Source organism: Pelodiscus sinensis, chromosome 3, assembly GCF_052426305.1.
Source record: "Pelodiscus sinensis isolate ZL-2025 chromosome 3, ASM5242630v1, whole genome shotgun sequence".
Classification (NCBI taxonomy): domain Eukaryota; kingdom Metazoa; phylum Chordata; order Testudines; family Trionychidae; genus Pelodiscus; species Pelodiscus sinensis.
In genome coordinates this window covers 66,096,928-66,581,104 of record NC_143054.1, presented here as the reverse complement: position 1 = coordinate 66,581,104, position 484,177 = coordinate 66,096,928, and the positions used below count along the sequence as shown (strand labels likewise).

The 484,177-nt window shown below is 42.6% G+C and overlaps 7 protein-coding genes and 1 long non-coding RNA gene across 18 annotated transcripts; 4 read left to right on the top strand and 4 right to left on the bottom strand.

The window, feature by feature from the left end:
- Positions 1-9,074: 9,074 nt before the first annotated feature.
- On the bottom strand, positions 9,075-11,765 carry GJA10 (gap junction protein alpha 10). The gene is made up of 2 exons (XM_089777150.1): positions 10,233-11,765; positions 9,075-9,164 (listed from the first exon to the last, which is right to left on the bottom strand). Exons 1-2 carry the CDS (start codon positions 11,763-11,765, stop codon positions 9,075-9,077), a joined length of 1,623 nt encoding a protein of 540 aa, XP_089633276.1.
- A 20,078-nt stretch (positions 11,766-31,843) lies between these two features.
- Positions 31,844-67,667, bottom strand: CASP8AP2 (caspase 8 associated protein 2). Its single transcript, XM_075923878.2, has 11 exons — positions 67,534-67,667; positions 66,717-66,900; positions 63,140-63,215; positions 56,767-56,844; positions 55,476-55,576; positions 54,197-54,271; positions 52,236-52,351; positions 45,488-47,733; positions 37,068-40,050; positions 35,212-35,311; positions 31,844-34,646 (listed from the first exon to the last, which is right to left on the bottom strand). Exons 3-11 carry the CDS (start codon positions 63,186-63,188, stop codon positions 34,590-34,592), a joined length of 5,805 nt encoding a protein of 1,934 aa, XP_075779993.2. The 5' UTR covers positions 63,189-63,215; positions 66,717-66,900; positions 67,534-67,667; the 3' UTR covers positions 31,844-34,589.
- Positions 67,668-67,815: 148 nt separating this feature from the next.
- Positions 67,816-230,567, top strand: MDN1 (midasin AAA ATPase 1). Its single transcript, XM_075923877.2, has 102 exons — positions 67,816-68,101; positions 72,838-73,064; positions 74,903-75,127; positions 79,440-79,547; positions 79,646-79,838; positions 81,537-81,749; positions 83,789-83,920; positions 85,179-85,282; positions 90,301-90,415; positions 93,420-93,613; positions 99,073-99,154; positions 100,139-100,234; positions 101,968-102,080; positions 102,740-102,888; positions 102,968-103,028; positions 103,572-103,783; positions 105,685-105,788; positions 106,541-106,685; positions 107,950-108,046; positions 110,240-110,353; positions 110,851-110,998; positions 111,177-111,287; positions 112,278-112,429; positions 113,242-113,420; positions 113,731-113,939; positions 116,033-116,179; positions 116,982-117,123; positions 117,842-117,976; positions 118,054-118,192; positions 120,754-120,892; positions 121,003-121,133; positions 121,627-121,771; positions 123,033-123,162; positions 127,237-127,452; positions 127,903-128,100; positions 134,335-134,543; positions 135,626-135,748; positions 137,208-137,405; positions 137,528-137,635; positions 141,060-141,248; positions 143,391-143,480; positions 143,599-143,859; positions 143,997-144,267; positions 144,822-144,981; positions 145,257-145,373; positions 148,490-148,698; positions 149,967-150,112; positions 151,047-151,249; positions 153,061-153,281; positions 155,123-155,236; positions 156,256-156,388; positions 157,638-157,747; positions 159,060-159,193; positions 160,266-160,426; positions 160,894-161,014; positions 162,173-162,383; positions 162,597-162,828; positions 163,905-164,031; positions 165,501-165,671; positions 166,025-166,239; positions 166,344-166,731; positions 166,966-167,075; positions 168,282-168,981; positions 170,314-170,475; positions 172,213-172,486; positions 173,326-173,561; positions 174,310-174,405; positions 174,667-174,761; positions 175,271-175,395; positions 177,342-177,491; positions 177,748-177,857; positions 178,301-178,374; positions 178,583-178,778; positions 182,586-182,745; positions 183,451-183,597; positions 185,942-186,068; positions 186,849-186,954; positions 187,679-187,794; positions 189,490-189,975; positions 190,612-190,841; positions 191,764-191,910; positions 192,106-192,278; positions 193,351-193,512; positions 194,011-194,148; positions 199,497-199,638; positions 200,393-200,565; positions 201,565-201,708; positions 205,104-205,239; positions 206,094-206,428; positions 208,246-208,407; positions 210,245-210,346; positions 210,785-210,986; positions 211,997-212,173; positions 213,202-213,359; positions 214,988-215,077; positions 222,459-222,574; positions 223,250-223,424; positions 224,694-224,767; positions 224,868-224,982; positions 226,003-226,066; positions 227,236-227,378; positions 229,624-230,567. The coding sequence occupies exons 1-102, from the start codon at positions 68,003-68,005 to the stop codon at positions 229,810-229,812; spliced, it is 16,743 nt and encodes a 5,580-aa protein (XP_075779992.2). The 5' UTR covers positions 67,816-68,002; the 3' UTR covers positions 229,813-230,567.
- On the bottom strand, positions 177,707-232,047 carry LOC142827834 (uncharacterized). 2 transcript variants are annotated; one of them, XR_012902598.2, is made up of 3 exons: positions 231,888-232,047; positions 178,182-178,355; positions 177,707-177,837 (listed from the first exon to the last, which is right to left on the bottom strand). It is a non-coding gene; the product is annotated as an uncharacterized LOC142827834 (long non-coding RNA). The 2 variants fall into 2 exon arrangements; XR_012902599.2 differs by lacking the exon at positions 231,888-232,047 and adding an exon at positions 183,370-183,523.
- Positions 232,043-239,372, top strand: LYRM2 (LYR motif containing 2). The gene is made up of 3 exons (XM_075923890.2): positions 232,043-232,199; positions 235,975-236,115; positions 238,999-239,372. Exons 1-3 carry the CDS (start codon positions 232,155-232,157, stop codon positions 239,077-239,079), a joined length of 267 nt encoding a protein of 88 aa, XP_075780005.1. The 5' UTR covers positions 232,043-232,154; the 3' UTR covers positions 239,080-239,372.
- Positions 238,578-386,553, bottom strand: ANKRD6 (ankyrin repeat domain 6). Of its 5 annotated transcripts, none has more exons than XM_075923879.2 (16): positions 386,417-386,553; positions 296,828-297,099; positions 275,274-275,372; positions 269,432-269,530; positions 265,906-266,004; positions 260,352-260,450; positions 258,078-258,176; positions 255,311-255,409; positions 255,030-255,107; positions 253,970-254,074; positions 253,473-253,610; positions 252,323-252,502; positions 249,629-249,781; positions 248,663-248,776; positions 246,754-247,081; positions 238,578-245,494 (listed from the first exon to the last, which is right to left on the bottom strand). In XM_075923879.2, exons 2-16 carry the CDS (start codon positions 296,945-296,947, stop codon positions 244,926-244,928), a joined length of 2,379 nt encoding a protein of 792 aa, XP_075779994.2. In that variant the 5' UTR covers positions 296,948-297,099; positions 386,417-386,553; the 3' UTR covers positions 238,578-244,925. The 5 variants fall into 5 exon arrangements, with proteins under 5 accessions (XP_075779994.2, XP_006133355.3, XP_075779999.2 ...); XM_006133293.4 differs by lacking the exon at positions 386,417-386,553 and adding an exon at positions 271,960-272,296 and having other exon boundaries at positions 296,828-296,847; XM_075923884.2 differs by lacking the exon at positions 265,906-266,004.
- On the top strand, positions 386,436-433,153 carry RRAGD (Ras related GTP binding D). Of its 4 annotated transcripts, none has more exons than XM_089776890.1 (8): positions 386,436-386,566; positions 404,829-405,124; positions 405,761-405,960; positions 406,730-406,844; positions 412,415-412,480; positions 417,579-417,721; positions 420,579-420,727; positions 430,143-433,153. In XM_089776890.1, exons 2-8 carry the CDS (start codon positions 404,882-404,884, stop codon positions 430,292-430,294), a joined length of 1,068 nt encoding a protein of 355 aa, XP_089633016.1. In that variant the 5' UTR covers positions 386,436-386,566; positions 404,829-404,881; the 3' UTR covers positions 430,295-433,153. The 4 variants fall into 4 exon arrangements, with proteins under 4 accessions (XP_089633016.1, XP_006133362.2, XP_075780000.1 ...); XM_006133300.5 differs by lacking the exon at positions 386,436-386,566 and adding an exon at positions 393,829-394,196; XM_075923886.2 differs by lacking the exon at positions 386,436-386,566 and adding an exon at positions 394,058-394,196 and having other exon boundaries at positions 405,023-405,124.
- Positions 433,154-439,345: 6,192 nt separating this feature from the next.
- UBE2J1 (ubiquitin conjugating enzyme E2 J1) lies at positions 439,346-474,719 on the top strand. 3 transcript variants are annotated; one of them, XM_075923889.2, is made up of 9 exons: positions 439,360-439,506; positions 445,982-446,106; positions 448,274-448,347; positions 450,993-451,124; positions 453,771-453,855; positions 455,657-455,762; positions 459,627-459,756; positions 465,668-465,802; positions 472,691-474,719. In XM_075923889.2, the coding sequence occupies exons 3-9, from the start codon at positions 448,288-448,290 to the stop codon at positions 472,958-472,960; spliced, it is 918 nt and encodes a 305-aa protein (XP_075780004.2). In that variant the 5' UTR covers positions 439,360-439,506; positions 445,982-446,106; positions 448,274-448,287; the 3' UTR covers positions 472,961-474,719. The 3 variants fall into 3 exon arrangements, with proteins under 3 accessions (XP_075780003.2, XP_075780002.2, XP_075780004.2); XM_075923888.2 differs by lacking the exon at positions 445,982-446,106 and having other exon boundaries at positions 439,346-439,506; positions 459,627-459,648; XM_075923887.2 differs by lacking the exon at positions 445,982-446,106 and having other exon boundaries at positions 439,347-439,506.
- Positions 474,720-484,177: the final 9,458 nt, after the last annotated feature.

The following is a 484,177-nucleotide window of genomic DNA, read 5'->3' as shown; positions in this document are numbered from 1 at the left end:
CTACATTCCTGGGGGTGGGGCCAGCAGCTAGTGCACTCCGGCCCCACTCCCTAGGAGCCCCCTGCCACTCCACGCTGGTGCCTCTGGGTGCAGCAGCCCCTGTCCGGGGTGAGAGGAAGGGCTGAGCTCCCAGACCTGGCATGAGCCGGAACTGAGCCAGGCTGCTTGCCCGGGTGGCTCTAATGTGCTTTAAATGCAGAGCCACAGCAGGGATAGGTTCCGAACCTGGTCCAAGCCCGGACTGAGCTGAGCTGCTGGCTAGCCTGCAAAAAAGTTTACTGGTGGGAAGGTGGAGGAAATGCATTTAGTCTATAGCATTAACCTACAAGCTTTTGCTTATCATTTAATTGACTGCACTATTACAAGCCTATCTTGGGAAGGGCTCCTCTGAAGTTTTGGGAGCTTTTTATAGACAAAAAAGTATATCACAATCTGCCCTGTGCAGCTGCTCCTGGAGATGTAACTTGCCCTCTCTTGCTTCTACAGGAGTGAATCTGGTCTATGATTTTTTAAACCAGCCATGTCCTTATAAGGAAAATGAACCCCTCACAGAAAAAAGAATGGTACTACTACACTCCAGCTAGCTGGGAAAGCTGGAACATATGTCAACAAAAGCCCCTTTCCTCTCAAGTCTATCAGAAGACACTTCATCATTTATATCTCCATACAGCACATACTCTACTCCCAGTCTGTAGTCAAGCTTTGTTTATCCATCTGTAAGAAGTCTCGGCTGCTGCTTTAATGGCTGGGGTTTTCGGTTTCATTTTTCACTTAAAAAAAAAAACAACACAAGCAATAGCTTAACCAAACAGTGTGTAACTGAGGCAATGACCCGTCTTTGAGGAATATGGCTGGAAGTCATTAAAACCAGGATAAAAGCACTAGGAAAGCTCAGTGAGCAGCCTAATCGCTTTTTACAGTTGGTGCTTTTTGGGGGGAGGGGTGTGCTTTTTACTACTATTTCTTGTGCAGCTGTCAGAACCACAAAGGCTTTGCATGATTAGGGAGACTGACACACCAACCAACTAGATTGCTTAAAAATGTGATTCTCCACTGGAACAAATGGAGCATTGATAACAAAGGCAAGAATATGTTTATGAATAATGAACAGGAGGAGTTGATGAGCATGTAACTGGGGACAGTGACATGGATAGTCTTGGAGGGGACGCCTTATTTTTAAGATACATGGATTGGAAAAGCAATTGTCTTGGGTCATGCACATGTTAGAAATCCGGTCATCTAGCGCAGCTATCTCCTGTCAAACCAGCTGTGGTTTTTTTCTTTCATGCAGTCCATATAGGAACTGACAGAATGGACAAAGGAATGAAATGTTTATGATCCTGAGTGGATGTTTTAAGGCTCTCATTTTGCAAACTGAAGAAGAATGCATATGCTTCACATTTGAAAGCAATCAGCCAATTTGATTTTTGTGCACTGTTTTCAAGTGAGGGTGTTGACTCTGAGAAGATAACGTCAGAGTAGCAAATAATCCCTAAAAGACTATGAGCTTCACTTTAGCAGAGGTTAGTAGGGGTTGGTGAGGAGCAGCATGGATTCATATCTCTTTGTTGAAGCAGGAGAACTGCCTGGCATGCTGCTTTCATCTTTTATTCACTGGCTGTAGGCCCTGGGGAAGGGGATAGAAGAGTATCCTTCAGAAAGCCTTCATATCTAACCCTTCCTTGCAGATGTCTTAAGCCTTACCACTCCTTTCAAAGTATAGATTTTGCATCTTCTAGAAAGAAATTCTACAAGCTGTGCCTCCCATATGTTCTCCAGGGACACACAGCTATTTCTGCAATAACTGCACACACAAAGCACCTACTGCTTGGTATATGGGAGCGAAATCTTGAGGTTTTTAAGCAGGTTGTCAGCCCACCACAGGAGTCAGGCTACATTGCTCTATATGTGCTGACATAAATCTTAGCAGTGTATAAAGCAAGGGCTTTCTTCCATCATGTTTTTTAGCTTCAGAAAAAAAACAGGCTGCTTTTTTTTGCTTCCTGCTGAGCAATGGTTTGTACTTGATTCCTTAGTTTGTTTCTTGACCCCAGACTGGCTTTACTTTTTCATGATAGATGATAGTTCTAGGAGCATGCTCTGAAAGATAATGAAAAAGAGAGAGTTAGACTGGTCTCATAGAAGACAGAGAGGTCATTTGTTAACCTAGGTGCCATCAAAATATAGTTGGAATTTTCAAAAAAAATCTGTTTAATACTTTTACATTATATTTTTCAATTGTAACAGAAAAGTCCCTATTGTCTTTATCCATAAAAGGAGTAACTCTGTTAAAGTCAGTAAGTCAATCCTGCCAATCTGATGCTGGAAACATGCAAGCAAATGAACGTACAACGTTTTGTAGGTTTGCTAAAGATGAATGGACAAAGATTCACACTCATAAGAGCCCGGTCCCTGTTAATATACTCATCTCTCAGATGGTAGACACCTGAGCATCAATTTCTTATTAGCCCACCAGTTTGTCATTTTGATCCTGCATGGTCTGTGAGCCTGATGGAGGACTAGTTTAGTTGATCAAGTAAACTTTAGAGGCCATATTACATCAGCTGTCTTCCTCACAAACAAAATTGGAGCACTTCTGGCCAGAGCTCACTTTGCAGTATACAAATAATCCAGAGGATTCAAGAATTAAAAAAGTCACATAGAAATAAACTGCATGAAAAGTAACAGCAAGAGCTGATAGAGGAACACAACCATAACAAATTCATGTTTAAAGCTTTTCCAATGTCTGAGTAAAACAAAGTGGCTTTTCTCAGTTTTCCATCCCAACACAATGTCTTGAGGAGACACAGCTGTCACAGTCCTTGCTGTTTGAGTAGCAAACAGACCCATATCATTATTTTAATATGCAGTCATTTCCATTAGCTGGTTCAAGGCCTTAGGGTGTGGCAGGTTTCAGTTTAAATTAATGGCTATTTATTCCTTAAGTGCTGCCAAAAGGATGTGTGACCGTTTGAGTGTGCTGAAAAGATTGTAAGAGGCCAAACTGAACAGCAGCCTCTCAGCTGTCTGCATTATCTCTAGACACTACTAGCCATATTACCATTGGGGAAATAACCCAAAGCTGAATGGAGAAGTAAGCAGCAAGAGTTGGGAGGGAACCTCCCACTGACTTCAGTATGGCCAAGATTTTACCCACTGATACCTTTTCCCTGCCAGGTAAAAATCAGAAACCCAATTTGGGTCTGATCCTGTGAGATTCTGAGCACACGCAACTCTCAATATCTTCACTGAGAACAGAGGACACAGGTCTGCTCTACACTAGAGTGTTTAGTCAATGTAAGACAGCTTACATCAACCTAATTATGTCAGCATACACACTACCACCTTGCTTCCAGCGATGTCGTATTGACATCGTACTACACTGACATCATAACTTCACCTCCATGAGAGGTGTCGGTCTTATGCAGGTGTAGTTAGATCAATGCAGTTTCCCTCTAAGACACCACGTCACTTACATCTACAGGCTCTGATTCTTGTCAGTTTCCAAATGTTCAGGCTCTGCTCCAAACTGGCCTGCTGACCAGGCTCCCCACACCAATCTGCACTGCCACCCAGGCTCCCAGCTCCTTGTTGTCCACCAAGAGTACAGCAGCCGACCATATTCCTGGTGCAGATCTCCCTGCCGGAAGTTCAGCTGCTGCCTGGGCTCTTCATTCCCTGCCTGTAATAGGGCAGCTCACCAGGCTTCTGAGCTCCCCAGTGGGAATGTGGCAGCTGACCAGACACCAAGTGCAGATTTCCCTGCCCGAAGCCCAGCCACCCCACCAGGCTGTCCACTCCCCACTTGGTAAATAATGTGGTACCTGTAAGTCAACCTAACGTAGATTGACTTAAGTTTATAGCGTAGATCTGGCCTTAGCAACTATGGGATCATGCTCAAATAGGGCATCTCTACATTATAAATGTCATTCTGTGCATTCATGCCTCTCTTTCATTTACTTCATTATCAGGCCTTTCATATACCAGTCAGCAAAGATAAGAGATCTTCCCCTTCCACTTGTGACTACTTGGAAATAAATTTCTCCTCTTATCCCTTTGTCAAAGTAGAACACAAAGTAGAACATTTTCTGCTCCTCACTGAGAAGTTTCAGGTAACTCCTAGACCAGGAACCAAATAGCTCCCAGTTTTGTTTGGAGTGGTGTTCAACTTACTTTTCCTGGAACCCAGAGTGAGATAAGTGTCTATCAGGCCTCCTGACCCACAGGGAGCTCTGAGGTATGCAATGTGGGTCAGCTACAACATGTTAAGTCTCGGCTGTCTAAGTAAAATATTACGAGGCCCAAACTGCCCTTTCTGTCTTGAAACTATAAAATGCTTATTGGAATGATGTGAGTCAATCACTCCTTGCTTGTCTTTCAGTGCAGACAAGCATACTGCATTTGCTCACTCCTAGGTCAAGAAATGGGAGTTCTACTGATATCACTAGGTCTCCTCATGAGAAGAAAGTTACAGACATAAATATTCAAAAGGTCAGGTCCTTCACTGGTCCACTTTGTATCTGATCTAGTTAATGGAGGAATGAACCCAAAGGGTAAAATATAACCAATGTAAATAGCAAGGACTCATGCCTCAGTAAATCCTCCCTCATGAATGTAGTTTTATTGAAGTCAATGGGTCATTTCACATTGACTTCTCTGTGACTACTTGTTCAAGGGAGGACTACTGATGTGAAGAAGACTTGTACGGTCAGGTCCTGAAGCAGGATTCCATTTTCCCTTCAGTTACATGATTAAACTGGGGGAAGGAGAGGTTATAGCTGTGTAATAGAGCAGATTGAGCCCAGATAAGCTAGGTGTTCATTTTCCATGTGAGTCCTGGGGTAAAGAGGACCCATATCCCTGTCCTGATTACCCTGCTGAAAAGGTTCTGTGGGAACTGATGAAATTCCTGACTACTATGGTTCTGGAACCTCTGAGGCTGATCGTTCTTATTGATGTCAGCATTCACATAGATGACGAAGTCCCTGAGTCAGCTGAGGACTTCATGACAACCATGATGGCCTTGAAATATTCTAGCTTGTTGCAAGCTCCTGCATAAAGTAAGTCATGCTCTGGTGGTTGTGTTTGTGTCAGGTGGAAATTATACCTGTATCATGGGCTGAATATTCATTCTCTCCCAACCTTGTGCTTATAGCACTTCTCTCCTGTCATAATGAAGGCCCTGTTTGGTGGTCTATCTGAAGTACATCTAAGCAATACTGTTCTAAATGAAAATCAAGCAGTTTTTTGAAGAGCTCTGAGGAAAAATGTTGTTTTTGCAAAGCATGGCTCTGTCCACAGGATATTTTAATAGCCTTTTGGCCTCCCCTCCTAATGTGTCTCCTTGATGTTCTCTTCCCCAGGTTCACTCTTACTGCTTTCTTTGGTTTATGAATCACCTCTGACAAATGAAGTGACAGAGTGCCCATGGTGAAAGTCTTGGGTAAAAGCTTCAAAAAGGTTTTTAAAATGCTTATGCCATGGCTATAAGAGATGCAAAAGAATGGTTTTAGCTTCTATCAAATTTCAGAGTCAATTGAACTAATCTGGACTGTCTATTCTCAATGTCTGGTCTGAGCCCTACATTTGGTGATTAAATGTATTGTTTTGCAAATATAAGTAATCTGATCCAGAGCAATGCATTTGCATTTGTGAGGACAAGGATGTATCCCAGATGGCAAACTCAGTTAAGGACAGTGTTGCTTAGAAGTACCCTAGATGTTGAAGAACTTTGTGCTAGATCTCTAATTAAGATCCAATTTTATTCCCAACTGGGGAGGGCCAGTTGAGAAGTATTAAGTCCATCCCTGGTAGAAATTAATGCCTCTTAAGAAGGGCAAATTGCCTAACACTTAGAAGGAAGCAGTGATGTAGCCTTTTGTGAAAAAATCATAATAATTACTGCCCACCATCCAGTCTTAAATTTTTGAATAATAATATAGCAAGAGTTGTGAGGAGGATTGTCTCATAGCATCTAGACTCTACAGGTCTCCTGAACCCTTCTCAATCTGTGTAGAAACTTCTGTTTGCCCAGGAGATTGATAATATTGGTTAGTGATCTCCTCCTGGTAATGGATCAAATCAAGTGTCTGTGATCAGATCACTAGATCTACCAGCTGCCTTCAATATCATTAATCATGGGATGTTGTTGACTCACATACAAACACTAGCAGCAGTGGATGGTTTTGATTCTTTTGTAAATTCAAACTTTTATCTCACAGAGAGAAAGAGATTAGACTTCATTTGTTGGCAATAGCTTTGCTTGGCCTAGGAATCTCAGATATGGGGTGCAGCAGGATTCTATCTGTAATGAGGGGAATAACTAGGCAGAGACTGTGTTTTCAGATGCACATAACCAGCTTTGCTCTACCCCATCCAATGGATGTTGCTGAGTGCCTTATTCAAAGTCTGGTAGAGATTATGGTATAGATGACAGGAAAAATCTATCTGAGACCCTATTCCAGCAAATGTAGAGGAATAACTTATTTTGAAATAACGCATCTAGACACAAAATGCATTTCAAAATAGCGTGTCCACACTGATAGGATGCTGAATCGTATTTCTGGCTGTTTAAATTGCTGTTTGAAAATGTATCTAGGTATTGTGCTGTGTAGGTTTACCAAGTTTCAGGGTGGCTATTCTTTGTCTGTCTGGATAATTATTTCAGGCCTTTATTAAACAAAGGAGAAATAGACTATTTTGTACTTCAATTTAAATTTATTAAATGTTTTCATTTTTGTTGCCTTATATTAAGATCAAATAATTAATCCTCCCAATATTCTTGATGAAGAAGTAAGTAAATAGTACCAATTTTTTTTAATCTAAACCTTATTGTATATTAAAACTCTCATTGATGTAAACAGGAGCAAAGTTTGGCCAATGATATGTACACTAGTAACATTAGAGTATAGTGTTTTCATTTTCCTAGGGCAATATTTTTGGTGCATTGGAAGATTTATATTGTTCTTCATCAAGTCTCTTAGCAGTATTTGTTCCAAACTGCATTTGCTGCATGTAGTGATCAAATTGTATGTAACAGCGTGTCTGGCTTGGGATCTCATGGATACATTGTGGGCAGAAAGTGACAGATTAGCTGAGGCGTGTATACAGATTTCAAAATGCTAGTGACAGTCACACTGATAAAGTTCCATGAAGGGTGCTTACCATAGACACTGGTGTGCTAAACAATGTGTGCTGCTTTCAAGAACACTGAAATAATTTAATTTTGCAAATTGACTATATATTACTTTGGAAGATCTGATCCCAAAGGCAAGACATTGCCAGAGATTGCCATCCTCAGTATTTAAGAATTTCAGGCAAGACTTATGGCACTTTACAGGCAGTCCCCGAGTTACGCGGATCCAACTTATGTCAGATCCGCACTTACGAACGGGGCTTTCTCGCCCCAGAGCTCGCAGGCAGCAGGACCGCCCAGAGCGCAGCGGTCCCGCCACCTCGACCTCCGGGGTGAGAAAAGCTGCTCCGGGTGCCCCTGGTCTGCTAGGGACCGTCTCCAGCAGACCAGGGACACCTGGAGCAAAGCCGGGGAGGTGGAGGGGTCCTGCGCCTCTGAGGCTTTGCTCTGGCAAAGCCGGGGAGGCGCGGCACCCTGCCGCTGCTGTGGCTTTGCTCCCCGTTTCCCTGGTCTGCTGGGGGGGGCACAGCTAGTGCCCCCCCCCCCAGCAGACCAGGGAGATGGGGAGCAAAGCCCCGGGCCTGTGGTAGAGCAGGTGGGGCGCTGCCGGTTGGTCCCGCAGCACCGCTCCTTGGCGCTACTTGACCAACCCGGCAGCACCCCAGCTGCTCTGCCCCAGGAGTCCTGATTCAGCCGCTGCTGAAACTGATCAGCAGCGGCTGAATCAGGACACCTGGGGCAGAGCAGCTGGGGTGCTGCTGGGTTGGTCCAGTAGCGCCGAGGAGCGGCCATGCTACTGGACCAACCCAGCAGCACCCCAGCTGCTCTGCCCCAGGCGTCCCCAAGTCAGCCGCTGCTGAAACTGACCAGTGGCTGACTACAGGAAGCCCCTGCCCCGGGCTTCCTGGAATCAGCCGCTGATCAGTTTCAGCAGCAGCTGACTTGGGGATGCCTGGGGTTCTTAAGTTGAATCTGTATGTAAGTCAGAACTGACGTCCAGATTCAGCCGCTGTTGAAACTGATCAGTTTCAGCAGTGGCTGAATCTGGACGCCAGTTCTGACTTACATACAGATTCAACTTAAGAGCAAACCTACAGTCCCTATCTTATACGTAACCTGGGGACTGCCTGTATAGATTAACATTTATCGGAGCATAAATTTTCATTGGCAAAGACCCACTTCATCAGATGCATGTAGTGGAAATTCCCACTTTCCGCTTTTTCAGGTTCAGACTAACATGGCTACCCCTCTGATACTTATCAGGCAAGGCTGTCATAAATTTTCTTTGAGATGTTGCTTAAATTCTAGTCTGGTTTTACTGCTTAACATTTAAATAATCCCATTCTATTCTATACAAGTCCACATGCTGCATTTATCATCAGAGTATCTGAATATCTTCCAGTAGTGCAATAAACAGCAGGATTAACATTTGTCATGTTTTGTTTGTTCTCTCATCCTCTCTCCATAAGAGAAACATGCAGTGGAGTGTCTTGTTTTGGGTAGTTTTGTATAAATATGTCTGTTCCTATGTATGTATATAGCAATGTCAAAGAAAATACACTTTGTACTTGTAATGGGAGCCTTGTCATTGCTCCTGGGAGAGTTTACTCTAGAGACAGACTGGCTCCTGTGAAAACTCTGACTCCTGCAAAGTTGAACTTCCCTATTCTTTTCAAGAGTCCACTGTGCCAAGGGAGCATGGTTGTTATCCAGTGTCTTCATTCTGGAGCAGTTTTTCAGATATTCTGGGTCCAGGTCATAAAACTCCTTGAAGATAAGGACCCAGACCTTAAAGTTGATTCAAAATTCTGTGGCAAGTCACAGTAGACAGAAGAGGACAGGTAGGATTTGCTCATAATAGTGTGTTGCTGAGGAGGAAAAAGACCTCAGGCTCTAAGGAGACATAGAAAACCAGCAAGATGGACTCTGATCCATCTCATCAGGCAATACTGGAAACAGCAAAGAAGAAAATGATGATTCTTTTTTTAAGAGAATGAGAATTTTCTTCCGCATTGTATTTGCTGATTGTCTATGAGTTAAAGAGATTATGACACAATTGAAACTGAAGACTATAAATGCTAACGTGCTGAATAATGTACAAATATACTTTCTGCTTTTTAGGCAGGCATTCAGACATATATTTTTATTATTAAAAAGGGTAGTTATTAAAGAATGCTAAGGAAATTAATTTGTTTTGCAAAGGAAGCTTGTTTTCTTTTAAAATAATTCTTATCGGAAGGACTGCAAATCTATACTGACTGGAATAGTCCCTTTTGAAATCCAGGCCCCCCACAAGCCAGTGATCCTGACTAATAGTTTGCAACTACTGAGCTTAAGTTATTTTAAAATTCAACTTTGTTGGCATCAGGATCCAAATTGTAATTGTTTGAAAGTAAACAAGCTAGTTTCAGAAAGAGTGTGTGGTTATAGAATAGGTACAATTGCTAAAAATGAAATTAGCCACTTGCTGTATTTAGTGTTTTATGGCAAAAAATACTTAATCTAGTTGATACTTTACATTTTTTATAAAGACTTAATAAACCATTTAGGCAATGCTTTAACCCAAAGTTATAGTCCAAGAGAAATCCTGCCCCCACAAACTGAGGGGAGTTGTCACACTGATTTCAGTCGATCCAGGATTTTAATTCCTTGTACTATGAAGAAACCTGGAGTAGGATGAACCTCTATGAAGGTTTGGTAAAATCCCTTAAAGAAAGATCTATTGGGGTGTATATTTATATAGTTTAAATATAAAAGAAACCTGAGTGACCAAAGCCAATAAAGTGAGAAATGACCTCTTACTAATAATGTTCACTTTAGAGCCCAAAGACCATCCAATTTAAGGAGGTAGATATTTTGATTTGAAACCTCCAGTGATTATTAGGGACATATAGGAAATAATTGTATTTTTTTTCTTCTCAACCTTTTTGCCATTTCACCATTAATGGCTCTAACCCATTACTAGGTCAGGATATGTCATTTGTTACTCTAGCCAGAGATTGGCCACCCGAAGTCCTGGCCTAAAGCTCAGCTGCCCTCCAAAGAGAATTAACTCTCACTAGCAGCTATTGAGGGCTCTACTATTGGCTCTACTTACCATGGACATCCTGCGACCCATTGCAGAAGGGGGTGGTGGGGTGATGGGAGGGCTGCTCTCCTCTCTGCATTTGGCTTCAGAGCTGGAGCCATTCCTGGAATCGGAGCTCTCTGTGTCACTGGCCAACTGGCTCTCGGACAGCACCCTGGACAGGAAGCTGGCCTTGCGATTGCCCTGATAGTGCCCACTGTCTGGAGAGTCAACACGATCATCCCCGTAATCTTTGCAGCTGCTCACCCGGCTGTGTTTGCGGAGCATGTTGCGGGGGCCTTGGGAAATCTCTAGTGGACCAGCATTAGTGGGGGTCTTGGCTGGCTGCACGGGGTTTCTGGGCGGCTCTGGGATGTGCTGTTCACTCTCTGGGCAGTTCTCAACACTCTGCTGGGGCTGTTTGTGGGTCTCCTCGCTGCTGGAGGAAGGGTGTCTGGGTGGCTGTCCCACATTCTGGTTGGGGAGCTGTCTGTGGTGCTGCTCCCTTTCCTGGGGGTGCTCTGGGTGCTTGTACAGGCGAGGGACCTGTCCATGGTGCTGGTCACTCTTAGGCCTGTCTGTGCTGCACCGGCGCTGCTCAGCACCCATCCCTACTGCCCGCTGGCCATGATCAGCAGGGGTCTGGAGCACTTTGTACCCTTGTGCTGGAGGCAGATAAACAGGCAGCCCCCCCTGCTGGGTGGGCAAAAGTTTATAGCTATTCTGGGGGGAGGAATTTCTCATGATGCAAACTTGCTGTACCACCGAGTTCTTCTTCAAGTTGCAAATGCTTGTCTCCTCCTCTGCCATCGCTGTCTCTCTTCTTTGCCTCTCGTGCAGGGTTGTCTTTATCTTCTTTAGTCCCAGGTGGATAATCTCCAGGATGTTCAGGAACAGGGAGACAGCTGCGATGCTATGCATAAAAATCATAAAGATGGTCTTCTCTGTGGGTCTGGACACAAAACAATCCACTGTGTTAGGGCAGGGAGGCCGAGTGCATTTGTAAAGGGGATGCATTTGAAGCCCGTATAAAACATACTGGCCTATCATAAAACCTACTTCCACCACGGAACGGGTTAAGATATGCAAGACGTAGGTGCGCAATAGAGACCCTCTCAAGGGTGCCTTGTTCACTTTCTTCTGTTCTTCTAACTTCCTTAACTCCCTTTCCATTTTCTTGTGCTCTTCCAGGATGGGCTCCAGCTCTTCTAGCTGGGCTCTGAGATGAGCTCTCTTCTTTTGCCTCTCTTTCTCCAGGGCCCTAAGTCTATAAAGTGCATGCCCCATATAGACTAGGGATGGGGAAGAGACAAAGATGATCTGTAGCACCCAGTATCTGATCAGAGAGATGGGGAAGGCTTTGTCATAACAGACATTGCTGCAGCCAGGTTGCTCGGTGTTACAAATGAACTCAGACTGCTCGTCATCCCAAACATCTTCAGCAGCCACTCCCAGCACCAGCATGCGGAATATAAAAAGGATAGTGAGCCAGATTTTGCCCACGATGGTGGAATGGATATGCACTTCCTCTAGGATGCTGCCCAGCAAGTTCCAATCCCCCATCATCAGTGGCTCATGTCTGAAATAGAAAAATCCCATGTTGTTAAAGCATCCCACATTTCTACAAAATGGGAGCTTTTTCAGCTGTTTTCAACAACACTGTTTCATCTTGCTTTATAACACATGCATAAGGGAGGAGATTTTAAAACTTCATAAGTTTTCCAATCAATGGTTCAGTAATACAGACAGAGAATTAAGATCCTATTAAGGTGGTGAGTGACAGATGCAAAAACAAGATCGTACCAAGCACTTAGAGACAGATTTCAGTGATAAATTTGATGCTACTTCCTCACTTACATCATATCCTTTCTATGATTTAAATGGTTTATTTTTGTTTGCCCAGTCTGTTTCAGTGGCAGTGACTCTTTCTTTGCTTTTGAATACGATACAGCTAGTACAGCGTGTTTTCAAGAGATAACCCATGCAGGCAAGTTAATTCAACTGTGGGTTCCTTGGAACATAGGCCTGAAATGAGACTTTTCTTGCTACTACTTTACAGCCCTAATCCTACGGCTTCCTACCAACTATAGCACAATCCTGAAGTTTTCATGTAGGCTGCAACCCTGCAAATATTTGAGCATATTTCTAACCTTGCACCTCTGGGTAGTCTCATTCAGTTCAACAGGAATACTTGCATGCAAAGAGTTTGCAGGAAGGGGGATTTTATTAGGGCAACCTTTACTAAAGTCAGCAGGGCTTTGGCTTGAACAGTACATTTAGGATTTGTGAGTATCTTTCTAGATAGAATGGGAAACACAACTGAGTGGTTTTTAAGATTTTTTTTTTATCAGTGAGTGTAGCAAAAGCCATTTAATTAGCTGAAGTCCAAAGGCTCTTCTGCTTGTCATCAAACAAGAATTAAGTTCTGCAACATGAGCCCTTGGTTTCTGAGGCAGCTCAGTGAGGCAGGTTATAGAAATTCTGTGGGAGCTTTCAAAACTGTTTTTTTAAAATTAATGTGAACATAGATATTCTGTCTAGTATCACTTCCCTTAGGGTATGTCTACACTACCCTCCTAATTCAAACTAGGAGGGTAATGTAGGCATACCGCACTTGCAAATGAAGCCCAGGATTTGAATTTCCCGGGCTTCATTTGCATGAAGCCGGCCGGCACCATTTTTAAATGCCGGCAGTTCGAACCCTGTGCCGCGCGGCTACACGTGGCACCGAGTAGCTAGTTCAGATTAGGCTTCCTAATGAGGAGGCTTCGTGGAATGAGGAGTACAGCTAGTTCGGATTGTATGCCTACATTACCCTCCTAGTTCGAATTAGGAGGGTAGTGTAGACATACCCTTAGATTTCACTAAGATGGTAAAATACTGGAAGTCACTGGAACCTCATCTATACTAGGACTCTCCTGTGTTTATATCAATTGAACTGGTCCTAGCAATGGTGGGAATTTTAGCAAAAAAATTCACTGGTGGGGATTTTTTTCTAAAATTCTCTAGCAAAGGCAAAGTTGAAGCTGTACGAGTGTGGTTTTTACTAGCCTGGGACTTGGCAATTATGTTATTCCATTGTGTTTCTTCTCTCTCATGTAAAGAGTGTTTAAATGAAGCTATAAATCAATTTGTCACCGCTAATGTTGAAGAACAAGTTCTGATAGAATATCCTAGGAGTAGAGAATATCTTGACTTTTGTTGGAGAAGAAATAGGTTGGTTTAATTGTGTAGGGAACATAAGCTATAGTTGGATTTAGGCTTGAGTAACTTTCATTGGTCAGATGTTTAATGCAAGTTAAATTACTAGAAATTTGAAGCAGTTTTCTGGTTCGTAGGCAAAAGGTTATTAAAATAAGGCCAAACACTTCCCCTGAACTTAACCCAGGCCTGATCATTCTTTTCCCGGTATCTCAATCCATTGCCACAAGGATGTGTTGGAAGGTCAGGGAGTAAGTAAACACTGACAAATTATTAATTATATTTTTAAAATGATGTCTTGGGCCTAAATGAAAGTCTGTTGATAATTTCATGAACGCATCATACTTTCTTGTATCCTGTTTTCAAAGGACATCCATTTGTGGTTATTATGATATGCACACACTGCTAACCTAGAATCTTTGATGTGACTTCAAATGCCAGGGATGCCAGCTCATTGACTTTCTTCAGATATTGGCCTCTGAAGATATTTAGGTGTCCCCTAAAGATGAGTAAGGATATAGCCTATTTTCTTCCCTGGACTGGCCATCCAAAGAACAAAAGGTGAAAGCAGTGGCAGATTAGCCACTGGAATAACATGGTCCATGCTTAGGGCTGAGGTAGCCTCTGAAAAAATGGGCACCCCAGGCCCAGACCCACTCTACCCATCTGGTGTTCCTGCCAGTGAGTGGGAAAAAGTCCATATGTCCTGACCCCACTTCCCGACAAGAATGCCATGTGGGGAGGGAAGCCACTGTGCCCTGACCCCATTTTCCTGGCAGGAGCACTGAAAGGCTGGTGCAGGGGGGACTTCACATGGAATGAGTGGGAAGGGGCCCCCTCTTGCTCTAACTTAGGCCTCCACAATCTCCTAATCCAGTGAAAAACTCTGACCATCTGGTAAACCAAGTCTGAAGTGTACAACTCTTGCAGAGAGAAAGAGAGAGAAGAGACCAAAGTCTTTCCCTCCCCCAATGCAAAAAAACCCAACGACAACCTACTAGTAAATATCAACTTAGTTCCAAACTAATCCCGATCACGTGAGCTGAAGACTTTAAGAAGGTGTGAAAATCCTTCTGCAGAGCAATTCAAAAATAGCTCCAAGGCCCATTAATATGACTGAGTGGGTGTAAGTGTTTCTCTCTCTGTTTGTTACTAGCTGTTCCCCAAAGTCGACACTTAACCCCTAAAATCTGTTAGCAAGAGATGTCTGTTTTAAAGGAGAGTCATTCCAAAGACAAGGAGAGTGTGGGATTCTAGAAATCATTGTGTATTTGTGCCAGACTGCCAGAAAGATGTGAGCACTGTGTTCAAGTACGGTGGAGAAACAGATTAAATAAACCACAGTTTGATGTAGTTTCTGTGAGCTGTAAAGCTCAACGAGAGAAAGCAGCCAATGGAGGAAGTTACTAGGAAATCATTCTAAGGGCAATAATTCCTTAAAACCAAAGCAAGAACTAGCCTTTGCTTTTAAGGGGTGCCTAGGAAAACTGCTGATTTAATCAAAGGGAACAACTTATCCTTGTAACCTTCCTGGAACATACTAACAACATTGTTTTCCTTAACTTGTTTATTACCATTGTTTATCTACTTATTGTAGTAATTGGCAAGCGAGATAAATTGAACCATCAATATATTGCTTATACTTTAACTATAATCTAGATTTGATTATTGCATTTTTATTGTAAGCTTGATTTATGAGTTAAATTAGCTAACAATATTTTGCTTCAACTAACTTTTGTTTTCTAACTGCTTACTTAATCTTTTAATAAATGGATAAAAGATCTGCTGGAATGGTTTCTCTCTCCAAACTTCAACACAAAATAATGTAAGTAGAAGTAAAATGTAAAATTATTCAGATTTTTTCAGAACATATCAAACATTTTATTTCAGCTAGCACCTGATTATTCCTACAAGTGGGTCAAAAAAAGGTAGTCTAGATGTGGATCTTTCGAAAATACAACCCTTTTTTGAAAGATCCCTTATCCCTCATAAAATGAGGTTTACAGGATCTTTCGAAAAAGGCTTTATTTTTCAAAAGAGCCGCGTCTAGACTGCCGTTTTTGGTTTGGGTTTTTTTCGAAAAAGCTCTGTTTCAAAAAAAGGTGGTGGCCATGTTTATGCTAGTGAAGCACGGGATATTTAAATCCCCACTTCACTAGCAATTTCGACGTGCCTAATCTACATCTCTCTGTCGACAGAGAGGTGTACTCTAGATACAGCCCAAATGTGGTGCTGGCTTGTAGATGCAACAACAAAGGAGAGACAAGGCCCTCTTTTAATGGCAAAAAAAGAAGCAGCAGGGGAAACCTAGTATCTTTCTAGCAGATTAATATCCAGTAATGACAATAATACCCTTTGGCTAACAGAAGGTCAAAGTATAAAGGGACACATGAACATACAGCCTTGTCTCTGACAAAGTATTTGTTTCTTAGCTTGCTTTGCCACTATTTAAATAGCTCTATCTAGACTCTCTCGTATAGTTCTCATTTTCTCTGCTGCTATTATTTGAAGAACGTTTATTTGAATGACTGGATTGGCAGAACAGTAATGCAGTTTATATGGTGAAGACACTCCCTGCAATGGAAAAACTAGCCTTTTTATTGAAGCCCATCATTATGAGAAGAAAGCAAAAATCATGTAAGACCTAAAAGGAAAGGATCAGCAATACTGTTGCAACAATAATTTTCCAGTGTCCCTAAGTCTCTTTCTCACAGCGATATTATCTGAGTGCTTTTTAATATTCTGATCTTCAGAATCAAAGTAGTTGGTTGTGAAGGGAAAGAGAAATCACATGTTAAAATATCCCCTTATGATACACTGGTGAGGTTGTTTATTTATTTTAAATGTTACAAGTACAATAGTTATTATAAAAAGTAAATATCGTGGACAATTCTAATTACATTTTTTGAAATCCCAGAAAGACTCAAGTGACATTACAAGCTGTCCAAATGTGATTTTTATTTTTATATTGAACTTTTAAAAGACATGCACAGAAATGACTGGCACTGGTGAAAATAAATTTGTCATGTAGGGAAAATTGAATTTGGCATTTTTGTTTAGTTTTCTATTTAAACTTTAGTTTGATTCTTCTACATAACTATAAACGAATCACCTTTTGGCTCAAAGTGTGTCAGGGTGTTGTCCGTTACAATTTGCAAAGATTGAGTTACAAATGGGTTTATATGCTCACAGACTTGGACAGTCCCTACGAGAAAGAATCAATGGACACAAATCAGATAAACATAAAGGGAACAAATAGAAACCTGTTGGGGAACACTTCAATCTTCCTAATCACTGCTTAAAAGATCTTCAAGTTGCTGTCTTGTCACAAACCAATTCTACTAGCCAAATACATAGAGTGACTTCTTTCACAAGTTCAATTCTCATGCTAATAGCCTCAATTATGATGAGGGATGGTTGGGACACTATCAACCTAACATCCAATGAAGGTGCAAATAGCTCTTTGTGTAGATTCCTGTGTAAATTCCCATCCTATCTATTGATTCTTACTTACTGATTCCCAGTTCTGTTTTTCCCTTTGATATTTTCATACCCTCTGCTCCTTGTTTCCCTCCTCCCCTTCCCCTCCCTTCTCCCCTATTTATTTTGGGACTGTACATCCTAAACTCAAAACTCCAGTCATCTGAAGAAGTGGGCTGTGCCCATGAAAGCTCATGATACTATCTACATGTTTTGTTAGTCTGTAAAGTGCTACCAAACCATTTGTTGTTTTTTAAGTTTATCCTGTACAGACTAACTCAGCTACCCCCTGAGACTTTTAAAAGACAGACGTATTACCAGGGACTGCTGTTGTAACTCCTATTATTCAACTATTTATAATTTCATTGTTAATTAAGTTACCAGTTTTTCTGAAGGATAGTTTCTATGCAAAAAGTGAAATGTTAATTTACCAATACTCTTTCTGCAGTACTTCTACATGCTGTAATTTAGATCTCTTCACTTCAAGCACATACACATATCTATCTACTCCACACTTTCACATAAATGTTACGACATTTTTCTTCTGCTTACCTTATGAGAAATTTCTTGGTTATTGGTATCTTAGAACATTACAGATGGATTATAGACTGTTGTTGAATGGTATAGCCCAAAGAGCTTCCTTTGAAATTGGTATTCTTTTTGTTTGTTTGTTTGTTTGTTTGTTTGTTTTTGAAGACCAAAGACATAGATGTGGAACATTTGGCACGCTGAACACAATTCATAGTTCTGTGACTGCTGTGAATGCTGGGATCACTGAGCCCAAACTATATATGCCAAGTTTGATCAGCTGGTGATGGAATGGTGCCTCTAGCCAGAAATATCGTGCAATTAATTTTAGTCAGTGGCTTCTAACAAAGCCATGTCCCAAGGCTGAGGGTGTACTTCAATGTTTTATAATGTCCCTGCTAATTATTTTCTTCAAATTCACAAAGGCTATGCCTCCTTGCTGTTCTGATTAATAAATTGAAAGTTTATTTTGTAAAATGAATAAATAGCCTTCCTTTACCATGCTAGTGATTCTTACTTTTTCTTTACATTCCATTAGTTTACATGTGAATCAATGGCAAGTGATCAATCGGTCATGTCCGATTTCACAGTCTGTTGCCTAGTGAGTTAAATTAGCATCTGTTAGGAGGATACTTTGAAACTATAGGCAGCTCAACGTGGATATTTATGAAAGTGGACACCCATAAAAAGACGTCTCAGTAGCTTTTGTTGGCCACAGAATCAGAATTTGTTAACTTTCAGGGAAAATGTGCAGCTATGTTCAAAAGAGACCCAGATTTTCAAAGATGTGGTGTAAGGTACAAAGTTCACTGTGGGCTTCTCTTCTCCACTGGACCTCTGCCCAAGTCGACCATTTCTTGAGAAAGATTCTTTGTGCATCATCTCCCACGTCAATTTCATGATCTTAGTTTCACAGTAAAAACATAAGAACGGCCATACCGGGTCAGACCAAAGGTCCATCTAGCCCAGTCTCCTGTCTGCCAACAGTGGCCAATGCCAGGTGCCCCAGAGGGTGTGAACCAAACAGGTAATGATCAAGCGATTTCTCTCCTGCCATCCATCTCCACCCTCTGACAAACAGACGCTAGGGACACTATTCCTTACCCATACTGGCTAATAGCCATTAATGGACTTAACCTCCATGAATTTATCTAGTTATCTTTTAAACCCTGTTATATTCCTAGCCTTCACAACCTCCTCAGACAAGGAGTTCCACAGGTTGACTATGCACTGTGTGAAGAAGAACTTCCTTTTATTTGTTTTAAACCTGCTGCCCATTAATTTCCTTTGGTGGCCTCTAGTTCTTATATTATGGGAACAAGTAAATAACTTTTCCTTATTCACTTTCTCCACACCATTCATGATTTTATATACCTCTATCATACCCCCCCAGTCTTCTCAATGTCCGTAATATTTTCCCTGCATTTTTTATTGTGCTCTCTGTCTCAATGACTGACTGTAAATGTACAACTGAAACGAATTATCTCTGATTTATTAAGTTTCCTTTCCCATTTCCAGCAGATGTGATATAGCAGTGTTTTGCTACAGTCACCTTCAACATAGATGCATTTTCCAGTAACCCTTAATGAAGACACATCGGGCTTTTCTTGGTTTATTTAGTTGTACTACAGTAGTGCCTAGAAACCCAACTCAAATCTAGGCTCCATTGCACTAGACATTGTACAAACATTATAAATCCCAAAAAGCTTGAAGTCTACCCACCACGGCCTTTCTCCCATCGCTTTTTTTGTCTGATATAGATGGAGAACTGAGCCATAGCATAAGTTTTCATGGCAGAGTTAACTTGACTGATTGGTACTTCAGCTACCCTAGCCTAGGTATGAGCAGCCACACAACAAGGCCATAGAAGGGTTACTATATCCTTATTAGTACTGCCCTCCTCATGGAGGACTTCTGGGAACATATCACATGGTTCCTCGTGCTGCAGTGAACTGAGCAGCTCTATGGCTTTTTTCCCAGTGATTTGTGAGAGAACTTAGCAGTTCTTCTGGGAACAGGTGGTGAATTGTAGGAAGACACTGGAGGACTATCAGCATTCAAGGGAGGTTTAAGGGCAACAAATGTAACCCTGAATAAAAATGTATCCTTAGAAGAATTTAATGATTTGCCCAAATAAATCTGTAGTTGACTAAACCCTGATTTTCTGACTGTGTGGTCAGTAGTTCTGAACATACTTGTTATTGTGTTAATTTGGGGAATTTGTTTATGTATAGCTGATGAATTCTCTGTAGGTTTATACATTCTCTGCATCTTTCTGTATCAAGCTGCAAACCCCATTATAAATGTGCAGCTTGTTTGCCTAAATCTGTTGTCCTTTTGCCTCAACATTGGGTTGGAATTCCAGGGACTAGGGATACACATGGCTAAGAATTGAAGATCTCTAAATCTGGATGGTCCTCTATTCAAAAAAGACAGTTACTTACCTCGTAACTGTTGTTCTTTGAGATGGGTTGCTTATGTTCATTCCATCTAGGTGTGTGCGTGCCCCGTGCACAAGTTCCTGAAGCTTTTTTGCCCTTAGCAGTACCTGTTGGGCCAGCAAGGGAGCCCCTTGGAGTGGTGCCAGCATATCCTAGCATATAACCCCCTGCTGGCTCTCCACCCCCTCAGTTCCTTCTTGCCGGAGATTCCGACGAAGGTGGAGGTGGGCAGGATTGGAATGGACATAAGAAACACATCCCAAAGAACAACAGTTATGAGGTAAGTAGCCGTCTTTCTTCTTCGAGTGCTTGCTTATGTCCATTCCGTCTAGGTGATTCCAAGCAAACCCCTAAGGAGGCGGGGTCGGAACCTAGAGCGAAATGGACTGCAGCACCTCCTGGTGACCTACTGCTACATCCTGACTAGCCTGCTGTGTGATGGCATAATGGTTGGCGAAAGTATGGACCGAGAACCAGGTGGCTGCCCTACATATGTCCACGACTGACACCTGGGCCAGGAAGGCTGTGGAGGATGCCTGAGCCCTGGTCGAGTGGGCTGTGAGAGGTGGAGCTACCTTCCCTCTAAGGTTATAACAGGTCTTGATACACGACATGATCCATGATGATATTGGGGAACCCTTCATCCTGTCTGCTATGGAGACAAATAGTTGAGTGGATTTGCCAAATGACCACGTCCTGTCTAAATAAAAGGCGAGAGCCCTCCTAACATCCAGCAAGTGCAGCACTTTCTCTCTCTCATCTGCATGCGGCTTAGGGTAAATACTGGTAGGAAGATCTCTTGGGACATGTGGAACAGGGAAACTACCTTAGGGTATGTCTACACTACCCCGCTAGTTCGAACTAGCAGGGGTAATGTAGTCATCCGCAGTTGCAAATGAAGCCCGGGATTTGAATTTCTCGGGCTTCATTTGCATGAAGCCGGCCGGCGCCATTTTTAAATGCCGGCTAGTTTGAAACCCATGCCGCGCGGCTACACCCGGCACGGACTAGCTAGTTCGGATTAGGCTTCTAATCTGAACTAGCTGTACGCCTCATGGAATGAGGCGTACAGCTAGTTTGGATTAGAAGCCTAATCCGAACTAGCTAGTCCGGATTAGAAGCCTAATCCGAACTAGCTAGTCCATACCGCATCTAGCCGCGCGGCACGGGGTTCGAACTAGCTGGCATTTAAAAATGGTGCCAGCCGGCTTCATGAAAATGAAGCCCGAGAAATTCAAATCCCGGGCTTCATTTGCAACTGCGGATGACTACATTACCCCTGCTAGTTCGAACTAGCAGGGTAGTGTAGACATACCCTCAGGGAGGAAAGCCGGGTGGGGAGGCGCATCGTCACCTTGTCCCTAGAAATCACCGTGTACGGTGGTTCCAAGGAGAGGGCCCATAGCTTGGAGACCCTTCTAGCCGAGGTAATGGCTACCAGAAACGCCACCTTCTATGAGAGGTGGGAAGAGAACAGGAGGCCAGTGGCTTGAACGATGGGCCCATAGGCCCCCGCAGTACCAAGTTCAAATCCTACTGGGGTATAGGCTGCCGGATGTGGGGGAATAACCTGTCCAACCCTTTCAGGAAGCGCTTTACAATGTCATGCACAAAGACTGACCTGCCACCCTCTCCCTGGTGAAAGGCTGCAATGGCCGCCAGGTGCACCCTAATCGATGAGGTGGATAACCCCTGGCTCTGGAGGTCGAGGAGGTAGTCTAAAATAATGGGGAGCAGGGCCCTTTCCGGTAGACCCAGATAGAAAACCTTTTCCATTTGGCTAGGTAGGAGGATCTAGTAGAGGGTTTCCTGCTTTCCATGAGCACCCTCCTTACTGGGGTGGAGCAAAGGAGCTCCCCCTCCCACACCCACTGATCCACCAGGCCTTGAGGTGTAGGGACTGCAGGTTCATGTGGCACAACCAACCATGGTCAAGCTCCTGCATTAGGAGGTCCAGGACCATCGGGAGGGGGATGGGCTCCTCCACCAACAGCGACACCAGTGTCGTGTACAAGTGTTGTCTGGGCCAATCCGGGGCTATGAGAATGAGCATGATCCCATACCTCCTGACCCTCAAGATCACCTCGTGGACCAGGGGGAAAGGGGGAGAGGTATATAAGAGGCCCACCAGCCAAAGCCCCACCAGGGTGTTGCCCATGGAACTCCTCTCCTGACACCTGTAGAAGAAGAACTGGGGGCATTTCCTGTTGGCATGGGACGCGAACAGGTCTATCAGGGGAGTGCCCCACCTGTGGAAGAGAGAGGACTCCACCTCCCCTTTGAGAGACCACTCATGATCCGAAAAGATCCGACTGAGGCGGTCTGCCATGGTGTTGAAAGAGTCCAGCAGGTACGTGGCCTGCAAATGCGTCCCCTGTGCAATACACAGATCCCAGAGGGCTATTGTCTCCTGGCACAGGGGAGAGGAACAAGCACCATCTTGATGTCTGATGTAGTACATCGCCGTCGTGTTGTCCATGAGAACGGACAAACTCTTCCCCCTCAGTTGGGGAATAAATGCCTGGCAGGCCAGATGCACTGCCCTTAGTTCCCAGACATTGATATGCAGGTTCCTCTCTGCCTCGGACCACATACCTTGGGTTCGGAGATCTGCCAGGTGGATTCCCCAGCCTGCGTTGGATGCATTTGTCACCAGTTGGGCCATGGGGGAGGGTTGATGGAATGGGACCCCTCTGCACACCTCCGCGTCCTTCAACCACCAGTCCAGGGTCGTGAGTATCGCTGATGGGACCATAACCACCATATCGATACAGTCACGGGCTGGCCTGCATACCATCGCCAGCCAGTTCTGGAGGGGTCTGAGGTGCAGCCTGGTGTAGTGCACCATGTATGTGCATGCTGCCATATGATCCAGAAGCCTCATGTAGTCCCGCACCGTGGTCATGGGAGCAATCTGGAGGATGCATATGATATCGTTCAGGGCCCAGAACTGTGCCCAGGGCAGGGACGCCCTGCCACTTACTGCGTCCAAGTGAGCTCCTACGAACTCTATTGCTTGGGTAAGGATACCGGTAGATTTCTCTACATTCAGTATGAGTCCCAGTCAGTATGAGTCCCAGTCGCAGGAACACCTACCTGGCCAACCTGACATGGGACAGTACTTTGTCCCTGATCAACCAGTCATCCAGGTAAGAGTAAACATGCAGCCGCTTCCTTTGGAGGAATGCCGCCACTACCGCCATGCATTTGGTGACCACCCTGGGGGCCGTGGAAAGGCCAAAGGACAGCACTGAAAATTGGTAATGATCCTCCCCCACTGTGAATTGGAGGTACTTCTTGTGGTGGGGGGCAATTGAAACATGAAAGTACGTATCCTTCAAATCAAGGGCGGCGTACCAGCCTCCTAGATTGAGGGAGGGGATGATGGAGGCTAGCGTCACCACCCTGAACTTTGACTTTCTGATGAAGGAGTTGAGTCCTCTGAGGTCCAGGATGGGGCGAAGGCCCCCTTTGGATTTTGGGATCAGGAAGTAGCAGGAATAGAACCCCCTACCCCTGAGGGACAGGGGAACCTCTTACACTGCCCCTAGGGATAGTAGCACTGAGACTTCCTGCCTTAGTAGGGTCTTGTGAGAGGGGTCCCTGAAGAGGGACAGAGAAGGGGGGTAGAAGGGTGGGGGTGTAAGGAATGGGATAGAATATCCCCTGAGTACTATATCCAGCACCCAGTGGACCGTGGTGACAGAGCACCAGGCCTGGTAAAAAGGGGCCAGTCTGTGGTAAAAGGGTTGATCTAGGGAAATGGCTGGAACTCCGTCCTCGGGTGTTCCCTCAAAACCCTGGCCTGGGGCCCTGGGACTTACTAGAGGGTCCAGGGTTTTGCTCCGAGGGTCCCCGAGACCTCCTCCTATTTCCCCTAGTGGAAGGGGTCCTAGGCTTCCTCCTACCACCAAACCTTTACCCTTGCTGATAACCCCTCTGAGGTTGGTAAAGGGGGGATGCTGTGGGGCCGGGGTGTGTATGCCCAGGGACTTTAAGATGGCCCTGGAGTCTTTCAGGCTATGTAGTTTGCCATCCGTTTGCTCCGAGAACAACCCAGAGCCCTCAAATGGAAGGTCCTGCAGCGTTGTTTGAACCTCCTGTGGTATACCTGACACCTGTGGCCATGGCTCGAGCCGCCATGTCCGCTGCGTCTAGGGCAGCCTACAGTGCCATTCCGGAGACTATTTTCCCTTCCTCCAGAAAGGTGGCAAACTCCTGCTGCGAGGCCTGGAGAAGCTGTGCCCTGAACTTGTCCACTGCCACCCAGGAATCATATGCATAACGGCTGAGCATCGCCTGCTGATTTGTGATCCTCAGCTGCAGGCCCACCGTAGTGTATGCCTTCCTCCACAAGAGGTCCAATTTTTTTGGCTCTTTACTCTTTGGAGTAGGGCCCCACTGCCTCTGCCTCTCTTTCTGGCAAGCCGCCTGGACCACCGCGGAACCCAGCGGTGGGTGTGCGAAGAGGTGCTTGTGTCCCGCCTGAGGCACAAAATACCTCCTTTTGTGTCGGGGGGATGGAGGCCGGTGTCTGCCATAGAGTTTTAGTTATCTTTGCGACATTCTTATTAAGTGTGAGGGCAATTCTGGTCGGGGCATCTGCTGTGAGAATGTCCACAATCGGGTCCTTTGCCTGCACCCCCAGGTTTTGCGCAAGGCATCTGAGGAGATCTTGGTGGGTTCTCATGTCCATGGTGGGCATGCCCAGAGAAGGGTCTGCCAAGGCCTCGTCTGGTGATGAGGACAAAGACTCCACCAGCTGAGGCTGGACTGCAATTGTGGCAGCTGGTTCAGTCCTGGGGTCTGGACTCCATGCATGGCCTACTATCGGAGGCTGATGTAGCACTGAATCACCTCATGACCCCGGGGGCCTAGGCCTAGTCTCTGAAGCCGGCTCCCTGATCAAAGGGGTGGCCAAAGAGGCAGACCTGAGGCCCAAGTGCGATGAGGCCACCCCAGACCCTGATCTCAATGGTTCTCAATGGCCTTCTGGGGATCCCGACCTCACCGGGCTTTCCCCCGATGTCCCTGCTCCCAAGGCCGAGCGCTCTGATCCTTCTTCCCCAGCGACTGTCTGCTCCATGCCTTCTTACTGGTTGACAGCACCGGCTATTGAGATCGGTGCCTCGGTGCCAACCGGTTATGAGATGCTTCCTCATGCTTAGGCGCCTCCGTGTCCCTGGATGACACAAAAGGGGGATGGAGGTTATGAACGAGAGGGTCTCTGAGAAGCCACTCTCAGGCTGTGTCTAGACTGGCCAGTTTTTCCGGAAAATCAGCTGCTTTTCCAGAAAAACTTGCCAGCTATCTACACTGGCTGCTTGAATTTCCGCAAAAGCACTGACTTCCTACTATAAGAAATCAGTGCTTTTTGCGGAAATACTATGCTGCTCCTGTTCGGGCAAAAGTCCCTTTTGAGCAAAACTTTTGTGCAAAAGGACCAGCGTAGACAGCTGAGATTTATTTTCTGCAAAAAAGCCCCGATCGCAAAAATGGAGATTGGGGCTTTTTTGTGGAAAAGTGCGTATAGATTGGCCACGGACACTTTTCCGCAAAAAGTGCTTTTGCGGAAAAGTGTCTATGCCAATCTAGATGCTCTGTTCCGAAAATGCTTTTAACAGAAAACTTTTCAGTTAAAAGCATTTCCGGAAAATCATGCCAGTCTAGACATAGCCTCACTGTTCTTGAGGAGAAGCCATGTGCAGGAGGGAAAGGAAGGAGCCTGAATTTCTTAGAGGACTTCGGCTTGAAGAGTCTATACTTCAAGAACTGTCCAGAGTGGCAAGGAAACAGAGACAGGAAAAATGTGTGTAGGTATGTTTATTTTCCCTAAATTGCTCGCTCTTTCAGGCTTAGCAAAGAATACTGGAGTTTTTAGACTCCCGTGCAAAGTACAGCCAGATGTATGTTTTGCTGGACTTTAACATGTATCCCATATTATTATGTACCCCCTAACAGATTAACTTTAAACTAGTTTGATGGGATTCTGGGGGATGTGTAGTAACTGCTGGGAGATGGCACTAGCTTCAAGGCTTAGGCAACTGGATCATTGGGAGTCCACAGATGCCTGAAAGCCCCTCTTGGCTGAGATCCATATCTAGCATGCCTGCTAGAGGCACAAAGCCAGGGACAGTGCCTAAATTCTGCCCAGTTGTAGCAGGCTAAGAGCACATGTGGTTCTGCATTGGGATGTCCTTACAGCACTCTGGTGAGTGTCAAGTGGGGGTATCAACGAGATTATTATTGGTCAGAAAGAAGTGGATCTTGGATAGTTTATTCCCTGGTTGGCCCACTGCTTTTTTGACTATGCAACTGTCCACTATGAAACGAAAGTGCAGGAGCAGCAAGAGAATATCCTGAGACAACTACACCCTGAAAAATGCTACTGCAGACCATACTGTCTGAAGCAGCCTCCTGTAGCTAATCCACAAGACACTAAAAAACAGCGTGCTGACTCTCGTGCTCATCTTCCTGAGTGAAGGCTGCTTTCATTTCCATAAGTGCTGTGGAAATGTTAATGTCTGCAAAGGGGAGAGCTTATTTACACAGATCTTTTTCTTCCTGCAACCACTGCTGCCTCTCCCATCTGTGGCTCCATTGGCATCCTTGTATCTCTTACATCTATGGCTTGCTAATATCCAGAAACAAAGAAGCCAACAGTTTTGCTGTGCCCCACTTTGGCACATTCTTGATCTGTAACTCTGACCACATCAAGGAAGGCGAGAGTCACGACTCGTGGTTGGTATTCTACTTGGGGAGTGATTTGGTGACTGAGGTAGGTAGTATCTGGAAGCTGAGAGTTTCACTTAGCCAAAATAGCTTCCTCAGAGTCTCCAGATGCAGCTCTTCTGTGGCAGCATGGTGATATACCTGTAATAAAGCTAGGCTCCCAGAAAATGCATCTTTGTTTTGGTTCAGGATTAAGGATGAACCCATAGGAAGTGGCTCTCAAACTTTCCAGACTACTGTACCACTTTTAGGAGTCTGACTGGTCTTGTGTGCCCCAAAGTTTCACTTTTCTTAAAAACAACTTGTTTACCAAATCAGGCATAAACATACACAAGTGTCACAGATCCTGAAAATTCCTGTGACCAGTTCCTGAAAATTTGCTCACTTTCTTATTTAACATATAATTGTAAAATAAATCAATTAGACTATCGTGAACTATAGTTCAGTGTATACTACACAGAGCAGTATAAACAAGTCATATGAAGTTTTAGGTTGCACTGACTTTGCTACTACTTTTTATATAGCCTCTTGTAAAACTAGGCAAATATCTAGATGTGTTCCTGAACCCGCCCTGGAAAGACCTCCACAATGATATTTCACTAACCTTGATTATGACTATAAATAGCTTAAAAACAAAAAATTAGTTAGGCTGAAAATGTCCAATTTCAAAACAGAAAGATTCAAAACACTAATGTATACCTGGTTGAGAACCACAAGTACAGGGTTTTTGTTTTGGGGCATAAGGAATGCTGGTTTGAATGTTAGTATCTTGGTGGTGACTGTGGGACTGAGTCTTTTCTGAATTTATTTTTTGTGAAAGGTTTCCTGGGTTATATATGATGAAGTTTTATCTTGGAATTTGTAGAGCGTGTGGGGGAAAGTGATAACAGAGCCCACTAAAAGAAAATCACTGCAGAAATCCCACATTTCATAATCACTTAGATGCCTTATTCAAAGTGAGGAATGGGTGATATGCAAGAATTGGGCACATCTACAGCCTCTTCACCCTCATAGAATGAGTATGATTGGGGAAAATCTGATCAAGGAAATAGAGCTCAGTGTCTTCAGACCTTGTACTGAAAGAGCAAAATTAAGGTTAGATGCCCTTCACAGCTATAAAAAGTAACGAATCTGTTGATGTGGGGAAATTATGTATCAGTTAGTCAGGCCTGGTCTATGCTAGGAAATTAGGTCGGTATAACTATGTTGCTCAGGGATATAAAAAATCATCCTAACTACCATCACTCCAGTGTTTGTGGGAGCGTTACACGTATGTGGCTAGGAGAATCCCTCTTCTTTGCATAAATAGCATCCTCCCTGAAGGGCACAGCTGCAGTGCTTGAAGTATTAATAAACTCAATTTTTTCTTGCCCATTCTACAGTAGAAACTGCTTCCTTTTATACTAATACCAGGCAGCAGGTGATAAGTTACTAATTGCACTTTTCTTATATAATATGCCCATGCTCCACCCACTAATCTCTGAGTAATTCAAGATAATTTGATCACCCTCCCCCCAAAAAAGAAAGGACTGAGTAAACTATACTAAACCGCAAAACAATGAGGAGTCCTTAAATGTTGTTTTTGCTGACAGACTACTATGGCTTCCCCTCTGATACTTACACTAAACCCAGTTACTAGTTAGTGATTTTCCTCTTGGCTTTGTCTTTCCTATCTTTCACCTGAAGCCCCTTTTCCTGGTGCTTTGCTGGCAGTGTAAAACCAAGGCCATCTATATACGTGAAAGAGCAGACTGGAGCAAACTGACTGTAGTCTTCTTCAGCAACACCAGAAGGTCCAACTGCTAGTGGCTAAATCAGGCCGGGGCAGCATACAGCCTGCAGGCTGCATCCAGCCCACAAAGCCACTGGATCTGGCCTGCGGAGGCAGTGGGGAGACCCAGGCAGGCTCCCCTGCTTGACCCACACATGGAGTAGCAGGGCAGCAGAGGGTTGGGGGAAAGGAGGAGCTAGAGTGCCAGAGGCAGGTTCTGGCCAGGAGACTTACCAACCAGCAGCCAAACCAGCCTGCCTGCAGAGCTTAAAATGTTTCTGCCTGCTCAGCCATGTGGTTGAGTAACTGAGTAGGAGGGATGTGCTTCTTGTTACCTGTTGTTCAAATAGGCAGCTCCCATTGGCCAGTTGCTGTTCAGAAACCGGCCAATGGGATTGTGCTGGGGTGGAAGCAGCATCTGTATCTTTTTCTCCCCCTGCCTCAGAGTCTAAGGCTACATCTACACTGCAGGCTTCTTGCGCAAAAACTGTTTTGCACAAGTTCTTGGGCAAAAGGTCTTGCGCAAGAGCGTGTCCACACTGCCGTGTGCTTTTGCACAAGAGCGCCCATGGCAGTGTGGACACTCTCTTGTGCAAGAAAGCTCTGATGGCCATTTTAGCCATAGGGCTTTCTTGCACAAGAAACCACTGTTGCCCATCCACACTACCTTTTTGTGGAAGAGCTCTTGTGCAAGAGGGCTTAATCAATGTGGGGAGAGGAATAACTCATGCGCAAGAAGCCCTGTTTTTCAACACTTTACTGTAAATTTACTTGAGCAAGAATGCATGTGCAGTGTAGATGCTCTGCAAATTTTTGCACAAGAACTGCTGTTCTTGCCCAAAAAGCCTGCAGTGTAGATGTAGCCTAAGAGAAAGTGCCCTGCAGCTTCGTTTGAGCGGTGTGCAGGGTAAGCACAGGAGCCTGCCTGGGGCTTCCTGCTGCCTCTGCGGGCTATATTTTGCCCAGGCCTGACCCAAGGCTATACTGGAGATCACAAACCTTTAAAAAAAAAAAAAAACCACCACCCACACCCCTACCCCCACCCCTGGAAGAAAGGAAGAGTAGTAAGTTGTCAGAGTGGTTAGCTAAGCGTATCCTTGAAAAAGCAGAGGACAGTGAGCTACTCTGTAGAGGCTGGTTCTCTGAAATAAGCCAGCTCCGCAAATAAGCCAGCTCCGCAAAGCTACAGCTAAAGAGATTAAGCTTAGTTAAGTGAATATGGATGCAAAAAAAACACTTTGCTGTGCTGTGTGTACCTTTTGGGAAACACTTTGTTTTGAAGAAGCTGATTCTGTAACACTGCAAATGTGTGTTGTGTTTGGCTTCCAAAGGGAAATCCTTGCAGAGGTCAACCCCCCACCAGACCTGCTGAATTAGTCCTGGTTGGCACACAAGGTTGCAACCCAGAGATCCAATCAGTATGTAATTGTACAATCCAATCCCCCCCAAAAAGTAAAGTAGAAGCACAAGCCTGCCACTTGAAAGTAATACATTTAGGTATGTCTATACTGCAAACACACACCCACAACTGGCCTGAGTTTGCTAACTCAGACTCACTGTAGTGGGAAGAGGTCCTATAGTTCACTCTCCAGCCAGAGCATGTATACTACAGTTGAACAATCCCTTATCCCAAGCCCCATGAGACTGAGTAGGCTGACAAAAGGCCTTTAATTGCAATATAGACATACCCTTAGAAGACAAGCAATCTACCCAGGGACCATGCATACAAGTGGGAGTAGCATTAAGAAGTTTTCCAAAGCAGAAATTCCAACTGAATGGATTAGTTTCTACCCACCAGCCCAATTCAGCTCTGTCGATGTGAGATGGCATGTGTGTCTCCCTGTTCTTACTGAATAGATGGATATACTCCTAAACAGTAAGTCAGGGTAAGGATGTAAAAGAGTAGTTGATAAGCCTAAGCTTATTAGGTAGTTGAGTCAACTACTTGCATTCCCTTCCCCTTGCTGGCCTCTGATATAGACGCAGCAGGGAAGAGGGGGAGCAGGTGCTGGGAGGCTGTCTGTTTTAAAAGCTGGTTCCCCCAGTACCATTTCCGCTATGCTGCTTGTCCCCTCCCATGCTGCTGCCTCTATCAGGGAAGCAAACATGGGGAAGGAGGGGAGGCTGTTTCAGCAGCAGCAGCTCCTGTCCACAGGAGGTCCCAGTGGGGGAATTGTGACTCTCCACAGACAGAGGCTGCTGCCACAAAGCAGCCCATCCATAGCCAGTCATAAAATCATAGAACCATAGAGCTGGAAGAGACCTCAGAAGGTCATCAAGTCCAGCCCCCTGCTCTAGGCAGGACCAATCCCAACTAAATCAACCCAGCCAACGCTTTGTCAAGTCGAGACAAACACCTCTAGGGATGGAGACGCAACTACTTCCCTAGGTAACCCATTCCAGTGCTTTACCACTCTCCTAGTGAAATAGTTTTTCCTAATATCCAACCTGGACCTCCCCCACTACAACTTGAGACCATTGTTCCTTGTTCTGCCATCTGTCACTACCGAGAACAGCCTCTCTCATTCCTCTTTGGAACCTCCCTTCAGGAAGTTGAAGGCTGCTATCAAATCCCCCCCCACTCTTCGCTTCTGCAGACTAAACAGACCCAACTCCTTCAGCCTCTCCTCACAGCTCCTAACTCCCCACTGTGACTCTCTGTGGACAGGGGCTGCTTCGGGCTAGGAAGGCAGCCCCATTCAGTCCTGCTCATGCTAGGTCCAGGACCAAACCCTGCTGCAGCTCCGCAATTTAAAATGCAGTAGGAGTGGAGGGGGAGGCTACCTGGATCCTACTGCATTTTAAATTGCAGAGCCATAGCAGGGTTTGGTCCTAGCATGAGCTGGGACTAAGCTGGCTGCCTTCCCCTATCGATTAGTTGATAGAATTTGTTTATCAACTACTTGATTAGTAAAATAGCCTCTTTTTAACATCCCTAAGTCAGGGCAGATTTTTTGAAGGGTAGGAAGTTACTGGACTATCTATTTAAACTGAAAAACATCTTCCTCGTGTGGTACTAAATTTAAATGTTAATCTTACAACAGCAAAACATGCACTTTGAAATGGAGAAGGGGAGAAACCACATAATTCTCACATAGTATAAGAAACACTTGAGTTTAAGGAGGCTCCAGTTTTCTACCCAATCATTTTGTAGACAAAAATCTTTAATACATTAATAGTTCACTTCAAAATAAGCCAATACACAATTCAAGTAATCAGAATGCTGGCTAAGTACTTCCATGTTTAATGTTCTTCCAGAAGAAAGAAAACAAGAACTTTCCCACTATCCTTATTTATAGAAGCAGCTTTAATGTTGCTTCATAGCAGTTGCATATGCCACACTATCAGCCAACAATTATTCAGACAGGTTGTTTTCATTTACCTGAGATTTTACAAGATAGACTGTAGGTTTATATACCTTACATTTTGCATATATGGTATCAAAATTCATATTGAAGAAATAAATTACAAACAATGGTACAAAAAACTTCAAGCCAACATTTTATCAACAAGAATGTAAGTCTGAACTTTACAAGGTTTTATTATTGGTTTGCATTGCTCTTACAGTAAGCAAATAGTTTATACAAAATAAACTTGGAATTGTACATAGTTAAAAATCTTTGGCTAAACAAATCTATATATACATATATATATACACAAGGTATTTTACATAACCGTTTGAGAACCTGTACATATACTTACAATAGTCAACATTTAAAAATAGTTTTACAAAAAGAAATCCAAGTCAGAATTAAAGCAATTACTTTTTCTTAATTATGAACAAAGAGAAACAGAAAGAAGGGACAAGTGTGCTTTATATTTGTTGCTTGCTTTTGTGCGAAGGAAAAGGAGGGGCAAGCACTGCCCCAGCAATAACTTCTGATTATTCCAGAAGAGCAAGCAAATGCAACTCTGCAAACTGACTATATGGAGATTAAACCTATTAATCAGTTTACTTATAGTAGTTTTAACAACTGGCGCAATTTGTTTTAGGGCCAAATATGGGGACATATGTAAAATTCCCACTGAAATCACTGGAAGCTACCTTAGGGCAAAATTTGATCATTAAAAGCAATTAAGTTTTAGCAGCAAGTATTGGTAAGATGGAAAACTGCCAATTGCAACACCACAACCTATGCTTAAATAATGCATTACTTCTGACAGTGTATAGGGTGCTGTCTGAAACAGGAGTTAAATACTTTGTGGCAATACAACAGTCATGACTCCATAGGTAGTATTTGAAAAACAGAAAACACAACAGCAGAATCATCAAGGAATAATCCAACAGTCTGTTAAGCTTCTAATTATAATATGTTTGTTACAGTTCCTCTTGAGGACATGTGAGACAGGGGAACAGCATATGGCGCGCTGATAATCTAATAAGAGTTCATTGGCTTTTGGAAAAATGCAAGCTAACCTAAATTGTAACACTATATTAAAGTTGGCAAAACAGGGTGAGGTCCTTACCAGGCATAACTCCAGGTACATTCAATTTATATTTTGACAGAGTAAGGACCACAGAATCTGGTTCTGAATCCTGGCATCTGTTTATTCAGATTACAAATTTGTCCTATGCATATGTCTAGTACGCAATTAACAGTAGAAGGATGTAAAATCCCAGTTAATCAATTAACTAGTTAAACCCACTGTGCTGCTACTGCTGGAGCTACTTGGTGGGAGAGGGGGGACTTCTGCACCTGACTGCCTTTGCCAGCTTCACCGTGGGAAGGGCAGCAGCAAGAGCCAGAAGCCTAACACATGAGGGGGAGCAGATCCTGCTCCTAACTCCCCCTGGGCTCAAGCAGCTCTCCACCCACGGTGGACCACAGGCTGCTCTGGAGTATTGGTTAACCAGTACCTAGTAAGCTTCACCCAGTAAGGGTGATGCTTACCAGGTAACCAGTTACTCATTCATATCCCTAATTAGCAAACTGTGGAAAAAATAGGCATCTGCAAAGAACTTTATTACATTAGACACAATAAAATGTTAAAGCATATTTTAAAGGCAACATACTAACTTTTAACAATAACAATTTCTAAGATTTTAAAGAATTCACACACACACACACACACACACACACACACACACACACACACACACACACACACTAAACATCTTATGCAAGGAATCCTTTGAAGATTGATATGATGCTGCCCACATGTTAAAATGGACACAGGCTATCAGTGACTGTTTATTGCCCAGGGAAAATCCTATTCTAAATATAAAATTGCCTTTTACAAGGCAATTCACAATCCACATTTCTAAACTATTGAATTAGTGTGATAATGCACACTAAATTTTAGTGAAAAATAATTGAAGGTTTTTAAATGGTTAAATAAATGGACACTTCTAAGATTCAATTTAGAAAGGATAAAGTTTTGGTAAAATGACATGAACTTTTGGTAACTGTTTGTAACTGTAGCTGTCCAACATTTACTAGGTGAGGCTTTTTGAAAGAGTCTCAATAGCCAATTTTTCACCTTCAAAATAGCTCTTAGTAAACAAATACTCTACAGTAGTCACTCAGAAGGTAAGCAGTCATCTAAAAAAATGGCCATTGGTTTAATTCCTTGACACAGGGTCAGATTTTCCCACAACATGAATCCCACTGTCAGCAATTCATGCAGGAGGAAAAAAAAATTAACTCTCTCATTATGTGATAATCCAGGTTCTAGAACAACTGATTTTAGGGTTATATCTATAATAAATTGTATTTTAAATTCACATGTGAAAAAACCCAACCCTAAAGAATATTCTGTGTTTACCACTCAAGATGTCCTCGCAATTGTACTCTAATCAATTATTTAGGTTTATAAAACCCATGTTTCATATTGCCACACAAAGTCTGTTTACAGCACCTGTAATGGGTTTCACTAGTTGTCACTAGCTTCATTCGACTGAGCAGGGTTCCTCAGTTATGTAAGAAGGTCAACAGAGTCATCAGTGCTTCAAATGGCCACTGTTCCATTTGTACAGGAACTTTCTCCTTTATTCATCCTGCTGGTTTTGTTTGGCTTTTGTTTTCCCCACCTGTGGCTGACATAACATTGACAGGCTGAAAAAATGAATTACTTATTTGAGCCAAGATGAAGCATTCCAACTGTATGGAGAAAAGTGGGCTTACTGAGTAGGTGTTCTGACTAGGATACTTCCCATAGTATCACCATAATAGAATAATTAGTCACTGCTGACAACAGCAAAACCCTGTACCACAATAGCAGGTTGCTTAATAGCTACTTGCATTTTGACTTTTTGAACAACTTCATTAACTGCTTGAATCTTTCTGAAACCTAAGGGGAGAAAAAACAAACCACCACATATTAGATGCTGAAATCCAGAGCATTAGCACAACATTAATCCTCCAATATTAGAATTTCTAGACATAAACCTGACTAACTGGATTTTTTCTTCTTCTTTCATTTCCTCCCTACTCCCCATTAGCTTGCTTAGGGATTTTTAAGGGGGGGAGGGGTTCAAAAGTGCTCAAAGAATGTAGGAATATGACAGTCAATGAATCTTCTGCTCCAGTTTACACATTCAGTGTTTGAAATTTTCATTCTTCATCATGATTATTGAGATTCAAAACAGCTGGCATTCAGAACTACTTGATTTTCAACATAGTATTTCTGCCCAAGGACTTGACAGACAAATGATGAATGCTTACAATTCAAAATTTTAAAACCTTATCAAGTCTGAGAGATTTCCCTTTCCTCCAATCCCCCCCCCCAACTATATGTACAAGACTAAAAGTAATTAATTAATTGGTGAAGCCTGCTATCCATTTTCTCATGTGCTTTAAAGCAATCAGAAATGTAGCAACACAGTCACTTGTCCAACTAAAATAAATCTATATACCTGATTTGGGCTTTTGTTTAGCCTGGCAGCTATGGAAACAAATGTTTTCCCTGACGGTCCATTTTTCTGACACTCCAATAGAATTTCTCGGTCATCATTTCTAAGAAAAAAATTCCAAGGTTAAATTAATTTTTCAACATTACTTTGACCCCTCCCCCCCAAAAAACCCCTTACATTTCCAAACTATGAAACATTAAAATAGTGCTATGAAGCTATCAAAGGGGACTTCCTTTTACTGATCTAAAGCTAACAGCAGCACACAAGCATCTATTAATGTAGAAATACATGCAGGCAGTTTTTTGAAATAAGATTTTCACCCCTATAATTGTACAACAACAAAGGGCAATGAAGTTTACTCAGCCCAAAGACTTAGAACCTAGGACTACAGCACTCAAAATTCATTGTACTACCACATTTTCCCTAATTTTCTATTACTCAGAGATCCCACATATTGAAATTTTGAGTGCTCCAGGCTCAAAATATCAAAAGATGTGCTATTAAGAGTGCCAGTTATTTCATTTCCCCATACAGTACTCCTATTATCTACAGAGGACTTTAGTGATGAAACAGAAAAGAGTTAGGATCCTGTTCTCAAATCTGCCATTGATTTCCTGTGTGACCCTTGGATAGCTCATAACTTCTTTTTTGTACCTCACTTTAACCATCTGGAAAATGGGCATATTTACCATATTCACAGAGTGGCAGTGAAGAATAAATACCTGTTCAGTGCATTGTGAAGTGATAAGTATTCCAAACCAGTTTCCCATGAACAGATGTCCATATGATTAAATACACAAAACTACTAGGGCCATTAATTGGTATCATCAGAAGAGAAACCAAGAACTAAATGGATATGGAAACTAGGTCGCACGACTTAGGACAGAGGGCAATAGTTTTCAATGAGGGGGGCACTCCAAGAATCTGCTAAGTGGTCAAGGGTCACACTCTTCCATGATATTAATGGAGGAGGAGCAGAGTCTGGGATGGAGCTTGGGAGCAGAAGGGACCTTGGGATAAAGAGGGATGCAGGAGGAAATATGGAGTCGGGGGGAGTTAAGGTGAAGGAGGGGTTTGTGACCTGGGGCAGGAGACTGGCGTGTAAGAGAGGATGCAGAGGGTTATGACCAAAGGCAGGGAATTGAGGTGCTGAAGGGGATGACAAAAGTATTGGGTTATGTGGGGTAGAGGGGTAGGAGTGGGGAGGACAGAAGGTTGGAGAGCAGAGAAGGACTGGGTGTGCCAGAGGCAGGCTTTGTCTGGGAGATGCTTACCTGGGCAACTCCTGGCTAGCAGCCCAGCAGGCTCCCTGCCTTCCATGCCTCAACAGGCCACTCAGAGCAGCCAGCTACAGGGCTGTTTTGTATCTGAACAGCTGTGAGCCCGAGGGGAGGAAAAGGAAGAGGTACTTCGTGTGCTGCCTGTTTTTCACACAAGTAGCTCTCATTGGCTGGAAACTAGCTAGTGGGAATTGCAAGACTGTGCTAGGGGTGGGGTCAGTGAGTGAAGTCTCTCCTTCTCCCCCCCCCTCCCAACTCACAGATGCTCTCACACAGACAGACAAACAGGTCCTTGCAGCTGGCTTTTCTGACCAGTGTGCAGGACAGAGCAGATAGGGAGCCTGCTTGTGGCTCCTGCTGCACCAGCAAACTGGATCCAGCAGCTTGGTGAGCCAGATACGGTCTGTGGGCTGAATTTTGCCCAGCCCTGACTTAGGAGATCCTCCCCGAACAAGGTTAAAGGAAGCTCAATTTATTCTGTAGAAATATGGAACTTCAGTCACCAATAAAATTAATTTTAACTGCATATTCTAACATGCCCTCCTCCCCACTAAAATAGTACATAGTCAATACTCTTACCTTGTCCAAGAAACGACTACTTCTCCTTTCTTTTTAATGATGTTTTTGGCATATAGACTACGTGGCAATGTGGAAGAAGTTGAAAGATCTTTTTTCTCTGGCAGTTCACTCTTCTTACTGGAAAAGCTTTTGGGAGCTAAACCTCTCTCCTCAAACTTCTTACTACTTTTATCGTTTTTTTCACTAGCCAATTGAGTTTCCTTTTTTTGCCTTTTTGCCTTGGAATTGTCTGTTACAGGATCCTTTTTTCTTTTTTTGCTATTTTTATCAAGACTTGTCTGGCATTCCAAATCAACATTTAAAGTAGTTTTTGTTTTAAAGTTGCTCTCATCTGCTTTAATCTCACTGGTAAGATCTTCTGTTAAATCAATATATGCATTAACACTGCACTCCAATGTTTCGTCTTTTGTACCTTCTTTATCTAAGTTTTCTGTATGAATTTCCTGATGTGTAACTTTCAAAGTTGATTCTATTGCAAGATTACATAAATCTACTTCATTATCATTGGCAATATCTTCTGTCAAATCTATATATTCATCAACACTGCTTTCAGAAGGAAAAGCAACTTCAGCTTTAACAGGACTTTCAACCGAAGTGTTAGGTATTTCTCTCTTGTTTTCAGGCACTTTCAATTCAAGCATCTGAGGTAGCTTAAAGTCTTTATTTATGTTTTCACTACCATGACCATTTTGGTTTGATGTTTCTGAAAAGGGCTTAGGCGAATGAGGAACTTTGTCTTTTCCAATGGCACTATGTGGCTCCTTAAGGGAGTCTGGCAAATCATGAGCTTGTTCTTGTTTAGCAGTGACATTATGTAATTCATCAGTGGAATCATCAATAGTTGTATCTCTTTCAGAACCTTTTTCAACAGTTGCAAAAGTTGCATGTATGGTACCCTGATCATCTTTTATTTTGGCAGAGATATTTTCTTCCTTGGTTAAGGATACCAGTGACTCCTCTGCCAGCATAGTCTGATCAAGGGTTGGTGATGTAGATGGGACTGCACGCCTTATCTTAACAATGAAATGATCATTGGATTTCTCCATTATTACTGCTTGCATTGGTAGGCTGGGGTCACAAGGAAAACCAGGAACAATAGGCCGACTTGTCCATGAAGAACAACTTGATCTACTACTTGAATTATCAGATTCTAAAGCCAAATGAATGTCTTGTTCAGTGGCATCCTCTTCTTCAAGAAGAGCATCTTCGCTGTAATGTGCACTAAGAACACCCTCAGGAGTTGAGCTGGATGTGTTTTCAGGTTTCAGAAAGCTAAGATGAGCGTCTGATTTCAAAGGTGATGGAATAGTTAAAGAAACTGCCAGGTCTTCAAGGAGTATAGAAGAAACAAATGACTTATTCTTTTGTAAACTGCATTCATCATCTTTGTTTGAAGCTGCACTTGGGGGGACTTCAAACATACAGCTTTCATCCAGAATATCTGGATCAACTGGCATCTGTAGTCTAGATGACAAAGAGGAGGCTCTTTCAGGTGAAATTAGAGGCCAATTAATACTCTCAACTGATATAGATTTCACACAAGCCTCTGTTGGAACTCCCTCTTCTATAACCAAAGCAGGATTATTTCTGCATTTCTGACTTTCAATAATCTGTTTTTCTGGTGTCCTGAACTCCCACTGATCTGTATCAATGCTGCTGATACTTTTTTCTAAAAGATCAGAGCCTTGTAACAAACTTCTGAATATTTCACCCATTTGTGCATCGCTCACAAGGTTAAAGGTAAGGCTAGAAGTCTGCTGTTCCGTTAGAAGTTCATAATTAAAATCTGACTTGTGAGTATCTCTGACCATGTGAAAGCTGTCCTTTTCATATCTTGCACTTTTCAGTGGCGTTAGGGTGCCTTGTAAATTATTTTCCTTAGATGGCAGCACTTTGGTTTGTGAGTTCCTTGTATTATCAATAGAATTTAGACATTTTGTGATCACATTTTTTGGTGCATCTGTTTTATTTTTGTCATGGTGACAATTGTTAATTGGTTGAGAACTTACCACTGGCTTAGGAAGGACATATTCTTCAGACTTTTGAGATTTTACTTTTAGGGACTTTTTCCTGGATTTCTGTATATCAGTTTTATGACCTGTTATGCATTTCTGTTTTTGTGTGGTAATGACTTCAAGCTTTCCTTCATCACTCTCAGTTCCCATGCTTACTAAATCACACAGTTTTACTAGAATTCTCTTTATTTTTTCAAATAAGTAATCAAGCTGTTCATCCATAAATTTCCACAACTTTTTTTTCATATCTGACAGCTGTTGTTCAAAAAGTTGTTCCACTGTTGCATTCTTTTTAACATGCTTAAGTTTAGATTCTATAGTTTCACAGAGAGTACATTTTAAAGTCTCACCTACTTTAGACATCTTGGAAAAGTCTAAGTACTTTATCAATGATGTAAAATTCAAAATTGCTGATTCTATAATTCTGTGAAAATGCTGAACTGGGAAATGCATCTTGAACTTCATATAATTTTTTCTTATCTGTTTTCGTATTGCTTTTAACATCTGCATAATTTCTTGTACTGTAGAAGGTTCCAGAATAATTTGAACTATTTTTTCAAGGCAAGCAATGCTCATAGTTTTATTTTTCTTTCTTTCCTTTGATTTGGTAGTTCCAGTTTTATGTTTTTCTCTACTCTTGTTTTCTCTGACTTTTGCGTAAACTAATTTTCCACTATCTTCATTGCAAGATGCAGTTTTAGTCATTTGGTTATGTGGACTGCTGCTCAAATTGTGTGTATCAGAAGCTCTTTCCCTTGATATTTTACTATTCTCAGAGTTTCTTTCTGATTTGGATTTTTCATCATCACTTACTATTTCTCCTTCTTCTAATTCATCTGAGGATATGCTCAGCTGGGACTCCATCTTTAATTGTTTGTCAGATGAGCAAACTGGCTTTTGATTTTCTTTATTTACCTCATTTGACAGAGTCTTTGAGGGACAGGCAACTGTGCTTTCAGGAGTTAAATCTATAAAGAGAGAATAGTTTGTTTACCACCCATAAATCCACAAATTTCAAACACCGCAAACATTTTAGGAAAAAGCCAGATGATGTAGTGGTTTACCATTTATTTGAACTGGGCGCATAACTGTTTAGAATTGTCAGCTTAGAACTGTCAGCTTCTACTCAGTATGTTTGGTCTTAAACTCTGGTTGCTATGAACAATGCTGAGAAACCATTTTGCTCCCATTGTCAGTGATTTTTTTTTTTTTTGGTCTTTAAGATTACAAATAAGCATGGATTGTGCAAGTTTTGTTTGTGAAAACGTTATGGTCTGCACTGAAAATTCCTTGGTTGGAGAAAAATAAAATGTTCATTAACTTTAGCCTTCATGCTAGTAAGTTATTTGTTATGCTACTGTTGTATAAGGCTGTATCTTTAGAGTCCAACTACCACAAAGCACAACAAAAATTATGCATGAGTTCGGGTTCCTTTACTGGTTTCAAATAAGGTCAAAATGTGTACCGTAATTAACTTATTTACTTTGGCATTCATTTCTCTGAGAGTCAGGTCTACACCAAAAGGGATCTAATGATCCCTTCTGACCTTAAAAATCTACGAATCTACTAAGTAGGGACCAAGCCCCATCACACTCGGCACTATAGACATACTAAGTTCATTTCAGTTGCTGATAAGATAAAAACTACTCCAAAGGTTAAACAAAACGCTACATGAAAAGAGATTGTTCCCCCTATTAATTTTTTATAAAAAAGCATTTAGTTTAGCTAATTGAATTACAAAAATGCAGAAGGCAATACTGGCCAAAATTGCATATTTTTTCCTTGCAACCACATTTACCAATTGTTTGATCTTTCAATTTTTAATACCTTACTTCAAAAGCAATCCATTGGGAGGTTTTTTTTAATCATCTGGTTGTGCTTAATGCAATACCAAGGAACAAGACACTGATTTTGGCTCCCTATTCTTTAAAAAAAAAAATCTATATGTGTGTAATTAAATGGTAAATACTATTTGATTAAAATTTGTAGCTGTTTGGGTCTGTTTGTTGAGCACCCATATTTATTAAATTTTATATTTCTAATTACATAGGTATAGATTTTTTTCTCAGACATTGCACGTAACATTTAGTTTAAGAACAAGAGAATTGTTCAAAACAATTGCTTTCCACAAACAGTCTCGTATAGCCACCACTTTAAAGTCAATGTTCTTGGACATTCATGTTATGTAGTTTCTTTAGCAATAAAACTGTTATTCCATCAATGATTTTTGGAAAGGAATGAAGACAAAGATATCTGAGTGTTAAGTAATAGTGGACTAACCTCTATAAGTTATGCAACCTTTACTGATATTAAAAAATTGTTCTTCAGCTTTTTTTTGCTAACCAAACTTTTAATAAACTAAAGGAAAAAGTAAAAGGTATCAAAACAAAGCAAGCAGCACTTGCATAAATGTGCATCCAGGGAAAACTAAGCAGGAATTGTAGTACAGAGTAGTACTGAATTTCAGGACTAAGGGAGACTATAACTTCTTGCTTGTCTAAAGGAGATGTAATGGCTACTACTATTAGAAAGTCTAACAAAGATGAAAATGACTACTGTGAGATATATATACAGTCTATAGCAGCACTGTATATATTTATGTGGGTCACCGTAGAGAAACATGGTTGGTGACATAAGATCTTTTATTGGACCAACTTCTGATGGTGAAAGAGACATGCCAAGCTCTTCTTCAGGTCCAGGAAAGGTACTTTGGAATATGGCAACTCAAATCCTGGACCAGATGGATTCTTTAAAAAAAATTCTAAGAATGCATTTTAAAATGATAATACTTCATTTGGCATTTATCTATTTGGGGTCCAATCTCCTGAGTTATCCTATTTCTATTTTCTTAACTATATTTGGTGTTATGTTAAATATCACATTTGTACATTTGTGAATGGCTGTTCAGATGAAAAGGTTAACATTTATGAGTTGCTGGTCAAGTATTAAAAAGGCAGAGTTCCACAGGACTAAGTAATGATTATAGAAGTGCAGTAAAGTATTTGAAAGGATTTAAAACTCTTCATCCTCTGCCATTTATACTCAACAATTACACTAATAGCTTCCCACTGTAGTAATGAAAAGTTAAAAGTTGAGATTCAACTACACAAATGTCAGGAAATTCAGAAACAGGGTTACTGTCTATTCTCCCTTCCTTCTCAAGTATACCCGATAGGATGAAAGTAGCAGAAAATTTCACACACAAATTGTAAATTTTTATAGTGGACCATAGATTGGCAGAAGAGCTGTCCTCTCTCATATCGGTGAAACATATTTAGACATTCAAATCCATTTAGGTGAGGGGGAAAGAATTGTCCTGTGGTTAATCCACACACCTGGAAGTCAGGAGATCCAGCTCCAATTTCCATCTTTCCCACAGGTAAAGTCATCTGGGGCCAAATTTTTAAGAGTATATAGTAGGGATGTTAAATTTAGATAACTGGCTAATCGAATAGTTGATGCAAAATACTCAATAAGGGCGCCTCCCCAAGGCTGTTGCTGCACTTCAAAGGTGAAAGCGCTGCAGGGAGCACGGGGCCAGCAGGGGACTCAAGCAGTCCCCCACTGGTCCCGTGCTCTGCGCAGTGTTTCAAAGCAGCAGTGCCTCAAAGCAGCAGTGCCAAATGGAGCCCAGGGTCAGTGGGGGAAGTCCTCAGCTGACCCTGGGGTCCATGTGGTGCTGCTGCTTTGAAGTACCCCCTCCACCGCCTCTTGCTGCCTCTTTCGGATAGAGGCAGTGGGGGGCAGGGGAAGAGAGCAAGTGACTAGTTGACTAGTGTGTTGACTATCCAATAAGCATTTGCTTATTGGATAGCCAACTACTCGTTCACATCCCTGGTATATAAGCATCTAGTGGGATTTGCAAACACACCTCAGCACCTAACTTCCATTGCAATCACTGGAGTGAGGCACTCACCTACTTCTTTAGGCTTCTTAATATCCATCTGTAACAAGGGGTATCACTAGCAGAGATCAGGAACTTTGTGCATAGTCCCCTATCCACAATGGAAAATTTTAAATTTAAAGGCAAGATTTTTTTTTTTTGCTGAAATTCTTCAATTCTGAAATGCCACTGTGGTGCACTTGCTTACATTCACTCTACAAGCTGATATTTCTGGTAGGACAGCTCCCAAAATACACCAGTCTCTTTCTGGGAAAGAAACCCAGGTGCATCATGGAAGATAAAATCCAGTTGTGGATACTAGGTCATAAGAGAGAATTGGAGCATGACACCTTAGAAAATAACAGATGATGATAATAATAAGCTGGTAAACAGTAGTACGAATTTGTCAAGAACAGATCATGTCAAACCAATCAGAGTCTTCTTTGATAGAGTAACAAGCACTGTGGATGGGGGGGTGGGGAGGGGGAGGAAAAGCTGTAGATATGGTATCCCTAGACTTTACTAATGCTTTTGATTCAGCCTTGATGAGAGAGTCATGCAACAACCTAGGGAAATACAATCTAGATGGAACTACAACATGGTGGGTGCATAACTGGTTGGATAACCATTCCCAGAGAGTAGTTTAAAATGGTTCACAGTCATGCTGGAAGGGCATAACAGGTCAGGTTCTGCAGGGATCTGTTCTTTCAATATCTTCAATGATTTAGAAAATAACATAGAAAGTACACTTAAAATTTGCAGTTGATACCAAGCTGGGAGGGACTGCAAGTGCTTTGGAGGACAGGATTATAATTCAAAATGATGTGGACAAACAGGACAAACGGCCTGAGGTAAACAGGATGAAATTCAATAGGGAGAAATGCAAAGTACTCCATTTAGGAAGGAATAATCAGTTGTACACTTACAGAATGGAAAAGGATTGCCTAGAAAACAGTACTATAAAAGGGGACCTAGGGATCATAGTGGACCACAAGCTGAATATGAGTCAGTGTGACACTGATGCAAAAAACTGCAAACATTGTTCTAGGATGTATTAGCAGGAATGTTGTAACCAAAATATGAGAAGCAATTCTTCTGCTCTACTCTGTGCTAATTAGGCCTCAACTGGTGTACTGTGGCCAGTTCTGGCCACCACATTTCAGGAAAGATCTGGACAAATTGGAAAGTCAATAAGAACAACAAAAATTAAAGGCCTATAAAACAATCTATGAAGGAAGATTGAAAGAATTGGGGTTATTTAGTCTGGAAAAAGAGACAGAGAGGACATAACAGTTTCAAGTATCTATAAGGTTGTTACAGGGAAGGAGAAAAATTATTCTCCTTAACCTTGCTAGAGGGGGAAAAAAAAAGCAGCAGCAGCAATGGACTTAAATTATAGCAAGGGAAGTTTAGTTTGGACATTAGGAAAAACTTCCTGTCAGGGTGGTTAAGTACTGGAATAAATTGCCTAGTAAGGTTGCTGAATCTCCACCATTGGAGACTTTTAAGAGCAGATTAGACAAACACCTGTCAAGGTGGTCTAAATAGTGCTTGTTCCTGCCATGAGTGCTGGGGACTAGACTACACAACTTCCAGGTTTCTTTCAATCCTAAGATTCTGAGATACAGTAAAATCGCAACTCCCATAAGACACTGTAGAATTTTTTTTTTAAATCACAATTTTAAAGAATTAAATATATTGGTTTGTTAGCATTCTACATTTCAACAAAAATCTAAGTTTTCCAAAGAAAACCAAACACTTTTTGCAAAACAATTGATTTAAACAACCTCAATTTGTTGAAAAACAATTTTGATTGAAAACTTTAAATCAGACCTAACTACTTCTACTTCCTACTTTACTTGGATGTTGGAAACCTTAATTCACTAGTATTGTAGTGTTTGTAGAGCAGTGAGATCCTTTGACAAAGCAGTGCAAATAATTATGGAGGTGTCAGTAATGAACCAATAGTTTACTATCAAGTTTTCCATTTAAAGTACGGTTTAAATTGTTTTGAGAAGCATGTGTGTGTTTACTAGCCAACAAGTGCAACTATTGCTGTGTATGCTGGAAAAGTTTATACATTCACTGTGGACCAAGGTTAAGGTTATCACTGGATTGTACCAGATGAATTTTCATAAATCAATTTAAATGGTATACATTTTAAGGTAACAGATGTTTACATGAAATACCTTAATTGCTATGGCTTTTTAATTACTTAAGTTTTTAAAAGGGCAATCTTTTGTGTGTGTTTATTTTGCATAAGGTTAATATAAATTCTTTCTACAATCTTAACTCCAATTTAATTTGTGTGAGAATCACAAACTAAATCTCACTGCAGTCAACTCCCCACTCACTATGAAGTGTACATATAAAGGGGAAGAAGAAAGAGTAAGCAATGGCATAGACATAGCAAAATTGCATGGTATGAGTTTAAAAATCAAAGACAATCATCTTAATTTCCCACTAATGCATATCTGGGCACATATATAGAACAGACAAAACTAGGATAAAAATATAAATACCTTTGTTATAACTCTTCACAAGAACTTTGCAAGGACTCTCCATCCTAAGTGTTTTAGACAAGGGTCGCATTGGACTATTCAATGGACTGATAATTTTTGGAATGTACCTCAAGTGATTGAGATCAATGCTTAATATTGAATTGTCATCATCAGCAGGAACTGGATTTATTCCTTTTGCTTTAGTTCTAGGATCTATTTCATCACCATGAAAGGATGTTACTGTACTGATTTCTGGTTCTGGCAAGCTTGTCTCCAAATTACACGTGTTTTGGTCAACGACTGGTATGCCCTCATCAGCTGGTATATCCCTGTCAGTTGGCTCCGATGTAGCCACATCCTCCTTGATAGGTGAAGTTTCCAAAATACTGTTTTTCTTGGCAGGATACTCAAAATTTTTTCCAGATGCACCATCATTGGTATCCACCACCTCAATTAATGAGTTGGATTTCATTTGTCTAATTTCATCTGCAACACTCTGAGACTCAAAATCATCAGAACTAATGGTCTCCAAGTCATCATAATCAATGTTCCGAGCTTCATCATGATTCATAGGGCTTGCTAATTCAGGAGCTGTATATGTTTTGCCTGCATCTTCCATCTCTTTACTAGCCTCAGGAAGCGACACAATGTTATCATTAGTCAGTTCAGGTTGTAGTGCATCCACTACTTCTGCCAAATCTTCAGGCTGCATTATGTCCAGAGTTTCTGGCAAAGCTTCATTTCTGGTTTTTATTATGATCTCAGAAACAAGTGTCTTTAATTCCAAGTTTGTTTGAACTGGAACCTGTAATGGAGAATTGGTTTGCTCTACTGAACCAGTACTAATGGGCTGGGAAGGTGTTAACATTTCAGTATGTCCTGGGGTCTCTGCACTTACTTCACTAATGGCTTTTTTGGAATCTGTTTCAAGCCCATTATTTTGACATAGAGGCTGTGTTTTAGCAGGAGAAAGAGTTAAATTTAGCTTTTCCATGAAGCTTAGTTTTAGATCTCTCTTTTCTGTCACATTTTTATCATCTTTAGCTTTTCTAGCTTTGTGCTCTTTTAAACCATCTGCTCCTCTGGATGTTTCTTCTGATGTTGAAGATGCGTTTCTCTCATTTTTTGTATCATCTGTATCCTTCTTGGATTCTTTTGAAGTCTGATGTATAATTTCTTTTGTTACTTTTCTTTCATTTCTAGGATGCTTACTTTCTTCTCGGTTTTCTTTATCTCTTTTCCTTTTTTCTTCAGTTCTGTGTTTCTCTGACTTGGAATATGTAGTTTCCCATTCATATCTACTGCTGCTTTCCTTGGAGCGTGTATGTTTGTGCTCTCTGTTGCTGGAAGTGGAAGGTGAACATCTTGTCTCTCGGGAACTATGATCATTTGCTCCTCTAACCTTCTTGCAATCTCCATCTGTTCCTCTTCTACAGACGTCTACGAGGCACTTTTGTGATTTGTGTGGGCTCCTGACAATTTCATTCTTTGAATGTGGACTATTTACTCGACCAGACCTCCTTGGTGGTTCTTGTTGCTTTTCAGTTAATTTGTTTTTCAATGTGAAATTCCTCTCATCTGTATCATGTATTTCAAGGTCCTGTTTGGTTATGTTTTGTGATTTTTCCCCCTTTTCATCATCATGAGATTCAACTATTTGTGATCTCTCCTTAATGGCTGTATGTTTCTCCCTGGCAGAAATGCACCTATCAGTTCTATTTTCTACAGATGGACTACATTTCAACTTTTTACTCTTACTTTCTTGCTGCAGCTCACTTTTACCAGATTTTTCTGAATATATTTGCAACTTTTGATGAAAATCTGTGTTTCCTTGTTCACTATCTGTTTTGGTGCCAGTGCTCTGGTATGCATCTCTTTTGTACCTGTTGTCATTTGTCCTGTTATACTGCTCACTACTTTTCATTTCTCTTTCCCTCCTGTTACCCTTATTGGAGTAGTGATCAATGTTTGAGAAACAGCTATGAAAACTGTCATTACAAAGCTCTTCAGGAGGATATCTGAGTAAATATGGAGATTTTTTTCTTTCTGAATATGATTTTTCTTCCTCCATATTGTGAGATGAATAACTGTGATGTATATCTTTGGAACAGTCAGTTTTCCATCTATGATCTGCCTTTGCATTGTCCACTAAAGAAGCTCTGAACTTAGGATCCTTTGTTTTATGCATCTCTGAGCACCTTTTATTAGTTGATCCTGGATGATACATTCTAGCGTAGTTATTTCGATGATTGGGAAATTCAGAAAGCCTATATGTAAACAGAAGGATCCATAATAAGTCTTGTTTTTTTAATTTAAACTAAACCAAAATTCTTTGAATACCGTGGCTTTCTTACGCTGTTATTTAGTAGTATTGATTAAATGACAGCAATGCATATAACAAAGCATTTATCCTAAAGTTTCCAAGTATGCAGCTTTTACAGGTGAAATTTTATTAATTAAGAATTGCAGGCTAAGGCTTGGCATAGCTTGATTTTTCAATTTACTGACTCCCCCCCCCACCATGTTCTCAGTTTGAGGGAAGAATTTGGTAAAACTAGGACATTAAAAACATCCCTTATTTTTAGAGGACACCTAGAAATTTAAAAGCTGCAATGAATTCACTTGTCCTCAAAAAGAAATTACTTTGAAAAACATTTGTGGTGAAATCACAAAACAAACGTGTAAGGAATCACAGGACTAGAATGACAGAATTGCATGTTCTACATATGTATTATTTGAACTTACTATTTCTTTTCGAGCAATGAAAAAGCTATAACCATCAGCACGAGGCTCAGAGTTGAACTCAAATATAATCAGACTTTACACCATTCTAACCAGTGCTCCTTCTAAGATGTTCCATCCATAAGAGGAGTGAGTTTTGTCTTGTGCACCAATACTGAGGTCAAGTGCGCTTGTGTGGATGTGTGCCACTGTGGCACCGAAGTCATTAACAAATATCTTAAATTTATTTTTAAATGTTATGGAAGAAAGAATAATAAAACAAGGGATAATTAACAAGGTGCATGACTTTAAATGTTTGTTTAATATGAAGTGAAAACGAAAATGAATACTGCAAGTTTCAGTAGCCAACTTCCTCTGTTTATAGCCCTCTCCCAGGCCCTCTTTCAGCTGGCCTTGTGCCTCCATTACATCCAGCTCTCCTTTCAGGGAGCTATGTTGATTGGCCTTTTGGATTAACATTTCTGAAAAAGACAAAACTCACTCCGCTCATGAATGGAAAATATTAGAAGGAACACTGGTCCCATACAACATTCTTATAAGCAAATTACGGAAATATCTAGGGTCTAGATCTAGAAGACCGAGAGAGGCCCTGATAACTCTCTTCAAATACATTAAAACTGTTTAAAGGGGATGAGGATCAGTTGTTCTCCATATATACTGAAGGTAGGACAAGTAATGTGTCCAATCTGCAGCAAGGAAGACTTGATGACCTTGCAATATCCCTTTGAGCCCTACAGTTCTAGAGATTTTTGAACATTTAAAGCAACAGGTTTAGTGACGAAAATGTTTACAGAGATGCTAGATTACATAAAACTTAAATGAACTACTTGGTGTTTCACTTTTGAAGTATAGCTATAATAATATCCAACCAAGATTTTAATAAGGAGTGATATTATCCTTTCATTTTAAGGATATTAAACTGACCCATATAGATACCTGGTTCAGCCTTCAAATGATAAATCTTTGCCCTATACTCATCAACGCAACCCCTGCCCCCTCCCATCCTGCCCCCACATCCCTGTGCCCCCAGGGCAGCAATGCTGGGATTTGCAGCCCCCCGGGAGCAGCACTGGGGCAAGGAGAGGCAGGGGGGCAGAGTCTTTCTGCCTGGCCCAGCCTTTTGCCTGCAGCGCTGGGGCAGGCTCCAGCGGCACAGCCCAGGCCCCAGCTGTGCAGAGCAGGCCCAGCTCTGCTCCTTCCCAAAGCAGGATGCCTATAGAGTATGTGTAAGGGTAAGGGGGGGGGGGGGTGTTAACTCCTTAGCTCCAGGGAACTGCATGCCCAGTCTACAACCCCAGGGATACACATGCTTGCCTCTCCCCCTACCCCCAAAGCAGCTCCAGCCCCTGGAGCAGCTTCGTTCCACCATACTGCTTTGCCAGACAGGCTGCGTGGCTGCCACAGAGCAGGAACTGGGGCTGCGGTGAGGCTGCCCCAAGCAGAGACAACTTCACTGCAAACAAGCAAGAATGCACCACTCATCTTCCAGCAGGAAAGTGAGTGGTGAGCACTGCTGCGCAGCTCTGCAGAGGAGGTGGGTGGAAGCAGAATATTGTTGCATATGGCCGTGGATCTTAGAGGGAATACTGATTATAACCACGGTAACTCAGACAGCTAACCTGCCAGTATTTAGATAGTGAAAAGAATAAGTGTAATATGATCAAACCAACAAACTATTGTGTTGAACTAGCTGCATGCAACAGAAAACAAATAAATTATGGCCATGAGTTACTGCTGTAAGGCCATCATAGGAAAATGGGGCACAGCCTACACTAGGGATGTTAACTATTGGTTATTTTACTAATCGAGAAGTCAACGGAATTTCCATCGACTACTCGACTAGTAGACAGACACTTCCACTCCTCCTTTGAAATGTACAAGAGCCCCCACTGGGGCTCTTATAGGTTTCAAAGGAGGAATGTGGAACTCCACATGCAGCCCACGGCAGCAGGAAGTCCCGCTGACTCCGGGTTGCATGTGGTGCCAGCTTTGAAATGTACAAGAGTCCCCACTGGGGACTCTTGTGCATTTCAAAGCAGAAGTGCAGCATGGAGCCCAGGGTCAGTGAGGGACTCCCCAGCTCATCCCGGATTCCGCAGAAATGCTGTGCAGAGCCCAGGATCAGCTGATGAGTCCCCAGCAGACCCCGGGCTCCACGCAGCACTGACACTTTGAGGAATCCCCTTCCCCCCTCCCTTTGCTGCCTTTATCAGAGGCAGCGAAGGGAGGGAATCAACTACAGGGAGTCCCCGACTTATGCGGATCCGAATTACGTCGGATCCACACTTACGAACGGAGCTTTTCTCGCCCCGGAGCTCACGGGTGGCGGGTCGCCACCCATGTCCTCCGGGGCGAGAAAAGCTTCTCCCGGTCTCCCTGGTCTGCTGGGGGGGGTCCAGCAAAGCTACTGGACCCCCCCAGCAGACCAGGGACACCCGAGCAAAGCCGCCCAGGCAGCGGGACTCCCGCCGCCTGGGCGGCTTTGCTCGGGTGTCCCTGGTCAGCTGGGGGGGTCCAACGGCTTTGCTGGACCCCCCCAGCAGACCAGGGGGACAGGAGCAAAGCCGCGGAGCACACCCGCAGTGGGACAGCCCGGGCGCGCTTGGGCTGTCCCGCTGCGGGCGTGCTCTGCGGCTTTGCTCCTGTCCCCCTGGTCTGCTGGGGGAGGGGGGGTCCAGCTAGTGCCCCCCCCCCAGCAGACCAGGCTTTTCTTGCCTACCCCTGGGGTAGAGCAGCTGGGGGCTGCCGGGTTGGTCCCGCAGCGCCGCTCCGGACCAACCCGGCAGCACCCCAGCTGCTCTACCCCAGGCGTCCTGATTCAGCCGCTGCGGGTCAGTTTCAGCAGCGGCTGAATCAGGACGCCTGGGACAGAGCAGCTGGGGTGCTGCTGGGTTGTTCCAGTAGCGCCGAGGAGCCGCGCTACTGGAGCAACCCAGCAGCACCCCAGCTGCTCTGCCCCAGGCGTCCCGAAGTCAGCCACTGCTGAAACTGACCAGCAGCTGACTACAGGAAGCCCGAGGCAGAGTTGCTCTGCCCCAGGCTTCCTGGAATCAGCCGCTGATCAGTTTCAGCAGCGGCTGACTTGGGGACGCCTTGATTTCTTTTGTTGAATCTGTATGTAAGGCAGAACTGGCATCCAGATTCAGCCGCGGTTGAAACTGATCAGTTTCAGCAGTGGCTGACGCCAGTTCCATCTTACATACAGATTCAACTTAAGAACAAACCTACAGTCCCTATCTTGTACGTAACCCGGGGACTGCCTGTAGTTGACTGACTATCCAGTAAGCATTTGCTTATCAGATAATTGACTAGTCCTTAACATTCTTAGTCTATGCAGATAGTGAGAAATACAAAAACTACCTAGGAAGAACAGAAACAACTAATTTTTATGCCAGGTTCAGCATATCGCATTCCATGGAAAGGGCATGGTTGAAAACATGTTTCTTATTCTCTCATGACTAACTCTTAACCAAGGGCTGGGAACCTTTTTTGGGTTGGGGTCCCGCTGACCCACAGAAAAACCAGTTGGGGGGTGGGCACACACAACTCCTCCCCCCCATAAAACCCCTGATTGACGTGGCCCCCATTGAGAAGGAGAAAGACACTCTCAACATTCTCCTCGCACACCAAAGCTTAGTGAGGCCCAGGGTAGTAGATTTTGTGTGCTCTAGTCCCAAAGTAGGCTCAGGCTCCCCAATGCACAGGCTCCCCTGAGCCTGAGATTCTCCATCCCTGCTCTAAACAAGTATCAGTCCATAATCCAGGAAATTAATCCAGGAAATAAAATAAGTAAGAGCATAGTGACAACATACAGAAGTCATGCTTGGGGATTTTTCAGAGTCAGGGATGAGATAGCTTTGATACCTACAGCTTCTGAAGAAGAACTGTAGGCAACCATTTACAAAACAGCAATTTTTCATGTGTTCACTTCCACTTAAGATGCATAAAAAGTTACTAAAGATATAAACACATGTTCAAGTAAATAAATAAATAAATAAAATAAATAATTAGACTTGTCTGCTTGTACCTTTGGTGGAGGTTACTGATTTCCTCATCCTTGCGATTAATTTCCACTCTAGCAGTTTTGATAAGTGCTGAAATATTCTTTTTAAGCGCCTGATTTTCAATTTGTAGAATGGAGTTCTATTTTTTTTTTAAAAAAAGGCATGGAGAATTAGCCTTAAATATTTACCTTCATACATAAAATCATCATTAGACACACAGAATAACAATTAGAATAAAAAGACATTCCTATTAAAAGACTACAAAATGTATTGCAACAGTAACGTACAAGGCAGTGAATGAATGAATCATAGAATACTACGACTGGAAGGGACCTCGAGAGGTCATCGAGTCCAGTCCCCTGCCCCTTATGGCAGGACCAAATACGGTCTAGACCATCCCTGATAGACATTTATCTAACCCCCTCTGGAATATCTCCACAGATGGGGATTCCACAACCTCCCTGGACAATTTATTCCAGTGTTTGACCACCCTGACAGTTGGACATTAGGAAAAAATTCCTAATGTCCAACCTAAACCTCCCTTGCTGCTGTTTAAGCCCATTGCTTCTTGTTCTATCCTCAGAGGCCAAGATGAACAAGTTTTCTCCCTCCTCCTTATGATACCCTTTTAGATACCTGAAAACTGCTATCATGTCCCCCCTCAATCTTCTCTTTTCTAAACTAAACAAACCCAATTCTTTCCGCCTTCCTTCATAGGTCATGTTCTCTAGACCTTTAATCATTCTCGTTGCTCTTCTCTGGATCCTCTCCAATTTTTCCACATCTTTCTTGAAATGTGGTGCCCAGAACTGGACACAATACTCCAATTGAGGCCTAACCAGCAGAGTAGAGCGGAAGAATGACTTCTCGTGTCTTGCTCACAACACACCTGTTAATACATCCCAGAATCATGTTTGCTTTCTTTGCAACAGCATCACACTGCTGACTCATATTTAACTTGTGGTCTGGATACAAGTCAAAAGTCTTCACTTTTACTTATGTTCTATCTTCAATCACCACCAAGATAGAACATGTTTTATACTGAGAACCCACAGTGTTGTATAGCTCTACTATTTGTTGCTTTTATTGTCATTATGTCAAGGTCATCATTTCGTTTATAAGCTCTACAGGGCTTGTAATTTTTTTCCTGGCAATATTAAAGTCCACAGCATGGCCTACTGGTATGGACTGTGGGCATCAGATTCTTCTCAACAAAGCACAACAAAATAAAATTATTTAGGAACAAATTCTGAGGACCTGAGCATCTCCAGTTCTCTCTGCCAACAATGAAAATTAAAATTGCTCAGCCTTCATTTTTTGCTTTCAAGTCCCAAATCTTCAGGATTAACTATTCTGAATGGCTATAGAACCTGACACTATAAATTAAATCAGCATTTTTCAAACTTGGGTCTCAGGGCCTCCAGGGTAAGCTGCTGGCAAGCCCACATCACTTTGTTTACTTAACGTGACCGTAGCCATGAAGCCTCACAAGCTCCTATTGGCTGCTGCTCGCTGTTTCCAGCCAATGGAAGCTGCAAGGCTCTGTGGCTATGGACGTGTTAAACAAACAAAGCGGCACAGCCACACCAGCAGCTTACCCTGGCAGCTCTGTGACCAAAGTTGGAAAAACACTTAATTAAATAGACATTATTAACAAAAGGATTGGACATGTTTCCAGAAGCAGCCAGCCAGCTCTCACCCCCTTACTTTTTTTTAGTAGCATAGAGATAGTGGTTCTTAATAGGCTAACTTACATTAATCGTATTTAATTTTAGAACACAAGTTTATTTATCTAGTAATCTACTAAAGTCACGGTCACATTTTCACATACATACATGCTACAGCTGCACAACAAATGACTGCCATTTGCTTTACAGATTCCTGGGGAAGTTACTGCAGTAAATACATACCAGGAAGATAGTGCATTTAAAGCAAACTGAATTCTCATTGATGAATTTTAAAGATACTCTTTAGCACACAGTACCTGTGCCTGTACTTCCTTAAACTTCTTCACCAACTCTTTAATCTGCTGCTGACATTTTTCATACTTTGCTTTCAACTGTAAAATAAAGGAGTTTTCATTTTATAGAGGCTGACTATGCCAAAAATGGTTAAGATTGTGATTCTATGCACTGTATCTGGAAGGTATTCTTCATTTAAGAACCTGTCTTATAAAGCTTATTTCTTCCTAATACCATTCACTAAAAAGCTATCAGATAAAAAAGAAAAATGATCATGGTAGCCTATCCACGTGAGTATACAAAATAACTTGCCCAGCTGGATGTTAAAAAAGTTGCTAAAAAGCTCACTGACTTCCAGATGAAGAGAGTAAACTTACACATGTGCTTATGTATGTAGCAATAAGCTGGAGAGTTACAGTGAGACAAAACCACTGGGAGATGAAGCTGAGCTCATCTGGGGTTACAAAATGAGTTTCTGCAGAAGTGGAATTTTTTAAGAGTTTAAAAACTGTACTAAACAGCAGTTCTGTATGCATTCCTTCAAATACAATCTTTAAGAGCTCTATGAACAGAACAAGTCCCATAGTTTTCTCTGGTTTTGTAAAATATGAGTCCCCATCAGGGATTCTGCAAACTTTACATTATACAGAAGCCTCCCAATTTAAAATAAATATAATGAAAATGCTAAAACCCAAACTTTCCAAGAATACTCAAGGAACAAGTTTTTGTTGAGGTCAACAGACTAAATGTTTTAGAATTTCTAATTAAGTTATTGTCTGAATTTTTCAGAAGTTATGAAATTTTTACAAAAATGAACATGCAATTTTCCAAAAGTCATACTTACCATATAGTTTAGTCAATGGTCTCAAAATAGCCAAAACATTTTTTTTCTTTTTTATTCCGGAAACTACAGTTAAGAGGTGTCATGTAAAGTAGTTTAAACTTTGCAGTTTCAAGGTAAGCTTTCTGATAAACTCAATTGCATCCTTAAGTATATAGATCATCTCTCCATAATCAGTGAGAGTGTCATCCCTCTCTCCGCCCCCTCCCCCCAATGTAATTGGGAGGAACACTGTAACACCGAAGGAGATAATCTCATTATGACACTATACACATTATCATGGGGACAGAACATAAGCCCAACTCTCTTACATAACTGTTGAAATTAAGATAAAATTGTATAGTGTAGTTGTTACATTAAAGTTTTCTTCTAGACTGCCAATGTTTTTTTAAAACATTTTTTGCTGTCTGCCAGATCATGTGCATTTTTTTCCTATTAGCTGTAATCCTATTAATACGCACATCATTGTAAGTTGCTTCCTTTGCAGCTCCTTCTTCAATCAGGATCTCATCATACAAGTTTAAACAGTTTCTTGTGGGTGTCAATTTTTCAGCAGGATTGTCTGAAATAAGAAATACCCATTAGGTAAAGGAAAAAAAAACACAATCAAAGTAGTTTGTGTTATACAGTGAGCAGACTTCTGTCACAGAGAAGTGGCCTTTTAAACAAGACTGCTCACATCCTTCATGAGAAAGGCACAAGAATAAAGTGATTCTCACGTCTCTTCCCCCCAACTCCCTTAAATATAACATTTGATCTAAGCCTTTAATAGGCTGAGTCTCTGCTACTTTTATTTTTAAAATTAAGGGCCTAATTTGCGTTCTAATATGCTTTAAAGTCTACTTACAAATATTTTTATGATTGTTACTGATTCATAGGACAGTTACCCTTCCTGAATGCAGGTGCATTTTACATGATTGGTTTTAATTAAAAGAGAGCAAATTCATAAAAAGGCCTTGTAATTTACAAGTGCAGAAAAGAGGTGCATCTAGCTGATAGGCCAAGTTTCCAGGATTTCAGGAGTCAGTAATTAATGAAAAACGAGAACAAGTGTCTTGCAATGCATTCTGCATTTGGCCAGGTTTGGTCTTAGAAACATTTCCAGTGGGAGAAGATTCTTGAGTCAGAGGCTAATATCCAGAAAGCCCAATCTCTGATTCCTGTGAGTTACATATATAGGTAGAAGGCAGGTCAGTCAGAAAGAGAGGAGGCAGTCTCAGCAACTCAGTAACTAAGACCATAACTGGCAAACTTTCCTCTCTTATTTTAGGTCTTCTTCAAAGTCTTGACTCACTTGTCATCAGAAGAATAAGCCACAGATGTCAAAACACTATCTCTCATCCTATCTGTATGTTTTGTTTACCAGTCACCTCCTATTCAGATACTTAAAACTGCAAGATTTCAGTGACAGGGATGATTTTTATTTGACTACACAGTGCCTATCACAACAGGGCCTCAATCCTTGACTGAAATTCTTAAATGTTACACAGACAGTGCTTTTTTTGGTGACGGTACTATCTGGTACGTAGTACCAGCACCTCCAGTCAAACCTTAACTTTCCCCGTGGAGTACCGGCACCTTTTTTTTTTTAAAAAAACACCCCCCCCCCCCCCAAAAAAAAAGCACACTGCACACAAATATTAACACAATTAACCCTGTCAGGTAGGTGACACTATATGTATGTAGCATAAAAAATCCTCACACAGTAGATCAAACTGAGTAAGACAATGGAGCAATTTACTATCAACATACCTGAAACAACTGCAGTGCTATCCAACCCATCATAAATATCCACTGAACTCTCATCATCATCATCCTTAAAAGGGGAAGCTGCAAATAAAGTAAGGTGAAAAGCAAAATTTTAAAACTTTTAGTAACTTTCAAGCTACTATCTCTCAACTCAAGAGTGTTACTTTTAATTCTGTTAAATGCACAAACATATTAATGACAAATATTTTACACTTGTATAGCACCCATAATCACTAATTACTTTAACTAAGCATATGTACTACTGATGAAAAACAATTATCTCTGGGATAACAAAAAAAAGGCACAGGCTACATATTGGTGGGAAATAAGTACACTTTGGCCAGTGACAGTAAGGTAAATTTCTACACTTATGCAAAAGGCTCTTTAATGTCAATGAGAAGACAGAACCTTGGTACCTAAAGTCTTAGACAGAAGATTTACACAAATACAGTAACCTGTAAGTAGTAAGTCATCAATACTGAAACACTAGTCCAAGTACACTGAATACACAAACCTTGGGCTACTCTGGATGTTAGATAAAAGCACAACATGCAATTATGGAAAACTAGAGCTATATTTAAAATCTCTTCATAGTACAAGGACAATAAATTTAATATAGCAATCACTTTTTTTCCCCAATGAGCTCTAGTTAGATTATGAAAATATCTAATCTTTAATTATATAAATAAACTATTTGAACTGAAACACAGGTTCCTTAAAACTGTTTCATAAAGCCTGAAATTTCCCATGAAAGCAAGCTTGCTTCAAAGAACTTTCTCTGAATCACCTACAGAGGTCCCTATCAGCTCCTTGTAGGGACCAGGGAAGCCCCATCATGCAGACTGCTTCAGTCCAGGGATTTCAGAACTTCCATGCTTCTTGAAGTAGAGGAGGGAGCATGAAAGCCCTAGTTCTGCTCTAAGGAGCCTGGAATCCGTGAAAACTGTGGCTTCAGCTAGAAATCAGGAAGCACTGGGAGTCAATGTTGTCAGGACTTTAAGGTTCCCTGCCACACAGCTGAGAGCCTGGCAGACTTGATTCTCAGTGTCTGAGCTCCTAGCATTGCAACAGGGATTCTGAAAGCGCCAAATAAATCTTGGGCTGTCAGGTTCCCTGGTGTTAAGTCAGATTCCTTGGCGCGTTGGCTCCCTGGGCTTTGTCTGACTCTTGAAGCAGTCAGCTGGCCTGAGAGTTGGAAACCCAGAGACCCCCAGCCATGAGGTAATCTGAATGGCAGAGCTGCCCCATAAGTACATATCCCTGGATCTTTTGACCGATGTTGACAATTCAAGGATGGGCAGTAGTCAAACTAATATGAATCATGTCTATTGCACTGAGCTGGTGCTGGTTACCAAGGAATGTATTTAGAATCACCACCTTTCAGTGTTTCCAGAAGAAAATTTTTCTAAACACCCCAGTTCATATCGAAGTTTGAATACTGAGATTTCTTTGAAATTGGAAATTTTGAATTTTAGTCAAAATTTAGTTTAACCTATAACTTCTCATTTTATTTGTCTTATTTTTCAGGTTAAAAATCTCACTCTTTTAAAACTTTTTTCGTGTATTTTTTCCTCATACCTTTATGCTCACTGGCATTCTTTGAGCACCTCAAATTGTCCAACAAAGAATTATTATTGTGATCCAGTCTCATGTGTCTTGTTTCGATTTTCTCTTTGTTGCAAAAATAATGTTTAAAGGTATCTTGACTGCTTGTGAAATTAAGTGTTCTCATGAATATATAAGAAACAGTAACTAGTACACTTCCTAGAATATTTCCACTATATTAAAATGGAGTTCAGGTTGAGAGCAGCAACTTAACGCTAAGAGACATTACCAGGATCTTGTAGTTCTCAAAATCATGCATTACAAAACCAAGGAAATTCAGAGTTAAGGTTATACTTAAGATCTACTAGGGATGTTAAAGGTTAACCAGAACTTCCCCCAGCATGGTGGTACACAAGAACATAAGAATGGCCATACTGGATCAGACCAAAAGTCCATCTAGCCCAGTATCCTGTCTGCCAACAGTAGCCAGTGCCAGGTACCCCAGAGGAGGTGGGCAGAAGACAATGGTCAAGCAATTCGTCTCCTGACATCCTTCTCCAGACTTTGACAATCAGAAGCCAAGGGCACCATTCCTTACACCCTGGCTAATAGCCTTTTATGGACCTACCCTCCATGAATTTATCTAGCTCTTTTTTAAACTCTGTTATAGTCCTAGTCTTCATAGCCTCCTCTGGCTAGTAGTTCCATGTCGACCGTGCGCTGTGTGAAGAAGAACTTTCTTTTATTAGTTTTAAACCTGCTACCCATTTATTTCATTTGGTGTCCTCTCGTTCTTATATTATGGGAATAAGTAAATAACTTGTCTCTATTCACCCTCTCCACAGCACTCATGATTTTATGTACCTCTATCATATCGCCCCTCAGTGTCCTCTTTTCTAAACTGAAAAGTCCCAGTCTCTTTAGCCTTTCCTCATATGGGACCCGTTCCAAACCCCTAATCATTTTTGTTGCTCTTTTCTGAACCTTTTCTAATGCCAAAATATCTTTTTTGAGGTGAGGAGACCACATATATGTGCAGTATTCAAGATGTGGGCGTACTATAGTTTTATATAGGGGCAGTTAGAGATATTCTTCGCCTTATTTTCTATCCCTTTTTTTAATAATTCCTAGCATCCTATTTGCTTTTTTGACTGCCGCTGCACACTGTGTGGATGTTTTGAGAGAACTACCCATGACAACTTTAAGATCCCTTTCTTCTTATTCCTCCTGCAAGGAGGTTTAACGGTAGTTCAAATTAGGAGATTTAATTCGAACTACCTAGTCCGTGCCGCGTGTAGCCGTGGGCAGGTAGTTCAAAAAACGGGCATTTAAAAATGGCGCCTATTTAAATCCCGGGCTTCATTTGCAAGTTTGAATGCCTACATTAGCCACCCTAGTTTGAACTAGAGAGGCAGTATAGACCTACCCTAATAGATTAGTAAAACATGGTTTCCCTTTACAGAAACCATGTTGACTTTTGCCCAACAAATTATGTTCTTCTACGTGTCTGACAATTTTATTCTTTACTATTGTTTCAACTAATTTGCCCGGTACTGGTGTTAGACTTACTGGTCTGTAATTGCCAGGGTCGCCTCTAGAGCCCTTTTTAGCTGTCTTCCTTTGGTACAGAAGCTGATTTAAAGGATAGGTTACAAACCACAGTTATTAGTTCCACAACTTCACATCTGAGTTATTTCAGAACCCTTGGGTGAATGCCATCTGGTCCCGGTGATTTGTTACTGTTAAGTTTTTCTCTTTGTTCCAAAACCTCCTCTAATGACACTTCAATCCAGGACAGTTCCTCAGATTTGTCACCCACAAAGGACGGTGCAGGTGCGGGAATCTCCCTAACATCCTCAGCCATGAAGAGTGAAGCAAAGAAATCATTTAGCCTCTCCACAATGGCTTTATCGTCCTTGATTGCTCCTTTTGTATCTCGATCATCCAAGGGCCCCACTGTTTTTTTTAGCAGGCTTCCTGCTTGTAATGTACTTAAACATTTTGCTATTACTTTGAGTTTTTGGCTAGCTGTTCCTCAAAATCTGTCTTGGCTTTTCTTATTACATTTTTACACTTAATTTGGCAATGTTTATGTTCCTTTCTATTTACCTCACTGGGATTGGACTTCCACTTTTTAAAAGATGCCTTTTTCATCTCTCACTGCTTCTTTTACATGGTTGTTAAGCCACGGTGGCTCTTTTTTAGGTCTCTTACTGTATTTTTTAATTTGGGGTATACATTTAAGTTGGGCCTCTATTATGGTGCCTTAAAAAGTTGCCATGCAGCTTGCAGGGATTTTACTCTAGTCACTGTACCTTTTAATTTCTGTTTAACTAACCTCCTCATTCTTGCGTAATTCCCCTTTTTGAAATTAAATGCCAGAGTGTTGGACTGCTGAGGTGTTCTTCCTACCACAGGAATGTTAAATGTAATTATATTATGGTCACTATTCCCAGGCAGTCCTATAATAGTTACCTCCAGGACCAGATCCTGCGCTCCACTCAGGACTAAATTGAGAATTGCCTCTCCCCTTGTGGGTTCTTGTACCAGCTGCTCCAGGAAGCAGCCATTTAAGGCACCAAAAAATTTTATCTCTGCATCTCGTCCTGAGGTGACGTACCCAGTCAATATGGAGATAATAATAATGGGGGATTTAAATTGAGTTTTTTATTTTGATAGCCTCTCTAATCTCTCCTAGCATTTCAATGTCACTATCGCTGTCCTGGTCAGGTGGTCGATAATATATCCCCACTGCTATATTCTTATTAGAGCATTGAATTAGAACATAAGAACGGCCATACTGGGTCAGACCAAAGGTCCATCCAGCCCAGTAGCCTGTCTGCGGATAGTGGCCAATGCCAGGTGCCCCAGAGGAAGTGAATTGAACAGGTAATGATTAAGCGATCTCTCTCCTGCCATCCATCTCCATCCTCTGACAAACAGAGGCTGGGGACACCATTCCTTACCCATACTGGCTAATAGCCATTAATGGACTTAACCTCCATGAATTTATCTAGTTCTCTTTTAAACTCTGTTATACTCCTAGCCTTCACAACCTCCTTAGGCAAGGAGTTCCACAGGTTGACTATGCACTGTGTGAAGAAGAACTTCCTTTTATTTGTTTTAAACCTGCTGCCCATTAATTTCCTTTGGTGGCCTCTAGTTCTTATATTATGGGAACAAGTAAATAACTTTTCCTTATTCACTTTCTCCACACCACTCATGATTTTATATACCTCTATCATATCTCCCCTTAGTCTCCTCTTTCCCAAGATGAAAAGTCCCAGTCTCTTTAATCTCTCCTCATATGGGACCCATTCCAAATCCCTAATCATTTTAGTTGACTTTCTCTGAACCTTTTCTAATGCAAGTATATCTTCTTTGAGATGAGGAGACCACATCTGTAAGCAGTATTCCAGATGTGGGTGTACCATGGATTACTATCCATAGTGATTCTATGGAACATGTTGATTCATTTAAGATTTTTACTTCATTTGCTTCTACATTATCTTTCACATATAGTGCCACTCCACCACCCACACAACCTATTCTGTCCTTCTGATATATTTTATATCCCGGTATGATTGTGTCCCACTGATTGTCCTCATTCCATTAGGTTTCTGTGATGCCTATTATGTCAATCTCCTCCTTTAATACGAGGTACTCTAGTTCACCTATCTTATTATTTAGACTTCTAGCATTTGTGTAGAAGCACTTTAAAAAATTGCCATTGTTTATTTGTCTGCCCTTCCCTGATGTATTAGATATTGTATATGTAATTGTTTCTGTCTGATCTGGCCTGTACTTTATCATCTCCCCTCCTCTCTTTCTGACTAAAACCTAGACAATCTCCATCAATGGACTCTCGTCTAAGAGAAGTCTCCGTCCTATCCATGTGCTCCTCTGCACCAATTGGCTTTGCCCCCATCTCTTAGTTTAAAAACTGCTCTACGACCTTTTTAATGTTTAGTGCCAGCAGTCTGGATCCAGCTTGGTTTAGGTGGAGCCTATCCTTCCTGTATAGGCGCCCCTGTCCCAAAAGTGTCCTCAGTTCCTAATAAATCTAAACCCCTCCTCCCTACACCGTCTCATCCATGCATTGAGACTCTGAAGTTCTGCCTGCCTACTTGGCTCTGCGCGTGGAACAGGAAGCATTTCTGAGAATGCCACCATAGAGGTCCTGGATTTCAGTCTCCTTCCTAGCAGCCTAAATTTAGCCTCCAGGATAACTCTCCTACCCTTCCCTATGTCATTGGTACCTACATATACCGTGACCACTGGCTCCTCCCCAGCATTACACATAAGCCTATCTAGATGCCTTGAGAGGTCTGCAACCTTCGCACCAGGCAGGCAAGTCACCATACGGTTCTCCTGGTCATCACAAACTCAACTATCTACGTTTCTAACTACATCTCTAAGACCTATACATATTAAATGTATCCACTAGGGATGTTAGTGTGAAGTTGTTTACATGATTAACCGATAAGCCTGGGCTTAAAAGATGGCTCCCCGCAAGCACCGGCTCCCATCTGTCCCCTGCATGTAAACTTGTAACCACTTAAAAAAAAAATCCAGTGGTTACACGTTTACACAAATATACATTAGTTAATATCCCTAGTACTCATGCACCCTGAACTCTGACCTGTATTGACACCAGATGTTAACCATATAATTATGGCATTTTAGCACTTGAGAGGTACCAGATTAGATAAAAATGATTTTTACAGACACATCCTACTATTTTCACTCATCATGGTTTTACTATACATATGGTGTGGAAGGTTTGTCATCTTGCAAAGTAAAAAATTAACCTATTTAATAAAAATCTTACCAGCATAAGGGATATCAAACAATGTCAGTCCATCATCATCTGTTGCCATTATACTATTTCCTTACAGCTTCCCCATCTGTTTGTGTAGAATAAAAAAAGCAGAAGTTAATATTGTTTTCAAATTATTAGTTATTAACTAATAGACTACTGAAATATCACTCATTTTGAATGGTTACAAATGTTGCACTAATTCTTTAATGAGATCCAACAACAAGTGAAATAGAGGTTGGTGGATTTTTGATGTCAGATTACACAATTTAGCTCTGTAGTCTGGCAAAATAAACAAGCTTCTAACATATAAAAAAAGGACAACTTAATGCAGAATTAGAAGTCTTCTTAAGCAAGACACAAAATTATATTTATTGCTATCTTAGTTAGAATTGCTAAATAATCTTCACAGGCAAAAAAAAACCACTTTCCTATAGAATCAACATAGTTTATACTGCATTAAGATAATAGGTACACAAAATATATTCCTTAACTAATTAATGAAAAGTATTCAATTCCACACTTGTCTACACTTTAAAAGTAAATTACTCTTACCATTACTCTTAAAAAACAAAGTAGCAACTTTTATAAACACCGTACATGTACATGATAGATATCCAGGTCAAAGTGATATTGGATCCATAGGCAGGAAATGTATCAAGTAACTATGCTATGAAAATTTTACCAGGGCATACACAAAGGGTAGCCTCAAGATTCTTAGTGGATAGTGGTGGTGACCTCATGGATGATGCTATTAGTATGAGCATTGTACTAATGCATCAGGCAACGAGTATAATGCAGTGTGCCAGGGATGAGGGGCCTAAAGTAGAAATATTAAAAATGGCTTCATTAATCAGGAAAGTACCAACCTCATGGAGAAAGTTATACCAAAAGCAACAGGCATAAGATGGGTGGGAGGTGGTGGCATGTACTGGGACCACTAGGCTGTGGTTAACTGGGGGAATAGGGAATACTAGGATGGAGATGGGCAGTGGAGTTTAGACCAAGAGACATCAAGGAGATGACATAGAGGAGGAAGAAATGCGGGTTATGCTAGGCTGGGGCTGGCAGGGGGAAAAATGGGGACTACTGTATAGAATCATAGCATTGGAAGGGACCTCAAGAGATCATCTAGACCAGTGCCTGCACTCATGGCAGGACTAAGTAGCCTCTTTTGGAGGTTTTAAATATAAGACAGACAATGATGGGAGTTTCCACAATCTCCTTAGGTGCTCAACTACCTTTATAAGTGGGAAGTTTTTTCCTAGTGTCTAACCTAAATCTCCCTTGCTTCAATTCAAGCCTATTATTCTTATCCTGTCCTCAGTGAATAAGGAGAACAATTCACCACATTTATGAACCTAAAGAATAATCATTCCCCCTCTCTGCCCCCCCACCCCAACTCAGCCTTCTACTATTCAGACTAAACAAACTCTGTTATTTCAATCTTCCCTCATAGGTCATGATTTCTAGACCTTTCTTAATTTTTGTTACTCTTCTCTGGACTTTCTCCTAATCATCCACATTTCTCCTGAAGTGTGATGCTCAGAACTGGATATAATATGTCAATTAAGGCCATGTCAGTGTTGAACAGAGGAGTAAATCTACTTCTAGTGCCTTGCTTACGATACTTGTGTTAATACATCCGAGAATGGTGTTTACTTATTTTTGCAACATAATTGTACTGTTAACTCACTCGTATTTAGTTTGTGTTCTACTATAACCCCCAGACCCTTTTGTTTAGTAATCCTTTCTAAGCAGTCATTTCCCATTTAGTATGTTATGCCATGCCAGGGATAACAATGGGGAAAGGGAAGAACAGTGCTTATGCCACAATATGAGGGAAGAACAGGAACTGGGATAATGCCAGGCCAATGATGGTAGTGGTGGAGGGTTTATGCCTAGCCAGGGATGGCTGGCAGCCATGGGTTATGCCAAGACAGGAGGACAATGGCAGTGCAATAGGGTGACAAGAGATGAGGGCTATGCCAGACCAGTGGAGGAGGAGGAGGAGGAGGAGGAGGAGGAGGAGGAGAAGACAGCTGAGCTGGGACTCAGGGCTATGGTGAAAGGTGTGAGGGAAGGGGGGGGGGGTAATGCCAGGCCAGGGATGGCAGTGGAGCAGTTCATGTTAGGCTGGAGGGGGGAAGGGAGGGCAGAGGGGAGGATGGCAGCAGAGGAAGGTGGCAGGAACAGAGCTTTTCCAGGTTAAGGATGGAGGTGGCTGGAGCGGACTGTGCCAGGTGGGGATTTCAGGGGGCTGTGCCAGGCTAGTGGCTGGGGGAGAGCTGTTCCAGGCTGGGGAACGTGTGTGGGGAGTTTGCCAGACATCTGCCAGGCTAGAAGCAGCGCTGGCAACAAAGGAGCTGTGGCAGGCTGGGGATGGAGATGGCTGGCAGGGGACAGTGCCAGGCTGGTGGTGAGAGTAGGGCTGTGCCAGGCTGAGGATTGGGGGAGGGCAGGATAGGACTGTGCCAGGCTGAGGATTGGGGGAGGGCAGGATAGGACTGTGCCAGGCTAGTGGCTGGCGGGGAGGGGCGGAAGGGCTGAGCCAGGCTGAGAGCTGGGAGGGTAAGGCTGTACAAGACTGAGGGGGTAGGACTGTACCAGGCTAGTGGCTGTGGGGGGGGGGGGGACGGGGAGGGTTACCAGGCTGAGGGGGGGGGGGGGTTGGGGTGTGCCAGGCTAGTGGCTAGAGGGGGGGGGGTAGAGCTGTGCCAGGCTGAGGGAGGGGGGTTATCAGGCTGAGAGCTGTGCCAGGCTGGGGGGGTTACCAGGCTAGGGGGGTAGGGCTGTGCCAGGCTGAGGGGGTAGGGCTGTGCCAGGCTAGGGGGTTGCCAGGCTAGGGGGGGTAGGGCTGTGCCAGGCTAGTGGCTGGGGGGGTTAGGGCTGTGCCAGGCTGCGGGGGTTACCAGGCTGGGGGGGGGGGTAGGGCTGTGCCAGGCTAGTGGCTGGGGGGGTTAGGGCTGTGCCAGGCTGGGGGGGGGGTTACCAGGTTGGGGGGGTAGGACTGTGCCAGACTGAGGGGGTGGGTGACCAGGGTGAGGGGGTAGGGCTGTGCCAGGCTAGTGGCTGGGGGGTAGGGCTGTGGCAGGCTGAGGGGGTTACCAGGCTGGGGGGTAGGGCTGTGCCAGACTGAGGGGGGGGGGGGTGACCAGGCTGAGGGGGTAGGGCTGTGCCAGGCTAGTGGCTGGGGGGGGGAAGGGCTGTGCCAGACTGAGGGGGGGGGCTGGGGGGGGGGGGGTGACCAGGCTGAGGGGGTAGGGCTGTGCCAGGCTAGTGGCTGGGGGGTTGCCAGGCTGAGGGGGGGGGGGTTATCAAGCTGGGGGGGTGTAGGGCTGTGCCAGGCTGGGGGGGTTACCAGGCTGAGGGGGGGTTATCAGGCTGGGGGGGGGGGGGAAGGGCTGTGCCAGACTGAGGGGGGGTTACCAGGCTGAGGGGGTAGGGCTGTGCCAGGCTAGTGGCTGGGGGGGGGAAGGGCTGTGCCAGGCTGGGGGCGGGACTGGGTCTCTCTCGTCCAACCCCTTCCCCCGGCTGCGAGCATCCGCCTGACACTCCCCGCGGACCCGATCCCGCCCCCTGCACCAACCGGTCGGCGTCTCTCCTTCGCCGCGGCAGCTCCCCGAGACCCGGAATCCCCCCAGGGCCGCCGTTGTCGCCGCCGCAGCTCCCGCAGGCCGGGCCAGGGGCGCGGGGGCGGGGTTCGGCCAACTGCCAGCCACTCAACAGGGACGCACAGCACGTAACTTCAAGGACGTCACTAGTTCCCGCCTCTAGGAAAAAAACAGTTGGCGCCAAAGTGAACCATCTGCGGCGGCTCCGCCCTCGGTCGCAAGACCCCGCCCCCTCCCTCGAGCCCCGCCCCCTCAGCTCCGTTTGCCCGGCTCCCAGCTCCGCAGACTCTCGTGCTCTGGTTGGTGTTCCAGCGCCCCGCTCGCCCAGAGCAGATGTGCTTGCCGGGAGGGAGGGGCCTCGGGTCCTGGGCGATGCGCAGACGAAGAGGCGATTCATGTTAAGTCACTATCTCCCCGCCACAGCTAAACAGACACCGGCACAATCGTCGTGCTCCCCTGGCGGGCAATGCTCGTGGCGGTACAATGAGCTGGACAAGGTTTCCGCCGAGAAGCCTTTGAGGCCCCTTCAGCGAAATTAAACCGACTCGGCGTGGACATAAACGGATCCCTTTGTCGAATCAGAGTATGGGATAGGAGAGCCTGGTCCTGCTGCCAGTGTAGGAGTGTCAAAACCCCCTGAAAACACTGTGGCTGCCACCGTCTCATCCAGATCCCCCTCCGCTGTCTAGTCTGCCCTGGTGGCGACAGGCAGATCACTGCCAACACGAGGAGCGAGCGCTACGACGCATGCGCCGCTAGCCCATATCAAAACACGGTCATGCTACGAGTTACCTCGCTCCTCCCCTTTCTCCCTGAGCCCGATGTTCATGTCATTAGCCTAGGCACGCAGGACCCAGTCCAGTCTCTCAGGTACTACTGGCCGCAGTGTGAGTGCGGCGTGCGGCGAGGCGCCTGGGCCCGGGCAGGAAGGAGCAGTAGTGAACTGCTGCTACTCGGGCAGCGCTCGGGACTCATGGAAAACTACCGATCCCAGCATGCAACGCTCGAGCTCCCGAGTAGCCGCTGAGCGCACGGTGGAGCGCTGCATGCTGGGACACGTAGTTTTCCATCGGCCCCGCGGCTGGGGTTGCGAGGCTTCTTCCTATCTCTCAGCGGCACGGGTAGATGACGTTTTGCCAGCGTCCGGCGTGAGCTGCACGTCTCTCCTTGTCCCCCACGTGTTGCGGGGAGTCGGGGCTTCCGAAGGGACGCGCGCCCCTCCCCTCCGCTAGAGACCCCGGAACGGCGGCGGCGCGGGGGGATGGAGCCCCTGCGGCTGTGCCTGGCCGGCCCGCTGCAGCTGGTGGCGCAGCGCAACGAGAAGAGCAGCAGCGAGCTGGGCAGGTTCCTGGCCAAGCAGGTGAGCGAGCGGCCACGCAGCGCCGGGGCAGCTCCCCACTCCCCTCAGCCCGCCGCTGGGATACGTCTGGGGCGGGAGCCCCGGCTACCGCTGTCGGGCTGGGAGGAGAAGGGAGCCTCCCCCACCCCCCAGCTCTCCCTTTCTCGTCTGATTCGCTAGAACTTCCCTCCCCAAAGACCCCCCCCCGGGCCAGTCCCCCTCCCGCCCCAGCCTGGGAAGCGACTGTCACAGAGGTGAAGGAACAGCCGCATCCTGCGCAGAGTACACCGCCCCCCCGCACCCCTCCATCTTTGTTTCCTGCCGGCTCTCCCCCTGCAGTCCCTGCCCAGGCCTGTCTGCTCACCCAGGTGGATCTGCAGCGGGGAAAGGGCAAAGGACTCTTCTACAGGCTCTGCATAGATAGTTCTTTTCTTCTGGTCTCTTCAGTTGGAGACACGGGAGCGCCCCGTCTGATACCTCTCTACTATAAACTCCGACAATAAACTTTTCCTTCTTCCTTCTAACCTGGGAGCTAGGTATTTAAATGCCTAAGGATATGAGCCTCAGTTCCTCTCCTCCAGTCCCCCATACTTCAGGATATATTTTTCTCCCATTTGCTGGTTTGTAAGTATTAGAGGAGTGTGCTCTACGTAGGTAAAGAACAGGAAGTCCTGGATTCTGTTTTTTGCTTCACAGGTGGGAGCTGAGCCTGCTAGGCTGACGAGCCTGCTAGGCTGACGGGCCTGTGGTGTAGCAGGCTGCTCCAGCCAGCCCACTGTTTCTGTTTAATCATTCTCATCCTTATTATCTATCCTCTGAGATGTTGAGATCTAAGTTTTTTTTTGTCTGTAAAGCATTTGGAGGTCTTCAGTTGGAAAGTGGACATAAAAGTGCCAAATATATGTATTAAAATATCTGTGGTGACCAAAGTTTCAAAGCACTTAAACTGAAAATTACCATTTGAGTGCCTAGAAATGTTCCATATGTCTGAGGGTGAGGAAGCCTTAAACTATCACATTGTTCATTGTGTAAATTTTCATCCACAATTATTTTTCTCCGATACATTTAGGCAAAACCTTCCTACATTGAATCGGTAATTTGCAGTAGGGATGTTTGAGTGTAAACCACTAACCACTGTTTAACTGATAAGTGAATGCTTATTGGTTAAGGGTGTCGGTTACACTCAGCAGTGCGCCTCCCCGGGAGCTCGTTGGATATAGGCTGTGGGCTCTGCTCCAAGGGAGGAGGCTTCGCTCCGCAACTCCCTGCTGCATCCCCGTGCCTCTACACCCCTCCTGCTCCACAGGGAACTTGGGTAAGAGGTTTTTTTCCCAGCCGCAACAACTCCTTGTATAGCAGACTTGAAACCCTGAGACAGAAGGCAAATGGATCCAATCAAGTATCCTGGAATGGGGCAATCTGTCGTTCGTGTCTCACATGTAGAAGTTTCTTTGCAGAACTGCTTAGTATTTTGATTATCGCTTATTTCAGTGCTCTGATTGTTCTGTAGGTGGTATAGCAACTTTCCAAATGCAGGACGGGCTCTTGTACCTTTCAAAGGGAGAGGCACAGGAGTGGGGACCTAAGGGCTATGTCTACACTCAGGGCTTCTTCTGTGAGAAATATGCAAATGAGGCTAAGCGTGGAATAACGCTGAGCCTCATTTGCATATCTAATGAGCCTCCACTTGCAAAAGAAGCTCTTGCGCCAGAAGGAGCTGTCTACACTGCCCCTTCTTGCGCAAGAAAACTCATCTTGCGCAATGCTGTTATTCTTGAAAATAATCGGCGTAGCGGCATTGCGCAAGAGGGTTTTTCTTGCACAAAAAAGGGCAGTGTAGACAGCTCCTTCTGGAGCAAGAGCTTCTTTTGCAAAAATGGAGGCTCATTAGGTATGCAAATGAGGCTTGGTGATATTCCACACTTAGCCTCATTTGCATATTTCTCGTGCAAGAAGCTGTGAGTATAGACATAGCCAAGCAGTCCTACTGTGCCTCTTTCTTTGAAATGTACTAGAGCTGTGGGTGGCTCTTGTACATTTCAAAGGAAGAGGTGCAGTGGGATAGTGAGCACCCCCCTTATTTGAAATTCTATTGACTATTTGATTAGTTGATTAATCGACATTTAACATCCCTAGTCAGTGTTATGAAATTCATCTATACGCATAGCGCCCCCCCCCCCCCAAAAAAATGGATGGAAAAGAATGGGAACAAATACAAAGTCTTGTTTGGGGCCATTAGTGACAGGGGTCTGATGTCTTGCCATTTTCCCCTACTCTAACTATTATTCCATTATGGAAGGACCAAATGATAGATATAACTTTGCACTGCATCCAAAAATGAACACATTTCCAGAGTCCTTCACAATTTACAGCATTCAGAAGAATGTATTAAGTTGGTGAACACCATATAAAGGCCACTGTTTTGTTCCTGGCATTTTTCCTGGATCCGAGGGACTGCAAAGATCACATGTAACAGACTGAAATCCTCATTTAGAGTCTTGGAAGGTGGTTCCACAAAATAGGTGTTAAATCTATTCATTATAACCCAGAGCAGAAGGTAGAGAAATAAGGTAATAACCTTAAGGGCGAAAGGGCAAACTGATAAAGGTAAACAATGTTGACGTTCCTGTGATACTGACTCTTGCTGCCATATAATGTGGAAGGGCCTTTTAAGGTACCTTGAAATACCATAGCCAGCCTGCTTGTACAAATTCTGTTTCCCCTGTTGATTTGGGGCTAACCTCTTCTGCCCCTTAGATATCATGGTCCTTTTGCTCAATACTTCCCAGTGGCTCAGTTTAAGCCAGTGTCCTCTGAAAAGAGCACTTTGTAAACTCGTTGTCTGTGTTGAATGGAAAAGAGACAGAGGACTGTGTGTCACTCAGATGTTGATGGCACCTTGATTTGAACCATAAACTTAATCCTAGCTATGCTGTTTAATGTCACCTCACTAATATATGTATGAATATTTTATTTAAAACAGCTTTCCAAAACAGTTTGGAAAAATTTACTAGTTCACATAATAAAACCTTCTTTTCACCAATTATAAAAGTGATTTAACTTGCCTGCTCATTGAAGAAGTAATATTTTTTACATAGAAATATAACTTTCTAAAGACACCATTTAGTAAAAATTCCCTCTTAATGTCTTTACATATGATACTATTACTAAGCCCTTCATATGCTCTGAGATCATACTTAAACTAAGATCCTTTTATAGAACAAGAACTGTCTCAGTGTCAGTATGAGCTATGAGAAGCAGTTTTATGTCTTATAGGTGCTATACACATTGATTAAAACATTTATTATTCTCATGAAATTGCTTACAGTTCGGATACTGATATACAATGTCTGGGTAATTAAACACACTTACTGTGTGGATCATATGTGTATATATCATATGATGTGATCATATGATGCTCTTATATTCAGGCATCTGTATATCTGGCATTTAAAGAGCATAAGAGTGGCCATATTGTGTCAGAACAGTGGCCAATGCAATATGCATTTCTGGCAGTTGATGGTTTAGTGATGCTCGGAGCATGAGGCTGCTTTTCTGACCATCATGAGTAATATTAACTAGCGGGCTGATCCTACATGAATGTATCTAATTCTTTTTTTAACCTAATTATACTTTTAACATGCACAACATCCCTAGCCAATGGGCTCCACAGTTGTATGCATTGTGTGAAGAAGTACTTACTTATGTTTGTTTTTAAACCCACTGCTTATTTCATCAGCTGACTCCCTATTTATTTTGTTATGTGAAGAGGTAAATAACATTTCCCTGTTCCTTTTCTGCATAGCATTTGAGGTTTTATAGACCTCCAACATATCCCTTATTAGTCTCCTCTTTTCTAAGATGATTAGTGCCAGTCTTTTTAATTACTGCTTGCATGGAATTAGTTCCATATCACTAATTTCTGCTGCTTTTCTCGCTACCTTTTCCAATTCTACTAAATCTTCTTTTGAAATGGGGCAATCAGAACTGGATGCAATATTTATTGTGTAAGTGTACCATGAATTTATTCAGAGGCATTATGGCATTTTCTGTTTTTTTTTAATCCAGCTCTTTCCTAGTGGTTCCTAACAGTTCGTTAGCTTATTTGACTGCAACTGCATATTGAGCACAGGTTTTCAGAGAACTGTCCCCAATGACTTTAAGATCTGTTTTTTAAGTGGCGACAGCTAGTTTAACCCTGTGGTTCTGTATGTATAGTTGGGATTATGCATTCCAGTATGAATTACTTTGCATGTATTGAGGTAAATTTCATTTGTCATTTTGTCACCTATTCAGCCTGTTTGGTCAGGTCCCTTTGTAACTCTTTGCAGTTTGTTTTGGACTTAACTCTCTCGAATAGTTATGTATTGTCTGCACATTTTTCCATCTCATCATTCACCCTCTTTTCTATGTCATTAATGGTTAGGATAAACCGTATAAGTTCCAGGACCAATTCCTTTGGGTCTCTGCTATTAACCTTTCTCAACTGTAAAACTGACCATTTATTTCTATCCTTTGTTTCTTGTCTTTTCCCCTCCACCCACTCCCATTTAATCAGTTAACCCTTAAAATGTAACCTTTTCTCTCTCTATTGCCTCTGCCATTGCTACTTAGCTGTTGTGTTCTCTGATTTTTGTTTAAAATTCCTGTTTGAGTCTCAAAGTGACTAGCGAAGTAAGTAGCTGAAAAGTGATTTGGGAGGTGAACTCATTTTAATGTGTTCCTGACTGCTAATTGTCTTTTTTCTTCTTCTCCAGATCTGGACTCAGCAGGATCGCCAGTGTATTCTCAATGTCTTAGCACAGTTATTACTGGATAAAGAATGTACTGTACTGATTGGTCGTCAGTTTCGACCAATCCTGCTGGATTTGCTGGAAAGAAATGCAGATGCCATTAATGCTGGTAGCCAAATCAACCATGACCTGCATGAAAGACTTTGTGTAGCAATGAGCAAGCTCATTGGTGACCACCCTGATGTGCTGCCGTAAGTGATGTGATGTCTGCTTGTGTGATGATTGAACTTGTTCCCTGAATACATTAAGTACTGCTGACTTGTCTGTAGACATGCACTGGTATGGTGTGCATGGTAGAGTGTTATGTGAAAATTATTTGTTGGATAAAATTTTCAAAGCTATACATCTAAAATTAGAAACCTAAATCCAAATTTAGATCTAAATAAAAGTTGTCAGTACTGGTTCAGCATAAGGGTGTTAAATTTAGATTAATTGGCTAATTGAATAGTCAATGCAATTTGCATCAACTGTTCGATTAGTCGGTAAGGGCGCCTCCACCTTGGAAGTGTAGCAACATCCGCTGCGGTGTTTCAAAGCGGCAGCGCTGCATGGAGCCCAGGATCAGCGAGGGAGTCCCCAGCAGACCCTGGCCTCCACGCAGTGCTGCCGTTTAGAAACACTACGTGCAGCCTGGGCCAGCTGACACAGCATTTCAAAGTGGCAGTGCCATGTGGAGCCTAGGGTCTGGCCTTGGACTCTGAGTGGCACTGCTGCTTTGAACCGTCGTCATCCCCTCCCTCCCCCCCGCTGCCTCTTTCTGATAGAGGCAGCAGCAAGTGAGGGGAAGTGAATAATTGACTATCCGATAAGTATTTGCTTATCGGATAATCAACTAGTCGTTCACATTCCTATTTCAGCAAATTGGAATTAACCCACTCTTGGTCAGAGCTTAACGCTGGTTAGTGGAAATAATGCTGACCGTTGTTTGCCCTTGTAATCTCAATAGTCAGCACTAGTCAGCTAAATGACTACTGACAGATGACTGCGAAAAAACATTTTAGCAATGTGATAGTAGTGGTGTTAGTCCCAGGATACAGCATAGCTTTATAATTATGAATGCTTCAGGAATAAAGATTGTTCGTAACTACGAAGTGTTCAAAATCATGAACAAAATGTTGTGCTTTCAAAAGTTTACAACTGAACATTGACTTAATACAGCTTTGAAACTTTACTATGCAGAAGAAAAATGCTGTTTTCTCTCTCTACTAAAAAAAAAAAATTACTTTTAATACAGAACGGTATTGTACTTTCCTTTTTTCTTTTATTTCTGCCGCTGTCTGTTTGCATACCTCTGGTTCAAAATGACATGCATAGTTGACAGGTCAGTTTGTCTTATGCTTGTGACTCTGAGGTTTTATTGTATTAGAGAGACAAGGTGGGTGTGGTAATATCTTTTATTGAACCAACTTCTGTTGGTGAGAGAAAACAAGCTTGAGCTACAAGAGCTCTTCTTCAGGTCCGGGAAGGATAGTTAGGGCTAGTTTACTTTGGAAACTCACATCAACATAGCTACATCTGTCAGGGATGTGAAGATATGGTCACCTAATTCCATTGGCCTATCTACTGTCTCTTGGGAGGTAGATTAACACAGTGATGGGAGCATTCCTCCTGTTGCTGTAGTAAGTGTCTATTCTAAAGTGCTACTTCAGTTATGTCTTTGTAGCATTTCAAGTGTGGATTTACGCTTCAGAGTAAATACATGGTGAAATAGGGATTAACTACTTATGCTGAATAATCTGTTCCACCTTTATGTAGCTGTGATGCTCGGAGTACCGGTCCCAAACCCGAAGAAGGGCTCTGTGTAGCTTGAAAATTTGTTTCACCGACAGAAGCTGGTTCAATAAAGAATATTACATTACTTACCTTGTCTCAGTTAAAATGGCACTATTTACATTTGGTTTGCATTGTACCAATAATTGCCATTTTTGAACTGTTGTGGATTAGAACTCTTTTGTATATTATTTTCTGTGCTATTATTGGATATACACATTTGCCTAGCTTAATGTCTCTCCACTTATCTCTCTCTAAGGTTTGCTTTGAGATATTTTAAGGATACTTCACCAGTGTTCCAAAGACTCTTTTTGGAAAGTTCTGATGCAAACACAGTTCGATATGGGCGCAGACGGATGAAGTTACGGGATCTCATGGAGGCATCTTATAGATTCCTTCAACAAGACCAATCTGTATTCCGGGAATTATGGGACTGGAGTGTGTGTGTTCCATTGCTAAGGAGTCATGATACTTTGGTCCGCTGGTAAGTTTAAATCCAAAAATCTTTTCCATTCAAGGACACAAATTCTGAACTTCTCCCAGAAGTCTTCACTTTTAAGGGGAAAGATGAGAATAGCCTTCTGCAGTACCAGACAAAGAATGTGTTCCTCCTTAGAGCCATGTTTTCCCTGCAGAATTGGGGCTGCTGGCTGCCACTAAGGGCCTCTAGAGTCTGCATAGCTCAGCTTGCCATGAGTGGAACACAATGCCCCCGACCCCTACCAGGGTTGAAGGCTCTGTACACTTCGGCTGCATGACTTGATCCTCGTTCTCCTGAGAATGGAGAGGTCCTGGGACACCCAGCTCTGAAAAAGGGTGAGGAAGGACAGGCCTATACTGCACCATGTCCCCTGCTAGGACAGTAAAGAAGTTGGGGTGGAGGGAATACAGACTGGGCGATGGAAGTGTCTGGGCTGGGGGGTGCTCCGTGACTGGGTTCTGAGGAGGAGGATACCCAGTGCCTGAGTTTTGGGGAGGGAGGTACAAGTTTCTGGTTTGGGATGTGTCTGCAGCTGAGCATTGGCAGAAGGGAGTGCAGGTATCTTGGTTCTGGGAGTCCCATGCAACTCCTGCCAGTATCCCTTCAACTGGAACAGGGTTGTCATAGGGGTTTTCTTTACTCTCTTTTCCTAAGAGAATCCTTGTTTGTAATGCTGTCTGTATTGTTGATATTTTGAAATTATAAAAATAACTCAACTGGGAGTGGTGTTATTTTGACAAATATTGTGCACAGAATTTTTAATTTTTTGGCCCAGAAGTCCTCCAGGAGCAACGTGTTGTGTTGGAGTACAGATTTTAAACTCTTCTACCAACCTCTTTTAAGAAAAGTGTTAAGTTTCAGTTAAAACAAAACCTTTATACTTGTTTTTACTGCAGAATAGAAAAGAAAACCCTATCCACTTAACTTTGAAAAGTAGGATAAGTCATGCGAAAACCAGCTCCTTTAAGCCTGGTGCATTACCCAGAATAGAAGATGCAATCAGTGGGGGGGATCAGAGGAGCTGTCTTTTGCATACTTGTACTCCTGCCACAGTTTCTTGTCCTTCAGATAGCACAGGTGTTCATCTATGCAGTTGCCCAGAACTGCCACTTCCTGTGAGTTCTTCTAGATCAGGGCTACTCAATACACAGCTCGCGGGCTGCATTTGTTTGTGACCATGGTGCGGTTTAGGTTTACACGGGGCTCAATATGTGGCTCACAGATGAATCCTTTGAACATGGCCACCACTGGGAACACGCTCCACAACAGCGAGTATAATGGCCTTTTGTTGATCTGCATTTTAGTAGTTCAATTCCTGGACTGTCATTGCTCGTTAAAAGTGCTGTCATATGGTTGGAAATCAGGTAAATATTGCATTTTATTAATATCAGCAGAACTGACGTAAAAGTCCTGCGTGTTGTGTAGTCTTGCCTTAATCTTTGTATTCATGGCCATCAGTGTGAAATAAGGTACAGTAAAACTCCAATTGTCCGTCACTCCCGATAGTGCGGCATCAAAATGGCAAGCACTTGTGATGGAAGCGGGACGGAACCCAGAAATGCTCAGGTCAGCCACTCTCACGTGGGTTACAGCAGGGAGGTGAGGTGTTTGGCTCTGGGGAAGAGGAGGGGAGAGGAGATTGGGTTACGCACGGTGTCCCGGCCAGCTCATTGAAAAGCTGGCCGCTCAGCGCACGTTCCCCAGCGCCTGGAGAGAGACGTGCAGCTGTATCGGCTGCTCCGGGACCCGAGCATAAGGTTGGGGGGGGGTGGGAGTGGGATCAGGTTACAGCAGGGAGGATAGGTGTTTGGCTCCGGGAAAGGAGTGGGGGATTGGGTTACAGCAGGGAGGGGAGGTGTTTGGCTCCAGGGAAGGAGTATTGGGTTCCGCATGGTGTCGTGGCCAGCTCATTGAAAAGCTGGCCGCTCAGCGCACATGCCCCTGTGCCTGGAGGGAGATGCATGGCTGTACTGGCGGCTGCGGGACCCGAGCATAAGGAGGGAGTGGGGGGGATTGGGTTGGGAGTATGCAGTACCTCCTGCTGCTCCGGGTTTTCCAATAATCCGGCACCACCTAGGTCCCAAAGGTGCTGGATTATCGGAAGTCTGCTGTATTTGCGTGTATATTTGCATATATATGCGACCACATTTAAGATGAGGCCCTCGGCATGTGCTGTGAGTATCATTGTGGCCCCTGGGGCTTCCAGAGTTGAGTAGCCCTGTTCTAGATCATCTTTTTCTGGCTTGTATTTCTGAGTTGTGCCTGTACATGATCCTCACATGAGAGCCCAAGGAAGTCAGTGAGCTCTCTTTGGGTTTAGGAAGATTCACAGAACACTTATTACACCTTTTGATAATATCCAGAATATTCTGAAAGGGTGGGAACTTGCATGCTAAGGTAGTTCATAGATGGGACCTAAATGGATTTCAAGAGCTCCTCATCATGAGTTCTGGTCGAAATGGCCTCTGGCAACAGAGTGAAGACAGATTAACTGTCCCAATTTTGCTGTTATGTTAAATTCACTAAACAGTAAGGCATGAAATAAAGATGATTATTTTGGAGCTACAGGTTCATTTACCAGAATAGATTTGTATGGCTTTTTTACAATAATATTTGAAGGGAGAAATTAGCTGATTTTAAATTTTGTGCTGACACGTCACCTCCTGGGGCCTTTCCTCATTCAGCCTCACAGGGCGTTGAGGGTGGCCAGAAAATAAGAACTGACTAAACCTGATGACAAGATGTATTTGCCTGTCAGATTTTGTACTTAATGCTTTTTAAAATATATATTCATTATTTGAAGAGGCAGCTGTATCTAGCAGTGAAGTCAAAAGATCTTAGGATTCTGTTAGCACTGAACTTTGAGTTAATGTCTTGATCTCTTGATGCAATGACCAGTCTAGCTGCCAAATCAGATGAAAGCCAAGTCTTGTAGAACGTCGGTTCCCAACCGCTGGTCCGCGAACTGGCACCAGTTGCTAACGACTGGCTGCCGGGCCATGGCAGCTCTGGGGGTAGGAGCTGGGATACACTGCCCAGTGCCTCCCCTTCTGCTGCAGCTATTGGGAGAGGCTTGTCCTGCCCTGCCTCTCAGCCAACCAGCACATGTAAGGGTGGAAGAGTCATTCGCTGCACTTAGCTGGTGGCTGGGGGGCAGGGCAGGCACTGAGGGTTTCAGGGGAAGGCTGTGCTGGGGGGCTGTAGGGGTGAGGGGGCTCTAAGAGGCAGGGGGCTGACACCGGGGGGCACTGTGGTGTTTAGGGTAGGGAGCTGGCACTGGGAGGCTCTAGAAGCAGGGCTAATAGTGAAGGAGCTACTGGGGCAGGGCTGATACTGGGATGGGGCTAATATTGGGGGCTGGCACTGGGAGGGTTGGGGGGGTTGAGTACAGTGGGGCTCTGGACACAGGAGGCTGTCACTGGGGGAGGTCTGGTGGTGGGGAGCTGGCATGGGCTCTGAGGGCGGGAGGCTGACATTTGGCGGGGGAGTGCAGGGTACTGTGGGGTCAGTGGCTGGTGTGAGGGGTAATGGAGGGGTGGGGTATCTAGGGCTGGCACTAGGGGGCTCTGGGGATCGGCGCTTTTTATACTGCTGATCGGCAAACCCATTCACAAAGTTTTGGCCGACCAATAACGTTTTATTCCATATTTAAATATTCATTATTTACACGATAAATATTCAAATAAAATGTTGCCGGTCTGCCAAAAGTTTGTGAATGGGTTTGCTAGTCCACAGTGTAAAAAAGATTGGGAATCACTGTTGTAGAAAGCCACATCCTCCATTTAAGGTGAAGATATCCAGGATATGTTTACAATTAAAAAAGTGCACCTAATTATTGTTTCTGCTACAATATACCCTCCGTATTGAAAGGGTGGTTACATGGGGGCACTTGGTTTCAATATGCCATGTTCTGAGTCAGTTTGTTTTTTCTAGAGAAATATTTCAGATTACTATACTGTAAATAAAGACAAGTAAACACCATTCAGTGATGTGAGGCAATGGGATATGAAACAGGATGCAATACATTATTATAGAATGGTACTATGTATTTGCCTTGGGTAGCAACCTTTGACAGGGGCAGTCAGTTATGTCAAAAAGTGAGTCTTTTCTACTAAGAGTCATGCATCATATTATTAATCTATAGTCTAACTGTGGTTGGGAAAGCCAGTTCTTTCTATATGCCAACTTCTCCAGGGGGAAAAAGATGTACAAATTCTTTCTGGAATTCTGTGTTTTCAGTTATGAATCAGAATCACAAAGATAAGTTTTGGAAGACTATTTTTTAAACATATTTTGTTCAAAATATTCTTTGCAGGTACACTTCAAATTGCCTTGCTTTGGTTACGTGCATGAATGATGAGCACAAATTATCTTTTCTTAAGAAAATCTTCAATCCAGATGAATTAATACTTTTCAGACTAAAGTAAGATGAATTTTCATGTTGAATACATTACATGGTTAAGTATATTTGGTATAAATGACATCCAACTGCAATAATGAATGTGGATACTAATTTGACAGGCTGCTGGAAGAAGCACAGGTACAGAATGTGGAGAGAGCCCTTTTTTTGGCCAATCCAGACATAACTCTTTGGCACAGAGAGAAAGGACTGCAGTATACACAAGGAGAGATGGTATCAGGTGACCTCTCTACGAATGTAATAGCAGTATGTGGGGTTGTGCTACCGAGGCTACAATTTGAGCCTAAAGAACAGGTAGGTACATCCTTGATTGTGGCCTACTTATTAAAAAGTGAATGCTAAGAACTGGCCTACCTTTGTTAACTTAAGTGAATTTCAATGTGTGTCGTACTAGTGGCAAATTTTATTTTAATGCTCTGTCATGCACTAAGTCATTGTGAAGTGAAATATTGGTACATGAGAAGAGCTGTGTGCTAGAATGAAACAGTGCAAGGGTTAACACAGCAATTTGTTTGGTTTCTGTATATCAGTTTAACTAGCTCCAGGAGAATGTTCAGCAGCTGCATTTCCAACTCTACATAGTATCTTCTTTCCAAACCCAGAGGGTTTCTCAAGAAACAAGCCAAGGAGGTAGTGGTGGGGGGTCTGAAACAATCATTTGTATTTTGATTAAAATGATTTTTATACCTTATGAGAGTTTACCCTTATAAGTCATTTTAATGGGGTTTTAAAAATAAAATGAAACTTACTGTATGGAGATTGTCAGTTTCTTGCTAACTGGTAGGGAAAGAAGAAAATATTTCAACACTTAAATTGCTGGGAAAGGCACTGGACTCACATTTTAGTATACATATTTAAAAAAAATCTTTTATTTCTTTTTGTGAACTGTTGAAGCAAATTGGGTTAAGGTTGACAAACTGAGAAACATGCTTCCACTCAAACCTGAGCAGCTCCTGACTCTATTCATCCTTAGTATAATCTAAAAGCACTGATCTGGAGAAGTACATGGAGAGCATCAGTTTTTGGCACTTCTCATGCAGTGTGGGAATCAAGGAGAAAGGATTTTCAACTTCTGAATTTCCTGGACTCCTATATAGGAATAAAATTACAAGCATAATAAAACAGTATTCACCATCTAACAAATTTTTGTGTTGAAACTTGTTTAAAATAGGAATTCAACATAAAATGCTCTTCATGTTTTCAGAGAAGGGTTTTCTGTTCTAACTCCTCTCTCCTTGCTTGCTTCTCCAGAAAATGGCAACCTGTGTGAAATAATGTGAAGTTTTCACAGCTGTAGAAGAGTTAAGATATGTTAAGAATATATTGATGATTTATCTTAAATCCTAATTTGAAAATAAAGCTTTCTTTTGAGAGTCTAAATGCACTGAAATAGTCTAAGTAAAAGATGGTGTGTAATATTTTCAATATTTTGTAATGTCAAACATCAGTGGGTTTAAGTGACTCAACAATTTGTCTATGAAAATATGAATAGATTCAGCACCTCAATTTCATGAGTAAGCTTATCAGAAAGCAACTGCTGCTGGATTTTAGTAAGTCTTTGCCTTGTGAGGCGGAGCTGCTCTGATGACTTAATTTGCTGTACACATCAAATGATTTCTTTTAGTAGGTAAATCTGACATTCATTGGCGCAACATTAAAATAATCACTCTATTGCAACTGTAATCTGACTGGCTTTTGAAAGCAAATTAGCTCATGCATACACTTTATAAATTGTATATTTTTATTACAGATTTTTAGTGGGCTGAATCTGTATTTTAATACTAGTAATTAAATATGGCTTGTTCAGCCTGCATTTTCAATGACCTATTATGTGATTTGGCATAAGCTCATAGTTAAAACTTCATAGCCAATATAGTCTACTATTCAGAATCATTTTTATGAATGCAGCATGGAGCATTTTTGTAAAACGGTACACACCCTGTTTATGAATAAATACTTTAGTATTGTAACTTAAGTTCTCTACCCTAACAGGGAAGCACCAATAACCATTTTGTGCTGGTTGAATCTACTTGCATGAATCTTCAAAACCTTGCAATGGCAGTAGCTTTCCACAAGCCTGTATTATTAGAGGGACCAATAGGATGTGGCAAATCTTCTTTAATTGAGTATTTAGCAGTCATTACAGGAAGAATGAAGCCACCTCATATTCTGAAAGTTCAACTTGGAGATCAGACAGACAGTAAGGTAATGGAAAAATATTTCTGCTATTGGGGGAAGGGTAAACACATTTATGCTTGTTGATCAATACCCAGCTCTTGTACTGGACTTGCATTACTGTACTTACGTTTTGAAATGTGAAGTATTGATCTGTAGCAAGTTCAGATTCCTAATGGGAATTAAAGAATTTGAAAATGAAAAACTGCAAATTCCAGGCTAAGTTAAGAGTTTTAAATTCTTCACAAAAACGGTATCACATCAATTCCTTTTTTTTTTTAAGTTACTGAATGTATTAAGTCTTGTCTATATGAGAGAGCTGTTCTGATTAAAGAGGTGATCTTAAAATGATTTAGTAACTGGTGTAAAAGTTGCATGGACGTTCCTATTTTAGTTTTAAACTAGTTTTTTTTTTTCTGTTATCTTAAGACACCTGGGAGCAGGTTTAAGTTACAATGAAATAAGTTCCTTTTAAACCAATGATTGCCCACACAGGATTTGCACTGGTGTACGTACGTAGATTTTAAAACTGGTTTAAGCTACATTGAATCTCTATCATAGACAAGGCCCTAGTGAAAATTGCACACTGTTAGATATTTCATGCATCTCTTAGTGAGTTTGAACTGATGCACATTCTCATTTTAAACTGTGTCCAATGGGCTTTAAGAATTTAATTTAACTTGTTAAACACTTACAGTTTGGTGAACAGGATACCATTCACAAACAGTGCTGACTTTGGGGATTGTGCTGCCAAATGCAGCAGCCTGTCCCACTTATATGGAAGAGCAAGTCTTTTTCATCGACTCCTTGAAATATTTACACAAATAGCAATAAAACTGCCTTACAGAACTTAGTTGTAAGATCACCATTTCAGGAAATTGTGATGGAATTGGAAATAAGTAGCAAAGTATAAAGGCTAGAAAAAAATATTTAACTGAACTATCCAAGAAGTGCTTTGAAGAAAAGTATATCTTTATGGCACAGAATTTATAGTGTGTGTCTAGACAGAGCTTTTTATTTTAAAAGGCATACATTTTTAAAATATATTATATTTGAGTGTAGTCCAATTGAATTGTTTCTCCTATACAGTTTGTACCCTCTTTGCTGTGGGTTTTTCATACAGGGATGGGTAGGTGGGAACATATTTAGAAGAAGGAAAATATGAATAGGATGTGAACAGTGTTCCTTGTAAGTTGTGTGCTTATGCGGTGGCTCATGAGAGATTCAAATGCCTCCCAACTGATTAACAGAGCGCCCACTGCTAGGTTTTGTTTCCATCCATGGTGCATATTCACACATGCCTTGGTGCACATGAAAAGTTTATTCTGCACATGGATGGAAAAAATCCACATATAGATGGAAAAGATTAGAGGGAACATTGGATGTAAAACTATAATCTGTTGCAGTATCCAGGGACAGGTGGAATACCTGAATCTGTTTTCTCCCTTTTTTTAAAAATGAGGTACATTTCAAGTTGGCAATCACCCTTTTGAAGATAAAACTTGTGTTTAATAGTATCTTGAAGAGTAGCTGTATGTTTCATCCTGATGGAAAACGTACAACGACTTGGGTTGTGTTACACTAGCCTGGGTGTCAGATCAAGCCATGGGAAATAATTGATTTAATAAAAATTGTGTATGTACTCCTGATATTTTTAGAATTAACCACTTTTCCTAAAAAGGCTGAGTCTAGCTATAGATCACTTTTGTTTCTAGCTCTTATAATCTGTTAAGAGAACAGATGGGAGTTTTTCCAGAAATTCTGTCATTCACATTTTTCTTTGAATGCTAAAATTAGTATAATACAGGAAAAAAAACCCAGCTGAGGATGATGTTGACGTTTATAAAGCCCTGCAAATCTGTGAATATCCACTTTATATTGGTGCATATATGTAGGCCATTTTTGCAGATCATCTATGAGCTGTGGATACAAATTTTGTATCTGCGAGGCTCTAAGCAGACCATGTAAATGACTCTATGCTGATGTCCGATACACTTTGTAAGTTTTATGTCTGAGTTTATCAAGACATACAACAAACCAGTTTTTGTTTATTGCTAACTTTTTTGCAGACATTACTGGGAATGTATCGTTGTACAGATGTGCCTGGGGAGTTTGTATGGCAACGTGGAACCTTGACACAAGCTGTCACTAAAGGGTATTGGATACTGCTAGAAGATATTGACTATGCTCCTCTGGATGTGGTATGCAATTAACCTTCCCTTATAGGCAACATTGTAAAATAAGTGGATGATGGTTTGAGGCATACTGTTAATGGGTTTTGAAGGCTAGTGTCCATCAATGATAGTGTGTTAACACCTTGGATCTGATGTGTTGTGCGGGGATATGAGGGGTGTTTGGGAGGGGCAAAGAAAATGGTAGTTATGTAATCTGAACTCGAGCAGTTGGGATACTAGACTTATTTTTCTTACTTGTTTTGAGTTCTGCTGATGGTCAGACTTACTTTCATTCTTTTGTCACTCACCCATCTTTGCCCCAGATGGGATAGCATAAAAGATTATACCATATTATGCTCTGGAATAAATACTGTGTTATTCGTAATAGTCAGATGTAAAACTAGTGCAGATTAGAGAGAGCTTTTCTTTATACACATTGAACTTCTGTAAACCAGGACTCTCTGGTTCAGCCAGACCACGGATGTTCCAAGACCAGAGAATCCCAGTGGAGGGCTATGGCCTAGGAGTCTTGTGGACTTACATAATGCAGTGATCATGATGAAGAATGATGGAAAGGAAAATGATGGAAAGGGTTTTTCTGTCCATTTATTAATATATGTGAATGCCAGCAGAAAGAGTGTAGTAAGGTAGTCTCACTTATGGAGCTTGATTCTGAGTGATTTTTAACTGGGACTGTTCTGTCCTTGGCAGTATCACTTAGGCTATGTCTAGACTGCAGGCTTCTTTCGAAAGAGGCTCTTTCGAAAGCATCTTTCGAAAGAGCCTCTTTCGAAAGAGAGCGTCTAGACTGCACGGAGAAATTTCGAAAAAGCGGCTTGCTTTTTCGAAAGAAAGCATCCAGTGAGTCTGGATGCTCTCTTTCGAAGACGCCCTATTTACATTGAAGAACGCCTTCTTTCGAAAGAGGAACTTTCGAAAGAAGGCGTTCTTCCTCGTAAATTGAGGTTTACCGCCATTGAAAGAAAAGCCACGTTCTTTCGAATTAATTTCGAAAGAACGCGGCTTGAGTCTGTACGCAGGGGAAGTATTTTCGAAAAAAGGCTACTTTTTTCGAAAAAACCCCTGAGTCTGGACACAGCCTTAGGTACTTTATCCACATGTACTTGCTTCTATGAGAGGAACTGCTATTCCTGGCTGACTTGCATATTAAGGTAGCCCAGTGTAAATGGAATGGTGAAACAAATGCAGACCAGGTGGCTGGACTTCTCTCAAAAGAATCACAAGTATTGCCTTGTTTCCGAGGTAGGAGTTCTTTCTTTTTCAGATCTCTGTGCTGATTCCTCTTCTGGAAAATGGAGAATTATTGATTCCTGGTCGTGGAGAGTGTTTAAAAGTGGCTCCTGGATTCCAGTTCTTTGCAACCAGAAGGTAGGCATGTAAGGTAAAATGAAGATGAACGTTAATTGGTCACTTTTAAGATGAAGGCAACAAAAACAAGGAAATCAGAACAACATAATGCTCAGATGGCTAGAATGCGACAGAAGTCATGGAGCCCTGTTCATTGTTTATAATTTGGGTTTTGTAGCTATACCTCCATGGGTCACAACTGAGAGTGCCAGATTCAGGACAAACTGATGAGAAATAGGGAAGGCATACCCAAAAATTGACAGTTATTCTCTCATAAGATATATCAAACTGGCAACAAAAGTAAATTTCTGTTTCCCCATGCTGCCTATCAAGAAGTCAGAAAACCAGTTTCCTTTGATATTCTATTCCTTGTATCACTACCATAAGCTTCAGAATAAAAGTGAGTGGTTCCTTAAAATCAGTTTCATAAAATGGCATACTTTACTTCCAAAGGGCCAGCCACATACCAGTGTTCCCGCTAATCTTTTTCATTGATGTGTGGAATAAATTTTCCTGTGTGCATACAGGCATGTTTGAATGTGTGTTAACTTTACCTGCTTTCTCCACCAAAAATGTTTTGCTTATCAGAAACACCCAGGATCTTTTTCAGGGGAAAAAGGCAATATGCCATGTTTATTGTATATGCGGTATGGGTGCGCACACACGTACCTGCAGCTGGTGTTGTAGTTACCAGTCTTATTGGTGCCAACCTAATGGCCAAGTAGACTGGGCATGAGGAATGAGCTGAGTTCTCTCTGCTGCAGTCTCATGCTCCAAAGTTGTCTTCACTGGACTAACCCAAAGCTTCATAGCCTCATACTCCACTTTTATGATTGTATGTCCCCGCTTTAGTCTATAGGTTTTGCAGTGTTTTGCTGAGTCATCTAATTATTTTACCTCAAGGCTGCTTCCACTGTCATGCTCTGTCAGTTCTTTGATGATTGTTTTGGGAGTGACTGCAGCTAGTTTATCTTGTTCATAGATTTAATTCACAGGTGTGTGCCTTTTTCTTTAGAGCCGGGGACCGGCAACCTATGGCACGAATGCCATAAGTGGCATGCAAGAGGAAAGCTGGGGGAGAGAGAGCCTCGAGCCTCCCCTCTGCATCTGGTGTGCAGCGAATACTGGGTCCCTCTGGCTCCACGCATTGTCATTTCCCTTCCCCCTTCTGGAACAGGTTTACGCTAGCACAGTACAGCAACAACAGCCTACCTATCCCTCCCACACACAGAATGTAGCCGGCTCCCTGGGTGCTTTGCCCGCGGGCAGCTGGGGCAGCTTCCAGTGGCATGAAGTTTCCAGAATCTGGAGCATTCTTTGAGTCCTGGAGAGCCTCCGCAACCCACTGTGGCTGCACCACCGTTGAGCACTGTGCAGCCCCGCCCCTTGCCTTTCTCCCTCCCTCCCTCCATGGGATTGCTTCTGTCACACAGGGCCCCTGTCCAGCCATGCTACCTCCTCCTCCATCTCCAGGCAGCTGCTTGCTGTTACAGCAGTTGTCACCACTGCTGGGAGAGCAGGTCTGAGACAGAATCTGGTGGAGCCGCTCCTGGACCTCTGCATCTTGGAGCTGCTGCTTCAGCTCCAGGAGGGGCTGTGTGGAGCCCAGCTTGGCCTTGTGCTTCCGCGCTCTCCCCCTCACCCCTCCCCACTTAGCTGGGGGAGCACCAGCCCATGTAGCCACTCACTCTGCTGCAAACTGTGTCTGATGGGGAAGGTCGGTCTTTCTTCAGCCCTCCCTCGCACCCTCCAAGCAGGAATCCAGAGCTGGTACTGCAGCCTCGCAGCTGTGTGAGCTCCTTGCTGCATGTGGGGGTAGGGTGACTGAGCTTCCTCCCCCTCTCCACCATGCTGGGGGAACAGCAGTTCACTGTCTAGAAGTTTTCCCCGCTGAAAGGGGGTGTGAAGCCAGGTAAGCATCCCCCCGATCATGCCCAGACCCCCACATGGCAATCCCCCTTATTCACTCCTCTCCTTCCGCCAAGATCTTGCACTCACAGCTTTCTCTAACACCCTCCCTTGTTCCTGCACCCCTTCAGTTCTAGTGTTCTATGATTCATTGAACACTAGAACACTCCCATGAGAAGCAAGACTGAGGGGGAGAACAACTGAAGAGAGTTGGCAGTTTTTCGAAGGGACATTATTAAGGACCCAAAAACAAGCTATTCCGCTGCATAGGAAAGATAGAAAATATGGCAAAAGACCACCTTGGCTTAACCAGGAGATCTAAAAATGAAAAAGGAGTCATATAAAAAGTGGAAACTAGGACAAATTACAAAGGATGAATATAGGCAAATAATACAGGAATGCAGAGGCAAGATTAGAAAGGCACAAAATGAGCTCAGACTAGCAACAGGCATAAAGGGAAACAAGAAGACATTCTGTAAATATTGTTGTACCTCAGTACCTTCGGTGGTCTGAACTGTCAGTGTCAGCGTCGTCTGGTCAGGGTTATCCTGGCACACTCCTGACAGGATCTCTACTCCGTCGGTGATGATAAACTTTCAGCTGCGTGTGTAACAATCAGTACTCCCTTTATCTAAAGTGTTAGACCCCGTGCACTTGGGTCAACACGAGATCTCTGAGAAGCTGCAGAAACGACAGATGCAGGCAAGGTTTGAAATCAGTCGAGCAGGTTTATTGTCAAACGCGAAGCTCTACCAGTTGGTAACAGAGATCAGTACAATGTTACACCACTGGGCACTATGGCCCGCGTTGACAAGGTACCAACACCGGGCAGGCCTATTGCCATATAACAGATATTAACAGCAGTTAGTCAAAGTTAAGCTACTGTGCATTCTGTAAGTTCAGGCAATGACACCTGACGTTCAGGCGCCTAGTGCGCAGCCCTCCTCCCCCCTCCCAGGTTGGCCAGAGAGCACCCTGTGCGGTGTCCTTTTATAGACAGGTACAAACAACTTACATCACTTCTTTATGTATCAGGTTACCACCCTCTGTTGCCTAGTTACGACCCCTCACCTTATGGAAGGGGGGCTTACTTACTATCCTTCATGCTGTCAATCTCGACCCGGTCCTGAACCTAGGTCGGTATGTGCATTAGTTTTTAGGGAGTCTATGTACTAAGACATTTCTTATTAAGATGTTCCATTACTCTCCTTTGGCTTACAGTCTGTACCCAGTGCCTCCCTGTGTCCTTCCATGCTCGACCTAACTTACACAATTATCAATAGGGCTTCTTTCTTGGCTCCTGTGTTACTGAACCAAACTCTTACTCACTAGATTGCAGGCCGGTTGCTGTTTTCATGTTACAGGCCTTAGGCCTACTGACTCCATATTGCTGACACTCAACTTACTACAAATATATTAGAAGCAAGAGGAAGACCAAGGACAGGGTAGGCCCATTGCTCAATGAGAACAGAGAAACAGTAACAGGAAACTTGGATATGGCAGAGATGCTTAATGGTTTCTTTGTTTCGGTCTTCACGGAGAAATCTGATGAAGGAATGCCTAACATAGTGAATGCTAGTGGGAAGGGGGGTAGGTTTAGAAGATAAAATAACAAGTTAAAAATCACTTAGAAAAGCTAGATGCCTGCAAGTCATCAGAGCCTATTGGGACAGTCTCTAAATAATCATGAATGTGTTGGGGTTTCTTTAATTTGAAAGAGTTAATTTAAAAAACAAGGATATAAGTTCAAGATGTGTAAGAGAGAGGCTGATAATTAGTGTGTTCCATGTGCAGGTCTGTTGCTATGAGGTGTACAGCATGGGCTTTGAGGGCGTGGGATGGAGTAGCTGTGTGTATGGTGTCTTACTATGCAGCCGTAGGTTTTACTGATGTGACCAGCAGCTGCTGAGGGGAGCAAGTAGATGGTGAGTTGGGAGAAAACTTTGTCAGGGAATTGAGTCAGTGTGAGGGGATCCTTGGACAGTTCTTTAGCCATCCTTACAATGTTATGAAGAAAAGGGGAGAATCAGGGCAAAAAGGAGGGTTGTCTGGCAAGGAAGAAGGAGCAAAACCAAAGGAGTAAAGATGGGGAACAGTGAAAACTGGAATAACAAGGGCAGAGAGAGTGACTAGAAAAATGAGACCAAGATCCAGAAGGGTGTGAAACTGGTGGTGACAATGCAGTGGCTTCTGTGTGAGAAACAAACCAGGAATCAGAGACAGGGACAATATCCCTTCCAGTGTTCCCTGCAAGTTGTGCACTTGGGGGGCCACCGAGTGGCAATTCAAATGCTGCACAGCTAATTAGCAGAGCGCCTACTGCCTGCAGCAACTGTCAGCATGTATTTCTACTGTTGGTGCACATCCACGTGTGTCAGTGCACATAACAATTTATTCAGCACATGGATGGAAAAAATTAGAGGGAACATTTATCCATTCCTGAATACTTGAAATGGAGTCTCTACGACAGCCAGGATTCTTCTTGGGCTGCTTAAACTCCATGCAGAGGACCCATCACTGCTGCTAGTTCTGAAGGAGCTGTATGGATATTGAGGTCTGGAGCCATGAGGTAGAGCAGTGTGCTCCCTAGCACAGACTTTGCAGCTCACAATTTCTCCATGTCCAGCTCTGAAGTTGCCCTGAGCTACCTTGCAGGAGCAGTTTGCCTTGCAGGACCGAATTAGGAACGAGGCAGCAGCTGTCAGTGTGCAGTTGAGAACTGGAGAGGATCTGGAAAATGAGGAGGCATAACTCCCTTCCTCATGCCAAGCCCTCTCCTAGGTAGGACAACATATAAGGAACTTGGTAAGGGAAACCTCCAGGTTAGTTTGTCTCCTCTGGTCTTTCCTTTTGCATGTTTCTCTGTGAGATTAGGCAGTTTGGATCAAGAGGGGAAATATACACCAACGAGGAGTGAGTTATATAAAAGAGACAGGATGACATGCAGCTTCTGCTATGGATCCTGGGAGTCCCGTGCATACAGATTAGCCCAAAACAACCATGCTAACCTTACTAGTTCTTTTGAGACATTGGAATAGCCCTGTGGTAGAATATAAGGGAATTTTAAATTCTTCAGTTAAACAAGATGTAATTTTCTGTAAGACTCCATTGAGTGTGTTCGTTCAATTTAGAGTCTTCAGCTGTGGTGGTGGTTGGTACCGACAGCAAAACAGCCACGCTACTCTTCTGGACAAGTACTGGACCAAAATTCGAATGGATAACATGAATAAAGCTGAACTCAAAGAGGTATGCGGAATAATGTCATTATGAAGCAACAGACATTGTTCTATAGTTAAGGTTTACAACTGAGATTCCATTATAAGCCTGATTTTTTTTTTTCTACCCCAAATCCACAAAATAGGTGGCTTCAGAATAGATGGGTTAGATCTGGGGGCAAAGGATAACTTATTCTACAAAACTTGGAAGTGAATCAGAGAGAGATTTCGGGCAACCTCGAAATAGAACAACTCTGAGTCCAAACTCTTTTGCCACTCAGTAATAAGAAAAAGAGAGAATCTGTTTTACTGATCTCTTAGTTGTGCTCTAGTTCTCAGGATCAAGGTTAGTTGATAAATAATTACAAATGTCATTCATATTTTCCTTAATAACTCTAAGGAATGTCTGAGTTGTTTGAGTTGAATATACTACATCCAATGGCTTCCGGAGAAGAAAGCTTTTATTTAAAAAGTAATCCTCCTATCCCTTTTATTTGTGGCTATAGAGCTCCAAGTGCAGTCTGAGGATAAGTTGATCTAAACTATACAATTTGAGTTACATTAGTAGCATAACTCAAACCAACGTAGCTTAGATCTACTTACTGGGGGAGGGTCAACAGAAAAATCTCTCCCATTTACTCCCCTTACTCATTTCATTCTGCTGGAGTACTGGAGACGACGGGAGAATGATCAGCAGTAAATTTAGTGGGTGTTTTCTAGACTCACAAAATTGACCATCAGTGCATAAGTTACAGCGTGGATCCACCCAATAGTGGAGATAAGTCCTTAGTTTGAAGAAGGCTTTGTCAGCAGGGGTAGCCTTTTTGGTTTCTTTTTGCATGTCCCACCCCCAATTTATACCAATCAAAAAACTTGAGGAGGAGGTGTGGAAGGGATCCAGCAAGCCTCTTAGGATATGTCTGTGCTGCAGTTAAATAGTCATGGCTGAACCTGTATCAGTTGACTCAGGCTTGCAGGACTGTAAAATTGCAATGTAGGCATTCGGGTTTGGACTGGAGCCCAGGTTCTGGGACCCTCCCTCAATGTGTTTCACAACATGACCTGGGATTATGCCAGGGTGTGCAATAATTATTAATAGATGGTCACTCCAAGATTTTGGCAGGTTGTCAAGGCAAGGCTGCTCTTTTGTGGTGGGTGGGGGGGTAGGGGATGGAGGTTGGGTGCAGAAAAGAGCTTGGGGTAAGGGAATAGAATGCAGAAGAAAGTGAGGGATCTGAGAGGGAGTTTGGGTGAAGGAGGGGACTGTGATCTGGGGCAGAGACTTGGGGTGCATGGTCCAGGAGGGTATGTGTGTGTAGGAGAGGATTCTAGCCTGAGAGAGGGGTTCTAAGAGGGGGTGCATAGTCTGGGAGGGAGTTGTGACTTGAGAGAAGATGGGAAAAGAGGTACAGAGGGTTTAGGTGATGGTCTGGGGCCGGTAGTCAGAGCGGGGAGAGAGGGAGTAGTGGGGTGCCAGAGTCAGGCTCTGGCAGGGAGGTTCTTACGGAGGCAGCTCCCAGCCAGCAGCCCTGCAGAAAGTTGAGGTAGACTGTCTGCTGCAGGATGCTCACTGCTCCATGTTGCTCTGCTCCAGGCATGAGGTGGGAGTGAGAGAGGCTTTCAAAGCAAAGGGTTTGTGGCTCCCAGCCCTGCCGCTACCACGTTGCCTTGGGTTGCTGCAGCTGTTTAACAGGCTTGTGGCTCTGACTCCTGCTGGTGTAATGTTGGGACCAGGAGCCATTTAAATAAGATCCTGCTTCCTTAGTTACTGCCTGGAAATATGGTGGCACAAGGCAGCAGGATATAAATACAAAGTTGCTAGATGTAGTGTGCTGTCTGGATCTGGCCTCTGGGCCGCATCTTGCCCAGCTCTGCTCTAAGTCAGTCCATTTTTTTCAAGAATATGGTTAATAAGCAGTATGCTGTTGTTAATATCTAAGCCCCATTAACATTAAAATCAATGGGACGAGGTTGGTTCCTCGCAAAATATCACCATTAACTGGAAGTTGATAATATCCAGGTTGCTATTAAGCAGAATCTACTGTACTTACAGTTCTATATACCATAAGATAACATCATCTTTATAGGCTACAAAAGTACAGTAAACGTCCGATAATCCGGCACCTTTAGGACCCAGGGGGTGCCGGATCATCAGATATGCCGGACTATTGGAAGGGGGGGGTTATGAGAGGTCTGGGGTGGGGTGGAGGGGATGCCACACCAGACCCCTCATAGCTGGTCAGTTTCAGCAGTGGCTGAATTGAGACGCCTGTGGCAGAGCAGCTAGGGTGCTGCCAGGTTGGTCCGGTAGCGCCGCCCCTCGGGACTGTGAGACAAACCCAGCAGCACCTTAGATGCTCTTGGGGACGCCTGGGGTAGAGCAGCTGGGGTGCTGCCGGGTTGGTCCCACAGCGTCGAGGGACGACGCTACGGAACCAACCCGGCAGCACCCCAGCTGCTCTGCCCCAGGCGTCCCCGATTCAGCCGCTGCTGAAACTGACCAGCGGCTGACCAGAATCAGCGGCTGAATCGGGGACGCCTGAGGCAGAGCAGCTGGGGTGCTGCCAGGTTGGTCCCGTAGCGCCGCGGTGCTACGGGACCAACCCGGCAGCACCCCAGCTGCTCTGCTCCAGGCGTCCCCAAGAGCAGCTGGGGTGTTGCCAAGGGGCGGCGCTACGGGACCAACCCAGCAGCACCCCAGCTGCTCTGCCCCCGGCTTTCCCGGCTGCTTGTCAGTTTCAGCAGCAGATGAATCGGGGAAGCCGGGGGCAGAGCAGCTCCAATGGTCCGGCTGCCAAGCACTTCCGGGTTCCTGATGGTGCCGGACCATCAGGAGTGCTGGAGCATTGGATGCCGGACCAATGGAGTTTTACTGTACTTAGCTAATTTTTAAGACTGGATTTCCCCTCCATCCCCTTACTAGTCTGAAACTTGCCCCGTTGAGGAGTGATGTCTCAGTATATCATAATAAAGCTTGCATGACCAAGTTGCAGTTGTCTTCTGAATTTATACTGACAGCAATTTTTGTTTCTCAGGTTCTTCAGGGCAGATACCCCAACCTTGCTGTTGTGACTGATCGTCTATTAGACATTTATCTTCAGCTTACTGGAGACAAGCATCAGACAGCAGAAGTGAGTTTTCCTGGCTTTGAGCAGGGAGTGGAAGAAACATCAGAGGAGAGAAAAGAAAATAAAAAGCCAAGTCTGGAAGGAAGAGAAATCTCTCTGAGGTAGGTTTTTCCCTTGCACATTTATTCAGAGAATATTTAGCCAGCTGGTGAACGTTTATAGTAAATCTTATCTAAGTTTGTGGGGTTTTCCTTAAGGAAAAACCAGTTAAAATTATGAAACTTCAGTCAAAAACATTAATGGTTTTTGCATTCTTTTGTTTGAGTAATTTTTAATATGTCTCAGCCCCCTGGAACTCGGAAGGGTTTGGGGTTCCACAGAGATCAGTTTTGGCACCGGTTCTGTTCAGTCTCTTCAACAGTGATTTAGATATTGGCGTAGAGAGTACACTTATCAAGTTTGCAGATGATACCTACGTGGGAAAGATTGCAAGTGCTTTGGAGAATAGGGTCATAATTCAAACTGATCTGGACAAACTGTAGAAATGCTCTGAGGTAAATAGGATGAAGACAAATGCACAATACTCCACTTAGGAAGGAACAATCAGTTTCACGCTTACAGAATGGGAAGCGACTGTCTAGGAAGGAGTACAGCAGAAAGGGATCTAGGGGTTATAGTGGACCACAAGCTAAATATGAGTCAACAGTGCGACACTGCTGCAAAAAAAAGCAAACATGATTCTGGGATGCATTAACAGGAGTATTGTGAGCAAGACACAAGAAGTCATTCTGCTCTACTCTGCACCGATTAGGCCTCAGTTGCAGTACCGTGCCCAGTTCTGAGAACCACATTTCAAGAAAGATGTGGAGAAATTGGAGAAGGTCCAGAGAGGAGCAACAAAAATGATTAAATTTCTAGAAAACACAAGCTATGAGGGAAAACTGAAAGAATTGGGCTTGTTTAGTTTAGAAAAGAGAAGACTGTGAGGGGACATGATAGCAATTTTCAAGTATCTAAAAGAGCGTTATAAGGAGGAGGGAGACAAATTGTTCTCCTTGATATCTGATAAGACAACAAAGCAGTGGGCTTAAATTGCAACAAGGGATTTAGGTTGGACATTAGGAAAAAGTTCCTAGCTGTCAGGATGGTTAAACACTGGAATAAATTGCCTAGGGAGGTTGTGGAATCTCCATCACTGCAGATATTTAACACCAGGCTAGGTAGACATCTTTAGGGGTAATCTAGATGGTGCTTGGTCCTGCCATGAGGACAAGGGCCTAGATTTGATGGCCTCTCGAGATCCCTTCCTGTTCTTGTATTCTATGATTCCAAATGATGTAGGACTTCACTTTCTTGCGTAGAATGAAATATAACTACTTTACAAGACTGACTGTATAATTTTGATTAAAGGTAAAATGTCCTGAATTACTTGAACAAATCTGGTCTGGAACATCAATGGGTCAGAAATAAAAATTTTATATAAAGACACAGGGATATTTCTCAGTTCCTTTTTTTAACAAAATATGTAAAGTCTAGTATACAAAAGCTGGTAATTATTACTAAAAATACCTGTTGATAAGGGACACAGATAAGATTAAGGAATAACTGATCATATTTTTTAGCTATCCTAGTCTTTATTTGCACATTAGATTAGAACATCTTTGTGCTAAGGCAGGGACATGAAATATGGCCCATAGGGCTGGATCTGGCCATTCAAACCTTCAGATCCAGCCTGCCATGATATTCTGGGCCACCAGTGTTCCACGGCACAGTGGGACCCTCAGGCAGTCTTCCTGTCTGAGCTCCAAGTGGATGGGTACTGGGGCCATCTATGTGTCTGCGCCGTGTGCCCCATGGGGGGAAGCTCCATGCATTGCCTCTCTCCTCCCCCAACACAGTTTCATAGCTCCCATTGGCCAGAAACCAGATAATGGGAGCTGCCTGGGCCATACTTGCACATGCATGCAGCGTGCATAGTCCCCCTTCCCGCAGGGACACACCGCACAGAGCTGCACATGCTGGCCTCAACAGCTGGACACTTTGAGTGCCATGTGGGGGTGCAGCAGGTAGTGGGGGTGCAGCAGGTAGGGAGCCTGCCTGAGAATCCTGCTGGGCTGCTGGCCAGAAGCTTCTAGTGTAAGTGCATCCTGGCCAGCGTCTGCAACTGGCACTCCGCCCACTCCCTTCCTCCAACTCCTTGCTTCAGGTCACGACCCAAACCTTTTGAGCCTCCTCCTGCACCCCTGCCCACAACTGCCTCCCAGACCCTGCATCTGCTTCAATACCCATTCTCCAGGTCAGAATCTTCTTTTGCACCCATACCCCCTCCCGGACCCTGCACCCCCTTCTGCACTCCAATCCCCTGCCTCAGGCCATAGTCCCCTACTTCACCTGAATTCTCTCTCCGAACCCCCACTCCTCCTGCACCCCAATCCCCTACCCTGAGCTTCCTTCTGCACCCAACCTCCATCCCAGGTCCTGCGTCTCCCCCATTAACCTAGAAGAGTGTGGTCCTTGACCACTTATCAATTCTTGGATTGGTCCCGCATCAAAAATGATTGCCCACACCTGTGTTAAGCAATTGTTTATGGCTTTCTAATCTCTAGTTAGCTCAAAGTAGCCAATCCTGTAGCATGGCTTTTTGTGCCATCAGAATGGCCATAGTGAGTCAGACAATAATCCATCTAGCCCAGCATCCTGTCTTCTGACAGTGGATGATCCCAGGTGCTTCAGAAGGAGTGAACAGAGCAGGCAATCATAAGGTAATCCATCACCAGCTATCCACTCTCAGCTTCTGTACACAGGAGCTTGGGACACTCAGAGTATAGGGTTGCATCCCTGATCATCCCGGCTAATTGCCATTGATGGACCTATCCTACATGAACTTAATCTAGTTCTTTTTTTTAACCCTGTTATAGTTTTGGCCTTTACAACATCCCCTGGCAACAAATTGCCTGTGTGTTGTGTGAAGATGCACTTCCTTTGTTTTCAGCCCGCTTCCATATTAATTTTATTTGGTGATCTTGTGGTTCTTGTGTTGTGATGAAGTAAATAACATTTCCTTATTCATTTTCTCCACAGCAGTCATGATTTTATAGACCACTATCATATCCCCTCATAGTCGCTTTTTTTCCAAGTTGAAAAGTCTCAGTACAGTCCCAGTCAAGGCCTGTACTTTTCTGTGATATTAATGGACAGGGTGTGGGATCTGGGACAAAAGTTGAGTGCAGAAGGGAGCTCAAGGTAGGGTATTGAAGTGGAAAAGGGAATGATTGGTCCGGGAGGGGGTTTGGGTGCAGGAGTGGATTTTGACCTGGGGCAGGGGTACACGAGGGTGCAGGGTCTAGGGTGGAGTTGTGGGCAAGGGTGCAGGAGGGGAGTATGTAGGGTTTGGGTTATGACCTGGGACAGGGATTTGGAAAGGGTAAGGTGCGAGATTCAAACTCTGGCAAGAAGACACTTACCCTAGGTGGCTTCTGGCCAGCAGCCCAGCAGGACTGTCGGGCAGGCTCCCTGCCTGCTGCACCCCCACGTGCTGCTCAATATGACCAACTGCAAGGGCCAGTGTGCGCATTTCTGTGTGGTGAACGCCATAGGGTCATGGGGGGCTTCATGAGGTGTCTGCATCTGCAGGCACAGCCCAGGCAGCTCCCATTGTCTTGTTCCTGGCCAATGGGAGCTGCAAGGATTGTGCTAGAAACACATGGAGACTCTCCTCCTTCAAGGGGGGCATGCATCACAGAGATGTACATGCTGGCCATCTGGTCAGTTTGAGTGGCATGTGAGACCACAGCAAGCAGAGGGCCTGCTCGAGGACCCCACTGGGCTGCAGGACACTATTGTCCCAGTGTCTTTTGGCGGGTTGGATGTGGCCTAAGGGCTGTATTTTGCTCATTGCTGTTCCAAACCCTAATAATTATTGTTTCCTTTCTCTATGCATTTTCCATGTCTAATACATCTTTTTTGAGATGGGGTGACCACATCTGCACAGTGTTTAAGATGTTTCTTCTATGCATTTATATAGAGACATTATGATATTTTCTGTGTTATCTACCCCTTTCCTAATGGTTTTAAACCTTCTGTTAGCTTTTTTGACTGCCACTGTGTCTTGAGCAACTGTTTTCGGAGAACTATACACATTGTCTCCAAGGCTACGTCTACATTGGCATCCCTTTCCGGAAAAGGGATGCTAATGAGACACTTTGGAATTGCAAATCCGCGGGGGATTTAAATATCCCCCGTGGCATTTGCATTTACATGGCTGCAGCTTTTTTCCGGCTTGGGGATAAGCCGGAGAAAAGCGCCAGTCTAGACGCGATTCTCTGGAAAATAAGCCCTTTTCTGGAGGATTTCTTATTCCTACTTGAAAGTAGGAATAAGGGATCCTCCGGAAAAGGGCTTATTTTCCGGAGAATCGCGTCTAGACTGGCGCTTTTCTCCGGCAAAAGCCCCGAGCCGGAAAAAAGCGGCAGCCATGTAAATGCAAATGCCGCGGGGGATATTTAAATCCCCCGCAGATTTGCAATTCCGAAGAGTCTCATTAGCATCCCTTTTCCGGAAAGGGATGCCAATGTAGACACAGCCCAACATTTTCTTTCTTGAGTGGGAACAGCTAATGTAGACCCCATGATTTTGTATGAATAGGCGACATTTCCAGTATACATTACTTTGGATTTTATTTGCCATTTTATTGCCCAGTTGCCCAATTTTGTTAAATCCTTTTGTAACACTTCACAGTCTGCTTTAGACTTAACTATTTTGAGGTGTTTTGTATCATCTGCAAATTTTTCCACCTCATTGTTTACCCCTTTTTCCAGATCATTGGAAATATCTGAATATGTTGAACAGCATTGGTTCCAATACAGATTCCTGGGGACACTACTGTTTATTTCTCTTCGTTGTGAAAACTGACCATTTATGTCTAGCCTTTGTTTCCTATCTTTTAACTGGTTACTGATACATGAGAGCATCTTCCCTCTTATTCCATGACTACTTAGTTTGACCCTTTGATGAGGGACTTTGTCAAAGGCTTTTTGAAAATCTTAAAATATTAAATCAGCACAATCCTCTTTGTATACTTTGCAGAAATGGACATTGTGGCTCTTTAAGTGTAGTAGAACCTCAGAGTTAACACCAAAATTATGAACTGAACAGTTAACCTCATGTGTGATTGGGAACTGAAAATGTGCAATCAGGCAGCAGCAGAGACCAAAAAAAGTGCCAATACACTATAGTACTGTGTTAAAAGCAAACTACTAAAAAGAGGAAAAACAGCTTTTTTCTTCTGCACAATAAAGTTTGAAAGCTGTATTAAGTAAATGTTCAGTAGTCAACTATTGAAAGAACTTAACATTTTGTTCAGACTTACAAACATTTCAGTGTTACAAACAACTTTTGTTCCCAAGGTGTTTGTAACTTTGAGGTTCTGCAGTTGTCATTTGCACTTCAAAATGTACATCTTGCCTGTCGTACCTTCATGTGTACATTTAAAAAGTTTAAAAAAAAATTTGAATGAAAAGAAAATCTAGAAGTTAGGGTAATTGGGCTGAATTGAGGAAAGAAAATCTTTGTATTACTGTTAAGTTGTACACAACACATTGCTTCTTCTTTCTTCTCTTAGAGATTTATTGAATTGGTGCAGCAGGATTGCCTACAACTTTGAGAGCTCTTCCTCAACTACTGCAGTGAATATTTTTCAAGAGGTACAGTAAAACCTGTCCATTTTACATTTGTTTGGTGTTGGCCCTTAAGGCATAAAACAGGACTCAATTAAAAAAACAGTGCTGCAGTGGACTGTTTCTAGTTGGAGTGATTGATGCAATAACAGTGACATAGGGAGGCCTCTACTTTTGGTCTTAGATATCTTGGACCTGGCAAAGGTATTTGTATAGTAACATTATCTTTCTGACCAACTTAATCGATTATAAAATACATGCTTGTGAAATGTGACGTAGGTTTCATTGTTGAAAGTTGGAGAAATAATCAGATAATCTTATTTTGACATCCTTAGTTTATACCTGGAATTACCGTACTGGAAAACTCAGGACTTGATGACACATTATGTGTTTTGGCATTGTAAAAATGCATTTCATTTAAAAATGGCCTGTTGTAATTTTATTTTGTAGGTCTATTAAATTTATCACCTGCTTCTCTGGATATGAGTGTATCCACATCACCATGTGGAGGTGATGCTATGTGTTACGCACCTTTGACCCTCATCTGTGCTCTGCCACTGACTTTAACATTCCAAATTGCTCAGCAATTTCAAATATCTCATTTTTGGGCAAATAATTTCCTTTCTATAAATGTGGAACTTTCCCTCCTACATATTAACCAAACATGTAGTGCAGAACTGGTGTAGTCCAACCCTGCATCAGAGGTAGCTTTAGAGTGTATTATCTTGTGACTCCGTGAGATACTCATCACCCAGGAAAATTCTTTAAAGCTGTGACACTCAGGTATAGAAATGCTTTTTTTTAAAAGTAATTAGGTAATTTTTTTTATGACTCCTTTTGAATTTTGTGCAGTTGGACTTGTGGGGTCACATCCAAAGTCAACTGAAATCAGTGAAAAGAATATCACTGACTTCATTGGGCTCTGGATCAGGCTCAGGGTACCTGAAACGTAGTGATTTCAGTCAAGTTATGCCATATTAATTGAAAATGTTGTGGTTTTTTCCCTGACAGGCATTAGACTGTTTCACAGCTATGCTGTCCAAGCAAGCGAGCAGGCAGAAGATGGCAGAAATTATTGGAAGCAAATTAAACATTTCCAAGAAAAAGGTATATTGAGAAATAATTAGTGTGGCCCTTATTTAAAATATTCTAAATGGCTCAATAAGGAAAAAGTGAAAGATGACTTTTTGTCTGGATGAAACCATTTAATTTCAAAGTTTTAGGCATAAGTAAAACTGATTAGTCATCTGCTGCTACTTTAGCTTTTTATGATAGATGTGGTTTGAAAAATCATTAGTACAGGTAGTAAAGTAATACTAGTCTTAGGAACCCTTCTTTAAAGGACTGATAGTGTATTTGAATTTTTTGGAAATGATTAATTTAAGAATAGCCAGATACTTAACAATTTTTAAAAATATTTGTCTTTTTCCCCTGCTGTTCAGCTGATGATTAGAATGGCCTTTCAACAGGCTCAAGAGCAGCAGCACATAATATACTGAGCACCCCTCTCTGCTTCCTATCTGTGCTCATGATGACTTTCTAACTCTCCTGTTATAGTTTCATCTTTGCTGCTAATGTTTCTGGTAAACAGCTTCTTTTAAAGGGTCTGGGAAAAAAGTATAAATTTAAACTCATTCCAGTTCAATGTGCAGGTGTTGTCGTCATGCTAATCCATGAGAAGCAAAGGACAACTGACAATCAGCAAAACAGTGAAATTGACTAGAATTGTGAGATACACAAAGCAAATGGAAAGTGTTTCCTCTAGTCTTTCAATTGTAGTTAACTAGGGTATCTCAAATATATCTACAACTCCCCCCCCCCCCCCCACACACACACACTATTTAAGTATAGAAACTGAAGAATTAATAATTGCCAAGAATATCCTTTTGAGACAGACATCCTACTGAGTGCCTCTAGACACAAAATATGTTCTGTCTTACTCAACAAGCTGTTTGCTTTCCTGCTTCAGTAGAGCATGGGTTAAACTAGCTAAATTCTGAGACGGGTTTAATTAGCAAGAAGACTGACAAAATAGAACCGTGGTCCCCAACCCGGTGCCCTCGGGCGCCATGGCGCCCGCCGGGCTCTTTATATGCGCCCGCGGAGCAATCTGGGCTGGCAGGTGCCAGCCCCGGGTGCATGGCCGGTCCCGGCGACGCCGCGCGTACCCTTGCCGGCTCCTGCCTTGGCCCCGCCCCCGGGGGCACCGCGCGTGCCCTTGCCGGCTCCAGCGCTGGCCTTGGCCCCACCCCCGAGGGCACCGCGCGTGCCCTTGTCGGCGCCGGCCTTGGCCCCGCCCCCGGGGGCGCCGCGTGTGCCCTGGGCACGGCCCCGCCCTTGGCCCCGCGGCGCTTACGGGGGGAGCACCGGCCCGGGCGCGCGGCGCTTGCCGGGGGGCGCCTTCCCCGGGCGCGTGGCTATGGGGGGGGCCCCGGCCCCGGGCACGTGGCTATGGGGGGGCCCCATCCCCGGGCATACGGCTGGGGGGGGCCGCCCCCGGGCGGGCAAGTGTCCCCGCCCCCTGGCGCCTGGCGGGCGAACGGCCACGCCCCCTGGCACCCGCCAACCTGAAAAGGTTGGGGACCACTGAAATAGAATCATAAGGACATAGGTTCTATAAGAAGCAGAGAGACCTCAGTAGTTGCCCAATGAAAGAAGGACCATTACAGTGAAGGGATGGAACTTGAAAGATTCTAAAATTTAAGTGATTACATTCAAAATATAAAATGTTTTCATAAGCAAATGAGCTTGTTCTGCAATTATACTAGTTGAAAATTGTTAGCATAAAGTATCAGGCAGAATTATGATATACACATGGAGTAATGATGCTTTCTTTACAGGCAGAGTTCTATTGTCAGCTTCATAAACCAGAAATTCTAATAAAGGAACATGAAGTCATTGTGGGAAGAGTGCAGCTCTTGCGGAAGCAACCTCAGGCACTTCTTATACAAAGGTAAAAATGATTATAGCTCCCTTTTCCTGCACCTTTTCCCCTGAGAGCTATTATACATTTTACATTGGAGTTGAATTAATGGAAAGCTAATGTGTAAAAGCCTTATGGTAAGGTTGTATGGCAGCATCATTTTAAGCAAAAGAGTAAGGCTGTTTGTTTTGATACCAGGATCTTATATCAGGACTGTTGTGTCATCATGGAATTTCAAACAAAACAAAGAGATTCTCTGCAACTTTTAAGTTAGAATATCCTGAAATCAGGCTATGACTAGAAATGTTACACCTTTGAGACGGTGTTGGGTGATGACAACAGCAGCTCTGACTTGGAGCATTTGCAGGATGCAGCATCGAAAGCTGTTTTGGTGGTAGGGAAGAAGAAAAATATAAAAGCAAAAGTTTACTGTGAGAATCCCAATTTTTTTAATTAAAATCAATAAAATGAATAACAACAAACCTCCAAAATTTCTCTGTTTGTAGACAGAGAAAACTAACATGTACTAACTAATCTGGTATTTAAACATATATCTTGGAACTGTTTCTGTTAGACATATTTTCTTGTTTAAAAATCAAAGGGTTTGTTGCAACCCTAAGGGGAAAAAATTGGAATGAGAGTTTCTTGAGGTACCTTCTCCTTAACAGCTGCTTTCTCTGGCTTGGTAGGGAGAAGCAAACTTTCTCTGCCACACGCCCATCTTCAGTACTGATTGAACAGCTTGCTATGTGTATTGACAAAGGAGAGCCTGTACTGTTAGTGGGTGAAACGGGAACTGGCAAAACCTCAACTGTCCAGTACCTTGCTCATATTACAGGTAAAATACAGTATGAATATTACACTTTGTGAGTCAATAGAAATACATGAATGATCACTTTGTTTTATTTTGTTTCAAGGACACCATTTGAGGGTTATCAATATGAACCAACAAAGTGACACTGCAGATCTGCTTGGGGGGTAAGTCATTGAATTAGTGAATATATAACAGACTGAAAAGGTGTTCAAGCAAACTTTTATTCAAACATATTTGATTACAAACACAACTGAACTGACCTGTAATTTATAAAAACATGAAATCAGGTGTTTCAGTGAACAAGAATTCTGCTATCACCACTCGCATTCAGGAGCTTGTGCTCTTAAATGGTTTAACTAAGTTCTGTGTACAGGTGTGCAATCTATGGCTGCTAAAATAAAAAGCCAAAGTTACTCACTGCATACATTTAGAGAAATATCTACTAGGTATTTTAGCTGTTAGTCGGAAGGCTGGATTGCCTGTTAGAGCAGTAGGGTTTGTATAAAATTTCATTCCAAGGAGCAAGTATTCATATGTCATTTCAGTCTAATAAACAAATAAAACTTTAGTTTATAATTGATCTGGCTTTCTGCATGACCTCATAACATCTTCAATTTAGGGGAACATATTTTGTCGAATTTCACAGCAATAGATGAGAGTATTTAGCCATGTGACAAATAAATAATTTCTCTCTTGGTCCTGCACAGCTATAAACCAGTGGATAACAAATTGATTTGGCTGCCCTTACGAGAATCTTTTGAGGAACTCTTCTCTCAGACGTTTTCCAGGAAGCAAAATCAAACTTTCTTGGGTCATATCCAGACGTGTTACAGACAGAAACGTTGGCATGATTTACTTAAATTAATGCAGCATGTTCACAAATCAGCCATTAATAAGGAAGCAAAAGAAAACTCATCAGGTAAGAAGTCAACCAAAGCAAGCACTCATCATCAACAGTTCTCTTTGCATCCCTCCACTGGGTTCTGCTTCTCTAGCACATCAAACATAAACTACTTGTCTTCACTTTCGAGGCCCAACACACTGCACTGTATCTCTTCCTGCACTTTATCTCACAGAGATGGACATTCTGTTCTCCTCCATTACACACTTATTCGATTTCTAACAAGCACTACATGCTTCTTCCCATGCTGCCCCTCATACTTGGAGGGAGCGCCTTATATACGTTTGCAAGATTACTTCATTGTCCTCCAACAAATCCTTCCTTAAAACTTTCCCCTGCTGTGATGCCTACAGAAAACTGATACATCTGTCAGTTTCTGTCCTTCGGTTGCCTTTTGTCTTACATTTCAATTGTAAGCTTTTAAAAACATTTTTAAATTAATGGAGATTGCCTATCTCCTAGAACTGGAAGGGACCTTGAAAGGTCATTGAGTCCAGTCCTCTGCTTTCACAGCAGGACCAAGTACCATCCCTGACAAATTTTTGCCCCATCTCCCTAAATGGCTTCCACAAGGATTGAACTCACAACCCTGGGTTTAGCAGGCCAGTGCTCAAACCACTGAGCTATCCCTCCTCCCCCTCTGAACCATTTTGTTCTATTTTTTGTACTGCACCTAGCATTAGAGGACCATAGTTCATTATGGGGGCTCGTAGGGACTATAGTAATACATATAATTAATAATAATAATTGTAACTTTCATACTCCGTGGGGCAAACTGAATTGATTATGTGTATTTTCTTGCCCTTTCTTTAGCTGGTTCTCCTTAGTTATGCACAGATTTAAAATAAGGATATTAAGTATTAGATAAATGACTAATCGAATAGTCGATAGGGTGTCTCCCCCCTAGGGCTGTTGCAATACTTCAAAGGCAAAAGTGCCGAAGCCCGGGGTCAGCTAGGGACTTCCCCCGCTAGTTCCCAGCTGATCCTGGGCTCCATGCGGTACTGCCACCTTGAAATGTCGCAAGGAGCCTGACGCCGGGCTCCCTATGGCATTCGAAGTGGCAGTGCCACACAGAGCAGCTGACCCTGGGCTCTATGTGGCACTGCTGCTTTGAAGTACCCTCTTCTTCCTTACCCCTCCCTCCTGGCTGCATCTGTCTGATAGAGGCAGCAAGGGGGCGGGGGAAGCAACTAGTCGACTATCCTGTCGACTGTCTGATAAGCATTTTGTTAAATGTTAAAGACCATTTTTAATAATTTTCAAAGATAAAACCAAAATGTGCTTAAAGTTCTAATGCAAATGAAAAGTAATGCACAATGGAAAATAAACTTACAAATCTAGTCATGTTAGACATTATGATGTTATATGGAACATTTGTACCTTAGGCAGGTACTTGTTCAAAAACCAAAATGTTATGACAGATGAGTAACAGTACTGGAATATTATCAAGAAACTTAGTTTGTGCATGCCATTCAGTTACAAGAGTGTTCATGGTCAATTTCCTCCATCCCCCCAAATAGATTTTGTAGATTTCTTGTTTCCTGCAGCACAGTTTACTGTTTCACTAGATTGGAAACTACATTTTTCTGATACTGTTGAATGTGTCAGCAGATGACTGCTCCTAGACTTGGAGACTTTTGAGTGGATAGCAGGTTAATTATACTCATGGTACACAGTGTTAAGCTCTTAGAACATTTTAAAAATACACCGTTACAAAACTATAACAGTTTCTTTTTTTTTTTAATTAATGAGATCTGAACTGCAAAACTTGAATATTTTTTCTCTATCAGTTCAGCCAAGCTCCGTCGTCTTGCATTATATTCCATGACTGCAGTCACTTCACAAAATTGTGTTATAGTAATGTGTTTTATGCATTCATTCTAATGTTACAAAAATCAAATTTCTTTTTCTTGTAGGCTCACCACTAAAAGAAAAGTGGGAAGCATTTGGTCTTAGACTGAATCATGCCCATCAACAGATGAAAATGGCAGAAAATTCTCTGATGTTTGCATTTGTAGAGGTATTTAGATATTTCATTTATGACCTTGGGCTAGGAAGTGGAGTATTTAGAATTAAGAGTGCTTAACCAATATTATAAGGTAATTAGGTGCACTGACACGTTTTTCTATGATGCAAAACTTTACAAACAGTAATGATTCCTGTTGATATTTTAAACGACCATTCTTTGTAATTTTATTCACTTGACAACATGCATCAAAGTATATTTGAGTTAGCTAAATTCTTGACCAGTCATTTAATTTAAAAAAATTGCTGGAAAAAGTTCATTTGATCTAAGTAGGTTTTCAATTAACAATGCCTAATTTGGCTGAGAAACAAATGAGCATAGTTTTTGCAAGGTTGCCATCACAGTAAAAAAACCAAATTGGTTTATTCCTATAGCAGTACTGACACTTGTGCTTAGGCAGCACAGTAATGAGTGTGCTGAAAAATAATTTATGCTGGTGCACAAATGAGAAAATTGAACTCTGCTAAAGATGAGTGTAAAATTAGGGTAACTTTTTGAAGCTTGAGGATAAAGTGATCTCTAATCATGGAGAGTGAAAAAACAGATGTATTTTTTTCTGGCTTGCATACTAACTGCTGGCCAACGAGGTGAGGGGGGTACAACCCTCACTGAAATGGAATTTGATTTTCATTCATCTAGACAACCCACAGATTATGAGAGGGTGTAATTTGTGTTTATAGTTTTACCATATGTTTCATATATATTCAGTGGTAAAAGAGCTAACATTGAATTGGTCCCATTTTTAGGGTACTTTGGCACAGGCGGTGAAGAAAGGAGAGTGGATTTTACTGGATGAGATTAATTTGGCTGCAACAGAGACTTTAGAATGCCTGAGTGGCTTACTAGAAGGATCATCCGGCTCACTGGTCTTACTAGACAGAGGAGATACAGGTACTGTTAGTATGTTTATTTGGTATAGCTTGGTGTCTGGCAATAACTGCGTTTGTAAGCCAAGTTGAGGAGACATGGGAAATTATTTGGATTGCAGTGGCACCAGAATGCTGATGAACTGCACTCTGTTTGTCTAGCTGGTCGATAGTAAAGCTTGACTGCAAAAAAGTCAAGTAAAAAAAGCTAACAGAATATTAGAAAACATGAGGAAAGGGACAGATAATAAGCTATTAAATGTCATAATGACACTATCTTTCTGTTGTATGCACAAATGTTGAATACTGTGTGCAATTCTGGTTTCCAGAATCCTCCATGAATTTTATCTTTCTTTTTTCTGCTCTTTTCTGGACTTGCTTCAGTTTGTTCACATCTTTCCTAAAATGTGTGGTGCCTGATTAAAGTTATATCACCTCTGGATTAAATGACAGCAGTGTGCTGCTGTTGTGGTATATCTGAAGATCATGTAAAAATCAACTTGTGCAGAATGCAGTGACCAGTTTAATTAAAAATTCCTCTAATCATTCTGGAGCAACAGTCAGTTGAATTCACCAACTCTCCCTCCAATATGGTTTAAAATCATCTCTTCAGAATCTTTCCCTTACAAAGAGCCAAAGAAAACTGCATTGTCAGTATGACTTCATCTCTTCATATGAGAGGGGGGAAAAAAGTGTACTTAAAGAAAGGCTCCAGTGTATTCATTCTTTGGAAATTGCTGCTGTTGCCAGTTTAGCCTCTCTTTTGAACAGGTGTCTGAAACACCCCTGATTAGGTATTTCATGTCTTCAGAGGTGTGATGCAGAAGAAACTCTGTACATTGAACAGACAGTATGGTGTATAGGGTAGTACACTGTAACTCTGATATGGGTTCAGTTCTTGGCTTTGCCTTTCTTACCTGTTTGGACTGTGCTGGTGTGCATTATAGATAATCGGTTAAGATGCTCCAGGGAACTTTTAGTGCACACCGCTTGAGTCTATATAGGCTAAACTCCACAGAACATTAGTGCATTTTAGAAATCACACCTCTCTAGTGCTCATTAACCTACTGTTGTAGACATGCCCAAATTCACCAGACTCAGTGAATCACTAAAGGTTTGAACAGTGGCATTAGCAAAATGGGAATCCAGGTAACAACGGATAAGTGGTCCAGATGAGGGACTTAAACTGTCTTGAATTAACCAAGAAATGTCTGGTTTACATTATAGTGTTTTGGTTTTCATGCTCCTGTTTGTGAATAGAAGTGAAATATCTTTACTTTTCTTTTTAGAACCTCTGGTGCGTCACCCTGGTTTTCGTTTGTTTGCCTGTATGAATCCAGCTACCGATGTTGGAAAGAGAAATCTACCTCCAGGAATAAGAAACAGGTAGGAAAAAAAGAATAGATTTGTAAAATAGTTAAAATAGCTGTTGGTTTGGATTTTGACTAGCTTCATTCATGTTGATTCATGATACAATACCCTTGTTTGAAGCCCCAGGAAATACACGCTTTGAGAAGTGTTTGTTATAGGATAGTTAAGGCATGCTGATTAAATAGCAGGAGGAAACTACTATTCTGCAGATGTAGAACCTAAAGGGCTGGTTTGGTAACAGTGTAGAAAATTACTTTTTCGGAGTTATTTCTTAAATGTAAGTTGTCAAAAGCTGGGAATGCTGTACCTAAGAATGTATCCGCATGATCTGTATCTTTTTGGAATAATAAAGGCAAGTACTTCAGGTTCCTTTTAACAGTCTTTCTTTGTAACTTTCGGAGTGTTGATGGAAAAGAATATTTAGCCTTCTTCAGGTTAAAGGAAGGTTAGTTTGGAATGGGAGTGGATGTGTGATATTTGGGACTCAGAAGACCACTATGGCTGTGGAAAGTGAGTCTGAGAGAATGTCTTTCTCTAATGTTACCTATCTTACCCAACTTTTGAGTTCTGGTTTCATGTAGTTTCTCTGCTGGCTGTCAAGAAACTTACTCTGAAAAGTCACCATCTGAAAATCATTATTGTTTACTTAGAAGATCTTTTCAGTGTTGTGTTCATCTGCTGTCACTAATGACAAAAATAAGGTTATATTGCTATTAGCTCTGCAGAGCTAATAACAAGAGGAAGAGAGCTGGAGTAAATTCTATCTCTTGAATTATAATCAGAATTCAGTTCCAATAAATTACATTTGTCCACAATCCATTGAAGGCAGTGGAATGTTACAAGTGTAGCAAGCTTTGTTTGACCTGCACAATTATTATTACCAGTGGTGATCCATGAGGTGTGAAGAGCCCAGCTTGACTCTCAGATCCCAGGATGAGTTTCCAGTAGGGAGGTGAATGGGTAACCAGATAACTGGTTACACGGTAAGCATCACACCATCCCTGCTCATCCTGGCTTACTAGCCATTGATGGACCTATTCTCCATGAAATTATCCTAGTTCTTTTTTGAACCTTGTTATAGTCTTGGCCTTCACAGAATCCTTTGGCAAGGAATTCCGGAGGTTGAATGTGCCCTGTGTGGAAAAAATATTTTCTTTTATTTGTTTTAAAGCTGTGGCCTATTAATTTCATTTGGAGACCTCTAGTTCTTGTGTTTTTTTAGAAGGAATAAATAACACTTCTTTAACTACTTTCTCCACACCAGTCTTGATTTTTATAGTACTCTATCATAGCGCCATTTAGTTTTCTCTTTTCCAAGTGGAAAGGTCCCAGTCTTATTAATCTCTCCTCATATGGCAGCCTTTCCAAACCCCTATTATTTTGTTGTCCTTTTCTGAACCTTTTCCAATTTCAGTATATCTTTTTGAGATGAAATGATCACATCTGCACACAGTATTCAAGATGAGGTGTACTGTGGATTTATATAGCGTGAATATGATGTTTTCCTTTATTATGTATCCCTTTATTAATGATGGACAACATTCTGTTAACTTTTTTGACTGCCGCTGCACATCGAGTGGATGTTTTTAGAGAACTATTCACAATGGAGCCAAGATTTTTCCTGAATGGTGACAGCTAATTTGGACCTCAGAATTGTATAGATATAGGTGGGACTATGTTTCCCAATGTGCATGACTTTGCATTTATCAATATTAAAATTAATCTGCCTTTTTGTTGCCCAGTCACCCAGTTTTGTGAGAGGACAAAAATTGGATACGTGGTTTGTTTCACAGCATTTGAGTGATTAATATTGAAAATCAGTTTTCAAAAGTCTGCTCATTATGTCGGTACTTTAATATACAGTAATTGCTGTCTGGAGCTCTGTCACAAACTCCTTTTAGAAGCATGTTTCTTATAGAGCGAATATAAGTTGGTAGACTATATAAAACAGTGCAGGTATTGATACTTTGTATTTAAGTGATATAATACTTAGTCTGTAGTTACATATTACTCTACTTCAGTCAATATTGGTATATTAAGTCAGTAAATCTTGATGGCAAACCTATATTTGATTTGCTGCTTCTGATTTTTTTTTTTTTTAGTATTATATTCTGTGAGAGCTTAACCAGCATTTGATGAAATTTTGCATTGCCTGTCTTTTAATCAGCAGACAAGTATCTAAGTGTTATGGCTTAATTTTTCTCCTAGGTTTACTGAGCTTTATGTAGAAGAACTGCAGAATGAAGGAGACTTGTTGATTCTTATCACAGACTATCTGAAAGGCTTGAATGTTAGCAAAAACACTGTACAGGGAACCATGAAGTAAGTCATATTTATATTTTAACTAAAAGATTTACCTAATGTTGCTTGGATCCTTGATTAGTTTTCTGGGGGCCGGTAAAATGAAAATGTACATGTTTCATTTAAATCTTTGCTCTGGGGTGGGCCAGGAATGAAGGGGTTCAGTATGAAGGCTGCCCCAGCAAGAGAGGACAACTCTAGCCTTCTTTCACTTCAGCATCTTGGGACCACGAAGAAGTGTCTCTCCCTGGCCTCTGCAGCTCCAGCAGGCACAGCCGGGGAGAGGTGCATATTTCCCAGGCTGTAGCAGGCCCAGGTTCATCTGGACCCTTGCACTCCCCAGCCAGAGTGAAGAATTCAGCAAGCTGCAAGCAATATCCCTGTACGAGTTGTGTGTGGGGGGGGGGGCAGCTTCACACAGGGATTAAATCCCTCAGGGAAATGCTTTGATACTAGAAATTAACAACTCCACAGCAATGATGAAATAAAAATAAATGGTTTCACTCTTTATTTTGTAGCTTTTATTTATCTGTGAGAAAGGAGTCAGAAACAAAATTAGTGGATGGGACTGGCCATAGACCTCACTACAGCCTTCGTACACTTTGCAGGGCTCTGAGATTTGCAGCATCTAACCCATGTAAAAATATACAGCGCTCACTGTATGAGGTAATGATTTTTGTGTGTGCTTTTGTTCCTAAGTGTGTGTTCACTACAAAATCTACTTGGATAAAGGAATACAAGAAAAATCATATTTTTTAAGAGTATCAGATATCAAACTATGTCTAAAAAACTAAAGCTTAAACAGATTATCATGTCACAATAGAAAATAACTTTTCTCTTTTAGGGCTTTTGCTTGGGTTTCCTGACACAGCTTGACAGAGTTTCTCACCCAATTGTTCAAAAGCTAATTTGCCAGCATATTGTCTCTGGCAATATCAAAAGTCTCCTTAAGCAGGTAATAACTTTTGAATATTTTGGGATGTATAATTTTACTAGATTGCTTTTAAATAAATGTTCCATTGTTGAACACACTTCAGTAATTTTAAATGTTCTAAAATGCTAAAAATGTAAACATATCCTATTAGTTGCTTCTGATAAAATGTTTTTCATCTAATTTAAACTATATGGTTTAACCGTGATGTTTTCCAAGTTAACTTGTTCTTTTATCTGAAAACATTGAACCATTGATGCAGAGAACTTGTATATGACTGAATCTTTGAGAACGGGCCAAGTACTACTAGGCCAATTTTAGTATTGGTGACTCTAATTCTGAAGTAGGGGCACTGGATGCAGGGGAGGAGCTTGCTGTCTTCCTCATCTCCCACACGCTACTTGCCCTAGCCCAGAGCCCGCACTCCACAATCTCTCCTGCACTCCAACCATCTGCCCCAGTCCAGAGCCCATACTCCAAATCCCCTCCAATCCCCAAACTCCTTACCAGAGCCATAAGCAGGTATGTGTGTTGAGGGGAGAATGCCAGGACTTGGACCTTTTCAAGCCACCACCAAAAATTATAATGAAATATAATGAACAGAGATGCCTGTCTCCTAGAACTGGAAGGGACCTTGAAAGGTCATCAAGTCCAGTCCCTTGCCTTCACAGCAGGACCAAGTACCATCCCTGAAAAATTTTGCCCCAGATCCCTAAACGGCCTCCTCAAGGATTGAACTCACAACCCTGGGTTTAGCAGGCCAATGCTCAAACCACTGAGATTTCCCTCCCTTGAATTACACAAACCTGCGGCCCCTACTTGTAAATGGAACATGTTTACTCCATATTTTCTGTCTAAATTTCTGTAACCCCAGTTTTCAGAGTAGCACTTCACTTTAAAACTGAGAACTGGTAATCGGGGGGATCTGAGGTTCTGTTCACAGGTCTGCCATAGGCTTTTGACATTGAACTAATCACCAATGTCACTTTCTGTTTTTTCTGTGCTGTTTTTCAGCCACTGCCGGAGCCTCAAGGTGGGAGAGCTGTACAGATAGAAGGTTACTGGATTTCAGTAGGGGATAAGGAACCTATGATAGATGAAAGCTACGTACTGACTTCTTCTGTTAAACTTAATCTGAAAGACATTGTCAGAGTTGTATCTGCAGGGTATGTTTTGTTTCAATTTTTATGTCAGAATACAAAATTAAAAAGACAATACAGATTTCTATAATTCAGGTTGATGTATAATGAGATTGCCTATCTCAGTTATATTTCTTTACATCTGTTAACTTTCTATTCCCCACTCAAATTTAATGTTACCCCTTAAATCTTAATAGATTGGAATATATGTCAATATGAAAAGGGAGTAATTTTTCACACCTGACCTGCACAAAACCCGATTGTAGGAATTGCATGCCAACTTTCAAGAATGACTTTTGACCAGTAGCTAGTTGTGAGGAGTGTGTGTGCATGTCACTTGTTCTGTTCCAAGACAAGAACATAAGCACAATAGAACCTCAAGGTTACAAACATCAGAGTTACTATCTGAGCAACCAATCACACACCTCATTTAGAATGAGAAGTATTCAATGAGGCAGCAACAGAGACCAAAAAAAGCCAGTACAGTAAAGTACTGTGTTAAATGTAAACTGCTAGAAACTAAAGGGCAAAGGAAAATAATTATTTTTCTTCTTTTAAACTTTCAAAGTTGCTTAAGTCAGTGTTCAATTGTAAATTTTTGGAAGAACCACCATGATTTTTTGTGAACACGGAGTAGCTGTGTGATTTTTGGGTGAGTCCCTTAATGTAAATAAGACACTGAGAGGCTAAATTGTAGACTCTTGATAATCCGTTACACTAGGCTCTGAAAATCTCAGACAGTACAGATGCATTAATTCCTTCTCATATATGTACAGGATATTTCTGTAAGCCAACCTAAAATACTGCTTCCAAAATACTGTCTTTGCTGTTCCTTGAAGGACTCATCCAGTGCTAATTCAAGGAGAGACATCAGTTGGTAAAACCAGTTTAATTCGTTGGTTGGCTGCAGCTAGTGGGAACCACTGTGTGCGGATTAACAATCATGAACATACTGATATCCAGGAGTACATTGGCTGTTACACATCAGATGCTTCTGGGAAGCTGATGTTTAAGGAAGGTGAGGTCATTGCTTTCCACATTTACCTCTAATTGCCTTCTGTTTTACATGTTAAACAGACCTGAAAAAAGCTTTTCCTTTCTCTTGTCACAGTTGCTTCAGAGCAAATATGAACTGTCAAGCAATTAGTTCAGTTGTGCAGATCTCCGATTATCATGTTGAAGATTTTCTTTTGTTCATCCATCTCTTGTTCTTTGGTCCATTACACTGACAGGGGGAAGCTAAAGGGTTTAACAACTTCAGTGGTGCTGCACATCTTTTTTTTTTTTTGTACGTCTCCATGCAGTTTACTTTTTGTGTTTCCTCATAGGTGTCCTGATTGATGCTATGAGAAAGGGCTACTGGATTATCCTTGATGAACTTAATTTGGCTCCCACGGATGTTCTAGAAGCACTCAATAGACTGCTGGATGATAACAGAGAGCTGTTTATAACAGAGACACAAGAAGTTGTTAGAGCTCATCCTCGATTTATGCTGTTTGCTACACAGAATCCACCAGGACTGTATGGGGGCAGGAAGGTTTGTCAATCTGACTTGTTGCTCTTGGTTATTGTTACATTAGGAAGAAAGTTTCACCAGGTTATTCTTTCAGTGGTGCAGAGATCTGTGTCTCAGAAACTCATACATATCAGAGAACAGTGTGAAAATGCCAAAGAGTAGTGGAAGGGAAGATGGCCTTGTAGCCACTGCACTGGACTGCTTGCCTGTATGGCCTTGGGCAAGTCACTTAGACTATAGCTACATTGCAAATGGGGTATGATTCCTGGTGTCCATAGATGATGCACATTAGCTCAGCATGAACTAGCATGCTAAAAATCATAGTGTGGACATTGTAGTGCGGGCTGCAGCTTGGGATAGCCACCTGAATCTCAAGCCCACCTGACCCCCTAGGTCCAAACTAGGGTGGCTGTCTCAGGCTGAGCTAGTGTGAGTCTATCTACCTGCAGTGGGAATGCCACCTTCTGGCTGCAGAGTAGACGTACCCTCAGTGTCTCAGTGCCTAAGTTCCCATCTGTAAAATGTTGTGAGGATACATTATAAGTGCACAAATACTAGAGCTGTAAATGCCATGGAAAAGCCTATATATAAAGAGAACAAATGTGTGCTCTAGAGCAGTGGTTCTCAAAATTACTTGAACATGGTCCTACTTCTTTGTAGCAATAAAGCCTCCCCTCACTCCCTAGGCACCCAGCTCTCCAACCACCCAGCTCTGAATATGCACAGTATTTCTTTTTCCTAAAGCTTCTCATGTATGCTGCCTTTCTCCAGAATATATTCTGCACCCACCAGTTTGAGAACCTCTGCTCTAGGGAGAGATCTAGCCTGCCAGCCTCGGCAGAAGGAACATTTCTGAGTTATGAAGTTGTTTGCCCAACAAGACTATATAGCAATTTCAATAGTTTTTAATTTAAAAATCTGGTATGTCCGTCTCAGGATCCAAATGCTGATTTGATTTACACTTGAAAATTCTGGGTTCCTAACTGACTAGCCCATTACTCTTGTGGATGAGTATGAAAAGCTGTCTCCCTTTCTTTTCCTTGTACAGTAAACTTCCGATAATCCGGAACCTTTAGGACCCAGGGGGTGCCGGATTATCAGATTTGCCGGACTATCGGAAGGCGGGGCTATGAGGGGTCTGGGGTGGGGGGGGATGCCACCCCAGATCCCTCATAGCCCCCCCCCTTCCGATAGTCCGGCTCTGCCCCAGGCGACCCCGATTCAGCCGCTGCTGGTCAGTTTCAGCAGCGGCTGAATTGGGGACGCCTGCAGCAGAGCAGCTAGAGTGCTGCCGGGTTGGTCCGGTAGCGCCGACCCTTAGTGCAGCGAGACCAACTTGGCAGCACCCCAGCTGCTCTGCCCCAGGTGTCCCCAAGTCAGCCGCTGCTGATACTGATCAGCAGCTAGGCAGAGCTGCTCTGCGCCGGGCTTCCTCGATGCAGCGGCTGAATCTGGGAAGCTGGGGGCAGAGCAGCTCCAATGGTCCGGCTGCCCGGAGCACTTCCAGGTTCCTGATGGTGCCGGACCATCAGATGCCGGACCATTGGAGTTTTACTGTAAATGAAGCCAACAACTATTGCTTTTCATGAACAGCAAATACATGTGCACTTTTTCTCAAGTTCAGTATTTGGTGCAACTAGCTGAGAGGTGCCAAAGGAAAATTTGGCAAAGTAGCAGAGAGTAGGCAGGTAATCTCATTCTTTACAAGAGAAACAAGTTGGAGACCAGTGTTCAGACTCAGCCTTTGTTCAGACTTGCCAGTCACAAGAGACACCAAGAAATGTTCAGAGCAGGTCAGTAGCTTTTCTGGTGGCCACTACTTAACGGTTGAGCAAAGATGTTAAGCATGCTTCTAAGTGCTTTGCTGAATCAGAGCCTCAGTAATCAAATATTTAACTGGACTGATTTATTTAGTTGTCCTAGACTACTGGAGAATAGGACTTTTGTATCTTTAATGTCCCTTTGGGAAGTATAAGCACTATCCTATCTATTCCTCCTTCTACTGGATTTTTAACCACTAAATCATCAGCTTCCTGTAAATGCAGGATGTACTTTACAAGGATTAAAGGGGTAAAGCAAAATTCAGAAATACCATTCTCAAATGTACATTTTAGGTGCTATCTAGAGCCTTCAGGAATCGTTTTGTGGAGTTACATTTTGATGAACTGCCAAGTGCTGAGTTAGAAACAATCCTTCACAAGCGATGCAGTCTGCCACCTTCTTACTGCAGTAAACTCGTCAAAGTTATGCTGGATTTGCAGGTATTGGAGTCTTTTCTCCTTTTAATATAGAAGTAAAATTAAGGCCTTTAAAAAACTGTATAACATAACAGTGATATCTCTAATATAAAATATCCAAGTTTGCAGATTTATATAAATTTTCAGTTTGAAAAAATTCATCTCACAAAGCTTTTTACCCAGGAAAGCTTATGCCCAAATAAATCTGTTAGTCTTTAAGGTGTCACAGGAGTCATTGTTTTTGCAGATACAGAGGCGTAACAGTGCTACCCCTCTCAGACTTCACAGTTTGAGTTTTTGTTTCAGAGCAAAAACAAATTCAGTGGCTACTAGTGCCTCATTTTTTATTTCTTTTGTTTAAATACTTGTATTATTACACACCCTCTTTTTTTCTAGACATTAGATGCTGAAAAAGATTGATAGTGATTTCTTGGGTCATACTACCCAAGAACGTGTATTATAATTAAGAAATTTTTGGGTTGCCCATTGACCTGTCTTTTTTCTCTTTAATAGCCAGTTAGGTCTGGTTGGTTACTTAATAAAGGATGTTTCTTTTAGAAACAAATGCAACAATAAAAATTGGAAGTACCTCTTCCTCCCTCCTCTTCTCTAGAATTGAATATTGTTAGACATTTTTATATACTGGAATATAGTGCAATTCACAATACTAATATACTTCTGTGCAGAATCCAAATCCTGACTTCAATTATAATGATAGAAAGTATGAGGCTGGATTAGGAATTTATTCGGTTTAATTTTCATTGAAGTCCATTTGAATGATTGATACATACTCAATTTTAACTGTCCTCTTTTTCTCACTTGGTAGTCTTACCGCAGAAGTTCAACAGTATTTGCAGGGAAGCATGGTTTCATTACTCTTCGAGATCTGTTTCGTTGGGGTGAAAGATACAGATTGGCAGAACAGACAGAGAAGGATTATGACTGGCTTCAGCATTTAGCAAATGATGGTATGTCTTTAGCCTGTTCTTCATGATGCTTTATTTTGTTAAGAATGTATTTTTTCAAACCACACTTTTCAAATTCAAATATTTGTCCCTCGTTACTGAGCAGTAACATTGTATGATGGGTTACACCCCTGTATTCACATCCTACACACTGTTATAATAATCTTTGTAAAAAGTATGCCTTGAAAGGTTTCATTTGAAAACTCATTATTTGTTGCTCGGTGTTGTCCTCTTAAAACATGTGTGGGAATATTGGATATGTTGTTATAGGATTCCCCTCTATGATGTTATGAACTTGTATTCCAAACCCCACAATCCTGCCCATGCAGAAGTCAGGTTTGTCCTAAAAAAGGAAAATAATGTGTGCTTGACTTCATTTGCATTTAAGAAACAAGCCAATTTCATGTCTCAGCTGTTCAGCGAGCAATGGAAGTCGTGGGGTGTCACAAGTAAAAGCTACCTCACATCACCCAGAAACAAATGACTTGGTTGAAAGATTTAGTGGGATCCTAAAATCTATGTTGGGAATGACTTACGCGTTGGAGACTGTTTGTGAGCTGTTGAGGCTGGAGGCAACAGCTGCAAGGCCCTGTAAAAGGCATCCTAAGTTACAGGGCAGGGGTAATGCAGCTTCTCACTAGTCTGAGTTTTTCCCCTGTTATGTCACACTTTCCACTTTAGAGATCAAAGCAAACATTAATTTCTCTTGCTTTATTTACAGGTTTCATGCTTCTGGCAGGCAGAGTCAGGAAACAGGAGGAAGTGGATGTTATTCAAAGTGTCCTTGAAAAGCATTTTAAGAAGAAATTGTATCCCTGCTCTCTCTTCTCAGAGGAAAGTGTGAGAAAGCTATTGGGTGAGTTTGCAGAAAGAACTAAATCAGAAGCTTGATGTGTGTGATTAAAGCTAATGAACTTTTTCTTTATTGGGCAGTTAAATCATCTACACAGATGTCAGTGATGGACAGCGAGTTTAGTCATGTTGTCTGGACTCAAGGGATGAGGAGGCTTGCAATTCTGGTAGGACGAGCCCTGGAATTTGGCGAACCAATACTGCTAGTGGGAGACACTGGGTAACTTGTTTTTCTGTTACAGTAATGAATTGTTCTGTTTGACCGTGATTCATCATGGTCCTTAACTGCATACCTATATTTAAACACTTACGATAGTAAAACTACTTATGCCTAAAGAGGGGCCTTGCTCTTTCAGGGCCTTTGTGAATCTAAAATTGTCTCAAAAGTCAAGACAAAATTGTAGCTTTGCAGAGGAACTTCTTTAGAGTGCTGTATTGGAGTGCATCAGTTTCAGAGGGGAGGAAAAAAAGGATTTCTTGTATTTTTTTTTTTTTTTAACCTAATTTGCACAGCAGTGTTATGTAAAGTTGCTGGGAATGTATTGAAACTGAAATGGAGAGAAGTGGATTTTTTTTCTCCTTCAGGAACTGACTCTGTTACACTGGGGCTTTGTCTACACTGCTGTTTTTGCTGGCATTGAGTATGCAAATGTGGCGCAGATTAGCACATCACTGCTCCTCATTTGCATAATTTATGCACACTGTTTTTTGCGCAAAAGGTTTTTGTGGGGGGAAAAAAAGTAGTGTGGACTTTTTTAACGCAAAAAAACCATTTTCTGCAAGATGCTTATGTCTCTCCTGGGGGGGGCATAAGGATCTTGCAGAAAACAAGGGGTTTGTGCAAAAAAAAAAAAAACCCATCCACGCTGCTGCTTTTTGCATAAAAAGAAAGGACAGGAAATATGCTAATGAGATCACAACTTATGCTAATGAGTCCCTCATTAGCGTATTTTCTGCTGGAAGATCTCACAGTGAAGACGAAACCTGGTATTCTAACAGTTGCATACGTTTCTCATTAAACCTGGAAAAGTTAGTAATAAATGTGGAGAGCGTTGAACATATTTACATATGTACCAGGATTCTTGCTTGTCCTCTTTATTCTTTTTGGCAAGCAGGAAAAAAAAGTCATGAAAGCAGATCTTAATGATGGCTATAATTTAGTATGCAGTAGCTTGATGAGAAACTTAGGACATGTCTACGCTGCACTTTTATCATAAAAACTTGTGTTGCTCAGTAGTGTGAACCTCCCTGCCATCAAACAACAAAAGTTGTAACAATTAAAAGCACCAGTGTGGACAGTGCTTTGCCATCAGGAGATGCTCTCCTGCCAACAAAGCTACCACCACTTGCTACGCTTGTAGCTTACAACGGCATGGCTATAGTAGTATTGCTGTGCCAATATAGGGTATGCGGAGTAGACACAGCCTTAAAAAGAGGATGAAGCTGGGAAAGAAGAAACGCAATTAATTAAATGCTACAAGAGACATGGGATGCTACTTGGAAAAGAATAAATCTTGTGTAAATCTTTGAGTTAAACAGACAAGACCTTTCATTTCATAGTCTTTCAAAATCAACGATTGCTTGTGTTCAAGCCTGTAAGGAGAACTATAGCAGCAAAGGGATACATTAGTTGCTTGTCAAAGGTTTCTTCTCTTGGAATTTAAGCTGTCACTTATAGTTCAATACTTTGTTCACAAAACGTTAATCTTTTAATGGGGCTAGGTATAGTCCTCTGTGTAGGTGGGTAGTGTTGCTTCAATCTTGGAATTCTCCTCAGACCTCCTTCTGAATTATATTTAGTCTCCTGCAGTGGAGTTCTGTAGAGTCAGTTTATGAAAGGAGAAAGAGAGGTCAAAATGAATCTAAACAAATACTACTTCTGAATGTATGGCCACTGCAGATCTAGGTTGGACCCACCACCCTCTTCCTAAGAGTTCTTTCTGGGACAGTTGGAGGTGGAATGGAACACAAAGGATGGGTGTATAGCTTTAGGCCTTGTTCAAACACATAATTGCACCAGTTACATTGGCTTAACACTACAGTTAACAGCTGTGTGGATAGGTGCAAGCATTACTGATAGAAACCTGTTCTAAACCTGGATGAAAACACCAATACACCGATGTTGCACCAGTTTAGCAAAAAGTGTGATGACTAAATTAGTTAAACCCATGCAGTTTTGTGTAAGGGCGTGCCCATAGGGGCTAATCTCTGGAACATTCAGATCCTTGAGTTGTGTGTGTGTTAAGGCATGCAATGTTTACTAATGGTGTTGCATTTTATAATCATGTCATGACTTCTGCAGTATGGCTCTGCAAAAGGCAATACATATGGATAATTTTACTTACTTGTAAATAATAATTTCTTCTGGTGTGAGGCTAACATTTTTCCTTTGGGCCTTCTAGTATTTTATGATGCCTTAATCATTGATACATTACGCATCAATTTAGAGATGGTTTGGGGATGTGAAATTTATCTTTGTAAAGTCCAAGTGAAATTTGAGGGTGCAGGTCTCTCAGTCATATTGTTCTGAATAATGGTGGCAATACTGCTATAGCTGTATACCAAAAGTGCATTTAATTTAATTTTGTAAGGTGGGTCAGCTTTCAGAGAAGGAAATTCATGGGAGTAAGAGGAATAGCATGGTGAGGGCGTTGCCCTACAGGGCTTGGACGAAATTCAGTTTGAATTGTTTTGTTGCTGAAATGGGCTTTAATGTGATTATGGTTCCCTTCTGTTTTTGTTCTAATTTGACCTCATTAGTTTTCTTTGTTCCTGTAACAGATGTGGCAAAACTACAATTTGTCAGATATTTGCAGCCTTGGTAAATCAGAAATTATATTCTGTGAACTGCCATTTGCACATGGAGACATCGGACTTCCTGGGTGGACTACGGCCAGTCAGACAGAGATCAAAGGACAAGGTCTGTTTCATGAGGACAGGTGACTGGTATCACTGAGCTTTAGTATGGTCAGGAGTGCAGAGAATGACAAATCCATGCTGAGTCATCTTTTTTGTCCCCATAACTCCTAGGAGGATTTTGACAGTTGTAGACTCTTTGAATGGCATGATGGACCTCTTGTTTTAGCAATGAAGGAAGATGGCTTTTTTCTCCTGGATGAGATTTCATTAGCTGATGATTCTGTGTTGGAAAGACTTAACAGGTATGCATTCCAAGTGTTATGCAGACTTCCACCAGGGCTTATCACAAAAATGAGTTAAATGGATGTTCTCAGTTGCACTGGTAATGCATTTGCTGTAACTTGTCAGATTTATATTCCATAAACTTGAAGACTAATTCACTGTGCTCTTCATCAAGCTTCAGCTGTGACCATTATTTTTGGCATTGAATTTATCAGGGAGATTTTTTGAAAGGTCAGTGTTACAGTGTAACTCTTCTGACCAACCACTTAACACAGATTTTTACTTGAAGGTGAAATATTGTCAGTTGGGAAGTATAAATAGAATTTATCACTTTACTTTTACTGAAACCTATTATACCGTTTTGTGACTTAACTTTGTTTAGTTTGATTTCTATGTTGTGGAAAAGGTGGGATATTTTTTTTCTTAGAAAAGACTGGTGACTTTCTAACGTGTAAGCTATGGAATTTAAATAATACAAATTTAAATACAATTTGTTTTTAATCTAATGATTAGTGTTCTTGAAGTTGAGAAGACACTGGTGCTTGCTGAAAAAGGTAGTCAAGAAAATGAGGATAGTGAAGTAGAACTGCTGATTGCGGGAAAGAAATTTCGTATCCTAGCAACCATGAACCCAGGAGGTGACTTTGGGAAAAAAGAGGTAAATTCCAAGAGGCCGCAGGAATTACGACCAGTATGTGCAGCTTGGTATAGGTCCCAGCATGCATGCAATGTTGTATATTGGAGTCTGTCTCTTGACTCTGAAGGAGGACTAAGGACACCGGTATACTATTAATTTAGCAATATAAATGAGCATGCAACATAATAACAAAGAAAATTGTGGACACTGAATCACATAAGTACAGTTGATATGCAGAGCACTATTGGTAAACAAAGTGTAATTTGCACTAAACTAAATCCAAATCCAGTTCTTGTAGTGGGGTCTTTATGGTATGGTGTGGGGATACAATGTCAGATTGTGCTCCTGGAAGAGACAAAAATAGACAGCTAAAAGTTGTGATCTGGGTGTCTCCAAAAAATGGACAAGAATATCCACAAAATCAGAACTACAGATATCAAAATTTGAAAACCATTTATAATTCAACACAAGGGAGCAATTAAGGAAGGTATTCAAATTCAACCCTTTGTGATGAATTTAAGAATAAATGGACACAATTCAGATATTGAGAATGGCAACATCCAAAAGCTAGTGGGGGAACACTTTAACCTGTCTGGGCTCACCGTTTTACACTAGCAAGTTGCCATTCTTGGACAGAAAAACTTCAAAAACAGACTGCAGAGAGACACTGCTGAGCAGGATTCATATGCAAATTTGACACCGTGAACCTACTAAATAAACATGGAGTGGTTCTCAAATTACAGTAGGTAATTTCCCATTCAGTGCCTTCTCATCACTGTAGAGATTAACCACTTCCATTCTAGGGATGTAATAATAAAAAAAAAGTTAAAAATGTAACTGTGTAACCATTAAAAATCCTGGTGGCTACGGTTACATGTGTTGCCGCCTCTGGAGTATAAACCTTAAGAACTATAAGCTTTATTCTGCAGAGCCTGCAGCGTGGGGTGACAGCTGGCTCCTCAGGCGCAGGGTCAAGAACCAGCATGTTACTGTAATAGAAATCGATAAGCTGATGCTTATCAGTTAACCATTTAAATGGTTACACTCGTACATCCCTAAACCATTCTGATTTAATTAGAACTGTTTTCACACTCCCATCTCTATCTTTCTCCCCTTCCCCCCACCTTTTAGTCTTTTTTTTTTTTTTCTCTTCATCATCTGAGGAATTGAGTTGTAGCTAACGAAAACTTATGTTCTAATACTCTAATAAATTTGTTAGTCTTTAAAGTGTCACCAGAATCCTTGTTGTAGTGGCTATATTGTTACATTTTATTGCCTGCAGCTTTCTCCTGCACTGCGCAACAGATTTACTGAGATATGGTGTCCACAAAGCAATAGTCGTGAGGATTTAATACAGATCGTAAAGCACAATCTTCATGCAGGGTTGTCTCTCGACAGAATAAACCATCAAGGTAAGGGTAACTTAGTGTCATGTCAAATTTAAACTCTACATTGAAGAGAGAGAACTGAATTTGAAGGTTGTGGTGGTTTTGGCTGCAGGTTCACAGTATGCTACTTCCATCCATAAATGCCGCTATCTGCAAGTAGACTCTGATATGCTGGCCTCTTTCCCCTCCTTTATAGCATCCCATTGCCATGTAACTGACCAGAATTTGATAGCAAGGCAATGAAAGGTCCTCTCTCCACCAGCTGAAGTCTGCCATCCTCCTCAATGCCTTATGTTGTTTCCCAGGTATATTGGAAAAGAACAAAGGACCACAACCAGAACTCTCATGTCTGCTACCAACAAGTTGGCTATTGGATCAATTTACTGATCTCTCTCCCAATACCTTATATTTTAAATTTCTATTGGTTCAATTTTGAAGTGCAGTCACTGGATTCCTCCTTTTCTGTTGGCCTGGCAGGTAGGAGGATAACCAGCGTCCATCCACAATTTTCCCACTGAAGTGCTCCTTCTTCTGCTGCAGTTTGAAACCTGCCTTACTCAAAGTAACATGCAGGAAAGCGACTTACATAAGCATATTTATTCATGTTTAAAATATTTTTACCCCACTTCTCTCTCTCTAAAATATTTGAGGTAGCTCTGGCATCATTTGTGGTTCTATTACAGAAGGCTAAAAAAAGGATTGGCAGAGGTTGGGTGGGGTGGGGGGACACCTCATCTGTACCTCATGCAGTAGTGCTGTGCTGTGAGAGCCTTAAGAATCTATCTGCTCTTGCTGAGAGAGAAACCTTTGTGATTAGCCCAAGTGGGAGCCATTTCTGGAAATCAGATGAGACTAGCACTAGCTCTTTAGCTTCTCTAAAGGGGGCATAAAGCCCCACTGTTGAGGGGTGAGGTTCTCCCAGAGACATCAACGGAGGCAGTTTTCTGGAGCTTTGAAAGGCAAACCAGCCTGCAGAACTGGTTGAGGAGCTGAGTTGTGGGGAACAGCAGTTCTTTCCAGGATAGCCTCTTACTCTGAAAAGTAGCTTTCAGATTTCCACAATGTTTCGTTGGCAGACACCATTCCATTCTTTTACCTAGGCTGTGGATTACATGAGTGTCTCAAGGAGTTATTTCGGCTTGCTAAACCTTTCCAGAAGCCTTTGTACTTCGCTCCCTGGGGGTACTCTCAGAATTCTTCTGTTTCTAGATTCTCTGCTAAGATGTTGGTGCTTGCCCTTCCTTTTGAGTTTTCATGACAGTTCTAGCAGGTCACAAGTTAGAACAGGATGAGCCCTGGGCTCCATTATAAGGAGCACAAAGCAGCTTGGTCACTCTTACTGAATTATTTCCCAGTCATATTCCTTCCCCCATCTGATAATGTAAACTTCCTGCACTCTCCTTTTTGCCAAATCTTTGGAGGGTGATGGTTTTGGAAGTCACTTGTTTGTCAGGAATTTCACTCTGAAGCATTAGATTAATTGCATTTTTAGTAGTCTGAGTAATTAATTTTGTTATAAAACCTGGAAGTGAACTGAAACCTTCCCTCTTCAGCCCCTAAGCCAGGGGTGGGGAACCTTTTTTGGGTCAGGAGCCACTGACTCACAGAAAAATCAGTCGGGGGCTACTCACAAGTGAGAAGCAAAACAAAGAAAAGCCGAAGTCTCTCTGTGGCCTCTGACTGAGAAGGAGAAAGACACTCTCCACATTCCCTTCACACACCAGAGACTAGGGGGGCCTAGGCTAGTAGCTTTTTTGTGCTTCAGCCCCATGGGAGGATAGCAGGGGGGGCTGTAGCACCATTGTGGGCTCCCCAATGCTGGGGTGGGGGGAGCCCCAAGCCTCAGAGGCCAGATCCATTCAAGCTGGGGGCTGCATCCAGCCCCTGGGTCTTAGGTTCCCCATCCTTGCCCAAAGCAGAGGCACAAGGATTTGGTATGGTGGACGAGTCGTAGGATGCGATCACCCCTTGCCAGCCAGGCATGGGGGTTCAGCGAACCCTTCGTCCGTTGGTCTGACCCCTGGGCGGGATTCCCGGTCCCCGGACCAATAGGTTGTGTGAGATCACCCCCTCTCCGCCGAGCAGGGGGGATTCAGCGGACCCGCCATCTATACCCCGGCTCGGTGTGTGGACCCTAGGCCCCGGGTTTGGCCCCTCGGTGGGGCTAATCCCCTCGGCTTTTGCCTGGCTGGCCCGCCGGCGCAGTTGCGCATTTGCAACTGGATTGCAGGGGTTGTGAGGAAGAGGAGTAGGGGGAGGGTGACCTGGGCCCGCCCTCTCCACCGGGTCCCAGCCATCGCCATCGCCCCTGCACGACAGACGGGAGTTTACTCCCAAAACGCATCTGTTCACGGGCGCCAGAAGGGACCTGCCCCGGGCTGCTTCCTTCGTCCCTGGGGCCCGCCCTCCAGCTCCCCTGTGCCTACTAGGGTTCCGAGGGTCTGTGTTGGCACCAGCCTACGGCTATGCCGTCCCGGGATCCACTCCTCCTGAGTCGCTCCTCGGGGTTCCTGTCCCGTCGTTGGGGCCGGGGATGCCCTGGCTCGGCAACTGAGCTCGGGCTCGCCATCAGCCGCCTGTGAAGGCTGTCCGCGGCCGGCCGGGTGCGGTGTCCAGCCGTCAGTGGGTCGTGGGGGCTGCACCAGTTGCCCCCTGCCTCGCTGCCGGTGGGCTGTTTTGAACCAGCCCGCCGGTTGTGATGGGGCTCTGAGCCCCGGCCCCCCTCGTGACGTGGTGGCGTGTCTCGCCTCACCCTGGCTGTCACTCCCGGTGCCCGCCTCCCACAGCTGCACGCTGGGGGAGGAGCCGGCCGTTTGTCGGCCGCGCAAGTGTGGGGGCAGGTTTGGTCCCTGCCGACCTGGTGCAGCGCCGCCGGGCTGTCCGGGCTCTCTGCCCACGGACTCGTTCTCCTCCTGCCTCCCCCCATGGTCCGGAGTGCAGGTAGCTAGAGGCCCATCACAAGTATCATCAGTCAGTTTTCCTCCGTGCTTTTCTTGTAGGGGAAGATCTTTTTCTCTTCATCTCATTGGATGCTGAGAACTCCTAAATCATCTTCCATAGGTATCTTCTCTTTGTTTGTTTTCTCCAAGGTTAAGGGGTCCTTTTTTTTTCCTTCCTTAAAATAATGTGGTATCTCTGGTGTTGGGAACAAGTGTTGAAGGTTAGTCCATATTCTTTGGAGCACTAAGAAGGCTGGAATCAGAGTTACTTTGGGTCTTTGGTGAATTGAACGTTTGCTATCCTCAGATTCAAAAGGGGTATCTTCCACGTCTACCTTGTTTGCGATGGACTGGGAAATTTCATGCAGCCTCTGTTAAGCTATTATAAACTAATGCTTCTGCTGAAATGCTTACAGCAAATTCTTTATTTTAAAAAGCCACTTCAATTAGATAGGGAGATTGTTAGGGCAAGGCACATAGTCATAGAACTTAAGACAAGAAGGAATCTTTATTAACATCTAGCCTGACTTCCTACATAACATAAGCTGTAAAAACCAAGCCACTTTTTTCTGCAACCCATAATTTCTGTTTAAGAGTAGACCTTTAAAGAATACAAAGAAGTTCTTCAATGCAATTTTAAAGGCCATCTTTTTGAAGATCAACTACTTATGCCAAATTGCTGAATTGTGTTGTAAGTATTGTAGAAATGACAGTACTAGTGCTTTTGCATGTTAATAGTCTACTTTACTCTGAATAACCAGTTCATCTGTTGCTCACAATTCTATATCTGGGATCCATTCTTGAAGAAAGAACTTTCTGTGTTTTACTGAAGAAAGCTTGATTTCAATAACTAAATCTCATTAATTCCTAATATCAGTGTGACTTTTTTTTTTTGCCCTATGCTGTATATAAAATGCATGTTATAAATTTTGTGAAAGTATTAGTTTTCAGAGTGTATTGTGGAAGATTATATACATCTGATCTTCACTCTTCTCTCCTTTTTTCATGAACACTTGAGTGCAAATATTTTTTAAAACAAATCTGAAGGACTTAATTTCTCTATCTCCAGGTTCTAGTTACACAGCTTTGTGCTAGAAGTGACCTATATAATTATATTTATAATTACAGCATCTCTTTTTTTTTTTTTTAAATGTTTTAGGGACAGACATAGCTGAGCTGATGATGGACTTTATTGAATGGCTAACCAACCATGACTTTGGGCGTCACTGTATTCTCAGTGTCCGGGATGTCTTATCGTGGGTTAACTTTATGAATGTCATGATAGAAGATGAGGAGTACAGCCTATTTTACATCTCTCCCATGGCATCTTTTGTCCATGCTGCATGCCTAGTATACATTGATGGAATAGGTTCAGGTAGGTCATCAGTACTTATCAGAATAGTGGACTATATTTAACTTAATTTTTTATACCAATTTTTAATAAAATTGATATTGTTAATTATGTTTGATATATGAGTGCTTGTTTGGGTTAAAAGAAAGGTGTGGTGATTTGGAGCAGGTCATAATTTCTCTCTCTCTCCCTCTCCCTCTCCCTTCCTCCCCACTTGACCTTTTTTTTTATTTCATGTTTTTGCTCACCACTTTTAACAGCAAGGACTTCAAGTAATTCAGTGAGTTACAGTGCTACCCACTGCATGTACACAAAACTACATTAAAAGCACACTAAGGTTGCAAAATAAAACACCTTCCTCTTGTGTATATTTCTGGTGATACATGCTTACATACTACATTTCCTTAGGACTCCTGCGTCACCTGGCTGATGTTGGGAATCTTATTTCACTTCCTTTTGTTTTCATTATTAAAGGTACAACATCTTGCTCAACTGATACTGCCTTATCAGCTCGTGAAAAATGTCTGAAATTCTTATGTGAGAAACTTTGCACTATTGTTGAGCTTACAGAATATCAGAAGGATGAACTGAGGATTTACGACAGAACAAAGGAGAAGGAATTTATATGGATGGAAAATTTCATGGGAATCCATCCATTTTTTATACCAAGAGGTAAGTGTTTTTGGGGCTGGGGAACATTCATCCTATGTTTTGTATTTAATGACTTATCAAGTATTAGCCCTAGTATGTAGGGAAGCGCACTAATTCATAATGGGTTCTTAAAAACAAAGACAATCTCTTTTTGACGGGTACAGGTGAGCAAAGCCAATGGGTAAGTGAAGAACATGGAGACCTGGAAGATGGGTCAGAAATGGGAGGGAGCGTGGGTTATCATGGCAGAGAGAGAGAAGGGTCAGGGCAAAACTGGGAGGCAAGATCAAATCCGTGTCTTAGTTGCCTATATACAAATGCAAGAAATATGGGTAATAAGCAGGAAGAACTGGAAGTGCTAATAAATGCATACAACAATGACATTGTTGGCATCACAGAAATTTGGTGGGATAATACACATGATTGGAATCTTTGTATGGAAGGGTACAGCTTGCTCGGAAAGATAGACAGGGAAAAAAGGGAGGAGATGTTGCCTTATATATTAAAAATGTGCACACTTGGACTGAGGTGGAGAGGGACGTAGGAGATGGAAGTGTTGAGAGTCTCTGAGTTAGTCTAAAAGGCGTAAAAAACAAGGGTGATGTCATGCTAGAAGTCTACTACAGGCTACCACTCAGGTGGAAGAGGTGGATGAGACTTTTTTTAAACAACTAACAAAATCATCCAAAGCCCAAGATTTGGTGGTGATGGGGGACTTCAGCTATCCAGATATATGTTGGGAAACTAACACAGCGGGGCACAGACTATCCAATAAGTTCTTGGACTGCGGTGGAGACAACTTTTTATTTCAGAAGGTTGAAAAAGCTACCAGGGGGAAGCTGTTCTAGATTTGATTTTAACAACTAGGGAGGAACTGGTTGAGAATTTGAAAGTGGAAAGCAGCTTGGGTGAAAGTGATCATGAAATCATAGAGTTCACAATTCTAAGGAAGGGTAGAAGGGAGAACAGCAAAATAGAGATAGTGGATTTCAGGAAGGTGGATTTTGGTAAGCTCAGAGAGCTGGTAGGTAAGGTACCATGGGAATCAAGACTGAGGGGAAAAACAACTGGGGAGAGTTGGCAGTTTTTCAAAGGGACATTATTAAGAGCCCAAAAGGAAGCTATTCTGCCCGGTAGGAAAGATAGTAAATATGGCAAAAGACTGCCTTGGCTTAACCACGAGATCTTGTATGATGTAAAAATAAAAAAGGAGTCCTATAAAAAATAGAAACTAGAACAAATTACAAAGGATGAATATGGGCAAACAAAACAGGAATGCAGGGGCAAGATCAGAAAGGCAAAGACACAAAATGAGCTCAGACTAGCTACAGGTATGAAGGGAAACAAGAAGACTTTTTATAAATACATTAGAAGCAAGAGGAAGACCAAGGACAGAGTAGGCCCGTTGCTCAGTGAGGAGGGAGAAACAGTAACAGGAAACTTGGAAATGGCAGAGATGCTTAATGACTTCTTTGTTTCGGTCTTCACCGAGAAGTCTGATGAAGGAATGCCTAACATAGTGAATGTTAGTGGGAAGGGAGTAGATTTAGAAGATGAAATAAAAAAAAGAACAAGTGAAAAATCACTTAGAAAAGTTAGATACCCACAAGTCACCAGAGCCTGATGAAATGCATCCTAGAATACTCAAGGAGCTGATAGCCAGAGGCTCAGATACCTCCTCTATCATCTTTGGAAAATCATGGGAGACAGGAGAGATTCCAGAAGACTGGAAAAGGGCAAATATAGTGCCCATCTATAAAGAGGGAAAAAAAGAACAACCCAGGAAACTACAGACCAGTTAGTTTAACTTCTGTGCCAGGGAAGATAATGGAGCAAGTAATTAAAGAAATCATCTGCAAACACTTGGAAGGTGGTAAGGTGATAGGTAATAGGCAGCATGGTTTTGTAAAGAACAAATCATGTCAAACCGATCTGATAGCTTTCTTTGATAGGATAACAAGTCTTGTGGATAAGGGAGAAGCAGTGGATGTGGTATACCTAGACTTTAGTAAGGCGTTTGATGTGATCTCGCATGATATTCTTATCAATAAACCAGGCAAATACAACTTAGATGGGGCTACTATAAGGTAGGTGCATAACTGGCTGGATAACCATACTCAGAGAGTAGTTATTAATGGTTCTCAATCCTGCTGGAAAGGTATAACAAGTGGGGTTCCGCAGGTGTCTGTTTTGGGACTGGCTGTCTTTGATATCTTCATCAATGATTTAGATATTGGCATAGAAAGTACGCTTATTAAGTTTGCAGATCATACCAAACTGAGAGGGATTGCAACTGCTTTGGAGGATAGGGTCATAATTCAAATGATCTGGACAAATTGGAGAAATGGTCTGAGGTAAACAGGATGAAGTTTAATAAAGACAAATGCAAAGTGCTCCACTTAGGAAGGAACAATCAGTTTCACACATACAAAGTGGGAAGCGACTGTCTAGGAAAGAGAACAGCAGAAAGCGATCTAGGGGTTATAGTGGACCGCAAGCTAAATGTGAGTCAACAATGTGATGCTGTTGCAAAAAAAGCAAACATGATTCTGGGATGCATTGACAGGTGTGTTGTGAGCAAGACACGAGAAGTCATTCTTCCACTCTGCTCTGTGCTGGTTAGGCCTCAGTTGGAGTATTGTGTCCAGTTCTTGGCACGGCATTTCAAGAAAAACGTGGAGAAATTGGAGAGGGTCCAGAGATGAGCAACAAGAGTAATTAAAGGTCTAGAGAACATTACCTATGAAGGAAGGTTGAAAGAGTTGGGTTTGTTTAGTTTAGAAAAGAGAAGATCAAGAGGGGACATGATAGCAGTTTTCAGATACCTAAAAGGGTGTCATAAGGAGGGAGAAAACTTGTTCATCTTGGCCCCTGAGGATAGAACAAAAGGCAATGGGCTTAAGCTGCAGCAAGGGAGGTTTAGGTTGGATGTTAGGAAAAAGTTCCTAACTGTAAGGGTGGTTAAACACTGGAACAAATTGCCCAGGGCAGTTGTGGAATCTCCATCTGTGATGATATTTAAGAGTAGGTTAGATAAATATCTATCTGGGATGGTCTAGACAGTACTGGGCCCTTTCATGAGGGTAGGGGACTGGATTCGATGACCTCTCGAGGTCCCTTCCAGTCCTAGTATTATATAATTCTTTTCTTTTTTATAAAAGTGCTGCAGAGTATTTCCAAGCGTATGTAATATAATTGTTCCATCCTTTTTAGAAAGCCACATCTGTAAGCAACTCTTCTATTATACCTTGAGTGAATGCTTCAGGCGTATTTCAATTAACCTGACCTCAGTGTAATGATATCTTGCTTTCCTTGACCCGATCAGTTACTAGCTTTGTTCCAAGGGCAGTCAATGCTCACCTTTCAAGCCATGGGAATCTGCCTTATAGCTCCACTGTTGGAGACTCAGCAACTTGATCCACTGCACCCTTAGAATTCCAAAGGAGAGTATCTGGAAACCATAGAGCTGAGTAAGATACAAGAACCTAGATATTCTTATTTGGACCATTCTGTTCTTGGGCTGGTTAGGACAAGAAGATGTCTTTCTTTTAAACACTGATACAAGCCAATCAAACTTTGGGTCAATTGTTGAGTGAAACTGTTTTCTCAGCTTTTGTCAGACAAGTGGTCATAGGGCCCTTGTATAAGAAACCGTTTCTTAAAATGGGTAGTCCTCTAAATTATCAGTGGGTTTTGAGTAGGGTTACCAACCCTCCAGGCTTGCCCTCGAGTCTCCCGGAATCGACATCAATCTCCTAGTGACTATTGAAAGCAATCTGGTAGATTTTAATAGGTGTTTTTTAAAAAATTACATCATGTTTGGGGGAACAAATCTCCCAGAATAGCTTCAATCAGAGTTCACAACCCTAGTTTTGAGACTTTTTTGTAGTTTGTGATTGAGAAGGTTTTGAGGAAGTGGCTTTATTGTTGTTTTGAAACTTCTGATTTCCTTGAGCCAAGGGTTTTATTTCAGTGAATGATAGTGTCTGTCTGCATGGATTTTCTTGGCTCATGCATCTCTTGGTGATCCACTACACTCACCTGTCTGTTCAGTGACTTTATTAACCCAGAAAAAAGAGGGGTGATGCTAGTAGATAATAGAAGAACTGCTCTGTGCTTGGGAGGAGTCATTTGCTATGAAGCTGTGTGTGTCCCTTCCCTTAATTAGAGGTCTTCTGCTTAGGGATTAATTTGAACCCTTTATCTGTTCCTACCGTCTCTGATCCAAGTGTCAATATTTTTTTTCCTATCTGCACCTGATTAGGAAGTTGTGATTTGTGGTATCTGATGCAGTCCTTGGCACTTTCTAGATCAGGTGACTCTAATGCACCTCTGAAGACCTCCAGAAATATTTGGGTAGTGCTGGACACAGTAGCCTACATGTTAACTATGTTGATTATGCTTGCACCCATGCTTTTTTATGCTGCAGGGGCTTTTGTATGTCCAGGCTGGAGATGTTGGCTTTTCTGAAGCTTTATATATAGACTGGGTCCTGGCTACGAAAGAGCTCACTCTCCCTTCATACTCATATCACTAATGAAATTAAAGATGCTTTTCTGTAACTATTTTTGCATGCCAGGGAATAAGACAGGATATTTCACTTGGGGCAACTTGACTAGAAGTTGTTGCTAACTCTTCGAGCAAAGCCTCTGCCTGAGTTAAATTGTGCATGCTTTTAATGACTGGTAAGTTAAGTGCATGGAGATGTTACCTTATCATGCATCTCTTTACTGGGTTGTCATGGGAGTTATAAATTTAGAGTGTCCTTTTGGTTGAGCTGGTATTGGCAGGGTTATACATTTTTATTGTGATTTTACCGATGTAAAGTCTCTTTAGGCAGCAGGTATGTAGATTTTATTTAAACAAAAATAAATGTGTAGACAGATGGAGAGCTCTAATATAAAAATCAATGGAAGAGTTCTAAATAAAAAGTTTGTCATATAACACACATTCTTTTGGAAGGATGGATTGTTTTCAGGGTATATAAGTAAGGAGAAATGTGCTAAGATGAACAAGAATGATGGATTAACGAGTGCTGACTCTGAAATAATTTGGCTAAATTTTACTTTATAAAAAGGCACAATGTGGAGCAGTGGTACCCAGCCTTATTATGCAAGTAGTCTACAAAAACTTTAGCACAAGCTTTAGCACAACCTTGTGAGGACTAAACAGATTCTACATATTTTAATAAAATTTAAAGTCACCTGTATTGATTTGTCTTTTATGTTCAGCTTATTTCATATGTATTTAGGATGTGTGTCAGTTGTACAGTATTGTCTATTTGCACATTTGTGGAAACTAAAATGATGTATGTAATCCTGATAAAATATTAATGAATTGGTTGTTTTGAAGCAGGCTACAGACCTTATGATATGCTCTAGTTAAGAGCATATCCTTATAGTATAGCATATCCCTATAGTATTATGGCCATTGCCTAACTTGGAACATCTAAAATCATGGTAATAGGCTTTTATAAATTCATGCAATCATATAATCCTGGACAGAATTATACATAGTTCACTTTTTAACAGGAGAACTGGCATCCAAAAGGGGAGAATCCATCTTTCCTAGGAAACAAATATCAAACCCTTTAAAGAAGGGTAGTGTCTAACACCTTACATACTTGAGAAATGGTATTTTACTATTGAAATTACAATGAGCTCTAAAAGCAAAGGTTTCTGATGGGCAAGAGACCCAATGCTTTCTCCAGGCTATGTTCTATAACCAGAGTTTAAAAAAAAATGCCTGGATGACAGGGCATTTACCTTTGGCTCACAAAACTGGCAATGTATGAACAGATTCATAAACTTTCCTGTAATACATGGAGCCAAATTTTTAAAAAGCTGCCTCTAATTTTACACCTGCAGCCAGTTATAAATCAAACAGAGCTTTTTATAGGCTTGATTTTCAGACCCCACTCTCTGGTTAGGTTCATGAACACCTTCAGGTTTTAGAATTCTATGTACCAAAACACATTGGTATGTGCATGTGTTTATGAGCAAAATTGTGCATGCATGAACAAATGGAGCCTGGGCTAAGGTGGAACTGAGTATCAAACACTAAATACATCTGCCTAATTTGTGAGAATAAATGTTTGATATATAATTTAGTTAGTGACCTATAGTCCATCATGCACTGTAGAAGAGTGAAAAAAGTAATAAGCAAGTTCTTCAGAAAATGTGGTCTAAAATATTCTAAATGTCTTTCACATATAGTCTGTGACTTAATATTTGTTTTGCTTTCTTTTCATCTTAGGACCTGTTTTTCAGAGGAACATGGTTTCAGATTATGCTTTAAATGCAGGAACTACAGCAATGAATGCACAAAGGGTTTTAAGAGCCTTACAGCTTAACAAACCTATTCTCTTGGAGGGGTCTCCAGGTGTGGGCAAGACCAGTCTAGTAGCAGCATTGGCGAAAGCGTCAGGAAATTGCCTTGTTCGAATAAACCTGTCTGAGCAAACGGTAGGGTAAATGTAGATACACATGTGAAATATTGCTTTGGTTTCTTATTTTATGAAGCATGAGTGGTTACACTTGTAAGCTCAGATGCTTATTCATAAGTGTTCTGCTTCCCTTACCTGTCTTGAGATTAAATTAATGAGGAGTGGAGTGTCATGGAAGAGCAGAGAGCAGCTATTTCCAGAAACTGGGTGCTATGCTGATTACAATAAGATGATCGTCACGTACACTACAGATAGATTGATTCCTGTATAGTTATTTGAAAAACTTAGACTATGACTATACTATAGCTTAAGTGAACATGAATTGTATTGCTCAGAGGTGTGAATTAGCCACCCCCCTTATATGCATTACTAATGCCAATCTAAAGGCAGAGTGGACAGCGCCATGTTGGCAGGAGAAGCTTTCCAGACAACATATTTACTGCCTCTTGTTGGGGTAGATTGATTAAGTTGATGGCAGAGCTCTCTCCCATTGACTTAGAGCAGCTACACAGAGAGCTTACAGCTGAACGTCTGCATCAGTGCAGCTGTGCTGCTGTACTTTCTCTAGTCATAGGGCAGGTCTACATTACAGGGAAAAGCTGATCTAAGCAATGCAATTTGAGTTACGTTCGCATAAGTCAAGTTGACGTAGCTCAGATCTGCTTACTGCAGGGTCCACTCCATGCTGGGTTGACAGGAGAAACTCTCACGTTGATTCCCCTTACTCTTCTGATTCTGGTGGCATATTGAGAGGATAGGAGAGTGACTGGTGGTTGATTTAGCAGGTTTTCACTAGACCTGCTAAATTGACTTCAGTGGATCAATCACCTCATTGTCGATCTACCAGGTAGTGGAGACAAGCCCATAGGCTTTGTTAGAGGTTGCCATCTGTATTCTTGCAGTGTTTTATTGAATGCTATGCTTGGTCACTGAAATTCTAATATGGAAAATGTAGAAATCTTCTTTTTAACCATTGCCAATTTTAAATGCATACATAGATATCAGCTTTTTAAAAAAACAGCAAAAATGCCAAGCAGACTTCAGATCTGGTAACCTTTATGTAATTTGTAAATATTAGCTTTTTTCCTTTATTTCCCAAAGGATGTGACAGATTTGTTTGGGACAGACTTGCCTGTGGAAGGTGGAAAGGGAGGAGAATTTGCCTGGCGTGATGGACCCCTGCTTGCAGCATTAAAGGGTGGACACTGGATTGTATTAGATGAGGTGAATGTAAACCTGGTACACTAATAAAATAGACTCCAGTCATCTGAAGAAGTGGGTTATTGCCCACGAAAACTCATGATACCATCTATATGTTTTGTTAGTCTTTTAAAGTGCTACTAGACTTTTTGTTTAAGTTTTTCCAATAAAATAGTATTTAGGAAAAAGGAGGTGCTGATTTATGTTTTTAGGCTAAACTTTTCATAAACAACTAAATTACTTGCTTGGGAGAGCCTTAATCATCTTTGAAGAAGAGAGGTAGGTTCCTAATTCCACTGATTTAAGCTCCTAAAAGTCTTCAGTCACTTTTCAAAATGGACTTAGATACCCAAGTCGCTTAAGCACTCTTAAAAAAATTAACCTTAAACTCTGAATGCAAGCTATTTCTTTAAACAGATGTTGTGTATGCAAAGTGTGCAATCCTCATGGAGACCGGGATTACAGTTATATTAAGTATGAAATTTTGAAAATAAACTGTTTTTAGCTGTTTTTTAAAAAACCCTCATTTCCTCTGTTGTGCAAAACACAATATTTAACTATATGTGTAATATAACTCTCTCAACTGACTTTATTAACTTAAAACATTTAATCTGAGGATTTAGGAGTAGCATGAAAATACAGGTTGAACCTCTCTAATCTGGCACTCCCTTGTCCAGCAGCATCTGTGGTCCAGCATGATTTTAGTTATCTAGATATCCAGTTAACATAGATGTGGCCAAGTTTCCTGTGGTCCCATAAAGCTTGTTCATAGCCACCTGTCCTGTGTCTCAGTGATCTGTGCTGTTGTTTAGCTCCAATTTGCCCCTAAATGTCTTCTAAGAGCCCAGTAAGCAGTGGAAGTTGGTAATGTTGGTAATGCTCCCAGACATTATTGACCTCCCAAGGTTCACCAAATTCTCTGGTTCGGCACCAGTCAGGTCCCGAGGATGCCGTACTAGAGAGGTTCAACCTACAGTTCAAAAGAAGAAAATGAATGCTTGAAAAAAGACATTTATAATGCAGCAGTGTTCAGGTACCTTGGTGATGGCATGATGGAAGAAGTCAAATAGAACAGAAAAACTTTGCACTGGGGATGTTAAAAAGAGTTAAATTTTGTAAACGTGTAACTGCTTTTTTAGCAGTTACACGTTTACAGGCAGAGTGGGGTGGGAGCAGTGCTAGCAAGGAGCCAGTTTAAAGGCTCCCATTTCCTCCTCTTTCTCCTCCCCCCCGCACTGTGGGTAACTGAGGGTTGACCAATGAGCAGAATACATGGGTACATGTTCACATTCCTATTTTGCATTTACTAGCACAGTGTCATTACATGGGACTCATTAGCTCTGTGTAATGATGGATGACCATGTTTGGACATGTTTTGCACAGGCAAGGAAAGTTCAATGACATTTGCATTTAAATTACAGCCTGCTAAAGTGGAGGCCATGTTTAAGCAGTATTATTTTATCTTCTTTCTTTTTTTAAATAGTTGAATCTGGCTTCCCAGTCTGTATTAGAAGGATTAAATGCCTGCTTTGACCATCGAGCAGAGATTTACGTCCCAGAATTAGGAATGAGTTTTCATGTGCAACACAAGAAGACTAAGATCTTTGGATGCCAGAATCCCTACAGACAAGGAGGTGGAAGAAAGGGTCTGCCCAAATCCTTTCTTAATAGATTTACACAGGCAAGTCATGCATTCATTTCAGGTTATGCCTATGAATTTTTTTGGAGGGAAGGGTGGCCTTCTTGCGACGAAACCCACATTGACACTACATAACTTCCTCCATGTGTTCTTGGTCCTGCCAGGTGTATGTTGATCCACTTTCAAGTGAAGATATGGAATTCATTGGGAATGCCCTGTTTCCTGCCATTGACAAAAATATTATTGCTAAAATGGTTGCTTTCAATAACAAGGTAAAATATGTTTACTATTCAGGTTTGTACTGATGCAAACAGTTGTCTGAAGTAGGAGGAATGAGAAGAAGTTTTTAAATATAATCTATAGAGTAGTTTTGGGATGACAGTGTTGTTAAGTGAATTTGAAAAATAATTGTTTTCACCGAGTGTGGGTTATGCTAGAAACATTAAGGAAAACTGAAGCTTTGTTTTTACTAAACTGAGTTACTTTCTGTTTCTGGACTTAACTCCGTTATTTATCGTAGAATCCTGTGAATGGGAATATAGCCTAGTAAAAGTAGAAATTTTGAGCAATAGAAACTTTTGAGGCACATAATATTTTTAATATATTTAGGGAACAATAAGTTGCTATAAAAAGAGAAGACCTTAATGGGCAAATCCTTTCCAGCAATAGATAAAGATAACCAACATCCAAAATTTAGTATATTTTAATAGGTATTCAACAGCTTCTAATGTATTGTGTGTGTCTTGAGATACAAATAATACAAGTGCTTTGCTTAGGGCTTAACGCAGGGTTAGGCAAAAATGTATAATGGGGGGGGGGGCATGCCAAGATTTTGGCAAGTTGTCAAGGGCTGCACTTCTGTGGGAGAGGTGCAGAATCTGAGATGGAGGTTGGGTGCAGAAGGGAGCTTGCAGTAGGTAACTGGGGTGTGAGGTCTGAGAGGGAGTTTTAGTGAAGGAGGGGGTTGTGATCTGGGGCAGGGGAATAGGGTGCAGGGTTCACATGGGGGTATGGATGCAGGAGAGGGTTCTGGCTTGCTGGAGGTATCTAGGAGAGGTTGTAGGGTCTGGGAAGGAGTTGTGATCTAGGGGAAAGGGGTACAATGGGTTTGGATGATGGCCTGGGGCAGGTAGCTCAGGAGGAGACGGAGGGAGTGGAGTGCGAGAGGTAGGCTGTAGCTGGGAGATGCTTACCTATGTGGCTTCCAGCCAGCAGCCCTGCAGGAACCTGAGGCAGTCTCACTGCCTCTCTGCTGAAGTCTCAATAGGCTGTCTGCTCCATGCATGTTGCGGGGGAGGGAGGGAGGCTTCACATGCTGCCCCTGCCACCAACAAAATTTCTTAGCTCTTATTGACCAGAAACTGGCCAATGGAAGCTGAGAGATTTTGCTTGGGGAGGGTGGCGGAAGGTGCAAAGCCTTCCTCCTCTTTCCCCAGCCATCCAGAGCAGAAAGCAGCCAGCTGTTTAAAGTGTGAGCTGCTCTCTGCCTAAAGGTCCTTGCAAGGCAGCTGCTTTCTGGATCCTGGTGGCTTGGTGGGCCAGATCTGGCCCGCTGGCCACCTCTTGCCCATCCCTGTCTTAAGGCCAGTTGTTCTGCACATGAGTGTCCTAAACCTTTTCAGATTTACTTTTTCTAAATCCACAGTATGTTGTAAAAGTCTTTGGAAATTAGACTAATTTGAATTAGACTTTTAGTGCAGAAAATATCCCTTTTAGCGAGTCATTAGGGTTAGACTGGTCTGCAGACAAAGATCCGATTTTTGGCATGCTTATCAAATTGCTTCTAAAAAAACCAAATAGTTATCCCTGTTTGGCCATATCTGAGGAAGCTGGAGGAAAGGAACACATCTACTCTCCCGTTGCACTTAACTTGACGTTATGATAAAGTCCACTGAACAAATTTTATCTGAGGTGGTTTTTCTTTCGTTATAGGTGGGAATATAAAATAGATGACCGTTAGCCAAGAGAAGTATAAAGAGATAAAAGAATATATATTATGTGGGCTTGGCTGTATTCATTTTTTTTTATAATTTCTACATACAATACAGGCAGTGCCCGGGTTATGTACAAGATAGGGACTGTAGGTTTGTTCTTAAGTTGAATCTGTATGTAAGTCGGAACTGGCGTCCAGATTCAGCTGCTGCTGAAACTGACCGCCAGTTCTGACTTACATTCAGATACAACTTAAGAACCCCAAGCGTCCCCAAGTCAGCTGCTGCTGAAACTAATCAGCAGCTGATTCCAGGAACCCCGGGGCAGAGCAACTCTGCCTCGGGCTTTCTGTAGTCAGCGCTGGTCAGTTTCAGCAGTGGCTGACTTGGGGACGCCTGGGGCAGAGCAGCTGGAGTGCTGCTGGGTTGCTCCAGTAGCGCCACTCCTCGGCGCTACTGGACCAACCCGGCAGCACCCCAGCTGCTCTGCCCCAGGTGTCCTGATTCAGCTGCTGCTGAAACTGACCAGCTGCTCTGCCCCAGGGTCCACAACAAAAGCCTGGTCTGCTGGGTGGGGGGGGCGCACTAGCTGCACCCCCCTCCCCCCAGCAGACCAGGGACACGGGGAGCAAAGCCGCAGCGGCAGCGGGGTGCCGCGCCTCTGAGGCTTTGCCAGAACAAAGCCTCAGAAGCGCGGCACCCCGCCGCTGCTGCGGCTTTGCTCCCGGTGCCCCTGGTCTGCTGGAGATGGTCCCCAGCAGACCAGGGGCACCGGGAGCAAAGCCGCAGCTGCGGTGGGGTGCTGCGCTTCTGAGACGGTCCCCAGCAGACCAGGGGCACCCGGAGCAGCTTTTCTCGCCCCGGTGGTCAAGGTGGTGGGACCACTGCGCTCTGGGCAGTCCCGCTGCCTGCGAGCTCCGGGGCGAGAGAGCCCCGTTCGTAAGTGCGGATCCGACGTAAGTGCGGATCCGCGTAACTCGGGGACTGCCTGTATTGATATTTATTTTAAGCACTTTTTCAATTTTTGTCAAATTTTCACAGTTGGGGGGAATTTATGGTGGAGTTTTTATTCTTAAATAGTAAATATTTAATTAAATATTGAATTATTGGTTACACAATAATTAGTTCATGATAATAAATGTTGTGATTCAAAAACTTAAAACTTTATTAGCTATAAAAGTTAAAATACAAACTGTCAACCTCACACATCAAAATAGACAGAGTAAATGACCTTAAATCAAACATCAATAAGTTCTCAAGCAGCATTTTTCTTTCTTTGCTTAACTGTAAATTTAAATTATTGATGGAAGTGTGTGTGTGTGTGTGTGTGTGTGTGTGTGTGTAAAGTGAAATTGATATTTACTTGACATTACCAATTATAATTTAATCCTTCCAAGCCTAATTATATGCTTTATGTAGAATGATTATGTGGTCGGGTCTCCACCTCAAAGAATATTGGCAGAATGCAAAAGAAATGTTAAGTTCATGCAATGACTAAGATGTTAGGGCTTTAGGAGATGAAAAACCACCTTCATTTTGGGTGGGCTGAATCTAGTGGCAGCAGATCCCAGGTGGCTCCTGATGGCAACAGTGAAGTGAGCAGGGCTTCTGACTCCCTTTGGCAATGTTCCCTACATCAGAGATAGCTCATTCCTAAATAAGCAGAGCCTAGTGGCACAGGTCGTCTTGACTTTCAAAAATATTTTTAAGGTAACTGCATAAGTGAGAGGACTAAAAAATGGTTTTGAACTGCTGCTTCCTGCAGATTGATCAAGTGGTTATGGTTCAAAAGAAGTGGGGACAGAAAGGAGGACCCTGGGAATTTAACGTACGTGATCTTTTCCGCTGGTGTCAGCTGATGCTTGTTGACCAGTCACCAGGATGCTATAATCCAGGCCAACATGTATTTTTGGTCTATGGTGAAAGAATGAGAACCAAAGAAGACAAAGAGAAGGTGAGCTGTATATCCTCACTCCCTGTTCCTTGACTGTTACAAAATGTTTCCAGTAATGCCTCTGGAAATTCAATGAAATTTGAAATTACTGTAGAAATTACTGTTGCATGTGAAAGCAGATGTTCAGGTATCTGTCATGTACCTTTTCCAGCTTTCCTTTTAGAATACCCTAATGTTTCTAAAGCAATTCATGTAAGGCATTGGTTCTCAAACTTATTTGATCATATCTCTCCTCTGACTGCCCTCTGGTTTGTGTCTGTAATGGTTTACTCTTCCTCCCCTTCCACAATACAAGCACATATACACATACCAGCTCTGAAGACAAAATGGGGAGTGGCAGCTGCTGGTCAGGAGCCCACTCTGAAGGCAATGCTGCTACCAGCAGCAGCAATACAGAAATATTAGTGGCATGGTATGGCATTGCGACTCTTACATTTCTGCTACTGGCAGCAGCACCAGAGCTAGGTGACTGGCCAGAAGCCACCACTCTCCAGGTGTTAAGCTTTGAAGGCAGATTGACTACTCACCCCTCACCAGAATACATTCCCTCACATTCTTCTCCCAGTTTGAGAACCTCTGATGTAAGAAATACAATAAAGTTAATAAAAACATGTAGTCCTGTGGCACAAAGACTAACAAAGGTATAGGACCAGGAGCTTTCGTGGGTAAAACCCACTTCATCAGATGAGTTGGTGAAGAAATACCAATCAATAACTAAGTAAGAAATAAATAATTAAGTTGATATTAACCTAGAATAGTGCAGTAGCAAAGGACTTTGACAAGGGTGAAACAGTATAAAACCTTCCTCAGGTCATCTATTAAATATAAGTATTTCTGCAAAAATATCTTACACATTCTTGTAGAATGACCTGAACTTCATGAGTGGGTGGGGACTGAGGGTTGTGAGCTGGGAAGCTAATTAGTAATGGTTTGTGGCAGGATCTTGGGATTAGAGTAGCAATTGGCTAACAGCAGTGGAAGGAAAGGTGAGTGCAGGTTGAACTTCTCTAGTCCGGCACCTTTGGGACCTGTCTGGTGCAGAACCAGAGAATTTGCTGAAACACAGGAAGAGGTCAATATTGTCCAGAAGATTTATCAACATTTGCACTGTTTACTGGGCTCTTAGAAGACATTTGGGGTAAATTAGAGCTAAATAACAGCACTGAACACTGAGAGCCAGGACTGATGGCTATAAACAAACTTTATGGGACCACAGAAAACTTGGCCACACTCTTAATAAGTGGATATCCAGCTAACTAAAATCATGCCAGACCACAGATGTTGCCGTAGTAGAGAGGTTCAACCTGTAGTGCAATTTATTTTTTTTAATGTTGCAAGTTTTTGTGTTTTCCTCACTGGCTTTCTCTTTCGTTTCTTCATCCTTCAAATCTTTAATGTGAATGTGTTGTACAGTGTAACCCCTACTTACATTCTGTTACCATCTACCACTGCTCTTCTTTACTATGTTCTGTTAGCTTCTTTGGCTTTATTGAACCTTATGTCTTCTCCTACTTGGCTGTGCCTTTCTTCACACCACACCCAAGGCTTGAAAATAGCCTCTCTTGTTTAGAATGCCAAGCAAATTCACTTAAATTCCTCCCCTAAAATGCATTTTATTTTGGTTAGTCTTCCACCACTCAGGCTTCTCCTCCTCTAATACTTTCCTTGTGATAGTTTAACAAAAATAACCAAACAACCTAGACTGAAAATTAATCAAACACTAAGATAATCTTGTGTGACAAACAGCTGCTTCATCATGTTTCCTTTGCGTTTCATTCTTTCTGTTTTCCTTGATCTGCATTGTCTTTCATCTATACGCTGTTTCAGAAGCTTTACTGACTGACTGCTTTGCCTATACTCAATTTAAAAAAAAAAGGTACTGCTTGTAGAGTTGCTGCTTTCTGTGTTTCGTATTCTGTGACAGGAAGCTATGGTTTGCTAAGTCTGCAGGACTTGTGTTACTATTGATATGTGCAATATTTCATTGTTAGATGAAGTGATCTCTTTGGATAAATTGAATATGTTGGTAGAGGACTTTTGGGTAGTTCACAGTGAAAATTTCTGTGGAAATAAAACATAATTCCCACACTGTAGAAATCTAGGCTGATTCATCTTTTTAGCATTTCTTTTGGGCTTTTCTAGGTTATTTCCATATTCAAAGACGTTTTTGGCCAGAATTCTAATCCATATACGGGAACCAGACAGTTTCACATCACTCCTTATAATGTTCAGGTAAGATAAATTTAAAAGTAAGTTTCCTTATACCTTAAACTTAAGCTCTTATTTTCTCTTCTTTTTGCCTCCCTTGCTCCCCATCAACATACTTATGGGTTTTATTCATTCTTTCTAGATCGGCTACTCAGTTCTTGCTCGAGGCAACTATGTTCCTCTCTCAGGCAGACGTCTGTCTCTCTTGCATCATTCCCTGCAGCCCCTTGAGTCCATAATGAAATGTGTGCATATGGGCTGGATGGTAATATTGGTAGGTCCTGCAGGAGTGGGGAAGACCAGCCTTGTTGAACTTCTGGCTCACCTGACAGGTCATCAGTTAAAGGTTATGGCAATGAACAGTGCTATGGATACAACTGAACTCTTGGGTGGATTTGAGCAGGTAAATGTTATTTTGGGGGTGGGGAGGGGAAGGTAATTTATTCAACTATGTGTAATAGTTGTGACATGAGAGTTAAAGCACTGAATAGAATCTGTGTAGTGTGGCTGCCTGGATATAGTAACCACTTAATATTGTAGGTTGATGTCATTCGGCCATGGCAATGCCTGCTAGAGAAAGTGGAGAGTTTTGTGAGGACACTAATAAGGGACAATCTCCTTCTGACTGAAATCTGCCCGGATGATGCTGAAGTTGTGTTGCGTACTTGGAGCAGTTTCATCCTTAACTTCAAACCTAAGTCTCTGGGTGAAGAGAGTAGAAATGTCACAACTGAACTGGTGAACAAACTAGAAGGAATACTTGCACTTATCCAGAGACTAAATAACAAAATAAATTCTTACTCAAAAGCAGGTATGTACAATACTTATTTGAAATCAAAGCACTGAAAATTAAATATTCCAAGTACAGGCGTTTGTGTCAAGTTATAGATCTAATGAAATGTTGAGAATGATTCCTAGTTTTTCATTGGTTATCTTTCAGTCTACAATGAAACTCTGCATAGGCAACACACAGTTCATCTTTTAGAAGATTCTTTATTGATGGTTTCTTCAGATTTATTTTATTTTACAAATGTACTACACTACTACTCAGCAGCCAGAATTAGGATCTTGTGCGGGATATTTTACAAATATGTAATGAAAGACAGCCTGTGTTATATGTGGCAGAATCGAAGTCCCAAATCTTGCAACTGTATCTACACTGGCAAGACCCTAACATCCATATAGATCTTGGGCACATGGACATTTGGGCATAAATTATATAGTCCTTTGATGTGAAGGAAATGTGAATTCCAGCAGTGGCTAATTTAGTTTACTCAGTTGACTACTAGCTGGTCACTCTACTTGAAATAAAGGTTGTCTTGTTCAGTAGTAGAGGCAGTGACTACAGCATGTGCTCTGTTTCAGAGTTTTTGAGACTGATGGAAGAATTTCGGCAATTCAGGCTGCAGCTTGTTCAGTCGGTGGATGGTAACAGTCATGGCACTTTTGAATGGGTTGATGGAATGTTGGTTCAGGCGTTGCGATCTGGGGACTGGCTTTTAATGGACAATGTAAACTTTTGCAAGTAAGAGCAACTTTATTTCACTTGGCCCTTTAGTCTTTCATAAACATTTTCTAAAGCTGAAAAAGTTAGTTTGATAACTTTTAATAACTAAGATAATTTATGCTAATGGTGAAAAGATTTTCATCTTAAAATGCTTAGATGTAGATGCTTGTCTTTTTCTGACTGCTTTGATTATCACTTCAGCTGTTTGTTTTTAGATTATAGTATTTTGATTAACTATGAGATTGATGATGAAAGATGACTTGCAACTCATGTAAACTTTCTTTTGAATACAGTCCATCAGTGCTGGACCGCTTGAATGCTCTACTTGAACCTGGTGGAGTCCTTACCATGAGTGAGAGAGGTGTGATAGATGGCACCACCCCTACTGTTGCCCCTCACCCAGATTTCAGGTGCTCCATTTCTGTTCTTCAGTGAAGTTGCTTTACATTTTTGTTGGGCTTTGAGAAACAAATTACACTGGTGACAGCCAGGCTTATGGCATTCCATGCAGCTGCTGTTCAGGTCTCCAGGTACAGCACAGCCTGCTTCTGTCCAGGCAAGAGAGAGAAAATAGTGCATTGGTTGAGGCAGTGCTTTTTTTTGTAAGAAAAAGGTGCCAGTAAGCCAGAGGGAGGAAAGTTGTTGAGAAAAAAAAAAAAAAAAGGCCGTGCCGAAACCAGGGGGAGGAAAATGTTGTTGCAACCCCTTTAAGAGCTGTGTGTGCTGAGCGGTCTTCCGTTGGGAGCCCAGCCACCCCAGGAAAAAAGGTGCCAGTATGCCCGAAGGGAATGTAATTAATTTAAGTTATGCAGGGAAAATAGGTGCCGATACATCGTCCCGGAGCATACTGTCACAAAAAAAGCACAGGGTTAAGGTGCCAGCCTGGGCAGTCCCTGCTCCACCAGAAACAGTAGGTCCCTGGGCCAATCATTTAGCTTCTCTGTGCTTGGTTTTCCATCTGAAAAATAGGGATGATAGCACTTACAAACTTCATGTGATGAGAATAAGCACTGTAAAGTCTGTGAAATATTCAAACACTGTGGCGGGTTGGGCAGTAATTTTTGCAGGGGGGACCACTCTCAAGAATTTAAGCAGTCAGGGGCCACACTTTTCTCCTCTATTAATGGGGTGAGGGTGGGGTTTCTGAGGGAGCGTGGGTTACAGGAGGAAGCTCCAAACCGGATTGGAGTATGGGAGGGAATTTGGGTACGGGAGGAGATTGGGATGTCAGGCTTAGGCTCTTGCCAGGAGGTGCTTACTATAGGCGGCTGCCACCTGGTGGCCCAGTGGGACACTCAGGCATGCTGCCTGCTTGCCATATTCCCACACATTGCTCAAAACTGCCAGCTGTTGAGCAAGCATATCTCTGGCTGCCTCTTGGGGGAGGTGGACGGCAGGTCTCTGCACTGCCCACGTCCACAAGCACTGCCCCTCCAACTCCCACGGGCTGGTTTCTGGCCAAAGGGAGCTGTGAGAATGGTACTGGGGCACTTTGAGCAGCAGTTGGCCTGCACACCCTGCTTTGGCTGCGGGACACAAGCAGCTTGGACGATCATGACAAGCCAGATCCAAATGTTTGGCAGGTCAGATCCAGCCTGAGGGTCATATATTGCCCACCTCTGTGCTACGGTAATGTAGCCATATAAGGGCCTAAAATAGATCAGTCTCCTCTTGCTTTTCCAGATTAACAAAAAGAACAGGTCATAACTGTGCCAGTTGAGTAACTTTTTTATCAGGAGAGTACATACTTAACCTGAGATAATATACCTGTGTCAGTCAACATCTCAAGTAATGATTTGGGGAGATGGAGATGGGATGTTTTAGCCAGCACTCTATCTAGTCTTGTCACCTTATTTTTGTGAAATAATAGGAGAGATGATGTATTTTGGTTCCACTGTATGTCTCTCAGCAGAATCTTTTTGAGCTTTTCTACAGTGTGATATAAAATGTGCTTGCTTTGGTGTGTTTCCCTTTTAGGGTACGTCTACATTGCACAGCTACATCCTTGCAGCTACACAAGCCACCTAGTATTTCAAAATATGTTTTGAAATAATGGGCATGCTATTTCCTATGCTCTGCATAGCAAGCAGGAGGTTCCTGGGGGTGAGGGGCGCCTCCAAGGCAGAGGGCAGGAGCAGCATGGCAGTGCTGAGGGGCAGATGAAGTGGCACCACTGGATGGCCTCTCTGCCAAACCTGTCAGAATCACCTGTCAGAAATTCCAACATCTACCAGTAGACCCTGATATACTGGTTGGTGATCTCTGACCCAGGGCCTGCTGTGGACATTGGTTGTTCCAGCCAGGTGGGAGCACCCCTGTCCGTGCAGCCCCTGGCCCATTGTGGGCGTGGAGCCCCACCAGTTAATCAGAACCATAAGTATCACCCATTAAGGGGTTAACCAATTAACCAACTAACCTTTCAAGAAGTACCTCTTTTTACGTAGGTGAAGCAGCCACATGGAGTTGCATCCATACCTTCACAAGACAGTATGCCTCCTCAACTGATGTATCCTTTGGGTTTAGAGTCCTTCAATCCTCAATATACCATCCAAGTCCTCATACTGTCCTTCATGATTCCTGTTCTGTCAGTGATTCATAAAGCAATACCCGTAGGGACCAGCTTAGAAGAAAAATAGAGGTTACCTATCTTCCATAACCAGAGTTTCTTGAGATGAGATGTCCCTGTCTGTATTCTACTTCTAGCCCTCCTTCCCCTCTGCTTTGGATCGTAGTAGAGAAGGAACTTGAGAGGTGGGCAGTGTGCACTGCCTCTTGTACCTTCAGTCTTTTAATCAGAAGCAGCAAAGGGGGGAAGCAGGAGCTGGTGCCATCTCCCCCCTGCCACAAAGCAGCCTCTGCCTGTGGCAAGCCCAGGCCCGTCACAAGCAAAGTCCCAGCTCCCCACTGGAGGCCCCCCCGCTGAACCTGGCGTGAGCCAGGATTGAGTAAGCGTGGCTCAGGCTCAGCTTGCACCGAGTCTGGTTACCCTTGCTGTGGCTTTGCATTTTAAATGTAGTAAGAGCCACCCTATATTTAAAATGCAAAGGCATGGCAGAGGTAGGTCTTGGACATGGCACGAGCCAGAACTGAGCAGTCCTGGCTCATGCCGAGTCTGGGACTGCAGTGGCTCTGCATTTTAAATGTACTAAATGCATTTAAAATGCAGAGCCACAGCACGAGCTAGGACAGAGCACCTTCCCTTATTGACTAATCGTGTAGTCAATACAAATTGTTTCGATGACATGATTAGCCAATTACCCGCCTCTTAACATCCTTACTACTAGCAAAAATCTTCCAGTTTCAGGCGTGTGGAGTGCATGCATAGCTTTTGTGGAATTCAGACAGAGCTCATGTATCTCTGGTTATAGAAGGGAAAGAGCTAACCTCTGTTTCCTCAGAATTTAACCCTTTATTACCATGAATTATATGATAATTTTATATGCAGTGGCATTCTCTGCAGAGCAGTCTTAATGGCTCTAGAATGAGATTTTGATTGGTTTATTAATCTGTTCTGAATATTTAACAGGCTTTTTCTTTCAATGGATCCTTTTCATGGGGAAATATCCAGAGCCATGAGAAACCGAGGGATTGAGATTTACATTGCTGGGGAAAGTGATGGGAATTCATTAGACAATCTAGATGTGAAGATGTTGCTGCATGGACTGGGCTTACTGGGAGATAGTGTATGTGATGCACTCATGGCTGTACATTCAGAAACTAAAGAAGTTATAGCAGGTGAGACAAGCCTCTTAATAGTTTGGTGGTAAATATTATATTTTGGCATTATGTATCTTGTGTGGCCCCAAGCTTGACACTCAATGTTAAGACTGGAGTATTTTGGTCCCTCCAAATGTGCATTATGTCTTATTAAAGATGCTTTTAGTATAATTAGGTTTTTTCTTCCGTTTCTGCTTTTCAAGGACTAGGTGTGAATTGGAAAATTCAAAAGAATCCAACATGCACTTACAATTTCTCTTTGTTTGGTATGAATTATGCAAGAGTCGATAGATTTGGAGGGGGTGGTTGTGAATGAAAATTATTCTAGTTGAAAATCAATATAGGAGAGAGAACTTGCACAAGGTCCTGTGTATCACTCAAGCCCCATGTAATGGTAAATGCTAAAGTGGTAGGGTGGTCCTTTGTACCGCTGTACATTTCCTTCCGTGTGACCAGTATGTTGTATCTGCAACACATCTATCTACTTTGTCAATACCATTTTCAGATTGGTTTTATAAGAACTATATGTATAATTTAATAAAGGGTGAGTTATATTTACATTCAGCCTCAGCTAGGATGAATTCAGTTAACGTGGAAAAATTCCTGTCACTGTGTGGTTCTGTGGAAAGAGATCACCTGGAAATTTGGTTTCTATTCCAAGCTTTGCTACTTGACGTTTGACTTTGGCCCGAGTATAAACAGGTTAAAATCTAGAGGATTTTCTTTTAAGTTTAGTTTTAGTTAGGGATTCAAAATCCCATTTAATTAGTTAACTGATTAACTGGGATCCCGTGGACAGGGGGCCTGGCAGAGCTTGAGCGGCCTGCAGCATGGTGGGCATGGTCGGAATGGAGTAGCTCTCTGCCATAGCACAGGTTGCTCTGTCCACCTATCTCAGAACTGGAGCTGGCCGAGCCAGCCCCTCCACACTGCTCTGTGGGCAGGGGGGGCGCTGCTTGGGCTGGACTGGGCTAGAGGGCCCCACAATATGATTTGCCTGGCCGGGATGGAGACTCCTAGTCTGTGATGCCTGGCTGGGGCCACTGTGACGTCAGAGCAACCTTCCTGCCCACGGTGGGCTAGGGGCTTCTCTAGCCCAGCCAGGCTGCCAGTAAACCAGTTTACCAGTAAGCATCACCCAGTAAAGTAATTCATTAATATTTGGTGCTCTGTTGAAATGCACTATAGAATGTAAGTGTGTGGCCTCAGCAGGTGAGCATGGTGAGAGAGGAAAGTGTTGGCAAATTAAAACGGTTGGCTGATACTAATATTCGTTGCCTTCTCAGGTTCTATGTTGTCATTGTCAACTTTGATTCATGCTGCTACGTTAATTGTGCAACAGTTGCATCGAGGCCTTGGCTTAGCAAAGAGTTTTTACAGAGCTTGTTGGGAAGTGTATGTCCGCTCACAACAGTCCCACATGAACCAAAAGGTAAATGTTTCATTCGCCTTAAAACTGTATTGTGTTTTGTCACAAACAAACCCCAGTATCAACAGTCGTGGAAAGGACTGCTGCCAGGAGGAGGGCTGGTGATTCTGATAGCAGTTCTGTAAAGGGCCCTAGTATGTTGTTGGAGGACATTGTGCTCTTGGGAGTTTCAGGCCCCAATTCCAAGCTGATCCTGTCAAGAGAAGCAGCCTGATGAAGAGCAAGGAAAAGGTAGCTTTGACCACTTTGCTGGGAGCTTCTTTGGTCAAGTGTTATCTACATTACCCCTGGGGAAGGCTCTTCACTTCATCTACACTGCAGAGGTTTCCTGGGAAGCCTTTCTGTGTCATGAAGTGGCTGAAAGTGCACAATGCATTTCAGCTCCATCTTCACCCTGCTGGCACATTCTGCCTGCCCCCTAACATTCTCCTAAAACCGGACTGTAGTAGAATAATGGGAGCAAACAATAGGGATGGGGGTTTAATTTGAATCTATGTGCAAGGTAATTAATCAGCAGGGAAATCCAGCTGATTCTAGCCTCTTTACTCCACATCTGCAGTGTAAATCACTCTCTTAAGACAGGACCTTTAAAGAAGCAGTCTGTTAATTGTATTATTTACAATCTGTGTCTCCTCAAGCAAAAGTTAGAGGCAGTAGCTCTGATGGAATTACAGCCTGGAGAAATTTTATTGTTTCAGCCTGAAGTTCCATTTGGATATGGTTGTACTGTCTTCCTATCTTGCTATTCACTATTATGTGATGTTCAGAAAAGCTGAATGCATTTTGGTTGTGCTGAAGTGTTTTAGGATCTTTTGATTTGAAATCTTGAACATGGTAAGATTATGTATATTCTTAATTAAAGCCCTGCCTGAGCAGTGGTGCCTGAATGCAAGCTTTAATACGTAATGCTGAATTGTTCTATGCTGTTCTGTTTTAGCTTGCACTGGACTTGGTAATGAAGCATGTTTCAGCTCTGACATCCCATGAAACTTGGGGTAACTCCCTGCTAGCAATGGGATTATGGCCAGACTCGCTACCTACAGGCCTGTTTTCAGCTGAAGATTCACTTCTTTCTACTATCCAGAGTGATGGACAGGTCCTAGCATACTGTTTGAACAGACTGAGTCTGCAAAGCAGCAGGTAGGCAAGAGGCAATTTTTGGTTAAAGAATGAGCAACAAATCACACTGAATGACTGTATCTATTATCAATAAATGGTGTTGTGACACTATGGTGGTCTGTCAGGAATGAGTGATTAACTTTTCATCATTCATTGTGAACCTTAGGAACTATTTTGTTGTTTTGTTTTTCAAATGAATGAACATTCTCAGTCCACATTATCCTGGATTATGATACAGCATTATACATCTCATATAAAAATGGGCAAAGCAAATCATCCTACTTTTTAAGTATTTTGTTCATTCTCTTCCCCTGCCTTGCCCCAGTTTTCCTACGGGTTAATTAAGGTCCAGTAATGTATCCAGTTCTTTCTGCTTTAAGTAGTCTAATACAGTTTCTCAACCTTTTTTAAAATAAAATACCCCTTTAAAAATAAGTACCCCCAGTATCTACAGTTTTCAGACAAACAAATTTTTCTCTACCATTGCAACACATTTGTTTAAATAACTTAATTGTAGCTAGGTGGGAAATGAAATTTTTGGGTGTAAAAAGTACGAAAATAATAAAGTGCTGTAAAACTTAACACAAAACCTCAGTTTTCTCCAGATTTTAATTGTACCGCCTAGACTTCTCTCAAGTACCCCTAAAGGTACTGGTACCACTAGTTGAGAAACAATGGTCTATTAGATACATTGCATACACTGAAAGTGGGAGAAAGTTGGGTGACCACATTCTTACTTTAATGTATTAGTTGCTAGGCATTGTGGAAAAGAAAGCACAAAGAAAGTGTCTGAATGAAGAGGAGGAACTTCCTGTGTCAGCATGGGGAAGGCCATTTTAGGTGTAAAGCATAGAATGTGTACATGTCAACACTGGAGATGGACAAACCAGTCCAATCAGGAGCTGGCCAAATGATTTTGGATCTAAATACTTTGAAGTTCAAAATCATGTGGCTAATCATCTAGATTAGATTATATTCAGGCGCCTCTGTACTCCCTGCTTTCATCCAGAAGCAGAAATACTCTCAAAAGGACCTGTTATGCTCCTTTTGAACTGGCAAAAAGATAATTGTTTGCTGTATTAAAGCATTTCTTTATAAGATTGTGGTCCAGTAGCTTCAGATGAATAGCCAAACTGCGAGCTCCTTATCCAGATGAAGTTGCCAGTTCCAAGTCTTGCATGTGGTGGGAAGACGGAAGAATTTCTTTAGGCAGTTTCATGCCCAATTTTTCAAGCTTTCACAAAGTTGAAACAAAATCTGTGTTTGCTTCTGTTGTAAATTTTTGGATGGCAAGGGCAGTGCCTTTCTGTGAAATCTTTAGGTGCAATGAGGCATAATGTTATGTGACAATCAATCAATGGCAGCACAAGGCACAGAAGTTAATACTGAAGCTAAATATTTTAAAAGCAGTGTTTTTCTCCTGTGTTGTCCTCTTACTTTTTCTTCCCATCCTAACCTGTATTCTTACACTGTAAATTCTTTGGTGCAGGGACTCCGTCATAATTTGTCCTATAAAATTCTAAGATTAGTCATTTGTGTGTATAAAGTAGCCATGATATTGAGTTGCTGGTAGAATACATCTTAAGCACAGTTAAAAATGTGTAAGTGGATTTAAAATCTAAAATTTCTAGTAAAAACAAAAGCTAAGTCAATCTGGAATAGAGCGTATTTTCAAATAGCTATCTACTTGAGGCAAAAATCACTGTTGCTTGTTTATACTTTACATATTAATTATCAGCAACTTGACTTTCAGAACTAATTCACTTTCAGAATTGGGGGGGAGGTTTCCCTAGTCTTCGTTAATTTAACTCTAATTATTTCATCCATTTCAGAACATTCCCACTTACTCTGCAAGATTTGCAGAAAGTTATGCAATCCACTAATTCAGAGAGTCTGCGATTCAGTGCTGTTCAGATGGATGCCTATTGGATAGATGAAATAGAAGTCCTGTCTGCTTCTGTTGAATTGTTTATAGAAAAGGCATCCAATCTGGATTGGATGTTGAGGGTTAGATGGCTTAATCACTTAACCAAGAATTTACCACAAGTGCTTGGTATGTATTATTTGTCATCATTATATTTAACACAGACTGATTTAGTTGATTTAATTCTTTCCTTTGTTTTTCCTTCACAGCAGCTCTAAAAGTTGTATACTGATACAATTTTGTTTAAAGATTACCCAGCTTTTAAATAAATTAGCTGGATAGCCAGAGAAGTCTGCGAAACTTGGGTATTTCTGGGACTGTGCTGTCTAATCAGTCAGAATAATGAGTGTTAGATGGGAAAAAGACATGCATTGCAGATCAGAACGCATTAAACATTTGATAGACCAGTTTAATTTAGGGATGGAAAAGGTTCAGTGGTTACCCGATAAGAATTAGCTTTACTGGCATGGTTACCGGTTTTAACCAGCTGGATCAGCTGGTGGGAGCAAATAGTTTAACAATAAAAATAGTTGAACAGTTTAATCGGTTAACCAATTTAGGTGGTTTTTACATCCCTAGTTTAATTAATGTAAGTTTGGAAATGCTTTTTGTAAATTAATTTGTTTACATCTGCTTAATTGAAACATAAGGTACTGTGGTTTTAGAAGTGTGCAAGCTGTCACTTGCCTCCAAAAAAAAAAAAAAAGCTAATATGTGGCCAGCTACTTCTAGACTAAAACACACTAATTACCTTCCTCCACCCTCCCACCCCCCGCATCCCCCTTCTGTTCTGAAATGTGATTTGTCCTTTTCATATGTGTTCACTTTTTTTTAATTGTATCCTTTCGTATATATGGTTGTGACTATTTTCTTCCACTATTTGATCTGAGGAAGTGGGTCTGGCTCACGAAAGCTCATCATGTAATAAACCATCTTGTTAGTCTTTAAAGTGCTACATAGTCCTGTATTTTGTTTAATCTAGAACAGTGGTTCTAAAACTTTTTGGCCTGCAGCTCCCTCCTCTCCCTCCCCCCCCCCCAATGCAAACCTTTATGTGGACCACTAACCAATCACCCATGATGACAAAATACCTTCCCTTATCTCTAAATACCTTTAAATACTGAATATTGTTTAGGCTACTGGAACTATAACACAGGGAGGTATACATAACTGGTAAGAAAGGAAATATTAATCAAAATTAAAATATTTAAACAGATTAAGAGCTTTAACTTTAGCATGGTAGTTTACCAAACTTTGTTTTAAATAAAGTAAAATATGAATTTGTCCAAAACAAAAGGTTTCAGTGTTGTCTCTATTTATGGCATGGGTGGGGAATCTTTTCTGTGTCTGGGGCCACTGAACCACAGAAAAATCAATTGGGAGCCACACAATAGCGAGAAGCAAACCCCCCCCCCCCCCCATAAGAATAATAATAATTTAAAAAGTCAAACCCTCCTGGATGTGACTTTCCCCCTCCTCCCGTCTCCCCCTCCCCCCCCCCCCCCCCCCAACTGAAATGCCTCATTCCCCTGGCGCCTTCGTAGCAGTGATATCAAATTGCTACAGTGCACGGTTGTGGGCCTTCTGGAAGACTGATCTGCTATTTGTATAGGAAACCCCGGATATGTGACCGCCCAAGTTCTGACCCCCCCACACTTACAACCATTTTTGTAAATGCGGAAGGGGCCGAAAACCCTCGACTTATGTCCTCGGCCCACATTTACGACAGTGCACGGCACCTATAGTGAATGAGGGTTTGCGTTATGATGCCGTTCGACTTGCAACACTTCCCCGGGAACCAATCGCATCACAATTCGGGGGCCGCCTTTAGTTAGTGAGGAAAGAGGGCAACCAATAACTTGGCAGATGAGATTTCAACTGCCTGAGCTGATATAACTTGAGTTCATGATGACTACATATGTTTTGAATCTTCAAAGCTACAAACTCCTATCTATTATTTTCGCCTACAGATTCAGCGCAAACTCAACTAGAAGTTGGTGCTGCATCTCTGAAGAGTTTCTACTCCAGTCCCCTCTCTGCTGGAATTAGTAATGTGATCAAATTGCTACAGCCAAACACGACAGGTGCTTTTGCTTTTTCCCATTCCTTTTTAGTCTTCATTTTTGCATTCTGTTTTTCTTGTAAAGAGTGAAGTTTGCAGATAGGTTTTTTTTTTGTTGTTTTTTTTTTTTTTGGTGTGTGGTGGGGTTTTTTTTGTTTTTTGTTATGAACATGTCACAACTTCTCTGGGAAAATCTGATGAACAAAAATAGTGAAACTTGAAAGTTATATACATTGGTGATAAGCAAAATATTGTAAAGTTCACTGGAATTAGCCTTGAATTTGAGTGTGGTATCCCCCTGAAATATATAGGAAGCAGTTTAAACAATACACGTGTGGCACCACAGATAGTGTTGTTCTTGCACCATACTTTTGGTTAAAGTAGAAAATGTTGAAAAATATGGGTAGAATGTTAGGTTGATGGACCACTCCACCTTGCATGGTCCTTTAACATAGGAAGCTAGCAGATATTTTCAATGGCCTGTTCCACCTTGTATTTGGCTGCGAGCCTCAGAATACCTTTCTCAGGTCTGAAGAAGAGATCCATGTAGCTCAAAAGCTTGTTTCTCTCTCAACAACAGAAATTGGTATAGCATTTCTTTACCCACCTTGTGTCTCAGCTTAGTTTGGCATTTATAGGAATTCATGGAATGGATAGATTTCAAAAGAATAAGGAAAAGGCTTTAATCTAGAGCTGTGCAGGGTGCATACCATGGTGCTTCCTAGAGCCTGTTGTCAAATGACAGCTGCATTTTGCTTGGGTGCTCTGTGGGAAGGGGCTTTTATGTTCTGTCTTTCTCTAGCATGTCTGCAGAGAAATGGTCCCATTCCCAAAATTAAGAAATAGTTGAAAGAATAGCTGACCGCATGAGTCTTATTTGCATGCTGAAATTGTCCATTGCACTCAGTGATATCTCAGGTTTGGTCTCTCATTACCTTTATGGAAATCCCTACTCGTGTCTCAGAGGGATGGAGAAAGAAAAGTAATACCATTTTTATTTGGCAAATCATGCTATTTCTCTGTAAATGCTTGCCTTTCCAGATGAACATGTGATGCCACTGGATCCAAGATGGAATACTCAGTTTTTAGATATCATTAGAAATTCATTGAGCTTTGACACTGAAGTGGAACACACAGATCAGCTTCTTCTCCTTCTGGCGTCTGTATCAAATTGGTAGGTTCATACAAATGCAATGTGGCAGACTTGTGGCTTGTGACGATTGCACTGTGATTTTAGCCAGTGCTGTACAGTAAGTCGTGGTTCTTGCCAATGTTCCTGTTGAGCATTATGTTTAAATTCTGTCAGAAGTAGCTCTAACCTAGGCTTGTTTTTTGGCCATCGCATTTGAAAATCTAAATCTTCAGACCCTGCTTTTGCTTTGGGGTTAAAGACAAATTGGAGCTGTCACTCTGTTAATGGCATAGGGGGAGCAGTAAGGTAATTTAACAGCAATTGTGCTGTAATAATAACCAAAAATAGAACCAGGGGAAGCAGAAAGTGTGGAACAGGTGCAGTAAAGCTACTGACTTCAGACTCAAAATACCCTATTTTGTAAGGCAGGAACTTGACTGACTTTCCCACAACTGCTTTTAGTTTAAATAAAAAGGGGTGAATGGGAAAGTTATGAAGCAAAACTCTGAGTTAAGAGTAAAAAGTTGGTTCTTGCCACCTGGAAAATCCCACATAGTCACTGCTAATTGCGTGGATTTTGCAAACAGAAACAGTTACAAACCAAACAGATCACACAGTCAAACAATAGGTAAGTGTAGTGACAATGCTCATAGGATGAGGATTCCACAATATCCTCTATTGATAAGCAGCTTCTTGCCAAACAGAATGGTGTTACGCACAAATTTCTTTACCCATCTTGAGATCTGTTTCTTTATCTGGCGACAGTGGGGGAGCTATCCGGCCAAAGTCCCTCCTCACAGCCTGGTGCGACACTGTAATACTCACAGTTCCATCTAAATCGTATGTGACTCCAGGCCTTCCAGTAACGGCTGCTACTCTTCAGTCTGGCTACAGAAGGCGGCTTTAGTTCAGGCCTACCACAGGCCTTCCAACATGGCTACAGAAAAGCCATATTGGTACATAAGGAGGTTGTGGAATCTCCATCATTGGAGATTTTTAAGAGCGGTTTAGACAAAGATCTGTCAGAGGTGATAGATGGTGCTTGGCACTGCCATGAGGACAGGGGACTGGACTTGATGGCCTCTTGAGGTTCCTTCCAGTTCTAGTGTTCTATGATCCTTTACAGGCCAAATTTAAGCTACCTGATGTTCAGACCTTCTAATTCTTGCTTCAAATAGTGCTGAGATATCAAATGTCCCTAAGCTGCTCTACCCTCTCTGATATGTTATAGGGGCTTTTGATCTGGTTATGTCATACTTGTCCTGATGTGCTTATGTTGTTTTTAATTCAGGGCATTATTGTTTCTTGACCGGGAAAAAAGGAATTATACTGAGAAGAACCTGATTACTAGCAAAAAGTTGAAAACTAGTGCCTTAAGAATGTCTCTGGAGTTCCATAAAAGTAAGGCTTATTATCTCATTGTTTCTTTTACTGCATTATATGGTTAATGACTAAGAAAACCATGGTTACATTGGGTAGGAAGTTGATATAAATGCTCAGTTTCTTCAAGCATAATGAACATTACCCAATGTAGTGTGAAGTTTTAATATGTTCATGTGATGCGTTCAGACCAGAACTATAGCAAAATAAAATATTACTGTAGCTGAGTAGACATATCCCTCCAGTAGAGTTGAGTGTGTGTGGATAATGTTTCTCTCCTAAATAAATAGGTATGTGTAGAGAGGTAGTCCCATTGCATGCCTCATTGGTAACTACTATAAAAAAGGTGGTTAGTGGAAATTGGAAAGGTGTAAAGCTTCCTCTGATTTTTCACTTCCTTATGGTTTGCCCAAGGAACTCTCGGGGGGGGGGGTGGGTGTGTGTGTGTGTGTGTGTGTGTGTGTGTGTGTGTGTTGTTTAAGTGGAAAGACTTGATGATACACACCAATCAGTGTCTCATGTAGTAACTTTTTGGTACTAGCATTTTGATTTTATTTTAAACAAAGTTCCAAGTTGATATTTAAAAAAAAATACAGCATCATTTTGTAAAGTCTGAATGGTAAAGATTGGCATTTATTCTGCCTACTAGATTTGCAATCATGTACAGGTAGTCCCCGGGTTACGTACAAGATAGGGACTGTAGGTTTGTTCTTAAGTTGAATCTGTATGTAAGTCGGAACTGGCGTCCAGATTCAGCCGCTGCTGAAACTGACCAGTGGCTGACTACAGGAAGCCCGAGACAGAGTTGTTCTGCCCCGGGCTTCCTGGAATCAGCCTCTGATCAGTTTCAACAGGCTGAATCTGGACGCCAGTTCCATACAGATTCAACTTAAGAACCCCAGGCGTCCCCAAGTCAGCTGCTGCTGAAACTGATCAGCGGCTGATTCCAGGAAGCCCGGGGCAGAGCAACTCTGCCTCGGGCTTCCTGTAGTCAGCGCTGGTCAGTTTCAGCAGCGGCTGACTTGGGGATGCCTGGGGCAGAGCAGCTGGGGTGCTGCTGGATAGCTTGTAAATGTTGAAATGTATTTGACTGCTTAGTGTTGTCTCTGCGTTGAGTATTCCCTGTACAACTCTACTTGGTAGTAGGGAATGTTGCAGATATTAAGGGAATATGTAGTTATGCAAGGGAAAAATAGTAAAGTTTTAAAGCGGTGATCACTGTATCCAAGAGATATAGTGTCCAGAGACTAACCTTGTTGTTCTGTGTAGATATAATATTATAACTTTAACCCCTCCCCATTTTTTCTTTTTTTGTTTTAATCTGTACATCAAGGTCCAGGGACTTATAACTCTCTTCCACATACTATTGTGGCCAATCTTGCTGCTTTCTTTGAACTTTGGGATGCCTTTGTGTTGCACTGGGTGAAGACTTCTCAAGTGACCTTAACAGATGACAAGGTGCATGATGTGAGTAGAATTTTTAACTTGCTCTTGCTACAGTTATTTAGAATTCAGAATTCTGTCGGAGCATCTCTATTTTTAGTCTCATGGTTTCTGAAATAAATCAGGGTTTTGTTTAGAATGTGGAATGTGACATTTTGTATAGTGTCAGGTATAAGCGATTAAGCTGATCTGCAAAATTTATATTGAACTGTTGTATCCGTTATCCATCTCATTATTCTAAGAAAGTGGTTTTCAACCTTTTTCTTTTGTGGACCCCTAAAATTTTTTGGATGGAGGTTTGGGCCCCTTTGGAATTTTTAAACATAGTCTCAGGGATCTGCGGACAACTTATTGAAAATACACTGTAAGTTTTCAACGTGCTTTCGTTACCTCCTTTTATATCATCTTTGCTCCACTTCAGACCATTCAAAATGCTTTTGATAAAATCTTCCATCACGTAGACCATGCCACTCATCAAATCCCTTCACTAGCTTCTTCTCACTTTCTACATCAAATTCAGGTTTCTCATCTTTCTCTCATACATGCACAAGTTTGTTCTTTGCTTTCATGTCTGCTCTCATTTCTTCCTGCTTGTCTCCCCCAAAACTTTTTTGACGTAGCCTTCATGTCCTTCACTTCCTCTTGCCCTCTTTTATTTTTCAATGTCACTTGGTATGCTTAGAATTCCTTCCCCCTTTCTTACTTAAAAAACAGTTTCTCCCTCCATTTAGATTTTGCTCTAAATCTTCTTGCAATTTTAAAAGCAATCCCCAGTGATAACTATATTGCTTTAAAACTAGACCCTCGTTCAGTGTGTTGCCTGGACTATGTTGTTTCTCTCTAATTTAGATTGCAAAATCCATGGACCAGGTTGGTCTTGCTTTTTGCTATTTCATACACTGACGGGGCTCAATTAACAATGGATTTTGTAGTTGCTAATATTTTTAGGAGAACACATAGACATTTGTCCTCAAACGGTTTACCTAATTGCAAAAGAATTAGCACCATCAGTGCTCTACAACTACAGTGTAAGACCTCCTGTAATATGCCAGGTTTCAGAGATGAGCAGGCTCTAACTTTCCTGCCTTGTCTTTAGATCTTGTGCTGCTTGCTGTGGCGTGACCGGTTTTGGGCAGCATCTGACACTCTGATGGTGGATTCTCCAGGGTTGGCACTCCTGTCACTTCATTGGCACTGGGTTATGAAGCATTTAATTGACAGAATTCCCCAGATACTGACTGGAAGCGAGCAGCACAAGTAGGTTGTTTGTCTCAGAAGCAATACAACTAATAGAAAAGGTTGACATCTCCCTTTCCCTGCAACATATATAGCTATATTAAGCAATTACATTAGTGTTCTTTTTAAAATGCACTAGCTAAAACTGTTAAGCTTCATTTACTCTGTAAGCACAAGTATTGATGTTTGCTACGTTCCACTGTCACTGCAAGCACAAACGTTTGAGCTGAATGCCTTTGCCGTTGTTGTAAAACTTCTTACATTGTAGCTGTGGCCCTGTCCTCACTGAAAAAGTACCTATATGAACATTTTCCCCAGCATCCTTTTTGGATAAAGTGCAGGAGAGGAAAGAGAGTCTGCTGTTCTCCTTGTTGCGTATCTTTTTGCCTTTACCCTTGGACCATTTTTAAAACCCTTTTTTTATTTTTTTTTATTATTATTATTATTATTATTGTTGTTGTTATTATTATTATTGTTTTTACTTGAAGGGTTTCCAAGGAAATTCAGTCTGTTTCACAGCAGATTCAGAGCTGTTTGGCTAGTCCTGCTGGTATGTCTGCCAATGTAAAGAAGCTGCAGAAGTCCCTGGGGAGACCTCTTCCTTTCAAGGTAGATTATTCCATTTATAACAATGATTTGTACTGCTATAGCACCTGGCTTCCAAGGATATTTAAACACATTACAAACATTCCTTAAAGCTCCTAGTAAATCTCTGTAGAAGTCTTGTACTGTCATACTCATTTTCCAAGCCAGCAAATGGCACTCTCATTTCCTTGGATTCAGAAGAATGACTAATGCAAATGTTAACATTTGTTACATTTCAGAAATAAATTTTATATCATCAGCTGCCTAAATTAGGGTATGTCTATACTTGCCATTTAAAGCAAGAAAAAGTCCTCTCTTTGTGCAAAAATGTGGGAACGTCTACACTTGCCAGTGACTTTTTGTGATGAAATTTCTGAGATTCACCATAAAAAAAACCCACCTCCATGTCAGGCATACAGCTCTTACCAGTGACACTTTGCAGTGAAGTGCAAGTGAAGTCAATCCTTTGGACACATCATGGCAACCCAATTTAAGAAACTCTGATTTAGAGAGTAGCCATTTGAAAATTACTTTCAGCCTTCTCAAGTGTTCCCTGCCTCACTCCTTGAGAGAGAAGACAGCACTAACCACAGAGCAGGTGATGCTGCTTCTTCATTTGTTAGATTACAAGGCACATTCTGTGTCCCATTGACTAGAATTTAGTTGGCTGGGTAAAGAGAGTCTCCCCAGCTTCCATAAGTAGCTAATGTGAAAGGAACCGTGGTATATTTTCAAATCAGGATGTAGACAAACCAGTTAATGCCAGTGCAGTGTACCTGCTTGCAGGAATGACTTTGCAAATGCAGTCTCATAACCTTGTTAATACATGGTGTATGCTTGATGATCAGAGAGAGATGAATGGGTTAAATGAAAGTTATTTTACCTTTTTTTTTTCAGTTTATACAACCTAAATCTTAAATACTAATTGTTTTGGCCAGTTACCTCAACATATATGGCTTCCTAATGTTGGATTGAATACATAAGGGAGAGGAAGCATTAAGAATTGATGTTAAGTTGTGCATAACAATGAATACAATTTGCATGTGCAAGTATTGTGATTTGATTTAGAAAGCATGAGCACCATTTATTGGGCCACAGCTTATGTTCACTATGTCACTATAACTTTTGAAACAAAAACTGTTGCTTGTTTAAATATCTTCTTGGGTTTTTTTACATTTTCAGGATAAACTGGTGGCAGAATCTGTTGCCCAGCTGAAAGAATTCAGCAAGGCACTCAACATTGTGGAGATGAGATCTGCCTTTGGAGAAAGCAGATGGGAGGATGAAATGTGTTGTCTGAAAATTGCTGCCACTGGATGGAAAATAAAAAAGGCATTGCTGCGGGCCCAGGGCCTGGTGCTCAGAGCTAATCATTTAGAAGATGTTAATCCGGGTAAGTAATTTGCTTTATATGTGACAGTCTAGTACAATTGGAAGCACAGCGTCAGAACATCTAGCATATATTTAATTCATCCAGAAATATTTATCTTTCTCATTTGTATCATGTGTGTAAATGAGCAGTTCCTTTCAGACTCGTTGCTTGAACTGTTAATTGGTAAATATGTGAGTCTGTGCATCTACATGCTTATTATCCCTCATCTTACAGGTGAATTAAGGAAGTTTGTGAACTTACAATGTTCACACCTGAAAGCAGAAGGAGTTAAGGTTGGTCATTCAGAAGAGAGTCATACTAAAGACATTATCTCCAGTCAGTTGGACTCTGCCTCATTAATCCAGCTCTGTAATAGGATTCAGCTGTGGCCAGCAATGGAATATCTGGCAATGCTCTGGCAGTATAAACTGATAGCGGATTGTGTAACTCAGGCTTGTCTAAGAAGGTAAGAGAAGAGCAGGTTTTCTTTCATGAAAATTGTGCAAATGTAACCCATTACAGAGAAAAAGAATAAGTTTGCTCTGCAGCCTTCACTGAGAGTGCATTGGCATTTAGCTCAAGTGATAGAGGCTCATGCACTAAGCTCCAGAGGTCCCAGGTTCAGTTTCACCTGTTGACCTTACATAAAGGATGAGGATTAGGACCTAACATCTCTGCATACAAATCAACACACATCATTCTTGCCTGTATGCAAAGCCACATTCTTGAAGTCTAAAATGAGTAATGTGTATGGAGTTGTTTAAGCTTGAGTATTTACTAGTTTCGTTCCCCTGGGATTAAGGCAGTTATCCTGCATCTGCATTATGAGGTAGGAGGGTGATTCCCTGTTCCAGTACACATACTCATGCTAGCTGTCATTGAGCTAGCGCAAGTATATAGCACCATAGCTGTGGCTGACCTATGCCAACTATAGGTGAGTTGACAGCCATGTTGGACTCTCGGATGATGTGGTGGCGGTGATGGAATGTTGCCTCTGGGCTCCCAGAAGGATCAGGGCTGGTGGTAGCCAACCCTTGGTGGAGAATGCATCAGCAGCAGCCAGAAACTCTGGCCCCTTTTGAATCGCCAGGAGTCCCAGGGCAGTTGCCCTGTTCGTGCCCCTTCCCCTCCCCTATCGGTGGGCTTGGCCAAGTACATACCCACTTGTTTCAGGTTTGTATGAGGCACAAGTACTTTTTGTGCAGACAGACTATAGAACAAACAAGTAAAACATACATACTGGGAGCCTGTGCATAATCATGAAAGTTAACCAATGAGCCCAGGCCTGGCTTTCAATAATGGTCATGTTTGTATCAAAGAACAGTAAAGCAAGATGGGTGAAATTGCCTCTAAATGATTTATTTATGGTTTCATTGAAAAGGTGTCTCACAGTTGATTTTGAACCCAGGAATAGCCTGTTCCACATCTCTTTGCTGAGGCCAAGACATTGCCTTTTCTCATTCAGCTGTGCATTCAAGTTGCATACAGCGTAGAACATTTTTTTTTTTGTTTCTAGTTGTTTTTATTTTACTTCTGCTATAGGAACAGCAGCAATCAACAGCTAAGCGTGTGTCCAGAGCTGAGTCAATATGTAACTTTTTGCCTTAAATTGACACCAGCTACTTCTCAACATCTGTATGGATTGTGGCACTTATCACACCTTAATAAGGTAAGAACAAGTTTTAATGTAAATTAGGGAAGAGAAGGAGTTGAAGCTGCTGCTGAGTACAGACACCTGGTGGCCAGCTGTTATGTTGAGACCAGAAGACTTAGCCAGCGTTGCTTGTGTCCCTCAGGGCACGGGGCTGGCAGTGTGTAGGGTGCGGGAGTTAGGGCAGGGGCTCAGGGATGTAGGGAACTCTGGACAGGTGTTTGGGGACATGGGGGGGGGGGTACAAAATCAGACTGGGGTGAGGAGGGGCTCAGGGCAAGGAGTGGGGGGGGATGCAGGAATCAGAGCAGGGAGCGAGGAGGGGCTCAGGGCAGGGGATGAGGGTGTAGCAGTCAGGGCAGAGGGCTAGGAAGAGAGGGGGATCAGGCAGGGGTTGGGAGATGGTGGTAGCCACCGGCTTTTCCCTGAGCTGGTGGGGGGGGGGGGGGGGTGCAGGCCGGACCTGCTGGTACTCTGGGAGTGAACAGGGGGCCATGCACCCTGTCCTCTGACTTTTCCCTGGAACTGGCTCAGGAGGGGAGTGAGGGAGATGAGCAGGCTGGTGCGGAGGAGCAGGGGGGGCTGTGCTTGGTGGCTCTATCGGGGGGAGGAGGGCAGGCTGTGGCTCCATGGTGGTGGGGCCAGTGAGTCTTTCTCTGTACAACCCCACTTTTGGTCCAGCATTGCAGCCCATGGTGTGTCTGCTCTCTTGTGGTTGCTCTGCAGTATGGCTGTTCCCTGTGCTCACTGCCCCCAGTGGTCATTGCAGAGCATAAACTGTCCCTCCGATGAGACTCCTCCCTTTCCATGTTATGGAAAATAATGGAATTCCAGGCACATCCCATTGTCCTGGCACAGCCACACCCTGACCTCTCTTTAAGTCAGGATAGAGGAAGCTGCATACTGAAGTTGGTGGTCCTGGCTGTTATTGTTTAGGAGAAGTTCTTGAACAGACAGACAGGTGCACAAACAAGGGATGTAAAATCTCATTTAATTACTTAAAAAGTTAAACATTAGATTTAACTGGTTAACCACTTAAACGGGGTCTTGCAGGCAGGTTGGGGGCTGTTCTTCTCTGGCTGGGCCTGCTGCACCATGAGCTGCTCTGGCCAGGCTGGGTCTGCCACAGTGCTCTGCAGGTGAACGGCTGCTCCAGCCCACCTTGGCTGCCGGTTAACCAGGAACTGGTAAGCATCGCCCAGTAAGTGTGATGCTTACTGGTTAAGCAGTTAACCGCTGACATCCTTAGCACAAACTTTCTAAAATATATAGCTAGCTAGATAGATTGAATATAGGGTTTTTTCACAAGAGACGTAAACCCCACTCTCTGATGATAAAGAAGACTAAAGGTTTTAATATCTCCATGAGAAAAGAATTTCACACATACATGCTGTTCTTGTCTTTCTTTTGTTTCTAGCATAATCATTTTCTTTCACTGCCTGTAAATTAACCCTAGAAGACTTTTTTTCACCCTCCCTCTTGTTTAGGTATCCCTTGAAGAAATGTCTCTCTTGTGGTCAGAGCTGGTCAGTAGTGCACTAGAATTCTTCTGGCACAGTACTGTAACCACAGATCCAGTGTACTGGTTAACCTGGAAGCCATTACCTGGTGGAAAAGAAAGGAAAATACCTAAATCCCCTTTGTACCAATTTATGAAGGTTTGTTTTTTGTGACATAAATAGTATCTAAAGGAACATAAAATATCTATTTCTAATAATTTGCTAACAAGTTTTAAAACTCCGGTATACACAAGACAAGGGGTTCCTCTTTCCCAACCTCCAACATATGTTGGCTGCTAAACATGAATGTAAGGATAGATTGAGCATGTCCTCTATGCGTGTGTGTTTAAATATGCTCCGCCATTTGATTTTTTTCTTAACACTTCTGTTAAATTAAGCAATCATTTTGTAGTTTTGTTTAAAAGCTTTTCCTGAAGCTTATCTTTTGTGTAATGTTAACATAAGTGAGGAAATGCTATTAATATTACATATTTCTTAATCTTTTAATTTAGGGGCCAGGTATTTTGAATCGAGCAGTTTTCTCAAAGTGCCTCTTTGAAATTCTAACTAGCAGCAGCAAGACAAGTCAGTGGGATGCGAGTGGCCTTCCTGTTCTGTCTTCATCCCATGTGACACTGGGAGAATGGATGGAGAGAGCACAACAGCTTCGAGAAGTCAACACAGTTCTGTGGACCAACATGACTTTTTCTTCCATGGCAGAATTTAGGTATTATCAAAGTCCTTCCTCTACACATATTTACCTAAACCAGCAACATTACAGAACTGTATACTCAGCAGGGTGCCAACTTCTTTTTATCCTTATTCTTTCAGGTGTACGGATTCTAGAATTCAGGGTGTAATGTTATGTAGACAGCTCTTGGCTCTGCAGGATCTGGTTCCAGTAGACCTGCAAGAGGAATATTCACAGAGCTGTGATAAACTCTCCTCCAGGGACCCTGTGGCTTTTCAGTATATTCTCAAAGTACTCAAGGATGTTGCTGGTCAGGAGATGCTACCCAAAGAAGTGCTCTGTCTCTTGTTAACTTGCTTACAACAGTTCTTTGGGGAAGGAGAAGGGAATCAGGATCTATCAGATGCAGCTCAGCGTGGTAGCCTCTGGGTGAATATGGGTTTGGTGCAGATCCAGGTGTGGCTTCCACAGACAAGGTTTGATCCTGCAGTGAAAAGAGAATATAAACTCAAGTATGCCAAGGAGGAGGTGAGTGTGGAGTTTCTATCCCTTTTTTTAAAGCTGACTCCTACTGTGGAGTGCATTGTATTGTGGATGAAATTAAATTTAATTACACATAGGTGAATGCTACAAAAGTATGAGCTCAATATTAGAGTATCGCTATTAGATTATTGAGTAATATTTTTTTTAAATCTTTTGGAAGGTGAACTTGTGAGCTATGCAAAACAAAAATATAAAATTATTTCATTTGTTCTTTACTAGTTACACCACCTGCAGTGTAAATGGAAGACACTAAATCTGTCAACCCAGTTACATACAGGAAAAGATCTTGAAGATGAAGCAATTGTCAGATTCACTCACCCCCATATCAGGTAATGGAGGAGGCACTTACCTATTCTGTTGATGATTGGGAGAGGTCAATGAAATTCTTTAGCAGTTGTTTGGATTTCTTCCATTGCATTGTCATGTTGTTTGTATTGCTTTGTTTGGAAATAATTTTGTTTGTGTAGCTGATTCTGGATCAGTGACTTCCAGATCAGCATTGTAAAAACAGGTATAGAAAATATTTTGTGGCACAAAAAGGCCTGACTTGTGGGAGGTATGATTCCCAACATGGATAGACATACTTGTCCTAGCTCACTTGAAGTGATTGTTCTAAAAGCGAGTGTCTGAGCTCATCCACTCCCCCAGGCCAAGCTAGCTGGATCTCACAATGTCCACAATGCAAGTAAGCACAATTCTGCCTACCCACACTAGAAATCACGCCTCCCAGCTGCATTGTTGACCTATCCTAAGGGCTTATCTACATATACATTTTATGGCTTTAATTATACTCATATAATATAAGTAGTACAACACACAGGTGTGGATAAAGTTATACTAGTATAAAGGTGCCTTATTCCCCTTCCCACAAGGGAAGGGGAGAAAGTAAAGAGGAATAAGTTATACCAGTGTGAGGCATCTTTATACTGGTGGGAAGGACACTGAATTTGTGTTTTTTAAGCTGAGGAACTAGGGAAGAAATTTGAATAGGCAAGAGGCAACTCTGATTTTGTACTGTTTTGGAGCCTTCTGTATGCAGGAGATAGGATTGAATTCCATCGTGCAATAATAGTTCACGAGTTCCCACTGCTAATGAAAGTTCCTGATCTCATTTCAACACACGCAGATTGCTTGAACAATCCTTTACTAGAAGTTAGAGAGAAATAGAGCAAACTTGGATCAGCTCGTAGCCAGTTCTAAATGGCTGAGCTTCATAGGGTACTTTTAGTAGAGTTGCACCTCTTATTGTTTCTATCACTATCATTTGGTTCTTTAGTACCAAATTGTGACCTGAATTGGAAGGAAAAAGAGAGAAGGTAAAAGGAAAAAAAAAGAAGAGGGGTTAGTTTGTGTATTTGTTCACACAAAATATGTCAATATCACATTCTTTGTTTCGATGTTTGTAAAACGATCATTTACTACTTCTTAGGAAATACAGCATTGTATAGATGATTTACATACTGTAATCTTATTGGGTACTTAATGGGATTTATGATATGCTTCTAAAATTGCTCAGTGTCCTTATTTCCTAACAGATTTCTACACCAAAGAATGCAAAATCTGAAGGAACAAATAGGCAGTCTTTCCAGAAAACAGGCCTTCAGACCCCAACTTCCCCCATATGACTGCTTATATCAGGAAGTTCATCAGTATGTCAACAGCATTGCACAAATTTCTACAGTCCAGGATCTCTTAGCTCACCTTCTACAGTTCCTTCGTGAAAACAGGCCCAAGTCACTCCAGGCAGTACAGAACCTGCTAAATGAAGAAGCATCCTGGCAGCAATCTCACCGTCAGTTTAGGAAACACTTGACAGAAGAATATGCTTTGTACCCTGATGCTGTCACCCCACTGCAAGCTGCCATTTTACAGCTGCAGCATGGCATGAGACTAGTGGCCTCTGAGGTTTATACAAGACTCAATAGCGTTGTCTGTCCAGCCAAACTTGGCACCCTTGTTACTTCTTTGTTGGCATTTCCGTCTGTTGGCCCTAACTTCCCCACTTATCTTTCACATGCGGATACTTTATGCTCAGTGCAGTCTGTGAACATCCTCTGTGGCCTTAAAAAGTTATCTCTGAAATGCTCTGAAAGAGAGTCGGATGAGCAGGTTCAGAATTCCTATCCAACTCAGGAACAGCTGCTAGTAAATGCCTTATTGTATCTTCGATGCCATGTATTGTCTAAGGGAGAAATGGACCAGAAATCTCTGCAGCTTTTCAGGCATCTATGTCAGGTAAAGTTTCCTGAGTAAATGGCATAAATACTTCTAAAAGCCAAATGTCAGAAATACAGTGTAAGTGTCGCTTTGTTTTCAACAGTGATTTCTAGATGGGTGTCTCTCCTGCTGAACCTGCTGGATAAATCTTAGAGTAACAAAAGCAACAGTAGCAATTTTTTCATAGAAATGAAAATGGTAATTTACATTGTGTGCTAGGATAATATGGTTCACATATTTTCAGACATAAAACCAAATCCTGCATTGCTTACTCCAGAAAAAACTACCTTTCATTTCACTGTGTGGAGGGTGGTGTTTCTTCTGAAAAGGGATTCAGTAAAAACTATCTGTAGGGCCCTACCAGATGCAAGGTTCTTTCTGGTCAATTCCACACCCATAGTATTTGGAAATTAGTCTTTCATGTTTTCAGATGTTTACATGTGAAATGTCATGGTGTTGGAGTTGTGGGATTAACACTCTCACTTGTGTACTGCCTTAAGAGCTGCAGAGCTTCTTCAGCTGAAGAAAGTTCCCAGAGGTGGTGGCAAGTCTGATTTCCCACTGTGCTGCTGGAAGCACTCCAGCTGGGTGCTCGTCACTGCTAGTCCTGGCCAGTGGCAAATTAACACATGGGACATGTGCCCAGTAGCTCTGAACAGTTTGGGGGGTCCTGGAAAAATGGGTGCCCTGAGCCTCAGGCAGAAGAGGTGGAAATGGGTTGTCCTGAGCCCGGGGAGAAGCTGTGGGATGGAAGCCCCAAGCCTCACTCCTAGGAGTGGGGAGGGATAGGGTTTGCTCTTCACCTGCACAGTTGCCCTCAGCAGGGAGATTAGGCTCATGTCCAGGTACCGCCCCTGCCTGCAGAAAGCTCTGCAGCTGATACAATGTAGAAGAGAGTGTGTGTCTCCCTCGCTTCTGTACAACTGATCCCCTCACCAAGAGCTGCCATTCAGGGATGAGCCCTCCTGTCCTTCACCAGTCCAGCTGGAAGTAGCAGCTGGAGCTTGAGGCCGAGTAGGAGCCCCAGCTGAGACACCCCAGCCTTGCCCTTCCAATAGCTAGATTTCATGGGGGAGGTCTGTGTCACATTTTTCATTGCCATGAATTTAAGACCTTAACTTTAGGATTTAGCTCATGTTTGAATGGCCTTTTTCATACAGTTTTCAGAGGTGTGATGTTCCAGGAATTTACAAATGAAATGTTTTAGTGTTCACGCGACATGGTTTCTACACCCGCAATAAGTATTGTATGCTGTGAAAAATAAAGATATTGCCTCAGTGTTAAGGCAAATGGTGAGGGTAGGTGGGAGTGTTTAATTTCTAAAGAATCTTCAGTGTCGTGTTTTTTCAGGCAATTATAAATGAATGGGATGAAAGTGAGCGCTGCATCCAGGAGCAGGAGGAGCAACAAAGCCTTCTGTACAGATACAGGAGTAAGAGCCATGGAACAGGGCGAAGTGAGGAAGAGGAGGAAGAGAGAGAATTTAGAAGGAGATTCCCGCTCTATGAGAAGGTAGAAGAAGAATACTTTAGGGAAAGATGCATTGTACAGTTTTTTTTTAAACTTTTTTTCTTAGCTATTAGGAAATTAAACAATTTTTTCTCTTCTCCAGGAGAAAAATGTGGGAAGGATTTTGACACACTGATATACTCTGAGTGTACTATTAAAATATTTTGTTCTTTTTTCATTTATGGATAGTCGTCTTTGCATTTAAAGACCATGTATACACATTCAGCACTGCAGTGGGGCAGCTGTACCAGTTTGTTTGCGCTGCTGTGGTATGTCTGTTGAAAATGTTCTATGCCCATGGGAGAGAGGCCATGTCTACAATGCATAAAGATCAGGGCTTCTGCAGTCGATCTTTCGAGGGTGCAGTTTAGTGGGTCTAGTGAAGACTCGCTAATTCAAACTGAGAGGCACCCCTGTCGGTACTGGTACTCCTGCTCCTCACAAGTAAGGGAAGCCGACGACAGCATAATGAGAACACTTGTGCAGCATTAAGATGCTAGAACATGATTGTGATCTGAAAAGACCTGCTGAACCTGAAGAGTCCACTAAAGAGAGTATTTCTGGCTCCTGTTCCCCCACCTAAAAGAAATAACTTGAATCCGCCGGGTCATGCAGCTAGCCAGTAGGGATGTTAAGAAGCATGTAATTTGTTAATCATGGAGTAAACAAAATGTTTGTCAACTACATGATTAATCAAGAAGGGCTATCACTGCAAGCACTCAGTCCCAGCTCACACTGGCTATGTCTACACTCGCGGCTTCTTGCGCAAGAACATCTTGCACAAGTGTTCTTGTGCAAGAACCCTTGCTCAAGATAACGTCCACACTGCCATGTGCGAGCTGTGCTTTTGCGCAAGAGCGCCCATGGCAGTGTGGACGCTTTCTTGCGCAAGAAAGCTCTGATGGCCATTTTAGCCATAGGGTTTTCTTGCGCAAGAAATCCCTGCTGAGAGTCCACACTGCCCTCTTGCGCAAGAGCTCCTGTGCAAGAGGGCTTACACCTGTCAAAAAAGAGCGTAGTTCTTGCGCAAGGAGCCCCCTCTTACCACGCTGTACTGTAAATTTACTTGTGCAAGAGCAGGCGGGCAGTGTGGACGCTCTGCAGATTCTTGTGCAAGAACGGCCATACTTGCGCAAGAAGCTGCGAGTGTAGACATAGCCACTGAGTTCTGGGAGCTACCCCTGCTGCAGCTATTAATGAAAAAGTAATTTAGGAGCTGGCAGGCAGGCCTGGATCAGTCCAGGTTCGTGCTGTGTCCCGGGAGCTACCCCCACTGCGGCTCTGCAGTAATACATTCCTTACAGAGCTGCACTAGGAGATAGCTGCCTGCTGGCTCCTAAATTATTTTTCATGCAGAGCTGCAGTGGGGCTAGGTCCTGTGAGCTGGGACTGAGCCAGGCTGCTGGCCAGCCCTTTAAAAAATGTACTGGAAGAGCCGTGGTGGGGTGGGGGGAAGTGCATGTCAGTGGTAACATTAACCAATAAGCTTCTGCTTATTGGTTAATCATTTAACTGACTACACTATTACATCCCCATGACCCTGTATAATTGTGTTCATTGTTTCTCTCTTTCCCTTCCTCATTGTTATGGTCGCTTGTCTTTTTTCAGATTGGATGGACAGTAAACACTGCAAGATACCTGTGATTATCACAAGGGTACCTTTGCCCTCTAGTGCAGTACAAATAATAAATGTAAAATCATGTAGGGTAGAGTTAACTATTAATTTAATGTGACTTACAGGACTTTGAAGATATCACAGCTCAGGCAAGTCTAGAAGAAAAAATGGAAAATGAAGATGAATCAGAAGATCTAGTCGCCACTGAAATAACTCTCTTATCTCAGAGTTCAATGCAAACAGTGATGATGATTCATCAGCAGTTGTGCCTAAACTTTGCACGATCCCTCTGGTATCAACAGAACCTGCCCCCACATCAGACCAAGCACTATTTCAGTGCTTTTCTTTCCTGCTATCAGACTGGTGCTTCCCTAGTGGCACACTTCTATCCCTTGATTGGTAAGGCTGTTAATCATACTTCAGGCATACTGTTTTCATTCTTAAGGTTGTTTATAATGCCTTTGCTTTATCTGCAGTTGTTTCAGATTAAAAATATTTTGTCTTAGATCAGTGTTTTCCTGGTATTGTCTGCTACTAACCATGGTTCTACCCTGAAAAGTGATCACTTAAAAATGGCACCTTCTATCAGATGTGTTCCTTTGTGTAATGAGAATCATATCTTCTGAATTCTGTGTCAGATTTTTACAGCTTTTTTTTCCATTCCAAGTTTCAGCCATGTGGAGCCAACACATCTAGAAATAGTCAATTGGGTCCTATTAATCTGAGATTCATCAGATGAACAGTTGACATTCCAATCTCTTGTCTCTCTGCAGCCCAGTTGAAAATAATGGGGTAGCACAAATTTCCTTGTAGGTTTCATTTAGATTGGAAGACTTTTAATTACCAGAGGAAGACCAAAAGAAAAAAAGCTAGCTTGATTGGGAATAACATGGGCTTTAATTGCAAATTGAACATGTTTCATAGAATACATGACTCCCAAAGATATGATCTTAATCACTTTTCAGAATAGAATGGCTTACTTAACCTGCCACTTTGTTCATTCAACTACAAAAGATTTTTGGGAGGTCGGTGTGTATCAGGCTAACTTAGTGCTGTTCAAAAATCTGGTAAAACAGCAGACCTAAATTGTAAGCCGTTTCCTTCTGCATCATACTTTAAAAATATACAGTGTCTGAAGATTTTGGATAAATGCTCTAAGCATACAAAGAAACATGCAGGTTTCTGGTCAAGAAAAAGTGAACAGAGAATGTATGAGCTCTTCCTTTTCATCATCTTAGGGGCTGAAATGAATGATTATCTTCTTGGCAGCCAGCTTTTAGCTGGCACGCTTCTCCACAATACGCTTTTTGAGGAAGTGACTTCAGATCTTGTCATACAACAAGATGGTCCATATGACTTTTACCAGCATCCTAATATTCAACAAGTTCGATTGTGCCAACCTGTACTTGATAACTTCACTGAAGAAGTAAACAGGTTACTGCAAGAATGGCCTGAACACCCTGCACTCATGCAGGTGAGAGCATTACACTAAATTTTCAAGGTAAACAAGGTGAGGGCCAGGGGCTGTCTATGTAATGCCTCCCATTTGTGTTTATAGACACATTAGAGTCTAAATACTTAGCTACTATGAAATAATTTGCTACAGTAAGAATATAGTAATTTCTTTGTGAATTAGGATAGTTTTGTAGATGGTTAGCTACCTGCAGCAACATGATTCAGTTGCGTAAGTTTAGTTATGTGAAACACATGTTCTATCTTCAGTTCAAATGTAAAAATAATATGCTGTATTTTATAAATCCTAAAGCCTTGAAGTTCATGTCTAATATAGGACTATGTTTTTTCATTATAAAATCACTTAAGGGTCCAGGTTTTCCAGAGTAGCTTCTGCTAATAGTGAGGATTTTCTCCTTTCTGTGTCCCTTCATTTTGGTAGTATTGGATATGACTTCCTCTGGAATTAGTCCATTATATTCACTAAGAACCAATGCAAAGTTCCATAAGCCAAATGTTGGCTGAAGTTCTTATCGTTGGGCCATGTGTCATGCTTTTTTTGTGTTGTGTAATATTGGCTTTCACTGGTCTGAATCCTCAAATGGAGAGGCCAGTTTAAAATAAAATAAAAAAATCTCTTTTTCAAAGAAGGGTAGCACTGATGTTGTTTGAATGTAGTTTCACTCAAATGCATGTGTCAAGTTGCATGTGAGTTGACCAACTATTCTGAGTTGAAAACTTGTCTGTCACTTACGTCTGTCTTGTTGCAGCTATTGGTTGTGATTGACAGAATCCGTAGCTTCCCGCTCTCCAGTCCTCTCTCAAAGTTCTTGAATGGCTTAGAGATTCTACTTGCAAAGTCACAGGTAAGAGGGGAAAGGAAACCACTTTAATTTTTCAAGTTAATAGGTCACCTGCAATTAAAAGCATTGGCTGTGGCAAGAGACAGACACTTAGGTATGGTACTACAATAAAATTAACTTACAGCTTTTTGTGTGAAATGCAGTGTTGGGTACAAATACTTGGGACACGAGCCTGAATCACTGTGGGGTCATGAAGGGGGAATGTTCTGTTGTGCTTACTGCATCTTTTTTTAATGCAAGTTTTCCATAATTTCTCTGTTCTAGGACTGGGAGGAGAATGCAAGTCGAGCTTTGTCTTTGCGGAGACATCTTGATTTGGTGACTCAGTTGATCATCCAGTGGCGTAAACTGGAGTTAAAGTAAGAATTGTTTGTTTGTTCCTCTTAGTTCATCATTTCTCTCTTAAGTGCCATGCACCATTGTCTTCATTTCTTAAGCTCTTAGTTTTAATGCAGTACTTCAGAAGTACACCTCATCCTGGCTGTTTTCCTTTTGTCTCTGCCACCCTGCTAAGTCAGGGCTGGTTTAAGAGGGTAGCAAGAAGGATGATTGCTGAGTGACACATTGCTATATTGCTTGAGGGTTGTTTGTTTGCTCAAGCGTTCAGGGGGTGGGATGGTCCAAAATATTTTTTACCCTGGTCAGCAAAATACATAGATCCTGATACTATTGGTGGTTCTTCAGGTAGTAGGAACAAAGTTGTGAATTTAAGTGGTCAGTGCTACCTGTTATGTAATCTTATTTAGTTTTCTGCTTAAAAATAATCTTAATTTTGGCAGAGATAAGGAATATCAATTGCTCATCCAACTTTGGAGTCCAAAGTATATAAAGAACTGTCTTGATTTCACTCTTCCACTTATGTTTCTAGCTGCTGGTCGGTTAGTCTGGACAATGTTATGAAGCGGCACACAGAAAAATCCAGAAAGCACTGGTTCTCAATCTATCAGATGATTGAGAAGTACATGCAAGAGGAAACTGAGGAAAGCACAGAAGGTAACTAGTGTCCTGCCACAAATGTATAATACAGCTCCATCAATTAAGAGTGCATAGTTAAGCATTCAGACAGAAAATACCAATTTCAAGGGGAGCACATAACCTTGATTTTTGCTCCTTTGGGTGAATGTGCTATAATAATGTACATATTTACATACTGGTACTCAAATACAATGTGTATTACATATTTTTTCCTGGCACTTGAATACACATTTCATAGAAACATGTACTCTCCTGTCTAGTACATTCACCTTCCCAGTTCTGCTCTCCTAAAATGTCCATGGTAAATGACCAGTTAGAAGTAGAACTTCAGCAATTGTGTCATGCTTCTGGTATTTTTAAGATGGGGGTTTGCAGAAGGGAGCTTTTCTCTACAGCCACAAAAAGCATGTTGTCTTTCTTAAACTGCAGAGCTCATAACCTGAGCTCTCATCTGTTCCCCAAACAACAGTGATGGGCAACCTGAACTAGTGAGTGGGCCGCATGAGCTTCATCTCAATGGGCTACAAGATTCTCAAAACCAGCACAGTCTCCCAGGATAGGGTAATTTTGCTAACTGCACTTGCATGCCTAGAATTTGTGGGGTGTGTCGATTGAACTGTGGGAACTCTTTGATTGTATGCAGAGGGAGTACACGTTTCTCACTGTCAATGTTGTGTACAATCAGCACGTACCTCACTTCATGTACTCTTGCTTTGTGTGTGTTACTTTAGTAATACCAGTAGGGAAAAAACTACATGGATGAAAATCAGTGTAACCTGGCAACCATGGGCAACAGTAAAGAAAAAAATCTCATAGGCCACATATTCCACCCCAATGGGCCGCAGGTTGTCCATCACTGTCCTGCAAAGTGCCCAGAAGCCCTCAGGCTTTGTACACTTTACAGTTATTTCCATCACATAGTGTGCTCAGAACAGCTGTCCTCAGATGTCCAGTTTACAGGGTTAATGAAAAAAAGCTGCATATGTTCAGCGCAGGGATGCTAGCGATTAGTCGACTAGAGTATCAACTACTCACTTCCCCCTTCACCCTTGCTGTGACAGCAAGGGTGAGGGGAAACAGGAGCCAGTGCTGGGGGGAGCCCCCTTCCCCCCCCCCCCTCTCCCCCCCCTTCCCCCACCAGAGGCAGCAGGGCAGGGATAGGGGAGGTTGCTGCCAAGCAGTCCCTGTTCACAGTGGCCCGGGAGACCATGAGCAGGGGGTGCTCCAGCAGCTGCCAACCCTGGCCACCACAGACAGGGGCTTCTCTGGCACCAGCCCCAGTTTGCGGTGGACAGGACTGGCTGCCACGAACAGAGACTGCTGGACTCAGCATGAGACAGGACTAAGCAGTCCTGGTTTGCGCTGGTCCGGGACACTGCACTTCTGCATTTTAAATGTAGTAAGAGCCCAGTGGCTCTAATGTTCTAATCGAACCATGAGGTGCAGGGTGATGGGTGGTATCTAAGTAGCGTAAGTGATTGGTCACCTGACAACATCAGGAGTGATGTGTAACTTGTTTGTACCTCTATTTAAAGTGGTATCTTGGAGGGGCACTCTTTGTCCAGCCAAGTGGGCAGTGAGACCTCCCATGGGCTGAACTGGGTCCATTGTTACGGGTACATGTGTGTAGTGGTTCAGTGTAGTGTCTACTGGAAACTATTACTGTGCTTCGCTTAACAATAAACGTTGCCGGGCAACGTCGATCCTTATCTGATTTGTGGTCTTTGGGGACTCTCTAAGTTTGCTGTGTTGATGAATTACACAAGTCAACACGGCACACATGATTGATCACACACTCACGCAGCCGTCTGGTTATCATTGACAGAACAGGAGACCTGTCAGGAAACCACAACAGTAAATCCTGACCTCCTACGTAGCACAGATCCTGATTTGGATTATGTCACAGTACAAATTATAGTAGTCAAATGAAAATGTTCAGTTGGAATTTTCTTTTAAAATCACAGAAACCAGCAAGCAACTGAATTTAACAGTAGTGGTCCACACACTGCAAGCTTTTATTGAAGGATCCACATTGGGGGAATTTCATACACGACTACAAGCACTGTTGGTTTTCCACTGTCATGTCTTATTAATGCCGCAAGTAGAAGGAAAGGGTAAGTACTTTTTATCATGTGTAAACGTGGCCATAACTTGTCTTTTAGAGCAATAAATCAGTCTCTGATTCCAGACACTGAAAACTGTTTACAACAATCCCCAACTGCAACATACAGCTCACTTACAGTAGCAGCTGCTGCTCTGCTTTTTAGAGTTTCTATCAGTGTTGCTAGGTTTCATGTTCCTCTGTTATTGGTATTGAACAAAATGTTACCTTTGAAAGAAGCTTGCTGTTGCATCTTTGCTCTTTTCCAGACATGCTGTGCAGTGTTCTGTGGAACCTATACAATTATTACAAGCAGTTTGCAGAATGTGTCCAGACCAGGATCACTGAACTTCGCCAACCTATAGAGAAAGAACTTAAGGTAAGAACAGGAGCCTTTTTCACACAGTATGCTGAATTGTCTGCAGGAACAGTGAAGCACAGGTCATGGTTTGAATTGCCCTGGACAGTTCTACTGGTAACCGACATTCCCACTGTAGCCTTCCTCATGCACCACCTTGTGTGAAAATGAGCTGGGTGGGAGGGTTGGTTGTAGTTTTTATCAGAGGTGAGTTAGTTCCACTTAACCAGAAAGATTACAGAGGAGTGAAGAGGCCCCTGTGGATCTAACCACGTTGTCTATGTAGCACTGCCGGCTCAAATGCATGCATTAAGCAGAAAATTATGTAGCACAGCTACTGAATACCTTGCTATTTAATGCTGTCAGCTCATCTTCACTCATCATTTCTTGTGGTTGTCTTTAGAAGCGAATACTGTATTATGTTTTTCAGAAATATTTCATGAACAGTTCCTCTTCTCTTATAGGGATTTGTGAAAATTTCCAAGTGGAATGATGTCAGCTTCTGGGCTGTAAAACAGTCTGTGGAGAAGACACACAGGTAACATGGTACTTTTGAAAGAAAGGGACCATTTGGGGATTCATTCTGTTAGACTGTAAATGCACATTCAGTATTCCTAACTTCCTGCTAATTGGATTCTGTGCTGCACTGGTCTTGGTAGGTCACTGAAGTTTATTTGTGCTACCTGCTCTCAGAAGATAACATTTCCAGAGTAGAAAATAATCATGTGTTTTTCTTTGGTGATTAGGACCCTTTTTAAATTCATGAAGAAGTTTGAATCTGTTCTGAAGGAGCCCTGTCGACCTTCCCTGGTTGAGAGTAATAAAGAAGAGGCTCTAAACTGCTTGCAGAGGCAAGAAGAGTCTGAGAATAAAGAGACTAAACTGCAAAGATTAAACAGCATATTAAGAAACACTTTGTCTTCTAGAACAGATTCTGCTCAGGTATTTGCACTTCTCATTCTAATTACAAGAAGGATGTGTTCTGTGTTCTGACCTGAATGGTGATTTTGTTTTTATGACTTTCTGCACAAGTTAGTGCCTAAAATCTTATATCTGAGTATTTGTCAGAAGTTTTAAGTGTGTTCTTTTTTTTTCTTTTTTTTCCCCAGTCTGAGGGGTAGCCATGTTAGTCTGTACTTTAAAAACGAGTAGTCCTGTGACACTCGTTTTTTCAATTATACTGTGTATGATAAAATGCTTGGGGGAGAAGAAAGGCCGTGCGATGAATTTACTGCTCAGTAAGTCTTTATCTACACTAAACTACACTTTTGCCGTCACCATACTTCCATGTTCCAGTGCTCCAGATAAACTACCTCCATGAGGGGAGTAGCTACATGCTCTGGGAGTACTCCCAGCTCGGTAACCTGGTTTACAGTGGTTTACACTGGTGTCTTACAGCCCTGTAATATGCTGCGCTCGGAAGAGGGAGTGATTTTTCACAACCTTGAGTGAAAAAGTTGCAATACAGTTAAGTGCCAATGTAGTTAGTCTAAGATTTTCCATGCAGGATAATCTGGATTCCAGTGGTGATCTGTTAGTGATATGTATGTGGTCCCCAGATATCTGGGAATTATCTGTGGTGGTCTGTTAACCCTCTAGTCAATCAAATACCAGTCACAGGAAAGACTGCTTATTTTGCCTGCTGTCTGAAAGGGCTGTGGTGTTAGATGAGTAGGTGGATTGATGAGTCACATAAATTGATAACTCTTAGCCGTCTTGGATTCAGCTCTAAATTCTATTAGCATATTCTCCAGCTCAGAGGGGAAGTTATCTGAAGCAAATTCTATTCCCATTGGAGTACAGGCAGTCCCCGGGTTACGTATAAGATAGGGACTGTAGGTTTGTTCTTAAGTTGAATCTGTATGTAAGTCGGAACTGGCGTCCAGATTCAGCCGCTGCTGAAACTGATCAGTTTCAACAGCGGCTGAATCTGGACGCCAGTTCTGACTTATATACAGATTCAACTTAAGAACCCCAGGCATCCCCAAGTCAGCTGCTGCTGAAACTGATCAGCGGCTGATTCCAGGAAGCCCAGGGCAGGGGCTTCCTGTAGTCAGCCACTGGTCAGTTTCAGCAGCGGCTGACTTGGGGACGACTGGGGCAGAGCAGCTGGGGTGCTGCTGGGTTGGTCCAGTAGCGCCGTCGCTCCTCGGCGCTACTGGACCAACCCAGCAGCACCCAAGCTGCTCTGCCCCAGGCGTCCTGATTCAGCCGCTGCTGAAACTGACCAGCAGTGGCTGAATCAGGATGCCTGGGGCAGAGCAGCTGGGGTGCTGCCCAGTTGGTCCCGTAGCGCCCAGAGCGGCGCTACGGGACCAACTGGCAGCGCCCCAGCTGCTGTACCACAGGTGTCCGGAGCAAAGCCGCGGAGCACGGGGGCAGCGGGGCAGCCCAGACGCACCGTGGCTGTCCTGCTGCCCTCGGGCTCCGTGGCTTTGCTCTGCTTTGCTCCCCGTCCCCCTGGTCTGCAGACCAGGGGGACGGGGAGCAAAGCGGCGGAACACTCTGCAGACCAGAGGAACAGGGGGCAAAGCAGAGCCAAGCCGCAGAGCACGCGGCCAGCTGACAGCCCAGACACGTCTGGGCTGTCAGCTGACTGCGCGCTCCGCGGCTTGGCTCTGCTTTGCTCTGCATTGCCCTCCCCCCCGTCCCCCTGGTCTGCAGAGCCAAGCCGCAGAGCACGCGGCCAGCTGACAGGCCAGCACGCGGCCAGCTTGACTCTGCTTTGCCCCCCGTCCCCGTCCCCCTGGTCTGCAGACCGGGGGAGGGGGGCAAAGCAGAGCCAAGCCGCGGAGCGCGTGGGCAACGGACAACCCTGTCCGCTGCCCACGTGTTCCGCCGGTTTGCTTCCTCTCCCTGGTCTGCTGGAGACCAGGGAGAGGAAGGGCCCCGTTTGTAACTGCGGATCCGACATAAGTCGGATCCGCGTAACTCGGGGACTGCCTGTATTGGCATTTTAAGTTTTAATAAGGTCCTCATGTTGCACTGAAAGATTGTATCAGGTATTTCTGTTTGGTAGTTTCCATTTGGATTTTGTTGTTTCTTCATTATGGAAGAGTATTGGGGAGGGGGTAAATTTTTTGTTTGTTTGTTTGTTTTTTAAGGGATGTAAGTGAATAGTCGACTGGAGTATCGACTACTCACTCCCCCTTCCCTATCCTTGCTGCCTCTCTGAGAGGCAGCAAGTGTGGGGGGAACAGGAACCAGTATGGGAGGGGGAGAGGGGAAGCGCTGGCTTAAAAGCTGATTCCCCCAGCACCGTCTCCACAGTGCTGCTTGCCCAAGATTCACCATGAGCAAAGGGATCTGGGCCTCCCCAGGAGCAGCCTCTGTTCAGGGCAGACAGGGCTGGCTGTGGGCAGGGGTTGCTCCAGAAGTGGTCCTTATCAGCTAGTTACAGATTGTATCTATTACATGTTTAGTTAGATAACTGCAATTTATCATCCTTAGTCGCCCCTCCCTTCCCCCTCCCTCTCCCCCGTCCTTGGATTTTTACTTTAGTATGGCAATCTGAGAGGAGATCTGATACAAATCCAATGTGTATACTTTAACATTATTGTATTCTTTGCGATGGAAACATACATTGTTGCTGATTATTTACTGTTAGCTTCCTTTTCTAGTAGGAGTGGGAAAATATTTTTGTTAGTCTCTAAGGTGTCACAGAACTACTTGTAAAACTATGTTAATCTGTAACTTTAAAAACAAGTTTAATGATGCTGATAATTCTGTCCTAGAGAAAAGAAATAACCACAGCAAGAGATAAGCAAGATGAGAATTGAATAAGCTCTGAGGAATAGCTGTTATCCAGAACTGGGAGTAACTCTTGACTTTCTCAGTGGTTAACTTCCATTTGAGCATTTTTAAAACTGTTTGCAGCTACCAAATAAACCTTTCAGTCCCTCAGTACAGGGGATAAATAACTGATTATCCATATCTTTCAGTTTCGAAAACTCAGATATTTATATTGCAAATTACTCAAAATATTGGTGTGGACAGAATGTGGAATTGAACTCAGAATTTTGATTAAGCCACAACACTTTTGAAATATATGCTGATTGGATATAATGATTTGGGTTTCAGCTGAATGTGAAGCTTTAGTACTGTACAGAAAGTTGTTTTGATTAAGGCTAAGATTTTGTCATTGTTATTTTTCGTAAAAGTCACACTATGGGCAATAAACAAAAATTCATGGACACTCATGAATTGTCCCTGACTTAGTCTAAAAGTAAGTGATCAAACGGGGCTGAGCCTGAGCCCCTAGTTTGGAGGGAGTCCATCATACCCCACCACTGCAGCTGGCTCCAGGCTCTCCCAGCTACACATGATGGCTGGAAACTCCAGCGTACCTGACTACCTGTGACTGCTTAAACCTGCGGGAGCCTCCTTTCCCTGTGGTTTGAGCTCCAGGGCCAGTGGCTCAGAGCTCCAGATCACTAAGAGCTGTGGAGCCAGTGGCTTGGAGCTCTAGATCCCCTGTCGCCTGCTGAGGCTCAGACTCTGGGAGCCCTTCACTGCCCTTGTCAGCTCAGGCTTCCAGGTTCTTCCCGTCCTCCACCCCCACCCCATATGGCTGGAAGCTGCTGGGTCCACCACTGCTTGCATGGCTTAGAGCCCCACCGCCTTGGGGCTGAAGTGGAGAATGTCAGAGATTCCATGACTTTCGTGATCTCTGTGACATAACCTTAGCACTAGCTATGATCCTTGTGGAGCTGTCTGTTGCTAAGGATGATGATTCTTCCATTTTCTCAGACTCTGCTCTCAGAAAAATGCTCTGGTAGAGTTACGTTTGATACAGAATCTCTTCAGTGTCGCTTGCCCAAGCTCACAAAGCGAATGAAGATATTATGTTCAACTCTTATGAAGAAGAACTCATTTCTAGACTTGGTGGAGAGTCTTGACCAGTTCACAGGTGAGTATTGGAAACACTGCAGGTTGGACCTCCTTGGTCCAGCACCCTCGGGACTTGAGTGGTCCTGGATTAGAGATTTTTCTGGACCATTGGAGGTCATTTCTGGTCCCCCTACCCTGCTCTGCCCTACTGGGTTTTCCAGCTCCCCCGGTAGATGTGCTGGGTCATTCCCTGGGCTTCCTCCCCCCCCTTCCAACCCGCCGCCCCACACATGCTGGCCTTCCTGGCTACTACTCTCCCCCCCGACTAGCCCAGCTGTGAGCCATGCACCAGGCTCCCCAGTTCCTCCAGGCAGCCCAGCTGGGTCTCATGGGCTGGGCTTTCCCATACACACCCATCCAGCCCAGCTGGCCTTTCTGGCACCCCCTCCCGCAGCCTCGCTGAGCTGTGCACTAGGGTTCCCAGCTGGGCCATGCACTGGGCTCCTGTCCCCTGTGCCTTTCCCTCGCATTGCGCTGGGCTCAAAGCACCCCTCATCCTGCAGCATGTTGGGACACTATGTTCCTAGAGCATCCATACCACAGATGTCAGACCAGACAATTCCAGTTTATAGAGATACAAATAGTAATGATAGTCACATGACAGCCTGACTAAAAAAAAATCTAAGAACATGGTCTTAATTACTTATTTATATGGCTCCCTTCTGTAATTAATTTATGCATGTTGAGATTCCAAGTCTCTCTCCCACCACTGTCTCCCCTGCAGGTGATATCATTGTTTCTGTACTTGAACTGCAGAACTTAACAGTTAATCAGGCTGCAGATAAAGAAAAACAGAAGTCAGAGGTCAAACATATTCTTATGCAGAAACAACGGGCTTTATCACAGCTCTTTAAAAGCCTAACTAAAACAGGTGAGATTTGATTTAAATGTGGTTGAGCTAAAAGTACAAAAAATGTAGGATAGAATACTTTTTCTGATAAACACACATTAAGTGATACTAGTTTCTTTCTGTGAATTGAGGCATCAAAGTGGATAATGTTTTCATGAGCATGTAAATCAATATTGAACTTTTTTTGATGTGTGCATCAAAACTTCATGTAGATTAATATTCTGGTGTCAGTCAGGATTATTAGAACAGCCTTTCCATTCATCCCCTGATGTTGTACATTATATGTAAAATGATCTCTGTTTTCAGAGCATTTAGTCAGAATAACTAGTCAGGGGCCACTGCCCTGCTTTAGCTAATAACGATCTCTGATTCAAAGCTAATATGAAATGAGTTAGTGATTTCAGAATTGGCCATAGCAAACAAGGTTCCACATTTCAGTGGCTAATATTGGCAGAGAAGCTATGGAATGAATGGACATGACGGCTGAACTGCTTGCCTAGGGAAGAGATTCAGAACATGCTGAGGCTTGTTAGCAAGGCAGTGTGGAAAGTTTCAAAGATGAATGGCGAGCTCCAAAGCAACTGTTCCAGCACCGTTTCCATTCTCGTCAGACGGACCTGTTCTCAGCTATCCTGGGTTACTGAAAAAAGGACAAAATATATCAACTCTGCTCATACAGATACTTCTCGGTGCTGCTCTGTGGCTTTTCTTAGCTTGGTCGTTTGTTTTACTGGCCCACAGTGAGGCTTCAAGCCCAGCAGCCTTCTCAACAGCCTCCTCAAACTTGTTAAACCTCATCTTTCCCCAGGCTTTGAGCATGCTCAAGTCTCTCTTCCCATCTCTTGGTTGAGTAACTGTGTGTATAGACTGACTGATGGGTAGAAAGTGATCACCCAATTTAATGCCCTGATGCTTTAGGCTTATTTGGCTTACATGTGAGTTTGTGTGGTAAATTTAAATAATTTGCAATGAGTCACAACAGATAGCTGTTGTCAACATTTAAACCTTATCTTTTTTCCCTTGTCCCTGTTCTCTCAATCTTAGAAATGTAGGGTACAAGTCAAAGTGTGGCTAACTCTTGTGATTTTTATCACGAGTCTTATAGTATTTGTTATATTTTTTTAAAGCCACTGCTTCTGGAGGTTTATGATTTAGGTGGGATTCTCAACTTTCATTTTTAAAAAAGTTAAGTTTCTAAGCCTTATAGTTGCTGAGAACCTTGAAAGTGTGACCCAGATGAGTCTCTAAAATGCACCTTAAAGGTTCATATCAGAAGTCAAGTAAAAAGTACTAAATATATTATTTTTAAAATCTCATGAGTTTTAAACCAATCCCCTTATTTCTGAGGGGCTGGACGTGTGTGTGTGTGTGTGTGTGTGTGTGTGTGTGTGTGTGTGTGTGCGCGCGTACTTGAGAGAGAGCATTTCTCAGGGCATGTAAGTAGTACCCAGAATATCAAGGTTTTTTTTTTTTTTATTTAGATGACTATATACAAGAATGTCTGGAAGTGACCCAGTAGATGGACAACTTCCCTTTGATAGTGGTCTGTGATAACCTTGCTGAAATAGAAACTTTATAAAAGTGTGGCTGGTCATTGATGTAATGTTGTAATCAGGTGGTGTTGTCTAGTAGCTTGGACGCTGGACTGGGGCATCACACCTGGGTTCTGCCTCTACCACTGATTCACTGCAACACCATGGACATTTTAACCTTCCCAGGCTTTAGGTTTCCTCGTGTAGATTTGGAGGCCGATCCTTGATCAACTTTGTTAAAGCACTGAGATTATAAATGAAAAGTGCTATGTGCTTTTTGTTGCAATTATCTTCCCTTTTGTTTGAGGAGTTGGCATATGCCTTTGTGACTTGAATTCATTTGATGCTATTATATAATAGCCACTTGGCTCTAAAAAATTATATTCACACGTGCTTTGAAAATACTGTTTAAATTGGCTTGTGTGAAAGCAATATTACATTTAACTCAGTTGTTGTGAACTAGAATAACAGGTGTGATGGGTTTCAGAAGTTATCAGGCTGTATCTTTGTCCCTAGTTTTGTTTGACACTTCTTTTTTTGCCTTTCAGATTCAGATTTTTTTAGTTTGCTTCTATCATGTCTTACCTGTCTCCCACTTTCAAATCACCCCTGAGGTTAATGTCCACTTGTTTTCACACAGTCCTTTCCTATATGTTCCTCTAGTATGATCTTGAATCTGCTACTAACTTATGATTGCCTCAGGGCTGTTAGCCTCAGAAATAACTGAAACCTTTTGTGTGTTAGCGTAATTGGTATTGACTAGGTCTCATACTATGTATCAAAGTACCAGAGTATAAAGGTTTGGTATATGCTTTTTTTTAATGTCTTTCTAGGTTTGTCATATCGAAAAGGCCTTGCTTGGTCTCGTTCAAAAGACCCTCAGGATATGCTTTGCCTGCACCCGTTGGATTTACACAGTGCATTAGCCCTAGTCAATTGCACACATGAATTGGACACCATGTATGTACTTAGCATTTTGTACTTTTGGGTTGTAATATTAACCATAAACATCACTTAATTTTGTAAGTGCTTCTGGAATGACTTGTTCTTCTGCCTGTTTTTTCTGGATTATTTTAGGGGTTTTTTTTAGATCTATGAAAAGAATTACTTTTACTTTATATGTTCAGTAAACAACTTGAAAATGTTACTCCTATTGTAGTAGCACCTAAGATTTTACTATAACTAAAAACACTTGAGGGAACAGTATTTTTCAATCCAAGTAGGGGCAGAAAAACACTTAAACTTTTTTAAAAAGAGTGTTTCTGACTCTAGAGTCATAGGAATTTCTTTTCCAGATCAAACCTGTGGTCCATTTAGTTCAGTTTCCTATCCCCAACAAATGTTTGAAAAGAAGGTGCAAGGTCTCCAAAGAAGGCAGTTATGATTTAACCTGCCCATAAGGAAATAATTTTTTCATAAACATTACAATTTAGTGTCTCAAATTGTAGAACGATTTTTGGAAGGTGATGTGTAGGAGTGAGTTGCATTACCCGAGTCTTAATTAAAATTGATTTAATTAAGAATTTTTAGTAATTTCAATTTTTTAGTATGTTTTCCTTTCAAACAGTCATAGATGAACCAAAAAACTGTGTTCTTATTAAATCATTCACTTAATTTCGTTGGCTAAATGCACAACTAAACCCAGCTTCTCTAAGCTTGGTGGTACCAGGCCTCTGTTACGCTTTCTAGGATTCTGATAGTGTTGTTTTTTTCAAGTCAGGCCTGTTCCTACTATTTCAGGTTGCTGACAGAGATCTCTTCTGTCTGGGATGGATGCCAGAAGTACTTCTATCAATCTCTTGCACGTCACTCTAGGCTTCAGACAGCATTATTAGCACCTGCCAAGGTAAATGGGTAACAACAAACAACAGCTGAGAGAGCTTTTTATGTGAATTTTATTTTACCGCTTTGAATTGGGATTTTCTAATATTAAGGGATGGCATGACTTGAATTACAGTCATAGAAGATCTACGTTTATTTAAAATCTGGTTTGGGGATAGTGTTCCAACTTAGTGATTTAAAAGTATTGAGTCTCTCTGATTTTTTGACTATATAATGTAAAAATAATCAAAGATGCTGTTTAATAATCAATGTTCTACATGAAGCATATTTCATCCCAAATTGTTTTTTGCATTGTATATATACTTGAATCCCATTAGCCTCTCCTGAGCTGTGGAAAATATTTAGGTAGACAAAATCCAAATTATCCAGTGTGGAATTTAGCCAGTACAACAGTATTGGCATCTCTACTTTCATGAAATGTGTTCTGGCATTTATGATGATCAGACTAGGTCAGAGCCTCCTTTCTGTTCCTCACACAGAAGATTGCACCTTGCCAACAAAATGCCACTACCTAATGCTTTAGTTTAGTATTGTAGGGGGGGAGGAAATGGTTCCTGTTAGAACCAACTCCTGCAGTATCTGAGACTTTCCAGGTATTCTCTCACCAAGCACTCACTAAGTCTGATGCTGTTTTGTATGTGATCTTGTTAGACTTCGCAGTCCAAAGCATTGTAATATAATTGAACACAGTTGTACTCACCTTTGCTTGATTTCCCACCTTTCTTCAGGAAATTGGACTAGGTAGCATTGATAGATGTAAAGGATTCACTGCACATCTTATGAAGATGCTTGTTATGCAGAGGAGCTTACTCACTGCTTTGACAGAACAGTGGATAATACTGAGGTATCTCACATTTTGTTAGTAGCCTTTTTTTTAATGGTGAAGAGGAAGTTGACTAAAAATATTTAAATTTATATAAGAATGGAAAATTGCGTGATAGAAGGCATAGATTTTTCTTTTTGTTTTTATTTTCTGCCTAGTTGTCTGATTCTCAAATAAAAGAAAAGGAATTTTGATTAGATCACATTTGTCTCCCCTCTGGGAGCAAACATCAGTTTCTGATCACCATTCTAGACTAGAGATATGACCATGTATTCGTTTAAACAGCTGACTGATAACCCTCTCCGTTACATACAAGGCCCCTCCCTCTGCTGGCAGGAGCAGGCAAGAGGCAGCAGCATGGCTCACCACGTGCACTGTCTCCCACGGAGTGCCCTTTCCCTCTCCCAGCCTGCCTCCTGCCCCCCCGCATGTAAACATGTAACTGCTGAAAATTTCAGCAGTTACATGTTTACAAAAAAAAAAACACACTTCTTAACTTCCCTATCCTGGACTTTAATACTGTGTTTAATTCAACAGACTAACAGTTCCAGTCTCTGAAATTAAAACATGGAGCAAAATAGTCACAACTGATCTCAAATCTGGACAAGCAGATTGAAAAATTTAGGAAATAAGTACCCTACTTTGAATCAAAAAAATTAAGAGAAATGAGAGACACACACAATTGAAGACCAGAAAAGAATCACAGTACAAAATTATGTCTACATCTTTTTATTGTCATACAGAAGCCATTTGTTAGTGGTAGTGCTGATCTGACTTAAGTTGCTTTAACTTGTATTTTAGCTTTCCAGTTTTGGGGAAAAAGTTAGCGAGTGGCTGACACAAACAACTCTCAATGAAAATATGGAAATCTCAGCAGAGTATAAAAAGAAAAATCTTGTATGGTGGTGTTTTTAGGAGTTCACAGCTCTTGGGCTAAAAAAATGTTCATTAGATAAATCTTTACTTTTAAGTAATTTATTCCATTGTCAGTCACTTTGTTGATTTATGATTTATTGATATCCCTGCCAACTCCACTGTCTTGCTCGTGCATCCGCAAATTCTTATTGTAACCCTTTATGCTGTTGAATTAGGGACTGTTGTGGGGGTTTTGCATAACTCCCAATCTGAATTACAGCCTTTTGGCGATACTGCGATGTAAATAATTGTTCATGATTTTCTGTACTTCTCATAATTCCTTGCAATAATGTGACTCTGCAAAGTATGCAGAGATATTTAACTGCATTGCTGTAACTTTTATGGCAGATTCATGTGATCATATGGTGGCTTGGTAGAATTAGCTGCTTTAAATAGTGGAAGAAAGTGAAGAATAATTGAATGAAGGCCAGTGAGTCAGTTAATCTTATGTGTCTTAGTAAACCTACAGTATTTTGATGAAGCAGATCCTAGGAAACTCATGTGTACAGAATGAAGGGGAGGGAAATCCATTAAATAAAGCTTCATTTTCTAGCTTTCAAGACATTATTGCATATAACGAGAAAATGTATAGAAATAATTTAAAAATACTCTGAATGTCCTTTAATAAAAATTATTTGTATCTGGATGGACAAAGTGATAATGATATAACAAATATTTTACATTATTCTGATTTTATAAAATATCATCTTGTTTCTAAGGTGGTTCTTCTAGGAAATATGATGTGTTTTTTGAATACCAACAGTCTTTTAAACCTTTCTTTTTGTATGCTCTTCTAAACAGGAATCTCCTGAGTTGTATACAGGAGATTGATTCAAGAATGAATGTTACTCAAGAATATAATGTAGCCTTTCCTCCTCAAGATAGTGTTCAGCAGTGGACTGACAGATTGCAACATCTTGCCATGCAATGTATGATGGTCCTTCAGCAGCTATCTTGGTTTGTACAGTGCTGCCCAAGAGAACTGTCTTTAAACTGTAGCCATGATATAAGGACAGATATGCAGACAAACATTCTCCAGTGTAAAGGAACTGAACAGAATCTGGAAAATCCCCAGGTGGGAATACCTGACCTAATCCTCTCAGAGTTAAAATACTTGTCTCCAGTGGCCGCAGATCAACTTCCCTCCGGATGTAGGATGAGAAAACAGGATCAACTATGGCAGCAGTTATCTGCAAGTGTGACTGAGATGCTTGCAGAGGTAAAGACTGTGAAAGCAGATATAGACAGAATAAGACAACAGTCTTGTGAAACCTTATTTTACTCTTGGTAAGTTGTGTGCATGCATAGTATCTAAACACTTTCTGTGCATTTCAGAGTTCATGAGATTTTTTTTTTAAGAATCTGAAAGATTATTTCTTTTTTTCTGCTTACTTTTTAATCTTAACCTTAGACATATTTGGGATGTCAAGTGAGTCCTTTCCTGATTTTGCTGGAATACGTTTGGGTAATCTCAGAAATTGGGTTAGCCTATATCCTTAACAGAAAGAGAGAGGCTTTGATTTGCTCTCCTGCTAAGTGTTTGGTATTTAAGTTAAATAGTTATTAACAAAAAATAAATTCTCATTAATAATCCAACCAAAAATTCTTTGCCCTCTGCTGCTCAGCATTTGTCTCTCATCTCCAGTGATAACACCCCAGTGGTTTTTCTGTTACTTCTGTAGTTCCAAGTTAGACAATGCATGAATTTCGAATTTAAAATACCAGTAGAATTTTTTGTTAAACCCACCCACCACCTCGTGGTTTTTCTTAATATATTACAAAGAAGCAAAACAGTAGGTTCTCCATCTGTCCCTTGGTATCTGTGCTTTTTTCCATGACTTTTATTCCATTAGGAAATAAAGTAAAGTTGTAATTTTAAATATATGTTTCTTTCAATACTGTGCCATTTCTTTCTTCTTCCAGGAAAGATTTTGAAGTTTGCAGTTCAGGGCTGAGCTGTTTGTTGAAAGTCTCCACTCAGTTGCAAAGCATAGACTCCTTATATGTTCTTCAAGGGATGGAAGGTAAACAGTCTACGAAGGAAATGGCATTAATCAAGAGCCTAGAATACATCCAAGAGGAAGTTAATAAAACTGCTGAAGACTTCACTACCTGGAAAACCCAGCTTCTTAGTTTGACTTCAGACTGTGGTGGTAAGGACTGCTCCTCTACTCTTGAAATTAAAATGAGAATTCAGGGCATCTGAGTTGAAGTGTGTGTAGGGCACAGCAAAACTAATTTGATCTAGTCTGAACTTTTTGCCCATTGTAGAGTCCACACAGGTTGTGTAGTCTATAGTGTCTGCTTAATTCTGTAGCTGTAGTTCAAGATTAAGAGAAATACTTTCGTAGGGATGTATGAGGAAACTTACACAGTTGCCTGTCTGCACTATGTGTACCATAATTCTGTGAGTGCAAATGTTCACCCATATTGAGGGGGAGAAATAAAGCACTATTTTATTTTGTCTTCCATGAGCTTAAGCCAAAAAATGGGATCCCCTTTAATGATGGGCAAACTGTCCATGTTTCATTTTGACTTAGCCCTGAAAAATTGGAATGCTTTTCTAAAAATGTTTACACACACTGCTACCCAGTCTGTCATGTGTCCGTCGTCGCCTTCCCCCACTCCCCCCCGGCCTACGTTTTTTAAAATATCTTTCCTTTCTTTGTGGTACCTGTCACTTTTGGCAGTCTCTCGGGTTGGTCTCAAGTGCACCAATCCTTTTAAACTTCCCATGCTTTTGATCTTTTCTAATAATTATACAGTAGACACCAACGTTTTAACCCAGATGTTGTGGTTGGAACTGCTAGAACTCTGCAGAGTTGATTAAATGCATCTTTGACCAAACTTTTGAGTCTGAGTGCTCTGCTTCTCTTCATTTAATGAAGCTTTCAGCACACCCCCAGTAACATTTATTACCTGTGCCTGGAAAGAATGAAACTCTCCAAATTGACATAGATGCCAGTCATTGTATCATGTAGAATAATGTTTGCTGTGTATAAGGAAAATTTGACGAATGACTACTGATGAAATTTAGTACATTCTCATGTTAAGTTGACAATTTTGATTCAAAAGGGAACCAAGAATCAGATGATGAGTTTGTAGAGCATTTCTCGAACCAAGTAGAAACTGCCATCCATGTTGTCCTCTATGCCATCCAGAGTTTAACAGAAAGAAAACAGGAAGCAGGAAAGGAGGAAGAAAAATCCCTGGAGGAAGATGGTAAGTCTGTGAACTTAAGTTATGCACACCTACATTACACCTGCATTTAAGTGGCATCTGTTACTGAATATTACAGATTTAATGCTAATTGGAACTATCTATAAGGCTTGATAGAGATAGGAATTTCTAGATTTCTTGCTTTGAGATTCTAGAGACTGTTTTTGATAACTTTGTGTTTCTGCTCTTCTGTCAAAGAGGGGGAGGTCTCAACCGACAGACTCAAATCGGGGCTTTTAACTAAGCTTTTGGATGAAAACCTCTGTGCAGATGTGAGTTCTCTGCATGTGCAGAAAATAATTTCAGCCATTTCAGAACTCCTGGAAAGACTGAAATCTTATGGAGAGGATTGCACAGCAGACAAACACAAGGTAAATTCATTCTTCCCTTTCTTTTTTGTATTGTAGTCTCAAAGGGAAGAAGATTTGAATATGGACTCATAAATATTCACTATGTACACCTCACCACCCACTCTACTAGCATTTATCTTTAAAATTGGAAAGATGTGTGAAAACGGGGTGAATCAAAGTGCATTGCAGAACTTCCATTGCATAATGATGTGGACTGATGTGAAGTAGATTTACATCCCACCTTGCCACAAACTTACTGTCTTTGTAGACAAGTCCATACTTTTTATAGGGAAAGAACGGTTTAGATTTTATGAAATGTGAAAGATAGAAAAAGCACTAGAAACTGAAGGAATTTAAGTAAAATATGTACACTAAGGCTATGTCTACATTGGTGGGTTCTTGCGCAAGAACATCTTGCACAAGGGTTCTTGTTCAAGAAGTCTTGTGCAAGAAAACGTCCACACTACCATATGTGCGCGGTGCTTTGCACAAGAGCTCCCATGGCAGTGTGGATGCTCTCTTGCGCAAGAAAGCTCTGATGGCCATTTTAGCTATAGGGCTTTCTTGTGCAAGAAATCCCTGCCGAGTGTCCACACTGCCGTCTTGCGCAAGAGCTCCTGTGCAAGAGGGCTTACACCTGATAAAAAAGAGCGTAACTCTTGCACAAGGAGCCCCCTTTTACCACGCCGTATTGTAAATTTACCTGCGCAAGAGCAGATGGGCAGTGTAGATGCTCTGCAGATTCTTGTGCAAGAATGGCCATACTTGCGCAATAACCCGCCAGTGTAGACATAGCCCAAGTGTGTATCTGAAAAACATTTTCATGTATTTTTTTTCTAAGCTTAAAATTGAGTTCTTTATGAGTCACTTAACTTAAGAACAAATTGCTACAATGCAATTTTTCAGGGTAGAGAATTTCTAAAAGGCACATATTAAACTAAACTGGATTTTTGGTACAGACAGAGTATTTAGTCAAAGCAGCATATGATTTAATTACCTGTGTTTTCAGTAGTGCTACCCTGTCTAAGGACTCATTTTAATGTTGATGGATTTATGACTGGAAGGTCTTTTTCCCCTTGTCTTTAATCTGCAGTTCTTCAATCAATCTTGCCATTTGCTAGTGCGCCTAATGCCCATGCTCTCCAAGTATTCAGATCTTATCCTGTTCTACCTCATTGTTTCCTTGGCATCTCACAGAAGTACTGGGAAATTGCTTTCTGTTCTGACTAGAATATTTGCAGACCTTGCCCAAAAGGTAAGAACCTTTAGAGACGTTATTAGATTGATATCAATCATAGATAATGTAGGCAAAAGTCTACAGTGGTTTAAATGTGAATATACACATTGTGTAAGTATAGTTTGAATTTACTTATGCCTAAAATTTGCTTTCTCCATTTTAATATGACTTTTGAAGAGATTTCATGATTTTTCTGGTTCATTTCTTGTTTGCATGTAGTAGCATGGTATTCTTACAGAGTGCAGTCATGGATTACAAACAAAAAATGTGAGACTGCTTAGAGATTTTTTTCAGTTTTTCATTGCTAATGAAACAATTGATTTCTACTTAGGGTTTATTCAAATTTTCACAAATATACATTTCTAGGAATAAATATTATAGGAGCAGGCATAGGGACAGTATAAAGAAACAGGTTTCAAAGTATATTAGTTAAAATGATCACTTATTCTTTCCTATCTTTCATCTTGTCAGTATTATTTTTGACTGTTTATCAGTAAATATGCTTCTCTCTTGTAGGGATTTTGTCTGCCAAAAGAATTAATGGAGGATGCAGCAGGAGAGGGAGCCACAGAGTTCCATGATTATGAAGGAGGTGGTATTGGAGATGGAGAAGGCAAGAAGGATGTGAGTGACAAAATAGAAAACGAAGACCAGGTATGTGCATGTGCTTTGGTTCAAAAACAACTAGAAACAAAATGCTGCTTGTTATTTGACATCAACATTTATTTTGAGGATTAGCATTTGCCATAGCAAACCAAATGTGTAATCTACGTTAACACTGGTTACCATGAGTAGAATTTATTGTACATTTGATTTTTCAGAGTAAGTAATCTACACTCGACTAAGACTCAATATTTAAACAGCATTCTTGGCTCCTATACATAGCTATGCACTTCAAAAGTCATTTGTGTTAATTTCAAGTTCTTTTTTGGACCATTTTTACTGAAAAGGACTTAATTTCAGAAAGAAAATATATTCATAACTTCAATCCTGTAATTGTTATACTTAAACATGACAAGGCTGCCATACAAATATCACCTTTGATTATGTGGTAGTTGTGGTACTGGTATATTTTGAGTTGCAGTAAGCAATTTTGATTTACATGAGATCTCCTAAACAAGATAGATCTAGGTTGGTTATTCTTTTTTAATACAACCATGGAAAGAGAATTTTTTTGTTTAAAGTTTTGAAAAGTAAAATACATAGGTTGTGTTGGAGATGTTACTGAGTGCACTACCAGTCAAGAAGACAGGTTCTGCTTTGAGTACTTGCTCATATCTGTTCCATTGTAGGTGTGCGTGCTCACCATGTACACTGATGCTAGAAGTTTTTCCCTTAGTGTTGTCCATAGGGGACTGGGTCTGGTGCCTTCAGGAGTGGCATGTATTTTGCCAGCACAGGTTGAACCTCTGAATCCGGGACTCTCTGGTCCAGCAACATCCGTGGTCCAGCAGGACCATAAATACTGTTGGACTAGAGAGCCCCAGCTGGCCAGGTTCAGAAACACAACCTGGGCTTGGCTGATGGTGGGGAGCCCCGCTGGGGCCAGCATGGTGAAGAGCACAGCCCTGGCAAGGGCTGGCAGCCAGGAGCACAGCTCCAGTCGAGGCTGGTGCAGTGGGTAGCACAGCCTCAGTGAGGGCGCAGCTCTGGCCGGGGCTGGAGGGGGTGGGGCTAGTCCCTTTCCAAGGCTGGTGTGGTGTGGTGTGGGGATGCAGCCCCAGCCAGGTGTGCCCAGTGGAGGGCTGGAAGCAGCGGGCAGCCCCACTTGGAAGCAGAGCCTACAGCCAGGTAGGGAGCCTTGACCTCCCCTAGTCCGGCAAACTCCATTGTTTGGGTTGACTCCGGTCCTGAGGGTGATGGACAAGGAAGGTCTGATCAGTATTAGAGGTTCTTCCAGCTTTCTCTTTTCCCACAGCCCTCTCCCCGGTTCCTTCCTATGACCAGTGATGGCTCTGGAATGTTCCCCTGCCTCAGCAAGCTTTACTTTTTCCACTCTTTCTGTTTTTCATTCTATTGTATATAGTTGTTAGAAATGTTTTTGGTATAATTTTTAATAGTTCCCTTAGGGCACGTCTACACAAGGAAACTATTTTGAAATAACTAAATTTGACTTAATTCTCAATTTTACAAAATCAAAATAGCTTCCCCACTATGCGGAAGCCTTGAAATTAGTCTGAGGCAGGCACTGTTAATGTGGACATGCTACCTTGACTTGAAGTCCCAGGAAGCACTGGGGAGTAGTTAGTTTGAATTGCGGTGGGAAGTAGCTACTTTGAAATAGCGGCACCAGAGTGTCCACACCACTGCTATTTCGAATTAACTATTTTGAAATTAGCATTATTCCCCAAGGAAAGCAGGTGTACAGGTTTTTAAATAAGCTGTGAATGCTTCACTTACAAATTTGATCTAAGGGGGGTTATTTTGAAATACACCCTAGTGTAGACCAGAGCTTAGTGTGTAGTGTAGAAATAGTTTGTTAGTCTCTTACAGCACTTAGTCCAGGGATGGGACACGCCTTGATCTCCGGGCTTTAAACGTTGTGACCATTGTAAAAAAACTATACGCATCAGCGATCCTCCCACCTAAGCTGTCTGAAGTGCTTGGGGGAAGCCATGTGAGCAACAGGTGTCACTTATGTAAGTTTCAAGCCATGCACCAAAAAAGAGCAGGGCATTTGGCTTCACTTGTTCCTTAAGGTGTCTTCTGTCCTCACACTGGTTTCTGAGCCAGCCAGATTAAACTCCATCCCGAGCACTGCTGCACTAGTGCACAGCATGCTGCCAGCACCAACCTTGAACTGGGGCTGGTCTCCCTCCCCAATGCCAGCTAAGAAGCAGAAAAAGCCTGGGAGAGCAGTCTCCGGTGTCCCTTAAGGAGAAGGAGAGCTAGAGATGAAGACCTCCACAGGGCAGCTCACTCGTTCCAGACCATAGCCAGTCTCAAGCATCTACAGAGCTGTCAAGCCTCCTCCAAGACTTGCATACCACTCCAGAAAGTGGCAGGAGCATCCAACACCTGGTAGTGCTTTCCACATCAGAGGCATGCCAGGCCTCAATTATCCCTTCTGGTGCTGCTGACTCCTGCCAGTAAGGTTTCCTGTTCTAAGGGAAAATGTGCCCTGAAGCTCTTTAAGTAGTCCCAGTCTATCCGGCACTGCTCCCCAGCACCATTTCAGGTGACAGTCCCGCCAATGCTCTCCAGAACAGCATCACCAGTCCTCCAGTACAAGTCAGCTTACCTGCCAGAGTTCCCAGCTCCACTGCCTAGGATTCCAGCACTGATCACCAGCTGTCTGGTACAGAGCCCCAGAGGTGCATCACCAGCCACCATAGGCCCACCACCAGTCCTCTGAGTGTCCATGTTGCTTTCCAGACCCACAGCACTGATTCCTTGAGTCCGGATACCAGTCTCCAGATGATCTCCAGGTTGCCAGTACAGGTCTTCAGAGGCTTGTCTCCAGAGTTGAGATGAAGGTCTCCCCACTTTTGTTCCAGGTCAATGGAGAAAAACCATTCTCAGATCATGAAGCATGTGACATTTCAGCAGCAGTCCCCAAGAAAAGGATGTGGGGACAGCAAGCATGGAAAGGGCAGATAGGTGACGGCAGTACTGCTTTGGTCCACAAGACAAATTTCCTCCACCTTACACTCAAACAACAGGAAAAGTGCATTGCCTGTGAGCCAAGGTTACCTGCCGGGGCATCTGGAGTCATCCGTCTCCCTCCCTCCACCTCCCTCCCTCCCACCCCCAGCACTGCCAGTGAGTGCATTGCCTCAGAGCCAGTAGCTGGGACAGTGGCAGTTCTGGAATCCTTGGAGGTTTCCTCAGATGTGGAAGCTTGTTCACTGGTAAGTCTCAGGGTCATCTGAGAAATGATCAGCAATAGTCTCCTGCCCACCCTCTGATTCAGAGGAAGAATCAGAGCAGGATTCCAAAGAGGGGAAGCAGAGTTGTCTGCCCAACCTGGTCCCATCTCTTTATCCTCGTCACCTGATGAAGCAGTAGCAGGGTCTTCCCACACAGTTCTTCAGGATGCTGTAAAAGCTCACCTATAGCTACTTAAAAGGAAAGCAGCAAACCTGGGATTAGAGGCCCATAATTGTCAGAACCCTCTTTATTCAACATTTTATGTGCCCGACTCCTCTGAGGTGGCCTTACCTGTTCATGGGGGAATGGTAAAACTGATCAAGCTCTTGTGGCAGATTCCCTCCACTCTGTCCACCATCTCCAAGCACGCAATGAGGAAATATGTGCCGGCCAAAGGTTTTGAATACCTTTATAGTATACTCACCTCTTCCCAAGCTAGCCAGTAGTATTGGCGGACAATGAACGCAAAAGCCAAGGGCAACCAGGTTTGACCCCTAAGAACAAGATGCAAAGAAGCTCAATCTTTTTGGCAGAAAAATGTATTTGACTGCCAGCCTACTATCGAGAGAGGCCAATCACAAGGCTCTACTTAGCTGTTATGACTGTAACATTTAGCAGTCTATGGCCAGATTTGTGGACTCACTGACAGGGGAGCCCAGGAAGGAGTTCTTGTTGAGGGGAAGAGAGTGGCAAGGGTGGCCTCTCAGGCAGCCTCAGATATGGCAGATGCCATAGCCAGGGCCATGGCTTTGGCCATTTCGAGGACATTTTCCTTCTGGTATTCTGTCCAAAGCCTCACACTTCCAACAAGAAGAGGCGTCTGTGTAACAGGGCAGCTGCCCTGTACTGGCCCTTTAAGAGCCAAACCCCAGCCTGGAGCAGGGCCGGGGAGTTCAGCCCAGCTGGGCGGCGTTGACCAATTAAGGCCTAGCTGGGAGCTATAAAAGAGGAGGGCTGCTTCAGCCCCGGGGAGTGTGAGCCTGGCTGCCGAGGGAGCAGGACGCTCTCTGGAGCTAGGGCAGGGCTAGAGAGTCAGACTGGGCCAAGGCGCTCGGACAGCCGACCGGCCAGCCTGCTAGGCCTGCGGCAAGGCCTGCTGAAGAGACACCAAAACCCCCGGAAGGGGGGGCTCAGAGCGAGTGACTTGGGCACTGCCAGAGGGCAGTGTGGCGAAGAGACATACGTGACCAGAAGGGTTCCAGAGGGGAAACGCCCCGTGAGCAGAGGCCTGGGCAGGCGGAATGGACTGATTCCCCCTCACAGACTGCAACACCCTTGGTATCAAGTGTGCTCTGGCCTTGTATTTGGAATGGCGCCGACCCATTTCACAGATCTGCGCAGCAGTGGCTGAAAGGATGAAGGGCTTCCAAGGGTCTTTAGATGATTTCAACCTGGATCACCACCTGCACCCATAATTGCTACCAGATAGAGCAGACTTTGCTTTCACAGATAGTGATGGCTCTTTCCACAGGGGATCAGGCATCACTGGCCACCTTCCTGGCACATGTCCCTGTTGAGGACATCTGCACAGCTGCAACATGGTCATTAGTACACATTTTCAGATCATGCTATTCCATCACCCAGTAGGCCAAAGATGATGCTGGCTTTGACAGAGCTTGTGTTACAGTCCATCTTTGAACTCCTACCTGCCTCCAGAGATACTGCTTGGGAATCATCTATAATGGAATAGACATGAGCAAGCAAGAAAAAAAGCAAAAACAGTTACCTTTTGTAACTGTTGTTCTTCAGTATATATTGCTCATACTATTCTATGCCCACCCTCCTTCCCTTCTGTCAGAGTTACAGCAAGAAGGAACTGGGTGAGGGGAAAGCTGGTAGTGCCCCTCATACCAGCACATACATGTGCCACTCCAATGGGTGCCAGAGTCAGTTTCCTATGGATACCACTGAGGGGAAAAAGCTTTTGGCACCCATGCATGTGGCGAGCACACAACCTACAATGGAATGGACATGAGCAACACATCTCAAGGAACAATAGTTACAAAAGATTTTTTTGATATCAAGGTAAAAATAATTACAATTACATATTGTAATTGTAATTGTCAAGATAGTGTCAAATAAACATTAATTTTGAAAACAATCCTGTTGTAACTGTTGATTTAATAATCCAGGTGGAAGACACCTACCAAAAAGATCAAGAAAAGGAGAAAGAGGATCCAGACTCCAAACCAGAGATTGAAGGAGAGGATAATGCAATTGAAATGTCAGAGGACTTTGAAGGGAAAATGCATGATGGGGAACAGGACAAGAAGGGTTTGTTTCTTTCATTAAGGAAATCTGATTGTTTCTAGAAATGTGTTTGACTAATTTAGTAACTTTGACATAGCAAAACATATAGATACCGTTAAACCAAGTTTAATGGTAGAATAGAAATATTCAAGTATAAACCGTAATAAATCAGTTACAAAACTTAAACCACAGCCAACTTTACTGGAAGAAATGAATGGGTCATCCTTCCTATTATCAAATGACCCATCACAGTGCTACAGATGAGCTAATGACTTTAGATGTCTTTCAGCAATGAGTATTTCAGTAAATTATAATATTCAGCAACGCTTTAATACATTTGTACAGGAGAAATAGACGGTAATTGACTTTTGTATGTCACTTAGGAAAACAGAGCTAACGTTTTTGGGTGGGAAACTGATTCTACAATGTTTTGTAATAAGTCATTAACAAATTTAATTTAATTAAAACTCTGCAGCAAAGCACATGCTTGCTGTGCAACAACATATTGTAATCAAACTTGTGTAGAATAGATTTTGCAAAATTGTCTTGCCTTAATAGATCAACTGTACATAGAATCCCCAGCTGCTTCTGAACATGCTTCATGTTTGAATAGCAAGATGCTATCTTTTAGTGCTTTTTCAGAGTAAAGTTAGAGATAGATATATATTCTCTCAAACTGCTATAGTGATTTTATTTTATTTATATAAATAAATTATTATAGTAGTTTGATAGAATCAGAGTTGTGACATGTTCCATTGAATTGTGGTGTCATACACAGAAGACAGTGAGAAATCAGATGATGATGAAGAGCTAGATAAGCAGATGGGAAATCTTGGTGATGCTGAAGCTGATAAACTGGATGAGAGGCTCTGGGGTGATGACGATGATGAGGAAGAGGACGATGCCAATGAAGACAATAAAACAGAAGAATTTGGACCAGGAATGGATGAGGTAAAAAGGAACAAAAGGAGATCAAAAGGAATAGAAATAAGATATTATTATGTTATGTACAACCTCAATGTGACCTAAAGCATGAGACTTGATATGAAGCAAGGGACTAGTTAAATTCTCCCTTCAAATGAGAGGGTGTGTAAAATGGAGGCAGTAAGGCAGCCATGGCCAACCTGCGGCTTATGAGCCTCATTCTTCTCTTCCCTCCACTCGCCCCGCAAGTCGCCCCCATGGCTCGTGAAGTCGCCCCAGCACCCCTGAAAACGGCCCCTGGCTCCCTGAGCTCACTGGGGCAGGGGAGCCGCCCGGCATGGCCATTCAAAATGGCATCTTCAAGTTGGCGGCGGCCGGTGGGAGCCTGATGTGGCCAAAAAGCCTTTAACCACATTTCTGAAAGGGGCGGTTTTTTTGCTCGACCAAACATGGCTGGGGGCTGCTGCTTTTTTTTTTCCCCCCCCCCCCAACAACTCTTCCCCTTCCCTTCCCCCCTGCCTCCCCTCCCCTCTGGCTCTTTGCCCGTAATGGGTTGGCCACCCCTGCACTAAGGGGTTGGGTTTTTTCCCCTAATTCAGCAAATTGAGATTTCTCCCTATTCTTCAGAGTTGGTCTTCAAGAGTTTAGCCTCTCCTGACCAGCCATGGGAAAAACTGATCCTCATAGTTGTAGCATGATATGGTGAGTTGCAAACTCACAGTACAAAAAATGCCCAAGTGAATTAAATCAACCTGAACCAAATGTCCCAAGTGTCCCTGAACTTATTGTCTAGGTTGTCCATGCTTGCTGAGTGTGGGCAAGTCAATCATGTCTGTAGTAATGTTGCACATTAATTGAAGAAGGTAACCGCTTATGTAGTAGGCTCTGGCCTTAGAAAGGGATAGTTTGAGTATTTACTAAATGTGTTTCATTTTTTTCCTGTGGGACATATAGCCATGTAATTACACAAACTTCAACTTGGTATTTTGCATAATCAATTTTTGGATTTTTTGTTTCCAAACTCAGAGTGATTCCGAACTTGTTGCAAAAGATGACAGCTTAGATACAGGCAATAAAAGTGATAAAAAGAAGCCATCTAAGGATGAAGAAAAACAGGAGCAAGCAGAGGATGGTGAAAACAAAGAGAAAATTCACGAACAAATAGATGAGGTAAAAAGGTTTTAAAACAGCAGTAAGAGGGTTGTACTTTACAGGGCCTTCAGAAACCTGTAACATTGTACTATGCTAAGGATTGTAATGACATTTTTTAAACAGCCAGTAATATATAAAATGTATTTTTAAAATAAATAATAAATGGCTAGCCTAGTTTAAAAAAATACCAAGATCGTTACAAGCCATTTATTTTGTGCATGGGAATACTGACCTGCTGTTAAAACACTTCAAGTTCTCCGCACAATGCATAATGGAGCAGAAGTGGTTTTTATTTAGTAATTGAAGGACCGTGCCAAAAATTATACTCTTGAACCTCCTTAATCTGGGTGTCTGACCCATGATTTGGACCCATGATTTGGACCCCCACATGGCTGGGGTGCCATAATCTGGTATAATCTATTTCCCAAGATTGCCAGATTAAAGAGGTTCAAGGGTACTATATCTTGGTGATAAAATAACACACATTCAATATACTATACATATTCTATTGTGCCAAAAGTCAGAGATTGCTTACATAAGTCTTACTTCAAATTACTAAGTGATGAACATAGGAACAGCCATACTGGATCAGACCAAAGGTCCATCTAGCTCAGTATCCTGTCTTCAGAAAGTGGCCAATGTCAGGTGCCCTAGAGGGAATGAACAGAACAGATAATCATCAAGTGACCCTCTACTGTCACCCATTTCCAGCTTCTCCCTAGCCACTGTCAGAGGCTGGGAATGGGTGACGGGAGAGGAATTGCTTGATGATTCCGTGTTCTGTTGGCCACTCTCAGCAGACAGGATACTGAGCTAGATGGACCTTTGGTCTGATCGAATATGACCATTTTTACATTCTGACAATCAGAGGCTAGGGACACCATTCCTATCCATCCTGGCTAATAGCTATCTAATAGTTAGATAGCTAATACTATCACTAACTTGCAGTGAAGTTTTGATGATCAACAGAGTGCTTCTCTATTCAGAAATTTTTCTCTCACAATTCATGCGCAGATCGCCTGAACCCGGCTCTTCCGGGATGTAATCTTCTCACCACGGGCGAGTAGATTACAAAGACTGTTGAGCCCTGTTTATTTAACCCAGGACATCAGTGGCACACGAGCTGATTTTCATTAGCACGTAGGTGGGAGCTTAGTCCTGCCCCTGCCTCATGTAGCAGGGAGCCTGCCCTGCTGCTTGAGCTTCAAAGCCTGCTACAGGCAGGGAGTTCAGCTAATTGGGCAGAGGGCGGGAGAGTTATCAAGCAGTTGCTAAACAGAGCTGCTCCATGCTTGAAAGGAGCAGCAAGATAAGGAGGTGTTAATGGCTTAGATTTACAAACATCTAAAGAGACAAAAGCTTCAGAGGGGTAGCCATGTTTGTTGTTTAAGTTTTTCCAGTTACAGACTAATAGTCTTGCCGCGCCTTAGAGACTAACAAAACAAGTAGATGGTATCATGAGCTTTCATGGACACAGCCCCCTTCAGATGAAGAGACAGATTGGTGCCTAATGGAAATTGCATTTATTTTCATTTGACTTTTAATGGGAGTTGGAGGTCTGGTGTTTTGTGGCATGCAAAGCAGGTTAGGCATGTGTCTGCCTCTTTAGGCACCCAAATACCTCTGTATATCTGCCTCTAGATCTTAAAAACAAAGCTAAAGGCTCTGATGTCAACAAAAGCATAATTCACGATTTTTCCCTGTTACCAGAACTGACTGAATTATGATGACCTATTTTCAGAGGGGAAAAACAAAGTATTAACTTAGAATTCATTTTCATTTCAAAGTGTGCCAAATTGACCCATTTTTCCCCTTTTTAAAATGTCCCACATCTTTTCTATTTCCCCCCACTCCTCCCAAAGAAGTTAGTGAAATTTTTCCTTTACAAAAAGCCCCTCCAAAGACTGGCACTAACTAGTTATAAAAGTCTTTGAAGATTGAGTTAGTGAAAAGGCGTGACATTTTTACACAAAAGGAACCATTTTGACAACTGTCTCATCCCAAACTGTCACCATTTTGTTTTAGAACAGAGTCTTTTCCTGCTCCCTAAAAGAAAAAAAGCTTTAAAAATTTCAACCAGCTCAGTGTTGTACTCAGACACTCGGGTGCATCTTCAGCTCCCCTTAGTGCTACCAGGAGGTGTATATGCTCCACACCTTACAGCAGCGAGTTTTTAACTTCAGTGCAGTACCATCAGTGCACTAGCTCAGCTAAGGGTAGTGTATGTGTATGTCTCCTTGAGCTGTAACTTACACCTCCAGCTGTAGTGTAGAAGTACCCTTGGGGGCTTACCTGAGCTCATTCAAGAAGTCTGTGATGAAGCCAAGAATTAAGCTTGTGTATTCCAAAGTAAGAAAGAAAAAGATACTTTTAAGAGATTTTTTTTGGAGTGTTGAGGATATTTAAAACTCTGATCTTAATGATTTTTTTAAATCCTGTGTTACTAAAATGGTATGATCTGCATCTTAATTGATTCATTAATGAAGCTGTTGCAAGTAGGACTATTATTGACTTTAAAAGGTATCAATGGCATACAGGCCTGTAATAGAAGTGAATAAGTTAAATCTCGGCACATCACTTCTGACCCCTGATTTAACCTTCTGTCTCTTTTGTCCTTGGAAATTAAGTACAGGAGCCCAAGTGCATTTGCTATAAGGCTTAAAAATAAATAATTAAGTAAACAAGAGTTGAAATGCAACTCTGTAATCTTGAGTTTTTGTGACAGAATTTCTTTATCTGTAAATTGTTTGTCTTCAAAAACCCATCAATGCCAGATCAAACTATGGATATGCATCCTAGTGGTCTGAAATAGAGATGGCTGGCTGATCCTGCTTCAAGACTTTGAGCAATAAAAATTATATTCTAAACACAGTGGCATCATGTTTGGGGACAGAAAGGATTGATTAGCAGAGAGAGGCTTAAAGAAGAAGACAGTATAGTGGGTAAATATTTTTCTTCAGCTTCCCTCTCTGCTTACCAGATAGATCTAGAACAGACATCAGGGGTGCGTAATGTAGAAAAGATGTAGCAGGCAGCGCCTATTAATTGAGGAGGGCAGATACATACCCACTGAGTCTTTGAAAACATATGAAAGAATTCCTGAGGGCAGCTTTATTTATTTATTGAGGACAAGCATCACCTTATTTAGCAGAAATGGTAACAATGAATGCTGGAATGAATCTTGTTAGAGAATGTAGTGCTTTTCACCAAAAAGCATATGCTGCTTTAGTGCAATTTCAAACCCACTGTTCAGGCTGGCCTAGAAATTAATAAGTAGACATTAGTATTCACCATTTTGAATTCAAAATTTTATGTGCCATATATGTATCTCCATGTTCTACAGAAATGGCTTTTTATCCCTTTTCCTCTTTCTCTCTACTTACAATATGTTGCTTTTTTCTTCTGGTTTTCAGCGTGAATATGATGAGAATGAGGTGGATCCCTATCATGGTAAACAAGAGAAGCAGCCTGAACCTGAAGCTTTGGACCTTCCAGATGACCTGAACTTAGAGAATGGAGAGAAGAGCGATGAGGACAAAGATGAAGAAGGTGCCAACTAAGAAATCATTCAGTTCTCTGCTGGGTGTCTGTAGAGACAAAGAGGGAGGAGTTTGAGGAGAAAAGATCCTTTATAAGAAAATTGGATGCACAACAACCCCAACATTGGTAGCTTTTCAGGCCGTCCTCGCTATAAGTTCAAGATATGTTCCAAAAAACTTAGAGGGGAATTTTTTTCCTGCCGCTGACTTCCATTTGTACAAATTGGGTGGTTGTGGGTTTGTTTGTTTTTTTGCACAACATAAGAGCGGGGAATGGGAGGACTTATAAAGCATCAGTTCCCTACAAGTGTCGTCAACTTTAGTGCAAGGTGGATGTATGCCAAGGTGACTTATAGCAGTAACGCCCTGTACCTAATAGTTAGTATGTTTTGGCATCAGGAATCAAACAGTAGGGCTGGATGAGAGTCTGTATTCCATACCATCACCTATATGGAATAGATTTTCCTCTCATAAACCACGTGTTTCATTTAATTTATTCCAAAAGCTCATTGAGTAGTGATGAATTCAGCAGCCTCTCTAGGACTGTTAAATTGCCCAGCTGCTGCATTCTCTGTGCTTTCTGTAGTACCTCCAACTATTTGTACTTAATAAAGTCTATTAATGCTAAAAATACTTAGATTAGGCCTAGTTAATACGAATAGACTCTGATGGGCACTTACATTAATACTTGTTGTATTTCATAGGGAGGACACAAGTGACTTGTATGCAGAATCTGTGATTTCCCATATAAAGGGATACTATATTTTTTCCTGTTAGGATTTTGAAGCACTGGCCTTTTTTCTTCCAATTAGATTGTCTCTGTTTGCTGAAAGTTTTATGTCCATTTCTTATCTTTTAATTCAGAAGAGGAAAATCCTTTTGAGATCGAAGAAAAGCCTATGGATTTAGAGGAGACTGAAAATGGAGAAGATAAGGGAGGAGAAGATAAAGATAAAGATGAAGATGATACTGGAGATAAAGCCAAAGATCCAGAGCTAGCTGAAGGAGGCACCTCTGAAGATAATGCAGAGGGGGAAGGAGAAATGGGGGAAGAACCTGATGACCAAGAAGAAGGCAATACAGAAGACTCTAAGGAAAATGAAGAGGAGGAAATACAACCACTGACAGAAGATAAAGAATCTGCTGAAGAGGAGAGAGAGAAAAAAATCCCAGCTGCTGACCAAGGCCTTCAACCTCAGGTTAAAAAACATGTTTTTACTCTATGTGGACATCAGGGGTTCTTTTAATAAAACTTAGCAGAGGAATTGTCCTTTATTTGAAGAATAACAACTTTTACTTCTCCATTAAGAGGCTTATGATTTTTCCCTCCTTTGGCAACAGTGCCAGAAACACCCAAACAAAATTCCCATGACATTGTGTACATGAGAATATAATAAGAATGGCCATACTTAGCCCAGTATGGTCCATCTAGCCCAGTATCCTGTCTTTCAACAGTAGCCAATGCCAGGTGCCCCAGAGGGAGTGAACAAAACAAGTAATCATCACATGATCCTCTACTGTCATCCATTTCCAGCCTCTGACAGAGGCTACGGACACCATTCCTACCCATCCTGGCTCATAGCCATTGATGGATCTAACCTCCATGAATTTATCTAGTTCTTTTTTGATCCCTGTTAACGTCCTGGTCTTCACAACATCCTCTGGCAAGGAGTTCCACAGGTTGACACTGCACTGTATGAAGAAAAACTTCCTTTGTTTGTTTTAAACCTGCTACCTACTAATTTCATTTGGTGACCCCTAGTTCTTATGTTATGGGAGCAAATAAATAACTGTTCCTTTTTCAGTTTTTTTCACACCAGTCATGATTTTATAGACCTCTATCATATCCCCCCTTAGTCTCTTCTTTTCTAAGCTGAAAAGTCCTAGTCTCTTTAATCTCTCTTCATATGGGATCTTTTCCAAACCCCTAATCACTTTTGTTGCCCCTTTCTGAACCTTTTCCAGTGCCCCCCCCCTTTTTTTTTAAGATGAGGCGACCACATCTGTACTCCGCATTCAAGATGTGGGCGTACCATGGTTTTATATAGAGGCAATAAGATATTTGCTGTCTTATTCTCTATCCCTTTTTTAATGATTCCTAACATTCTATTTGCTTTTCAGACTGCCACTGCACACTGCATGGATATTTTCAGAGAACTATCCACAAGGGCTCCAAAATCTCTTATCTTGAGTAGTTGCAGCCAAATTAGTCCCCATCACATTGTATATATAATTGGGATTCTTTTTTCCAATGTGCATTACTTTACATTTATCAACATTAAATTTCATTTACCATTTTGTTGCCCAGTCACTTAGTTTGATGAGATCTTTTTGAAGCTCTTCACAGTCTGCTTTGGTCTTAACTATCTTGAGCAGTTTAGTGTCATCTACAAATTTTACCATCTCACTGTTTACCCCTTTCTCCAGGTCATTTATAAATAAGTTGAATAGGATTGATCCCAATATGGACTCTTGGGGGACTCCTCTAGTTATCTCTCTCTATTCTGAAAATTTACCATTTATTTGTACCCTTTGTTTCCTGTCTTTTAACAAGTTATTGATCCATGAGAGGACCTTCATGACAACTTACTTTACTTAAGAGCCTTTGGTGAGGAACTTTGTCAAAGGCTTTCTGGAAATCTAAGTGCACTATATCCACTGGATCCCCCTTATCCACGTTTGTTTACCCCCTCGAAGAGCTCTAGCAGATTAGTAAGGCATGATTTCCCTCTACAGAATCCATGTTGACTTTCCACTAACAAATTATGTTCATCTGTGTATCTGATAATTTTATTCTTTACTATAGTTTCAACTACTTTTCCCAGTGTTGATGTTAGACTCACCAGTCTATAATTGTAAGCATCACCTGTAGAGCCTTTTTTAAATTTGTGGGAGAAATATGATTCCCCACTGAGCTAAAATAGTGGTTGCTTATTTCTAAACTAGCTCATTGCACCATGATGACCATGTTCCTACATTTTTGGAATGCTAGAGCTGTATTTGGTATTACTTTCAGGAAGAAGAGGATGAAAATACTCTGGAGAAGGATGAGCAGTTACCTGAATCTGTAGACCGAATGGAACATGAAGCATATGGGCAGACAGGAGAAGAAAATCTACAGTGTGACAGTGCTGTTGAGCTGGCTGGAGCAGCTTCAGAGAAAGACCAGTCTAAAGAGGTGAAATACATGGAGATATCATAGTTGAATTTTAATGGAGTTCTGATTTTGTTAAATGCTTTACAAACAAGAAATTTGGGAATTATATCTTAGAAGTGTTTTGTCCTTGTCATTAATATTTAGGGAATCTAACTTGAAATTAATCAGAATGCTTCCTTATGCATATATAAAACAGAACAAATACTGTTTAAAGCAGGGGTAGGGAACCTTTTTTCTACCAGGGGCCATTGATTCACAGAAAAACCTCAGTTGGGGTTCACTACAGTCCCTCCAGGGTTGAGGCGGTCAAAGGCTTGGCGATCCCCCTAGGTTCAAATGGGGCCAGAAATAGGGGGTTCAGTGTGTGGGAGGAGGCTCCTGGATGCAACAGGAAGTTGAGGCACAGGAGGAAGTAAGGAGTCCATCTGGAGATATGGATTGGGATGAAGAGATTGGGGAACAGGAATCATAGAACACTAGAACTGGAAAGGACCTCAAGCGATCATCAAGTCTAGTCCCCTGCCCTCACAGCAGGACCAAGCACCATTTAGATCATCCCTGATAGATGTCTGTCCAGAGATGGAGATTCCACAACCTCCGTAGGCAATTTATTCCAGTGTTTAACCACCCCAACAGTTAGGAAATTTTTCCTAATGTCCAACCTAAACCTCCCTTGCTGCAATTTGAGCCCGTTGCTGCTTGTCCTATCATCGGAGACCAAAGGAGAACAATTTTTCTCCCTCCTCCTTGTAACACCCTTTTAGACACATGAAAACTGCTATCATGTCCACTCTGTTTTCTCTTTTCTAAACTAAACAAGCCCAATTCTTCCAGTCTTCCCTCATAGTTCATGTTTTCTAGACCTTGAATAATTTTTGTTGCTCTTCTCTGGACCTTCTCCAGTTTCTCCACATCTTTCTTGAAATGTGGTGCCCAGAACTGGACACAGTGCTCCAACTGAGGCCTAACAAGCACAGGAAGGGGCTCTTGGCTGGGGCCTAAGGGGATGAGGGAGGTGATGCAGGCTCTGGCTGGGAGGGTTAGGCTCTGGGGTGGGTCAGAGGGTTGAGATATGGGATGCGGTTTAGAGGTGCAGGATTTGGGAGGGAATTAGCATGCAGAAGGGTTTCAACTTTGGAGTTGAGGGTTGAGGTGCAGGCTCCAGACAGGCCACCTCACTTGAGATGTAACTCCCAGTCAGCATCACAGTAGGGCAAAGGCAGACTCCCTGGATATTGTGTAGCTCCCATCATGTCTGACTCTCTTCTGCTGAGGGGCCAGGTGGCTCTGCATAGTGTGAGCTACCAACAGGTGTCACCCCCTCAACTCTCGTTAGCCACACTTCCCAGCCAATGGAACATGCAGGGCCAGCCCTGGAAGCAGGGGCAGCATGCAGAGCTTCCCTACTTTAAAGGGCTTTCTAATAGGGAGAGTGCTTGCGTATAAACTAATTTAAATACAGTTAGTGACAAATTACAAGCAAGAGGCAATATTAGGTATGGAAAATTTGAGTCTGGGTTTATCTAGATTAATTTATCTGCAGTTTCTTCAAATGACTCCCAGGCAGTTGGGGGATGTTTATACTAATTCTTCATCCAGGAAATTGTGTATTGGCTACATGCTACATAAATAGTACATATACACATGCTCTTATTTTTATTCCTCAGAACTTAGTTCGGCTCAGCCATAGCTCATTTGTGTAAAATAAAAAGTCATCCCTTTAATCCCATTTAGTTTCTAGAATTTTTGTACAATAACTGCTGAAGCATTTAAACCTAGTTCTTGTAACAACTTTCTTAAAAGTCAGATGAATAATAGGTGAATGTTTGTTTTTTCCTCTTGGCCTTCTGTCTTTTAGGAACATGGGAGTGGAGCTGCTGATGCAAATCAATCAGAAGGCCATGAATCCAACTTAATGGCACGGTTGGCTTCTCAGAAACAAAGCCAAAAAAATACACAGGTTCCTTTGTCTTGCAAATTATAGCAGTAAAAATTAATTTCTAACATGCCATACCAAATAGCCTAGACAGGCTTGCCAGTAGGGTTGGGGTGGGGGAGAGGGCAACTGCACTGGGGCCCAGTGAGTCAAAGGAGCCTGGGGGTTCCTAGCAGTGGCCAGAGCCTCAGGCTTTTAATATCAACCTCCAAAGTACTCCACATGGCTCTGAGGAATGGGGGAGGCACTCTGTGAGGTATGGAGGGCTGGCTGCCCTGGCTCTGCCCCTTCTGCCCAAGGCCCCACCCCTTCTGTGAGCATCCCCATTTCACCCAGGGACCCACTGAGTCAGTCGGCTCCCTTGAGCCTAGACTAAATGACTTGTCTACTCTGGTTCATAACTTACTGATCAGATTCCACCATGCTTTTCAAAAGTACCTGCTGTTGATTTGCCATTTTCAGAGTTTTAAGAGGAAACCTGGTCAGGCTGACAATGAGCGCTCAATGGGGGACCACAGCGAACACGTCCACAAGCGACTCAGAACCCTAGAATCTAGCAGTGAATCCAAGCAGAATACAACTCAGCCTGATCAAAATGTGGAAGAAGCAGATGCATTTGAACACATTAAACAAGGCACTGAATCCTATGATGCACAAACTTACGGTATGGTAATGTTTATAAGGCTTCAGATATTAACTTCAGATTTAAAGAATGAACGTTGCAGAATTGAGGTCAAGGCTCCTATTATCTGAAGTGTTTCGTACTAATTACATCATTTTGGCTCAGTTTGTAGGAACAAAATAGTTCAAAGATTTTAGCAGACTTTTGTTTTTAATACATTGCTTGGTTTTTTATCTTTTCAGATTAATTGCGTTTTTCTCCTCTTTTGTTATAAAGTCACTGTTTCATTAGTACTAGAAAAGTTGGACCCAGTAAATCAAGCTTAAAGATTTCAGAAGTGCCTAAATCCTATTTTCAAAAGTGAAATAGGCACTTAGGACCCTAAATGCCATTGATTTTGATTCTAAGGCCCAGTCTCGTTTTAAAATGAGACTTAGGCACCTGCATCACTTTGAAAAACTTTACCATGAATCTCACATTGTTTGTGTTGCATGTCTTAATTGTTAACCTGATCATTTCACAGTGGTTTTAACTCCGTAAGCTTTTTGTTTATTATATATGACATAAGTTGCTGGCTTTTTTTGGTGCATTGGGGTTGGTTGATTTGTTTTGGGGAGAGATTAAAAAAGCAGTACCTTAAAAAGCATAATCAATTTAAATAGCTTGACACCATTAGTTCCCTAGCATAGCACAGCACAGACGGTGCAATGATTGAGACAGTAGCTGAGACAGATTATTCTACCCATTCAACAGCTTCACAGATTTAAGTTTTACTTAGTGAAACCTTGAAAGAAGACAAAATAGAAGCTGCATGTATGTGAAATGCGATCTATGATTTTTCTGTTGTGCTGATATATATAGCCCTGCAAATCCGCAAATAACTGCAGGCATCTGTATCCGCAGATGTCGATGAGGATATCTGCAGCTCATTTTGCAGATGCAGGTACAAATTCTGTATCCGTGCAGGGCTATACTGGTATGGAAGAACCTCCGAAAGCAAAATTGTTGGTTTTTCTTTTTCTTTTCATGGATGCTCTGTTCCCTTTGTATAGATGTAGCCAGCAAGGAGCAGCAGAAACCTACTTTGCCTCTTGGTGAAGAGAAGGAAGATGTGGTTTCTGAAGATGCAGCCATGGAAACAGAAATGCAGAACAATGAAGATCTCAGTGCTGTAGATACAAAGGAGCTGAAGCCAGAAGTAAAGAAGTCTAGTGCCCCTAAACCTGCTGGTAAGCTCTCCTTAAATAGCCTTCTCACTTCCCTTAAAGAAGTTCTATATCGATATTTTTGAAATATCTGCTTTTAATGGGTAGTCCAAGGCAATAACCTGCATTAACTATTCTTTAAATTGGTTTAGTAGCAGAATGCCTTGCTACTTCCTTTCAGCTTAGTGATCTCTCATCTTTTTCTGCTTCTGTAAAGAAGGCAAATGGTTTCCGTTCAAGTGTGTAGACTCAATTCTTCTACTTGTTCACTAGTTTATAGATTGGGGTGGGCAATAATTTATCATGGGGAGCCACTCCAAAAATTTGATAAGTGGTCAGGGGTTACACTTTTTTATGGAGGGGGTGTGAGGTCTGGGATGGAAGCTGAGTTCCAAAGGGAGCTTGGGGTAGGGAATTGGGATACAGGAGAGGGTGTGGGGTCTGAGAGGGAGTTTGGGTAAAGGAGGGGGTTCCCAGCACACAAACCTTCTCTCTCACCCTGACTGGTTTAGAAAAGCAGATGGAGCAGCCAGCCGCTCTGAACCCTGGGGCTATTCCCTGCCTACTGATCCAGGGGGATGGGCCATGGGACAGATTGAAAGGCTTGGTGGGCCAGATCTGGCCCCTGGGCTGCATCTTTCCCTCCCTTGTTAATAGATGCATTCCAGTCTGAATGACAGTAGCACACAAGTGCATGCAAAACCCCCCATTTTTAACATCATATAAGAGTATTGGGGAGGTTAGCTGCATGGTCTCCTCAGGTGCAGCAGCACAGAAGTACCAATTGGAGAAGAAAATGGTTAGATGGGTTGAGCGAGAATGGAATGAAGAAATGAAATGTCTCAAAGGGAAAGGGAAGAAGGGCAGTAGAACTGAGCCGCTGCTCAGCTGACAGGAAGACTGCAGACTGTCCAAAGAGGAAACGCTCCAAAGCACATTATAGACCTGGGAATTCTCTGCTCAGTGGGAGCCAAGATACAGTAGCCATAATTTAAGAACATGTATGTTTTGGTGGACATGATGTTTAGTAAATATGCACTACCTAACTATAGGGTCTGATGAAGCAGAGTTGGAAATCCAGGCTTTCAACTCCGAGGAGGTCAAAGATTCTACAGCAGACAAATCACCAAAGCTGTCAGAAGGACCTGAAAGAAGCCAAGATTCTACTGTACACACAGCCCATCAATTTTTGTTGAGCACCTCAGTCCCGGTACTGTACCAAAAGCATCCTACTGTTGTTTTACATAAGGATATGAAATAGTGAGAGAAGAGAGAAGCTATCCAGTATATCCTGATGGTTGAGAAGTATTTATTTAGAATGTAAACTCTTATTTCCCCCACTACATGCTAACATCTAGGGTGTCTCCTGCAGGTTAAACACCAATGTAAAGGAGGAGGGGTGGACAGGAGTTCCCTGCACTGATGGGTTGTGGGAGCTGTGCAACAGTGGCAGTGGAATAGCTATAACAGCAGGGAAGATTTGGGCCTCTTTTTACTTCAGTAGATTTCTCTTGCACCAAACCAGTTTGTAGATTTTAAGAGCACTTTTTTCCTGTTTTATTGTAATCTTTGGCTGCAAATTAAAATATGCAATAGGGGAAGAATTTTGGAAGTTGCTGGGACAGCTGGGGGAGAATTGTGGTATAGGTTGTGGTAGTGTAGTTTATAATTAGCTGTTCTTGTATATACATATGCTGTGAGGAGAGCCAGTCTATGACGGAGAAACTGTTTTAGTGTGATATTGCAGAAACCCTTTTCTCTTCATTTGTAGTATTACTGCATCATGGTTTTAGTTAGTTTTGGGGATAGGGGGAATATATTTTGAAGTTCTTGTACATGCTAGTAGTGTCAAATGACACATGAAGAAAAGTGCAACTTTGCAAAGATGTCAAAGATGCTATGTTATTGTGGTCTGAATTATCTAGCTCTTTCATGAATAGGAGGAAACATACAAGTGATTAAAAGAAATTGAAACAGGAGGGGAGCTCATCTGTGCCAGATGAGGAAGGAAGCACAACTTACCTAAGCCATGGGGTAAAGGGTTGAGGTCTCCCTTTGCTTTTAGCAAGCAAGCTGAGTCTCAGTCTCTCTCTCTCTCTCTCTCTCTGACACTCACTCACTCAGTCACTCACTCACTCTTCCTTGTAGGATCAGAAATTATCAGCACTGTTTGGATTCTCCAGGGCTGAATATTTTGTTTAATACAAAACCCAATAAAGAAAAACTATTTTTTAAACTTTCTAATATGCAGGTTTTAGAGATTTATCTTAATTCCAACTATATAGCCCATATACTGTAGACCAGTTAAGTTACTAAGTTTGGTATCTGAGATCCTGTTTTATTTTACTATCAGTGAAGACTGAGGAAATATAATTTGAGTTGTTGTTTTAACAAATCGTGCATAAGATGTCAAACAGTAATATATTAGCCTGATGGGTGACTTGCCATATTCTGTTAATATATCGAATAGAAAAAAATAGATTCTACCAACAGCTGCAGAGTGACCTTTTCCTTTTGGAAATTTAAATAAATTGAAATAGTGATTTTTCTTTTTAATGTTGTGATTAAAATCAACAGTTTGTCACAGGGCAACTTAAATCAATCACCTTGAAATTCAGTATTTCTAATACATACACAAACTACATGTAACAACCAAAATTATGTTGTCTATTTGGAAGAACACAAAGAGATTTCTAGCAATCATGGAAATTTAAAATGAAAGCTAAACTTGGTTTTCTAAGTATTTCAGCCATTATTATATGGCTCTTACTAATTTTTTGTGTTATGCTGTGAGGATTCAAGTTTACTGATATGTGGACTGTCTCCATTTACTTTTAGCACATCATTAAAGATCCTGAAGAGTTGAGACAGGAACTGGAAAAACAACTGGAGGCGTGGCAAACTCAGCAGTCTGGAAACTCAGATGAGGTTAGTGATTTAACCTGCCATAGGAATCCTTAGTGTGCATTCTTTCATGTTGCAATCCTATTGAAATCATGGATGAAAACTTGGAATCTGATTTTTAGACTAAGCAATTTGAAGCTCCTTCTGTCTTGTGGTGGCTAGTTTGTCCTTTAAACTTCTTGAACACAGATCTTACAGCTGGGCAGTGATTCAAATCATGTTTCCAAAGCATTATCTACAGTTTAGTGCTTGTTTTGAACTTGCTCTGGTAATGACCTTTAAAACTCATAGTGAGAAATTTTCCCCTCATACCTGGCAAGTCCTTCCACATTGAGTAGGCAACACGTGCAGTTTACCAATGTTACACACCACTTTAACTAAATATTAGTCTGTAGCCATTACTGCTGGAAGTTGTCCCTTTCATCTTCAGTGTTAAAAATGTCTGTTTTAAGGTTGTCTAATGCCAGAAGTTTCTGCAACTAGGCTGCAATTACCACAGCTATTAACTTAATTGTACTGAAAATTACCTGATTAAAATTGTCATTATGGAGACTTCTCTTAATGGAACTCACCCTGCTGAAAAGTGATGTAATTTTTAACACCCAGTCTCAGAGACCATGAGACAGCAGTCATCTTGTTATAGGGCTAGTTTAACTATTGAAACATTACTATTTTTCTACTACAATTGCCATTGTATAATGTTAAAACTATTTGGTGTAGACTTGGAGGCAAGAATATCCATTGGACATTGGCATACTGTAATAGTAATATTTAAAGGGAGGTTTTTAAAATCGAATGCTACTAAAGTCTTCTCTTTGCAGATGAGTAGACTAAAATATGGGATATTTGTGCATCATGTTCTGCTGTCTTGTGATATAAGGACCTTCTCCAGCAAAGGAAACTGCTCAGGCAACTCTCATGCTTAAGCAGATCCATTTGCAGGAGACGTACACAACTATGTTCCTTACTAATCAAAGAGAAGCTAGTATTCTAGCCCTTAGCTGACATTTTTCCAGGCATCTTACAAGTTTAGTAAGATTAATTTTAAAGGAAAAGGCACTTTACTGTTTGTTCAGATTGCAAAAACTGCCCTTTAAAACAGTGTCTCTTGCAAATACACACTGAGAGATTAGCTACTGCTTGGTTCACTAACGCAAACCAATTCAGAGTAACATGTTTCAGTTACACTTTTCTTGGTATGGTAGGAGTCATTGGAAGAAATAAATACATGTACTGCCTCTTTCCAGAGAGCGAGGGCTCTTGTACATTCCAAAGGAGGAATGCTGCAGTGCCTATCAACTAGTCGAGTAGTCGATGGAATTCCATCGGCTACTTGACTAGTAAATTAACCATTATTTAACATCCTTATTTGAAATTCCAGCTCCGCACAAGTACACTGTTCTACCTTTAGAAGGGTTTCTCTTGAGCATTCAACTGGGGCCCAGAAATGAGTCTGTCAAGCATTTCCCACTAACTTCACCTGAAGGCTTTTCATTTTCACCTGAAGGACTTACATTGTCCTATCTCATCCTCAGACGTGTGCTCTCTCCTTCCAGGTGCTATTTCACAGCTTTTCATTTGTCCATAATGAAGGCAGTCATAGAATCTTAGAACCATAAAGCTGGAAGAGACCTCAGAAGGTCATCAAGTCCAGCCCCCTGCTCTAGGCAGGACCAATCCCAACTAAATCAACCCAGCCAGGGCTTTGTCAAGCCGAGACTTAAACACCTCTAGGGATGGAAACTCCACTACTTCCATAGGTAACCCATTCCAGTGCTTCACTACCCTCCTAGTGAAATAGTTTTTCTTAATATCCAGTTGTGGTGGGAAAGGTCCAGGTTGGAGACCATTGCTCCTTGTTCTGCCATCTGTCACTACTGAGAACAGCCTCTCTCCATTCTCTTTGGAACCTCCCTTCAGGAAGTTGAAGGCTGCTATCAAATCCCCCTCACTCTTCTCTTCTGCAGACTAAACAGACCCACCTCCCTCAGCCTCTCCTCATAAATCATATGCTCCAGCCCCCTAATCGTTTTGGTTGCCCTCCGCTGGACCCTCTCCAATGCATCCACATGCTTTTTGTAATGGGGGGCCCAGAACTGGACACAATACTCCAGATGTGGCCTCACCAAAGCCAAATAAAGCGGAATAATCATATCTCTGGATTGACTGGCAGTGCTCCTCTTAATGCAACCTAATATGCCATTAGCCTTCTTGGCTACAAGAGCGGCAAGGAGTCCTGTGGCACCTTATATACTAACTGAAGTATTGGAGCATAAGCTTTCATGGGCAAAGACCCACTTTGTCAGATGCATGTAGTGGAAATTTCCAGAGGCAGGTATAAATATGCAGGCCAGAATCAGGCTGGAGATGACAAGGTGGATCCAATCAGGGAGGATGAGGCCCACTTCTAGTAGCTGATCTGGAGGTGTGAATTCCAAGAGAGGAGAAGCTGCTTTTGTAGTTAGTGAGCCATTCACAGTCTTTGTTTAATCCTGAGCTGATTGTGTCAAACTTGAAGATGAACTGTAGCTCAGCAGTTTCTCTTTGAAGTCTGGTCCTGAAGTTTTTTTGCTGCAGGATGGCTACCTTTAGATCTGCAATTGTGTGTCCAGGGAGATTGAAGTGTTCCCCTACAGGTTTTTGTATGTTTCCATTCCTAATATCTGATTTGTGTCCATTGATTCTTTTATGTAGGGACTGTCCAGTTTGGCCGATGTATATAGCAGAGGGGCATTGTTGGAACATGATGGCATATATTATGTTAGTAGATGTGCAGGAGAATGAACCAGTGACAGTATGACTGATCTGGTTAGGTCCTGTGATGGTGTTGCTGGTGTATATATGTGGGCAGAGTTGGCACCGAGGTTTGTTGCATGAATTGGTTCCTGAGTTAGAGTTATTATGGTGCGGTGTATAGTTGCTGGTGAGAATATGCTTCAGGTTGGCGGGTTGTCTGTGGGCAAGGACTGGCCTGCCTCCCAAGGCCTGTGAAAGTGAGGGATCATTGTCCAGGATGGGTTGTAGATCATTAATGATGTGTTGGAGAGGTTTTAGCTGACGACTGTAGGTGATGGCCAGGGGTGTTCTGTTGGTTTCTTTCTTGGGCTTGTCCCGTAGCAGGAGGCTTCTGGGTACACGTCTGGCTCTGTCAATCTGTCTCCTCACTTCCTCATGTGGGTATCGTAGTTTACAGAATGCTTGTTGAAGATCTTGTAGGTGTAGGTCTCTGTTTGAGGGGTTGGAGCATATGTGGTTGTACCTCAGTGCTTGGCTGTAAACAATGGATCGTGTGGTGTGTCCGGGATGGAAGCTGGAGGCATGCAGGTAAGCATAGCGGTAGCCGCTTTTGCAGATTGAGAGTAACACGGCTACCCCTCTGATACTTGGCTACAAGGGCACACTGTTGACTCATATCCAGTTTCTCATCCACTGTAACCCCCAGGTCCTTTTCTGCAGAACTACTACTTAACTGGTTGGTCCCCAGCTTGTAACTATGCTTGGGATTCTTCTGTCCCAAGTGCAGGACTCTACACTTGTCCTTGTTGAACCTCATCAGATTCCTTGTGGCCCAGTCCTCCAATTTGTTTAAGTCACTCTGGACCCTATCTCTGCCCCCAAGTGTATCTGCCTCTCCCCCTAGCTTAGTGTCATCCACAAACTTGCTGAGGGTGCAATCCATCCCCTCATCCAGGTCATTAATAAAGATATTGAACAAAGTCGGTCCTAGAACCAAACCTTGGGGCACTCTGCTAGAAACCGACTGCCATCCTGACATCGAGCCGTTGATCACTACTCGCTGGGCGTGGCCTTCTAGCCATCTTTCTATCCATCTTACCGTCCATTTATCCAATCCATATTCCCTTAACTTGCTGGCAAGAATATTGTGGGAGACCATATCAAAAGCCTTGCTAAAGTCAAGGTACATCACATCCACTGACTTCCCCATGTCCACAGAGCTAGTTACCTCATCATAGAAGCTAATCAGATTGGTCAGGCACAACTTGCCCTTTGTGAATCCATGCTGACTATTCCTAATCACTTTCTTCTCTTCCAAGTGCCTCAAAATGGATTCCTTAAGGATCCCTTTCATGATTTTTCTAGGAACCGAGATAAGACTGACTGGCCTATAGTTCCCTGGATCGTCCTTCTTCCCTTTTTTGAAGATGGGCACTACATTTACCTTTTTCCAGTCATCTCCCGATCTCCACGACTTTTCAAAGATAATGGCCAAAGGCTCCTCAATGACATTTGCCAACTCCCTCAGTACCCTAGGATGCATTAAGTCTGGAGCCATGGATTTGTGTACGTTTAGCTTTTCTAAATAGTTCCTAACCTGTTCTTTACCCACCATGGGCTGTCCATCTTCATCCCATCTTGCGTCACTTAGCGCATTAATTTGGGAGCCCACCTTGTCTGTGAATACAGAGGCAAAGAAAGCATCGAGTACTTCAGCTTTCCCCACATCATCTGTCACTAGGTTACCTCCTTCATCCAGTAGGGGCCGCACACCCTCTCTGATCACCACCTTCTTGTTAACATGCCTGTAGAACCCTTTCTTATTATCCTTCACAGCCTTAGCTAGTCGCCATTCCATTTGCACTTTCGCCTTCTTGATAACCCCCCGGCATTCTCGAGCTATATATTTAAACCTCTCCCTGGTCATTTGTCCAAGTTTCCACTTTTTGTAAGCTTCCTTTTTGTGCTTAAGTTCACCAAGGATTTCCCCTGTAAGCCAATCCGGTCTCCTACCATGTTGCCTCTCCTGTTATGCGTCGGGATGGTTTCTTTCTGTGCTTTCAATAAGGCTTCTTTAAATTACTGACAGCTGTCCTGGACTCCTTTCCCCTTCATGTTAGCATCCCAGGGGATTCTGCCCATCAGATCTTTGAGGGAGTCAAAATCTGCTTTTTTAAAGTCAAAGGTGTGTATTTTACTACTCTCTTTTCTTCTTTTGGTCAGTATCCTGAAATCTATCATCTCATGATCACTGCTTCCCAGGTTGTCACCTCTACTTCCACTATTAGTTCCTCCCTGTTTGTGAGCAGAAGGTCAAGCTGCGCACAGCCCCTGGTCGTATCCTTCAGCACTTGTGTCAAGAAGTTATCCCCAACATTCTCCAAAAACTTCCTGGATTGCCTGTGTACTGCCGTATTGGTTTCCCAACAGATGTCAGGGTGATTAAGGTCCCCCATGAGAACCAGGGCCTGCGATCTGGAAGCTTCTCTCAGTTGTCCAAAGAAAGCCTCATCTACCTCATCCACCTGATTTGGTGGCCTGTAGCAGACCCCAACCACAACATCACTGCTGTTGTTTGCTCCTTTAAACTTAACCCATAGACTCTCAACAGGTTTTTCTCCCTCTTTATACTGGAGTTCAGAGCAATCATAGTGCTCTCTTACATATAGTGCAACTCCTCCTCCTTTTCTCCCCTGCCTGTTCTTCCTGAACAGTCTATACCCTTCCATGACAGCACTCCAGTCATGCAAGTCATCCCACCAAGTCTCTGTTGTCCTAATTAAAGCATATTTCTTGGACTGGGCCGGGGCCTCCAGTTCTTCCTGTTTGTTGCCCAGGCTTCTCGCATTAGTGTACAAACACCTCAGGTAACCAGTTGATCGCCCTCTCTTCTCCATTCGAATCAGGGATCCTCCTTTCTTGCTCGTTCCTCTCTGCATTTCTTCCCGGTATCCGACTTTCCCACTCTCCTCAGGGTTTTGGTCACCGTTCCCTGACGAACCTAGTTTAAAGCCCTCCTCACTAGGTTTGCAAGCCTGCCCGCGAAGATACTCCTTCCTCTCTTGGTTAGGTGGATCCTATCTCTTTCTAACAATCCTTGTGCCCGGAACAGGGTTCCATGGTCGAAGAAACCAAATCCCTCTCTGCGACACCACCTGCGCAACCACGCATTTACTTCCTCAATTGGACGATCCCTGCCCAGTCCTTTCCCTTCAACAGGGAGGATGGACAAGAACACCATTTGCGCTCCGAATTCTTGGATCCTTTCCAGCACTACATAATCCGCAGTAACCCGCTCAAGGTCATTCTTGGCCGTATCGTTAGTTCCCACGTGGAGAAGCAGGAAGGGGTAGCGATCCGAAGATGTAATCAGTTTGGTAAGCCTCTCAGTCATATCCTGAATGCGAGCTCCCGGTAAGCAGCACATCTCTCGAGATTCAAGGTCCGGATGGCAGATGGATGGCTCAGTCCCTCTTAGGAGGGAGTCCCCAACCACCACCACCCATCGTTTTCTTTGGGGGGGGGTGGCCGTGGAACCACCATCCCTAGGACTACGCATCCCATGTCTTCCAGTAGATGGTGTTCCCTTCCGTTTTCTTCCTTGTGAGGTCCCTTCCAGAACATTCAACACTGCAGTGCCTGTGGAAAGAGCCTGAAAGCGATTACTTACCTCTATAGCATTGGGGGATTCCCTTTTTTCCCCTTCTAGAAGTTACATGCTGCCAGTTCTCTTCCTGGTTACGTACTACCCTCTCTGGCTCTTCTGCCTCCCAGGCTTGAAGGATTAAATGCTGCCTTCTATTGAGGAAGTCTTCATCGTCTCTGAGCGTAGGGTCGACACTTGGGCCTCCAGTCCTAATTTTTTCTTCCAAAATGGCGACCAGCTTGTACTTCGTGCAGATGAAATCCGTTCTTTCTTCTGGGAGGAAGACGAACATTGCACACGCTGTGCAGGTAACAACAGCAGACCTATCACCATCCATCGCTGCTGTCCCGGAGAAGGGATTTAAAAAGAAAGGCAAGAGAACCTCGCCCCCTTCCCAACTCCCTCTCTAAACTCCCTATTAGCACTCACCTGTTCGCAAGCTCCTTGGTGGCTTGCCCACTGTCTTATAAAGCCCTGGAGTGCCTGAAAGTCCCTCCCTGTACCAGGGCTCAGCCAATCAGCAGAGTCTTCTAAAATTCAAACTTTAAGTAGAAGCCAACAGTTTCCACCTGCCAATCACAGCACACGCTCTGTGAAGGGGAGAGGGAGGCAAAGGGGAAGTGGAAAAAAAAAAAGCGCCTCACTCACAAACATGGGAAAAAACAAACAAAACAAAAAAAGAACACACACCAACCCTCACTCACAAACACAAGCTCAGCATGCAGCAAGAAAGCCCCAAACACAACACACACTTTCCTCAAGAGTCTGTATCTGCTTCTCCTCTACTTGGAGGACTCCCTCTCTAAAGCCTCACTCAAAAACACAGGGGGAAAAAAAACCACCACACACCAACCCTCACTCACAAACACAAGCTCAGCACAAAGTAAGAAAGCCCCAATAACAACACACTTCCCTCAAGAGTCCTGTATCTGCTTCTCTTTTACCTGGAGAACTCCCTCTCTAAACTCCCTGTTAGCACTCACCTGTTTACAGTGAGTTTTGTCTCATCTGGTTCTGTTATAGGACAAGACTGCAGCTGAGATGTGGCAGAGGTATTTAGCACTGACTGCTCCTCTTTCACAGCAGCTTTGTGAACAGCTGCGACTCATACTTGAACCCACTCAGGCAGCCAAGTTGAAGTAAGTCTTTACTCTCTGCCAGGCTTCTAGCCTCTTAATCTATTACTTTGTGGGCTAAACTTCTTTACAGTCACAGCTTGTTTACATTTGAGCCTCAGCAGTATCATCTAACATTTGTAATAACTGTTTCCCGTATGCATGCACATTTATTTTATTCTTTAATTAGTGATTTGATGATGTGGTATAGTAGTGAAGAATTATAAGACTTTACTTCCTTGTGTCTGTTGGTTTTTGGAATATTTTTATACAGTGTTCAAACTGATTTCATCTGACGCTCTAGCGAGTCAAAATAATGTTGGAACTCAAAATCTTCTCTGCATAGTTCACCTTTTAGCTCCAAGTGATTGTGAATAAGATTTAAGTCAAATAATTTTATACCAAAATTTTCAATACTAGGTACCTAAAATCAAGCTCCTAATATGCTAGTTAGGCATTTACCTTAAAAGTCTGTTTTCAAATGCATGTTTAGGCTCCCTATAAATTGGTCTGATTTTCAGCTCCATTGGGAGTTTTGAATGGAGCTGAAAATCAGACCAATTTATAGGGAGCCTAAACATGGACATAAGAGTCTAAATTTAGACCCAGTGTTGCTGTGAATTATTATCAAAATGTATAAACTATTACCAATAAAATGAATCTCCACACTAATATTTTTGTTGACTCCTTAACTATCAGAGGTGATTACAGAACAGGAAAAAGACTGAACATGCGCAAAGTGATTCCATATATTGCCAGTCAGTTCCGAAAGGATAAGATCTGGTTACGAAGAACCAAACCCAGCAAACGTCAGTATCAGATTTGTTTGGCTATTGATGACTCATCTAGTATGGTAGACAACCACTCCAAACAGGTAAGGCAAATAAAATCTTGGAAGGAATCTATTCTACAGAGTAATGATGAAGCAGTAACAGTAGACATGGTCTTTTTTATAACTATGTATGAGAAGAGGAGCTGATTTATATGAAGAATTGTTCTGCATTAAAGTTGCTGTTGAGTAGGCAGGACTTGATGACTCTGATAGAGGATTCAGTTTACAGGAGAGTTCACTATTAATTTAATATATCACATAAAAATGGAGCTAGTTTAAGAAGTTTCTAATCCTTAATCAAACTCTGCTATTAAAAGTATCATTTTTGAATTGTTGTATAGAATGCATATTTTGTGCTTCACTGATAAATGAGCAACATAGTTATGTATAAAATACAAAATGTGTATCGAGTAAAAAAAAAAAAAGTTGTGATCCCCTCAGTCTGATTATTGTAGCAATTTAATTTACATTCATCAGCCTAAACTGTTAACTGAAATCCTGAAATTGGATGCTGCATGCTAACTGCATAGCATCAGTATACTGAAATTCATTAATATAAATTCAGATTTTGTTTTCTAACTTTTTGTGCTAGGGTTATATTTGATACACATACACACACAATTATAAAAAAAACTTAAGCAGTATTTAAATTTGATTTTACTGGATTATGACATTGAACTTTGATATGCTTTTAATTGAGCATGATAGTCAACACTTCACCACAAAATCAGTGTACCTCATCTAGTGTATTAATGCCCCAATAGCTATGTGAATGAAAGCAGACAATCACTGTGCTTTTGAATGAACTCTCACAGGAAAATAAATACATGACAAAATGACCACATTTGCCTGTGATGAATACTTTTCACAAACGAGTAACCCTGTGGCACCTTAGAGACTAATAAAAATGTATACACTGTCATGAGTTTTCGTGGTCAAAACCCATTTCATCAGATGAGGTGAAGAGGAATAACTGAAACCTAGAATTTATAACAGAAAAAGAGGAAGGGGATGGAACCAGTCAGTTGTAGGACTGGTGCTAATGAGGCTAATTAAGTAGGCTGAAAGTGTCCTGTGCTGGAACAGCTAAATTACATATTTGAACTGATATTTAACTGTGATACTGAGTACCTTTCCCAGACCTGTGTAGCTCTGTGGCTTTTATCTGTCACCAATAGGAGTTGGTCCAATGAAAGATGTGACCTTATCAACCTTATCTGTCTAGCATCCTGGGATGGACATGGCTATAGCAACCCTGCATACAGCAATACTTTCAACATTTTGTTTCATCTTGATTAACTTTTTTTCTAGCTTGCATATGAATCTCTGGCAGTGATTGGAAATGCATTGACTCTTCTAGAAGTGGGGCAGATTGCTGTATGCAGGTGAGAATATTTTAAGCAGGGAATTATTTCTTAGAGCAAAATTAGCAATATGTTTTTATTTAATATGTTTTTAAAACACAAATATGACACTATATTTCAGCTTTGGAGAGACAGTTCAACTTCTGCACCCATTTCATGAACCATTCAGTGACCAATCAGGAACACGGATATTACGCCACTGTAAATTTCAACAAAAGAAAACTAGGATAGCTCAGGTATGCAAAAGTACCTCTTACACTTGCAGGGTTGCAGAATTTTTGTCCTAGACAAACCTTCAGGTACTGTTGTTTGTGTAGATACTGTTTGTGTTTATAAAAAAACAAAATAACCTAAATGGCATGACTGTTCCACTCTACAACAAATTAACCTTTTAGTAGGTAAGGGCTTAGCATTTTGTTGCAATAGTTAATACACATCAGTATCACTTTTGTTTGTGCCCTTCTCTCTTCGTAGTCCCCCAGTTCAGACAGTATTGTAAGCTATATTTTTGATACAGGTGCTAATTCTGCTTTTGAATTTACTAGCATACACGTCTGCATTTAATGCAGAATCCTATTTAAGTGCTTGGGGGGCAGAGTCTCATTTAAGTCCATCAGGAATTTACTTTAGTGGATCCTTTTGTGGGGTATTTTAATAAAAATCACAAACAGGTTGCAGCAATAAACAATAAATCATGGAAGCTAGAGTGGGATAGAACCAGTAAGCACTACCACTGGAGGCTGACAGCTGGAGAGCTGCTGCTCATTCTGAAGTCTTAGAGGTCACATGAAATAATGAAATTTGCAACCTCTCGGACCAACTCGTAGCCTTAATCCCAATGTAGGATTAGGGCCAGAGGGAGGAAGAGAACTCCAGACTTGAATACTAGTGTCTCTTAATTGGCTAACCACCAGGACTTGCTCTGCAGAGGATCAGCGTACCAAAATCAATCTCTTGGTTTTGGATCATTTAAAAAAAAAATCTTGTACCTTTTGGACCTTGCCTGAGTTTTCTCCTTTGTTGGACCATCTTGCGGTTCTGGCATCCATAATATGCAAACACTGCCATCAAGAATAGCAGCCATTGGTGTACACCAAGACTACTCCAGCCATGTTTCACATTCAGTAGTAACTTGTATAAAATGTGAGAAAAGTCTGATGAACTCTCTAAACCTTTTCAGTTGTTTTAAAAAGCTCTCCAACATTAATGTGTCTGCTTATATTAGCTTACTGTTCTCTTGTGTGTCTTCTCTGCAGTTTCTAGAATCATCAGCAAATATGTTTGCTGCAGCACAGCAGTTGTCTCAAAATATCAATCCAGGTAAGTACATTTGTAATGCTATAACCATGCTTGCAACCGTGGCAACATAGATCTCATTACAGTCTTGATGCAATATTTTCCCTGTGCCATCATAAAGCAAAACTGTACAGACTTGCAGCACTGAGATGGTGACACTTACTTACTTTTCAGTGTTCAAATGGAAGGTTTGGTTATGAGGCTGAAATCTTTCATCACTTCCATTTTAAAAGCTGGAAGTTTGCATCGTGTGTGCAGTATTAAGTAGCAAATTAAGCAAAACCAAAAGGATTCATTTGAGAATCTTTCAAAGAAAGCAAAAAAATAGATGTGGTCCAGATCATGTTTTTGTGCTTCATTTTCTCAGAAAAAAAATTGTAATGGACATTCTGCATAGACTTTATGGGTATTTAGCCAAAGAACAAAAGAAGAAACTAAATTGTGTTTAGAAACAGTTTAATGCACTTAAATTGTAGCATATTTTATAGAAACACACTGATTTAGAGCCAGACCAACCTCCTTTTGAAATCATTGGCTTTCAGAAGGGTTCCCAGTGATTTCAGTGGAAGTTGATTAAACCCTTTAAGAGAGATGTGCAGCAAGTCAAGTCTGCCGAGCTAGTGCCTAATCTTTGAATTCCTAATGCACCCAAAATTCCTATCTGACAGGTGTAGGTGAGCAAGGAATGCAAAACCAGATCCATATTCACTTGTTTGGTTTTTCTGCCTGTTGTCATTGCTTATGGCAGTAATGACTATTTTAAAATTGTTTTAAGGTTATGTCTATACTAAAGACCGTGCAGCAGCTCTCCAGTGCAGCTACGCTCTGTTGGTGGGAGAACATTTCCTACCAACACAGTGCTGTCCATACCGGTGGCTTTTCTCAGCGAAACTTATGTTAGTCAGGGCAGTGTATTTTTCACAACTCGACCAACAAAAGTACTAGTGTAGACAAAGCCTAACTCATGTTTCCAGGACAGAAATTCTCTTTGTGATCTGTTTGGGGATATAATTGAATTTATAAAAGTCACAGAATAATTGACGCAACTTTTTCTTATGGAAGTTATTATTAGAGTTTTCCATTATGCATACAACAAAAATAAATTATGATAAAATACACTGGTTTTGTTTTCAATTTGAGAGTTAGAAGTTCTTATTTATTGGAACTGAAAATATTGTTTTTCCTGTGCATAGAAACCGCGCAGCTGCTCTTGATAGTATCTGATGGAAGAGGCCTTTTCCTAGAAGGCAAGGAACGAGTCACAGCAGCAGTTCAGGCAGCTCAGAATGCCAATATCTTTGTCATTTTTGTTGTATTAGACAACCCTAATTCCCGGGTGAGTGAGTGTGGACAACAAAACAACATTATAGTGTAATGAATGGAAAGCTATGTGTGTATTTTTAATGGTTGCCTTTGTATTTCCTTATCAAATTGGCTGGGAATTTATACTGAGATCATTTTTTCTAGCTGTTGTACATTTGCAACCACAGCTACGGTTATGCCTTTTGTAAGAGTCAGCACAGATACTTTGTTTAATATAAAATAATTATTTGCTTCACTTTGCTGTTCACTATCTCTTAAAGTAATTATAATTACATTCATGTGCAGCATCTGTCAGTGCTCCCTCAACTAGGGATGTAAAGGCCTAGTTGACAGGAGCTGTTTCATTCCCTCTAATTTTAATTTAAAATTATAATTTCGGACACCAAGCATGAAGATGACAGGGATCCAATATTGGACAAAGTAAAACAGCTGAGAGAGTGAGCTGCTTGTTAGCATTTGGATTGGGCAAATTGCAAAGAGTGGTAGTGGGGTGTGTTGGGTGGTCTGGATTTGGAAAATGAGATGTGTGGGAGTTTCAGGAGGAACAGAAAATTAAATTTCATACTGGTGCTTTTGTTAGTGAAACTTATGTCAGTCGGGGCAGTGTATTTTTCACAACCCAACCAACAGAATTATTGCAGTGCATCTTATTGAGGAATAATCAGCTCAAGTATCTCTCTGGCCCAGCACTATCTGTGGTCTGTCATGATTTTAGTTAACCAAATGTCCGCTTATCATAGGTGCAACCAAGTTTCCCACAGTCCCATAAAGTTTGTTTAGAGCCACCAGTCCTGGCTCTGCATGCTCTGTGTTGTTCTTTAGTGTTTTGTTACGCTAAATGTCTTCTAAGAAGTCCCTGTAAGCAGTGGACATAATGCTGCTAGACAGTATTGACCTCCTGTGGTAGGGATTTTAAATATCAGTTAATTGAATAGTCGAGTAACCTCATGAATTTTTATCGGTTAATCAACTATTATATAGTCCCCTGGGGTGGGGCCGGCAGCAGTGCAGGGTGTCAGGCAGGAGCTGGTCTGCAAAGGGGAGCCAGTTTAAAAACCAGCTGCCTGTTGCTCTGTGCTGCTGCCTCTTGTAAAAAGGCAGCAGTGCTGAGTGGCAGCAGCCCTTGTCTTGGCAGGACTGAGCTTACGGACCCAGTGCAAACCAGAACTGAGCTGGGCTGCCTGCCTGCCTGGCTCCTAATTCACTTTAAATGCAGAGTTGCAGCGGGGGTAGGTCCTGGACCTCGCATGAGCCAGGACTGATCTGGGTTGCAGAGCTGCAGCAGGGGTAGGTCCTGGACCCATTGCAAGCCAGGACTGAGCCAGGCTGCTGGCCAGCCTGCTAAAAAATTTACTGACTGGGTGAGAGAGAGAGGTCAATGCATGTTGTCTATAGCATTAACCAATAAGCTTTTGCTTGTTTTTGGTTAATTGACTATATTATTACTATTTGACTATTACACCCCTATCCTGTGGTTCAGCAAATTCTCTGGTTCAACCTGTACAATACTTTTGAGGATGAAAATAGGAAGAAAACTGACTGGCAACAGGATAACTCTAAGATAGTTCTATAAATCCTTCCTGATTAGTTATTAAAATTAATATCAATTTGTCACAGTTCTGATTAAACATGGTTTTAATATCAAACTTAAATTTGGGGTGATAAAATTTGCTTTTCAATATGGAACTTTCAGATCTGCTTCACAGAGCAATGTAAGTGCTATTTTCCTGTACAAGAAGCAGGGGTAGGGTTAATGTAGGGTTAATCTGGGTTTGTAATTTAACATTTGTTATGAAAGTATACACTCAGAAGCAGGCCCCTTGTGCAAGCCACTGTACAGATGTGAGTAGGAACAATTTCTGCTCCAAATTGCTTTACAGTCTTAAGTCAGTGGAAAGGCATGCTTAGGGAATGATACAACAGAAAAGCAGAGTGAACCTGTTACCACCTGGATCATATCATGTTAGTCTCTTGTCTTTCCTTGGCATTTGCTTATGTGTTAGTTTAATGTTCCCAAAACATCTAATTTAGTCTACTTCATTTTATAACTCTATGCTCAGTAAAGTTTTAGGACTATAAGTATATGAGAAAAAATGCACTTCCCCCCCTAGCTTTATACCTGTCCTATATGGCTTACCAAATAGGGGGTTTTATTTTAAAATATTTTGCCTTTAATTGTGTAATGGTGGGGAAATGTGTTTGAAAAAGTAGATAAATGGTACCAACAGTCTCTAGTCATCCCTTTAACTCTTTTACAGGATTCCATCTTGGACATTAAAGTACCTATATTCAAAGGGCCTGGAGAAATGCCTGAAATCAGAACCTACATGGAGGAGTTCCCATTCCCATTCTACATAATCCTCAGAGATGTGAATGCACTCCCAGAGACTCTCAGTGATGCCCTGCGACAGTGGTTTGAACTGGTGACTGCCTCAGAGAGTCTATAGAATTTACAAAGCCAAGTAAACATCTGACTGCTGCTAAATTTCTGAAGTGTGACTGCATTTCATCAGTGTTTTGATGAAATCTTTCTCTATCCAGGATTTAAGTGCAGGATCTGCCTTCTGATATTCAGACAGCCTAGAAAAGAAATGCTTTAGGTGTGTTGTCCCCATTTGCTAATGCAGGAGACCTATGCAATAGTGAAAGACTGTATTCACTTATTTGCCTATCCCTATAATAATGAAACCTTCCCCCACCGCTGTTGTAATTTATTACTTTGAATTTTTATTTGGAATGTTCATATCCTTGAAGGGAGTGATTTCCATTCCTGCTCATAGCAGTAAAAGAGCAGTCTTGTTTCTGGGAAGGAACTTCTTGTATTGGAAGTACTTCAACAGCCTTGGAAAAATACTATTTTAACTGAACACATGTGGTAGTATCTGTGGGTGAGGGAAAAATGGGTTTCCACAACCAAAATATAATACTTGAATACTTAAAAGTGTGTTTTGTGATTAAACACATACTATTTAATAATTATTGCTGGTTGTTTGATAATGTCTGCAGGGTATTTTTATGAAACATGCCACGATATAATCTTCCCTGCATTATCATTTTACACTGTGAAGTTTGCCCCCGTCCCAGACAGACATTAGAGACATTTATTTAGCCAAGTGTCTTAAAGCTTATACATGACTTTTTCATTGCAAAAGCTATGCATCTTATTGTCTGTACTAATAAAACAATGTACCACTGTTTGTAATGATGGTGTTAATTCCTTGTCACTTGAGGAAGCAAAAATAGCTACCGCACAGGAATAATATTTGGTAAACATATAATGCTTTACGTTTTTGGAACATCACACAAACAGTCCTCAAATAAGATAGGTGACATTACTTCACAGATTTCACTTGTTTTAGACTTTGAGGGGTTGCCACTTTTCTAAGGTTTTTATTGGTGGCTTCAGCTTCCTAAACATTCTGGCTGATTTGTGCTACTTAGCCAATATAAATTTGCTGACAAGCTAGTTTACCTAGCTCCCTTAGGATTCTACATGCATACGTGGAAAGTCTGAATACTGAAATGTTGGTTACACATAAGCTTCTCTCTCCTCCCCCATGCTGCTGCCTATAATGGGGGGGGGGGGTGGAGAAGGGAACAGGTGGGAGCCAGTGCTCCCCCCCCGCACTGCTGCCTTCCCCCCCATATCCATGTGTAACTGCTGAAAATTTCAACAGTTACACACTTGAAAACAATCTTCATTTTAACATCTCTAATACTGTTCACATGCTAATGGGTACTTTATAACTTATTGACTGATTTTAGGCTTAGGAATGTTTACATCAATTGATTAAAATAGCATTCAGCTTTTGGACTTACATACCAATTTAAAAATATATTTTTATTATTAGTCTCCCATTTTAATAATTTCAATTAATTTCAGCAGGACTTGTCATGATACATCCCTTCTGACCAGGGATACAATAGAGTCACCTTGCTGTTCCCATTCAATGGGAACATCTCAGCAACAGAAGCACAGGTGACTGGAGCCTGTGAGGGGAACAGTGCAGGCAGGTCCATCCAGAGGAACAGGGAGGAGGCATAAGGGAGCATTCTACTTAGCAATCAAAATTTTGGCAGGGACACAGGGCTATATCCAAGAGGGAAATAGAGGAAAAAGTAAGAATGCTACCCTTTAAACCATGGAAATGAATGAAGGGCAGCCAAGTTCAAAAGAAGCTGCCTATAGAGCGGACATAGGATGCCGAGAAGTAGCTATGTGCAGAAGATGGGATTTTGCACAGCCTAAAATATTCTTACCAAATCCCCCAAAAGGAAGCTGAGGAAGAGCGGACGGAAACAAAACAATGACATTCTAGGAATATGCTTCTTGTGTGAGGGTGGAGTTACGGTGTCGGAAACCTTTCCTAAGCTGTGGGTGGGTAGCCCGGTTAGTCTGTAAGCGGGGAGCGGGGGGATTTTAAAAGCGATGTGTAATCCTGCAGCACCTCCCAGAGTCTCCAAAAAATGTGTAAAAGCTTCAAGAGGGGAGCGGGGTTCGTCTGTAACTGGGAAAACTTACACAGCAGCACATGGTCCCGCGACACCTTCAACATGTAAACGGAGCTTTCCCGGGCGTATATGCTCGTCTGGCCTCGGACCGGTAAACGGCCGCCCCCAGGGCTGCACAGGTGCCACGGCCGGGCAGGGGGCGCTGCAGCGACCGCCGCACTTAGGGGGCGGAGGCGGAGGCGGGGCGCGGCCCGGCGCTTGCGCAGATCGAGGCCGGGCCTCCAACCTCCTCCCCCCCGGGCCAACGGGCCCGGCTCTCGCCGCGGGGCTTGGCGCCATGGCCGGAGCCCGGCTGCTTCCGCCAGCGCTGACGCTGAAGCAGGTACCGGCCGCGGGGTCCCGTCTCGCCGCGGCCCGGGGAATGGGCGGCCCGGACCAGACTGGCGGGCGGGCCCGCGGTCGAGGGAGTCGCTGCTGCCGGGGGCTCCAGGCCCCGCATCTTGGGGCCCGGGCGCAGCTCCCGGCCGGGAAACTCGGTGGCTCGTCCCGGGCCGGTGCGGCCTGGCCGGGTGGAGGCGGAGAACTCCCCCCGCGGGCCGACACGTGGCTCAGAGCTCGGCGGGCGCTGCCCGGGGGCTGGCACAGGCCTGCGGTTTTTTCACAGCCGGAGTCTCTGCTGAGCCGCTCGGGGGCACCTTGGGTGGGGGGCTCGGGCCAGTTTTGAATCCGGCCAAGCACCCACAGCTCCACCCAGCGGCCTCCCCTCCCACCCCACCGGGACTCCGGTCTCTGCATGTGCGTTGAGCCGCGGCGTGGAAAGAAACCGCCCCGGGGCGACATGAATTCCACCCCCAGTGCTGGTCCTCAGTGATGTGCGGGTGCAAGAGCGTCTCCCTCCGCAGAGCTTCTGCCACCCGCAGAGGTGGCTTTGTTGTACTGATGGGGGAACTCTGTACAAGTAGACATGCCCAGTATCTCTAATGCCCCCTCAGACATAGTGCTTATTCCTCCTGCACCTCACAGCGTTATTTGACACAGCTGTGCTCTTCCTCTGCAAAACTCAGCTGGCTTGGCTTTGGTGACTAGTCCTTTCTTGATTTTTTTTCTCTCTAATTGTTCCTTCAGCATGTTGTTTGAAGAATCCTCCTCATCCCCTCTCCCAGTTCTCTGTAGGTTCCACCTTGCATTCAGTTATTTCTATGCCAACATCACTGATCTCTGAATCTATCTGTTTCTGTCCAAACTGAAATCTAGCCTCTGTCTCTGATCTCTCTTGAAGATTCAGTTGGCAGCTTAAACTCATAATCTTTTCCTCCCCCATTTCTCAAGCACTGTGGATACCTCCTCTGTCCTCCCTGGTAGGGATGTTAAGAAGTGGGTAATTCGTTAATTGTGTAATCCACACAAATTTTGTTGACTACACAGTTAATAAGGGGTAGCACTGCTTCCACTCAATCCCAGCTCCTGCTGGGTCTGACATCAGCTCCCACCGTGGCTCTGTACTATAAGCACTAAGAGCCAGCATGGGGGTTGATGCTGGGTCGTGGCACAAGCTGGGATTGAGCCAGCCTGTCAGCTAGCCTGCTAAAAAAATTTACTTGAGGGTGTGGATGTTGCATGTTGTCGATAACGTTAACGAATAAGCACCTTATCAGTTAATTGTTTAGTCGACCACACTATTACATCCCTACTCCCTGTCAGAACTTGATGTGATCTTTGACTCTGCTTTCTTTCTGGAATCTCACATCTAAACTGTCTAAATATTCCCAGTTATTGTTGTAGAATATCTTTAACATACAACCTTGCCTAAGCATCTAAAGAGTTTTAACTCTTACTCCAATCACTGCAACAGCCTCTTCTCTGGCCTTGAAAAAGTAATCTTGTCCTGCTAATATCCATTCAGAAGGCTGCTGCAAGGATCATTTTCCTAGCACATCACTTTGACCATGCCCTCCCTTCATCTGTTCCCTCTCTTCTCCATTTTCAATCCCCAAGTTACCTATTAACTCTCATAAACTATAGAGACGTTGACCCCTGCTTCCATTTTGTTAGTGATGCCCACCTAAGGGTATGCCTATACTACCTGGTTTTTTCGAATAAACTGCCCTTTTTTCGAAAAAACGTCACCTGCATCCACACTGCAGTTGTGTTCTTTCTAAATTAAATAGAAAACGCAGGGGGGTTTTCAACATTGGTAAACCTCAAATTCTGAGGAAGAACGCCTTTTTCGAAAGAGCTCTGTGGACACAGAACAGGGACATTTTTCGAAAGAAAATGCAATTGAAAAAAGCACAGGTGCCCTGGTGCCCATTCTATGAATAGCAATCAGGGCTTTCTTTCACAAGAGCGTCCATGCAGTCTGGACACACTCTTTCGAAAAAGCAGATCGCTTTTTTGATCCAGCTTTGAGGTATGGATGCTCTCTTTTGAAAGAAGCTTGCAGTCTAGGCGTACCCTTAATGATCATCCACTTTTTAAAATCTCAAAGCTTCTTTGTGCTTTCTCCCATGCTGCCCCTCATGCCTGGGGTTAGTGCTCCAGAAACATCAGCAATTGCACCTCTCTCTTGCTGTAATGCTTACAAAAATGACAATAGTCATGCAGCTGGTTTGCTGAGACCAGTGTCTAACCATATTGACCATTATTATCTTTTGTTTTTCAGCTCTCCCCTCTGTATCTGTTTGTTGTCTCTTGTCTTATATTTATAGCTTGTCTGTGCAAATGTTATACTGCACAGTATAGTTAAAGTAGTATTACACCCCTAAATGTAGACACTGTAGTACTTATATAAAAGTGCTTATATTGGTATACCTAGAGCTGCAACACCTAGAGGTGTTGGGAAATGATGCACTTTATACTGGTATAATTACATCCACATTAGCTAGGCTACGTCTACACTGGCATGATTTTGCGCAAGAACTCTTTTGCAGAAGAGTTCCTGTGCAAAAACGTTTCCAGAAGAGAGCGTCTGCACTGGCATCCTTGCCAGTGTAGACGCTCTCTTGCACAAGAAAGCTCCGATGGCCATTTTAACCACAGGGCTTTCTTGCACAAGTAATTCATGTTGCCTGTCTACACTGGCCTCTTGCGCAAGAACAGTTGCGCAAGAGGACTTATTCCTGAGTGGGAGCATCATAGTTCTTGTGCAAGAAGCACTGATTTCATACATTAGAACGTCAGTGTTCTTGCGCAAGAACTCGTGGCCAATGTAGACAGGCAGCACGTTTTGGCACAAAAGCGGCTGCTTTTGTGCAAATCGCACCAATGTAGACACAGCCTAGGGTTGTACCAATGTAACTAGGTTTAGCAGAATTTTGATTTTTTTTTTTAAATAGATAACATTGATGTTATTGTTAAGCTTTATTTTCAGTTTTTGGCTATTTACATTTTCATACTTAAATTATGAGGGGGCCTTGCAAGGGGTTCAGACAATCACTTAAGGACAGTAGTCATTGAAATTCAAAAGTTAAATATTTTATCATCTTTAAAACATAAATTGTCAAAACATACAGAGTAAAGATCTTTAAATCAACCTCTCATAAGTTCTCAAGCAGTATTTTTCTTGCTTTGCCTATCTGTACATTTTGAATATCAATAGAAATATTTTATTGATTTGTGCATATATAGAGAAATTGACATTTGCCCCTACAAATTAATTCTTCCTAATCTAAATATAGTGAGCTCACTCCCCTTCCCCCCCCCCCACACACTGAAATAGTTATATTAGTGGGAAAAGTATATGTAGAGCAGGCTATAGATTATATGATGCATGAGACCGGGATCATCTTTCTGTGTTATTTTTTTACACACACACACGTACACGTACACGTCCTGGCCTATGATTAGGCATTTTGCAATATAGATAATAATGGATGTTTCTAGTCCTTTTTACAAATTTCCCTCTATTCCAATAACCCAACTCAGATTAGGCAATTCAAATTTAAAATGTACTCTATTTGTCTTCTAAATTTTAAGCTTATTATAGATTAAACTTTCATAGCAGGTATTTTCTCTTGGTTTCTTTAATTTCCACGTGGTATTTGGCTTAAAACTCTATAAAGGTTTTTTAAAATTCTGTCTTTGATTATATAACTGACTGGAGATGACTGGCACAACCGATGTAACTGGCTTTCCTCCTCCTCCCCCTTTTTTTTCAGTTCTTGAGAAGGCAGCAGGTTCTTCAGTTATATAGAAGAATTCTGCAGGCTATTCGTCGGGTACCTACTGAAGCTGATCGGCACTATCTAAAGGAGTGGGCAAGGGAAGAATTCAAAAAAAATAAAGATGCTATAGATGAGGTGATGAATAGGAGGCAGCAGCCTCATAGCAGTGCCCTTTATATATTTGGCAGCACACTTAGTGCTACAAATCATAGGTTTTTTGCTATGTTTTTTTAAGAACTGTGCCAAGACTTCTGTAAGCTTTTTTAGAATCTATTTTGTTGATTTTACTAAAATGAGTAAGGTTTATACAAAAGCCATACAGGATGATTAAAAGACTAGAAAACAGGATTTAGTGAAAGATCCAATCTATTTAGTTTAACAAAAAAAAGATTGGGGTGACACAGTCTGTAAGTACATAAACAGGGAACAAATATTTAATAATGGCCTCTTCAGCCTTGGAAAGAAAGATATAATATGATCCAATGACACGTGCTGTAGGACAGGCATGGACAATAATTTTTATGAGGGGGGCCACTCCCAAGTATTTGATAAGTGGTCAAGGGTGATTCTCTTCCATGATATTAATGGAGAAGGTGTGGGGTCTGGGATGGAGGTTGAGTTCAGAACGGAACTCAGGGTAAGTTTGGGTGAAGGAAGGGGTTGTGAACTGAGGCAGGGATGGGATACAGGATCTGGAAGTCGATATGGGTATGGGTGCAGGAAATTATTCTGACCTGGAGGAGGGATATAGGAGGGGGTCAGGTCTGGGAGAGCATTGTGACCTGGGGTGGGTGATGAAGGGGATTGGAGTATAGGGTCTGAGTGTTGGTATGAGTGCAGGAGTTAGGGATGCAGAGGGTTTGGGTTATGACTTGGGTGCAGGAGGTGGAACAGAGGATTGAGGGAAGGGAGGGGCTCAGGTGCCAGGCAGCTCCCAGCCAGCAGCCCGGGGTGCCATCAGGAAGACTTCTTGCCTTTTGTGCCCCCACAAACCCCTCAAAGTGGCTGGCTTCTAGGGTCCTGTGCATATCACTAGCCCCTAGGATTCGGGAGGGTGGGCCTTGCGTGCTGCCTGAACTGTGCAAGCATGGCCCAGGCAACTGCCATTGGCCATTTTTCAGTCAGTGGGAGTTGTGAGATGTATTGGGGGCAGGGGCAGTGCAGAAAGGCCCCTCAAGGGCTTGCAGTGCACAGAATACATGCTCTCCCTTCCCCCAGAGCCAGCCGCTTTGATTGGCGTTCGGGGACACTGCACAACTCTTGCTGGGCCATGGGACAGAGGTAGCGGCCCGAATCCAGCAGTACAGTGTCCCCCTCCCTCTTTTTTCTAGGAATGATTTGGGGAAAGTTTTATGGCTTATGTTACATAGAAGGGTGGACTAGATAATTACACTGATTCTCTCTGGCCTTGGAATCTTATGAAAACTATCACCACTTTCCCTTCTTTTTTGCTTGCTTGTAAAGTTTTTTTGATTCTGTAAATTGAGTAAATTGGAATTAAAAATGAAAACAAACTGCTTGCAATAAGAATCAGACAAAAATATTACAGTTTTGTGTTGAATGGTGAAAAGCAATTATAAGTTTACATATGCTGGGGCTGCATTTTTATATCATCTATGAGTCATATTTAAATTAGTATTGATTTAAACTGAAAGAGCAATGTGTGGGTACAATTTCACCTTTCCTCAAACATTTCTACTCCCCTGTTTGTCAGCTTTTGCACCTTTCTTAATCAGTACTGAGGCATAACTAGCTGGAATTATGCAGGCTAAGTGATATAAAGAATTCCAGAATAAGGATGTTAAATTGCGGTTAATTGACTAGTCGAGTAGTTGACGACATTTCCATTGACTACTAGTCAATAGGCACTTCTGCATTCCTCCTTTGAAATGTACAAGAGCCATTGCTAGGGCTCTTGCACGTTTCAGAGGAGGAATACAGAACTCTGCATGCAGCCCAGGGCCAGCGGGAAGTCCTGCTGACTCCGGGCTGCACGCGGGCATGCCTGCTTTGAAATGTACAAGAGTTCCCAACAGGGGCTCTTGTGCATTTCATAGAGCCCAGGGTCAGCGGGAGACTCCCAGCTGACCCCGGGTTCCGTGTGGCATTTCCCCAGAACCTGGGGTCAGCTAGGGAGTCCCCAGCTGATCCCAGATTCTGTTGAACTGCCGTGCGGGTTCAGCTAGGGAGTCCCCAGCTGACCTCGGGCTCCATGGCGCTGCCCGTTTGAAATGCCAACGCAGTGTTTCAAAGGGGCAGTGCTGTGGAGCCCAGAGTCAGTTGAGGACTCCCCAGCTGACCCCGGGCTCCACGGCGGCTGCCTCTTTGAAACGCTGCCTTGGGGCTTCAAAGCGGCAGTGCCACACAGCTGATCCCTGGCTCAGCTGTGTGGCACTGCCACTTTGAAGTACCCCTTCTTCCCCCCTGCTTTGCTGCCTCTATCTGATAGAAGCAGCAAGGGGGGAGGGGAAATCAACTAGTCGATTGACTACCTAATAGGCATTTGACTAGTCCTTAACAACCTTATTCCAAAACAATGTCAACATCATTTATCTCTTAAAAATCACTCTCTGCAATGCACATCTGTGGTTCTCACCATTTATTCACAGAAATGTTGGAAAGGGCATAGATGTATAAAGAAAATACTAATTTAGTTAGATTTGGAATCAAAGAAACTTTTCCTCTAACATTTAAGCCACAGAAATAACCTCCAATGGCACTGTTAAGAATTTAAGGAAAAATGACTGTCAGATTAACATACAGTGTTGTAGCCGTTTTGATCTCAGGATATCCGAGACAAAAGGTGGGTGAGAGAGTGTCTTTGTTGGTGAGAGACAGTTGCTTCACCTAGCTCCAATAATGAACATATTGTTTAAGTCTTCATTGTCTTAGAGGCTGAATTGCCTTGACGACCCAGGCAAAGAAATTGAGTGAAAAATGCAACTCTTGCAAAAAGTTTATACTGTAGTGTATTACAATATATAAGTTCAATCCAACAGATTCCTTTTCACTTTACAGGATGCAATTAGGATGATGATTACTCAGGGCAACATGCAGCTTCAAGAACTTGAGAGAACACTTCAGCTGGCAAACTCCTAACCTTGATTCTGAGAGCCAATGGACTTTCATCCACTGTGGGAAGTACTGGACTTTCTCTAGAATGCAGCACATGGTCTTATGCTAAGATATCGGTAATGTTTCAAGGTAGAATATCATACAGTACCATTATTTCCTTTCTCTTCTTATCTTATCCAGCATATTTGGCAGTTGTAGACAAATTATGCCGTATTTGTTTAAATACTCAAAAGTGCGACATAGTACTTTTGAGGGACAAGCAGAAAGTGCTGAATAACAGCAGCATTGGCAACGAAAGAAAATAAACTTAAACGAGATTTTTGTGTTTGTTTTTCTACATTCGTATCTCTTAAGTAGTTCTGTTTCATAAGAAACTTGTTCAAAATACTAAGAAAATTCCTCATATATAGGTGATAATGTGATCCTGGTCATTGTTTGAAGAAGTGAGAGAATTTAACCTGCATAGGTTTATTCACAAATACCTTCTTGTGATTATACTGACAAGTGTTTATATCCAGCATAAAGTAGACAAACAGAAGAGGTATAGTAATGTTGTGGCCTTTCCTTATGCTGTATTCCCCACATGAATAGCAACATATTTTGTTTATATTAATTTCAAAAGTAAAGGAGGTTGAGTTTCTCTGAAAGTAAATAGTTATATACCCAAACAACAGATAAATACAGCTGCCAGTTACTATGTCTTGGTTCATTTCTAATAAGTAGCAGACCAAGGTTTTTCAAAGCTGTACCTGCAGACTTAGTCTTTCAATCAGGCTGGTTAGCCAGCCCCTCAGTGACTGATAGACTGCTAGAAAGAATTTCTCCTGTAGTTTGGCTACATTCCAGAATATGTTGTCTGTGTGGTTTTTTGAGCCTCTCTCTGAAGCATCTGGTTCTGGCTACTGCCAATGACAAGACACTGGAATACATAGATCTGTGGTTTCCATTAAGAGAGATTGCTCCCATAGATTTCTTAAAGGGACACTGACAGGATAATTTTATAAAAATGAATGATTCAAAAGAAAATCAGTACTCTGGAAGTTGGCTCTTTATTAGTATGTCCTGATTTTTTCATCATAGACTACTAGAATTAAAATAGATCTTGAGAGGTTATCAAGACCAGTCCCCTGCACTCACAGCAGGACCACACACCATAGATCATCCCTAATAGATGTTCATCTAACCTGCTCTGAAATATCTCCAATGAATGGAGATTCCACAATTTCACAGAAACATAGGCAATTTACTCCAGTTTTACTACCCTGACACTGAGAATTTTTCCCAGTGTCCAACCTAAACCTCCCTTGCTGCAATTTAAGCCAAACTGCCTCTTGTCCTATCATCAGGCATTAAGGAGAATAATATTCTCCCCTCCTCTTTCTTAATAACACCCTTTTAGGTACTTGAAAATTGCTATCAAGTCTCCTCTCTGTCTTCTCTTTTCAAAATGAAACAAACCCAGTTCTTTCAGTCTTCCTTCATAGGTCATGTTTTCTAGCTCTTTAATAATTTTTGTTGCTCTTCTCTGGACCTTCTCCAATTTCTCCACATTTTTCCTGAAAATGTGGTGCCCAGAACTTGACACACTCAGTGGTAAACATAGTCTTTATGCCATTATCTAAATCATTGATGAAGATATGGAACAGAACTGATCCCAAAACTGATCCCTGTGAAACTCCACTTGTTATGCCATTGTGGGCAAGAGGCGGCTAGTGGGCCAGATGTGGCCTGTGGCCACCTCACCAACACACTTACTACACAGTAGAGCAGCCATTTTAAACAGCAGGCTGCTAATTACTATGCTATCTGGGCAGGGAGGAGGAAGCTTTGCATGCTGTCCCTACCCCATAGCAAAATCCTCCAGCTCCCATTGGCCAGTTTCTGGCCAATAGGAGCTGACATTTTTTTTCTGAAGGCTGCTGGACTCATTGCAAGATGGAACCAAGCAGTCCCAGTTCGTGCTGGTCTGGGATGCTGCGTGTCTGCATTTTAAATACAGTAAAAGCCTAGTGGCTCTTACTACATTTAAAATGCAGAGCCACGGTGCAGGTGGCTCCCAGAGCCAGCACAGCCGGGATTGCTTGTTCTGGCTCAAGCAGGCTTCTGGAGCTAACCCTGCTGTGGCTCTGCAGAGTGGTCCTTATCAACTACACCAGGTAACTTCAATTTAACATCTTTACTACACACAGAACCCCACCCAGCTCTCCTTTCTCTATGCCTGCTGCTGCAGGATTACACTTTCTTGCAAATCATACTGACCAATATTGTCTAATTGTTTTTTGTTCTTTTCTGTCCAGCACCTAGTGTATTGTATCTAACATTGTGGATTTTGGGGGCTGGCACAGGCCTTGAGGCAATGTGGTCTCAGTGCCTGGCCTCAGCACTGCTGTGAGGTTCCTCCAGGCTGCCATTCAGCTCCAGGGCGCTCTGGTCCAGGATTATCTGTGGTTCAAGGACCAAGGATGTTGCTGGACCAGCGAGTATCAGTTTTCAGATGTACAATCTATATTTCAAAATTAGCATTATTCCTCGTGGAAAGCAGGAGTTGTTACTTCACTAATAAGACCATTATTTTGAGGACACTCCATTTATTTCAACATAACCCCCCTTATTTTGAGATATCTCCCTAGTGTAGGCCAAGAGTTAGGGGACAGAAGCCAAAAAAGAGGTAGAAGAAATAAGGAGGCATTGACACACAAACAGAGAGTAAGTAATATAAGGAATATCCAGTTCATATCCCAGGCATTGCAATGTTTTTTGTCTCCCTCCACTATCCTCATGAGATCAGAGCATCATTCTGATGCAGGAGAATGATGTGGCAGAAGATCCTCAGGACTTAGCAAGTGAAGAGAAGGGCGACAACCATGATTTGTGAAGCTCTGACCCTCAGTAAAGCCTTTCTTATCTCTCCACTCAACAAGCTGTCAGCTACCTCCAGAAAAGCATATACAGAAAGGAGTGACACTGTTAATCAAAACCAACATCTAGCAATCCTAAGCACGGGCATTTCCTTTCACTTTAATTTGTTATAGCAATTCTGTGTTCTTACCTGTCTTTAACCTGTGTATTCACAGTTTTTAGTTCAGACATCCAGTTTATAAATTTCTTTACTCAAGCTTATGCTTAGTTTTTATGAACAATTTTATGTACCAAACGTTACAGATCAAAACTAACTTTGTCACTTCTGACCCACTTTGGACAATTTAAGACTTCCACCCGAGATACAGTTCTTGACTGAGAGCATCCCATGAGGTGTCTAAGCCAACTGGTTCTGTTAAGGAGTCAGGCTCCAGTAAGTATGATGTGAATTTTTTGGCCAGAAACCTACGAGTTATGAGCTCTGTAGGAGTTCATGCAGGAATTAGAAACTCTCCTGGAATACAGGGATTCATTTTGGGTGTGTCTGTAAAAAGTTATGTGGATTAGGTTTGTAGCAGTCAAGAATCCTTAAATTGTGCCTTTTGTGTAGAATAGGGGGTGGGGGAGAATGCCAGAAAAGGCTCCCCTTTTCCTATGTCAGATGGTAAATATTTGGTTGGATGAATAATACCCGCCCCTAAATTAGTTAATTATTACAGCAGTTCTCTATGATAAGGACAGAAATTAAATATTATCCACATCTATACTTTAGAAACAGTAAATTAGCAGGAAAACTGGGATTAGAATTCAGGGGACTTCTATAATTATTATTTTAAGAAGCCTCTCAGTTCCTACTCCTGAACTACAATATTCAAATCTGTAACGCCAGAAAATTCATGAAAGATAGCTTTCTGAACAACACTTAAGTTTAATTACTCTGCAAAAACATTCACCTTTTGTATCAAGACAATACAAAAATTAAATAGACAACATGCTTCTGCATTCCTACAGTAGTTTAAACAATTGTCTGTAAAAAGTTGTAAACATGAAAATGTCTAATTATTTTTGACTACTGAAGTCAAAGCATTACCAATAAAAGATATCCCCATTACTACAGATACACTGTACTTGTCTTAATAGTGCATTAAGACGAATTAAAAATACTGTAATATAATACAATTTTCTTTGCTTTATACACTTACTAAAAAAGATACAAGCTCAATTTCTAAAGAGTTAATGTCATGTTTACAATACTGTGAAGTATGATTTGGTCATCTGGATTTTTAGTCAAGAGATTGCTTGCTTTTTTTCCCTTGTCATAATATTACAGTTTAAGTGGAGTAATTTAGGATAGCTGTTCCTGGATTATCATGATCTCTGTTAAATAACCTTGTCTCTATTATCAGTATTTTTGGAGCCCCTAAGAGATTAAGAGGGCTAGAACTGCAGCTATATATGGTAATTTATGTTTGTACATTACTGAGCGGAACTGGGGCCCGACACAGTTAAGGCCTTAAGACACTACTGCAGTATAAATGCTGATAAACAAATATTCTCAATAGCAGTTCATTAAGGTTGGAAGTTTTCATTTTATGGAAAAAGATGTAGGCAAACTGCTACCAGAATTTCCTGTTCCGTTCAGTCAGCCTTGGCATTCCACTAGTCATTTTGCAGTTGTGTAATTATTAAGACTGGTGATCTGTGGAATGGATTTTCCTTTAGAAAACAATGGACATACATAATTCTTCCCTTTTTTACTTAAAGGAAATTGGATGTGGAAAAAAAAAAGAAAGAGGAGGACACAAAGGTATGTGAACGTGTACACAGTTACACACACACACTGCCCTCACCCCCTGCTGCTGCCTCTCTATCAGAGGCAGCAGCACAGGGGGAGAGGTGGGAACCAGTGCATGTGTGAAGCTGGCTCCTATGGAGCTGCCTCTCCCCTCCCCACTAGGCTGCTGCCTTCCGCAGAGCTCACTGCCCCTCTACTGCCTCTGTATCAGAGGCAGCAGTGAGGGAGGGGAGGCAGGATCCAATACATGCGGCAGGGGGAGCCAGTGCTCATAGGGAGCCAAATTAAAAGCTGGCTCCCCATAAACATTGGCTTCTGCCTCCGCCGTGTAAACATGTAACCACTGAAAATTTCAAAAATATACAAATTTTAACATCCCTCGTCACTTAAGAGGTGCTAGAGACAACATGTGAGGCAAGTAGTTTGGAGTGTAATTCTGGCCATACTGAAGACAGTGGGAGCTTTGTCACTGACTTCAATAGAGCCAGCAATTCACACTAGGTCTATGTGTTTAAATTCCAATTTTCTACAGGAGAATGAGACATCTCAGAGGAAGAGTCTTGCCTATGAATGTACTGCTGCTCATAAAACATAGTGGGATCTTGGGAAAATATTTGCCACTCAACTGAAATAAGAAATTACAACTTTTCAGTAAGGTTACTTGAATACAAATACCTTCACTAATCACATAACCTGTAATAATTATTCAAAACAGTTACAGAGAAGTCAAAGTTGTAATGTGCATGAATAATGCAAACCTAAGGCAAAGGGAAGTATCAGTGGGAAGCTGCTATAAACAAGTAACTTATTTCTAAAAAAATAATTTCAAATGGATGTTTTTTGTGACCTACAAGGAAATGGGAAAACTCATCTTTCACAATGTAATTTAGGTTATTGGTACCTTGTGGTGAAATACCTGGTAATTCTAATTTCTGACTAAAATTTTATGGGCTTGGAATAAAATGAATCTCACAAAATAGTCCCACCTGCAGAGATCTACTGTGACTACATGGACAGAATCTTTTTTTAATATTAATTCCCTGTAATTCTGGAGTTTCTTAACTCAAAAATTACATCTTATTAAAAGGGTCAGTTTTTATATTTGTAGGTATTGGGTGTAATACTTTACATGCTAATCAATCCCCAAATCAGCCACACCATAGTTCAAATAAAAACGAATTCCTCAATTTCCATTCCTACACATATTTTGTTGATGCTAGCTTTCTTTTTGCACTTTCGTCCTTAATTTATTGAGCTCTTCTTCTAAACTTTTAATATACTCCTTGAGTGCATCTTTGTCTTGCTGTGCTTTTTGATTAGCTTGGCACTGGGCTTCTTCAATCTTGCGCTCATACCACTTTTCCATTTGAGTGGAAACAGCCTCAAAAAAGTACTGAGTGATCTCCAAAGCTTGTGAAGTGTCTTTGATCTGTGGGGCTGGTTGATCTCCAGGCAGAGCAGATGGTTGCTGTGGCTGGGTATGATACGTTACTGTATGTTGCTGGGGTCTGTGTCTGGACTGCCCACTTTTGCCAGACTTTTTGGTTTGAGTTCCTTTGTTTATGAAGTACCCACTCTGTTGCTCAGTCTTTTCACACACACTCAGGGGCTGCAAAGCAGTCTGTACCTTAACATGTCTTAATTTGGAACCTGAATGCTCTGACAATGGCACTTCCTGCTGGAATCTGTCAAAAGCAGCGGAACTAAAAGCTTTGTCTTTAGGCCTAACAACTTGAGGGATTGCAGAAGGAGCTGTACCACCAGCTGTCATTTGTTGCTCTGCACCTATAAATTAAAAAAAAACGTTTTGTAGAGGTTGTAATATATTGTCTTATATCACGTCTTTCTATAGATAAATTCACAGGCTTGTTACTTAACACACATTCAAAACAAAATGAAACCTACTTGCCCAAAAATATAGATTGTGATGAGATCACAAGGATGCCTTTTCTGTAGGCCAGCAAGATTGGACATCACAAAGGACAGGCTTTTGGTGTTTAGGTTAGTGTATGCTAGTAGAACTATACTTAGTAAGCTGTTCATGAAGTAATATTAGAAACAGGAAACAATATGTATTTCATAAATGGAATGCACTCCTGTTGTGATTATCAACCAAGTTATAAAGGAAGTATAAACAAAAAGGCTGTGTCTAGACTGCATCCCTTTTCCATAAAAGGGACGCAAATTAGACACATCGCAATTGCAAATGAAGCGGGGATTTAAATCCCCCCCGCTTCATTAGCATAAAAATGGCTGCCTCTTTTTTCCGGCTCGGAGCTTTGCCTTTTCCGAAAGATCCCTTATTCCTTATTTTAAGAGGAATAAGGGATCTTTCGGAAAAGGCTTTACTTTTTGAAAGATCCGTGTCTAGACTGGCGCTTTTTTCCAGCAAAGCTCCGAGCCAGGAGAAAGCGGCAGCCATTTTTATGCAAATGAAGCGGGGGGATTTAAATCCCCGCTTCATTTGCAATTGCGATGTGTCTAATTTGCATCCCTTTTACGGAAAAGGGGTGCAGTCTAGACACAGCCAAAGTGTGCATGGAGTTGGGGTAGATAAATCATAAAAGAATAGCCTGTTTGTAACGGGGTACTCTGCATGCACCAATAAAAAAATACAGTATAGTCGATTCAATGGACATTTGACAATTCAGTGCATGCTGACATATAAGAAGAGTAGGTTGTGAGAAAACACAGCTCTCCACTGCCCCAGAAAGAGGTAGAAACGTCATAGCAATTACATCTATTTTCACTAGCTGAAGATTTGGCAAGAAAAATGTAGGAACAGTAACGTATCATACCCAGCCACAGTGTCAAAAAAGATGAGGTAAATTTTTGCCAACAAAATCCTGAAACTTTAGTGGTGGCCTTGAAGGAAACAACATGTTTTAACCAAAAAACATGGAAGTGGGTGAAAAGAGGTATTAATGACTAGAAGGAAAGGATACCACTGCAGTTGAGTAATTGTGGCATTTTTATTCTGTGAAAGCTTCCCCTGTTAATTCGCATGTCTTTGAATACTATATACATGTCTAACAAGATTTTACCTGATGTAGTATCCTGTTGAACAGGACAGTAATGCTTTCCAAAGCTTTGTTCTGATGTCTGGACTCTACTTCTCCCGATGTCTCCTGAGAGACTGTTCTGAAGTGTGATATAAGAATGCTGCTGTGAGTCCTCTGACTGTAGTGGGCTCTGGTTAGTTCTACAGTCTTTGGCAGTATGGAGGTTCTCTGTATCCAGGGTCTCAGTGAGGGACTCACAAGTGGACAGAGTTGATTTTGGTCTTGAAGACCGAGAATCTCCAGAAAGCTTCAGCTCCAGATTCTGAATCTTTAACATGCACCAGGATTTCAATTCATCCACCAAGGAAATCTGCAAGAGAAATATATTTTAGATACAAGTTGCCAGATTTTAAGTTGTATGTGTCACTCCAGTTACAATCTTCAGAAGTCCATCTGTGATAGAGCTCATGGTAATGTGCCTGTGCCACAGTAAAGTGTTTATAAAAGCAGCCCTCACTGACAATTACTGTGCATCATAGTAAATGGTAATTTTCTGGTTTTAGTCATACAAGACAGTAGGAATGTGAATGGTTACAGTTAATCCATGGGGGCTGGAGCAGTCCCCCACCCACAGACAGAGGGCTGCATCAGCCCCACATGGCCCACTGCAGGCAGGGGCGCTCCAGCTTGGCTGGGCTGAAGCAAGCTTTCCCCCCTCCCCCCACTATTTAATCGGTTAACTGGTTAAACTTAACATTTTCCCAGTTGACTAATTATTTTTGATATTTTACTCTTCTTTTTGCCTCCAAAGTATTTTCTCTTGATGATCTGTGTCTCATCCCCAAACCACTTTAACAGGTTAAATTGCTATCATTCCTGTCGTCATAGACAGATCTTGGCCCCGCCCACATATAGGCTGAGGGAAGAAAAGTGGTGCTTCATGTGCTGCCTGTTCTTCAAACAGGCAGCTCTCATTGGCCAGAAATCGGCCAATGGGATTGTTCCGGGGGCGGAAGCAATGAATCAAGCACCACTACCCCTCTCCCCTGGGCTCACAGCTGAGAAAGAGTCACTTTTCTGAGCAGTATTGAGATGGGGGTGGGGAAGCATGGGTCAAGGCAGGAATCTGCCTGAGGCTCCCCGTTGCATCTGTGGGCTGGATCTGGCCCATGGAGGGTATTTTGCCCACGCCTGAGCTAGAGAATAAGAATATCTGTTCAATATTCTGTTAAAGAAATAAGTCTAAGAAAGACAGGTTTATTTGCAGCAATGCTAAATTTGGGGAAAGCATGGTATTGCGATACAGGGAAGGGCTGACTCTTCTGCCTTTCTCCATGAAAGTGTTTTTCAGAGGGAGAAGGTAGAGACAGATCAAGAAAGAGTGTGTTTGAGGAATAGAGGAGGGGGAATCTTCATACAGTGAAAAGATGATCACCTAAGAAGAAAAAAGATTTTTTTTGAGGTTGTAGAAAGAAGGCTTAAACTTCTTTATATATATATATATATATATATATATATATATATATATATATATATATATATATATATATATATATAAAAAAATAATCAGGTGTGGTCTATCTAAAGACATACTGGTGACAGGAGAACTAATAAAATGTCAACACCAGGATCAAGAGAGTAAAAGTTGAAAGGGATGTCAGTTAGTTACATTGTTCAAAATGCTGTGTTTTGTTAAAACTTCCAGAGATTATTTAAAGGAAAAGAAGTCTTTGTTAATGTTTCCATACTCCTAGCTATAAGCTGTGTGAGCTCACACCAGACTTCTCGATTTCTGGAAATACCCCTTTCCACCCTCACTAAAAAAACTAAGTTAACTTCAAATATTTCAGAGAGCCAAATAAGCATGCAGACATTTCAATGTTTACTAGAACCAGACTTTTGAATTAACCCAGCCCTGCTACTCATTCATGTTCAGTTGTTCCTCCCATACCTGCCGTTTTTCTCCCTCATTTTTTTCAAGCTCAGCATGCTGTTGAAGACGATGAAGGCACTCTGTTCTCTCTGCAGACAGTCTCTCAGCCATTAACTTATCTAAAACACGGAGCTGCGGTAAAACACAGAAGCTCAGTTCAAATGACGTTAAAAACAATCCCTGTATGTCAGATCAATTATCATGAATCTTTTGAGTCTCACCCTTTATTTCTAGGAACAGTGTCAAATAGTATTAAACCTTGGTTATATGAAAGGGGATGGGAAAGCAGTACATACAAATCTGTATAATTAAAAACTATGTTTTAACTAAAATTTAAACATTTTCTTTATTGGAGTCCAACAGCTGCAGCACTATCCTTAGTAGGGATGTAAGCGATTAGTCGACTATCTGATTAGCAAAAGCTTATTGGATAGTTGACTATCCCTCAACTAGTCGCTTCCCCTATCTATCAGAGGCAGCAAAGGGGGAGCAGGAGCCAGTGGTGGGGGGAGCCAGCTTAAAAGCCAGTTATCCCCAGCACTGTCTCCGCAGGGAAGACAGGGACTTAATACAGTAAAAGGTAAAGCCGCAGTGGGGTTAGCTCTTGGGCGGGAAACTAACCCCATTGCAGCTCCCTTGCTTATCAACTAATCGATGGAAAATCCATAGATTAGTTGATTAAACTAAATTTAACATCTGTAGTCCTTAGTCTATCAGACCTAAAAAATGAACGTAACCAGTTCAGATTCACTGTGCAAACTGAGCAGTTTATTGCAGCTATTCTTCTGAGGACTCTGGCTTGTAACAGAGCTCTTTGTGGAACATCATAGTTTAAAGGTAATAGGTGTGAATTTCACTGTATATGTATTTTCACAATCTATGTAAAGTTCATTTTCATAGTGTGTGTGTGTAATTATGAAAATATTTACTGAGCCTTAATCATGGCACTAATATTAACAGCATATCTCTGGAGCATTTTCTTACTTGATGTTGAGTTTTGTTTTCCATCTGGCCCAGCTTGATATTCATCTTATCCTGCACTGTCCCAAACTCAGCTTTTATCTCCTCCACCGTTGCCTCTAGCTGATTCTCCAGTTTATTAATCAGTGGCTCACAACGACATCCATTTATTGGGGCCTGAGAGCATAAGGAATAGCAAAATAGCTTGATTTACCCTTCTGTCTTATTAACATGTATCCAGTCTGCAAATTTTCACTACTACTTCTCTAATTGAACTTCCTGTCCCCTAGCTAATTTGCTTTGGTACTGCATTACTGTGCTGATAACCTCTCATGGCGTGCATGAGGAAGGAAACAGACATATGAAGAATATTTTGTTTGGGAGTGATTTTAGGCTGTGGTTCTCCAATGTGATCTGTATGGAGCACTGTTAATTTCCCTGAGACTCCAGATGGACAACAAGGATCCTCTCCCTCCCAGCTTCTGAGGGGAAGGACATAGCAGGGATGCCTGCAGGCTATGCACTTCCCCTCACTCCCTGATAGGCAGGGGAAGAAAAGCAGTAGTGACATGGTATGTGCAGCTGCAGCCCTCCTTATACTCACCCTTACACACACCCAAGGCCCCTGCTCTCACCTCCACACCCCTCACATTTTCCTGCTCCGAGCTCCCCACACTCCCAGTCCCCTGCCCTGACCCCCTCCTCACACATCCCCAACCCTGAATCCTGTACCCCCCACACCATCAGCTCCCTGTCCTGAGCTCCTCACCCACAAGCTCCTTTTCTTATTTCTGCTACCCCCCGCCCATAACTCCATCTCCTGTCCTGAGCCCCCCACACTTAAGTTTCTTAGAGGATCGAAGTCCTCCCATTCCCTTGCCCTAAGCCCCCATCTGGGGGGATGCAACAACCATACCTACAAGAAACTTAATCTACTTTCACCTTTGAGTTTCAGTTTCTGTTAAATTCCATTCCTACCTTCTGATATATCTGATTTCTCAAGCACAGCCAGGGAGGATAAAAGTTTATGTTCTGATATTTCAGAGATGGGAGGCACTGCTTTCTTGAATGTGTCTTGGTACAGTATGCAGATGTGCATGTGAACATGTATCTGAGTACACAGTTAACCCTAACACTTACACACACAGTCCCTAGCCGCTGTATTGAGGTGGGGGGGAAGGAGGGAAGTGAGCCAGTGAACATGGGGATCCACCTCCTTCCTACTCCCCCACCAAGCCGTTTCCCCCAGTGCTGTTGCCTGTGTATCAGGCGGGAGCCACCTTAAAAGCCTCTGTGAAACGCAGCAGCGTGGGGGGGCCGGATCTGGCAGGGAACTGGTAGTGGTTAGATGCAATACACTCATCAGATCATAGTCTCTTCCTTTACATTCAAAAGGTTCTTCATCTCAATAGGGGAGCCATTTGATAATGGTATTGCATGTTTTTGTGCTGTTCTAAAAAAGACTTTAGGTGAATATCTGCAGATTCACATTTAGGAGAACTATATTAATTCAAACAAATGGGTGGAATATCCATTGCATATCATGAGGTTAGCAAATTACAATGTCTAAAGTGAAGTAAATTATGTGCGAGTATACAAAATTGGCATCCACATTTGCAAAATTGATCCATGGATAGCCTCAGATTTGCAGGGTTCTAAATAATAAATGTGGATTTGCATCCATATCCTCAAAAAAGATCTGCAGATATCAATGTCTGAGGATGTGGATTTCCACAGATACAATGCGTATCATGTGTATATCTGTGGATTTGCAGGGCTCTATTTATGTGATTTGCTGTTCCTGGTTCACTAACTTGCCTGCTCTATTTCATATGGGAGGGCATCACCACCACCATTTCATTTAAGATAGTTGCAGGGAGCAATGAAATCTCCTTTATGGAACCGAGTATCTGAAACAATAGCTTCTATCTAAAACAGAAGCATGTAGTAGGCTGTTCAGGAGTTAGAACTGGATGGTCCAGGGGCTTTGTTGCATATTGTTTTAATAGACTTGTGTATGACAAGAAAAGTGGGAGAAACACCACAGAAAGAGAGAGAGAAGCAAACAGCAGGCCTGTTTAATGCTTCCTCTGATCAGGGAGAAAGGACTTGTTCCTTATTTGTAAGTAAGCAGGACTGCATCAAAGAAATACCTGACTCATCAGATTCTTCTTGGACCTTGAATTTTAGCTAATCTCACAGGTCAAAGATTATCAATAGTATGTTAAACCTATGCCTCTAGTAATTCTAGAACGCCAATAAATCGAATTTAGTAAAGACAAGAAACTGAAACAAAAGGATACTACACATATTCAGCTTTTCTGTTTAGACTGTAAACTCTTCAGTGCAGGGATTGTGCCTTTGCATTCATACAACTCCTAGCTTTTCTTACTGCAAATAGGTAATAATATTCCAAAGCGGAAACTAACAGAATGCTAGCATAATTTTTAATCATTGTTTGCACCTTATCTGCAAATAGGAAATACTTCATGAATCAAAAGCTCTTAAACAGAGACCACTTGGTATGCATAAAACCAACTTATTGTGTGCCATGTTTCATTCTAAAATTCAAATTAATCCCATATCACAAACTGAAGAATTAATTACATAATATCCTTGAAAACAGGGAAGGGTCATCTTTGTTTCATTTCCTAACTGCTCAAATCCCACTAGGCATTTGTTGTACTCCCTGATTTTTGACAGTGACAGTTTGTTTACCTGCATTACTTTTCCATCCTTTCCACGATACAATGTGTAAAGCTGGTAGGCTCTGAACTCATGTGGGGGTGGTGGAGATGAGCAACGATGTTTACTTCTACGATGCTTAGGCAAGCTTTGCTGGGGACCAGAGACTGTTTGCTGGTCAGCTGGTGAAGCAGGGTCCGAGAGTGCTGAAATCTGAACATAAAAACAGCCATACTGAGTCAGATCAAAGGTCCATCTAGCCCAGTATCCTGGCCTTCACAACATCCTCTGGCAAGGAGTTCCACAGGTTAACTTTGCATTGTATGAAGAAGTACTTCCTTTTGTTTGTTTTAACCTACTATTAACCTGCTACTTACAATTTTCATTTATTGACCCCTTGTTTTTATGTTATGGGAATAATATAATTTTTCCTTATTCACTTTCTCCACACCAGTCATGATTTTATAAACCTCTATGATATCGCCCCTTAGTCTTCTCTTTTCTAAGATGAAAAGTCCCTGTCTTTTTAATCTCTCTTCCTATGGCAACCATTCCAAAACCCTAATAATTTTTTCTGCCCTCTTCTGAACTTTTTTCAGTGCTAACACACCTTTTTTGAGATGAGGTGACATCTGTATGCAGTATTCAATATGTGGGCATACCATGGATTTATAACAGAGGCAATAAGATATGCTCTGTTCTATTCTCTATCCATTTCTAAATTAATTTCTAACATTGTTTCCTTTTTTGAGTGCTGCGTGGATGTTTTCAGAGAATTATCCATGATGACTCCACAATCTTTCTCTTGACTGGTAATACTTAATTTAGTCCCCATCATTTTGTATGTATAGTTAGGATTATGTTTTCCAATATGCACTACTTTGCACTTATCAATTTACTGTTTTGTGAGATCCTTTTGAAGCTCTATACAGTCTGCTTTGGTCTTAACTATCTTGAGGAGTTCGGTATTGTTTGCAAATTTTGTACACATCATTCCCCAATTTACTAAATAAATAAATGCTGCTTGGAATTTTAGAAACTAGCTGACTCTCCTCTCTCCTACTTAGACCAAGAGACACCGGGAGGGCTGGGGAGATGGTGTACTTAACCCTTCACTAGGAAATGGGACCGCTGCATAATTCAACAGGCGTCCCTCTCTCTGTTATTTTAAATGTATTGGTACCTTTTCTCTTGGCTTTCTCTTTTTGTTGTTCTTTCCTTTGGGCTCTGGTGAAGCTGAGTGGGGATCATCTTTCAGCTCTCCTTTCCTCTGAGGCACCTGGTCACTGCTGTGAGTATCCTCAGCAGCTGAGACACTGCCCTGTTTACAACAGATAGGAAGTTGTAAGTGTTTGTTTTTGCTCCATCCCTAATTTTAAGTTGTCATGCACTTATGAGAATCACCACCATCGGGTCTCCAACACAATGCAAGATATGCTGTGTTAGGATTGATAAGATACCCCACTCTGAGCATCCCTGAAAAGTATAAAACTAGTAACTCCTATAGGATTGGTTGAAATAAGCGACTTGTTTATCTCCTGGTGCCTGCTGCAGAGCTACTCAAAAGGTGAGATTTCTTATGTAGATGCAAGTGAATTTAGTGCTGGAAGATTTTTTTGTAATAGCTAGGTCAGACTTCCCTGCTTTGTAACGCATTAACTTGGTAATAATTGTCTATACCTTACTCTGTACCACCTCGTCTCTTGGCACAGACTGAGCTCGTCTTTCCTCTTTGAGTTTCTCTCTCTTCTTTCTAAGGCTTCTTCCACGGTTAAAACGCAAAACCTGAAACAAAGTAACATTAACATCATCACTTTTTCCACTGATGTGTTACAGGAATTGGGCAACAATACAGGCTTATTTATTTGCTATCCCACAGACCTTTTTTGGAAGGACAGTCTTCTAGTTTGCCCTGTATTAGGGATGTCAACGTGTAGCTGAGTACACAATTAACCAATAAGCCTGCGCTTATCGGTTAATCTTATCAACTCTGTATCAGAGGCAGCAATGGAGGGAGAGCAGGAGTTGGCTCCCCACAAGCACCAGATTTGTGAAGCTGCCTGTCCTTCCCCCATCTTAGCACTGCTGCCTAGCAGAGGCAGCAGTGTGGAAGGTATGGGGGGCAGGTGGGAACCAGTATACGCAGGAAGCTGGCTTTCAAGGTAGCTCCCCCGCATATCGGCTCACATGAGCTGCTTCCTCCCGCCCCCCCCACTATGCTGCTGCCTCTCTATCAGAAGCAGCAGCGGACGGAGAGGCTGCAGCGGAGCAGCCTCTGTCTGCAAAGAGCTCGACCCCTCCCACGGACAGAGCCTGAGACATGGGATGCCGGCACAGCCTCTGTCTGCAGGTTGCTCAGGACCTCTATGAACAGGGGCTGCTGCCACCCTGCACTGGTTTTAAAACCAGCTCCCCTCGCAGACCAGCTCCCATCTACCCCCTATGCTATAGAGGCTGCTGCATGGGGTAGCAGGGCCTTGGGAGTGGGGCCAGGAGTACACTGGCTGCTGGCCCCACCCCCGGTGGCTATCAAATAGTCATGTAATCAATAATATTTTGTGTGGTTATACAACTGTTCAGTTAATTGCTATCTAACACCCCTATACTGCATATCTATGCACATGTGGGTATGTAAGGAGATTGCCCAAAATCCAACTGCAGCTGTATCAGAGTTCCAGGACCTCTCCCAGACTATGGGATGCTGCGGGATTTGATACTAATAAAGACATTTGTAATGTACCTGTGGTGCCTTAGCAAGGAGAAGAGCAACCTCAGGATTATTGTGCTGTCTAGCAACCTCTAGAGGAGTCTGACCTGCCTGAAAAGAAAAAGAATAAATTATTTCCTTCAACTAGCATCAAAAAAGAAATGGCTGAAATACCCTAAAGTCGAAAAGTTGTGTAAAAAAAAAAAATCAAGCTTTTTAATTTACTTAATAGCTAACGTCTACGTATTTTCAGCCAGCAAAATGGTTTAAAAAAAATTAAGGTAAAGAACTGAAGTAATTCCACATGTACTTACATTGTTGACAATTGTCCCATCAGCTCCTGCTTCCAGTAAGAGTTTGACCACCTTTTTATGATTTAATGCAGCAGCAACATGAAGTGCAGTATCTCCAGCCTGAAATTTACAAAGTACACAACATACTAGCAGACATCTTTGATTTGTATGTACTTCATTTCCTGTTTTCTTATACCCCTTTATGATTGTAGGTCCAAATGTAATTACATGACAACAGAACTTTAATAAGAGCTGAACAACAGAAAGGTAGACTTCAAGATCTGGGCTAAATCACATGCTTTTGAGGAAGGCAAGTAGGGTTGGGATTAGCCGGGTTTCTGTTCAATTAACTGATCCATGTGAATATGCTCACAGAGGAAAATGATGCTGGAAACCCAAAAGCACTTGACCCAAATCTGTCCTCAAATGCAGCATTGCTGAAGGCACAACTGGGGCTTACAGTGTATCCTTATCTCCCAGGCTTTACAAATCACTGAATCTACTTGCCCGTGGCGAGTAGATTTCAGCCGGTTGCCCCGTTCACCAGCGGCGCGCGCATGCACAATGTGGGGCTGGTGAGTAGGTTTCGCCACCATTTGTCAAGCCCTGCTTATCTCTATTCCAGTTTCATGAGTTTAATTATCTGGATTTTGATGACCAGGTGGTTATGAACATACAAGCTGTTTCTTGTACTTGAAAAGTTGAAAAATAATCTTTGATGAACTGCAACAAGATGGTTTGATTTTTACATGATATATGGATGTACCTTAAGACAGCTGTTGGAACATAACTATTTAAGTCGCTACACAATATATAAACGGCATTTAACTTCTAGATATATATTGCAAGTACAAATGAAAAACAACACTGACCACATGCAGCCACAGATAACACATGCTTGCCATCAACAATTTAGGAGATTTGGAAATGCTGAAGTGTACAGGCAGAATGGGTCTGCACAATGCTAATCCCAGTCAATATTATCACTCAGTAGCTCACAAGCAACTAAATTCATTTCCCAAAACAAAATTGCATATTTATGCATGAAATTACATAGCCAAATTAATTTGGCTGACTGCATTTGATTTGCTGTAACATTTTCCATTTGAAAAACAACATTGTACATACAAATCAGTAAACCTAAGTATGATCCTGCGCCATGCTGTGTATGGAAAGTGTCTCAGTAACATTAGATAGTTTGGTACTATATAATTTTTCTTTAGTACATTTGTAAATGGACTAATTCATTCCACTGTACCTCTCACCCAGTATTCCCTCTAGTTTTTTATTTCTATGTGCAAAATGAATTTTGTTATGAGAATCAATATGGAGATGATGTGTGACATGTCACCTTCATATTGGTGCCCAAATCAAAATGCATTCTGCACATAGATGATCTGTGGTAGGGGTGGAGCTGAGGGGTTTGGCGTGTGGGAGAGGGTTCAGGTTGGGAGGGGATTAAGGCTCTGTCTAAGGGGTGCAGACTCTGGGGTAGGGGTGAGGTATATGAGGTACAATATGGAGCTCCACGCTGAGACCAAGGTGTCTGGAGTGTGGAAAAGAACTTAATAAAGGACATTAGAGTGGGACTACAGGGTCTGGGTAGCTGTTAGGGTGCAGGAAGGGCCTCGGGCTTGGGGTACTCACCTGGGGAAGGTCCTGTTTGGGGGGGGGTAGGTGGTGTAACATGGCCCAGGCTACCCTGTGCTCACCTTCAGGTACCACCTCTCCCCACAGGTCCCATTGGGAAGGACAGCACAGGGAAAGAGCTTCTTGGCACTCGCAGCAATGCGGCTCCAACCTGGGAGGGGGGAAGGAATGACAGCTGCTTCCCCACACCAGGAAGGACTGGTCTAGAACACGGGGGTTTTAAGAGCTGTAGCCCAGGATCCCGGCCTGCAACCCCTAGAGCTCCTTTCTTAGTCTCGCCCTCCTGCTGGGACCTAAGAAGCACATCTCTCCCTCAGCTGCAGCAGCTCCTACTGGGAAGTAACTGTAGACTGCCTTGTGTGGGGTGGACACCCCATCATAAGCACCAGAGAGCTGCTGCAGCCAGAGTAGAGGTACTCTCTTCTGGCCTCCAGCAGGGTGCTAACACAGCTGAGGGAGAGGTGCATTCCTATGGTGCCAGCAGCTCTGTGCACAGCAACCATAATAAGCCCCTGAGCAGGCCTCATTTTGCAGTTGTTCAGCTAAGATGTTCAGCAGGGGCAGCATTCAATTATTTCCCTTATCAAATTAACCTGGACGTTTAATCCTCATTTAGCTTAATTATTCTGTTGTACTTAAAACAAGTTTTGCTTCCGTTTTCCACATTTTTGCTATCCACTAAAGCAAAAACGACTGGACAAATAGAGAAAATACTACAAAATGTTAATTAAAAACAACATTTATGTTGCTTTGTAAATCACCTTACAAACATTAATGAGTTCTGCCTCACCACAACTTCTGTAAGGCAGATGATAATATTCCTTTTTTACTCCTACAGACTTCTGCTCTAACCATTAATTCACACCTCTTTCCCCATTTAAAAAAAAAATACATATATTTCTATGCAGCATAATAAACAGAAAATGTTATAAATTAGAAATGTAAATGTGGCAATATGTTCTGAAATGATAATAAACCACAGGCACACCATTTCTTTAAGGCTATATTTAGAAGTCCTGGCATCTTTAGGTTACAGAGAAATGCATATTAAAATGGAGCATATATGGTAAATGATCCCTCATTCCAATTGTTAGCCTTATAAAAAGGTGCATGCCTGCAGTGAAGTTCATGCACTGACCTGGTTCTTTTCATGGACAGAACAGAAAGCACTGAGGAGTACCCTAATGATGGGCAAGTGATTATAACGAGCAGCAACGTGCAAACAGGTATCTCCTGCCTGCAAACAGAAACAAAGCTCTAAGCATGTTGTCATAATAGAAAAGCTAATGCTTGTCAGGGTGTTTGGGTATGAAAGAAGCTATTAAACACTAAACTGGAGATGTAGTGAATGACATGGAAGCATCTTTACTGAATTATTTCTCTGGGGGTCAAATGACTTAGTTGCTTTCTACTTATTTTTTGCTCTGAAAGCTAATGAAACAAAATGACTGCTTCTGTTGTTGTATAGTGAGTGTTTATTCTCCAGAGACGTGCAGAAGATGTAGGTCAAGGAAGCTATGGACTAGATCTTCAGCTAGTATAAACTGTCATAATTCCATTGAAGATCCATTAAGGATCTGGCCCTATGTTTCCTATATGTAGACAGCATTGTTAACGACTTCTTTGCATATGTGCAATGTGCTTCAGGTGGCACAGAATTTTTTTATCACCGAAGTTGGTCTGCTCACTGGATTACTAGCTTCTCTGGCTCAGGCTGGGTACTGACAGGGAGTGCAACATAAACACTGTTCCATTCCCCCCAACACTGTTAACAAGGAAAGGAAAGGAAAGGAAAGGAAGAGACTAACTGCCCTTGAGCACATCTCAAGCACTATGCCATTATCAACCTGAGACAAATTTGAGGGGGGGGCACAATTTGCTTCACACAAATTGCTTAAATTACTTCATAGAGGAAGTAGGTGGGATGGTGGAGGAGAAGTTATGCCTGGTAAGAGGGATCAGGAAGTAGCATATCCCAGAGACTTTTTTAACAAGCCAGTTCCAGTACAGTACCTGCTGATTGGTGCACAATGAATAATCACGGCTGGAGAGATTTAGCAATCTCCAGAGAGGGGGTATGGATTCCAAATGAGGCAAGAAAATTCCTTTTTCTATTTCAACATTGTCTTCTTATAGTATGTATACATTAGAGGAGCTGGTCTGTATTTATAAATCATGTCTATTCTACTGAAATCAAAACCAATACTGTATAGCAACATAACGAGAATGGGACAAGTATGACCTACAGAAAGGTCACCGATATACACACAGTTCACAAAGTCCTTGGACATGGGCTGGAAATTCTATAGTGAATGCAAAACACAAGGCCTCAAGCATTTAGATTACAGATTGACCCTCCCTGGCCCAGCACTCTGGGAACCTTACTGGTCTTAGATGAGCATTTTTGCCAGACTAGGGGAGGTCATTTCTGGACCCCTGCCACCAACCCTCCAGCCCAGCCCTCTGGCTTCCCGGATAGCTCCCCACCTCCTGTTGGCCCTGCTGACCTCAGTGGGCAGCCATTGCTGCCATGGCTCCGGGTAGCCACGCATGCCTCACTGGGGCTCTGAGACCCTCTGGGCAGCTGCAACATGCTACGTTGGAGCTCCAAGACCTGCTGTGCAGCTGTGTGCCGTGGCTCCCTGCCCCACCGAGCTACTATGGCTCCCAGCCCCAGCAGGCAGCCACTTACCGGGTCTCCCAACCCTGCCATCAGCTTGCTGCGGGCAGCCCGGCCAGCAGGGATCCTTACCACTGGCTCTCCACCAGGACTCTGTGGTCCTGCAACATGCTTGCTGGACCATGGATGTTGCCGGCCCAGAGAATCCTGGTTAAGAGACTTTCAAACTGTACTATGCTCTTTTGCTGGCTTTACAAAACTCATGTATGTCTGGCTTCATTTTTTAGATGCTGTGCCTATTTTATGCCAGACCCCACAAAAAAGGCAGGAAAGCCATTTGAAAACCACATGAAGTTCTTTGGATAGACCCACACACAATGCCTATGTGCCCCAAGAGAGGAATGTCTCTGAAAGTGGAAATATTAGAGGGTTCTGTAGGAGTCCAAAAAATTCTTCAAATACAGCACAAATACTTCTGTTACAGTATTCAGGTGGGGCCATCCTATATCTTCAAATGAGCAACCAAGGACAGCTTGCATTCAGGTGTATATAACAGCAGAAAACAATGCATGCATCTTTTAATTGTTTTTTCTCCCTTGGTCTTCAAAACTATTATAAGCAATACCTTTATAAGTCTTACTATATTTTTTAATACCCACTGTTTAGTCATTTTGTTGTTATTTTTCTCCTAGTCATAACAAACAGAAAGACAAAGTTTGGTATTTTGAAAGCAGTATTTGCACAAGCTGAAACAGAATAATCAATTTGAAAAATCTGTTTTTTTAAACTTACATTATTTTTTAGATCTGCCCGAGATCCTCCAAGTAACAAAACACGAGTACTTTGAGAGTGGCTATTTTGGCAGGCCAAGTGCAGAGGTGTGTTACCTGCCTTAGGAAAGAGACAGAAAAATACAAATGACATCTTTAGAAAATTAACAAAAGTCAAAAAACAAAGCAAGCAAATACGACCACCCCATCTCAATACACAATGTATGTCTCACTGCTGAATTTTAAACTTTTAAAACTATAAATGACTTCTGATCAGTCACTGATGAAAAGTGAACCTGTAACCTTGTTTCTGGTCGCATCACAAAACCTACCCAAGTATGTTGTTGGTTTTCTCAGCAAAAAACAAGCTATTGATCGAATGGGCCTGGAGACAGAGCTACCCTCTTTGCCACAGAGATGTTTCCTTTAGGACACAGCAGAGGCAGGTATTGAGAGTAGGAGAAGTTTGCACTATCACGGCCAGTGTTCAGGGAGCAAATGATAAACTTCCATTTCCAAAATAATTCAGCAACAGTTGCAAGCATCAAATTCAATGAATATTTTAAAAGCACGTAATTTAAGTAAATAAAACTCCCTATGACTAATTAATCTGCAGTACATAGCCCCTTTTTGTATCTGGTAATCATATTAGCTAGATGACACTGTTCTCCTAGAATTTTTCCTAGTTACTTCCTAGAACTTTTCCAAGCCAATGCACTTAATTTGTTGCAGTTTTTAAAATTTAACATTTTGAATTTAAAAAAACATGTAACTATGAAAATGTTTATATCATGACCTTGCCAGAGCATATACAGGCAGTCCCCGAGTTATGCAGATCCGACTTATGTCAGATCCGCACTTACGAACGGGGCTTTTCTCGCCCCGGAACTCGCGGGTGGCGGGACCACCCAGACGCGCAGTGGTCCCGCCACCGCGTCCTCCGGGGCGAGAAAAGCTGCTCCGGGTTTCCCTGGTCTGTTGGGGGTGTCCCCAGCAGACCAGGGACACCCCGAGCAAAGCTGCAGAGGCGGCGGGGTTCTGCGCCTCCAAGGCTTTGCTCCGGGTGTCCCTGATCTGCTCAGGGTGTCCCTGGTCTGCTGGGAGGGGTCCCCAGTAGACCAGGGACACCCCGAGCAAACCCCGGGTCCGGGTCTCCCTGGTCTGCTGGGGGGGGGGGCGCGCAGCTAGTGCCCTCCCCCCCCCAGCAGACTAGGCTTTTGTTGTGGACGCCTGGGGTGCTGCCGGGTTGGATCTGGGGGGACCTACCCGGCAGCGCCCCAGCTGTTCTGTCCCAGGCTCCAGATTCAGCCGCTGTTGAAACTGATCAGTGGCTGATTCCAGGAAGCTGGGGGCAGAGCAACTCTGCCTCGGGCTTCCTGTAGTCAGCCCCTGGTCAGTTTCAGCAGCGGCTGAATCTGGCGCTAGTTCCGAGCTACGTACAAATTCAACTTAAGAACAAACCTATAGTCCCTATCTTGTACGTAACCCAGGGACTGCCTGTACACACTGACTGCTGCTATGCTTTGTATTTTATCATGTTGATAGACCCATTGGGTTGAATCTTTAAGTGCATTAAGAAGTTGAGAAGCATGAAAAGAAGCCAGCTTTGATGAAGTGAAAATAAAATTGAATTATTCAGTAAAGTTAGGAAAATTCTTCATTGCCATTGAAAGCAGAAGCAAGGTGTGTGTATGTTTGAACACTGGCATGCTACCCTTTGGATTCTAGCTGTGTGTGTTTGCCTATCTACTGTATTCACACACTTTTTAAGAGAAGGCAGTATCAAAATGTCTTCGGGTATGTCTACATATCAAAGTTATATCAAAATAACAGCCCTTATTTCGAAATAACTTTCCTAGCGTCTACAAAGCCAAACTGCTATTTCGAAATAAATTCAAAATAGCGGAGCGCTTATTTTGAATTTGATAAACCTCATTCTACGAGGAACAACACCAGATTTGAAATAGCTATTTCGAAATAAGTGCTGTGTAGACACTTATTTCAAAATAGGGGGCCTCCAGCCCTGGTGGCCACTCCGGCCTCAACCAAGAACACTCCTCTCCCTCCCCTCCTCCCCAGAGCACTTAAAGGGCTAGACTCTGGCCACAGTGCCTGTGCCAGCTCCAAGCCTGCCAGCCCAGAGCCAGCAGTCACTGCCCCTGACCCAGTGGCCCCAAAACATGAGCCAGCAAGCCACTGGCAGCCACCGCTCCCCAGGAGCAGTCTGCCAGCTCCCGGGAACCTGCCAGGACCCGGAGAAGATGGGTGCTTTCCTGGTCCACAGTGGAGATCATGGACCTTATTCAGGTTTGGGGGGGATGCCCCCAACATCCATGATCTCTGCACTAGACGGAGGAATGCGGCCATCTAGGGCAGGATAGCTGCCAGCCTGGCCCCCAAAGGCCACATGCAAACCCAGGAGCAGATTTGCATGAAAATCAAGTTGGTCCAGCAAGACCCTGAGCCCTAAGCTTCCCCTCCCCCTTCTTTCCTGCTTCCAGCTCCCTCCTCCCAGGTTTCCCCCTCTTCTCTCCCACCGTCTCTTCTCCCCTCTCCTGCCTCCTTTCCCCAGTCTCACCAGAGTTTCATTCCCCCCTGCCATTTTGTTAAATAAAGAGAGTTTGTGTTCATGAAAATATATGTATTTTATTTGACATCAGGAAGAGGAGTTAGGGAGGGGTAAGTGGAAGGACGTGAGGGAGGAATGAGGCACAAGTCCCCAGTGGGGCAAACCAGGGAGGCTCTTAGTGCTCCTCAGGGTGGAAGCTCTCCCGCAGGGACTCCTGGATACTGACAATCCCCCAATGGACCTCCCAGGTGGCAGCCTGCAGAAAGTGCAGCCAGGCTCGCAGCAACGTATCCGAGAAAAGCACCAGAGTGCCCAGGGGCAGCTCTGACTCCATGCTGCACAGTGCTGTGGTGTCCCGAGTGAGGGCAACCAGAGCATGCAGAGACAAAATGCCTTGCTGTCCCTCGTCAAGGTAGACAAGCAAGCAAGGAAACCTGAGAACTGGCTGGCTGGGGGGGAGGGTCCCTTTAAGCACAGACCTCAGATACCTTGTGTGGCTGCTGCTCGAGGCTAAGTCCTGACCTGGTGCTCTGCTGAAACTGGTTCCGGCCAGCCTTAAATGTGATTCAGAGTCCATTCAGTGTGGACGCGCTATTTCGAAATAGCAAAATGCTATTTTGAAATGCATTTTGTGTGTAGACTCATTATTTCTAAATATCTTATTTCAAAGTAACTATTTTGAAATAATACTGTAGTGTAGACATACCCCTACAGTTTATGCAGCATTCATAGCTCCTTAGTGAAAATATTCTAATGTGCATTGCACCCATGTACACAGAGTAGCAATTCTTACACTGTTAACAGGACTATAACACACACGCATTCACACTCTCTCAGGCTACATCTACACTGCACCTCTCTTGCGCAAAAGCCTATGCAAATGAAGCATGGATTAGCATATTGTCATGTTTCATTTGCATAATTAGGGGCCATTTTTGCACAAAACCCCCCTCTTGCGCAAGAGCTGTTCTTCCCGAAAAAATGAGGAAGAATGGCTCTTACTCAAGAGGGGGGTTTTTGCACCAAAAGGAGCCGTCTACACAGCTCTTTTTTGTGCAAAAGTCTCGTGAGCAAAAAAGGCCCCTAATTAATTATGCAAACGAAGTGTAGAAATATGCTGATCTGCACTTCATTTGCATAGGCTTTTGCGCAAGAGAGGTGCAGTATAGACGTAGCCTCAGTTTTGGACATAGAAAAAAGTTCTATTTATTGCCCGATATTTGTAACTATGTGAGTTATCTAAAGAATGTCTAATATATATTAATATGAGCATCTGAAAACCCTAACCCGAACATAAAACGGATGTTATAAATCAAGTAAAACAGTATCAAAACAATTTTGTTTACATATTATAAAGTAACCACAAGTAGTCTGCATAGGGCAGGGCAGGGCAAGATGCGGTCCAGGGACCAGATCTGGTCCACCTAACACTTTGATCCGGCCTGCAGACTGCATCTGGCCACTTTCTATTCATATCCTGCTGCCCCTGCCACTGAATTTCCAGGCAGTGGCTCAGGCAGCAGGATCCTATTTAAATAGCTCATGGTGGTGGTGCTACCCTGGCAGAGGATGGAGCTGAGAGCCCTTTAAATAACAGCAATTTAAAGGGCTTGCGGCTCTGCCACTATCACAGTGCCTGACAGCCACCTGGGAGAGCTGTGGCTATTTAAAGGGCTCCCAGGCACAGTGCTACCTTGGCAGGGGCTGGAATCGCAAATCTTTTAAATAGCCACAGCAAGTCCAGGCAGCTGCCAGACAATGCAGTAGTGGCGGAATCAGGCACTGCGAGCTCCTTGTGTTTTTAATTCAAAGCCTTTGGTCTCAGAGAACTTTGGGGGGAGGCTAGTCTCCAACCCTGTCCCTTCCAGGAGTTGGAGCTGGCCAGTGACCATGTACAAAAATTCATTATGTTTCCCCTCCTCCCCACAAAAATTACTGCCCACCCCAGCATATGGGGACTGTTTCTATGTCAGCAGAGTATGTAGTTTTACTCATAGTTGCTTTTGTGCATACCTCTCCTTTCTTTTTCTTTTTTCTGTAAGTATTGTTTGTATAGTTTAGTTTTGAACTATTGGTTCATATAAACTTTTTTACTGAAATTGTACATACATTTTCTTTTAAAAAATGCTCCAAGATAAAATAGGGTTAGTAGCTCTAAATTCCTGTTGCTTGTAACACCATATAGTGATGTCCATACAATCTGACTGCTCAACTGGTTGAACATTCCAAGCCTTAATTTAGCATATACTGTACATCGCCCCTTGCTGTTTTTCAGATTATTCTATTAACCTTTGGACTACAGGGTGGGAGAAATGGTATTTCATTTTGAGCTTAAGGACACTGTTATGCCATAGTATATTGCACCAATTTAGAATGTAATTTTAAAGTCCTCACTTGGTGGCTCACCTATTTTTGCATTACAAAGTATCGTGTTTGCAATTCTGGTGGGTCATAAAACCCCTTGTTTTTATTGGCAGGGGAGGGGATTTGGTTCTCCTGAATTGCTCATAAGATATTATAATATAAAGAGTCACTTGAAGTTCCTCACAAATTTTTAATAAGACTCAATCCTAGTACATTAATGGATATACTGTCTTTCTTCTTTTGTGGTTTATGCATTCCTTTGACTAATTTCTGATAGCATTAAAATCCAGTTTATTTCCCTATTAGTTCAATTCATATTCATTTAATCATGCCCATCAGAATGAATCCACTCGATATAAATTAGGACACCATAGCGGACTATAACAATTCCAGTGTGCTTCAGCCATAATTAATATATCATTATTCAAAATATTACTGAGCTCCTCCTGTGTCAGCTGTCAAAATACACAATTTCCTAATGTTTGTGGTGGAATCAGCCAGGCCTAATTAATTCAAAGAGAATGAGAAACCCCACTAGGAACTGGACCACCACCTATTAAGAAATGCCATTACCAGAAAACACCACCAATGAGAAAAAGCTATTTTATATCTGAATTGAAAGCTCTTTCTACATGCATCTCACCTTGTTTCTGGCCAGAACATTAGCCCCTGCTTTAACAAGCAGTTTGGCGGACTGACTGAATCCATGCCAACATGCTTCATGAAGCGCTGTATTCCCATCCTAAAGAGCACACATACAAGAGCAGCAGTTTAGGGTCTTGTGTCCACACAGGAATGTTACATTCAGAATATAGGTGCTGTACCCTTGTTTGGGCATTACAAATCATGTTCCTGTTCTTGCTAGAACTAGGCTTGAACACCTTCCATGGGCATCTCCTACCTTCAGCCTTAACTCCCTCTATTTCACCAACCCCTGTATTCGTAACCAAGCATATTACACTGACATGTGTACAAAATGGGCTCCATTGCTTCTCACTGGTTAGAATTAGACACAGTACTCCAGCTGAGGCCTAACTAGTGCAGAGTAGAGTGGCAGAATGACTTCACGAGTTTTGCTTACAACACACCTGTTGATACAAGCTAGAATCATATTTGCTCTTTTGGCAACAGCATCACACTGTTGACTCATATTCAACTTGTGGTCCACTATGACCCCTAGATCCCTTTCTGCCATGCTCCTTCCTAGACAGTCGCTTCCCATCTTGTATGTATGGAACTGATTGTTCCTTCCTAAGTGGAGCACTTTGCATTTCTCTTTATTAAACCTCATCCTGTTTACCTCTGACCATTTCTCTAACTTGCTAAGGTCATTTTGAATTATGTCCCTATCCTCCAAAGAAGTCGCAACCCCACCCAGTTTGGTATCATCCGCAAACTTAATAAGCGTACTCTCTATCCCAATATCTACATCATTGATGAAGATATTGAACAGTACGGGTCCCAAAACAGACCCTTGAGGAACTCCACTTGTTATCCCTTTCCAGCAGGATTTAGAACCGTTAACAACAACTCTCTGACTACGGTTATCCAGCCAATTATGCACCCACCTTATCGTGGCCCTATCTAAGTTATATTTGCCTAGTTTATCAATAAGAATATCATGCGAGACCGTATCAAATGCCTTACTAAAGTCTAGGTATATGACATCCACCGCTTCTCCCTTATCCACAAGGCTCGTTATCTTATCAAAGAAAGCTATCAGATTAGGTTGGCATGACTTGTTCTCCACAAACCCATGCTGGCTATTCCCTATCACTTTATTACCTTCCAAGTGTTTGCATAGGATTTCCTTAATTACCTGCTCCATTATCTTCCCTGGGACAGACGTTAAACTGACCGGTCTATAGTTTCCTGGGTTGTTCTTATTCCCCTTTTTATAGATGGGCACAATATTTGCCCTTTTCCAGTCTTCTGGAATCTCCCCTGTCTGCCATGATTTTTCAAAGATCATAGCTAAAGGCTCAGATACCTCCTCTATCAGCTCCTTGAGTATCCTGGGATGCATTTCATCAGGACCTGGTGACCTTCCTTGAGCTGCTGGGAGCCAGATCTGCTGGAGGGCTCTCAGGCAGCTGGCCCATTTATCTGTGGCTCTGTGGCTTGGGGGGAAGGGTCACCAGGTGTTCCTAAGCAGGGGTTGGTCACCATGGTTTCTTCCATGTAGGAATTGGGGACAGAGCAATAAGTCTGAGTATCCAGCACATTCAGTTAATCGGCAACCCCTATTCCCCATGAGTGTCAGATAACAAAACTTTCACTGTATATCACATCTTCTTTCAAACTCCACTAGGCAAGTAATTTCTCTCTCTGATAGGATTAGATTGGTTTTGAATTATCTGTTATTGAGAAATCAATACTAGCTATTCCTAAACTCTATATCCTCTGGGTGCTTTTAAACTGATTGTTTAACACTTTTTCCCAGTATTGTTCCAGGTATCAAAATTAAGATGACTGGTTTATAATTCCTTGGCTCCTCTTTGTTCCCCTTTTTAATGCTAGGTACTATGTTTGTTCTTCTCCAGTTTTCTGGGACCTCAGATGTCCTCCATGAGTTCTCAAAGATAATCACTAATGGTTATGAGATTACCTCAACTATTTCCTTAAATACCTACTTTATGATGAATTTCACCAGGCCTGCTAACTTGAATACATATAATTTATCTAAATATTCTTTAACTCCTGCTTGCTTTCCTTCCCCATGTGTACATGGCATAGGTTTTTACACTGTGCACAGCAAAGAAATGCAATGAATTCTCACCAGGGTACACACATTTGTGTCACAGAACCCTTACCCCTCTACAGGGTGTTTTTTGAGTAGCCTTTTCACACACACCATTTGCCTTCAGTTCTATCAGACTTTTTTGTTGCATTTTGATGCTGAGTCTTCAGAGACACTAAGGAAGTTTAAGGGATGAGGAGAAGGCTGTCCCAAAACCTCATATGGATGGCTAGTAAATCAAATATCATGGAAGGCTTTTGCTTTTATAGTTTTGGGGGTTTCTATAAAAAATTTATAGCCTGGGACTCAGCTTCTGACCTAAGCAGGGAAAATGTGTGTGTTGGAAGGGTTTAGATAGTTAATATTTGCTTTTAAGCAGGCTTATCTGAAATGTGGGTTCAATAAAATTTGAAGTAGAATATGTACAGACCTACTTAGCTAATGTTTTCTCCACAGCCCGAAGCACTTCCTAGAGAATCAATATTGCAGCTCCACAGTATGTATTACTGCACAGAGTACTATTTAGCTCAATGTTCTATCTGATCAGTTCAGAAATATACTGGGAGTCAACCTGACTGGGTGGTGTTATGTTATGTTGCCAAGCTGGGCAATATCATCTCTGACTACATCAGGCAAAGCACGTCCAGTTGGAAATGACAAAGAATCATACAATCATAGGTCTGGAAAGGACCTCAAGAAATCAATGATTCCCTGCTAATTAATGCCATTTTCTCACTCTGGTAGTGATATAAACATAGTTCCTTCACAGACATTCAGTTCATGTCTTTGCTTAACAAACAACACTGCTCAACCTTTACTGGACTGTTTTCTTAGGTATGTCTCTACCATCAGGTGGTTCGATGCTGTGGCAATCAATCCACCAGGGGTTGATCTAGCAACTCTATTGAAAACTCATTAAATCAACCACCGATTGTTCCCTGACTCTGGTATTCCACCAGAATAAAATAAGTAAGGAGAGTCAACAGGAGAGTTTCTTCTGTCAATCCAGTGTGGTGTGGACCCTGCAGTAGATCTAAGCAACATCAAATTGACTTACATTACTAACATAACTCAAATTGCTTAGCTTAAATCAGCTTGTCCCCATAGTGTAGATCTGCTCTCAGTAGCACTACATACAGCTTCACTCGCAATATGTTTCCTTTGAAGCATGTGATCTCTTTCCTATTGCCAATAATGAGCATCATGAGGAGAAAGTCAGACTTCTGGCTCAAAGACGATCAACTTCTGTCAAACGTAGGTTAAACAGGAATATATTTCCAAAGAGAAGTCGGGTGCCTTAACTGCAGAACTGCTGTTAAATTCAAAGCTCTGATTGTTTACTCTAGAGTATAAATTCTAAACAGCATATTCCCGCGTATGCTAATATTACCTTCCATTGTAGTTATTACTCAACTGGTCTTCTCATTACCTTGTCTTGTCTGTCCAAAGCACACCCCTCTTGAATGAGAGTTGCTATTACATCTGTATTTCCTACAACAGTAGCCCGGTGCAAGGCAGTCTGATCGCCCTGTAAAAAGAGGCAATTGAATGTAAATGTAATCAGTGCCTGCCCCACCAAATTTTGAATCCATATGAATATATACACATGCATACTTTATGCAGACGACATACATGTGCCCCATATACTGTAACTTATCACATATCATTCAAATACAGGCTGGTGTTGAAAACAATACCAATAAACAACAATCATTAAAGTTTCCAAGAGTTATGGAATTATAATAAGATTTAAACTATTGCAGACCAAAAGTTTACTACTTTTTATTTCTGAAGACAGCCACTGTTACAACTTCTCACCAGAGGACATCCCAGATGCAGTACTAGGGTTACTTAGTACCTAAATTTTAAATTATTACAGCACTAACCAATTTAACGTATTAATTTGGCTCCATACTTCCAAGGACCAACAATATCTGTAGGGAAGAAAAGGGCATAGAATAAAGATCTCTTATATCGCATTCCATTGGCCTTCCAAGATCTTATCTTTGTGTGTTTGTTTTCTCATTCTCTGCAGCTATTTTGAGTCTGTGGTGCTGAAACAAATTCTATCTCAGGCACACAGTGAGAGAGAGAAGACATTCCACAGCTCACTGCACTGCCATCTAGGAAACCTAGTTCTGATTACCAATCAGAGCCTTTTGCTTCCCAGACTGGGAGTCCTGTACAATCCAGTTCGCCTAGATGATGTTTGCCAAAACACACAACTGGAAGAAATGTGGAAAGTGTACAGAAGGGGAAAGTCTGGACACAGCTAGACGTAATAATCACAAAAATACAATCCATAACCAAATAATGACAGACTCTAATAAAACACTAAAAACTGAAGATTACCATATTTTTGTCATGCTTGAATGCAAGTAATTAGATCCAGATAACTGGAAATAATGGAATAGCTTGCTTCCATACAGAGAGTCCTAGTCAACTAGCAGAACAGGTGAGTTATACATTGTTCTTAAGGGGACCTGTTTTTTTCTAGCAAGATTGAAGACATTATTAATTTTTACGGTAGAATTAATATTGCTTCAACCCAATCATTCAAGAATGCCCCAATAAATCATGAAATTAGCTTAAATCACAAAGCTATTGTTAAAAAAAATACAATTTGGGTTAATTATATTTGTTTTCTGTGTTTTGTGTCTTTAGGGCTCGTTTCCAAGCTTTTCACCACCAGTATGAATGCCAGTATTTTTTTTTTAAATAAAAGTTGAGATTCTTATATATTTACCTGGTTCCAGGAGTTGGGACTTTAAGAAAAATACCAGGTATCACAAGAGTTGGCAACATTAGTAAAATAAATATTTTTAAATCAGTCTGACCTTGCCCATATTTTCTTTAAATTAAAGCTTAAATTTAAAAATGTAATCCAAATTACCTAGATTGAAATAACTCTGAGACTATATCTCCTTACAACTGCACAAGTTGTGTATTTCCTGACAGCTGTTATTATGCAGCGATCGCATCCTCGGGGTCTAACTGATCATTGTATTCGAGATTGGGAAGGCATTTTCCCCAAGTCAGATTGGCAGAAACTGTCATGGGGATTCGCCTTCCTCTGCAGCATGTGGCACAGGTCACTTGCTGATTTGAAGTGGAGTAAATGATTAATTCTCTGTAGCCTGAAGTCTTTAAATGAAGATTTGAGGATGTCAGTATCTCAGCCAGAGGTAAGGAATCTATTACAGGAGTGGGCGGGGGAGGTCCTGTGGCCTGCAACGTGCAGGTGGTCAGACTAGATGAGTACAATGATCTCATTTGGCCTTAAAATCTATCAGACAATTCAACAATGTCACAGCATTTAGTCTGCCATAGCGATTACTAATGCAGCATTATATTGAGTATTATGCACAGACCAATTTATCCTAGCATTAAAACAAAAAGAAATCCATCTATTTACTACTGTGATACGACGCTGTTGCAAGGTCAAAACTGTGAAAGACACAAAGCTGTAAGAACTCGTGGTGACTCCTTATAGTTACCGTACCTTAAAGGTCAGGAACATTCTATGTGACAGAGTTCAAATGAGAAACAAGAATGGAGTAGATCAGCATAGCTTTAAATAAGAATCTTTTGATAGTGTTAACTCAATTCATTTTTGTTAATATTTTTCCTTGTGTCTATCTTTGTATTCTGTTACAGTTAAGTAAACAGACATTTAACTTATTGGCTTTTGGGAAATAACAGCTACTTCTGTGAACATTTCACTTTAATTACAAAGAAACCAATAGCAGAAAAGCAGATAACCTTTTCACAGCTGCAGCAGCTGATCCTACTTTGGGCCAAGCTATTCTCCAGGCAGTCTCCAAACACAGAGTACTCACTGAGTATCAAGAATAAAAACCAGCCATGCAACCATGCATCATTTTAGGAATTCAAACATGCCAAACTGCCAATCCAAGATTTCACATGCAGCCAAGATTGATGCACAAGATTTCTAACCTCCTTCTCTCTTTCTGATCTTCTAGGTTCCTTCCTAGCCTTTCTCCTCTGGTTTTTCTCCTCTTTTTCTTCCTTGATTCCTTTGACCAGGGCAACTTTCTCCTTGACTATTTCTGAAGTATGTGCTGTATGAATACTCATTGACCAATCAGAGATTGTATTAGCATTCCAATAAGAGTTTGCAGGATTAGCAGAGAGAAGGAAAGAATTAGTTCCCGGAGTTGCATACTCTATAGAGCTGGTTTCCACAGGTTGAAATTCATAATAATCCCACTCCAGGCCACTGGAGGTCATTCTTCAACTAATTCTCATGTCTCTTAGTTTTTTTAAAGTACATCTGCAGAACATGAAGTTAGTATTTTAATCTCTTCACAACATTTAGAATTATCCACTTCTATTCACGATGCGGCAGATGAGAAGTTAGTCTTGCATTTATACATTAGCTATAAATATTCAGTTTAAAAATAAAATGTTGTTATTGAACTCTCCATCATTTTAAAAAATGAAATAGAACATGGATAAGGTTTTTAAAGCTGCAGGACAATTTTCATATGTAATCACTAGGGTTGCCAGGTGTACGGTTTTGAACTGGACAGTCCAGTATTTGAGCTTTCTGTTCGGGAAAGAAATTGAGAAAATATAAGAGAGGAAATATAAATGTCCGGTATTTTCTAAATAAGATGTAATGTAGATTGTGATGTAATGTCAAGTGTGTCTGGTATTTTTGTTGAAACCCTCTGGCAACCCTAGTAATCACAATAATTCTGCATACAACAGAAAATTAAATATTTAAATAATTACTTTAATAAGTTATCTGATTAGTCCCTCTATGCATAATTTTAAAATCTGAACCTAACTCTATAGTTCTGAATAATATTATTAAAATGGATATTAATTGATAATATTTGATGCTGAAATCCATCAGTGCCAACAGACAAAGGATTTTGTACTCAGTTTCTGATGCACAGTAACAGTGACCTGCATAATGAACGGGTTATATGCTAAATAGCAACATTTCTGCATCATTCAAGTACAGAGTGTACGAAAATGGATTCTCCTATGGGAATTTATAGTCAAGAAGGGTTTTTTTTTACAATCTGAAAGCAAAGCAGACATAATTTTAGCTAATACATTTCATCTCAGGTAGAACTGAGACAATATCCAAACTTGGAGTTTTTTTTCTCCTTCCCTCTTTCCCCTAAAACAAATCCAAACAGCACACCTCAGAATGTACAACAATTCTTGGTGCTCTCATTGTATCTAGAGGCAATATCCAGTATAATATAAGACCACCCCAAAATGGAATTCAATTCTATAAATGTAGCATTTGCAACATAACCACATTTCTAGTTTGTTGTTAAAATTAGTTGTAGTTACAGCATCACACTGTGGTGAACCAAAACTTGGAGAAAGTTTACAGGAAAAGTGAATGAACTGAATATATCTGCAGAGGAAGACTCACTCTTTGGCTGATGTAATGATAAATTCCAATTTACAATTTCTCCAGTTTGCCTAATGTTATGAGTTTCCTCAGAATCCAAAGTCAGATGTACATATAGCACAGATTTTGTGATAATATTAAAAAAATCCAATCCCACTGAACAATACTTTGTTGTCTTTTTTCACCCATAAAATCCCACCTGGTAAACAAATAATTGGTAAAACTTGGATTCTCAGTGTAGTTACCTTACTTACAAAAAAGCTGACAGTACTTATATACTTTTTGTAAATTCATTATAACAGCAATACTCTGCACTTGCTGTGCACATCACCATTCATGGGGAGGGTCTGAAAATACTTGGCAAACATGTATTAATCCAAGTCCCCAATACATGTGTATAGCAGGTCTTAGCCCTGTTTTACAGAGAGACAAACTGTAGCCAAGAGAAGCCTGGAAATGGAATTACTGACTCAAGAACAACTTCCTTAGCACAAGAGCGATAGCAGAAAAATCAAGGTTGCAAGCCTACCAGAGACTACCCTAAGTTCAATGTCAGTGGCAGCTGGAAATAGACCCAGCTGTTGAATGGTGAGATTTTTCAAGATATTTTGGCACCCAAAGATTCAGATAAGTGCACAGTGGGATTTTAAAAAGTGAGAGTTATGCACCTGAAACAAAAATCACACTAAGTGTCCATCTGCATATTCAGTCACCTAACACCATTTAAAATCTGCCTAGTCCTATATTCTAAGCACCATAGTGTTTGGCTTTGCTGGCCAGTCCCTGCAAGAGGAGCTGAATAGTACAACTATTCAGACATCACTCAAGTCAAGTTTACACTCTGTGTTTAATTTGCTACATAGCCACATTGCCTGAGCAATGTAGTTATACCAACCTTAACCCCCACGAAGACAGCACGATGTTGAAGGGAGAGCGTCTCCCGCCAACACGGCTACTGCTGCTCACACAGGTGGAGTAACTAATCTGACAGGAGAAACTCAGAGACACACGTAACAATGTTAAAATTCCTGAGAGCAGGAGCACTGCTCCTATCCCAAGTGGGAGTACCACAGAAATTAGAGGCAAAACTACTCTGTTAATGGGAGTCAGCAACAAATCTGGACAAGCCATGTTTATTTAAATACTTTTTTAAAAACACGAGCCTAAATCCTTATTTGTCAGTGAGAAACCTAAAATGACGGTGTAAATTATACCATGTCTCATCTAGGCAACATTTTCCCTAGCATTTAGCTCTCGCATTATTGTTTTTAAAGAAAAACTGAGAATTACCAATGATTTATCTTTCACTTTTTTAAAACTATCATCTGCTAATTGTAAAGGTGATCACAAATAACTTACACTGTTCATTTATCATCCCAGGCTTACAAGACACAGGGAATAACTCATACTGCAAGCATTCCACTGGTAGCCAATTTGTGGTGATACAGTACTTCAAGCCAATGGCTCATTTTTCCATGCTCTCTAGAGAAGAGTGTCTCCTGCGTTATGAAGTCCATTTTGTTGCAAACATTCCTGGTAGATTATATCACATAAAGTGCTTCAATCAGGCTCCTGCATGGCACAAATGAGCTTATATTTCTACACAGGCAGGCAACCCTCTAGTGCTACTAACTCTGTCCTGGAGTAAAAAAGCATCTTTTAATGCTCTGCTACAGCTTGAAAAAATACTAAATTTCACTATGATTCTGGTAGAGTGCTACTTGTTATAACTCAAAGTTAGAAAAGGCGGAAGCCTGATTCTGTTCTAATTTGACTCCCACCTATAAGAAGCAAAACTCTAACTCTGTTTGGAAACTGAACCATTGATTGAAAGAGCAGGACCTTCAGTATAAGAATGGTTGCATCTACTTACATCATCCTGAATGTCCAGGTCACAGCCTGCCTTCAGCAAAATCTGGACAATATGGAGATGCCCCTTGTAGGCAGCAAGATGTAGAGGGGTACGGCCATGCTGTGAATGAAGAGAAAATACTGATTTTTGTAGGCCACTGGGTCAATACATAGTATTCATTCAAAACTTACACCAAGCATCTCTTTTCTTCATACTGGTCTGTCCACACCTCTCTCTGGGAAGCCTAGTGTTTAAAACTGCAAACCTTTGTACGTTCATTTTATAACAAGACTTCCCTTATTTTGCATGTGTTGCAACTACCTTCTCTGCCCTACCACTTTCTGCTGCATTTGGATTTAATGACACCAGCCTTGTGACAACCCTTTGACTCGTTGTCACAGTAATACAAGTATACCACAAACTTTTTTTTTTAGAAATGTAAGCTCTGTTTTACATTTTGGGTATGTCTACACTACAGCATTATTTCGAAATATCTTATTTTGAAATAGTTAATTCAAAATAAGTTATTTCGAAATAACGTGCCTACATGTAAAATGCATTTTGAAATAGCGCATCCACACTGAGTGGACTGTGAATCACATTTAAGGCTGGTCGGAACCAATTCCAGCAGGGCACCAGGACAGGACTTACCTTGTGTGGCTGTTGCCTGAGGCTAAATGAGGTCTGTGCTTAAAGGCGACTCCCTCCCCTCCAGACAGCCGGTTCTCAGGTTTCCCTGCTTGCCTGTCTATCTCGATGATGGCAAATAAAATACACATTTTTTCATAAACATGAACTGTCTTTATTTAACAAAACTGGGCGGGGGGGGGGGGGAATGAAACTCTGGAGAGACTGGGGAAAGGAGGCGGGAAAGGGGAGGAGAGTGAGTGGGAGAGGAGAGAGGGAAACCTGAAAGGAGGGAGCTGAAAGGGGGAAGCAAGGGGAAGAAGGGGGAGGGGAAGCTTAGCGGTGGGGGTTTCGCTGGGCCAACTGTCTCCTAGCACTGCAGATGGGGGGGCCTCGGTGTCCCCGGGAGGATGGGGAGGGTGTGGAGGGAGAAGCAGGAGGGGGAGAAGGAGTGGGAGGAGGAGCGGTAGCTGGGGAGGCAGCAGGTGCTGGAGCAGCAGGAGGCAGCACGCTCTGCACCAGGGCCTGCAAATGTTGGCAGATGGCTCAGCCCTGGGCAAGCTGCTCCCACCGGAATTCCAGATCTTCTTGCGCCCAGTTCTGGAGGGTGCGGTGCAGGGCTCGCAGTGCCCCCAGGTGCTGCTGTCGGTACCCCTGCACTGCACGGGTGGGCCTGCAGAGCTCTCGGGTGCGAGAGCATGTCCTGGGCAGGGTGATGCGCCCTGCACACGCAGCTGGTGCGGCTGTGGAGAAACAAAGAAGTGGTCAGTTCTCCCTGGAGACACTGTGGGTGAAGCCCAGCCCCCCTGTGCAAGGTGAGGATGACCATTTCCTGCACCATCAGAGCTGATGTGCTTGCACATAGGCTATGGTTGGGATGTCCAGCTATCCCCAGGAGTTGGAGCTGCCCCGAGACTGCACCCATGCCCCTGTGCTGTGTATAGTGTGGGTTGGGGGGAGGGAGGGGGCTTGTGAAGGGAGGGCGTCCTGCTGTGTCCCACCCCAGGGTCAGGAGCATGTCATGTCTCTTCACACACGTGTGGCTAACAGGCCAAGGCCTCTGTGTGGCAGCCAGCTGGGGCCACGTGCCCAGGGGTGGCACGGCACATGCTCGCACGTGCACAGGTTGCTGTGTGATCCATGGTAAGCAAGGCCCACGCGCGAGGTCCCTGGTCTCCCTCCCCACCCCCCAGAAGGGGACAGTGATGGCACTCACATGTTGTTGCCTCCCCCGATGACACTGGTGAAGGGTCTGCCAGCTCGGGGGTCCTGGCTGCGTGGCACACTCCCTCTGGGCTCCTTTAGCTCCTGGTGCTCCTCCTCCATGCCCTGGTCAGGGCCCTCTGCTCCAAGATCGATGACCCCTGGGGTGTCACAGACCGTCCTGCCCCCCAGGATGCGGTTCAGGGCGTCAAAATAGGAGCAGGTGTCTGCCCGTCTTTGGGAGCTGCCCCCTGTGGCTCTGGCATAGGCCTGCCGCAGCTCCTTTATTTTCATGCGCACCTGCTCCTGGGTACGCACGTGGCCTTTGGTGGCCAGGCTGGCAGCCATCCGCCTGTAGACGGCCACATTCCTCCATTTAGTGCGGAGACTGTGGACATTGGAGGCCTCACCCCAAAGCTCAATGAGGTCCACGATCTCCGCACTAGAGCAGATAGGCACCCACATTCTCTGGTCCCTTGCAAGCTCCTGGGAGCTGGGGGACTGGGCCCAGGGAGCAGTGGAGGGCTGGCTGGCACTGGCTGCCTGGCTCATAGTGGGGCCACTGGTTCAGGTGCAGCAACTGCTGGCTCTGGGCTGGCAGGCCTGGAGCTGGCACAGGCACTATGGCCAGAGTCTACCCCTTTAAAGGCTCTGGGGCTGGGGAAGAGGAGAGGAAGTTTTCCTGGTTGTGCCCAGAGTGGCCACCAGGGCATCCTGGGAAGGCTGGAGGCCCCCTATTTCGAAATAAGCATCTACACAGCGCTTATTTCGAATTAGCTATTTTGAATTTGGCGTTATTCCTCATAGAATGAGGTTTAGCAAATTCAAAATAAGCGCTCCACGATTTCGATTTAATTTCAAAATAGCAGTTTGGCTGTGTAGATGCTAGGAAAGTTATTTCGAAATAAGGGCTATTATTTCGAAATAACTTTGCTGTGTAGACATACCCTTCTACAGTAGAATTTATTCAGTTGTGTGCTTCTGTCCTCTCCACTGGAGAACCATGACTATCAGTTCGAATAGCTCACCCCTTAAACACACTGTCGGACAGATGTGCTATAAAGACAGTGGTAAAGTCTTGCCATAGAAATAAGCATTAGAAGACTCATGTTTATGTCAGCAGCTCCCCTGTGAAAGAATGACACGTGTCACATCCAGGGTTGCCACCTTTCTCATGGCTATAACTGGACCCCTGCAGCCCCGTTCCTGCCCCACTCTTCCCTTGAGGCCTCACCCCTTCTTGACCTCTTCCCCAAAGCTCCACCCCTGCATGCCACGCCACATACTGCTGGCCCAGGAGGCAGGGATGACTGTTACTGCTACACTTCCTCCTTCCTTCTACTTAAGGTTGGTTGTGGCTTGTCAAATGGCATCGGGACACACAAGCCGAAACCCAGCCTGCCTGGTTGAAAACTGAATGCATGGCAACCAATGATTTGAGTTAACATATGTAACTGTATCCTTTAAACTGGTAACAAATGTCTCAATCTTTCAGATATCACTTATTTTACTACATGGCTAACCCCTAACTCCTGTACTCAGTTTTTAACACAGTATTCACTAGAAGCCTACTCCTGTTCAACAGACCTATGTTCCTGGTGGCTGCAGGGGACAGGAAAGTTTTAATTAGTAAGATGCAGAAATGACGTGCAGTTTTGGGGGGCTAGGAGAGAAGGGAAGCAAGAGCCCGTTTAAAAATGAGATTTTTTTTTAAATTAGGAAAATAGCTTTTCCCAGCACGTGTGTTATAAAAGTCTATAGTAACATGGCAAGAGTGGGGTGTTCAGTTTTAATTGCACTCAACTGGATTATCACTTGACAGAATTTAAATGAGAACTCTACAGAAAAATGGGAGCAGCTGCTGTTCCTACGGAAGATATTGGGATGTGTGTTTAAAAGAAGGTGCAAAGTATAATCAGATATTAAGAGATTCTCCTGTACACAAAAGAAGAACAAAAAAAAAGGATGTTTGCTAAGATTGTAACCCTAATCGACTAAATTAGAATAGAACAGCATAAAAGGAATTGTGTGTGTAAGTAAAACAATTAGTTTCAGGAATGTGAGGAGTAAGTGAAAGACAACAAGGGGATGCTGGAAGACTGTCCAACCTAAGTTTTATTTCAATTACTTTAGACAGGTATTTAAGAACCCAGTCATCTAGTTGACCACCCACTCATCCACTGAGAATCACAATTCCTCCACAAAAAGCCACCAGCAGGCCAGCTGAACCATGTAAGTGAATTAGGTGATCACTTAGAGCAGGGGTGGACATTAATTTTAGAAGGGGGGGCCACTTCACAAATTTCAGAAGTGGCTGCAGGCCAACCCTGAAGTGGCAGGGCCTCAGGCCTTGGGCAGAAGGGGTGGGTTGAGAACTAGCCTGCTGGGTACGGTGACCTTATTTACTGAATCACCTGCAGCTCGTAAGAATGGTTTAATTTAAATTATGAAACAGATTAAGTGTTTTAACTTTTTCATGTTAGTTTATCAAACTTCATTTTAAATAAAGTAAAATAGTATGTCCAACAGAAAAGGTTTCAATGCTTTATTTATTTATGGGAAGGGTGGGTCACTGGGTTTGGGGTCACTGAACCAAAGAAAATCAGTGGAGGACCACACAAGTGAGAAGCAAAAAAACTCCTCCGAACCCCCCCAACGCTCACTGATCTGGCCCAACTGAGACACCTCACTCCTGTGGTGCCCCAGCCTCATAGGATGAGGGGAAGGGAAGGAGGAAACTGAGGTTCAGGGCTTCCTATAGGCAAGATTTACTTTTCTGGGGTTCTGGAGTTAGTGGATTTTATGGACCTCCTTAGGCTCTGGGGTAGGGACAAAAATGAGGGGTACAGTGTGCAAGACTGGGATGGGGTGCAAGATCTGGGAAGGAGCTGGGGTGCAAAAGCAAGCTGGGAGTAGGGTGTCTGGCCTGGTGGAAGGAGCAGGAACCAGGGAGGGTGCAGCGTGTGGCCAGGAGAGAAAGTGCAAGAACAAGGGAGGGTGTTGGAGCAAGCTGGGGGTGCTGGGTCTTGGGGGGGGGGAGGGAAATGACAGGATCAGGGTGGGGGTGGTCTGGGCATGAGGGGGAACCTTACCTGGCTTCATGCTCCCTTGCAGCAATGGCTGCAGCCATGCTGTCCCGGCTGCCCAGAGGGAGGCCCTGCTGCCATGGGCACGTGGTCCCAGAGACCAGAGACACCGTTGCTATGGCCACGTGATTTGGGGCTGGCCCCGAGGCACCGTGGCCACAGGCTGCCCCGGAGGTGCCACTGCCGCAACTACACAACTTGGAGCCAGCGCCGGAGGCACGGCAGCCATGCAGCCCCAAGCCACTCTGGAGGACGGAGGCAATGCAGCCTGGGGCTGTCCCCAGAGGCACCATGGCAGCAGTGCCTCCAGACTCTGGGGCCAGCCCCAGACCACATGGCCACAGAAGCGGCGCATCCGGGACAGTCCTATTGAGAAGCCTCAGCCCCACTGCTGCCTCCTCTCCAGCGGCAGCACGGGGGGGGGGGGGGGGGGGGGGGGGGGGGGGAGTGGAGAGGCGGGGCCTGTAATTGCTTTGTGGGCTGGATTAAAACTCAAGGCCGGCTGGATGCGGCCTGCTGAGAGACCTTTGTCCACCCATGACTTAGAGCATCAGGTTTTAAAGGGTGCCAAATTAGATCAACGTGATTTTTTCTCTATTTAAAAATTTTAGTATATTATCTCTTATTTGAAAGTATCAAATACTGTACTTGTAAATCAGTGCATCCTTACCATGTCAGAAGCTGAGTTATATTATTTATTTCACATTGTGGAGCACGACTGTGTATGTAAATACCATTAAAATGTGTCACGGCATTGCTTCAAAAGAGCCCCACTTGGGTTTGCCCTATGGTGGCGGGATCTGCAGTTCAGTCACTCTCAGTAGCCCAGTGCCATTCAGTCATACAATTGAGTCACTGTTGCTTGTTGCTTAGTGAAGGCCAGTTAACAACAGCTGCTCTTCCTTGTTATGAGCCGTGATCAATGGCCCAGTGCAAAAGGGTTACAACTCAAAAACAGATTTAATTCAGTGGAATACAGATTTTCACGGCTTCCTGAAAATCACTTCTTTTGGAAAAACACAATTGCAACTTGAAATGCAACTGTTTATAGCACAGACCAGAAATACTGTGTACAACTCAAAACAGTTACAACTTTAAGGAGTCAGCTACTGAGTGGACACTATACAGTATATTTGTGTTAGGACTAATGAGGAAAAAAATAAATAAAAATATTTATTTTTATTTGTACATTGTTCATTTCTAATGCCAAGAAAATAAAGGTAACATTTCATTCTAGACTTCTCACTTTTCTCTATATTGAATGTGGGGGGAAGGGAGAGTACCAAAGTCATAGTTCATCTAAGGCACCAAAAACCCTTGGGCCAGCCCTGGCCACCAGTAGTTAATAAGTATAAACTGATGTTTTAACCTGGGCTGTGCTGCCCTGGATAGTCTTTATTTTCTGGAATCCATCAGCTTTATTTTACTGTGACTGAGCAGGTTAAACTGCACTGATAAATCCAGTAAAAGAAGATATGAACAGCTCTAGAGCTGAGCAACTACTCATGGCTTTCAGTAAGTGGAAAAGAATAAGACAACCATTAATCATTATTTATTATTTTTATTGTCATAATGCCTATGAGCCGTAGTATGGCACAGCCCCACCATGCGAGGTCCTATACAAACACAGGACAGAAAGGGAGTCCCTATCTCAAGAAGTTCACAATCTAAGTAAATGGTTGGGGTCAGTAAGAAACTTCCCCCATGAGAATGTTACTCCATGCAACCGAAGCACCTGCTGGAGCTCAGACACTTTACTAGATGAACTGCTCTGGCTTGGTATGACAATTCCCCTGTTCCTAAATAGGTAATTAAGGCCTTGGAAACTCAGCCTACTCCATGTAATTTAAAAAAATGAAATTGTCTTTCCCACATACATACCTGCTGAAAGGATACCCAGAGCACATTATTTAGTTAATGATTATATAGCACTCTTTGGAGCTGGAAAGTGCAGCTAATTGTTCTTATTTTTCTCTTTTTAAAAAAAAATCAAATTAACTCAAATATTTGAAAGTGCAAATGTTTTGTCTTGTATTTTTCCCCAAATAAAAGGGAATGGCTCATTCCCATCCAGTAAATTTTGCTTTCGCCTCTCCGTAACTTTGAAGACAGCTTGTTTTCTGCTTTTAGTCTGCCTTTGAAAAAGAAAAAGAAAGCTTCCCCTGAGAAAGAAGTAAAGCTTCATGGGCAAATTCAATAAACAAAACAGCCAAAACAAAAGGTCGGTGAGAACACCGCCAAAATTAAAAAAACATAACAAACCAGAAGTTGTAGCTTTGTTTGTACAATGAATAACCTGCTGCTTTTACAAGTCCAATCTGAACTAAAGATAGCCTTTATTAAGGCTGTAGGTAAAGTAATGACTGGTCCAACTGCATGGAGTACATTTCCTTTTATTACAGCTTGGAGGAGATCCCAGGCTTGGTATCAGTTTCAGGTAACTTAAGAGCAAAAGGAATAAGAGAGTCTCTAGGCAACATTAAAAAAAAAAAAAAAAAAAGGCCAGCTTGACAAATGATTCTGAGGCATGAACTTGAATGCTTAGATTATGAATATGGATTCAAACAAGTTCAGGCTTATAGGTTCTTTCTACATTATTTAATTACAGTAAATAAATCATCTAATCAGGTTGTCTCATTTCCCAGTAGGTTACTGATACTTCACAATAATAGTTTATTGTAATCTGCGCATGGAGTGGAAAAAAGCCTGCCTGAAGCCAACTCACAATCTTTAAAGGAAGAGCAAGATTAACTACATAAATATGTTCAGTAGGGAAACTTTCTGATCCGATAACCATCTCCAACTAGTGGAAAAATGCTAGAGTACAGCCAAGGGTATTTTGTGGAAAATAAATTGTGAAAGAAAGATGAAGCTTTTATTTCAATATGAGAAGTGGTTTACCCCATGGATAATTTTCCTCACTCACTGCGTGCGTGCGTGTGTGTGCGCGCACACACACACACACACATCCCTTTTTGAGTTATATGACAATCTGTGAAACAAAACTACAACTCAGGACATTCATGTTATGGGGGGCACACCACTGTTAAACTATCCAGTTACAAGCTGTGACATTTTATGGTACATTCTACATCATTCAGTGACCTGAGGTACATAAAATATAGTGGCTCCAAAGAATATTCTAATCTTTAGTATATTAGCTAATCTCTAGGGACCAAATTGCTTCCTAGTGTTACTCCATTGACTTTACTGGAGACGTGTTTGGTCTCAGGTTTTAAACTCTTTGACCAGTTTCTTACTGTTTGGAAGTGGACAATGCAGGAACAGGAGAGGGGAATTCAGGCTGCTGAGAAGAACAAATCATAACTTTTGGTGGCAGTAAGTCTCTCTGCCTCTCTAAGGTGTTCTGAAGTATATAGAATATCCAGTCTTGATCTACCTTGTCCCCTAACAGCAACCTCTCCCATCTTCTTCTCTGTATTCCAACTCACCTCCCCACTTGCCCATCACTCCTTGACTCAGGACACAGTTCAGAAGAAAGATCATAGCAGGAGCTGAGACCACAAACACAGAAAAACTGGCATGGAGCCAGCTAGCAGTGTGACAGGCAGGCAGGGCTGGCAGATAAGAGCATACAAATGAATAGCTTAAGGTTGGTTGTAGGCCTCCAAGGACTGATAGGAAAGGCTTGTTCCAGGGAGAGATGTAAATACCCCTTTAAAAGGTTAATGGGTTGAAAAATATAATTGTAATAGTTTAATTGGTTAATAGGGATCCAGCTAGCCTGCAGTAGGCAGGGGGCTCCTCCAGCTTGGCCCTCTATGGGTGAGGAGGTGCTGCAGCTGGTGGCATCCCATCACACTGAACTGCTGGGGGCTGCTGCAGTCAGCCAGGATTCTGCCATATTGCTCCCTCCAGCTGTGGTCCTGCCATACCACGGGGCTGCACTGGCCAACCAGAGTCATGCCGCACCATGGCCAACGGGCTGCTCCAGCTGGCTAGAATCCTGTCAGCCAGGCTGCAACAGGAAGGGGCTGTGCCTCCGGACAGTTAACCGACTACCAGGTAAGCAAGCTAGTAAGGCTAATGCTTGCCAGGTAACTGGTTGACCTTTTACATCCCTAGTTCCAGAGCTGAGAGAGACTCATGTCCTTCAACCACTAGAGCTAAGGAATCAACTTAAGGGTGACTTAAAATTTCCTTGCTTTGGCTCATATGCATCACCAATGAACAAAACACACTTTGTGCATTTCATTTCTAGTTGCCCTCGAATATTTGGATATCATAAGAGTGGCCCAAAACCTGCTGAGACTGGCATAAAATCATAAGGTTTACAAATAATAAATTTGGAGTTCTTTTTATTTGCATTAAGGCTTTTCAACTATTAGGGTTCATGTTTTCAGGCTTATCATTACAACTATGAGGGCTAGAAACATTTTTAATGAAAGCAGAAATTCTAGTGTTTCCATTTGACTCCAACATGGAACGCTTTAAGAAAAAAAACCCAGGTATCATGCATCTCATGATAAACCTGTCAACATGGGAAATTACTACTTCTTTTTATATGCAATGGCATTACAACTGGAGGCACAGAAGGGAATAGGGTGGTCTAGTAATGGTACAACATGGAGAACCAAGGAAACTGCGTTCAGGGCCAGAGATCAAGCTCACGCTCCATAGGCCAGCAGAATCAGCAACTATTGGGGAAAAACCCACAGAAAACTCAACGGCTGTGTCTACACTGGCATCCCTTCCGGAAAAGGGATGCTAATGTAGCACTTTGGAATAGGCAAATCCGCGGGGGATTTAAATATCCCCTGCGGTATTTGCATTAACATGGCTGCTGCTTTTTTCCGGCTTGGAGATAAGCCGGAGAAAAGCGCCAGTCTAGAAGTGATTCTCTGGAAAATAAAGCCTTTTCCAGAGGATCTCTTATTCCTACTTTCAAGTGTGTTTTTTCCTGGAGTCCTCCTTTCAAGTAGGAATAAGAGATCCTCCGGAAAAGGCTTTATTTTCCAGAGAATCACGTCTAGACTGGCGCTTTTCTCCGGCTTACCTCCAAGCCGGAAAAAAGCGGCAGCCATGTTAATGCAAATACCGTGGGGGATATTTAAATCCCCCGCGGATTTGCCTATTCCAAAGTGCTACATTAGCATCCCTTTTCCGGAAGGGATGCCAGTGTAGACACAGCCAACATGAGAGAGAGATCTTTGGAATCTCTCCCCAGCAGTCCCTCTCTAGCTCATGCAAGTAACAGTGCTAACAGACATTGGACAGCGGGGTACTTGGCTCTAGTCACCTGATAAAATGTCTGTAGGCCCTAACAGCAATAGAGTAGTGTTTGCATGCTTCTGTTCTGGTCTTCTTGGATTCCACATCAGAATGGTGTCTCTAGATTGCCATCTGGAATGGGGGTACAGAGAACACAATCTCACTCTACTCATCTGTATATTTTTCTTTTAAAAAAGGAATTCCCTACCAACAATACTTGGGGAGATGGGGGAAGGCGAGTCTCTCTTTTGACAATATTATGTCTATCTCCCTGCAGCAACATTCATCATCCTCCACCATGGCATGAGAGACAGTCTTGTGTCAAGGCATATATGGGTACTAGTGAGGGTGGAAGCTCAGCTGCTCACTGCAATGAAGGCTGTTGTCATGGAGGTGACTGCAAAAACAGACACAGGCTTTTTATTATGCAGATCACTGACCAGTTTTTAACAGCTCCAAAATATGGATGGATGGATGGATGGATGGATGGATGGATGGATGGATGGATGGATGGATGGATGGATGGATGGATAGGCAGACTACATCTAGACTGCAGGCTTCTTTCAGAAGAAGCTTCCGGAAGAGATCTTCTGGAAAAACTTCTTTCGAAAGAGAGCATCTACACAGCAAAAGCGCATTGAAAAAGCAATCTGCTTTTTTGAAAGACAGAGTCCACATTGATTTGATGCTATCTCGCATTTAAGTTGTGATTACTATGGATGGAGTGGCCACCAGAGCACCTGTGTTTTTTCCTGGAGGCCTCTTTCAAAAAAACCTTTTTCGGAAAAAGGCTTCTTCCTTGTAGAAAGAGGTTTACCAATGTTGAAAAACCCCTCTGTTCTTTAAATTTTTTTTCGAAAGAACAAACAACTGCAGTGGCCTCTGCAGTGTAGATAGATCGATAGATCGATAGATAGATAGATATAATTTAGTAATCTTTGGAGTGGTCATGGTCTATGATGTAGATATGAATCAGGGACTTTTAAATTTAGAGTAATGAGTTATATAGATGTGTGTAGGAATTTTTATTCAAATATGAATTGTTGCCTCAAGGAGCCACAAATCATGTAAATCCTCCTTAGTGCCTGCTTTAGTGACAAAACAGATTGGAGCTCTTGCATTGAGACTCGTATCAGTGCAGCAGCTGCAAGTGCAGGGCTGGATTAACATGCAGGCAAATGCCAAGGGCCAAATTCATTTGGGGGAGAGATGTGTGGACTTTTTTTTTACTTTTATTTTAAACCAATGAGGATTTACACGTGAACTGAAAAAGATTCACCTTGTGCATACGATCACAAACCCACTCACTCAGATGAAGGAATTTCTCTCTGTTTGCACACAAATTTGCACCACGGGAGTGACTGGCTAGAGATTATACACACAGCTGAATCTCACTTTGCCATTGCCAACAGAGTCAAAGAGAGAGAAGGGCACTGAATAAAGAAATCTACAACAAAATGGGGTCCCAGAAACAGATGCTTGCCTGTGGCTCTCTGATGGATTGAGACAGCCCTGAACAAGTATACTAACTATCCCCATGAATTTCTATTGCAAAATGGTGTTCTATGTGAACAGCAGATGCTTTGGCAGTTTTTTTCTTTTAAACATTCAAAGGCAGCAATCCACATTTGTGATCTAATGATCTAAGAACAGAGTTTCATTAGTATGGATCAGTGGTGTGCAACCTTTTTCCCAGCGCAACCCCGGGAAAATTTTGGTTGAGCAAAAAAAATAAAATAAAAGCGCAGCCCCCTTAAATGCCCCTCCGCTAGCCTGCCACTCCCCCCACAAGCACGCTGAGCCAGGGCTGGCCCAAGCCCTTTTGGCGCCATGGGCCCGAGTGCGCAGCGCATGCACAGGCCAGCCACAACCACTCGCGGGCCCCGGGGCGCACGGCACATGCGCTGCCCAGCCCGCCCTGGCCAGCGCTGCAGCCATGTGGGAAAGGGCGCTGCTGGGTCAGTGCCAAGGGGCCAGCGCTACAGGAGCCGGGCGCATGGTGCCTGATGACAGCTGTAAGGGACGTCATGCACCCCTTACAGCTGCCATCAGGCGCCCCCCATCGGTTGGCGCCCTGGGCAGCTGCCTGGCTCGCCCATGCCTCCATCCGGCCCTGCGCTGAGCCAGGGGAAAAAATGACGGCCGGCCCAGCGCTGTGACTTCTCCCACCCTGGAAGACAGCCACGATCCCCCACGGGTTGTGTACCGCTGGTATAGACAAGATATGTAATGGTATAGTCGATTAACTGATAAACAAAAGCTTATAGGTTAATGCTATAAACTTCACACACTGCCCTCCTACATCTACCAGTAATTTTTTTAGCAGGCTGGCCAGCAACACAGCTTGCGCCAGGTCTGGGACCTACCCCTGCTGAGGCTCTGCATTTAAAACATATTAGAACATAGAACCAGGTGGGCAGGCAGCCTGGCTCAGTTCTAGCTCATGCTAGGTCCAGGAGATCAGACATACAGACCCTCGGACAGGGGCTGCTGCCACCCTACACTGCTGCTGCAGTATCAGAGGCAACAGTGTGGGGTGACGGGCAGCCGGTCCATGAGGGGATCTGGGTTTTAAGCTGGCTCCCCTTGCAGACCCACTCCTGCCTGGCACCCCGTGCTGCTGCCTCTGATACGAGGGCAGCAGCGTGGAGTGGCAAGGGGCTCCTCAGGAGAGGGGCCAGATTGCACTGGCTGCTGCCCTCCTCGCCCTCCCGCCCCCCCCCCCGAGACTATAAAATTCTCGAGTAACCGGTAAGAATTCATTAGGTTAATCGACTATTCAATTAACCAATATTTAACATCCCTAGTATAGATGTTGAAAAACAGGTTTATATTTAGGCTTATAACCTGCAATCATTTCCACAAGACCTTTGTGCCCATGCGGAGCCCAGCTGATTGCAGGATCTGAGCTTGGGTCTGCATATATTCACTTTATTCATACCTTACTTCACATTATTGCACTCACATCTTTACTTCTTTCAGCTGTTATGCTATGCTGCTACTGTAATTTATACTCAGTTCTGTTTTTAGATGTACCTTTTTATCCAAATCTTAATAAAGTTTGAACACAAAACCCAAAAATCATTATGACATTTCTTTAGACAGTGGTTACAGAATCTGATTAAACTTTCAGACAGTTAGAAATAAAAGACCCACTCACTGTTAGCAACAAGAAATTCATCCAAAGCCACTGAGGTCAACAGAAGATTTTCCATTGACGTCAGTGAGATTTGGATCAGGCCCTTAACTTCATTTTCTTTTGATTATATTGTCTTAAGTATATGTATATTCTTTGAAAAGAAAAAATGGTTTTCAAATAAGAGAAGCACAAGTACTGATTTTTATTTTATTTTGGTACCTTTCCAACTTAATAATAGAGGGCTATTTTCAAGATTTGTTAAAAATGTGTGCTTAAGCTGTGACAGGCTAGTCATAATGTAACTACTTCAAGGATTTAAAATAATCAGGGAATTAGCTATGAAGTAGTCAGTTTTCACTTTACAGAATAATGATAACCATTCCATTGTGCAATTCAATTTTTGCAGCTATAATCTTAACTTTATGATCTGCAAAAAAAGCTATTCAAGCTACACACACTTCTCAGCTAACCCTAGGCCGGTAGGTGACTTGTGGTAGCACTCGGAAGGTGCACTGCTTCCCGATGTCCCTGCCAAAATGTTAATTGCTAAATAGGGTGCCTCTTCATGCCCTCTCTCTGTTCTTCTGGGTGGCCTTCCTTGCACTCCCTCTCCCTAGAGGCACCAGTCAGCTGTGCTTGGGCCTCATTCTCCAAACACTTATGACTCAGCAAAGCCCCACTCCCAACTACAGTGATTAGTCACATTGGCTTCAAAAAGAGTAACTGTGATATCAGTGGACTCTCAGTAGTAGGAACTGCAATTAATAGTTAGAATTTGCAAAATTAGGCTTGTTAGCTGTAAACAGTCAGGGTTAGCTGTATATCTTGCCTCTCTCAGAGAAGCATCTAGAATACCCATGGATGCCAGCTACAAATGCTGATTAGTAATTATAACTATTAATCAAAGTAACAAAATGTTAGAACAGCATTAAGGTTGCTTTGGAAAGCACTCAAGTCAGAAAACACCAAAGTTCAAGTTGACAGTGCATCCTTCCCTTACTCTTGGTGTGCACATGCACTATGACACAACCAGTCTGTTGGCTCAAACAGCCTATATTTTCAGATTTATTTATTTTTAAACTAAAAACGTAGCTCATGGAAAGAGCCAGATTGAAGGTTGTGGAAGGCAAAGTCCAGTATTTATTTCCAGAGCAGGTAACATACTGTCAGGGGCAGTGCAAACTTCCCCACACAAATATAGCTTAGCCATATCCTATGGGAGTGATCGACTTGGATTTCTGAGCAAGGAAACTGCTGCTGTTGGTTTCCATTGTGTTCTAAGAAACAGGGCTTTGTGTACATTTTTGTAGATGACTGAATTGCAGAAGTACCTGACTTGCACCATCAATTTCTCTTCCTAACAGAAACAACCTATCAAGACTCCAAATATTAACTAATCACTCAGGCGAAAAGGGGCAACAATAGAAAGAGAATAATGGGAGGTTCAAGAGGAGAGAATTTAAGCATCAAGAAGTGTTAGGTTAGACCAGGGTTGGAGCTATTTATGTGTGATACACCTTTATAGAGGACTGTTTGGATCACTGGTTCTCTCCTCTTCCCAGTTCCACCAGGTACTCATGATTTTTGTGTAGGTGGGTGGGTGGCAGCAACTCACCATTTGTGGTGAATGTTGCTTTTCAGGATCAGCACAACTGGTATTATATGCATTTCTACAGCAATGTAATAACAAATGCAATGTAAAATAGAAATGGTAGATTTTACAGTTTATTTTAACTGAATATTTTTTAAACAGCAAGGCACAATTATTTTTGCTGCCCAGTAGCAGAACTACCCAAACCATGGCACTTGGAAAGCACCTTTACTTCAGTGAAGAGCTCAGTAGCAGGTATTGGAAGACCAGAGAAATAGAAATAGGGAGGAATATATGGCTCAGGCTGTCCTTATATCTTCTATGCAAATCCTGAAGAGTCAGAGTGCCCTCAACTCTCATTGACTTCAGTGGAGGCACTAAATGCTTGCAGCTTATATTGACTTCAGTGAAACTGGACAGTCTCAGCTGAATACAGTCAACTGCTAATCTGACTAAACCAAAAAATAAATAAATCTTTGAGCACAATTCAAACTGGGGCATTTCAGTGTAATCTTTGTTGACTGAATTTAGTTTATTTAGCTTTATTCATAGCATGCAAACATCTAGCCAATGCAAATAACTCTTTACATATGGATATAAAGAAAACAATATATCTAAAAGAAAACAATATTTTGTGATAAAGCTCTTGTTTATTGAAGCAGCAATGAACACATTATGTGGCCTTTCATTTTCAGGATAACAGAATTGCATTGGCTTGCCAACTCACCAGCATTTTAAATTATTTGATTCTGAAAGATAAACAAGTCTCACTTTTATTTGAAATGTGCCCAATAAATCCAGTGAGGATAAACAAGTATAAATAATTTCTAGTCAAAGAGCTTACTCTATAGCCCATTTGCTTCAGGCATGCATAGCCCCGTACAATGTTTCTGTAAAGTGTTTTTGCCAGCACAAGTTTACAATCTGTTTTAGTGTCCTCGGATGCAACTATTTCTTCTCTTCCAAAGTCAGAGTGTACTTCCTGCACTTCTTATTAAGGATGTTAAGAGGTAGGTAATTAGCTAATCATGTAGTTAATACAAATTCTATCGACTACACGATTAGTCGATAAGGGAAGGCGCTCAGTCCCAGCTCCTACTGGGGCCAGGAGCTACTCCCGCTGCAGCTCTGCAGTTTAAATGTAGCAGCTCGGTTCTTAGTACATTTACACTGCAAAGCTGCAGCGGGGGTAGGACCCGGACCCAGCGCAAGCCAGGACTGAGCCAGGCTGCCTGCCTGGTCAGAGCAACCCTTTTCCGCAGGGCTGCAGGCAACACTGCAGAGACAGTGCGGGGGGAACCAGCTGATACAGAGGCAAGGGGGTGGAGGGAAATGCGAGTAATCGACTCGACTGCCTGATAAGCCTAGGCTTATCAGGTAGTTTAGTCAACTACGCACTTACATCCCTACTTCTTACTCCATGAAAAGTCTTGCTGGCTTCAACAAGTAAGAGGATAAGATCAGGGCCTTTAAAAGTAATTCTTATAATTATAGTTAGACTATGATATAAACTCTAACAAGAAAAACTGAGGAATGTAACGAATCACAGAGTACAGAAAAAGCATAAAATAGATATGTGAATAAACAGATCTTTGTGGTTAATTTTGTAAAGAATTTTGTGCTAGGGAGAGAGAAAGAATATGCATTTCAGTTTTACTAGAAAAATCAGTTATTAATTTTTATTGTTATTGCTATACAAGTTAGAAAAATTTAAACCAGTAATTATTATTGAGTGAGATACCACTTCGCCCCTAAAACCTGATACTGACGAGCTGGGCAGTCACCCAGGTCTGCCATTTTTAAGGGGACGCTGACAGAGCCTGATCAGAACACGCAGCAATGAAAGGGACCACGACCACATTTTGGCCTTTTTTTCTCTTTCTTTATTTTTCCTCGACAAATTTTGCCCAGGGCCGCCAATTGGTTAGGACTGGCCGTGCTTAGTATAAACAGAAACCACTAACAAAAGTTTACATTCTAACTCATTCCATGTGAAAATCATCATTCTTCATAATTTGTTATGAACTCCAAAGTCATATCACAGAGAAGTTCACAGACCTTTCTTCTGAAGCTGGACTGATGTAGGAATTTGCACGTTAGTAAAGTTCTGTTGTAAAATCAAGAGTTTATGGTTGACTGGGTTTTTCTTTGAGACTGAAAAATCAAGTAAATTCAGGATATTAGAAAGCCACATGGATCCAAGATGTATATGATCCTCTGAAAATGAAATTTGCTGAGTTTTACATGGCTCTGAAATCAACTTTAACTTATACTTGTAAACATCCATTTTGGAGGATGGATATAGCTAACAGATTTTATCAGTATCACAAACATTTAATAATAACAACCTATATTCAGGGTCATGTCATAATTTCCATGTCTGTTGTACTCACTGCAACACCTGGAAGGTGTGAATAATTCAAAATAAAACTATAATTGTAACAAGTCATTATCAAATAATTCCACATTAGAACCATAGTTTTCCATTAACTAATTTCATGGAGTAGTTAAATCAGCTCCAAGATTATGCTGGAAATCATAATGCCAAACACTGGATTTTGTAGTTGAAACGGTGTGGAAAACCTGAATTCAGAATGATAGTGGATATCATAGAATCATAGAATATTAGAACTGGAAAGGACCTTGAGAGGTCAGTAAGTTGAGTTCCCTGCCCTCAAAGAAGGACCAAGCACCCTCTGATCATCCCTGATAGATGTTTATCTAACCTGCTCTTAAATATTTCCAGAGATGGCGATTCCAGAACATCCCTAGGAAGTTTTTCCTAATGTCCAACCTAAACCTCCATTGCTGCAATTTAAGCCCATCAGAGGTTAAGAAGAAGAATTTATCTCCCTCCTCATAATACCTTTTTAGGTACCTGAAAGCTGCTATCATGTCTTCTCTTTTCCAAACTAAACAAACTCAGTTCTTTCAGTTTTCCGTCACATTATGTTTTCCAGATTTTTAAATCATTGTTGTTGCCCTTTCCAGACCCGCTCCAATATTTCCACATCTTTCCTGAAATGTGGTGCCCAGGACTAGACACAATACTCTAGTTGAGGCCTAATCAGTACAGAGTAGATACAATAATTACTTCTCGTGCCTTCCTAACGTCACTCATGTGAATGCATCCCAGAATGATGTTTGCTCTTTTTGCAACAGTGTCACACTGTTGACTTATATTTAGCTTGTGGTCCACTAAGACCCAAAGATCCCTTTCTGCAGTACTCCCTCCTATAGAGTCACCTCTCATTTTATATATGTGCAAATGATTGTTCCTTCCTAAGTAGAAAACTTTGCATTTGTCCTTATTGAATTTCATCCTATGTACCTCAGACCATTTCTCCAGTTCATCCAGATAATTTTAAATTATAATCCTCTCCTCCAAAGCACTTGCAACTCCTTCCAGTTTAGTATTATCTGCAAACTTTATAAGACTTTCCTCTATGCCTTTACCTAAATCATTGATGAAGATACTGAAAAGAGTTGGTCCCAAAACGGATCCCTGCAGAATCCCACTTATTATGCCCTTCCACAGTCACAGCATGACTGTGAACCATTGATAACTACTCTCCAAGCACAGTTATCCAACCTATTATGTGTCCACTTTATAGTAGTCCACATCAGGGTTGTATTTTCCTAATTTATGGATAAGAAGGTCATGCGAGACTGTATTAAATGCTTTAAGTAAAGTCTAGATGTACCACATCTATCATTTCCCCCTTATCCACAAGGCTTATCATCCTACTAAAGAAAGTTATCAGGTTGGTTTGATATGATTTGTTCTTTACAAATTCATGCTGGCTGTTACCTATTACCTTATCATTTTCCAGATGTTTGCAGATGAATTCCTTATTTGTTCCATTATATTTTCTGGCACAGAAGTTAGACTGACTTGTCTGTAGTTTCCTGGGTTGTCCCTATTTCTCTTTTTATAGATGGACTCTCTATTGCCCTTTTGTAGTCTTCCGGAATCTCTCCCGTCTTTTGTGACTTTTCAGAGAGGATGGCTAATGGCTCAGATATCTCTTAAGTCAGCTCTCCTTGAATATTCTAGGATGCACTTCATCAAGCAATGGTAACTTGGAGAAATCTAACTTTTCTAAATAATTTGTAACTTGTTCTTTTCCTATTTTAACTTCCCATTCTCACTAGCATTCACTGTGTTAGGCATCCAATCACTACCAACCTTCTTGGTGAAAAATTAAACAAAGAGGTTGTTAAGCACCTCTGCCATTTCCACGTTTTCTGTTATTGTTTCTCCCTCTTCATTGAGCAATGGGCCTACCCTTCCATTTGGTCTTCCATTTCCTTTTAATATATTTGTAGATAACAATGTATAGTGTGCCTGAAATTCCTTTGATACTTTCCTAGCCTTCAGGGCCCCTTACAGATCCACAGTTCAGCCCTCTTATTAAAACTTTCACTGTTCAAATATCTTTAGACCTCTGCCCTGCCCCCACCCTGCAAAATGCCACATGCTCCTGGCAGGCCAGGAGGAGACTTTGCACGCTCCCCTGCCTGCAAGCTCTGACTGGCCTGGGGGCAGAAGGAGGAACGTGCAAAGTCTCCTCCCACTGCCATGGGCATGGGCACCTAAGGGGAACTTTGGAGGGGGAAGGGGGAAAAGACTTCACCTGCTCCCCCACCTCCAAACTAATCATGGTCTGTGGGTGGAGAAGCAGGGAAGTATTCTGGCCGTGCCCCTTCCGCTTTAGGCCCCGCTCCTTCCAGTGCGGCCCAGGGCCACTTCAAAAATTTCTGAGTGGCTCCCGGCAAAAAATTATTGCCCACCCCGCGTTAGACAGATGGTGGCAAGCACAAATGAATGGACAACAGAGTCAAAATAAGTATTTTACTACAGCTTTTCTCATTCACTATGGGTTATGGCCTGTGGATTGAGTATCACCATATCAGCAAGAGGCCATCTGGCAATGGTAAATAAACAGGAAACCTCCCCAGAGCACTCTGACTTTAAAAATAAATAACTATGATCCAAGCAAAGGGAGCTTCTCAGAAATCAGATGCCATTGATAGACATTTCTAATCTATTTTTGCACCTTATCTAAAGTATTCACATTTTCTGTTTAAAACCTCCCAATGGCCCTAATAGTTGCCTTGCAGAGGCTCATATTCACGGTCAAGTTTTGTGTTCTCAGCTGACATAGGAATATAATTCAAACTAAATGTGCCCCAGTGCAGCATTTTGCCAAAATAATAAACCAGTCACAGATCCAATAGATATTGCCAGTCTAATCCCACCCACTTCCTCCTCCCCAATTAATTTTTTTTAGTTTTAAAATTTTGTCTCAGATCGCAGACCATCCTTTTCATGTCTCACTCTATCACATTCTCTATGTCACCCACTTATCCTCCACTTCTCTCTCTCTCTCTCTCTCCCATGGCTCCTGCCTTGCCCTCAGTTCTTCAACATCTCAATTAGCCTTGTGACTAGGCAGTAGAAAGCTGGCTACAAGTCTCATAAGCAAGCAAAGCAGGTTCCAGTGACAACCAACTATATACAACATTAGTTGTTGTGCTAGGAGAAGCAGTGAGCTCCATCACAGGCAACCACTGACCTATTGAGATAAAACATTACTCACAGATCACTACATATGAGGTAAAAATCCCTTAATTGGTTGTACTACTTCTCTTCAGATCAGTTTTTCTTTTAAATGTTAATTACACTTTTTCACATCGAACCTTGGCTTTTGTTTTATACAGTGACTGCTAGGAAACTTCAGAGGAGGATGAGAACATTCCGAGTTTTTGTGGTTTAAAAAAAATAAAATACAGTAATGAAGAGGGGGAGACAGAAAGAGAGAGAAAAGGAGGGAGGGAGAAAACATCATATTTCATTAGTATTCTTCTCACATTCAGATGTGATTAACAGACTATTGAGAAAAATAATTTCAGGCCTACTTCTGTTTAGATTCAAACTCTGCTCTCAGACTAAGCAATTTTTCTTATGTCACTTGCATGATTTGTAATTATTATTTGTAATATGATTAGTGCTGGCAGTGAGTCCATTTCAACTGCATTCTTTTTTTAAATCTTAAGTGTTGCTATAAGTCTTCTAATACAACGGGCCGATTCTTGACTGTCCACTCTGGAATAGCAAATGAAATTTATAATCCTCAAATGGGTAATTGCACTGAGATTGCAGAGGCATAAAAATCAGGACAACAATCAATAAGGTTATGAGCAGTAAGTGCAGCCATAACATAGCCCATTATACCAACACATCTGTCTCTTAAGAAAACATGTTACTTACAGCTTACCTATCTTTAGTCCTCCCCTGCTGAAAGATACCCTGAGCTTTTTGCACACACTCAAGACCTCCCTCCCCACCAATTCTTCTTCTATGGTAATTAATTTTAAAAGCATGTTCATTCCTCAAAAGTCAAAGCACATTTTAAAAATGTCATTGCATAGGCATCCAGCATAGCACATTTTTAAAGGTCCAGTATGTACTGGTACTATATATTTTCCTCTTCTTGGAAGCAGAGAAGGAACAGAAATGTATTATTTCATGTTCAAGCTGGCTAATAAATGCAGATTTAAAGAAAAAAATCAAAACACTTTTAAACCCCTCCCAATATGTTTAAATTTGTAAAGTAACAAGAACATTATCTCAGACAATGGTTTAGGAGTTACACTATTTCCCAGGGAATTTGGAAAGAGTTTTTCTTGTTACCTTGGTAACTGCTACCTTGGCACCCTTGTTGATAAGCTGCACCACATTATCCACTTGGCCTTTGTACGCAGCTATGAGAAGGCGTTCTGAAAGCACAGCGACCGCATCCTGCTGGCTCATGAATTAGGAGATAAAGGTTTCCAGGGCAAGCAGTGGGCAAGTTCCTTCAATCCAAAATGAAAGCTTCAGCTCAGTTCAAAAATTGCATGCGAAGGCGAAAAAGGACCCCAGCTTATTGGAAGGTTAATTTGTTACTATGCCATCTTCTGCACCTATGGATTAAAAAACAAAATAGCCATCAGAAACATTTTGCAAACTGAAAAACTGCAGCCTCTTACCACTAAACCTCTGAAATGCTCTTGAATTTTCCTCAGAGGAGAGGAGGGCTATGGAACAAATTCCTGAGCATCCCACAAGTGTTAATTGTTGCATTTCTATATGCAACGCAGAGGGTCTGGATGCAACACACATTTATTGTATCCTCCCACCTGCTCTCTTGTTTCTGCTTCAACTACACTGACATCAAAGATACAGACAGAATTATCATCTCGTATAGATGCCAGTTTCATACCACAGTTGTGCTAGAAACAATTCAGAGACACTGCACTGTAGCGAATGCATCCTTTGTATCATATTCCACAGAGATTGTTTGTGAGTCAGACCTTCCCCAGCATTCCGGCTCATTCACAAAAGTGCTCTCTACCGCCTCATTTACTGACATGCTCACTTTGTTTCCCATAATTTAACCACGGAGTATATTTAAATAAATTCTCCGCTAAAATTTATTTCCATCTCCAATTTCATCAGGTGTTACACATTTTGTAAATTTGGCTTTGCACAGGATTCCTTCCATTCATTTCTCTGTCCACACTTGCAGCCATTGCTAAGTGCAGCACTGTGCAGATCCTAAGGCAGACAAAGAACACTGGCATAGTAGCAGTTAGACAGCCAATAATGAAGCATATTCAGGACCACTAATTCAAATTCAAACCTCACAACATCCATAGAGTTATTTAAAGTCAATACCAGGCATAGTATAGATTTCAGATAATTTCGTTTGTAGGTTATGGGGGGGGGCGGTGAGAAAGCTAGTTCTCCAGTTAACTGAAAACATCTCTCTTACAAAAAAACACAGGCTATACATCAGAAGCGAAGACAGACTAGTAAAAATGCAAATTGCTGAAACAGAAAGCATCAGTTTCTAAGTGCATGGCTGACTTTCTGTCAGAAAGCTAACATCCACACAAACAGAACATACATGCCTATAACCAACCATCTTAATAATCAAAACCAGATTCCACCATATTTCTCTAATGCTGGGGAGAGTCCACAGTCAAATGGGTCTCCTAGGGCCCTACTGCAAGATAAAAGAAGCCAACATTCATGAATATCACGAACTAATATCTACGGTCAAAGTACTGTATATTTTATTATTCATAAGCCAGAAACTGCTCCTTAGGTAAAACACTTTTTACAAAACTATTTTTATAGAAGTTGAAGGGGTACACTTCACAAAACATGTTTAGAGAGCTCCACATCCAAAGGAAATTATAGTGTATGCTGTACAGACACAATGCAAACCAAGAAGGAACTGGGCATTTTATCTGGTCATACAAGACAGGGAAAAGGTGACAATTGAGAGGGGAGGAGACAGCACAGGGGACGGAGCAGAGGAAGAAATTAAACGTGGCAAGGTTCTGTGTTTGGAAGTTACTTAAAGGTGACAACAAAGAACACTGCGTTCAGAAATGAAGAGGAAGAAAATGAAGAGATGAGAGAAGTTGGCAGTAAAGTTGGGAGCAGTAAAACATTATAGCTGCCGCTTTTTTTTTTTTTTTTTTTTTTTTTAAATAGACTGAAGTGGTAAAAGGCAGGAAGGCCAGAAAGCAGTTGGTTACAACAGTCAAGACAAGGTATAAATTAGGTGTGGTTTGGGGTTTTAGGTTGTTAAAACAAAGAAGGAGGGATTGATTTTAGCAATTTCAAGAAGTGAGAGGGTAGATGGGAATCGATGGTGATTCAGTTTAGAGGCAGGTAGACGTGCAAGACTAGGCAGGTTTAAAAGATCAGAAGTGAAGAGGTACAGTTTCCTTATGCTACCGTTTATTGACTGAGGCCAGCTTTTACCAATTTCCAATGTAATATCTAGGACCAAAATCCTCAGCAAGAGCAGTGTGATTTGAAATGGACCAAGAAGAAAGCTGGTAGAGGGGAGATGAATATACTGAGACTGGACAATAGACTCAGTTGGAAGCAAAGAGGACACACAAGCAGCTGGCTCTGGGGCCAGCTACACAGGTCACTGCTGGAGCTGCCCCAGGGACAGCTACTTGGACAGTGTCACTGGCCACAGGGGTCATTGGAGCTGTAACATCCTTAGGGGCCACCCTGGAGTCCATTGGAACAACAAGCAGTTGCGGGCAGTCAACCTCCACCAGGACCCCACCGTCGGCACCCAGGACTCCCCATGACATCAACACCCTGGAGCCATAAGGGAGATGGCAGCCCAGGAACCAAAAAACAGCTAAGATTTAGTCAGGGGTATTTACGGTAAAAGTCATAGACAGGTCATTGGCTGTGAATTTTTGTTTATTGCCCTTTACCTGTCTATGACTTTTACTAAAAATACCCTGACTATACCTTAGCCTTACATAGGCCATATTAAAAAGCCATGAAATTCCGATGGCTGTAACAAATATGTCTGTCTATATAGGTTTCATCAAATTTAGATCTTAACTCCAAGTGTTTGCTTTTCAACGTTTAAAGAAGATGAACCATCCAAACCTGTAGCTGTAACGTTAATAACGTGTCACTGATGCTTTCACATTCCTTCATCACTCTTTCTCCTCATACCCTGCCCCTCACATGGCCATCAACTAGTGCAGGACAAACCTTTCTTGCAACAGATGACAGTGAGAAGGGGGGGAAAGGAGGGTGTTGGTAGAGGCTTGGAGAATATTTGCTTGCTTGTTAGAGCATGTTAGAGATTTCTCCGTCAGTTGTACAGTCACTTATTTGTTCCTATCCTTACCTCTAATGTGGCTGCTCATACATTTGAGAAAGTTGCATATGTACAACTGTAATTGATTTTGATCCTCTTAAAACATGCATGGCCGACTGCTTATTCTTGCTCCTTTTATAAGCTTTACAGTAAGTCTCTAAGGAAGGCACATTGTCAACATTTTCTCACGGATGTTTTGGAGGAGATTTACAAAGAAATTCCATGTAGGCATTATGCAAGCTTTAACCACACAATTAGAACCCACAGAAATGTTCACAAGCACTCAAATGATATTGTCACTGAGCAGATACTTAGCACCAACACTTAATGCAAAGGATCTCAAATTGCTCTACTGCAACTTGCAAGTAAAACGGTAGAGATTATACTCACTTTTTGGTCTTAGTCTTCCCTCCCTATCTTGCTCTCTTTTCTGATTACTGCGGTAAATTCTTTCTTGGAGACACCATTAGCTTTCTCTGTCTGTCATGCTCTGTGATTCTGACGTGATTTACAGTTATAGCATTGCTGCTATAACGTATTTTCCTTCTTGCCTCTTCCACTGATTTAATCACATATAAAAGCATATTAAGGAATTGATCCAGCTATCAATTTTTACGTCTTTGTACTGTGCTATTTATATCTCCTAAAATCATCTTCATCTTTTTTCCTTATCAGAAATGTATTGATCCACCAGCTGCATTCCCATTTTTGGACCCTTTCTATTTCCTTAGCTTTTGTGGACTACTGTCAGCCGACGGTCAGGGCAGTGTGTATGTGCTATACACCCGAGACTTTAACTGCTGAGACCGGGGTCCCTTGCAGCAGACAACCTGGAGGAGGCTGACGGGTGCCCAATAAGTGTACAGGGAGAGCGTATAACACCTTAGATTTCAGCTGCTAGAATTCGTAATTCCTTCGCAGCGGGCAGCCTTGGGGAAAGACTGAAAGGTGCCCCAGTGGATTCTGCCACCTAGGTGTGACACAAATCCAAACGCCCAAGCTCTTCCTATACTGTGTCCCTTAAGATCGGCTGAAGTTCTTTTAAATTGTGCCTGGTTCTGTTATAGCAACTGAAGGAGTCAGGTTAAAGCTTAAACAGTTACAGGTTTATTGAGGAAGCTTATAAATCATATGGTTGCAATGGCTATTGTTCTATTTCTTAACTGCTAGCAAAATATAGATCTTAAAAATGGTTACAAAGAAGATAAAGATAGGAAAACAGAAATAATAGTACCAAGTAACAGCTTAACCTTTAAAGAGCTCTAAGTCTGTGTACACTTAAGACAGAGGACCATATCCAGGTACAATTTTTACCCCCTTCTGTGCCTCTCGACTCCAGCGTGTCAGGCCAGGGCCAGTCCCTCAATTCCTAGGAAAGACGAAAATACGAGGTGGGCGTCCCCATAGAACCTCGGGAGGTCAAACACCTAACCCGACCAGCAGGTAGAGGGTAGATTGACACTCAAAAGTGAGTGTGCTGCTGTACCCACCTATATACCCATGGGGTCACGTATTTCTCTTTCTTATCTGTGATGCCAAATGGTGCTGGTCTGTCTTTTGTGAGACCAGTTCTTACAAGGGAGTTGTGAACTTAATTTACACTTGTAAGAGAGATAACTAAATTGGAAGTACTGGGCATTCTTTTCTCAGTGGGAAATTCCTCTTCCAGGGACTGTGTGTTTGTATCAACATGGGTGCCAGCCGGGTACTTCTTGCAGCCTCGAGGCCAGCTTATTGCCTTAATCGTTCTCTCCTCATATCTATGTTTTCAGCTTCTCAGGATCAGATGAGCCAGCATAGACTATGCTGATTTTATTGCTACTTCTCTGCCCTGTATGCTTTGGGAACCTCAGAGAGGCAAATAAGATGGATGAGATGGGGGGGGAGGGACTGTCTGGCTACAACTACCCAAAATTCATCAAAACATGTTTGATGGAAATAAAGTTTGTATGATCCAGAGACCAACTTTTCCTCTCTTCCGAGGAGAGGCAAAGAAGCAGATGGCGAGAACGGGAAGGGGAAAACAACCCTTTTAACCTTATTCTGACAAGTGCCCTTTCCGTTGTACCAAAACAGAGAGACATCCGTATATGCACCTCTTAGTAATATTTAATTCCTTGTCCACTTTGCACATCTGGAGTTTCCTCTTTAAAAACTTCATATACACTATGAATAGAAAGACAATAAGTGCCTAAATGCTACTGTACAATCCATTGTACACAGTGCTCTCACTCTCAAATTGTGCACACAAAAATTCTACAACATGGTTTGTGCTAGTGGCCTGGCTACAAACAATATTTCTTCATTGAAGTCTCAGAACCCAGGAGTCCTGACTTCCAGTAACATGCTTTTACCACTAGACTCAGGATTAGTATCCATACTGCTCTCCTGCTCCCCTTATGCCTCTTGATAGTGCTGAAGCATGAGACAATTTAAACTTATTACATCAGAAATTAAAGAAAGTGTATGAGAACTTATTTTCATATATTTTACATTCAGATTAGCCCTTGCTGTATCATTGTACCTAATATGAGAATACTTACCTTGGGCAGGTAAGCAAAGCAATACCCTTATTGCAAAGATTAACTATTGTAAACCTCTTCTAATGTCACGCCTGGGGAGAATGAAATCAAGGCACACATCTACTATATATTTGCGAGCGTTTGCTCAAGAACTCCTCCTATATGGTGAAAGCTAGGCCTACCAAATTCAGTATACTGCTTCCTTTTACCATAACTTAAAGCAAGGTAAGAGCCTGGTTGTGTCAGGAAAATGGGACGGGCCTGCAATGGGATTGCTTCTCATAGAACAAGAGACAGAATCACTGTATCAAGTACAGCCCACAAAACTGACAGAAATGAGCACATGTAGAAGGAGGGCTTGGGCCAGGCTCAGGGAAGGCAGGGGCTCAAGGTAGGCATGCAAAATGCCATCTCTGATCACCAGCCCCAGTACAGAGTTACCGCAGCAGGTTCATTTTGGGCCAACAGAGGACTGTGCTTCCTCCCACCTATGGCAGCTCTGTGCCGGGGCCCTGGGAGGGAGTGCTTCACCCAACCCCAAAGCCATGTCTGCTCCATGCTGGGGCCAGAGGAGGGTGCATCTCCCCCCAGCCATGGCACCCAACCCAGAACTACCCCACAGCTGGAGAACAAGTGATCTTGGACCTTTCCCAGCTGGGGGACATGCACCCAGGCTGTACCTGCTGGAGCTGCAGTGGCTCTGGAGAAGCACTTCTCACCTGGCCCCAAGCTGCTGTAGTGAGAGCGTGCTGGGGTAATCTTCTCTCCCCAGGCAACTTGAATACTGAACCCCTCATCCCCAGCCCAGAGTAGGAATGTTAAATTTCATTAAGTCAACTAATTGACTAGTTGATGGATTTTCCATCGACTAGTTGATTAGTCGATAAGCAGGGGAGCCACAGCAGGGTTAGCTCCCAGCCTGAGAGCTCACCCCGCTGCAGCTCTGCCTTTTAAATATATTAAGAACCTGTTGGCTCTTAATACATTTAAAAGGTTAAAGCACAGCAGGAGGGACCCTGCATGAGCTGGGTCAGCTGATTCCCGGCTCACGCAGGACTCCCCCCACTGCACAGCAGCCTTTTAAATACATTTAAATAAATTTAAAAGTTTGGTGCACAGGGAGGGGGACCCTTCACAAACTGGGAATCAGCTGTCCCGGCTGGCTTTAGGTCCTTCCTGCTGCACTTTAGCCTTTCAAATGTATTAAGAGTTGACAGACTAATAGTACATTTAGAAGGCTGGTGCGCCGTGAGGAGGGGCGGGGACCTGGTGTGAGCCAGAAATCAGCTGTCCTGGCTCACGCTGGGTTCCCCGCACCGTGCTTCTAATTTTTAAATTCATTAGGAGCCAACAGGCTCTTAATAAGTTTAAAAAGCAGAGGCGCAGCATCTGGGACTGGGCGTGAGCCAGGAGTCAGCTGATTCCCGGCTCACGCCCAGTCTCTGCTACCCCCCTGCTTCCACTGCCCCCCACAGAGATGGTGCTGGGGGGAGCCAGCTTTTAAGCCGTCTCCTCTCAGCACCGGCTCAGCAAGGGGGGAGGGAAGCAACCAGTCGAGTAGTGACTCAACTACCCAAATAGCCTAGGCTTATTGGGTAGTCGACTAATCGCTTACATCCCTACCCCAGACCAATGATTTTAATGAAGCATGTACATTTTCATTTTATTTACAAAAAACAAAAATTGAGTTAAAACACCCAGGCAATGCCAGGAAAATCTTCTAGTATAACTATGAATAATTAAAATTTTGTTTTCTGAAATGCACCTTAAATGCCTTTGTTCACCTGCCCACCAAAAATGTTGCAAGTCTTTCAAGAAAAAGACCTATTACAACTTCTTACTCTACAGTTCCATGAACAAAAAAAGGAGGATTTAATTCTGCTTTACATGGAAATTACTATATAATCCAAATTAAGAACTCACTACTGACACTTCCATAATAAAGATCATTCCTTTTGCAGAAATATTTTACCCTGTTAATATTTAATTACCATAATTAGTTCTTAAATGGCATTTTACCTATTCATATTGCAATTCTCTTCTTTTGTTCCAATTACTTTCAGTGCAGTCTATGTTTCCTTTCCTACTACTGTAATATGCACATCAGCACATTAAAATGTGTAAAAAGTTCTCTCAAAACTCTCTCTCACTATAAATTATTTGATCATATTTTGAACAAAGGATGCAACATAGTTTTGCATTCTGCATATTTATCTGTTACAAAGAACCTGACTTTGAACAGTCCATTCACAGCTGACTCACAGACTGTTCATTCCCCTATCTCCTGAATGTAGGTATAGCTTTTCAGAGGTGACAACTTTCTAATTTCTCCAGGGAATACTCAACCCCTGCTCCGGCCCAGGCCCTAATCCCAGTGCACTCCTTTCTCCGAGGTCACTTTCCTGCCCTGCCTCTTCCTACCCAGTTCCATTCCCACCCCCAAGAGTGTCTTGCCCTCGCTGCCCTTCAACGCCTACTGTGCACTGCTGAACGGCTGATCTGTGATGGGTGGGAAGCGATGGGAGGGAGGGGAAGAGTTGATTGGGGAGGCCCACCAGATGGCAGGAGGCACGGGGGAGGGGGAAGAGAAGGAACTGATTGACACAGCTGCTGCTGGGTGCTGAGCATCCATAATTTTTTTCTCATGGGTGCTCCAGCACCTGAGCACCCACAGAGTCAGGGCCTGCGTCGCTTTTACTTCTTCCAAGGATTCTCTCATTTTAACATCTTTTCTTCCTTTGACTGCTCTTTTCAGATTCTCAAATGTCTCCAATACAAAGTGATCATAACAAGCACGTGTGTCTTTCCAAAGGAAGACTTGGACAACAAATGGTATCTAATGGAAAAATCAAAGAGTAGTGGCGCTGTCTGGAAAAAGGCAAAGTAATATGAATTGGGGGCAACATACATTTGATTCATATTTTTCTTCACAGATAGCTGTATTAAAGTATTTGCACCATACTTTTTACATTGGTGAACATTTTTAAACTAAAAAAGGTGGTGACTAATAAAAATGATTACTCCTAAAACTACTGGATTGATATTATAGCTATTTTCTTCTGTTGTATAAATTCCACATTTTAAAATATTAGAGTGCTGAATAGGATTTCTGTACACACACACACACACACACGCACACACACACACACGCTTTGGGATTCATCATCTTTCTAAGTGTCTGAAGAAATCTGAAAAACCTGAGACTATTTTTGTTTTTATTATTTCTTAGTTACCCTGGTTGCCAGATACAGTCTCCCAAAGAAAATCAGCATGATCAGTGCTTGACACTCTTCCTAGGGAAAGTAAATTAGACAGATGATTTGATCTACTGTTCTGTTACATCTTACAACTGCTTGCTTCTAAATCAACAGTTAGCCATGCCAGCCACAAACACGAGGAGCTAGTTAGCACAGCTTCTCCTGCTTCTAACTGAACTCTTTATCAAATAAGATGCTGTCATCCTAGCACTGTTGTTAACTTGGTTAAATTTAAACTCATCTGACTGACAGTTCTCAAATCACATCTTGTTGCCACCCCTCAAAAAATTGTGAAGTGGTGTCAGCCTAGCCTAACTTTTAAACAGAGGCAGAGACACATTCAAATTGGATTATACTGGGATCAAGATTGCAATTTAAACTCATCACTGGAATGCCACTGATCTTCTACAGACCGCTGCTTCTTCCCGCTTCTCCCTTTCCCCACTTTACAAATTTTCTTTCTTAACAACCCAGAGCTCTGATTTTCACTGCCATTGGGAAAGATCTGTGAATGGGTAACATACTTCACATTGCTTCAAGAGCAAATTTCTTTATAAATGCTCTGACTGCTGTGCTGCACCTTCCATAATATTCAAAGTTATTAATATTTTATATACAGCATTCATCAGGTTATCGTTTTACTATAATTAAGTTTAAAAACCTATTATTCTCCCTCAGCTCCTTCAAAACACCCACAACTGCACGCACACCCGCACACTCTTCAAAGACTGTCTATGAACGCAAGCTTACCTCTCAGTGAGCATTTTCCAGCCAAGCAATACTGATAAAACAAAACACAATCTGTTGTTGTTTAATATGAAACAGTACATGCGTGTAAACACACGTGTGAGACGGTTGGGTCTTCATTTGCATATTAACAGCCAGAATGTCTTTCCAGCTCACTGCTGTTTCACAGAAATGCTGGGGTCTGAGCCCTGGGAACTGACCCACACATTTTACTGTGCTTGAATGAGAACGGAGTTCTTTGTGCTTTCCATGCATGCAGAAATTCAAGCACAGTGGGATTTCTAAATGTTGAGAAATCTCCCTTACTACCATCATCTTCTGCATTAGATTCAACTATTGCAAAATTAGGACCTTATCCAATAACTGCCACTGAAGTCAATGGCAAAACTCCCACAGAATTTAATGGGAGCAGGATTGGCCCTACATTTTAAAATCCTTTCCAAAATCCTTCTTCTCCTGCCCGTTGCTTTCCTCTGCTTTGTAATTCACAGATTCATTTCCATGGCAAATTCTCTCATTTGACTTCTTCCCTTTGCTTTTATTCAGATGACAAAAAAGGTTCTGAAATGAACACATTTTATTTCTGGATAAAGTCTGATTTTGTGAGAAGGCAGTGTGAAGAATAATGCAACCATTATTCACCTTCCACAGTTTGCATTCCAATGTCAAAGTGAAAATGAGCATGATGGTCTTATTCACTCCCCACTCACTAGTGGACAATTACCCCCATTGAAAAGCTACCTTACAAGTTGGTGTAACTCTCCACCCTTTGTAGCCTGCATGTCAGAGGCCAGGGACAGAAACAGAGGAATGCTGCAGGTCAGGACTGAGGAGCACTGACAGAGATATCTGGAGATGCTTGCAAAGCAGTGGCCTGCATCAGCACTATCAATATTTCACTTTCTAAAGGTCTAGGTTTAGCCAATGTTAAAGAAGAAATAGCAAATTACGTGCAAATTTTAAAAAGTAAAAATATACTGGGAAAGGTCAGAAGAAAAATCTGTGCATAGATATATAGATTTTAAGGCCTAACAGGCCTTACGATAAACATTACGATAATCTAGTCTAAATTTCTATATAAAACATGCCCATGAAACTCTATTACATCTTTAAACATCTCTGTTACATCTTTAAACATCTTTTACAAGAGGACTGTTTTGCATGAGCTGTGGCTCATAGCGTTATTTTATAAAAGAAGTGCTGAAATGGACTTAAGTTCTTCCACAAGTGATAGCACCAGAAGTGCTGGAACACTGTTACAACTCCCAAAAGAGTGACTGAATGGTGTTCTAGACCCTTCCAGCATGGCTCAAGCCCTGCTCATTTTCAACACAACAATTCCAATGATGTCACGTGATATGATGTCATGATCAAGATAAGAGTAAACACAAACATTCAGCCAGCTTCATGCCTTGGGAAATTCTGAAGTGAGAGCCCCTGAAACCAAATGTGTGACACTGTGGACAGCATATACACAGCAATTATAACGTTATATTAGAACTCCATGTACCTCTGATAATAATTCTAACAGGTGGAACTCAATGTACTGCTTCTCCCTCACCTTTGCTTTTCACTGAGCAGCTGTTTGTCTCCCCTGAGCAGAAAAATTGTCTATAGACTCGAACTGAGTGTACATAATGCAAATGATCTGATGTTTCAGAGCCCCATTTGATGTCCATTGATTTCAATGGATTTTGGATTAAGCCTTTAAATAATATGTGACGTACTGGCAAGTAAATTAAAACTAGAGATGTAAAATCACGTTTAATCAGTTAACCAGTCAAAAATTAGATTTAAGCAGGATCTGGGGGGAGGGGGGCGGGAAGGACCACTCCAGCCCAGCTGGAGCGGTCCCCAGCACACAGGGCTGCCAACTCCTGGCCCTTCTCGGGGCTGCCAGCTCTGCCAGCCCTACACAGGGATACCGGCTCCCAACCCAGCTATCAGCACAGTGGGCCTGGTGGGGCTGGAGCAGCCCTCCACCCATGGAGGGTTGTGGGGGCTGCTCCCGGTAATGCTTACCAGGTAATTAGTTACTCATTCACATCCCTAATTAAAGCCACTGAATTGATTCTTATACAGGTTTCCCCTTCCTGGTCCAGCACCCTGGTCCCAGATAAAGGGATTTGCCAGACCAGGGGAGGTCTCTCCCTTCTGGCCTGCGCTTAACACTGGCCCCAGCTAGGGGTACAGCCCAGGCCCACTGTTGCCTGGCTCTGCTGCTGCTGCTGGGGCCAGAGCTGCACAGCTGCAGCTCTACAGCCACTGCCAGACTCCAGCTACTGCCTAGCTACGGGGCAGATCTCCCTGCTGCATTGCCTCGCACCCTCCAACATGTGGCTCCCGGCTATGTCACCACCCCCACCTTGCCCGTTGCGCTCAAGCCCCACAGCCAGACTCCTTATACCTGGGCTCTGTGGTCCAGGAACATCATGCAACCCTCATTTCTGGAAACAGCATTACCATTATATTACACAGGTCATGTGATGCCCAGTGTCTTGGATTATATTGTAACAAGTTGAGGGAATACTGGATGGCTAATTTGCCCCTAGATCACAGGTTCAAGTCCAGGCCATGTTCATAGAAATCTAAAATTCTCATTTCATAGCTGTGTAGAGCAGGGGTGGGCAAAAGAGCCTCCACAGGCCAGATCCAGCCTTCAAACACATTGATCTGGTCTTTGGTGGCCCTGCCACTCCCCACGCCCCCAGGCCTGAGGGCATGGGAAAGCGTACAAAGTCTTCTCCCACCCTGCAAGGAGTACTCGGCGTTTAGAAGCACAACGCACTCCTGGCAGGGCAGGAGGAGACTTTGCGCACTCCCCCCACCCCAGGGCAATCAGGGCTTGGGGGACAGGAGGAGTGCATGAAGTCTCCTCCTGCCCTGCAAGGGGCTCAGCATTTAAAGTCAACCGCCAGCTGCTGCTCAGCTGGCGGTTGACTCTAAGCATGATGCTTCATTGCAGGGCAGGGCCAGGGAGCAAGAGACTTCATGTTCTCCCCCTCCCCAGACCCTGATTGACCTGGGGGCAGCAGGGAGGAGCACACAAAGTCTCCTCCCACCACCAGGGGCACAGGTACCCAGAGAAAACCGCCAGCTGTTCAGAACAGCTGGTGGTTCTCTCTGGGGAGACAAAGACTTTGCATGCTCCCCCACCCCTAGACCAATCAGGGTCTGTGGGCGGGGAAGCACAGAAGTGTCCTGCTCCCCTCCCCCACATTGCACCTGAGGCCTCGCCCCTTCTAGTGGCCCGGGGCCCCTTCAAACATTTCTGAAATGGCCCCCAGTCAAAAATTATTGCCCATCCCTGGTGAAGAGTCTTATGCAAAAGAACTGAAAGCTCAATTCAGCACCTAGTAAAGAGGTGCCCATACATCAAAAATGCTGCACCAGAACATACACTAACTGGTACCCTTGTTAGCAGTGTCAGCTGACAATCAAAGCCAGCCTGGTGGCTAGACTAATTTATCATCCTCACACATTGCCTGAGTTAGGGCTGAGGAACATTGGCATGCATATGAGATTGACGTAAACAGCTGGATACCCATGCCACTGCAATCTATGGGTGTGTCTAGACTACAGGGTTTTGTCGACAAAAGTGGACTTTTGTTGACAAAACTATACCTGCGTCCACACGGCCTTTGAGCTATGTCGACATAACATCGACAAAACTCAGCAGTTTTGTCGACGTATATAAACCTCATTCTACGAGGAATAACGCCTTTTGTTGACAGAGTTCTGTCGATAGAAGGCATTATTGCATCTAACTGTCCTTTGCGTCCACACTGTTATGTCGACAAAGCGGCTTGCTTTGTCGACAGAACTGGATGTAGTCTAGACGCTCTTTGTCGACAGAAGCTTTGTTGACAGTTATCTGTCGACAAAACCCTGTAGTCTAGACATACCCTAACTGTACCAAAATTACTTTTAACTAACACCTTTGTTTCCAATTAACATTTATAACTATACTATCAGTAGTCCTCTCCTTAAATTTTCCAAAGGAATTCTAAATCCTGAGGTCTTCATTTTTAATAAAAGTGGCATGATAAATTCTTATTATCCTTTACCCTAGATTTATATCTTTGATCAGTAAATCCATGTACTCCCTTTATCTTTACCCAGACCATGCAAAGCTTGAGGCAAATTTTACAATGCTGGAGAAATGTTATCTTAACACTGTGTTTCCTAGATATCTAAATTTTTGTATTTGTGACTACGCTGCACAAGAGGTAATACAGGCAGTCCCCGACTTACGTGGATCCGACTTATGTCGGATCCGCACTTACGAACGGGGCTTTTCTCGCCCCGGAGCTCACGGACGGCGAGTCGCCACCCGTGTCCTCCGGGGCGAGAAAAGCTTCTCCCGGTCTCCCTGGTCTGCTGGGGGGGGGCCAGCAAAGCCGCTGGACCCCCCCAGCAGACTAGGGACACCCGAGCAAAGCCGCCCAGGCGGCGGGAGTCCCGCTGCCTGGGCGGCTTTTCTCGTTTGCCCCGGAGCAAAGCTGCCCAGGCAGCAGGACTCCCGCCGCCTGGGCGGCTTTGCTCCTGTCCCCCTGGTCTGCTGGGGGGGTCCAGCAAAGCCACTGGACCACCCCCAGCAGACCAGGGACACCCGAGCAAAGCCGCCGCCTGGGCGGCTTTGCGCCCGGGCAAACGAGCACAGCCGCCCAGGCGGCGGCTTTGCTCTGGTATCCCTGGTCTGCTGGGGGGGTCCAGTGGCTTTGCTGGACCGCCCTCCCCAGCAGACCAGGGGGACAGGAGCAAAGCCGTGGAGCACGCCTGCAGCGGGACATCCCGGGCGCGCCTGGGCTGTCCCGCTGTGGGCGTGCTCCAAGGCTTTGCTCCCTGTCTCACTGCAGACCAGGGAGATGGGGAGCAAAGCCTTGGAGCACGCCTGCAGCGGGACAGCCCGGGCGCGCTTGGGCTGTCCCCCTGGGGGCGTGCTCCGCGGCTTTGCTCCTGTCCCCCTGGTCTGCTGGGGGGGTGCAGCTAGTGCCCCCCCCAGCAGACCAGGCTTTTCTTGCCTAGCCCTGGGGTAGAGCAGCTGGGGGCTGCCGGGTTGGTCCCACAGCGCCGCTCCAGACCAACCCGACAGCACCCCAGCTGCTCTGCCTCAGGCGTCCTGATTCAGCCGCTGCTGGTCAGTTTCAGCAGCGGCTGAATCAGGACGCCTGGGGCAGAGCAGCTGGGGTGCTGCTGGGTTGCTCCAGTAGCGCTGAGGAGCCATGCTACTGGAGCAACCCAGCAGCACCCCAGCTGCTCTGCCCCAGGCGTCCCTAAGTCAGCCACTGCTGAAACTGACCAGCGGCTGACTACAGGAAGCCCGAGGCAGAGTTGCTCTGCCCCAGGCTTTCTGGAATCAGCCGCTGATCAGTTTCAGCAGCAGCTGACTTGGGGACGCCTGGGTTTCTTAAGTTGAATCTGTATGTAAGTCAGAACTGGCATCCAGATTCAGCCGCGGTTGAAACTGATCAGTTTCAGCAGCGGCTGATGCCAGTTCCGACTTACATACAGATTCAACTTAAGAACAAACCTACAGTCCCTATCTTGTACGTAACCCGGGGACTGCCTGTATTCCTGCAAATCATCGATCTACGTCTGCAACTTTAACTTCAACTTTGTTAAGTTTGTGTGTGGAAATACAGGTATACATTAAGTTAGGTGATGTTAACAGTAACTACTGCCAAAAATAAAACTTCTGCTCTTCTGTGATTTGACTTACATTATAACAGTGGCAAATGATATGTTGCCTCTTTCTGACAAACTATAATATGATCTTTTAGGCCTGTCATTCACTGATACTAAACTATTACCCACCAAATAAAAGATTTCTTAAAAGTAATATTTTGGAATTGCAGATAGGTTATTCTAGAATTATGTAAAATCTTAGGAGGGTTTACTCTCATGGTAAAATATCTCAGAGAGGTAACCATGTTAGTCTGTAACTTAAGCTTTCATGGACAAAACCTACTTCCTCAATGAGCAGAGTGAAGAAAAAAAAAGGGGAGAACCTCCCATTATATATAACAGAAAAAGAAGGGAGAGGGGTGGGGGGGGGTGAATAAGTACCTGTCAATAGTAGTGCTGGTGCTAATGAGGTTAATTGATTGGGCTGGAAGTGTCCCATACTTACCTTTTGATTTCAATTGTGTGTTGAATATAATGGCCCATCCAGTTCATGTCTTTGTTCAGGCCCTGAGAGATAGTGGCTCATACCACTGCACATCCTCTAATATCATATGTGCCACAAGTGCCAGAAATGCCCCTCTGATATGTATATTAGCCAAACTGGACAGTCATTATGACAAAAAATAAATGGATACAAGTCAGATCTCAGAAATGGTAACACACAAAAACCTGTAGAGGAACATTTTAACCTCCCTGGGCACTCAATGGATTTAAAAGTAGCCATTCTTCTACAAAGGAATTTTAAAAAACAACTACAGAGAGAAACTGTGGAACTGGCCTTCATGTGCAAATTTGACACTATTTCTCAAGGTCTGAACAAAGACATGAGCTGGATGGGCCATTATATTCAACACCCAACTGACACTGAAAGCTAAGTATGGGACACTTCCAGTCTACTCAATTAGCCTCATTAGCACTGCTCTACAATTGACAGGTACATTTCCCCCCTTTTCCCTTCTCCCTTCTTTTTCTGTTAGGGAATGTCTACACTACAATACAAAGTCAAATTAAGAGACGCAACTTCAGCTACATTAATTGTGTAGCAGAAGTCGAAGTAGTTTAACTTGGGTTTTGGCGCTGTCTATACTGCAGGAAGCTGAAGGAAGAACACTCTTCCTTCGACTTCCCTTACTCCTCGTGAAGGGAACCACAGTGCCCCTCTCACTTAACTAGACCACTAATTTGAACCCTGGAAGATCGACAGCGGCAGCTTTGATCTTACTCTGTAGTGTAGATGTACCATTATATATTGGGAGGGATGTCACTTGTCTCTAAATCCTGACCCCATTTTCAAGTTGGGAAAGGTGGGGGGGAGTGGTATTCTTGGAACCTATTTCCAAATAATCATGGATCATTTGGCTTAACTGCTAGTTCATTAAGCATGGTGAGAAAGCAGCCAGCACAATCACTTATTCTGTGGCATACCTGAGTTTCAACAGCCAAAAGGCAAAAATACAAAGATCATTCCCAAACCTAGACCACCAGCTTCTCTGTATACCACATTCCATCTTAGTCACCAGGGGTCCCCATTTGACAGTTTTCTTAATAAAATACAGTCACTCTCTTAACCTCAAAACATTCTTCGAATTCTAAATTAACATGGAAGTGACACCTTCTGAGAACCTAGAATTTTACACATCTGAAACCAAAATGAACATCTGAATTCATTTTTATGAATTACATAAAAATGACCATGTGCTAAAGCCCCATTTTATTATCTCCACTGAGACAACACACAAATCCTCAGGATCTCTCAGCTTCTGCTTTTAAATATTTTACAAAATATACCTAGAAGAGCACCCTATGGTCAGAGATGAATGGGATACACATTCTGAAATGTGTACATTGCAGGCTGATTCCGGACTTTAATCTTTTCTCTGCCAACAGCAGCCATAAGTCATTGTATTCTGGCATGAGGAAACCACATAAAGTATGATCTGGAGCACATTACAAATGGAATGCCACAACAGAGGAGTAACAGGAAATCTAACACCTGGGCTTTTTGCAGGGTATGACTGGCTGAGTACGAATGTGTAAAAAAAAACAAATAATAATTTCTTTCTGACGAATTAACAACCCTCACCAACCTAAAAATACATGTTTAAGACAAGATTTTCCAAAAGAGGGAGTGAGGAGTAGGCCAGGAATTATTAGGAAATGTATCTCTAAGTTACCGCATAGTCATCGTGTGTATGTATTACTGTCCTCTTGTCACATTCATTCTCTTGTGTTTGTACTTCTTATAATTTATTGTGTCTCTTAACTTAGATACTCTCTGAGGCAGGGAACAAATCTCCATGGTTCTTCAAAGAATCCAGCACATTTTTGGGATAAACAGATTTGTTGTTTACATAGGCCATGCTGTATATCCAGCCAGACCTCCCCCCACACACCCCTGAATGCCCATTTGGTCAGGCTAGAGGGCAAGGGAACTGCCTAGAGTGGGGTGGAGGCAAAGAAGGGCCTGGCCAAAGGGCATGAGGGAACTGGCAAGGGGGTACAAAGAAGTGGCTGGTAGAAGTTTCCAGAGAGAGAGTGAGGGGCTGTCTTGGAAGGCCAGCTGAGTGGAATGAGGCCAAGTAGCTTCCAGAAGCTTGATTTTCATTAACAACTGGTCCACATAGTGCCAACCGAGCAAGCTCATTGGCACCCTAACCTGAACCCCTGTATTCTTACTGACCAAATAGTGAAGAAATCAATTTTTTCTCATTTTCTGATCTTCACAAAAATCATGAAGATGTCCACTCATGTCATGCCTATTAACATCCCCCGAAAATTCTGGAATTGGTTAGATGCAGTTTTCAAATGTATTCACATTCAAGCCGACTGAGTAATATCATCAAGTTCCACTTTGGGTCTTGCTTCAGTCAGTCAACAACTTTATGGTCTCTCATGCTGGGAGTCAGAACACAATGTTCTAGTTTTTCAAAGGATCCAATATAGCTTTGGGAGAGATACAAAGAATACATACAAAGAGTAAGGAGGTTTTTAGTTGATTCTTTTCAGACTTACCTCTAGTTCTTTGATGAAATTCTTTTTTTTGATTCTGGCATATGTATGTCACCTTTAATGACCTAACAAAATATTGGTAAACCAACACTTTCAGACTTAAAAAGCTGTTCACCTATTTTATTAACAGAAAGCCAAAATAAAATCAATTAATGTATTTAAATGCATCAAAAATACATAAAACATATTCTTACTACTTTCCTTGCAAGTAATGAGCTTCATCCATAGTCATCTATAAAGTTGCATCCATCTGGTAAATATATATGTAATACATATTATGAAAAGAGTCCTAGTGACATCTATTTAATGCTGCCTCACTGTTCCCACCATAATCCTTTGTTTTCAATTGTTTGTAACATGAAACTTTCACCTAGTAGGCTGCAGTTTTACAGTCATGGTCTTCACTCAAGAAGAATTCAAAAAGAAAGTTTGCAAAAAAAAAAAACATTTTTGCATATGAGGAAAGCAGGAAAAAAACACTTTCCCAATTAAAAAAAAAATCTCAGACCTGTTTTGAACAGTTCTAGCACCAAACAACGAGGCCTTACTAGCTGAAATCTGGCAAATGGGCAGTTCTTTTTTTAAAATGCCTTTGAATGTTCTAATGAAAATTGTTTTAGGTTTGGCCAAGAATTCCTGACTCTTCCATGCCCCTAGACCATAGCTCTTAGCACACACTCCATAGCTCTCTCAGCAGGTTTCATTGTTTTAACTGTTTTGTACAAAGTGTTCTTGGCATCCTGACTGATGTTACTTCTACAGCTGCTCTTTTTCTCATAGACCAGTGATGAATTATGACTGCTTAAGTATCTCACCCTATAGCAATATCTGTCAAATGTCTGTAACAATACCAAAAACACGGCAGTCCTAATGGGAGCCTACTCATCCAGCAGGCATTTTAATTATATTAGTGGATAATGTCTTCCAGTCCCTTCCTACCTGCCTGAATTCAGTCACCAAAGATATAGATGCAAAGAGAAAACTAATCTTCTAGGATAAATGCACATTTCTCTCAATTTTCTAACCTCTGAATTGAAAAACACACTCAAGGTACTGGCCTCATCCGTAGCAGGTGTAAATAGTGTAGCTTAGTGTTTCTCAAACTGTGGGAGCAACTTAGAGGGGTGTCACAGCTGGATTCAGTTTTTCACTTGCAACCCCTCTCTCCCAGGCCGAGAAGAGCAGCAGGGCAGTGAAAGGCAGCCGCCGGCAAGCCGTGCAGCGTGGCCAGGGCCATGGGACTCCAGGAGCACAGCTCAGCTGCAGCAGGAGGCAAGGCTGCCGGACAATGAGGCCGGTGCCGGCGCAGGAGCGGATGTGCGAGGGGCCAGCTAGGCCATGCTTGCCAGGCAACTGAACACTTCCCCAGCTGGGAAAGGGCGGGGTCCCTCAGGCAGCGGGCTGGGGGATTGGGTCGAGGCAGAGGACCTGGAGGTAAATAAGGGCACATGGGGGTCAGAGGAGAAGGCAGAGGAGTGGAGTGAAGGACAGAGGAGAGGAGAGAGAAAAGGAACCAAAGGGACGCGGGGTGGAAAAGAGGCACAGAGGAGAAAGAGATGGGGGGAAGGAGCCTGCAGGGGGAAAGGGCATTGAGGACTGCAAAGGAACCCCAGGAGGGCAAGGAGTCTGGTGAGAAGGGGGAAGGAAGCGACCCAGGGCAGTGTGGGTGGGGGAGGAAGGGGCGGTCACACACATTCATTTAGAATTTTAGGGGGTCGTGGTATCACAAAGTTTGAGTACCCCTGGTGTAGCTGCATGTCTTGCTGATTAACACTGGCTAAAGGTTGGGCCTACTGCCTGTGAGTTTGTACAATCATGAGAACAATGTTGATGCTAAACAACTAGGCTAGGTCTATACTACAAGTTTTTTCAGCAGAAAATATGCTAATGAGGGACTCATTAGCATCAGTCAACATCATTAGCATATTTTCTGCCGTTTCTTTTCGTGCAAGGGGTTGTTGTGCAAAAAGAAGCAGTGTGGACTTTTTTTTAATGCCTGTCCCAGAGAGGCATAAGGATATTGCGCAAAATGGGTTTTTTGTGCAAAAAAAACCCCCTATCCACACTGCTTCTTTTTGCACAAAAACCCCTTGCACAAAAAGAAATGGCAGAAAATATGCTAATGATGTTGCAACTTATGCTAATGAGTCCATCGTTAGCATATTTTCTGCTGGAAAAAACTTGTCGAATAGACAAAACTCTACAGAACATGATGGGCAAAAGCCCCCAAGTCAGTTAAGCAGTGGTAGAACATCATGAAACCAAAATTACTATTGTTTAATGGTTGTCACCAAAATTGTTCCAATTGCTGGTTGCAAGTAAGCTGAATCCCCATGGCATGCTGTCTCCTAATAACAGGCAACACCTAGTTAGCTACAGTTGTAAAGCTATTTAAAGTGGACCCAGTGTACAGCACTGTAAGGTACAGAACACTTTATAAGGAGAACTAAATTATGGCTCTTAAAGCCAGCAGAGGAAGGGTTGGTTGCAATTTGCTACCCAAGTACCTCTTCATGGCCAGGGTCACTTTCCAGGCACCCTGTCTCTGTTAGAATCCTGTTGCAGGCCCCTTAAGCATTCCATTCAGGGCATGTTAATACAGCAATATAAGCCCTTGCATCTGCACACCAATTGTGCTAACCTAAGGCTCAGACCTAAGGTGGAGGGTCTGAGCTTGTGTTACGACGGGACTTAAGGCATGAGCCCTCCCTGGCTTTCATGTGTGCCTCTGGCCCTGGCTTGACTAAGGTCCCAGAAGTCCTCCAGATGCATCCCAGAGTTCCTAGTAAGAAAGAAGCAGTGCAGGCAGCTAGCGCAACAGCCGGTAGCACCATTGCCACTTGCTCCTGATCCTCTTTCTGCGGCAGCAACTTCCTGGTCCAGTGTAGAGCTTGCCCAGACTAAAGCTGACATATGGCCACCAGGATGTTGGGGTCATCACTCCCCCAGCCATGCTGAGCCAGGAACTCTGCCATTGCCCCTCTCTTCAGAGCAGCTGCTTGGTCCCCACCCCACTCACTGGTTCTTGCTCTTGCCCTGCCCCACCCCCCAGAGCTGGATGTGCAGAAGAGGTGCCCAGGCTGAGAACACTGAGGATGACAAATGGGAGCCAGCCCTCAAATGTCCCTACAGTCTCCTGGGGATCCCAGGGAGCAGCAGGGGCAGGGAGGAGAGATCCTGAGAGATGGAGGCAGTGCGGTAGCACACTGCACCCCATGCCCTCGAGATACATGACACCACCGCAGCCAGCATCAGCTATGTTATGGAGGGGGAGGGTAGTTTGTTTCCTCTAAAACCTACATTTTACGTCAAACTTCAAAACAAACCGACAAAAATAAACAAACCAACAAAATCACCTTCATTGAACACCCCATTTTAAAAATTCACAGATGTAGTGTTTCATTTCCATAGTCTGACAGCCCTGGAGACTGATTGTCCTGATTCTCTCTCAGACCTGGTGCACCTGGGCATTCTCCTGCCAGTGGGACTCAGCCAAGATGTGAAGAGCCCAGGTCTCACAATCAATGGTAGTTCAGTATAAAACTCTCTCAAACTGCTGTCATCCTACTGAGGCAGCCCCCCGAGGGAGCTAATAATGCAGTTTACATATCAGGTGAGCCTTATGAGCCTTTGAGTCCCACCAATAGCACAATCACACTTGGGAAACAGAGAGGGCAGCAGTTTTCCTACAGCGTAGCTTATCCGCAGGGCTAGAGCGTTGACATTAGGGGTTTGGGGTGGAGGAGCTAGGCACTCTGAAATAGGGTTACTTTGACTGGGGTCTGGACACTTCAGTGCAGATGCTAACGCCCTAGGTACGAGCACAGATCAGAAAATCCTTAATGTAGGGTTAAAATGCAACATAGATGATCAAGTCCAGGGCTCCCTGACATGAGTCAACCGACTTGAGTCCCTCTAACCCAAGGCTACTCAACATGTGGCTCTTGGGCCACATGTGACCTGTGGCCTGTTTTTTTGCAGCCCGCGGGTGGGAGCTAAAACAAAAAAGTAGTCAACATAATGGTCTTCTGTTGCTATCTGTTTTAGTAGTTAAATTCCTGGACTATCATTGTTCATTAAAAGTGCTGACATATGGGTGGAAATCAGGTAAATATTGCATTGTATTAATATCAGCAGAACAAACTTAAATGGGGCCTGTGTACTGTATAGTCTTGCCTTAATCTTTATATTCATGTCCATCAGTGTGAAAGAAGCTATTTGCATATATTTGCATCTATATTTGCATCTATATATTTGCATACAATCACACTTAAGTTGCGGTCCTCGGCATAGGCGTGCACAGGGGGTATGCCCTAATGTCTCCAAAAAAAAGTGGCTTTGAGTTTTAATTTAATCGCATGATACACTCTTTTAGTTTTAAAGTATGGATTGTTGTATTATGCAATAAGCGCCGAATGTAGAAATGTATAGAAAGCCTGCGTTCGCTCGCAGCATGTCCTTTATGATTGAGTATTCAATAAATGTTCGCCAATAAAAAATTAAATTCCCTGAGTGCACACCCTAATGAAATGTGCTGCGCACACCTATGGTCCTCGGCATGTGCTGGGGGAATCACTGTGGCTCCCTGGGGCTTCCAAAGTTGAGTAGCCCTGCTCTAACCCCAGGAAGTCTAGGCTTAACATTGCTGGGTAGCAATCTGTTGTGGTTCACAGCACTCTACCCAGGGCTACTTTAATATGAAATAAAGTTCATATAAATCTCAGACCCCTTCATCACATAAATCAACCAATCCTCAGTGAGACCCCTACATGAAGTTCATAATCTGAACTGAACTAGGGATGTGAAGGGTTAGTCGGCTATCGGATAAGCAAGTAATTATCGGATAGTCGACATGCTAGTTGAGTAGTCACTCCCTTCGTCCGTCCGTCCCCGCTTGCTACCTCTAACAGAAAGAAGCAGCGGGGTACGGGGGCGGGGACGAGGGGGTATTTCAAAGCGGCAACACCGCTTGTTATGGCTGCACCCTGTATGCAAGCTTTGAGCTGTGGCAAAGGAATCCCTGCACTTGGTCCCCACTCAGCACATTTGCACCAAAGCACCCATAATCCGCCCATGAATGTTTCCTCTAATTTTTTTCCATCAATGTGCAGAATAAATTTGTTATGTTAACCAACGCATATGCAGATGTGCACCACTAGTAGAAACAGATGGTGCCAGCTTCAGGCACTGTCAGTGGTCTGCTAATCAGCTGGGCGGCATTTGAAACTCTCCTGGGTAGCCACCTAGGGAACACTGCCAGAGTAAATGGCACCCATTCCATGCCCCATGAAGCCTGGCATGATAATGAATAGAGTTTAAATAAGCCAATGATTCTTCCAAGCTAGTTACTTCCTGGGTTGTTTTTAATCTCAGTCTTCAGTGAAGGGCATGATCCTACACTGTACCCAATGATAAATCAGACCCAGGTGAGAAGTTTGAGACCATAATTATGCATCGAGCTGTTTCAAGGAGTCACAGAATTTGATGCTAGTTCTTCCAGTGGATTTCCTTTTGGGAGCAAGGGAAAGAGTCAGAAAGACAGAAAACAGACTACCGCAATTCTCAAGCAAATCCTACATTTGTTTTATTTTATAGCAAATTACAGTAAATGTCTGACGGCTCGGCATGAAACAGGATCGGCTACAAAACTGACTGTAGTGAGATGAAAAATGGATAGATGATTTTCCATCCCGCTTTATGCCTTTTTACTACTGGGATGACCTCAACACTAAATGCAATCTGTACTGTTCTGTAATGTGCATGAAATGCCAGTTCTCATATACCAACTATAAAATCTCTCTCCACTGTCTGCATCAAGCACAGACAAAGATTTTTTGTTGACAATAGCAACAGATCCTGCAGAGCTACACAAATATCAATATGGTTGCAATATAAACATAAAATGTCTGGTTCGGGTCCAATTCACAGTAATTGTACTGCACTCTCAAAGACAGGTTAGTATTGTAATAAAAGACATGCAGCGCGGAGTCAACTGACGCAGGCTCACAGGGCTGAGGCTGAGAGGCTAACAAGAGCAACACCGAGATACTAGCTCAGCCTCGAGCCAAAGCTCTGAAACCTGGGCTGGGGACAGGGTCTTAGAGTCCAACTCCAGCCTGAGCTTGAACATCTATGCTGCTATTTTTAGCCTCTGCCGCCCAAGCCCCATGAGCCCACACCAACTGACATAGGCTCTGAGAATCAGTGTTTTGCTTTGCAATGCAGACATGACCTCTCTTCCCATATGCCATAGAGAAAGCTCTCTAAAATAAGGGAGAAGGTATTTTATCAACAACGCTCTTTGGGTATGTCTACACTAGCCTCCTAGTTCAAACTAGGGAGGCTAATGTAGGCATTCGAAGTTGCAAATGAAGCCGGGGATTTAAATATCCTGGGCTTCCTTTGCATCTTCCCGGGCGCCGCCATTTTTAAATTTCCCTTAGTCCAAACTCCGTGCCCACGGATACACGTGGCACGGAGTAGGTAGTTCAAATTAGGATCTCTAATTCGAACTACCGTTACTCCTCATGGAACGAGGTGTACCGGTAGTTCGAATTAGAGATCCTAATTCGAACTACCTACTCTGTGCCGCGTGTAGCCGCGGGAACGGAGTTCGGACTAAGGGGGATTTAAAAATGGCGGCGCCCGGGAAGATGCAAATGAAGCCCAGGATATTTAAGAACATAAGAATGCAAATGAAGCCCAGGATATTTAAATCCCAGGCTTCATTTGCAACTTTGAATGCCTACATTAGCCTCCCTAGTTCGAACTAGGGGGCTACTGTAGACATACCCTCTGTGTTGCAATAGGTGGAAAGAAGCTGCTCATGCAACCCTGACAGGCAGTGTCTTTCTTGTGCATCTTTCCAGCAGCAGAGGTATCCTGAAGCCTTCCTATAAATCCGTGGTCACCAATCCATCGATCGTCGACTGGTCGATCCTGGGGGCTAGACCAGTCAATCACAAGGCTTTCAGGCCACCCCCTTGCTGCCACCCCACCACCAAGATGAACCCCGCGCTGACGCTACCTCCCAGGACGACTGAGGTAGAGTGGGCTTCCTGTGGGCTGGGGAGTTCTGCAGCTGCGTGCCAGGTCCCGGAAGTGCACGGGCTGCTCTTCCCCCTTCCCCAAATAGCTGGCACGGTACCTAAAATGCCAGTCTGTTGCATGCTGGGGACTTTCTTCCCCTGCTGCCTTCCTGTGCGCGGGGGAAGGAGGAGAGGAGGGAGTGGGAGTTCAGGACTGCATCAGCTCCAACTGCTCAGGCAGCGCACGCTGCCGTGAGGAGCAGAGGACCAAGGTGCATGCTGCCTGAGCAGTTGGAGGTGGCACAGTCCGGGATTTCCACTGCCCCCTCCCCCCCACGCAGGAAGGCAGCAGGGAAAGAAAGTCCCCAACGCATGACGGACTGCTTTTTGGGGGACAGGGGAGCAGCCCGCGCATTTCCTGGGCCTTGGCATGCAGCTGCAGGATCCCCAGGTACCGGTCCCTGTCCCCTCCCCTCACCCAGACCCCCACAAGTCCCCTGTCCTCTGCCCCACTGGCACCCTGTTCCCTGTCTCAGCATCCACAGGTACTCTGTCCCCTGACATAGCACCCTGTCTCCTGCCCCCACCAGCACAATTAGGGCCACATTAGTGAGGCTTGAGGGGTTTGGAGGGATTGTGTTTTTGTATCTCATTTGTGTGGCCCTGACTGACTTTTCTGTGGGTCAGTGACCCCTGACTCAAAACAGGTTCCCCGCCCCTCTCATAAATAACAGAATGCTGAAACCTTTTGTGTTTGACATATTTTATTTCAAAATGAAGCCTGGCCAACAAGCCCCCAATTGGGGCCAAGCCCTCATCTGGCCACTGCATCATAACACTCCCGTAACCCTCATCCTGCCCCCAAATCTGAGCCTATCATACTCTGGAACCCTGTGTCCTGAGCCTCTCACATCCCCAAATTCTTGAACTCCCACATCCTCAGTCTTCTGCCACAACACTCCTGCACCATTCACACACTGCAAATCTGTGTCCTGAGCCCATTATACTCCCAACCTCCCTGCCCTGGGCCCCTCACATACCCCAACCCAAACTCCTGCACCCTCACATCCACAAGCCTGTGGTTTGCTCAGCAACCCAACCTTCCACCTGAACTCAACACTCACCAGCCTGGAGCCCTCTCCCTGAGCCAGCATTCCCTTCTCCACATCCTCCTGCATCCAAATTCCCTCCCAGAGCTTGCACCTCTCACCCTTTCCCACACCCAAAACTGTCATTCCCACCCCAGAGCCCTCACCGCCTGTCTCAACCCAGTGAGGGTACAGCTAGACTACAGGGCTGTGTCTAGACTGGCAAGTTTTTCCGCAAAATCATCTGCTTTTGCGGAAAAACTTGCCAGCTATCTACACTGGCCACTTGAATTTCTACAAAAGCACTGACGATCTCATGTAAGATTGTCAGTGCTTTTGCGGAAATACTATACTGCTCTCGTTTGGGCAAAAGTCTTTTTCTGAAAAACTTTTGCGTAAAAGGGCCAGTGTAGACAGCAGAGATTTGTTTTCCGCAAAAAAAGCCCCGATCGCAAGAACGGCGATCGGGGCTTTTTTGAAGAAAAGTGCGTCTAGATTGGCCAAGGACACTTTTCCGCAAAAAGTGCTTTTGAGGAAAAGCGTCCTGCCAATCTAGACGCGCTTTTCCGAAAATGCTTTTAACGGAAAACTTTTCAGTTAAAAGCATTTCCGGAAAATCATTCCAGTGTAGATGTAGCCCAGGAGTTTTTCCAGCAAACACGCTCTTTTGGCAGCAGCGGTATTCCTCATTCCATGAAGAATAAGGGGGCTTCCAAAGGAATCGGTTTTTCTGACATTTGGCTCAATCTAGATGGGCCAAATGTCAGAAAAATTTCTTCCAACAGAAGGATCGAAAAAGTGGCAGTGTAGCCGTACCCTGACCGTGTATAAGGGCCGGGGATAACAAGTGATGGAGAGAAGGGGAACAGAGAGGGCAGGGCCTCAAGGAAGGGGTGGGGTCTTAGGGAAGGGATAGGGTAGATCTTGGCTTGTCCTGACATTTAAAAAGTGATCTTGGGTGTAAAAAGGTTGGAGACCACTCCTGTAAATGATGATAAAGAAGCTGTGCATGGTAATAACTAGTACAACTGCAGATTAAAGCCTGTATCAGCAGCACTGAATCAAAGTGGAAGCCCTCTTCCTTGTGCTCTCTTTATATCCCCTGCTATAAGTTTCAGTCCCAGCTGAGGTTTCTGTGATCATCTGTTTATCAATCACATACAGTGCTTAGAACACAAACAAAATTTTGTATTTGTGTCCTCCATAAGCTCATACACTCACTCAGAAGGGCCCATCATGATCACCTCAACTGACCTCCTCTACATTGCAGGTTACACAACCTCACCGACTCATATCAATAAAAGAATATGGCTCTGGCTAAGTTATTCAAGTGCTCAAATTTTGATTAAAAAACTTGAAGTTCCAGAAAATCCATTATTCTAATTCAAACCAGAAAGTGACCCCACACTGATGACAAAAACAAAAAACCCTGTGTCTCTGTCAATCTGACCTGAGGGAAAATTCCCGCCTAACCCCAAATATGGTGATCAAGACCCTCAGCATGTCAGTGAGACCTACCAGCCAGACACCTGAGAAAGTATTCTATGTGGTAACTCAGAGTCCTCCCCACCTAGTGTCCCATCTCCAGCTGTTGGAAATATTTGCTACTAGCAGTCACAGATGGGCTATTAGCCATTATAAGCTATCTCATCACATCATCCTCTCCATAAATGTATCAAGCTCAGTCTTGAAACCAGTGGGGTTAAAACTCCCCCTGGAAAGTTGTTCCAGAACTTCACCCCTCTGATTATTAAAAACCTTCATCTAATCAAGCCTAAACTTGTTGATGAGCAGTTAATACCTAGTTTATATTTGAAGACTTACTTCTTGTTACTTACAAGCTAATCTTTATACCAAAAGAGCCATTCTGGAATTCCAAAATATCACCGAAAACTTGGAAGATGGGAGAGACTTGGTAACTCTTAATAGTGGGGAAAAAAAGAGTAATTTCATACATTTAAGTCATGGATAAGGTCTCTGCTTTTTATTATCTCAACAGTAAGACAACATTCTAAGAGTACTGTGGCACCTAGTTTAAGGGGGGGGGGGGAGGACCAGCAGATAGCTCAGTCGTTTGAGCATTGGCCTGCTAAACCCAGGGTTGTGAATTCAATCCTTGCAGAGGCTATTTGGGGCAAAAATTCATCGGGGATGGTACTTGGTCCTGCTGAAAAGGTAGGGGACTGGACTCAAGGTCCCTTCCAGTTCTAGGAGATAGGCAATCTCCATTATAAAAAGTAAATTAATTTGTTATACAGGTTCACTAAATACAAAGCTTTATAGTACTAAGCATTTGTGACTTTTTTTGAAGAGCCTCTAATACCTCTTTGTTTTGCCGCATGGCACTGTCATTTGGAAGTGCCGTGGCCAGTTTTTGCTGGTCTTGTTCAGATCTGGCCAAGCCATAGACTCTTGAACATCACTACTGCTCACCTGCATAGTGCACATGGCGCACACTAACTGGTTTTGGGAAGAACTACGCACTGAGTTTAAAGAATGTGTATTATTTAGAAAACGGATCAGTGGTCACCTCTCAGATTTCAGGTACAGTAGAGGCCTCATTCGAATGGCAGGAGTAAAAGAGCCCTTCTCTAGGCTAGAAATGCTCATTGGATAGTCAAGCCAACTAGATAATTCCCCCCTCCTCCCCACTGCCTCTATCACATAGAGGCAGCAAAACAGAGGGTGGGGAAGGGGTACTTCAAAGTGGCAACACCGCACAGAGCCCTTATCCCAGGCTCCGCGCAGTGCTGCTGCTTCGAAAGGCCTTGGTGGCATTTCAAAGGGGCAGCGCCGCACAGCTGATCCCGGGCTCTTTACGACACTACCCCTTTGGCTGTTGTACATTTCAAAGGAGGAGTGTGGAATTCCATCGACTACTCGACTAGTAAATTAATCGTTATTTAACATCCTTAGCTTGTACTTTTGAGGCCTATGGTCTGCTTGAACTTTTGAGGCCCGTGCTTAAAATAGTCAGCTCTCTTGATCTCTGAAGCAGAAATAATTGTCAAAATGCCAGCACAGTGACTTCAACTAGAAAACATTATTTTACACAGGTGCTTGCTGTCTCCCCTGCCTTCTTCTTCCAAGCTTATTCTTGGTGTAATTTAGATCAGTGGACATGTTTTCAGTATTATAAATATATGAACACAACTCACCACAGCACAAAAAAACATTGTATTTTAGATGTTTTGCTGATTATTACTTTTTCAAATGGCTTCTAAGCTTGTTTATTTTAATTATTGATTCACATATCAAGCAGCAATAACTGTCTGGCAACCTGAAGCAAGTAAACACAATCCCAGGTAAGAGGAAATCATTTTTAAAGCTGTTGTAAAATTCAAATGCAAATAGACAATTAAGTCCATAATGAGTATAACCGTTTTCCACTGAAGAACGCTATTTGCTTAAGTTTCAAAGAACATTTTAAAAGTTAATAGACTAGGATTTTGCACAGATGAATAGGAAAAGTTAATAAGAGGAAAAATAATTCTGACTTGGGTATAGTTTTTAAAATGTTCCAATTTAAATTATATATTCAAATGCTTGTAAGTGAAATATATTAGGTTTATATAAGAAAGGTCATACTGGGTCAGACCAAAGGTCCATCTAGCCCAGTATCCTGTCTTCCGACAGTGGCCAATGCCTGATGCCCCAGAGGGAGTGAACAGAATAGGGAATCTTCAAGCAATCATTGTCCTGTCACCCATTCTTAGCCTCTGACAAACAGAGGCTAGGGACACCATTCCTACCCATCCTTATTAGCCATTAATGGACCTAACCTCCATGAATGTATCTAGTTCCTTCTTGAATGCTGTTAAAGTCCTGGACCTCACAACATCCTCTGGCAAGGAGTTCCACAGGCCGACCATCTGCTGTGTGAAAAAAAATTCCTTTTGTTTGTTTTAAACTTGCTGCCTATTAATTTCATTTGGTGACCCCTAGTCCTTATGTTACGAGAACAAGTAAATAACTTTTCCTTATTCGCTTTTTCCAAATTAGTCATGATTTCATATACCTCTATCATATCCCCACTTTGTCGTCTCCTTTCTAAGATGAGAAGTCCCAGTCTTTTTAATCTCTTTTCATATGGGACTTGTTCCAAACCCCTAGTCATTTTATGCCCTTTTCTGAATCTTTTCCAATGCCAAGATATCTTTTTTGACATGAGGCGACCACATCTATATGCAGTATTCAAGATGTGGGCATACCATATAAAGGTAATAAGATCGTCTCTATCTTATTCTGCATCCCTTTTTAAATGATTCCCAATATTCTGTTGGCTTTTTTTTTTTTTTTTTTTTTTGACTGCCGGTGCACACTGAGTGGATGTTTTCAGAGAACTATCCATAATAACGTTTCTCAGCAACAGGACATTTTAGCTAAGGAATTTATGCAATTCCAATTACTGATCAGCTATTTAAAGTGAAGACATAGATTATAAAATCAACAAGGAATCCTGTCGCAGCTTTCATGGATAAAACCCACTTCATCAGGTGAATTGGAGTGGAAGTTACAGAAGCATGAGTACATATAAGGAAGAAGTTGCTTGTGTTAATGAAGCTAATCAAGTCAGGGTGGAAGTGGGTCATTACAGCAATAAGTATGTAGATGTGAATAATACAGAGAGGGGAAATTGCCTTTGCAATGTGTTACCCAGTTAAAATCCTTATTCAATCCTAAATTGCTGATTATTACTTTAAATAAATTTACTAAAGAATTTAGGATCCAAATTTCACTCCTTAATCTGTAATAACTACAGGCAGTCCCCGGGTTACGTACAAGATAGGGACTGTAGGTTTGTTCTTAAGTTGAATCTGTATGTAAGTCGGGACTGGCGTCCAGATTCAGCCGCTGCTGAAACTGACCGCCAGTTCTGACTTACATACAGAATCAACTTAAGAACCCCAAGTGTCCCAAGTCAGCTGCTGCTGAAACTGATCAGCAGCTGATTCCAGGAAGCCCGGGGCAGAGCAACTCTGCCTCGGGCTTTCTGTAGTCAGCGCTGGTCAGTTTCAGCAGCGGCTAAATCAGGACGCCTGGGGCAGAGCAGCTGGAGTGCTGCTGGGTTGCTCCAGTAGCGCCGCTCCTCGGCACTACTGGACCAACCCAGCAGCACCCCATCTGCTCTGCCCCAGGCGTCCTGATTCAGCCGCTGCTGAAACTGACCAGCAGCGGCTGAATCAGGACCAGAGCAGCTGGGGTGCTCCTGGGTTGGACCAGTAGCGCCCAGAGCGGCACTGCGGGACCAACCGGCAGCACACCAGCTGCTCTGCCACAGGCGTCCGGAGAAAAGCTTAGTCTGCTGGGGGGGAGGGTCGTACTAGCTGCGCACTCCCCCACCCCAGCAGACCAGGAAGACACGGGCGGCGGACCGAGACGCACCGCGGTCCCGCCGCCTGGGTCCTCCGCGGCTTTGCTCCCCATCTCCCTGGTCTGCTGGAGACCAGCAGACCAGGGAGACGGGGAGCAAAGCCTCTGAGGACGCCGACAGCGGGACAGCCACGGGGCGTCTGGGCTGTCCCGCTGCCGGCTTCCCCCGCGGCTTTGCAAAGCCTCGGGGAAGCCGGCAGCGGAGCAGCCCAGACGCTCCTGGGGTGCCCCGCTGCCCGAGCCCCCCCCTCGGCTTTGCAAAGCCTCGGGGAAGCCGGCAGCGGAGCAGTCCAGGCGCGCCTGGGCTGCCTCGCTGCCCGAGCCCCCCCGCAGCTTTGCAAAGCTGCGGGGGGGCTCAGGCAGCGAGGCAGCCCAGGCGCGCCTGGACTGCTCCGCTGCCAGCTTCCCCGTGGCTTTGCAAACCTGCGGGGGGGCTCGGGCAGCGAGGCAGCCCAGGCGCGCCTGGACTGCTCCGCTGCCGGCTTCCCCGTGGCTTTGCAAACCTGCGGGGGGGGCTCGGGCAGCGAGGCACCCCAGGCGCGCCTGGACTGCTCCGCTGCCGGCTTCCCCGCGGCTTTGCAAAGCCGCGGGGGGCGGGGGAGGGGGGGGCTCGGGCAGCCCAGGCGCCTCTGGGCTGCCCGAGCCCCTCCGCGGCTTTGCTCTGCGTCTTCCTGGTCTGCAGACCAGGGAGACGCAGAGAAAGCCCCAGAGTACACGGGCGGCAGGACCGCGAGGTCCCGCAGTCCGTGTACTCTGGGGCAGCCCTGTTCGTATCTGCGGATCCGACGTAAGTCGGATCCGCGTAAGTCGGGGACTGCCTGTACTTCAGAAAACTATATACAGTACTACCTTACCTATTAATAGCAAGTGAAAATAAACAAATAACAAAAGTTTCTCTGTAGTTACATAAATTGTCATAAAACATACCTAACTGCCCTGTAAGAGCATTCTCAAAAAGTTGGTTGTGACCTCATGGTACGGTATGAAACAATTTTCATGGAGTTGCAGCTCATTTTGTAAAGGCTGAAGATACATTTATGGGTGTTTAGCATATACATCAATCCTAACTACAGCAAGAACAGTGACAAAGGTGCTTGCTAAGCAGGGAGGGATAGCTCAGTGGTCTGAGTGTTCACCTGCTAAACTCAGGGTTGTGAGCTCAGCCCTTGAGGAGGCCATTTAGGGATCAGGGCAAATCTGTCAGGGATGGTAGTTGGTTCTGCTGTGAGGGCAGGGGACTGGACTGGACAGGACTGGTCTCAATGACGTCTCAAGGTCCCTTCCAGTTCTGTGAAATAGTCTATCTCCATTTTTTAATTTTTTTTAATTGTTTTTTACATGTACATAAAAATTGAACATTTTAAATCTTTCCCCATCCCAAACAAAAGACATCATTGCTAGATGTACAGACCCATGTTAAATTAAGTGCTTCTTCCAGGCATATATCTTGTTTTTTGTTGGCTTTTTTGGGGGGAGGGGTGTTAATATAACTACTGTAGAACTAATGAATAGCTGTGGTACATTTGTTTCTGTTGTTTAGTTTGGGTTTTTATAGTCAGGCTATCACAACAGCTGTCCTTCAGTCTAGAATTTAATAAAAATTCGCTGTACTGACTTTATATATATATATATATCTTCTCAGTATGAATTTGGTTTTTTTTTTATTAAATACTCTAGCTAAGTAGCAACTGTTAACAGCACAGAAAGAAGTAACAGTGAATCTAAACTGAAGCTCATTCATAGACTGCATAAGGAGATTGCTTTAACAAGACCTCGAGTTCACCTTTTTATCTTTTGTTGTTTAATTTAAGTCATTACTAATTAGTCACAGTATTAAAAACTTCTTGCAACTAATCTGAATATTGGCAGGTTCAGATTCAGGACCCTGGAATGATCATGCTATGAACTCCTCTTCACATGATTCTGGTGGTTTTAAATAAAGCCTCTACTCTAAAATATAGCACATTCCATCTTCATACTGCCCATTAAATAAGTTATGGAGAACAATATTTAATAACAGATTTTCTAAATTTTGATTTACTTATTTCATCTACTTTACAGTACAACATACATTCCTCGTTCTGGTATCATATACTGAGGCCAATGTCAGTCACTGGATGCTCACTGTAACCCACACATCTCCTGGGTGTGGCATTCTGCCCTTTCTAGTGTTAGTCTTTAAAGTGCCACTGGACTTCTTGTTGTTTTTATAGAGATGAGTGAGTCTCCTATAGGCTACGGATAGAAAGGGGTAGCCAGTTAACCAGCACCTTGCCCGGTCGGGCCCACCACGTCACACCATGGATGGGGAGTGCTCCAGCCCAGTCAGGTCAGAGCAGCCCCTCACCACAGCATGGTGGCTTCCGTTCCAATGGCCTCCTGCCCACTGCACGCTGCAATGGGCCAGTTAACTGGTTAAACATCTAGTTTAACTGGTTAATATTTAAAATGGGATTTTACATCCCAACTAAATGCCATGAATCTTTTAGCTCCTTCAGTAGAGGTTCATACACTAAATTCCCAAGTTCAACCCAACTCAACATCTGCATTACCAAAAAAATCAAGCCACTTATTTAAGAACCTAAATGCAAAGTTATACTCCTAACTTCACACACTCATCTTTGAAAATTATGATCTAAACTTTTCTGAGATGCTACCAATGTACACCCGTTCCTAAACCTTTGTTTTTCCAGAAATGGTAGGACGGTGACTTAAAATCATACTTCCTTAATGAGGGTAATGCAATGTTTTGAATCATATAACACATAAAAATGTAGTTGATATGGATATACAAAAAATAATATAAATATTTGGGAAAAAAAGAGGTAAAGCTTGGTTTTCCATTTTTTGAAAAGTACAAAATATAATTAGAATACTCTCAATATGACTTTTTTAACATTTATTTCCCACAGCTTCAGCTTTCCCTGATAAGAACTAGGCAATTCTTTGTTTAATTGTCTGTCCTGGGAAACACTTAATACTACGAGCCTTTGTATTTAATTGATCAGTTTACATCTCCTATTGTTATTAACAGGAATAATACATTCTTATATTTGTTCTTCCCCCTTTCTTTCCTTCATTTGTATCTTTGTAAGAGCAGATTGTACATGTTCTGCTTCAGTAAAAATGATTAGAATACTATTATACAGTAATTATTTTCCCCCAACAATCTGATTGTATATGGTCATTTTCTACAATTTGCAAAGAAGCAGATTTATCCTTTGAGCAGCCTCCATGCTTTTTTTTTTAATGCCACCAGGAAGCATTTAGATACAGTTTCTTTCTGGTTTAGTTTTTCAGCTGAATATCTGCACTACTATGTTGTGAAAACAAAACTCATACAATGCTGATTTCATGCGTGCTGTAGAGAACAAGAAATTAAGTTGTTATAACATGACAATGTACAATGAACCTGTAAAACAGTAAAATGCCTTTTTTTAAACAAACCCCGGTACAATAACCCTTTAGTGGCGAAAGTCTTGCAATGCAATAATACACCTTCATTGGAATTGCATTTTATTTTTTTTCAGTTTATTGATTATGTGGCTCTATCCACAATAGTTAATATAATATCCAATGTCGCATATTGATTTTTATATCTACCTACTGGAAATCATATACTTTACCTCCAGAATGAACAGAAGTAAATTTGTGCACATAAAACTGACCAAATGATAATCAACAACTAAGAATGCAAATTTCAATAAGTTTAGGAAATTATAACTGTACATTGGGAGATATACATCACACATTATATATTTAAAATGTGATTATACTCTGCAATATGACTGTGAAGATGACACAGAGTAATATTTATAATATATCAAATGAGTCCATTTCAAATTCACTCAATTTAAGAGTAAAATGATGGCTTTTCTAATGACTTCCTTAAACGCAAGTGCAAGACAGAATCTGAAAATCAACCTGTGTCACATTGGCTCATATGTAAGAACCTGTAATAAAGTTTCTGTAGGTCAAATTCTTCCCCCAGTTCTAGTTATGGAGCTCTGCTGCTTTTTCCTTGGGAGCTGAATTTGGGCCTGCAGTTGGAACTTAGCTAATTCTGTTGCTGTTATACAAGAAATAGCAGAACTTGGCTTATTTTTTTCATAGCTGGCAACGGTACCAGAATTGATGCAAGATAATTCAGTGAATACACAATGGCAACAAGCAAGGTCTATGAAACAAGAAGGCTGGTAATTTTACATTACCACTTCCCAGAACCGAAGTGGGTTTTAAATTATTCTTCATCTTAATCTTATTTAAAAAGAAAACAACATTCCTTTTTTGCAGTACAGTTTAATTAAAGTGAATTGTTTTAATTTTTCATTTATAATTACTGAACAATGCTGGAAGCAGTCATCTTGCATAAAAGTGAAGTAATTGTGATACTAACAAAATGAGAACCTGTGGGTGGGTGTACTGGCCTTTAGTATTCAGGGTCATTCTGAGCTGATAAGCTGCGCCTTGGTGGGGGGAGGACCCTCTTCCTACTACAGGTTGAATTTCTCAGGTCTAGGAACACAGAGCCCCAGCTTGGCACTTGGAGCTGGCCAGGGAGCCAGGAATCCAGCAAATCCCGGGGACGACTACAAAGCCCGGTGGCAACCCTGAGGCTTACCACAGAGCTGGGTGGCACCCCAGAGCAGCCAAGCCTGACAGTGGCAGCCCCAGAACAACTAAGCCTGGTGTCCAAGGGCTGGCTGCAAAGTTGCATATGTTGGGGGTGGCCGTGGAGCCCCGCGTCATCCCAAGACAGGCAGCGGATCTGGGTCCTGGGGTTGACAGTGGAGCTTGGCAGCAGCAGTGGCTGACTGCAGAGCTTGGAGGCGGCAGCGGCTGGCTGCAGAGCTTAGAAGCACCCTGAGGGAAGGAGACTGGGTGATCTGGCGACAGAGAGCCTGGCTGCAGAGCCAGGGGGCCAGGAGGAGAGCCCAGCTGGGTCTGCTGATGGACCCAGGAGAGCCCGGAGTCCGGCAGCAGAGGTGCCAGAATTGACCTCCCCATGTCTGGCAAACTCCCTCCTTCGAGACAGGTCAGGTCCCGGGTGCGCAGGATCAGGGAGGTCCAACCTGTACAGGGTTTATCCAGGACCAAAAAGAGTGGTTGGATTCTTTTTTTTTTTTTAACAAGGTCAACTTGCCAAATAAATCTATTTGCTTAATCTATGCTAGTACTAGATAAACCCCTGTAGGTGGAGATAGGAGTAAAAAGACATTTTTCCCCAGTACCAGAATGAAGGAACTCAAAAAGTTCTTCTTTATGAACTATGAAGAACCTGCACACCCATTCAATCAGTCCAATAGAAGAGACATCAAACACCTTTCCAGTTTGACTAATATCCATATTTGGGAGCTCATATCATTACATGCTCCAAATAAATATTTGATGCCAAAGCACTCTTCTGAATCTCTCTCAGAACAAAAATGTTTCTGTTACTTTACAAACTACATTAATAGATTCAGACCTGATTGGCTGGTCCAGGGACAATTCTGTGTAGGGTGAGCAAACATAATGTCTTCACTTACTGAGTTTCAGCAGTTTTGCTCACTTAAGTTTTGGAAGAGCTTGAGGAACTTCAAGTCACCCTGCAGATTTGGATCTATGCCCTCCTTGACAAATTAAATCTAGCACAGGAATAATGGTCTAATATTGCAAGAGACTCTTAATGCTGCTCTTCAGAGACTAAAGTGTCAGCGATTCTTAATCAAGCTACTGCTGGGCTATAGCCCAATAAAGCATCCCTTAATGTTGATAATTTTGCCAATTATATCCTTATCTCCAACCTTTCTGTTTTAGACTTGAGCAAGTAATGTCTATGAAGCTCCGTATTATTTAAAGTCTTCAGACGTACTTCCAGACCTGTAATGGGATAGAGCGGGCATTAATCCTGCTAATCAGTTACTTTCTTTAAGCAATGGACAAAGGTGAAAAGAGATAGTGTTAAATTTTCTTTTTTTGATGACCTAAGTGGCACTTATGGGTAATTGGTCTTCTGTTTAAAGGTCACTCATGTGTATGAGGGCAGGAACTATTCATATGTTGATGGGTGGGGTTTCATAAACTTCACTTTCCTGATTGGGCATTGCCTGAAACGTGAAAATTTCTGATATTCAGAAGTTCTTCCTCCTGGCCAGGGCAATGTTTTCCAAACTCATCAGTTTTATGCTCCCCTAACATATATATAATAATTTCCTGAGTGATGACACAACCAAATATACAGAAACCTCTCCGAAACTACGAATACAGACAAAATAGTTGTGACATGTACATTAAGCATATATCACATTATTGCTGTATAATGGGATTTCTGCCAGAGACACTCTGCACAACTGGAGCAAAAGTGGAGGACAAAGATGTTGGGGTTGGGCTAAGGCTGGGGATGGCAGGGCAGACCTCAAGTTACTCAAACAGTGAGATATTTAAAGTACTAAAAACTGACCTGAAATATTAAACACTAAAAAAATGCTAGAATGACATAAGGAATGGTATGATGTAAGGGAGCAGACAGAACTGTTTTATCACTGTCTTTTAAAAGGCATAATTGAAACCATTTTGATATGTACTTCACAAAGCATTCATTGCTGGCAGGACTTTATGGGATTTCAAGTAGTGAGTCAAATACTGTCTGGTATGCCAGGAACTTCTGAGAAATCTTAACATTTCATTTCACAAAGCCTTCTGTCACATAATGACATCTAAAAGATACATGAATTATTTGGCAGATGGCTAGATGAAATTGACTATTCAGATGTTCCCCATTTCTCTATGACTTAACACTGGGAAATACTAATAAGGACTGAAAAATGAATGAGCATTGAGATGTTTCCAGTCATGATTAACATGCCCAGAATCAGCACAATCTGCAAAAATATGTGTTTCAAGTCAGAATCATGTTTTTCTTCATTCTTCCATGGCAGACGAAGAATCCCGCTTATACACTGTGGACAAATCTCTATGTTGATTCACTAAGGTACATTGTGAATTTTGTTTGGTTTTGCTTCTAATTATACAAAATAACATTTAGTCAGATGACACATTACTATAGTGAAATCACTTCTGAAATTTCTGCAAATTTTTTTTGCAAAAATCAGACTATATTTCAGTCTATTGGTTCTTTCTGAAATACCAGAATATGAAAATTCATGAGTTAGTTGAACACAAATGCTTGAAAATTTGCCTAACAAAAAAATAGCTTGCCTAGTAAAAACTTGACTTGGATTTAGCACTTACTGATAAGTGTTCTTGCTGTGCTTTGAAAATATAATTTAATAGACCACACAGTCATCTAAATGGAGGGTCAAATGGTACAATGGCTAGGCAACAGATAATGGTGCTGTGCTGGCTTTGACTCTGATTGCTGGCTTCCGTTTTTTGTGTCTCCTTTGACATGTCTGAATTTTTAAGATACTTCATTTTTTAATGAAACTAGAGAAATATCTGTGCAATGCTATGAATGTGAGATGAGATTTATGAAACTCCAGACGACCTAATGCACAGGACTATTTATTTTTGTTCTGTTCCTTTCACGTTTCCTCAGTTCTCCTTTCCTAGCTCGTTACAGTGATTTTTCCAACAACACAAAATAACTCCCGCTGATTGGCAGTAGCTAGAGCAGGTGCAAGCCAGTAGTCAGACATCGGCATTGGGTGCTTGCCAATACTAGCTTCAGCCCACTTAGCATAAAATGGTGAAAACAGATCCCCCCCACCCCTGGGGGAAAAGGCTACACATGAGTAATAGAAACTTGCCTTTGTCAGGCCATGTAAATTCACGTTTCTGCCTTTATTACATGAACTGTAATTCATGGATATGTAAATAATGTACACCACTGACTCAGTGCCCTACCTAACTCTACAGGGCATTTTAAATACAGGAAATGTCTGATGGGTGCCAAACTTGTAGCTAATGAAACAAGATAGACTATTCCACTAAAAATAACTTCTCATTACATAGTAAGAGAAACAATGTAGATACAAATAAGCAAAAGGATTTCAAAGTAATAAGCACACATTGCTTCTATCACACTGAAATTTGAGTGCCTCTTAATTATTAATAAATGGTCATTTCTGTAAGAGCTAAAAACATCATTTCAGCTCTGAGTACATTTCACAAAATACATTGCACAGTTCAGTCCCTGCCTTTTTTCTGTTCTATGATTCAGAAAATACAATTATAGTGATGTAAGCTGGCAACGAATATTAATATTTTAATGTCAGACCACATCTTCTGGGTGCTCATAAACACTGTTGAAATATTTGACTTGTAATGCACATGCAAATCAATTTTAAATGTGCTTCACCACTTACTAAAATAAGACGAGTATTTGGCCCAATTAATTTAATTTTATGAGCATGAGATCCAAAAAGGGCAATAATTAAAAAAGCACTAGGCAATGTCTTTCATTTTAGGTTTTACATATTTATAGAATTATATGCACACCATACACACAGAGAGTTCTTATACAAAATGTATAAATAATTCATGTTTTTAACATTCAGCTCTAGCTAACATCGCTCTTTACAGTAAGGATAACAAAACATTTGTTTTAATAGGATGATTATGCGGTGCGTGACTAGAATAATTCATTGATCTAGGGGTAGACTAGATATGTTCATGGTACCACTTCTATGTAACTTCATGCAAAATATGTATATATTTCACTTTATTTGTAATATAAAGCTCAACAGATAAGAATGAATATTATTTACATAAAAAATAAAGATAGAGAAGCCTGGAAAATGTTGACATAACACTGCAACTCTTGCTGTTTTTATCTCCTAACTCCATAAGGGCTGGAACTTAAGGTTTTGCTGCACCACGGCCTAATTCCCCAAATATTAGTGTTTATTTTATGTGTAACACCAGATTTGCCAACATAAACACAACTTAGAAAAACATCACCCAGAAGCAAGTTGATATATATGTTTCCAATAACAAGAAAGCAAAATGCAACGGGGAAGGCTGCATATTTTGTGAACTTTTCAGAAGAGATAGCATTGTTAGTGAAGATAATCTATTCACAGGGCCATGAAAATCCTTATCTTTCTTTTACTTGATAGCATTCAGTGGTCAAAGTTTGTAGTTTGCTATACTGTTAGTTACATTAACACTTCTAACAGGGAAATTGACCATAACACACAAAAAGTCCACTCTTAAGATGTGTTAGATTCCAAATATCTGCAACCTGATGGAAAATCATAAAAGTACCTGCAAGCAACCTGATCCCCATTTTATCAAGGAATTGTACCCAGATTACTGGTGGTTGTTGTCGAAAACCGAAGCAGTGACATGCATTTTGGGGGGACTGTATAGCTGCTTTTCCCTCAAGTAGATGGGACATGTCCTACCAGTTATTACTGTCTTGTTTATACATTTTTAAGTGAAAGTCTAGATCTGTTCATGAGCACTACTGATCACAATGGAAAATAAGATGAACTCCTCCAAGGCAGACTGATTTAAATGAAAGCTATTTAAATAACTGATTTTAATCATGAATTAAATCAGCGGGACAGAAACTTAAAATCTGATTTGTGCTTTCTATTTGTACTGTTTAGTAGTTTTCCTAAAGAGAGGTTAATTCCCATTTGCTGATAACCATTAAAACATGTTGATTTGCAATAAACATCACCTTTACACTAAATTTGGTGCTTCTTTTGCTAACCAGGACAATCCTTGGTATTTATACACAGTTATTCAAGTTTCATTTATAATGGATAATGATTAATTTTTTATTGTGACTTGAATAGGGCTGTTTTTGGATGGAAATTAAAATTCAATTCAAATGCATAAATACTGCATTACAGGCAGTCCCCGGATTACGTACAAGATAGGGACTATGGGTTTGTTCTTAAGTTGAATTTGTATGTAAGTCGGAACTGGCTCCAGATTCAGCTGCTGCCACTGAAACTGACCAGGGGCTGACTACAGGAAGCCGGAGGCAGAGTTGCTCTGCCCCCAACTTCCTGGAATCAGCCTGATCAGTTTCAACAGCTGCTGAATTTGGAGCCTGGGACAGAACAGCTGGGGCGCTGCCCGGTAGGTTCCCACAGGACCAACTCGGCAGCACCCCAGCTGCTCTACCTGAGGCGTCCCGCAAAAAAAGCCTGGTCTGCTGGGGGGAGGGCGCGCTAGCTGCGCCCCCTCCCCCCCCAGCAGACCAGGGAGACCCGAGCAAAGCCGCACAGGCGGAGGGACCCCGCTGCCCGTGCGGCTTTGCTCCTGTCTCCCTGGGGTGCTGGGGGGAATCCAGCAAAGCCACTGGACCCCCCCCCAGCAGACCAGGGGGACAGGAGCAAAGCCGCCCAGGCGGTGGGGGTCCCGCTGCCTGGGCAGCTTTGCTCCCGGGCAAACGAGCAAAGCAGCCCAGGCGGCAGCTTTGCTCAGGTGTCCCTGGTCTGCTGGGGGGGTCCAGCGGCTTTGCTGGACCCCCCAGCAGACCAGGGAGACCGGGAGAAGCTTTTCTCGCCCCGGAGGGCACTGGCGGCGATCCGCCGCCCGTGAGCTCCGGGGCGAGAAAAGTCCCGTTCGTAAGTGCGGATCCGACATAAGTCGGATCCGCGTAAGTCAGGGACTGCCTGTATATCTATTATATAAAAATACCTTATGTGTGCCGGATTTATGAGAAAAAAATAATCAAAACATTTTTTGCATTTAAAACTGATTTTTTAAACAAAGGAAATATTATGTATCACTGTATACTTCAAGATTTTAAAACTAGTAGATCCCATCCTCTAATGCCTAGTTTTTATTCATAAATTGGAAAAGGGAATAAGCTTTCCTCCTATTATGAATTCCAGCTGGTTTCTTAACCTGAATGAACTAGTCATTGAACTGTTCTAGTTCAGTAACTTGTAATGAAGTAAATATTCTTGCTACACTGCAGAAGACTACTGCTGTCAAACACTGGTTTAGCAATTCAAGAAATTCAGGTTTTAGGACCTTAGCCAGAGACTTCAAATAGTTCAATTGTTTGACTGTTTTTAAAACTATTTTGTATTAAATTAAATGCTTTTAATAGATAAAAAGCTTAGGCTTCAAAAGTTGTCAATTTCAAATTTAATTTTAAGTGGATATATATTTGAAAATAAATGTGTAATTTAAATAAAAATCCAGTTTAAATGTAAACAAACAATCTGAGTGTTTTAATTTAAAACATCAGCAATTTTTATGCCCCCTGAGGTTCTCCCTTTAGCCACCGAATATTCTGCTCACTCCCCTACTGATGTTCCTGAACCTTGTTCTTTTGAGGGAATATATAATGAGGCAAAGATGGTAGTTTAGGCTTGCTGTACACTTGAAAGTAATATTAGCTTAGTTCCATCAAAGACCATGGGAGTACAAAAATACACCCCTGACCAACTCAGTGGAAATGCAGTTAGGTTGACCAAAAGCAGTTCTAGTGACATCACTATATTGTTTGGGGTGGTATTGTTCCTACATCAATTGTAAAAACCCTTCTGTCAGTGTAGCTTTATCTATATTGGGGGCTATGCCAACATAGCTCTGCCAGTATTGCCTCTGAAGTGTAGAAAAAACCTTAAGGTATGTCTAGCCTGCATGCTTTTTTGGCAGCATATAGCATACATATCCACATAGCATCCCCTAACAAGTAATAAGTCTTTCTTCACTCCCACGATAGTAGCAATTTAGACCAGGAAGCATGGCTTATGGGAGTGAAGACTTGGAATGGGTGTGGCTATGTACCTGAGTACATACCTCACAAAGATCTCTACTCACCAAAGCTATACACCCCCATCTACTGTGCCATATTTAACAAGTCATGTCCGACTGCCTCCCCTTACCAAAGCCTTTCCTCTCTCTAGTGAAAGGCTCCAGCATCAGAGAGGGGCTAGAGTTGGTTAACTGAGACATGTAGCTATATACCACAATGTGGACAGCTCTTACTTTTCACTGCCAACGCTGGTGCATTTTGTAGATATTGTCTTATTCTCCCTCTTCATCCAATCCTTGGCTTTTTTGTTGATATTAACAACAGAAGTGGCAATTAAGGTTAACTCTGATTGTCTATTCTGCCACTGGAGGATACTTGGACACTAAAAACTAAACTACAACCACAAACTGTCAAAAAGTCATCACGTAATAATTCTATTCACTACAGATTTGGCCCAATAGCTGAAACCAATTCCCTACAGGGGATTGACTATGAAGACCACTGCCATACACCTGAAATATCCTGTCCCAGACTCCATGACAATATAATCTTCCAGTTATAATGATCTAATACAATATAACACAGAAAAATGAGCAAGCACATCAGACTGGCTAAGAACTAAGGGTATGCATCTGCCTCCTAAATATTCATTATTTTTATTTTTTCACTGCACAGTATTTTCCCCCAGTGATTTACATTTTTTATGTAATATTTTGGCCACTGCCTTGTATTGTTTCATTCTAGAAAGCATTGGTATATGAACTATTAACAGGCCATTATGGAAAATTGGAAAGCAAGCCATTATGAAAGACAAATTGGAGGATTGGGCCAAAAGAAATCTGATGATGTTAAACAAGAACAAGTGTAGAGTCCTGCACTTGGGATGGAAGAATCCCAAACACTGCTACAGGCTAGGGACCGACTGGCTAAGTAGCAGTTCAGCAGAAAAGGACCTGGGGATTTCAGTGGATGAGGAGCTGGATATGAGTCAAAAGTGTGCCCTTGTAGCCAAGAAGGCTAATTAAGGTGCGTTAGGAGGAACACTGCCAGCAGATCTAGAGAAGTTATTATTTCCATTTATTCGGCACTAGTAAGGCCACACCTGGAGTATTGCATCCAGTTCTCCCCTTCCCCTCCCCCCACTATAGAAAGGATGTGGACACATTAGAGAGGGTCCAGTGGAGGGCAACCAAAATGATTAGGGGGCTGGAGCACATGACTTATGAGGAGAGGCTGATTATTTGGGCTTATTTAGTCTGCAGAAGAGAAGAGCGAGGGGGATTTGATAGCAGCCTTCAACTTCCTGAAGGGAGGGTCCAAAGAAGACGCATAGAGGCTGTTCTCAGTAGTGACGGATGGCAGAACAAGGAGCAATGGTCTTAAGTTACAGTGGGGGAGGTCTAGGTTAGATATTAGGAAAAGCTATTTAATTAGGAGGGTGGTGAAGCACTGGAATGGGTTACCTAGGGAAGTGGTAGAATCTCCATCCCGAGAGGTTTTTAAATCCTGGCTTGACAAAGTCCTGGCTGGGATGATTTAGTTGGACTGGTCCTGCTTTGGGAAGGGGGCTGCACTTGATGACCTCCTGAGGTCTCTTCCAGCCCTAGGACTCCATGAAAATAGTCTACCACAGAGGTGGGCAATAAATGGTCCATGGGCCAGACACGGTTCACCACGGTTTGCCAGTGGTAGGCCGCCAGATGCTTTGTTTATATGCAGGCTGAGAATTGTTAGGCACGGCAGGTCTTTTGCAGGAAATGACAAAAGAAAGGACACATCACTGTGATCAGTTGCACAGCTCAACTAGCAACACGGTGTATCCAATCATCCATTCAAAACACCTCTGAAAACTGAACCCAAGAATGAATGATAGTCAGGAATTCATAATGTGGAAAAACGGCAAGAGTTTTAGTGACATCAGCCAAGACCTAGCACAGCATATGTTACCAGAAGTTTGAGTCTGAGATAACATCGGGGTCACACTCTTGATCGAAGGAATACAAGAATGGAGCCATGCTGAAGATGAAAGTTGAATTAGATGGATACCCAGTTGTTATATTTTTGTATGTAATTGAAGGAAAGTATTCAGACTGTGACATGAGAAGTCCAAGGCAAACTGGACAAAGATCAAAGCCAGCATGAATGAACCGCAAAATCTTCAAGAAATACTGGACAGACACACCAACATTTTTGAAGAACTTGTTCAGATGAGCAACGTATCAGTGAAGCTCACTCTTAGGTCTGACAGTCAGCCAAAGTATTTTTAGTCCATAGCTGTGCCTTATACACTGAAGACTCTGGTGACAGCCGGACCACTTAATAAGCATTGGAGTCCTGTCGCTGTTTTCACATATTCAGTGGCCTACATCCATTATACCAGTGATCAAGAAGGATGTTCTGTCCAATTTTGTGGAGATTTCAAAGTGACACTGAATCTAGTTTTATGTGCAGACTATTATCCATTACGTAGTATTGAAAATTTGTTTGCTCTTTTTAGTGGAAGACAGTGTTTCAGTAAATTAGATTTGCTCAATACATATAGTAAAACTCCAATAGTCTGGCACCCAATTGTCCAGCACTCCTGATAGTCCAGCATCAAAATGGCAAGCGCTCCAGATGGAACCGGGATGGAATCCGGAACCGCTCAGCTCAGTCACTCTCATGTGCATTACAGCAGGGAGGGGAGGTGTTTGGCTCTGGCGAAGGAGAGGGGAGGGGAAGGGGACTGGGTCATGCACGGCGTCCCGGCCAGCTCATTGAAAAGCCACCCGCTCAGCGCACGTGCCCCAGCACCTGGAGGGAGACATGCGGCTGTACCGGCTGCTCCGGGACCCAAGCATAAGGTTGGAGGGCGAGGGGGATTAGCTTACAGCAGGGAGGGGAGGTGTTTGGCTCCGGGGAAGGGGAGGAGATTGGGTTACAGCAGGGAGGGGAGGTGTTTGGCTCCGGGAAAGGGGAAAAGGAGGGGTATTGGGTTACGCACGGCGTCCCGGCCAGCTCATTGAAAAGACGGCTGCTCAGAGCATGTGCCCCAGTTCCTGGAGGGAGACGTGTGACTGTACCGGCGGCTCTAGGACCCAAGCATAAGGTTGGGGGGGAAGAAGGGGAATTGGGTTGGGAGTATGCAGTACCTCCTGATACTCCGGAATATCCGATAATCCAGCACCACCTACGTCCCAAAGGTGCTGGATTATAGGATGTCTACTGTACTTAGAAATGGAGATTGAACTGACATCTTGCAAAATGTCTCACATTCAACATGCTTAAGAGGCATACAATGCAGTCTTATAATATAGTATCACAAGCGCCCTGTTCCAGAAAGCCATGGAGTCTAACAGGACTCTATGGAGTTCAATGATATTTGAAGAACACAGATACTACAAGAAAGGAGCAATAGGCTCATATTTGAAATTTCAATTCTGTCTTGCAACATTTGGATGAACACAAGCTGAAAGTACATCAAGATAAAATATGAGTTTTCCAAATCTTCAGATGAAAACATTAGACATATCTGATGCCATGGGCTTCGGGAAAATCACCAGAAAAAGAACACGGTTCTTCAGGCGCCATCACCACAGAATCTGTCACATCTATGCTCAAGCTTAGGACCACTTAACTACCACAGGAAATACCTGCTTAATTTGGTGACATTATTAGAACCTTTACATGAACTATTAGAAGCAAAGAACAATGGAAGTGGTCTAAAGTATGTGAGTGTGTATTTAAGGAGGCAAGAAACTATTGACCTCAGCTCACATTCTCATTCACTTTGATGCCTCTTTTCCATTGCAATTGGCTTGTAATATTTCACCATATGGAGTGGAAGCTATTATTTCCCACGTTTTCCTGATGGCAGAGAGAAACCAATTGTCTTTGCTTCATGAACACTCACCAACCCTGAGAATAACTATTTAGCAAATAGAATGAGAAGCTCTCAGCATTATCTTCAGAATTTGGAAGTTCCATACTCATCTCTAACATAGACATATTGCCTTGCTGATGAATCACTGCACATTAATTTCAGTTTCTGGACTGCAATACAGAATTCCATTACTAACTGCAGCTCATTCCTACACTATTCAGTTCCGTAAAGGAACTTAGCATAGTTCTGATGGGCTGTTGCACCTGACATGCTCAAGTTCACATCAATCCACAGAAACTTTGGACGAAGCGTTTCACGTCAGTTTGATGAACAGGTTCCCCATCATTAGCACATCATCAAAGAAACAGCTATGGATGACACGCTTTCTCATGTGAAGGGAATGGTACTACCAGGTAGAGTGTTGGATCACAAGAATCTCCAGTGTATAAAGTTCATGATACATCAACATGAATTATGTGTCACTGAAGTTTGCATCTCATGGGAAATGTGTGTGGTTATTCTGAAGGCACTTCAGTCTCATGTTCCGAAAGGTCATTTAGGCATTGTACAGATGAAGGCCATAGTCCTGAGTCATGTCTGGTGGTGGAGCAATTGACAAAAGACATTGAGAGGAAGACAAAATGCTTTACTAAGTCAGAAAATTCAGTATGATACTGGCCCAGCTCATCTACATGCATGGTCATGACCTCAAACTCTTTGGACATGTATTCACATGGACTTTGCCAGACCATTAGAAGATTATGTTTTTGGCCATAATTGATGGCCATTTGAAATGGCCAGAACTTTTCAGAATGCCTTTTACTACAGCTACTAAGACCAATGGACATCTTTGTACCTTCTTTATACAATACAGTTTACCATTACTAGTGGTGAATGACAATGGACCTCAATTCTACTCAAAAGAATTTCAAAAGATTACCAACATTTAATGAAATTCACGACATACACTCTGCAACATACTATCCTGCTACAAATGGACTAGTCACTAGTGGAACACATTGTGCAGACACTTAAACATGCCTTAAGAGCTAACAACTCTAATTTTGAGTCATCAGCAGAAATTGGACAAGTGGCATGGCTAGAAAAGGATTGAGTTCAATTCTTGCGGAAGCCATTTAAGGATTTGGGGCAAAAATTTGTCAGGGATGGTACTTGGTCCTGCTATGAAGGCAGAGGACTGGACTCGATGACCTTTCAAGGTCCCTTCCAGTTCTAGGAGATAGGCAATCTCCATTAATTATTGGGGTGAGGGATAGCTCAGTGGTTTGAGCATTGGCCTGCTAAACCCAGAGTTGTGAGTTCAGTCCTTGAGGAGGCCATTTAGGGATCTGGGGCAAAATCTGTCAGGGATGGTACTTGGTCCTGCTGTGAAGGCAGGGGACTGGACTCGACACAATGACCTTTCAAGGTCTCTTCCAGCTCTAGGAGAGAGGCATCTCCATTCATTTCATTTCAGCAAAAGGAAATACGACATCCATCATTTGATTATTTATACTCTGAAATATGCAAAACTATCACGTTTACTTCATATTCTCACCCACAGGCATCTAAACCCAAGAGGCTGATGGTGGCTGATGCAGGCTCTGTGGTACAAAGGACCATCTTCTGGTCTCGATAGAGAAGACAGGAGTTTGGGGCTGAAGCGATAACCAGGCCCAAGCAATGGAATCACTGCACAGCACCACCATTATCCCTCCCCGCACATGGCTAAGCATACAAGCTAATGGATCCGTGTGGGTCCAGACAATCCATTGGTCATATCAATATGTCAAGCCTGTCCCTCTCCAAAATGGCCCTCTGCACTCATGTCCATAGATTCTGTACATAGCACAGTTGTGAACCATAGTAGGGTTTCAGATCCCATTATGCCATATCCAGGCATCCTGGACACCCTTTCCATTGTCTTTCAGGTGGTACATGCCTGTGCTGTGGAAGGGGGGCAGGACTTGGCCCAGGGCTATTACAAAGCAAAGGAAGAAATTTTGATAAACTAAATCAATTCCTCCCTGGGGTTTTGTGGGTGTGATATGGAGATTCAGACTTGATACCTGACAAGAATTTAAAAATGGACATCTCCTAAAATTTCAGAATCTTAGCATGAGAGATAACTGCACACACTCTATGTGATTTTCAGTAAAGACTCAGAGAACTATATGAAAATGTTGGACAAATTATAAAGAAAACACATACACCCACAAAAAGTCACTCTTAAAATATATAGTGATAGAAATGTAGCCGTGTTAGTCTGGGGTAGTTGAAGCAAAATGCAGGACAATGTAGCACTTTAAAGACTAACAAGATGGTTTATTAGATGATGAGCTTTCGTGGGCCAGACCCACTTCCTCAGATCAAATAGTGGAAGAAAGTAGTCACAACCATATATACCAAAGGATACAATTTAAAAAAAATGAACAAATATGAAAAGGACAAATCACATTGCAGAACAGAAGGGGGATGCGGGGGGGGTGGGAAGGGGGAGGAAGGAAGGTAAGTGTCTGTGAATTGCTGATATTAAAGGTAGGGAGAGTGGGATGTTTGTGAGTTAATGGTATTACAGGTGATAATTGGGGAAACTGTCTTGATAATGGGTGAGAAAGTTCAAAGACTTGTTAAGTCCTTGTTGGTAAGTGTCGAATTTTAACATGAATGACAGTTCAGAGGATTCCCTTTCAAGTGCAGATGTAAAAGGTCTTTGTAGCAGAATGCAGGTGGCTAAGTCATTTAGAGAGTGTCCTTTCTGGTTAAAGTGGCAAGAAACTGTTTTCTCTTTGTGATCTTGTCTGATATCTGTTTTGTGGGCATTAATCCTTTGGCGAAGTGTCTGAGATGTTTGTCCAATGTACATAGCAGACAGACACTTTCGGCACATGATAGCGTAGATTATATTTCTGGATGCGCAGGAATATGTGTTCTTGATCTTATAACTCACTTGGTTAGGTCCAATAATGGTATCAGCAGAATGAATATGTGGACAAAGCTGGCAACGGGGTTTGTTGCAAGGGAAGGTACCAGGGTTGCTATCATGTGCCGAAAGTGTCCGTCTGCTATGTACATTGGACAAACATCTCAGACACTTCGCCAAAGGATTAATGCCCACAAAACAGATATCAGACAAGATCACAAAGAGAAAACAGTTTCTTGCCACTTTAACCAGAAAGGACACTCTCTAAATGACTTAGCCACCTGCATTCTGCTACAAAGACCTTTTACATCTGCACTTGAAAGGGAATCCTCTGAACTGTCATTCATGTTAAAATTCGACACTTACCAACAAGGACTTAACAAGTCTTTGAACTTTCTCACCCATTATCAAGACAGTTTCCCCAATTATCACCTGTAATACCATTAACTCACAAACATCCCACTCTCCCTACCTTTAATATCAGCAATTCACAGACACTTACCTTCCTTCCTCCCCCTTCCCACCCCCCCCGCATCCCCCTTCTGTTCTGCAATGTGATTTGTCCTTTTCATATTTGTTCATTTTTTTTAAATTGTATCCTTTGGTATATATGGTTGTGACTACTTTCTTCCACTATTTGATCTGAGGAAGTGGGTCTGGCCCACGAAAGCTCATCATCTAATAAACCATCTTGTTAGTCTTTAAAGTGCTACATTGTCTTAAAATATATGAATAACTAAGCCTTTAGAAATGATAAGACATATGCTGTTTATACCTGTAAGACACTCAACATCCACTATACTACTGGATTTTTAAAAGATAGAGACAAGAAATTGAGTTAAGTCTGAAATTCTACCCACAATATATGCGTATAGTAGTAGCATTCATTTTAAAAGAATCAAAGAAACAGGAGATGGAAGAGAACTATTAGATCAGAATTGTTCTCTACAAAATTTCCTAGTACTTTATAGCAGTTTTTCTTAAACTTTTTAAGACCGAGGAACACCAAGGACTTTTGGTTGAGCAAAAAAACAAAAAACAAACAAACAAACAAACAAACAAACAAACAAACAAACAAAAAAGGGTCGCCTGCCCCTTTAAGGGTGGTCATTTTGAATTCTGTTGTTCTCTGTGGCAAACCTCTGACTGCCTCGCGGTGAACCAGTGTGCCATGGAACACAGTTTAAAAAACACTGCTTTATAGCCTAGTTCCAGGTGATGGACTCTTACTCTCAGACTCCCTGCATAACAAGGCACAATGGAATATCTTAAAGACAAACTTCAAATCTTAACTTTTGTCATTTTAACACTAATCCTTTCATGTTATACAATGTATCAAAAAGAAAAAAATATCTACTTCTCTAAAACTCATCTATTTAGCTAGAATATTTGCTTTATATTTTTGTACTTCTCTTTGCAAGATAACTAAGAGTCTTGAATGAGCAGTCAAGCATAATAATAGATCAACTAATATAAAGTGAAAGCTGTAAATTAATCTACATAACAGGCAGTCTAGAGGGCTTTGTTCATCCAGAGGGTTTTGTTGGCTACAAAGTAAGAGAAACAAAACTAGCCTGAAATATTCATTCATATCCTCAAGCATTACAATGAACAACATAAGCAAATTCTTTGTCTCATCAGTGCTGTGATAAAGTTTTACAGTCTCAATGAGATAAGGAAATTATTATGATGTCACCTAAACAATAAAAAATAGGTTTAAATACATATATACACACACAACTCTTCAGGGACAACATAGAATCAAATTCTTATAGCTGCTAATAGGAGACAGCTAGAACTGGAAGAAAATTCATTTTAATTTGTGATTTCATGTACCTATGTTCCACATGTGCCTTAATAGGAGACAGGGCTATAACAAAAAAAAGCATGTATTTTTTGGTATTAGCTCACCTATTTCAAGATAAGGTACTATGAAAGAGAGCTAAAGCAGAGCCCAAATGTGGGTTCATGTGATTGTCAGTGTATTGCTAATACGGTAAAATGTTTAGTGATTGCATGTGTTTTCGTCAAATTTGTTTTTATGTAAATGCAAGTAAAAATAAAGCATAACACTAAGAGAATGCCTGTTTTCCTAGTAAAATATCGTGTTCTTTTTATGTATGCAAAAATATAGCTCGTCTGTAACAGAAGATACAGTGCTACATTTTTAAGGGTTTTTGTTGTCAAAATCATCTCTGATACAAAGTTATTTAGTCTTGTTTTTAATCACTATGAAACAAAGTATCAAACCAAAAATGTTTATCAAAAACCATGGCAAATAGAATTGTAAATTAATCTTTGTTTATCTGGACTTTCTTAAGCAATAAGGTAGAAATAAGGACAAAAAAATTAGACATAGCCATTTTAAAATGTCTCCTGTTTCTAGATGATAACTCAGTAGCAGAAACATTATTTCATTCTATCACAATAATAATAATCAGTACATTATTAAGGTCAGATGAGTTAAACCTAAACTCCACCTCGACAATTCTGAGTAGTAGGTCATGTCATTGGGAAGGTAGTTTTTCCTAATTTTTCCTAATTTGACAAGTCGGCAAGAATCAAGGCTCAGCCTGGTCTCTGATGGCAGTGACTCCTTAGCGAAGGAATATCCTGCAAATATCATATCCCAATATCCATGAGTTCAAACTTGGGCTCCTTTATCAATGATTCTCAACCAGGATACACATATCCTTGGTGGACAGCAGGATCTTCCACAGGGTAGATCAACTTAACTAGATGCAGGTTACACCTCCCAAAACCAGCACTCTCTGGCCCAGCAACATCCGTGGCCCAGTAGGACCATGGATGTTGCTGGACCAGAGAGTCCTGAGTCCTAGTGGCAGTCCTGGCCGGGGGCTGGAGATCATGGAAGTAGGATCTGGACCAGAGCTGGAGCCTGAGCAACCCATGGTAGCACAGGGATGGAGCCAGAACCCCCAGCAGACCAAAGCACCACAGGGCTGGAGCTAGGGCCAGGACCCACAGCAACCCACAGCAGCACAGGACCAAGGCTGGAGCCCCCAGAAGCACGGAGCCAGAGTTGGAGCCAGAGCTCCTCATTGCACTGCCCAGAGACACAGCAGCCCGCTCCAGCGGTGCTGCCAAGCAACAGGCAGCCCGGGCTGCTGTGGGGTCGGGGAGGGGGAGCGCGCACAGAGGCTGCTGGCTGGGGCCCGTCCTGGGGCATGAAGTAAAAGGCACCTAGGGGAAAAGCGGCATGGCTAGAAAAGGAACCCGGGAATCTTGCTTTCCAGAATCCCTTCCTTTCCTCTGCCTGCCTCACCAAGCACCAGCTCCCACACTCCTCACAGAGCTGACATTGGAACCCCCAAATCTAACCAACAGACCCACTGCCCACCTACAAGAAAGGAAAGAAGCAACTTAGTTCCCTGCTCTAACCCAGTGCCCCTGCCCAGCCACTCCCCCAGCTCTCCCGCTTTAACCCAATGTCCGTCCCCTCCCACAGAGCCAGGTACCCCTAGAGCTCCCTGTTCTAACCCAATGCCTCACCCCTCCCACAGAGCCGAGGACATAACCCAGTGGGACAGAGGGTAACGCAATGACTCTGTGGAAGGAGCCAACCCCCTCCCTCCATCAGACCTGCCCTGGGTCTCACCGGAGCTGCCACCGCAGCCACGTGCCTTTCCTTCCAGATGCTGTGGCATGTGCGCAGAATGGCTGTTAACATCCACGCACGCGGCTCCAAATGTTCAACTTGAGTGACAGGCACGTGCTCCGCCCCCTCCCTGATCCCTTTTGCAGGGCAAAATCCCAGACATTTTTAGCTATTTAAAAAAGCGAGCCGGACGGAGATTTAATAAGTGACCAGGAAGACATGTCCGGGAAAAACCCAGCAGTGGGCATATGGTAACCTTAAGGGACCTCCCCAGGTCCAGGAAATTCCCTCATTAGGGTGCCAGACCAGGGAGAACCAACCTGTATTTGCCTACTTTTACAACAGGCTACATAAAAAGCACTAGTGAACTTAGTAAAAACTAAAATTTCCTACAATGAGTTCTTTATACTGCTGTTTATATTCAGTACTATACACTGAAATGTTAGAACAGTATTTATATTCCAAATGATTGAGAATATAAATGAGAAAGTGAGCAATTTTTCAGCAATAGTGTGCTATGACACTTTGGTATTTTTATGTCCGATTTTGTAAGCAAGTAGCTTTTAAAGTGGAGTGAAACTTGGGGATATGCAAGACAAATCAGACTGCTGAAACAGATATAGCAGTCCAGAAAGTAGCATATGTAAGAATAGTGAGACACCTTCTCATCTGTCCTCTCTAAAAAGCTAGATGTTGGATCATGTGTCGTTTCTAAATAGCTTTCTGTGTCAATTTTAAAAAGTAAAAATACCTTACAATGCACAGAATAGCTCTTCAACTTAGGATAATAGTAAATGGTGTTGAAATATGTATTTAAGGTTTGTTAGAATGGCACAGCTCTCTTGAATATTCCCTGTGAGGCAGGTCATAAGAGATGGGGCAGTGTTGGTGATATTATTTCTTGATCCTTTAAAAGAACTTTCTTTTCACTTTTACGGCATATCTACACTTATGAGAAGATCAATGCTCTGGAGGTTATTATTGTAACTGGCCTCCCTGCAAGGTATCACTGTGAGGGCTGTGGTGCACCCAACCCTCTGTGTACCTCAAGCTCAGAACCATGCACTGAAGGTACCCCAAGAACTATATTCTTCAGGCTCTAGCTCATGCAGGCTTCCCATAAACACTCACATGCTCCGAGTAAGTTTTGTTTTGCTGGGGCTGCCAGAACTAAAAGTTGCTCTACGGGATGCAACAGAAGATTAAAACTGTAGTTCCTAACTCAATAAATTATATGGTTCATTTAAGAGATTAAATAAAATGGCAGGGATTAAGAGTATAATTAAAATGTCTGTCTATCCTAAAGACATACAGTGAACCCTCGTTTATCGCGGTAGATAGGTTCCAAACCCGACCGCGATAGTTGAAAATCCGCGAAGTAGGGACATGTATATTTAACATGTATACAGCGAGCCCTCGCTACTTCGCGGTTCGACTATCGCGGATTCACGTATATACATAATGTAATGAAAAAGTCCGCGAAGTCGTGAATCCGCGATGGTCGAACCGCGAAGTAGCGAGGGCTCACTGTAAACCCATTGCCAAAACACATATACATCTCTCTGTTTCTTTAATTCATAACTGCACAAACCAAAGCACACAAAATCTTCCTGCAAAGGTACTGCCAATCAGTTACAGAAAACCTTTGGGAGGTCGGAAAAGGAAAACCACTATATTCTGAAGAAGTGGATTGTGCACACAAAAGCTCATGATACAATCTACATTTTCTGTTAGTCTCTAAGGTGCTGCAGGACTATTCATTGTTTTTTAAGTTTTTTCACTATAATTAAATCTGCTAAGATAAAAACATTCCCAACACCCATGGCACTTGCAAAAAATGTAAAAGCAAACAAAATTATAAATTACAAATAATGTTCACTTGTCAAAGAAAATCAGTGAGGTGCATCAGACTTCCCTTAGTAATGTTATAAAGCAAATGTTCCGCTCACTTAATCTCCTTCTCACCTACTGGGAAAATAGCTTGCTTTTTCTAGCAGTGTGTCTATGTCATTTCATTCTCTCAGTATTGTGAATGAATCTTCCTAAATATCTGACAAAAACTCTGATTTCTAAAAAGAACAGGGGAAAAATGTTACAATAAAGGACACTATAGTAATCAACCATCCGGCAATGTCTATTTTACCAAGGGCTTAATCTGAGACTAGAAGAAGCATCTGTTAAAGCTTTCATTCAAAAGAAAAACATCACCATTTTACATGGCAGATGTTCCATTTCTGGTCAAAGTGGAAAAACTCCTCATTATGCCAGACATTTGAGGTTTGTAAAAAATAGGAAACAATACAATGCAGATGGGAGGAAATATTTTTTGCTAAACTCTCTCATTATTATGAGCAAACAAAATTAAAAGGATAGGTAGTTGATAGTCTAATGCACTAGCTCCTCACTTTGGAAGATGTGGCTTGAAATAAGATTAGGTTAAATATTAGTTTGCCCCAATGACTAGCAGTTTCTCAAGAGACACTTAGTATTGAGACAGCCGTAAAATACCGGGTCAGAAATGAGGTGCATTGGTAGAGTTCTGTGATAAAGCTTTCACAGTGCTTGCTTAAGCTATTGCTAGCTCTAACTAATGTATATGACCCCATCATCCCCATCCTTAAATAACTCGATTGGATCCTAATTCATTTCAGGTTCTAGTTTAATATTTGCTTTCCCTGTTGCTAATATCCACCATGGATTTGCTCCCGTGTGCTTCACAAACCATGTCAGGTACTGCTGGCCTCTTCACTGTCCTTCTATACAAGGGGTGCGAAACCTTTTTTGAGTCAGGGGTCACTGACTCACAGAAAAATCAGTTGGGGGCCGCACCCAAACCAAAACAAAAAATATGAAAACAAAACAAAACAAACCCTCACTGACTTGGCCCTTGACTGAGGAGAAAGACATTTCCCACATTCCCCTTGTATACCTGAGCCTAAGGGGGCCCAGGCTAGTAGATTTTGTGTACTCCAGACCCCCAGGAGAGAGGGGCGGGAAAGGGGAGTGCTGGAGCACCAGCATGGGCTCCTCAATGTGCGGGGGAAGCCCTGAGCCTCGGGGACTGAATTCAGGTAAGCCAGGGGCCACATCCAGCCCCCAGGCCTGAGGTTCCCCACCCCTGTTCTATACAATCTCATCACTGTTAATGTGAAAGTCTTCTCATTTACTGCTCCTGCCATCTAGTCTTGTAACTCTCTGCCTCAACTTTTCAACTCATTCCAGATAGCAGAAGAAAATATGTCTTTCCTCCCTTTTTAAAACTATTTAATTTCTCTCTTTGTTATTATTTTTGTAGTAATAATATTTATTTCAGTAAGGTGTTCAGATTAAAGTTTCTGTGAAAGTTTCTTCAGGATCTCTACCAAGCCTTTGTAAACCTCAATTACCCACCCAGGGAAATAAAAAAACAAATTGAAAGAGTCAGACAAATACCCAGAAACCATCTACTTCAAGACAGACCCAAGAAAACCAGCAATAGAACACCACTTGTCATCACCTATAGCCCCCAACTTTAACCCGTCCAACGCATTATCAATAACCTCCAATCTATACTGGAACAGGATACTACACTCTGAGAGGCTCTAGGAGACAGACCGATAGTCTCCTATAGACAACCACCTAACCTCAGGATGATTCTTACCAACAACCACAGGACATACCACACTAATACCAACCCTGGAACTTTCCCTTGCAACAAACCCTGTTGCCAGCTTTGTCCACATATTACTCTGCTGACACCATCATTGGACCTAATCACGTCAGTTACAAGATCAAGAACACATATTCCTGTTTATGCAGAAATATAATTTATGCCATCATGTTCCAGCAGTGTCCATCTGCTATGTATATTGGACAAAATTCTCAGACACTTCACCAAAGAATTAATGCCCACAAATCAGACATCAGACAGTTTCACAAAGAAAAAACAGTTTCTTGTCATTTCAGCCAGACTGGGCATTGTCTCAAAGACCTCACTACATGTATATTACTTCAAAGAGACTTTAACACCAGACTACAAAGGGAAACCTCAGAACTGTCATTCATGCTTAAATTTGACACTTTACGAAAGGGCCTTAACAAAAATGCTAACTATCTTACCCATTACAAAGATAACTTCCCCAATTATCACCCCAACATCATTATCTCATAGACACTAAACTCCCCCCTCACCCCTCCTCTGTTCTAAAATCTGATTTGTCAATTTTATGTGTGTTCACTTTTTTTAATTGTATCCCTTTGGTATATATCGTCATGCCAATTTTCTTCCACAATTTGATCTGAGGAAGTGGGTCTGGCCCACGAAAGCTCATCACCTAATAAACCATCTTGTTAGTCTTTAAAGTGCTGCATAGTCCTGTCTTTTGTTTCAGCAAGACCAGACTAACATGGCTACATCGCTATTACTTCCCTACAAACACACTCGTTCAGGATTATCTTATACATCATAGAGAAACACACAGAATACTCCCCTCCCTTTTATTCTTTCTTTTTGAGGTAACCTTTAACCAAATAAAGCTGTACACTTTATTATGCCATGTGTTTCTAACTTTCACAAGCACTAATTTCATCCATTATATAAAACATATATTTCAAAAAAAGCGATGAAACATTTATATTTAACTTTCACAAACAAGAGCTGACATGTATACATTTAGGGCTATGATTCTAGGACACAGCAATTCATATACACTCAAATGGCTTGTGTGTATTTATTATATATTACCCTGCCACCTTTTCCTTCCTCCTTCCCCCCCCCAAAAAATCACAGTATTTTATCCATTTGTATACCTCTCCTCATAAAAACAAGATATTTACCCACTCCTGATTATTTAAAATACCAGCATTGGTTCTGACTCTCTTTACCAAAAAGTTTGAAATAATCTTTATTTTACAGAAATAATTTTCCATTTGTTTGGTTCCTGTAAGAGCATATACTCCTGCTTCAATTTTTCGTCAGATTATCCTCAGCAACTAATGCCAAGTTTAGCCATAAGAGAGACAGAGTGAAGTAATATATTTTATTGGACTAACTTTTCTTAATGGAGGTGACAATAAGCTTTTGAGTTTCATAGAATTCTCTCTCAAGTCTGTGAAGCTCAGAAGCTTGTTGGGCCAGCTTCTGTTGGTGAATGGGGTCAATAAAAGATATTACTTCATCCACCTTGTCTGTCTTATATCCTAGGACAAATACAGCAACAACAGTGCCAACAAACCTGTCTCCTTCATTAGCAGTGATAAGATAATAGACAGAAAAAGGACATCTTCTGATAAACTATATATAAAATGATAATACAAAATATTATTTTTTTCACAACAGTTTCAGCAACCACAACACTGTGGTGAAAGAACAATTTCACTTTCATTGCAGATATAGTTGAAATCTTTTTAAAAATGAATACATGTATTTGTTTTCAAAATTCAGCAAATATATATTCAGCTGTCAATTATCCTAATATAAATTCAGAAAAACTCTGCAGCTAAAGAGAGAATATGGCCTATTGTTTGAAGAAAATACCTTCAATTACTTCTGAAATCTTTTAATGGTTCCTCCTGAAGCATAAAGGACAAAGTAATCCAGATATCCAAATAAAAGTACTGTCCTCTTGTCTGTATGTGGCAGGAGCAGTGTCTACAAACAAAAACCTAGTTTTTTGCAGCATACTAGGGATGTACTGTGACACTGAACAATAATACCAGAGGAGTAGTAGCGAATCTTCACAAAGACAAATGCTTGCAAAACATCCTCTGGTGCTGAATACTTAGCATAAAATGAATGACATACAACATAGGACAGCTGGGACAAATACCACTGTGCCCACTCTCACTCATGAAGACCAATTTACATGTCAATAGCTGCATCCCCAGGGCCTAGGCTATTAGGGACTCTACAGGGAATCTGGGCAAGATTGGCCGAGTTGCTCACGCAGTCTCTCTCTCACATATGGGGGGAGGGGAGGACCCGGCTAGAATTACATTGTCCCTTCAGCTTATTTAACAAACTACTGAAAAATACTTACAGCCTGGCATACATCAGAATTTGTAAATAATTTGTTCATTTGGTGTACCTACCCTTCAGCATATACCAGGACGGCCAAACTTACTGACCCTCTGAGCCACATACAATAATCTTTAGAAGTGTGAGAGCAAGGTGTACCTGCCAGGGCGTGGGGCTTCAGTAACAGTGGAACTGAAGCCCCAACCCTCATCAGGTGTCTCTGGTAGAGCAGAAGCCCCTAGACCTTTTTCCCACTTGGCAGAAACTCCAAGTCCCACCATGCTCATGGCAGAAACCCTGAGCTTCTCCCCTCTCTTCCAAGTGTGGAAGGTGGAGAATGGGAAGAGGCCTCCGCAAGCAAGCTACATGTTGCTTAGGAATAACAATTTGGCGACCCCTGGTATATACCGTATATAACACAAGAATCTGCTTCAAGGGTAACAAAATGTCAATACAATGAGAAAAAAAAAAGGGATGTAAAGAATGAAAAGATGTTTCCCTCTTTCATGACTATTTTTGTACAGTGGGACAGCTTCATGAGTAGAATAGCCAGATTTTCAAAGTGAAAAACCGTGATGGTTATAGAACAGAATACCAGCAGCAGGCTATTTTGGTGAATGGCTAGAGAGGTATGAACAGGAAGGCTTGGCTGTTAGGGGGACTTCATACTCAGGGAAGCAGGGGACATCATCTAGATGCTTTGTGGAGAAAAAAATCTGGCTGCGCACCTTCAATCCTTCTCTCATTTTGTGGTCTTTGGCAGGGGTTCACTTTTACACACAGGTACAAACAAGTGACACATCACTCCTGGCATATCAGGTTGCCCCCCTCTGACCTTACCTTGTACTTGGAGCTTTGATGACTATTTATTATGCTGTCAGTTTAGACCCGGTCCTGAACCTGGCTCAATTTTTTCCTGTTATCTGGGGGTGGGGGTGGGGAAGAGGGGAGGTGGTACTGTGAGGTTCCTTCATAAGGTGTTCTGTTATGACCGCTCTGGAATGTGTTTACAGCTTATGCCTAGTACCTCTTCGGTATGAGTATTTCGATAATATTAGCCCTGTTCTTGCCAACTTCTGAGTAGGGCCTGCCTCTTGCTTGTTAACTCTGCTAAGTTAAGGTTAACTCTGCTTTATATTAGTAAAGTCTTGACCATTGCTGCCTGGGTCTCAGGCCTCATCCCTGGCCGGTAATATATTGGGTTATGTTTTAGGCCCTCATCTTACTACAGTCTGAACAGAGGAAAAGGAGTCATTTTAAAACATTTTGTGTTGTATTAAATTTTTTACAGAGCTGGTTTTAACATTACATGAATTCATCCCCTTTCCTCAATGTTGTACTCCATTCCCTAGCCTTTTTTCAGGAACATAGAAACATCTCTGATTTTGGGAGATGACATAAACTAGTCCAGATTACTCACTTTTTTTGATCTCTCAAGGGGAGTAAATTCTTGTAACAAGTCATGTGGTGATTTAATGAGATTCTCTCAGGTCAGGGAAAGGAGAGGCCTAGTTAGGGAATATTAGATTGAAAATAAACAGATTTTTTTTCTAAATGAATGGTAGCTCTCCCATCAACACAGCGCTGTGCACACAAGCATTTATGCCAGCTTAATACAGGTCGCTTGGAGGGGTGGTTTATTCACACCCCTATAGCAACATAAATTATGACAGCATAAGCTATCGTGTAAACACAGACTGAGTGTCATGCTCAAAAGAAATGTCCCGCTTCTATCTTGAGGGAATCAGAAAAAGAGCACTTGCACAACTGTGGCCACAAAGGCCCAAAAAAGATACTGTCAGAATCTATCCACCATGACAGATTTCCTTTAATACTTAAGACAATTCTTAGGTGTTTAAGGGGATACTATTAGAGGAAAACGTGCCTGAGACTGGGAGATGAGAAAATTGAAAGAACAGGGAAGGAGCAGAAGTGAAGAGATCTACCAGATCCTTCAAGCTGAAGGACAAGAAAGGACTCCAATCCCTCAGTAAACACTGCTAGAGATGGTTTTTGATGTGGGAAGAGCTAAAATACTCGCTTTTAGTGAGTTACAAGAGTTCAACTCCATTTCCTAATTGACACTTTCAAAAAAAAGTGTACAAAAGCAATTTTCTCTAGTAGCTGAGACTCTGTACCATATTCCAATCACAGAAAACATTAGATGAATTAACTCCTTTTATATACAAGGACTGGTAATGGATAGGCTGTCAGATTCAAGCGTAGCAACAAGCAAAACAGTACAGGCAGTCCCCGACTTACGCGGATTCTTACGAACGGGGCTTTCTCGCCCCGGAGCTCACAGGCAGCGGTCTGCCACCTCGCGGTGTCCCTAGTCTGCTGGAGACGGTCCCCAGCAGACCAGGGGCACCGCGAGCAAACCCGCAGCAGCGGCGGATTCCCGCGCTTCTGAGGCTTTGCCAGAGCAAAGCCTCAGAAGTGGGGGACCCCGCCGCTGCTGCGGGTTCGCTCGCGGTGTCCCTGGTCTGCTGGAGACGGTCTCCAACAGACCAGGGACACCGCGAGCGAACCCACAGCAGCGGTGGGGACCGTCTCCAGCAGACCAGGGACACCGCGAGCGAACCCACAGCAGCGGTGGGGACCGTCTCCAGCAGACCAGGGACACCGCGAGCGAACCCGCAGCAGCGGGGGGTCCTGCGCTTCTGAGGCTTTGCTCTGGCAAAGCCTCAGAAGCGCGGGGACCCCGCCGCGACTGCGGGTTTGCTCCCGGTGCCCCTGGTCTGCTGGGGACCGTCTCCAGCAAACCAGGGGCACCGGGAGCAAAGCGGTCAGGCGCCAGAGCAAAGCCTCAGAGGCGAGGCACCCCCCCGCTGCCGCTTTGCTCCGTGTGCCTGGTCTGCTGGGCGGGGGCGCAGCTAGTGTGCCCCCCCCAGCAGACCAGGCTTTTGTTGTGGACCCTGGGGCAGAGCAGCTGGGGCGCTGCCGGTTGGTCCCGCAGCGCCGCTCTGGGCACTACTGGACAAACCCGGCAGCACCCCAACTGCTCTGCCCCAAGCGTCCTGATTCAGCCGCTGCTGGTCAGTTTCAGCAGCGGCTGAATCAGGACTCCTGGGGCAGAGCAGCTGGGGTGCTGCTGGGTTGGTCCAGTAGCGCCGAGGAGCGGTGCTACTGGAGCAACCCAGCAGCACCCCAGCTGCTCTGCCCCAGACGTCCCCAAGTCAGCCGTTGCTGAAACTGACCAGCGCTGACTACAGGAAGCCCGAGGCACAGTTGCTCTGCCCCGGGCTTCCTGGAATCAGCTGCTGATCAGTTTCAGCAGCAGCTGACTTGGGGTTCTTAAGTTGAATCTGTATGTAAGTCAGAACTGGTGGTCAGTTTCAGCAGCGGCTGAATCTGGACGCCAGTTCCGACTTACATACAGATTCAACTTAAGAACAAACCTACAGTCCCTATCTTGTACGTAAACCGGGGACTGCCTGTATAAAATGGCTTTCTATAATAGCATGATCAGTGCTAAAATTTGTTTGCTTTACTGTTAATATTAATTCAAACTAGATAGAGACCTTTCACTTACTCTTTAAATTTTACTAATGGCTACTAATACCTTTATATATAAACACATGGACACGCACACACACATGTATATTTTTCAACCAGCGTGGTTGTACTGCAAAGTTGTAACACAGTGTGTTTCCATATTTATGTAATTTTATTTATTTATTTATTTTTTTAAAAACTTTGCAGTACAAAGACGCTGGTCTCAGTACTTTGGCAGATTAGTACTTTCCACAAGAGACAAATTTATTGTTCAGAGAATCCTTAGTCAAGAACTCAAGACAAACTACCAGCAGGTATTATAACCAGTAGAAAAAAAAGTCACATAAATAATGATGGCAGATTAGAGGTCTAGCAACATGCAATGACCTTCCTTCCTCCCAAATTTTCTATTGTTTTTCAGAGTGGTGAATATAAGCATGAGAAACAATTTGTCATATGCTGAGATAGAAAGCTTTAAAAGACAGAAATGCCCTTCAAATTCGTCTGAAGTTGTTCTGCAGAATCAAGATTTTTAATTCATTAGCACAGGGACTGTATTTGTTTGTACAGTATTAGCACACTGTCACTCAGTCCTCATTTATATATTGTGATTACTTCATAAATATTTATAACAATAAACAACCACAAGCTTTCAAGGACCATAGGAAGAAACTGAATTATCAAAACTATTTATTTCAATTTTTACATCCACTGAGTGTAGATAAATATTTACTCAGACAACTCTCTCAACCAGGGATGTTAAAATGCATTTACTCAGGTAAACGTATAACCACTGAAGATTTCAGCGATTACACGTTTACATGGGGGGGAGGCAACTCCCATGGAGCTGCCTACCCCATCCCCCCCAGGCTGCTGCCTGTTGTATCAGAGGCAGCAGCATTGGGGGGGAAGTAGGCGGGAGTTGTTGCCCACAGGGAGCTGGCTTTTAATCTGGCTCCGCAAGAACATCAGCTCCCCAGAGAGCTGCCTGCTCCCACTCCATGCTGCTGCCTCTGATACAGAGGCAGCAGTGCAACGAGGGGGAGGGGCAGGAAGGAGCCGGTGCACACAGGGAAGACTTTTAAAGTACATAGCAAAAGCTGTTTCAGCCATTAATTAGAGGGGCAGTGATAGTGACTTCTTAACAAAATGAATTCTTCTCCAAATGTTTCCATTAAATAGGTACTAAAGAAACAAGCAAACAATATAGTTTTAAATGATGGAATAAAAATCACTTCTTATAAGGTTTCATTTCTTTGACCCTTACAATGTCACATAATCCGACTAGTTCTCCAGTTTTTTATGGTTTTCCAGGATACTGTTACACCTTCAAAGTGAAGTTTGAAAGATAAGGTTATTAAATTTAGTTCTGGCCTTTGAGGAACTTACACTGGCAAGTTCGACAACACTTCGGAAGTAACAGACACTAACTTTTCTCATCTGCCTAAAAACATTCCACACTCAAGTGCCTCAACCTGTTTTTAATATAACAACTCCCATACTGTGCATACATAATACTTCACACCTCTATCAAGAAAAACAACAAATACATTTACTATATACACATTGGCGTGCGCACGGAGCAGAATCGTCACCCCACCTTCCCAACAAGCGAGGTAAGTTTAAGCCCCGGGCAGGAAGGCAGAGTGTGTGCCCGCCTCCCGGGTAGGGGATGGGAGCAGCGCGGCTAGGCCGGGGTTGGCTTGGCTCGGCTCGGGAGCAGCACAGCTGGGGTTGGGTCGGGGGCAGCGCGGCTGGGCTCGGGGGGGCCAGAAGCAGCGCGGCTGGGCTCGGCCCGGGGTCTGGGGTAATGCGGTTGGGGTCAGGGGCAGCGCGGCTGGCCCGGGGTCGGGGGCAGCGTGGCTGGGTCAGGGCAACGAGGCTGGCCTGGGGAGGGAAAGGAGAGGGGGAGGGGGGGAGGGAAAGGGGAGGGGAAGGGGGGAGGGGGCAGTGCGGCTGGCCCCCACCCCTCCAGAGCTGCTTCCCATCCCCCTGTCCTCCCAGCCCCCCTCTTCTTCCCTGCCAACTCCACGTTCCTCGACACCCCCCCCCAGCTCTGCTTCCTGAACCTCCTTTCTCCTGGTCCCCCCTTCCTCCCGGCCAGCCCTGCGGCTCCTGATCTCCCGCCAGCTCTGCTTCCCGCTCCCCCTTCCTCCTGGACAGCCCCTCCCCCCCACTAGCGGCTCCCAGTGCCAATTGCGCCCCACCTTCCAGTCATTCCCCTGGCCACTGCCAGGCTTCAGTCTGGCGCCCAGCCAGAAAACCAGGAAATACCAGACATTGCACATGTCAGGTATTTTCTGGATTTGTTTACCAGACAGAGGGCTCAAAAATCGGACTGTCCGGTAGAAAACTGGACACCTGGCAATCCTATGAGTTGGACACGGTGCAGGCACCAAGGGATAGGGAGACTGCCGGAACTTTGGGAACCAGAGACTGCGGGGTGGGGATTTGTGGCCCAAAAGGGGGCTGAGAAACCTAAGAAAAACAGAGTAGGGGGAGCACCAGAAGGGTGACAGTCAGGGCGACCCTAGAACTCTGTTACAGACCAGCTGGTGGCTGCTGAAGGAGGAGGGAAAAATAGGGGGAAAGGGTCAGAGAGGAAGGGGCTTGTGCTGAGGGGGAGGAGAGGAGGTCAGGAGAAGAAAGGAGAAGGCACCAAGGGACAGAGTGGAGGAGAGAGACAAATGCCAGGGGGCCAAGTGGAGACAATGAAGAAAAGGGCAGGAGAGGAAGTGTCAGTGAGAGGGGGAACAGGATGATGCTAGAAGAGGAGAGGGGAAGGGCATAGGGGGGCTAGAGGGGAGAAAGGGAGGTGCCGGGAGAAGGCTTGAAAGAAGGGGTGGGCATGAGGAAGGCAGGGATGGAGCAAGGCATGTGTGAGGGCACAGAGGAATGAGGGGAACAGGTGCAGAGGGTGGTGAGGGGGTGGGTATCAGGAAAAAAGAGGGCAAAGGGGGCAGGGGCAGTGAGGGAAGCGGGAGGCACCAGGAGGGTGCAGGGCTAAGGGAAGGTGTAGGTGCCAGGGGATTCTGGGGATGATGCAGAAGGGCAGATACTTGCAGGGGAGGGACCAGCACCAGTGGAGAGAGGCAGGGCAGGTGTGTAGTGGGAGGTGTTAGGAGAGGGGATGAAGTGGGGTAGCTCACATGATCAGAGTAGGGCTACTGGAGAAGTGGGCATAGGGGGGAGAGAAGGGCTGGTGGAGAGGGGAAGCTCTCAGGAAGGCTGAGGGCAGTGAAAAGGACAGCAGAAGTGGGTGGGGGGTTGGGGGTGGGGGGCAGCAGGCACCAGGGGAGCTGATGGAGCAAGGGGAGGAGATATGGCAGCAGAGGGAAAGGGTAGAGGTTTATAAGATACTTATTAATAACTTGGGTGCCACAGTGGCACATCCAAACAAGTCACAAACTCAGTACTGGTGCACAACACAAAATGTATTGTGCTCATGGGAGGAAACTCTTAGAGGGGACTTCCCCCAGCCTCTCCATCGCTCGAGTTAATATCACACACATTGGGATAAAGGAATTACAGGATAGTTGCATGGGGTGGGGGGGGTTAGTGAGGGCCAAACTAATCCCTGTTGGTAAGAGGATGGTTGGAAAAGTCCTTTGGGGGGGGGGGTCACATGACACCTTTTACTTCTGGTCATGTGTCCAAATTACCCCAAAAGGGCAGGTGGGATAAGGGGCCTCCCCGCAATAAGGCAGTGGGGCAGGCTCCTGCATGGCCTAGAGGATAGGGCCATGGGGAGGACAGGGTTGTGGGTTCAGGACCCACCTCCCCAGGGCCAGCTCAGGAGGGCCAAATGGGATAAGGGGCCTCCCCACAGCAAGGTGGGGGGGGTCAAAGAGTACATTTTAAAAAAATTCTTTGAGTGCACACCCTAATGAAATGTGCTGCGCACACCTATGTATACACATTACATATTTCCACTAGCATTTCACATAGATTGCACCATTCCCCTTTCTCCCTGGACCAAATCCATTAATCTTTCTGGTTTATTCAGACAAATCATAAAGAAGTGACACAACACAATAATTAACAACTCCTCCCCTCCAACATAGGAGATAACAAAAGACTCAGTAAGGAAAATTTAGTGCCTCAGGGAAAAGCTCTGATTTTACAAGATTTCACAAAGAAAGTCCTTTTATTAAGTATCAGCCTTGGCATTTTTGGTTCTCTCTCACACACACACATATACAGACACTCTCTAGAATGTATTGCAGACTACTGAGAGAGAAAGAAGCTAACTGGTGACACAGCAGCAAAAAACAGGGTGAAAAAAGCAATTTTGATCCCAATCCTGCGCCTACTGTATAGTAAATGGGATTTCTGTTATTGAGACCAGTGAGAACAAGCATGTGCATAAGGATGATATAATGCATTTAGATTTTCAGAAAGTTTTTGACAAGGCCTCTCACCTTAAACACAGTAAACTGTCATGGAATAAGAGGAAATTTCTCATGGATCACTATAAAACTGGTTAAAAGCAGAAAGACAGGTACCTTGTTCTGGCTATTGTTGTCACACCTATTAAAACCACAAATGTGTGGTGCAAAAATCCTTACTTCTAGCAAAGTAGGGGGAACAGCTCAAATAAATGGATTTATAATGTTAGTTCTCACAAAATAATTAAAGAAAAGATTGCAAAAAGTGTCATATACCAAAGTCCTCAATATTTTTACTTCCTTTAAAATTTGGAATAAAAATCTCTGCTGGTGCATCTCTTTCTATATATTTATATATTTACACCACGCTCATCTGCACATGTGTGAAGGTCTGTACTCATGCACATCAAGCAAGTATTAATTATATAATTTGTGTATGCACATGCACTAAAAAATTAAATGCATTATCCTGATGTAGAATAAAAATATTTTATAGTCTAATATCATCACCTCCATGATTTTTTTCTTCATAAATCAGGCCAGCTATTTTAATTCATTTTTATATTCAAAATATCCTTTGGGTTCTATGAAGACACGTGAGCTAGACCTGCACAACTGTACATTTCTGTTTTGTTTTTTGGTGTCTGGGGCTGCAATGGGAAAGATTACCCAATACTGACCTCGAAATTTAGTTCATTACATGATTCTTCTTCCATCAAGATGTACTAAAGTGAATACATTATATAGCTAATATTTGCTGATTAAGAAAGTATCCATAAAGAGCTCAGAATGGAGATTCAAAAGTATATGCAATGCACACTTATTTCAGAAGACAATCTTGATGCACAGGTTAATAACCCTCCTAAGAGAAGAAGATTTTTATCTTTCAAATGGAATTAATCAAGTTTACATCATTTGCAACAGTTTCCAACGTTTCTAATTCCATACCTTTCAAATGCCTTGAGTACCAGGCATTATGAGAGGCTCCAAAACACACACAAGACATTTTGCGATATTACCAACCTTTCTTTTGACCTCTCAATAAACTTATTTAATACCCTTAGCCCAACTATAATGGAACAACATATCATTAAGCTGTTGAAGAACCTGACTGTGTTTCTGCATTGCAGTGAACAATTAAAGGTCTTACAGGGGGGCTTACTTTGGAAAAGCTTAGTTTCAGGGCGTTTAACAAAAAACAAAAAACAACTCTAAATGTAAACTGTAAAGCCTAAACAAGAATGCAGTTAAGCACAGATTTGTGTGTTAAATAATTACACTTTGTATTTAAATGGTGCTGCAAAGATCTCAAAGTGCTTTATTCAAGATGGAATTATTATCCCCAACGGACAAGAAAACTGAAGAGAAATTAAGCGACTTGCCTTCTGACAGGTCATAAACATAAGAACATAAGAACATCCGTACTGGGTCAGACCAAAGGTCCATCTAGCCCAGTATCCTGTCTACCGACAGCGGCCAGCACCAGATGCCCCAGAGAGGGTGGACCGAAGACAATGATCAAGCGATTTGTCTCCTGCCATCCCTCTCCAGCCTCTGACAGACAGAGGCCAAGGACACCATTTTATCCCCTGGCTAATAGCCTTTTATGGACCTAACCTCCATGAAATTATCTAGCTTCTCTTTAAACTCTATTATAGTCCTAGCCTTCACAGCCTCCTCTGGCAAGGAGTTCCACAGGTTGACTACACGCTGTGTGAAGAAGAACTTTCTTTTATTAGTTTTAAACCTGCTCCCCATTAATTTCATTTGGTGTCCTCTAGTTCTTCTATTTAGGGAACTAATAAATAACTTTTCTTTATCCGCCCTCTCCACACCACTCATGATTTTATAGACCTCTATCATATCCCCCCTCAGTCTCCTCTTTTCTAAACTGAAAAGTCCCAGTCGCGTTAACCTCTCATCATATGGGACCCGTTCCAAACCCCTAATCATTTTAGTTGCCCTTTTCTGAACCCTTTCCAAGGCCAAAATATCTTTTTTGAGGTGAGGAGACCACGTCTGTACACAGTATTCAAGATGTGGGCATACCATAGTTTTATACAGGGGCAGTAAGATATTCTGGGTCTTATTTTGTATCCCTTTCTTAATAATTCCTAGCATCCTATTTGCCTTTTTGACCGCCGCTGCACACTGCGTGGAAGTTTTCAGAGAACTGTCCATGATAACTCCAAGATCCCTTTCCTGATTTTTTTGCTTTTCTTATTACATTTTTACACTTGATTTGACAGTGTTTATGTTCCTTTCTATTTATCTCACTAGGATTGGACTTCCACTTCTTAAAAGATACCTTTTTGTCCCTCACTGCTTCTTTTACATGGTGGTTAAGCCACGACGTCTCTTTTTTAGGTCTCTTGCTATGTTTTTTAATTTGGGGTATACATTTAAGTTGGGCCTCTATTATGGTGTCTTTAAAAAGTTTCCATGCAGCTTTCAGGGATTTGGCTCTAGTCACTGTGCCTTTTAATTTCTGTTTAACTAATCTCCTCATTTTTGTGTAATTCCCCTTTTTGAAATTAAATGCCAGGGTGCTGGACTGCTGAGGTGTTCTTCCCACCACAGGAATGTTGAATGTTATTATATTATGGTCACTATTCCCAAGCGGTCCTGTAACAGTTATATCCTGGATCTGATCCTGCACTCCACTCAGGACTAAATCGAGAATTGCCTCTCCCCTTGTGGGTTCCTGCACCAGCTACTCCAAGAAGCAGTCATTTAAGCCATTGAGAAATTTTATCTCTGCTTCTCTTCCTGAGGTGACATGTATCCAGTCAATATGGGGATAATTAAAATCCCCCATTATTATAAAGTTCTTTATTGTGGTAGCCTCTCTAATCTCCCTTAGCATTTCAATGTCAGTATCGCTGTCCTGGTCAGGTGGTCGGTAATATATCCCTACTGCTAATTTCTTATTATTGGAGCATGGAATTACTATCCATAGCGATTCTATTGAACATGTTGATTCACTTAATATTTTTATTTCATTTGATTCTACATTATCTTTCACATACAGTGCCACTCTGCCACCCACCCGGCCTGCTCTATCCTTTCTATATATTTTATATCCTGTATGATTGTGTCCCACAGATTTTTCTCATTCCACCAGATTTCAGTGATGCCTATTATGTCAATCTCCTCATTTAATACGAGGTACTCTAGTTCACCCATCTTATTAGTCAGACTCCTAGCATTTGTGTACAAGCACTTTAAAAATTTGCCACTGCTTATTTGTCTGCCCTTCCCTGATACATTGGATTCCTTTGTATGAGGTTGTTTGTCTGCTCTGGCCCATGGTTTGCCCTCTCCCCTCCTCTCTTTCTGACTACAGCTTAGAGAATCTCTATCAATGGATTCTCCTCTAAGAGAAGTCTCCCTCCGATTTACGTGCATCTCCACACCAATCGGCTTTCCTGTAGGGATAACATATTAATGTATTAAAAATGTGATTCCCCCAAATCGAAGTGACTCCCCATAATTTGTTCCCCACAACTTAAAGTGTTTAGATTTATTATTAATTCTTATTATTATTATTATTTGTTAAGATTGTTAAATGTTTAGATTTATTATTATTATTGCCCCTTTAGAATATAATGTATTAGGTCATGTAACTTAGAACTGTTAAGAATATAATCCTATGTAGCCAGAAACAGCCCCCCCTCTGTGCTCCAGGGCATGCTCAAGCTTGTGCAAGGGGCTGCTTGAAATTGACATTGCAGAGATACATTGTAACAATGCATTGTCAAACCACTAACTCTGCTATGGGAGCCAAGCCCTGTAATTGACTAAGGGCATTGTTACTTAATTGACTCCTGTTCTCTTTAAAACATTGTAACTTTACTCAGCACTCAGAGAATGTTTTAAGCAATACCACCCAGAAACTTTTTGTAACTACAACTCTGATATATGTAAAGTTATTATTATACAAAAATATTGTATGGGAAACATTAATTAAGGAATGTATGTAAGAGAGAGAGAGTGCTTGGATGATGAGTGAATGGTTCTGAGAGGTGCCAGCCTGAGAATACAGCAACAAAGGGCTGAAGAAAGCGTCAGGTGCCAGTGCAACCAAAAGGTGTCAAGTGGAGAAAACCAAGTACTGGAGGTCCACCCGATGAGATCACTGAGGAGCACCTGGCAGCCACCCTGGAGACATCAGCATGATGCAGCAATTTCCATAGACTGGCATGGGAAGAAATTCCTATAAGAACTGGACTAAAAAACTATGGAATCAGAGTCCAAGGTTCTGCTGCCAGCCTACCAGGAGCTTCAGATGCGCATCTGATTAGGACTTCGCTCCCCACTACCATCACTTGTGTACAGAGTACCTGGCCAGTATTCTGTCACAAGCAACTTCCAGGCTGGTAACTATACACAGACGGATGTATGAATGAATGGTTATATATATATGGGATATATATATCAAAGTGTATAAGGGTTAAGTAGTGTTAGGAATAAGTAGTTAAACAACATTGTTTGCTTCTATCTTTTCTTTATTTTTTTTATTATTATCTTTACAATAAATGTGGCTTTTTGCCTTATCCCCCTCATAAGATCCTGCTTGCTTTTATTTGGTATAACATTCCGTCATCTCTTAGTTTAAAAACTGCTCTTCCGCCTTTTTAATGTTTAGTGCCAGCAGTCTGGTTCCACCCTGGTTTAGGTGGAGCCCATCCTTCCTGTATAGGCTCCCCCTCTCCCAAAAGTGTCCCCAGTTCCTAATAAATCTAAACCCCTCTTCCCTACACCATCGTCTCATCCACGCATTGAGACTCTGAAGTTCTGCCTGCCTACCTGGCCCTGCGCATGGAACTGGAAGCATTTCCGAGAATGCCACCATAGAGGTCCTGGATTTCAGTCTCTTTCCTAGCAGCCTAAATTTGGCCTCCAGGACATCTCTCCTACCCTTCCCTATGTCATTGGTACCTACATGTACCACGAACACCAGCTCCTCCCCAGCACTACACATAAGTCTGTCTAGATGCCTCGAGAGATCCGCAACCTTCGTACCAGGCAGGCAAGTGACCATACGGTTCTCCCAGTCATCACAAACCCAACTATCTATGTTTCTAACAATCGAATCACCCACTACTAACACCTGCCTCTTCCTAACTGGCAATTCCTCCCCCTCAGAGGTATCCTCAGTGCGAGAGGATACCGCAACATCCTCTGGGAGGAGGGTCCCAACTACGGGATGGTTTCCCCCTGCTCCCATTGAATGCTCTGTTCCCTTGAGACTTTCATCCTCCTTAAGAGCACTGGAGCTCTCAGACTGGAGGTGGGACAGTACTACAGTGTCCTGGAAAGTCTCATCAACATAGCTCTCTACCTCCCTTAGCTCCTCCGGTTCAACCACCCTGGCCTCCAAAGCCCGAACTCGGTCTCTGAGGGTCAGAAGCTCCTTGCAACGGGTGCACACATATGCCACCTGCGCATAGGGCAGGTAATCATACATGTTACACTCGACATAATAAACAGGATAGCCCCCACTCTGCTGCTGGGCTTCTGTCTCCATTTTTCTAATGAATAAGTTTAAGTATAAACTGGGATTCTTTTTAAACCTCTGGAATATAGATTATTCTAAGAGTTATGTTTTAAAGAAGGTTAGAAGTCACTAGTGTCCTCTAACCTCCCCCTCTAAACTCTCTCTCCAAACTCTCCTGTTAGCTGTTCCTGTTCACGCTCTCCCTGGTCGCTGAGTCACAGGCTTATATAGCTTTGATAGCCCCTCCCCCTGACTGAGGCTCAGGCAATTAACAGAGGCTTCTACATTTCAAACCTTTTAGAAGCTCCTTCAAACAAACCAAACAAACAAAGAAACAAACCAAACAGACAAACACAAGCTCAGCACACTGCAAATAACTCCCCCACACACAAACACACACTCCACACAAAGAAAGCTTGTAGTTAGACTGGACTACAACAAACATATTTCAGCTCCCAGGTCCAAGATCTAACCACTCCCCTCCTCCCTTCCCTCCCCCCCGCGCCCCGTGTTCTCAGCAGGCCACAGGGGCATTCAACATTTGTAATTTTAATTATTAAAACATTATTTCACCTCCACACTGCCTAATCCTCTAGTATAGCCTCATTTGCTATACTAGTGGTCTTAGTACCAGAAGATTTTCAAAGTGATGAAAAGTAAGTTTTAACTTTTAAAACTTTTTTCTACAAAATGTCCCCCACTTTAGGGGGCATTATTTGCTTAAGTCAGAGCTGAATTCATGTTTCATCTTGGGTTTGTAATTCACCTTTAAGAGATCAATCTGGGATCAAACTTAAATCTTAGCTTAGAATCCAAAACTATTTTGAAAGCTCATTTTCTACAAATGCAAAAATCAATTTAACTAAGTTGCCCATCTGCAAATAGCTCTATGATACTCTGATCAGAAATTAAATCCTCCCCCATTTTATTTTTATCTTTTTGCCACTATTTTTTAAACTCATCTTTCCTCCATTTAGAGCAGTCATCAATACTTCATACAAGTTGATCCTCTCTATGCCAGCACCCATAGGACCTGACCAATGCCGAACCAGAGAATTTGCCAAACCATGGGAGGTCAATGTTGTCTAGCAGCATTACCAACTTTTCCTTCTTTACTAGGCTATTAGAACACATTTGGGGTAAATCAGAACTAAATAATAGCACATAACTCTGAGAGCCAGGTCTTGTAGCTATAAACAAACTTCATGGAACTGCAAGAAATTTGGCCACACCCACAGTAAGTGAATCCAGCTACCTAAAACCATGCCAGACTAGAGTGCTGGATTAGAAAGCTTCAACCTGTATTTGCAATTTTCTAGGACTATATGTTAGTGAAGCCCATATAGACTTTTGCCTAGTGGAACTCTGCTTAACTAAAAAACAAAACAAAACACAACACACTCATAAAATAATTTAATTAAGCATTCAGAAATTTTCAGATATCGGCACTTGACTATATTTCAGAATGATTACTCATGATCAGGGCTCAACAAATAATGCAATCTACTTGCCCATGGCGAGTAGACTGCAACCCAGAAGAGCCGGGTTCGGGTGATCTGCGCATGCACAGAACAATCTGCGCACGCGCAGATCGCCGGACAGCGCGGCTGGCGAGTGGGGCTCGCCGCAGTTCAGCGAGCCCTGCTCATGATACACAACATATGCAAAAGCTCGCTCCAAATAAATAGGTTATGGATAAAAAACCATCAGCACACATCTAAAATTCATTTACACTGGATCACACCATATAAACTTGTGACTACTTGACCACGCACATGCATGTCAGACACACTACATGAGGAGGCTAATGATATATAAACCATAAAAGTCAGAGATAGAAAAAAGTATTAGATCATCTATTCTTCTATGTTGAATAAACTCCCCTGAGAGACGCAGAGCAAACTTAAGAATTTTGGATAGGAAAACTGAACTACCCCAAATGTATTAATAGATGGCAAATTTAATTTTCAATGGGACAGTAAAACCCTATTATGATGCTGTTTTAAGTATTAAAGAAAACAGTTATAAAAACAAAAAGGCTACATTAAAACAAAATCAAGTGTGTCAGAAGAATCTAATTTTAACATGAATGGCCCGCGTTCTGCTTCTGATCCTAAGCAACTATTGTAGTAAAAGTAAGCAGATTCACAATTAAGAGTGAGAAATTAATGGTGTATTTTTTCAATCTCTGTATAAGTGAGCACAGTATATATGCTTGTCTACTTCCTTAATTCTGGTGCCTCTAGACATTGGAGAAGTGAGAAAAGTCACTGAATTGTAAATTTTGTTTTAGTTTTTTTCCCATTGGTCCTTTGTAAATAATGTTACACACACTCATGCTGACAGAGCACAGATACAGTTCTGACAGGCACACTATAAATGCCTTAGATATACACCATCTTAAACTCCATGTGCTCTGCATATATCATGATACAATCCTGCCAGCTGCACAAACAAACAAAAGAAACGCTAGGTAGATATTACAAAAGGTCAAATCTTGTCCCAAATGAGTTATAATGAGTGCTGGATAGGGGTTACCCAAAGGTAATGTTACAGAGACCCAAAGAAAATAGTGCTCAACTTAACATCAGTTACTAATGTGAATTCTACAAAAGCAGGCCATCTGTTTTTCTGCAATATGACACCTAATCAGGTAGAATGAAAAGCTGCTGTGCCAAGGAATTTGGCATACATGAAATATCACCACTTATGGGCAAGTCATTTTAGGAGATAATGGCTAAGCTGCTTGCCCCAGAAAGTGAAATTATTTTTCAAACTGCAGTTCTAAGAAAGCAGTGGTCTCACATCAGTCCTGGTCTGGGTATATATCCCAATAGCAACATATACAAGCCCCATGGCAGAACACACGTGAAAGTGGAAACACAGTACATTTATACTCATGAATTTTCCTTGTAATCTTTCTATTGTGGGAGGAGAGGGTTGTTGAAATGGCATGAAATTCAATCCACACAACCTCAGGTTCTTAGGGATCTGCCAAAGCAAGGAGTATGTGTTGGTCCCCAGGAACGAAGAAGCAGCACAGGGTAAGGGCTGACAAAGACAACAGATTTCAAGAAGGCAGACATTAGCAAACTAAAGGAGCTGGTAGTTATGGTCCCCTGGGAAGCAAGAGTAAGAGGAAAAACAAGTGAAGACAGTTGGCAGTTTTTCTAAGGGACATTATTAAGGGAGCTAGAGCACACTATTCCACTGCATAGAAAACATAGGAAGTATGGCAAGAGACCATCCTGTCCTATACAGGAGATCTTGAATGATCCTATAAAAAGTGGAAACTAGGTCAAATTACAAAGAATTAATATAAACAAATAAGACAAATATGTAAGGGCAGAATTAGAAAGGCAAAGGCACAAAACAAGCTCTATCTATCTATAGACATCAAGGGTAACAAGAAAACATTCTACAAATATGTTAGAAGCAAGAAGAAGATAAAAGACAGGGTAGGTCCATTACTCAATGAAGAGGGAAAAACAATAACAGAAAATGTGGACATGGCAGATGGTGCTTAGTCCTGCCACGAGTTCGGGGGACTGGATTTGATGAGGGCTCAAGTTCCTTTCCAATTCTATGCTTTCCAAGATTCTTTGGGTACAGCTACTATAACCTCAATGACTGGGAGGCATATGGCATGAAGGAATGCTTGTGTGAAATCAGCTAGAAATATTTACACTCTAAATTTTCTCTGTGAATTTCATCAATCCCATCCCAACAAACCCAGTTTGAAGATGCCAGAGAGGTCTCAGAAAGGATAGTAACATGAGCTAAGCCCACAGGCAGAGTCTGCAATTGCTCTTCCTTTAGGCGTGTTACAGTAACCAATCCTTCAGAGGGACTGGTCAGCGACAACTATTTAATCCCACAGGAAAAGCACCAAATCAGTGTGTGCAACGTCATCACTTGGACTGGAACTCTCTCTCAGCCTTGTGACATTACAGATTGCCCAGGCATTCAGCCTGCCCTGGGCCCTGTCCAGCAGGCATCCAGCCTACTCTTACCAGTTAGTCCTGCATAAACAGCCATCTGCAGCTACTTGAGGCGGCTTCACCCATGCCTCCATGAGTTGTATAGTTACCTCCTGAGACTAAAGATCTTAAAGAAGCAGTGCTAAAGTATGTGCCTAAACTTATAATATTTATTTTGGTCTGAAGCATTAGTGCCCAATCATAGGATGCAAGTCTGTGTATTGCCTCATCCTTTAATTCTGCCAGTCTCTTTTCAATTTGGGGTCCAATCTTGCTCTCTATTGGGGTTATTTACTTTGCTAAGAAAAGGGCTGAGCAAATAAGGTGGGGGCCACGCTTAAGCATGAGCAACCTGAACTTTGCCTTTGTCATTGAAAACTCATCAGTACTTTGGGGATTATACACAATTCATTCCCAACTAATCATTATTGAGATCTGACAAATTGTAACTCACCAAGAGCGCTCTTTAATCAAAAGCACCTCCCCACCCCAAGGAGTGTAATGTAACTGAAATGTACAATAATTTGTCCAGAGAAACATAGCAGGGCAAAAAATGTTTCAACACCTAACATTCTTAACTCTCAAAAGACCTGGGGAAATGGATAGAGCAGCTTATGTACTTGTGATAAAAAAGAAACCCAACACTGTAGATTTCTGCACGCAAAGATTGTCCTCACTAGATTAGGAAAACTGATCTGTAATTACCTGAAAAATGTCCCTTAACTAAGCCGATCTATATATCCATTTACAATGCAAACTTCAGCCTGGTTGCAGCTTGGGACAGTGCAGAGAGAGTTTCAGAACCAGATCTGTCAGTTCCTGGCATCTCCTGAAGTCCTAGATGAAAATTTCCAAAGGATTACTCAAATCTACTTTTTAAAAAATTATACACTGTGATATATTTTGAGAAACACAAGTTTTTTTCTACATAATGACAATAAATTCAAATCCTTGGAATTGGATGTCAAGTGTCACTAAAATGTTAAATTTCTATCTCTATTCTAGATTATCACTTTGAATTCAAAGTAGGCCAGATCAGTGCAATTTACTATTTGAAGAAAGGATGTCTTCAGGTAAACATGGATACATTTTCCTACTCTTCTTAGTGCTAAGTTCCACAGATACATTACAATGGAATCTTTGTAGGCACCCCATACCCGCCTCACTTTAATGGGTTAACCGGTTAAACAATATGTTTAACCTCTCCGGTGGGAGAGGCCCAGGTTGGATATTAGAAAAACTATTTCACTAGGAGGGTGGTGAAGCACTGGAATTGGTTACCTAGGGAAGTAGTGGAGTCTCCATCCCTAGAGGTGTTTAAGTCTTGGCTTGATAAAGCCCTGGCTGGGTTGATTTAGTAAGCTCATACAAGATTTAGTTGGAATTGGTCCTGCCTAGAGCAGGGGTCTAGACTTGATGACCTTCTGAGGTCTCTTCCAGTTCTATGATTCTATGATAACTGGTTAACCAATTAAACAGGATTTTACATCCTTAGGGAAAAGTTCAGCTTAATTAAATTGACTAGTATCACAGAGGATCTCAGTGCAGGGATACAACTTACTTTTTCAAGGCACCATTCAATGACTTAACTACAAGAGAATCCTTTCTCTTCCTGCAAACCACTGTCTCTCACTGAACCCTTTCCAACTTCTTCAACAAATGAGGCAGTGATCCTACAAGCTTTATTCTGGCACATCTTTACCTTGAGTGTTTGTCTTTGCAACTTAAATGTTCTCTTAACAAAGCTGTTTGGGATGCAATAACTAGACAGACTGGAGGAAAAGAAGCAATGAGAAAAAGGAGGATGGAAAAAAGTTTGTTACAGTAATCAACTGAGAGATAGCGACCCTAAGAGCCCCTCAGTGTCAACAGGCACTGAACTTGGACATACCCACTACTCCACACTGTCATAGTAACGTATCATAAGTAGGGACATGTTGATCCTAAAAATCATTGTGTGATGTATATATAGGTTATGTATAAAGAATTAGGTATGCGTACTAGAAATACAGGCAGTCCCCGAGTTACGCGGATCCGACTTATGTCGGATCCGCAGTTATAAACAGGGATTACAAATCCCTGGGTCCTCCGCCGCTTTGCTCAGCGTCTCCCTGGTCTGCATACCAGGGAGACGCTGAGCAAAGCCGCGGAGGACCCGGCCGGACCCGCGGCGCTTCCAGCTGATCTGGAAGCGCTGCAGTCCGGCCCGGGTCCTCTGCCGCTTTGCTCCGCATCTCCCTGGTCTGCTGGGGGGGGACGCAGCTACTGCCCCCCCCCCCCAGCAGACCACGGAGACGTGGAGCAAAGCCCGGGGCCTGTGGTAGAGCAGGTGGGGCGCTGCCGGTTGGTCCCGCAGCACCGCTCCTTGGCGCTACTGGACCGACCCGGCAGCACCCCAGCTGCTCTCCCTCAGGAGTCCTGATTCAGCCGCTGCTGATCAGTTTCAACAGTGGCTGAATCAGGACGCCTGGGGTAGAGCAGCTGGGGTGCTCCTGGGTTGGTCCAGTAGCGCCGAGGAGCGGCCGCGCTACTGGACCAACCCAGCAGCACCCGAGCTGCTCTGCCCTAGGCATCCCCAAGTCAGCCGCTGCTGAAACTGACCAGCGGCTGACTACAGGAAGCCCGAGGCAGAGTTGCGCTGCCCCGGGCTTCCTGGAATCAGCTGCTGATCAGTTTCAGCAGCAGCCGACTTGGGGACGCCTGGGGTTCTTAAGTTGAATCTGTATGTAAGTCGGAACTGGTGTCCAGATTCAGCCGCTGTTGAAACTGATCAGTTTCAGCAGCGGCTGAATCTGGATGCCAGTTCCGACTTACATACAGATTCAACTTAAGAACAAACCTACAGTCCCTATCTTGTACGTAACCCAGGGACTGCCTGTATGATCTTAAAATATATCTTGGAGGCATTGCATAAATACAGTCTTCCCCAGCCAAAGGAACGTGGATTTACTTGCCTGACTGGCTTGATTCCAAGCAAAGGACAATCAAAGTGTAATTACAAATAAGATAACAAAGCAATTAAGCTAACAAGTAACAGAGGAAATAATTTAGTGAGCACAGCAGGTGTCCAAATCTGCACCTCTGGGAAGTCTTCCTAACTCTTAAGTTAAGATAATGAACTTGGGGAACTATGAAGGGGAGGGAAAAGGACATTCCTAGATATCCATCACACAAGGGATCTATCTATGGCAGGGGTTCCCAACCCGGGGTACGCGTACTCCCATGGGTACGAGAAGCTTGTCAAGGGAGTACGGGGAATATTTGGTAAATAACTAGATTGTCCTAATTGAAATATTCCAAAAGTAGTAGTGTTAGTGAAAGAAGTTGTGGATTCTAGAGTCTAGAATTTATTTTCTTTCATATTGAATAGGGGGTACGGGAAGGTTTACTAAAAGCCAAGGAGGTACGGTGACCGAAAAAGGTTGGGAATCCCTGATCTATGGGAACAGCACCGTCTCAGCCTGAAGAGCAGAAACTGCTGATAACTTGCTCTAAGTGACAAACTGCTTTACATTATACAGAAATAAATTATAATTAAGTTTTAGGCATTGGAAACTAGCATGGTTTGTATGTAAACAAACCCATCTCCTTTCCTCCAGTTTAGTATCACTTAAATCCCTATTCTCTGAATTTATTCTTAGTTTTCTATAAACCACCTCAGTGTAATACTGACAAAATGGGAACTGCAGTTAAGTGACAGGCTGGTGTATGTTCTGTTTCCTCAGAGTCAATTTTTGTGTGTATCTTAGGTGAGAGACTGTACACTAGACAGAGACATCCCTGGGGAACTCAGAACTGGGGTTCACTGAGTATGTTTCCCTGCAAGCAGAGCTGTCTCATCCATTGGACAGTTTGGGGTAGTCACCTGGTGCCTCGCTCTTCTGGGAGGATGCAGGGCCTAGATGGTGTAAGGACCGGCGGCAGAGCAAGTAGCCCCGCTCTGCTCCACTCCATCAGCTCACAGAATTGCTTGAGAAAGACGGGGTAGGAAGGAATGGAGTAGGGGTGGGAAGAGTGGAACCTGGGGCAGCAGGAGGTGTCCCGTGCCCCGCAACCCCTATGGACAGCCCTGCCTGCAAGCCTTGAATGATGTTTCCTCTAATCTTCTCCCTTCATGTGTGGATTTTTTCCACCCATGAGTGGAACAAATTGTTTATGTGTAATAGGGATGTAAGCGACTAGTCGGATAGTCAACTAGGCGCTTCCTCCCCTCCCCCTGCTCTTGCAGCCCCTGATAGAGGCAGCAAAGGGGGGAGGCAGGAGCCAGTGCTGGGGGGAGCTAGTTTAAAAGCCAGTTCCACTAGCACCATCTCTATGGGGGACAGAGGAGGCAGAATGGTAGCGGGGATTGGGCCTCTGCTTTTTTAATGTATTAAGAGCCTAAATTTAAAAGGCTGGTGCACAGCGGAGGGGACCCTGCGGGAGCTGGGAATCAGCTGTCCAAGCTCATGCTGGGTCCCCCCTGCTGTGGCTCCTCCGCTTATCGACTAATCGATTAGTGAATGGAAAATCCATCACCTACTTGATTAATCTGAATTTAACAGCCCTAATGTGCTCTGAGGCATGTGCAAATGTGTACCACCAGTAGAAACAAAAAACCTACCTGTGGGTGCTCTGCTAACCAGCTGGATGGCATTTCAATATCTCCTGAGTGGCTGCACAAGTGCACAGCTTACAGGAACACTAGTTTTGAGGAAGCTGCAAGTGAGGCAAAGAGGGAGGGAACTGGCATAGAGTCTAATCTCCAGTCAAGCTCACACTTACTAAAGTAGACCTGAAATAGTGGCTTACAGTTCTAGGAATCCACGCATGGGACATCACAAAGAGTAGCAAGATGGGGAGAAGAGTTTTATTATTAGGAATAGCCACAAAAAAAAATCCTAAATTTCAAATGGTTTATAGCATTAATCTATAACTACAAATGTTTATGAACTATATCCACTATGTTGCGATTCAGGAACCATCAAAAAAGATGGTAACAATAATATTTTCACTTGCATAGCCTGTGTCATCAAAGGATCTCAAAGGAATTCACAGAACAAAGACAGATGAAGTGACTTTGTGCAAGGACAACAGAGTATCAGTAACACAGCTGAGAATTGTATTTGTTTCCTGATTAGAAGCACTTCAAACTATAAACAGTACTTTTAGGAACAACGACATGTTCTAAGCAGGGGTCCATTAGCTTACGCCGCAAAGTTATTCTCCATTTGTAAACTTTCTATCCCACTGTGCTGGGCACCAATAATTAAATAATACCAATTTCTATATTACACAAAATTATAAAGCTAGAGCCAAATTCATGGTCATGCATGTTTTCACTGAATAGTACCTAAAATTTCCATTGCTAAATTAATTATGTATCATTATTTGATTACTGCAAGATCCATAGTAACTGACTCATAAAAGGATATATGGCAGAGCTACTCAACTTTGGAAGCCCTGGGGGCCACAATGATACTCACAGCACATGCGGAAGGCCGCAAGTATGGTTGCATATATATGCAAGTATATATGCAAATAGCTTCTTTCACACGGATGGGCATGAATACAAAGATTAACCCTTAAGCTGTAGTGACAAACCCAAACGTGGCCAGTGTAAGCCAGTCAGCAGCTCTCAGGCTCTGCCCACAAGGCTAAGCAGCCAGCACTTCCCACAATGATCCAGCACTCCCAGCACCTCCTCCCTAGGGGCCAGAAATGCCAAAACCCTATACCTCTCTGTGCTAGCCAGCCCGTCCGCTTGCATCTTTCAGTGCTCATCCTGCCTGGGAGATGCCTTGCCGCTGTGGAGCATGTTCCCAGTGGAGGCCATGTTCAAGGATCCCACCCATGGGCCACGTGTTGAGCCCCGTGTAATCCCAAACTGCACCATGGGCCTGGCAACGTGATTTTAGTTAGCCAGATTTTAGTTATCCACTTATCATGGGCATGGCCAAGTTTCTTATAGTCACATAAAGTTTGTTTACAGCCACTAGTCCTGGCTCTCAGTATGCTGTGCTATTATTTAGCTGTAATTCACCCTAAATGTCTTACAAAAGCCCAGTAAGAAATGGAACTGTTAGCAATGCTGCTAGACAATATTGCTCTCCTGTGGTCCGGCAAATTGTCTGGTTCGGCGCAGTCAGGTCCCGAGAGTGCCAGACTAGAGGGATTCAACCTGCATTTCTTTTCATACTAACATCAAGATAGCTTGGCCTAATCCTAATTAAATATCAAGATTGAATTCCTGTCAAAAATGTCAAAGTTATTTGTTGCTTTAACAAGTTTTATTTTTAATTTAATTTGGTGGCTGAAAAAGTATATTTACTTCAAAGTGTTAATTTTGGAAAGGCAAACCAAACTTCAACTAAGTGTTTTACTATAATATGCAAAGCAGCTTAGATGCCAAAAGCTTTCAGTACTATTTATTTCTGTCTCAGTTACTCTTTAGAATATTAAGCCTTTGAGCACAAAAAAGTGAAAACAAAGTCGTCAGTGAACAAGCATTTTGTTCTGTATCATTAACTCTTAGTATAGTCTGAAGATAAAGAACATTGTAAAGAATTAAACAGATATCAGCAATAAAGGCAGTTTTTTCAGGATTTCTGTTCTAACAAATTATAACTCATCCTTGGCTTTAAGTTTTAGCTCAAGCTTCACTGGAGCCAAACACAAGAAAGGCACTAAACTAATTTTAATTCCATGTGAATTTATTTTGGTTCCAACAAATCCTGGCTTGAAATATAAATTAACTTTACATATAACTTATGCATGTCAGTCCTATTTTATTTATTTCACTTTGGTGCTAAAGCAGTAAAGGTGTTCAATAGTTAACCCCAGACAGCTGTGTATGACTTAAATTTTTTTTAATTATTGAAATAGTTCTCTACACAGCTTACAAAGTATATCTTGTATGAACATATCCACACTGTCTAGGGGTGTGTCTAAACTACATGGCTCCATCGATGGAGCCATACAGATTAGGCCAATCGGCAGAGGAAAATGAAGCCGCGATTTAAATAATGAAGCCTTATTATTTAGCTTATTATTTGTGCTATTATTTAGCATGCGCAGATCGCCTGAACCCGGCTCTTCCAGGCTACAATCTACTCGCCACGGACGATCAGATTGTATTATTTGCCGAGTCCTGGATATGACTATTCCACCTGAGTGAGCAACATAAGTTACATCGATATAAGTGCTCGTATGCACAGCACCGTCAATGGGAGAGCTTCTCATTTAGATGCCGCTCATTTAAGATGGTTTTATAACACTGTTTCTCAAAGTGGCCCGCAGACCCACTCTAAGAAAGCTGTTACCGGGCTGCTCTGGTTTGTTTACTTACCGACTCCTCAGCCACAGAGCCTCACAGCTCTCATTGGCTGCAGTTCGCTGTTTTCAAGCCAAGAAGAGCCACAGGAAGCAGCATAGTGATAGAAATGTAGCCGTGTTAGTCTGGTGTAGCTGAAACAAAAAACAGGACTATGTAGCACTTTAAAGACTAACAAGATGGTTTATTAGGTGATGAGCTTTCATGGGCCAGACCCACTTCCTCAGATCAAATAGTGGAAGAAAATTGGCACAACCATATATACCAAAGGATACAATTAAAAAAATGAACACATACGAAAAGGACAAATCAAATTTCAGAACAGAAGGGGGATGAGGAGAGAGGTAAATGTCTGTGAGCTAATGATATTAGAGGTGATAATTGGGGAAGCTATCTTTGTAATGGTAAGATAATTAATGTCTTTGTTTAGACTGAGGCGTAAAGTGTCCCATTTAAGCATGAATGACAGTTCAGAGGATTCTCTTTCAAGTCTGGTGTGAAAAGGTCTTTGAAGCAGGATGCAGGTAATCAAGTCGCTGAGACAATCAAGTCTGGTTGAAATGGCAAGAAACTGTTTTTTCTTTGTGAAACTGTCTGTCTGATGTCTGATTTGTGGGCATTCATTCTTTGGTGAAGTGTCTGAGAAGTTTGTCCAATATACATAGCAGACGGACACTGTTGATACATGATGGCATAAATTATATTTCTGGATAAACAGGAATATGTGTTCTTGATCTTATAACTCAATTGGTTAGGTCCAATAATGGTATCAGCAGAGTGAATATGTGGACAAAGCTGGCAACGGGATTTGTTGCAAGGGAAGGTACCAGGGTTGGTATTAGTGTGCTATGTCCTGTGGTTGTTGGTAAGAATCATCTATGGGTCTGTCTCCCAAGAGCCTCTCGGAGTTTAGTATCCTGCTCCAGTATAGGCTGTAGTTTATTGATAATGTGTTGGACAGGTTTAAGTTGGGGGCTGTAGGTGATGACAAGTGGTGTTCTATTGTTGGTTTTCTTGGGTCTGTCTTGAAGTAGATGGTTTCTAGGTATTCGTCTGGCTCTTTCAATTTGTTTTTTTATTTCTCCGGGTGGGTAGTTGAGGTTTATAAATGCTTGGTAGAGATCCTGAAGTTTCTGGTCTCTGTCAGTGGGATTAGAGCAGATGCGGTTCAAAGGGCTTGGCTATAGACAATGGATCGTATGGTGTGTTCAGGATGGGAGCTGGAGGCATGTAGGTAACTGAATGAGTTGATGGGTTTTCTGTAGAGAGTGATGTCTACTTTTCCATTGGTGATCTGTAGTGTAGTGTCCAGGAAATGGATCTCTCGTGTAGAATGGTCCAGGCTGAGATTGATGGTGGGGTGTAGGCAGCAGACCACTTTGAGAAACCCTGCTTTATAATGTCAATGGGAGAGGTTTCTCCCATCAGCATACAGCAGCTACATTACATTCAAAGGTTCAGTGTTGTCAAGGCATAATTTAAAACAAGGGTGGGCAAAAGGGCCTCCGTGGGCCACATCTGGCCCACCAAGCAAGTTGATCCAGCCTGCGGAGGCCCTACCATTCCCCACACCCCAAAGCCAATCAGGGGGAAACATGTGAAGTCTCCTCCCGCCCGGTCCCCACCCTGAAAGGAGTGCACAGTGCTTAGAAGCACTGCATGCTCCTGGCAGGGCAGAAGGAGACTTTGCACACTTCCTGCTCCCAAGCCATGACTGGCCTGAGGGTGGGGGGGATGCATAAAATCTCCTCCCACCCTGCCCCTATCCTGCAAGGAGTGTGCACGCGCTCCCCCCAGCCCCTGGAAAATCAGGGCTTGAGGGTAGAGGGAGCATGTGAAATCTCCTCACACCCTTCAAGGGGCTCAGCACTTAAATCAACCTCCAACAGCTAGCAATTCTCAAGGGGGGGGAGCCTTTGCATGCTCCCTTCCCCTCCCCAACCAATCAGGATCTGTGGGTGGGGAAGCATGGAAGTGTCCTGGCCCTGGCCCTTGTGCCTGAAGCCCTGCCTCTTCCAGGATGGTCCCGTCAAAAATTATTGCCCACCCCTGGTTTAAAGTATCGGAGCTATTATCATACACAGAGGTATCTAGCATTTTGTTTGTTTTCAAAATGACCATAATTAGTATTATGAAGTGTAGAAGCATCAGTGCCAGGCTTTTAGACAAGACAGGTGAGGTAATGTATTTTATTGAACCAACTTCTGCTGGTGAGAAACAAGCTTACACTGAGTTCTTTTTCAGGTCTGGGAAATGTCGAGTGTCACAGCTAAATACCAGCTAGAACAGATTGCTTAGCATACATAGTTTACCTTGAATGGTCCTTTGAAACGTGTGTGGGGCTCTTCATTTTCAGTGTTTATTTTATTTAATTTTTCCCAGGAATTTTTCAGTATTTCTTATTGCAATAACAAAAACAGGTGAAAATCAGGGTACATACAGGGGTTTGTTTTGGTGGACAGAAAGATGGGAAACAAGTATTCAGTAGATTAATACTCTCAATTCCATTCATCAATGCAGTTTGCTGCTGACCTAAATCAGAACTTAAAACACAATGCCACGTCTGAGTTTAAGAAAACAATATATCTCTAATCCCTAAACACAACTTTTCATTTGAATAAACAGTTTACTGTTAGACAGAAATATTAGTTTATAAATATTTACATTTAATAATTGGGCCACATTTGCAGCATACAAACTCAACATCTTTTTCTCGTGATTTTATAAATCTTTCAAATATTTCCTTGTGTGAAATGAATTCTGATACAGATTTTCATTTTCTTCCCATTTTAGTGTGTCAAATCTTTAAACCATTATCTGTTAACAGCTTGAAATGTGTATGTGGTGAGTGTGAGTATCATCAGTACATGCAGATGCAGATGCAGAACTGGCCTGCCTGTTTATTGTGTGCATCTTCTAGACTAATACATATCCTTACTTCAACAGGCAGCTTTGCGTACACACATGTATTATTGAAATCAATTAGTGTGCATCTCATGCAATGTATTGTATTCTCCTAATACACCATTTGTACATATATTTGAATGATACAAGATTCGGGTGAATATATTTTTTGTAAAACTGAAAATGAAGTCGCTAAATGTGTGTTTATGTAGCCCACTAACACCCATCCTGTCATAGGGAGGAAAGAAGGGAGGAGTTAGTAGATTATAGATTGTTGTAATAAATCATAAATCCAAATCTATTCAGCCCTCAATTTTTAGTATTTAGCCAGTTATGAACTTAAGTGACTTATTTTGTAAGTTCTTGGGCTGTGACTGGGATATACAGTTACTCCCGAGTCCCCCACACAGTCCCACTGAAATCAAGCAATGTATATTAAATAAATGGCAGATCTCCTGATGCAACCTTCTTGGGATCTGGGCCTAAAACAGACCACTATCATAGATGTGTTAAGTTTACAGGTTTTTTTAAGACATTGACGCATTCTACCCTCTTTAAGAAAAACTGATTTACTTTAACTGAAGGACTGCTGCCTATTAAAAGCAATATGTACATCTGTCAACATCGAACTAGATCTATAAGTAACTGGGGTGAAATAACTGACCTTTACTGCAAGATAATTGGTGAGGTATGTGTGGATAAAAAGCAATTTCAACATCACTTTCCTTCAGAAGGAAGGAAATTCAGCACCAACCTACCTGCACTGGTGTTTTATATCAATGATTATAAGTCACTTTATATAAATCAAAATAATCCATTCACAAATCACTTAGAATATAGATGCTTGGTTGGTCACTTTAAGATGGAACTCTGCCAATGCTTATTGCTGTAATGCCTACTTTTACTCAGAGAATGCTAGCTGTTTACTATGTTAGTGTTAGCAATAAAATAAATGCTGCAAGAGACAATGGCACTTCAGATCATCCATTGATGGAAACAGCATATATCTAGTTATAGCTCAACATATTGTAATCACAAGGTGTTAAATCCATGGGAATAATTACTATGTGTAATAAATAAATGGAAAGCTTTGTCAGTTTTTATTTCATGTCAAGAAAAGGAAGGATGACTTTGGGCCAGATTTTCACTGCTGATTAGAAACCATTATAAAAGCTTTAAAATAAGGACATTGAAGCCACTTACAATCAAACCCAGGCAGACAAACTCCCTCTCTATCACCTTCACAAATCCAGTTATAGGAGCAAGCCTTACCAAGGAAATGCATCCAACATTATTTTACTATTTGGGCACTGCTCTGTCCATAGCAGAAAACCAGGCCTTAAGCATTAACTGGTTCCAAGCTCACTCCCATCGAAACCAAACTCACAACATCCAGTGGTAGAACCTCCCTCGCAGTTCTGAGTATCAGCCTTTTTGTGCCTCCAGGCAGCCTAAAATCAAATCACATCCCAAACCAAACACTGCTATAGCTGAGACGCAAACTCCTGAAAATAAGGCTGGAGCAGTAAATACTGCAGCTACAGGACAGAGCATTTACCAGGGAAACACTGGCAGAGAAAAGGGATCTCCTGCTGGGCTGGAAGGCGGAGATGGGTATCTGGGGACCAGGAAAAGACCGTTTTCTATCCTGACTGCCTGTTTACAAGGATCACCTCAGCCTGTTTACAAGCCTCTCACCCGGCTGTCTCAAGGGGAAGGGCAGTTCAGCCACCTGCGGCCCAGCCCTGCAGTCGCGACTCAATCCAGCTCGCACTGAAGCCCCTGGGAGCGGGACTCGAGTCAGCGCTGCGGGCGGCGGAACTTGGCCACGGGGCAGTGGGGACCTGGGACGCGGACACGAAGTCCCGCCTTGGCCAGGGAAGGGCCGTGGCTCTCCCCAGCTCCGAGCAGCGGGCGTGGGGCGGGAGGCAGGCGAGCTGCAAAACGCCGCCCTGCAGGCGGGCGGGGGGCGAGCAGCTGCTGCATTCGCGCCCCACGCCCTTCGCTTGTTTACAAACGAGGAGCAAGTCCCGTGTGAAGGCGGGGGATTAGGCCGCGGGCCAGCTCCATTAGCGGAGGGGAAATTCAGACACCTGCTGCCGAGGTCGCAGGGCCAGCGTACGCAGCCCGGCCGCTGCTGGGGAAAAGGGCCGCTCTTGCCCCCGCAGGGAGAGTCACTCGAGCCAGTGCAGGGAGGGGGGCGACAACAACCAAGTCCTACCTCTCCTCGGGCTCCCCGGAGCGGCGGGGCGCTAGTGCAGCCAGGCCGTGCAAGGGGAGTTCCTGCTCCAGCCTCCCCCGCCCTCCTCGGGGGGCTCTCCTCGGGACGGCGCGAAGTTCCTGCGAGCTCTTGCTCCGATTCCCTCGGCAGGTAACTGGCAATTCCCGCCATTGCCTTCTGCAGCAGCGACACCCAGAGGTCGCGGCGGGCGAGGACAAAGGCCGCCGCAGCGGGTGGGTTGGGGAGAGGCTGCTCTCAGCGGTTTGCGGAGAGGGAGGGAGGAAGAGAGAGAGCCTCGTGGCAATCCACAATCGTGGCTGGGGGGGGGGAAGGGACGAGAGAAATGACATTTCAACTGAAAAAGAAAGTGTGAAGAAACCCTTCCATTTCCCAACCAGCTAAATCCACCGCAAACGTTTTAACGGAACCTTTGCAGCCGCGTCTCTGCTTGCAGACATACACAGTCCCCAGACCACGTGCATGCTCACGCATGCTTCCCATACCATACCCATACGTGCTGCCTGTTAGTCACCCCTGGAGCACCTCCTGCTGGCTCTCTCTCGGGATTAGCTTTGTCAGGGCACAACACTCCCCTTCCTGCAATTGCACTCAGTCACTCTCTTTACATGCCCATGTTTTTTAACCTGTTAATTATAGGTCAACTTTTGCAAATCTTGTATCATTTTTGTTGCTCTCCTTTGTACTGTTCGCTGTATCTTCTCATCTTTCCTACCTATAGTGCCCAAAATTGAGCAGAGCTCTCTAGGTGAGGCCTCCCCATAAGCAGAGCCACATTATTATCTCCTATATCTTACATCCAACAGTCCTGTTAATACATCCCAGAATGATGTTAGCCAGTTTCACAACTACATCACATTGTTGACTCATTCAGTTTGTGATCCAATATAACTCTCTGCTCTTTTTCCAACAGTACTACCACTAGATAGTCATTCCCCATTTTGTAACTGTGCATTTGGTTTTTCCTTCCTAAGTGAAGTACTTTTCATTTTTCTATATTGAATTTTAACTTGTTGAATTCAGACCGATTTACTAATAAGTCTACACAGCAGTGTTATTTTGGAATAACTGACATTTTGAAATAATGCGCATCTACACAGCAAGCCATTATTTTGAAATAATGTCAAGATGGAGGTCTTCATACTCCAACTCCTGTAACCCTCATTTCATGAGGAGTAAAAGAATACTCTTCCTTCGACTTCCTGCTGTGTAGATAGCACCAAAAGCCAAATTAAGCTGTTTTGACTTAGCTACACAATTGATGAAGCTGAAGTTGCGTAGCTTAATTCGATTTTTGCCCTGCTGTGTAGATGTGTCCAAGGTTATTTTGAATTCTAATCCTGTTCTCCAAAGGGTTTGAAACCCCTCCCAGCCTGGTATCAATCTGCAATCTTTATAAGCGCACTCTGCATTTCTTTATCGAAATCATTAATGCAAATATTGACTAGTACCCTCACTAGATACATCCTTCCAGTTTGACAGGAAACAGTTGAGAGCTACTCTTTAAATATAGTCTTTCAATAGTTGTACACCCATCTTACAGTACTTTTATCTAAAACACATTTCCTTAGTTTGCTTATGAAACCATTATGTGGGATGTTGTCACAAGCCTTTCAAAAATTAAAGTTATGTTGTATCTACTGTGTCCCTCCTATCCACTAGACCAGTAACCAGACCAAAAAGAGATATTCGTCAGGAGTGTGGGAGTCCATTGTAAAGTACCAGCCTCAGGTTCCCACTGCAGCTCAGTGTACTTCTTGGCTGTGTCTAGACTGGCAAGTTTTTCCGCAAAAGCAGGTGCTTTTGCGGAAAAACTTGTCAGCTGTCTACACTGGCCACTTGAAGTGCTTTTGCAGAAAAGCGTCCGTGCCAATCTAGACGCTCTTTTCCAAAAATGCTTTTAAAGGAAAAGTTTTCCATTAAAAGCATTTGCGGAAAATCATGCCAGTCTAGACGTAGACCTTGGGTTCTTCAAAGGGGGCATCTTCAAATGACTTCTCCAGATAAAGGTGCCAAATCATGTACTCCTTATCATCTGGGTCTTCAGGGAGATCCTCTGCAGTTCCTCCTTCTATTAAGCTAAAAGATTAAGTTGTTGTAATATGGGGAGAGGACACCAAAGAGCTTGAATCTCTGCTTTACATGCAAAACTCAACTGAATGTGAACTACAGAGCCACAATCAGGATCTTAATGATATACAGAATGAAAGGATTCCTATTAATCCGTAAGTATCAGCCATCAGTGAATCCAGGCCCAATTTGCAGAGGTGCTGATTCCCAACTGCTCTTTTTGATCTCAGTGATTTTGTGTCTTCTCAGCAATACTGAAAATCAGGCTCTTCATTTTTCATAACATTCCTAACTTTAAGCACAATACAAAATGTATCAAAATACACAAATATTATGTACCTGGTGTGCTTTGTATAAATAAAAAGGACAGATTCTTGTCCCCAAGAGTTTACAGTCTAAATAAGACATATTGAGCAAGGGTTGGCTTAAAAAGTGGAGAGACTATCAAAGGAGAAGAGTTTCATGGGGGTGTAAATCAAGAGGTACGCTTATTGTCATGTAAGTTCCTTGTTATTCATTATTACATGTATTGAAATTTGGGGACAAAAGGCTTAATGCCATAGCTCTTGCTACATAACTGGTGTCATTGGCTTTAAAGAGTCCAGGACTGCAGGATGGGCCAAAATCAGGAAAGGAAGAGGTCAAAGCTAGAAGGCTGACCCAAATAAATTAAGGAGGCATTTGTGTGATAGTGAAGGCACATAGGTCAGGAAGAATGGGGATTTCTGCAAGAGAGAGCAAGTCTGATTTTGTGCTTATGGCACTGAATTGAGATTCAGTAGATTTGAGACCTATTCCTGATTCTGCAATAGACCTCCTATGTGATCACAACAAATCAGTAATTTAATCTCTCTGTGCCTCAGTTTCCTATTTTTAAAATAGGATTATAATAAATCCTTATCACACCTAGGACTTGATGTTGTTTAATTGGCAACTGTTTGGTTTTATTCTTGGTGCTGATGGAGGTGATATTTTTCTGCCAGGAGATAGTTGATCCAGGATTTCTGGATTTTTTTTAACACAACACAAATGTCAAAAAGATACAGCACGGGAAAAGGAATTTGGGAAATATTGTAGGTCATTCTTGGAAAGGGTGACAAACAATGTGTTGTTGGTATACAGCAGGTTTTGTTTCGTTTTTCATTTTGTTGGGATTTGCTGCTAGCCTTGAATCAGAGGTTTACAGTCTGTCATTGAATCTTGTTGTTAAAGTTAGACCAGTAGTGGTAGTAAATGCAGCGACTTCTAGCACTCCAGCAAAGTACAAAGCAAATAATATGGGGCATCCACACAGTCCTGTTTATTTCCATGGGCTACAGCAAAGGGATCAGATAAGTTGGCATCTACTGATACAAGCAGCTGCATGTTGTCATGGAATCAGCATGCAAGATTGATTAGTTTGTCTGGGCACCCAAGAGCAAAATGTCCAATGGACATTTTACAAAGGTTAACAAAGGCAATGTATAGGGGTGTTTGTTGTTCAGCAGTTTTCTTCTGTGATTAGCTTAGGATAAATATCATGTCAACAGCCGTGCTGCGTGATGAATGAAAACCACACTGGGAATCAGGGAGAATATCATCTACAATCATCTGAAGCATTTGTAGCAACAGTTTACCAACGATCTTACAAGCAATGGAGAGTGGTGAAATGCCATGATAATTGATGCAATCATGTCTGTTCCCTTTATGCTAGTAGATTGTTACTGTTTTGACATCTTTGAAATTCTGGAGTAAAACCTAATTTTCCCAGCATAAAGTAAATAAGTTTAGTAAAGTTTTGTGAACAGTAGGACCATTGGATTTGAGCACTTCATCTGGAAATTAATCAGTTCCATCTTCCTTTCCATTTCCATAAGTTCTTAGTCTCCTCCAAAGTTAATGGATCTTTGAATTCAAACTGAACTGATTATTTGCTTGATTGAGTCTATTTGATCCCTTCTGCTTGACTCACGATTGAGGAGAGTCACAAAATGTTCTTTCCATCTTTCTAGTATCATACTGTACTCAGGCAATGCTGCTGACAGTGGACAGGATTGAACAGTTATTGGCACCTCACACTCTATACATTTTAACTCCTGGGGAAAAAATCTCAGGTATTATTAGGATGAGCAAAAGCTTGTCATTCTGTTGTTTTATTTGTCCACCAAGTGTCCTCCATCTCCAGCAGCTTTTTCTGCAGTTCAGATTTTGATTTCCTGAGGGCTTCTACAGACACAAGAGAGGTTCAGCTATTCAGTTCAGTCTCGTGCATGACTTGACGGGCCGCAACAAGTGATTGGACATTGTTGTCATTTGCATCAAACCAGTCCACATTTTGTCAAACTGGGACACCAAGAATGGCATTAGCTGTTGATTGCGCTGCAGTTTGAAAGGTCCTTTCATTGATATTTCCACTTATTCTTGCATTAGCATAATTTAATAGTGCAGTATGAATGGAAATTGGTAACTGGGTTCTCCCCTACTCAGTGCAAAGTTTTGAGATATTAACATATTGGTTTGGTTTTGGGGCAATTTTCAATCTAGGACTTGAATCCTGATGTTCAGTTTAACATGTATGAGCTGGAGATCCATTAAACATTCTGCACCTTACATAGCCCTATTAATTTAAACAACCTTCAGGCAGGGGAAGATGACAGTTTTGTGGGGCCCCGGACAGTGTAATTCCACGGGCCCCCCCCTTTGCCACGGCGCATGCGCAGTAATGCCATGCACATGCGTAGCAGTGCCACGGCGCATGCGCGGGGCTTTTTGAAGCGCGGGGCCCAGGGCGGCCGCCCCGTTCGCCCTGCCCTATATCCGCCCCTGCCTTCAGGTCATTACAAAAGGTAATGATATAGCCTAGAAGGTGCCATTATTCTGACTGGAGGTGCTGCCAAGAATAGAACCACTTCCCTGGCACGTTGAAAAATGTGTTTGTAATAGCAATGTCAAACTTTGTGCAGAGTGTTAGGAGTAGTTATCCTTTTGTATTTAGTGACCCACATTCAAATTTCCCCATAACTCTGTTCCAAGTGATGTAATCATCTCTGGTACAAGCACTGAAGTCACCCAGTAATAAGATTTTATCATTATCGGATATGTTTCTTAGAGTGTCACTCAATCAGTTATAGAACTAAGCCTTAATTTCTTTAGGAGCATGTAGAGTTGGGGTATAGGTGCTTGTTATTGTCAGAATGTTGTTGTGGGACAGTAAGCAGTGTCATTAGGTCTTCAGCTATTGGCAAAGATTGTGGTAGTTGTTTATTAGCAATGGAGTTTCCTATTGCGAAACCTGCCCTATCTAGGTTGGTATTTTGATCGACCTTGTAGTCCGACCAATAGAAAATGTATTCTTCTCTAAGTACTCTGCTGTCATTTAGTCTAGTGTCAGATAAAGCAGCAATATCTATCTGATACATGTATAGATCTTTTGCTACTAACGCAGTGCTTTTACAGGCTCAATTTTTCTTTGAGTCAAATAGTGTGTGAACCATCCAATATTTGATTGTCTGTTTCTGTCTGTTTTTGAAATTGTTTCTCCCTCTTAAAATGGAGAGCCTGTTTTTTGTGAGAAACCAGCAAGAAGTTAGTGAGAGGTGAGCCTGTTTTACCCTATCTTTTACGGGGGCCTCTTTGGATGTAGATAAGTGGGGCGTTGTTGCTTAAGTAGGACCTCATGTTCCCAGCACCAAGTGAGAATTATGTGACCATCACACCTAGACTGCTGTGTGGAATGTAAGAATGACCATACCGGGTCAGACCAAAGGTCCATCTAGCCTTGTATTCTGTCCTCCAACAGTGGTCAATGATAAGTACCCCAGAGGGAATGAACAGAGTGGGTAATCATCAGAAATGATCCCTCCCTTGTCATCCATTCCCAGCTTCTGACAAACAGAGGCTAGGGACACCTTTCCTAACCATCCTGCCTAATTGTCACTGATGAACCTATGGAGGTTGTTGGCTACCAGCTTCTCAGGCCTATTGGCACTGCTGAGGAAACTCATGCCATGAGTCTTTTTGTAAGGATTTGATGAATAATGAAGGGAGTGTGCAAACCATTGGTACCAATAGATTGTCCACACAGAATAGTTTAATATGCAATATGTGGTGCATAGTAGCAGAATACCTAGCCAAGACTCGATGGCTGATGGGTGCTGTGTCTGCCTACCAGTGCCTGCTAATTTGGCTATGTGGTTCCTGCCATTGTCTAAAGAGTGTCCCCTGCCAGGTATGTGGGGTTCATGGGCATTAATACATATTAGGATTTTTCTGCCCATTTGTACCCTGCTGCAGATGAAAGTTGTACATCTAGAGTCACGAGTCTCAGATCCAGATACTGGACATTTTGCCCAGCTGAGGACTCACAGGAAAAGAGGGGTTGGCCTTGAGAGGAGTCTCTAGGTGAGAGATTTCCCCTTGCCCTTACTATGGCTCTATGATGCCACTAATGTATTTATGTATGGCTGTGTCTTCATGTTTGAGTGCCCATCTGTATAAATGGGTGAGCCTGTGAAAATGAATTGGTGTGCCTGCATGAATTAATAGATATAGATTTTTAATAAAATCTGTGAAAACTAGCTTCCACTGATGTTGATATCAATAATGTTATATATGGGTTTTGCATGTGTTACAACAGATATCTTTCTCTGTAAATTCAGTCTAGAACTGTGTGAGTATATACTATTTGTGTCCCTTCATGTGTGTGAATGCCAGAGTAAATGACAATGTTTGTGTGCATAACATGGCAATGCCTATATGAGACCAATGGCGGGGAGGGGATATTCTGGCTGGCTGACCTAGGACAGAGCTCTGTGGGCAGTGTGGTTGTGCCTATCAGTGAATGATTGGAATAGGCTGTGTTTGGCTTGGTGCCTGGCTTGACATTCACAGTGGGGCAGTGACTGTAAATGATGATAAACTGTGGGTTTGACTATCTTGAGGAATGACTCACTGTGCAGCCTGGCAGTGCCTGTGTCTGAATGATTGGGTCTGGGAGGGGGGCAGTAGGTGTGACTGGCCGGGTGCACAGCTCTGTGTGGCAGTGCCTGCCTGTGAGTGAAGGGGGCGGGGGAGGCTATGGGTCTGACTGGCGTGGGGCATAACTGACCAAGCAGCATGGCAGTGACCATGAGTGATGGAGGGGAGACTGTGGGTGTGACTGGCCTGGAGAACAGCTGACCAAGCACACTGTGGCAGTGATTGTGAATGATGGGGGTGGGGGGAGGCTGAGGGTGTGACTGGTCAGGGTAACTGCTCAGTGTACAGCTTGTATAGATAGTGCCTGTGCTGTGAGCTGGGCGGGAGGTTGTGGGTGTGAATGGCCAGGGGCACAACCCAGCTTTGTGTGGGCGGGGAGGCCTGGCAGAGGCGCAGTGCCAGTGGCGGGCACAGGGCACGGCCCAGCGTGTGCACAGCGCGGCGGCGGTGCCTGTGACCGCCCGGCTGTGTCAGGTGACTCGGGTCACGCAGACTCTCGCTCGCTCCCGTGGGAGGACGCGGGGCTGCGGCTGCTCAGCTCCCAGCGCCGCCCGGCCCGGCCGAGCAGCCCCCGGGGAGGGGATCGAATCGGGACCTGCCGCGGCCGCGATGAGCCAGGGGCCGAGGAAGCCGCCGGAGGAGGAGGAGGGGGATGAGCTCGTTGGGCTGGCGGACTACGGGGATGGGGCCGAGTCCTTCTCGGATGGAGACCCGGAGCCCGGCGCCGATGAAGCTTGTGAGTGTCCCGCCGTGCCGGGCGGATGGGGCAAGGCAGGGGCTGATGTGAAGGGGGGTGGCACTGGGGGATGGGGCAAGGCAGGGGCTGATGTGAAGGGGGGTGGCACTGGGGGATGGGGCAAGGCAGGGGCTGATGTGAAGGGGGGTGGCACTGGGGGATGGGGCAAGGCAGGGGCTGATGTGAGGAGGGGGGTGGCACTGGGGGATGGGGCAAGGCAGGGGCTGATGTGAGGAAGGGGGTGGCACTCGGGGATGGGGCAAGGCAGGAGTTGATAGGAAGGGGGTGGCACTGGGGGATGGGGCAAGATAGTTGTGGGGTATAGAGGGGGATGGGACAAGGGAGAGGTTAGGTGGGGAGGGAGCAGGGAGTGACTGGCTCTGTCAAGAGGACATGGGGAAAGGCAGTGAAGGGACAGGGGAGTGGTCAGGGCAATTACTGTTTTGGGGGGCGGGAGGAGGGTATGGATCTGGAGATGCAGTGATAGGATGACGGCCTGGACTAACTAGAGAACCTGGCTCTTGAGTGTGGGAGTATGGGGTAAAGCAGAGGTTGAGTGTGGGAGGGGGGAGAAAAGAGTCTGGCTCTTTGGGAATGGACTGGGAGGGAGCAGGTCCTGAGGATGGGATGAAAGCAGGGGTTGGCAGTGTGCATATGGGATGGGGCAGGACTTGTTGATGGTGGACTATAGGATGAGGTTAGGGTCTGGCCATGTATGAGCTTATGGAACAGGTCAGTGGTTGACTGGCTTTTATGGGGATTTGACATAGGGAAGGAGGAAGAGAGCAGGTCTAACTATGTGGGGGAAAGAGGAGGTCAGGACTCAGGGGGTGTGGAGTGTGGTTGTGGATGAGGTTAGCTGGGAAGGTCAGGACTCTTTTGGGAAGTTGTAAGGAATATTGAATAGGAAGGTAAGGCAGCGATCACTGTATTGTGAGGGGAGGGAGAGTAAGCAAGTGTGAGCATGTCAAAGTTGTCTGTTACAGAGGAGGCAGCAGGAAGGAAAATGGCTGTATGATGAAGGGAATGTGTGGGGAATAAGGATGCATATAAAGAGGAGTGGACAGAAAGAGGGGGACTCAATGTTCTGGTGTGGGAGGGGAAGTCGGAGAGCAGCACTGGTTATGTGTGTTGGGGAAGGGGAAACGAGTTATCCTAATGGAAATAGAAGACATTTGAACAGAAAAAGATGTTCATGTAGTCCTTACCACGTCTTTTACCCTGAAAGCTTTCCATGTATAATACGAATGGACATAGCTTGGTGATGTTGCTTTAGAGTGCCAAGAGGCAGGGAGGACAGATGTAAGGCTATAAAAGGCAGCAGCAAGCAAAGAGCTCTGTCTCCAGGGTTGTTCTTCAGCTGTGAATGTCAGTCCCCATATTTCCTGGCTCTGCTTAAGTATCTGTATAACTGTATGCGTATACATGTTGCTGTGGGTGTCTGTATAGCTATTTGCTTAGATCTATCAGTGCATGTGGAGGCAACAGTGAATTGATATGGAACAAATGGTTGTTGGGAAATAAAATACAAAAGAAGTAGGTGAGGCCAACACCTTAGCTTTCACTCAGAATGTGCACTATTTTCCCCTTGAAACACTGTCACATTTTACAAAGGAGCTTGGAGACCACTGAGTATTTCAGTGGATTGCTTTTTAAATACACAATACAAAGTCAACTATTAATTGTTATACCAACTTATATGGTATAATAAGTATTACTGCTTATAAAATCACTTGGCAATATGAGTAAGGGATTTTCTGTTAGTGTGTTTATTTTTTTTCAAACTACTTATTTATTTAGCTTTCGTGGGCCAGACCCACTTCCTCAGATCAAATAGTGGAAGAAAGTAGTCACAACCATATATACCAAAGGATACAATTTAAAAAAATGAACAAATATGAAAAGGACAAATCACATTGCAGAACAGAAGGAGGATGCGGGGGGGGTGGGAAGGGGGAGGAAGGAAGGTAAGTGTCTGTGAATTGCTGGTATTAAAGGTAGGGAGAGTGGGATGTTTGTGAGTTAATGGTATTACAGGTGATAATTGGGGAAACAGTTTCCCCAATTATCACCTGTAATACCATTAACTCACAAACATCCCACTCTCCCTACCTTTAATACCAGCAATTCACAGACACTTACCTTCCTTCCTCCCCCTTCCCACCCCCCCCGCATCCTCCTTCTGTTCTGCAATGTGATTTGTCCTTTTCATATTTGTTCATTTTTTTAAATTGTATCCTTTGGTATATATGGTTGTGACTACTTTCTTCCACTATTTGATCTGAGGAAGTGGGTCTGGCCCACGAAAGCTCATCATCTAATAAACCATCTTGTTAGTCTTTAAAGTGCTACATTGTCCTGCATTTTGCTTCAACTACCCCAGACTAACACGGCTACATTTCTATCATTATTTATTTAGGAAATTTTAACAAGTTTACAAATCTTTGTCATGTAAATATAAGAAGCAAAACAATCAATTACAACAGTTAGCTTTCATTGTACAAGACTATAGTAAACCGATCTTTCTGTTAACAGGGTGTTACTGTATTACAAAGTGAACATCATTATAACGTTTATGCCATTTCTCGGGATTGTATTACATTGAATTGAAATCTATATATACACATTTAACATAGTAGGTATGTCAATATTTAAAAAATTAGACAGATATATTGGTGTTTTTGCAGCTGAATGTACCATGTGTGAATGCAACCAACTAGCTAAGTATCTATCGTTCCTCTATTTTACTGGGTTCATAATGTATGTGTTAATTTTTCCATAATCATGGCCCCCCCGTATTTTTGAACTATTCTTCTATCGTTGGGCTATTTTTCTTTTTACTGTGAGGTGCTACCAGTAACCAATCAGATACTAGAAGATGAGAGATTAATTGTTTATTTCCTTTTGCATGGCCGTTTCCAGTAAGAAGTCCCAGGATGATTACCAAAGGATCATTTGGTAATAAATATCCAATAATCTGTGATATATGGCTACAGATTGCTTCCCAATGGTTTCTAATGACGGGACATGTTCTGCATACATACATAAAATCTCTTTCACCACAATTTTTCAACACTTACCCCATGTAATCTCTACTTTTTACTTGATAGGTGTGAGGTATCTTTAAAACAGTATCTTAACAAAATTTTCGTTTGTTGTGCTATACATGGAAATTGTTGGTCCTCTTTTCCAGCCCAAACCCCATTCCTCTGTAGTAATTTGTTCATCCACATATTTTTTTCCAACATGTCTGACCACTTCTTTGTTAGGAAAACTGTCTGCAAAGATTGATATAAATTAGTTATAAACTTTTGTTTCTTAACAGCATTTTTAAATAAATTCGGTTAGCTTAAGACTTGCAGTAGAGAAGTAATCCAGAGGAAGTCACTGAGAAGATAATGGTGATCATATCTCAGTAGACTTTTGCTGCCACTGCAAAAATTAAAAAAGAAAAATATTTTCTATAGGGGTTTTTTTTTATTAGCATGCTAATATTATATTTAATTAATGAAAACAACTATGTCCCAGAAATATCTGAAGGAAGCAAAAGCATTGCGGGAGAAAATCTTGAAGATCCCTATGGAATTTATCTTCTCTTGTTCCTTAAAGGATACCTTCTCTCCCTTGTCTGAGCTGTGAAATCCTCTTCTCTTCCTTGTCTGAGCTGTGAGACTGGACAGCTCTCTGGAATCCACAGGGGGTAGGGCAATTCATAGAGTTTCCATGCAGGCTCTGGCTCCCAACAGCTCTCTTGGAAGTCTAGTGGATCTGGACTGCTTATTGCTTTTGAGGACTGCAGATGGCAGAGTCTCCATACCATAGAGCCGGGTTACTCAACTTTGAAGACCCGGGGGCCACAATGATACTCTCAGCACATGTTGAGGGCCACAACTTAAGTGTGGTTGCATATATATGCAAATATACGCAAATATACGCAGATGGGTTCTTTTACACTGACAGGCATGAATACAAAGTTTAAGGCAAGACTGCACAACACACAGGCTCCATTTAAGTCAGTTCTTCTGATATTAATAAAATGCAATATTTACCTGATTTCCACCCATATGATAGCACTATTAATGAACAATGACAGTCCAGAAATTTAACTACTAAAATGCATATCAACAGGACACCATTATATTGACTACCTTTTTGTTTTGGCTCCCACCCGCGGGCTACATGTTGAGCCCAGTGTAACCCTAAACTGTACCATGGGCCGTAAACAAATGGCCCACGGGCCACGTGTTGAGTATCCCTTCCATAGAGACATCCTGGATCTGTGTTACCTCTTTTACGTAACTTCCATTGGGCTGGAGGGAAAGATGTGTTTCTCTTCTCCTTGGTTTACTCAGGCTCTGTCTTCCTTTCTCTGTGACCCATGGAGCAAACTGCAATGATCAGTGTCACCAATCCCTCCTTCCCAAGAAAGAGAACTGGAGGAAGCTCAACATATGGCACATAACCACTATGTCTATGTGAATATGATGGAGTCCAGGGATAAAGCAGACTAATCATTTTTGGAAAAAGTTATGATTGTACATGCACAGGGAGTTTCTATCATGAACATACTATGGATCATCTTCCAATACTAGTAGTTACTTACCTCTTGACTGAACACTGGGAAATGTTAGTGAATAAAACATAACAATCTTCCAGCTTTCCACATATAATCATTATTTTAAAACACTTAATTTTTTGTAAAGCCTCACACCCACTTGTGGTGTATGAAATACAAATCTTCTCACTTGCAGATGGGATACCATACTAGAAAGCACGTACGTGACAGGCCCAAAGTCATGCAGGATCAGAATTCCAGATCTGGTGGGTCTGTGGCTGAACAGAACCAGATCTTCTGATTCTCAATCTGCTCTTTAACCTCAAGGCCATCATTCCTTCCTCATTCCCACCCAGAACCCTTCTCTTACCTATAGTGTGTATGAACCTTCACTAACTGAATAGCTTTTTAATTTGCACATAACTCTTACCTGTTAACTGTTTGGGCTCAGGCCATCTGTTAACACTGAGGATGTATGGTACATATTTTGTCCGGGGGACACTGTGGTGCACACCACAGTATAACAAAAGGTCACATTAACAACAATGGAAGCATAAGAAATGCACAGCAGATGGGAGTTTGGGCAATGAGGAATTATTTCTCCCAATGAGTAAAGTCCATATCACAGTAGAAAATATATAATAACGATTCACATTAGAGAGGCAAGAAAAAAAAAGGCAGGCATATATTAGTTTAAACTAAAACTGGGACTCAGGAATGTTGTTAATGCATCAGTAACATCACGTACAGAATAAACTGAAAAAGGTTATTTTAATATCCTGCTTTTTGTCTGATTGTTCATTGAGGTAGTCAGCATTCGGCTTAAATAGTTGAGCTCCTATGTTACAGTTACAGACAAAGGCCTGATCCTCAAAAGGGACCTGCAAATCAGACTCTTACTTTACATTATGGCCTCTTCACTTCTAGTCTTGTAACATACCTGTAACATAGATAAGATATATATTGTAATTGTCTCCTACTCTTGGGGTAGGACACTGGATAAGGAGTCAGAACTTAAAGAAGTCTGTTTGAAAGAAATCTATAAATCATGGAGTGGTGCATTAAATATCATTCAGCCTCTCCAGTAACTTGAAGCTAATATGGCATAGGCTATATACTACCGTCACTAGTAGAACACAGTAAAGACTCCATACTGTCCATGTGTGAAACTGCTTTTGATATATTAATTCTGTCATGACTGAAGGGCATCACACCAGAGAAAAGTGCTTCTGAATAGGTTGTTTTGCACAAAACTTGATTTGTGAATACTTCCAAAGGGCACGTTACTTGACTAGTATGACTTCTGCGGTCTGGATTTTTATAGTTGTAGATGGAAATTAAGATAAAGGATTGTGCTGATCTGCGTTGGAAACTGTTGACATCTTCATGACTTGTGCTATGTGTAAAGTTGACTTTCACAGATGTTAGCTTTTAAAGAAAGATATATCAATTATTACAATAATTTTATTTTCTAAAGAAAATAGATTTTTTTCCCTCACTGTCAAAGTAAGTGAAATGTATAGATTAGTATTTGTCATGTCATAACTACAATTCAGTAACCTAGTCTGGAAAGTTGTACTGACAAATACACTCCCTAGGCATTTCCGTGGCCAGCTGAGAAGGGACTTTTCATATAGTCAACAAAAGAATGTGGGCGGACAATGTATCTTCCCATTCCTAGTCTACATAAAAGGAAATCTATAATCTTCTCAAAGGAAAATGCTCTAGCAATTCTGCCAGCTATAGTCTGAAAATATGGTGTATCTTCTTTATCTCAAACTTACAAAATAAGAAAGCTAAATTGAAGTCTCAAAAGCAATAGACTTCACATCAGTTGTATTTGTTAGCAAATCTGATGCTTGAAAGTAAGTTTTTTAAAAGTATAGTTTTAGCATTAAGCAGTCTTTTTTTTTCTAGCAAGAAATTAGGATTCCAGAAAAAGGGGTACTGATTTGGCAGTTTACCTAATGTGACAATTTAAAAAAATAAAGTAATTAATTGGTTTCGGACAAGATACATATTTTTATTCTTTAAAAATGCAAAAAAAAAAAAAAAAACCAGACAAGAAAGAAAGCAAAATAAAGTCTTTAATTCAAATGTTTGTGATTAAATAAACCATCAAACAGGTTTTCACTTATCTGGTGTTGGCCAAGACAGTTAACAAATTGCTCTATATGGATATATCTATCTTGGCCTGTGCTAGGTGGCTCATGGACTCAGGCAAAGTGGCTGTTTAATTGCATTGTAGATGCCTAGGCATGACTTGGAGCCTGGTCTCTGGGATCCTGCGATGTGAAAAGCCTGGATCTCTTCACCACAATTAAACAGCCTCTTAACCCCAAGCTCCACAAGCCTGGGGCAAGGGGCAGCCACAGATATCTAATTACAGTGTATGCTCTCTATAAACAGTTGCACGTACACATTGACGTGACTGTCTGCTATATATTTTAGAGATTTTCTCTGTTCGTTCAAGAACTCTTCTAAAACAGTAAGAGCTAGCTTCCTCTTATCGTTACTTTAAGTAAAGTAAGGGTTTGGTTGTGCCAAGAAAATGGGATATGCCTGGAATGGGATTGCTTCTAATAAATCCATACAGAAAAAGACAGAATCAACAGGCAAGTGAAAGAGGCTGGCTGGTGTGCCCCCCTCACCCGCGTCTGGGTCTGCCTCAGCCCTCCAAGGGCAGGATGGGAGGGCTGAGGCTCCCCCATCTCCGAGTCATATGGGAATATTGCTGGCTGTTCCCTTGTCACAGAGCAAGGGAAAAGTGCACAGTTTACAGCATTCCTCACTCTGGCTACGTCTAGACTACGGGGTTTTTGGTATCCCGGAAAAACTCTGCCACATCAAGGAAATGCATCTGCTCTTCTGCTTTTTTTTTGTGGAAGAGCAAATTTGCTCTTTTGGAATCCCTGCCTTCCTCCTTCCACGAGGAAGAAGGGCTTTTCCGAAAGAGGAGGATTTTCTGAAATTTGGCTCAGTGTAGATGGGCCAAATTTCAGAAAAGCCTCTTTTGAAAAAACTATCGGAAAAAGGTACGCAAATTGCAGGGCGCACTTTGCATACCTTTTTTCGATAGATCATTGTAGCCTAGATATAGCCTCTGCCTGGGGAGCGCAAGGGGCAGACGAACCTGGACCTGCCCCAGCCAGATACATGCACCCCTCCCAGGCTATGCCCTCTGGAGCTGCAGCAGCCATGGAGAAGCGCTTCTCATGTGGCCCCAAGCTGCTGCGATGAGAGAGAGTTGGGGTAGTCCTCACACCGTGAGCAGCCTGAATCCCTCATCCCCATCCCAGAGAAATGTTTCAAATGAAGAAAAACAAAAATTAATTGATTTAAGCACTGTTGTGTAAATCTCCTATTATTGTATATTTTGGAGCAGCGGGGATCATTCAAAATCTTTTTTTCTTTTTCTTTTGAAAAAAATTAACTATGAATTCCCAGAACTTTTGTTTGTTTTGTCTACAAGACCATATCTTCAGCAATGGAAATATCACACCATAGAAGGGCAGTAGTTTGCTATTGATGAAAGTGCTGATGCCACTTTTTACAGCAAGTATGTTTTACTTGGAGGAGTTTTGTTCATGTATAGTCCAACCCAACACCGTTTAACTTGTGACATCTAATGGGATCGTTTTACAAGGTGGTATGGATACAAGCCTTTTAAAATTATCTAAAAATCATGAAATCCAGGAGTTACAACATCATCTGCACTAGGGATTTAAACAGGTAACTGGTTACCCCATAAGCATCATCCTTACTGCTCCAGCCCCACAGGGCTGCAGTCAACAGCCTTGCACAGGGGAGTGTGGGCAGAAGCGCAGGGGTTTAGGATTGCCAGCTCCCCGCCTGCATGAGCTGGGAGTCAGCAGGCTTGCACAGGCAGAAGCGGCAGCGGGGTGGAAGAGGGTTGACAGTTCCCAGCCTGTGTGAGTCTGCTGACTCCCAGCCCACGGGCCCTCACAGGCTGGGAGCCGGCAGCCCTCCCCCCCGCCCTGCTGCCGCTTCTGCCCTTCCCCACCTCCCCCCTGCAAGGCTGCCAACTCCCAGCCTATGCTGGCTGGGAGTCAGTATCCCAGAAGGTCTGGAGCAGCCCCAGCCCATGGCACAGAGGCCGTTCCAGCCCATCTGTGGTGGGGGTGGGGTGCTCCAGCCTAGTAGGGCTGGAATCCCCCCTCTCCTCTCCCCTGTCTGCCACTGTTCAATCAGTTAACAGGTTAATCTTAATGTTTGACTGGTTAACTAATAAAACAGGATTCTGCATCCCTAATCTTTATCACAATCAGTCGCTGCCTACTCTAGTTACTTTTGAGCCAGTAGGTGGTGCCAGTGTGATGCTCTGTAACAATACAGACAAGATACTAGTTCCCTGGTATACCACCTGAGTAATTAACACAAGATACATATTTTGTACTTTTTTTTAATATGCCTGCAGTGTACTTCAAGTAACACATTCAATTTCTGGAAGAGTATATAGACTTGATGATGACAACACATAGTTTGCACTCTTTAGGTGAAAGTTACCCCAAAGAGTGCAAATTATGTGTTGTCATCAAGTGCAGATAAATCCATTTAGATTATTTTTAAAAAATTAAAAGAACTATCTATTCTTAAGGTCCTATACTCCAAAGCAGCTGATACAGGTAGAGCGAAAGTCTGAAAGGTTGCTGTGTTGCAGCTTTACTGTAGAAAATTGGTGATCTTTCTGTGACTTGTAAGGCTTCAAGCTAGTATCTGCCATTATATCAATGTGTGGATACTTTAAAAAAAAAAATTCATCCCAGTACTACAAAGTACGTTATCAGTTTACACTGTGGAAAAATATATGACCCTGCTGGGCATATGCAACATACATCTGATTCCTCCTCATGCCCTGCTGTGTATTAGGGATGTAAAATCCCATTTAATTAATTAACCAGTTAAACATTAACTGATTAAACAGGGTGGGCAGAGGGGCGCCTGTACCAGGGGCAGGGACAGCTCAGCTCCCAGCGCCCACGGCAGCCTCATGAGGAATGGAGGGTGAAACCTGCTGGCTCCTAACCCATGCAGGCTCGTGGGCTGGACAGAAGCATCAGGGGAGATGAGGGGAGTGCAGCCAGCTCCCAGCAGTCAGTAGGCTGTCGCTGGGCAGATGCGACAGTCGGTTCATGGACTGGGAGCCAACAACTCCCCTCCCCAACTGATTCCATGCCCCCCACCTCAGGCTTCCAACTCTTAGCCTGTGCAGGTTGGGAGCCAGCAACCTCACAGGGCTGCTCCCGGGTAACGGTTACTGTTACCCAGTAAGCCTCACCCATTAAGAGTGAGGCTTATTGGGTAACTAGTTAACTGATTACCTGTTCACGTCCCAACTGTTCATCAGAGCTGAGATTTCTTCAGTCGGAGTTCTGCACATGAAGATTTGTGATATCAAGTCCAAAATTGTCAGCACTGATAGGTATGATCTATGGCCTCTGTTCTGGTGACAATTACAGTGTAATAGTAACATACCAAATTCTCATTATAGAGCTGCTGAGCATTCATGCTACATAGAGTGCATCAGTGAGCAGTAAGATAAATAGTGAAGCAACAGCAGGGGAGTGGTGGTATGTAAGGGTGTACAGTCCCTAACTGGATGCTGGAATTTATTATGCTGAATGTTATTTCTATTACTCCACAAACACATACCTGCAAAAATATGTATTTTCTTATAATGAAGATTAGACCTAGATATTTTTAGGTTGTGGGAGGTATGAAGAGTTTGTTTTTGTGTGAACATGTATGTTTGATGCTACAAAATAGCTCTTACCCCAGATATATTGCCCTGCATACTCTTCATCTTCTTTCAGATGAGAAATCTTAGGTTCTCAAACTGTAGTTGAAAATGGGGAATAAAATCTTATTTTTTAATATCTTTCTTTTACTTTCTGAAACTGACAGTTGTAGTCCAGATGCAGATGTAAAATGTAGGTAAAATAAAGTTGTGTAATTAACATTGTAAAATGTAAGTAAATAGAAGGTGCATATAATATTATATTTAATATGAATACTACGATTGTAATTTATCCCTGCTTATTGTGTGGTTTATTCAGTTCTGGATTTCAGTGACCCCTTCAGTACTGAAGTTAAGCCAAGAATCCTACTCATGGGACTGAGAAGAAGTGGAAAGTCGTCCATTCAGAAAGTTGTCTTTCACAAAATGTCTCCAAATGAAACCCTTTTCTTGGAGAGCACTAACAAGATCTGCAGAGAGGATGTTTCCAACAGCTCCTTTGTTAACTTTCAGATATGGGACTTTCCTGGGCAAATTGACTTCTTTGACCCTACCTTTGATTATGAGATGATTTTCAGAGGAACTGGAGCACTGATATTTGTCATAGATTCTCAGGTAAAGAGAAAAGTATAAGGGTGTTTTTCAGGGTATATGTTAGTCTTTTTTCTCCTCCAGCTGTAGACAAATGGAATATCAAACAGAGACAGTCAAATTTCTTTTCAATAGGACTTAGAGCTGTGTGTCCAGCCAGTGCTGAAGCAGTAGTCACTATAGTGGCTACTGCTGTAGCGAACTTGCCACACTCAACCAGCCAAATAGCCATGTTGTTCAAGCCAAATAGCCACATGTGGCTAGTTGCTAGCATGTTGGACACCATGGGCTAAGAGCCTACGTTTTGTTGTCTTTTAATGGGACCTAAGTGCTTTTGAAAACTTTAACCACTAATTACAATTAAGTTGACAGAATTGGTTATTTTTAACCTTTTTTTTTTTTTGCTTTTGCAAATAAAGGTTCAAAACCTAGTTTTAGTTTTTCTTTTAAATGCAAAAAACAGCTAGTCTGCTTTAAAGGTCTCTGGTTCCTTGCATGTACTAGTGGCAATTGGACTTCTGTGCAGATAATAGATAATCTCAGAAGTTTAAAGTAAAGGAATTTTGAATGTAGAAGTATCCACTAGTATCATATAAAACTTAGCTTTTTGTCTTGTAACTGTTTGTCATAGGGTTTTGGGTTTTATATTTCCGTTATTAGGATGATTATATGGAGGCCTTGGCTAGGTTGCATCTCACTGTGACCAGAGCTTATAAAGTGAATCCAGACATCAACTTTGAAATCTTTATTCATAAAGTGGATGGTTTATCTGATGATCACAAGATTGAAACCCAAAGAGACATTCACCAGAGGGCAAATGATGACCTTGCAGATGCTGGATTGGAGAAGATTCACCTCAGGTGAGAGAAGCAACTGTGCAGGGTGTCTGCTGGGAAAGAGTAAAAGCAATATTTAATGCTAAAGCTAGAAACCTGAGCAGCTTATCTGATAGTTTTCACTTTCTAAATATATTGAAATAGAGACAACAAGAATTTATTAGATATGACTAGTAAGGTAAAAGGTAATTCCTTTGACTAGATTACTCAGTCTGTAGAAAAAGCAGATTATTTTTGCAAATAATTGGAAATAACAAACTAGGAACTATGGGACATTAGAAACTTCAGTGCCATTCTTGAGATTTGTTGTGAAGTAAAAAATGCCATCATAATGGATATAGTGCTTCACAAACATGCTAATCATAGAGTAGCTAACCACTTTGGTGACATCTTTGCATTGTTAATTTGATCCCTGCTATTTTCAAGATGTAAAGCAATACAGTACATAACAGCTATGTAATATTGCTCTTCTGGTTAACTGAAAATGCTTTTCAGAGAATATTGAAATAGGAGCTACATCATTAAATTCCATATGTAGCACAGCTTTGCTATATCTATGGTTTCATGTGTATTGTCATGCTGTATAGCCATGAAAATAGATGCAATTGTTCTAATTATTGGCTTCAGTTTGTTAAAGAATTGTTTGAGAAATATTATGCAACTTCTTATTACAAGGGGAAAATACATAACTTTAAGTACTTTGTTTTTTAAAATATTTTACATGCTCATTATGACAGACTCAGAATGTTCCTCTTACATGGCTAAAAGGAAAATATGGTGACATTTTTTCCAGCTTTTATCTGACAAGCATATATGATCATTCTATATTTGAAGCCTTTAGCAAAGTGGTACAGAAACTGATTCCACAGCTCCCAACGCTGGAAAACCTCCTTAACATCTTTATCTCAGTAAGTACTTATGTGTACTTGCCAGAATTTTTCATAAAAGTGATTGGGTAGAAGAAAACTTGTGATTTGTTCTCTAACAATTCAATCCTAAAATTTGGTGAGTGACTTTTTGAGAGATGCTGTGCACACCAAGTTTTAAGTAAGGTCAATAGAAGCTAAGAGTTTCTACTTCATGTAGGATTTGGGCCCATTTGCCTGAAAGATTTACAGAAAAAATATAACTGTATTTTTTCTAAACTGAAAATATTTCGAGATCATCAACTTATTTTTCAAGGTTAGATAGTACTTAGAATGAGCCATCTCTCATTTGTTTAGACATTGGTTTGAATGTGATTTAGGTCTGTGTGATATGGCTTCTGTTTGTTTGTTTTTAAATAGTACTTGACATTTTCATAAATTATAAGTCCAGAAGGGATCATTATGATCATCTAGTCTCACCTGCTGCATAACATAGACTAGATGTCTTCTCTGGATTAATTCCTGTTAGAACTAGGGATGTTAGCAATAGTTTATTTTTGTAAATGTGTAACCACGGAATTTTTCACCAATTACACATTTACACGTAGGAGGCCAGGCAGGAGCTAGTGCTCATGAGTAACCATCTTGTGCCCATGTTGTGCAGGGCATACCTTGCCAATGAGGCTTGTCCAACTTGTAAACACAGAGCAAGTCAGTGACTTACAACTGCCTATCTCTTGTCCTATGTACCTAGTGACTCTATAACATATGAACAAACTATTAGTGTGATGGCTTAGAACTATCTTAGCTTCAATATGGGAAATCAAATATTTACTCCTGGGTAGAGGTAATCAGCTCACAAAACTAAGAGGCTTGTTAAATAACTGCTTTTTGGAGCAGCTAGTCTTAGAACCCACAAGAGGAGAAGCAATTCTTGGTTTAGTTCTAAATGGAGCACAGGATCTGGTCCATTTGGTAATACAGCCGGTCCCCGAGTTACGAACAAGTTACAGACCAAACACTTGGTTGTAACTTGAAATGTTCGTAACTCAGATCCCATTGAGTTACATGGCGACCGCGCTGTTCGTAAGTGCAGATCGCGTTCATAACTCGGGGACCTCATTTACAACCGCTTTGGTCATAAGTATGGATGGTAGTAAGTGGAGGTGGTCGTAAGTCGAGATGGGCTGTAGTGACCATAATATAATTAGATTTAACATCCCTTCCAAATGATGTGAAGGCCACAACTTTAACAGAGTTCAAAAAAGAACCAAATAAATTAATGGAGGATAGGTCCAGCAATGGGAAGGGAGGGTATCCCTAGCCTTTGTTTATCAGTGCTGAGAATGACTGACAATAGATGGATCACTTGATTATTACCTGTTCTGTTCATTCCCTCTGGGGCACCTGGCATTGGCCTCTGTGAAAAGATAGGATACTAGTCTAGATAGACCTTTGGTCTAGCCCACTATGGCTGTTCTTATGTTCTTACGGTCCCTCCCAAGATTTAACCATGTTAATACTCATAATCTTCTTTCTCCTAGGATTATGGACTCAGACAAGAAATCCTCTTTTAAAAATTTCCCCATATGACACTGAGCCTTTTCAATTTATCAGAGGGTATCCTCTATTTTGTTCTAGAAAATATGTGAACTTTTTCAGTTTGGGATTGTAAGGTTTTTATATAGCCCAAATGGGGACAAATTCCTTTGTTCCTTGTAATAAACTCTCTACCAGATCATGCCCAAATGTGAGAAATGCTGGGGTATTCTCCTTGACAGCTGTTCTATGAATAGCATATCCCCTTCCTTTTGATTACTTAAAGTCACTTTTCGTGCTGATCTACAAAGGTAGCCAGCTGAAACACCTCCCCCACACAGAATCCAATTGAACCTTTACAATATCTCATCAGGTTTTGGGTGTGCTGTGGTGGTGAGAGTTTTGTGGTTCCTTAAAATCTCAGAAACTTTATTGAAACACCACAGATTCAAAATTTCTCCCTTGATCCATGTGTAACTAATTCACAACACCAGAGCTGGTGAAGAATTCATTCAGTAGAATCTGTATTGCAATCACAGCATCTTTGTTCCTTACTGGAAGTTCAGGCCACTTTGCAAAGTAAACTATGGCTACCAACAAATACTGATTGTCAGACTTTGTCTCAGGCAAAGGCCAAAGCACATCAACAGCACTACGCTTCTGTAAGTAAAAGTCCTTTTAATATTTTAAGAACTGAGGCCTTTGTCTACAGCCATTTTGGAGAGCAGCAAGCCATGAGCTAAGAAGCAGAAAGTCACGTCCTCCGATTCCATCTACATGGCATTAAAACAGTATAATAGTGGCTGTTAAGAAGGAAATACTGTCCGAATTGTACCTGTTATCACCATTTAAAGCCGTGGTGTCCAACCAGTTCTGAAGCAGTAGCCCCTATAATGGCTACTGCTATAGTGAACTAGCCACACTCATCCAGCCAGTGGATAGCATGTTTGACACCACAGATATAAAGAAACAGCTCTTAAGATGATTAAAGAAAGCTTTGTACGATGACATTCTACCTGGCAAGAAATCACTTATCAAGAAGTTGTAGTTGTGAAATCCTCACTTTTCTGTTGTTTTGTCTTTATGGCTCCCATTTCTCTGTTGGAGGGGTGAGCAATAAATAGCCTGCTGCCTGGTTGCAGTTTGCCATGGTTCACTGCTAGCAGGCCATCAGATGCTTTATTTATCTCTGTGATTACAGCTATGGGCGCTTGTAGCTTCTGTTGGCCACAGTTCACCATTCATGATCAACAGGAACTGTGGGAAGTGGCATGGGCCAGGACTGCAAACAGCTTCAAAAGGATGCCAAAAACCTAAGTGATTGGACCTCAAAATGGCAGATGAATTTCAGTGTTGATTAATGCACATTGGAGAACATAATTCCACTGTACATATAAAATGATAGGGTCTAAATTAACTGTTACTACTCTAGAGAGAGATCTTGGACTCGCTGTGGATAGATTTCTGAAAACATCTACTCAATGTGTAGCAACAGTCCAAAAAGCAAACAGAATGTTGGGAATCATTAAAAAAGGGATACATAATAAGATATTTTCTATCTTATTCCCTCTTTATAAATCCACTAGATTTACCCGGTGTTGCTCGGGTCCTTAACTCAGTTTTTTTTTTAAAATAAACTGAAAATGTACATTCTTAATTGAAATCATTGCTCTGGGGTGGGACTGCAGATGAGGGGTTTGGTATGCAGACTGCTGTGGTGAGAGAAGACAACTCCAGCCCTCTCTCACCGCAGCAGCTTGGGCCCAGGTGAGAAGTACCTTTCTTTGGCTGCTGCAGCTCCAGCAGGCACATCTGTGGGAGGGGTGCATGTCCACTGGCTGGGACAAGTTCAGGTTAGGATGGGTAGGAACCTTGGAAGGACCACCTGTCCCCTGGCAGTAGCAGCTGTGAGGCAGTTCTGGTTTGAGTGCCATTCCTGAGGGGAAGATGCCACCTCCTGTGGCCCCAGCGTGTCATGGACACAGCTGGGGGTGCCACTCTGCACGCTTGCCCTGAGTCCACCCTGAATATTCTTTCTCCATTTAATCAGTTGTGTCAATTTTGAGCCCCGGGCGGGGACAGTTCCAGATTCATTTACCCCTTGTGCTCCACAGCCTGAGCGAGGAATGCAGCAAACAGTGCAATTTCCCCTTCATGCCTGACAAAGAGGAACTGCCAGCAATGTTCCTGTGTGGATTGGTGTGTGTGTCTGTGGGAAGCTTCTGTGCCTCCACCCTCCCTAAAAACTGCTTCGGGAGTGGGAGGCTTGGAGCTGGCACAGTGTCGGATGGGATGGGCAAGGATGATGCCTCCAGCCAGCTGCTTTCACCTGCCTGGTGATTCTGTCTCTTTTCTGTAGGGTTTTGGAAATGATTGACAGGAGAGGGATCACGAGAGGATTACCTGTTGTTTTCCCTCCCTCCATCGGCAGACAGTATACTGGGCCAGATGGACCGTTGGTCTGACCCAGTATGGCCATTCTTATTTTCTTATGTTTTATGAGAAGCAATCACATTCCAGGCACATCCCATTTTCCTGACATGGCCAAACCCTAAACATGGTTTAAATTATAAGAGGAAGCTGTATACTGACATAGGTGGTCCTAGCTCTTACCATTTAGGAGGAGTTCTTGAACAAACAGACAAAGTCTCTCAAATATATAGTAGAAAACTTTCCCACATCTTTACTATTGTGTGCTGATGTTGTCCCCTCACTTCAGAAAAAGATATATTGAATTTGGAGAACATTCAGAAAAGGATGACGAAAATTATTAGGAGTATGGAACAGCTACTGTCTGAGGAGAGATTTATAAGACTAGGACTTTTCAGATTGGGAAAGAAACAACAAGGGGGGATGTGATAGAGGTCTATAAAATCATGATAGGTGTGGAAAAAGTAAGTAAGGAAAAGTAAATAAGGAAAATGCACTTATTGAATAAAAATCCTAAATACAGCTGCATGAAAACATGAATGATTTCTGATATTGCTTGTTCTCTTTGAGGCTAGATACACAATTTATTTCTGTTTCTTGGTTACCTAAACATCATGAATGTTAGTTTTCTCAACCAATGTTCCCTCTAATATTTTCCAATCATGAGCGGAGTGAGTTTTGGCTTGTGCACCAATCTAGAGGTCATGTGTGCTGGTTTGGATGCGTGCTCCATGGCACCCACTTTATTAACATAAACTTTCTTGGACACTGGAGCAGAACCCTCTCCCCTTCTCCACAATGTAGCATGTCCCATTCCCAACCGCTGGAGCAGACCCCACCTCCCCTCCACCCCCCGGTCATGTAGCATGTCCCGTTCCCGGCCGCCAGAGCGGACACTTCTCCCCCACACTATGCAGTAGGTCCCGTTCCCAGCCCCAGCTGCTAGAACAGGCCTCCCCCCCGCCATGTGTCAGCTGTGGCCACTGCAGCAGGCCTCCCTGCCTGCCACGTGGCCATGGCACATACCCTCCCTCGCCCAGCGGCTCCCTCAGCATGCCATCTCAGCCAGCCTCGTCCACTGGAACAGCCACCTGCTGCACGAGTGCTACTACGCAACTCTTCAGAGGAGGTTGGCAGGAAAATAATTTTTTATGCGTGGCCGAGCACCTTAGTGGGAACTATGCTCCCAACACAATTAAGAAACACTGCTTGAATTTCAGCAATTAGTATCTTTAATCAATCCATAGAGAAAATAAATATATCATACACATTTGATTATCGAGGAAATGGTGATTTGTTTTGGTTTTTGCTTGCAGATATTCAGCAAGTAGAAAGAGGCTATATTAATAAGAAATAATTCATTTTGAATTACCCAGCTATATTGAGAACTCATGGGAAAATCTCACTCCCAGAGCATTCTAAGGAGCAATCACTGCAAACATTTGCTACTGGACATAATCCCTGCAAGTAGTCCCATTGAAGACAATGGGACTATTACCAGGCATAATGCATGGTGGGCATTTGGGAGCATGGAGTATGTCTTCCCCTACATGGAAAACACTTAGCATCTTTTAGATTTTAATACAATCTAAATTATAAACAGTTATTAAGGATTGTGTCCCAAATTTCTTGTGGATGCTTAGATCCTGAGTCTGCTGCCATTGAAGTCAATGGAAATTTCCATTCAGTGGAACAAGGAGTCGGAACAGGTATTTGCCTCTGTTTGTTGTATGGCATCCTAAACATTTGGGAGGAAGTAACAATAATACCTAGGTTTTAAATAGTATAATCCTTCATGTGATGGGAATGTGCTGGCATATTCTTTTTTTAACTTTCAAGCAGTGCACTGAATACTTCGTTGAATGTAAAATCACAGAGATAAAACATGAATTTCTAACACAGCAAGTTCAGTGGTTTGGTTTCACTTTCATAGTCTAACTTACCTGTACTGTATGCTGAAGAATAAAATGAGTAAAATTATCAAGCACCTAAGTGTAATTTCCAGAAGTGAATTGGGATATATATGCAGGGCATTGAGAAATCCATGGCTGGCCTGTACCTGCCAACTCAGGTTCATAAGAGTTGGGCTGTGGAGTATTTTACTGCTGTGTGGACATCTGGGTTTGAGCTGGAGTGTAGGCTGTAGGAACCTGTAGGCTTGCTAGATGCTTTCACCAAAAATCCCAAACGAGGGCAACCCCCCCCCCCCAACAAACCCAGGAGACCAAAGTTGGCTGTGCCTTTAAGAATTCCCATACCCCTCGCTTCCCCACGCCAGCCTTATGTCCGAGAGAAACAGAAAATGTTGGACATTTTACATGTCCGGTATTTTCTGGGGGTTTTTTTTTTACCGGACAGGGGCCAGAAAAAACAGGCTGTCCGGGCAAAAACCTAGCAATCCTAGGAACCTGTGAGGTGGAAGTGTCCCAGAGCTCAGCTCCAACTGAAACCCAGAATTCTACAAAGTAATGAAACAGCTCTGCAGCCCAAGTCCAGAAAAGCCTAAATGTCAGTGGAAATCAGTGGTATTTAGACCCCTAACAGCCATATAGGCACTTTTCAAAATGGTAACTAATATCTATGACATTGAAAAGTAAATATTCTCCATTTTTAGAAGAATTAATTTTGTTAAACCAGATGTCTGCTTAAGGAAATGTATATGTTACCAAGCCAAAGATTTAGCTTGGTGGGTAGGATTTCTTTCACTTTAAAATACATCAGACAGTTACGTTGTTGGCTCTAACACCTGCTGTTAAAAGTAAAGTTTTTGTTAGGAAACTTGAAAGGTAAAAAGACTAAACTTGATTTTAAAATTAAGTTTCTCTACAATAGATTAAACCAGTGATTTTAATCACCTTAAGTTTAAATCGATTCACCCTACCTTCACCTCTTTTAAATCCTGTTCAGCTGGATATTACCTCTTCCTCCTATATTTTCCTACTTGAATATCATCACTTTTTGAAATTTGTTTAATATGTTTATTTTTAATGTGTATGGTTCGGTCTTTTTTGTTTTGTTTTGTTTTTTGAGATGAAAAAACTTGACTGACTTTTTAAAAAAAAGCAAAATGGTACATAAGGCACAATTCCCTCAAAGTCTGCTACTGTACAGGCAGTCCCCGGGTTACGTACAAGATAGGGACTGTAGGTTTGTTCTTAAGTTGAATCTGTATGTAAGTCGGAACTGGCGTCCAGATTCAGCCGCTGCTGAAACTGACCGCCAGTTCTGACTTACATACAGATTCAACTTAAGAACCCCAAGCTTCCTCAAGTCAGCTGCTGCTGAAACTGATCAGCGCTGATTCCAGGAAGCCTGGGGCAGAGCAACTCTGCCTCGGGCTTCCTGTAGTCAGCGCTGGTCAGTTTCAGCAGCGGCTGACTTGGGGACGCCTGGGGCAGAGCAGCTGGGGTGCTGCTGGGTTGCTCCAGTAGCACCGCTCCTCGGCACTACTGGACCAACCCAGCAGCACCCCAGCTGCTCTGCCCCAGGCATCCTGATTCAGCCACTGCTGAAACTGACCAGCAGCGGCTGAATCAGGACCTGGGGCAGAGCAGCTGGGGTGCTGCCGGGTTGGTCCAGTAGTGCCCAGAGCGGCGCTGCAGGACCAATCGGAAGCGCCCCAGCTGCTCTGCTCCAGGGTCCAAAACAAAAGCCTGGTCTGCTGGGGGGGAGGGGGGGCACACTAGCCGCGCCTTCCCCCCCCCCAGCAGACCAGGGACACCGGGAGCAGAGCCGCAGCGGCAGCGGGGTGCCGCGCCTCTGAGGCTTTGCTCTGGCAAAGTCTCAGAGGTGCGGGACCCCCCCGCGGCTGCGGCGTCAGTCCCGGTGCCTGTGGTCTGCTGGGGACGGTCCCCAGCAGACCACAGGCACCGGGACTGAAGCGGCAGCAGCGGCGGGTTCCCGCGCTTCTGAGGCTTTGCTCTGGCAAAGCCTCAGAAGCGCAGGAACCCGCCCAGTGCCCCTGGTCTGCTGGAGATGGTCTCCAGCAGACCAGGGGCACCAGAGCAGCTTACGAACGGGGCTTTCTTGCCCCAGAGCTCGCAGGTAGCAATCCGCTACCTCGACCTCTGGGGCGAGAAAGGCCCGTTCGTAAGTGCCCGTTTGTAAGTGCCCGTTCGTAAGTCGGGGACTGCCTGTACTGGCAGTTTTTTCAAGGAGGAAAAGATTGATCTAATGATATTACAGTAATTCTTTATATACTTTCCAAAAAAAGTAACAGAATGCTGATAAGCTATGCATTTACTGCTGTTATTACTGAAATATTTTAGGATATTGACCCCTTACCTGACTAAGAAATAATATGTAGTGATATTGATCCTTCTCTTTTCATATTTTCAGTCTTCTTTCTTAGTATATTTGTAAGTGTACCCTTTTTTACTGTCCCTAATTTTATCTGAGCAATTTCTTCTTTCCTTTTGAATTTTTCTCTCATCACTCTTTTCTTTTCTCCACTAGTAGTATACTGAGATTTAGAAACATGCTTTTTCATAAGTCATATATTCTGAACTATGTTGATTATGCCCTGATAGATTATAAAACTCTGAAGAATTAACAATATCTGTTTTGCATTTACTCTTATTTCTCACACTTTGGAAATACATAATAGATTAGTCATTTTCATTCTTGTTTATAGAAATTTTCTAGTCAGCTTCATCTGCAGCTCATGAATGAAACTACAATATTTGAGTTTCAGACATTGCAGAAGATTAAAATAATATTCATTAAAATTAAAATCTTGTGTTTTGTAACTTTTTGTAAAAGCTGAATTTTGAAATGAATTTTGACATCTTCTGAAATACACAAGGAATTTTTGTGTCAAAATGAATTTTGTTTTAATTTAGGTCAGATATGACAACTGAATATTTTTTTTCTTATGTTTTGAGGAATTATCCAAAGTGTATAATTTTTAAACTTCAATCATTCGTTACTAGATTATGTTATTAAGAACAATCTTCAGAGTAGGTTTTACCACTGAAATAAATTCTGTCCCATGATACCTATTGTTACTGGTAGGAATTCCCAGTATTAGTTTCCTTTGTGTTGATGGATGAATTAGAGGTCCTGTAAAATTAAGATGCTTAAAATGTCATGAGCTATTGTACTAAACCGTACCCTGACCTGAAATCCCTTAATTCCTGGAAATGGGTGAAAGGAGGCAGGAAGGTCATTTTAATCTTATATATGTTTGTTAAATAGTTCTTTTGAAAGAAAACGATCATGAGTGAAATGATTGTTAATTGAGTTTGCTTGAATTATGAAAACTGTTTATCAGAGATTTTCAAGTCTTATGATAAAATTACGGAATCACTGTAACAGTTCAGACCCATTGTAAGAAGATGATCTGTTTATGGGTGCTACTGATTTGAAACTCACTTTGATTGGCAAGTTTGGAAAAGTTGCTAGTCCTTCTGGATGTTTCTTTTCTGGGGAGCACTTGGAGATTTTGGCATGATCTCCACTGAGAATTTGCCTTTTGTTTCAGCCACTGGTGCAAATCCTTATTATAAACAGTCAGAGCTACTGTTAGCTCTGCAGCATACTTCTGCATGAAACATAGATAAGCTGCACTGACACAAATCATGGCTTACATCAGCTTATCTAAACTAGGAGTTTGCACTAGTGCAGCTCATAACTCATACCTGGCCTCCAAGTGCTGAAAAGAAGGCAAATCCTCAGTGTAGACAAAATCTTAATCATTATATCAGGGAGATGGGAGCAGGGCTGTCACCACACCAGCATTAACATTGCTATCATGGCTGTTACGATGAACAACATAATCTGGAACCTAAAAATTTACTGTCAGACCTCTGGTCCATCTGTTTCCTGATCTGAAAAGATGTTCTGAGGAACCAAAATGAGGAGGGAAATCTAAATGACTTCACAATCTTCATGGTTGTATTCTGAACATCTCTTTGAGAAGGGAACTATGGTTTTTGCTATTCCATCCCAGTGTGTCAATTCTCTTCCCCCTGCTGCCCCGCACTTAGCTCCTCCTACCTCTTTCTTGTCTCTCATTTTGCTTTCTGTCATAGCCAACCAGAACAAATGTACATTTATGGCAATATTCTGGCCAATGTGGCAAGCTAAAAGCAAGACCCAAGATCTAATCCTGATCTAAGTAAAAATGATTTCCCTCCTACATATTGGCAAGTAGAAAATAAGAGCAGCCAAATATTTTCCAGAACCAGAGAGGGAGGGGATGTCCAGGGTCCTGGAGTGCCTAACTAGGTTTAGAGGGGTAGCCATATTAGTCTGTAACTTAAAAAACGAGTAGTCCTGTCGCTTCTTAGAGACTATATATATATATATATATATATATAGTCTCTAAGAAGGTCAGGATTATCTGAAGAAGTGGGTTTTGCCCACGAAAGCTCATGATACTGTCTGTCTCTCTCTCTCTCTCTCTCTATATATATATAATTTGTTAGTCTCCAAGGTGCCACAGGACTAATCATTTTTAACTAGTTATTATGCTTTCTGCAATTTAGAGAAGCGGCATTTATCATTCTTTTTTCTTTTCTGTTTCCCCACATTTAGTGTTAAAGAGGATTGAACTATAAATACTTAGGTTGATGTGGTCTCTCCTTTGGTGTTTGTACAGACCAACACAATGCGATTTTGACTGTGGGAGGGACCCCCTCTAGGCATTACCCTCTTATAAATGTGGAACTGCTTTAATGTATGTTGAAAAATGATTGTATATTCATTTTCACTTGTAATTGTTGTCTGTGGGGTGGGGTGGGATATACAAGATTTGGTATTATTTGAAGAGTGTTCCTTTAAAGAAGATTTTTCTTTTGTTTGTAGAATTCTGGGATTGAGAAAGCATTTCTGTTTGATGTGGTCAGTAAAATCTATATTGCAACAGACAGTACTCCAGTGGATATGCAAACTTATGAGCTCTGCTGTGATATGATAGATGTGGTTATTGATATTTCTTGCATCTATGGGTAAGTAGATTATTGTAAACCATGCTTGTTAATCTTTTTTAGCCACCTTATTAAGCTAGAGCAGTGGTCCAACCTTTTCGAGCATACTGACTCCTTTTCAGTCTGTTAAAATTTCACAGCCCCTTTTCCCTGGGGGAGAAAAAAAAAGGAAAGAAAAGTAAGGATTGGCCAGATCCTTACTTTTAAACATTCCATAAACCTCCTGCAATACAGTCATGGACCACCAGGGGTCTGCAGACCCCAGGTTGGCAACCACTCAGCCAGATTATATTATATCAGGGGTCTCCAACCTTTTTGAGCACAAGACCACTTTTTGAATTTAAGTGCAATACAAGATCTGCCTCAAATATAAATACCCTGGCCCCACCTCCTTTGTGTCCCTTCTCCAAGGCCCTACCTCTGCTCACTCCATCCTCCCTCTTTAGCCCATCCTCACTCACTTTCATCAGGCTGGGGCAGAGGGTTGGGGTGCAAGCTCTGGTCTTGGGTTAAGGGATCTGGAGTGTGACGGGGGTCTGAGCTACTCTTGGGGCAGGCAGTTGGGATGTAGAAGGAGTTCTAGGTGCAGGCTTTGGGACAGTGTTTGGATACAGGGGTGCTTGGGGTTAGGGCAAGGGCTTGGGGTGAAGGAGGGGGTTCATGACTGGGGTAGGAGTTTGGATGTGGGCCCCAGTTGGGCACTGCTGGTGGTTCCTGGGTGGTGGTGCAGTGGGGCTAAGGCAGGCTCACGCCTCCCCTGGCCCCGGACCACTCTCTAAAGCAGCCAGCAAACTCCCTCCAAGTCATGTTGTGTCCCCTCTCTGCTCTGTGGAGAAAGGATACAGGTTGGGATAGGGGGCACCTTGACGTCCGTACTCTTCCTCCGTACTCTTCCTCTCCCTCCCGTGCCCTGCACAGGAAGCAGGAGGCTCCCGGGGGAGGGGCAATTCCAAGCCAAAGGCAGGAGATGAGCAACATTGGGGTTAAGGACAGTTGAAGTGCCTGCAATTCATAGCCTCTTGGCCAAACCAGTCAGGATCACCTGTCAGAGGCTCCAAGATCTACTGGTTGGTGACCACTGTATTATATAGTAACTAAAACCAGAATGACCTATAACTTGGAATGATTGTAAAACATTGCAGATTTACAGGTAATACAATACTGTATGAGGAAGTAAATGGGAAATCACCTAAGGTATCACAAATACATTTAATCCCATGGAGGCTTTAAATTGCTATGATAATAGCTAGGGCCTTACTAAATTCAGAGTCCATTTTGATCAATTTCATGGTTATAGGATTTTTAAAATAATCAATTTCATGGGTTTCCGATATTTACATCTGAAATTTCATGGTGTTATAACCATGGGGGTCCTGACCCAAAAGAATGCTGTGGGATCATCAAAAGACTATTGTAGGGGAGGTTTGTGGTATTGCTATCATAGGTAGTGGTGGAATACCCCTTAGGGGAGGCTAGCCCCTAAACTTATATTTTACTTCAGATTGCACAAAGTCAGATGCTTCACTAATCTTACAAAAGCCTGTGCCTTGCAAATTCATACAATAATTAGGGACACTATATTTTAAGGAAAAAGCAGCTGCTCTGGACGTCATAAATAAACAGATCTAATGTATTACTTGTGCACCACTAGTGGGCATGGCACCTTACATATGTGTTCAAAAAATGTGACTCTACCATGCACTCTTTAAATAACTGTGTTAGCATTTGTGACCAGTTACAAATCTCTATTTGTCATTTTACTGAGATGTAGTGTAGTTTAGAGACATAAAGTAAGACTTAAGTATAAAGCTTTTTTTAACTGATTAGGATTAGTGTACAGATATAGGGGAGAGGGAGAAGAGTAGTGATAGACATTAAACTGTAGAGAAGCTGCTCTGATGGACGTTTGACCTTTCCCTAAATACAAGACCAAGAGGCCATATAGGTTACGTCTACACTTGCTCACTAGTTCAAACAAGGGATTTGGTTCAAACTAACGCATCCGGATGCGCACTTTCACTTTCGAAACAGCTGTTGAGTGGAGTAACGTGCCAGCGAAATCATGCTAATGAAGCGTGGGATATTTAAATCCCCGCTTCATTAGCAATTTCGGTCGCCTACGTTTGCATGCCTAGTTGGAACTAGGGAGCAAGTGTAGACTTACCCATAATGAATTGAAGACACATGTAAAAGGAAATGCATATCCACAGAATATAGACTCTTGAACTTGCTGCTCCAAGATGCAAATAGTTCATGAGACTGAGGTGCAATTACCCATTTAGATTAATAAAATTGCCATGAGCATTTACACTTCTGCTGTCAAATTACAATGTTTATCACAGGTATTTGCTGGCTATCAGCCGGACTCAGGAAGAAGTCACTCCTCTTGGTACACTTTTGCACAAGTAGGTGCATTGTGGGAAATTTAATGCATTGACCTGAAATATCAGTCAGCAATCACTGCCCAAATCAAGTTACTGAACTCGGAATTATGAGGCCAGAACAGAGTAATTGTTACATACTCTGTATTTGAACTAAGATCAGAGTGTTGTATATTAATAAAAATGCAAACAAGCTTGTGGTAAATTAGTCTATAGCAGATGGGACAGAAGTGTGGTATACTTCACGTATGTGGCAGGATAACCAAGTTCAGCTCCTAACTCTCACAGACTTCCTATGTGACTTTAAACGAGTCCTTTAATCCCTCTCTCTGTCTCAATTTTTTATATTTAGTAAAAAAGGATAATATCTATCTCACAGAAAAGCTGGGGAGCTCAATTTTTCATTATCGCATTTTGAGATATTTAGATGGGAGGTTCTAGATAGACAAATAATTTTAAATTTGTTCAGTGACTTTCTACATTTTTTTAAAATTTAGGCTCAAAGAAGATGGTGCAGGCACACCTTATGACAAAGAGTCAACAGCAATTATAAAACTGAACAATACAACTGTCCTTTATTTAAAGGAAGTGACAAAATTCCTTGCTCTTGTTTGCTTTGTGAGAGAAGAAAGTTTTGAGCGAAAAGGTATTTAAATTTTGTTTTACTCCATATTCATGAGCTAAAGAGTATCTGTGATATTGTCTGTAGCTGATGGTATCACTTCTAGTGGTTTAAAAAATATCAAATAAAAGCATATTTTGATATAGCTTTCATATGATTGTGCTTAAAAGCATGAGCTGTTGTGTTGCCATGCAGCTAAGATGAAATGATAAATATATTAACTTTATGGTATGAAAGAAAGCCATACAATTAAATGTCATATGCAATAAGACTTCCATTTGTACTAATACAAAAATAATGATTTTTTCAGCACATCTTTGCTAATTTTGCAGTGCACTTCTTGGCATTATAATATACAATTGTAATACCCTATCTATAGAACTCAAGGGAAAATCATTTGAGTCCTGTCTTTTTTTCATCAAGACCTGTTTTGTTTTGGCCTCTTTGAGATTTTTTTTAAAGGTTTTGTATGTCAATTTTTGAGTAATTATTCTGACTCTCTTGCCAAGGTGAGTATTAATAACTCTGGATCACTATCCCTGATCATGGCCTGCATGTATTCAGCTGTTGGTCTTCGTCAGATTCCTCGTGGAGAGGTGTCTGTTGTATTGTCACATAAAAAGCCATATGTAGGTCTGCAGGGGTTAAATTTTTATTCCTCTTGGCCAGCCATGAGCCCTGCTGGCAAAAATACCAGGTGTTCTTTATCAGATGGCCTTCATCAGCTGCAACTCCCTATGCTTGCTAGTTGAGAGCCAAGTATGGGATAAATAACATGAGTGGCATTAGGCTGCGTCTACACTGGCCGCTTTGAATTTGCGCAAGAACACTGACGATCTAATGTAAGATTGTCAGTGTTCGTCCGCAAATACAATGATTCTCCCATTCGGGAAAAAGCCCTCTTGCGCAAATGCTTTTGCGCAAGAGGACCAGTGTAGACAACTGAGAACCGTTTTGCGCAAAAAAGCCCCGATGGCGAAAATGGTGATCGGGACTTTCTTGCGCAAAACCGCGTCTAGATTGGCACGGACGCTTTTGCGCAAAAGCGTCCGTGCCAATCTAGACGCTCTTGTCCACAAATGCTTTTAACGGAAAAACTTTTCCTTTAAAAGCATTTGCGGAAAATCATGCCAGTCTAGACATAGCCCTAAAGTATAAGATCTGGGAGTCCCGCTCCTCTGTGAGTCTCACCAGGGACCTAGACCTCAAAGGGTGCCCTGGATCCCCCTAGCTGGAGCATGTCCACTGCAGCCAGGTGCTAGGTGACTGGAACGGGACTCCCCGCAGACTGAAGGGGCATAAGCATTTCCAAGTGCCTGTTACTCTTTTATGCGTTGCACTGCCTGTGCTTATTGACGTATTACTTTGCAGTAGCCATGTAACCATCTGACAGTATTAAGCCTGTAATAGTAGTGACGTAGTGAGATTAATAAAAGCAACTATCCCTAATCGACTCTGTCTTGAAGCGAATCCACAACCATGTTGGGCCCTGGCCCTTTGAGTTGACATGTATGTCTTACAATTCACCATTACTGTTGGTTCTAATAACCATACTTGACTGTCTCATAGACTGAACCCTAGAGAATGACCTATCATCTTAGCCTTAGAATGTACTTTCTCTCTTCAGGATTAGTGTCCGTAAGCAGGTCAGTATATAGTAATCAGCAATACTGGTGTTATCCCTTTTCAGTGAATTGATTGGAGAACGTGTCTGTCTCATTTTATAGAATCCCAGTCATAGCGGGTATCTTATCAACATGGAATGATTGATCAGAGTTGGTATTAATATGTAGCTTTGTGTCTTTGGTGGTATCAAACTGGGATATTTCGTTAGAACTAAAGCTGGAATTAACTCTTATATTTTTAGTGCTAGAAGACTTATCCAGCATTACCTAGTTCCTTCAGGGCAGTGGTGTGGTAGTATAGGGTGTGCAGGACTTAGGACAGGAGCTTGGGTATGTAGGAAACTCAGGGGTGTGCAGAAGTCAGGGTTGGGGCGAAGATGAGCTCAGGGCAGGGGGTGGAGATTCAGGGCAGGGGAGTGTCCACTGCTTCTTCCTGGGGCCGGTCCCAGGACGCAGGGGCCACACGCGCCACCTGCTGGTTCATCCCAAGGGGAGGGGAGAACTGTGAACCCTGCCCTCCAGCTTCTCCCCAGTGGGGGGAGGCTGTGCAGGGTGTCCTCCAGTGCTCTTCAGGAGTGGACGAGCCCCTGGGCAGGCTGTGGTGGGGGGTGCTGCTGGCCAACAGCTGTTTGCTGGGGCTTTTGCTCCCTTGTGGTCAAGTGTGAGTATAACTGTCCTTGCTATCTCATCCCTCCCTTTCCATTCAGTATGAAACAATGGTGTTTGATGCACATCCCACTATCCTGGCACAATCAAATCCTGACCTTGCTTTAAGTTATGATAAGAGGAAGCTGCACACAAATTTGGAGGTCCTAGCTCTTATCACTCAGGAGGAGTTCTTGAACAAACAGACTTACAGATGAACATACAGACTAGGGATGTCACAGTGTAACTAACTAATCATTTAACCGATAAGTTGAAGCTTATTGGTTTATGGTGTTGGTTACTCAGCCAGCTCACAGAGAGGTGGCTTCGCTGAGGCAGGGCAGTGAATCCTCCTCCCTGCAGCCAGTAGGGCAAGGGCAGAGAAGTCCCCTCCCTGGAAGTGGAGCTGGCAAGGGCTGGCCACTCAGCTCCTGAGGAGGGAGCTTCTCTGTGGCAGGGAAGCTGCCTCCACAGGAGTTTGGCTGGCAGAGGCTGGCAGCCCTGTTCCTGGGGAGGCTTCACTGCAGGCATCGCAAAATAAAGTTTTCTTAATTCAAGGGTGAGCAATAATTTTTGATGGGGAGCCACACCAAGATTTTGGTAAGTGGTCTAGAGCAGCACTTTTCTATGGAGGGGCTGTAGGCTTTGGGATAGAGTTTGGGTACAAATGGGAGCTTGGAGTGAGGGACTGGGGTGTAGGAGAGGGTGTGGGGTCTGAGAGGGAGTTTGGGTGAAGGAGCAGGTTGTGATCTGGGGCAGAGGATTGGGGTGCAGGGTCTGCCTGGGGGAAAGGTGTAGCAGGGATGGAAGGTTGGGGAGGGGGGAGTTGTGATGTGGGGCAGAGGGGAGGAAGATTCAGAGGGTTTGGTTGTGACCTAGGGTAGGGGACTACGGTGCTGGGTCCAGGAGGGGGATATGGATGCCGGAGAAGGATTCTGGCCTGAGGGCGGGCTTAAGAGGGGGTGCAGGTCTTGCCCCAGGCTCCAAGTGGTGCTGCCGCTTTGAAGTACCCCTTCCAATCCCTCCCCCACTTGCTGCCCCTTTCTGATAAAGGCAGCAAGCAGGAGGGAAGCGACTAGTCAACTAGTGTGTCAGCTATCTGATAAGCATTTGCTTATTGAATAGTTGACTAGCTGTTCACATCCCTAATTTCTAAAATATATAGTAAGATTGCAAGTTGTGCTAACACTAGTAGTCATGAACTTGTAAAGAATTCCAAAGGAAGTCTGTCAGACGTAATCCAAAATTTGCTGTGCTAGCACTATAGTGTTAAGACCTCCAGTATATTCTCTTTGTATGGGGCAGTGGTCCCCAACGCAGTGCCCGCGGGCGCCATGGCGCCCGCCGGGGCATTTGTGTGCGGCCGCTGACAACCTGGGCCGGCCCTGCCCCCGGCGCGCGGCGCACTGGAGGCGCCGGCCCCAGGCGCGTGACACGTACCGCGCCTGGTGCGCGGCGCTTGGGCGGCCCCAGCTCCGGGGCACATGCGGGCGCCGGTGCCGGCCCCAGGCGTGCGGCTCAGGCGGCGGCGCTGGCCCCGGGCCCACAGCACAAGGTGCTAGGGCGGCCCCAGCCCACATGCTGACGCTGGGTGCAAGGGCATCCCCGCCCCTGGCGTGCCCCAGGACACGCAGCCCTGCCCCCGGACGCCCGGCGCATGAGTGGCCCCACCCCCCGGGCACCCGGCGCGCGAGTGGCCCCGCCCCTGGGCGCCCGGGATCCTCTAAAGGTTGGGGACCACTGGTATGGGGCTATGTCTAGACTGCATGCCTTTTTCGACACAGGCTTTGTTGACAGTTTCTGTCGACACAGCCTCTGTCGAAAAAGAGTATCCAGATTACATTATGCGGCTCGACAAATCGATCTGCTTTTTTGAAAAAGAGCATCCAGACTGCCGCATGCTCTGTTGAAAAGAGAAGGCACCCGGAAGTGCTTCTGGCAGGACATGGGGACAGCCTCTATTTCCAGGTGCTGCTGAATGCCCTTTGCAGAGATGCGTGCTTAAAGAGATCCCCCTGGACAGCCGTTGCTCTGCTCCTGCTTCTGGCTTGCCTACCTCCTAGAGGGAAAGCAAAATTGCTGCAGTTCTTGCTCTGGTTGCCCTGCTTCCTCAGACACCACAGCAGTTTAATTTCTGGGTTGTTTTTTTTTCCTGATTTTTACTGTTTTGGGCCATGGAGCCTGAGCTGCCTCTGGGCTGCTCTGGAACTGCCGCTTCTGCTGCACCTGCATGACTCTGTCATGAATCTCCTGCCCCATATGGACCCGGACCACACTAAGAAGACCCTCCTCTGGGATGAGGAGGGGACAGGCAGATTTGGAAGCATGAGACGAGTTTGGACTGGTGGGACCGGGTCGTCATGCAGTTCTGGGACAATGACCATTGGCTCTGCAACTCCCGGATGCAGAAGGCCACATACCTGGAGCTGTGCACCTGGCTTGCCCCTGTTCTGGAACACCTGCGGGCCCGCCATCCTCCTACAGAAGCGGAGTGCAATAGCCTTGTGGAACCTGCCCATCCCCGACAGCTGGTGTCTCCGTGGGACACCAGTTTGGCATGGGGAAGTCTACCATTGGGGCTGTCTTGATGGAGGTAAGTCACTGTCAGGGGACAGACCCTGCTGAGTGGGCGGGATGAGGAAGGGGGACTTCCAGGCAAGGGCAAGAGTGAGTGGGGAATGGAGTGGCACTTGGAGGCCGCTCCTCGGCCACCCCTGCACTGATGCAGGGAGGGGGACATCCTGACAAGTGGAGGGATGGGTTGGGAGGGGGGAGGGTCCCCCTCCCCCAACCTAACTTCCTAGTTTCTGTCTGTCTATTTGTTTCGTGCTGCAGGTGGTGAGGGCCATCAGTGCAGAGCTGCTGAAGAGGCTCGTCCGTCTTGGGGACCTGGACAACATCATTGCCGAGTTTGCCGCCCTTGGATTCCCGAACCGCGGAGGAGTCCTTGATGGGACACACATCGCAATCCATGTGCCACCCCATCAAGCAGCCCAATTTATAAACTGGAAGGGCTACTATTCGATGGTACTGCAGGCCCTGGTCGACCACTGGGGACACTTTATGGACATTTGTGTCGGGTGGTCGGAGTGGGCACATGATGCCCGCATATTCTGGAACTCCTATCTGTACCACAGGTTGCAGGCAGGAACATTTTTCCCCAGCGGCACCTCGCGCTCGGGGACGTGCAGATGCTGGTGTGCATAGTGGCCAGCACGGCCTACCCCCTGAAGCAGTGGCTCATGAAGCCCTACACAGGCCACCTGGATACGAGCAAGGAGCTTTTCAACACGCATCTTAGCCAGGCTCACATCCAGGTGGAATGCACCTACAGCCGTTTGAAAGGGAGGTTCTGTTTCCTCCTCACACGGCTGAAGATGGGCTAATGCAACATCCCAGAAGTGGTGGCCACATGCTGTGCCCTCCATAACCTGGTGGAGAGGAAAGGGGAGGCCTTTCTGCCAGGGTGGGGGTCAGGTACTGATGGCGAGGACAGGCCATTTCAGCAGCCCCGGACGGCTGCCATCCACCAGGCTCACCAGGCTGGTGTCCAAATCCGAGAGGCCCTGAGGGAGAGATTCTCAGAAGGAGCCCACCGACTATCCCCAGGGCCTCCCCCATGGGACGGTTGGCCTGACCCACCCCTACCTGTCCCTACACTAACCTCATTCTCCTTCCATAAAGAATACATACACGCCTCGTTTTCTTTGTACACAGACATTGGTTTTTTATTAGAAACACTATCAGTAAAGAAAATGTGCTAACTGTTTAAAAAAAATTCTGTGTACTGTTCAAATGTGTAAAGGTAAATCTTTCACTCAAAAATAAAGATTTTGTTATATAACTGAAATGACCTTTAACTGTGGTGGTAGGGGACTGGAAGCCTGGAGAGGAGAGGGGAGCTCAAGTAGGCCACTGCTTCCCTGATCACAGGGTCCTGCCACTTTCCTGCATCCTGGCATCGCCATGGCCTTGGGATCTGCTGGAGTGAGACCTAGTCCTGGCCTGAGCAGGAGGGAAGGGACAGCTGTTGGGCCTGTGAAGACTCTGGAGCGGGGGGACAGGGGAAGCTGAGGGGAGAAAAGGAGGCTGGAGGGGCTAGAGGATATGGGGGAGCAGGGGCCTGGCATGCAGGAGGAGCGGTGCCCATGACAGGGGAAGGCAAGGCGAAAACCTCCCGCATTGTGGCACAGATGTCAGTGTGCTGCTGGACCACCTCGTCCAGCAGCCTGGTGTGCCACTTGGCCTCGGCCTGTGTCCTGTGCAGAAGGGTCCTGTTGAGGTCCTGCAGTGCCACAACATGCTCCCCCAGCAGGTCCGTGTACACACGCCAGTGCCTGCGGGTGCCATGGGTCCGGGATGGTGGTGGGGCGGGTGTGGTGCTCCCCTGTTGGGTAGATCCAGCTGTGGAGGAAAAGAGGAGGAGACAATCACTGTCTGTGTGCATCCTTGCTGTCCCCGAGGACATGCTGTGGCTGTCAGAGGCTCTGCTTTGGACAGGAGACTCAGGGGTGTTAGACGTGACACTGCGTGTGAGTTAGGCAGCGGCCTGAAAGCCTCACAGGGACCCCACAGTGGCAATGGGGCTAGATGGCCCCCCATACTGCCAACCCGCCCGTGTGTGGTGACCCCTCAAAGCACTCACCTGATGTTCCCTCCCCAATGTCCATAGACGCCTGGGAGGCCTCTGGCGTCTGGGTCCCTGCTGCCTCCTCTTCCTCCTCCTCCTCCTGGTGCAGCTCTCCCACCTCTCCTGCCTGGTCTTCCTACCTCAGGAGAAGTTGGTCCACAGTGTGGTGGGGTAACCCGGACTCCACCACATGCAGTGGAGTCTAGGCTTCCCCACCGCCCAGGATCTGCTCCAACTCCTTGTGGTAAGGGCAGGTCTTAGGGGCTGCCCCAGAGCGGGAGCTCTGGTCCCGGGCCCTGACTTGTGCCATGGTGCAGGAGTGATGCCCTTTGGTGGCCAGTCCCTGGGCCAGGTGCTCATAAATGTCCACATTCCTGCGGCATGTTTGCATGGCCTGCAGGGCTTCTTCCTGGGACCAGAGCTTCAGGAGGTTTTTGATTTCTGGCCCTGACCAGGCTGGTGCCTGCCTTTCGGTGCCCCTAGGTGGGTCCTCCTCTCTATCCCAAGATGGGCCAGGGGGGCCTTGAGGCTGGGACATGGTTGGCACGGGTGCTCTGGCTAGCTGCCGCGTGCCTGTGCCTTTAAGAGGCTGCGGCCAGGAACCACAAAGGTGCTGTACCTGTAAAGGCTAGAGTGTCCACCAGGGCTTCTTCCTGGGGGCCTTTTTTGTCGACAGAACTGGCTGCCTGTGTCCACACACACCTTTTGTCGACAGATCTCTGTTGACAAAGGTGTTCTTCCTCGTAAAATGAGGTCTACTGCTGTCGACAAAACTGCTGTGTTCTGTTGACTTACTGTCGACAGAACGTGGGGATAGTGATGACGCAGGTATAGGTTTGTTGACAAAAGGCCACTTTTGTCTACAAAACCCTGAAGTCTAGACGTACCCTGGGAGTCTTTCCAGGCTCTTTATCATTTTCTTCACTTTTCTCTGAATCTCCTCTGGTTCAGCAATACCCTTGAGACTGGATAACCAGTACTGCATACAGTATTCCAGATGCTATCACAACATTGATTAATATAAAAAGTGTTATAAGATTAAATTCAGGACAGAGGGGTTTGGGGCCTGTAATACCTCTTCACTTTTTTAACTTATTTGCACACTAACCAGAAGCGTTCATTAAGCTGTCTGCAGTGATGCAGAGGCCTCACCTGTGAGCTGATACTGTTAATTTAGACCCTTTTGGTTTATAAATAATTTTTAATTTTTTTGCTCTGATATTCATTACTTGCATTTATAGACATAGAATTTCAGTTGCCACCATGGTGTCTGTTCACTTATCTTGTTTAAGTCTTTCTGAAGTTCCTCTTATGGGACTGTATCTATAGCCATTATAGTGTACAAGCTTCCTATTTAGGTGGGAGGAGGTTTTTCCATCAGTGTATGTAGGTGGTTCATTCTCTGAAAGGTGATAATCAAGTTGATGGAAGAATTCTTCCACTGACATAGCTGCATTTACAGTGGGGGTTAAATCAACTTTGGTACATTGCACACATCACAAAACTTGTTCTTGCCCTGTGTGATGTACCTAGGTTGATCTTATTTTTAAGGATTGACCAGGCCCAAGTTAAATAACTCTGTTACATGCAAATTTTGCTTCATTCTTCTCTTTCACCACCACCACATCTGCTTTTCAGATCATTAATAAATATATTAAGTAACATGTGAATCTATTACAGAACCATGAGATACTACTGTGATGTAGTGGGGATGCTGTCCATTCTTGTGGCTCTGGATGCACTCTGGTTTTGCATTCACTGGTTGCTCTGTTGTGCTGTGTGTGACTCCTACTGCCCTATACTGGTCTGCAGAGACTCTGTGTGTGTCTGTGTACAGTGCCCAGTGGGGAATGGTCCCTGAGGGGTAGCACGTAGGCAATGGCCCAGCCTTCTGACACCTGGGCTAGGTGGAGGCTATCTGAATATAGCAAAGGGCATGGCTGCCTGGAGGCCAAGGGACCAGTGGCTGGGAGTTGAGTCAGCCTTGGCTGGGGGAAGCCTGAAGAGAGCAGACTAAGTCCAGGACAGGGGGGTTCAGGGTCCTGTGAACCCCTTCCCCTCCCCCCAAGAGAACTAAGGCTTTCTGCCCTGGCTCCCGTGTCAACATTAAGCCTATGCTGCTTTACTCTACTGGCTGGCAGAGTCTCGCATCTGGCTGCGGATGAGGGTGCAGGGTCAGGGGCTCCCCGACGCGTGGACCAGGCCCAAGTTAAATAACTCTGTTACATGCAAATTTTGCTTCATTATTCTCTCTCGCCACCACCACTGCTTTTCAGATCATTAATAAATATATTAAGTAACGTGAATTTATTACAGAACCATGAGATGCTACACTGTAAATAATTCTATTTTAATATTAAATGCGCTTTTGCAGTAAATGAAAAATTGTTGTTGATAAGATTGATTTACTGTAGTCCTAGGCCAGCTAAGTGAATAATATTAGTAAATAAAATATGGAAAACAAGTTCATTTGACAGAATATTTTAATATTTACAAAGATTTTAGAATTTATTTTTTTCCTTTTTGTCTCTCTTTCTAGGACTAATAGACTACAACTTCCATTGTTTTCGCAAAGCCATACACGAAGTATTTGAAGTGAGAATGAAAGTAGTGAAATCTAGAAAACATCAGAGTCAGATGCAAAGAAATAAAAGATCCACCCCTAATGGCACACCTAGAGTACCACTGTAGCAGTGGATCTAATGGCAATAGAAGTTCTGTTCTATTGACAACAAGGCTCCTGTTGCACTGACTGAAGAAGATAAATGGGCCTAATGTATTACATGGATTTTCCTCCCAACACCTCAAAAAAGCACTGTTTAAATATTTTTATCCAGTCAGTTTTTTCATAGTGAGAGCACTTTGAGCAAAATATTGTATATAAATATTGAGGTGAATATATGTTCTTGTAAGAATTATCTTAATATATGCTGTAAAAGTTTTTTTCCAGGCCATATTCAGAAAAATCAGTTGTGACAGAAATGTTGGGTACATAATATGCACTTTTTTCATGTTCTCCTTGTGAAGTTAAATTTTGATAAACTTAGTTTTTTATGCTGATTTTCATGCATAGTGTCAGGTAAAATGTATAGTGCAGTTTATGTACATGCTACAATCAAATTGCTTAGTAAAAAAATCAAGAAAACTTGATATAATTACTTTTAAAAAATTTGACAGAATACATTACATTCATACAAATCTAACTTCATATATTTTTTCAATTTGTAAGTTGAAAATTCTTATTTTGAAGTTTGATAGCAATAAGAGCCTTACCAACTGGTAAGTAAAAAATAGTTTTTGTAAAATAGGCTTCTGGCAAAACTTTACCCAAACTTCTCCATAACACTGGTAATGCCCTATCATTTGGGCTTTTTATTGTATTTTACCTCAACATATATCTTCAAAATAACTTTCTATAAAGATATTATTTTGTAATACTGCTTTGTTGCATTGGTATTTTTATAATAATTCAAGAACAGTGTATGTAAATGAAGGACTTTATTTATATGCTTAGTTTAAGAATCTGATCCTCTACAGTCAGAGGAAGAAAATACTTTTATTTAATTTCTGCCATGCCAATATAATATAAAGTTTCAGGTATATTAAGGCAAAATCCTAAAGCTGCTCATATTGGGGACCAGTCCTGTTTACTTTACTTGACTCAAATTTCCATTTGGTTTCAGTGGGAGTTCTTCTTAAGTAAGGACTGAAGGATTGGTCTCTTTTACTTTAACCTTTGTGGCTGTAGCTACATTCTATTTTAACACTTATCACAGTGGCAAATCTGCCATTGCAGCAGGTATGGCACTGCACACCCTCCCCCCAAAAAGGAGGTTGGGGGAAGTAAACTTACCTTCTTAATTCTGTATTCGTTTAATAGTTGTAGCTTAAAGAACTGCTCTTCCAAATGAAAGAGTACACAGGGAGCAGCAGCTCCTGTATCCACGCCTCCTACATAGGTCTTATGTACTCGTAGCTCTAGAAAAGCTGCAAGAATTCACAGAATAACTTGCTGGCCAGAAAAGATAATGGAGGAGCACTTTTGAAAGTTTCCTTTGTTATAAAGCACACATTTAGTTAAAACAAATGTAATATTGCACCTTTAATTGTGGCCTAGGACCAGCAGTATTTTCTAGCTTATGACAGCAATGGAGAGCACTTACCAAGAGGAAACAGACATTGAGAGAATAGGTGAATACATACACTATACTATTTTATAAGACCATCTTGAAAAAACATCTTGAAATGTCTTATGCAATTCTTTAGTTTATGTTACTGTGCCAAACATCATGGTAGTAGAGTTCTAGCTGAGATGGAAGATAAGAATGCAATATGTTTAATTTAATATTAATTTAAGAAGAAAGTATTGGCTTGTAACCCTACATTGCTGCCTAATGTACATGATTTTTCTGTTTATCTTTTAGTCTGTAAATGGTTCCTTTGGTCCGAGTTTATTGGATAGAAATGGTGTTTTTAAGACACAAATTTAATCAACAAATGGATCCTTTCTAGTGAATCTGATAAATGTTGTGAAAAATGTGTCAAATGTATGGTTCTAAGAACTATATGAATGCTTAGGAAAGATTAAAAGTTCTTCTAGTACCCAAAAGTGGTACATCATTCCAGTGTGAGGAATAGGGGCTGTAGTAGTACACTGTGATGTATTGGTTAAAAAGGAAAGAAATGGGAAATTCATGAACTAAGCTTCATATTCCCCAAATGAGAGGTGGGTAAACTCTTTACCTGGGATTACATAATTGGCACAGATCTGAGAGGGAAGAGGGCTCCAAAAAATACCAGGAAGAGTGAGCTCCTCCCAGTACTACTCTGACACTATCTAGTTTTTTGTTTTGTTTTGTTTTTGTTTTTGTGTTTGGTTTTTTGTGGTGGTGTCAGGGGTAGCTGCCTGCTGCCTAACTAGTAACATCTCCTTTGGAAGTAAATACTGTAGTCATGTCAGTGAGTGTTCCCTTGTATTCTCCCCTCCATGGCACTTCCCCAGAAGAGCAGTCATAATTTGGGCCATAATGTGCGCATATTTATCTCCCTCTTCTGTCACAAAGGTGTGTCATGAGTATGAGTCTTCTCCACTTCACTTCTCTCAGATGTATCTGGTTATGTGGGGCAAGGAACATATCCAGTGCGGTCCCTGGATGGGACCAGACACTTCAAAGTCTGGGTTTTTTACCCCTGTCCTAGAGATACTGCTGTGGGAATAAGGACTGAAGACATTACTTAAGGTATCTGCTATCTTTATGTAAGCATCAACATTTTTCCACTAAACACACAATCACTGTATCACATATATATATGGAGACACTGTCAAATTAGTTAAGCCTTACATTTTACATTATGTTGTATAGTATAGTGTCACCACTATAGAGGATGACTCGTGCAGCTATGATATAAAACTTCCACTTGGATAACATCAGGGTAAAAATCAAATAATCTTACCTATGTTACAAATAATATGTTGGTTTATTAAAACGGAAAGAACAGAACATTTTAAAATAAAACTATTTTTGTTCATTTTTTGCATTCCTCAGCTTGGATGATGATTCATCTTTTACTTTTGATTAGCTGGTTACTAAAAAAAAAAAACCCTATTAGGTACTCATGTACTACCAGGAGCCTGTAGTGTTGAGCAGTGAAGCATAGAGGAGATTTTTTTTTTTTTTTTTTACAAACATGGGATTTCCATTCTGTTTCTTTAAATGTCATGGTCATTTTACATTTTTTAAAAACAAGCTTTCCCACAACCTAAATTTAGGGCTGTAATTGAACAGAAGTGCCCTTTAAAATAAGCACGTGAATGTCCCTTACACTTTTTTACTTCCAACTGAAGGAGTTGATCAGTATTAACATACAAATTTCCATCAACTTATATCACTTCATAATTATATATAGGCTATATATAACTAATACAATAAGCAGAAGCCCAGAGTGCATAAATGAAACTGATAGCGTTTTGATTTCTTTTGAGAAGTTAATATGTATCCTAAGTGTCCTGAAGTAGGTCACTATTTATGAAGAGCTGCAAAATTCTATGGTGACTGCATATAGTCTTAAAGAAGGAAATATTTTTTCTATAGCCATGTGAATACAGGTATTGTAGTTTCTGCATGCTACAGCTAAGAACTTCTAGTTTTTCAGCATGGGAAATAGACTCATTAAATCACTTGACAGTGTGTGCAGATCCAATGTAGTGTTGCCAACATTTGTGACTTCACTACAAATTACATGATATTTGATGCTTTTCCTTATAGCAAAGCCCCTGCTTAGTCAAGTGATTATATGAGAATCTCAACTTTCATTTAAAAAACAATGTTTCTAGCCCTCAAGGTTGCAAAGATGCTTGTATGATGAATGCTTGGAAACCAGAAGGCAAATAATCACCTCTCTTCCAAATATGTAATTTTAAAAAGCATGGTAGTGGGGGCCTAACTTTTGAGGCTTGCCTGTTGTATACCTCACTGATGTGGCCCCTAACTGAGAAGCAGAAAGACACTCCCTATTCTACAGGCACACCAAAGCCTAGGGGGCCCAGTCTAGTAGATTTTGTGTGCTCCAGCCCCATGGGGAGAGGGACAGCACAAGCTCCAGGCAAGCCAAGGCCGCATCCAGTCCCTGGGTCTGAGATTCCCCACCCCGACCTAGATAATAATAAGATGACAAGTAATAGTAAACATGTATTTGTCAACAAGCAACAAAGCTTGCCTTTTGAGTATTGCCTTTGGAAACTAGTTAGAGGTCCTGGAAGCCATGGTGTATCCTGTCCTTCAAAGGGAGGCTGTAACAAGTCAGCAGGTAGCACGGAGAATTGTGGAGTTGAAACCTAGCTTCATTCGGGTATATAAAGTTAATCAAGAAGTGCAGTTAAACCTAGTATTATGGGTACCCATGGCCCCAAACTGGCAGAGATGTAATTTAATTGAATGGGGGAAAAATGCAATGGATTTCTACATTATAAAAATTATGACTGTATTTGCATTGTTTCAGTAATATTTAGTCTGATGCAGTTATGATGACTGTGTATTTCTTCTTTAGCTAGAAACTAATAGTTCATGTTAAGTGCAGGTGCTTCCTTTGTGAGCTATATAAAGTGATGCCGTAACTGCTGCCAAGCACAACCCAGAGACAACAGCCAACTCATCTAAATATTACTATTTGAACAACACAAGTATTAACCGGATTACTCTTAGAATTCTCCTGGCTAAAGGAGGATAAAAATTCCTTTAAAGGTTGTGGGTAAAATATGACCCTTACAGAGAATGAAGGGGTTTGGCCATGTGTAGGGCCATTCTACTAGTATGTGGCAAGATGACTCAAGGTAGCTTAGGGTGTGTCTACATGGCAGCGTTATTTTGGAATAACAGACGTTATTCTGAAATAAATTTGCGAGCATCTACACATTTTGAAATAATGGGTGGCTTATTCTGGATTCTGTAAACCTCATTCCACAAGGAATAATACCTCTTTCAAAACAGATATTTTGAAATAGCTGTAGTGTGGACGCTCTACTGCTGCTATTTCAAAATAGCTCCTCCTCCAGGCCATTCAAAGTAATTACTCCCCAGTGCTACTGGGGCTCTAAATTGAGGTAGTGCATCCACATTAGGGGAGCCTGCCTTGGACTAATTTCCTGGCTTCCCTGTAGTGTAGACGTGCTATTTCAAAATAAGCTATTTTGGAGTATCTCTTTCACAATAGCTTATTCAGAAATAAACATGCAGTGTGGATGTACCCTAAATGAGGGAGGATGAACAAGTTTATGTGCTGTGCTACTCCTTACTGATCCTTTAAAAACAAATGGGGGCAAATTCACATGCACCATGCCCTTAAAACTGCTGATGAGAGATTGGAGATATTCCAGAGGACTGGAAGATGGAAATATAGTGTCAGTCCATAAAAAGGAGAACAAAAGCAACTTGGGGAATCATAAACAATCAGTTTAACTTCATGACATTGAAAAATGGAGCAAATAATTAAGCAAACAATTTGCAAACACCTAGATCACCCGGGGAGCCTTAGCCGTGTAGGACAGCAGCAGAACCAGCGAGACATGTCCCTGGGAAGCCCTGGAGGTAGGGCAGCAGCGGGGCAGCCGGGCAACCCCATTCTCAGGAATGCCCAGTCGGGTGGGGAAGACGCAGGACTGCTACAATTGAGGAGCTCTCAGGAAAGGGAAGTGCCCTGAGAGGCCAGTGTCAGGGCCCACCCCGATCCAGCAAATTCCCTCCTTTGGGACAGGTCAGGTCCTGAGGGTGCCAGACAAGGGAGGTCGAATCTGAATAAAGATTGTAGAAGATTATCAAGATGGGAGGCATTGCAAGTGCTTTGGATGACAGAATTAAAATTCAAAATAATCTACACAAACTGGAGAAATGGTCTGAGGTAAATAGGATTACATCATATATATAGTAGCCCAATGTCTGAGAGTCTGTAACACTGAAATGCTGGGTGTTCCTTTTGGGTGGCCTGAGTTGCATGGAGAGTGTGCGGCCTAAACGGCTGCTTGCTCTCCTGTGGTGGCCTGGCTCAGCAGTGCAGAAGTCAGCCGAGTGCCACGGCGGGAGAGGAAGGGGGGTGGGGCAGTGATGTGCAGCGTGACAGCGGCTCCAGGCCCCGCCCCCTGGCTGTGAACATCACCACCCCGCCCCCCTTCGCCTCCTGCCATGGCGCTTGGCTGACTTCAGCACCGCTCAGCCAGGCCGCCACGTGAGAGCAAGTGGTGCAAGCGACCGTTTGGGCTCCACATTCCCCATGCAGCACGAGGAGCGCGGAGCCCAAAAGGCCATTTGAGTTCCGCGGTCCCCCAAGTGAGAGGCAGGAGGGGGAGGAGAAGAGAAAGAGAGAGAGGCAGGAGGCGTACGAGAGCTGAGAGAGAGAGAGACCGGAGGCTCAGGAGAGAAGACTGACATGGAGGAGAGACGTGAAAATCCCGTCTTATGATGGGCTAATTGGCTAGTTCAATAAGAACAATTGCAAAGTACTTCACTTTGGAAGGAACAATAAACTGCACATATGGAAAATGAATAGAAAGGAGTACTGTGGAAAGGGATCTAGAGGTTATTGCAAATCAAAAGCTAAATATGAGTCAAGAGTGTCACATTTTTGCAAAAAGCAAATATTCTGGGACCTATCAGGAGAACTATGAGCAAGACACAATAAATGATGAGGCTTGAACTGGTGAATTTTGTCCAGTTCTGAATGCCATGTTTCAGGGGAGATGTGGATAAACTGGAGAAAGTCCACAGGAGAGCAAAAAAAATTATTAGAGTTCTAGAAAACATGACCTATAAAGACTGAAAAAAATGGTTTTGCTTAATCCGAGAAAACTGAGGAGACATGAGAACTCTTTTCGTACATAAATGCTGTTACAAGGAGAAAGGTGAAAATTGTTCTCTATAACCTCTGAGAAAGGATAAGAAGCAATGTACTTAAATTGCAGCAAAAGAGGAGACATGAGGAAAAACTTCCTGTCAAAGTAGTTACTCACTGGAACAACTTGCTTAGGGAGGTCATGGAATCTCTGCCATTGGAGTTTTTAAAGAACAGGTTAGACAGACACCTATAGTCAAGTTGTCACTTATCCTTGCCTTGAATGCAGGGGACTGGACTAGATGACCTATTAGGTCCCTTCTAGGACTTCACCTGTGTGTTTCTATGATGGTTATGCTCCCAAGAGGGAGTCATGTGTTCTTGGACATTAACTATAGAACAGTGGGTTCTTTTGTAAACAAACTGATGCACTAGCTAATCTCTCATCCTAATGCTTTTCTGTGTTGGAATCCTGCCCTCCTGCTGTAACAGTGAGTCAGAGGGAGAGGCAAGATTATTTATGCCCTGTTCCTCCAACTACTGCACTGCAAATGTTGCCCTATATTCATAAAGATGACTTGCCTACTACTGAAATGCAACTATCTCTTAACTCTCCAAGCTATACCAACTACGTAACAATTTTAGGAGTTGAAAACGAAAAGTAATTTTTGAAATTGAAACAAAAAGATAATTATGCAGGCAAAAAATTACCGGTTTGTAGAACCATACCAGTGTTCGACCTTTCTGTGTGCAACTGGTATTCACTGCTGATGGTTTACAGAGAGGCATGAGATATGAGAAAGGTGAAATGAGAAAGAGATGGAGATATGGACAATAACTAGGGAATAACAAAATAAATGTTAAACCTGGTGCCAGGACAAACATTTTCAAACTTAAGTGATTAAAATTAGGTACATCAGTAAAAGGGGGCTGATTCAAAGGTGCTGCTGCTCCAGAGCTCCCAAAGAAATAGACAGGAATTCAGTACCTCTGAAAATCAGGCTACTTTAATAAATGTACATGCTTATCTTCAGGGCTTGACAAACGGCGACGAAACCTACTCACCAGCTCCACACTGAGCATGCACGAGACCCGCATTGCGCATGCGCGCGCCGGCGGTGAATGGGGCGACTGGCTGAAATCTACTTGCCACGGGCGAGTAGATTCAGTGATTTGTCGAGCCCTGATTATCTTATTATTCATGTACATTATCATAGCACCTATGTGCCTCAATTATGGATCAGGAGCCAATGTCCCCTAGGGCATTCAATCCAAGTAATAGAGAGCATTAAATCCAAGTAATAAGGGTGGTATACCAGGTAAGGGTGCATCAGCACAGGAAAGGGATTTGGAGAGTATATGGGTTGAAGGTACTATGTGAGGTAGTACAGAGAAGGATATAAGTGATGGGGATGTAACAAAGCAGGGAAAGTACTGGGAGAGCTATAGGGAAAGTATCAGCAATGGAAATGTATTAGGGTGAAGAAGGTATCGTGAGGGTAGCAAGGAGAGGGCAGTATGGGTAATAAGGTGGTATTGGGAGAGGGATGGGGATGGAGGTGGGGGCAATGTCAGCAGTGAGAATTGTTTCAGGGTAGAGGCATTGGCAGTATTAGGGTGGGAGAGGTATCAGGAGTGATGTCAGGGATGAGGGCAACATTGATGGTGAGGCTGCTTCAGTAATAAAGGGGCTATGTGGGCAGCCTGGGGGCAGTATCAGTAGGGCTGCAGGGAATGTATCAGGGTAGGGGCAATATCAGGAGCAGTATCAGGGATGAGAAGCTGTATTGGGGGAGTTATCAAGGGAGGAAGCGTAAGGATGAGGACTGAGTTGTAAGTGGTAAAAGGGATGGGGGCAGTATCAGAAAAGACATCAGGGATGGCGAGGTGTGAAATCAGCAAGATCAGGAATGGAGTGGCATTAATAGGAGTATTTGGGGTGGGTGTATCAATAGGGCTATCAGGGATGGGGACAGTGTCAGAAGGGGGATCAGGGTGTTAAGAGGAGGGGCTTTGGGAATTGGGACCGTATGGGGAGGGATCAGGAGGGAAATTGGGAGACGAAAGCTGCATTGGCGGGATGGGATTGGGATGGGAGTAAGGATGTTAAATATCGGTTAAATATCCAGGCTGCTGCTGCTTTGAAACTCTGCCTCTGCAGTGTTTCAAAGGGGCATCCCACACAGCTGAGCCCCGGGCTCAGCTGATAGAGGCAACAACTGGGGCGACAGACTAGTTGACTGACTGTCCCATTAGCATTTGCTTATGGGATAGTCGACTGGAGACCTAACCCCTGAGGTGGGGTGATGTGCTACTGGGAGGGGGCTGTGGACGAGCGGCTGCGGGGCGGGGAAGGGGTCTGGGTGGGGGCTGGCTGGAAGGGGCGAGGGGCGGGGCTGAGGCTGGCGCGGCGCGCAGGGGGCGGGGGAGTCACAGAGCAGCCGCTGCCACGTCAGGCCCGTTTCCGGCCGCGGCCGGAGCCGAGTCAGCAGCCGCCGACGCGCAGGCCCCGCCCCGCCCCGCCCCGCATAGCCGGGAGCCGGCGCCCGCCATGGAGACGCGCTACAACCTGAAGAGCCCGGGTGAGCGAGCGAGGGGCCGGGGCGGGCTCCGGGCGCGGTGGCTGGACGGGAGCCGGCGGCCTCCCTCCAGGCCCCGGGTGCAGGCCGCGGCGGCCCGGGAGGAGCGGGCCGGAAGCCACCCGCCGGGACCGGGCCTGCCGGCGCCTCGGCCACAGGGCGATGAGGCCGGTTCGTCTCCCGGCCCGCGGGGCGAGCCCGTTCCCGAGCGCGGGGGCATGGCCGAACCTCCCTCCTCTATCGCCCTCCTCGCCAGTGGCAGAGCCTGTGCGCCTGGGCCCCCTCTCCCCGGCCCTCCTCTTCCCCTGCCGGGGTCACCCCTGGGCTGGGGGCTTTGCCCCCACTCCCCGCGTAGCAGGGGCTCTGTTCTTCTCCCTGCACGGCAGGGCCCCGTTCTCCTGCCTGGTCCCTTCGTGCCAGGGCCCTGAGTCTCCCCCCATGCCAGGGGCGCTGTTTCCCCAACTTTTCCTCGCCAGTATCTCCCATTCTTTATGCCAGTGGCGCTCAGCCTTTCCAGACTGCTGTACCCCTTGTGGGCATCTCATTTGACTTGCATGCCCCCGGGTTTCATCTCATTTAAAATCTGCTTGCTTACCAAATCAGGCATGACAAATACAAACGTGTCACAGCACACTGTTCTGGGGGAATTCCATACCTTTTCATTTGTATTATATAACTATAAAATCAAATGGATTATGAATGTATGCACATTTCAGCATAAAATGTAAGTGGTCAAGGGTTGCACTTTATTTTGGAGGGGAAGCAGGGTCTGGGATAGAGGTTGAGTGCAGAAGAGAGTGAAGAGTAAGGATGTTAAATAACGATTAATTTACTAGTCGAGAAGTCGATGGAATTTCCATCGACTAATTCACTAGTCGATAGGCACTTCCAATTTTGAAATGCACAAGAGCCCCTTGTACATTTCAAAGGAGGAATGCGGAGCTCTGCATGTAGCCTAGGCCAGAGGGCAGTCCCGCTGACTCAGGGCTCCACGCTGGCACTTCCACTTTGGGGCTCTTGGCGCGTTTCAAAGCGGAAGTACCCTCATGGAGCCCAGGATCAGCTGGGGACTCCCCAGCTGATTCCGGGTTCCATGGAAATGCTTCAGGAAGCCTGGGGTCAGCTAGAGAGCCCTTGTGGCATTTCAAAGGGGCAGCGCTGTATAGCTGATCCTGGTTTCTGTGCAATGCTGCCCCCTTTGAAACACTGCATTTCAAAGTGGCAGCACCGCACTGAGCCCATGGTCAGATCTGTGCAGTGCTGCCCCCTTTGAAATGCTGCCACAGTGTTCAAAGCATGGAGCCTGGGTTATGGGCTCCATGTGGTGCTGCCGCTTTGAAATAACCCCTGTTCCCGCCTCCCCCCCTCCTGTTTGCTGCCTCTGTCTGATAGAGGCAGCAAGTGGAAGGGGGGGGGGAGGAATCAACTAGTCGACTGGCCTATCAGATAAGTATTTGCTTATCAGAGAGTTGACTAGTCCTTAACATCCTTAGCTCAGAGTAGGGGATTGAGGTGTAGGAATGTTTGTTGGGTCTGGGAGGAATTTGGATGAAGGAGGGAGTTGTGACTTGGGGCAGAAGATTGGGTGCAGCAGAGGATTCTGGCCTGTGAGAAGAGTGTAAGTGGGGTTTCAGGGTCTTGGAGGCAATTGTGACCTGGGGCAGAAAGGGTGCCAATGGTTTGGGTCATGATCTGGGGCAGGGAGTTTGAGTACAGGAGAGGGTGAACTACCATGTGTAGGTTCTGGCTGGGAGGCACTTACCTGGTCTGTGCCCAGTCAGCTACCTGCAGGACTCTCAGATATCCCCCTGCCTGCTGCAGCTCAAAGCAGCTGACTGCTAGTGCCATGTGCCTCTCCACACTATGTACCTTGCGGGGAGCCTTTGTGTGCTGCCTCTGCTACCAGCACAATCCTTGCAGCTCCCGTTGGCCAGTTATCGACCAATGAGAGTGTGGAGGATTGTTCTGCTGGAGGGGGCAGCATTCGAGGTCTTCACCCGCGTTCAAGCAGTCTGGGGCTGCAGTAGGCAGGGAGCCTGCCTGAGGGTCCCATTGGGCTATGGGCCAGATCCAAAGGATTGTCAAGCCAGACCTGGCCTCTGGGCTGTATCTTGACCACCCCAATGTACTCCCTGGAAGACCCTTGAGGACCTCTGGTTAAAAATCACTGGTTTACACCACCATCTCTCTTTCTTACTCTCTTAAAATAAAAAAAGATAAGAGTACTTTTCTTCCCTCCAGATTGGATGGTACTATCCCACCCCAACCCAAGGGGGAGGGCATGAGGAATTACATGCACCCAAACACTGTAGATGGAATGAGTTGGCCAGCAGCTGGCAGGAGGGATCCCCTCACCAAAGTCGCCAACAGTGGCAGGGGGAAGTAGAACAAGATGGCCTCAGTTGTTTTGCCCTCCTGGTGTGCTGCTTGGGTATGAGTGAGTATGTGAGAGTGAGACCTCTGCTACTGGCCTCAGACCCTCTAGACCTTGGGACTCTCTCTGTTCAGGAAGAGGCTGATGCAGGGACAGGAAGAGTGGGGGATCATGTGGCTGGAGACCCCACCCTCGAGGGCCCCCTCATAGGTCACTTCTGCCCCAACCAGGAAGCAGGATTGGAGTAAAGGACAGAGGGGGGAAGATATGGATGTAAAAATAACAGCACCCCCGTTCACTAACTGTGTAACCAATTGAAATTCAGTGGGTTACACAGTTAAATGCTCTGCAGGCTCTCGGAGGCTGCTGGCCCTGCGAGCTGAGAGTTAATCAGTAATGTTAACTGATAAGCTAAATTCTTACATCCCTAGAGAAAGATCCTTTCTCTCTCTCTCTCTCTGTAATTGCCTCTGTAAACTCAATTGTTTACTGAGTACCCATCTTGCAGGAGGGAGGGCAATTAGTTTTCTTTGGGATGTCAATGTGTTAAACTCTATTGGGTGGATGAGCAGGACTATTGTAATTCTGTAATGTGTTAGTGGATGGCCAGATTCTGATGACTGCTGTCCATCTTGATTGTCCCCAAAATTGTACCTGGTGGTGTAAAGGGCAACATGGTCACAGCTGTCCCTCAATTTCCTTCTGGTGCCCATGGCAGTGAGATGTAATGAGTGGTGCCAGTCCGTGTGCTGCCAGTCTGTTCTACAAAATGTCACAGTTCATATTCTAATGGGCAATGCATCTTCATTATACTGTTTAAAGGAGCAAGGAGATACATGATCATCACCTGACATGGAAGTAACGAGCAGGTAACGGACATGATGTAATCAAAATGGGGTACCCTCAAATCACTCCTTATGTTTGGGAGTCAGAAATAACCTAGCAGACAAACCATCACCAGTGATGTGTGAAATTCCATTATTGAATTGGTAGCAAAGGCAGGGGACACATGCCCAGGATCATTGCAAGAGGCCTTTCTCATACTATGGGATCAAGGACCCATGTACGTATTTATCCTTTGATTCCAAAAGGCACGTGCAAAGTTAGACAGGATGTAGCTACACTGATTCTACAGGTTGAACCTCTCTAGTTCGGTATCCTTGAGACCTGAGCAGTGCTGAATCAGAGAATTTGCTGGACCATGGGAGGTCAATATTGTCTAGCAGCATTACCAACATTTTCACTGATTACTAGGCTCTTAGAAAAACTCAAAACAACATATTGTCTTGCAGCACCTTAGAGACTAACAAAAATATAGATGATATGAGTTTGAAGACATTTAAGGGTAAATTAGAGCTAACTACTACCAGTACAGAGTACTGAGAACCAGGACTGGTGGCTGTAAACATATTTTGTGGGACCATGGGAATGTTGGCCACACCCATAAGTGGACATCCAGCTAACTAAAATCATGCTGGACCATGGATGTTGCCAGATCAGAGAATGCTTGACTAAAGTGGTTCAACCTGTATTTGCATTAAATTGGCAAAGACCATTTTGACCGACTGTTCTCAGAATATCTCAGAGGGGTACTTCTAAAAACTTAAAACAACAAATAGTCTAGTAGCACCTTAAAGACTAACTAAACATGTAGATGGTGGTATGGGCTTTTGTGGGCAAACCCCATTTATTCAGATGACTGGAGTATTAATAGTCCAGATCCAAGAATAAATAAGGGAGGGGAAGAGAAGGAGGGGGGAAGAGTGAATAGATTGTTCAAGTTACAAGAGGCTGATAAGAACAATTAGAACCTCCATTGTTTGTTTGGTTGGTTAATTCATTAGGATGTGGAAGGTAATGTGCGCCCAGCCAATATTTCTGTTCATTGCAATCTGATAACTTCATTTACAAGTTTAATTTTTAAGTCCCAATCCTTCCCTGTGTATTTTTGGCTTGTGGAATTGGTCTGAAACAACACAATGAATTGGAGATCCACTAACGAGTGACCAGGCATGTTAAAGTGTTCTCCAACAGGTTTATGTGTGTTGCCTTTTTGGATATCTGATTTGTGTCCATTAATTCTTTCCCATAGAGACTGTCCACTTTGGCTAATATACATGGCAGTTGGGCGTTGCTGGCATTTGATGGCATACATCACAGTAGTGACTGTGCAGTTACATGAGCCCCTGATGTTGTTGGGTCCAGTGATGAAATAGCTTGTGTAGATGTGTGGGCAGGGTTGGCACCGGGACTGATTGCAGGGGCGATTTCCTGGATGATCGTGATGGAGGTGTGTTGCTTGGTTACTGGAAAGAATTTGTTGAGGTTGTTGTTAGGTGAGGATTGGCCTTTCCCCCAAGACTTGAGAGTGAGGGGTCATTTTCCAGGATAGGTTGTAGATTGTTGACAGTGCATTGGAGGGATTTAAGTTGTGGGCTATAGGTGATGACAAGTGGAATTCTATTTTCTCTTTTTAGCCTGTGTTGAAGTAATTCATGTCTGGGTACTCTTTTGGCTCTGTCGATCTATTTTTTCACTTCTCTGGGTGGGTATTTCAGTTTTAAGAATGCTCTATATAGATCCTGATAGAAATGTAACCGTGTTAGTCCTGTTTTTTGTTTCAGCTACACCAGACTATGTAGCACTTTAAAGACTAACAAGATGGTTTATTAGGTGATGAGCTTTCGTGGGCCAGACCCACTTGCTCAGATCAAATAGTGGAAGAAAATTGGCACAACCATATATACACCAAAGGATACAAACAAAAAAAATGAACACAGGTGAAAAGGACAAATCAAATTTCACAACAGAAGGAGGATGGGTGGGGGAGGTAAATGTCTGTGAGCTAATGATATTAGAGGGCTTGGCTATAGACGATGGATCACATGGTGTGTTCTGGATGGGAGCTAGAGGCATGTAGGTAACTGTATAAGTCAGTAGGTTTTCTGTAGAGTGGTGTCTAATTTGCCATTGGTGATTTGTACTGTGGTGTCCAGGATACGATCCATCATCTATAGCCAAGCCCTTCAATACAACCGCATCTGCTCTAATCCCACTGACAGACCAGAAACTTCAGGATCTCTACCAAGCATTTATAAACCTCAACTACCCACCCAGAGAAATAAAAAAACAAATTGAAAGAGTCAGATGAATATCTAGAAACCATCTACTTCAAGACAGACCCAAGAAAACCAACAATAGAACACCACTTGTCATCACCTACAGCCCCCAACTTAAACCTGTCCAACACATAATCAATAAACTACAACTTATAATGGAACAGGATACTAAACTCCGAGAGGCTCTGGGAGACAGACCCATAGTCTCCTATAGACAACCACCTAACCTCAAGATGATTCTTACCAACAACCACAGGACATAGCACACTAATACCAACCCAGAACTTTCCCTTGCAACAAACCCCGTTGCCAGCTTTGTCCACATATTCACTCTGCTGATACCATTATTGGACCTAACCAATTATAAGTTATAAGATGAGTTATAAGATCAAGAACACACATTCCTGTTCATCCAGAAATATAATTTATGCTATCATGTGCCGAAAGTGTCCGTCTGCTATGTACATTGGACAAACGTCTCAGACCCTTCGCCAAAGAATCAATGCCCACAAAACAGATTAGACAGGATCACAAAGAAAAAAGTTTCTTGCCATTTCAACCAGAAAGGGCATTGTCTCAACAACTTGATTACCTGCCTCCTGCTTCAAAGACCTTTTCACACCAGACTTGAAAGAGAATCCTCTGAACTGTCATTCATGATTAAATTCGAGACTTTACGCCTCAGTCTAAACAAAGACATTAATTATCTTACCCATTACAAAGATAGCTTCCCCAATTATCACCTCTAATATCATTAGCTCACAGACATTTACTTCTCTCCTCATCCCCCTTCTGTTCTGAAATTTGATTTGTCCTTTTCACATGTGTTCATTTTTTTGATTGTGTCCGTTGGTGTATATATGGTTGTGCCAATTTTCTTCCACTATTTGATTTGAGCAAGTGGGTCTGGCCCACGAAAGCTCATCACCTAATAAACCATCTTGTTAGTCTTTAAAGTGCTACATAGTCCTGTTTTTTGTTTCAGCTATATAGATCCTGTAGGTGTTTGTCTCTGGCTGTGGCATTGGAGCACATCTGGCTGTATCTTAGGGCTTGGCTGAATACAATAGATTGAGAAATGTGTCTGGGACAGAAGCTAGAGGCATGAAGGTAAGTGTAGCGGTTGGTAGGTTTCTGGTATAGGATGGTGGAAATTTGTACTATGTGTCAAGGAAGTGGATCTCTTGTGTGATGGATTGATCCAGGCTGAGGTGGTTGGTGGGGTGGAAGTTGTTGAAATCCCTGTGGAATTCTTCCAGGGTCTCTTTCCCATGGGTCCCTATGATGAAGATGTCTTCAGTGTTGCGTAAGTAGAATAAGGCTGCTAGAGGGTGAGAGCTGAGGAAATCTTGTTTAAGGTCAGCCAAAAAGATGTTAGCATATTGTGGGGCCATGCAGGTACCCATGGCTGTGCCGCTGACTTGAAAATACAAATTGTCTCCGAATCAGAAGTAGTTGTGAGTGAGGACGAAGTCGCAGAGCTCTGTAACCAGGTGTTCAGTGCTGTCATTGGGGATGTTTTAGTCTGTAACTTTTTAAAAACAATGAGTAGGCTTGTGACACCTTAGAGGCTAACAAAAGTCTCTAGTAGTATCATAGTGTCATAGTATAATATCATGAGTTTTCATGGGCAAAACCCACTTACCAGATGATGAACTGCAATAAAAATAACACATTCAGAACATCTGTCTAGACATAGTATCACTGAACTATGTGACCTTTGGTTCTCCTAAGCCTGAGGTCACTATATTCAACAAGCTGGATGTTGGCCAGTTGAGCGCTACTGGAAAAAAAAGTGCTTCCTTTTAGTACAAGAAATTCTACTACAAAATAGAAAATTTTCCATCAGAAAGACTTCTCTAAATGAAAAAGATTTTCTTTTTATGTAGCTCAATTAGGGATGTGAAAGTGTAACTGCATACAAGATTAAACAATGAGCTTAGGCTCATTAGTTAACCTTCACTGTTATTCGCCAGTTGCCCATATGCCCCAGCTCCCCAAGAGCCTATTGACCCCTTCCCCACACTTTGCCCCAGGCATCATTTTTAGAAGCAATTGCTTTAGACAAGAATTGAGAAAATGAAAACATTTTTAGCACTTCCTTTTTTATGGTTTTGCATAAGGATAACTCTTAGGCCCCAACCTAAGTTCTTGTCAAAGGTAGTTACTGATTTTCATTTGAACCAAATAAATTTACTACTTCTGTTTCATAAATCGTATATCTGTTAGTGGGAGACTAGATTACACTAGACTGATCTCCGATCAACAAGTACTCTACCTCAACCAGAGGCAGAAACTATATCGGTAGGAGAGCATTGCCTGCCAACATAATCTGATATAAACAGTACTTTAAGTCAGTGTAATTTATGTAGCGCTGGGGGGGGGGGGGGTTTCTCACACCTCTGAGCGATATAAGTTGCATTGGCTTAAGTGGTAATGTAGACAAGCATTTACACAGCAATTGCCTAAGAAATGTTTACATAGAGTGATAGATATGTCTTGTTCAACTATAGTTTATATATTGAAAGCAGTTGTGAAATTCTAGTAAATGTTATTGTGACAGGCTGCTGACTAAGCCAGAGCTCTGTCTCTACAGCCTGACTGAAAAGGGCAATTGAAGCCAGCTGAGCAAGCCCATGCCCAAGGGGCTAATGGGAAACATCTGTGGGCCTTGTTAGCCAAAGGGCTAGAAAAGGTAGCCAGAGAGGCAGTGGAGGGGAAGTGGAAGGGGAGGAGCCAGAGAGTGGCTGTGTGCGCTCCCGAGCCAGCTGGAGAGGATAGCTGAGTTTGCTGCTGGAACAAACAAAACTCTGTAAATGGATGGCAGCGGGAAATTGGCAGAGATAATAAAAAGCATGGGTGATTGAACAAGAAAGGGTCTCCGGTTGATTTGTGGCTGAAGGAGTCCCTGGGTGAGGACTTGACCACAATTATGTTTCCATTTATTAAATAACAGCTGAATAAATAAATCACATACAATTTATTCATAATGTTCAAATACATTATTTGGTAAACTGTGAAACAAACATAATGTTTTTCAGAACTCTATGCTCTTAGGACACAGGATTTAATGAGTCATATCTGAGTAATTTATCACATGCATCTTGGATAAGGAGGAAGTCACTTGAAAGACACATGTTGTGGTGTACCCTATAAGCTGCTTTGTTAGATTAAGTGACTCCTTCAAGAGCGTGCAAACAGAATTGCTTGTATATTTTAAACATTTTTAGTTTTTAAGGGAGCTTTTTATATTAATATTCCCAATTTCTTTTTTCAGCTGTCAAACGTTTAATGAAGGAAGCAGCCGAATTGAAGGATCCTACTGATCATTACCATGCACAACCCTTGGAGGTTGGTTTTTGTGTGTATTCACTGGAGCTGTTAGTCTGTTTCTGCTGTATAATACCTAATTCTTCATGATGACATTGCTTTGTCCATAGGCAGTATGTAATTTTGGTTTTGGAGATAGGAAGCTTTCAGATTAACAGAAGCCTTTTCTGCCTCTTGCATACCCTTAACTGTTCAAAAATTGGAGGATTTTTGGAATGTAAACTCGGACGTATATTAGAGTTATACCTAGTACAGATCAATTTAGAAAGCCTTTATTTACCCAAGGATTTTGAATATCACATTCAGTTATTGGAGAGACAAGATGGGTGAAGTAATATCTTTTATTGGACTAACTTCTCTCATCTCTCACATACAGAAGCTAATCCAATAAAAGATAACTTCTGTTGGGGAGAGAGATGAGCCTTCTCATATCTCTAATATGCTGTGATAAACATTACTACAACACTGCATACAATCAGGATTTAAAAGAAAAATTGCATACATTTGAATGGATCAGCAGGGTAGCAGATGAAACTATTCATACAGAAGACAGACGTGTACTCCATATTCTTGCTATCTTGGGCTCAATGATGACAAAGCTACTTCAGCTCCAGCTGAACAAAACAAAGTGGAAGTATTTTTGTTGAGCCGTATTGACCTATTCAGCAGATTCCAAGAGAGCCGTTTCCCCCCGAAAGACCACAAACCAGATGATGATCGAAGGTGCCGAGCCAGCTTTATTGTTAAGCGAAGTACAGTAATAGTTGTCAGTAGACTCTACCGAATCACCATGCACTTGTAACAATGGCTTCAGCTCAACCAATGGGGAACTCTCACTGCCCCCTGCTGGACAAAAACTCATTTTAGAACCTTTCCTGAACCTAGGTCTGTATCTGTGGGGAGTGGTTACCAAGGTCTTTTTTAATGAGCTGGTGGTGCCATGTGCTTTCAACTTATGACCAGTACCAATTACTGTTGTACACCTGGACTTATTATCAATTCGTGTTAGCCATGTTTGTGCATTGGTAGCTAGGCCTCAGGCCTCAAATCAGGCCTGGGCTACGTGGGCTTTTGTTTTAGACCCTCATCTTGATACAGTGAGGTTTTGGAAATAGTTAAAACAGTGAGCCAGGTAATAAGTTAAATGGTTGAGAAATTCGTAATACAAGCTGATTGCATGACTGCATTTGTGAGGGATAATGCCACCTACACAGTGAAACCTTGGGACTGAGGTTTGAGACTTATTTTTAAATGCAGTACACCTGATGTGCATGGTGTATTTATTTAACTTTGTTGGTGATTTGTGGAGGAAAATACTTCAAAAGGAAATTAATTTATTGTGGCTTGTGGCTATAAAACAGCTTTTCATTGCCTGCCCTTTAAGGAAAGCAGTTTTGTAAGTTTATAATTGAAAAAGGAAAGTCCTTGTATCCCACCAACTCCTAGAATAATCAGATGAAATATTTGGTTCATAGCACCTGTTTATCATCTTGAACATGCTGAGGATTACAGTTCCTTTTTTACTAAGAAGAATGATCGTAATAGTAGTTAATCTATTGCAGAGGTTAAGCTCATCTGAAGAAGTGGGTTTTGCCCACGATAGCTCATGATTCTGTGTGTGTGTGTGTGTGTGTGTGTGTGTGGTTAGTTTCTAAGGTACCACAGGACTACTCATTGGTTTTTAAATTTACAGACTAACATGGCTACTTCTGAGACTTTCCCATTATGTGTATTTGAAAAAAGTATTGTACAGAAAATAAAATTCCAAAATAGCTTGCTCTGTGATGAAAAGTATATCACTGTCTACATGAATATTCAGTTTGTGGCACAATATAGTGTGACTCTCCTGCTCTAGCCTACTGCTTATAAACTGTCAATATGTATCCTGCTGACTGTGCACACTAACAGGTTGATCTACTTCCATTTCAAAGAGTAGATTCAAGGACATGAACGAATTAGTCCTCCTACTTCAGCTTGTTGTTAACTCAGTGTTCATGTAGATACGTTACATTGTTGTGTTGTTAAATGCATATTTGTTCACATTGAGTTGTAATTATATAGGTTTTTTTGGTTGCCCTGACTAGTGTGTGAACTGTGACTATGTTGTGTGTGATGCATAACATCACTTGGATAAAATTGTATCCATATGCATAAGGTGTTGGGTACAAGACTCTCTTGATGTTGGTGTGATAACAAGAGGCATACTTGTGCCATTTTCTCTGTATGCAAATTCCCTGCCCATTGTAAGTCTGATGTTTGTGATGTTCAGACTAGTCAGTCAGAAAAGGACTTAAAGAATCAGGTAGAAATTGAAGTATTTTTGAAGAAATATTTTTGAAGAAATTGCCTGTATTGGCAATATGAGACACAGGTCACTTAGAGAAAAGTGCAGCATTGTGACTTTTTGTTTTGTTCACTTGTATACCTGAGGAACTGAGTAACTAAGTAATGACATTTCAAAGGAAATACTTATTGCCCTTTAATTATAGCCTCTGCAATGCTAGTACCCTGTAGTGATATTAGTTATCTTCCTTTAGCTTTCTTCTGATTTTTAATTTTTAATTAAAAATTAAAAGAGCTATAGTCCATGCTTGTTTTAAAAAATGATTATTTGTTCTTATCCTACTCTCTCTGACATTCATGCTCTTGGTTTTTTTGGTTTTTAGGATAATCTTTTCGAATGGCATTTTACTGTTAGAGGCCCTCCAGATTCAGATTTTGATGGCGGAGTTTATCATGGACGAATAGTACTACCACCAGAGTATCCCATGAAACCCCCAAGCATCATTCTGTTAACAGTAAGAGTATTTGTCTGTCATGCTTTTTATATGGTCATTTCAATTACAGGAACCTTAAAAGTCTTTAACAATTCATTACAGGAAACCCCCAACTTCTGACTGCCCAAGTTACAACCCCCTGCACTTACAACCATTTTTATAAGTGCGGAAGGGGCCGAAAACTCCCGACTTATGTCCTTGGCCTGCATTTAAGACGGCGCACAGCATCTATTGCAAATGAGGGTTTGAGTTATGCCCCTGACTTGTGAGGCTTCCCTGAGAACCAATCATGTCGCAAGTCAGGAGCCTCCTGTATTGGCAATATGAGAGACAGGTCACTTAGAGAAAAGTGCAGCATTATGACTCTTTGTTTTGTTCACTTGTGTACCTGTAAATTAGACTAAATGAAATTTGAAGGCTATTTTTGTAAGATTATATACATTATGGAAAAGCCATCCTACGATGAACTTAGTGCTTAGACCACTGAAAGGGGAGGGAAAAATAGTTCCTCTACTGTTTCAGTAGGGGCCTAATACCATTTGATTCACTTCGGAATAGTGATGTACGCAGGAAGAATTACCTATGTTACTCACTGAGATGTCATCTCTAGTTACATAATTTAATTACTGTTATCTTTTGTTTGTTAAAACACTTCAAATTATTGTTTCAAGGCCACAGAAACGGTGAGAAATAGTGGTTGAGCAAACAGGGGCCTCATCTTGAGTGAGGTTTACTATCCACAATTTCATTTAACATCGAGAGCTGCATCTGCCCAGCACTATGCAGGATCTTGCTTCAAATTCAAGATATCAAGAGGATTTTATTTAGTAAATATTTAAATATTTGTTTGTGTAAAATATCTATCAATGAATGAATGAATCAATGATCTCTAAAAAAGAATATTAAAGTTGCACAAACAAACACAGAAACCTTCCAAAATACCGGAATTAAGGTTACATGTGCAACCTTAATTCAGAACCTTTGTGCATATTTTATTAAGATAAAAGTATGGAAAAAATAGTATGTGACCATTCAATTAAAGATTGTATCATAATGAAGTTACATAAAGTTGAGCCATATTGACTCCTCTACTTGGGTTGTCATTGGGGATTTAAATGATTAGATCTGCAATACAAATCTTTACCCCCGAGTTAATTGAGTAACTCTGTGTTTCTCAAACTGGGTCCTGACTCCCTGGGGGGTCACAAGCAACGTAGAGGGGGGTCGCAGTATCACAAAGTTTGAGAACCCCTGGAATAACTGGTAGTAGTACTAGACTGCTATCCTCTATGTGGACTTGCTACTAGAATGGGATTACAAACTCTTTTCTAGTAGGTTCCACAGCTGTTGACAGTGGATGAATGTTAGATGCTTGAGATTCCAGAGTTCAGTTTCAGGTCCTGAATGGGAGCTTGCTCTGTTGGTTATGGATGCTCTACCTGTGCCCTCAGCTTGTTTTCATTCTCCTCGGCTCCTGTACACCCTCGGGTCCTGCTCTTCATCCTCTAGTTCTGTTCATTCCCCTTCCCTGGGTCCTTCCCTCTTCATTGCTCCTCTCTGTCCTCGGGTTCTTGCAACCTCATCACTTACTCTGTATTCAGATTTGCTGCTTATCCTTTGCATTGACCGTGTACCTTCCTGGGAGCATGGATAGCACAGGAAGGACAGTTTCATTGCTCTTAGTCCTGTGCCTCCTCCCATAGTCAATCCCAGCAGCTGAGAGAAGTAACAGCAGGTATGATTCTGATAAGTCTCTAGAGCCCCATGCAGACGGAATCATCAGAACGTAGCTGCCACACTCTGTCAAGCATCTAATGAGCATGTGCAAACTGAGATTTTTTTCAAAGGGCCATAAACTGGTCAAATTTGGATAATTTTCACAGGGATGGCAACAAGCACTTTTCTGGTACCCAGAGGAACTCCTGTCAAATGTTAAGTTCCTGAAAAGCATAGAAGTGCTAGTTTCTGAACTAAACATATCAAAAAAATTAACATGGGCAAAACAATGTATTTTTCCCTAATCTAATTCTTGGAAACTGCTGAACTGTTTTAATGGAAATGTTTTTCTTCCTTCTCCCCCCCTGCCCCAGTGAACCTCATGTGGACAATTGGCAAATGTTTGGGTTGACAATTGGCAAATGTTTGGTTAAGTTGTAAGCAACTGAAGACACTTTCAGTCATAAGAATCTATCATATATGTATATATAGGCAAAACATGCATTAATATAGGCAAATGATGGCATTATAGAAGCTGTAACTTTTAAATTGTTTTATATGATTCAAGAATGTAATTATGAACACCCATTATTCATCAATTCCAGTAAATTTTCCATAGTATTTTTGTTCTTAAAGCAGGCAAGTTTATTCTTATTTGTCATATTAAATCTTGCAGATTTTAAAAGTGGTATCCAGAGCTCACTTTTGGAGGACTTTTGCCGCCTTATGATTGTTTTCAGTGCTTTGTGCAAATGGAAGCAACAGTGGCTTCAGCAACTCTAATCTAGCTTTATATTATTGTCATTTGTTCCATTGTTACATATTTGTGGACAGATTTACTTGAAACAATTCTTACAGCTTAGATTTCTTGGTAGACGCTGGCTAGTGTAACAAATAATATTTGGATTGAAGAATGTCTTTTGTTTTTCTTTGCGATTCCCTTCCCTGAAGGCCAATGGCAGATTTGAAGTAGGGAAGAAAATTTGTTTAAGCATCTCAGGACATCACCCTGAAACATGGCAGCCTTCATGGAGTAGTGAGTATTATTTAATATTCATTGTAACTCTTGAGCAAAACATTGATGGATATCAACAAAACTGGTTTTCAAAATTATATTCTTCATTAAATTATTCAATATTTTACCTGATTTATACTGTGCTAATCAGCATATTGCTTAAACATATTGCTTGATATATGGGCTAATCTCTGATGACATGCAGAAGAATATTTTCTACTTGCTCCCCTGACCTCAGGGAAACACTGGAAATAACAGGGTTTCAGCTTCTGTCTCTTATTGATAAATAAGTAGAATGGAGAGAAGAGGCATGTGATTTTAATGTTGTTTGTCCTTGATACTTTGATATCTAAACTTTTAAATTAATGCATTTCTGTTAATCTCACTTGAAGCTTTTTTGTAAACAAATCTATTTTGATTGACAGTGTAATTACTATCTTATGATGTCCGTTGACCACAGGGCTAAAAAAAAAATTACAAGACGATACTATAGCTGCAGAAAGCCAACTAAGTGTGTATTTTTCCAGGGTAAGGTAAAGGCAAAGTAGGAGCATGGGCTGGTGCTGTGAGCACATCCTCTCCCCTATCAGTCACATTTAATTATTCATGTCACTTTTTATTCAGGTTAACCAAGCTTTAGTGTCTGAAAACTCCAAAGCTATACCCAAACTTCATTTTGGGACCCACACTGATTCCATGTTAATCTCCGTTTTTAATCAAAATAGGAGAAATAAATGCTGAGTGTGTGGAGTTCACCTAGATGTAAATTAATCACTAAGATCTAATCCGTCATAACTAACATGGGGTATTCACAGTTTTCCACCACAGTTATCTGGAACTAACCTTTGGGGCCTGTATTGCCCATAATAAGTCATTTTTATGGATGGCAGGACTATGACCATCACTGATGCTAGGCTGCCTTCAATTCTGCAGGTGGAATGGCTCCTCTGCTGAACTGGTAGGAGAATTTCCTGCACAAGCAAGGATATTGCACAGTTGTGGGCAGACAAGGCAAAGCAGACAGAAGTAGGAAGTCTGTTTCTCCTCAACTAGAGCAGCAACAGCATAGTGGAAGGTGGAATATACTTCCTCAGCATTGTGGAAGTAACACGCTTCCTCAGTCTTGCCAGAAGACTATAAAACAGAAAGCACCATAGAAAAAGAAATCTCATAGGGGGAGAGGGTAAAGGGGGCTCATCTCAAGGGAGAAAAAGATGGGGTACCCAAGAAAGAGAAAGGCAAGTTGGTATGTTTAAGACTAGTGAAGGATGTGAATTGGTGTGAGGGGATGTGTAAAGGGAGGCTAAATCAATTATAATAAATCAAAAGAAGAAATATTTACAGATCTCATATATGTTATGTTCATTGCAGACACACAGAAAAATTAGTCTTTGTACTAAGGCCTAAATTCAGTAAATGACTGTCTGTGGGCCTTGCAAACTTTAATCTCCTTATTATGGTCCTTTTTCCACCTTACATCCTCCCTCCTTGTTTTCAACTCTACTGTGCATTTTGATTCATTTTCAGTCTTTATCTTCTGCTCCCTTTCATCAGCCATCACTTCATCTCCCATCTTCCTTAACATAATCCTTTCTTCTGTGACTCCTTGCTATTAAAAGGAATTTTTCTTATATTCACCTAATATTTTGTACAGTAAGGACGTTTTTGTTGATTTTTTTTTTTGTGTGATTACAAGAAATTTTCTTCAGACAAAATGGAATCTTACAGGCTAATCTCATTTTTTGTTTTCCAAAGGTCTAGAGTCAGTTCAATAGCACTTCTGCGAAAAACTTAGTTAATTTTTTTTCTTTCCCAATTTCAGTAAGAACAGCTTTATTAGCCATTATTGGTTTTATGCCAACCAAAGGAGAGGGCGCCATAGGATCCCTAGACTACACACCTGAGGAAAGAAGAGCACTTGCCAAGAAGTAAGTCTTATTTTTTTAACATCTCCAAAATTTGTAATATAAAAATCTTATCTATAGGAAAAAGAAATTCATTTCATGGATATCCCTAAAGAAAGTGGACCTTGGTCTTTCAGTATTTGGCTTCCTCATTGTTGCAGTGTTACTCTTAAATAATACTTTAATTAATGTTACATTTTCAGATGTGACAGCACTCTGAGCAGTGTGGTTGAATGAACAATATGAAATGCCCTAAATTACGCCATCTCTGCCTGCCCATTCTAAAGAATTGATTCAGTAGAGTAGTTTTTAAGTAAGGACTTAGCATACTAAAAGTGAACAAAAGGTTAGTGCTTAGAGATTTTTTTTTTTTTTACTTTCACACTTCTAGGATGCACAGGGATCACATCAGATTCCATTTTCTAGTAGTTTTGAAAGTCCATGTTAGGGGCAAGAAAGGAATTGGGCCAGTATCGCAGTACCTTGACACACCGACAGTATGGGGAGCTCCGGGGATACCTTCTCTCAGCCCCTCGTGGTGGCTGGGAATTCCAGGACTGGTGGCTTGGAGCACTAGGTTCTTTCACTCCACACAGAGCCAAGAGCTCACTTAACAGTTCCATCCCCTTCACCTTGGGGCTGAAGTGGAAAATGCCTCAAAGGTCTCTGGAAGTCAAAGAATCTGTGTCTTCTGTGACATAACATTGCCATTAATAATAATAATAATAATAATAATTAATAATAATATAATCAGTTGTTTCAGTTACTTATCATTTGAAGTTTAATCCCTTGTTTTTATAGTTCAGAAGCTATCTTGTCTCCTCACTAGGTTGATGGCTTTGTTTTCCTTTTATGTAAATATGCCTTCATTATTTCTGCCCATTGACGAGGTTTGTTAGACAATTCCCTTGTCTGGAGCAAATTGGACTTGTATTTTGCTTGCTAATTTAGAACATAATTCCAGGGAATATCCATAACTTTGTGCACATCCCATACATATATAATGCAAGAATATTAATGATCAGTGAAAAAATTTAAAGAACAACTAACAGTCTTGAAGCACCTTAAAGACTAACAAAACATGTAGATAGTATCATGAGCTTTCGCGGGCACAGCCCACTTCAGTCCCTTCGGCAGCAACTTGCTTGGATGCAGCTTCAACCTGCCTGGCCATGGCAGTAACCCACCTGGCAGTGGCTTCAACATGCCGTGGCAGCAACTCTCCCATCCACCACGTGTTCTAGGCCTGAAATGCTGGTGGCAGCTGCTCCACAATGTGGTCTCGGTTCCAGTCACAACCAGCCCTGACTGCCGGAGTGGCCGCCTGAGCAGCCAACATGGCCCAGGGTCATCTCTGTCCCCATCCCTGTCCCCACCAATGGGAGCAGCCATGACACTCACCTTCCAGGAGCAGGAGGAAGTGAGTGCTGCTGTAGAGATGAGCAGGCTTAGATTAGTTTCTTTTGTGCATTGCCGCATAGACATGCCTGTGAAGGGAACACTGGCACAGTCTCCTGGCCGCATGGAGGAGGAGGGGTGGAGGTGAGCTCCCACCTTGTGTGCCTGTGAAAATCAGTGGTGTGCGTGCTGTAGGTTGCCAACCCCTGATCTACACACACAACACATTACTTCATCTGATTTTAAAAAAAGCCACTACATTCTCCATTAAGACCCAGTTCTGCAGGTATGTTTGCAATAAATTAGTAAATGATGGCCAAGTAACTAGTTAGTAGGAGATAGTATATTTGGAGTGTTTATATTCTCTCCGTGTGTTGCTTTTCTCCTGGACTGAAGCCTTTACAGGCATTTACTGTGTCTAGCATATTATGGATGCCACTAAAATACAAATACTAAATTTACCTCTGTGTTATAAGTTCTGGGAAATAGTCATTAGTGAATTTCATCAGGCCCTGTTAAATTGAACTAATATAATTTATCTGAGTCTTCTTTAACCTGTTCTTATTCAGGCTTGAGGTTTTCCACTTATAAATATCGTGTCAAGCATCTAGTCACAACCAACATTTTAAATGAAGTGAAGTAAAATATACTTTAAATACCTCTGCTTTCTTGTTATTGTCTGTTAATAGATCTCTTTACCAGCTATGTACTAGTCTGCGTTTACCTTAGTTTTCTCTTGTTCTTAACATATATATATATATAAAACCTTTTTTAATAGTTTCTTCTTACTGACTTATGTTCTTTGTCAGATGCAACCCATTTTGTCTTTGCTTTTCTTTTCCTTTTTTAAAAGTCTGTGTATACATGCACTGTTCTCTTGTATTCATTCTCAACAATTTGCCCATAATTCAACTTTTTGTAGGATTCCTTTCTGATTTTCAGGTCATTAAAGAGCTCCTTATGGAGCCATATTGTCCCCTTGCTGTTCTTTCTATTAGTTGGCAGTTGTCCTTTAGTATTGCCTGGTTGTGAAAGTGTCAGCTCTCCTAAATACCTTCTTTTTCCCTTGCATTTTTTCCTATGGGAATCCTACCCAGTAAGTCCATTGTCCTTATTCTGCTCCTCTTGCTTTTTCCATTCCTTAGAATTGCCAAGTCTCTTATTTAATATCAGTTCATCGAAGTTGCCTTCAGATTCACATCCAATTCCTCCAGGTTTGTCAAAATCCAGTCTACCATGGTGTTGCCCTTGCTTTTTCCTTTTTATCTTCACACAAGGGCTTTCAGCTGGTCTGCGCCTTTTCTCCTTCTGGACTCAGAACAATTGTATAAATTATTGATATACAGTGAAACGCTTCCCTTTTTCCCCTGCCTGTCCTTCATGACCAATATACCCATCTATATCAATAGCTTAGTCATAAAATTTATCCAACCAAATTAGTGATGCCAATTAAATCATAATATTACTTGTGTAATAAGACTTCCAGTTCTTCATGTTTATTCCCCCCTACTCCTGGCATTTGTGTACAGGCCTAAAAGATATTGAAAAGATCACCCCGCTGTTTTTCCTCCTTGTTGATTCTATGAACCTATTATAATTTTCCAGCCCCAACCCAATTTCTAGCCCTTTGTCAAGATCAATTTTTTTATATTTAACCTGTGGGGATTTGCCATTTAAACCTAGTTTAAATCTACCTCCTTGATGGATTGACAAGTTGGCATCTGATAATATTTTTCCCTTCTTCGTCTGGGTGTCACCATCTCTTCCCTCCAATCTTTCTTCCCAGAAAAATATACCATGATTGAGGAAGCCAAAACTTCATAATTCATTAGCTTCCTTGTTTTTTTTTAAAGTTTTGCGGAGAAATATAAAACTCACTGAAGCTTCTACATAATTTTTTAGTAGGTTAATTTAAAAACCAAAATCTTCTCTTAACAGAAATTAGGGCTAATGGTTGGATTAAGGTGTAGGGTTTTTTGTTTTGTTTTTTGTAGAGGCCTATCTTGGAAACTATACTGTTACCATCACAACGAAAGACCTCATCATAACATACATGTGTATTGTAATAGACGCTGCAATAAGAACCTTAACTTTGGATTTAGTGACGGTAAAGTTCCTGTTGCATGGCTTTTTGTATTTAATATTTTGCTGGTTCTGATAGTTAATTTATAACAGAGATGAAACAGCCATTTGTAATGTTGGTAATATCTTCAATATAATCAAAGGACACAAACACTTACAAAAACTTGAGAGAAGATATTTTCCAAAAACTACATAAAGGGAAGAGTTTATAGAATTCTAAGGCCAGATATTTCAGCACTGCAGCCAATGATAGTTAATACAGTCTGACAGCATACTTTATTTTTTAACTGTTTTTGCTTTTTTTAGCACCTCGAGTGCTCTGGCAGATTGTCTTGTTAGTGTTTCTTATGTTTCAAAAAAAATTGTTTAAAATAAGAAAAGTCCATTTAAAACTATTTTACTTATTAGGTCCCAGGATTTCTGCTGTGAGGTATGTGGCTCAGCAATGAAGATAAGCTTGTTACCATTAACATCAGGAAGTGCTTCAAGCCAGGCTGACAAAGAGGCCATGGAACTTGCCAAACAAATTAGCTTCAAGGTAGACTGGCTATTGATAATTGTTCTTTGTTTGATTGTTTAATTTTGAGGAAATTGCAAGTGTAGTATTGCTATGAGGAAACAAACTTTGAGAGCTGGCTTATGTTGTAACATAGCAGCACTGTATTGTGCTGATGTGCAGGATGCTTGATTTCAGGATAGGCTGTGTGAAAACAGGCTCTTTCCATAGGTGGTGCATTTGGTCTCTGGGAAGGTGCATTGATAAGTTGTCCAATATAAGCACTGACTGTGGTAACAAAGATAATAGCAAATGTTGCTTAATCATGGCCATTCTGACTCCCTGTTTTCAGTTACTAATAGCTTGATTAAACTTTCCAAAGTCAGATTAGTGTCTGCCAAACATAAATATTTTTGAGAACCTTAGACAAACACACTTTTCATGGGTTTTTTAATGTGAAGAGAGTAAAATGTGTATTTTTTCATTATATTAAAAAAAATTTCCCCACAAGCTGCACACCTGAAGGAGACAATGTAGAAAAATGGAGTCTAATATGGAGACGGCTTTTACCAGGAAGTGCTTTTTGAGTGGTGCAGTGAAATCAGATTTTTATTGTGCTAAGTATGACTCTTAGAAAATAGCATGTCATGTATGCACAGTATATTTTTAACAAAACTTCAGAAAGTGAGTTACTGAATGCTCTGCAATACATGGAGGCTAGACTTTCTTAACTGTAGTGAAAGATGTACCTCAGTGTTGCATCTTATTCAAAAGCCTCCCTATTGATTTCATTGAGGTCAGAATTTCACCTTATATCTGCAGTAGCACAGTTTATAGGACAGTGCTATGATACTGTTTGGTCTAGAATAAAAATGAGTATTTTTCACCTGCTGAATAACCAGTACCTATATTTGCAGCACTTATGTGTTTCTTAGTACATATGGGATGTCCTTGGTCTGTCACCCTTGGGACCTGAGCTGTCCGAATGACAGTTTGCTAGACCAGGGTAGGTCAAGGCTTCCCTCCTGGCTATTGGCCTTGCTCCCCGCCGCAGTCCTACTGCCCCCAGGCCTGCTGGGGCTATACTTCCTACCCAGGGACTGGGACTACACATCCTAGTGCACTGACCTTGACTGGGGCTGCGCTCTTGATGATGGCCCAGGCTATACATCTAGGCTCCAGTTTGTGCTGGACTCCCAGGTGCCAGGCCCACTACCTCTGGCTTGGTTTGGGATACGTTCCTCGTTATGCGAGCCCTGGGTGGGGCTGTGTTGCCAGCCCCTATTGGCTGGGGATGTGCTCCTGGCCACTGGGCACAACTGCCACCAGCAGGGTGGGGCTGTGCTCTCTGCCGCCAGCCCCAGCCAGGACTGTGCTCCTCACCATGGTCAAAACAGAAAGTTGCCAGACCAGAAAGTCCCACATTTAAGCTGTAATCGCTCTTCCAAATATAGACTTGGCCTGATTCTGTTCATAATCATGTTTTTCATATGAAGATCTCAAAACAGATTACAAAGATATAGGGTAAGGAACAGAAATACAGGCACAGAAAGTTAAAAATTGCCTTCTTGCAAAGGGCAAAAAATTGATTTGTTTTTTTTTTTTTTACTACTTTATGATGTATAAATCCTGAAAAGTGTGTGGAGTTTCTGTTCTTGATTTTTAAATAGGACTAGATTTTAACAGAAGAAATGTTAGAAATGTCATCTCTGCTCTTTTTTTGATTTTTCAGATTCTCTAGTGGTCTCAGCTCATAATCTATATCTTTTAGAGCTTTTAATTGAAAGGTTATGGGGGTACAGTCTTTTAACAACTATTTTAAAAGTGATTTTCTTGGAGCATTGAGTTAAACAGGAACTTAACTAGCAAGCAAAGTTATGCGTAGAGCATGGTCTTTAAAGGGTAATCTGTATTAAAGAAAACACACTTGAAACATTACTTGGTTGTTAGGTGTTACTAGGCAATTTGGGGGGCAGGGAGGAGAAAGGGAAATTGCTTCTCTGCAATTCAGTTTGAAAAGTTACAGCATTAGGGGGCAGTTACATGTGCTCAGTGCACAAATTCAACAAACACAAAAATAAAGAAAATAACCTGATCGTGTCTGACTAAACATTCCCTGTGCTACTCACGTATCTGTTGTTTCAAAACTTAATCCTTCCCTAGGCACGGATGTCGCTGATTCCCCATTCCTAGCTGCCTGGCTTATTTCATGTCCTCCCAGGCTCTCCTCTAGTCACGCAACAGGAAAAGGAAGGCCGTTGCTTCCAATTCAGAAGCCTACACTCTGTTTCCATTAGCTCTCCTGCCATCTCCCTTCCTGGTTCCCTAGAATTCTGGTGACTCTCTAGAACCCACTGTCTATAGTTTTAACCTTTACAGGCAAGACAATTAGGGTTAGGTATAAAGCAGGGGTAAGCAATAAGTCACTAGGGTTAGCACCTTGTGGGCTGCTGCCACTTTATTTAGTACAGGTGCTTGCAGATCTCATAGGCTGCAGATCACTGTTCCTGGCCAATGGGAGCTGCAGGAAGCAGTGTGGACTGGGGCATAGGTTCCTGAAGCTCCCATTGGCTGAGAACAGTGATCATACCTGCAGAGGTGTAGATAAATAAAGCAGTGGCGTCCACCAGGGCTAAACCTAGTGAACCATGACTGGCCTATGGGCCAGTTATTGCCCACTGCTGGTCTAAAGAGTTAACTATTGAGAATAGACTTTAGCTAACTAAATGGCTGGAATGTCCAAAAATGATATTCTTCCTCCCAACCCCCATTTAGGCCCCGCCCCCCCACCCGCCCAAATCACAGATTGTGCTGGGCAGTCTGGCCTTAGCTAGATCCACACTGGCTGTGATATGTTTTCTCTTAGACCTCCAGAAAGATAGTTAGTAAGATACATGAACATACTAAATTTACTACTGATTACATGAGGAACTAAACAATATTCCCCACATGCATGGACTACAATGACTCAGATTATAGGGACAATTTTAACTAGCTGAGTCTGGAAAACTCTCATGGGAGAGTGCATCAGCCACTTGATTAGAAGCCCCTTGAAATGTGGTGGTGTTTTCAAAATCAAAGTCTTGGGAGAGCTAAGCTCCACTGAAGAAGTTTCTTGTTAATCTCTTTGACTGTGTGAAACCCCCTCAGTTGAGCACTCTCGGTCTGCAGGTGGAAGTACTGTCCCCAAATATATGGGTGTAGCTTCTTTAGAGCATATACAATGGTGTAACATTCTGTCTCAGAGACAGTGGCTCTTCCTCTGAGAGCTTCTTGCTTAGAAACATGACCAGGTGAAATTGTTGATCTGTCCCTCTGACACATTCATTGTGATGAAAAACGGTTTGTCCAAGACTTGGGGCCCTTAGTACAGGATCAGACATAAGGGCTGCCTTAACTTGCTAAAAGTCTTCCTGACACTCCCCAGTCCTCTTAATTGAATTTGGTTGCTTCTTCCTCGTTAGGTCTGTTAGTGGAGTGACAATCTAGCTGTAGTGCAGTACAAACAGCCTGTAATATCCTGCCAAGCCTGTTGTTTGACTTAGGGAAAGGCCAGTTCTAGATCGCCTCTACTTTAGGCTGTAGGGGGTTGATAGTTCCCTAACCCACCTGGTGTCCAAGGTAAGTCACCATGTTTAGGCCTAGTTGACACTTATTAGCCTGAACTGTCAGCCCAGCCTCCTTTATGCACAGGAAAATAGCTTGGGAAGTGCTTCAGATAGTCTGCCCATAAATCAGAGAATGGTCCTTAAAAGGGTAATTTTTATTAAAGAAAACATACTTGGCGAAACATTATTCAGTTGCAAGGTGTTACAGGGCCACTGGAAAGAAAAAGGATTAAAAACACAGAGAATTACTTCCCAGGAATTCAATTTGGAAAGTTACAGCATAAGGGGATGGTTACATGTGCTCAGCTTTAAGATGTTCAACAAACCCCAGAATAAAGAAAATAACCTGATAGTGTCTGACTAAGCATTCCCTGTGTACTCTCTCATCTGTTGTTTCAAGACTTAGTCTTTCCCTATATATGGATTCTTCATACCTGGCTCCCTGACTTATTTCATGTCCTCCCAGGCTTTCCTCTGACCACACAACAAGAACAAGAAACCACTGCTTCCAATTCAAAAGCCCACACTCTGTTTCCATTTGCTGTCCTGGCAATTCATTTATTTTTTCTCTAAACTTCGTAGGGACTCTCTCGGACCCACTGTCTATGGTTTTAACTTTTGCAAGCAAAACAAGTAGCAAAACAAGTAGGATTAGGTCTAAAGAGTTAACTACTGAGAAAAGACTTTAGTTAACTGAATGGCTGGAATGTCCAGAAACTGGTATTAACCCTTCATTTACTGCTTCTACTCAATGAGATTTCACATTTTTTAAAGATATCTATCTACTTATCAGAATTATGTGGCACCTGTCATCAGGGTATTGGTGTCTCATGCTCTTTATGTACATATTTAGCCACACACCACAGGGAAGTACTGTTATCCCCATTTTACAAATGGTGAACTGGGGCACAAAGATACTAAGTGACTTGTCCAGAGTTACACAGGACATTTGTGGTAGAGAAGGGAATTGAACCCAGGTCTTCCAAGTTTTAGGGTAGCAACCTAACTACTGGACTATCTTTTCTTTCTGTACTGTATGTAGACTTCTAGGTAGAAAATGAATTGGCAAGACCTGAATTTCTAAAGTATAGGACAAGCCTCCCGCAAATCCTTTCAAATTGCATTTGCGTATCAGAAGCAGAAAAGGACACAATCCCAGTTTTTTCTTCTATGTATATTGCCTTTAAGTGACTTGTCAAAATCCATGTAACCAGTGTGCCAAAGCCAGGAATCCTTCTGGTTTCCAGTTTTCTGACTTACCTGGCTCACAGCACCAGGTCAGATGGAAGGAGATGGTTATATTCTTATTAACATTTGTCTGACACAGAATCTTGGTACACAAGACAGAAATTGTTGTAATTGCAATAGAGAGGTGTAAAAATCATTGCAGTTTCTTATAATTGATTAATTCTGTCTTGGCTTTAGGAATAAGTAAGAACTGTTACTGTACGCTCCTCAGGAAAAGCCTTAATTGTTTTCAAAGTCCCATGTCCAAACTCTCTTACTGTGAAGTGCACTGTATAACATGCTACTGTTGTGTTGACCTACATTTAAACCAGTAGTGTATGTAATATAATTGAACTATGAAAAAGCCAGCTTATCTAAATGTGAAGGAAATGGAACGTATTGGTCAGATAATCAAAGATCTAAAGATCTGACTTTTTTTTGCACTTCTATAGTAAACTTTAAATAGGCAGCCGTTTGCTGTTAGTCTCATCATGGTTGGTTGTAGTAGGAAAAGAGAAAATAAGCAAGACCTAGAGAGTTGACTTCTGCATTGGTCCAGTTAAGCTTTTTTCAAGAAAAAGATGTGGCAGTCAAAAACATGAAGGGCTATTGCTCAGGGAAAGCTTTTATATAGGTAATACATTAGAAAAACTACTCTAAAACAACCAGTGCTAAAAGTGCTGTCAAAGTCAGTGAGATCATGTAAGAAATAAAACTTTAAAAAAATGTTTGGCATTTTTTGGGGTAACATTTTCCCCCTCTGAAGAATGCTTCCAATTTTTTTCTTTATTCTGCACCTTTTTCATGTTAACATCCACCATTATATACAAGCAAGTGAAACTAAAAATTAGAAATGTGATTTCAGATTTTTTAAATTTTTTTGTTTATCAGTAAATTTGTTCCTTGTGAAAGTTGTTCAGAATTGCAACTCTTGAATAAATTCCAGAAACACTGTATATAGTTAACACAATTTGCTTGTAGATTGATATGGATTCAGTAAATCTCATATGCTGTATATGTTGAAACAGATATTCCATAATAGATCAAACAAATCACATTATGGTGTATGATAACTAATTTCATTTCTCATCTGAAATGTACAAATATATTCCTTTTAGGCTGAAATCAATTCGTCCAGAAAATGTATCACTGAATCTCCACACTCATCAGAATTGAACCACTCTGCCACCTTACCTGAGCCACAACAGGATGGTATAAATAGAGGATTCCAGAATCCAACCACGAGTACAATGGTATGGTGTGTGTGTGTGTGTGTGTGTGTTTGTGTGTGTGATAAAGCTTATTAGATGCCAGTGTATTCTCAGGATCTGAAAACCGAGCAATGTGTGGACCATGTCTAAAGGATTATTATGAAACTTTAAGACTGTGGAGTTCTTAGTTGTGTAAGAATATACAAGAAGATACACAGATAGGTAAATTTCATTTTATTTATAAGATGATCTTGGGGGAAAAACAACTTTCCTTTATACAATCAGTCAATACTTTACTGAATAGAGTTAACAAAATACACTATGTATATTTAGATAGAAATTCTGTGGAAAAGGCATATGCTGCTGTTTAAAACCAGAATGGGGAACCTCACGCTGACTGGATCCACCCCCCGAGGATCAGGCCCTCTTCCCAGCTTTGTGGAGCTGGTGCTGGTGCGGCAGCCCCACTGCAGGTCTGGAGTGCACAAAATCTACTAGGCTGGGCCCCCCTAGGCTAGTGTGCAAGGAGGATGTGGGGAGTATCATCATCTTTTTGAGTCAGGGGGCCACGTCAGTGAGGGTGGGGTTCCCCCCCTTCACTTGTTTGGCACTCCACTGACTTTTTTTTCTGTGGGTCAGTGGCCTCCAAACCAAAAAAGGTTTCCCACCCCTGTTTTTAAAAAAATGGCCCTGCGTCATCAGTGACTGCCATTTATCAGTGATGTTGAAATCTTGCTTACCATCTGCCTCCAGCCTCTCCATTTGTCCACCTTGTGAGCTCATACACTTCCAACTAGTATCTTCCCTTGGACACAGTCCATCTCTTTCCCTCCATCTGTATACAAACAAGATCTCCTCTTCCCAGTCCTTAGATAGGCCCTGATTGGCTTTATTACCTTTCCAGTGACTCTTTTCTTTCTCACTGTTTTGACTTTTTTCCAAATACTAAACCCTTAAAAAGGTGTGTGTTCGTATGTATTATGTAATCTTAAATTCTAGTTTACACAAGGACATTGCATGGACATCACCACAGTGTTTGTGGGGAGTCACAGCCTATAGTTAATTGTGCACTGAGTGCTGGTCTGATGAATCTAGAACTATACTGAGCCACCACATACAGAGACATGTGTGCAGCTGCTAGAGAAGTTACTGCATTCTTTGGGCTATAGTAGCAATTGCAGACCATAATCTATTAGGAGAGATTCTACTTCCCAACACACAGGCTACGTCTACACTGGCATGATTTTCCGAAAATGCTTTTAACGGAAAAGTTTTCCGTTAAAAGCATTTTTGGAAAAGCGTGTCTAGATTGGCAGGATGCTTTTCTGCAAAAAGCATTTTTCCGCAAAAAAGTCCCGATCGCCATTTTCGTGATCGGGGCTTTTTTGCGGAAAACAGTACTGTGCTGTCTACACTGGCCCTTTTGCGCAAAAGTCTTTCGGAAAAAGACTTTTGCCCGAATGGGAACAGCATAGTATTTCCAGAAAAGCACTGACAATCTTACGTGAGATCGTCAGTACTTTTCCGGCAATTCAAGCGGCCAGTGTAGACAGCTGGCAAGTTTTTCCGCAAAAGCAGATGAGGTTTGTCCAGAAGTCTGTGGCAGAACTGGGATTAAAACCAAGATGTCCTGATTCCCAGTCCTGTGCCTTGACCACAAGAGCAGCCCCTCTCTTTTCTTATATCTTCCGTTAATTACATGCTAAAATAAATTATTTTGTTTAGTGTTGCAGTATGCTGTAATTTGTATCATGTTGATTAAAGATACACAAATGTTTGTGGTATTTAGATATTAATGGATTTAGATAATATTAGATATTAAGGTTTCAAGAATGTTAGCCTTCCATATACTGTTCCTGTCAGTTCCAGTCTCTTGTAGCAGAGTGTAATAGTCTTATGAACAATCGGCAAAGTGTCTCTTCTGACATGCAGATTTTCTATTAATTAATAAGATTGTTACTGTTTTTATAATCTCTGCAATACATTTGGCTAAGTAAATGAAAATATTAATTCTTACCATTTTAAATAAATTGTGCACTTTATTATCACATTTGCATATTAATACCACCAGGGACAGTGCTTATATAACATAGCTATTCAGGAAGTGCTTAAGGCCTGGTATTGGGCCAGGGCAGCTGCTATTGTGACTGCTGCAAATGCAATCTAAATTCACTGATAAAATTGTAGACAAATCCTAGATAAGCTGTGGTGTTTTTTAGCAACGAGGGGCTGAAAATTAGTGTTAAAAAAAAAAAAAAGTCAAATCACGTCAGACCATCTGTTGCACCTTGCAGTGCACTTTCAAGCGATGTGGAAATACAAGCATGCTAACAGAATGCATTTTTCCACACTCAGGATTTTTCCAGGTTGTTCAGTTTCATAATAAGCCTTTTGTTTATATTGTTTTTACCACAAATCCCAACTCTTAAGACTATTGAGTTAAAAAACAAATACTCTAGAGCCAGCATAACTAGTGTTCTTAGTGTTTAAATTGAAAAGTCTTTTTAAATGAGTCTAATTATTCCCATTTCTAATAATTGTTTTCTTCAGTAGATTATCAGTTATACTTCATGCAGAGGTTTTTTTTTTTTTTCAAAGCAGTTGACGCACATGAAGTGATCAAAGCTTTAAATTTACATAAACATTTATTTGTTGCATGTGATGGACTGCTGTTAAAAGTCGATTTAATATTTTAAAGGATCAGATTGAAGCAATACTAACAGAAAGATGGATAGTGAGCATATGTTGCAAAAGCTGCCTGTGTTTGAGCCACCATTGTTTGAGAGCAAGAATCAGTTGAATAAATTGTTCATTTCAGCCATAGGGGAGAGAGGAGTCAACAAAGCTGAACAGATGGAAAATGAAATATGAAGGGTTGTATTACAGGAGCTGCTCTTGTTCTTTCTTAGGGTAAACTCATGCTGAAGTTAATAAAAGCTTATCCTGAGCAAAGATAGTAAAAATGGGCCCCTACCCCACCTGCCACCTGCAGGTGAATTAAAAAGCCTCAGGGAGCCCCACCAGGACCTCAAGTGCCAGCTGTATTGATGGAATTTCTTTGTTAGCAATGTGGTGTTCAGTGATGGCTAATATCACGGCCTAAACACTGCCATGTAAAAATGTGGTGGGAGTACTTGTAAGTGGGTTACGCCATCCTACCAAGAACATACAGATCTTAAGAGAGTGTCCAAAGACTTTCCTTTCCTACGGTTTGCCTGTATTGGTAACGTCAAACTAGTAATATAACATTAGCCTCAACTAAAGCTTACTCTTAACATAGTGTTTCTAGGGTCTCTGCAGGACCTCTTCTTGCCCAAAAAGACACGCCCCCTTATACATATCCTTGTTGGAACAAACTGGACTCACCTCCCAATGTGAGTCAACAATAATGACTTTGGGTCCCAGAGTGAGACTTTAGCACCTGAGTCTATGATGATCAAACAGAAGACCCTTATATTTTTAGACTGGCCCCTCATCTGCCACACTGTTACAGGCTAATCTGTATTACTGTAGTGTGGCAAGATGAGTTCCACTCCTAGGTCCCAGACCCCTGTTCTGCCCACTACCCCACAGTTTAGGGGCTGCGGTACAAGTCTCACTCGCCTTTTTTCGGCATATGGCCTTCTGTTCCCTCGGCAAAACAACAGAGTGTTGGGGCCGATGTGCCAGGCCAGTCGGGACTGAGTGAACAGTCCTCTGGCCACCTGGGGGGAAGGGAGCCTCCGGACACTTTGTCGGAGCCCCTTACCTCCCCCTGTTACCTTTAGCAGTGCTCATGTTGTTCTGCTCAGCTTCTCTGAATCTCCTTATCAATTGTTCCTTCCTCTCCATCTGCCTCCCCAAACTCCTTCTCTACTCCCTTCTACCCTCCCCCACAGGGAAGGTTTTTAAAGCGATTCTGTGGCAGCATGAATCAGCTCACTTGGTCCTTAATTGATTATAGCTGCCCCTGATTAGCCAGGGCCATTGCAGTTTATTTTTAAGAGCTGCCTCTCTCCCCTTCTATGAAGCCCTTTAACCTGTCCTGTCACACAGATTTTTTTTTTTAAACATTGCCTACCTTGCCTAGCCTGCCTATTTGGATCTGCAGCTAATAGTGGAAATGCGGCCATCCCTGCTGCTTAGAATGGGAACTCATGCCAACGGATTAGTTAGACTTTGTACAGCACAGTCTGTCCTCTGTGGCATTGATCCATCTGCATCCTATCCTGCTGAAAGCTAATCTTTAGCTATGTAATTTGATCAGTGACAACCTGTATCTCCAACTACAGCTTACTCAAAATTATGTGTGATATTTTATCTGATTGGGCTTGGCCTTCGTGTTTTATTTTAAACCCAAATTTTACAATTTCAGGGAGATACCCTGCAGAATAGCAAAGGATGGTGGTCTCTCACCATTCTCATTCCATCTTTATGCTAATTGATGCTAAGGATCAGAAAATGTTCCCAAATACAGATATAAATAAAGCCTTGCACAATAATTGCAAATTACATAGAATACTCTGTAGATAGGCATACTGGATAAACAATATGATTTTTCTTTGAGAAAATTAACACCTGTTCCTTTCTGTCCAACTCGTGCATTTCCCGGCTTCACTGTTCTCTAGTTTCTGGTGGATGATGATGTTGTTGTTTCTTTGCATCTAAATTCTCAAAATCTAAAAATCTCTGTAGTCTGGATGAAGGTGGGACTTTACCCCCCAGGGCTCAGGGAGGGGTTCCTTCCTCCCACCCCCGCTCCTCCAGATCAGTGGGCAGCCATTTTATCTCACTACACACCCCTTGCTCAGTCGCACACAGGGAATCGGCTGCAGCAACAGTTCAGGGACTCGGGCTGGTGCGTAGGCCAAGCACACAATTAGTACTATAGGCTCTCACTCAGGGTGGGTGGCAACAAACATTTCAGGAGGGCTCAAGCTTATGTTCAGGCTGAGCCTTTAAATAAACAAAGAGCCCAGGCCCTAGCTAAACATGGGGAAACCAACAGTTGGGTGTCCTAGGGCTGGCAGGCAGCCAGCAAACCACAGGTGTTTTGCCTAGAGGCAGAGGGAGACTCTGATGGCAGGGGTCTAACTGAGCTCCTGAGCCTGCCTTTTACACTTCATGTCCCACCTCCTGACTTGTGGCAAGGTGTTGGGGTGGTACGGGTTGTGGCTCCATCCACCAGGGTTCAGGGAGGGGTTCCTCTCCTTCCAGGTCACTGGGCAGACACTCTGCCTCACTACAGTATCTAAATCTAATTCTCTTTGGTCCTCGGCCACCTGTCACCCAGGACAGACATAGTTTAATCTGTGTATAGTTGACCCTTGCATATGCCCTTGCATAAAAAAGGGCTTCCTTGAAAATAGTCCAGTAGGCTCGATGCATGTTTGAATTGGTCCTTACTGCTGTGTGGGCTGCAGTGGAAATCATTTCTGCTCTTGAAGAAACCATGTTCATGTAATGGGGAGAGGTCAGCTTTGCTCTGCGTTCACTCTAGGATACATGAGGATGTTAGCAGGGCTGGACAGGACTGTGTGAATTTGAAGTTCTGTGCCTCTTTAGACCTCACCCACATCCCCGCTAGAAATACTATGTGAAGGAAATTTCAAGGTGAATCTCTGGAGTTCCTAGAGTCCCTCCTGCTACATAGGAGTGTACAACATATTTCACGGACACATGGATTTCAATCCATGTCAATGTTTCTTTTGTCCGTCAATAGTTTTTATTTCAATCTGAGGTCTCCTTGTGGGAGTTGCAGTTGAGATTTTTGTTCTTTGCTGTTGGTCAAGATACCTCAAGGACTATTTCTCTCATAACACATTGTGAATTTCCCACTGACAGAATTGCACGGTGCATAGTTGGAGTCACATGACTGGGTACATTGAGACATGTCCGGTTAGGAGAAATCAGGCTTCCAAATTACAACTCACGAGTAGGGTTGCCAGATACTTCCACAAAAAGTCCTGAACATGGCAGGGGAAGAAATTGGTTGAGTCCCCCACCCCATCCCCCAAAAAGTCGCTGTGCCTTTAAATTTCCCCCCCTCTCCCCCGCCAGACGTGCAGGGGGAGAATGTCCCCATCTGCCTTCCATCTGAGAGAAACAGAAAATATAGTATTTTCTGGGGGGAGGGGTGGGAAGGTGGTTGTGGTGTGTGCTTTTTTTTTTTTTTTTTTATAAACTGGACAGAAGATGCAATTACTGGACTGTCTGGGCAAAAACGGGACACCTGGCAGCAATTAGGGGGCACTTAAAAGCGGGAGCGCCGCACAGCTGATTCCAGGCTCAATTATACAGTGCTGCCCCTTTGAAATGCTGAGGTGGCATTTCAAGGTGGCAGCACTGCATGGAGCCCAGGACCAAATTTCAGAAAATCCTCCTTTTTTGGCATATCCCTTATTTCTCATACAATGAGGAATGCAGGAATGGCAAAAGAACGCATCTGCTTTTTCGGTAGACATAGCCCTATAGTAATAGCCTTACATTCTTTCTAAGTTGCATATTGCAAAGAGAGGCTAGTGCATGTGTGCACAAACAATGCTCAGTTCTCCTTCTACTGAAGTCAGTAACCAAAAAAAGCCCTCTCATTGACATTAATGGGAGCTGGGTTCAGACCAAAATGTGAGGAAATTTAACAAAGTAGAATCAAAATAGTTGCCCTAGCCATTTTTGAACTACAGGGAAACAAACTGATAATTCTTTTTCAAATTTTTCAGAAATATTTTCTCTTGCCTTCATAATAAATCTGGCAATTTTCAGGCCAAAGCAAATATCCAAGTCATAGTGTTATGAGGACAAAGAAATTAGTGCTCTATTAAAAAAAAAAAAAAAGTTGGGTGTAACTTTACTATAAAACAAAACTGCACAGCAAGAGTAGATTTTGTTCTTAAATGTAGAGTTATGTACACTGTCTCATTTGAAAAACAATATTCACTTTTTTCTCTTTAGTCTGAAATTCAGAACTCCACCACACCATCTAATCAAGAGCATACTCAGCCAATATCTAATAATACCTCCATGAGCCCTCGCCAGCGCCGTGCCCAGCAGCAGAGTCAGAGGAGGACACCATCTTCAACTGATTTTAATCAGGTGCAGCAACCAAGAGTCAACACAGGCCACACTGGATCAACTGTTCTCATTGTCCTTCTGACTTTAGCATTGGCAGCTCTTATATTCCGTCGGATATATCTGGCCAATGACTATATGTTTGAGTTATAAGCTGAGTCGTTTTAAGAGCAGTGACATGAATGTTTAATGAAGCATTCTGTATTGGGTATGACATGAGAACTGTTTACAAAAGATTACTTTTTTATTTACTCTTAAGTCCTTATGAATGTTAATATACCTTTGGGTATATTGCTTTGTAAGGAGGACAAATGTTGTCATTTCTATGAATATTAACAACTAACACCACACTCTTAGTATTTGGAGAAATAATTTGGTTGAATATGAACATAATATATAGAGGGTGGGGGAAAGCATCAATTGTGACTAGTTATTTATCGATAAAGGGAGGCAATTTAAAAAATAGAGGTTTTACGCATTTCTTTGTGGATCATGGGTGCAGATAGTCATCCATAACTGAGTGAGCATAAAAATTTACTTTGGGGAAGGACTTTTTAAAATGAAACACAATTTCTGTGTGTTGCATTGCCTATGCTCTTAATTCAGAAGGGGATAATATTTTTGACCACTTTTATTTACAAAATGATAATTCTAGGACAATGCATGAAATGTTGGTTCAGAGACTGCGCCCTCTGTGGGGGAATAAAAGGGGCCAGAAAATTTTGTTTGTTTTTTGCTTTTAAAAGTTTTTGGAAGTTAGATTGGATAATCTTTTGCAAGATTTGAATGTCTTCTTCTAATACTCAATTGTATATCTTGCTTTTTTAAAATTGAAGATTATATAAAACATGTCTATTCTTGCAATAGTTATAAATATGTAATATAATTATTTACCCAGAGCTATTGTCTTTTAATTATTCCAGAAATATGCATAATGTGTTAAATTGAATGTTTCATATGTGCTATTATTTACTAAACAAAATCTAAATCTTTTCATACTGAAACTCTGCTATGCATGAACAAGCTTGAGGGAAGCTTTCATGAAACTTTTGGTTCTAATGAATTATCACAGTCCAACATTCATTTACACATTTTTTTTGCCACCTTATTGCAATACTTCAAGAAAAGTTTAAAATTCAACTACTTTAAATCTTTCCAGTATATCAAGATTATAGCATTCATGTGTAAATTGCCATTTATTCTGATGGGTGCTGTCACTTTAGATGGGGGCCATCTGGACTGATATATTGAATTTATTTAGCCATAAAGAACAAATTCAATGGGATAATCATTTCCCCATTCATTGATTGTATTGATAATAATCAGTGCAATTGTTCATTTACGATCCAAGAGAATTTCAGTAATTTTCACCTGACTACTACTAAGATAGTTTTCACTAAAGCCAGACTGCTCCACCCTATTTGTTAACAGAAATAAGTGTGCTGTAGTTAGCACTCTTATTAAGGTTACAAAAGATACTACATGCAAATGTACTCCTAAGCATTATAAATATGTATAATTTTACATTTGTGAAAATAATGAACAAATTACACTTGTGGTGTCCTGATGTATGTGTTTAATTTATTCACTTATTAACTTTCAAAATTCAGAAATGGATTCCCAGTGGTTATTAAATTAGTTGTGCTCTGCTGTACATACAAACAGGATGTACATCAATCAGAGCAATTTAGTTTGTTTAAATATTTAAAATAAAAGTATATAGCATGTCTAGATAGATCAGCAGTTATTTAAACCTTGTACTGTCTTCTGGTCTGGAAGGAGGACAATTTGGTTTCCTGTGGTGAAAAGAGTTAAAAGTATTTTCCCCCAATAAATATATTTGTTTTGGTAGGAGTATATTTTAAAACTGTAGACCTCTTATTCGTGCAATAAAAAGTTGCTTTTTTCCTAATTGGTACATTGTTTGAATGCACTTGTTATTTATATTTACAAGCCTGGGCCCAGATCGTCGTAACCCCTAGAAGAGGGCTATGAAGAAAAGGCCTTCAGAAGGATACCCTTGTAGAGCTTCTCCCTAATTGTTCCTCTGAGAGATTTGCCCTTGCTTTGCAGAACAGACCACAAGGCCCACCTTCAAACCTAACATTCTCAGGGATACATCCATCAACCAAATTCTACCCTGGCCTGTATGCAGCAGAACTTCAGTGATACTGTTTCACAAAGCCCTCCGCAACCAAAAGTTGTGGGAGAATTGCACTCTTTCCAATTCCAGAAGGAACCATTAAGACCATCGAACTCGCCTGTTGTATAACACGGGTCATTGAACTTCCCAAAATAATTCTTTCAGCATAACTTTTAGAAAAACATCCATCCTTGATATAAAAATTGTTACTGATGGAGATTCCACCATAACCCTTGGTAAGTTATTTCAATGATGGGTTACTCTTACTGTTAAAACCTTGTTTTATTTCCAGCCTGAATTTGTCTAGTTTCAACTTCCAGCTATTGGCTAGCATTAGGCCTTTCCCTGCTAGATTGAAGAGCCCATCATAATGCTGTATAAAAAGAAAGGTTACTGTGTTTACAATTTATAACTGATGTATCACCACTGTTGCACAATTGTGATAAAATTTATACAAATTTTGTCATGTAAGTTATCATTGGAAAAGGTGCTGTCTGCTATTATTATTATTTTATGATTACCCTAGCTATATGCGAGTCATTATTGTAATGAAGTTATGAAACTTTGCTCTGTGTTTTGTATCTTAAATCTGTTGTTTTTCTGGGTAACATTCCTGCCCCTTGAGACAGATTGACACCACAGCTAGCCAGCCTGCTTGATAGCCCATTAAGAATAACCAGCTTCTTTCTCAGGGACCCTCCTAAGGTCTCTTCAGACACTATGTGGACAATGAATACTTCATGACTCAGCATGGCACATGGGATCACATATTAGTGCCAGTAACTTTCCATATACAAGTGCTGTCAGTGTAAATTGCAGACTGGGACAACACTCTCCAATCCTGCTCCATTTCTGTAGACTGGCTTTCTAACAAGAAGGAAGATAGGAACAAAGAACTGAGGACCTCCAATCATTTTGGGTGATCCAGAGAGAAAAGATGCAAGGTAGCAAAATTATCACTGCTTTATCCTAACTGACAGGCTCTGAAATCCATGTGATTCCTTAAACCATTTAAGAACTTCTTTTCTTTTTTAAAAATAAATCTTGAGTAAGTTTACTAATAATTGGCTGCAGCGTGGTATTTGAGTTTATAAAAGTATGTTTTGACCTGAGGGTGAGTGAGTGTCTGATCATTAATGAGTGGAAGAACCTAATGTGTGGTGAATTTTTATCATTTATCACTAAGTCCATTTGTCTGGGTGACAACCAGGGACTGGAGTGCATAGGGGATTGTTGTTTGGCTCTCTGAGCTAGCAGTGGTACTGGAGCTCACTTTCATAACTGAAATCTTATGACAGAATAAACTACCAAATTTGGGGTGTTCCACATCGCCACAGGTCAACTGGGCTTTGGCTCAGAAGCCCACACTATGTAAGACTTAAATTTAATACTGAGAGTCTTAAGGACTAAAGATTGTGACATTGAGGTGCTCACAAGCCTAGGAAGCTATGAACACAAAATAACTTAAAATTTTGTAAAGATAAGAAAATAGATCTTACAGGGGACATCTCAGATCAAGAGATGACCAATTTACTCCTAGAATAGGAACAAAAGAATAGAAGCGCTGGTGGACAAGTAGCAGTAAAACATGGGAGAAAAATGGCAGAACTTCGAATGAAAGAGAAGGCTGAGGATGCAGAGGAGAGTGTGTACCAGACACACCTATCTAGAGGCTAAAATTGACAAGGAACCTCACAGGATGTGAATGCAACAGCTGGAGACTGAGAAATGTTCACATGCTGCAACTCTTGAGTTCTAGACAGGCCAAAGGAACAGCAGCCACAGCCTAGAATTCTGTCGTCTTTCAACAGCAGAGAGATGCAGAAATCTGTCCGGTTTATAAAGACTGTGAATGTATTGAAGTGTTTTTATCAACTTTTGAGCATCGTCTTTGATATCCATGAAATTCAAAAAGACCAATGTCTTGTTAAACAAATTGACTGGAAAAGCCAGTGAGGCATTTAATGAAATGGGAATAGATGATGCTTTGGCTTCAGTAAAATTTAAAGAAACTCTTTTGAATATTTTAAAGACTCTAAGTCTTACAAGCTAAAATTTAGAAATCCAAGAATTTGTGGAATTGTAGAGTGTACTCATAAATGTGGTTATGAGAGTGAAAGGGGGAAAAGTTTATGATGACTTTGATAAACAGCTAGATTTGATTACTCTGGAGCAATTGCTAAAATAGGTCCCAAAGAACTCAGTGGTGCAATGGGAAGCCTGATTCAGGCTCTGTCTACTCTATAACTTTTGTCAGTGGTGGTGTGGGAAAAAAAAACACACCCTGGCTGGCATAAGTTTCACTGACAAAAATGCTAGTGTGGACAGTGGGAGAGTCTCCCATTGCCATAGATCAGTTACACGGGAGACGTAGCAGTACAGCTATGCCACTGTAAGGTCTATAGTGCAGATGTAGCTTCGGTCTCACAGGCAGCAGGATGAATTTATAAAAAACAGCTTGTAAAGGGTTTAAGCCCCAGGGGAAAGGTAACCCCTTTGCATTCCAGTTTAAACGGGATTGAGGGTTTAAGAATAAATCTAACCCCAATTTTTTTAAAAAAGCTCATGGGAGCCCAGAATATAAATCTCTCATTTAAAGGGGAAACAGGTGGTCTGCCATCCATGTGGAACCCCTATGTCCTGTAAACTAAACTGTCCAAAGCTGAAAACCATTCCACACAACTTGTGTTAGTGTAATGAATCCTATTGCTGTCACTTAAATTACAAAGAATAACCATACAAGTTCCCATACTGCCACCTTGAGTACAAATGCCAAATTCGCAGGTGTTTATGCTACCACTTGAATTCCAGATGAGGTGGTGGAAGAGGAAATCATCCTCACAAACTATATTAGGACCAAGAGGTAGAAGGACCAAGAGGTGAGCAATTCATAACACAAAGATCAATAGAACTGTGTGTACTGGATGATAAGGTTCAGCCTCTGATATTACTTGAGGTAAAAGGGAATTGATTAAAGAATATTGGTTGCCAGAGACACGTGTTTAACATACTGAGTCTTCCTGCACTTGCTGTAAAAACACTTTTGGCCAGAATCCACTTTGAGTGAAAAAATTTTGAAGATAATATAGTGATTGATGTTAAAGATTTGTTACCTTCTATCTTGATCAGCAATGGTATTTCAACTACGCTTAATCAGGTTAATTGTGTGACCAAGTCACAGGGAGAGGATATCGCTGAAGCAGGTTCACTGAACAATGCCAGTGCAGGCACACAATTTCTGTTTATGCCGGTTGAGAAGTTGCCTGTTTCAGAGGTGGTTCTAAACTTGAATGACAGAAGTCTATTATGGCACAGCAAAATAATGTGAGAGGGGGTCAGAGTTGATGTTCAGAATCAAGCCATTGCTTGTGTATGGAGAAGCAGATTTTTCATGCAACATGGTTTGTTGTACAGAGAATCCCCTAAACATCATCATGGTAGGATTGGCAAATATTGTTTGGTACCTGAGGTATATTGAGGTGACTTGCTAAAGTTAGCTTATGATGGTCCATTTGCAGGGCTCGTAGGCATGGAAAGAACATGACAGGTTAAAGCAAATTTTTTACTGACCTCACCTTTTTTGAAATAATGAAGGATTATTGCAGAAGCTGTGAATGTGTCAGAAGTGCAGAGGGTTAAAAGGACTTATAAGGTGCCTCTGCAGCCCGTTATCAGGGAGGCATTTACCGAAGAGTCTAAGGATATAGTGGACTCACTCCCTAAACCTTCCAGGAATGGACAGAGATGCATTCTTGTCTTGGTAGATTTTGCAATCAGATATCCTAAGACTGCAGCATTATCTAATATTAAAGCAGAGACAGTGGCCAAAAGCATTGCTTACTGTTTTTAGCAGTGGGCTTTCCCAGGGAAATTGTCAGATTGCAATTCTAATTTTGTCTTTTTTTTTTTTTAAAGCAGTTTTTTAAAGCTGCTCCTTCCCAACAGAGATCAATGGTCCTATGAAGAAACTCAGTGGAACACTGAAGGATTTGCTGGCAGTGTATGTGGCTAGGTATCAGAATAACTGGGATGTTATTTTGTTTCCATGTTTGTTGTTTGCATATAGATGTGTTCCCCAAGAATTTCAAGGGTTTGTTCCCTTAATCTACTGTATGAGAGGCAGGTCAGAGAACCCCTTAAATCTGATTTGGGTTTCTTGGGAAGGCAATACTGAGGAGACAGAGCAACCACTGGTAGAGTATGTGTGTCATAAGAACATAAGAATGGCCATATTGGGTCAGACCAAAGGTCTATCCAGCCCAGTACCCTGTCTGCCGATAGTGGCTAATGCCAGGTGTCCCAGAGGGAGTGAATCGAACAGGTAATGATCAAGTGATCTCTCTCCCGCCATCCATCTCCACCCTCTGACAAACAGATGCTAGGGACACCATTCCTTACCCATACTGGCTAATAGCCAGGGCTTGCCGAGCCGTGGCAAGCCCCGATCGCCAGCTGCGCTATCCAGCGTTCTGCGCATGCGCAGATCGCCCAAACCCGGCTCTTCCGGGATGTAATCTACTCGCCATGGGCGAGTAGATTACATAGATTGTCGAGCCCTGCTAATAGCCATTTATGGACTTAACCTCTATGAATTTATCTAGTTCTCTTTTAAACCCTGTTATAGTCCTAGCCTTCACAACCTCCTCAGGCAAGGAGTTCCACAGATTGACTATGTGCTGTGTGAAGAACTTCCTTTTACAGTAAACTTCCGATAATACGGCACCTTTAGGACCCAGGGGGTGCTGGATTATCAAATATGCCAGACTATCAGAAGGGGGGGCTATGAGGGGTCTGACTCCAGACCCCTCATAGCCCCCCCTTCTGATAGTCCGGCTCTGCCCCAGGCATCCCTGATTCAGCCGCTGCTGGTCAGTTTCAGCAGTGGCTGAATCGGGGTCGCCTGCAGCAGAGCAGCTGGAGTGCTGCCGGGTTCGTCCGGTAGCGTCAACCCTTAGCGCGGCGAGACCAACCCGGCAGCACCCCAGCTGCTCTTGGGGACACCTGGGGCAGAGCAGCTGGGGGACTGCCATGTTGGTCCCATGGCGCTGAGCGCTACTGGACCAACCCAGCAGCACCCCAGCTGCTCTGTCCCAGGTGTACCCAAGTCAGCTGCTGCTGAAACTGATCAGGGGCTGATTCCAGGAAGCCAGGGCAGAGCAGCTCTGCCTCGGGCTTCCTGTAGTCAGCCACTGGTCAGTTTTTGCAGTGGCTGAATCGGGGACAGCTGGGATGCTGCCGGGTTGCTACTGCAGCCCCAAGGGGCAGCGCTACGGGACCTACCCTGCAGCACTCCAGCTGCTCTGCCCCCGGCTTCCCCGATTCAGCTGCTGGTCAGTTTAAGCAGCGGCTGAATCCGGGAAGCTGGGGGCAGAGCAGCTCCAATGGTCCGGCTGCCCAAAGCACTTCCGGGTTCCTGATGGTGCCGGACCATCAGATGCCGGACCATCGGAGTTTTACTTTATTTGTTTTAAACCTGCTGCCCATTGGTTTCATTTGGTGGCCCCTAGTTCTTATATTATGGGAACAAGTAAATAACTTTTCCTTATTCACTTTCTCCACACCACTCATGATTTTATATATCTCTATCATATCTCCCCTTAGTCTCCTCTTTTCCAAGCTGAAAAGTCCCAGTCTCTTTAGTCTCTCCTCATATGGGACCCGTTACAAACCCCTAATCATTTTAGTTGCCCTTCTCTGAACCTTTTCTAATGCCCGCATATCTTTTTTGAGATGAGACGACCACATCTGTAAGCAGTATTCAAGATGTGGGCTTACCATGGATTTATATAAGGGCAGTAAGATATTCTCCGTCTTATTCTCTATCCCTTTTTTAATGGTTCCTAACATCCTGTTTGCTTTTTTGACTGCCGCTGCACACTGTGTGGACGTCTTCAGAGAACTATCCACGATGACTCCAAGATCTCTTTCCTGATCAGTTGTAGCTAAATCAGCTCCTCATCATATTATATGTATAGTTGGGGTTATTTTTTCCAGTGTGCATTACTTTACATTTATCCACATTAAATTTCATATGCCATTTTGTTGCCCAGTCACTTAGTTTGGTGAGTCTCCATTTAAAGGAAGCTTGCAAGGCATGATGGATTTGGTTCAGAAAAGAATCTTAAGAAAAAAAGATTCAGAAGGCTTGGTATGGTAGGCACACTGATGAGAAAGCATTGGAAATGGTAGATACGGTGCATGTGCCAGATCCTATCAGAGAGAATAAAATGTGAGAGATTTGGAAATGACCCTATGAGGTAGTGGAAAGAGTTAGTGAGGTTATCTATAGTGTGAGAAAATCCCATAGCAAAGTAGCTGTGCAAACAGCACATGTCAAGAGATTGAAGGCTTATTATGAAAAGGAATTAGTTGTGAATATGATTTGCTGTTCTGATGAAGAAACTTTGTCTCTTTGAAATGGTTTGAAACCATAACTTTGAAATGGTTACAGAAAACAGAGGAGATATAGTTTGAAAAAATTGAGTTGGGGGAAGGTTTAACTGTAGTCTAAAGGAACTGTATCTTTGCCTGTATGATGCTTTAACATTCTCAAATTGGCCAGGGTTAACTCATAAGATAACATGCTATGTTCAAACTGCAGACCTCTGCCCCGTTCCTAGTAGGGCATGTTGGGCCAAGGGAGAAATGCTATAGCAGATTTAGTAAGAGGCAGAAAGCATTACTAATTGGCATAGTTGTTTGGTCCCAAAGCCCCTGAGCATCTTTTATTTTAATGGTACCCTAAAAGGACAAAATAATGAGGTTTAGCATGGATTACAGGAAGCTGAATAATATTGCTCAATCTGACTTTTCTGCCACACCCAAAATAGAGGCTCTGCGGGAGTACAAGCAAATTCCTTTAGATGCTGATGCCCAAGAAAAATCCACTTTCATAGTGGAGGCTGGTATATGTAAGTTCACAGTCTCACTGTTCAGACTGCGGAGCCCTATTCATGATGCTTATAAATGATGTCTTACAGGGACTGGAATCTTTCACAAGGGCTTACGTGGATGACTTAGCTGGCCATTTTCAGCTGCTCTTGGCAAGATCTAAACCACATGTGAATTGTTACATAGGCTTAGAGAGGCTAACCTGACACAGTTTTTAAATATAAGATCTGAGCCTCAAAGGTATTTGGTCGGGTGCACCCACTTCTTTAATGCTATGGAAGTGCTCTTCATAGGCTTCCATTCAAACTACTTTGTTAAGCTATCCTTGTGTTATGGGAGCAACAATATGACTGAACACCTTTACAAAGTAAGGATTTGACCTGCTTCTTTGTTGTAGATGCAGGCCAGCTTTTAATGGGTTCAAAGTTAACCAGCTCTTTGTGAACCCATTGTGTAAGTATAGCCTGCATTCTTTGTTCCTAGAGGTATATATTTAGCCAGATTAAAGTATGTATGGTTTGCTTGAGCTTAGTTTACCAAGCAATCCAGATCACTCAGTACTAATGACCTGTCCTGTTCAAAATGTACCACTTCCCCATTTTTTTCTGTCACCTGCAAACTCTATTAGTGATCTTTTTATGTTTTCTGTTAGGCCATTAATACAAATATTGCATAATGTATGAAAAAATCCAATCTCTGAAGATAGTAGAAACGTACCTGTTCAATATTAATTTCCTCTTTACAATTATTTTAGTTTAAAATCTAGCTGACAGGACTCTATTTCATGTGTGCCATGCTAATTTTTTATCATTCTAGTTTTTAAATCAAAATATCATGTGGTACCAAGTCAAACAACTTACAGAAGTGTAGGTGTATTACGTTAACATATTACCTTATCAATCACATTTGTAATCTCATAAAATATAGACAGAATTTACTTTCCATAAATAAATATTTACTGGCATACTTATTACCCTCCTTTATTAATTGAGTCCTGAATCAACTGTTCCATCATTTTGCCCAAGACTTTCTTGCTCCACTGCTAGATCTTTTAAAACATTTATTTGCTAGTTATCTGGAACTCCTAATTTTAAAATATTTAACCTTAATAGTTGCTGCCATGAGGGCAGGGGACTGGACTCAATGATCTCTCGAGGTCCCTTCCAGTTCTAGTGTTCTATGATTCTATAATGAAATGGAAAGTGTGCTAACATAACACAGGACTACATCATTTTTTTATCCCAAATACAGGACACAAATATTTATTGAACACTTTTACCTTTTCTGCATTATTATTGACAGTTCCACATTTTCATATAGAAATGGTCCAGTGTAATTAATTTTGTTTCTAATATACTTAAAACATAAATTTAAAACCCTCTCATTTTTAACTCTACTAGCTATACATTTCTCCTTGTCCCTTTGCTTCCCTTATCAATTTTCTATAATTCCTGGTTTCTGATTTAAATTTATTACTGTCAATTTCTTCTTTCTTTGGTTACATACATATTCTGTTTATGGTTGCCTTCAATTGCCCACTAATCCAGGTTGATACTGTTTTTAAATCTATAGGGCTGCTTCCTCAGTTGTTAGAATGTAACTTTGTGGTAATCTAATCATTTATTAAATAATTAAATACGTAAGTAAATTAATAAATGATGAAAGAAATAAATTATCATGCTAATTATCAAATTAATTCAACAACTTATTTAATGAGTCCTAGTTACTTATATATTTTGATTACATTCTTTCTCCAAGCTGATTTGACTCATAATTGTTTCCTTCAGGATGATATGTAGGGGGACCACATGCCCCCCCTTTCCATGGGTAGGAGAGGCTGGACAGCAGCCAGCTGGGGGACTACCAGGGCTGGAGGGCCAGCACCGACAGCAGAAGTCATTCCTGCCCCCACACTCACTAGCAGTAGTGGGGGAAATGGAGCATGGCTGTCCCAGCTGCTTTGCTTTCCCAGCCGCACCATTCCATTCCAGGGGAGGGAGTGAGACCTCCCTGCGCTCCCCAGTGGGACACAGCAGCAGGGGTCCACCCTGCTCTGTTGCTGGACCCACAGCCTTGCTAGTCTCACAGATCTCAGCAGAGAGAAGAGGCTGATGGAGTCAGAGTAGGGATGGGGACGAGGTGGGGCAGGAGGGGTTGTCCTGGTACTTCTCTGGGTGGGAGTTATCATATGTCCAGGGGCCCTCTGGATCTGCCTTCAACAGTCACCTCCAATTTCCCTCTTTGTGAAACTGCCCCCTCTCATCTGGACTTCATTCTATTGGCACATTATAAATGTTATCAAATGCCTTATCACTTGTGCCTAAATCACAATTAAT

Bases quoted from the DNA above. Each gene is read 5' to 3' on its own strand.
- LYRM2 (XM_075923890.2), top strand. From the start codon at position 232,155: ATGGCCGGAGCCCGGCTGCTTCCGCCAGCGCTGACGCTGAAGCAG. The intron at 232,200-235,974 runs GTACCGGCCGCG...CTTTTTTTTCAG, and splicing joins CAGCGCTGACGCTGAAGCAG to TTCTTGAGAAGGCAGCAGGT. The intron at 236,116-238,998 runs GTGATGAATAGG...TTCACTTTACAG, and splicing joins ATAAAGATGCTATAGATGAG to GATGCAATTAGGATGATGAT.
- UBE2J1 (XM_075923887.2), top strand. From the start codon at position 439,476: ATGGAGACGCGCTACAACCTGAAGAGCCCGG. The intron at 439,507-448,273 runs GTGAGCGAGCGA...TTCTTTTTTCAG, and splicing joins CTACAACCTGAAGAGCCCGG to CTGTCAAACGTTTAATGAAG. The intron at 455,763-459,626 runs GTAAGTCTTATT...TTTACTTATTAG, and splicing joins AGAAGAGCACTTGCCAAGAA to GTCCCAGGATTTCTGCTGTG.
- MDN1 (XM_075923877.2), top strand. From the start codon at position 68,003: ATGGAGCCCCTGCGGCTGTGCCTGGCCGGCCCGCTGCAGCTGGTGGCG. The intron at 116,180-116,981 runs GTATTGGAGTCT...CTCACTTGGTAG, and splicing joins AAGTTATGCTGGATTTGCAG to TCTTACCGCAGAAGTTCAAC. The intron at 162,384-162,596 runs GTAAGTAATTTG...CTCATCTTACAG, and splicing joins TTTAGAAGATGTTAATCCGG to GTGAATTAAGGAAGTTTGTG.
- ANKRD6 (XM_006133293.4), bottom strand. From the start codon at position 272,253: ATGACCTCCAGTGGCCTGGAGTGGGATTATTATGAATTTCAACCTGTG. The intron at 269,531-271,959 runs GTTAGAAATCTT...CTCTTTTTACAG, and splicing joins GATCAGAAAGAGAGAAGGAG to GGCGATCAGACTGCCTTGCA. The intron at 247,082-248,662 runs GTATGGGAGGAA...TTTCTCTTGCAG, and splicing joins ATGAGGGAGAAAAACGGCAG to ATTTCCTTGGTGGATGAATT.
- CASP8AP2 (XM_075923878.2), bottom strand. From the start codon at position 63,188: ATGGCAACAGATGATGATGGACTGACATTGTTTGATATCCCTTATGCT. The intron at 55,577-56,766 runs GTATGTTGATAG...TTCTTATTTCAG, and splicing joins TAGCACTGCAGTTGTTTCAG to ACAATCCTGCTGAAAAATTG. The intron at 47,734-52,235 runs GTACAAGCAGAC...GTTTACATATAG, and splicing joins ATCAGTAACCTCCACCAAAG to GCTTTCTGAATTTCCCAATC.
- RRAGD (XM_006133300.5), top strand. From the start codon at position 394,070: ATGAGCCAGGGGCCGAGGAAGCCGCCGGAGGAGGAGGAGGGGGATGAG. The intron at 405,125-405,760 runs GTAAAGAGAAAA...TTCCGTTATTAG, and splicing joins TATTTGTCATAGATTCTCAG to GATGATTATATGGAGGCCTT. The intron at 412,481-417,578 runs GTATTTGCCTCT...TTTTGTTTGTAG, and splicing joins GGAACAAGGAGTCGGAACAG to AATTCTGGGATTGAGAAAGC.
- GJA10 (XM_089777150.1), bottom strand. From the start codon at position 11,765: ATGGGGGATTGGAACTTGCTGGGCAGCATCCTAGAGGAAGTGCATATC. The intron at 9,165-10,232 runs GTAAGTAGAGCC...TTTAACTCATAG, and splicing joins TGGGTCGCAGGATGTCCATG to ACAATCAGCAAATACAATGC.